This window comes from Actinia tenebrosa, unplaced genomic scaffold (genome assembly GCF_029948245.1).
Source record: "Actinia tenebrosa isolate PJP-AT-01 unplaced genomic scaffold, QUT_ActTen_1.0 PGA_scaffold16__25_contigs__length_10494907, whole genome shotgun sequence".
NCBI lineage: Eukaryota > Metazoa > Cnidaria > Anthozoa > Actiniaria > Actiniidae > Actinia > Actinia tenebrosa.
This window is the reverse complement of record NW_028292576.1, coordinates 3,235,895-3,765,167: the sequence shown is the minus strand read 5'-3', so window position 1 is coordinate 3,765,167 and position 529,273 is coordinate 3,235,895. Positions and strand designations below refer to the sequence as shown.

The window sequence follows — 529,273 nt, the reverse complement described above, 5'->3', positions numbered from 1 at the left end:
AGGATAAGTGAAGTAAGTTGAAATGGAAAGAAGAAGGCATTAACACCACTTTGCATGACTGACTTTTTTTATAGATTTTTCTTTTTATTCCCTTACTTTTCTGCATTTCTGTTCTCTTGCTGTTCTCTTTTCTTTTCTTGTTTTTTTGTTTTTTGTTTTTTTGTTTTTTCCTTTCCGTTCCTTTCCTTTTCTGTTCTGGCCTCTCTTATCTTCGGAGAGGAGAGGGAGAGAGCGGCTGGAGAGGGGGCGCTCTGTGGGATAGGCTTTCTCCTCCTCTTCCTTCTCTCTCTTCTCGTGCGGCGAGCCGATTCGCTTCTGCCGTTCTGAGGATTCCTCTTCTTTCGCGATCTTCTCTTCTTTTCTCTTATCTCTCTCTGCTCAATCTTCTCTTTCTCTTCTCTTTTCTTCTCTTTTCTTCTCTTCTCGGTCTCTTCTCTTCTCTTCTCTTCTCTTCTCTTCTCTTCTCTTCTCTTCTCTTCTCTTCTCTTCTCTTCTCTTCTTGCGAATCGTCTCTATTACGTCTGATTTATCTCCTATCATGAGAGATTCCTACTACTTAATTTCTTCTCAATATCAAAGTTTCTTATAGAAACCCATTCTGTATTTTTCATCCGTTTAATCGGCTTTAAATAAAACTCTATTCAAAGTAAGGGCTTTATACCTCAACCGAGCATTATACAAGATTCAACAACCCCGACTATGAGACTACCAGACTAAGGTGGTGAGCGAGTTGTAGATTCTCAGAAAACAAAGAATAACAAGAATGATAAAAACCTGAGTACTTCTTTGTTCGCATTAGGACGATTAAGTTTTAAAATATAACGAATTCTTGATGAATAGAAAAGTGGCTGCCTAACTCAGTATGAAAACCTCGGTAAAGAACTTATATAAAGAGAAAATACATATCCATTCTAAGACAAGTTAGACAAGTGCATTTACGGTACGAAGCAAAAAAACAGTAATAACTAGTACTGCCATTTTCCCGCCATTTTTGACAACAGGCCACGCGCGCGCCCTTATCTCGTCGACCATTTAATTAAATATTTAAAACCCCTAAAAACTAAATAACAAAAAGACGACTCATTCCTGATTTAGAACCGGTGATATGGCAATACATACCTAATTATTTGAGTTCAGATCGACGTACATCAACTCATGTCAACTATTTTTCTACAGCCGATTTAGTAAGACGTTCAGCGCTCAGTGATCTCTGGTGTTGTTCCAATCGGAGAGAGTTCGATTCTATGAAGTTCGTGATCTTGACTTTCTATTAACTCTCAGTTTCATTTTCATTGTTCGCTATAAAAGCCTAAGCAAACAAATCAGTGGATTAGTGGATATTACATTGTTGTACGTTAAGCCAATGGATATGGGTATTTTAGCTGCATAGATAAGTCATTTGGTGTCGGGCAGCACTTCCTGTCACTGTGTCATCATGATGCGTGTGTCCGCAACAAATCACCGCCCATTTATATCAACATATATACCCTCGGTAGATAAACACAATTCGTTTGCGAATCCTTTTTTTTTTTTTTTTTTTTTTTAATTCCGATTTTTATTGAATTATCTCGTTTTGTGAAAGCAAACCTCGTTTCGTCCGAAAATATTTTAAAGTAGGCGTCTCTTGTCGCCTCTAAAATTGTTCACGAGTTTCACAAGCTTGGACAGGACGTTATAAAATCCTGCCTAAACTAAGAGCTTTTCAACGTTAAAAACTTTTCTATTCGGAAGTATACGATTGAGTTCCGAATAGTACAACTAGTTCTATAGATGAATACGTGACAGACGAGTTCGTCGTTTTTATACGTTTTTTATGGGCAGTAAACGAGATTCCAATCCAATAAAGGATTTCAGATTTAGGTACCAGACAGATAGATAAAAGATAATTGCTATTCTGACTATCTGTATAGCTTATTAAGAATAATCAACCTCAATTTGTCAAGAAACAGAATCCATACTTCCTTTCCTAACAGCCTGGGATTATTAAGCTTTTAATGAAGAAAAGTTGGAGTTATAATATAACAAACTGATTATGGTGAAAAACACTCCGCCATGATTGCTTTAGACGTTTTGAATTTGATTTTTAATTTGTCAGGTATTTGTTTGTTAGTTTTTAAATGATTTTCTCATTATTTCTGAATGATTCAAATTCCCCTGTTTGATGTGGGTCATCATTGCAATTAATTTATTAAATTTTGACAAACTGAAGATCAAAATATGACAATATGACTACAGCTCTCCCTCCGAGGATTCTATGATTCAGTATAAATCTTTGATCAAAACTAGTAATGATTTCCAATCCGAATCAACATCCTTTTTATTACAGGACGTACTGTATTTTCGCTCAGTAAACATAATACTTTTATTCATACGATATAATGAGTCTTTTTCCTCGCCGATACGAGATGATCAAGGTCGGCTAACACCTGCCCCCAACTCAGATCATTTCAGCTATTTTCCTAATTTAACTTTCTTTTATTGCTATGAACTAAATTATAAGATTGCAATATCCTCAAAGAAGGATTTTTCTGACAATTCGACTACCTATAAACCGATCAACCTTTATTAAATGCTGTCTTAGGAATCAAGGTCAGCGTAGTGTAGCGGAGGAAGACGCTCCCCCTTTCGTCTCGCTTAGCTCTTCCAAACTCAGACATTACATTTTTTCAACACATGGAATACATTTGTGGGGTTAAAAATCGCCCAGCCATGCATTTTTAGAAGATTTCCGTTATCTTTTAGGTGTATTTTTTTTAAATTTCCGACGACGATATTTTTTCCCTGGGGTTTCCCCGCACTTATTCGTGAGTAATCATCATATCTCAATTATCTTAGCATTAGGGAAGTACGCTCGCCTCTCGGCGTTCGAGTCCCGCCGTGAGTAGAGTTGTTTGTTGAGTTGATTTTCTGCTGTTTTTCGAGCGTTTTCCTCATGTCTGCAAAAGTCAACCTCTAAAATTTGGAATAAGAGGATGAGAAACGACTTTTGGAATTCCACCGCTAAATCCTATTTATTTATTTACTGATACTAGACAAAGCACTGATCAATACCTACCTCGATATAGGTTGAACACCCCCAGGCGTGTATATATATTCCACATAATTTTGCTCAAGTCTAATCGGCTCAGATGTGTTGGCGATACTATGATATGGCTGATGTTTTGTGGGTGTTGTTTTAAGGCGGTAGAAGGTGGGACATTGGACTTCATGAAGGTATCATCGCTTTTAGGCGGATTAAGATTGCAATTGCTTTGTTCGGCTTGCGAATAAGAATATGTCCATCGCGAATTTATGCAAGAACATTGATTATTTTGGAGTTTAAATTTATCAAACCCTGAAACAACCTCTGGGCTGATTTAAGTCAGGGCATGGCTAACTCACAGATTAAACCCTGAAACAACCTCTGGGCTGATCTAAGTCAGGCCATGTGGCTAACTCACAGATTGAACCCTGAAACAACCTCTGGGCTGATCTAAGTCAGGGCATGGCTAACTCACAGATTGAACCCTGAAACAACCTCTGGGCTGATCTAAGTCAGGGCATGGCTAACTCACAGATCAAACCCTGAAACAACCTCTGGGCTGATCAAAGTCAGGGCATGGCTAACTCACAAATTGAACCCTGAAACAACCTCTGGGCTGATCTAAGTCAGGGCACGGCTAACTCACAGATAAAACCCTGAAACAACCTCTGGGCTGATTTAAGTCAGGGCATGGCTAACTCACAGATCAAACCCTGAAACAACCTCTGGGCTGATTTAAGTCAGGGCATGGCTAACTCACAGATTGAACCCTGAAACAACCTCTTGGCTGATCAAAGTCAGGGCATGGCTAACTCACAGATTGAACCCTGAAACAACCTCTGGGCTGATCTAAGTCAGGGCATGGTTAACTCACAGATTGAACCCTGCAACAACCTCTGGGCTGATCTAAGTCAGGGCATGGTTAACTCACAGATTGAACCCTGAAACAACCTCTGGGCTGATCTAAGTCAGACCATGTGGCTAACTCACAGATTGAACCCTGAAACAACCTGGGCTGATCTAAGTCAGGGCATGGTTAACTCACAGATTGAACCCTGAAACAACCTCTGGGCTGATCTAAGTCAGGGCATGGCTAACTCACAGATTGAACCCTGAAACAACCTCTGGGCTGATCTAAGTCAGGGCATGGTTAACTCACAGATTGAACCCTGAAACAACCTCTGGGCTGATCAAAGTCAGGGCATGGTTAACTCACAGATTGAACCCTGACACAAGCTCTGGGCTGATCAAAGTCAGGGCATGGCTAACTCACAGATTGATCCCTGAAACAACCTCTGGGCTGATCAAAGTCAGGGCATGGTTAACTCACAGATTGAACCCTGAAACAACCTCTGGGCTGATCTAAGTCAGGGCATGGCTAACTCACAGATCAAACCCTGAAACAACCTGGGCTGATCTAAGTCAGGCCATGGCTAACTCACAGATCAAACCCTGAAACAACCTGTGGGCTGATCTAAGTCAGGGCATGGTTAACTCACAGATTGAACCCTGGAACAACCTCTGGGCTGATCTAAGTCAGGGCATGGCTAACTCACAAAACCCTGAAGCAACCTCTGGGCTGATCTAAGTCAGGACATGGCTAACTCACAGATCGAACCCTGAAACAACCTCTAGGCTGATCTAAGTCAGGGCCCAGCTAACTAACAGATCAAACCCTGAAACAACCTCTGGGCTGATCAAAGTCCAGGCACGGCTAACTAACAGATCAAACCCTGAAACAACCTCTGGGCTGATCAAAGTCCAGGCATGGCTAACTCACAGATTGATCCCTGAAACAACCTCTGGGCTGATCTAAGTCAGGCCATGGCTAACTTACAGATCGAATTCGAATTTAGCTTGTTTGGTTTTCTAGATGGAACAAAACCCGAGAACCCAGATAATATTCTTCAAATCAAGGGGGATATCTATCAAACTCAACTCAAAATCTGACTTAGTCCAGGAATCCACCCCGAAGCTTCAGAGGTGATAAGCTAGTGCACTATACTGCGCGCAACACCAACCATCGTTTTTTTTTTTGTTTTTTTTTTATTTGTTTTTTTTTTTTAATCAGTTTGACACGTTTATAAAAAACATCCAACAAACTACCCGACAGCGCGCAATGTACTTCTTTGATATCCTTTCTAGATAAAACCAAATGGTTGACAAGTAGAAAGTATATTTTCTAATTTCTTTTTGTCAATCATGTAATTTAAAAACAATCTTGAGTAGTTTTAAAAAGCACTAAAATACGAAGTAGTGAATCCTTATTTCATTTACTTAAGACTGAGATTTTCGTATTTTTCAGAAGTATTTAAGGTAGGTTAGTTTAATGTATTGTTGTGAAACTATTGTAAAGATAAGTCTTAAGCTTATAATCTGTCGTTATGGTACTGAAGGTTAGGTGGACAAGATGAACGTCACTCCTTCAAGAGTGCAGTTTCTTTTCGTCAATAACAGACGGCTTTGCTTCAAAGGTTTCAAACAGTCCTAGATTCCCATACTTGTGAAAGACCTTAAGCTCAGCGTGTGAAACTGAATAGCATTCTGTATTGTCGAGAAATCTGTTCGGACAACAAAATGAGATTTTGGAGTAATGAAGCTCTAGACAATGGAATCGGTGTTGTGTTTTTAGACTATAGTGGATAATCCGAAGCTCTATCGGAAGCGTAAAACTCCTAGAAAAAGCAATAAAAATGACGTACACCTGCTTCATATTCATAAGCAAATAGTACTTTATTGACGCCAATCTTAACTTATCTTCAATATAGGAAATATATGCCATTATTAGGAAAAGCAATTGTTCATTAGCTCGCCTCCAATGCAAACCACTTCGATGCAAATTGAATAGGACTAAGGTAAATTATTTGAAAAACAAGGCTGAGTTGCCATCAATACTGCTTGACAAGTATTTTTAAGCTTATCTTTTTGATTCGATGCCAAATTTCATCCATTTATCCTCTTTTTAATGTTGTCAACCCTCTCTCGTTATGGGTGCAAAATAAAATTGTCAATTCCTAATATTGATCTAATTAATTCAGAATTACAAGTTACGCATAAGAGTAGGCATTAGAAACGCCAGAGTACAGTATTTTTAAATCAACACGACAACTGAAAACAAACCACAATGTAAATTATTTATACTATTCAGTGCCGAATTTAAAAAACCCAAGCACGCAAAAAGTAACTAAGATATATTCCTTCTCAAACTAAAAGAGAGTTTGATGGATTAGATTACAACGGGGGAAAAGTATAATTAAAAAATATATAAAATATATATATATTACATTATTGAAATAAATATTAGTTTTCGCTTTACAGGATGGACGTTTCGGAGACATATTCTCTATAATTATAATTGAATTTTTAGTGCAAATAATCCACAAACAGCAGTTGAAATTCGACTAAATGTTCGACAGTTTTCAATTTAAAGTGAATGTAATTCAAAATGAGTTCTTTAGAGATGAGGGCAGTTATAAAACCCATATTATTCAGATTCTGGAAGTTACAAAATATCTGATTTTAAAAAACCCATACTAAAGATAAATTGAAATTGGTCAAATTATTCATTATGTCTTGAAAATTTAGGCATATAGAAATTATATTTTTAGGAGATCAGAGAAAAATTATTTACCTTCATGGTGAAATTTGTATTTGTTTTGTAAGTTTGTTGCTTCAGGCTCAAACGTGTTTCCATTGAAGAGACCAGTTTTAGTCCGATAAAATATGATGAAACGACAGACGACGTTCTATTTTATATAAGCAAAAACCCTTTTACTTTCTCCTTACAACTGATTGGTTAAATCAATACTCCCTTCGGCCAATCACCATCTTGGACTTATCCAGCTAGCCAATCAGATTCAAGGTTAACTCACCTGAAATAACTTCGCATATAGACGTTATTTAAGTAATCCTTCTAGAGACACTGGAGATCATTTCAAAGAACTTGTTTGACTTAAGTTTTATTTTACTAGGAATAGTTGACAATAGCAGCTCTAGGACTATCGTACTCTGTGAAAAAGGATACTACCCTTTCCAGGAAATTTGGCACAAAAAGGATTCTAGTCTCCAACATTAACGGCTTATTTTTTAATTCTTATTTTCGGCTTGCTATAATTTCCGCGGCAGGGCTAGGACGGCTTATTTATATTCAAACTACTGTTCTTGTAAATATAGTTTTAATGGCGGAAGCCTCCAAAGGGGAAAGATAGTCGTATTGTAAAAATATCACCATGCGTGAGGCAAGGGATTTTGTTGACAAATTTTAGCTTCACCGTGTCTGCTACAGAATTATCTATTGTTATATCTTCCAAGCTGTTTAATCTTTTTAAAAAATCTTGTTTTTACCAAAACATTTAAAATGTTCATCAATATTTCTAGATAATTTTAATTGCAACAGACTTCGTAGGTTTATATAGTCGTTTCTGTTAATGAGGTGGTAGGCTTCGCAGCTAGTCTATGTCTTACGGGTACAAAATCAGCTAATTCACTCGATATCGGAGGTTCGAGTCGAGTAAAATTTGATTCATTAGTGTGTTTACATCCCTGTAGGCTCAGCACGACTTCATTTTTTACAACTTCCTTCAAAGCTTCCTCGCTTGTCAGTATTTGTCTTATGGGCTTGCTTCTGTTTTCAGTTTATGACATACTTCCTTGATATGTGTGTATATTGAGACATCATTTTTTAGACAAAATAAAACATTTCGATTCTCACTTATACCCGTCCGAGTGATCTAAGTCTGTAGTAAAATCGGCTAGTTCTTAATCTAGGGGCTCACGATGTCTTACAAGCCATTCCAAATCTAGTCCCGCAATGCATTCTCAGCCAATTTTGAATAAAGACAACATACTTTAATGAGCTTTTTCCTCAGAAAGGATTTATTTTTATAATAACAAAAATAAATAAACATTTATATAGCGCCATTTCCGTGGAATCAATTTTCATTTTAAACCTACTCTTTCTCAGTTTATAAACAAGAAAAAAACTTGGACCTACAAACATAACGTTCCCCTCACTGATTGGTTGATTCTTATTTCTTGCTGGCTCAGAGCATGTAAGGAAATTATCTACGAGGTGGCAGAATTTTTCGTACAATTTCTTCGTCTACAAGTTCCGTCATTATTTGTTTCCCTTATAACATCAAATCATGCGCGCTAACCTAATAGCAGTCAATCTTCTCCCTAAACATTCTCATGGATATTATTACCCGTTTATCGGTATAATACTTCGAAGTTTGATTATATTTTAAGCTAAAAGGCTTTGGTTGAATCATCAAAAGCCCTTCTCCGATCTTCATGTACGTGTAGAGTACAAACACTATAAATAACACTAAATAGTGTTATCTTATTATGCTAATTATATTGTTTTCTTTTGTTTAATTAGTGCTATTCACTACTAAATAGTGATAACTATTACACACATCTAGTATTTTGTACTCTATTAATACTCATGTATATTTAATAAAGTTTACGTCACGTGATCGACCAAGGACATTCACGTGACTACTGCCCACATGCTGAGATACATACACGATCAGGCTTCGGGCCGCCTGTGGTATCATTAGTACATATTCCACTAAGCTTTAAAAGCTTAGATAAAAAAAACACACACCAACAAACAAATTCTAGATCGGCTACCCGTTGTTTTCGTTTAATGAAAGTTTCAATTCAGAGTTCAAATTAGGTTAAAGCGACAAGAGATGCTGAAGGCGGCTTTAAAAAAATGGATTATCATTCGAGAAGAAAAAACATATTCTGTAAAATACACTAAAATGATACTAGGACCAATGAAGGTCTTAACGTGTTTTTCTCTAAAGATGTTTATGAGATCTTTATTGAAAGGTGTATATCAGCACAATTGATAATATTGTTGGCATTAGAAACTTTATATATCGCACTCTTGTTCGTAATGTTATCGATCCCTAGACGAGGAATTTTTGACGAATTCATTTCCAATAGATTATTTTTGTACGTTTATTTATTTTTTTTTTACTTTGTGAGCGATTTAGTCTTCATGCATGCGATTATAATGCTTCTACCGACCTCACGTACCGGCCTTACGGCATATACATAGCGCAGACTGAAATGACCTCTTTTTAAATTAATCTTTAAAAAAATTTCACAAATCAAAGTTAAAACTGAATGACTGAAATGGCCACCACTGTGTTGCTTCATTATATCGCATTATGTGAACAGATTTTATGAGATTGGAAGTTCTCATCGGAAATTATGATCACGTAGACGTTTTGTCATACTGTGGCAAAAAATATGGCTTTATAAGAAAATTAGAAACCATATTTGATAAAAGATTCCTGACTATAGATTACTAAAGCTGCAATGGTTTTATTCGTTCGTTCAAAAAAATGGATGGTCTTTCTTATATCTCATAAGAGACAACAATATTGTCACCTATGTGTTATGGAATGTGCTATAAGCACTGAAATGGCTTTTCTCATTTGGAGATTTTATTGGATCAAAGTATATTGTCTCGAATATATTGTAATAACATAGTACTGATACTGGTACTTTCATCATAGATTCTTCAGAAAATGCCCCCCCCCCCCCCCCCCCCGTTAGCATTGAAATGGCTTTTCTTATAAATGAAAGGTGTCATGGAAATTTTTAAATTGCTACTAACAGAACGTGGTTTTCGATCGGCGAAAATATATTTTTGACTTTTGTCTAGTTGGAAACATGACACCTTAGTAAAGTGCATTCAGTAGCATTAAAATGGCTTTTTCTCATAATGTAGCATTGAATTGGCTTTTTTGGAATCATTATATCATGGCTTACAACTGCAATTGTGTACGAATAAAAAACGTCCTGATTATATTTCATCAAATTTAGCATGGAAATGGCTTTTTCTTAGAATTTAACACTACAGTGGCTTCCTAGGGACTTGAGTAATGTATAGACATAACAGTTATATGGCTTACCACTCCAATGATTTACGAAAAGAAGTCCGGATTTCATCAAATTTCGTTCGAACCTTTAGATATCAAACACAATTGCAAAATACATACAGTAGCATTGATTTTTTTCTTTCTTTTTTTTTTTTTTTTTTTTTAGAATTGAATGCTGAAATGGTTTCCTAGGAATTTGAGTGAATAATGTAGACATTACAGTAACATGGTTTACCACTCAAATGATTTACAAATGAAACTAAATGAAAAATGTCCTGATTTTATCCATTTCGTTCGAATTTTTAGAGAGCAAATACAAGCATTAGCATTGATTTTTTTTTTTTTTTTTTTTTCTTGCTGGAATTTAACACTAAAATGGTTTCCTAGGAATTTGTGTAGACATTACAGTAACATGGCTTACCATTCCAATGATATACGAATGAAAAACCTGATTTCATTAAATTTCAGTCAAACCTTTAGACATCACAAAGTCTGTTTTTTTGCGTAACGTAGCAGAGAAATGGCTTTATATATATATATAAATATATGTATACTTTACATTCTTTATTTATATATATATATATGTATATGTATGGTATGTACGTAGGTATATGTACGGTACGTTTAATTCATTTCCCCCAATTTATAACTAATGAAAATATGCACAAATTCTCAATGGCAAAAAAACCGTTAATACTCTGAAAATAAAACCAAAACCTATTTTAAGACAATTTTTGACCTTTCCAAACGTTAGGTCGTTAGGAATCACCAAATTGCCTGGCAAACATTGACTCCTTTACGTTTAACGCGTTGAAATCAAATACCGCGCTCACTCCCCAAATTAACCATATTTTTTTTTTTTTAGAGGTTTTGAATGTTGATCTTTAAAACCTTCCCTCGAGCGACAGGATATACGAGAACAATCTGAAACATGTAGGCTTAAAGACATGAGCTGAATGGATGTCTTTATGAGAACGCGTGTGTGTGTGTTTTTGTGTGATCTATTTGTTAATCATCTCATAAGATGTGATGGGGAAAAAATGGACTGAGAAACAAGAAGCTTTGAGAAGAGGTTTTGTTTTTAGTTGAATAAAAATAGAGATAAATTAATTGGAATGTCATAATAATCTTTCTTTTTTTTTCTTTTCTTTCAACTTCTAAATTCTCAGTAAATTCACCATATTCTAAGATTTCTTTATATCCAAAACTTAAACAGACTCCTAAAACAACTTGTTAAAAAAGAAGATAAGGATTAGCGAACTATAAACTTAATGATAATATTGACAGAAGCATCATTAAGATGTATATCAGAAGCATAAACAATTATGAAAGAATAAGATATATTTAGAAAGCTCCAAATTATGATAGAAATAAAAAAAGCCGTAGAAATAAACGTTGCAAATACAAATAAACTCGCGAAATAAGGATGTTTTCCTTAGAAGAAAATCTTAAAAGAGTTTATGTAATTTAATATTATTTGTGAAATTTGAAAAAAAATTTATTTTTTAATGTTTGAAATTAATGGCCATTCTCATCATGTGCCATAACAAGTTTGTTTTGTTTACCAAAACGATTCAGTTAAATAACTGTCTATTTCAATCTCTTCAAAACTAATCAAACGCATAGTCTTTTAAGATTAAAAACAAAATACTTAGTTAAAAGAAATTTTTAGTAAAACAGTGACAATGGACTTATGATTAACGGACGGAACTTTTGTAGTAAAATAGCAAGTTAAATACTAAATAATATTTACTTTATTGGTTTGTTTTTTTAGTTTCCTTATTGGCATTAGTTTTAGTGAGATTTTCTATATATCGCTTAAGGAACGGCCCACGCTAATGCGTCAACCATCAATTCCGTCTAATCGTACGCTCTTGATAGTAAACACACCAGTTAAAAAGATGCATTATTGAAAATCTTAAATTATGGATTATAGATTTATACCAAAATGCGTGAGAAAACGGAATTGAAACAACATCTGAAGGTGATATTTAAGTCTATTATTTACACTGAATCGACCTCCTTTCAAATATTTTTCGATGCATGTCTCCATTATGATTCCATAGCACAAAACGTAATTTTTATAACTGATGATTTAGACAAAGTTTAACCAAGTCCTCTAGTATTGATTAATTAAAATCTCCCGCTACGAAAACTACATATTTTATAAACCAGAGATATTAAAATTTGAACTCCAACGGTTCAATACACGATTTACCCAATGGAATCGTAAAAAGGCGCAATTCCAAAACAGCGGTGGTTTGAAGATGGGATTTCTTTAACTTCCTAAGTTAATAATCTTAGTGAAAAAATAACTCGCTTTTTGCAATTGAAAAAATCCTTTTTTCTTTACTTAAGGGGGTTCATTACGAAAAATGCTTTTTTCGGAGAGATTGAGTGAAATATAAAAATTCCTGGTGACTTATCGATTAATTCAAATAAGGGCCTGCATGACTTGTGGGGCTACTACGAAAATATCTCCCGTTTAAGTTATCTCTTTCGGTTCCCTCCCTTCAATTGATGGGTTGCCGCCATTAGAGATTCAAAAACACGGTAGCCTTAGCTTCTTGGTGATATAACGATGGCTGTTAACTGATGAGAAATAATTGCTTAGTTGAATGAATGGCACCAATATGTCCGAAATAACGTGTAATCGAAGGATAAACACCGTTTCGCGAGCGGAAAAAAAAGATATCTTTGAAAGCAAATGATGGCCTCGCTTTGATATAATCGTAAAAATTAAAGTTGAAAGTATAAGACTTGTTGATGTCAAAGCTGAAAATATCGAGATTATCGATCTTTACTAAATGTAGGTTTGTAAACGATTGGGTTAATTGGGACCTTTACTCGTTTTACTTAAAAACGCAACCAAAGAGTGATCTGTTCTGTGTCTAGTGATTTGTCATAGTTTACTGTCCAGTTTAAGCGGAACTCGAGCTTATTGAGCACATGAATTAGACCGTATCTGGCCGCATATCAGCATTGTCTTAGCAAGAATGTTATTATAAACACTCTGATAGATCACGTTTTGAACATGGCTTATCTGTCTACAGAGTGTTCTGCGTGAACCGATGTGTCGTTTCATGAATTTTCGAGCCTTAATGACTAATATTTGAAAGATTCCTAACTGATCTTATCAGCAAGAAGTGCTTGAAAACACTCTTTTTCAAGTCTGTTCTTGTTATTCAATCGAAAATGTGGTGGTGTGTTTTTTCTCACTCTAGATCTATTCTCGATCTCGATCTTGTTGTTGTCGTTGATCACGTTATCAGCAAGAACTCTGTCACAAATCGCTAAAATTTCGAATTTTTAGATTTATTATTAGCAACGATTTCGATATTGAATTCAAAACAAATATATTTTAACGTTTCGAAGTTAAGCCTTGAAATCTTTTTCAAATTGCCAAATATAGAGATTACTTGATGGAAAGCGCGTGGGTACGGGATTTTCGCACGAGTTGGTGTCAGTACAAAACCAACGAGAGGGAAAATTCCGTTTGAAATTTTGTTGTTTTTATTTATTTACCTTTAATGGGTTCTCTAAAAAGAATACAAAACTCCTGTATTTTGAAATTCTCCTTCGAAAAGCTAAAAGCTTAAAAGCCACATGTAAAAATATCACTATTTAACTATCAAAAAACATATCTGGTACAAAGTAAATAGCAAAGCGTTTAAATTCTAAACTAAATATGAAACTGTTCGTTTGAAAATAACAAAATAAGCAACCAAAATCAGTAGGTCAATGAAGTCTTAACTTAGTTTGTCAAAGCGGAGGGCTGTCTTCGTCTGACGATTCAAACACACGCTTGATGCGTTTGAAGCTACGTCTGTTGACTCTGTTGATTTGAATGAGTTATCGGTGGAAGTCGGCAACTTGTTTAAGTGTTTATTGTTATGTTAAACTGTCCTTATTGAAAAACTGCTCCACTGAATGGACCTGATGCAGGGAAACTAGAACTTTTCATGAATGAAGATTCACGTCACTCGGTGTCCACTGCACTTTGTAAACTCGACACTGGCATTTTTTTCTATAGACGTACTTGTAGTATTTCCACTCAGAATCAAAGACCTGTTTTTCTGTTGTTCGTTTGAGTTAGTACTGTAATTCACTGATATATTCACATTAAGCTCTTCTGGCGGGATTTCCTCGACTCTTCTCGTTTTATTTTTGGAGTTGAGAAACTCAGTCAGCAAACGTACATCTCTGCGTGTCTTCGAAAGAGTGTTTCTGTTGTTTTTTTTAATAATTGACTTTCGCATTTTCAACCATATTTTCCTCGTTGTTCTTTCCAAGAGCTAAGAAGCTCATCTAGGGAGATTACAATATTTTTATCTTGACTTTATCTTTTCCTTATTTCATTTCATTTTCTTCGCATTATTATTTTTATCGTGATGATTCTTTAACTCAAAGTTGTGGACTCGCCTATCACCCTCCATGGGGTGTCAAATTCGATTCTCGAACTAGACATCATTGTGTGTAGAGTATGTTAAACCTCTCCCTTGATTCAATGGGTTTTCTCTGGGTTTTTTTTTTTTTTTTTCCTCCGCAAAACCTGGATTCCAAATCGATCGAGCAATTAGATGTGAGTTAGCCGTGCCCTGACTTAGATCAGTCCAGAGGTTGTTTCAGGGTTCGATCTGTGAGTTAGCCATGCCCTGACTTAGATCAGTCCAGAGGTTGTTTCAGGGTTCGATCTGTGAGTTAGCCATGCCCTGACTTAGATCAGTCCAGAGGTTGTTTCAGGGTTCGATCTGTGAGTTAGCCGTGCCCTGACTTAGATCAGCCCAGAGAGTTTGTTAAACCTCTCCCTTGATTCAATGGGTTTTCTCTGGTTTTTTTTTTGTTTTTTTTTTTGTTTGTTTTTTTTCCTCCGCAAAACCTGGATTCCAAATCGATCGAGCAATTAGATGTGAGTTAGTCGTGCCCTGACTTAGATCAGCCCAGAGGTTGTTTCAGGGTTCGATCTGTGAGTTAGCCATGCCCTGACTTAGATCAGCCCAGAGGTTGTTTCAGGGTTCGATCTGTGAGTTAGCCGTGCCCTGACTTAGATCAGCCCAGAGGTTGTTTCAGGGTTCGATCTGTAAGTTAGCCATGCCCTGACTTAGATCAGCCCAGAGGTTGTTTCAGGGTTTAATCTGTGAGTTAGCCATGCCCTGACTTAGATCAGCCCAGAGGATGTTTCAGGAGTTCGTACAAATTACAGATTATCTTATCGCAAGGAACAGGGCATATAGTTACAAGCACAAACAACATCTTATTTTTTTCTTATCAAGTCCATCTTATTTCTTATCGACGTTGGCAACAGCTTGTCGCTTTGTCATTGTGGTTACTCGGGCTCTTTAGACTCAGAAGTCTAACTTTAACAAGTTTACTCTCATAACTAGGACTCCCTTTAACAAAAATAAGCTTGTAGGCGGATACAAGTCTAACTATGCATCATTAGTGCGCAGGTTTGTTCATGAAAACTCAAAATACTTTAATTATGTCATGTTTTCACAATTTTGATGGAATACTTCGCTATAAAAGCGGCTCTCTTATATAACTGATATAACGCGGTTGTATTCATTGCGCCGGCGATTTTTCAAACGTTTTTTTCTATAAATAAGACAGAAAAGATACCCTTTGGAAAACAATTAAGGAAAGTAATAAACGAATAGGTGGAAATTTATTATTTAAAGACCACCCCACAGGAAACTTCTCGGACAAAACAAATTCAATACACATTAAATACAGCACATTCGTGTAGAAAACGACACAAACTATGAAGCCAAACTGCTAAATACGTATTGTATTTGTAGACTATTATTTTGAGTCATACAGGTTTCCTGTAATGATAAAGCCTAAATGCTTTGAGTTGGAGACATTAAGTCGAACAAAACTAGGAAGTTGAGACACAGGTTTTAATGGATCCAAACTTTCCATTGAAACGGAGATTAAAAAACTTTAGTATTGAACCTCCTACTATCCTTCCCCTTGAATGGTATAAAATATATTCTATTTTGTTCACAATGAACCTAAATTATTCTCTAATACTTTGAGTTTACTATTGAGTTTTTACTTCTTCGGACAATTAGGGTAAATATATTAATAACAATCTTGTCTCATAAAAGAAAACTCATTTAGGAAGTGAGAGCCACGTTCTTCGTCGTTAGTAAAATACTGCTAAGAGTATTATTCAGTTTTATAATTAAGAGAGAATTCTTTTCGTATTCAAGCAGTGAGCGCCAAAGACTATTTTCTTGAAGAAAGGCTATTGTACAAGGCTAAAATCTTGTTATTCAGAAAGTTTAACTTGTTTGGAAGTGGAGATGACCGATAAAAATGGAATCTAAGTGTTAACCCAAAGCAAAAAATTGAATCGAAAATGAGGTTTAGGCCTTCATTTGCTTATTTCCCATACATATGATATGAAAAAGCCTGACGACAAAGCTACATTCTAACACAAATACAACAAAACATCTTCGTCCAATTGAAAATACCGCTTCAAACAGGCATTTTATTATAGTACATCAGTTTCTAACTGTTTAAAAAAAGGTTTTAAGTGTTTAACCCAAAGCAAAAATTTTATTCGAAAATGAGGTTTAGGCCTTCATTTGTTTATTTCCCATACATTTTATATAAAAAAGCCTGACAAAGCTACATTCTAACACAAATACAACAAAACATCTTCGCCTAATTGAAAATACCGCTTCAAACAGGCATTTTATCATAGTACATCAGTTTCTAACTGTTAAAAAAGGTTTTGAGTGTTAACCCAAAACGAAAATTGGGATCAAAACTCATACAAAGGTCTAGTTTTTGGCGCTTTTTGCCATTATTGCTCGTCATTGAAAAAAAATTTTCTCTTAATGATTAAAAAGCTCAACCTTAACAAAAAAAAAAGCCCTTTGAGTCCTTCGACAATGAACTAAAAATTTGTTCAGTGATCAAAATAAGTTTTGATTTTGAGGCTGGTCCATTGGTCTATACATGTACCCTAGGGGGATTTTCATCATTGTTAGCGTTTCATTAAGATTGAAAATAATTTTTTTTCCGCTCTGTCTTATCTCTATCTCTTTTTAATCAGAAGAATCTTTTAGGATGGAATCATGGACAAATCCCTCCATACCCCTCCCCCTTAGAGATCTACGGGGTAATTGAATGTACGAGTGGCGTCTGAGAATCTGCTTTAGTAGGATATTGGATCAATGGAGATAATTCGGTATCACAAATATTTATATTTATTTATCTATCTTATGTAGAAGAACAAAGGAACAGATATCTAGGTTAAGGCCAGTAAAATATGTCGTGGGGGTGGGGTGGGGAGGGGAGGTTAGTAGATGGCATGCTCATGCCACCCCTCCCACCCCTCCCCCCTCACATTATCCACAATCACTTACCCTTGGCCTATACAGAATATCAAATTGAAATTTAAAATAATAGATTATTTTTTTAGCGAGGCAGCTTTATCTGACCATCAATGACAAACTTGTGCATGAGACATTGTCTGGAATAAATGTGTTATTCCCATAACAGTCATATTAATATCACCACTATCTTGCCTTGGTTCATATTACTCAGGAAAACATTCGAAGTCTGTTTTTTTTTTTCTCGATAAAAATTGGTACCTCATGCATTACCGGTGGAGCAGACGAGGTAAGACTGCCTGATAATATCTTCATTCCAATTCACTCGGTTTGGACGTGCGATCATGAAGATAGTGTGCGCAGAGTGTGTTTATTCAGTATCCGCTAACTGTCCGCCAACTAATTAGTCGCCGGGTAACGGCAGGTCGGTCAATCGGTTAGTCGATCTTAAAGGTTTTTTTGTATGAAAAAGCCAGAAGCAGCAAGGAGGGAATGTATAGAGAAGTTTTTGCATGACTGTGAAAATCTCACGGCATGAATACGATCGTGATGCAACAAGTCATACGCCAGCTTAGTCACATCGTTCGAAAATTAAATCCCCATCCAATCAAATGTCCGAACACGGCATGAATACGGCGCGGACAAGGTCACGCAAATGTCACGCAACTGTCACACCAATCACATTGCGCGAGAAAAAATTCGCCAATTAAAATTCCAGAAAACATGACGGTCATGGCACGGCACGCTTACGGCACCGAAATACGAAAACTGCTTTATAATCAGTAACGAACACTGAACGAACTCCAGTTTCGAGTTGTCTGCTGCTCAGGGTTAGCCTCGATTTTGCGTAGAATATTCACATGTTCAAGTGAAGGTCCGTGGAATTTCAAAGTGTTTGTATTGTTGAAGTTGTGGATTCTTTACTTTACCATTGGTATTTGTGAATATTTAAACACTGAAGACTAAGCCTGAGTAAATGAGTCTAATAATAATAATAATAATAATAATAATAATAATAATAATAATAATAATAATAATAATAACAACAACAACTTTATTTAATGAGGGTGGCACTAAATAGTGTACTACACTAATAAACTTGTGGCCCTCAATATAAAACTACTAATATTTACAAATTTAAAAATATAAAATATATGTAATAACAACTATCAACACGAACTTATTAGAGAAATTGACTATAGTATAATAAAACATTACATCAAGATTAAAATGAACTATATATAAATTTAACTGTGAAGCTCAGCGACACCACGCTCACGCGGACGACGCAGCAATGCAGCTGAACGTAAAATAATATACTTCAGCAACGTCGAAACGCCGCCCCGTGAACACGGAAACTATGGATAAAAATGTGGCAAAAAGTCTGCTCTTCGAGAAATTTCCGGCTGTCTGTGATCAATAGGAACACTGCGGTAATCTGGAACTCGAAAAAGGTCTATATTTCAATTCATTTTAAAGCATTTTTTCATTATACAATAAGATATATCTATAAAAAGAATTCAAGTGCTCCGCAAGTAGCAAACCACTCAGACGCATCGTTCCTAAGATACAAACTCTCGACATTGTAGAAAGTATCCCCTCAAAAATCAAGAGCCCTTGGAAAGTCTGTAATATAAGATTCCAATCTTAAGATAGCATCCACACTTGTTTTAATCCCTGTTTTAGATATTTTTAGCCAAGTTAATTCTTATCGAGGTTTATGGCTGGTAATCCAATGTATTTGAGCAATCCAAACTTTAAAAAAGCTAATCTTGTAATAGCTAGTCGGCCCCTTCTACGCATGCACTTTCAAGGGGAGTAACACATTAAAATAGCTTAGTCAAAAGTTCAAAGCAAAGTCGAGACCTCGAGAGGGAGAGGGTTAGCCACAAGCGTGAAAAACGTGTTGCATGCTGCATGTTACATGTTGCATTATTGTACATGTTGCATGTTGTATGTTGCATGTTGCTAATCTTGTAACAGCTAGTCGGCCCCTTCTACGCATGCCCTTTCAAAGGGAGTAACACATTAAAATAGCTTAGTCAAAAGTTCAAAGCATGCTGTTGCATGTTGCATGTTGCATGTTGCATTATTGTGCATGTTGCATGTTGCATTATTGTGCATGTTGCATGTTGCATTATTGTGCATGTTGTATGTTGCATGCTGCATGTTGCATGCTGCATGTTGCATGTTGCATGTTGCATGTTGCATGTTGCATGTTGCATGTTGCATGTTGCATGTTGCATGTTGCATGTTGCATGTTGCATGTTGCATGTTGCATGTTGCATGTTGCATGTTGCATTATTCTACATGTTGCATGTTGCATTATTCTACATGTTGCATGTTGCATGTTGCATTATTCTACATGTTGCATGTTGCATTATTGTACATGTTGCATGTTGCATTATTGTACATGTTGCATGTTGCATTATTCTACATGTTGCATGTTGCATTATTCTACATGTTGCATGTTGCATTATTCTACATGTTGCATGTTGCATTATTCTACATGTTGCATGTTGCATTATTGTACATGTTGCATGTTGCATTATTCTACATGTTGCATGTTGCATTATTCTACATGTTGATTTGTATGTTGCATATTGCTTAAAATGTATTATATCCATATGTAAATAATGTCAGCTGCACAGAAGAAATTACGCCACTGTTGTGATATTTGTTGCTGTGATTCTCATTACCCATGGTGCATTTCGGGCTTGGTGTGCAGCATGTAACAAAATCTTCACCAATCATTTTCAAATATCTGTATTTTCTGCAAGTGCCCTGACCGAAAATGTTGGGACTGTATGTCTACTAAAACTTAAACCGGGCCATGACAATCAACGCCTCAAATCTCAGATGTACAAATATTTCACATTATAAAATACATCTATCAGCGACTATTGAAACTGTAAGATTTAATTTTCTATGAATAGGTATTTACGAAGCTTTAGATTATATCAGACCGACAAACAGACATATTTTATTTGGCGTTTTGTACATAGTTGCACATCAACTTAGTTCCAAATAAGTTATGAGTAAATATTTATGTTTATGTATGCGCATAATATCTATATTCACATATTCCACACATACACGTCATACGTACATATATATTCTGTATATATAAATGTTCATATAACTATTTCGATAAAATCCGTTACTAATCCTAATCATCTTTAAAAAGTATTATAAAAGTATTGATTTTTATTTGTTTTGTTGTTGTTGCTTTTTTTCCCTACGCAGAGCAAAACAATTGTAAACGTATTTTGCTGCAGCTGGTTGTAAAATATAACTTCAGGAACAATATCTCTAGAGAGGATTATCTGAAGTCTCTGCAGTTGTCTTCAAACGTATTAACTCTGTCCAGTAGCTTTCGGTTTTTACAATTAACGATATTGGTTGGACATCCGTTAAAAATGTATTGCAAAAGATTATTTATAGACAATAATTCCGAACTTTATTGGAGCCTGAATATTACGTTTCAAAGCCTCACAATTTTGACGGGCCGCGTAGCATCACACACATCACGCACACACACACACACACACACACACACACACACACACACACACACACACACACACACACACACAGAGACGAAACGGGAGGAACGTTGCTCGCCTACTTTGTCGAGTTTCAAATTTGAAGAATTCTCTGAAGTCTTATCGGTACCCTGAAAAAAACGCCTGGGCGGATCAAAGGCAGGGCACGGCTAACTCACAGATAGAATTGGAATGTAGCGTGTTAGGTTTTAAGGTGCGAGAAGATTAAACCGGAGAAAATCCTCAAATAGTTAAAGGGAGGATTCAAAATGCAAACTCTACATGTTTGAAAACATTTGATGAAATTTTTTTATCCAGTTCGTTAGTATTAGAACGACCTTCCTACTTCTTCACAGGTCAAGTAAGGGCATTATAATTAATGTGTTAACATTTGGGCACTTATCTTATACCATCAGAGTCTAAGGTTAGATAAGTGTTGAGGGATGGAGTTTTTCTGTTCGTTTGATCTGCCCGTTTTTTGAAGGAAAAAGTGAGAGAACATTCGATTAATATTTTCTATCTTAGAATAAATGTACACTCTAAACGTGGGAGAAAACATTTGAAGGTCGATTTTGCTGATTGTTTCACAGTGGAAAAATGTTAAATCGAGGGATGGCAGTAGCATGGTTTTGGGTGTTTCAGGAGTGAGTGTGTTGTGTCTCTTGACGAAAGGATATGAATAAAGAGTCAATAGAGACTCCACGTGCAGCAGGCAGAAGTATCATCAGCTAGCAGCAGCAGCAGCAGCAGCAGGAACAACAAGAACTTTAGCATTAACAACGCAGCAAAAATAGCAACAACTGCAACAGAAACAACAACAGCAGCAAAAAAAAGCATCAGTTGCAGCAACAACTGACTTCAGCCTTAACAACAACTGCAGCAAGTACAGCAACAACAACAAAAGATGCCGCAGCAGCTAAAGCAACAACGAGAGCAGCAGAAACAAGAGCAGCAACAAACTGATCAACAGCAGCAACAGCTACAAGCAAACAATTGTGCAGCATAAATTGACAGTTAAAGGTTCAAAGGAATCTTTTTTGACTCGACCTTTCGAGGTATGAGTTTCAAACTATCCAAACACGATGATTTTGATCGCGCAAAGGTTAGGGCAGCAACCAGACTTCCAATCCCATACCAATCCAAATCCCAAACCAAAACCCTTAACTTAAATGCCATTGCTAAGGTTTATGTAAAGAAACTGATGTTGGATCATACTTGTATAATTATAATTAATAATTGATAGCTCGCTCAATTTACTGTCGGTGAAAAATCAAATTCAATATCAAATCTTATCTTATCTTAAAGAAATTTAAGCCTATGCTTTAATTCAATTATAGATGATTGGAACGCACGCTATAACGTCAACTTTGTTTACATATTTCCACTTCGAATCATTATAATTCATTGTAATAGCTCACCAAACTTACTGTCCGTGAAAAAAACAACAACTCTATATCAAATCTTATCTTCTCTTATCTTAAACGGAATTAAGCCTATGCTTTAGTAAAATTATAGATGATTGTACGCTATACCGTCAATTTTTTTTTACATATTTCCACGTCGACTCACAACTCGTTAACCAATCAGATCGCGTGATTCATCATAATGCCTTTGTATAGCATAGGGTTTGTACATTTTAAATACATTTATTATACTAGTACAAGTATTTCATATTTAAAGTACGATTTATAACAGGATGTATCTTATTTTTGTGTTTTAATGTTGTGCTGTTTTCAGTGGGGGAGGGGCGGGGTTGATTTGGGCCTTCGCTATTGCCCCCACCCTCCCCCCCTTCCCCCCTCACACACACACCAATCCCCCTTTGAAATCTGAGAATAAGCTTGTCGTTTGGTACTGAGCTGAATACAATATAGCAAATACAGACCTCTAAATTAGAGAAATATAAATATATTTCTTGAAAATTATTTTAAGCTGCATGTCACAGCTGAGAGACTAAGTTAAGTACTTCTCGTTACCATTAATAAAAATGAAAAAAAAAAAAAAAAAAAAAAATCATTTCCGCTTGGATTTTGGAGCTAAAAAAATCCATTAAACTTGGCAAAAAGATTATTCGACAATTTGAGTAAGTTCATATGATACATTCAAGACGTTAAGGCCGGTATTTGCTATCATTACTTGAAGTGGCGCTTCCGAGACTTACCACTTTAGACTCGGCAATTTAAAATATTAATATTCAAAATATCTTCACTATTCGATGTCTTCATATTCATTTAAAACATCCGATGACAATAATATATGAAATAGCTAGACTAGTATGTTGGATTCTCTGGTAAAAATAAAATATAAAAATCATGATTAATTGTTCCATACCTTAAACAACTGTTCCAACGCTGTTCGTATTATAGTATGAGTATTTCGTGAGGTAGAGTTCGTCAGCTACAGTCGTTGCCTCGTAGAGAATTCCAAATAATGTTATGAATCAATCGATACCAGACGATATTATCAAGGTGGTGTTGACCCAGTAGCTAAGGTGAGTGACATGTTTACAAAATTTACAAGATGCTATCGACTGTGATACAATCATTGTCACGCATGACTGAGAGAGGAGGGGTAGGGGAGGGCATGGACGTTTTTTCTTCAGAGAAACATGCATGTTATCTGAAACGCTTTGTGTCAGATAATCCTTTTATTGTCTGCGCAAGCGTCAGATTTTGGCTTACACGTGTCTTATTTTTTCCGTGCACTCTACATGTATTAGGTACACTGCGCACACCAGATGTGTTAGATGTACAGGGTATATTGTTAGTATATGATGCACAGTGTATTTAATATGTTAGATGCGCAGGGTACAGTGAGTATTAAATACCCCGTGCACTCTACATGTATTAGATACACTGCGCACACCAGGTGTGTTTGATGTACAGGGTATATTAGTATGATGAGCGTATTTAATTTGTTAGATGCGCAGGGTACAGTATTAAATACCCCGTACACTCTACGTGTATTAGATACACTGCGCACACCTGGTGTGTTAGATGCAAGGTGTATTTGAAAACCTTGAAACCTTGAAACCTTGAAATGTCATATGAGCAAGATACAGTGAATATTAAATACCCTTTGCATTCCAATACCCCGTGTACAGTAAATATTTAATACCCTAAGCAGTTATAGATTCACAGTATGTTCATTTTTTAAATAGATGAAGAGCGCACATCGCTCGTATCAGATATAATTACAGGACGCGTACAACTTGAATATCCTGAGACTTGTACGTACAATAGATATGTTGTGTCCATAATGAGTGTGTTACATTTATCCTGTACCGTGCATCGTACTTGTCCGAGCACTTTAATATTGGATGGAATGGGTTGGCTAGATACATCGTTTACAGTTAGTGTGTGTCGCGCGCTTCACGGCGCCCAAGATCGCTACATTGGTGCGCGCCAAATATTTTCTTAAAAGCCATACTATAATAAAAAATAAAGAAGTGTATTTACTTGAGTGAGCGCCTCCGTCTAACACTATTATTATTTTATCATTTTAATTAAAACACGCACCCTTAGACAAGCACAGGCTACACAGGCAGGATCTTTAGTTATTTAGTGCATTAAGAGGTGCAATTCATGCAATGTTATTGAAAACGTTGCGTGGGTTGTTGGATTGTTGTTAAAATAAAGGTTTCTTTATGACGCAGCCATTCCTGTGTATAAATACTACTTCAATTTATGGTTCAATCATAAGTCAGTTATATATAACTCTAGACAAGAGAAAATGAAATAAGAGAAGGAATGTCATTCTAAAAATAGCACCATACGGTACCTATGATGGTTACTCTTGAGTACAAGCATGAATACCGAATATTCGTTCTCTTAGTATATTTTCTCTCGTATAGACCGTGGTTTTCATCAATTTTGGCCCATTTTCGCACCTTTTCAAATATTATACCAAAATCGGCAAGGCTGTGGTATTTTCAAAAAAATAACTATAAAGGTTAATCAGACGGGCTAAATACGTACCCTAAGTGTTATGATATGACTTCAGATTTTGGTCCCAGTAACTAAGATAAGGATACAAAGGGAACCATGGTTATGACTTTGGACCATTTTCACACCTATTTAAAAAAAAAAACCATTACTTATGAGAAATGCAAAATAGGTCACTTTGGACAATTTTCTGACAAAAAGCATAGACTATAGCCCATGAATTTGATCAATTTTGGACCATTTTCACACCTTTTGAAAAAATATCCATTACTTATGAGAAATGCAAAATAGATCGTTTTTGCCATTTTCTGACAAAAAGCATGGGCTATAGCCCATGGTTTTGATCAATTTTGGGCCATTTTCACAACTTTTGAAAAAATATCCATTATTTATGAAAGATGCAAAGTAGGTCATTTTCGGCCATTTTCTGGCAAAAAACATGGGCTATAGTCCATGGTTTTGATTGATTTTGGGCCATTTTCACACCAATTGAAAAAATATCCATTATTTATGAAAGATGCTAAATAGAACGTTTTGGCCATTTTCTGGCAAAAAGCATGGGCTATAGCCCATGGTTTTGATCAATTTTGGGCCATTTTCACACCTTTTGAAAAAATATCCATTATTTATGAAAGATGCAAAGTAGGTCATTTTGGGCCATTTTCTGGCAAAAATCATGGGCTATAGTTCATGGTTTTGATCAATTTTGGGCCATTTTCACACCTTTTGAAAAAATATCCATTATTTATGAAACATGCAAAATAGAACGTTTTGGCCATTTTCTGTCAAAAAGCATGGGCTATAGTCCATGGTTTTGATCAATTTTGAACCATTTTCACACCTTTTCAAAAAATATCCATTACTTATGAGAAATGCCAAATAGGTCATTTTGGGCCATTTTCTGAAAAAAAGCATGGACTATAGCCCATGAATTTGATAATTTTGGGCCATTTTCACACCTTTTGAAAAAATATCCATTATTTATGAAAGATGCAAAATAGATCGTTTTGGCCATTTACTGAAAAAAAGCATTGGCTATAGCCCATGGTTTTGATCAATTTTGGACCATTTTCACACCTTTTGAAAAAATATCCATTATTTATGAAAGATGCAAAATAGAACGTTTTGGCCATTTTCTGGCAAAAAGCATGGGCTATAGCCCATGGTTTTGATCAATTTTGGGCCATTTTCACAACTTTTCAAAAAATATCCATTATTTATGAAAGATGCAAAGTAGGTCATTTTGGGCCATTTTCTGGCAAAAAGCATGGGCTATAGTCCATGGTTTTGATCAATTTTGGGCCATTTTCACACCTTTTGAAAAAATATCCATTATTTATGAAAGATGCAAAATAGATCGTTTTGGCCATTTTCTGAAAAAAAACATTGGCTATAGCCCATGGTTTTGATCAATTTTGGACCATTTTCACACCTTTTGAAAAAATATCCATTATTTATAAAAGATGCAAAATAGAACGTTTTGGCCATTTTCTGGCAAAAAGCATGGGCTATAGCCCATGGTTTTGATCAATTTTGGGCCATTTTCACAACTTTTCAAAAAATATCCATTATTTATGAAAGATGCAAAGTAGGTCATTTTGGGCCATTTTCTGGCAAAAAGCATGGGCTATAAACCATGGTTTAGATCAATTTTGAACCATTTTAACACCTTTTGAAAAAATATCCTTTACTTATGAGAAATGCGAAATAGGTCATTTTGGGCCATTTTCTGAAAAAAAGCATGGACTATAGCCCATTAATTTGATCAATTTTGGGCCATTTTCACACCTTTTGAAAAAATATCCATTATTTATGAAAGATGCAAAATAGATCGTTTTGGCCATTTTCTGAAAAAAAGCATGGGCTATAGCCCATGGTTTTGATCAATTTTGGACCTATTTCACACCTTTTGAAAAAATATCCATTACATATGAGAAATGCAAAATACAACGTTTTGGCCATTTTCTGGTAAAAAGCATGGGCTATAGCCCATGGTTTTGATCAATTTTGGACCATTTTAATACCTTTTGAAAAAATATCCATTATTTATGAAAGATGCAAAGTACGTCATTTTGGGCCATTTTCTGGCAAAAAGCATGGGCTATAGCCCATGGTTTTGATCAATTTTGGACCATTTTCACACCTTTTGAAAAAATATCCATTATTTATAAAAGATGCAAAATAGAACGTTTTGGCCATTTTCTGGCAAAAAACATGGGCTATAGCCCATGGTTTTGATCAATTTTGGGCCATTTTCACAACTTTTCAAAAAATATCCATTATTTATGAAAGATGCAAAGTAGGTCATTTTGGGCCATTTTCTGGCAAAAAGCATGGGCTATAAACCATGGTTTAGATCAATTTTGAACCATTTTAACACCTTTCGAAAAAATATCCATTACTTATGAGAAATGCGAAATAGGTCATTTTGGGCCATTTTCTGACAAAAAACATGGGCTATAGCCCATTAATTTGATCAATTTTGGGCCATTTTCACACCTTTTGAAAAAATATCCATTATTTATGAAAGATGCAAAATAGATCGTTTTGGCCATTTTCTGAAAAAAAGCATGGGCTATAGCCCATGGTTTTGATCAATTTTGGACCATTTTCACACCTTTTGAAAAAATATCCATTACATATGAGAAATGCAAAATACAACGTTTTGGCCATTTTCTGGCAAAAAGCATGGGCTATAGCCCATGGTTTTGATCAATTTTTGGCCATTTTCACTACTTTTCAAAAAATATCCATTATTTATGAAAGATGCAAAGTAGGTCATTTTGCGCCATTTTCTGAAAAAAAGCATTGGCTATAGCCCATGGTTTTGATCAATTTTGGGACCATTTTCACACCTTTTGAAAAAATATCCATTATTTATGAAAGATGCAAAATAGAACGTTTTGGCCATTTTCTGGCAAGAAGCATGGGCTATAGCCCATGGTTTTGATCAATTTTGGGCCATTTTCACAACTTTTCAAAAAATATCTATTATTTATGAAAGATGCAAAGTAGGTCATTTTGGGCCATTTTCTGGCAAAAAGCATGGGCTATAGCCCATGGTTTTGATTGATTTTGGGCCATTTTCACACCTTTTGAAAAAATATCCATTATTTATGAAAGATGCAAAATAGAACGTTTTGGCCATTTTCTGGCAAAAAGCATGGGCTATAGCCCATGGTTTTGATCAATTTTGGGCCATTTTCACACCAATTGAAAAAATATCCATTATTTATGAAAGATGCAAAATAGAACGTTTTGGCCATTTTCTGGCAAAAAGCATGGGCTATAGCCCATGGTTTTGATCAATTTTGGGCCATTTTCACACCAATTGAAAAAATATCCATTATTTATGAAAGATGCTAAATAGAACGTTTTGGCCATTTTCTGGCAAAAAGCATGGGCTATAGCCCATGGTTTTGATCAATTTTGGGCCATTTTCACACCTTTTGAAAAAATATCCATTATTTATGAAAGATGGAAAGTAGGTCATTTTGGGCCATTTTCTGGCAAAAAGCATGGGCTATAGTTCATGGTTTTGATCAATTTTGGGCCATTTTCACACCTTTTGAAAAAATATCCATTATTTATGAAACATGCAAAATAGAACGTTTTGGCCATTTTCTGGCAAAAAAGCATGGGCTATAGCCCATGGTTTTGATTGATTTTGGGACATTTTCACACCTTTTGAAAAAATATCCATTATTTATGAAAGATGCAAAATAGAACGTTTTGGCCATTTTCTGGCAAAAAGCATGGGCTATAGCCCATGGTTTTGATCAATTTTGGGCCATTTTCACACCAATTGAAAAAATATCCATTATTTATGAAAGATGCAAAATAGAACGTTTTGGCCATTTTCTGGCAAAAAGCATGGGCTATAGCCCATGGTTTTGATCAATTTTGGGCCATTTTCACACCAATTGAAAAAATATCCATTATTTATGAAAGATGCTAAATAGAACCTTTTGGCCATTTTCTGGCAAAAAGCATGGGCTATAGCCCATGGTTTTGATCAATTTTGGGCCATTTTCACACCTTTTGAAAAAATATCCATTATTTATGAAAGATGGAAAGTAGGTCATTTTGGGCCATTTTCTGGCAAAAAGCATGGGCTATAGTTCATGGTTTTGATCAATTTTGGGCCATTTTCACACCTTTTGAAAAAATATCCATTATTTATGAAACATGCAAAATAGATCGTTTTGGCCATTTTCTGGCAAAAAAGCATGGGCTATAGCCCATGGTTTTGATCAATTTTGGACCATTTTCACACCTTTTGAAAAAATACCCATTATTTATGAAAGATGCAAAATAGAACGTTTTGGCCATTTTCTGTCAAAAAGCATGGGCTATAGTCCATGGTTTTGATCAATTTTGGACCATTTTCACACCTTTTGAAAAAATACCCATTATTTATGAAAGATGCAAAATAGAACGTTTTGGCCATTTTCTGTCAAAAAGCATGGGCTATAGTCCATGGTTTTGATCAATTTTGAACCATTTTCACACCTTTTCAAAAAATATCCATTACTTATGAGAAATGCCAAATAGGTCATTTTGGGCCATTTTCTGAAAAAAAGCATGGACTATAGCCCATGAATTTGATAATTTTGGGCCATTTTCACACCTTTTGAAAAAATATCCATTATTTATGAAAGATGCAAAATAGATCGTTTTGGCCATTTACTGAAAAAGAGCAATGGCTATAGCCCATGGTTTTGATCAATTTTGGACCATTTTCACACCTTTTGAAAAAATATCCATTATTTATGAAAGATGCAAAATAGAACGTTTTGGCCATTTTCTGGCAAGAAGCATGGGCTATAGCCCATGGTTTTGATCAATTTTGGGCCATTTTCACAACTTTTCAAAAAATATCTATTATTTATGAAAGATGCAAAGTAGGTCATTTTGGGCCATTTTCTGGCAAAAAGCATGTGCTATAGCCCATGGTTTTGATTGATTTTGGGCCATTTTCACACCTTTTGAAAAAATATCCATTATTTATGAAAGATGCAAAATAGAACGTTTTGGCCATTTTCTGGCAAAAAGCATGGGCTATAGTCCATGGTTTTGATCAATTTTGGACCATTTTCACACCTTCCTGAAAAAATATCCATTATTTATGAAAGATGCAAAATAGGTCGTTTTGGGCCATTTTCTGGCAAAAAACATGGGCTATAGTCCATGGTTTTGATTGATTTTGGGCCATTTTCACACCTTTTTAAAAAATATCCATTATTTATGAAAGATGCAAAATAGAACGTTTTGGCCATTTTCTGGCAAAAAGCATGGGCTATGGTCCATGGTTTTGATTGATTTTGAACCATTTTCACAACTTTTGAAAAAATATCCATTATTTATGAAAGATGCAAAATAGGTCATTTTTGGCCATTTTCTGGCAAAAAACCTGGGCTATAGTCCATGGTTTTGATTGATTTTGGGCCATTTTCACACCTTTTGAAAAAATATCCATTATTTATGAAAGATGCAAAATAGATCGTTTTGGCCATTTACTGAAAAAAAGCATTGGCTATAGCCCATGGTTTTGATCAATTTTGGACCATTTTCACACCTTTTGAAAAAATATCCATTATTTATGAAAGATGCAAAATAGAACGTTTTGGCCATTTTCTGGCAAGAAGCATGGGCTATAGCCCATGGTTTTGATCAATTTTGGGCCATTTTCACAACTTTTCAAAAAATATCTATTATTTATGAAAGATGCAAAGTAGGTCATTTTGGGCCATTTTCTGGCAAAAAGCATGTGCTATAGCCCATGGTTTTGATTGATTTTGGGCCATTTTCACACCTTTTGAAAAAATATCCATTATTTATGAAAGATGCAAAATAGAACGTTTTGGCCATTTTCTGGCAAAAAGCATGGGCTATAGCCCATGGTTTTGATCAATTTTGGGCCATTTTCACAACTTTTCAAAAAATATCCATTATTTATGAACGATGCTAAGTAGGTCATTTTGGGCCATTTTCTGGCAAAAAGCATGGGCTATAGCCCATGGTTTTGATCAATTTTGGGCCATTTTCACAACTTTTCAAAAAATATCCATTATTTATGAAACATGGAAAGTAGGTCATTTTGGGCCATTTTCTGGCAAAAAACATGGGCTATAGTCCATGGTTTTAATTGATTTTGGGCCATTTTCACACCTTTTGAAAAAATATCCATTATTTATGAAAGATGCAAAATAGGTCATTTTGGGCCATTTTCTGGAAAAAAACATGGGCTATAGTCCATGGTTTTGATTGATTTTTGGCCATTTTCACACCTTTTGAAAAAATATCCATTATTTATGAAAGATGGTGAGTAGCTCATTTTGGGCCATAATCTGGCAAAAAGCATGGGCTATACTCCATAGTTTTGATCAATTTTGGGCCATTTTCACACCTTTTGAAAAAATATCCAATACTTATGAGAAATGCAAAATAGGTCATTTTGGGCCATTTTCTGGCAAAAAACATTGGCTATAGTCCCTGGTTTTGATGGATTTTGGGCCATTTTCACACCTTTTGAAAAAATATCCATTATTTACGAATGATGCAAAGTAGGTCATTTTGGGCCATTTTCTGACAAAAAGCATGGGCTATAGTCCATAGTTTTTATCAATTTTAGGCCATTTTCACACCTTTTGAAAAAATATCCAATACTTATAAGAAATGCGAAATAGGTCATTTTTGGACATTTTCTGACAAAAAACATGCGCTATAGCCCATGGTTTTGATCAATTTTGGACCATTTTCACACCTTTTGAAAAAATATCCATTATTTATGAACGATGCAAAATAGAACGTTTTGGCCATTTTCTGGCAAAAAGCATGGGCTATAGCCCATGGTTTTGATCAATTTTGGGCCATTTTCACAACTTTTCAAAAAATATGCATTATTTATGAAACATGCAAAGTAGGTCATTTTGGGCCATTTTCTGGCAAAAAGCATGGACTATACCCCATGAATTTGATTGATTTTGGGCCATTTTCACACCTTTTGAAAAAATATCCATTATTTATGAAAGATGCAAAATAGAACGTTGTGGCCATTTTCTGGCAAAAAGCATGGGCTATAGCCCATGGTTTTGATCAATTTTGGGAAATTTTCACAACTTTTCAAAAAATATCCATTATTTATGAAAGATGCAAAGTAGGTCATTTTGGGCCATTTTCTGGCAAAAAGCATGGGCTATAGCCCATGGTTTTGATTGATTTTGGGCCATTTTCACGCCTTTTTAAAAAAAATATCCATTACTTATGAGAAATGCAAAATAGGTCGTTTTGGGCCATTTTCTGACCAAAAACATGGGCTATAGTCCATGGTTTTTATTGATTTTGGGCCATTTTCACACCTTTTGAAAAAATATCCATTACTTATGAAACATGCAAAATAGAACGTTTTGGCCATTTTCTGGCAAAAAGCATGGGCTATAGCCCATGGTTTTGATCAATTTTGAACCATTTTCACACCTTTTGATAAAATATCCATTACTTATGAGAAATGCAAAATAGGTCATTTTGGGCCATTTTCTGGCAAAAAACATGGGCTATAGTCCATGGTTTTGATTGATTTTGGGCCATTTTCACACCTTTTGAAAAAATATCCATTATTTATGAAAGATGCAAAATAGAACGTTTTGGCCATTTTCTGGCAAAAAGCATGGGCTATAGCCCATGGTTTTGATCAATTTTGGGCCATTTTCACAACTTTTCAAAAAACATCCATTATTTATGAAACATGCAAAGTAGGTCATTTTGGGACATTTTCTGGCAAAAAGCATGGGCTATAGTCCATGGTTTTGATCAATTTTGTGCCATTTTCACACCTTTTGAAAAAATATCCATTATTTATGAAACATGCAAAATAGAACGTTTTGGCCATTTTCTGGCAAAAATCATGGGCTATAGCCCATGGTTTTGATCAATTTTGGGCCATTTTCACCACTTTTCAAAAAATATCCATTATTAATGAAACATGCAAAATAGAACGTTTTGGCCATTTTCTGTCAAAAAGCATGGGCTATAGTCCATGGTTTTGATCAATTTTCAACCATTTTCACACCTTTTGAAAAAATATCCATTACTTATGAAAAATGCAAATTAGGTAATTTTTGGCAATTTTCTGAAAAAAAGCATGGACTATAGCCCATGAATTTGATCAATTTTGGACCATTTTCACACCTTTTGAAAAAATATCCATTATTTATGAAAGATGCTAAATAGAACGTTTTGGCCATTTTCTGGCAAAAAGCATGGGCTATAGCCCATGGTCTTGATCAATTTATGACCATTTTCACACCTTTTAAAAAAATATCCATTATTTATGAAAGATGCAAAGTAGGTCATTTTGGGCCATTTTCTGGCAAAAAACATGGGCTATAGTCCATGGTTTTGATTGATTTTGGGCCATTTTCACAACTTTTCAAAAAATATCCATTATTTATGAAAGATGCAAAGTAGGTCATTTTGGGACATTTTCTGGCAAAAAGCATGGGCTATAGTCCATGGTTTTGATCAATTTTGGGCCATTTTCACACCTTTTGAAAAAATATCCATTATTTATGAAACATGCAAAATAGAACGTTTTGGCCATTTTCTGGCAAAAATCATGGGCTATAGCCCATGGTTTTGATCAATTTTGGGCCATTTTCACCACTTTTCAAAAAATATCCATTATTAATGAAACATGCAAAATAGAACGTTTTGGCCATTTTCTGTCAAAAAGCATGGGCTATAGTCCATGGTTTTGATCAATTTTCAACCATTTTCACACCTTTTGAAAAAATATCCATTACTTATGAGAAATGCAAATTAGGTCATTTTGGGCCATTTTCTGAAAAAAAGCATGGACTATAGCCCATGAATTTGATCAATTTTGGACCATTTTCACACCTTTTGAAAAAATATCCATTATTTATGAAACATGCAAAGTAGGTCATTTTGGGCCATTTTCTGGCAAAAAGCATGGGCTATAGCCCATGGTTTTGATCAATTTTGGGAAATTTTCACAACTTTTCAAAAAATATCCATTATTTATGAAAGATGCAAAGTAGGTCATTTTGGGCCATTTTCTGGCAAAAAGCATGGGCTATAGCCCATGGTTTTGATTGATTTTGGGCCATTTTCACGCCTTTTTAAAAAAAATATCCATTACTTATGAAAAATGCAAAATAGGTCGTTTTGGGCCATTTTCTGACCAAAAACATGGGCTATAGTCCATGGTTTTTATTGATTTTGGGCCATTTTCACACCTTTTGAAAAAATATCCATTATTTATGAAACATGCAAAATAGAACGTTTTGGCCATTTTCTGGCAAAAAGCATGGGCTATAGCCCATGGTTTTGATCAATTTTGAACCATTTTCACACCTTTTGATAAAATATCCATTACTTATGAGAAATGCAAAATAGGTCATTTTGGGCCATTTTCTGGCAAAAAACATTGGCTATAGTCCATGGTATTGATCAATTTTGGGCCATTTTCACACCTTTTGAAAAAATATCCATTATTTATGAAACATGCAAAATAGAACGTTTTGGACATTTTCTGGCAAAAAAGCATGGGCTATAGCCCATGGTTTTGATTGATTTTGGGCCATTTTCACACCTTTTGAAAAAATATCCATTATTTATGAAAGATGCAAAGTAGGTCATTTTTGGCCATTTTCTGGCAAAAAACATGGGCTATAGTCCATGGTTTTGATTGATTTTGGGCCATTTTCACACCTTTTGAAAAAATATCCATTATTTATGAAAGATGCAAAATAGAACGTTTTGGCCATTTTCTGGCAAAAAGCATGGTCTATAGCCCATGGTTTTGATCAATTTTGGGCCATTTTCACAACTTTTGAAAAAATATCCCTTATTTATGAAAGATGCAAAGTAGGTCATTTTGGGACATTTTCTGGCAAAAAGCATGGGCTATAGTCCATGGTTTTGATCAATTTTGGGCCATTTTCACACCTTTTGAAAAAATATCCATTATTTATGAAACATGCAAAATAGAACGTTTTGGCCATTTTCTGGCAAAAATCATGGGCTATAGCCCATGGTTTTGATCAATTTTGGGCCATTTTCACCACTTTTCAAAAAATATCCATTATTAATGAAACATGCAAAATAGAACGTTTTGGACATTTTCTGTCAAAAAGCATGGGCTATAGTCCATGATTTTGATCAATTTTCAACCATTTTCACACCTTTTGAAAAAATATCCATTACTTATGAAAAATGCAAATTAGGTAATTTTTGGCCATTTTCTGAAAAAAAGCATGGACTATAGCCCATGAATTTGATCAATTTTGGACCATTTTCACACCTTTTGAAAAAATATCCATTATTTATGAAAGATGCTAAATAGAACGTTTTGGCCATTTTCTGGCAAAAAGCATGGGCTATAGCCCATGGTTTTGATCAATTTTGGACCATTTTCACACCTTTTAAAAAAATATCCATTATTTATGAAAGATGCAAAGTAGGTCATTTTGGGCCATTTTGTGGCAAAAAACATGGGCTATAGTCCATGGTTTTGATTGATTTTGGGCCATTTTCACAACTTTTCAAAAAATATCCATTATTTATGAAAGATGCAAAGTAGGTCATTTTGGGACATTTTCTGGCAAAAAGCATGGGCTATAGTCCATGGTTTTGATCAATTTTGGGCCATTTTCACACCTTTTGAAAAAATATCCATTATTTATGAAACATGCAAAATAGAACGTTTTGGCCATTTTCTGGCAAAAATCATGGGCTATAGCCCATGGTTTTGATCAATTTTGGGCCATTTTCACCACTTTTCAAAAAATATCCATTATTAATGAAACATGCAAAATAGAACGTTTTGGCCATTTTCTGTCAAAAAGCATGGGCTATAGTCCATGGTTTTGATCAATTTTCAACCATTTTCACACCTTTTGAAAAAATATCCATTACTTATGAGAAATGCAAATTAGGTAATTTTGGGCCATTTACTGAAAAAAAGCATGGACTATAGCCCATGAATTTGATCAATTTTGGACCATTTTCACACCTTTTGAAAAAATATCCATTATTTATGAAACATGCAAAATAGAACGTTTTGGCCATTTTCTGGCAAAAAGCATGGGCTATAGCCCATGGTTTTGATCAATTTTGGACCATTTTCACACCTTTTGAAAAAATATCCATTATTTATGAAAGATGCAAAATAGAACGTTTTGGCCATTTTCTGGCAAAAAGCATGGGCTATAGCCCATGGTTTTGATCAATTTTGGGCCATTTTCACACCTTTTAAAAAAATATCCATTATTTATGAAAGATGCAAAGTAGGTCATTTTTTGGCCATTTTCTGGCAAAAAGCATGGGCTATAGTCCATGGTTTTGATCAATTTTGAACCATTTTCACAACTTTTGAAAAAATATCCAATACTTATGAGAAATGAAAAATAGGTCATTTTGGGCCATTTTCTGAAAAAAAGCATGGGCTATAGTCCATGGTTTTGATTGATTTTTTGCCATTTTCACACCTTTTGAAAAAATATCCATTATTTATGAAAGATGCAAAATAGAACGTTTTGGCCATTTTCTGTCAAAAAGCATGGGCTATAGCCCATGGTTTTGATCAATTTTGAACCATTTTCAAACCTTTTTAAAAAATATCCAATACTTATGAGAAATGAAAAATAGGTCATTTTGGGCCATTTTCTGACAAAAAACATGGGCTATAGTACATGGTTTTGATTGATTTTGGGCCATTTTCACACCTTTTGAAAAAATATCCATTATTTATGAAAGATGCAAAATAGAACGTTTTGGCCATTTTCTGGCAAAAAGCATGGGCTATAGTCCATGGTTTTGATCAATTTTGGGCCATTTTCACACCTTTGGAAAAAATATCCATTATTTATGAAAGATGCAAAAAAGATCGTTTTGGCAATTTTCTGGCAAAAAGCATGGGCTATAGCCCATGGTTTTGATTGATTTTGGGCCACTTTCACGCCTTTTGAAAAAATATCCATTACTTATGAGAAATGCAAAATAGGTCGTTTTGGGCCATTTTCTGAAAAAAAACATGGGCTATAGTCCATGGTTTTGATTGATTTTGGGCCATTTTCACAAATTTTGAAAAAATATCCATTATTTATGAAAGATGCAAAGTAGGTCATTTTGGGCCATTTTCTGGCAAAAAGCATGGGCTATAGTCCATGGTTTTTATCAATTTTGAACCATTTTCACACCTTTTGAAAAAATATCCAATACTTATGAGAAATGAAAAATAGGTCATTTTGGGCCATTTTCTGACAAAAAACATGGGCTATAGTCCATGGTTTTGATTGATTTTGGGCCATTTTCACACCTTTTGAAAAAATATCCATTATTTATGAAAGATGCAAAATAGAACGTTTTGGCCATTTTCTGGCAAAAAGCATGGGCTATAGCCCTTGGTTTTGATCAATTTTGGACCATTTTCACACCTTTTGAAAAAATATCCATTATTTATGAAAGATGCAAAATAGAACGTTTTGGCCATTTTCTGTCAAAAAGCATGGGCTATAGTCCATGGTTTTGATCAATTTTGGGCCATTTTCACAACTTTTCAAAAAATATCCATTACTTATGAAAGATGCGAAGTAGGTCATTTTGGGCCATTTTCTGGCAAAAAGCATGGGCTATAGCCCATGAATTTGATCAATTTTGGGCCATTTTCACACATTTTGAAAAAATATCCATTATTTATGAAAGATGCAAAATAGATTGTTTTGGCCATTTTCTGGCAAAAAGCATGGGCTATAGCCCATGGTTTTGATCAATTTTGGACCATTTTCACACCTTTTTAAAAAATATCCATTATTTATGAAAGATGCAAAATAGAACGTTTTGGCCATTTTCTGACAAAAAGCATGGGCTATAGCCCATGGTTTTTATCAATTTTGGGCTATTTTCACAACTTTTCAAAAAATATCCATTATTTATGAAAGATGCAAATTAGGTATTTTTTGGCCTTGTTCTGGCAAAAAGCATGGGCTATAGTCCATGGTTTTGATCAATTTTGAACCATTTTCACACCTTTTGAAAAAATATCCAATACTTATGAGAAATGAAAAATAGGTCATTTTGGGCCATTTTCTGACAAAAAACATGGGCTATAGTCCATGGTTTTGGTTGATTTTGGGACATTTTCACACCTTTTGAAAAAATATCCATTATTTATGAAACATGCAAAATAGAACGTTTTGGCTATTTTCTGTCAAAAAGCATGGGCTATAGCCCATGGTTTTGATCAATTTTTAACCATTTTCACACCTTTTGAAAAAATATCCATTACATATGAGAAATGGAAAATAGGTCATTTTGTGCCATTTTCTGGAAAAAAACATGGGCTATAGTCCATGGTTTTGATTGGTTTTGGGCCATTTTCACACCTTTTGAAAAAATATCCATTATTTATGCAACATGCAAAATGGAACGTTTTGGCCATTTTCTTGCAAAAAGCATGGATTATAGCCCATGGTTTTGATCAATTTTGGGCCATTTTCACAACTTTTCAAAAAATATCCATTACTTATGAAAGATGCAAAGTAGGTCATTTTGGGCCATTTTCTGGCAAAAAGCATGGGCTATAGCCCATGGTTTTGATTGATTTTGTGCCACTTTCACGCCTTTTTAAAAAATATCCATTACTTATGAGAAATGCAAAATAGGTCGTTTTGGGCCATTTTTTAAAAAAAACATGGGCTATAGTCCATGGTTTTTATTGATTTTGGGCCATTTTCACAACTTTTCAAAAAATATCCATTATTTATGAAAGATGCAAAGTAGGTCATTTTGGGCCATTTTCTGGCAAAAAGCATGGGCTATAGTCCATGGTTTTGATCAATTTTGGGCCATTTTCACACCTTTTGAAAAAATATCCATTACTTATGAGAAATGCTAAATAGGTCGTTTTGGGCCATTTTCTGACAAAAAACATGGGCAATAGTCCATGGTTTTGATTGATTTTGGGCCATTTTCACGCCTTTTGAAAAAATATCCATTATTTATGAAACATGCAAAATAGAACGTTTTGGCCATTTTCTGGCAAAAAGCATGGGCTATAGTCCATGGTTTTGATCAATTTTGAACCATTTTCACACGTTTTGAAAAAATACCATTACTTATGAGAAATGCAAAATAGGTCATTTTGGGCCATTTTCTGACAAAAAAGCATGGAGTATAGCCCATGGTTTAGATCAATTTTGGGCCATTTTCACACCTTTTGAAAAAATATCCATTATTTACGAAACATGCAAAGTAGGTCATTTTTGGCCATTTTCTGGCAAAAAGCATGGGCTATAGCCCATGGTTTTGATCAATTTTGGGCCATTTTCACACCTTTTGAAAAAATATCCATTATTTATGAAAGATGCAAAATAGATCGTTTTGGCCATTTTCTGAAAATAGCATTGGCTATAGCCCATGGTTTTGATCAATTTTAGACCATTTTCACACCTTTTGAAAAAATATCCATTATTTATGAAAGATGCAAAATAGAATGTTTTGGCCATTTTCTGGCAATAAGCATGGGCTATAGCCCATGGTTTTGATCAATTTTGGGCCATTTTCACAACTTTTCAAAAAATATCCATTATTTATGAAAGATGCAAAGTAGGTCATTTTTGGCCATTTCCTGGCAAAAAGCATGGGCTATAGTCCATGGTTTTGATCAATTTTGAACCATTTTCACACCTTTTGAAAAAATATCCAATACTTATGAGAAATGAAAAATAGGTCATTTTGGGCCATTTTCTGACAAAAAACATGGGCTATAGTCCATGGTTTTGATTGATTTTGGGCCATTTTCACACCTTTTGAAAAAATATCCATTATTTATGAAAGATGCAAAATAGAACGTTTTGGCCATTTTCTGGCAAAAAGCATTGGCTATAGCCCATGGTTTTGATCAATTTTGGGCCATTTTCACACCTTTTGAAAAAATATCCATTATTTATGAAAGATGCAAAATAGATCATTTTGGGCCATTTTCTGAGAAAAAGCATGGGCTATAGTCCATGGTTTCTATCAATTTTGGACCATTTTCACATCTTTTGAAAAAATATCCATTACTTATGAGAAATGCAAAATAGGTCATTTTGGCCATTTTCTGGCAAAAAGCATGGGCTATAGCCTATGAATTTGATCAATTTTGGGCCATTTTCACACCTTTTGAAAAAATATCCATTATTTATGAAAGATGCAAAGTAGGTCATTTTGGGCCATTTTCTGGCAAAAAGCATGGGCTATATATTCCATGGTTTTGATCAATTTTGGACCATTTTCTAACCTATTGAAAAAATAGCCATTACTTATGAGAAATGCAAAATAGGTCATTTTGGGCCATCTTCTGAAAAAAAGCATGGACTATAGTCCATGGTTTCGATCAATTTTGGATCATTTTCACATCTTTTGCAAAAATATGCATTATTTATGAAAGATGCAAAATAGATAGTTTTGGCCATTTTCTGAGAAAAAGCATGGGCTATAGCCCATGAATTTGATCAATTTTGGACCATTTTCACACCTTTTAAAAAAATATCCATTATTTATGAAAGATGCAAAGTAGGTCATTTTGGGCCATTTTCTGGCAAAAAGCATGGGCTATAGTCCATGGTTTTGATTGATTTTGGGCCATTTTCACACCTTTTGAAAAAATATCCATTATTTATGAAAGATGCAAAATAGAACGTTTTGGGCATTTTCTGAGAAAAAGCATGGGCTACAGCCCATGGTTTTGATCAATTTTGGACCATTTTCACACCTTTTGAAAAAATGTCCATTACTTATGAGAAATGAAAAATAGGTGGTTTTGGGCCATTTTCTGGCAAAAAGCATGGGCTATAGTCCATGGTTTTGATTGATTTTGGGCCATTTTCACACCTTTTGAAAAAATATCCATTATTTATGAAAGATGCAAAATAGAACGTTTTGGCCATTTTCTGGCAAAAAGCATGGGCTATAGCCCATGGTTTTGATCAATTTTGGACCATTTTCACACCTTTTGAAAAAATATCCATTATTTATGAAAGATGCAAAATAGAACGTTTTGGCCATTTTCTGGCAAAAAGCATTGGCTATAGCCCATGGTTTTGATCAATTTTGGGCCATTTTCACACCTTTTGAAAAAATATCCATTATTTATGAAAGATGCAAAATAGATCATTTTGGGCCATTTTCTGAGAAAAAGCATGGGCTATAGTCCATGGTTTCTATCAATTTTGGACCATTTTCACATCTTTTGAAAAAATATCCATTACTTATGAGAAATGCAAAATAGGTCGTTTTGGCCATTTTCTGGCAAAAAGCATGGGCTATAGCCTATGAATTTGATCAATTTTGGGCCATTTTCACACCTTTTGAAAAAATATCCATTATTTATGAAAGATGCAAAGTAGGTCATTTTGGGCCATTTTCTGGCAAAAAGCATGGGCTATATATTCCATGGTTTTGATCAATTTTGGACCATTTTCTAACCTATTGAAAAAATAGCCATTACTTATGAGAAATGCAAAATAGGTCATTTTGGGCCATCTTCTGAAAAAAAGCATGGACTATAGTCCATGGTTTCGATCAATTTTGGATCATTTTCACATCTTTTGCAAAAATATGCATTATTTATGAAAGATGCAAAATAGATAGTTTTGGCCATTTTCTGAGAAAAAGCATGGGCTATAGCCCATGAATTTGATCAATTTTGGACCATTTTCACACCTTTTAAAAAAATATCCATTATTTATGAAAGATGCAAAGTAGGTAATTTTGGGCCATTTTCTGGCAAAAAGCATGGGCTGTAGCCCATGGTTTTGATTGATTTTGGGCCATTTTCACACCTTTTGAAAAAATATCCATTATTTATGAAAGATGCAAAATAGAACGTTTTGGCCATTTTCTGTCAAAAAGCATGAGCTATAGTCCATGGTTTTGATCAATTTTGAACCATTTTCACACCTTTTGAAAAAATATCCAATACTTATGAGAAATGAAAAATAGGTCGCTTTGGGCCATTTTCTGACAAAAAACATGGGCTATAGTCCATGGTTTTGATTGATTTTGGGCCATTTTCACACCTTTTGAAAAAATATCCATTATTTATGAAAGATGCAAAGTAGGTCATTTTGGGCCATTTTCTGGCAAAAAGCATGGGCTATAGTCCATGGTTTTGATTGATTTTGGGCCATTTTCACACCTTTTGAAAAAATATCCATTATTTATGAAACATGCAAAATAGAACGTTTTGGGCATTTTCTGAGAAAAAGCATGGGCTACAGCCCATGGTTTTGATCAATTTTGGACCATTTTCACACCTTTTGAAAAAATGTCCATTACTTATGAGAAATGAAAAATAGGTGGTTTTGGGCCATTTTCTGGCAAAAAGCATGGGCTATAGTCCATGGTTTTGATTGATTTTGGGCCATTTTCACACCTTTTGAAAAAATATCCATTATTTATGAAAGATGCAAAATAGAACGTTTTGGCCATTTTCTGGCAAAAAGCATTGGCTATAGCCCATGGTTTTGATCAATTTTGGGCCATTTTCACAACTTTTAAAAAAATATCCATTATTTATGAAACATGCAAAGTAGGTCATTTTGGGCCATTTTCTGGCAAAAAGCATGGGCTATAGTCCATGGTTTTGATTGATTTTGGGCCATTTTCACACCTTTTGAAAAAATATGCATTATTTATGAAAGATGCAAAATAGATAGTTTTGGGCCATTTTCTGACAAAAAACATGGGCTATAGTCCATGGTTTTGATTGATTTTGGGCCATTTTCACGCCTTTTGAAAAAATATCCATTATTTATGAAACATGCAAAGTAGGTCATTTTGGGCCATTTTCTGGCAAAAAGCATGGGCTATAGTCCATGGTTTTGATCAATTTTCAACCATTTTCACACGTTTTTAAAAAATATCCATTACTTATGAGAAATGCAAAATAGGTCATTTTGGGCCATTTTCTGAAAAAAAGCATGGACTATAGCCCATGGTTTTCATCCATTTTGGGCCATTTTCACACCTTTTGAAAAAATATCCATTACTTATGAAAGATGCAAAATAGATCATTTTGGGCCATTTTCTGAGAAAAAGCATGGGCTATAGTCCATGGTTTCTATCAATTTTGGACCATTTTCACATCTTTTGAAAAAATATCCATTACTTATGAGAAATGCAAAATAGGTCGTTTTGGCCATTTTCTGGCAAAAAGCATGGGCTATAGCCTATGAATTTGATCAATTTTGGGCCATTTTCACACCTTTTGAAAAAATATCAATTATTTATGAAAGGTGCAAAGTAGGTCATTTTGGGCCATTTTCTGGCAAAAAGCATGGGCTATAGCCCATGGTTTTGATTGATTTTGGGTCATTTTCACACCTTTTGAAAAAATATCTATTATTTATGAAAGATGCAAAGTAGGTCATTTTGGGCCATTTTCTGGCAAAAAACATGGGCTATATATTCCATGGTTTTGATCAATTTTGGACCATTTTCTAACCTATTGAAAAAATAGCCATTAATTATGAGAAATGCAAAAGAGGTCATTTTGGGCCATCTTCTGAAAAAAAGCATGGACTATAGTCCATGGTTTCGATTAATTTTGGATCATTTTCACATCTTTTGCAAAAATATGCATTATTTATGAAAGATGCAAAATAGATAGTTTTGGCCATTTTCTGAGAAAAAGCATGGGCTATAGCCCATGAATTTGATCAATTTTGGACCATTTTCACACCTTTTCAAAAAATATCCATTATTTATGAAAGATGCAAAGTAGGTAATTTTGGGCCATTTTCTGGCAAAAAGCATGGCCTATAGCCCATGGTTTTGATTGATTTTGGGCCATTTTCACACCTTTTGAAAAAATATCCATTATTTATGAAAGATGCAAAATAGAACGTTTTGGCCATTTTCTGTCAAAAAGCATGAGCTATAGTCCATGGTTTTGATCAATTTTGAACCATTTTCACACCTTTTGAAAAAATATCCATTACTTATGAGAAATGCAAAATAGGTCATTTTGGGCCATTTTCTGAAAAAAAGCATGGACTATAGTCCATGGTTTTGATCAATTTTGGGCCATTTTCACACCTTTAGAAAAAATATCCATTATTTATGAAAGATGCAAAATAGATCGTTTTGGCCATTTTCTGAGAAAAAGCATGGGCTATAGCTCATGGTTTTGATCAATTTTGGACCATTTTCACACCTTTTGAAAAAATATCCATTATGTATGAAAGATGCAAAATAGAACGTTTTGGCCATTTTCTGGCAAAAAGCATGGGCTATAGCCCATGGTTTTGATGAATTTTGGGCCATTTTCACAACTTTTGAAAAAATATCCATTATTTATGAAAGATGCAAAGTAGGTCATTTTGGGCCATTTTTTTGCAAAAAGCATGGGCTATAGTCCATGGTTTTGATCAATTTTGGGCCATTTTCACACCTTTTGAAAAAATGTCCATTACTTATGAGAAATGCAAAATAGAACGTTTTGGCCATTTTCTGAAAAAAAGCATGGACTATAGCACATGAATTTGATCAATTTTGGATCATTTTCACACCTTTTGAAAAAATATCCAATATTTATGAAAGATGCAAAATTGAACGCTTTGGCCATTTTCTGGCAAAAAGCATGGGCTATAGCCCATGGTTTTGATCAATTTTGGGCCATCTTCACAACTTTTCAAAAAATATCCATTATTTATGAAAGATGCAAAGTAGGTCATTTTGGGCCATTTTCTGGCAAAAAGCATGGGCCATGGTTTTGATCAATTTTGGACCATTTTTACATTTTTTCCAAAAACATGCATTCTTTATAAAGAATGGAAAATTGGTCATTTTGGGCCATTTTCTGAGAAAAAGCATGGACTATAGCCCATTAGTTTGATCAATTTTGGACCATTTTCATACCTTTTGAAAAAATATCCATTAGTTATGAGAAATGCAAAATAGGTCATTTTGGGTCATTGTATGGCAAAAAGCATGGGCTATAGTCCATGGTTTTTATTGATTTTTGGGCCATTTTCACACCTTTTGAAAAAATATGCATTATTTATGAGAAATGCAAAATAGGTCATTTTGGGCCATTTTCTGGCAAAAAGCATGGTCTATAGCCCATGAATTTGATCAATTTTGGACCATTTTCATACCTTTTGAAAAAATATCCATTACTTATGAGAAATGCAAAATAGATCGTTTTGTCCATTTTCTGAGAAAAACCATGGACTATAGCCCATGGTTTTGATCAATTTTGGACCATTTTCACACCTTTTGAAAAAATATGCATTACTTATGAAAGATGCAAAGTAGGTCATTTTCGGCCATTTTCTGGCAAAAAATATGGGCTATAGCCCATGGATTTGATCGGTTTTCGGCCATCTTTACATTTTTTCCAAAAACATGAATTCTTTATAAAGGATGGAAAATTGGTCATTTTTGGACAAAAACATGGACTATAGCCCATGAATTTGATCAATTTTGGACCATTTTCACAGCTTTTGAAAAAATATCCATTACTTATGAAAGATGGAAAATAGAACGTTTTGGGCCAATTATAGCCCATGATTTTGATAGTGGTATCATGCCTCATATCGCTTCACATTTCGTTCCTTGTAACCAAGATAAGGATAAAAGGGAAGCATGGTTATTGAACTATAGCCCATTAGTATTTAAATCAATTTCTCAATTGCACGAGTCATCAATTATACAACTTCGTTTAATGGGCCATTGAAGTAAAATTATTTTTTAGGTCTACACTTAATTCCAAACTTGTAGGCTTTTTAAAAACATACTACATAGAACCTGGACCTAAAAGTATTCTGGGAAACGAGATAAATATCCGGTTTTAATTTGAGATACGCAGTCGATATCAAACCAGCATTCTTCCTGTCAGTGCAAATATTTATGAACATTGCACAAGTTGTATCATTCTACGTAATAATTATACAGCTTCTCATTAATCCCATATAGGTAACTGTCCAATTATTTTCTTAATTGGACAGTTCTTGTTGATATGGGATTAATTAGGCAGCTATATAATTAATAGGTAATGGGATTGCATGCTCCCCAATCAAGAAATAATTAGACTTGAAAAATTCCTCTGACTACTGGAAGTCCTCAGAATTTTCCTCGGCTTGGAGTCCTATTACATATACTTATTGACCCAGTGGGAGGGCCAGAATATTTGGCTCAAGGTAATGCCATACAGACTGAACAGAGTTAAGGTCCATACAATGACCAAGAGCCAAATATTTCCCCATCCACAATTTGTATCATTCTATGTACTTATTGACTGAGTTGGAATATTTGGCTCGAGGTGATGCCATACAGACTGAACAGAGTTAAGGTCCATACAATGACCAAGAGCCAAATATTTCCCCATCCGGCTTGACCTAACTCAATCAATAAGCATGTTATCATTTGATCCAATATTTGTCATAAAAAAGGCTATGCACAACCAAGGTCCAGACAAGTGTTTCCATCCTGCTCACGTCAACCCATTTGGCCCTTTTTTCCCCAAAAAGTTTTGTTAGAGCACGCAAGCAGGGCCATATGGGTCAAATAATAAATCTAATTACTGTGCAGACACACTAGCCGGGACCATTTGAATAAAACTGACCAATCAGATAACAGTAAACTAGACAGATTGAACTGACAACATGCGTTAGCCAATCAGATTATCACGTTCTCACTCTCTTATTATTTTGATGCGCTATCTGATTGGCTGGTTAAAGAATATTAAACAAAATGTTGCAATATGATTGGTTAATGATACTAGTTTATCAAACTGGTCCCGGATGGAGTATCCGCACGGTACCAAACTATTTTGGTTTCAGCTTCTGTTTTGAACCCCCGAAAAGATTTTGCAATAATTAAAGACAGTATAAGACAGAGGAGCTTGTTTGGAGAAACAAGTTTTATTGTACACAATTCATTAGCAAGAAGATGATGCTTAGAACTGGATCATTTGTCCCTGTAACAAATAACAGACAAAAACATCTTAGCATGCTTTTCTCAACAGTGTAACAATCGAAAGCATTGTCTTAACTAAAATTCCATTCTATTATTTGTATATGCTGTGGTCATGGGATGACTAACTTACAGATTGTTAGAATATTTAGAGGGAGGAAAAACCAGAGACCCTCAAATCGAGGGGGAGACCCAGACTGAATTGAATTGAATTTAAATTTATTTAATTTGAATTGCCCTATTTCACTATGACGTCACTGCTTGTTTATGTGGGGGATAGAATCACCAAATCCAATAGAAAATTCAACAAAATTTGCTCCTAGCGAAACAGTTTAATCTAAAATGGCCTGGATTTTAGATATAATATGTGTTAATATGTACTAATATTCTACTTCTCTTCGAGGATTGATACGGGTTTTAGAACAATTTTTGGTGAATTTGCGTTGATTTGACCCCCTCTGACGACCATGATCCTTTGTGTTTAAACAATAGATTGTTTTGATGTGATGTCATAGTGAAATAGGGCATTTGAAATCAAGGGAGACCCAATAAACTCTGCTCAGGGCCCAGTTGTACAAAGGGTGGATACTGCTATCCAATGAACAAGTCTTATCCAGTTGATAATGTTGTCCAATAAATTTATCCACTAAACAAGACTTATCCATTGGATAGTCCTATCCTGAATGTAATATTTACTCCAGGTATCAAATCAGACTCTAGAGGCATAAGGTAAGTTCATAACCATTATCCCACCGTTAATTGCCTGGACATAATAGCTGCGATATGGTTATTATTGTGTTAAATCCTCAACATCAAAATACATTCCCTTTTCTAGTGATACTAATTGGTGCACTAAGCTACACCCATTTTCAAAATCCCGCAACCTAGATGGCTTCAGGCATTTGGAGTTTTGGCTGCTGTCAATCAAAGTTAGCACGAGCTGAATCAAAAGAATTTCCTGCTCAACCAATCAGAGACAACTGTTCCCACGCTTGAAATGGATAAAGCATTTTTAATTCCGAATATTAAAAAGTTTAAGAAAATGCCATTCAATAAATGTTTGAGTTTGTTTTTGGACCTGATCTTCAAGGTTGTTGATTTGTTGTATTTATTCCCAATAAGGAAGAACAATAGTCCCCTTCACAGTTCCCTGCGCCATCTTGAAAGGTAGCCGTGCCTTTGCATCGAAGCGAGATGAACAGTGAGCTTGCAATGATAGAGACATGAGAATAATTGTCCAAGGTGTTAAAAAAAGGTCTCTATCATTGCAAGCTTACCGTTCGTCTCGCTTCGATGCAAAGGAACGGCTACCTTTCAAGATGGCGCAGGGAACTGTGAAGGGGACTACTGACACTTCATTCTTCTAGATTATCAGTACTCAAGCATAGCTATGATTATATAGAAACTTGAAATGGCTGTTGAGTTGAGGAAATTCCTTCTTATTTGCTAACTTTGATTGACGGAAGCAAAAACTTCTGCTCCAGATAAATATGTAGCCATCTAGGTCACGTAATTTTGAAAATGGGTGAAAAGGTGTGAGGAAACCATTACAAAATGATATCACATTCTATGAAATATCCATTGTCTCTACTTAACCCACTATTTTGTTAATCAATAAGATCATTTATAGAGCTTTTAAGTTTTGACATATTTCTGGGTCCAACTTCTCACAAAAACTGCTAAAATAAACCAAAACAATTTTCTTAATGATTTAACCTCCATCTGAAACTTAGGACAACAAATCCTGTCATTAGAAAAACGTTTTAAAAAAATCTTTTTGAAATGGCTTTTCATTTTGGACCTGGAAGTTGTTTATCCATACACTTGATGTCATACTTAAAAGCTCTATTGAGGCTTTGCACCATCATGTGATGGCAGCCATGACAGGAGGCAGGAACAATAGCAAATATCGTAGTTACACTATTGCATTTAGACAATTCTTACATTTGGGTCTATACATTTCATTGTATTGACCCAAATGCCTTGACTTGAAAAGATTGTTTGAAGGCAACAGTGTGTAACACGAGAAATAATTCACTTTGCCAGGAGAGAAAGACTATTATAAAATAACTGTTATAAATCTCACATTCTGATTGGTTGGGAGTGTGTGCTTTATGAGAGCACACAGCACCCATGCACCCTTTGCATTTCATAAAAGAAACAAAAATTCGCTTGCTGTGCTGTGTGGAATTATAAAGACCTTGGGGATTTGTAGAACACTCGAGAAGTGTTGAGAAGCACTCCGCTATCCGCCATGCTTCTCCTAACACTTATCTCGTGTTCTGCCAATCCCCACGTGCTTTATAACTGCACACAGCATGCACGCGTGTTTTCTATTTCTCATTGTTGTGCCTCCTGTCATGGCTGCCATCACGTTATAAAAGTGATGAAGGTTAAGGTTAACTAAGGATAAGATAGGGTATTATTTTTTCTTACCTTTCGCTTCTTATCTCCTCCAAGTTCGAAGTGCTTGCATCTCTTCAGAGCAATCTGCTTCCTGTACTTACATTGGGTGCATTCCATACGAAGTACAATTTTCTTTGTGGTTTTTGCCTGAAATAAAACAAAACCAGTCACAGAGAGATAAGAGGGTTTTTATGCATGTAGGAGCAATGATTCCTGGACTCAGCATCATGTGTTAGTAGAGTTCGTTAGCGTTTTGCCTTGGTTCCAGGCCTAACAAATGCCAAAGGGCTAAATTCCAAATTCCATCTGCAAGTTAGCCATGATCTGAGTTAGATGAGCCCTGACTTAGATCAGCCCAGAGGTTGTTTCAGGGTTTGATCAGTGAGTTAACCATGCCCTGACTTAGATCAGCCCAGAGGTTGTTTCAGGGTTTGATCTGTGAGTTAGCCATGCCCTGACTTAGATCAGCCCAGGTTGTTTCAGGGTTTGATCAGTGAGTTAACCATGCCCTGACTTAGATCAGCCCAGAGGTTGTTTCAGGGTTTGATCTGTGAGTTAGCCATGCCCTGACTTAGATCAGCCCAGAGGTTGTTTCAGGGGAACAATAAAATTTACAGTCAAACCAGCTCAAGCGTGAACAGGTAGAGGTCATAAATGACTTTATGTTTGGATTCTTGATTTGATTTATCAATTCAAACATTATTTTTTGAATATTAAAGATTCGTTTTCAATAATAAATTTTATTATTGAAAACGAATCTTTAATATTCAAAAAATAATAGTTTGAAAATTTGAATAACTTGGCTTGTAGGCTCTTGTTTATAGCGCAAACAGAAGCTAAGTCATAAATGATATTACATATTCCTTGCACATTCCTGCTCTTACATTTCAGCTGCATATATGCTTGGCTTTTGCATATGCTAGGCTTTGAAGGGTTGCAGAGCAGGCTGAGCTGACCGATCAATTAATATGAGGAATAGCAAATTTCCAATGCTCAACCTCAAGTCTCAAGCCTCCAACATATAAGAACATGTATTGAATAGATAGTACAAGGTTTTGTAAGATTGCAAGACTAAAAGGTAGGATATACTGTATTTGTCTGAGTAACTTTTAGTGAGACCTTAGGTAAGTTTGTGGAGGGTCATATTCCTGTCTTGGCGGTATTATTGATTTGTTCAACTGCTTTTTTTTCATTAATGAATATTTTGCTAATAGAATAAAAGACAGTCTATCTAAAAAAAAATTGTTAATAGCAGTATCGTGAATGCACTAACCTTTTTGTGAAAGATGGGCTTCGTCTGGCCACCGTACCCTGATTGTTTACGATCATAACGGCGCTTTCCTACAATGATAAAAGCCATAAATATAATCCATAGATGTAAGAGAATAAATACGGAGTACTATACTGAATTACCTTGAGCGAAAAGACTAGCTTTGCCAGTTTTGTACTGGGTAACCTTATGCAATGTGTGTCTTTGGCATTTGGAGCCCTTGCAATAGGTTCGTCTTTGCTTCGGTACGTTCACCTAATAATCACAAAGCTTCCACATTAGGGTAGAATAATGACTATTTTATTCATATGGATGGAGATTTTAATGATTAGAATGACGATGATTGAGGATTTTGGTGGATTATTTCTATATTTCTCTCACCATTTTGTTCTTCTTAGAGTAGCGAAGGGAAGAGATCGAAGATCTAGTACCCAGATCTCTTGTCATCACGGCCAGGACCAGATCGAGGCAAGTCTGTTTCCACGTGTTTTTTTAATTTTATTTTATTTTATTTTTTCTTTAAGTTTTTGTTTTGTTTTATTTTTTCGGTTTAATTTTTTTATTATTTGCAATCGCATATGGACAATCAAAGTTTTTCTGTCACATTCGCTTCGTGATAAAAGGATGGATTTTTGCATTCATCATCAGCAAGTCTCTTGCAGCAGGAAGATCAGAGATATTTTCATCAACTTACCTAAGGAATGAAAGAAATACATGAGAAGGAGATTAAATAAAAGGCGAAAAAAGCCAAAGTTGCGGGAAATATCTTTGAATACCTCACAATTGAACGTTACGTCATCGCGTTTTTCTCATGCCTCACCCCGGGCCTCCTCGGTCCCTGGCACTGGCAATGATACGTGCATGCAAAGTCAGGACGCAAAGTAGCAGAGCAAAATCCTGGACAATGACCCAGAAATTAAACACGGAGCCAATGCGTTTTTTTGATACGATCTTTATCGGTGGTGTTGAAAAGAAAAAAAACAACAGAAAATTGTCAATCAAGTCCACTTCCTGTTTTGTTCCGGGGGGGAGGAGGGGAGGGGGCAAATTTGGTGAAGTTGAAAATTAAGACTAAAGAATAAGAAGGTAATACCTAAAAAGGACGTTACGTGATGACTTTTTAGGTAACATTCAACCCCTTGAAATCGTTCTGTATTCGCTACTAAAACGAATGATTCATGACATGAGTTTGAGATGGCCACTTTGTCTTCTTATCGACATTATAATAATTTTGTTTGGGGTTGGTTGAACACTTTTGAGTTTGAATTTATTGATTGAGTTTATGAGAATGAGTTTTGGGGTGAATCACCCATGTCCTGGATGTGGAAACATTCAAAACATCAAACAACTCATGGCATATGGGTTATTCTCTTTCCAAAGGTCTACATGGGGGATTTCATTTGATTTCATGTCTGCTCGGCAGGGACGACCTCATGACATGGATGCCTCTATGTTTCTAATGTCATTATGACCCATCAACTGACATTTGGATAGAACTTGCCCCCGGGGGGTACTCCGCCAGAATTTGGGTAGGGGTGTTCCGCTGGGATTCTGAAAGGGGTACCCTGTATATGACAAAAAACCCAAATTTGTAGACCCTGTTTGTCGACAAAAGATATAATTAATTGCACTGAGTTCCTGTTTCAATTATCATGTCATCTCGCGTATCGTTTTTTTACGACCATGATAACCAGTTTCGGTCAATACGAAAGTAGAAACCCTGAATATGACAGGAAACTCATGAAGAACTTGGGACTCGAGTGAAATTGCATACCCTGTTTATGACAAGAAGCTCGAAAAACCATACCCTGTTCAGCGGATCATCCCCGTATAGTCCATATATGGGAGTAACCCCCCCCCCCCCCCCCCGGGCACTTGCCATTTTGTCGAGGGAAAAACGAAGGCATTTTTATACTGGACTGCCACAGGTATCCCAATAATATCTTTATTCCAAACGCAAAACTATAAGGTGTGATGAAGCCTGCGATAGTAAAATATAAGCATGCCTGCCATTGCAAAATAAGAATGTAAAACTAATTAGCTCACTGCTTTTGTATTTCTTGTATCTATGTAGAATATAAAATTGGAAGAGAAAAAGATCCCCAAGGCACGAAATTAATTTTTAAACCCACTAGCAAAACCAAGCTAGTAAGTTTTGTTCTCATTTCCAAAAATTGAAAGTCACTAGCGATCGGACGCAGTGAATAACAATCTTTACTTGATGCGGGTTCTAAAATTTTCAGTCCTTCAATTTCTGGACTGTGTCATATTTGCAAAACTCAGGCCCCGTCCACACGTATCCGCAAATTTTTGTATCCGCAATTTTTTCTTTGCAGATACGGGTTGCGTCCACGCGTGTCTGCAAATTTTTGTGTCCGTATCCGCAAATTTTACGAGAACGGATACGTGTGGACGGTGAAAACGATTCGAATACGTTGCGTGTGGATGGACGCAAACATTTTCGTATCCGCAAAAAATAATTTGCTGATACAAAAATTTCCGGATACGTGTGGACGGGGCCTCAGCTAGTTAAATTTTTTGCCACTCGCTAAATACAAAATTTCACCCGCATTTTGCGAGTTTGCGAGCGTTAATTTCGTGCCCTTACCCCATATTATTTTTCATGATTGGTGCAAGCTGTAAAAAATTATGATAGTTTCAGAGAACATCAATGCTTCTCCAAGAAAAAGAAACCTTAAAGGGGCACTTGGATGAAAATGCATAAAAATTGGAAATGACTATAAACTTAGTTAAACGTATCTATATGGTCCCAATAGTAGCCAAGCAACATACTTTCTTAACAGTAAAATGTAGCGGATAAGAATTATCAGTTTTGTTCAGCATCTAAATTTGGAGTAAATGACGTCATTACTCAACCCTATTGTTCTTTCTGCTTTTGAACCAAAATATCTCAATAGCAAGTGGCTCCCAGGCTAAAATGTTCACTAATCTGGTTTACATAATCATAATTGAGTCATATTATCCTCAAATACTTCAATCATTCGGACTTTCAAAAATTGGGGCGTTTTCATCCAAGTGCCACTCTAATGTTAGATTCCTCTACCCTACTTTAAGATATATAGGGAATAAAGATAAATAAAGATTACACATCCCGCCTCCATACCCCTCAGAAATTCTAAGGTGTGACTGAACTGAACCACGATAAGATCCTCTGGACCCACCACTCGGAAATCTCAATCCTTTCCTTTGGAGGTAGTATGGATATTTTATTGATCTGCTTTAAAGATCATTTTTACCTTAGGCAAGGTACGAGCGGATATGACGTATAGACCCCTTGTATGTGACGTCAAAGCGGCTCAATTTGGAGGACAAAACAAAATAATCTTAATCTAATGAGAATTGAAAACCTATTGTTATGTCCTCCTAATTGAGCTGCATTCCAACGTGCTGCAAGGGGTCTATATATATCCTGATTCAATTCATTGGACGAAGACTAGTGATGCCGCGCAATGCTGTCAAATAGACCTCTTTATCTTGGACGTAATGTCTTCCCATTTCAGACCTTGTGTCATTCCCTAGAGTATCATTTCTTTGTTTAAGTTGAATCCATATTCATGTGTCTTCTCATGAACGACCGTTGAACAAACAAATGATACTACAGTGAATGACATGTAGCCTAAAATGGGAAAATTCGTTGCATTCAAGAAATTAAAGAGGTCTTACTATAAGTGAGAATGAAGACATAAGATTCTAGAACAGCTATGTAGGCCTCTCCTATTCTGTAGCCTGCTGTTTGTCTAATGGTACATTAACCAGAGCGATATGTGCACTAATGTACATAGGATAAGCCACGTGTTTATCAACTTGTAGTATCCGCACTTCCTCATCCAAACCCAAGGCCAGGTGTTTAAGCCCCGAAGTCTTGTGATACTTTTCACTTCCATTAGAATGAAATGAAGCAATGTCAACCTTAACCATGAAAGAGTGTTGCCGCTGAACACAAATGATGCCATGTGTAGGGTGTATGTATGTATTACGTCGTAAGCTTAGCTGCCGAGTTCTGTTATTGTACATTACTATTATGTCGAGACCATATAGAAAGCCAGTCCATCGCCAACAGTACTGCAGTGAGGAGAACAAAAAAGTATTAATAATAATAATTATTATTATAATTATTAAAGTATTTTTTTATTGACAAGGGTTTCATGACGTAAATATACATAAAGCTCCTCATTGGTAGAAACAGTAGGAATCCTACAGACCTCACGCTGTGAATTACTACAAGCCATACCGGCAGGATAACCACTCATTATTATAAATTCACTTCAAAACGTTGTGTTGAAATAAGTCATCGAGTTCGTTATGTGAAACGAATGCATGCATGGAGTTTTAAGTGGTGTTACACGGGACAACTTGCAACGCCGATTTTTCGTGCAACTCTATTGTGCCATTTGTGTGTCGATTTTTTGCGACATGTTAAACGGGAACAACTTTTCGCGCAACATTTACTTTAGTATTCAGTCCACGCGCTGCCAACTCACTCACGGCTATCTTTTTTCTTCTTTTCTTGCTTTTATCATTTTTTATCAACTCCAAAAGTTTCATCTTATCTGTTTCATTAGGTTTAGACAATCGTTGCAGTTGCTGTACTGTTTAAACTTACTTCTTCTACAGTCGGCGCCATTTTGTTGCGCGTCAAATCGGCGATGGACATGTTACACACATCGATTTGCTGAAAATTCGTCATCTTGCGTTGCAAGTTTTTGAAGCCAGATCAAAAACTTGCAGCGTGTTGCAGAGTGAAATATTGCGCGAAAAATCGTCCTCGGCGCTATGTTACATGGCAACGATTTTTCGTGCAACAGCGTTGCGCGAAAAATCGGCGTTGCAAGTTGGCCCGTGTAACACCACCTTAAAATGGTGCAATGACATTCTCAAATGTAACTAAAACTTAAACGAAAAATATAAAACATGCTACAGAAACATGAAATATTTTACTCAGTGTAAAATTCATTGAAAGAAACTAAAATTCAAACCATGATCTTTAGCAAGGAATGAGGCGCCATATACTACAACGTTTATTTTCATCGTCTCTTACTATACTTATATACTGTACTTAGGCCTAGGGCAAACGTCGAACTTTCCATGCACCGAACTCATTAAAAACAATGGATGGTGATAATGAGGCGGCATTCTTTGATGTAATTAAGTTCGGTGCATGGAGAGTTTGACGTTTGCCCTAGGCCTTAGAGATGGACCATTACTAATTATTGAGGGGAGTTGCAGAAATCTATGTTACACGATATTTATTTTTTTGTAACAAACATTGCATGCAATTGTTGTTTTTTTTTTGTATTTCCTCGATATTTCTTTACTGAAAGGAGAGTTGCACAATATTTTATTGTAGGTGAAGTGCTTTCTCAATATTTTTTTTGGATCGGGGGAGGGGGGGGGTGCATAAATCCCCCACCCTCCCCCTCAATAATTATCTAATGGTCCGTCCCTTACACAACTTACCTTCATACTCTTTTCAAGTATTCGACCATATCGATGAGCAGACAAGTTAAAGTGTTCTAAGGTCATATCCTCAGGTGGACCATGATCTAAGTTTTGGTAAACAAATAACATTTTTCTCCACTGCTCCTTGTACACTGGACTGAACCAACCTGAATGGATTAAAATATTAGTCAGAGAAAAAGTATGACTCGCAAAAGCATAGTGGAAAAAAATGTTGAGATGTTCAATCTGAAGATAATGAAAATAGTTGTGCAGATGATGGTAGCCTGCAAAGCAGTCGTTCTTGTGGGTTTAGGGGAAAACCAGGGTTTTTGGGGGTAACTTTGGAAATTGCCTCACAAGAACACCTGCTCTGCATTCTATATGCAGGGTGATGGCGGTGATGCTGGTGATTGTGGTGATAATAAATGATGGTGGCAAGAGAAAATGAACTAAGAGAAGGAATACAGGGTAGAGTGTGCACAATAAGTGCGTGCAGAAAATAATACGATCAAATAAATGATTCTAAAAATAGCATCAAATATTCTAAAAATAGCATCAAAAAGTGCTCATGATGGGGCATGGGGTTCCCTTCTCTTAGTTCATTTTTTTCTTGTTCGTGGTGATTATGACAATGTTAGTGTATTGATGGTGGTAATTGTGATGATGATAAAATTGTGGTGTTGATCATAATACCACTAAGATGACTAATTAACTAATTTTAATTTTCTATGTATTGCTTATTAACTATAACTATTAACTATATTTAAAAATATAGTTAATAGTTATAGTTAATAAGCAATACATAGAAAAATCATGATGGTGGCAATGATGGTAACATATTATTTCATCATTATTTCATTTATAGAAAGAACAGGTGGCATAGCGGTGAGAGAGCTTGCCTCTCACCAATGAATCCTGGGTTAGAGTCCAGCCATGCTCGGTGTTGTATGTGAGTAGAGTTGCTTGTTGGTTCTCTTCTGTGCTTTGAGGGTTTTCTGGTAAATTCCTCCTTCCGTAAAATCCGTAAATCAATTTCTAAATTCCAATTGGACTCAGTGGAAGAAGAGCCACTCTGTGGAATCCACTGTTAATATTATTATCATTATCATTATCATCATCATCATCATTATTATCTGTTGTGTTGATAATTCTTTATAACAGGGCAAGTGTGACTAGGTTTTAAGTAAAACTAACCAGTTGGAATAATATTATCTGACTGCAACATTATCATCGACCTGATGTCATTCACAACATGGATAAGCCTAAGACCTTTGAAAGCTGGAGCAAACACTATCCCCTCATGACTCTCAAGAAATGCCTGGCTGTTTTCTTGACTTTTAGACCTAAAATAGTCGGTTGATTGTACCCTGAGATCCTTGTTGGTCCCCTGCCATAATGGGTGTAGCTTCAAATACATCCATATCACCAGCAATGTGTAGACATCAATTTCAATCTGCATTACGAACAGTCCAGGGGACTTTATTACTTGCTCCATTAATTCAGTGCTAGAAAAAATAAAATAAAAACATTATAGAACGAAATGGATAGACTGAGAGTGGGTGAGAGAGGATGACAAAATGAAAGAAGTGAAGAATACTTGCTCCATTAATTAAGTGCTTGAAAAAATAAAATAAAAATACTATAAAATGAAATGGATGGTCTGAGAGTGGGTGAGAGAGGATGACGAAATAAAAGAAGTGAAGAATACTTGCTCCATTAATTGAGTGCTAGGAAAAATAAAATAAAAATATTATAGAATAAAATGGATGGTCTGAGAGTGGGTGAGAGAGGATGACGAAATAAAAGAAGTGAAGAATACTAAGTCTTGCTCCATTAATTCAGTGCTAGAAAAAATAAAATAAAAATATTATAGAATAAAATGGATAGACTGAGAGTGGGTGAGAGAGGATGACGAAATAAAAGAAGTGAAGAATACTTGCTCCATTAATTCAGTGCTAGAAAAAATAAAATAAATATATTATAGAATGAAATGGATGGTCTGAGAGTGGGTGAGAGTGGGTGACGAAATAAAAGAAGTGAAGAATACTTGCTCCATTAATTTAGTGCTAGAAAAAATAAAATAAAAATACTATAAAATGAAATGGATGGTCTGAGAGTGGGTGAGAGAGGATGACGAAATAAAAGAAGTGAAGAATACTAAGTCTTGCTCCATTAATTGAGTGCTAGAAAAAATAAAATAAATATATTATAGAATGAAATGGATGGTCTGAGAGTGGGCGAGAGAGAATGACGAAATAAAAGAAGTGAAGAATACTTGCTCCATTAATTCAGTGCTAGAAAAAATAAAATGAAAATACTATAAAATGAAATGGATGGTCTGAGAGTGGGTGAGAGTGGGTGACGAAATAAAAGAAGTGAAGAATACTTGCTCCATTAATTGAGTGCTAGAAAAAATAAAATAAAAATATTATAGAATAAAATGGATGGTCTGAGAGTGGGTGACAGAGGATGATGAAATAAAAGAAGTGAAGAATACTTGCTCCATTAATTGAGTGCTAGAAAAAATAAAATAAAAATACTATAAAATGAAATGGATGGTCTGAGAGTGGGTGAGAGAGGATGACGAAATAAAAGAAGTGAAGAATACTTGCTCCATTAATTCAGTGCTAGAAAAAATAAAATAAAAATATTATAGAATAAAATGGATGGTCTGAGAGTGGGTGAGAGAGGATGACGAAATAAAAGAAGTGAAGAATACTTGCTCCATTAATTCAGTGCTAGAAAAAATAAAATAAATATATTATAGAATGAAATGGATGGTCTAAGAGTGGGTGAGAGAGAATGACGAAATAAAAGAAGTGAAGAATACTTGCTCCATTAATTGAGTGCTTGAAAAAATGAAATACAAATATCATATAATGAAATGGATAGACTGAGAGTGGGTGAGTGGGTGACGAAATAAAAGAAGTGAAGAATACTTGCTCCATTAATTCAGTGCTAGAAAAATTAAAATTAAAATATCATAAAATGAAATGGATAGACTGAGAGTGGGTGAGAGAGAATGACGAAATAAAGAAGTAAAGAATACTTGCTCCATTAATTCAGTGCTAGAAAAAATAAAATAAAAATATTATAGAATGAAATGGATAGACTGAGAGTGGGTGAGAGTGGGTGACAAATGAAAGAAGTGAAGGATAAGGAAGCAAATGAATCCTGACCATTTATTTTTCTCATGTTAGCATTCTTGATGATTAATGGCTTAGGTCATTAACACAAATGGTATCTTGTGTATTTGACTTTTATGTTCTGGTTGAGTGCTAGCAACTATTAGTCACTAAATAGCTACTATTTGTATCAACTACCCTTTGTTTTGTTTTTTCATGGTTTTACTGCATGTGCTCTACTCTATGTCTAGGAACATTTTCACCTTTATACAACATTAGTTGGATGTAATGCTTTCCCATGTCAGACCACATGTCATTCCCTAGAGTATCATTTCTTTGTTTAACAGTTGTGCACAAGAAGACACATGAATGTGAAAACAAGTCAAACAAAGAATCTTATTCTCAAGAGAATGACACCTGGTCTGTAATGGGAAAACATTACGCCCAGGGTAAAGAGGTCTATTACTCTGTCTTCTCATGTGCAACCATTAAACAAAGAAATGATACTCTAGAGAATGACATGTGGTCTGAAATGGAAAAACATTACGCCCAAGGTAAAGAGGTCTATTACTGTCTTCTGATTTGCAACAATTAAACAAAGAAATGATACTCTAGGGAATGACATGTGGTCTGAATGGGAAAACATTACGCCCAAGGTAAAGAGCTATATTACTCTATCTTTTGATTTCCAACAGTTAAACAAAGAAATGATACTCTAGGGAATGACATGTGGTCTGAAATGGGAAAACATTACGCCCAAGGTAAAGAGGTAATATATATAGCTACCGGGTTTTGCAGTCTAAGAGTAGTTAGCCCCTCACTCATAGATTAATATTATAAGTGATTATATTAGAAGTGTGAATAATCCACTGTCTACCTGATCTCTTTAAGTAGAGCTACTGTCCATGATGAGGTTAATCTTCTCTCCAGCCATTCAAGACACTTTTTTTCAACCTCAGTTTCACCATACTGCCGAGCTGCAGAAATGTATTCACATACTGTGTGGTTATTTATAGTATCTTGCATGAATTCAGCACATTGTGAGCTCAAGGATTCCTGTAAACCAAGAAATTTTGTCAATTTTGGCATTGAAACCCTCGGGGGGGAAGGTACTCCCATATACAGTGTATAGACTATACGGGGACAATCCGCTGAGCAGGGTATGGTTTTTCAAGCTTCTTGTCATAAACAGGGTATGCAATTTCGCTCAAGTTCCATTTTTTCCCCTGAGTTTTCTGTCATATTCAGGGTTTCTACTTTTGTATTGACCAAAACTGGTTACTATGGTCTTCAAAAAACGATACCGATACGTGAGCTGACATGGTAATTGAAACAGGGACTCAGTGCAATTAAATATATCTTTCGTCATAAACAGGGTCTACAAATTTGGTTTTTTTTGTCATAAACAGGGTACCCCTTTCAGAACCCCAGCGGAACACCCCTACCCAAATCCTGGCGGAGTACCCCCCCCCCCCCCAGGATTGAAACGTCAATGCCTCTGTAATCGAACATACCAGCTGTAAAAGACATGCCACCGCCAGCAGTGGTATAACCTCTGTTTGCGATACTGTAACTTCATCTCTGTATAAGGACCCAAGAGCTGTGTCCATGGCTATGAGAAAAGATCGTAAAGCATTCATTTTTAGTTCAAATCTATCAGAGTTAGTATCAACTTGAGTATGGACTGTGGAATAGGTGAGATTTGGAGTTTAAAGACAACAAAATAAATTCCCCTTTTCAGACTACATACATTCATTCCCTAAATTACCATGATTTTTTTGTTTAAGAGTTCTACATGAAACAAGTTAAAAGCTATAAATATTAATAATTACACTTTTTTATTTGGACATAAATTTACAGTCAACTCTCTTCGAACGACCACTCTCATAAGCGACCATCTCCCATAAGCCACCACTTTTTGAGTTTCCTGTTTTGTTTCCCATATAAACTCTGTAAAAAAACTCTCTCGTAAATGACCACGACCACCTTTGGGTTTAAAATTTTGGAATTTTTCATTGTTTTTCCTCTCCCATAAGCTACCACCCAAGAGCCAGTCAATGACAGATCCTTTAACAATAAAAAATTTAAGAACATAGAGTCATCGGGTATTAAAAACCCGATGAAATATTGGCAATTACACTACAGCTGTAAACATATAGCACATTCAAAATTTTGAATAAAACAGTTTAATCGTTAATACAGTAGTTTTTACACATGAGTTACAAAATTATAAAGGGTTTAGGCTTCCTGTGTTGGGATTCCCATTGTTTGGGCTTCCTGTGTTAACTCTTGTAAGCGACCATCTCCCATAAGCGACCACTTTCTCCTGGCCCTGAGCCCGGGGGTGGGGTACTCCCCTATATTTGCTATATGGGTATGTGCTGCCCTATAGGGTATGGTTTTTCGGCTTTTGGGTCTAGGGTAGGCTATCATGTTTTGACATTTTGTCTGGGATAGGGTATCATTTTAGTCTGGGATAGGGTTAACGATTTGGTCATTTTTGTCTGGCGAATAGGCTACGCTTTCTGCCGGCACAAAAACAATTAAAACATTAGTAAATATTGATTGCAATCGATTGTAAGACCGTATTTTCCGTCTTTTAGTCTGGGATAAGGTGTACAATTCTTAGTTTTAGTCTGGGGTAGGGTACGTAAAATCAAAATTTTAGGTCTGGGATAGGGTCAGGGTTTTGAGGTCCTGGCGGCACACCACTACCCAAGTTGGGGTGGTAGTACCCCTCCGGGGCCCTGAGGTGGTCACTTACGGGAGAGTCGACTGTATGTCAAGCGACAAAATATTGCTCATCAAGTCATTAGTGTTTCAAGATGAACATCTATGTGGAGCAACACATATTTCTCACAGTGGACATAAATTTATGTCAAGCGACAAATATTTCTTATGGTGTAGTAGCTTCTTCTTCAATAAAATTCAAAAGCATCTCAAACATATATATTTGGAACAGTGATGTTGTCATTGAGTTCATGAAACTGTACATCCCTAGTCACGGGTAATCCACAACCGGCAGAACAAAGCCTGGGAGTGGATGAACAAACAATGAATGGTGAGATAAAACAAAGAACGCAGCGCACATGTAGAACAATACGCATTGTTCACCTTAATCCATGCTTTCTTTGTTTTTGTTATTTTGTCCAATCCCAAGCTTCGTTCTACCAGTAGACACCGACCCCTAGTCACTTTTAAAGTAAATAGAGATAATAAGTGCAAAAGTGAAAATTAATATAACTGATAACTTGTTATGCCATATGAATCATGGAAAAACAAAAAACAAACAAAGAATCTTATTCTCAAAAGAATGAAAAGTGACCTGGAATGTTAAAACATTACACATAAGGTAAAATGCTCTGTTTTTTCTTTTTCTTCTTCTTCTTTTTTTAAACAGGTATATTGGCCTTCAAGTTTCTCAATGAACAAAATAACAATTTTAAAGAAAAAATAATAATAAAATAAATAATAATCTTTTTTATATATTATATATATATATATATATATATATATATATATATGTATATAGATTTATTTATTTATATCTATTAATTAATTGATTTATCTATTTATTTTTTTAAATATATTTTTATTTTTATTTTATTTATTTTTCGAGGGCCACTAGTTTATCAGTACCTTGCATATCTGTTATGTGTTTTACCCTCTTGAAATAAAGTTGTTATTATTATTATTATTATTATTATTATTATTATTATTATTATTATTATTATAGGGTGGGTGCGACACAGGACATAGAGTCCCATGCAAGGCACCTCCCCGCTAAAACGATAAACAAGTAAAAAGACTTAGGCGAAGGAAAGAAAAAAAAGATTTAATGCTGACGATGTCAACCACAGTTATATGATAGAGGCTCCACGTGCAAGGCCTATCAGTATCAAAAACATTAATCAACGAAAGTAGTAATCTGCCATAATCTGTTGGAAGACAAGACAAAACAACAAATCCCCCACCAATCTTTATTTTATTTTTAACAATGTACTATTTTTTTACCTTCAACAGTAATAATCTCATCTGGGATTTGAATGCTGATGAAATCTTCCATGGATTCTTTCCATTGACCACTGAACATACTCTGGAAATATTTAGACTAATAGAAAAAAAGAACTTTAAAAAGAAAAAAGTAGCCTGGCTTGAGCTAGTAATGGTATGGAAGTCAAGACAGTGAACAGGAGAAAATGAAGAAGTAAGGAGGATAAGGAAAGAAAAAAAGGTAAAAATGATTTTGTGGACCTAACTTAATGATGAAGCCAAACAAAAAAATAAGTGTGTTTCCTGTTGCATGAGAATAATAATTGAGGTAAGTAGGTCGGATTTTTATTTTATTTTATTTTTATTTTTTACTGATACAACAGTGGAAATGAGCTTACTGGGAACCCTGTGGTGCATTTGGGAATAAAGAAATATTAGAGTCGGCAAAAACTGGCAAGAAAATTGGGGCTGGTCTATCAACAAGAGAAAACACACTTATTTTTTTTGTTCGGGCTGAGAAAATGTAAACGGCCACCCTGGCTTCATCGATAAAAGCATGTGTCTGCCAAATCAAAGGTTTTAAAATAACTTAATAGAAAATAAAATAATTTGTTCAATTACATGTAATATTACATCTACTTCTAACGGCTTAGATGATTCCTCAAAATGGTAGTCCCGTCCCTCCACGCTACAGTACTTCATCAATACTATAACCAACATTAGAAGCCCAGGGGAGTGGTACTCCCCTATATTCGCTATACGGGTACGTGCCACCAAACAGGGTATGGTTTTTAGTGATTTTACTCTGGAACAGGGTATATAAAATTGCGCTCACTCTGGGACAGGGTACTGTATATGAAATCATGCTCTCTCCTCTCTGGAACAGGGTATCTATTTTCACAATACAGGAACTGGGTATGGTTTTCTTCAGCAATCTCCCTCTGGGACAGGGTATGAATTTCAGTGATTTTACTCTGGAACAGGGTCACATCCCTACCCTAAACGGGCAAGAGTACCCCCCCCCCCCCCCGGGATTAGATGTACATTTACAAGGCTGCCAACTCTCCCAGATTATCCCAGGAAATCATCATTTTTTGTTGTTGTTGTTTGTTGTTTTGATTTAAAGGGGGGGTACTGCCCTATATTCGCTATATGGGTACGTGCTGCCAAACAGGGTATAGTTTTCAGCGATTCTACTCTGGAACAGGGTATATAAAATCACGCTTGCTCTGGAACAGGGTATATGAAATCACGCTCTCTCCTCTCTGGAACAGGGTTTTCAGCGATCTTGCTCTGGAACAGGGTATGAATTTCAGCGAATTTTTACTCTGGAACAGGGTCAGGGTTCAGAGGGCTCAGCGGCACATCCCTACCCTAAACTTAATCCAGCATGGATCCGCTCATGCCTAACCCACTGTATCATTACAGCCTTTCTGTATCTATTCTACAGAATTCAATACTTTGGGGTTTGACAGCCCTGCACATAGAAAGAGCACTATATATGTTTCAATTGGGATCAATCACCTGCTTGAGATATATCTTGTGCACCTTCCATTCTTTTCCTAGAAAAAAAAAGAAGAAAGTAGTGGGCTTGAAGATCTGCAACAATAAACCCCACCCTATTTAGCAATACTTTCCAAAAACTTTACTAAAATGTCTGTCTGTGCCAAAATCATTTTTATATTAATAAAGATGATATATGTTACCTAAAGCAGAAATAGTTACATCACTTTCTTCTCCGCCAACAAAAAGGGTTTGGTAAATATATCCAGATGTTCCCCTAAGCTTCTTTCTACAAGAAGAAAGGAAAGATAGAGTGAAAGAAAGAAAGAAAGAAAGAGAGAGAGAGAGAGAGAGAGAGAGAAAGAGAGAGAGAGAAAGAAAGAAAGAAAGAAAGAGAGAGAGAGAGAAGGAAGGAAATAAAGAAAAATGACATGCAACAGAAAATATTTTATCTTCATAATCAGGCGAAAAGATATTTTTTATCAAATGACTAACCTTTTGGGTATTTCAACCACCTTTTCTGCGTCTTCAGCGTCGTCTTTCTGTACTTCATCAAAGGTTCTTTTTCTGTTTGCTTTTTCTGATGATAACGTTGAAGAAAATATTGAACCCATTTGAACAACGAAAAATTCTTCAAAACGACAAGCTATCACTGGCTTGTAAACCCTGTCAAAAGTTCTCCAATTATAGCTACATTTATAATCATTTCAAGATTACATATTCACAGCTTTACATATCTTTGTCATTAAAAAGTTCAGCAATGTAAGTTTCGAATGTGAAAATTGAGAAAATTTAGGCAATGTTTTCGAGCAACGTTTGTTTATAAACACAACGTCGCCATCTTGAATATTACCCATAAAAGCTTGCAAAGATATGACTGCGAGGCTTTATGGGATTCATACTTTTTCTAGTTTCTCTACTTTATTTATTTTTAGTAAAAATACGCAGGTAATTATAGAGAATCTCGCGCGCTGATTGGTCAAGAAACTCACACTATCACACGATAATCACCTCGAGCGAAAATCCAAAATGGCGGCCAGCCGCTTTGTTGCTGTTACCGGAAAAAAATGCCATTTATCTTCTTTCTTTCCTTTTTTTGAAAGAATCACCTGTGTATTTATACTAAAACAATTATTTGCCTCAGGCTCAGTGATTATTGGGGAATATTTACCTCGCTGCTCGAAGACTCGCGTCTCGGTAAATATTCCCCGATAATCACTTCGCCTTCGGCGAATGATCGTTAAATATACTTTTTATTTAGCCTTATCGGTTTTTTCTTCTTTTTTTAATATTCAAAAAGTTTATATTGAATATTTGGTTTTATATTTTTATTCTTGGATTCTGAAGAAGAGCCAAGCTCTGTTGTGCTTACCCCTTCCATGATAGCTTAGTAACTTAGATAATTGTCATGGATCTGGGCTGTCAACCCCCAAGATATTCAAATCTGGAGAATTGATAGAGAAGGGACATGACGTCACAGCGGAAAAAAATTCGCGAAAAGACGTCATTCACTCCGTAACATTAGATGTGATTGGTTTATTTCTGACCAATCAAATTATCGCTTATAGTTACAATGGCCTGCTTGCAATAACAGTTTATGAGGAATGTTTTGATTTTGTTAGCGATGTAAAATAACACAAACAACACAAAATAATTGGAATTTTATGGTTGTTGATTGTGAAAGTCAAGTCTCACAAGAAATGGTCAGCTTCGGCAATTATCCGGGAGATTTGAGACTCTAATCTGGGGACCGGGAGATACGGTCCAAAATCTGGAGACTCCCGGTTTATCCGGGAGAGTTGACAGCCCTGGCCTTAGGATAAAGTTATGTAAATAAATAAAGAGAAAATCCCAATAGTTAGTGTATCTTGGAATTGAAGCTTGTGGAAATCCTATAAAGTTATTCTTTAATAACAAAGCTCATTTTTTAACGGTCGATAACAATGAATAACTAAAGTGCACATTAAATAATAGTACTAATTTATTTAATTAGTACTATTTCATACAGAACCCTTTGTTTTCTATTGTTTAATTATCACTATTTAGTGCTAAAAATTAGTATTTGTATCACGTATTTAGTATTAGCACTGTATAAGATTTTTAAAATACATAATATTTTTTCAGATAACGAATAAACTTGGAGCTTGGGTTACCTGTGTATCACCCAAGATAAAAATAGACATAAATTTTAATAACAATAATGTAATAATAATAATAAGTTTGTAAATCATTAAAAAATAATAATAATAATAAAAGAATATTTATATTATGTACTTTGTGAAAATTTAAAGAGAAAAAGTTACTATTTACAAAAAACTAGAAAAAAACAAAATGAAAAACAAGCATTATAAAAAAGTCTAAAATTATCTAATATCGGCAAGGTTAGTATTAATGCTAAAGTCCAATAGAAAGTCACTTTCGTTGTTCTTATAAAAAGGAGTGCGGGAGCCTCTAATGCATGTAATTACAGCTTTCAAAATCTCAAACGACAACTTTGTTCTAATATATGTTATTGTGTCAGAATAGCTTTGTCCAGTTTTGTTCGCCAGTTCACCCAAGATTCATTGCCAGCGTTAGTACTCGCCTCGAAAGGCGTGATGGGATGCTAATGGCGTTGGACCGACATGTGGTCGAGTGACAGCTCTACTTTTTCGTAAAAACTCACCTTTTTTTATCCCATCTACGAAGATTTTATCATCCTCAAGGTAAGAATCTAACTTATATCTTATTTGTTTCCAACTTTTCTTTCAAATAATGTCAGTTTTTTAAGCAAAAAGTCGTAAAATAAGGCAATCTTTTTTGTGCAAATAATTTCCTTTTTTTTACACGATCAAAAATATGTTTAGTCAAAATGTTAATTTACTGTTAAGAATGTAAAGAATACTTATTTTATTCCTTACGATTTTGTGTTTTATATCTTTTCATGTTCTACTGTATCTATATATATGGTCGTATACAAAATAACTACTTCAAAAAAACTATTTTTCAAGCACAAAGAATTCGTCCTAAAAGCACAATTTTTCTTTCTTTTTTATTTATATATTAATTTATATGCATTATATTTTTAAGCTTTTAAGAGTTAATGGTAAAGTGAGAGTTATCAGAATGGCTTTAAACCCTTATGGAGGCATGGAAGAATCTAATTCATGGAAACCGTATTGTGTGTCAGAGTTACCCAAGGTCGAAGTACCCATTATGTACAACTCGCAGAATCAACAACCTCAGGGTTTAAACCAAGGCAATACCCAAGCTCAAGAATACTCTTCCAATGATGTGTCTACCAGTCAAACAAACCTCATCATTAACTATATCCCACAAGCAATGACAGATGAAAATTTTAGAATGCTTTTCCAAGCAATAGGGCCATTAAAAAACTGCAAAATCTGTCGAAACAAGGTTACTGGTTGGAGCTATGGGTTTGGGTTTGTTGACTACTTCACAGCTGAGCATGCCCAGAAGGCCATTGATAAATTAAACGGACATCAAGTTGAAAATAAACGGCTGAAAGTTGCGTTCTCTCGTCCTGGTGCAGAAGTCAACAAAGGTGGTAATCTGTATCTGCGTAATCTCCCAAAACTGGCCAATGAAAACCAATTAAAGACTGCATTTGAAGTTCATGGAACTATTGTCAACGTCCGCGTGTTAAGAGACAAGGGAACAGGATTGTGTAATGGTACTGGCTTTGTTCTTTTCAACAAAAAAGCAGAAGCGCAAGCTGCCATGGATGCAATGAATGGGAAATTTATTGAGGGTAGTACTGATGGACTTGTTATTCGCTTTGCGGATGATAACTCTCAAAAATTAAGGCCTCCTAACAAGGCATACGCCCCAGGATTTGTAAACCCTTCACATTTTCCTATGTCAGGGCCCGGGCCAATTAGACCATCTACAAATCGCTTTCAGGCACGTTTTAATCCAATGGGAGGGAATGTCGGAGCACCAATTCCTCAGCAACCCAATATGAGGCAAGCCTCTGAAGTCGGTGGCTTTACCTTGTACGTGTACAACATTGGTTTCCACCCCAATGAACAAAACCTTGCCGCCCTCTTCTCAAAGTATGGAGTTGTGAACAAAGTGGATATCATTTGGGATTGGCAGAAAAACCAAAGCAAAGGATTTGCTTTTGTTTCCATGGCAACAAGAGAGGCTGCACAATTGGCAATTGATAACCTTAATGGATATCAGCTATACAATCGGCCCCTTCAAGTATCATTCTATGCTGGAAAAAGTGCAAAACAGTGACAAGCTTCATGGTAAAGTTGACAAAATGTTTATATATCAACCACTGATTGTCTTAGATGAATTGCAGGGCATGAATTTAACTTTTAATCCCACTTGCAAAACCTTCCAGTAAGCTTTGTTCTTACTTGCAAAAAATATTTAAGTCGACTAGTGACTGATCACAGCAAATAACAAATGTTACTTGACGCAGGTTCTAAACTTTTCAGCCCTCCAATTTCTGGAACTGTGGTCATACTTAAAACTTAGCTAGAGAGAATAAGAGAAAAATATCAAATGCCCTTGGCAGGATTCGAACCAATGTCTTGGGTATTTTAGTCCGATGTGTTAACCACTACACTACAAGGACCAACCACGCTGGTAACTGGCATATATTTTTCTCTTATTCTCTCTACTTCATTATATACACACCGAACTGTAGTTTTTTTTTTCTTTTTTTTTCTTTTTGCTTGCATTTTGAGAGTTTTTGAGCTTAATTTCATGCCCTGGATCGTAACCATTTCTAACATTACAGTATAATATACAGTGTAATTATTATAAGCAGTGACAAGCTGCATCATGGTGAAGTTGACACAATACCCCTGTAGTTTATGTAGTTTTTATACAGTATCAACAATTGATTGTCTTAGATGTATTGCAACCATGTTTTAACATTATTATAATATTGTTCCAAGGTTAAGTTGAACATAAAGTAGTTTCAGTGCTTAAAACCAGAATTTATTGATCACCAGTCAATATTTAGATTCCAAGATGTGATGATGGCTGTCAAAAATATCAAGGGTGGGCATAATTGTTCTCTTTACCTTGAGTGTAATGTTTTCCCATTTCAGACCACATGTTATTCCCTAGAGTATTATTTCTTTGTTTAGCTGTTGCAAATCAGAAGACAGAGTAATAGACCTCTTTACCTTGGGCATAATGTTTTCCCATTTCAGACCATGTGTCATTCCCTAGAGTATCATTTCTTTGTTTAACAGTTGCAAATCAGAAGACAAAGTAATACACCTCTTTACCTTGGGCATAATGTTTTCCCATTACAGACCACATATCATTCCCTACCATCATTCCTTAATGGTTATGCATGAAAACACACATAAATATGGATACAACTCAAACAAAGAATCTTATGAGAATGACACGTTGGAAAACATTATGCCCAATGCAAAGAGCTCTATAGCAATTTATTCCGGCAAAAGGATTACCTTTTTACATTTTTGCACAAAATTTCCTCAATTTCTCGTGTGATATTTTAAGCCATCATAAAAACTTGGAATCTTACTATTGTTTGAGCCCTGAATTTGGTCCAAAGGATTATTTTTAGTAGATTAAACCAAGATAAAGTAAAAGTAGTATAAAAACTAATCGTCATTGTTGTCTGGTATGACAAAGTACATTGGTAAAGCCTGGTCCAAACTGTAAAATAACAGTAATGATGAAAAGGTAAATTATACACCGTGAAAAGATGAAAAAACTTACTGACGTTTCGATGCTAGTTTTTCATCTTTTCACAGTGTATAATTTACCTTTTCATCATTACTGTTTCATTAGAAACACCGACGCAGCTCACACTAGTTTTTAGCTAGTTATATCTTCTGTAAAATAACAACAAGCTCGGGTGGGTGTGCTGTTTATGCTACCCAGTTTGATTAATATTAAGGTATATGTAATAAGTATATGTACATTTGGACATTAATCCTTTGGCTGAGTAAAGGTATGACAAAGGGGAGAACCTCTCTTTTTTTAATTCAACAAAGAAAAAATGAAATGTCAGTTAAGTACACCTGTTTATTGTATCATGTTCAACTTGTCATAACAATCCATTACATTACAAATGTACACTTTGTCCAAACCATTTGCAGTATTTCTTCAACATGTCACATGAAAGCAATCATTTGTTTTAATGCTAAGAATAATAATTGGTTATTGGGGGCAAAACAACACGAAGAAACTTGAGAACAATTTGATTTTTAGAACTTAGAAAAGCAATAATAACCACCAAAATTACAGCAAAAATTGTTGCATTGAAATGATATTGGAATGTCCTTCCATCTTCAATTAGGAACTCTGAGAGCTTGTCATCATTCAAGACTTCTTTGAAAACTCATTTGTTTAATTAGCTTTAAATGTGTGACCTTTATTACTTTTCTGATTATTGTAATCATCATTTTTGTATTATTTTGTATTCCATCTTTCGCAGCGCCTAGAGCAGCCCTGGATAAGCGCTTTACAAATTGTAATTATTATTATTATTATTATTATCATTATTCCTTGGAATATCATCAAGTCATTTTAGATTTTGGACAAAACATGAGTTAATGGTCAACACTGGACATTAACTCATTTGCATAAACCTGAAATGATTGACGGCTTGGAAAAGACCAAAATCCAATCGGAGTTTTGAAATGGTAGGTTGTGATGCAATGATTTTTGCTGTAATACCGTTATTTTTGTAGACAACTAAATCATGTGCTTATTTCTTTACTGCAACAATAACATAAAGTAACATTGAGATATAAACAAGGTATGACCAAGCTAAAACTAATTTGGTTGGTCATCATGACCAGGGACTGACCTGTCGTTATTTTTTGCTCTGTCAAACATAAGAATATTGCTTATTCTAACCTTGTTGTTCGAAACAAGTTAAAAGTTATATTGTGTAGTTCCAGAAATCATCCATACCCACCCCACAGAGGAATTTGGAATTTCCGAAGAGTAGGGGGGGTCAGAGAAAGAACAAAAGTTGCAGCTGAGTTTGTATGGAAGAAAATTGGAATTCCTGGGGGTAGGGGATGTCTTAAAAAAATTTCTCCGTGATGGGGGTATGGATAATTTTTGGAACTACACATTTGTATTTACCTCTTATTTATGATAGATGTTCATTTTTGGACAATTTTGTTGGATTTCAAAGTAAAAGTGACTAGGAAAGTACAGTTTCAGGAGTTCAATGACATCATGGCTGTTTCAATTATATGTTTGATATGCTTTTGAATTCCTATTGATTGACATAAATTTATGCCATTCACAAATTATGCGCTACACCATGAGAAATATTTGTCGCTTGACATAAATTTATGGTCACTTGACATAAAATTAATTTCCTTCATGAAATACTTCAGCATGAGAAATATTTGTCGCTGGACAGAAATTCATGTCAAAATATAACTTTTAACTTGTTTCTAGAGCAACATTTTAAAAAGTTTTTCCAAATGTCCATGTAAAATAAAGTACATAAAAACTTGTAAATTCATCAGAACATGCTTTATATTACAATTGGAACACACTGACTGGGACCACTTTAGCCAATCAGGAGAGAGCAAACTTAATATTGTATTGACCTCGGCCAATCAAAATCTCTCATTCCCACAGTTGTTGATAACATCCAAGTTTTTTTCTCAGATATCTATTTTCTCAGTCATTCTCTAGAGTATCATTCTTCTGTTTATCAGTTGATCATCAGAAAAAACACGAAGATGGACACAACTGAAACAAAGAATCTTATTCTCAAGGGAATAACATGGGCTGAAATGGGAAAGCTTTATTTGGTTTAACATGTAATTATGATGAACTCCCCTGAAAAAAGTGATAGGGAAAATTATATTCTCGTCCTTGAAATCCAGAAGATATTTTACTAGGCATTTGATCAGGGTATTGTAGTATATTTTTAACTTCTGTGTATTTGCTTAGTCTAGTGTCAAGGGATTTGCTCTTCAATGATAGAAAAAATAAATTATGTTATTTCTCTGTTCATAAATGCACTAGACTTAATTGAGTTAACGATATGAGCTGAAACTTTGAGACCTGGCTAATGTCGAGGTACTATTTTTATTTCAAGTGTTTATTTTTACACAACTGGAAATTTCAACTCTGTGAAATAGCACCAAAACTAAATAGCACTAAAAAACATCTATTTCTTTCGCTTTCGATTGTTTCATTAGTGATATTTTGTACTAATTAGTACTATTTCATGGATATATGGTTTTCACTCTATTGTTTTGCAATTATTCTTATTCATTTATTTACAAATCTAAGACATTTGTTGCAACAAAACACAAATACCTATTGGATGACCACAAATCAATTCTAGACTGAGATGGTTTGGGCCCCACCCTTCATCGCCCACTGACCTCATATCTAGCTAATCTTACGATCATACTACTGTGAACATATCAGTTCTAGACTGAGATGGTTCGGGCCGCATATTTCATCGCCCAATGACCTCATACAACTGTATCTAGCTAATCTTACGATCATACTAATGTGAACAGATTAGTCCTAGACTAGGATGGTTCACATGTGTTTGATGGACATATTCACAGATCTTACCAGCAGCAATTTGAGTAAGCATCGTTCCAAGACCAATACCAATGAAGAGATATGAAGATCTTTTAACATCATCCACTCTTCTGAACAAGATTGCGATTCTTCTTCCGAATATCGCTCTTTATTCCCATCTCTTCAAAACGACGTACCTTGAAGTTTCAAAATTATTTAAAGCATTACAGTACAATGATTTTTGTATGGTTTGCAATGCGCACTGACATACAGCATGCACACGGTATGACATGTCGTAATATTGAAATGGCCTCCCATAGGAATTTTAAAAAAACATTACGCCCAAGGTAAAGAAGTCTCTATTGACTTTGGTTGTTTCACTGACAAAGTGTCATTAATATCCCTAGATATTTCATTTATTTGATTTCCTATTGAATAAGGACTTATTATATATATATTTATTATGTGAAGAAGATGATTTTTACTTAAAAATACAATATATACCTTTATTTCGTGATCAAAGTAAATATCATTTCCAATACATCACGGTTCGAGTGGTAAGAATAGAGCTTTTAACTAAGTGTGACGTCAATCGTGTGGAAAAACTACTTCCGGGGCATTCAAAGCGAAAAACAGTCCTATCAACATTTTTCTTACTTTGGGCTTCATGACAAGATTTGTTGTTCAAAGTTTTGATTGTTTAAGGTTTTTTCTTTTTTTAATGAGCATTCTGGACGCGGAAGTACGTCACAACTTAACAGCTCTATATAGGTTGCTATCAATTGATGGCTTGTAGAATCCTAGTCTCCCCCACAGCCGCTTTCAGTGTCGTCACGCATCGCTTTCTACCCGTTACGTGACGACACTGAAAGCGGCTGTGGGGGAGACTAGTAGAATCCTGGAGGTTGTTTTGATCTCTTGTTTTCCGGTTTGATGTCGTGAAAATAGTCAAATACAATAGTTTGAGGACTTATTTTGATATGTTTTGACTTAGCATCCACTAGTTGCCCCCCAGTCAACCGCTTGTTTTTGCCCCCAGTCAACTCCAAAAAGTCACGTGATACATTTCCAATCCTCTCGACTGTACCGGTTCAACTTTTACAGGAGACCTGGGCCACAATAACAATATATCGTGACGTCTAGTACCCCAAGCCCGCGAAATATCGTATGTCCAAGTAAGGTAAGTCTGATTTGTTCTTGATATTCAGTAAGTCTTGTAAATAATACAATCCTACTAGTAAGAAAAATGTGGTCTTGATTTGGATTCTTGAAAGAATTGGATACGAAATTAAGTGTGCGAATTTGTGTTTATGATGCGTGCTATGTAAAATAGGAAAGACGGAAATTTCACTTAATTTTTTCTCATTATTTGTGTTGTACAGAAATTATTGTACATCTGTATTTCTTCATTTCCACTAATAAGATTAATACTTATAGTCATCTAACTATTTCTAGTTTTCTTTTCGTACCTAATTCTCTATTTATCGAAATGTTTGACAAACTTTTCGGAATCTATTTTACTGTAGACGGTGATGTACAAATATAAGCATGCATATTAGTATAACATAGTTTCATCGGTTCAGTGAAATTGTCTAAGCTTTCATTGGGAAAAAAAAAGATTTTAAAACAAAGAAAGAGTTAATATATTTCTCTTGGAGTGAATGCTTTGAGAACATTAGCTTGAAATTATTTTATTCAACTGCAAAGAAGGCGGTTGTGTCTCCAAGTGAATAATATATTCTTGTTCTAGATGAATCACTTTTTTAAGTGAACATAATTTCGATTTTTCCATGTTTTCCCTATTCTTTTATCGAAAATTTTCAAGCTCAAAATCATCCAAATTTATCCTATACTACCGTTATAATATTGCTTTTGGTATTGAAGTTTATTCAACGCATTTCCGAAGAAATGCAAGCTTAATCCTGTAATGCGACGAATATCAATAGAAGCGTCAGCTTGGGAAGATAAATCACCTGGGGCTATATACATTCATTGGTCTGTGAAAACAAAACAATAAGTTAAGGACCCTAATCATGCTTCGCCGTTCTCAAGAGTCCTTTATTTCTTTTATCTATGAATATGTTATTTCTATTATTGTGGACAAATTTCTGTCAAGAAAAAGATTATTGAATTCTATAGCAGTTTTTAAATGAAAGTGTTAATCTTTTTTATTGTACTAAGATTGTGAATAATTTGTCTAAATTCCAAAGCTCGACGCTATAAATATTTTGTCTATGTTCGCAGCTAGCGATTTCGACAAAGTAAAATTGACTGTTCCACGAGTTGGAAATGACTTTGTTCAGTAACTGTTTTTAGTTGTTTACTAATCTGCTTTTTTTTTTTTTTTTCGTTTTCTTTCTTAAAATTCTTGATTTGTTAACTGATATGCATTTCATCGTCTCACTTTATTCATGTTTACTCTTTTAATTGTTATAGACTAAGTCAACTGAGTTAATTGGTCATGTGACTCCTGCATTTAATGGGCTGTGGAGCTTCAACGAACATTGTAATCGACCAATCAAAACCTCCGTACCAAAAACAAACTATAGCCAGTCAAAACTCTCGTAATAAGGATGACAAGTCAAATCCTGTGAAGGCCGAGCAAGTCATTATTGATAGCAACAATTCCACGACAGAAAGCGAATATACAATTATTAAGCACATAAATATGGCGAGTATAGAAAAAGTGTTTTTTGGAGATTTAAATGTGGAATTCTCTGAAGACATCAACATCGTTAGAATTTTTACGAGTTCTACTTTTACAGGTGAATTTTATGATATTATTTATCAAAGGGATTTTGTTTTTTTGTTTTTTTGTTTTTTTGTTTTTTGAATAGACACTTTTTCCCAAGATTGCGTGCACATCCAAATTTGAGAAAACTTGAGGCCGGGCCACGATACCAGAACAGGAGCTTAATAACTGATGAGAATTACCATACACATCTATGAGATTTTTCGATAAGAATTCATAAAATTTATTATTGTCCTCTTTAAATATAAAACTGGCTTCTCAATTTTACTGAATTTGCGTTTTTCTGTTTCGTGTCCCGTCAAGATTGGATGCGCACGCAACCTTGAAAAAACGGTATATTTTATCGATGAATTGGACCATGCAAAAGTATTTTGGCGAGCGTTTTCATCATTTTTATCAAAACGTATGCGTTTACAAATGAAAACGTATACGTGAGGACGGGGTCTTAGGTATTGGCTATCGAACGCTTGACCTCGCGTGACCTAAATTTTTGGTCATTTCAGATACCTCGGTGGAAAGAAATACCCTAATGTCACGTGTGTATCCAAGAATCAAGACATTTTGCCAAGAGAAAGGTTACGACTTCCAAGTTGTTGATCTTCGATGGGGCATCAGAGAAGAATCCATGGATGATCATTCTATGAGTGAACTGTGCATGAAAGAGCTGCAGGCTTGTCAGAAGCTGTCCACGGGGCCAAATTTTATCGTAAGTTGATAAACCTCCTGCCTGCCTGCCTGCCTGCCTGCCTACCTATACCTACCTACCTATACCTACCTACCTACCTATACCTACCTACCTACCTACCTACCAACCAATCTACTTACCTAGCTACCTAGCTACCTAGCCACCTCCCTACCTCCCTACCTCCCTACCTCCCTCCCTACCTCCCTCCCTCCCTCCCTCCCTCGATCCAATTTCAGTTGTCTGAAATTATGAGGTAAACTACGAGTGAATATTAAAATTTTACGCCTTTCCAGACTTTCCTCGGCCAAAAATATGGGTATCGACCTCTACCTCCAAAGATAGAAGCAGTAGAGCTCGAGCAGCTCATTCATGCAATCGAAGTCCCCGAAAACGTGGAGCTGGTAAAGGACTGGTATCAAGAAGATGATAACAGCGTTCCCTCTGATTACGTGCTTCAACCAATCAGCTCGCGCCTGGTTCATTTCAGAGATCACGAGCATGCGCAGTTGCACGATGAAGCCGCTGCCAAGTGGATGGAGATTTACGGGAGGCTGCATAGTATTTTGAGTAAGGCCGCTGACAAGGTGCTTGCTCCAGACGTCGCAAGGAAATACCATATGTCAGGTAAAAAAGCTAATTTCTTATTAAGCTAACTATTTTTATATATCATCAAGAGAGCATAAATAAGAGAGGAAAACTCCTCAATAACGCGCGCGATGTAAATTCCCGGTATGGCTATTCATTAATAATCGGATGCAGTTTAAATTTTGCCTTACCCTTCTCCCGCTCTTTCCGATTCGTTTTTAGCGATCAAAACAATCAACAGAATTACTAAAAATACGCAGGTGATTATAGAAAATCTCGCGCGCTGATTGGTCAAGAAACCCACACTATCACACGATAATCACCTCGAGCGAAAATCCAAAATGGCGGCCAGCCGCTTTGTTGCTGTTACCGGGAAAAAATGCCATTTTGTTTTCTTTTTTCGAAAGAATCACCTGTGTATTTATACTAAAACAATTATTTGCCTCAGGCTCAGTGATTATTGGGGAATATTTACCTCGCGTCTCGGTAAATATTCCCCGATAATCACTTTGCCTTGGGCGAATAATTGTTAAACAGTGCACGCGCGCAAGTTGTTGACACACTTGAAAAAACATCTCAAAATAGTCGAAAACTGATACTTTCCCAAGTGGAGACTGAAGCGAGTCAGATAAAAATCGTAATTTCTATACTCAAAAAAAGAGAAAAAAGCGAAAAATGTTTCTTATTTAGTTTCCGAAAGAAAAATGCACCGATGGGAAGCGCCGGTCCGGTGCGGCGTGCGCTGCTAATGCGCCGCCTCTAACCAATGCGGCCCGAGTTCGAGTCTGTCGATCTCAATGTCGTATGTGAGTAGAGTTGTTTGTTGGTTCTCTCCCGTACTTCAAGGGTTTCCCGGGTTATCCGGTTTTCCTTCCTCCTCAAAAATCAACTTCTAAATTCTAATTCGATCTTTGGGCTTTCACCTAGTTTGGAGCCTAACTCTGTTGTGATCGTCCCACGCTGTGATACAACAGCGAAAAGCTTTGTAGATATTCTAATGCCTAAACTTTGTTAATTAGTTCCATGCTTTTAGTTGCGTGCGCAGAAAAATGCGCAGTGCAAAACAAGGGAATTACCTTAAATGATGGTGATAATGATAATGATGGTGATGATAATGATGATATTTTATGACCATTTAATACATATTAGTTACCGAACACGAGATCCGTCGAGGAGTAATGGAGTCGAGTTGTCCAGAAAAACAGTGCTTCTGGTTCAAGCGCGTCATAAAAGACCTCAGAGAAAACGTCGACAAGCCCAAAGCACCTTTCTTCATCGATGTAGCTCGCCCAGAAGCTGCTGTCGACGAAACAGCACAAGATCTCCTAGACAGCCTCAAAGCACAAGAAATGTCTTCTCTCTTACCTAAAGATAACGTTATTCAATATGAAATACATTGGAGTGAAGAAGGAATAGATCCTAAATCCAGCGAAGAACATGAAAAATACATAGACAAACTGTGTGATAACTTCTATGAGGTCTTGACCAAGACCATCAGTGACGGCATCGAGAAAAAGAAGTCAATTCAGCCGAAAGATTTACTTACTAAAGAACTTTATCACCAAGGATTGTTCTGTAAGAGGAAGTGTCAGTCGTTCCATGGAAGGAAAGAGTTTTTGAGTACGGTTAAAAATAAGTTACTAAACGATGGTGCTAAACGAACTGTTGTTATCCATGGAGAATCTGGTTGTGGGAAGACCTCAATCATGGCTAAAATTGCATCTGAAATGAGAAAATGGATCACTGACAAGGTAACTATATTTAGAGAATAGATAATATATTTATAATTTATTAATATTTTATTGTCGTAAAAGCTCCTAGGATATTTATTTTTAGTATAAAGCTCTAATTGACTACTTCGACGATTCGACGGCCATCTTGGATTGCAAGGCATTATGAGGCGTCCAGAGGAGCAAAAATAAAGCTTAATGCTTAAAACAAAATATAACTAAGGGCGGGACTTCGATCACCTTTACCTATAAAACTAAGACAAATACATGAAACTTTAGTATATTTTCCTTCACGTTCGCTTTGTTTTGCCCCCTTGTAAGATGACTACCATATCGTCGAAGTAGTCCATTGGGTGGGGTTTACCAGCCGTTTTCAATGCCCGCCACGGAATCGTCATTATGACGAAGTAAAGGTTTGGCTCTTTCTTGGTGTTTCAAGGCACCTGAGGTATAAACACAATCAAAAAATAGCCAAGATAATGAATTTGGAGCTAGACGATATTCTGCAAAACGAAAACCCTAACCTAGAATACACGATAAAGCTTGCTACACCAAGAAAGACGCACAGGTTTTGCCGCACGTCCGGGCTATTTGTTTCCAGAACATTCTGTATTGCAACGTGCCCTCGAAAACTCTGTTTTTCCGACAATGTCATGGAAACACTTAGTCAACGTGTAATAGTCAAATAGACACAAAAGAAAACAATGGAATTAAGGTCTACTAAAGTGTATTAGTCTAATATCTATTTCACAGGTTTAGTGACTTCACTGCAAAATGCCCGCCTTCACGCTCTATTAGGACTAAACTTAACCTCACTTGATTCATGATTTTAAATAGATATAACATTAGATATTTTTGTCAATTAGTTCCAGCATCCTGAAGATTCGTTTTCAAGTATCGAGATTTGTGTGGTAGTGTATCGATTCCTTGGTACATCACCTGATAGCTCCAGCCCTCGCCCGTTATTGCACAGCATTTGTGAGCAACTTTGTCGAGTATCATCACAGCCATCTAGAAAAATACCAGAAGTAAGATACTCCAATCCTACCATCTTCAAATCTTCAATTTTTTCGATCCCTTGCTTCTTTCCTACAACAAACTCAACACTGTAATTAGCCTAAGATACTCCTAAAAACTTCAAACCTCAACCTTCAAACCTCCAAATTCAACACTATAACTAGCATAAGATACTCCTATCACCTTCAAACCTTCAAGAAAAAATTCAATCTCTGGCTTCTTTAATTCTTACAACTGTTTTTATTGCTACGCGCTGATCGTGACAAAATCTAGCGTTAGGTTAATAGGCATAAAAAGCTAACGGAATGCATAACACGGCCGTGATACGGCAAGGGATACGCCAGACCAATCACATTGTTCGAAAATTTACTCTCCATCCAATCGAATACCCAAAACACGGCATAAAAACGGCGCGGACACGGTCACGCCAAGGTCACGGCACTGTCAGACCAATCACATTGCGCGAGAAAACGATCAGCCAATTAAAATTCTAGAAAACATCACGGTCACGGCACGGCACGCTTACGGGACCGAGCTTCATGCGAAAATAGTTCTATGATTAAGAGGAGTCTTCTCAGAGCCCAATAGTCAGAGCGTAGCAATAAAACAGTGGTAAATGATACCAAGCAGACTTTTTTTCTGACCAATTTATTTTCTTTTAACCGTGAACAGGATATGAAGTCGTTGACGGAATACTTCCCAAAATGTCTGGCAGCTGCAGCATCATATCATCCCATCATTCTTCTTCTTGATTCCTTGGATCAAATCACCGGTCAGGGGTGGTCTCAGGAGTTAAATTGGTGGCCAAAGGTTCTCCCTAAAAATGTCTACGCTGTACTCTCGACTCTCCCTGGAAGAGAGTTTCATTGTCTGTCCTACTTAAAGGTAAAATGCATGTAAAAATACTTCTCATGCCAGGTGATCTCGTTTTGACAGCCCATCAAAAACCAGCCAATCATCGCACAGGAAGAAATCTGATCAGGCGGTCCATCGAAAAAAAACATGGCGACCGAAGTCAGAAAAAATTGCTCTTAATCTTTGCTTCGCTAGCTACGTTATGGACTAGCAATACATTTAAAATTCTACCTATTCTTATAACGAATACCTATGGGTGAAATGGTGCGTTGTGGTTTCAATTCTTTTATGAAATTATCGTGAAATGATAGCTCTTTGTTCGCCGATAAACAACTGAAACTAGGACCGCCTGATCAACTACAACAATCCTTTGCGCGCGTTCCCCCGAGATCACCTACTCAGGGGGGTGGTGTGGGCATTTATTTATTTTTTCCTACAGATTATCCGGGTTTTCCTTATCACTGTAATTAGCCTATTCTCATAGACCTTCAGCTTCCAATAAATCTTTTTCTCAAGGTTGCGTGCACGTCCAAATTTAAGAAACTTGACGGGCCACGATACCAGAACAGGAGCTTTATTACTGATGAGTGTTATCATACATTTTTATGAAATTTTTCGATAAGAATCCATAAAATCGTTTATTCTTCTTTTTAAATATAAAAAAGTCTTCTCAATTTTACTGAATTTACGTTTTTCAGTTTTGTGGGCCGTCAAGATTGGATGCGTACGCAACCTTGAGAAAAACGGTTTATAGACCTCGTTACCTTAGGGTAATGTTATTTCAGACCACGTGTCAGTCCCTTAAGAATGAGTGATTCTTGATTCTTGTTTGAGTTGTATCTATATTCATGTATCTTCTCATGCGCAACCGTTAAACAAAGAAATAATACTCTAGGGAATGACATGTGGTCTGAAATGGGGAAACATGCCCAAGGTAAAAATGTCTGTTGCATACATCATGCATGATACAAAATATTAATTTTCCGATTTTGTATGGCTTTAACTTTTCATAGTCTAGCCTTTTCATTTGAGAGCAAACATTCTTAATTAAAAAACTATGCTTCTTCTTCTTCTAGTCCTACCTTCCACCACACTGTTTCCTTGAAGTGCCAAAGATGACTTACGAGGAAGCGGAAGTAATCTTGGACAGTTGGCTCAATTCTGTCAAGCGGGTTCTCCAGCCACAACAGAAGAAGATCGTACTTGATGGCTTCAGAGGTTGTCAGTTACCCTTATATCTGAAGCTGACATTTGACGAGGCGAGTCGCTGGAAGTCCTATACACCAGAAAACGAGACACAGATTGGGGCGGATGTTGAAGCGATAATCAACGCTTTGTTTGATTGCCTAGAGAAAAAATATGGAAAGATTCTTGTAAGCCAAGCTTTTGGTTATATTACCGCATCAAAGTCTGGGCTAACGGAGCTTGAGTTAGACGACCTCTTGTCTCTAGATGATACCGTCCTGAATGATATCTACCAGTTCTGGACTCCACCAATCAGGCGTATGCTGCCGTTGCTATGGTTTCGTTTGCATTCAGACGTAGAAGATTACTTGATCAAAAGAGGTGCTGATGGGGTGCCTGTGGTGTATTGGTATCATCGTCAGTTTATCGAGACTGCAAAGAAAAGATATCTAGATCCAGAGAAAGTCGAGGAGCTACACAAAAGCATGGTGGAATACTATGTTGGCAAGTGGGCGGATGGAAAGAAGAAACCTTACATCAATGACAGTGGTGTCGAGGTTCCAATGGATAGGCTGGTAGCGAGCCAGCCAGTGTTGTACGACGAAAACCCCGAGCAACCCGTCTTCAACAAGCGTAAACTAAGCGAGCTTCCCTTCCACATGATCCACGCTAGGCAACTAAATGACCTCAAAAAAGAAGCTTTCTGCAATTTTGATTTTCTTTCCGCTAAGCTGCGAGCAACGTCTTTGGAAGAACTTCTGGAAGATTTTGCGTACGCAACCTCGATATTTGACAACGACGATGACCTGCATGCCGTAAACAGGTTCTTTCATTTGTCTTCGATGGCCTTGAGAAATGATCGCAACCAACTTGCTTCACAAATAATCGGGAGACTTGGACCCTTCACAAATGACGACAAGCACCCGTTTGTTGGCAAACTGGTTAAACAGGCTCAGTCATCCGGCGTAACAGGTTTACCAAATTTTGTTACCAGTGAAAAGTGCCTTACTTCTCCTGGAGGTGCGCTGATTTCTTCGTTGACTGTGAATGACCAAAACGCATGCTGTAGTTTCAGCTGTGATGGTGTGCACGTCTTCGTGGGGTCGTCCAATAAAGAGGGTCTTTGCCTGCAAGTTTTGGTAAATTCAAATGGAAAACTTGTTCGACAATTCAGCCTGAACTTACCCGAGAAAGAAAGAGCGTTTCGTTGGACACTGAAGGCGAGCGCTCTTCATAAGGATCTTGTTCTTGTTGGTGGCGCGCAAAACATGATTTTACTCGACACGAAAACAAAACACATTGTAAAAACGTTTCATGTTCTAAAAGAATCCATGAAGAATTTTGCCTATCCATTTGCCTTCCTTAACGGAGAGAAACAAATTGCTGCAGTTAGTGATGAAGGAGTAAAAGTATGGAACACCGATGACAGAAAGGTGATGCACTTTATCTCTTTACCTGGAGTCACTGTAGATACAGTGAAAGCTCTAGATGCACAAGGTAAATGGGTCGTGTATAGCGTACAAGATGATGGCTTCAACATCCTGAATGCTGAAGATGGGAATCAGGAAACTATCTTCAAGCTACAGGACACCATCAAAGAAATCAAAATCACAGAAAGAGAAGAGGTTATCGTCCTCACATCAAAACGAAAGAAGCTACACATCTTTGATCTCAAATCTAAAGGGCTGATCCGAGAAGTTTCGGAATTTGAGTGCTACTTTGGAATAAATCGTTTACAACTCACCATGGATGGCACCAAAGCTGTCAGCTTTACAGACAAGGATATCTTGATTTCAACACTTGAAACAGGGCAAGTACAAAGAATCCCAAAACCTGAGCTCTTTGAAGAAAACATCGATTGCACACAGCTCTTTTCTAGCGATGGCGTGAATGTTTTTGCCGTTGGCTACGACAAAGTTCTCCGTGTCTACCATCTTGATAAGTTGGCAAACAATGACAAGATCGAACAGGTATCAGAAAGGAAGTTACTATCAGGAACGATAAGTAGTGTGTACCCTAGTTACGGTAACCGTTACCTTCCAACCAAGACAATCACTAATGGTCAAAAGGAACTAACAATTTGGGATGTCAAGGATAACAAGCCAAGACGAGTGCGTTGCCTTAGACACGAGGAGGGAATAAACGAGTTGCGCATGTGCAGTCCAACTAGAGCTGTAGCCAAGTTTTTCAGTGAAGGGAGTGAGAATTGCGGATTTGGAGTCTTGGATTTGAAAGAAGGAAAGATTGAAAGATATTTGCCTGGGGACGCCAACCTGTTGTGGTCAGTGGGCTTCACCGATGATGTCCATTTTATGGCATTTTCACGGGAGAAAAGACGTCTTCAAGTTTGGGATATCAACAAAGGAGTCATCACTTTCAAACATCGCTTTGACAAAAAACAGCCCATTTCAGAAGCCTTAATGAACAGAGATCGAAGCTACGTTATCTGCGGTCTTGTCAAGAATGACAAATTACCTCACAAGTCCTTGCCTCTGATTGCATTTGACTGCCGAAATAACAGACATCATGTTCTCAAGATGAAGAAACAGCAACTGACATTACATTCTGCGTCTATATCTCACGATGGGAGGTTCCTTATCGCACTTACCCTTGAGACAGTGCCCACATTGTGGGACGTTCCATCTGGGAAGCTTTTATTTGTCTTGCCTATAGACTCTGTCCACGCTACTGGAGTATCTTCACGAAGGAATATTGCCATTACCTGTAGAGGGGAGGCTGATGGTGTATTGCAACTATGGAGCATTGAGACAGGCTGTATCTTGTCCCAATTTGATACCGAGCCAACCCACAAGATCCTGATAAATGCAGATGAGAATGTAGCCTATACTTTTCAGGCTAACAATTTCTACTCATGGGATCTGGCCAACAGGAGGCGATTGGCATCCTTCACTATGGACTGGGCACCAATTCCAAGGCACGTTTTTGAAGTGGGGAACGCCGTCGTGGTCCCTATACCAGAGGCCCCATTAATAACGTCCTTGAGACTGCAGGGACAAGGCTACGATGGAGCGGAAGTAGAGTCATGTGATGAGGCGTACAGTGACGTCACAGTTGATGGCAAACTTCTTTTCTCATCAGACACTTGATCAGCACGTCGCTTAGCACTACTACATAAACAATGGTCGAATATTTCAGTGACGAAGCTGCAACTTTTCATTTAGTTCACAATTGCAAATAAACAAATCCAAAGATAAGGAAACTCTATGGACGCTGAGCAGAATATTAGTCGGGGAGCGCTCAAAGAGCCACAGCCACAAGTTATGATGAACGAACTATTGAAATAGTACCCTTGGAGCAAGTGGCGGAATACAGCTCAGTTTGGAGGGCAAGCAAAACAATAGTTTTCCAATTCTTAGGAGAATGAAATTCTTTTGTTTTGTCCTCTAAATCGAGCTCCTTTGACGTCACTTGGAAGAGGCTTATATGATACTGCCATTGAGAAGTTCACTTGCAAGGGGTTTATATGAAACCCAAGCCGAACCTTTGATATCTTCTATATTTTTGTATGAGCCAATTTAGATAAATAAATTGTAATCAACTGTAACTTTTAAAATTCTCTCTCTCTCTCTGTGTCTCTCTGTCTCTCTGTCTGCCTCCCCCCCCCCCCCCCCCCCCCCCCGTCCCTTGTCTCTAAACAAAGAGTAATCGAAGAAAAAATGGAATACTGACAACCGATCGGGACATCTGGGCCGGGTTGTTCAAAGCTGGATTAGCGCTAATCCAGGATTAACTCTATAGGTCTTATTAAGGGTTAACCAAGGATTAGCACTAATCGGGCTTTGAACAACTGGGCCCTGTTTAAAACAATTTTCAAATGAATCCTTAAAAGGTTGCTTCTGATAAAAGGTTTGAGAAGTTCTAATACCAGGGGCGGGTCCAAGAATTTTAGCACGGGGGTGGGGTGGGGAGGATGACTAATACAAACGTTTTACAAGGAATGCGGAAAAAGGGGGGTAGCTTATCGAGGATAATACTGAGAAATTTAAGCACAAGGGGGTCAGCTAGCCACTCCCTTCATCACCCCTGATCCTTACCTGAATACGGATCATTCTCAAGGCTTTGCCTAGCAATTTTCAAAATAATGCATGCACTGGTGATCAGTGCAATTAGAATTACTTAAAGAAAATATTTGCATGTTTAGCTATGGCAAGCTACAACACCGTAAAGCATCACTTCACTCACTCCTTGTGAATAAAGCATCTTAATCTTATGCATATTCTTTCATTCAGTGTCATCTAATTTATCTGCTTTACTTATTTATTAAAGCTTTTTTTCTTCGATTCTTACATTACTACTTAATAAATTAATTTTCAGTCGCCCGCGTTTTAAACAGTTACTCATGCATTTGTAGACATATAAGCCACGCTGCTTAACCCTCTAAGAATAAGTAACCACGACTTAGAAATTGAAAGAGGCAGATACTCTAGTTACAAGAAGGTAGAGGAAAGGAAGTACTTTCATTGTACTGATATAATAGAAGATGAAAGGCACTTCCTGATTAAATGTCCTCTATATTCCAAACTTAGAGAAGAATTTGTAATGCAAAATAAATAGCTCCCTTACGGAAGACCAATTGTTCCTGAAGTTGATAGATCCTCCCCATATTTTACAACCAGCTGCAGCAAAATACGTTTACAATTGTTTTGCTCTGCGTAGTGAAAAAAACAACAACAACAACAAAAAAACAAACAAAAATCAACGCTTTTATAAAATAAAGATGAATAATTAGCAATTATTCGCCGAAGGCGATGTGAATATCGGGGAATATTTACCGAGACGTGAGTCTTCGGGCGGCGACGTAAATATTCTCCATATTCACTGAGCCTGAGGCGAATAATTGTTTTAGCATATACCAACTTGTGTACAGGGTAACTTATTTTTATATACAATAATTCAATAAGAACAAACAAACAGAAACTTTTAGTTTGCGCCAAACTTTTAAGCCATATACTTCGTTGCCTTTTTAGTATTGATAGGAATGGCATTTATTTTCATTTTTTCAATTTCCTCATCGGAAATTGAAGCAAAACGATTGCCGGGAGATGCCATTTTGTTGCCGACTCAATATTCCGAGATTCAGAGGTGAATATCGTACAATATTCACCTCCAATTAACCAATGAGCGCGCGCGTTCTTAGGAAGTACACAAGTTGGTATATGCTAAACTAGATTTATAACTTATTGATGTAAATATTATAATGTATACTGTATAATAATAGGATTAGTAACGCAATACAATGGACATTTATTTGTATGATGTGTATTTGTAGAATGTGTGAATGTCAATATTATACACATACGTACATACCCTTAACCTATTTGGAACTAAATTGATGTACAACTATGTGCAAAACGCCAAATAAAATGTGTCTATGTCTATTTCTATGACCTTGGTGAAAACCGTCATGTGTTTTTTCTATAAAAAAAAAAAAAAGGATTGGTCTTTGGGTCTTTGGTTAGCTAGTCTCCCCCACAGCCGCTTCCAGTGTCGTCACGCAACGCTTTTTCTCCCCTGACACTGGAAGCGGCTGTGGGGGAGACTATTCATTAGCGTGCTTCCATCGAGTTTTGGGTGCACGTAGGAGGCTGCTAAGCAAGGAGGAAGCGTGCAAAACCATGTGACTCAAAATCCCTAGAGATATGAATAACAATGAAACAGTCGCCATCTTGGTTGATCTAACAAGAAGCTTATAGGGAATGCTTTGCTATCGTCAAGCAAGATGGCGCGGCCATGACGTAACATGCTCCTGCTCTATTGATAACTCTGTAAAGTGTTTTTACTATCATTTGCAAACGAACTATCAATCAGGTTGATTAAGTTGCCGGAAAATTACAGCAGGATTTCAAATTAGCAACGGTCCGCTCTTATCTATTTGGCGGGCTCTGCTATCGCTATATTCCGCCAGTCGACCCGCATTTGTCAATACTTGGTTCTGTTAGCAAACTATATCTTTTCTAATGGAAAACAAAGGCGAACAAATCGTCGGAAAAGAACTAGAAATACCGTTACTTTTTTATAGTAAAAAAATAACCGGCAAAAAGTAACAAAATAAAACATCTTGTTGTTTCATGTCTTAACGGTATTGTTCTGACATTACATGAGAATTTGCTAAAAATTTGTCAATTTTGAAGATTTTGACTTACTGATGATAAAGAAAGAAAGAAAGAAACAACAACAACAACAACAAAAAAACAGGTTCACTGATAATCCATCCTATTTCCATTGCTTTAGTATGGTGAAGAAATATTCACTTTTCACTGCAAAAAACGTGGGAAATCAAATGCCAAACTGTGTGCGGAGTCTTAGTCCAACGTTGCGTGTGCGGTCAACCCATATGTGGTCAAAATGTTGATCTTTCTTCCCGAGGACTTCAGTAATTTTTTGACGCAGTTCTTATTATTTCATATATTTCGGTTAATATAATTGATATGATATATTTTGGTTAATACAATATGACTAGCGCTCGTAATGATTTTTCTTTAATAAGTCACTAAGAACATTTAACATTTTAAAGAAATGCTCGTCAAAATGGGACTGCTTAATTAATGAAATGTTGTTTATTAACAAACTGAAACCCAGTTTAAATATTCAAAGTGACTCTATTCGGGCTAAAGTATTTTATTAGTGTATTATTTTTTTTCTTTGTTCGTCATTTCATTTTACAATATTTAAATTACATTCTTTGTTTTCACACCTTTTTATACTCATTATTATCTATGTACATAATTCAACGTTTTTTAGTTTTTTATCACTTGATAATGACGTTCAGTTGACGTCCAAACGTCGTGTAATGTTACTCAGTAATATTTCATCGCTTAACTTCATCATCAAAAGCTCGTAAAATTTCAACTTTTACAATTACAATTATAACTTTTAAGTTAACTGATATTCGGCCAAAAAATTAGTGGTTAGCTGACAATTGGGTACCCCCCCATTGGCACCCTCATCTATAGCTACGTGACCTTTAAATGGCTTCATGTTAGTTCATCCGCACATTCATTCGATCGTTGAAAGTGGGAGGAATTAAGAGGAAGACGGTGTCATATTTATAATCTGTTCTTGACAAAAAATCCACCTCGTGGCAGATAGACGTCTAACAGATAGAACTCAAAATGAAGAAGAGAATACAATACTATTTGGACTGACTGTTATCGATAGTGGTCATTTTTTATCGTTGTCTGTTTTGGCGACAGTATGCATTATATGTGTCTAATCTAGTGTTGAACCAAGAAAAACAACTACGTCTGTTTTATTATATCGTTTCCTTGGAAACAGATAAACTATTAATTTATCAAGCGGTTCCAATAAAAGCAGCGCAATTTCTATCTTTTCGATCTTCCATTTCCTTTACCTTTGTAATATAATAAGTCATTACTGAATTATTTGATCCATTAGTGGCGTCTCATACATTCTGGCGCAGATGTGTAGCAGTGTTGATTTATGTTGATTTGATTGATTTGTTTTTATCGTTCAGGTGGTTTTCTCTCTCGACTGACTGACTGAACTCGAAAGTGTACCTTTACTGATAGTCAAGAACTTGTGGCATATTTGTTTACGACTACATTTTTTTTATAAATTAGGGGTTCGTTTGTTGTCATCTATAAAACTTTTAACATGAGAAATATACGAGGCACAAGGCACGCAAATATAGCTGAGTCATTGAAAATAGTCAGAGAGAGAGAGAGAGAGAGAGAGAGAGAGAGAGAGCATAAATTTTATTTTATTTCATTTATTACTTATAACTGTTTCTATTTATTTTTCCCTTAGCTACGTCTTAATACCTATGAAAAAAGTCTTTTAACAGGTTAAGGAAGATATATAAGACTGAAGACCAAATAATTTTAAAGTTCAACAAAAACGACATTCAAATGCGGAAGCCAACGACGGCGTGAAATTTGGCTTAATATTCCACTTAGGAAGGGCGATTTTTTTTAAGAGCATAAAAATTATCGATTATTATTGAACTGAATTCGTTCCTGTTGATGTAAAGTAGTAGCTGTTTTCTAAAGGGATTAATTAAGAGTTCCAACACAAAACAAAAATCCTGCAAAACTCAAAATCTATAATTAGTAGTACAGCTGATGCCTCGCTACCATGGCAACGGAATAAACAGAATAGATTTTGACAATGTTTTGTATAGAATATTATAAATAAAACATACTATGTATTGTCAGAAAGGTCTAAATCGGAAGTTTCTCATGAGAATGATATCTTAAATATTTTGTTGTCCAAAATAGTGATTTTATTTAAACCAGGCGCTCTGCCCCAGTCTACTTTACTTCCTCTGATTGAGCTCATTCCTGTCACATGATAGGGATTGACCAATCAGATCGCTCCCTTGATCTTCGAAGTCGCTTTTTTGGACGCAGTTTCAAAAATTCCAGCCTTAATTTATTTTATATCGAGAATTTCTTTTCCTTTTGCTTGAATTTTAACTCTCAACTACCTTCCCTTTTGACAATCATGTCTTATGGCTTTGGAGACAGGTTAGTTTGATGTTTTTTAGTGTTTGTTTAGTGGGGTTTGTGGTGTGTTTCGATGGCTTGACCATCAAGATGTATACGTTAGTAACCGAATTTCCTTTAAATTTCTCCTTTCGAAAATTAACTTTCACCTGCTTATTCACTAGTTCTTGGACAACGACTGGACCACCAGGAAGGTAAAATATATCTTTCTCTTTTATCTTGGTTTTTGAACGCGTAATTAATCTGTTAACTAAGAAATATTAGCTGACGAGTCGTTTTTTTAAGGCAATGCTGCAAATGTCGAAGCGAAGCCAATTCCTTATGAACAAAATTTATCCCTAACATGGACTATAAAAAAGAACAATACTGAAGAAGATTAAGAATTGTTTTTCATATCGAAATATTAGTTCTTAATAATTATCAAAGAATGAGCTAGAAGTCGAAGAGTTTCAATCTATTGATGACAAAAGAGCCATAATTTTACTAAACTGTCTATAAAATCCCTCCAAAAATCGGAGTTTATTTGCAAAATTTTCTTTCAAATTTCCACTTATTTAGTAGTGAAAACAACTTATTTTACGAAATCCTTTGCCCTTAGCATTCAAGCGGAGATTTAATAGAGCAGTGAGCTAGGAAAAAGCTGCCTTTACTCTAACATCAAAGTAATGTTTACGTAAGATTTCATTCAATCTCTCATGAAACACAGCTCTTTATAATTTTGTGCTGTTTATGAACGTTTTTGTGGGTTTATTTTCTAAATATCTAAATATTTTAACTCTTGAAAGGTTTATTGCCTCTTAAGATTATATAAAACCAAAAAAACCACCATTACTACTTTAGCCATTACGATTTTAAGATCGTTTGCGGGTAGGTAACTTAATATTTCAGAGTTAAAAGTGTCATTCAAGTTTTCTTGAAATTTTATAGGGTTGAGGGAAAAAAAATGCAAATATTTTGTTCCAAAAATTATCATAAGCTTTAATTCTGTTTTTTTTCTTCTTTAAAATATACTGTAGATTCGGGTTCATTTATCAATTAATATATATATATATATATATATATTATCAATGCTCAAAGCGTTTTGAGTTCAGTGAATCCTAATCCATGTTATTATTGAGAAGAACATATGCAATTATTCGTTTTTCTAAAGCCATGAATTTCAAAATTAGAAGATGATAAGTTTAATTCAGCTCTTTCTTCAAGGTGTGCCCTGTTGGGTATTTTGTCTTGTCCCTAAACTTGAGAAAAAAGTGAAAAAATATATAAATTTTGTAAACGTAATTAAGGTTGAGCAAAAATTTGCGACATGAATATATCTTTTTTATCAATTTTGACATTTCCTGATCTTTGTACCGTTTTAGTGGCATGAAATCAACTCACTATTGGAAGAAAAAAAGTCTATTTAAACACCTGCTCGATTCTGTCACTTCTTTAACCAAACTTGACTGGCACTTTACGTTGACCTAGCAATTTAAATGACTGAGGTGTATTTTTTAGTTTCTGATAAGAAGCATGTTTTAAAAATGAGTCTAACATTCATTGTTTATTGAAATATTAATTATTTTAGAAGAAAAAACTCATAAGAAGTTAATACATGTAGTTCATATGTGTATTATATGGTACTTAAAACACAGTAATGTTTCATAAAAGGTGATTTTGAAGGTTTGGTCTCAATGTCACAATTATCCGATATATTGATGTATCAACTTTAATTAGTTGAACAAGTTTATCACTTATTGTAACTTTAGTCAAGGGCGGATCCAGGGAGGGCAAAGGGGGACTGAAGTCCCCCCCCCAACCCAAAACAAAACTGAATAATTAGATGCCTTTTTTTAATCGTTTTCCATTGTGTTGACGGAAGAAACTCAATTAGCCCCCCCTAAAATTTTGGCTGGATCTGCCCTTGTTAGTGTTTACAGCCTCATTATAAATAAAGTCATGATGATGATATTGATGATGATGGTGACGACGATGATGATGGGGATTATTATTATTTATTATTAAATGTATTTTAGTACAGATTTGGTTAACTTCTTTCTTGACGTTAGAAATATAATTATCAAGTGAAATATAAGTTACGTTTTAGGTAAATTATAGAATAAGTACATTTCACATGTCTCTTCCATCCATTAGTAGAGTTGATTCTTAATCATAACATGTCTAGGAGTGTGCACAGCAACTTTTTAAAACAGGATATCTTACATTATATTCATCTAGAAGTTTCTTTGAGTCCTCTGTATGTTAAGAACATTGTATTATATGAACAGTACTTCTTGTTAGTGTTTTATATTACATATATAGTAAATACCTTTATTTAGATATCTTGAATGTTTGCTATATCTCTATAGTACTTGTAAAATGTTGTAGTAGAAAATTTTTTTGTAAGCCATTGAGGAAATGCGAAGAAAAGTCAAAGTTCACAAAACATAAACATTTTCAGAGCCTAGCTCCTTCATCAGATGTAAATGATAAATGACAAGCACTTGTAAAAATAATCTAGTTTTTCTTGCATATTATATTTGACTTTATTCTTGTCTAGTCAGTAATCTGAGAATAGACCTCGGCTTTGGCGTCGTGTCATTCCATTGAGAATAAGATTATTTGTTTGAGTTGTATCCATATTCATGACTAAACATGACCTTGTTTACTGACAGTGTATTTGAAGATGATGGAAGGCCAGTCAGTCCAAACAGTTTGCGCCAGCGCAAAATGGAACAACAGGTAATATATAAACATTTTGATATTTTTATAATTCATTTAATATGTTTTTTTTTCTCCATCCACTGAGATAATTATGTGGATTGACAAAATGTTACTGTGTGAATACTCCGACCGGGACCACTTTGATTAAAACTACTATTATTAATAACCTATCATATTGTGATATTTACAGATAGCACTTTGATGTAAAATGAGTTTGCTCAAACATGATAATTTGATTGGCCAAAACTGTTATTAGTTCAATTTCTGTCAGTTTACTGTTATACGATTAGTCAGTTTTATTCAGGTGACTCCTAGTTAGTGTGTCCGCACAGTAATGCAGTACCAGTACATTTCGTAATTATCTATGGAGTCAAAAATTTAACCTCAGTTTATTTTGACTGTCCCAAATTGCACAGCTCAGACATTTGAATTTTTGTCCAGATAGCAGAACCTGTGTAAACGGATCTTCTAAATGTACAACTTTTTGAACAGTTATACTTTCATCCAGTGCTGTGCAAACATGCAGTACTCTTACACGTAGATCAGTGTTCTACAATTTGCTGTGCATTAAATTACTAGACATCTGGCATGAATGTGTGCTCGTAGTGTTTCTTATAAAAAAACATTAGCAAAGCTGTTTGTTACTGTGCAGATACTCCAACCTGGACCACTTTGATAAACTAGTATCATTAACCAATCATATTGCCACTCACCAGCCAATCAGATAGCGCATCGATATTATAAGAGCGTGAGAACGTGATAATCTGATTGGCTAAGGCTGTTATCAGTTCAATCTCTGTCTAGTTTACTGTTAACTGATTGGTCAGTTTTATTCAAGTGGTCCCGGTTAGTGTGTCTGCACAGTAAACATATTAGATTATTTACCAAAAAAAGTCAATGTTACTGATGATTAGGCTGGTCAATTGTATTAACAAAAAATAAATAAAAAATAAAAAAAAACCTTATTTAACATGAAAAGTAAGCTTAGCTGGCTGCTAGTTGATTACAGTGTAGTCCACAAATTAATAAACAATATTGAAGAAATAATCAAAGAAACAAAGTGTTTTTAAGAATCCCAATTGGCAAAGAGGCAAACTAGTTAGCTATTTACAAGCTTGGTCAACAAGCTGAATTTGAACTAATCAGAAGTCAGGATAAATACAGTCTCAGCTAGTGGCTACAATTGGACTCAAACCCAGTAAACCAAATATTTAGGTTATTATTATTATTATTATTATTATTATTATTATTAAAAAAGGATAATAATGTTTTTAGTATTTTTCATGTACTTAATGTGTAATCGTAAATTGCTTATATATAGCGAGATTTTACGATTGAATTTGGAAAACATAATAAAGTTTACATTGTTATTATTCTTGTTGTACAATACTGTAATGAGGGTTAATGGGAGGTTCTTATATAGCGCATTTCACAGTTGTCTCAATGCACTTTACAATAGTTGTTGTTGTTGTTGTTGTTGTTATTGTAAAGCATTGTTGTTGTTTTAAACCAATTTACAAATGGAAATGATTTTAAAATTCTACCTTTCACTTTAATTTCAGAGGGAAATTATTAGGAAAAAGAATGAAATGAAACGGGCCCAACCACGTAAGTAATACTTGTATATTGAAAAAAGAATTAATAATAATTTATGAGATGGGGAGGTGGGGGGGGGGGGGGGGGGGGAGAGGAGGGGGTGTTGCTATAGAAATTTTATGTTTTGAAATAAAATTTTTTGGCTGGTCTCTTGCTTCAAGATAACATATTTTTCAGTGACCCTCCCCTCCCTTCCCCAACTCAAATATCATAATATTGTCAAAAAATATTTTTGATACCCCCCTTTTTTTTAATACAAATAAATTATTATTATTCTATATCCTATATTATTGTATATCGTATGTTATTATAATATGACAAAACAGAAGAGAAAGGTAAAGAAATAAGTAAACACCCCCTCCCCCCCCCCCCACACACACAAAGCCAGTGGTACATGTATCGTATATTATATGCAGTGTATATTAAATTTGAAAATCCACCTTGTTCATATCCCAAGCCTACTAAATAATGATTATAATGTATACCTTTTTTACCCTGGGCATAATGTTTTCCCATCTTAGACCAAGTGTCATTCTCTTGAGAATAAGATTCTTATTTCCTTTGAGTGTATTCATATATCATAAAAATGATACTCTCTAGGAAGTGACATGTTGTCTGAAATGGAAAACATTACGCCCAAGCTAAAAGGGTATTCATTACTTCTTAGTTAATAGGAAAAGCCTTTTTTCGATGTTGATCAAAACAAAGACAAAAACTAAAAGTCATTGACCAGAAACTGTTGTTTTCATTGATTCTAATTGTACAAAGTAACTTATTATAATAAACATTGTTACTTTGAAAAATAATAATTAGATTAGTACGTTCACAATAAACTTTTTTTACAAATGCTTTTTTCAATGAAGCCCAACAGTGAGATTTTTAGATTTCCTATACCCCATTCATACCTAAACGTGTTTAGTTAAACTGTGTTTTCATAAGGAAAAAAATTGAGAAACTAGAAACCTAAAATATAATGAAACTTTGTGAAATATTATCAGAGCAAGACAAAGGATAGCTTACATGCATTATTTCACCAAATATTGTGCAGTGTTCGTAGATAGTTTTTCAAACCTGTTTAGTTAAACCACTTTAAAACATGTTTAAGCCTTGGTGTGAATGGGGTACTAGATTCTAGCTTTATCAGATATTTATTATATATTGCTGATTACTATGTTTGCAATGACACTTAGATTTAATATTATCCTCTTAGATAAAGATTTTTTACCTTTCCCCTCAGTTATTTCACAATTATTGTATCTCCTATGGGCTACATAGATATGGGCACTAAAAAGTTTTCATTATTATTATCGTTATTATTATTAATTGATATTATCCTCTTAGATTCTTTACTTTTAATTTTCAAAAAGAATGCAGACGTCACTTTAAGTGCTTAACGACCTAGAATGCACCATGCTAACTTCTTAAATATTGTATTTCATTATCTGTATTATTAGTAATAAGTGTTTATGGATATATATATATGTATATTTTGTCTTTTTGTTTCAACATGGATCTTGCTAAATGAGACATCCCTGTATAAATATTGTTGAAATAAATAAGTAAATTTGCCCCATCATTCTTGGTCTCTATGATTTATTATAAACTACTGTAACTGTTATAAATCTCGCGTTCTGATAGGTTGCGAGCATGTGCTTTATAAGAGCACATAGCACACGTGCACTTTCGGTTGCGTCATTTCTAAAATAACAGTTATAATAATTTGTATTTTATAAAAGAAATTAAAGACTTGCTTGCTGTGCTGTGTTCAGCATAAAGCACTTGAGGATTGGCAGGACACTCGAGAAGTGTTGAGAAGCACTCTGCTATGTGTCATGCTTCTCCTAACACTTTTCTCGTGTTCTGCCAACCCCTGCATGCTTTATGACAGCACACAGCACGACCACATGTTTTCTATAATTTCTTCAGTATTTAATAACTTGATGTTCAATGTTGTTTATATATAGGCATGGTAAAGGCTAATGACATGGTCAGACCTGGGTCTCAGCAGAATGACAGAATTCCACTGGTTGTGGGAGGAACAACTTTACATGGTGAGTTAATAAAAGACATTTTGCTTTGTTTATGGCTAGATCATTCCACTTTATCACAAGGTATGTTTTATAATGAAGATGATGGTGGTGTTGATAATGCATGTTGCATGATGATGATGGTAATGATGATGATGATGATGGTGTTTATAGATCATTCCACTTTATCACAAGGTATGTTTTATAATGAAGATGATGGTGGTGTTGATAATGCATGCTGTATGATGATGATGGTAATGATGATGATGCTGATGGTGTTTATGGCTAGATCATTCCACTTTATCACAAGGTATGTTCTATAATGAAGATGATGGTGGTGTTGATAATGCATGCTGTATGATGATGATGGTAATGATGATGATGCTGATGGTGTTTATGGCTAGATCATTCCACTTTATCACAAGGTATGTTTTATAATGATGACGATTGTGGTGTTGATAATGCATGTTGCATGATGATGATGTTAATGATGATGAAAATGATGATGATGATAATTTTCAAACTTTTTTCTTTTTTGTAAAAAAAAATTGAAAACATGATGCTGGGTTTTTTTTGGGGGGGGGAGGATCTCAGTGAGTAAACATGTACTTCAAAAATTTCTATCATATAAAAAATTCTTATGAAAAATGATCCAGTGATACACTGAAGTCCACAAATCAAATAATTATCTAATAATCCTAGGATTCAAAGCGGAAAATTAGTGAAATTCTATAATACCTTAATTGAAGCATTTAACACATGTTTATAGGTTATCTACTAGTCATAACAAACAGTATTTTTACTGGCAGCCTCGTTAAGATCATTTTGCTTCACACATAGTTATTTGATTCACCAATACATTTGAATTTAATGGCTTTTCAATCAATGTGATTGAAAAAGTGCCACAAAATAAGATATATAGTGAGTACTTTTATAAAAAAAACGTTGATCATTATTATTATAATTACTTGATTGCTCTTTTACTCATGTTCGCCCAGAGTTATTTCCTTTTCATGTGTTTCTTTATTCTATAACCTCAAATCTAGTATTAAGGTGACAATATATAGTTCTTAGTTGTTTTAATCAGGAAATGACCAAGACTGTAGCTTTGAACTAAGATAACTGTCAGTCAGGAACATCAGATATAATATCTGTCTCAGCTAATGAACTTCTGATCATAAGTTGCCTGAAGCTACTTGCATCACTTATATCACACCCAAGAATTAACACCCCAAAGGGGTTTAAAATCCTGCAATAACTAAATACAATCCTTGGGAGAATTTAATTCAATAGTTCTTACTGATCAGGGCTACATTAGACAGTAAATTGGGTGCCATTCTGTTCTGACAGACCGTGAAATACCATGTTATGAACATGTTTATACTAGGTGTTTGACATGTTCTAGGTAAGATACAATACTGTGTATGTGTCATCATTCTGGTATTCATGTAGCTAAAATTTTGAAAAAAATTCTTCTCAATTCTGATGGTTACTGTTAAAGATTTGTTTCATGTGCACAGAAATAAATAGGCTGTCTATCTATTATTCAAATCTATTTTGGTTTCTGAGCTAGAGCTGAAACCATATACAATATATATATTATATAATTATAAGTAATTTAGTATTATGTGCATTACTGTATACAACAACTTACCCATTAACTATCAACAGTTTTTTTCAGGTATTTATTTCCTGAACTTTCCACTGTTTCAAACCTTCTATATAAAGCGTAGCATTGAGTTCAAATACACTAAGTGATCAATATAGATCCTCTATTGGCTCAATGGATGATTTATAGTGTGCATATAAGAAATGACAAAAAACTCGAAGTGCTCATGGTTTGAGTGTCCTTGCTGTAAATAAGTAGTACATTTACTGTATGTCTTGTGCACACAAGTTTTTTTATGCTGACAAACAAACAATATCGTATACAGTATTACTTGTTGAAGGCAGACAGTTTTACTTTTTAAAATTATAATTGAATACTCTTTTAACAAACAAATGCTTTATTCCTAGATGCTCTGATCATGATTTTAGAAATATCTACTTAGTAATTTAAGGTATTGTTCGATGAAGATCAATTTTAACCGCAAAGAAATTAAATTTAATTACCTGTTTCAGCAGTATTTCATTTTTTCTTTCTTTCCTTTGATTATATGACAGGTATGTTTTTATGAACACAAGCTGTGATGTACCTTAATTACGATTTCTGGAGGAAACAAAATAATTACTTTTCCCTGTTTCTAGCTTTTTTAAAATGTCGATAATCACATGATTGCAGCTAATGTTTAATGCAATCATTACTTAAGAATTATGAAAAAAAATATGGCAACAACAAACATTTACAGCATTTAAGAATGGATTTTAAAAATGTGGACAAGATAAACTTTAAGTGATTATCCCTAATCCGAAAAATTTTTTTTTGCTTATTTTTTTTGCATGTCTTATTGGCAGAACAGCTGGAGGATATAATAATATGTGCATAAATTAAAGAAATTTCCTTTAGATTGATGATGGAAAAGATAAGACTTGTACTGCCTGCCATTAAATCTAATCCACCCCTTAATAGGCCAGTTAAGATGATAACCTTATAATATTAACAATGGCAGTAGAATCACTATCATTGTAATTTTTATCAGTTGTTAGTTCTAATTCTCCCATGTGCTGACTGGTGCCAGTTGGTCCTCACTTTATCTTGATTCATCCATTTATGGATTTAAATCTTCCTTCAATTACGTTTTCTTTTTACTTTAAAAAAAAATCATTATTATTTTTTTCCTGTTAAATTCAGAAATTTTATATGATTGTGTACACACCTGATGATAAACATCCTGTTAGGTCCCTAAGATTCTAGTTTTATTGATTTAAATTACCTTTCTTTAGTCATGATCAATTTCTTAGTCAGGTAACAATGACTCAGATTCATTTTCACTAGCTGAATTTATCTTAAAATTTTGAATGAATAAATTTAAGTAAAAACAGAGAAGGAGAGCGAGAGTATTTCATTTTTCATTTTTTTATAACTGTGATGTACAGACTTTATTTTATTTTATTTTATTTTATTTTATCTTATTTTATACTATTTTATTTTATTTTATTTTATACTATTTTATACTATTTTATTTTATTTTTATTTCATTTCATTTCATTTTTCATTTTTTTATAACTGTGATGTACAGACTTTATTTTATTTTATTTTATTTTATTCTATTTTATACTATTTTATTTTATTTTATTTTATACTATTTTATACTATTTATACTATTTTATTTTATTTTATTTTATTTTATACTATTTTATTTTATTTTATTTTATACTATTTTATACAATTTTATTTTATTTTTATTTCATTTCATTTCATTTCATTTTATTTTATTTTATTTTTTATGTACAGACTTGTAGTCATAGAAATTTATTTTTTCAAATAAGTTAAAGAATAGATTATTTGTAAATTTTACCTAACCTAAATAACCTTAATTTTCTTTTATTAACTACAGTTATGCCATTGCCTTTAGAACTATTATTTTTAATTACTGCGTAACTGTAATTAATACCTTTGTTCCTGTATATCCATCTTTAACTTTTAATGGTACTGTATTGAATAACGGAAAATGAATAAAATTAAAAAAATGAAGGAAAAAATGAAGGAAAAATGAAGTAAATGAGAGAAGTCTAAGTCAGCCTCACCCAAATATCAAGGCCTTGTATTGTTTAAACCTTTAGTTAATCCATTAATAAGTTCTAAATCACTAAAACCCATAAAATGACCCTAATAATTATTCGCTACGTGCTGAAAACCCATGAAAATCCTGTGATTTTTTAAATATCAAATTCACAGTAAAGTCAAAGGTTTTTTATGGTATTTTCATAGATTTTTTCATGGTGAATAACCATGAAAAACATATGGAAAACCCATGAAAAAGCCCTTATTATGCAGCAATTTTTTATGGCCATGAAAATCTTTGAATTCTAATAATATTGTTATTATTCTTGTTTATCAAATTTTTGTTTCTGATTTTTTGTTTGAATTCAATTGCTTTTGTCCTTGAGCAACTGAAATTGCGTAGTTTTGGAAAATATCCAAACCCACACCATGGAGGGAATTTGCAAATTAAAGAACGCTACCCCAGGAACTTCCATTTTTCTTCCATACAAACTCTGTATTTTTCCCTTTCTCTGACCCCCGTCCCCTCGAAAATTTCCAATTTAATTCCCCTGTTGGTGGGGTATGGATACTTTCTACATAAAAAAATAAAGCTTTTAAAAATCTGACATTATGTTGGACTTACAACCCACCAATAAAACAAAATTTGAATGTTCAGTTTAAATTGAGTAACCTTTTTTGTTTTTTTGTTTAAGAGTATGTTTTGAGACCTTGGGCAAAACAATTATTGGGCTTTTTTATATTATGATAAAAGAAATATTCCTCAGATTAGAGTCAGATTACATTACTCTCAGGGACCTGTACTTCCCCGGAGGCTGAAGGAGCTATATATCCACCAAATAAATCCTTATCCAGCCATTAAAACCTATACGAACAATGGATAACTCTTATCCACCCTTTGTGCATCCAGCTTTAGGAGGTTAGGACAAAAACTGGTTTAGAAAACTGAGGTATTTTTTTAGTTGAGTATATTAAGAAATCTTTGCCTGAGGTGACATGAGGACAACACACATTCAACTATTTTTTTACCTCCTAGTTTTTTTGTTTGTTAATTTTTTTTTTTTTTTTTTTGATTGAAAAAAGACTATTAGTCTTAGACTGCAGCGTTGTTTTTTTTACGAAGAAAATAACATTTAGAGAATTATATATGCCAGCAAATGGCCAAGTAAGCATGTGGGATTTTCAAAGATATAAGACCAGAAAAAAGAGCCATTCCTTTTATTTGACAATGTAATCATCATTTCAATCAATCAAAAACTTTATTTAAACACAGTTTAAAGAAAATCATTAGTCAAATAACTTACAATGAAAAGACAGTAACTATTTTACATGATTGCCATGTGAAGCCCCGTTTACACTAGCGATTTTTGCAGCGATTTTTGCTGCGATTTTTTGCGATTTTGTGCATAATAAATAATGGTAAAGAATTTTACTTGTTTACAAAGTTTTTTTCAGGATACCAAGATTTTCCTAGACGAATGTCTCTTTTGAAGGATGAGACAAGATTTCATATTTCCGAAAATTGCTACAAAAATTGCAGCAAAAATCGCCAGTGTAAACGGGGCTTGAGAATCCAAAGTTTAGAAAGAAACCTGGCTCAATTTCTTTTTAAAGCTAGCTAATGAACCAGACTTTCTTACTTTTTGTGGTGAATTATTTCATAATTTATTTTGCACCGCTATAGCTAAAGGATTGTTTCAAATAATTTGTATGATTCATGATTATGATAAATGGTGATGATGACGACAACAGTGATGATATGATAAATGGTGATGAATGATGATGATACATGGCGATGATGATGACAAACGTGATGATATGATAAATGGTGATGGTGATGGAGGTGGTGATGGTGATAAATGATGATGAGGATCATGATTAATAATGATATGATGGTGATGAATGATGATGAAGATGATAATGGTGATAATCATGAGAGGTGGTTCTTTGTTAGACATGAAACAAGATAATCTATATACATGTACATGTAAAATTTTAATTATTTCAAATAAGTGATAAGATGCAGCAATGATATATTTAATGATTGCTGCTTTACTCCATGTGTACTGTAGGTATAGATGGTACAAACAAAAGCCCATCACCAGATATACCAACAGGGGGTCTGTTAGTAAATGTTGGTACCGAAGAAGATGAACCACCCCAGCCAAGAGTAAAACAAACCACCGACACAGAAAGAAAGTTAGCAGCTATGGGACTGTCATCAAGTGCTGACTTTGCAAGCTATAATGATGATGATGATGATGATGATGAAGATGAAGGTCATTCTCAAGCTGTTACACCGCTAGTAACAAAGGAAAGGAGCCCTTCTCCTCAAACAACAGGACAAGATCGGCCTCCTTCCTATGACATAGCATCGAAGACCAAGAAGGTCAGAGTCATTTAATTTACTATGGGCCATTTTCATGCAGCAGCCATGTTGGTTGGAACAATAGACTCTAACATGCGTAGCCTCGCATACAAGAGTTTGAGAATGAGTTTATGTGGGTAAGACAAAGGTTTTTATTCTCATGAGGGTAAACATGCCTGCCGTGCGATAAAGGTCCATTATCCCCCTCTTACAGTCTCTAGAACATGCTGAGTGCAATAACTAATTTTAAAATAACTTACAAATTTTGGCCACGCAGATTGGCTATTTTGTATCATCAATGAGAGGACAGACAAATAAACTGACATGCTCCCTCTCTCCGTTGCTTATTTTGGTCACTAAAAACTTGAATTTTTTATAATTTTTGTTATTGTTTTTGTTATTGTAAAAAAAATAGTATTAGTTTTTTATGTGTCTGTTCTCTTATCGATGACAATTAATTTTGTCATCGCATTTTTCTAAGTATTGTCCAATTTCCCTGAGTTGAGACTGTTGTCTTGATCAGCACGTAGCAGTGAAAAGAGTGGTATTAGGCAAGTCACACTACTGAGTTGGTGAAATCTTAGAAATTGCAGTAAATGAACAGAATTTTTTGTCTCCTCAGGCTAGCACGGAGTCTCCACCCCTAACATCAACACCAGCAAACGACATTGAAATTGATGACCTGGAAAAGTTTGTATTAAGGTAAGGCGAACCAAGAGAAAAACCATCAAAACAGATGCAGGAGTGAATGAATTTTTGAAAGATGTTTTTGGGTTTGAGCATTGAACTCATGAGCATTGCAGTGACAGCTTCATTAGGAGCTCATTCAGAGCATTCTGACTTCAAAACCATTAATTTTTAACTATTAGAGAGTTTTAGATTGACTTTTTTTCTCCCCGCAAACAGCAAACGTGACCACGTTTTCATAGTTTTCCTGTATTTTACTTAATTACCTTTTACAAACCTTCTCACCAAAGACAAATATTCTTTTGTTTTTCTACTACTTGGACTTTTTTACGATACTTTTAAAGCTATTCAAAATCATTTTTAAATGGTCAACTGACGTTTCACGTTTGCCGTGAACGTAAATCTAAAACTCTCTATTAATTCGCAGCTAACTCATAGTGCAAACCCTCAAACAAACTCTGGGCCAATGAAAGTTAGAGCATGGCTAAGCCACATCAAATTGGAATTAATTTTGCTAACTATATCTTGTAGAGGGAGAAAAACCAGAGAAAAACCCTAGGATCAATAGATAGACTAAGCAAACTCTTCTCATAATATGATGTCTTCAAGCATTTGAACCCGAGACCTGACTTCCCATCTGTCTAAAGTAACAGCCACTTTTCCTTTTACTGCAACATTAACTAGAGTTTCCCCCCTGTTTATTTCCTCAAACAGACCTGCTCCACAGGGAGTAGTTATCAAGTGCCGTATTACCAGAGACAAGAAAGGCATGGATAGAGGAATGTATCCTACATACTTTCTACACATGGAAAAAGAAGATGGAAAAAAGGTATGTACTTAGTAAGATAGGCTCCCATGCTGCCCTGTTTAGCTTCCTACATATCAATAGCATGTCATTTCTAAAGTTTTAACCAGCTCATGGCCGAGTGTGAAGGGCAGTATTTGCTTGACATAGTAAGCTGGCAATGAGATCAGGGACGGCGGAGCAGTTTTTTGATTGGGGGGCTCAATAGTGACATTGTATGGCAAGGTGGGGGGGGGGGGGGGGGCTGAGTTTAGTGAAAATGTATTAAAATTTCACAAAAAGTGGGTTCCGCTGTCCCTGGAGATTCATGAGATTCATTCGTCTGATCGATATCAAGCATTAAAATACTCTCTGGTCAATAGCACGCGATGATGGACGGTATTTGCCTGTCATTGTAGGCTGGTAGTGCTGATGAGATTCATGAGATTCATTCAGCTGATTGATACTAAGCAATACTCTCTGGTTGATAGCACATGACGGGCAGTGTTTGCCTGTCATTGTAGGCTGGTAATGAGATTCATGAGATTCATTCGTCTGATTGATACCAAGCAATAGAATACTCTCTGGTTGATAGCACATGACGGGCAGTGTTTGCCTGTCATTGTAGGCTGGTAATGAGATTCATGAGATTCATTCAACTGATTGATACCAAGCAATAGAATACTCTCTGGTTGATAGCACATGACGGGCAGTGTTTGCCTGTCATTGTAGGCTGGTAATGAGATTCATGAGATTCATTCAGCTGATTGATACCAAGCAATAGAATACTCTCTGGTTGATAGCACATGATGTGCAATGTTTACCTGTCATTGTAGTCTAGACAATGAGATTTATTAAGAAGATTTTTTCCTAAAAAATAGACTACTGTTGGTTGATAGCACATGACGGGCAGTGTTTACCTATTATTATTAATGAGATTCATTCAGCTGAAAGAGTCATCAGTGTTTTTTAAATTGTTATGTGTTTAACCTCATGAAATAAAGCCTATTATTATTATTACTATTATTATTAACACCATAATTAATAATGAATGCTTTTTTTCTTCCTTCAGATATTCTTACTGGCTGGCCGCAAGAGAAAAAAGAGCACCACTTCAAACTACCTCATCAGCACCGATGCAACTGATCTCTCCAGAGGAGGAGAAAGTTTTATAGGAAAACTGCGAGCAAATCTTGTAGGGACAAAATTTACAGTATTCGACCAAGGGGTGAACCCCAAGAAGGGCGGGGTCATGTCTGATGGGTCCAATATTAGAGAAGAACTGGCAGGCATTATTTATGTAAGTGGAACATGAATATTGTAATTATAATAATGATTCTGAGTTTAGTATTTAGTATTAATATTTCCAAAAGGTTTAAGCAGTTTTACAGTCACTCTCACGCGCTGCTCTAGCGATTGTTTCTTTTGCGACGAAGTAGCTTTTGGTGGATGTCAATCAAGGCGTTTCCATGACATTCTATAGGCACGAGCCCTTATAGCTTTGTGTTTTCCGACAATGTTATGGAAACGCCTTGTGATTGATGTCTATCAAAACCTTCGTCGCGACAGAAAAAATTGCAAGAGGGCGCGTGTGATTGAGAATGGCTGTAAGCAAACAACGACGCTTTTGATATTTGGAAGTTTTAAACCAAACATGTTTCGGCAGGTTCGACTGCCATCATCAGTGATGGTAAAGTATCATGTTAACCTCACATTAGTTCATTAGTCTATCAACTGTTGTTCTCTGCTATATATATTGTAATCTCACTTTACTTTACCATCACTGATGATGGCAGTGAACCAGAGTGAACCAGTAAACAACTCTACTCAAATACGATGAGTCTGAGAATTGAACCTGGGTCTTCCTCTTTGATATTATAATTGGCCTTTTGCTAATTATTAATATTGATATACTATTTCAGGACACTAATGTACTTGGGTTTAAAGGTCCTCGTAAAATGACTGTCGTATTACCGGGCATGGGCCTTGATCAACAGAGAGTGCCTGTACGACCAAGATCAGTAAGTATTAAAAATGTGTTAACTTCATGCATGTATGGTCATGAGAATGAATGTGATGGATGATGACAACAAATAGGATGCTTTGATGATGTCTGGTATCTAGTAATGATGGATGATGACAACAAATATGATACTCTGATGATTTTAGCAATGATGATTGATGATGACAAGGAAATGATGCATTGATGATGGTATCTAGTATTATGATGATGATGACAATCATAGATGTTGTCGGTTAGCTCTGATGATTGTGCATCAGACTATTGTCCGAGAGGTCGTGGTTTTAATTCAAGCCTCATAACTGGACCAACACTTACGATGGTCTTAAAATGTCTTAGTAGAATGTGCTGCCTTTCCTCTAAAAGATATTTGCAATGGGTTAAACCTTCGCCATGGCTTGGATGACCATGTTAAATGGCAGTCTTCTGCCATTCATGTTAATTATAAATAGAGGGCCCCAAGTTTAAAGTTGAAACAGTCACATGTGACCCTCTTTACTGCAATCCCCACTCACATGTGACCAACTGAAAACTAAATCACAAACGAAAAATTGAGTTTTGGTGGACGTCAATCAAAAGGGTTTCTTAAACATATCTAAGGATTCCGACTCCAAATTTCAAACGCAAAGCTAAAGGTATTGACTTATCTGATCTTGAAGAAGCTCAAATCATAGTCAATACCGATAGCTTTGCAGTCAAGCCATTGAGATTCGGAGCCGGAATCCTGTGAAATTTTTGAAAAAATGTATCCAGAGTGAGAAATACACAGCATGAGATAAGAGCAACGGTTTTTGCACGTTTGCACGTGTTCACATGATTATTAACGCCAGCCCTAGTGTAGAAACCAATAGAAACGATAGAAACCCTTTTGATTGACGTCCACCCAAACTCAATTTTTTGTTTGTGATGAAGGTCTAGTTGGTCGCATGTGACTGGGAATCGCAGTAAATATAGTTGGTATTTTTACTTTTTGATATTTGATATTTGAGATGATGATGACAGTAATGATGATGGTAGTGGTGGTACTAGTAGCCAAATGATAATGGTTTTGGATGGATTTATAGTCAGGGATATCTGTATTGACCATTGTTTATGTTGATGTCTTGAAAAGGAATCAGAAACAATATTGGAACGACATCGAAATCGACAACTTGAAAATCTTGTAGAACTGCATAACAAAACACCTGTTTGGAACGATGGTAAGTGATATCTCCACTGCATAAACTGGATTAACTACATAGGATAATGAGTGGTGATAACTAGTAGAGTACTCACGTGGACTGCGTCGGTGTTTCTGAATAAAACAGCAGAAACTTGTAGATGAATAGGATTACCGTAAAAAGCTTTGTGAAACGTACGTCACTTACTCCGACGAAGGACTAACGTCTGAAACATCAGTTTCACAAAGTTTTTTATCCAATTTATCTACAAGTTCCTACATAGAATAATGTTTCTCACTGATGAAATCCTATCTATAAGCTAGGATAGAAGTTATAGAGTAATTTATCATTTGACACTAGTTGAACTCTGACAAAAATCAGTCCCTGATAGGAATTGATGCTCTACCACTGAGCTACAGGAAAGACTCATTGTGAGCAGTCATTTACTGGGCTTGTAATGACATAGCCTGCACACCGCGCTAGGCTTAGACTGTGAGCTAAGTTCCTCTATTTCCCTCGCCAGCCCCCTCTCCAGGGACTTTTGACTCGCAACCAATCTTACTCTACCAATCGATAAGGACAGACAGACGGACAGTGACCAAGGGAAATAGAGGGACTTAGCTCACAGTTTATGCTAGGCTCAATACTTCCAGATTCAATTCAGAATCTTGACTTTTCTATATAAAATTTTTTATTTGTTAATTTAACTTAAGTTTCCTGCTCTATGATTGGTTAATTCATTAGCCATTTGTACTAATTGTTTTCAGACACACAGTCTTATGTCCTGAACTTCCATGGACGAGTCACGCAAGCATCAGTCAAAAATTTTCAGATTGTACATGACAGTGATGGTGAGTATACAGTGTGACGTGATTAAACTGTCTTTTTCTGGATGGGCTCCCTGTGTTGTAGGTTGGTCTAGCTGTGAAATGTATGAGCAGGTCTGTTGTGCGTGGTAAATAGGGAATGTAGAGTGTGCGGTACGGGTGGTAGTGGGTGTGGTGCAAACATCACAGAAGAGCTCCATACAGGGAGAGATAATTGTAAAGTATAAGTTTTGAAGTGAAAGCTTCAACCAATCATGTGGCTTATTTCACACCTTTTGTTATATTCAATTGCCCTATTTCACTATGACGAAACAGTTTAATCTAAAATGGCCTGGTTTTCAGATTAAATATGTGTTAATAATTATGTACTAGAAAATATTCTGAGCGTTTGCTGGCTATTCTACTTCTCTTTGTGGATTGATATGGGTTTTAGAACAATTTTCGGTGAATTTGTGTTGATTTGAACCCCTCGGACGACCATGATCCAATGCGTTTAAACAACAGGTTGTTTTGATGTGATGTCATAGTGAAATAGGGCAATTGTTAGTAGTATTATCCCTTGACTTTTCTTTAATTTCTTGTTTTAGTGGATTATATCATCATGCAGTTTGGCCGCGTTGCAGAGGATGTCTTTACCATGGATTACAGCTTTCCTATGTGTGCAATACAGGCCTTTGCTATTGCACTCAGTAGTTTTGATAGCAAACTAGCTTGTGAATAAGAAAGTAAGCAAAATATCACACTATTAATAATATTAAAACTACTTACAGTGTACCCTATGTACATAGTTACTTAAATCGATAGTAATTTAATGTAGAAAGCACACACACACACACTTACATGTGCTTTGCCTTTAATTTGTCCCAAATCAAGGCAATAGACCCCTTCCAGCTCAATTTGGAGGACAAAACAGAAGAATCTCCCAAGAATAAGCCTGAAGCGAGATGACGTTTTACCCCTGTCTCTAGACCATAATCCTTTTCGCATTGCTTTTGCTCTTTAATTATGACTATTGTTGCTGTATTCTCTAAGGAATCAAAAATTTTAATATGATAGAATTTTAAAAACTATTATGGTATAGAGTTGGGGGTAAAACGTCATCTCGCTTCAGGCTTATTGTAAACCTATTGTAGTCATATATCCTCCAAATTAAGCTTCGTTCCGATGTGCTAAAGAAAGGGTCTGTATACAAGAATGGCTCTCTACCTTAGACTGAACGTTTTCCCATTTCAGACCATGTCTTATTGTCCTGAGAATAAGATTCTTTGTTTGAGTGGTATCCATATATTTTGTGTGTCTTCTCATGTACAACCGTTAAACAAAGAAATGATACTCTAGGGAATGACATCTGAATTGGTAAAACATTATCCCTAAGGTCTATATCTGCTGATCTTTAGTATCTGCTAAAAAGTGACTGTGAACCATCAGCATCCTTCCCACCCTCCCCTCCCCTGATGAATACAACCTTTATCCACTTTCCTAAGGAGTATAAATATTAATGGATGCTGATGTCTTACACTCATCTGATAAAAACCTACTAATACTACTAACTGAAGTCATGCTTGGTGGATTGGAATAGGACAGGAGTATTGGGAAGATTTGATGATACCACTCTGTGTGGTTGACCATTCAAACGAATATGAGAGATGTGACTTTGGGAACAAGTTCTAGCGTCAGTAATAGTTTTTATATCCAGTGGACCACCCCAAAACATCTATATTGTTTAAACCTCTTGCTTGAAATCATACCCGGCTTCATTAACTTGCACAAGCACCATGATTGCAAACCAAGAAAGCGTTAGGTAAATATGGTTACAAATAAATAGACCTAATGCACTGTGTTTCCATTTCAGACCACGTGTCATTCCCTAGAGTATTATTTCTTTGTTACAGCTAGCTGTTTCAATAAAGGTTGAATACTGAATACTGCATACTACTGAATAGTGCATTCCAAGACCAAAGGGCATTGTGAGTCTCGTTAAATTTAAAATAAAAAGTAAATATACAGCAATTAACTCTGTACATGTATTAGTATATTGTTTCAGATGGAATACACTAAAAATAGAATAAATAATTATTATTAATCCTACTTTAGACAATGTCACTATGACCCACAATGCACTTTGGTCTTGGAATGCACTATAGGTTGCTATCAATAGACGTCACTTCCAGTAATAGCTCTTTTTTGATGGCTTGTAGAATCCTGGAGGTTGTTTTGATCTCTTGTTTTCTGTTTTGATGTCGTGAAAATAGTCAAATACAATAGTCTGAGGACTTATTTTGATATGTTTTGACTTAGCATCCGCTAGTTGCCCCCCAGTCAAACGCTTGTTTGCCCCCCAGTCAACTCCAAAAAGTCACGTAATTGATAGTAAGCAATTCAGTATGCAGTATTCAACCTTTTTTTGACATAGCTGTATATGGTTGTACATGAAAGATACATGAATATAGACGAAACAAAGAATCTTATTTTCAAGAAAGTGACACGTCGTTTGAAATGGGATAACATTAAGCCCAAGTGAATTTCGTCCATTAGGGAATCCTCTAGTAAGAGCAAGTGTTTTATTGTTGATATTATCTTACATGATGTACAAAGTAATGTTTTGTATGTTGTCTAGAGAGGTTGAATCTCCTTTGCCAATTAGCTTAGATATAGGATATTATTAATGCATTATTAATAACTATTAGAAATTGTCATTTTTATGAAGATTCGGTGGCTCAAAGAAAATCATTTATTATCTTAACAGTTTAAATTTTTATCAGTTTGGAGAATTTTTGTTTGTAAATGGCATTTTGCTTATACATGATTATATCCCTTGCGAGACTGTAATGTATGAATTTACGCATTATGGCATGCTGAAGTGACTTCCATTAAAACTATAGACAGTAATACAGAATTAATTAAGTTGATAGTTTAAAAAATCACTAGAGTACGAATACTAAGAGCATGCAACATTTTGCACTAAAAAGCACTAATTATACCATAGAAAACAATAATAATAAATAATAGTCTGTGTTTATATAATGCTAATTATGTTACATGGTTAAAGTGTTTGTATTCTATTTCAACCTGTCCTTATATTAACTATTTTTATTTTTGGTAGCTTTTGACCAGCATGCTTATTATCATGATTAGCTGTATATGGTTGTACATGAAAGATACATGAATATAGACGAAACAAAGATTCTTATTTTCAAGAGAGTGACACTCCGACGAAGGACTAGCGTCCGAAACGTCAGTAAGTTTTTTCATCTTTTCACGGTGTATAATTTACCTTTTCATCATTACTATTATCATGATTATGTGTTAAATGATAACAAAAGATAAAATAAAACAAAACAAACGAAAAAAATTAGAATTAAAATAAAAAAATGAAAAATTTATGTTTTTTTTATTTCTCTCTCGACCCATCGTACCCTGAAGATGGACCGTTCAGGTCAAAAATTAAGAAAATAAATATAAGCACAGGTTGAAAATGGACAGCAATTAACTTTTAGAACTATACTAATAGATTCTTAGCTTAGTTTAGTTTTTACTAGATTCTCATGATCACGTGAGCAAAGACTCAACGTGCAAAATGCCATTTTACAGAATGTCCGTAAAATTTTAATTTAAAAATTTCTCCAAATATTTGAAAATTTTCTTTAAAAAAGTTGTTAATATAACAAGAGAGTAACATGTTTTCTGTGAAGTAAGAACTGATCAATAAAATACATAAAACCTTATTTGCTCATGCATTTTTTCTTTTCATAAAATTTACTTAGAGCCTGTCTTGGGCTCACTGTTATCAAGTTTGTTTGAGTACTGCTTACAGGTAGGAAGCATTTTTGAATAATAGGCCTGCCAAGGGCTGATCCAGGGGGAGGGTCGGGGGGGTCACGACCCCCCATGTCATTCCTGAGGTCAAATGGGCCTTCTGTGGTAAAAATGTGACTGGGATTTCTTTGCCCACAAAATTTATCCCTGAGACCCCCCTTCAAAAAAAAACCTGGATCCGCCCTTGCCTGCCGTTTGCATAGACCTTTTCTGAGATAGCAAACGCAGTGCATTGTGGTCTAGCTTCGGTACAAAAATCTTTTATTCATCATGCCTTATATGGTGTTGTTTGTACTGAAACACTAGACATTATGCATCATGCATCATGTTTATCGAACTCAGAAAAGTGTCATTTTACTATCACTAAAATGTTTTGCGAATTTTCTTTCTTGTTCAAATTTGTATTTCCTCATGAGAATAGATGCTAATTAACTGAACGAAAAAAGTGTGTAAGGGAGTCTGGTACTGGTAGTAAATAGACCTAATCGGCTAACGTGTTGCTATGTACGTTACCACCCAATTCAAACCTTCTGGGAATAGAACCGTTTGTCTCTACGAATTCAACTCTGAAACCAAAATATAACGAACAATGAAACTTATTCCCAGAAGGTTTGAATCGGGTGGTAACGTACATAGCAACACGTTAGCCGATTAGGTCTAAGACGCTATAATGCAAGTGACGCATTAGTGTGGGAAGAGACACTTGGAACTTAGATGCAATGTTTTCTTAATTCAGACCATGTGTCATTTTCTTGAGGATACGATTCTTTGTTTGAGTTGTATTCATATTCATGAGTCTACTCATGCACATCTGTTGAAGAAAGAAACTACTCTAGGGAATGACATGGTCTGTAATGAAAAACGAATTAAAATTTAAAAAATGAAAAATTTGAAATGAAAGAATAATAAAAAATAAAAAAAATTCAATGAAATAACGCCATATTTTGTGAAATAACTAGTGGCAACCCTTGGCCACCATAGAAGAGCGAGACAACAAATAGACAGTCAGCTAGGCAGAGATAAAGTGACAAAGAGAAGCATTAAGACTTGCCATCCATCATAATGATTTATTTTATTGTAACTTTATCAATAAGTTAACAAATAAATAAGGCTTTCTCAATTGATTTGAGTCTTTGACCTATGAATAAAGATTGACAGAATTTTTTTTTTTGAATCTTAAACAAAATCTATTTACATTGGTTTCCACCCCCTAAAACAATGTCTATACTACAATTGTAGGTATAGTAATAATACTTAATAGATAAGTAATCGTTAAAGAACTCTTGAGTTCCTAGTCACTCAATGGACATTTATAGAACAATGCTCTGTCAGCTATTCTCTTTAATTTACACACAACAGTATTCTTATGACACTAAAAACAGCTGTGCGGAGACTATATTCTCACTTTGGGACCTTCACGGCGGATGTCACGACACTACCGGAAGTACAATGTTTACCTAATTAGCATATGACCTTGCACACGTCCAAAGGAACAAAGGTAGGTTTTACAGTCTCTCTAAGCTTGAAATTATTTTCTAGTTTATGCACTTAAAAATGCCTCTGTATAACGACTGCTGGATGTTACGTGTTCTTTGATGTATAAACTCAATATCTGAGTAAATATTTAGGCTTTTTGTTACTTTAAAACTATATTTTGGAAGGTTTTGAAATTGGAGGACGACTACAGGCGCCGAACAAGACGATTTGCAACGCTACTAAAAGAACACGGTGAGATAAACATTTCCTTGTTTTATTAGTATGTAGCTTGCTGTAGAATTGATTCTTAGCTAACAAAAGGACATGTAAATACTTTTTTCCGTATAATACCTCTCAAGGATAATAGGGAATAGTGTATGTAAGAGTCTGTAAAAGTGGAATCTTTCTCGTCAACCAAGTCAAACTTGGCATATTCCGCGTCTTGGGGTAAATCAAAGTTTACCGATGTATTTAACCTCTGCAAATGCGTGTATATCCTTAAAAGCAAGCTAGTCTCTAATTTCAAAGAAAGACGCCATAAAGGAAAAGAAATTCATGGAGTTTTTGCTTTGCTTGCAAGACTAGTAAAATTTGGAACTTCGCGCTTGAACACGACTGTCTAGGCCAAGTACCTCTCTGCTAGTGCAGCCGCAGCTGGACTCTAATATTTACACTCATCCCAATAACGTTGTCATCGCCAAAGGCCAAAGGCAATAGGCAATAGGATAGGCGAAAAGCGAGAGAATATAGGGTATTCCAAGATCCAAGAATAGCTCGAAGGAGAGGTGTATACGTGGACAGATCTCGCTGAGCGTTCACGTATTGTCTAGGGCAGATCCCTTTGTACAATATCGGCTTTTAGAAATGACTTTCGTTAAGGAAACCTGTCCATATGTTCATGTAATATGTTATGGGATATTGTAATATACTTAGGACTAAATTTGTCCTCGATCGCGAATGGGCTATTGACTCATAGGCCATGTGGGCAAGAGGACTAATTGTTTTAGTCAAATCCGACTAGTAGGTCAAACACATAAATGCAAACAAGTTTTGAATGAAATTTAAATTCAATGTTTTGGTTTTCTAAGCCGGCACTTTTCGCTACTAGTAGGATAGTGCAGTTTTCGTATGACTGTGAAAAGCTCAGTGCCGTAAGCGTGACGTGCCGTGACCGTGATACTTTCTAGAATTTTAATAGGCTGAATTTTTTTCACGCGCAATATGACTGGTCTAAAAGTGCCGTGACCTTGGCTTGACCGTGTCCGCGCCATGTTTATGTCGTGTTCCGGGTATTTGATTGGATGGAAAGTAAATTATCGTGCAATGTGATTGGTCTGGCGTATCCCTTGCCGTGTCATGGCCGAGTTCGTGCCGTGAATTTTTCACAGTCATACGAAAACTGCACTATAACTTATAGCTTACTAGTACCTCATCCAATCAGAGCGCAGCATTGGTGATAGACTGCTAGTTGAATTCGACTACTAGATATTATGGGATACCTTGTAAGGATCAGACGCACATTTAAACTGTTGTTTGCAACGTTTCTGGCGATGTCATACGTAGTAACTTTGAATTTATTTAAAAGACACCGATTGGCGCGTTCTGTTCAACGGGGCACAGAAAAGTCGCATTTCATTGGCTAAAACATATCATGTGATTGCGCGGGACTTTACAAAAGTAGCCAATCAATCGCAAGTTGGACGCAAGCCGATGGACAAATAATGTGCAAACGCGCGCCCCTATCGATACCAGCTTTTGAGCTGAATTAGCTTAAATAAGGTCATTTTTCTTACTATTAAGATAAAGGGGTCAAGCGAGAGAACGTTATACACACAATAATTTTAAAATGTATGTATATTGATAATAGGAAGCAAATAAATAGTCATACTTAGTATATTGCACGATATTTCGTGTTTGTTTTTAGTTGTCAATACATGGCATTGTCTTGATGGTTAGCTCTAGTCAATATGAATTACGTTGTCATAGAAACATTATAGTTCTCTACTACCAAAGTACGGTCCCACGGTTGGGATTCCTGTATCATCATTGTCCATATTTGGATTATCGTCAGTCACTGTTGGTTAGCTGTCTATAGTTGTCGTCTGGTTGTCATGGTTACGTGAAGGTTTACAAAACATGTATCTGTCTTGATAAAGAAGAAAGATTGGTTAACAAATCGATATTTGATGCTAAAGTCGATATTTAATTGATTCAAAACAAAAGTTCAAAGGAATATTTTTTTAATTAAAACAAATTGTTAAATGAAATAAATAATTAATGTAAATTAGGAAATAATATGCAAATGTAGACTTTGTATTATGCATTTTTGTTTGACACCTAATTACTAGATTACAATATTTCAAAATGTTAATCTCTTAAAAATATATTATTCTTTTAAGTGTCTTAAAAATAATAATGATTAGAATATTAGATTTTCTATTTACCAATTTACAAAATTCTAGCTATACCTTCACGATTTATATAAAACGAGAAATTGAGCGGATTTGTCAAGTTATCCTTGACTATCGTTAATACTTCTTTAAAAACCAGTTTATCAGGTACTGGTGACGACGTCATCGTGCTTTAACAACTTGTCAATTTCGTATCACCCTTAAAATAGTTGTCATGCATTAACATTTATGCACGGAGGGCACTCGATCTGTTTTGATCGTTATTTTAGTTGGTTCATGTCCTTGCTATAGCTCACTCAATTTAATATATCTTTTGTCATGCATTAACATTATTTATGCGCAGAGGGCACTCGATCTGTTTTGATCGTTCTTTTAGATGGTTCATGTCCTTGCTATAGCTCACTTAATTTAATATATCTTTTGTCATGCATTAACATTATTTATGCACAGAGGGCACTCGATCTGTTTTGATCGTTCTTTTAGATGGTTCATGTCCTTGCTATAGCTCACTCAATTTAATATACCTTTTCAGCTTAGACGTAGACCACGTGTCATCCATTTTGGCTCACTAAATGGTATTGCAAATTTGAGAGACATTTGCATCTTTTTTCGGCCCTCGAGAATAAGATTCTAAGTTTTTTAAGCTACTCTACATCTATAAAAATGTGTCTAAGTTTACTGCTAAATTCTTTAGGTACATGTGACGTCTTAGCCGCCATGTTGGACGTCTTGAACAAAATATTTGGTTTTAGTGTATTTTGTCATGTCAACCAACATGGCGGCCATCTCTTTTGTACTGGTATCCTTATGGAAAGGGATGCACACCAGCTATTGTAAAATAGATAATACTGAAGGGAATGACACGTGGTCTGGAACTCGAAAAAAAATTGCTGAAGATGAAATGGTCAATAAACCAGGAATTAAAATTTCGCCTTCTCATTCAAGGTTCGTTACATCCTCCACTAGAGACCCTAGTGTTCTGCCTTACTAAGACAAACAAGTCAATATCAGGTATGTCCAAAGAACTCGTACAATGAGGCTAAATAATTATCGTATTGCTGACCAGAAATGCCAGCAATCTCGTACCCAGAGCCCACGTTCCTCTTGGACAGCACCGAAAAGTCCGATGATGCTGATCAAGAGAAACGTGGGCTCTGGGTACGAGATTAGAATACCACAAAAAATTGATGACGTTAAAATCGATTCTTAATCTTACTGTCTGAACATAAACTAGACTGCTAAACAACAAGTAATAGTTTAACTTCAGTTGTTACCATGGTTACCCCTGTTAGTAGTTATTTATATTTACCATTGGTACCCCTGTTAGTAGATGTATGTTCATTGCTAAGGATACCCCTGTCAGTAGTTATTGACATTTACCATGGGTACCCCTATTAGTAGTTTTCTTATTTACCTATATAATATCATCCAATCACTATGATTGCTTCGAGTTATCAACGAACAAAAGTCTCTCTGTTTTGCCGCCACCTCGCGTCTCGCTCAGCCATTCTTTACATGGGAAGTTGTAGAGCTTGCCGTTTTCATCTGTCACCGTTATCTAGGAAACACAATAAAACTTGTCAGCTACCAAATAAGGCTAACCCTGTCTATATGAGCCTGTCATCATGAAGCACAGCGGTAAGGGTCAACTTGATTGGCCCAAATTACTCACCTTCTTGAGGAACCAGCTTGGGTGTTTGCCTGAGTTGTCGTGAAGAATGCGAACTTTTTTTAGTTCTCCTAACTCTGGCAAGAGCAGAGTCTCGCTAACGGCACTGAAATCAGACACGAGAGAAGCAGTGGTTAAACAGGATATAATAGGGAAAAAAAACAGTAAAAACTTTATCGAACCATGAAACATTGCAACCTTTGGGATGATCTAAGTCAGGGCTTGGCTAACTCACAGATCAAACCCTGAAAGAACCTCTGGGCTGATCTAAGTCAGGACATGACTAACTCACAGATCAAACCCTGAAACAACCTCTGGGCTGATCTAAGTCATGGCGCAGCTAACTCACAGATCAAACCCTGAAACAACCTCATGGCTGATCTAAGTCACGGCACAGCTAACTCACAGATCAAACCCTGAAACAACCTCATGGCTGATCTAAGTCACGGCACAGCTAACTCACAGATCAAACCCTGAAACAACCTTTGGGCTGATCTAAGTCAGGGCATGGCTAACTCACAGATCGAACCCTTAAACCATCTCTGGGCTGATCTAAGTCAGGGCACGGCTAACTCACAGATCGAATTGATAGCTTGTTAGGTTTTAGGGAAATAGAAAACTGTAGAGGAGAGACCTGACAAAGGATCAGCAGAAGGGATTTGGACAGATGACTTACTCTTTTTTAGTAAATGTTTGTGCGCTCAGCTTTCTGAAGCCCGAGTCTCCTTTGTTTCCATACAGAGTGATGTAGACTTTAGCATCAGATTCAGCATTGTCCCTGTCTCCTGTGTAGACCTTGACTGTGTAGTTTGCCCCTGTATAGACAACATATTTATACGTTATGTTAGGGGTCGTTCAACAGATTGGAATATAGACCCCTTGCATTGAGTCCCGAGAGGAATTGTTCTGGGGGACAAAACAGTGAATTTGTTTTGCAAGAGAAAAGACGGCCTATTGTTTTGTCCCAAAATCTATAAAGATAGTGTTAGTATTCTTCCTAAGATTTAACGGTTCGTTACATACATCTCTCCATCCTTCATCGGTCTTTATTGCTGAGCCACACGGAAGACAGAGAACTCATTGAGGCTATGAGAACGGGTAACTTTTTTAAAAAACTTATCATTTTACATTGTATATGATGAGCCAGATTTAAAGGATGAAGCATACCAGCTGAGATGACCTTCAGAACAAACTCAAGGTCAAGCAATCAGAATTGAAAATTCAACATCCTATTTTGATTAGCATTACCATGGTTCTGCCAAGAGAACCATAATATAAACCCATTTTATTCTTCACAATTATCATAAATGCAACTAGTGAAACTCATCGTGGAATTCTAGTTTATTCAACACGAGAAATCTACATTGTTTTCAGCCCCTGCTACGAAAAGGCTAACCAAAACTATTTGACCCATAATACCTTTCGGGGAATGCAGTCAACTCGACTGGCAAGAGATGGCAGTCAAATAGAGCAGCTCTAATATGAAGACTGGTACGCGAGAATAAAGACATCTTTAAATGTTTCTACAAATAACACCGACTTATACTTATGACTTACCAAGGCCAAAAAAGTAGACCATATTGGTCGAGTTTCCTCCACAGTTTTCATCGTTATTACCATTACATCGTTTATTACACAACGACTCATCAGATCGTCCATATTTACCATACCCGTGCCCACAGTAACACTGGTTGGAATCTTGAAGCCCGAAGTACGAAAAGCCTTGCTCTTTTAGTGCGCATGCTCGCACACACTCCTCTTGGCTGACTGACTTGATGTCTGCTTTAGTTGGCATGTCGTGGCGACTTGGGTTGTCTGCGTAGCAACCGAGTCTCTGGAAGAGCAGGAGGACGTCTTCTTTTTTCTCTTCGCGCATTTGTTCTGTTGTAGAGAAAAAGATCAACTTAAAGTTTTGTTTGAGGAAAAGAAATAAAGAATATTCCTAATAGATTATTTTAGCAGAGGCGTAATGTTGCCGTTTCAGACTACAAGCCATTCTATACACCACTTGCATGTAACGTCAAAGCAGCTCAATTTGGAGGACAAAATATAAGAATTTCAATCTCCTGAGAATAGATATCCTATTGTCATGTCCTCCAAATTGAGCTGCATTCCAACGTGCTGCAAGGGGTCTTTTGGGAATAAGATTTTTTTTGAGTTGTATCCACTTTTCATGTACAACCGTACAAAGAAATGGTCCTCTAGGAAATGACATGTGGTCTGAAATGGAAAAACATTACATTCAATCAAAGTGATCTATGGTCCTTTATGTTAGGGAGCACTGTGAAAATCATATCCTGCAACGATAGAGTGCGCAAGGACACCCAGTACAGTATATAATACTCCGACCAACATAGCCATGTGAAAAAGATCCATATTCCAGGAATGATGCGAAAAGTTCCAGGCACCCGAAGAGTTGATATGAGGTAAGCGAATATCAAACTCCGGTTAAACTCTGGTTTAAAAACCTCGTTTCTTACCTATTACACCATTAGATGTGCTGTTTTTCTGGTATTTCTCACTTCCTTGTTTCTTTTCTGCTCGGGGAATCTTGGTTCTTTTGACGACTGGGTTCTCTGCATCTGGCTTTGATACTGAAGTCAAAAATCCATTACTTGCTACTACCACGTCATGTAGTATTTAGAAACAAATCGTACCGTACATTTGCTTCAAGATGCGCAACGAAAATAAACTTAAAGTAGTCATAGGTCTCCTCAATCAGGTGTTATTTTGTCTCTAAGTTATTTCACGATGCCATAATTCAGTCACTTGTAAAGGCAAATTTACACGGTACGATATCTTCTCACAACAGTCGAGCTCAACATGATGATGACACGCAAATCGACGTAAATCTACCATAAAACTTGCTTACGACTGTAAATAGCAGCTAAAACTTGGCGTAAGCATGTTGCGAACGACAGTTGTTAGGAAAAGGTTTACCGTGTAAATCGACTGTACAATTTGCATTACGACGGTAAACAGCAGCTAAAACTTGGCGTAAGCATGTTGTGCTCGACAGTTGTGAGGAAAAGGTGTACCGTGTAAATTGACTGTACAATTTGCTTACGACTGTAAATAGCAGCTAAAACTTGGCTTAAGCATGTTGCGCACGACAGTTGTGAGGAAAAGGTGTACCTTGTAAATCGACTGTACAATTTGCTTACGACTGTAAATAGCAGCTAAAACTTGGCTTAAGCATGTTGTGCTCGACAGTTGTGAGGAAAAGGTGTAGCTTGTAAATCGACTGTACAATTTGCTTACGACTGTAAATAGCAGCTAAAACTTGGCTTAAGCATGTTGTGCTCGACAGTTGTGAGGAAAAGGTGTACCTTGTAAATCGACTGTACAATTTGCTTGCGACTGTAAATAGCAGCTAAAACTTGGCGTAATCATGTTGCGCACGACAGTTGTGAGGAAATATCATAATATAACGGCCTTAACTACTGCTCATTAAATGGGACAATAGATCCCTTGCATTAATTAACAATGGACCTACTTTAGAATTGAAAAATACATGGAAACACAAAAAAAGCCAAAATTCCATCGAGAAAATTTTTTTTAGTACATTCATGTTAGTCTCACATCCAAGTTCTTTTTGAGAAGGGATCCATTTGGGGTCAAATCAAAAGAATACTTTTCTCTTATATTTTTTGATGATTATATTTTTCATTGTTTTGATCCCAATGTAGAGAGTCTAAATTCAAATTTCTTTGAAACCTCTCTTTCCTCCCGTCCCTTCCGCATGTCATTACAGTGTATTTTACCTTGACAATTACGGCCAGTAAAGTCCGACGAACACTTGCATCTATAGCCATCCAAACGCTTGGCGTCCTTTAGACATCTACCATCATTTTCACAAGGGTTGGGGTCACATTTTTTGGCACCTACGTAAAAAATAAAGACTTCTTTGAAACCACCAAACAGTTCTTTAAAAACCTTAGCTATTATTTAAACTAGCAATAATACGTATGACTCTTGACAGAAACAAGTGAAGGCCACACTTATTTGTCGCGTGGGGACTGGGAATAGCCACTTTGGGCAGACAGTCGTTGCAGCATCATATAGATTGCTATCAATAGACGTTACTTCCGGTAATAGCTCTTTTTTGATGGCTTGTAGAATCTTAGAGGTTGTTTTGATCTCTTGTTTTCTGGTTTGATGTCGTGAAAATATAGTCAAATACAATAGTTTGAGGACTTATTTTGACATGTTTTGATTTAGCATCCGCTAGTTGCCCCCCAGTCAACCGCTTGTTTGCCTTCCAGTCGACTCCAAAAAGTCACGTGATTGATAGTAAGCAATTGAACAGAGGTTATAGTATGCAATAAAGAGAAAATAGCGTATTAATTATAAATTAGTATTAGTATCAATAGTACTGAATAAACTGTTCCCAGGCATTATTTCAAATCAGGAAAGCACAATTTAACTTTTTGGATCAAGATTACTTAATGAATAATGAATACAGTAAAAACCCGCGTATAAGAACCTAAAATTTAAGAACCTGTTAGGCTAAAATTTCATTTTTAAGCACCCTTCACATAATAACCATTTTAGGCTAAAATCCTAAAACAGGTTCTTATTTTTAAAAAACAAACAAAAAAACAAAAATAGAATCAATCTTTTCAAAAAATATTTACAACACAGTCTGTACACAATAATGCTATAAACACTATAACTGTATAATGGTTACTGTAAAGAACATGTCCTCATTGAATAAAAAAAACAACTTAAAATGAAACTTAGATGAACCTTTGATTACCTAAGCCTCCAAGAATACTGTAATTGGACATTAAAGACCAGACTACAGTATTCAATAATACTACTTTATTTCTTGAACAAAAGTTAAACCTAATTAAGAACCTTAGTTAGCCTAATTTGACACTAAATACCATTTATATAAGAACCTGTTTAGGCTAACTTGAAAAAACCTAGGTTCTTATACGCGGGTTTTTACTGTATCGAACGTAAGCAACAAAAAAACGTTTTTCTAAAAAAGATTGTAAATGTTACGGGTTTGAATCCATGGAAAAAAATTGAGTGTGAAAAAAATCTAATTCGAAAAAATCTCATGTGAATACGGTGGGATTCGAACATCGACAGGAAATTTAAAAAAGAACACAACTTCGATTCAAATTTGCCATACCCCCGAGACATCCGCAGAGCTGAGGCGGCGTATGGACTTCGGACCTGACGGCGATTAAATCCTTCTGCTCTTGGGTGTACGAATTACGCAAGAAAATGTTCTAGCCGAAGCATCAGGGGAGAGACCAGCCGGCCCCCAGACCATATCGGCTAATCCCTTGCATCTCTGCCACGCACGGAATCGGTTAACATTTTGATGTTAAAAAGTCTAGTCTATTCGGTGCTTTGTTTTCACGGCTATTGTTGTACTAATTACTTGGAAACATGGCTCAGTGGAAAAAACTTGGGCTTCCAAGACACTGAGTCAAGCCCGGAAGGGAATAATTAGAACTTGGATGGGTGACCTAAACTTGTGCCTACTCAGCCTTTTATTTCTGATTTGCGAAACCCCAGAAAGAATAAGAAAAATGTTGTTTGAGCTCATGCCAGTTCCTAGACCCAGGGCAGCCTTGTTAAACGTAGGATAACTTGTTCTGTTCTTTGATTACTCTCAGAAATGAATTGTCCTTATAGACGGCATTAACCTATGTTATCCTACAATCTACAAGAAATATAATTGTCCTACAGTCTACTCAACCATTTATTTCTGGTTCATTTCTCTCTTTTTTTTTTTTTGTTTGTTTGTTTTTGTTTTGTTTCGTCCTAAAGATACTTGAATAGTTATAAAAGATAAGTCGTATTTGCTCGCAATTTGTCATTGTCAAGAACCGACCCCTGTCTACCCAAATGCTCTGCCCAGTCTCCCAGCGGCAAATTAGCACCCACTTTCCCATTTGTTTCTTTCAATGGGAATTTTTATCAAGGTTTAAAAATATTACCTGTTACAAAGTCTGAACCTGAAAAAAGATCAAAGAAATTGCATGAAACTTGGTTGAATTTACTCAACAGGTGCTTAGTATACATTAACGAAGGCCAACCAACCAAATTTTAAATCAAACAGGCCGTTTATATGATGGCACCATTTTACTTTCACTACCAAGATGCTTCGCGAATTTTCTTTCTTATTCAAATTTGTATTTCCTCATGAGAAAAGATGCTAATTAACTGAACAAAAAAAGTGTATAAGGGAGTCTGGTACTGGTAGTAAATCACGTTTTTGAATATCACAGGATGGTGATGGATTTTGGAGTTTAAACTGTTTCTTGTTCACTCCTGATCACACACAAATTCGAATAAAGTAAAATCAAGGGCGGATCCAGCCAAAATTTTAGGAAGGGGCTAATTGAGTTTAGGGGGGGGGGGGGGGGGGGGGGGGGTTAATAGACCTTATTCGTGGTGTGACAATGCTTTCCCAATTCAGCGTGACAAACCTCCAGGGGATTCATTTTCTTTTGTTTTTACTCTTCGAAAAATTCATGAGTATCCCAAAGGATACGAAAGGAATAACGATGATATCCCGACGAGTTTCAAAACAATAGCTCTTCATTCCCCTAGAGGTTTGTCACGCTGAATTGGGAAAACATTGTCACATCACGAATAAGATCTATTGAGTTTCTTCCGTCAACACAACGGAAAACAATATACACCTTTTGCCGTTCATTAACAGAAAATGTACATTCATTTGTGCCAATAGTTGTATCAATAACGTGTAATGTACTTTCATCAACACCACAAGTAACATCATTAGCGCGGATCAACTTTCAATAACGACAATTGAATATGCGTGTACATTCATAGGCATCAATGGACAATCAATAGCGCGTTTGTACATTCATATGCGCGGAATGTATTTTCTTGTGCGCGAAATTCAACTTCAATAACACCAAATGACAAACAATTGCATTTATGGACAATCATTTACCCAAAAGTGAAAATTCATTAGTGCTATTAACATAATCATTGACGATCTATAACGCGCTTGGACAATCATGAGGGTCAACGTTATATTCTATAGCGTGGTTCGACAAACATTTGCATGATTCGAATGAACAATAAAAGAAATAAAACAATCATTAGCGAAAAAAAAACCTATTTTAGCCTTCAATTTCTTCGTCATTTACACATCGTGGCAAATATGTTTGCATATATCTGAACCACTGATCACATTTAGCGATAGTGATGGTTGCCACATTTCTCTGGAACCCTTCCATTAGCAACTGCTTTCTGTAGAGACCTAGAGCAATCCCTTGTCGTCTTGCCTCAGCCCAATAGTTCGTATGTTGTTGGATCTCTGGACGGCTGATGTCGGCTTTAATTGCTGCTTTAAGTGAACTAATTGCTATTCTCCTACGCAGCCGCTATTATGGAGGCAGTTTCCTGAGTTTTTTATATGTATTAAAGTGATAAAAAAAAAAAAAAAAAAAAAAAAACGCTAATGATTGTTTTATTTCTCTTATTGTTTATTCGAATCATGCAAATGTTTGTCGAACCACGCTATAGAATATAACGTTGACCCTCATGATTGTCCAAGCGCGTTATAGATTGACAATGATTATGCTAATAGCAGTAATGAATTTTCACTTTTGGGTAAATAATTGTCCATAAATGCAATTGTTTGTCATTTGGTGTTATTGAAGTTGAATTTCGCGCACAAGAAAATACATTCCGCGCATATGAATGTACAAACGCGCTATTGATTGTCCATTGATGCCTATGAATGTACACGCATATTCAATTGTCGTTATTGAAAGTTGATCCGCGCTAATGATGTTACTTGTGGTGTTGATGAAAGTACATTACACGTTATTGATACAACTATTGGCACAAATGAATGTACATTTTCTGTTAATGAACAGCAAAAGGTGTAAAAAGCATCGTTTTTTCTGCTGAAGGGGGGTGGGGGGGGGCTTCAGCCTGGATCCGCCCTTGAAAATATATGGTTTTAAAAGGGAAAATGTGAAAATTCGTACAGATTGTATTATTTTGATACTCAATCGTGATTGGCTAATTTGTATAAAAAATAATCGCACTGTAATTTCATAGATAATATGTTTTTTAGAGAGACCTGCTTGGTAAAGACGGATATTAAGTATATTGAGTCGCACCTTGAATCAAGTCATCTGCCTCTTCGTCCTTGTCGTATTTTCCAACTTCGTGAGAAAGTGCAACACCAGTATCTACATGAAGGTATATACAACGTTGTTAGTAGATGATAAGTTTTATGGTAAGTTTTTATGATAAGTTGTAAGGGCTTTGCTCCATCACGTGATGGCAGCCATGACAGGAGGCACAACAATAGAGTCTTTCCACCCTGGGAAACTAAATTCCTTCTCATGTAAATCAGTTTCGACCTTGTCATGGCTGCCATCACGTGATGGTTCAAAGCCTCTATAAGGACAGATGTAGCAAGCATTTTCCTCCAGTTTGAGCTTTTACCCAACAAATTCTGAGAAACAGAACGAGCCATGCGTAAAGCCAAAGCCAAAGTTTGCCAAAAATGGTAAATTATTCCTAGACTTTGTCCATAAAATGATTTTGTTTTCCAAATTTACTCAGAAAGCTTCGTTACAAGTGCACTTGATTATATTGGCCTGGGATTATCTTGTGCGAAATACTCGCATTTTGAGTTCACCTTTGCTCAGTCTTAGTCTCGATTGTGTACAAATGTGTTCTTTTCTTTTATTAAGGTGCATTGTATAGTAAGGAATGTACATACTACGGAACAATACGAGTTAACCAAAATGCCACGGGTTTTGGTTGAATAGCTAATGGTTTAAAGAGTTTGATCAGCTAATTGAGCCCAGCTATACTTACGGTCGACTTTTTGAGGTGCGTCCCACATTCCTGAGCCTGAACCAGACTCATCTTCTTCTACCACGGGTGCTAATGACGTAAAAAAAACCAGTATTAATAAATACGTGTGCAACACGAATTACGTCAGCTTGATAACAGCTTTGTGATTTTGGCCATGTTGGCTAACTTTAAAAAACATCCCTCATTAAGCTACTTTTGTTAGACCAACCTCGATGGCGGCTGTTTCATTATTTATATCTCAAGGGATTTTTAGGTCAGGTGGTTGCACTCCAATAATTGTTAAAGACATTTCCTTATTAACTTACCTTTAACAGGACAGACTTTAAGGTTTCCTATTTGTTGTTGATCCATGGCTTTATCGTAGATCTGCACGCACGCGATCTTACCAGAATACCTTCTATCATCGCCATCTCGTGCGCCGATTCTTATTGGATACTGAGTAGCAAGTCTGATTTGTCCAATGTTCCTACTCTTGACCATCTTTCCGTTATGCCAGAGTTTAGCAACACCGGTAGAGTTATCGTATGTGGCACCAACTTGGTTCCATGTGTTTAGCTACAAAAATTGGAATGGATGTCAGATTATTGATCATTAATGGTGAGTCAATAGATGATTATTTAATGCCATAGAAAAAATACAATTGTCTCTTTATATCTCTCTATATACAAGAAATGATGTTTAATTATCGATTTAATGCTAGAATGCTGCAATGCATTTTGGGTCAACATAGAAATATCAAATCTAGTTAAAAACCATTTGCTCTAATCAGTGTAACTTTTATAAAACATAGTGTATAGATTGTGAAAAAATTCCGTGAGTGTATTCCATTTTGAGCAACTCAAAATGAAATAGCAGATAGCGATGATGCACAATATTTTTTGGTATATTTTCCTTGGTTTAAAAGTAACTTTTCGAAAATTGCTCAACCACTTCCTTTACTGCATAGAAGATAGTCCTACGAGAAGCGAGAAACTATTTCTGTCATCCTTGTTAATTCTCCTTCCATGAAATCGAAGTTTGATTTGGCGATGTGACGTCATTGTGTAGTTGATTTATTCTGCGCATGTCAGCTTACCTCTATAACACGTGATCCAATTGGTTTATGGAAGACTCCATTTCTATGCACGAAACGTACGAACAACTCATTGCTTTCAAACTGCCATATATGTACTCCCCAGCCATCTGTCTTGTAGTTGATGATTGGGCCACCGTTGCCTGTTGGGTAGATGTTGGCCAGCACCGTCATGGAGTTCTTGGTATCGAGCTGTCTGCTCTTGGGGATTTCAATGTAGGAATCCTCTTTCCCTAAGAACTCGTATGCACTTTCAGATAAACCTTTGAACGAGAAGAAAAAATGAAATTACATCTCTTAGCTTTCTTTCTCTCTTTTTCTCTCTTAATGCATGTCCTTTTCTTGCTCTTAACTTTCGAGAGGCACTTCGTAGCCATTCATTGAAATTCGTGTGGCCCTAGACTTCAAAAGTCCTAGATATTTCAATAATGGAAAGGCTTTTAAGCCATGACTTATAGCCAGGAAATTCGTGGACGTAATTGCCCGTCCCTCCCGCATAGTTTGCTCTGGTTTTTCAAGGATAGCACTTAATATCTAGTGGCTAACGAACGATAGAAGCTATTAGTATCTGTAATAGGTCGTTATGTTGTCCAATTTGAAGGTAATAAAACATCTCCGAGGGTGCTCAATCTTTGTGTTAACTATCTGATTATGCCTTACCGTCTGGACCGTCGGCTAACTTGACGTTGCTAAGGATACCGTTGTCATTGTTACCACTTGCGTCCTTGGCGCCAAAACTCTTTGTGAGAGGATAGAGACCAACGGGTTTGGGAATGGCTAAAATGAACAAAAATTAAAAAAATTAAAAAAATGAATAAAAATGAACAAAAAAATTACACGAATTATCCAGAAATGCTGGGAATAAATGAAAGTAGAAAATATAAATATAGTGTTCACCTTCTTGTTCTGATGATGGTCCAGGGCCAGTTATACCATCTGAAAAAAGTGCAATAAACAAAGGAAAGAATCAAAAACTGAATGAAATCATGAATGAACGAAAGTAAAATGTGAGAAAATAAATGATTGCACAACGACGACTAAGCAATGAGTTTTAGTTGGGAATTAGCGCTGTTCAAATATGCAGGCAAAACTGTTGGTAAATCTGTTAATGAATGTTTCAATGATTTCACTGAATCGCTTGATATCTGATGTCAGTAAAAATCATCGTGAACGCATGCGCACAATCTACTCACCTGGCAACCTCCAGCTCAAATGAACTCTCTTGATTGGTCCTTCAAAATGTCCACTTGGGAACTCCACTGCTACTGACGCACAGTCAGCTAGTTTGTCTGCCTTGTGATAGGCCTCAAAGTAGTAGTAACGACCCTTCTTAAGATGGATGTGCTCGGACTTCTGCTCGGGAAACCTGTGGTTAGACCGTAATATTATCCTCAATACCGAAACAATTGTTTTGATTTTTATGATTTTTATCATAAGGTATCGTTTCCGGTGAGTAAAAACATCACACTCAAGGGAATGACACTCAAATGAGTAGTAGTATGAAGGTAGTGTTTTTCTTGTTCCTGGGTTGCCTGTGGTGGGTTGCCTTAGGTAAGAGTTTTTAATCTTAGTGTGCTGGGTACCCTGTGGCACAGGATCATCAGATTTAATTCGCTTCCCAAAAGACATGAATATTATGCGAAAAATTTATTAAGAACTGTTATAAAAATATATATAGATGAAATATTAGATGAAATTAAAATAAAATAAACTAGAACTGATGAAAATTTAAATTAAGTCCACTAACAGCACGTGACACCGCTTTAATAATTCCTACTAAGTCATTCGTTACTGAATATATGTTATAATAATGACCACTTAATATATAATATCAAACTTGTACTTCCTCAAATTTAAAGTCTAAGATATGGTGTATTAAATATAACGTTGGACATCGAATTTTCTAGAATTTTGCCCCTCAGAAAACACAAGAGACAAGTAAGATAAGATCCTACCAGATAATCTTAGAGATTAGAATAATATATAATCTCCAATGACCGAACCTGTCTAGAAGGAAATCCTCAATTGAATTCAAAACCTGAACCGCCAAATCCTCAAAACAGCTGAGCAAACAACGTGGTAGTCAGCCAAAGACAGAGAAGTCAAACAAAGCGGTATATAAAATAAAAGATCTGCCGAAGACCAACGATGAGACGTATTGATAGATAAACTAGTCTTTATCCTAGAGACCGTTGATGTTGTACGTGATCGGAGACCGGTAGTGTTGGCCAAAGGAATATTGTTATTAAATACTTATATAGATAATTTGCGAATCTTTCTCCACTTCATAGCTTTGAAAAATATCAACTTTGTTCCCTAGCAATTTGATGTCACTTCACCATTGATTTTGGCGGGAAAGAGTGATGCGCACGCGTCACCCTGAACAATATTTTATATCGTGTTTTTGAGAGTCAAAGAGGCTGGTAGTGTATTTGAAAAACACATTGAAGACTTTCCGCTTTTTAAGAAATTAGACTTTTTAACGGGAAAAATTTGCAACGCGCGCACATGTCGTTTTAGCACTTCTGAACAACCGGCCCTAAAAATTAAAAAAAGTTGGAAATTTAAACAAAAAAGCAGAAGTAAATCTTGTTGAATGACGCTAATAAGATTTATTATTAGAAACCTAATGAGAGAAAAATAAGAAAAGAGATATATGTCACGACTGAGAAGCGCTTGTCCTCTTTGAGCCGTCAAGAAAATCCATGAAAGCAAAGCCAATCAAAATCTAGTCAGTGTAACAAAACTAGTTGGAATTCGAAATATCATTTGTAATCATTTACCTCAAGCTGCGAACAGTATCCAATAGCAGAAACCAATCAAAAACATTTGAAATAATCCTTCAAAAATAATAATCCAATGTTACCCTCGCCTAACTTCAATTAAATAATTTTTCTCATTAATATTAGCCAGTCGAAGACAAATTTTACTTTGCGATTTTCTTGGCTAATGATGGAATATGGTTTTCTATGCGAACAAAATATACTCACAAAATTGAACAGGTTTAATTAGTGAATTTGCATAGAGTTTAAGCGTCACTCTCAATCTGTCTTATCTAGAGGAGAAGTTCTTGAGTTAAGAGACCTCAATGTCTAATAGTAAATGAGTTGATCAAGAGGGATGGAATTACAAGATAGAGGAGGGTTCTCGAATCCACTTGAGAAAGTAATTTTAAAGGGAAAATATTATGGTATAATGGAATTGGATGGGATAAGAAAAATGAGAATAGGAAAAATAAGCAGTGTAATGGGATGATTGATAGGAGGAAGGGATAAAATGTAGAAAGAACGAACGAACGAAACAACGAGTGAACTAAACAACGAACGTACGAAACAACGAACGAACCAACGAAAGAAAGAGAAAGAGAAAAAGAGAAAGAAAGAAAGAAAGAAAGAAAGAAAGAAAAAAAGAAAAAAATAGAAAAAAAAGAAAGAAAGAAAAAAGAAAGAAAGAAAGAAAAGAAAGAAAGAAAGAAAGAAAGAAAGAAAGAAAGAAAGAAAAAAAGAAAGAAAAAAAGAAAAAAAAAAAAAAAAAAAAAAAAAAGAAAAGAAAAGAAAGAAAGAAAGAAGAAGAAAAAAAGAAAGACTTCCTTGTGTTATTCTTTATTTGATATTCAAGAGGTTGACGAATGTAAACGACGAATCGTTACTGTTCTAGCTAAACTGAAGAGTTTGTAACAACGAAACTAGTTTTTAAAGGCTAAAATACACATAGTGCGTATAAGACAATATTAAGAAAGTGATAATTCACTATTTTAAATTATGACTATTAAAAAAGAAAGAATGAAAGAAAAAAAGGAGGAAACAAAGAAAGAAAGATGGATGGATGGATGGATGGAAGAATAGATGGGTAGATGAAGGAAAAATAAGACCAGAAAAAGAGAGAAAGCGGAAAAAAAGAAAAAACACGTTATAAAGAAGTATGACAACTCGAATAAAACATCCTCGCGTCTAAAAATAACTTAAGTCAAATAATATTTTTGCCTTTCTTTACATGTCTGTACGCCGTGGGACTTGATAATAAATTTTGAAATCCTTTCCAACAGCTTAGCGAGAATAACAATAAGGAATAAAAGTAACATCCGTCCGATATACATTACTGCCAATTAGCACAGACGTAGGGGGTCGCAAGCGTTGTCAGCATTACTACAATCAACGATATGCTATAAATTTAATTACATCTCTAATCGAATATTTTATTCACAAACGATAATCAGAATCCGAAGCGAAAAAATAATGACGAACAAAATTGCCTTTTTTTCAAGTGTCAAATATTTTTAACTGCGTATTGCTAATTGAAGTTTTTCTTTCAAAAATTCACGTTCATCAAGGTATCTGTGTATTAACTTAGAAAAAATGAATTCTTGGCTTTCAATAAAGCTAATATAAGTAGGGCTGAACTAGAGTACGTCTTTTAGATATTTTTTAAATTCTTCCCTAGCGCAGTCTAGAAGGATTTACGAAATTGATTTGACAACTGAACGAATGTTGTTTTTTTGTTTTTTGTTTTTTTTTACCCGGTCAAACCTTGAATCAAAGTACACGTTATGTAATATCATTTGTCTTGACATTTTTGCATTTCTATTGCTGTTTCATAGACAAAACAATATGAACTTTGAGAATTGACATTTGTTTCTATCGAATGTTATGATTTCATGACAGGATTCCACGATAGAATAATGTTATAAGATAAAGCTACCTACTTCAATTTAACAAGTGAATTTCGCTTTTAAAATCAAAAAATCCGTACAGTTTTTTTATCCATCTGTTTCCTTCGCCCACGACTTCGTTCCAGGTTCCTTTACATACAGATATACTCTTGAATAAAGCCAAATGCTAATGCTTTTTTTTTATGCGAATGAATTTTATAGAGAACGATGTACAAGGCTTTAGTATAGTGCAGGTGTGATGTCAGTTGATCAGTATAAGATAAACCAACGCAGCGCTCTGACTCAATCTAGTCTAGAAAATCGTAGCTTGGTGAAAAAAATAACGGCGAATGTGAAGGGGATGAGAAAGATAATTCTGATGGGGGTGGTGGAGATAGAGAAATGCCATCTAGAAAAGGCGCCAAGGATTCCCCATCATCTGACAGAGAAAACAATGGCGAGGAGAACATATACAAAGGTTCGATTTTTCTCGTTCCTGGATAGACTTGGAAAAATAGGGTCACTGAGCTTTGTTTCTGATTCGTTAGGCAGCTTTGGCGGGGTTTTAGACTTTTCGTGCCTTTTTTGTTTGGCGGGGCTTGAGTTCAATAGATCGTATTGCCAGCGCCGAGTCACTTAAAAAGAAATCTTTTCTCTTCAGATTCGAGGATGCAGATTCGTAACTTCCCAACGAGTCTAAAACTCGTCTATCGACTGAGCTAATCAGTGGAAAGGATATTCTGTTTTTCAACGACGGACATACAATTCGATCTCTGGCGTGAAATCCTCGTGATCCGGATGAATAATTATCTATAGTTGATGTCTGCCTCGATAATTCCTTGGATAGAGAGTTGTGTGTGTTCCATTTTTTTCTTTCGATAAGATATCCATCGTCTTTTTCCTTTCTTGCTCTGGGAAAGGAGTTCGTGTTCACGCGTGGTAGCTGAGATGTTGAAGAATTGTTCACCAGATTGTTTTTCATATTTGGTCGTTGTAGAATATTCACCTTGCTACGCTTTTGATTACCGTCCAGAAGTTGTAAATACTCTGAATTATTCTTATTTCCTGCGACTAGTTAATCCTTCTCCTTCTCTGCTTCCATCTTTATTGAAATCTTAATTCCAGATGTTCACAAACAAAGACCCTGCTGCTGTTGCGAAATTGCAATCCTCAGTCCTAAGATTTCGCTTGTTCCAATATCAAAAAAATAATAATTTTGAATTCATTTACTCACGCTAAAACAAAAACATGTTCATATTTCTTGTCAAACCGTAAAATAAAGTATCCTTTTTCTCAGCGAGTGAATTTCAAAAAAATCTCTCGGCAATTTTCTGTGGGACCTCGTAAGACTGATCCAGTTCTTGATTCCCAGTAAACTTTTGCTTGTCTTTGTGTTTTTCACCAAGATCGTGAACAAATGAAGACAGTATTGGAGTGGTTCTGTCATGAATGATCAATGCATGTCTACTAGGCCTGGTTCTTATATTCTTGCCACTACTAAATAAACAAAGACCAAATTTGAATGACAAAAAGTTAAGAGCCTCTTTTGGTCATTTATGTAGAATTTTGACATAATTAAATCATTTGGTGTATATTGTAAAGATGAGATTGGCCGATGTAGCGTTGCTAGAAGAAACTGGAAAAATATTAATGAGTTATAATTTGTCATATTCTTTCAGTAGTATTGTGGTTAAAATGTCCTTATATTTTCTTTTGGACAAAATATTCATTATTTGTAAACTTCGAGTCATAATAGTAGACTGAATTGGTATCGAATGTCATGGCTGAGTGACTGAGTGACTGACTGACTGACTGACTGACTGACTGACTGACTGACTGACTGACTGAATGAATGACTGACTGACTGACTGACTGACTGACTGACTGACCGACTGACTGACTGACTGACTCACTGAATGAATGAAATATTACTCCACAGTTGCCTACAGATTGTAGTGCAATGTGGGAATATTTTAGGGAAGAAAATAGAAAATACAGTCGACTCTCTTTGAACGACCACTCTCGTAAGCGACCATTTTTTGAATTTCCCGTTTTGTTCCCCATATAAACTCTGTAAAAAAAACTCTCTCGCAAGCAAAATTTTGGAATTTTTCATTGTTTTTCCTCTCCCGTAAGCGACCACCCAAGAGCCAGTCAATGACAGAATAAAAAATTTAAGAACAAAGAGTCATCGGGTATTAAAAACCCGACGAATTATAGTACTGTAAACATATAGCACAGTTTACTAAAACAGTTTAAAGTGCTTCGTTAATACAGTAGATGTAACACGTGAGTTACAAATTATAAATCATTGTTTGGGCTTCCTGTGTTACCTCTAGCGACCATCTTCCGTAAGCGACCACTTTCTCCTGGCCCCGGGGTGGTCGCTTACGGGAGAGTCGATGTATGGTCCTTAAAAACAGTTCCAAAATGCACTGTAATGCCAAGTACACCGGATTTTGAAAACTCTTTTCTATTACTTTCTTTTTTTTTGTAATTCTCAAGTAAAAGGGAGTGAGCTAATGAAGATATTTTAGTCTATTCAAAAATATTTCACAATGTAACGCCTAAAGCAATAGTTAAAGACATGGCAGTAAACACAGGTTATGATAGGCTTATAGTTTAAACAGCTAATTGAAATGTTAGACCTAATTGAATCACGCCCAATTAATTTCATTTACTAATTACAATGGAGTGAAGTGTCGCGTTTTTGGGCTGCTTGTAAAATGAGGAATTAAAATTTTGAATCTCTTCAAAGATGAAATGAAATACTAAAATCCATGTTTTTATAATGCTGTTAGATGTAGACGATAACAATGCTACAAATGTAGTTGTATAAGTTTATCGAAAGCAGCTAAAACAAATCAAGAGATCAGAAGCATCTAGAATAAATACAAATTGGGACACGATAAAAGTTGGATGGAAAAATTAGAACTTACTAGACTGTCACGAAAAATTATTTTATCTCGTGAATAGAACATTTTTACATTGGAAAAAATCTTTTGTGGCAACTCAGAAATAATGAAGTTTGAAAACTTTTCAAGGTTCCCACGTCATAGCGACAAACATCATATTGAAAAAGAACTTAAATCTTAAATGGATTACGAAAAGAATATCCTTTCCAATATTATTTCAATAAAGCTTTCACTTCTCTGAGATACATTAAAGGCGATGAATGTGGGATATATGTGCGTGTATTGACGTCGGGCATGCAAAAGGATTTAATTGAGAGATATGAAAGTGGGGACGTCACAATCAGATTGAATCGTCAGTTGATAAACACCTTCAGTTTTCGCGAGGCTTTATTAACGAAGCAATATTGAAATAGCATCTCAGATCTTATAATTCCTTATTATAAGATTCACGTTAAAATCTTCTTCTAATAAACACATTAAAATATGTCGGACTTTGAGGCAAAAAATTGTTTTTCTTAAAAAGCAAAATATCTTCTTTTTTTTTTTTTTTGTCAAATTCTCTCTTAAATATTACATAGTTTTTTTCAATGATATCTTTTTTTAAGCTCGCTTTGATTTGACTTGACAAATATATTCATTCATTCCTCGTCTTTCTGTTTTCTATTTTTTTCTTCTATTATTTTGCATTCGAATTTGTTTTATATATCTATGTCTATGACTATTCAAATCGAGTTTAAATAATTTTTCTTAAAAATGCTATAATTTAAAGATTAGAAAAATGCTAATTTCTGAGTATTTTGGGGCCATTTTGGACAAAGATAAATACAGCGTAAATACAGATTGCTAAAGAAAGTCTTGTAAGTCATTAGAACCATTTTCTATAAAAGACAGGAAGATTTTACTATTTGAAAAATGAAATATATGGGAGGAATTCCTCTCGAAAATGATCTTCGTGAGTCATGTCCAGCAAATTACAGCGTAAATACAGATTCTTGAAACAAGTTGAAAGTCTTATCAGTCGATGGAATTAATTTCTATTTTTTATAAAAGATAAGGATATTTTACCATTTGTAAAAATATATATTCGTTGCCAGAGTCATGCTTAGCAAATTACAGCGTAAATACAGATTCTTGAAACAATTCGGAAGTCTTGTCAGTTAATGGAGTATTTTTTTATAAAAAATAAGGATATTTTACCATTTGTAAAAATAAAGATATGGAAGGAATTTCCACTAGAATAATCTACGTTGCTAAATCATGTTCAGCAAATTACAGCGTAAGTACAGTTCTTAAAAAAACGTTGAAAGTCTTGTCAGTGAATGGAACCATTTTCTATTAAAGACGACTCTATAGTCACTCTAATAAAAGACAATTTTAAACCGTTAATATTTATGCAAGTAAAGTCATTAATAAGCCTTTTCCTGTGTACGTAGATCTTGTAAGTAAATAAAAAGAAATATTATAAACAAGATAGTTGTCCGAAAGAGAATAGTCTGGGCTGTTAACGAGATATAAAAGGAAGTGAAACTTAGATAATTAGTGACTTGACAAATACAGCGGATACGATTTTCTTGCAAACTTGTAAAATTGGATTTCAAAGATAGTAGTCTAATTTTTCTAATGAAGAAGAGTAAAAGCTGTATATATTTTTCATTGCTAAGATGACTAAAAACGAACAAGAGGTGATATTTGATCAGACGGAAACATACGCTAATTTGGACTGATTGTTATGAATGCTGCATGGACGTCATTAATTATTGCACTACGTGTTGGTATTTCAACGGTGTTCGAGTTTCTTATATGTAGGTTTGTGGCTTGCCATCAGCACCACTATCCCTTCATCATTATCATCATCATCATCATCATCATGAGCATCATAAACATTATCACTGCCAACATCACCACCTTACCCTTTTTTTAAAATTTTTTACCCTTTTATCATCATCGTGATCATCATCATCATCATCATCATCATCATCATGAACATCGTCAACATGAACATCATCTTCGCCATTGACATCATGATCAACAAAAACACCATCATCATCATCAAGAGCATCATCAACATCGTCTTGATCATCATCATTATCATCAACATCATCATCATCATCATCAATACCATCATCAACAACGGCAACATCTCAGGCATCGTCATCACTATCGCAACCACAACCATCAGTCAATCAACGACACACATCACCTATTATCAATCAAGAGTACATTGCGGCGGACCATTTCATCATTAATTATCGACCGAACTGTGATATTAATCGCTATGCCCTTTGTACCAGCATCATTAACATTATCTATTTACTGATGAATCACTTACTTCAGCCATTGGTTATGGTCTGTCCATCCGTTGATTGCTATTACTTTCTTTACATTACTTTCGCTCTCGTCTGTGCTTAGCCATAACTCTCCAGTCGTATCGGCGGCCAAGTAAAATCTGAAAATATTCAACAAGGGTTGAAGGAAATTGTAACTAGGACTATCCGTTTTAGTAGATTATATTTTTCTTGGTTTAAACCATCTTCCAATATCTTCCACACCGTCCCTTATTTGCCATATAGTCTCTCCCTACTTCAGCTTGTTTTCCCTTCTTACCTGTACTTTCCTGTCTCTGGAGCCTTGAAGTAGCCTCTGACTCTTGCACCGTAGTTGTCATCGATATTATGTGGAGCGTCAAACTTGTCGAGTACCTCGATACTGGACGGGTTGTTGGGGAAGTTCGTGTTTGATGTCAAATCTGTTATCTTGTAACCAGGAATACCCTGCCAGACCTCACGGATCACACCAGCGAATGGATCACCTGGAAAATACGTGACAAATAAAAGTATCAAGACATGGCCCAAGACATGACCACACGTGTATATAGCAATCAACAGTCAACTGGTCACACACATGTGACAGCCCGAACCGTTTGAAGTTTTTAGACATAAAAATCTTATCCAATGCTAATCTTTGGCTTGACAACCAGTCACGTGATGTCTACCCACGTGACAACCTAACTCAATGACCAACCCGTATTATCTACATTCACGTGACCATGACCTTGATTCACGTGATTCTTAATTCTTAGCGAAACAGCTTGTCACGTAATCTTCACCCACGTGACAACCTAACTCAATGACCAACCCGTATTATCTACATTCACGTGACCATGACCTTGACTCACGTGATTCTTAATTCTTAGCGAAACAGCTTGTCACGTAATCTTCACCCACGTGACAACCTAACTCAATGACCAACCCGTATTATCTACATTCACGTGACCATGACCTTGATTCACGTGATTCTTAATTCTTAGCGAAACAGCTTGTCACGTAATCTTCACCCACGTGACAACCTAACTCAATGACCAAGCCGTATTATCTACATTCACGTGACCATGACCTTGACTCACGTGATTCTTAATTCTTAGCGAAACAGCTTGTCACGTAATCTTCACCCACGTGACAACCTAACTCAATGACCAAGCCGTATTATCTACATTCACGTGACCATGACATTCCTAATTCTTAGCGAAACAGCTAGTCACGTAATCTTCACCCACGTGAAAACCTAACTTAATGACCAGAAGCAATATAATAATAAATAATAATTCATTACTTAAATAGCGCAAATATCTATAAAAATGTTCAAATGCGCTTAAATTAATTTTCTTAAATTCACGTGACCTTGATCCACGTGACTTCCTAATATGATTCCTAATATTCCTAGCGATACCACCAGTCACGTGATCTTCACTCACGTGACAACCTAACTAGACGAACCTCACACGATCACATGATTTTTATTCACGTGACCTTCAACACCGAATAAAAATGTCGTTGTAATGATTGTAGTTCATCAACCTCCTTGTGATTTACACTCTCCTGACCAACCAAAATCTTGGAGCATCACTCAGTTTCCACCCACGTGATAAGGCTGTCAATCACTCTCACTCACCAGGTAATCTCCACTGTAAGGTTTCCTTGGAGATCGGCCTCATGAAGCGACCGCTGGGCAGTCTGACTCCAGCAGAAAGTGAATCAGTTGACTCGGTTCCTTTCTCCAAGGCTGTGATGTAGTAGTACTTGCCGGCTTCTAGACTCACTGTCTTAGATATCTGAGCGGTGAACCTGAGGGGTAACAAATATGTGAATTGATTAGTATAATCTCCGTTTCTTATTCTCCTAACTCTTTTGAGTGCCTTATCCAGAGTATCTCATTGCCTTTTTTTTCATCTCAGATGGGTACAATCACAGTTAGTATAACTAATAGTATAACTAATAAATCCCGCCATGCCTGTTTTTTTCGGCGTTTGACGTCTTATAATACATTCAAAATTACAAAATTACTCGATTCTGATTGGACAAGAGGAGTACAATTAAATCCCAAATTGTATTCTGTAGAGTCCCAATTAAGTTGCTCAGTTTTGTTGAGTGTATTATAAACAAAAAATCGCACAATCTTCTCGTATAATTTGGAATTTATAGATACTCGTGATGTTTTGTAAGTTCTCAAATTGAACTCGCCTAACGCCTCGTCCAATTTTGAAAACTTTCACTCGTACCTATGAATTCCGAATTGTAATCGAGATCGTGTGATTTCCTATACAAATCTATTCTATTGAAATTTATCTGTTTTAGATGAAATTGAAAAACAAAATAATTCGACGTCAAACACGGAAAATAAAGCATTGTGGAATTTATTAAAATATCGTATCCACCAGGACATCCTAGTATATTTGGTATCTACTAAAGTACCCCCACCCCACCCCCGAAGATATTCAGTCCTTACTTGTTCCACTGGTTGTGTCCAGTTGGATCGTGCAAAGCGATCATCTCCGACATGTTCTGTTGACGTTCACCTTTGCTAAGCCACAACTCGGCTGACTTGGACCCAGATAGGTAGAAGGTGTAGTTGCCAGTCTCTGGTGCCACGAAATATCCTTTAACACGGCTACCGAAATCTTTGTCAACATCGAATGGAGCATCGAAATTCTCGATGATTTCGACGAGTGATGGATCGTTGGGGTAGTAGGGATCGTCTTTAAGCTTACTGATCTCTTTACCGGGGAGTTCCTTCCACACTTCTCTAATGAGACCAGGATATGGCATTTCTGAAACAGAAAACACAAGTACCATTTGGGCTAAGTCATAGGCCACATTGTTTCATTCAGATATCTCCGTTGTTCAAGATTTCTCCAGGTTGTCTGGTTTTCCCCCCTCCGCAAAACCTAACAAGCTAAATTCCAACTCCATGAGTGAATACAACTGCAATACAACGAGCAATAAAAGGTAAACTCACTCTTTTCTCCAAAGACGGCAGAGACAGCTTTCTTATCCAAGAATCGTTTAAATATCGAGATGGAGCCGATAGAGAATTCGGCTGGTTTAAAGTCATCGCCGATATTCTTCCGACCGATGATGAATTCCGAACTTTCATCGATTACATCTCGGGGTATTGTTTTTGGTGTCTTAGTCAAGGCGCGGAATTGGCCATCTATGTAAAGCCAAAGTCCTTTTTGTAGACTCCATGTTAGAACAACGCGTTGCCATCTGAAATAGAGGCCCAAAAATTTAGATTCGACATTTGAACTTAGCGCGAGAGAGAGACCTTTAGCAATTATGAAATAAGGGCCCCAAGTTTGCATGTTAGCCACTGGCTCTTAAGTGCGACAAGAGCAGATTACTTTACGCTACAAGATAGCAAAGGATAGTGAAGTATAGCAAAGCTCGTTACCTGACGGTGAATATAGAGGTCCTGACTGTCCATCTAAGTGTATCTTCTGATGTACTCATTGCCAGTGTAAAGTATAGATTGTTATTAACGATGTAAGCTGCGATGCCCTTGTTGCCCTTCACGTGGCCACCAGAATCCATGATGTAACGACGATCTTTGTACGAACGAACGACCTGCGGAAAAACGCAAGATTTGATTTTTTTTGCCTACTACAAATTATTCTTAATTAACTGCAGCATGCATTTACTGTCTGGGAAAAAAATTGGGGAGCCAAGGCAAGAAGCAGTAGATAGCGTGACTGTCACAAATTTGCTTTAGGGACAGACAGTGCGTGACCGTATCTTACCGTGACCTATAACTACACGTTGTCAGTGGATGCATTACCGTAAGACAATGGGAAGCCATTTGGTTGTTACAGTATATCGTACCGTGTACGTGCTGTAAGTCAGTTTTGTATGTTTCACATTCGCACGATAACCATTTGCGTTGAAAGCCATTTCAATGTTACGGCATGTCGTACCGTGTACGTGCTGTAAGTCAGTACCGTGTGTCCCACTCATACGATAGCAATGCTTATGGAAAGCCATTTTAATGATACAGCATGTCGTATCGAGTTCTGTAAGTTAGTTCCCTATGTTTGCAACTCATACAAAAACCATTCGTGTGGAAAGCTATTTCAATGTTACAACTTGTCGTACCGTGTACGTGCTTAAGTAAGTACCGTATGCTCCACACTCGTACGATAACCATTCTTATGGGAAGCCACTACGATGTTACGGCACGTCGTACCTTGTGCGCACTGTAAGTCAGTACCGTATGTTTCGCAGGCTGTAATTTGGGACACAAGTTCCAGTAATTCCATTCTAATCTCATTTTCTTGTACCATTATTATTCACACTCACACAAGCTATGTTCGTACTCACCCTGCTTAGTTTGAGCTTACAACTCAAGCTGACACCATGAGGACACTTTGTTGGGTCACCAAGGCAACGGTCTTTGAAATTACCGACCTTGAGAAATGCTTTCGTTCCATCGACGTACACACCTCCGTCTACAGCCTTGACGGGTCCATTGACTTCGATCTCAGGACTTCCTTCGATTTTACCGTCTCTGAGCTCTGGGAGGAGCCAGGTGTAGCGAGCTGACACTATGAAACAAGCCATAAGAACGATTTACATAACGAGTGGCTTTTTCCAAGAAAAAAGTTTCATCTTGCATCTCATTCACTCTTATTCATTTGAGATTTGAGGTTCAAAATGCGGGAGCTTAAGGTGTTTCTTTCCTGATATAGCCATTTTGATTGGCTTTTTAACAAACTTGTCGAAGTTAGTCTGATTTGAAATCACACCAGACAAAGATAGCATACGAACGACTACTGACAACAATAGAATACTTTAATTCGATTAGAATTTTTGTGCCACGAAGAGAGTTGTTCGAATTGTGTTGCGAGGAAAGACAAACACGTTTCTTTATGCAATTTGCTACTCAAAGTATTTTTCTTGGTTTGGGTTACCTGTGTCATCGTAGGTAAACACGTATGGTATGTCTTCAGGAGACAAGAAGCGTGTAAAGGCATACAGAGAACCAATATACATCCTGTCAAGACAATAGAAGTTAACCAATCAGATGAAAGAAAGTGAGATTATTAGCCAATCACATCAAAGAATTTCATGCATCAGACCGGAATAGTCTCTTTCACAGTTCCCTGCGCCATCTTGAAAAGTAGCCGTGCCTTTGCATCGAAGCGAGACGAGATAGAGACAGTGAAGTATCATTGCAAGCTCACCGTTCATTTCGCTTCGATGCAAAGGCACGGCTACCTTTCAAGATGTCGCAGTGAACTGTGAAAGGGACTATTACATCATTTTGCAAAAGATCTTTGATACCTTGTGTATCTGTAAGGAGGATTGCCGCTCTTTCTACCAATGGTTAGTCGAGCTTGTTTATTCGGTACGGGTTTGGTTGTCGTTCCTTCCTTCTGCGAGTCTCTGAAGGCGCCATTAACGTACAGCATCAACCCTTCTTCTTTCTTCCATGTCAATACAACATCCTGCCAATCATTAGTAACGAGCTCTGTTGATAGGTCCCATGTCTTGGAGGACGTCGCTACCTGTGAGAGAACGAAGCATTAGGTATATCTGGAATTGAGGGATATTTAGGACGATTGCCATACCTCCAGACATCGAGTGCTGAACCGTCGTATGGCAGCGTAAAGCAGTTACGGCTATGCCCCCGACACCGCTATCCGAAGATTTACAGACTGATCAGGAAGCTCGGCCGAAGCCTAAGGGAGAGGTTAGTCGGCCCCTAGACCGTAGATAATTAACCCCATTCTATGACCAGCGAACTCAAAATTTTGGATTGTGACGCTGATGGCTTTGAACACATTCTCACTTCTTCCCATGTGGGACTTGATTTGAGTCGAGTACTTACTTTGTAGTGTACAGTATTGTTCTGTATGTAGACCGATACACCGCGTGAGTCACCAGCAGAATCAAGCACGTAACGTTTGTCCTTATAGCTGGCGGCATCGTCGTCGAAGTTGAGCTGAAACAAGGAAATACAGAAAAAAATTGACACTCGTTAGTTTGGTCACTTAAATCATGACCGCAATGCTTCAAGTGAAGCCACTTAGGATGAGTACCATTTGATACGTGGACTGAAATGGGAAAACATTAGTAACTGTTACTTAAAACGAGAGTTCTCAGGGTTCTAATACTCCTCTCCTTATTACTACAGCCTCTTTCAAAAAAAAAAAGCTTTCGCCGAAAATCTCCTTGAAAATGCGCTGCCCACATCTTTGCTACCAGTGGAGGTAACAGACATCTCAATCCATGATATTTATCTGTACCTGAGTAGCGAATGAGAATCCTTTAATGCAAAGATCAGGATCACCAAGACATTGACCATAAAAGTCCCCTGCATCCAGCCACGAGTCAACACCGTTCAACTGAAGACCACCGTCAACAGATTTGATGTGGCCGTGAGTAGCGATGGGGTTGGAGCCGTGGATCTTGTTCTGGTAAATCTTTTGCGCTGTCCAGAAATACACTGGTGCAACTGAAACAGGAAAACGTAATAAATATGAGCGAGGACTGATTTAAGATAAGGTTAAAGGTAAAGGCCTTATTTAACGTCAGCGTTCCTTTCAGTTAGTAGCTGGTATCTGACGGATCTGACGGTGCGCACTTCACCCCCTCTCTTCATCATTGCTCTGTTTTAATAGTATTCAAAGCTGAAGATATCCAGATTAGAAAAGTCGAAACAAAAGTGGAGATCCTAAGGATCGAGCCTTTAGTTGATGAATGTAGGTTTAGATAAACAAAGCATCTTTAAATCTTAAATTTCAAAATAATAACCAGTGTTTATAATTTTGTCTTGGTAGCGGTAGTGCTAGTGCTAGTGCTAGTGCTAGTGCTAGTGCTAGTGCTAGTGGTGGCGGTAGTGCTAGTGGTATGGTATGTTTCCTGGTATCGATCTAATATCAAATAGGTATAACACACAGATACGTGACTGGCATTTCATTTTTTAAACATTACCTGCTGAACTGCCAAATATAGAAACACTTGTATCAATGTCTGGAATCAAAGTGTTGTTGGTGATGAAGTCTTGTACTTGCTGTGTGAGAACTCCATCTAAGAACATGACAATGATATCATAACAATCAAGTAATTACTTAACAAAAAATTCATCCAGCAACGCAGTCTGATCCTACAAGTGTAATTTCGAGTGCGCATGCTTAGTAGTTCTCTTTTCTACGATTACATGTGATGTTCTGCCCAGCTGCTGCTCAGTATAGGATTGCTCCCCGAGACCTTTTTCAGCCTCTACGAAATTAATATGCGAAAGAATCAAATACTATTGGCTTGGGAATAGTGCGTTGCAGACTAGCTTACCGTTTTCTAAGTCCTTCCTACTTTTGGGGCCTGGAAACAAACAACCAAAAACAAATATCAGAGACTTAGCCAAACTGATAGAGCAGTTTTCGTATGACTGTGAAAAAGTCCGTGCCGCATGCGTGCTTTGGCGCGACCGTAATGCTTTCAAGATTTTTGATTGGCTGTTTTTTTCTCCCACAATGTGATTGGTCTGACAATACCGTGACCTTGGCATGACCGGTGCACGCCGTGTTTATGCTGTGTTCCGGGTATTTGATTGGATGGAGAGTAAATTCTCGCGCAATGTGACTGAGCTGGCGTATGCCTTGCCGTGTCACGGCCGTGTTCGTGCAGTGAGCTTTTCATACTCAACCGAAAACTGCTCAATTATACTGACGTTTCGGCCATTAGTTTTTCGTCGGACGTCGGAGAACAAAATAAACTTACTTGGTTTCTTGCAGATGTAACTGTACGTGGACTGACATGGTTCATCGTGCCATTTTCCTGTACGTGTGACGATTGCGCAACTTATGCCACCATTGTTTGGTGATTTGTCATTCCAGTTGGTATAGGATGACGTAGTTCTATCTGTCCAGACCCAGTCTCCCTCGCTATCTTTGTCATTGTAGCCAATCCACATGTCGTGTTTAGAGTAGACCTGATGTATCAGATACATAAGACAATCAGAATGTAAATGTTTTCAAGCCAACAAACCAAATCGAAGTTCAGATACCCTTAGTACATTGTTAAAGAGTCTATTGCTTAGCAAGGCGTACTGACCTGAGACACCATTGTCTGTTCATCATCAGACAAGATACCCTTAGTACATTGTTAAAGAGTCTATTGCTTAGCAAGGGGTACTGACCTGAGACACCATTGTCTGTTCATCATCAGACAAGATACCCTTAATACATTGTTAAAGGATCTTTTGCTTAGCAAGGGGTACTGACCTGAGACACCATTGTCTGTTCATCACCAGACAAGATACCCTTAGTACATTGTTAAAGGGTCTTTTGCTTAGCAAGGGGTACTGACCTGAGACACCATTGTCTGTTCATCATCAGACAAGATACCCTTAGTACATTGTTAAAGAGTCTATTGCTTAGCAAGGGGTACTGACCTGAGACACCATTGTCTGTTCATCATCAGACAAGATACTGGCTAAGCTACCATCATCATCCAAACAGCTTTGTTGTGCTTCGCTCCATGTTTTCAAGTCATCATAGAACTTGTAACATCCTCGCACGCTGTTGAGAGTAAGCTTCTTCCAGCCTTTGCTGCATTCTAATGACAAGAGAAGTTTAGGAAATTAATGGTGGCGTAGGGTTACTACACTCGCCTATCACTTCTGGGGTCTCGAATTTGATTTCTTGACTCAGCATCACATGTGAGTAAAGTTTGTTAAGTCCCTCCCTTGCTTCGAGGTTTTTTCTCCGGGTTCTCCGGTTTTTGCAAAACCGCTAAATACTAATTCAATCTGTGAATCAGCCATGCCCTGACTCAGATCAGCCCAGAGGTTGTTTAAGGGTTCAATCTGTGAGTTAGCCATGCCCTGACTTAGATCAGCCCAGAGGTTGTTTCAGGGTTCGATCTGTGAGTTAGCCGTGCCCTGACTTAGATCAGCCCAGAGGTTGTTTCAGGGTTCGATCTGTGAGTTAGCCATGCCCTGACTTAGATCAGCCCAGAGGTTGTTTCAGGGTTCAATCTGAGAGTTAGCCATACCCTGACTTAGATCAACCCAGAGGTTGTTTCAGGGTTCAATCTGTGAGTTAGCCATGCCCTGACTTAGATCAGCCCAGAGGTTGTTTCAGGGTTCAATCTGTGAGTTAGCCATACCCTGACTTAGATCAGCCCAGAGGTTGTTTCAGGGTTCAATCTGTGAGTTAGCCATGCCCTGACTTAGATCAACCCAGAGGTTGTTTCAGGGTTCAATCTGAGAGTTAGCCATACCCTGACTTAGATCAGCCCAGAGGTTGTTTCAGGGTTCAATCTGTGAGTTAGCCATGCCCTGACTTAGATCAACCCAGAGGTTGTTTCAGGGTTCAATCTGTGAGTTAGCCATGCCCTGACTTAGATCAGCCCAGAGGTTGTTTCAGGGTTAGATCTGTGAGTTAGCCGTGCCCTGACTTAGATCAGCCCAGAGGTTGCTTTAGGGATCGATAACATTTGGAAGCTTTTAGATCTATACTGGTCATGTCACTGGTCATAACTAGAGGAGATATTATGAAATTACGATAAGAGTTTACAAACCATCAGCATTTTTCTTGCACAGGAAGGAATGTTTCTGTGAACAGGACGCGTCTCTCCATTTGCCTTCATTGGCGTCCAAGACGACACAATCTCTTCCCTTACCATGGTCATCCTTAGCACTACTATCCCAGTCAGTATACACAGATCTTGACAATGAAAACACTTTTATTAAACATATTAATAGCACTTATAAAGTCGATAAGAACTAGAACTGTCTTCTCAATTAGTACACGTGTCATTCTCTTGAGTATTATTTCTTTTTGAAACAATATTTTCTCATTCCTAACACGTGACATTTCTTTGAGTATCGTTTCTTTTGAAAGCATATTTTTCTCATTTCATATCACGTGTCATTCTCTTAACTATGATTTCTTTAATTATAATTTTCTCATTTAATATCATGTGTCATTCCCTTGAGTATTATTACTCTTAAGAATCATATTTTTCTACATACTTGCTTCCATCGCTCCATCGCCATGTTCCAGCAAGAGACTTGTCACGATATCCTAGCCACGATTCTACGTTGGTAAAGTTTTCTAAAAACCGCTGCTCATACGCATTGGTGACACTAAAGAGATCGCCTCCCGCTGACTTGCAACTCTTGCGGGCGTTATCCCACGTGCTTTTTCCGTAAACTACTTTGTAGCAGAATGTTCCGAAATCACCAAGAGCCCCTGTCCATCCACTTCCACACTGCAGATCTGTTGAAGTTAAAATAGGTAAAAAATTCGGTATTATAGGACTATAGTTCTGTAGTAAATACATTGAAGGGGAAAATTGTGACATTTGATAAAAGTAAAAAATTCTCAAGATGATAACCGAGAGATTGGCGTGCATGAAGATAAAATCGATAAACAAGAAGACAAACAAATCAATAAAACAGTAAATGAGAATGACGTAGAAGGACAAAGAAACGAAGGGAGGTAGAAAGATGGAAGAGCTGTATAGAGGCATTGTGCCATCACGTGATTGCAGCCATGACAGGAGGCATGAACAAATAAATCTGGTCTAATCTGATTGACATGAGAAAGAATTCAGTCTCCTATGAGATAAAGACTCTATTGTTGTGCCTCCTCCAAAACCTCTATTCAAAGACTCGTAAACACGAGAAAGTATCATGAATATAACTTGGCAAGGCAAAATGAGTCTTTGGTATTTACAGTTACCGGCCGTTTCTCTGTAACTTTTTTTAGTGGAAAACAAAACCTGTTAAACATGTTGTAAGAGCCGAGCTAACTGGTTTTCTCACCTGGTTTTGGTCGAATTAGATTCTTCTTTCCAATTCCTCCTTCTTTAGTCTCAGTTGGTTTTGGTAGTTGGTCACTTTGATCACCCTCTGGGGGGAGTGGGATTGGATACGGATTCCCTCCTTCTGGGAACCACTGTCTCGGTGTTTTTTCATTATCATTATCAGAGATGTCGTCGGACTGTCAAAGAAAACGCATGAAAGATAAAAGATGTAAAAGCAGCTGCAGCTATGTTTAGCATATCAAAAATTGAAAACGCGCGCACTTTTTGTGTGCAGTTGTAAAGCACGCGGGGATTGACTGAACAGAAAGGAATTGTCAGAAGAAGCATGACGCATAGCACGCACCTCAGAGGGCAAGGCTTTTTATCGCTTTTATAAAATACAAATAACAATAGACGTTATTTTAGACACGAAGGACGAAGTGCGAGCGCGCGCTGTGTGCTTTTAACCAGTCAGAGCGCGAGATTTATAAGTTATTTTATGAAGGGTCTCAGCTTTTTTGTTAAAATGACAGAATTGTCATTTACCTGATAGTCATTATTTTCTGTGTAGCCATGATTGGCAGCTGTACCCTCAGGGGGGATGGAGTAGGGATAGATTGGTGGTGGGTTTGTTCTTGTATCTGTTTTAAATATAATGGAAAAATATACAATATAAAAATATACAATATATATTTAAAAGAAAAAAGATTCCTCTCAGTTCCCAAAACATCTTTGGCTATCTTTGTACCATCTCGAAAGGTAGCAGTGCCTTTGCATCGAATCAATACGAATGGTGACCTCGCAATGATAAAGACATGTGAATAAATGTCCAAGGTGTTAAAAAAAGGTCCGTATCATTGCAAGCTCACCGTTCGTCTCGCTTCGATGCAAAGGCATTGGACCATTATCTTGACCTTGTCCCTTATTATATTTATAGATAAAAATGTTCATTCTTCTCACTCACCTGGATCATTGTATTGGTCTTCAGAGGAGTACCTCAAAGGAGGCAGCTCATTGTGGTTCAATGGCGGCAAAACGTTGGCACTCTCAGCACTCGGCGAGGACTGGTAGCTATTCTTCAGCTGGTCAGCAGTTATTTTGAACCTTGATCCTTCAGTGTTGGCTGGCTTGGAGAAAAAGAAGTTCATCTCTGGGCTGTTTTGCGCATGCTCGAGAGGAGGCAGCATAGGAGGTCGATAGCTCTTAATGCTTTCATCTGATTGGATAAAAATAGACATAATGGTGAGTTAACAATTTAAGTAACGATCAACCGAAACACGTTACGTCATCGCCGCCATGTTGGTCGTATTTAACAAAAAATACCTCATTAATACCGCCAATATGGCCACCATGTATTTGTCTTTTACCATTTGATTACGAAACCTTATGACCACCTATTCGTCGCACTATATTATTTCAATTCATTTACATATGCGATACTAAAGTTTAACCTTAGAAAATGGCATCCAATTAAAGTAGCATAGACAATCTTACGTGCATTATTTAGTTAGTATACATATATAGATCAGTTAGTAATGTCTGTTATTGATGTCCAAAACACCACATATACACATAATCGAGAGATTTAGATTGAAATTACATTAAAGTTTTTCTGATTAGCACTGACAATGGATAAAAAGATTCAATAGTGCAATTAGATAATAATAAGAAAAACAGATTTGGATATTTGTACATATAATATGCTTAGAAATTCATGCCCTGTCCGTTATGACATGCCTGTAGTATATGCGATAGTGTGACATGTCACGTTCCAGTCACGATGGTGTACTGTAATAAGTTTCTATGCTATGTCCACTGATCAAGCATGATGTTATTTACAGTGTTTATATCATATTTTGCTGAGATGTAATTGCGTTACACATGCTTTGTCACGAGATCGCATCAAACATTTTCTGTCACATAACGTCACGTTTTTCTTAAACATGCAATCGGGCAATTCGTGGTAATATCTTCCATGTTTCTCAGTCACACAACGTTGTCATAGTGTGATACCTGTCACGCAACTCTTTAACATGCCTTTTGTCTTCATTCAATTGTCCAGTCCAATCATGCAGTTAAAACATGCCGGTGCATGTCACGCAATATTCTGCTATCAATCAAACCTTGTGAACTTGGAATGGAGGCCAACTTGCTTGTTCCAGTCCACTGAGAGAAGTCGTGTGAGCCGAGGGTCTGAGGCTGAGTTTGCCACATCTTTGGAATTCTTCCATGGAGAAATCCCCGGACGTCTGCTGACATCGATCCATGTTTTCTTTCTTGCGGAGTGATCAAGATCTTTGAGTTGAACCTCTGATTAGTTGCGACCACATACTTACCTTTATGTTTATAATCGTTGAGTTTGTCTCCAGAACTAGGAATCTTTTTGTAAGGAAGATGGTGGTGGATTGTTGATACTGGGCCATTAAAACCAATCTTAGGTTCGAAACCCAGGAATGGGCTTCCTAAGGGACCAATGTACCCTGTTCTTTGTCCAACTCGATATGCACTCGACTTATCGTTGTATCCGTTCTGACCATCAATCACTTGTTGGGAGGGAAATGTTTGAAAGCTGGTTTGTTGAGAGGGCATTGTTTGGGTGGTATCAAAACCGGTTTGATAACTAGTTTGCTGAGTAAAACCAGGTTGACCTGTATAATCAGTTTGAAAACTGGTTTGCTGGGGTACGTCTTGTTTACTTGACTCATTTTCTAAACTAGTTTGAATTGGCAAACTTTGTTGATTAGTTTCACTTTGAAGGTCATTTTGTCCTGTTTTTATAGGATTATTATTTTCATATTGGATACCCTGTATTGGAAGTTGTGGCTCAATTTTCGTCTGATTGTTGTCTTGGAAAGTGCCATCTTCTGTTGTTGCAAGGTTTGGTACTGAAGCATCCTGCACTTGAAACGAAGTACTCGCGTTATTACTCGGTTGAAGCGGAGTCAAAGATTCTGTTGGCATTTTCCAACTATTTAGTTGTACTGGGTTTTTTAGTGGATTTGCCACAAGGTTCTCAGCAAATGACGTCGTTCCTTGCTCTTGTTGCCATGGATGCATGTTTGACGTCATTTGCCCAGGATAAAAACCAGCAAAGGCGTTGTCATTCTTTAAGGAATCTTTACGATTTGAAAAGAAGTCGGAAATTAAATCTAGATTCTTCTTATCCTGTGGAATACCTGTTCTTGTCGAGCCCTGGTCATCTTGTTGCTTCTCTGAAAACAAGTTTGTTTGGTTTGTATTTTTATCACTCAAGCCTGGATTTTCCAATTGGTTATCGTTCGTTACAAAGGACACTGTCTTGGATGAACTGTCTTGTTTGCTGCTCGATGCATCTTGTTGCTTACCTTTCATACTTAAAGGGTTTATATCAATACGGTTAAACAACGCCCCTTCAATGAATGATTCAGTCGGGTTTGATTTTGCTGCCTGTTTTGTGTCGTCACTGGAGGAACCAGGATCTTTGTTGAACGAAGCGAATCGATGGGTATTTGCAGATCTGTTCAATCCTTGTGGTGACCTCTCTACTTGGTTAAACAAAGCACTCTCCAAGAATGAGGACTTTAGAGGTTTCATCGTGCTTGGCGTTGCTATTATATTCTCTGGCTTACGTCCTAGGAAAGGAACTCTTAGTGGGTTGCCTGTGGAGTCTGTTAACTTGTTTACATCTGACTTAGCACGTCCAGTATAAAATGTAGGCAAGTATGCAGATGGCTTAGGTTTGGTTCCTTCGCTAAATTTTGTCGATAAAATAGTACTGGTCTTTGCTTCAAAAGGTAAGAATGACTGCGTCCAAGGTTTTGTACTTTGTAACGAAGGCTTCCTAAGGAATGATTTTCGCGTGAGGTTTAAATTAGAGTCTTGATTTTGTGGAGTTGTAAACCAAGTGTCCTTTTTCATTCCATTGCCATCTAGAAACGTTCCTGCAATTTCTTGATTCATATCTTCATCATTACTCATATCTTTCTTCACTGATTCAGAGGGATTCTGAATCCTATCAAAAGGATGAAACCAGCCTGGAAACCTGGACTTAACATCAGCATTTTCTGAGCTACTTATTTGTGGAAGTAAATTAGGATCTATCCGTGAGTTATGGTAATTTTGATAGAAAACCGATGGATCTGGTAATTCTGAAATCTTGGAATATTTTGAATGAATTTGATATTTATCGAAGTCTTCAAGGTTATTGTTAGGCGATAGAAAAAATCTCGAAGTATCGTCCGATGCTCTTAGTGATGAATCATTCTTAAAGATCTGCGAATCCTGATCGACATTCTCGTCATTGTCTGAATCTTTATCCTTAATTATCGTCGTTTTTTTCTTGGGAACGAATTTTATAAAATTACCGTATTTGTCAGTTATGACAGAGTCCTTATTTAACGAATCTGAGGGATTTGTAGTAACCTTGGGTGTTAGGGTCATTGTGTTGGACTTCCTTGACCCCTCCTGATCTAGATTATCCTGTCTTGATAAATGATTGTCTATCGTTGCCAAATCAAAATGCTGATTATAATTTTGGTTGCTAAGCGACGTTGGATTTTGAGTCTGGTTTCCTGCTTTGACTGAATCTAATAAATCTGAGATTTCAGATTTTAGCTTTAATATAGTGTCGTTTTTACTAGCTAAGGGATCGATATTCGACTTTGAAACTGGATCAGCGGTTAACGGCTCGCTGACAAAATCCTGATAACGGTCAAGGTCCGAAGCTATATCGTTGCCAAGGTTACGAGAAGTACCTTGATAATTCTCAAATACGTTCTTACCATAATTAGTCAATGGTGGTAGAATATTCTGTTGTTCTACCCCTTGTAAAAGAGGAGGAAGATTGGAAGCCGTTTCCATCCCATGATTCAATGGGGACACCGACTCTGCTTTGTAACCATGGTTCAGCGGAGGAAGATTGGCCGCGAATTCCTTCCCATGATTCAGTGGTGGCAGTATACCTGAATTCATCCCGTGATTCAGTGGGGGGAGAGCTTTGGCGTTTTCCGTCCCATGATTCAGTGGTGGCAGTACACTTGAATCCATCCCATGGTTCAGTGGGGGGAGAGCTTTGGCGTTTGCCGTCCCATGATTCAATGGTGGCAGGGCACCTGTTTCGATCCCATGATGCAGTGGGGGTAGATTGTCTGCTTTTTCTTTTCCGTGGTTCAAAGGAGGCAAATCTAAATTCATAATCCAAAAATACCAGTTAATAAGTTCTTCAAGAAATGAAGTCAGGGAGTCAGTTAGTGTTCACTTCCTTTCTTGATATTTGGGGGAAAGAAAGTGTTTTCTAGTTTTGTGATAAGCACTTCTACGAGAAAAAAATCATATCTGGGTCACCCTTACCTCCTCTGCTTTGGGCCTTTTCTCCACCACCCAAATCGTCGTCACTGAAGTCCTCTTTGACGTAATCGCTCAAGTTATCTACGTCACTATTCCCACCCATACTACTTTTCTTGGGGATTTTACCAGATATCTCAGCTTGGGAAACAAAAGGACTCGAAGTCATTCCCATTGTCTTGTCATCTTTTGGTTGAGACGCAGTAGAAAGTTTCGAGGCAAGAGACCCGAATAAAGAGTCTGCTTGGTGCTCATCGTTAATTGTAGAATCCTGTTTTGTAAATGCGTCGTCTGAAAATGAGGACATCTCGTCTGTGTTTTCCATTTCTTTACCGCCAATTTGTGCTGTTGCGGCGCCAGCGCTGGGTTGGTTTGCGAAGTAAGAATTGCTTTCTGGCAAAATATTTATTTTATTTTCTGCAAAGCAAAGAAATATAAAACTCATTTTATTAGTCAGATGAAGATTATATAAAGAAGCAAGTGTTATTAAGGAAAATACGGCTATTACAAGACCTTTGAGCTGAATATCTTGACTGGATACTAGGGGGTAGCTTTAATTTATAAGTTTGCTTTTCAACTTGGTTTCGAGTAAAGTTAATACTGGCTCCAACATTCAATAGTTTGCTCTAGTTTTACCACTTTCAGCTTAGCTAAGGTTTGCTCACACTAGCGTAGGAATTGGTATCGGAAGCATACATAGACTTAATAGACTAAAACAACGCGAAAGTTACCGTATTAATTATACAGCTTCTCATTAATCCCATATAGGTAACTGTCCAATTATTTTCTTAATTGGACAGGTCTTGTTGACATGGGATTAATTAGGCAGCTATATAATTAATAGGTAATGGGATTTCATGCTCCTCAATCAAGAAATAATTAGACTCAAAAAATTCCTCTGACTGCCAAATTGGACTCGACCTACGGCCTCATCCAATTTTGTCAGTCCTCGGAATTTTCCTCGTCCTATTATTTCTTAATTGGACAGCATGGAGTCCTATTACATATACAAATTCTGAAAAGCCGCCATTTTGTTGCCACGAAGGGGACCTCCCCTGTCTCCGCCCTTGATAAGACACATCTCACATACCTGTCTTGGAAGAAGGTTGCTGATTTGGTTGGTTGTTGAAAAAGCTCGCCAGTCCAGGAGCTGTTTTCTCCTTGTTATCTGTCAGGTATAATTAGAGTCATTTACTATATTAATAACGATTCAGTATCAAATGGTTTTCAAAAAACATTCTCGCTTGTGTCAGCAAAGGAAAATCTCATGGTCACCAGGTGAAAAAGGCAAAGAATTGTGAGAATGAATTTGGGGACTCGAAATGGCAGAGCATTTTTATTTTACCATAAGGTATTCTGCTATACTCCCATTTCGAGTTGGCCTTTGCTCAGTCTTAGCCTACATTTAAGTGTTTATCAAAGAATAAATGTTTATTTTCAAAATCACTTATATGTGAACAGCGTAGTGAAATGGTTGCAGTATTTTTGTATGTAAAATTTTCTTTTGGGAGATATAAACATATGAAATATCAATATGCAAATGAGATGACGTATATTCAAGAATGGGTTACATTTTGAAGTGTAATTTACGACAAGTGTTCTGAAGTAAAATAACCTAAAAGTGTACAAAGCCATATATTTCAGTTATAAGGATGATTTGCAAATGAAAGAAAAGGAGTACTTCCCACAACAGCATTTTTGTATAATAAATTAGTCTTGAATTTACGTCATCTCATTTGCATATTGATATTTCAAATGTTTATATCTCCTAAAAGAAAATTTGACATACAAAAATACTGCAACCATACTACTACACTATTGACATATAAGTGATTTTGAAAATAATTTTTTTCCCTTCATATACACTTTAAGTACAAATGTATTCTTTTCTTTTATTAATGTCCACCGTATAGTAAGGACGATACGAGTTGATTAAAATGCCACGGGTTTTGGTTGAATAGCTGAACATCATAACGCACAACCGAGACTAAGACTAAGCAAAGAGAACTCGAAACTGGAGTATTTTGGAAAGTAAACTACCATATTTAGCAGAAGCAACAGTGTTTCTGAGTGTCCCAAACTCCTGCCCAAGTGTTAAAAGTATAAGAGAATGAAAAAATTTTTCTTATTACAAAAATAACTAATATTGTATAGTAATGTTTCATTTTAATTGTGATTTTATATTTTAAACGCTAAAAGTTATTAATATTATCTAGCTTGAACTATTAGAAATTATTTTTATTATTAGATGATTGATTGCGCAACAGTATCTTTGCGTTTATTGGGATAATATTATTATATTGGTAGTCATTAATGTTATGATACTTAATTCTGATTGATTGCGCAATCAGTGTCTCATTTTTCATTTGGATAATATTAGCACATTAATAGTCACTAATATTATGCAACAGTGTCGGTAAGCTAAATTTCATGAAGATGATATTAACACGTATTGATTAATCATTAATATTATCTTGCTTTATTGTCTATTTAAAGTAATATTTCTATCTATTATAAGCATTAAAGTGCCTATCACCCTTCTAACAATATTCACAGTATTGATTCTACATGGGGTATGATATGGAATAACCCGGGGGAAAATATAGTTTGAGTGCAGCTTCTTGAAGTCATAAAGGTTTTTCCATGCCATATGCTAATGTTATGACGTATGAGGAGTAATCATTTAATATACAAAACATTACTGGCACAGATAAATTAAATTTGAAATACGTCATTGTTTTGCCCATTGCTCTTATAGAAATTATTGCAAGCTATTTTTCACATAGAAGCCGGTGTTTCGAATTACAAGGAACAACAAATAACCATAAATGCCTCCTCATGCGTCACCGCATTAGCATATGGCATGGAAAAACCTTCATAACTACAAGAAGCTGCACTCAAACTATGAATTTTTTTCAGGTTATTCGACATCTTACCCCATGTAGAATCAATACTGAGAATATTGTCAGAAGGGTGATAGGAATTTTAAATTTTATACTAATTACTAATTTATACTTATTTTTTCATGCTTGAGCAGTTTATATATATTAGGATATTATCATCGTTTATATTTTTTATGTATTCTTCAAAGTAAGGTCAGTTTAGATTAAGAGAGCTCAGTCTTATCGAAGCATAAAACGTAGACCATTCATTCTTGTTACCGCTGACCTGTAGTTATTCCATTGATCAAATCGTCCTTCTTTTGTGCCATATTTGGATAAAATGTTCTTTCTACAGCAGAGGCTTTAGGGCCTTGAGCATGCATGTGGGATTCCTGTGGTTTTGATACCACTGGTCTAATGTTTTGAGGCACATAAGGATAACTTTTTCCTTGTCCTACAGCCACAGAACCTATTACGTAATTCCAAATACAATTACTCTGTAATTTATAGTGAAATAGTATTTTTGTATGCGCGATGCATTATGGTAAATGTAGTTCCAGCCAGAAATGTTCGCTTTATTTTTCGTATTCATTAGTTAAGAGCAACATGTTTGATGCTATGAAGCTTTTGAGTGCCACGTCACTCGTATAGGAAATCAACTTAGCAGTTATATAAAGTTTTTTGAGCAGTTGGACCTAAAAATACGTCACAACTTAAAAGCTCTTATAGTATGTGTGTGTTTTGCACATATTCCCATGAACTTATGGTTTGCAGTATTCGAGTTTATAAACTCTATATTAGTATTGCTGGTTGCTAGGGGGCCGCAGTATAGCTTCTCAAGTCTAATATTTGCTATAGAATCGTGAAGCTCTGTCTTCAATATCATAGAATGAATATCACTTTAAACTAATCCACATTTCAAACTTAGCTCGACATTATGCGGTACGCAGAGACGGAACTGGGTATTAATCATTATTAATATATTCATTTATTTATAATACTAATAGGGATATGAAACAATAGGTAGCTTTACTATTCACATCGAAATGTAAAACGGGTATCGTACCATCACTTATATCGGCTGCCATATTGGATGACAGTCATAAGACGGAGGTGCTAGTGTCTTGGCATCCAACATGACTGCTGAGACATGACCGTACAACCGCAAATATATTGAGCTTTTTGATAGCTGTTTTTGATTTCTTGTTTTATCATAGTATATCACAGTATGGGATCACATTGTCTTATCGTACGCATTGGACTTTACTAGCATTGTGGGTTTAAAGAGCGGTCATTTTAGAAAGTTAAGTTTCCTCTGGGTGGATTTAAGGCTTATAGGTTACTGCCTAGCCTCCTGCGCAACTGCTTTGAGGCCCCTCCGGTTCCTGTAAATGTTAGCCATTCAGAATCGAGAAAATTTGCAAATCTGAGGTGTCACAAGACGTTTCTAATACGCGCTTGATAACAGTGGCACAATGAATAATGAGTTTTATATTTTTATTGCAATGGCGGGCATGTTTTTATTTTTCATTGGCCAACTTTCGCATGGCACCTCAGTTTTGCAGTGACGTCATTTCTAAGTCGCTATTTTCACCCCTAAAGCAGCCATGAAACGAGTACGCGCGGAATGTTAGCATGACTTTCTGGGTGTGATTCCTAGGTGAGAAGCATTATGAATGCCCCCGGGTCGTCAGTTGCCTATTTAAGAGAGAAAATCCAAGGTTTCGACCTCATTTGCTCAGGTTCGCTGTACCAGTCAGTGCTAGACGGATTTTTGACCCCATCCACCTCCCCTTCGGCGACGTTTTTCCATTTTAACAGATCAGTACGGTAGCTTGATCACAACCTCGGCAAAACTCGTGTTCCCAAAACTTAACCGCGTGTACTATTTCAGATCAGCTGGTTATCTTTTCCAAGATAAAATGTTGTAGGATGCAAAGAAAAAGACATGCAATACCAGAATAATTACTGTTGTTACTATGAATCATTTTTGCTCAAGTTGTAATTTCTAAATTTCAAAATTAGATTTATTTTGTACAATTACCAACTTCACAAGTTATTTCAGTATAACACCTTGATTATGAATGACATCGTTGCTTAGTAACGACGTTTCTGTAAGGTTACTAAGCAACAGTCGGTTGCTTAGCAATACTGTCAGTGTCGATGCATCAATAGTAGGACACCGCAAGCACGTAATTGGGTTATTAAGCCATGTCGGGCCTTAGTAACAGGTCACAGTGTACGTAGTAGTGTTGCTAAGCAATGACTGTTTGACGTTGGCAACGGGACACATCAGGCATGCAGTGTATTTTTTTTTTTTTTTTTTCTTTGGAAAGCAAAGTGAATAGTACAACGAACAGCTCGGTACGGTATCGTACGGCATAATGCCAAAGTATTGCACGTGCAGTGAGACCAATCGTACATAGAATCCCATTGCTTTCCACAATGGCCACGAGCGTAACGCAAAGAACCTCAAAATTCCTCCATTGCCATAAATGTGTCACGTTGCTTGGTAACCAAGTCGTAAGACGTAATCAATACAAAGTCACGTGTCGTTGTGTTTACGTCATCATTTTAATATCTACAAATTCCTTCGTATACTGTAACGCTCACACAAAAGAACTAAAAAATTTCCTTTTCCCAAAAATATATTTATAGATGATATCTGAAGTCTATTTGATGTTGAGTGAAAACATTCCGCAAGTTCCAATGTATGCATTTAGTTGGTCTTTACGTTTCGTTTCCTTTTTTTCTTGTTTTCTTTGTCAGGAAAGAAACTTCTTAACTCTCGAAGGTTGACATCGTCGTCGCCTGTTGATTGGCAGAAAATATAATTGGAAGCCATTTTAGTGCTCAGCCATGCGCATGCGTAAACGTGAGTGTTGATAAGAAGGATCATCGAAACTTTTCTGCAAAAACCGAATGAGCAAAGGCACAAAAAAATCTGCATTTTTTAAAGAAGAAATTGGGTTTGATTTTGCATTTGTAAGACAGATATGTTTTTTGTTCTTGACTAAAGACATATTTCGCCAGTAAACTAATGCGCATGCTCGCTCCTTTCAATCCCAGCTTAATTTTGCATTTGGTCGACAGTATACGAAACTCTTTGTAGATATTAAAAATGATTGTAAAATGTCGTTGTCTTGTGATTGCCATTCTTTTAATGTGATTTGAGTTGATTTGAGTGATTTTGATCGCATTGGTTGAGATGACAGCCCTCGCGTATTGTAATCATCGTCAAAAAAACAAAATAAAAACAAAAACAAGAACAAAAAAAAAAACAAAAAACAAAAAAAAAGCAAAAAAAAAACAAAACAAAACAAAACAAAACAAAAATCGAAAAGGAAAAGGAAAAGAAAAAGATAAAATTTATCCTGAAAAAATTAGGGTAATTTTTAAAAACAAAGATTTCCCAAGGTAAACTAGAAAACGAAATCAAATCAAAGTCTTACAGATCTTCCAAAAAAGAAAAAAGGTCTTTCCCAAGGTAAACTAGAAAAAAATCAAAGTCTTAAAGATTAAAACGAAAACAACAACAACAACGAAAAAATATACAAAAACGATAGAAATAAAAATAATAAAAAAAGAAGAAGAAAAGGAAACTAATCACAAAAAAAGTTGAATTGAATTGAAAAAATGTGATCCAAATATTTCAAAAATTTTCCATACGAGGGCGATCAAGCATGTTCGTTCAAGAATCAGATCAGAATATCATGCGCTGTTTCCCTGTGGTCCGTTCGTAGAGTCGCAGAAGTTCCGATCATCCTACTTATCAACATGTGTTCGTAATGTAACTATCATACATGCTAAAGATAGAATATTGATCATAACTCGTGCTGATTATGATAATGATGCCAGTCGGTTTGTTAAGGTAGAACCCTTTGCAGTAATTTCCAAAAAAAGCTGGCCGATTTGGAGGACAAAATAATAAATTTCAGATTTTAGGGTTCGCTGTAGACACCTATTTCAAAAAGCATTGTCATCACCAAAGGCAATAGGCGATAGGTCATTCCGAGATGGAAATGGTTTCGTTGAATACAAAGAACATTGAATCAGTCTCAACACTAAGGTCAATGTTCTTGACGAGAATAAGAAGCAGAAACACAAGTCATTCCAGCTATTCTTGGATCTTAGAATGACCTATCTCCTATTGCTTTTCGCCTATCGCCTATCTCCTTTGACGAATACAACTTTTTTTGAAATAGCTGTGTATAGATCCAGTCATCATAGGCGTAATGTTTTCCTATCACAGACCAAGTGTCATTCTCTTGAGAATAAGATTCTTTGTTTGAGTTGTATCCATATTCATGTTCTTCAAGTGCACAGTCGTGAAACAAAGAAATAATGCTCTAGGGAATGACATGACATTTGAAATGGAAACTCCTACAAATGGCACATTTGCGTAATGTTTATTTCGCGTAATGTTTATCTGTAGTAATGTAATCTCGGATGATCATAATATTTCGATTAACAATGTAATCTCGTTAATATTTTTGGGTGGGTCATTTGTTAGTCTCCCGCACAGCCGCTTTCAGTGTCGTCACGCGCGGAGAAAGCATTGCGTGACGACACTGAAAGCGGCTGTGGGGGAGACTAGTCATTTGTATGCTTGTATAAGTATATGGCCGTTTGTAAAGGTACTCTGTTGCGGTTTGAATAGTGGATCGGTCTGTCTTTTTTTAAGCGGTTTGTCGTGTCACTTTGTAATGTAATAACGTATGAACGAGATTTTTAGGTGTTTCACAGATACAACAAAAGCCTCATTTGGTGCACGACAGCGTAAAAGAAAAAAAATACTGTTATTACACATGGGACTTTGACATGTTTCTGTTTATATGAATAATACATTTTTCGAAAGGGTTTATTAACATCGTTCTACTCGCTTTGAAATTCTCATCCGCTAATTAATATCATCACGTGACTTGTTCCTCCATTTTGACGATTAAATTAACCAACGACAATTGCTTTATTGCCAACGGCTAAGTGTACAATAATTCCTATATTAACTTCCAAAGGTGTCCAGGTTTAGTTTTTAATTTTCAGCTTCTTTTAATCAAATTAACCCGCTTTTAATGTCAAAACATTCCTGTGAAATATTCTTAGGGACGAATTATTTACTTTGCTATGAATTTGTTCAGATTTTTATATCTTACCTGGTGCTTGATTCGTTGGCTGATCTGCTGTTGTTGTCTGGCTTCCTAAAGACATCAGACAAAGTAACGCATTAAGATTAGAGGATTAGGGTTTTTACTGTAATAGGTTTAGTCACGTGTTTTTGGCCTGGCGTTAAACAAAAGATCTGGCTCACAGTTTTGAGTATTAATTAACCAACATGGTGGCCAACTGTTTTGCCGTCAATTATGCAAGACTACAACTTCGGCGATGGGAACTTGGTAAATACGACTATTTTTTTTCAATTCCAAAAAAAAAAATCTTTATTCTTTGTAGTCCAATAAGAGTCGCTGACGCGTCGTAACTGCTCTTGTGACAGCCATTATCGTACTCTCTCGTCTTTCAGTTCGCCTTTCAAAGCATGCGTATTGATAAATACCGCTGAAATCTTGGTACTACTTACTCATCATAGCAGCATCATCAATAGTGCTATCTAACTGGTTATCACTTGTTGGCAATTGTTGTTCATATTGAGGAGCGACCTCCTGAGCAGGCGCATCCATGTTATCGTTCTGGTTCAGGAGTTCTAATGGCACATCGCTCTTTTGCTGAGGGATGTTAGGGTTGAAGAGTGGTTGGGGGATACCAAAACGAGCAGCGGACGAGGCTTGGGGCGTCTTTGGGGCTGAGACAAATAATTAGAACATTTTTACTTCATGTAGTATGATTTAGTCCACAAATATGTGTGTAACCGATTGCGAAGAGAGGTGAGGTGGGACAGATTTTATCAGTACAGCTAGAAAAATATCTCAAAAGAAAACCCTCGAATAAAGGGGAAAGACCTAACAAACGTTAGAGGCGAGGTGGGAGACGAGTGCACTAGCGCTATAACAACCATGAGTTCTCAGCGGTGTATTTCTTAATCTAAGAAATCTTACGAGTTTTTTCTTGGTAGAAAGATGTAACGACTTACCTTTAGGAATAGCATTCTTCTTGGCTGCCTCATTAGATATCTGCGAGTTCTTGAATAAGATAATTGGATTGGAATGAGAGCGTGGTGCAAGTGATGCTCCAGGTCTGGACTCAATGGGCTGCATAGACTGCCCAGCCTTCATGTGACGAACATACTGGAATGGATCCTTAACATCAGACTTCTTGTCCTCATCATCAGCTTCATCCTCCTTCTTGGGTTTGTCTTCTTTTTTTGGTTCTTCTTTTGCCTTTGGTTTGGGCTTTTGGACTTCGGACTTGGCAACACCGCTTTGTTGTGCAGTGTAGTAGTTCTACAGTAAATGAATCAAAGTATTGCAATTGGTGTTTATTTTTCCTAAATCTGCTAACACACATAATTAAAACTATTTGCTTTAGGCAAAGAAGATCTGTATTTTTGTGTTCCGTTTTTGCGGCCGAACGTTTTGATTCCACTTCTGACACCATTACAATCACTTATCCAATCCTCAATTCTCTACTTTCACATTCCCATAATACTTTGCGTCTTTGGGCGGTAACCAGAGGGTAAAAACCTACTCATTTTGCTGAAGTCTAATCAGGCAATGTTGACATTACCTCGTTTGTTATCCAAAGATAAAATGAAGAAGTAAAAGACAGAAAAAAGATAGAAGCTTGAAGACGTTTAAGGTAAATTTTAACCATTTTTTCGTAAGTCAATACATTTTCTGTAAGACCAAAACTCTTGATGATCACACGCAAAAATAACTTGGAATAAACTGATTATCAGCATTGTACAGATAAAAGCAGGTAGAGTATAAATTCAATTAAGAAACCTTTCAATTTGGGACAGTTTTTTGATTGGTTACCCCCCAAAGACGCAAGTCATTATGGGGATGTGAAAGTAGAGAATGAACCTTTATTAAAATCTTGTTGGTTACCTGTGGATAGTTATAAGCAGGTTGTTGATAATACTGTGCATATGGAGTAGTTCCTGGCTGTGGCAGTGGTGGGACCTCACTTCTTGGCTCCTCCATTGGGAAACCCATCTTTTCCAGCAACTCATTTGCAGGAGGCATTGGAATGTTTGTTCGCTTGGTAGCTTTGTACTCAGCATCTTGAGCGGCATCTTTAATAGCCTCACCAAGCATTCGCAAGGCAGTGGACTTGTAGGCATCGACGGCTTTAGCAATGACCCTGAGGTCAATGCGTGGGTATATTTGAGCGGCTGGCTGTTGTTGAACGATGACCCTCGGGACTGGGATTTCACTGTATTTTGTTTTAGGGGCAACAACCTCTGGTTTATCCTGCTCTGTCTTGCTTACAGTGCCTGTGGCCAGATCTATGTGTATAAATAAATATTAAGTCATGCTTGCAATATGCCAAAAGGAAGAGCACTCTACATACATATAGGGAGTTCCCCAATAATCTACCTTCCGTCCACTTTCCTAAGAAATATTAGGACGAAAAATATGAATCGATGCTTTCCAATAAAGACAAAATAATTTGGGAGTTCTCCAATGATCTACCTTTGGGCCACTTTCTTAAGAAATATTAGGAAGATGAATATAAGTTAATGCTTTCCAAAAGAGATAACATTATGATTAGGGAGTTCTTCAAGGATCTACCTTCGGACCTCTTTCTGAAGAAAATTTAGGACGTTATAGAGTACACTCTTGTTTATTATCCATCATCATAGAGATTTTTACCTTCAGCGAGGTTAGCACCCGAGGCAGACCCAAAGTCCTCTGAAGCCTGACCAGATCCAGACTCAACCACTTCAGGGGCCTGTTCCTTCTTTGCTGGAGGAACCACTGGAAGGCTCTCAGATGGTGTGTCTGATTCTCCCTTGATCATATTAGCACCGGAAGCAGAGGCAGACCATAAGTCACTTGCACTTGCTAAACCAGAGCCTGATTCACCCACAACCTTATCACCTGGTGAAGGAATACCAGACTTTCTCCAGATAGGCAGTTCGTTATCTTACGAGGGGCATGCAAAGATTACAGAGAGAATATACAGCATTAGTTAAGAAGTAGATTAACATACGGCGTTGAAATTTTAGTTCGTTGCCTTACGAGGGGCATGCAAAGATTACAGAGAGAATATAGCATTAGTTAAGACTTAGTTAGATTATCATACTGCTTTGACTTTTAATTATTTTAGTTTATTTTTTATTTTTGAGAGGTTAATCTGAGCGACAAAGCGATTCACTCCACGCGTTAAAGACATTAAATAAATTATTAGTGTTAACACTTCTTTGAATCATTCTTGCTTCCGCTATTTTTTTCTTTATCTCTCTCTCTCTCTCTCTCTCTCTCTCTCTCTCTCTCTCTCTCTCTCTCTCTCTCTCTTACTTTTTGTTTGCTTGTTTGTATTTTCGATTTCTTTCTGAATTCCTTAATAGCAAAATATAGCAAACAATTAAGCTGAAAGATTTAGTAGATGTCAGAATTACATATTATTTTCAATGTTTAACAGTAAAAATTACTTTGAAATTATATTCCCAAAAGTCACTTTAATGGACAGTTGGATGGTCACTTTGAAGATAGCGGTTATTATGTTTTACGACTTTGGACCCCTTGCGTTTGACGTCAAAGGAGCTCAGTTTGGAAGACAAAAAAAAAAATCAATCTCCTGAGAATTGGAAACCTATTGTTTTGCCCTCCAAATTGAGCTGCATTCCGACGTGCTGCAAGTTGTTTATCACGCTATGTTAGGATATCATCATTAGAGAGCTTATGCATCGCGTTTATGGCAAAGGCGGTTGGAAATGAAAAATTATTATCTAATGAATGAATCAACAGTCAGAATCAGAATGAATCTCTCTGCTCTAGAGCATTACATAGCACTAAAGATGTCTTTATAACATAAGCTTTGCAGTGATTGGTTAATATATAGCAGGTATTACACGGTGGCGCGAAGATGTGAAGTTTATCTTCAAGTGATGAAATATTTTACAACACGAGAAGATAAACTTCACATCTTCAAGCCGATGCATAATTTTCTTTTTATTATATAGACACATTCACAAACAAAAACTTGTTGAAAACATTGGAAAAGACGTCATCGATATCTTCACTAGTGAGGATATGGAAAATATAAGAGGTCCCGGATGTAGTCGGTATGAGAAATACGAGTGGCGTATTTCCCAGTAAAACACTAATGTCTTTATAATAAAAGTATGCATGATATAAAAGTGTTACCTTCGTCGTTCCACATAGCAGAACCAGAGGCCGATGAATCAGCCAATGATGAACCAGAACTCTCAGACGAGCTACCGGATGCTGAACTTTCATCTTTAACTTCTACAAATATTATAACACAAAAACAAGGATTACAAGAATATTCTCAAGTGATGTAAATATTGAAATGTAATATGGTACTTACTGCAGAATCCACAAGACTTTTTGCATTGCACCTTCATGAGATCAACGTAATTCTCGCAGTATTTGTTCTTAGCCATGTCCGGGCATGAATCGTACATGTCGTCACATTCGTCTGGATTAAGAAAGATTATTTTATATGTTATTAACATGATATGATCTGTATTGGTGGTGACCCTGATGGTAATTTTTTACCTTCCTTGAGGGTGACCTTCTTGGCTTTAAGTCCCTGGAAAACCGGCACGCTTTGCATTCCTGCAATTGGCATTCCTGTTTGTGGATCCACTGGCTGACCTACCATGGAAGGATCTAGAACATCATAAAATATGTATAAGTAAAGCGACAAATTTCCCTTAGTTGACCACATTATCTTTCAGATCCAATTGAAAGAGCAGAAAATACATTGATATTGGAAATTACGTATTAAAATAAAATCTTGGCTCATCGTTCGAGTTCTCAGGAGATCAGTGGTTAGAGCGACTGAGACCGGAAGGTCGTGGGTTCGATTCCCATCTGGTGCTCAGAATTTTCCCTGCCTTCCATGTCTCTGCACTATTCCCTATATATTTGGAATGACGCATATTAGAAAATCCTTGTAGAACTTTCTAGAACATTCCAGAAGTTTCCTAAGCGATGTATACAAGATAAAGCTAGATGTGTTGGCATGCATACCTCCATAAGGATTAGCAGGAGCATAAGGCTGCTGCTGATCTTGCGTCATGGCTTGATCCGTGGCAGGAGGAACCTGATCTTGGTAAGCCCCAGCTGCAGCCTGCTGCTGCGAAGGGTCCTGGTATTGACCAGTATAAGCTTGTGCCTGGCCCTGCATGGAAGGGTCTGATGTATAAGGCTGTGGTGCTGCTGCAGGCTGTTGTGGTGCCTGTGCCACGTCTTGTTGTGGTTGCATTGCAAATTGAGACATGTCTGGCTGTGGTTGCTGTATTGCTGGTTGTGGCATGTCTTGTTGAGGCTGCATAGCCATCTGGGCTGCCATGTCTTGTTGTGGTTGTTGCACTAGTTGTGCTTGGTCTAACTGCTGTGGCTGGTCGTTCTGTGGTGTATTGGTATCTGTTGTCAAGGGGGCAAGACCACCCTGTTCGTCTGGTGAGGGTACTATCACTGATTTGGCTGTAGCTGCAACAAAACATAAAAATATTTCCTCAAAAAATATTTCAGCTTCATATATGGCTATACAGTCCTTTAAAAAAAACGTCGTTGACCGGCTTCGCGAGTACGCGACTATTTTGAAAAGGAGTGTGGGTAGAATAACTGAAGTGTTAGCTGCATATATTATTAGCTACGTCTTACATTTTATACGCATATAACATTTCGATATGGTGTTTTTTCACACTGATAATTCAAACCACTGCTCGCTATCCCATACCGATCTCTTGTGACATATCGGCGAACTTGCAATCGTAAATAGCGTTCACATATTACTTAACTCAAAGATAACCAGGACATTCAAGCAGTTTAGTTGTCGTACTGGTTGTTTACCAATAAATAAATGCATAAACACATATGGTTATACCATTTGCAATATAGCATATACATCACTTAATGCACAGCACTGCGCCATGCATAAGCCGCATTTTATTTTACATTTTTTTTCCTCAATGCATTTACGGCTCATATTACGACTTCGTTTTTCGCTCGCGCAATACATATCAGTTGAGAATAGGGAATGATAGATAAACATAAAGTGCAGTGAGTGTTTAAACTATCAATTGATTGATCTTTTTCTCAAGGTTGCACACTCTTTCAAATTTAAGAAACCTGACGGGTCACGATACCAGAACAGGAGCCTATAATAAGAATTATCATACATTTTTCGCTAAGAATTCATAACATCGATTATTCTCCTCTTTGAATATAAAACTGTCTTCTTAATTTTACTGAATTTGCGTTTTTCAGTTTTGTGGCCCGTCAAGATTGGATGCGCACGCAACCTTGAGAAAACGGCCTATTGTTCTGTACTGACTAGTCTAGTGTTCACGTGGAAACATAAAAGCGTTTTCACATGCATGTGAGACTAGTCAGTAAAGAACAATAGTTATTCCAATTAGTCGGCATATTTCGATTCGGTGTTTAATCTTGCAATACTTTTATCAGCTATTCACAGCACAATACTTATTTTCGTATGCAGGTTATGAATGTTGCGTGATGTGACGATCAGCTGATGTTTGCTACACGTAAAGCGCTATAGTCTATGGTATTCATTGGTTCATCAGCAACAGGTATGATATATTTATGACCTTAGGTTTTTCATATTTCCATTTGCTCTATGTAGCCTCCAGATTCTCGAGTCCTGAAACAACCTCTAGGCTGTTCAATGTAGTGCATTGTGTTTAGGGCTGTTGTACGTATTATCGAAGTGTGTGCCAATAGTGCTTGATTTCACTAGACGTTATTTACTATCTCGTGCGCAGTATTAATCAGACGGATTGCAAGTTTTCAATTTAATTCTTCCTGGCTGACAGCACATGGTGGTCAGTTTTTAACCACGGCATTCGGAGAAAATAATGAGATTCAAAGACCAATCAGCTGATTGCAATAGGATTGCTTATGGTTTAGTATTTAACCACGGCATTAGGAGAAAATAATGAGATTCAAAGCCTTATATCAGCTGATTGCAATTGGATTGCATGGGATTTAGTATTTAACCACGGCATTAGGAGAAAATAATGAGATTCAAAGCCTTATATCAGCTGATTGCAATTGGATTGCATGGGGTTTAGTATTTAACCACGGCATTAGGAGAAATTAATGAGATTGAAAAACTCATATCAGTTGACTGCAATTCGTTCACCACATGCAAATAACACAGGTATCAACCCCCTCACCTGTGACGTCGTTCGGTTTGGGCACATCGTCCTTCTTGACAATAGTCGCGTCATACATGTTCTTCTCGTCAAAAGCTTTGGCCTTGGGCGCCGCTGTTGAATCACGAACATCATTACCACCCTCTTCTACTTGGTCTGTCACGGTCTGCGTTTCCGCAGGTATAAACGAGGATTTTTTCGCGTTCTCGTCTTCGTGCGTCATGCTGTCATCTTTGGTCTCTACGGTCTCGTCCTCAGTCTTCGTCTGCGTCTTCGTTGGCGCAGCAGTCTGGGCGCTAGGCTCAGCACTAGAGCCAGATCCAGATCCAACGTCTGCGGTCGACTGGTCGGTTGCTAATTCGACAGCAGTGGCAGTATCGCTACTAGATGGTGCGTTATGTGTCGTATCAGTCTTAATCGCATTGTCGCTGTTGAGCGTATTCGGTCCGTCTCCGGACATCGACCACATGCCGGACCCGGAAGCCGAAGCATCGTCGGCATTGTCAAGCGTTTGTTTATTTAAACTAGTCACAGTCGGGTCATTGAATAGTTGGACTAGAAGTGGATCTGGCGCTGTTCGGCGGTTAACTCTTGTTGCAGTTCGTAAGTCTGAAATTTGTCGCGTCAGTCAAAGTTCAATTAGTATAATTAGCAGAATATATGTAAAAATTAGCGTTATTAGGTAAATAATAATGATTAGCATATTAATAAAGCCCCCTTATTATTTACTAGTTAGATCGATTTTTGGTTTAGCTAACTACTCAGGCCCACGTGCATAAAACAAATTAAAATATTATTAATTATATATTAAACTAATATGTTAGTCGTTTTCATTGATTCATTAGCTTTGTTGATGTTAGTTCTAAATATTCATTTTTTCCGGAAAATATTGCTTAATTACGATGTTAAAACCTTGGATAACCGTGTCTTTCCTTTTCAATATACATAACGCAAAATGGATTACTAGGGGTCTTTGTCACGCAACGAAGCGTTACTATAGAACAGAGCCATTAGATGTAACGTCGGCATGCTGTAATGTTATACACTGTAGATAGTATATCAGTTGTAGTACGTTGCATCTTGTAACAATAAGTGTGTCACGTAGAGTGTTTTGTTACGTGTATCGTTAGTTATTCGTAAAATAGCATAGTAACGCAATAATAAAGAAAGTCACATGTCACAGGTCAGGTCACGCACTTTAAGACTAGTAAATAAGTTGTCAGTTAAGAAAACCAGTATAAACCTGATAAAATAATCATGCGACTACAAAATAAGCAGCAATTTCCTACATTTCCACTTAAAATATCAAAAGAAGACTGTCAAAGAGAAGCCTTCGCAAAGAATTGTGATTTAGATTTATGGAATCAAGATGGCGGTCTATATCCCATAACTCATTGCGGTCTCGTTACCAGTTTCCCTCAGCACTCTCGCAAATTAAGCAAATGTAATTGAATTCAATTAAGGGGAGATTGCTAAAGTCATGGCATTTATAGTCTCCCTCGCATCCGTTTTTAGTGTCGGTCGTCACGCAACGCTCATTTACGTTGCAAAAAACTTAAATAAAAACGAAGCTATTTCTTTTTGAAATCAATTTGTAATAATCAGATATGCCAAATAGACCTTTTCCGGATTCGCTTGGGTAACCACGAAACAATGGTTTGAAGTCGAGACTGAACTCGATTCTTTTATTCATCAAGTTCAACCTTGACTTAAAACCATTGTTTCGTGATCAGTGAAGCTAATTCGGGAAAGGCCTATTTGATGTTATTCTGCGAGTTAGATTTCACTTAGTATTTTTTTGTTTGGATGATATTTTATGATGTGACAAGTACCAGTATCACACAATAACCAAAACAACACCCATCAATAGGTAAATAACACGCTTATTGACTTCGAACATGAACAACATCGAAAATAATCCACCTGAGTAGATTTTCCCCGTAGCGCCGAAAATTCGAATACGAATACTCTAAGTTTAAAGAACAAAAACTTTATCAAATGAATAAAAAATTTAAATTTTGATGGTAACTAAACATCGTTCTCATAATGGCTGATGAGCGCACGAAAACGAGGTCACCCAGTTATCTTGCAGGCTGAGGAAGGCTGCTCGTTGAAAATAAAGGTGGATAGCGCGAATTCAGGTCCAAACAAAAGCTACATTTCTTTAACTTTTCTTCTATAAACACATTTCTTTTTTCTTTTAGTGATCGGTTGACCTCGTTTCGTGCACGTGTCAGCCATTATGGGAGTGCCGTATAGTAATACGAGTTGTCAAAGAACAAAAGAGGTGACCTTTCATCCCTTCCCTGGGAAGTAAATGATATTTTTTATGAATCCGATACGAAGCCCTGATTTAGGATCTCTTTATCCTCGTCTAACATAGATATATTCATATTACAGAATATTATTATTATGCGATACACTCACCTCGAGAACTTGCAAAAGGGACAAGCGCTACGAGCAATAATAAAAAACCAACACCCATTTTCTGTAAAAAAGAAGCCTGAAAAATAACCAAAAAAAAAAAATTAGTAAGAATAAGATTTGGAATATTATGGAGTCGTGTCAAAGAGATGGACTAACCCCTTTTTGTGGAAACCATATACCCGTGAAATAGTAAGTACTATGGATCTAGCGTAAAGGGTATGCAATGACTCATTTGTTTCGTGCTTTCGGCACTTCGTGCGTGGTTTATTACTGATCAAAGGTTTCAAAGGTTTTTATTTTTCCACACACGAAAAAGCAAAGAATTACAAATAGAACTTAAGAAAGAAGTGGAAAGGTGCAGAAGGAACAACCCAAAAGGGGTTAACTAAGAAAGATCCTGCACGGAAAAGAGCACGGAAAAGCTGTTTTAAAACTTAACTTCTTCTACATACCACCATGTTTTGTTATTTGAAGGAATATTATTGCTACACAATAATGTGTTAATAGCGTTATCTATTTTCTTAATTCTTCAAGAAAGTTAGAGATCCCCGTCAAAATGCTAGGGTGCTTTTGGAATTCTTTCGGGTTCATTACATATCTTATAACTAGCTACTTTCCTTTGCCAGGTTAGTCAGACATTGATATCATAAGTAGCTGAAGTATATTTACAAAAACACAGATGCACATGAACCAGTCGAGACCAAAGAAGACGATAATGAGTACGCAAAGGCGCTTGGGAAAGCCCTGGATCAACCTTGATGATGATAAACCTAATTTTGGATCTTTATTTCATCTGTTGTATTTAACCGCAGTAAAATATTCTTATTACAAAAAAAAAATGGCTTAAAATATATCAAGATTGTACTTTTAAACAAAATCTATAGAAAATCAATAGTAAAATTTGTAGAATTTACAAAGAAAGCTGTTTCACGAACCGAAAATATTGTCTATCCATGAGTAGATGAAGATGTTATCATAGAAAAGGCTAGTATCCCTTGGTCTCATTCTATCAAACTTTATATTCGCAATATGAACGAAGAAGAAAATTAATATCAGCGATTTTTAAAAAAATAAGGAAAATGAGAGGTCAAGTCTCGATCTGCAAGAGATACCAAAAAAGTTTTATCAAGAAGGCTTAAGAATATGGACTAAGCAAAGCCACAATACGAAACGAATAAAAAAAAGGGGTAGAAAAACTTTAAATTTTCAACCTTTTGTTACGCCTCTATTGCAATAAGTGAAATTAAAATTTACTTCCATCATAGATTGTCTCCCTATATTGACTGGTGTATTAGATAGGACTATTGGTATGCAATAATAGTTGCCCAAAACATTTCCAAAATAATCCCTAAAAATATATCCGTCTAATAAACTGCATAAAAAATTTCATCCGAGACCATAAAGGACTAAAAAGACCTAAAAGAAAAAAGGACCTAAAAGATATAAATTATACTATTTTTTTTCCTTTTGCGATTTCCCCCCTCTTCTTGTGATGGACTCTTGGCAAGCTTTGCTGGCATTTCATTTCGCGCTTGTTTGAACTTTAAAATGACAGGATTTCCCGTCCACTTCGTCACTGTCAGACGTTCGTGGATAAAGGTTCTATTCTGGAGCGGAGATCGGTGTTTGAAATTTTAGCTTTTTTTATCAGGTTATTTGTCGTTTTTCGAGGCTTCAAACACGATCTTCTCTCCCGGGACAGACGGGGCAAACATTGATTATCGACACTTACCCGTTGATCGGGGCAAACTGCAGGAATCTCAGGCGGTTACGTCAATTCACACAAGCACAGAAACGATTTTTATCTGTCGATATTCATGTAATTTTCTCGTTTGGTCAAACTTAGGGAGAAATTCTCCCAGTTCCTTTGGTATTTTTCCTTCGCTTCGCCACCGAGGGAATTACGAATCTTCTTGGCTAAGTTTTCATTACCACATCGGGAATGCATGTGATGAGATAATGCTATCGCCTTGGATTGCTGGTACAATTAATCATGCATGACACTCAGATATGTCCTACGATAGGGTTCACTAGACCCTTGACTCTCGCATTAACAGCTTCTCCAAGGATCTAACAAATTCTCTACCAAAAAAAAAAAAAAAAAGAGAGAAAAAGCAAAAGCATATTTCTCAAGTCTATTTATTAACTTCCATGTTGAACCGTCTTCACTGAGACGAAAATGAAATGCAAAGGTACAAGTACCGAATCTTGTCATTCATGATATCACAGTCATATTTTCGTAAATAAACTGATTCAATTTTATAAATCTAGTAATAAGTTGTTACACTATTAACATATTACGCCAAATGCAAATCCCTTTTTCGCAGATTATTTTTTCTTTTCTGGAGTCGTTTTAATAACGGTTTCTGTTTTCTGATTTGCAAGGTATTTCCAAGGTATTTAATTTTTCATACCGTTACCTAAACAATCTAGAATTCTAAACAATGGACCACAAGCTGTTTGACACTAGAAAACCATCCCAGCCAATCACAAGACAGGAAAATAAATGGTGTTTTGAGTTGTCAAAAGGGGGCAACAGCAACATAGCTCTTGTGTTATAAATGGCTGGAAACTAAATCGGGGTGTTTTCCTTTGGCACGAATTGAAATTTTGATAAATTTTTTAAGTTATGTAAAATTTAGTTAATTTTGGGCTGGGATTTATGCATATAATTGAAACGCTGTCATTTCTTCCTTGGCATATTTGCCTAAATTTGAAGTTCCTCCATTTACAGGGAAATTCTGATGACATTTTTGATAGAGTAACTAACCATTTGACCTTTCAATTGTCTACTCTTTCCTCTCTCTCTCTCTCTCTCTCTCTCTCTCTCTCTCTCTCTCATTTTATTCTGCAATTTTTAGATAAAGCCTATTGAATATCGGAGTCATAAAATTTCAAATTTCATCCAAATGTTTCCAAACATTTCGGCGAAGATAATAATAAAGACTGGAAAAAAAAAACTGGTTGCTTAACCATAATTTTTATACTATATTTAAATAGTTACTTTTAGCTATATCTTATTTGATTTTACTGTGCTTGAACGAATTAAAAACGTTTTTCGTTTTTAAAAATAGAGCACGTTAGGTCATGGCCGCCATCTTGGTTGACGATAACAAAGCATTCCTGATTAACTTCTCTTGTTAGATCAACCAAGATGGCGGCTGTTTCATTGTTATCCATATCTCTAGGGATTTGGAGTCATTTGGTTGCACGCAAAGTATTTCATATGAAAAAAAAATTTTCAATCTCCAGTGTTAAGTTTTAGTGGCATTTGCGTGACATCGAGTTACGTTACCAAAGTAACGCATCAGAACTATGTCACACAAGGTTAGACACCAGGAGAGAGATCAGCAAACATTCAAGGATCTAAAGGTGAAATTTAGATCATAATCAGTTAGTCGTTTTACTGCTAACTGCACGAAAAATACGATTCCAGATTATTACAGCAACTCAAGGTATTACGTCATATGGACCGTCTTTCAACGGAATTTTCACGAATGATCTCAATCGATGTAGGAATAAAAATTCATCTATTATTATCTAGTATTTTTACCGCTACCTTGTACATGCGATATGAGACTTACTTGAACGTAACAAGCTGTAAAGTATGGAGGGAATGGATAAGTATACGTTTTCATCGCTTTCTTGTATTTCACTTTAATTACCTTTCACAAACTTTCTTACTGCACATAAATATTCTTTTGTTTTTCTACTACTTTGATATTTTTTACAATACCTTTTTAAGTAATTGAAAAGAATTGTTCACTGGCCAACTGACGTTTGCCGCGAACGTAAATCTAAAAGTCTCTAATATGAGCAGTACAACCCGGGGGGGGGGGGGGGGGGGGGAATACTCTTGCCCGTTTAGGGTAGGGATGTGCCGCTGAGCCCTCTGAACCCTGACCCTGTTCCAGAGTAAAATCGCTGAAATTCATACCCTGTTCCAGAGCAAGGTCGCTGAAAACCTTGTTCCAGAGAGGAGAGAGCGTGATTTCATATGCCCTGTCCCAGAGCGAGCGCGATTTTATATACCCTGTTCCACAGTAGAATCGCTGAAAACCATACCCTGTTTAGAAGAAAAAAAGAAAGAAAGAAAAGGAGCGAGAGCTTGAGTAGGTCACCCATCCAGGTACTAACCGCGCTCAACCGGACTTGACTCAGACGTATATACAAATACCTACATTTTATCCACTGGACCACGGTTCCAGGTGAATCAGCATAACAATAGCCGTGAAAACAATGCACCCAATAGACTAGACTTTTTAACATTATACTTTCAACCGATTCCGTGCGTGGCAGAGATGCAAGGGATTAGCCGATATGGTCTGGGGGCCGGCTGGTCTCTCCCCTGATGCTTCGGCTAGAACATTTTCTTGCGTAATTCGTACACCCAAGGGCAGAAGGATTTAATCGCCGTCAGGTCCGAAGTCCATACGACGCCTCAGCTCTGCGGATGTCTCGGGGGTATGGCAAAGTTGAATCGAAGTTACGTGTTTTTTTTTTTGTCGAGGTTCAAATCTCAACGTATTCACATGAGATTTTTTTGTACTTTTAGCATTTTTTAAACAAAATCAAGCAAAAAGATAAATAAATAAAATAAAATAAAAAATAACTGAAGTTTTCTAACGTTTGCTTGAAAAAATTGATGACATACGTTGTTACTTTATTCGGGTTATTTTTAATATAATGTATTTACAAATAAACTAATGCTTTAGTTATAAATTCTCCTTCCGTTTGAGAGCTAGGTTTGAAATGTTTTTTTAGCGACCTTCACAACTCCTACTCTTTAGGCCTTTAGCTTTCTTTAGGTTGGGTATTTGTACCGGAAGCAGCCTTCAAAAATCGCCCTAACAGATTCTATAAATGAGTAATTTTCAGGAAATCGTTTTCTTTTTTACAGAGAATGTAGACTAAATAGGTCAGGGTCCTCTTTACAGCATAAATAAGCCAGTTTGATGGCCTCCGGTTGCTTTATTCTTTTCTAAACCCATAACAAGCCTGATCGGACAGGAAATACGTCTTTCCAAGTTGTTCCTGAAGTCATAACCACAAGTATTTGAAATGGAAAAAAAGCACATGATTGTAGCACAAAAATCAAGTCTTCCACAATTTCCACTGTGTCCATAAATATCTCTCTATTGATTCCTCGTTATTTGAACATCATCTCCAATACCAATAGTATTTTGATTCTATAAAGTGAATTTATAATTATTGCACTGCGTCCGGCACTTGCATTCTTGTTTCACTGCAAAGCTGAAAGTAATAAAATAAGATAATATTAGAGGTATTGATGGTAACGCACTATCATTTGAAAGAGCAGGAACTTGTCGATAAATTGAATCACCGTAGAAAGCTTTGTGAATCGTAAGTACTTACTCCGACGAAAGACTAACGTCCGAAACGTCAGTTCCACAAAGCTTTTTGCAGTGATTCAATTTATCCACAAGTTCCTGCTGCTTTATTCAGAAACACCGACGCAGTCCACATTAGTATTCTGCTAGTTATCACCACTCACTATCGTTTGAGTTGATTGTACAATCGTAAGACCGTCAGCACACATCCTCTATTTAGCAGCCAGTTGTCAAAGTCCCAAAGAGGGTTTTTGCACTAATCGTTACCTGCATTAAGCGACCTACCTCTATTTAGCGGCCAGTTGTCAAAGTCCCAAAGAGGGTTTTTGCACTAATCGTTACCTGCATTAAGCGACCTACCTCTATTTAGCAGCCAGTTGTCAAAGTCCCAAAGAGGGTTTTTGCACTAATCGTTACCTGCATTAAGCGACCAACCTCTATTTAGCGGCCAGTTGTCAAAGTCCCAAAGAGGGTTTTTGCACTAATTTATACCTCTATTAAGCGATCAACCTCTATTTAGTGACCAGTTGTCAAAGTCCCAAAGAGGGTTTTTGCACTAATTTATACCTCTATTAAGCGACCAACCTCTATTTCGCGGCCAGTTGTCAAAGTCCCAAAGAGGGTTTTTGCACTAATTTATACCTCTATTAAGCGACCAACCTCTATTTAGTGACCAGTTGTCAAAGTCCCAAAGAAGGTTTTTGCACTAATTTATACCTCTATTAAGCGACCAACCTCTATTTAGTGACCTGTTGTCAAAGTCCCAAAGAGGGTTTTTGCACTAATTTATACCTCTATTAAGTGACCAACCTCTATTTAGTGAACAGTTGTCAAAGTCCCAAAGAGGGTTTTTGCACTAATTTATACCTCTATTAAGCGACCAACCTCTATTTAGTGACCAGTTGTCAAAGTCCCAAAGAGGGTTTTTGCACTAATTTATACCTCTATTAAGAGACCAACCTCTATTTAGTGAACAGTTGTCAAAGTCCCAAAGAGGGTTTTTGCACTAATTTATACCTCTATTAAGCGACCAACCTCTATTTAGTGACCAGTTGTCAAAGTCCCAAAGAGGGTTTTTGCACTAATTTATACCTCTATTAAGCGACCAACCTCTATTTAGTGACCAGTTGTCAAAGTCCCAAAGAGGGTTTTTGCACTAATTTATACCTCTATTAAGCGACCAACCTCTATTTAGTGACCAGTTGTCAAAGTCCCAAAGAGGGTTTTTGCACTAATTTATACCTCTATTAAGTGACCAACCTCTATTTAGTGAACAGTTGTCAAAGTCCCAAAGAGGGTTTTTGCACTAATTTATACCTCTATTAAGCGACCAACCTCTATTTAGTGACCAGTTGTCAAAGTCCCAAAGAGGGTTTTTGCACTAATTTATACCTCTATTAAGCGACCAACCTCTATTTAGTGACCAGTTGTCAAAGTCCCAAAGAGGGTTTTTGCACTAATTTATACCTCTATTAAGCGACCAACCTCTATTTAGTGACCAGTTGTCAAAGTCCCAAAGAGGGTTTTTGCACTAATTTATACCTCTATTAAGTGACCAACCTCTATTTAGTAACCAGTTGTCAAAGTCCCAAAGAGGGTTTTTGCACTAATTTATACCTCTATTAAGCGACCAACCTCTATTTAGTGACCAGTTGTCAAAGTCCCAAAGAGGGTTTTTGCACTAATTTATACCTCTATTAAGTGACCAACCTCTATTTAGTGACCAGTTGTCAAAGTCCCAAAGAGGGTTTTTGCACTAATTTATACCTCTATTAAGCGACCAACCTCTATTTAGTGACCAGTTGTCAAAGTCCCAAAGAGGGTTTTTGCACTAATTTATACCTCTATTAAGCGATCAACCTCTATTTAGCAGCCAGTTGTCAAAGTCCCAAAGAGGGTTTATGCACTAATTTATACCTCTATTAAGCGACCAACCTCTATTTAGTGACCAGTTGTCAAAGTCCCAAAGAGGGTTTTTGCACTAATTTATACCTCTATTAAGCGACCAACCTCTATTTAGTGACCAGTTGTCAAAGTCCCAAAGAGGATTTTTGCACTAATTTATACCTCTATTAAGCGACCAACCTCTATTTAGCGGCCAGTTGTCAAAGTCCCAAAGAGGGTTTATGCACTACTCGTTACCTGCATTAAGCGACCTACCTCTGTTTAGCGGCCAGTTGTCAAAGTCCCAAAGAGGGTTTTTGCACTAATTTATACCTCTATTAAGCGATCAACCTCTATTTAGCAGCCAGTTGTCAAAGTCCCAAAGTGGGTTTATGCACTACTCGTTACCTGCATTAAGCGACCTACCTCTATTTAGCGGCCAGTTGTCAAAGTCCCAAAGAGGGTTTTTTGCACTACTCGTTACCTGCATTAAGCGACCTACCTCTGTTTAGCGGCCAGTTGTCAAAGTCCCAAAGAGGGTTTATGCACTACTCGTTACCTGCATTAAGCGACCAACCTCTATTTAGCAGCCAGTTGTCAAAGTCCCAAAGAGGGTTTATGCACTACTCGTTATCTGCATTAAGCGACCTACCTCTGTTTAGCGGCCAGTTGTCAGAGTCGCAAAGAGGGTTTATGCACTACTCGTTACCTGCATTAAGCGACCAACCTCTATTTAGCAGCCAGTTGTCAAAGTCCCAAAGAGGGTTTATGCACTACTCGTTACCTGCATTAAGCGACCTACCTCTGTTTAGCGGCCAGTTGTCAGAGTGTCAATGAGAGTTTATGCACTACTCGTTACCTGCATTAAGCGACCTACCTCTGTTTAGCAGCCAGTTGTCAAAGTCCCAAAGAGGGTTTATGCACTACTCGTTACCTCCATTAAGCGACCTACCTCTGTTTAGCAGCCAGTTGTCAAAGTCCCAAAGAGGGTTTATGCACTACTCGTTACCTGCATTAAGCGACCTACCTCTGTTTAGCGGCCAGTTGTCAGAGTCTCAATGAGGGTTTCATCAACAATAGATAGAAAAATAGTCCATTAGAATATTTATTTTAAAATAGGAAATATTCCACTTACATTAAAGCTCTAAGACTCTTTTCCTCTTCTTAGCCTCTTCAATTTTCTCCCTCTTGAAAACTCTATTTTGTTTTAGGTAAGGAAACCGCTTGTGTAAGACTATGGGAAAGGATGTCTTCTGTGGAACTGGGCCAGTCTCCCAGCCCCTACTAAGATCAGGAGCAGTGGACAGTGGGTCGTTCGGTTGCACAGCTTGTGACTTAGGTATGACTGTGGTTTGCCCATTAATTACTGTCATATAAGGTCCATCGGTAGCTGGGAGAGCAGAGGGATTTGCAGAGGGTAAGTTGTTATAGTCGTACGAGGTATGTCCCTGTATTATGATTGGTTGAGTTGGTTGTGCTGGTGGTGGGGGTGGTGGTAGTGGTGGTGGTGGTGGTGGGGGTGGTGGTGGTGGTGGTGGGGGTGGTGGTGGAGGTGGGGGTGGTGGTGGAGGGGGTGGAGGTGGAGGGGGTGGTGGTGGTGGTGGAGGAGGAGGTGGTGGTGGTGGTGGAGGTGATTGTAGTTGTGGTTGTGTCTGTGTCTGTAGTGGATAATCGTTATATGGCTGAAGATAACTGCTCTTAGGTGCTTGTGTAGATGGTGTCGTAGGAACATCAGCTTTAACATATGTTGCAGACAGTGTAGGCGAAGCTCCCGCGTTTTGCCTCGCAGTAGAAACCACAGTCACAGGAGGTCCTGTATTCGTAGGATTTTCAATCGCCGAATCTAGAAATGTATTCAACAATGGATCACCACTGGAATTAACTGGTACACCTGTAGGCATCATAAACGATGCGGTTGATTGTTTGTCAGAAATCTTATACGTATTGACAGATGTTGGTTTGGCATTGACCACATCGTGATAAATCTGAGCGTAATAGCTGTAATTCGATTGCTTCGCTGGCGTGGTTTGATCCGTAACAGCACCCGTTGGCTTCCCTGCAACAATAATGTAATCTGCATGTTGATCATTTAAAGTAGATTGTATATTGGCGCCCTGTTGCGAAGAAGCTGTGGACTGAGGAGAAAACTGGCGCGACGTCTGTTGCTGTGGCAATCGAGTGGTAGGCTGTTGCTGCTGCATTTGGTTGACTGGCTGATTTGGGTCACTTTGAGCCTGTTGCTGTGGTGACTGGCTCTGGGTCTGTTGCTGTGGCGACTGGCCAGGTGTCTGTTGCTGTGGTGATTGGCTCTGGGTCTGTTGCTGTGGTGACTGGCTCTGGGTCTGTTGCTGTGGTGATTGGCTCTGGGTCTGTTGCTGTGGTGACTGGCTCTGGGTCTGTTGCTGTGGTGATTGGCTCTGGGTCTGCTGCTGTGGTGACTGGCTCTGGGTCTGTTGCTGTGGTGATTGGCTCTGGGTCTGCTGCTGTGGTGACTGGCTATGGGTCTGTTGCTGTGGTGATTGGCTCTGGGTCTGCTGCTGTGGTGACTGACTCTGGGTCTGTTGCTGTGGTGATTGGCTCTGGGTCTGTTGCTGTGGTGACTGGCTCTGGGCCTGTTGCTGTGGTGACTGGCTCTGGGTCTGTTGCTGTGGTGACTGGCCTTGAGTCTGTTGCTGAGGCGACTGGTTTTGGATCTGTTGTTGTGGAGACTGGCCTTGAGTCTGTTGCTGAGGCGACTGGTTTTGGATCTGTTGTTGTGGAGACTGGCCTTGAGTCTGTTGCTGTGGCGACTGGTTTTGGATCTGCGGCTGAGGCTGTGTCTGTTGTTGTCTTAGTGACGGGTTTTGTGATGCTAATGGGGTTGGTTGTTGTTGTGTCAGCTGACTAGCTCTAGTAGGTACTCGAGTAGTGGGAGTAGTAACATCATTGCGTGGTTGATACCCGGCATCTTGTTGTTGCTGTGGTGCATATTCTACCCCTCCTAGTGGGTTATTCCACCTGTACCTTGTATGATATGATTGTGTTGGTGTTGTCTGTGTCTGCTGCGTAACTCCTGCAGCTGACGGAGTAGTCGTATACCAGGGTGGATTCTGATAGAGGTTACGATCTTGTTGAAAAACCTGTTGACTGCTACCTTGATTGACAGCTGCCACTACATTTGTTAGATCCCTAACTCGTGGATTCACAGGAGGTCTTGTTATCGTGTCTTTTTTTATATCAGCATGAGGAACGTCAGATCTGGCATAGGGAGGGAAAAGCATACCTCCGTAACTCAACACAGGCATGATCTCGCTTTCATTGGATGCTTTGTTGATTATGGTAGCTCCTGTTGGACGCAGAGATCGTTTTTGGTTCAACTCGCGCAGCTCATCACGAAGTTTTTCTAACCTCAACATCGGATCTTTTTCGTTGGTTTTAAAAGACTGTTTGTGGAATTTAATTTTCACTTCTTTTGAGTGCTCTAAGGTTTTATCTTCTAGACTTTTCTCCGGAGGTTTGAGATCGTTAACTCCTTTAGAATTTTGCTCCATTTTTTGTTTTTCCACCTCGTTTCTCTCTTTTATCTTCGCAAACTTTTCTTCTGGGTTGACCTTATTGTGGAGTAATAAGTTCTGGATGCGTTTTCCAGCCGAATTTCCACCAAGATAAAATACCTTTCCATTCAACAGTGACTGAAGCATTGCCTCGCTCTTGGAGAGCGTAGGAGTAGAATTGAGAGCTTCCTTTGGGGAAGATAAGAGCCCTCTTGTCAATGTTTGTTTTAAAGATGCTGGATTCAAATTCTTAGGTCCACTTCCAATTCCAATTTTTCTTCCTCCAAAGTTTGGTCTCACATTCCCTAGATATAAAGGCTTTCCACCAATAGCAGGTCGTGCCACTGTCTGCCGGGTACTATGTGGGCCGACTAGGTTACCGTTGCCATAGAAGCCTTTAGCATAGAAACTGTTGCTAGGGCGAGGTCTCACAAATTTTGTATTTTTGCGAACTATTTCTTTAGCCTTTTCCAAACGCCTTCTTGACGCCATAACACTTGTTCGTTTTGCAATAATTCCCTTACGGGACCAATCTCGATAGTGATAAGCTTTCGTTTGCAGATACCGTTTAGTACCTACAGATGTGGCTGGCAGATACCAACCCCTAGGCATTCCAGGTACTGGCACGAGGTTTCTCATACCAATATTATTCATTCCTTGGTACACACTGTTTGGATATGCACTGTAATATGGACTTTGATAAAGCTGATTTCTGCCGAACGCATTCGGGTACGATCTAGGAATGAATGACCTTCTAGTATTTCCGTACACATTACGAATTGGAAGTTGATAAGACCGAACGCCCCCGACAGTATTCCGACCGTTTCCGTAGAGTATGTTGGTTCTTGTTTTATCCTTTGAAGGTATAGCGTTAAACGATGAGCCAGGAAATTTTCCCAAAACATTTGATTTAACTTCACCACTGTTCGTATTTAAAGGGACATTATGTGACTTCCTTGAAGACGGAATAAAGAACCTCGGCACATTATCATGTGGGGGACCAGAGGGTCTCGAGTTTGCTCCCTCGCGATAATGCGCCTTCTTTCCCTTATTGAGTTTTGAGATTTGAAGGGCTTTCAGTCTTAAGAAATTCAATCGATTATCAATCGTTTTTTGATTAATCTGTCCCTTAACGTTACTTTGTTTCGTGTATGGCACTTTTATCTTAGGCTTTAGTTGCTTTTTTCCCTCTATTAATGGTTTCTCATGCGCATGCGTAACTTCACTTAGAAAACGAGCTGCTTTGGATAAAATCCTGAAATCCTTTTTGAAGTCTGATATTCCTTGTGATTGACGTTTGATCTTACCTACAATAGACAAAATAAAAAGTTAAGCTACGAAAATGCGCTCCTGAGATATTTGCGTCTGTCGTAAGTTTTGGCGTAATTTGGGGAATCAAGCAGTAGTGCCGACTCGCCTCTCATTCCTGGGGTCTCGGGCTCCTGGACTCGGCATCACGTGTGAGTAGAGTTCTTTGGGTCTCTCCCTTGATTCAGGGGTTTTTCTCTGGGTTTTTTCGGTTTTCCACCTTCAGCAATAACTTGCATATTAAACTCGAATTTAATCTTTGAGTTTGCCAGGATAAGTCCTAACTTAGATCAGCCAGGGGTTGTTTCAGGGTTTGATCTGTAGTGAATTAGCCGTGCCCTGACTTAGATCAGCCCAGAGGTTGTTTCAGGGTTTGTGGATAAATTGTAAGTTTGTAATCGTATGGCTAGCTGTCTCGATGTTTTAGCTTCACCAACTGACCACAACATTCTGTCTAATAATTGGACGTTTTCGTAAAATCTATAGTATTTCTTCCCACCTTTTGATGCGCTGTTAACAAGTTCCACATAAAAGCAGAGCACAAGGAATATAATCCTAGTGGCCACCATCGCAAGGCCTCTGTGTCAGCCAGCTTAAGCCTATAAAGAAAGCCAATATCATTTTCAGTGATTAGATAATCCAGGCTGCTTAAAGAAGCTTAGCAAGATTATCGATTCTTTCCTTTTTCAGGTATTGCATTCTTGTAGCGTAGCGCAAACGCATGCGATTGTTCTCTTGCGCGTGCGAGGATTTCATAAAAAAGCCATTAACTTTGTATTGGTATGTCTTAGCGGTTGTGTTGCACTGCGCTGTACTTCTAAGGCCCCGTCCACGCGTATCCGTAAATGTTTGTATCCGCAAATTATTTTTTGCGGATACGAAAATGTTTGCGTCCACGCACAGCGTATTCGAATCGTTTTCACCGTCCACACGTATCCGTTTTCGTAAAATTTGCGGATACGGACACAAAAATTTGCGAACACGTCTGGACGCAACCTGTATCCGTAAAAAAAAAATTGCGGATACAAAAATTTGCGGATACGTGTGGACGGGGCCTAAGTTTGCGCTAGATCCTGCTTGCGCGCTAATGAGTGCAAGGCACGCTGGCACGCCTGGGATGAATTTCAAAATATAATCGATCATCATCATCATCGCCATCATCACTATCATCAACATCCTCATCATCCAGTTATTATATTGAAATAATATCACACTGCACGACTAAAGACCTCTATCGACGAGAGAGAGATTCGCCCCAGTATACAATTATTTTGACTTTATTTAAGCGACCAAAACGCCAGAACATAGCTTTCATTTTCTCGAAGAGAGAACTAGCTAAAAACTAGTGTGAGCTGCGTCGGTGTTTCTAATGAAGCAGTAATGATAAAAAGGTAAATTATACACCGTGAAAAGATGAAAAAATTTTCTCGGATACGTATCTAAATTAAAACACTTATCCCAACTTGTTGACCAATCAGATTGCACGTTTTTTGACTATATTTACAGGTTATGAAGGTCGCATTCCATTTACAGGTCATTAATTTGGCTATTGATTAGTGTGGCTGCGGTTATAATGGCCTTCTATTCTATCAACAGGTATGTCGGATCAACAAGCAGGTACGTACTGGTAGGTCATAAGATTATTATCAATATTGTCTCTGTTTGATCGTCAACTGATCTTACTAAAAATCAAGGCTCAAAAGCCTCTTTATATCTCTGTGCTGATTTTGAATAAAATGCAAACAAATTAGAATGAAATTTTGTGTCAGGAATCGATAACTATGTCAACTATTATAATATTAAGCCGAGAAAAATGTTGCTCAAAAAATAGGGGTTATCCACCTTTCCAAAAACAGTTATAAACTTTCCCAAGCCCCAACGATACCGAAACCACTTAAAATTCTACGATTTGATCAGCGTAATCGTTCGCTTAGAAACAACCAAATAAGAGATTGCTTAAACTTTCGACTTTGTTATTCATTGAGCTTCAACTATAAGAGAGAATAATCTTCAATTTTCTGGTCTCATTTCTCTACATAAAAAATCAAATTGAATCGCCAAATCCTGCTATATGTTTCGATTAGCGGCTAGAATAAGGGTACTCTCTAATTATCCTCGATGTTTATATTTTGAGTTATTGCTACATTAGTCAAACAGGTTGAAGAATTGTGATAAAGACAGCGGTAATGGTATTTGGTTTGTCAAGAGAAAATAAAAACCGCTTCTAAATTTAGAGCAAAATAAAATTCATAGCTAAAAATTCCTGGTTCAATTCCGATTACAATTATAGAGTAACTTTATGATACAAGACAACTATGATTTTAATTCGAGGGATTGTTTTTCAAAAACATGAAATTTCGTGAAAGATAACAAGTGCATTGCCGAAACTTTTTCATTTGGAATTTCTTGTTTCAGTGGGTGAAAAAATAGTTGTTTTTTCATGTTAATAAATTATATTTTCCTTACCTTCATCACAGTTTCCTTCGATTGTGAGCTTTCTTTCATTTGGAGTTTTTAGTCCATTTTCCAACTCGTTTGAAAGCCGAACATTCTTTTCCAGCGACGTTCAAATTTCATATGGTCACGTGATTAACATAGATTACTAGTTCTAATGCATCATTTAAGAGGTTGACCTTAAATCACTGAGGATGGATATAAACCAGTTACTTAATTAAGATAGAGATTTAAGTCAGAAACCTCCATTTTCCGCTGGCCATGGCATCCTCTAGATTCAATCATTTTCAAATTCTCTTTTATTACCCCTGGTATTGTCATACTCAGTTAGTTAACCAGTCTTCAGAACCAATAAACAGTGGTAACTGATGATAACTTAGGTTTATATTTAACAATTATTCGCCGAAGGCGAAGTGATTATCGGCGGTAGACTTCACCGATAATCACTGAGCCTGAGGGGAATTGTTTTAGTATAATTTTAGACTTGAATATCAGGGAAAACACGAAACTCAGTATGAAAAAAAAAAAAAACGTTTTAGTATTACTTTCGATCTGGTAAACTTTGGAAATCACCGCTCGAGCATTGATTATCACTGACTCCTCGACCAATCAAAGCGCGAGAAACTCTATACTCAGGTCTAAAATCATACTATATTCTATGAATATATTGGACCACGATTGCTCGACCAATCACAGCGCGAGAAACTCTATATTCAGGTCTAAAATCATACTAAATTCTATGAAAATATTGGACCACGATTGATCGACCAATCACAGGGCGAGAAACTCTATATACCAGTCTAAGATCATACTAAATTCTATGAATATTTTGGACCACGCGAAATTATAACTATGGGCGAGGTTAAATCACTTGAAGGCATGCCTAAAATGAAGTAAGAGATATATGATAGTACTTTTTTTTTCTTTGAAATAATATCGGGATCTCTCACTAGTAGTAGCAGTACACTACAGTAATTATTAAGAGACGTAAGCTGTTATATATACGCGACTGTCGCCGTGTTTCATTGTGTTTGTTGTCTCTCCCCATCCTTGTCCTTCTCGACTTATTAGTATTTCCTTATTTATTTAAAAAGTACAAGAAACAACAGTTTTGTTAATTTCAAGAATTACAGGAAATCACTTTTTGTATTTCCACAATTTCAACGAAAAGAAAAGAGCAATCGTAGTCTCCATTTAAAGCACTTTTATAGCTTAAAATTTCCAATATTATCTTCATAGAAACCAAAAGTTAATAATTAACGCAATTCTATGATCTATGATAGGTTTTAGCAAAAGGCTTGCAAGTAAAATCTCGTTGATGTTTTAACATTATCCTTACCCCTCCCTCCACAGTAGTCAGTGTTGATCAGTGACGTCATCATAACTCTTCCGTTTGCTTGGCCATAAAGAACAAGGCGTTCAGTTGAAAACGAATCAAATTGTTCAAAAGAGTTAAAAACTCAAACGAGAAGGATATAACTTGTGTACAGATCACCAGAAGGGTTATTTGGCTCGTGGATTATAACCGTGTTTGAGTAATACACAGAATTTAGATGAGGAGATTTGATAGTTTGAAAGGTTAGTATTCTTGAATTTGATTCATGTAATTATTCTATAGACCGGTCATTTAATGAAATATTTTACATCCTAAATCGACCTTGTCTTATTAGACAGGAACTTGTGTTTTACAAAGGTGTCTAAACATTCATAATTTGGGGTTATTTGAGGCAAGACAAGACCAAATTACAAGTGGTTATTCCTCATTAAATGTTCACCGCGAAAACTTCGCGTCGTGGCCGTCAGTCGTTTTTCGATGTTCATATTCTAAGTTCCTACACGATTCTTTCAAAATACTTCAACTTGTTGATAAAGTTTATCTTCTAGTATAAAGGAATGTCGTTTCTAAGGACTTTAGCGAATTGTTTGAACCACATTCTCTACTGAAGTATTATTTATCTTTGAAAGTATGCTTTTAAACGGTGGTTTTGTGGTATATCGTATTTGTGTGAGTCAGTCTTAGAGAATTTTTATTCCTTTGTCATGAATTATAAAAAAAAGTTTAGATTACTATACCTTGAGATCAAAATATATATTTCAAACGCTAGAATTCCATTCATTTATAATAGGCGTAAGTAAGTTTAAGACATTCACGAAGCATTCTTATATTTAAACCTGAAAGCGTCGTATCCCAGAGCTTACTATTAACTTGTTTACGTGGAATAATGATTAGAAATTTTCCCTCAATTCAGCTGATATATTCATCTAAAATTCACTCCATATTGTATTTTATTCATTCTAAGTTTCATTATTCATACTATAGCCTTCAATATGTATTATTTTATTGAAATATCATAGCTCTAGTATGTTGGATTATTTTGTAGATGAACAACGTGTGAACTATGGCATGGGATTAATCTTACGATATGCGATACTCTATACATATCGCTTCTACCGACTTCTAAATAAACCCACGACCTTATCTTACTACATTTAGGTCAATAGTTGATATGCTATTTGATTACACTGTAAGCGACTGAAGGATTTATAGCCTCCAAAGATATATCCTTGTAAACCAAATGCTGACAAGAATGGTTTTCCCGGAGCTCTGGAATGTTTGTGTTCCTATAACTAAATCATCACTTCAATCGCTTTAAGAAAATTCGTACTTCTCATTCAGCGATATATTTAAGGCACTAAGCACGTGTTCGTTTTTGCTCTGCAGGTGCGAGTTGATCAAAAGAATTTAGAATTTTCTAGTTTATTTTTATTATATCACTGATCATTCTCCTGGAATAATCATAGTTCAAACAACTCTCACTAAAACCAATTTCAGTTTAATAATCTGTTTTTAGGACGAAATATAACTATCGTTTGCTCCTCCCTCACATTTATTATTAAAGCAAAAAGTTGATAAAGGAAGAAAATATAATATGGTTTTTCGGTGCCTGGAATGTGTTGTTTTTAAGATCTTTATCAAGTTACTTTGAATCGCTCTGATGGAAAGGTTCTTTTCACGCTTCTTAGCTCTAGATTATTATAATGGCCTAATTACGAGAGGAGAAAGCATATTTTATTTGCCCTTACTTGTATCCTAAAGTTCTTCGAAATATTTCGTTTACGTTAGGAAGAATAAGCTAGCATCGAAATGGTTTTCCCTTGACACTCAAATGGTTTTTCATTAAGACGTTTCAAGCCTGGGAATGTCTCAAAATATCACCTCATTCTTACACAAAAACACGAAATTCTTTCTTTGTCTTACGAACAATAACAAAGCCCTTCATAAATTAGCTGCAAAAAAGCTTTTTTGTTTTCTTTTTGGCTCTTAAAGTTCCAATGAAATTATCTAGAAGAAATCCACGCGTTGTTGAACGTCGTTGTACGTTTGAAGTTTTAGTGAAATCGAGCACATTGACCGGAAATCGAACGCTTTCAAGGAAGACATTTCGACAACTCATTCTCCGGCTTAAATCCTGTCTTAAATTCAAATTTGATGCCCGTGTGTGGTCGAAATCAAACAATCAAAAATTGCCCTCTTTACAAACATAAACATATGCATTGTAAATATTCTTTGATTTCACTTTGACTTGCAAATTTTACACTCGTTTTAGTACTAATTACTTTGAATGTTATGGATAAGAAGTGATTACATTAGGGCACTTTTGGCGTCGGCAAACTCTGTTTCCTGATTCATGATAAGAGAGAATATGATAGGGGATTGGGAGATTAGCTTACTGTTTACTTGATGCTCATACAGAGACTTTTCTATGACATTGATAAGTTATTCCTAGTTAATCCAGGATTTTAACAAGATTTGGCAAAGACACGACTCTGTATTGTGCACCAGTCATTCTTTATATATAGAATCATGTTTCTTAAGGGGTTTCCAAATTTAGGAATGTAGTTGTCAACTGAGAATAATCCAAACTTCTCTGTGAATGATAAAGTAACATAAAACTTTGACTATTTGAATACTCCATTTTACAGTTTTGTTCGAGTGACCATGAATAATAGTTGCAAGCAGAGGCTGCAGTTTCCGTGCATAACAAAACTATATTTTTTATCATGCACGGAAACTCCAGCCTTGGCTTGGAACAGAACTATAAAATGGAGTATTCTGTTGAATGTTTGTTTCTTATTGGGAACTGTGGTTGTGATTGGTTTGCTAATATAGTATACACAGCTATAGCACATTAGAATTATTAGTAGTTATCAGAGCAATTACTCAAAAGTGGCCCATGGTTTTATATCTATAACTGTGGTTTTTCACTTGAGAATAAACAGAAAATATATGCACAAACTTGTGCAGGACATCACTTTCTGTGGAATAAGAAAGCAAGAGTTGTTTTGGACAGAAAATTTCCCATGTATTAGTCAGCACCAATATTAAAAGATCAAAGGCCATAATCCAGAAATGTAAAATGTAACTTAAAATCAGGTTTTTTCAAACATGAAGTTCTCATATATGTATATCTCTTTGTTTGTCTTGCAACTATCAAAAAAGAAAGCTTGAGCTTTGGCAATGATATTAGTGGATAAAGATAATCTGACTTTTAGACCAAGATTAAAGGTTTAACTCAAGATGTATTTGTGTTGCTGTACATTTGTAGATTGAGGAAATAGTATTAGATTACTAATAAAGCCTATAAAAAATAAAAGTGAATATACTTTTTACATTTTCTCTCCCTGTTATTCTTTACATATCAAAGACGTTAAGATCTATGGTTATTTTACAATTAAATTGTAACAAAATTTGTAATGACGTGTTCTGAAAATGAGAGGAAAGCTTAAATGTGCTCAGTATAGTAAGATGTATACTGTATATTTACTACCAAGCTCACACATCAATGGTTATTCCATGTGGAATGATATTAAGACTTAATAGTGTAAATGATATCAAGACTTAGTGTGCAAATATTTCAAGAATATGGAGTACAATTTGACTTGTGCAACGATCAGACATTGAGAAACTCCACCCTAATCACTTACTATTAATGGTATTCTTGTGGTCAAGGACTAGTATGTCGCAATTCCAATTAGTCACTTCAGTCCACACTAGCTGCTTTTTGCATCTCAGTTCCTTTCATACTGTATTACATCCAGGTAGAGACTGTTGCAGCGAAAAGTTAGAGGGTCATGTTATCTCAAACTTCCTGAAACCCAGAAAAGAAAAGGTTTGAAATACCAGGGTTTTGAGATATGCATTCAGTATATATATATTATAGCAATTTTTTGAACTTTTTTTTGAGAGTTACAAGCTGCTTGTTAGAATTTAGTTTTTCACTGCCGCAACTCTAAATTGTAAAAGGTGCGAGAGAAGAAAAAAACAAACAAATTTCAGTGTGCAGCTCAAAACTACCTAATGTAAGTGATGATATTGAAAACTGCTATATAAACCAAAAAAAATACACTAGCCAGTCACAAGCAGTTTTGAGGTCACATGACTGTTTTTTAAACTTTTTTTGAAAATCACTTTCATTATATTGAAGTGTCTAGTCGTTCTAGCACTTTTTCACTAATTGGGGACACTTTTTGCTCACGCGCACTACCACTACCTTCAATGTTCTATGCACACAATGCTCAACTCACATGTTGATTTTTACGAAGAGAGGAAACCGGAGAACCCGGAGAAAACCCTCATAGCATAGGAGAGAACAACACATCAAACAAACTCAATTCACATGTGGCGACCACAGGGCTCAAACCAGTGACCTGACCCATTGGACTTACAGCGGTGAAAGAATCATAGAATGAGTAAACAAGTAATAATGTCTATCTAGGTATAAAGTGTGGCCATGATGTGTAGATCTATACATGGAAATTATTACCAGATATCATTGCATGACATCAATTTGTTTGCTTGATATTTTCCATAGCCTGAGGGTAGAGTTCTTATAATACTCAGGAAGTGCCCCAGCAGGGGACATATTTACAACTGAAATGATGATTATCAATTTCATTAAAGATCATGAGTTGATAATGAGATAAAAAGACACTTATAATGGTCCCACCATGACTTTTACTGTCTAAGGTTATGTAATTAGCATCCTGCAGCTGTTTCAGTGTACTTTGTTAATTAACAGATGGTAGATTAGAATACACATCTTTGCACATTTGGCTTGAAGCAGTATATGGACACAAATGCCTGCGTGTAGACCATGAATGACTGGTTACCCTCCCCACTCTTAGAAAAATAATAATGTGAATGAAAAAGCCCACACAACATAGCATTATTGCCATATATTATATTTGAGCTGTTAGTCTTATTCACACTACTCTGCTACTTTTGTTTTGAAATCTAAGCCCTCAACTTTCAAGATTGCTTAGTAGTACTTGAAATAGATTAATTTTATCTAATGCTTAGCAGATTCTCTCCTCTAGCTTGTCTGAAGACCTTTGCATGTGTTGTCACCAAAAGCAAATCCAACCAGGGACCGTGGAGCTAAGAGGCTGGGAGGCTATAGCACCCTAATAATTTTCCTGCTAATTTGATTTATTTTCTAGTGATTGTGTTTTTTCTGGAATAGAGTTACAGTTCAGACTATATTTGAAAGCAATTTCTTTTAGCTGTTTTCCCCCAATCCAAATCTGCGGTTCCTGACAAAAAGGTTGGAATGGGGGGAGCTGCTAGGCCCCTCATAATTTAAAAAATATATAAATAAAATAAAATTTGAAAATATTTATGACTAATGTATAGTTAATGTAAGGAAAACATGTTACGGCTATCTTAGTCAGCAGCTGTTCTTAGTGTTGTCAAGCTGCAGGAAAGGCTAAGACACACTCTTAGCCCCTCACTCTCCAGGGGCCTTGAAAATGATATCAAGTTTTGGTCTAGTTTGATATCAACTGCATTATAAGTTCATGCATTAGGTAATGCGATATACCATCCTCTTGGAAAAACCTACTTTATTATTTTTTTTATAACTATAATCCTACTTTATTTAATTACTAGGAAGGCACTATAAATGGAAGTTCTTTTTCTTGCTTGTTGGTTGGCTTTGAGTGTGTTAAATATTCTCTTCGCATTCTCGTGATGTTAGTACCCTCATTGCTTCCTGCTTTAGAAGGGGTTTCTAGGAATGTCATTTATATCATTCGACGTCATGCTCCTTGTTCACCTTGGTTAGACCTCCAGATAAGACAAAAAGAAGGGGGTTCCGAAACACTCATAGTTCCAGGGTTAACAGGAAACCACTTGAGATCCAACAGGATAGACTTACAAACGTAGGGTCTAAGTAATTATTAGTGTTGATGTCACCTATGACAAAATTAAGGTTAAGAACAGACCATTAGATAATTAAGAGGGGGGGGGGGGGGCTAAATCCCCCCAAAAAAGTTGAGGAAGCACTTCACCTATGAAAAAACATCAAGCAACCTCTTCTTTCAGTAAAGAAATATTGAGCAAACAAAAAAAAATTGCTCAAAGGGGTTGATAAAAAAGTTAGTGCACCATAAATTCCTGCAACCTCCCTCCCTTAAGACAGCAAACTGATTGGATCACGTGATTTGCTTAGCAGAACTAATTATAGGATCTCGTGACTTAAATTTAAAACTCACGTAAGACACGGTACCAGGAAAAAAAATTTATTTAGAAGAAATGAAGGGCCTGTTACCATGGGAATTTAGTTTTTTTTTTTGTATATTTGCATAACCAATAAATCTTAGCCGCCATACTAGGGACAAATAAAAGGTGCTATGTAAACTCTGTCGCCAGCAAAATAGTGCCGGGAGGTAAGAATAGAGAGTTTGAATTCCTTTTCGCAACTCAAAGAAAAAGTTATTCCTTAATTGCAATATAATTGACAAAAGTATTGTGTTGAATGACGTTCAGAATGACTCTCTCACGCCTGAACAAATATACTCAAAACTCTAGACTATTCTAACATTTACATATCATAAGCGAGCAGCCCTGTTTTGCCTCACGGATTATAAGTGAAGAACGTCTTAGCTGATATATTTAATGCTCATCCACTCTTATAATTTACCTTCCAAGTTGGCTTCTGTAAGTAAATTTTCAAATTGTACTAGTATTTGTACGAAGTTTTTTGTGAGATCTCTTTCAAGTTGTAATCTCAGAAATCTTGTTTTGAGATCAACTCGTTGTTTTGTGCTTGAATAATTGTCGCGGCGTCGTAACACTAGGGTTTTTATTCGATACTTGTCGTAAGTTGAGGATTAAGTGTGTTTACTTATAAATTACCTAATTTAACAGGATTAAATTGTAACCATGTTACACTGTGTAAAGCCAATAAGTCATATTTGTCTAGCGAATCGCTCGCTTCCTGACTTTCCCATGTCGATGGTGACGCCAAAATATTAAAGTCACTTTTATTCTGTGCTGCAGAGCCACGTTTTTGCCTTTATTAATGTAGAATGGTAGAATGGCATGCAATATTGAAAGTAGCTAAAGACTTTAAGTTTTTTTCTCAGACGTAGAAAGATTTTTAATTATTACCACTGCAATTGCCTCAACGTTAAAGTCGGAAGGGCATGTATATGAGGCGTTTTGTGCATGAGTGTAATTGAATTATATCAAGTCCTCCATATTCTTCTCATTCGTAATAATAAAAATCAACTCCATTTAACTACAAGGTTCTGTCCAGCTTTACAATGAAAGGCCGTTCAGTAATCGATTATTAGTACGCATGCATTCGATCATTTCTCGCGTGTTAAGGTATATTGATTACTTCAGGTAGCCATCTGTCTATACAGATAATTAAATAAGTGCAATATTTAGAAGTAAAGTTCTTAACTTTTATGTTACATTAATTATCGACTATTCTTAGGACTTTTGCTTGTTATGAAAATAAACTTGCACTTTTTAGACAAACAAAAATAAAATTTCTTCGAATTCCTGAAATTTCAGATTCTCTTAGTTTTGCCGTGATTAAATTTTGATATTGCACAACTGAATGTATCACATTTTTGAATAACCAATGAGAAGTCGTCTGTAGCTCAAAATGATCTTCTTCTAAAAATAACTATGTCAATGTCGATGGAATCCAATTTCTCTGCCTTGATTTCGTTATCTCAAGTAGTTTCTGTCTTGTTATTGTGGACTTTTGTACTACTTTTCAATTAAAAACACTTAAGTTATTCAGTTAAGTTGTGTTATGTTTTGTGGCTATCAAGGGTGTTTTTCCGGATTCCAATGTCACTTTTGCTGATATTTTTTCTTTAGGAAAAGAAAAGTTTGATGTTTTTTTTTCTTTAAAAAAAAAACCATGGAAATTTTTTTTGCGTCACGAATCGTTGTTTTGACAGAAAAAGCATTTTAATTTTCAAGCTTTTTCCAAAAACGGCAATCAAAACGGCAGCTTTCGTTTTTTCTTGTCACGTTATCCTAATTGGGTTGAGTCCAACATTGCAAAGACAAGCTACAAGCACCAGATTATCATGTCAATACTTGTCATATCAGTATGTATCACAATAGAGGTCTGATCAATATGCAAAACCTTCAAATCGTATCGATATCCTGAAACAACTTATGCGCTGATTAAATTCAGGGCACGAATAAGTCACGAAGATCGAATTGGAATTACGCTTGTTAGGTTCAGTTTCGCTGAGGGAGGAAAAATCTCGATTCAAGGGAGAGACCTATGCAAGCAAACTGTTTTCATTGCATGTGATGCCAAGTTCAGGAAAATCCCAAGACCTTTCCTGAGGTTACAGGCGAGTGTCTACAGCTACGCCACCCTAGATTCCCTAAAACCACACTAGCTCAACTCCAGAACTGTTGATGTAACAACTAACTGCTCCAAAAAGATATTTGAACAGCTGATAAAATACTCTTTGGTGCACGTTATGTTCATAATCCATGAGTCCTAATTTATGTTATTATGAATCTTTTTCAGGTTTCTTCCAGTAGACTTTAAATGAATACTTTGGTATGGTTAGTGTTTCAATCATGGAGTTCAGTTGCATTTGGGTACCTCTCTTAACCTACAATGGCAAGTAACGTAAATGTCATTCATCGATCTAATCGAGGAAGAACTGGACTTGATGTCAAAGCGAAAACAGATTCCGGATGTTTTGTTGATGATGAATTAGAAAAACAAATTCAAGGAGAAAAATCGCCGCCACGTAAAAAGGATGATTTAAAAATTGCTAAAACCAATAATCAAGATACGAATATCCTGAGATTCGGTTCTTCTAAGAAAAGTACACAACTCGAAAATTCTTCGGTGCCACAAAATGTGGTCGAAGGCGAAGAGATGAGTCGAGGGAGCGAAAGTCCCAAGAATAAGGAGATTCAAGATGATTTGCAAGGCGATATAGACTTTGAAAGATCGCTCGAAAATACCGAACCAAGAGAAGATTTCTATTGTTTGTACTATAGTGATTCGCCAAATGGAAGTTTGACAGGAAGTAAAGACAAGAGCAACTACGACCAAGAGGGTGATAACATTGGTGCAACAGCTGAAGAGCTTTTGAAGAAAATAAAAGAAGATGCTCTTAAGGGTAGTCCAAATGCCCAAGACGTTGAGGTACAAAAATTTGGGTTCGACCAACCGCCTCCTATTGCCCCTAAACCAAAGCGATCTTCCAAGCAACAAAATAACTCTAATATCAGTGGAATAGATCCTATCCTTGCCGAGTTAGAAATGCTTGGGTCGGCAGTTGGAAGAGATTTTACAAGCGTGGAGACAGATGACAGGGACGAGGGTCTGCTTTCAAATGCAGTGAAGGGACTGCATGTTGCCGAAACTCCCGAGGAATGTTTTGATAAGTTCGGTGACATTCAAACAGCATTGAACGAAAACATTCCAGATACTTTGGAGAGGAGTAAGGCAAGAAGCAAGAAAGATGCACCAAGACGAAAAAGTCTTCCAGAAGAGAATAAACCAGAAAATCCTAGTGAATCCAGAAAGGGTGAAGAAAAAGGAAGCAGTCAGAATGGCAAAATAGCTGAGTCACCAAAACTCGGAAAAACGAAATTACAGCCAAAGAAATTTTCGAGGTCAGAAATTCAATCATTGAATTCCATGAGAGAAGATTCGCATCATAAGCGTAGCCACTTGAATGCTGATAACTCTAAACCAGTTCCTACCAGATCTGAAACTTATAAACTTAACAGACCTGACGTGTCTAAGCAGTTATCAGAGAGAGGTGACTCCAACAAAGCAAACGTAAGAAAAGATCCGAAACTGACTTCTCCAAAAGTAGGAAAGCCCTCTCCCAAGAAAGCAGGATCAAAAGATGTCGCAAAGAAGCGGGAACGGCTTGAACTTCGTTCTGGTAGAAGAAGGAGAAGTGGAGACTTGACTTCTATACCTGAGAATGCTGTGATGGATGATGGGAAGGAAAGACGAAAAAGTGATGCGGCCATTCCATTAGCCAAAGGAGAAGAAGATCTTTCGTCCGAAGAGGAAGATCTCATAAATGATGAAGACACGCCTTCAGAGAGGACCATCGAGGAAAAGTTACCTCCACGGTCGTCATACCTGACACCTACGTGTAATGGAGAAACAAGTGTTGTATCTACATCTAGAACCAACTTTACCTGTTCAACAACAACATCTTCCAATACTCGTACCAATATTGAGGGAATGACTCGTTCGTTACCCTCTCAAAGAGAAGAAAAGACTGTGCCGTCAAACACGTCATTCACACCACGCCCTTTCAAGCAACCAGGTCGCTTTTACAATTATCGAGGTCGTGATCATCTTTCCGACGGATGGACTTCTGAATCCACTGCAGGTTATTCGAGCGAGTGTTCCGCTAATGATGCTGATGATGAGGGCGATAAACAAGTTGAACTTGAACTAACCGAGAACCTACAGGCGTATGACGATCCGAACGACATTGTTGACATGACTTTTGGATCACAGATGGACGACCATCCTGAAATCGAAGAACCTTATGTCTTTGGTGAAGAACCTTTTCAACAGGCAGAAAGAAATGATTTCGTTGAAGCCACGGACGCAGCTCCGATGTACTATTATCCAGAAGGATCCCAAGAGGAAATTGGAGATGGTGAATTTGCTTTTCCAAGAGTTCTTTCGATGCAAGATACGGTGGGCATTCCTGACTTGTATGAACATTACCAAAGCGAAGATGGAGCTTACCCTGGAACCAGTCATTCCGACTTGGTGTTTCCATGTGCTGATAATAACCTACGAAGGCAGACTGTTAGAAAAAGCACAAGTGAAGAGCACGTCCAACCCAGTGCTACCAAGAAACCAAACAAATTCCAGAAAGAGGAAGGTCCAGACCCAAGCGGTTTCATGACGGTTGAAGATATAAAAAGGTTGATTTTCCAAGGAGCAAAGCCCTCGATCCCAAGATCAACATCCTGTTATGGAATCTCAAGTTCTCGGAGACGATCACAAGAGCAGGAAGTATTCCAACGGCGATCCTGGTCTGGATACGGCTCGCAGCAACAGCAGGAGCCGGGTATCGATCCACTGGTAAGAAACTTTCCTCAGAAATCCCAGTCATCTCAAAGGTTACCTAAGGGACAGAAATCCCCTTACGTAAGGACAATTCAGCCACAGAGGCCAACGCCTCAGCTTGGTTACTATAGTGATACTCAGTTGAACACTGTCGATCAGGAAGAAGAAAGATTTCTAGAACCTTCTAGGTCATTCCATAGAACACCTCTTCAACGCCGAGCATATTCTTTGGAAACGTACCACTCTGATAATAGTATACCAGATGAAGTAAGTTCTCCTGTTGTACGACAGTCCGATAGATCTCACTTACTCGTCAGAAGTGCATCTGACTGTTCTGCTAATTATAGCCAAAGACAGCCTTATGGTCAACTGCAGAGCCCACCAAGTAACAGGTCACCAATGCCACAATACATTGACACTAAAGAACTGGCAAACCTCGTTTCTTCTCGTTCTTCTTATGCCAGTGGTCGAGGCAACGTCGTCACACCACCTCAGCGGCCATACATGAATCCTCATGGCGCACAATATCAGATACCACAAAGTCAACGTGGTGATACACCTTCTTTACCTCGATATTCTTCGGAAGAACTTCGCATCCAGGCTCTTCGGCGAGCTTCTCAACGAAGCAGTGACAGTGATTCTGAAGTTTCTGTCCACATTGGTCTTCCGGCGAGATCAAATGTGGACCCTCCTAGCCACCAATTGAAATTAGGTGTTGTGAACTCACCTACGCAAAAGACTCTATCCGAGAGATTTTCCGAAGTTCCTCAAAGAGTCACTTTCGAGGAGTTAGCGGAAAAGCTCAATCTTAGTTCTGATTCGTCTGAGGAAGATGAAATTGATTATGGGAGCGTGAATGGAAAGGCAGATTCTGAGTTTGGTGCTGATTTAGAGTTTGATAATGGGGATTACTTTGACGACAAGAACATGATCGTCGGTGAAGCTTTGAGACTCAAGAAAGTACTTGGTCAGTCTGTACCTGAACAAGATCCTGAATTAGAGACCCTAGTGACAGCTACCACAGATCCAAAATTACCTGAACCTCCCCAATCCGTTTACGAAGCGACATCTCCCAAGAGTTCGGTTAGGCAACCAAGTGATGCATTAGTATTTGAAAGTCCACCGCCTTACCATGAAGTAAGACGAAAGACATCAGAAACATCGGGATCAGAGTCATGCGGTATCACATTAGTATACGATGTGCCACCTCTTTATGAGTCAGAGACTGAAAGTCACCCAGAGAGTACCAAGATGAAGGAGAAACTGAGGGTAGATTTACGGGATGAAACGAAAGAACATCTTCAGTTACTTGAAAGAAGAGACTCAGAGACTCAGACGAATGGGGGACAGCAACCAACTGAAAAGGCCATCTCAGCAGAGGAACTCCTCAAATTGCTTCTGAACGCCAGTCAAGGTAATTTGGAAAAAACAAATGCACCCCCTTCTTCACAAGCTAAATCTCAGCAACTGGTTCAAAATCTTTATTTCCCAAAGCCTCAAACTAAGGCCGCAAGCACGGGGAATATCCATTCCGAAGAAAAGTTTCCTGGTCACGTTGCACAGCTCTATGGGAACTCAGATTTAAATAGTGCCAGGAGCTCCCTAAGGCGACGGCTACCAGAGCCACAGCGACCTACTTGTCATAAAAGTCAAGAATGTATAAGATACAAGCACAGGCTGAACAGACCGGTTGGTGGGGTTCTGCAAGCAAAAATGATAGGGTCTGAGGCAAACACAAAGAAACAATCGAAACGCATCTTTGAAGAGGAAGTCGATTGTATGAAGACCAAAGGCGCTTTCGGTTTTAGTTCCGGAGAGATATCTACGTCAGGCTCATCGATAGACGATGTGGAAAATAAAAAGGACAGACTAACTAGTGTCTCCTTTGTTGGTTGCGAAGATACCAAAGAGATTGAGACTTTGCCAAAAGTGAAATTTTCTTCTCAGCGAAAGAGAACAAAAGCAAGAACTGGGTATTTGTCAGATCAAGATATCCCTACTGCTGTACAAAATGGCGGCGATAAGGAGATCAGATTCAAAAGATCATCAGAGGGTTTGAATGGTGAAAATATTAGGCACATTGAGCAGGCCATGGTTCAGAAACCAAGTGAAAACAAATACCGGGACTCTAAATATGAAAAACAATCTTTACGTAAAGAAATGCCCTGCTCCGAAGACAAGGATGTTCAGAAGATCAAAGATCAAAATAGACCTGAAATCATTGACCTGAGATCTTACAATGATAAAGAAAATGAAAGCCAGGAAAGAAGCGACAATTCTGACTACGCTGTACACGAATTTCCTCATGACAATCGTCCAAGTCCAAACAGTGTTAATGTTTTCATTGACTACAACAAGAAAAATGTGATGAAGATCACTACAAGTACACCAAAGGTCCACCATGCAAAACTTGTCACTCCAACACCACAAGGGATTAGTCCCGTTTCAAATGCAACAAACTGCAAAACATCTTCTCCGCATGAGAACGGCTGTAGTTACGGCGAAGAAGAGTTCCCACCAAGGTATGAAACTAGTCCACCAATTGACCGGTCGTCGTCGGTGTATTCATCTGATGACGAAAAGTTCTTTGGAAGTAGTGACACAGTAGTGTTTGTGGACAAAACTGCTGAGAAATCTAGTGTTAAGCCAAATGTGGATAACACGACGGTTGTAGTCCAAGATCAGGGAGCTTCGTCCAGTAATGGCGATCGCAGTGCCCAGAATGATGAAGCTGCCAAAGCTCAAGAGTATTGCGAGCGTGTGGATTTCCTTCTGCAAGAAGTCAGGTCTTCACTTGACCTTGACTCTATTGGGTCGGATTTGTTGGATCAAGCCATGGAACGTGTGAAAGACAAGTTGTCGCCTCGTTCCTCCCAAAACCAGGTAATCTCACTTAGAACTCATTATCCAATAGATCCTCCATTAAGCGATCATCCTTGGGGAACTGTCAAGTGGTCGGTAAATAGAATTTGGTCGCTTAATAGAGGTTCTATTATTATAATTAATGAAAGAGTAATGTTTTCAGATCGACCACGTGTCATTCTCTAGGGAATAAGATTCCTTGTTTTATAAGTTGTATCCACATTAATGAGTATTTTTGTGCGTTAAACAAAGAACTCAGGAAATGACTCGTGGTCTGAAACGAGAAAGCATTACCTCTAAGCTCTTTTTACTACGTCAGTAAGTGATTTTTCTTCGGGTTTTTTTTCACTCAAGTGGCAAGATTATCTAAACTTTAGAGATCTTTGATGGTGGCTCGTCTGGCCCTGGTTTGTTTGTTTTTTTCTTTTTTTGGCTCTCTGATAAAAGCCAGGGCACAAGTCAACACTATTTTTGGCAGTCTTCCATTAGCAAACTAGAGAATACAAGTCAGGATAATTTAAGAGAGCTCTCCATTGACTCTGCTCATGTTGGTCTCAGACGGAGATGCATTAGACACAAAATCCTTGATAACCCCACGGATAGCATTCATCCTGTATTAGTCAAGTACAAGCATTAATGGGGCAGACTTTTAATAACTTTCTGTTTAACATATCCGTTACATTCTAGTGCTTTTGTCAGACAATGTAATTTTACACTGTTGACTAATCGTAATTGTTGAAGTTGGAAACGATTTGAAATGAAAGACCCTTGAGAACTCCCCTGGGCTATTTAAGGCCAACTGCTTGAGTTCGGTCTGGAAATACCACAGTGGTCGCGCCACCTTGGAGCTAGTCATTTTGTTTTTATTCTAGTTCTTTGTATAGATATGTCGATCTTGCATGCGAGCATCAAATGATGCACTTTTTATTAGAACATGAGTTTTCAACTCCATTTGATCGCATTCTTTCACTTGTCCCATTTCTTTTTAAAAGCGAAATAACTGCATTTTTCTACTTTTTTGTAATGGATGAAGTAAACGAAGTGTTAACGTACAATTTTTTCTTTTGACTTTCAATTTAACTTTGACATTAGAGTGCTTTTAGTCTCACTGTTGAATAGGTGACGTCAACTATATTAGATAAGTTATTTACTATTTTAGCTGACGTCACCTAATTTTGAAACTAAGAGTAAACAGCTACTGAGATCAGGGGGAGAAACGATGATACAAATGAATGTCTATTCACTCATTCTCTGGTAAAACGACTCCCCGGATTAGCATGCATGACCGTTATTTGGCGCGCTTTTACTATTTTAGGTGACGTCAACTAAATAGTTATCTAAGTAAGATACATTTATCTAACTATTCAACAGTGAAAGCACTCTAAAAGACATTGCATGTTTTTTTTCATATTTTGTTTCGCCATTTACTTTATCTTTGTTGTTTTTCAAAATAATGAGTTTATCAAGCTTTATATCGTTGTTGCTTTTCATATAACGTGTTTTTTTCTTCTTCTTCCTCTTCTTTTTTTTTCTCTCTTTACATTAAAGTGATATGTTTTCATTCATCTGATCTATTTTTAAGATTGTCTATATATAAAAATCCAAAAACCTTCTTCAAAACAGCCTGCGTGACCTAGCACAATGACTAGCTTTATATCACTATCATTTATCTTCATTGCCGCCATCAAGTAACATTCTATCTATCTATTTATCTTGCTCTGATAAATGTGTGCTGGGCTATATTCAGAATCGTATTTTGGGGTCTCGGCAATCAGGGGATAATCTTTCTAGAACTTTGAATATCAAATATCCACGAACTAGGTGATCAAACCTCTTACTTTGCATTGCTTGGGGAAACTACATAGAAAACGAAGGCGAATCTTCGAGGCAATTTCAGACTTTCAATGGTTAAACCTTACTTTCTGTTAAGCTATTGAAGGTTAGTCTTGAATTTTAAATTCGTACATCTTTGACAGTGCTTTAAAATGAAGTTGACTTTATTACAAATAGCCTAAAGTGGCGTATGAAAATGTACTTAACGACAACCTTTCTCTCCTGAGACGTTTTGCAGTATTGTCTATTTGATGGTAACATCTTTTTTCAGCATTCTGTTCTATCCTCTCGTCTCGGGTGATAATTTCTATTAATTTCTAAGTTGCCTTATTACGAAACACTTCAATTAGTGTAATTTAGAGTGTGTTTGTGGTTTTTTTAGGTCGTTTGTTATGACCTGACCTTATTCCGCACACCGGAGCAGTATCAATAACAATGCAATACAACTAGAAGCACGTCTCCAAAATCGTACTACGACAAAGCTGAATACAGTATCTATATCGTTATCTCTATTCAGTTTTATAAACAATTAGACAGCCAATTATAAAAGCGATGCAATTCCATCTTCTTCAACAAGAGTTCTCTTACTCTTACGATAACCATTCTTTTGCGAAGTGGGTTCTCACGAGAAAAAGATCAGTCCCAAATATGACCAAAACCAGCAAAAGAGATGATAAAATGTGGTAAACGAGATTCAATTAAAAAAACTAAAATTCCACATCATAAAGAGCTAATCGAGTGATTTATCTTATGACTATTTTTAGAAGATCTGATAGATAATAACATACATCAGTGGTTTTATATTTCATCAACACGTTATGTAGACAGATCGTAGAATGCTTGCAGTTTTGACTAATAGTCCAATATTCAGTTGCCTACTGACCATGACTTGGGTTTTGTACATGTAAAATGAAGGTTTTTTCCTTTCGTGAGAGTTTGGGTAATTAACTAAATAAATACATCAACGTTAGGAAGTATTAAGTCATTGAGGAATGGTTTTAATGGTTATCTGTCATCAAAGGTACTTCTTGCCAGCTTGCATCTTTGCAGGACTTCTGACGTGCTACTATATAACTTGTCGATCTTTGCAGAACACTTTCTGGCGTGCTATTATATACTTTATCGATAATTCACTACCTTCATTGCCATGAATTAATTTTTTATATGTTTTATAATTATTGGCTGCCAAATTTAGCTGTCAACACTGTTATCGAGCCTGCGTAACGGCGCTTGAGGGGATTCGGGAAGGGGGAGGGAGAGAGAAAGCTTCTCCCTCACCCTCCCCAATCCCCTAGAGCGCCGCTACACAGGCTAACTGCTGTGACAGTACTGTTGATATCATCCTAATATATCTTCATAAAGCGTTTAAACATTTGACTCATTATTACTATCAGTATCAGTATCAGTTCTGTTCCATTATTAACAGCAATTAGCTGGGCAATGGGGACTCTATTGTATTCGAGATTAAAGTTCTTAAGAAGAAGTCCTTTGAAGGCTCTTCTTCCTCTTGTTAATCTTCTAGCCTGATCTTTATCAATGTTTAATAGTTTTTCGATCTTTATCCATGGATCTCTGACATATTTTTTGGTTGGTTTGATGAAAAGTAATTTTTTCGTAAGATTGGAGTTCGGCCGTCTACATGTGTGCGATATATTTTAAATATCGAACATATAAGAAATCCCGTAGTGGTGGAGTCCCAGTTATCCTTTTCAACATCAGTATTTTTGTATTTGAGTGCAAAAGTTTCTTCACCATCACTATCTGTTTATCTGTCCAAGATATTTAAATTCCTTAACATTCTCAATATCGTTTCCAAAAATGTTCAGTAGACTTCCTTTGTTCAGAGTTCTAGGTCATTGAAAACGTGTGTTTTTGTTTACTTGAAGCTAATCTGTAGACCATATTTAGAACAAGTTGTGTATACAATATTACTACTAATATTAATATTAATAATTGACTTTATCTATAGTTGCAAATTACCATTGATAAACTTGTGGCCCTCTATGTTTAACGTCTTTTAATGAGGCCGAACTGCAATTTTACATGGCCATCCGAGCCACAACAGTATTTGTAGCACATGGTAGCATGGTAAGCTATTTCTTTGTGTAAAAAAAAATTCTTACATTCTGTTTATATCAAATCTTGCAGGGCAGAGGAAGCATTACAATGGAAGCATTCGTTGCCTTACACCAAGCTGATGAACTGCAAGCGATAATAAATGAAATAAAGGTATCAAACTGTTTTTGTTTTTCTCTTTCTATTTTCTTGTTTTATTTCTTACTAATTCTTCATATTCCCAGAATTCCCCTTCTCACCAAAGAATGGAATGTTCATTCTTTTGTGCGTTCGTTTTCTTTATTCTCGGGAACAGGACGACAAATCTTTTTAGAGGAATGACTGAATATTTTGATGTGAAAAATCTGGTATCATTAATATGATGTATCAAATCATACTCTATATAACCGTACAGTGGAGTCTTGTTATCTCATAGGAGCCAGGGAAACGATTCAGAATAACAAGGGTTTGAAATATTCAGGTCATCTGGGGCAAAAATTGTTGGTAGTGTTACACTTACGCCGCCAGATAGCGGGACTCCACTGTAATAACTATCGCCATCCATACGATAACCACGACTAATATCGTTTGGCCCTTCCTCAGGACATGCCTAAACACTTGTAATTCAGATCATTGCTTTACTCCAGGGTGAACTTTGGATTCTACAGCAAGAAAACACTCTTCTTAAAGAGAAGGTTGTGTCACTTCAACGTGGGGAAGCATGCAGTTCGAGTGAGTCCACAGAGGATAGTTTAACAGAGTCCGCTGAACGAATCGATTCAATAAGAAAACAGATCGCTGCTGTTGCTGCTAGTAAGAAGAGAGGTGAATATAAAACGAAATGTCAGAGGTCCCAGTATAGATCTCTGTGGTATTCCATTTGTTTCTTTAGTTTTATTTCTTTTTTTAACCATTTTTTCCCATCCTTTTTCCTTTACCTGATTGTCTATAGCTTCTGAATGTGAGGATAGTGAGCTTATATCTGTAGACGTCTTCTTGAAAGGATTTGGATGCGCACTTGCTGTGAGACATTCCAAGGTAAGACGTCCTACTCATCATCAGAGTTGGCTATAAACGTCTTCAGCTGTAGGAACAAAAACACAAGTCGTCTGCTTCTTGTCTAATAGACCCCTTCGGCACTTTGGAATGCAGCTCAATCTGGGGGACAAAACAATAGGTTCTGATTCTTACGATATTCCAAAATTTCGCACTCGACTACTCTATTTTGTCTAGAAACTTTGAACTTTTATCTATGCTATAAAGTGCAAAGTCCCAAATGTTTGACACAGTTTTCATTGCTTTGGGCTGATCGAGAAAACAGTCGCGACAAGGAAAACAGGCAATACACTGCCGTGAATAAAATAAATCGTTAGAGTCTTTAAAGGTACATGGGTACATGGGGACGATGAAAAGGTACATGGGAGGAAGGAGACTATTCTAACGATTTGTTTTTGTCCAATTTCCCTCTAGCGGCAGTTAGCTCGATCAGCGCTCAGCAATGAAACCAATGGTAATACCTGCTCGTAAAATCCCTACTTCGTTTAACTCAAACGCCTTAGGGAGCTCCGCATCAAATCTTATGCAAATTAACCTATGTGACGTAATTGAGTCTTCGTTTTGTTTTTGTTGTTTTTTTTGGTAGAAAATGAATGTTAAGTTGGGCACTGTCAAAGTGAGAGGAGGTACTGACTGGGGTGGAGTCTACGATGCTGCAAAAGCTACCTTTCTGGTAAGTCCACACAAAAAAAAATCTTATGGATTTTATTTCCATCTCAAATCCTTGTAACTGAGCCAACTGATGGATCCTTTCTCGTACCCAGGACCATGTAAAGCGTATCGATCCCTGCTCGTGTTTAGGACTGGGTCCTACCAGTATGTACGGCGCTCAGATAGGAGCCACTATGTTGACCCCAGGTTTGTATTTAATCTTGTTACATATATTTTATTCTCATACAAGAACTGTAAAACTGAAATATCTGGTTTATGCAACTTTAGGTGAAATATAGGAAAGTTTTCTCAAACTCGCACAAAAGCATGCGCATTCAATGCACACCTCTGTTGTTGATGATCACAGGCCCGTTTACGCATATTCATAGACACCATTAAAAGTTCGTGGGATTTAAAACATTGGTATTGTTATTGTTTTTTGACAGAAACTTTAAGAAGGAAAGATCCACGTGTTGAAATCTCACGAAAATGCAATTCATGTGTTATTCAGCTTAAAGGTAAGACAATATAATTACCACAGAAAAGGCTTACATCAAGAAGCCTAATTACATTAATGAAAATTCTTATTAATTCTTGGTGTTTCAGATGGGATGAGTGAGACATTCGATACCCTTGTCTACGAAACTCTTATTCCACGACATGTAGTCGAGGTAAATAAATCATTTTAGCATATACCAACTTGTGTACTTCCTAAGAACGCGCGCGCTCATTGGTTAATTGGAGGTGAATATTGTACGATATTCACCTCTGAATCTCGGAATAGAGTCGGCAACAAAATGGCATTTGCCGGCAATCGTTTTGCTACAATTTTTGATGAGGAAATTGAAAAAATGAAAATAAATGCCATTCCTATCAATACTATGAAAAAGGCAACGAAGTATGGCCTAAAAGTTTTGCTAAAAGTTTTGCGTGAATTTGTCACGCAAACTAAAAGTTTTTGTTTGTTTGTTTTTATTGATTTACTGTATTATCTCAGTGAATATGGAGAATATTTACCTCGCCGCTCGAAGACTCGCGTCTCGGTAAATATTCCCCGATATTCACTTCGCCTTCGGCGAATAATTGCTAATTATTTAGTGTTTTCAAAGCATTATTTCAAAGCATTATTTCAAAGCATTATTTCAAAGCATTATTTCAAAGCATTATTTCAAAGCATTATTTCAAAGCATTATTTCAAAGCATTATTTCAAAGTATTATTTCAAAGTATTTTTTCATTTAAAAGTGTTATTGCTTCTCTAGTCCACTTCCAATGCCGGTAACCATGCTTTGAGATCCTTGGCATTAATCGTGTCATCGTGTCACCGTTGTATACTCATCCCAACTCGCTTTGTTTCTTTTTATTTATAGAGTTTCATTCATCAAATTCTTGAAAATCGTTTCATCGTCCTGTGTGGTGCTGCAGGTCTTGGAAAAACGTTTTTGGCAACAAAGCTTGCAGAACATTTAGCTCAAAGGTAACAACTTTGAAAACATCTGCACTTGAAATATGCTATAGTTTCGGTCAGGCATGTTATAATTTATAATCTATAATTTTGTATTACAAAATATATAAACCTCCATAAGTCTTAGGCCTAGGGCAAACGTCGAACTTTCCATGAACCGAACTCATTAAAAACAATGGATATCAGGTGATAATGAGGCGGCATTCTTTGATGTAATTAAGTTCGGTGCATGGAAAGTTCGACGTTTGCCCTAGGCCTTAAAGTGCCCCAAATGCCTGATTACAGACCAATTTAGAACAAATCCTCAAATTGTCATAAACGCGTTTTTACAACTTTTTTTCGTTTCAAACGAATTCCTGCTTCTTTACGGCACGAAAAAGTTGGCAAAATTCTCGTGTCCACTCACTCTCGAAATTTCAGTACCGCGTTCGAGGAGCCTGAAAAATTGTATAGACTTACGTCATCGGGGTGATACACCTTTTTTTTTGTGTGGGTCAAGAGTGCTGTTTTTAAAAGTTTTAAGAAAGAAAAAGTGCCGAAATATTGAGCTTTTACATATTGTACGAGTGAATCAACTTGGAAGAATGCGCAAGTCTTTCACTTTTGGAACGTATCACCCCGATGACGTAATCGCACCAGTCCCCCCGCTCGCGTGGTCCTTATATGAAAAGGCGCGTTTTCAAAACTCATTTAAAAATCAAGAATGCATCCAATTTCGAAAATTTTTTGGATTTTCGCATTTTTATGAATATATCTTCAACTTACATAAGGTCTGTATTACCTAAGGTATTAGGGGCACTTTAAACTGGCAGTCTCAGGGGGCTCTGTTTATATTCTCTCAGAAGCTCGTATACATCAGGCATATCTTGCTTACGTTCATTGATCGAATACCGCGTAGTATTGAAGATGAAATTTAATCATATGGTTTCTCGTTTGTTTGATTCAGGTTTGGATCCAAAAATGAATCCCCAGTTTTGACGCTTGCAGTTGGGCAAACGAGTCGAAAGGTAAGGAACAAAAGACGATAGACAATCCTTGTGAATGAAGGTTGGTGTCCTCTCCTCTCACCTCTGCTTTACTTATTTGTCTATTAAGGACATGTTTGTTCAGAGACCGGTTTTGGTTTCCTTTGCAGGAGTTAAAGAAAACCCTTGCGGACCTCATGAAGTGTGACATCTCATCGTAAGTACCCACTATCTTGGTCATGATTTTTAACGTAACTGAGACCCCGTCCACACGTTTCCGGAATTTTCTGTATCCTTAAAATGTTTTTTGCGGATACGAAAACGTTCGCGTCCACACGCAGCGTATTGGAATCGTTTTCGAATCATTTTCACTGCCTACATGTATCCGGATATTTTTTGATCCGCCCTGATGCACGCTAGCGTCTAGTCCCTTTGACAGATAGGTTTTCTTATTGAGCATGCGCAAAATCGTGTTTACGTCAGCGTATTCGAAAATGTGCGGATTCGACCGTCCACACGTATCCGTATTCGGAGCGTATTAGAAAATTTCCACTCTGGAGACCGTTTTCGAACATTTCCGGATACGGATACAAATATTCTGGACACGTGTGGACGCAACCTGTATCCGCAAAAAAAAAGAGAAAAATTGCGGATACACAAATTTGCGGATACGTGTGGACGAGGCCTGAGACAGAACAAAAAGGCTATGTCAATCATCAATACTTTTTTACTTTTTACCTTTTCTAGTCTATTCTAACAGCCGCGGATTCAGGGGTGGTTCCTTGGAATCCTCCTTTGTGAATGTGATCTCTAGCTTTTTCTGTGCGGTGGCCATTTTAGAATCCCCAACTTCACCCCACCCCCTCTTAAAATCTGTCACTGTCTGATATAGGTAGTTAGTTGAATACTTAGCTAACACTTATTTCATTGTTTTCTTTGCCTTTCTTTAGATTTCTTTCACCTATGAGTCATTTCTAAGAGCCCACTATGTCATTACGCTTTAGTGACTAAGTTGGTATTAATGTTTTTTTAATCATTATTATCTAGACCGTCGCATGGGGTTCCTGTGGTGGTAGTCTTGGACCAACTTGACTGTCTAGCTTCACTTGCAGACATCTTCGATCCCAAGCAGCTAGAGGGTAATCGTAATAGGTAAGAATAAACTTAAAATTCCTTGAGGAAACAAGTGCGAACTTACTTTCTTTAGTCTTCCTAGCAGCTGTTTAGTAGACTATCAGGGACTGCAGAGCGAAGTTTGGATTGGGGGACGATTCTTTCAGAAATGACTTCTTCCGAATAGAGAGTTCTCACCTGACGTCACAGCGGCCATGTTGGTGTACCAAAATAATCCTTTTCCTGTTTTTCGGGAATTGAACTCTATTTTTTATGAAAAAACTGTGCAAAAAGTTTCTATTGTTTGGTACACCAATATGGCTTCCTTGTCACGTGAATGAAAACGCTCTATCCTGATATCCAAACAACACAACTTCATTATTATGATACAAGACACTTGTATGATGATCTCATTTTACTATCTATTCTTATACCCAGGCTCAGTTTTCATTTTATGAAATACTATGGGGCAGTTGGTGCTAATAAATAGGGAAATAATTGGAGGAAGTAAAATAACTCATGGCAACTATGGCACACACCCCATCCAGTCCCTATGCACCACCATTTGAATGTTAATGTTTTTTTCCTCTCTTACCAGTCCCTTTATTATTGGAGTACGTAACAAGAGCAAAAAGGGACCTTTTTCTTCCAAAGATCTTGCTGTCTACAAATACTTTAGGTAAGATGACGGTTTTTAAAGTGACGTTGTGCTATGGACCCTTTTACCTTTCAGACCACGTGTCATCCTCTTGAGAGTAACATCCTTTGTTTGTCTTGTATCCATATTCATGTGTCTTCTCATGCTCAACCATTAAACAAGGAAATGATACTCTTGGAAATGACATGTAGTCTGAAATATAAAACATTACGCCCAAGCTATAATTAGGGTCTATGGAATTGGTTCAAGTGAAGCTCAAATGAGTAAAGTGAAAGCTCTCATTATTTAATTCGACTGTCATAATCTGTGATCGTGTCATATGATCATGTTATGCACCAATTGCTTCGGGTCTATGCACAGTATCATATGATCATGTCTTGCACCAATCGTCTCGGGTCTATGCACAGTGTCATGTGATCATGTCTTGCACCAATCGTCTTGGGTCTATGCACAGTGTCATGTGATCATGTCTTGCACCAATCGTCTTGGTCTATGCACAGTGTCATGTGATCATGTCTTGCACCAATCGTCTCGGGTCTATGCACAGTGTCATGTGATCATGTCTTGCACCAATCGTCTTGGGTCTATGCACAGTGTCATGTGATCAAGTCTTGCACCAATCGTCTTGGGTCTATGCACAGTGTCATGTGATCATGTCTTGCACCAATCGTCTTGGTCTATGCACAGTGTCATGTGATCATGTCTTGCACCAATCGTCTTGGTCTATGCACAGTGTCATGTGATCATGTCTTGCACCAATCGTCTCGGGTCTATGCACAGTGTCATGTGATCATGTCTTGCACCAATCGTCTTGGTCTATGCACAGTGTCATGTGATCATGTCTTGCACCAATCGTCTCGGGTCTATGCACAGTGTCATGTGATCATGTCTTGCACCAATCGTCTCGGGTCTATGCACAGTGTCATATGATCATGTCTTGCACCAATCGTCTTGGTCTATGCACAGTGTCATGTGATCATGTCTTGCACCAATCGTCTTGGTCTATGCACAGTGTCATGTGATCATGTCTTGCACCAATCGTCTTGGTCTATGCACAGTGTCATGTGATCATGTCTTGCACCAATCGTCTCGGGTCTATGCACAGTGTCATGTGATCATGTCTTGCACCAATCGTCTCGGGTCTATGCACAGTGTCATGTGATCATGTCTTGCACCAATCGTCTTGGTCTATGCACAGTGTCATGTGATCATGTCTTGCACCAATCGTCTTGGGTCTATGCACAGTGTCATGTGATCATGTCTTGCACCAATCGTCTTGGTCTATGCACAGTGTCATGTGATCATGTTATGCACCAATCGTCTTGGTCTATGCACAGTGTCATGTGATCATGTCTTGCACCAATCGTCTGGGTCTATGCACAGTGTCATGTGATCATGTCTTGCACCAATCGTCTTGGTCTATGCACAGTGTCATGTGATCATGTCTTGCACCAATCGTCTTGGTCTATGCACAGTGTCATGTGATCATGTCTTGCACCAATCGTCTTGGTCTATGCACAGTGTCATGTGATCATGTCTTGCACCAATCGTCTTGGTCTATGTACAGTGTCATGTGATCATGCCTTGCACCAATCGTCTTGGTCTATGCACAGTGTCATGTGATCATGCCTTGCACCAATCGTCTTGGTCTATGCACAGTGTCATGTGATCATGTCTTGCACCAATCGTCTTGGTCTATGCACAGTGTCATGTGATCATGTCTTGCACCAATCGTCTTGGTCTATGCACAGTGTCATGTGATCATGTCTTGCACCAATCGTCTGGGTCTGCACAGTGTCATGTGATCATGTCTTGCACCAATCGTCTGGGTCTGCACAGTGTCATGTGATCAAGTCTTGCATCAATCGTCTAGGGTCTATGCATCTGTGGCTGGTTATTTACTTTCATGTCATTTTGTCTTTGTTACAGGTGGATTCAATTGGCTGTCCACGATCCTTTCGTACTTGGTTTACTGGAAAGATTTCTGAGACGGAAATTAAGCTGGGCCGATGATGTGTAAGTTGAAGAAAAATGAATAAGAGCTGTTTTATATGCCAAGGTGGTCGACTGGTCGCCTAACTGTGGTCGGAATCCTACGGCAATCCTGACCGACCATCCAAATCAAGTACAAGTTTCTTTTACTACTGTATTAACCGAGATGGTTCGGTCTGGATAAAAAGATATTGGTCTTGTCTTTTCAAAAACATCGCCTTCGCCTCGTCTTATAGAAACCTGACAATAACCGTGACCTGACAATAAACCCCTTGCATGTGACGTCAAAGATGCTCAATTTGGAGAACAAAACAAAAGAATTTCATTCTCCTAAGAATCGGAAAACCATTGTTATGTCCTCCAAATTGAGCTGCATTCCGACGTGCTGTAAGGGGTATATACCCATTGATTGGCTAATTTGTTCTGGTTGAGAGAAGCGAAAGCACGTGGATCTGCGCATAGTGCAGTTTTCGTATGACTGTGAAAAATTCACGGCACGAACACGGCCATGACACGGCTAGGGATACGCCAGACCAATCACATTGCACGAGAGTTTACTCTCCATCCAATGAAATACCCGGAACAAGGCATAAACACGGCGCGGACACGGTCACGCCAAGGTCACGGCAATACCAGACCAATCACATTGCGCGTGAAAAAAATCAGCCAATTAAAATTCTAGAAAGCATCACGGTCACGGCATCTCACGCTTACGGCACTGAGCTTTTCACAGTCATACGAAAACTGTACTATACGCGATACTCAATGCCTTTTTCTGTTTGTTTTCAGCGAAGACGAAGAAGACTTGCTTGATCTTTTCTTGTGGTTGACACACGTCTGGCAGAGAATAAACCAAATCCTACAATCTTACGTTGACATCGATGTTACAATCGGTAAGATGAAATACCAACCAACATGACGGCATGTCTTTTGTCCTTGTGCAGGTGACGTCATAGCCGCCATGTTGGATGACTTGAACAAAAGATTTGGCCTTGGTTTCTTTTGTTACATCAACCAACATGGCGGTCATGTCTTTTGTTATTTTGGAATGTGACGTCATAGCCGCCATGTTGGATGACTTGAACAAAATATTTGGTCTTGGTTTCTTTTGTTACATCAACCAACATGACGGCATGTCTTTTGTCCTTGTACATATGACGTCTAGCCGCCATGTTGGATGACTTGAACAAAAGATTTGGCCTTGGTTTCTTTTGTTACATCAACCAACATGGCGGCCATGTCTTTTGTTATTTTGGAATGTGACGTCATAGCCGCCATGTTGGATGACTTGAACAAAATATTTGGTCTTGGTTTCTTTTATTATGTCAACCAACATGGCGGTCATGTCTTTTGTTATTTTGAAGGTGACGTCATAGCCGCCATGTTGGATGACTGGAACAAAAGATTTGGTCTTGGTTTCTTTTGTCATGCCCACCAACATGGCGGCCATGTCTTGTCCTTGTACATGTGACGTCATAGCCGCAATGTTGGATGACCAACATGGCGGCCATGTCTTTCGTTATTTTCTTCTGAAATACACACCATCTGTAATTAATGTAGTTGATTTTCTTTTATAGGTCCATCAGTGTTCTATTCTTGTCCCATGGACATGTGTGCTGCTGAAGGATGGTTTGCTAACGTTTGGAACTACACTATCATACCATACCTGCACCAAAACCTAAGAAATTCAAGCAAGGTAAACTAGAAAATACATTACTAACTGAATACCAAATCTCGTCAGTGGCGGATCCAGGGGGGTCGAAGGGGTCCACGGAACCCCCCTTGAAGGTTTGATCTTTTAGGTAATAGAAATATGTCTTATATAAATTTTAATAAAAAAATATTAGTAGTTTTGCGTTGGGTCGTATTATTATAGCTTGGTCCGTTACTAGATAGTAAATTAGGTGGTCAGAGCCAATTTTTTTGTCAAACATCGACTAAACAAAAGAGAATTATACACAGTTTAAGAAACGGAACCCCCCTTTGAAATATCCTGGATCCGCCACTGCTCGTTGAAGTTGAAAGTTCGACTAATGGAGTCGTATTACCACTACTACATCAAAAGCATTTGTGGGGTTAAAATCAAGGTCTTAAGACAGTTAAGTTGAGTTTAGTTAATGTGTAGTTCTCTCTCCCTTGCTACGAGGGTTTTTCTGCGGATTTGCCACCCGTATAAATTTAATTAGTAAATGTTGTGTACTGCACATAGTGAACGTAGTGGTAGTGTCTGTGGAGCCCCTTACGGGGATTGATGGTTGTAAGATATGTTTTTTAAGTTGCGCTCGCAACTGTAGTGAAGAGGGTCACGTCCAGTCTTCGTCCAGTAGCTTTTGCTTGCAAAAGTTGCCATTTTGTTGGGAGTGATACAATGGTTCCCAGAGATCACTGTGTGTCGAAAAAGGCTGGAACGCGCAACTTATTCGTTTCTTCTTTTAAACCAGATTTATGAGCGCAATGAACCCTGGGAGTGCCCCACTAAGTGGGTCATAATGCGATGGCCCTGGAACCGATACAAGAGCAAAGTTCTTGGTTCGTTAAAGAAACTGAGACAAGTTGATATTGTATTGAACAGAAATCAGCAATCACCTAAAGGTAAGAAATAATACGAGAATAAACAAAAATATACACCTTTTTGACTTGAAGCTTAATGATTGTAATGTAATATTTGTTCTCAGGAAACACAAAGGGATCGCAATCAAAAATGCGCAAGGTAACTGTTGTTTTTTTTGTTGTTGTTTTTTTTGTTTTTTTGTTTTTTTTGTAATTAGATGCGTAAGCTAGAGTTGTAAAGCTGATGAACTTGTTCTCACCAAAACCTGTTTAAACTAGTTTGTATGCCTGTATTAATATCACACATGATGGACACTTCTTAAATGGGAATAAACCTCTTGCAGCACTTTAGAATGCAGCTTAATCTGGGAGACAAAACGATAGGTTCCAATTCTCAGGAGATTGGAATTCTTTTGTTTTGTCCTCCAGATAGAACTGCTTTGACGTCACATGCAAAGGGTCTGATAATATGATTATGTATTTTGAATATTGATGCATGTATAGCGTCTATATCAATCGCGAACTTCATCCATCATAACTTGATGGTCTCCTTATGAGTGAATCACTGCTTAATCCAAACAGATACCTTCGTATGACTTTAATGTTTTGTACATATTGTTGATGCGTGTGTTTTCTTCCAGCAGCTGTTGTCATCTAAACTCGTGAAGAACCAGTCCCCAAGCAAGGCTGGTAGTCTAGAGTCCTGGTCTACAGCCGACTGGGATGCAGTGTCAATGACATCTGATGTGGAGAGCATTGCTTCATCCACCCTCTAGGTTGCGTCTCATAATAAGAATGTCTCCAGTGCATTCAGCCACTAGTATCCAATCGTCCTATTCGAGACACCAGTGCCACAGCATTGAATTGTTTCACGATAGGATTTTAACTTAAAAGTTGCACAAATACGGGCAACAAAATCTCACGAATTCCATCGACCTTGTTGCATGCTTAAGGAATGTTGCTATGATCAGCTTGTTTTGCACTACAGGGGGGAAAAGATCGCGCGCGGAGTGCCGACTAGTCTCCCCCACAGCCGCTTTCAGTGTCGTCACGCAAGAAAGCGTTGCGTGACGACACTGAAAGCGGCTGTGAGGGAGACTAAGTGCCGACTTGTGCACGATTTATTTCCAATAGCGGTGAACGTATGTATCGGGTAATAGCAAAATCCCTTGTGCATTCGTAGATAAGGGTTTGTTTTATTTTACATTTATACCAATATATTAAAACTATCCAATGGAATGTTTCCATCCAAGTTGACATAATTCAAACTTATGGATGCATTCTTAATTTATTATCTGTAGGAAGCTAATCAATCAAAGACAAAGGAAAATCACTGGTAATTTTCCCTTGATCCCAGGAGAATTATTTACAAAGATATAAAACTGTCCTTAATCTAAGATCAAAGCTGCACAAAAAATGATCTAGATTTTTAAAATGGATTGGGACTGTAGTAATGTCATCAAGTAGTTTATAGAGCCCCATCTACTAAATATATAAAGTTTTTTGGTAATATTCATTATGCTAAACAATGTTTAAACAGACCTGTCTCATCACTGTTGTCCCATAACATCTTAATCATTTTCATGACTTTTCAGAATACTTCAAAACCTTATCAGTCGGTGCCTTTCATATTTTTGACTGTCGTCAGCGAAAACCAAATTTCAGGGTGCAGCTCGTAGACACAGAGTTTGCATGTTTGTGAAAATGGCAGTAAAAGCTCAGAGCAATTTTTTGCAGTCTGAAATTTTACAACATTGAGACAAAATTGGGTCAATCGTAAAAATTGTTTATATATACTATAAGCCATCTATATTTTTAGCCATATATCGTAATATGTGATGTTAATACATTGCCTATATAATTATTTCTCTCATAAAATTTTGAATAATAAATATTAATAAGTTTTAATATTTTTGGACAAGAACTCTCATAATCGATATCCAACAAAAATGACAAATATCATATAAGTTTTCTTCCTTTTGTAGAATCTACTGAGCCAAGCATTGAACTAAGCTTGGTGTAAAATAGGGCAAAGATGCCATTGACTGTAGATTAACATGTAGAAAATCATGACAGGGCGAAAACTTGAGCCAAAATTCATAAATTTTATATTCGAACGTGACTTACATCCATTTATGTAATACATTATACATTATTTTAATAATTTTTTAAATGCTAATAAAAAACCATTATATTCCTGTTATTTTTTGTTGTTCTCATTTCAGGAAACTTGGTTACTATGACTACATAGATATAGGCCTAATTCGATAGGCGATAGGCATGTGCGCGATAAGCAAAGGTATGTGCACGGTAAATTTTTTGCAAAGCACTAATTAGGTAATTACCTAATTAGTGCCCATGATAATCATGACGTCATCGTATTCGAAAAATTTCGGATACGATATGTTCTCTGTCCACACTAATACGGCTAGCCGGCGTTTTCAAATTGTTCCACTCTGGAGACTGTATTCGAAAAAACTCCTTTTCGGTGAAGAATTGTCCCGGATTCGCCTGGACTAGTGTGGACGGTAGGCCTAACCGAATAAGTAAAAATTCGGATTCAATCATTCCCAAGAGAGTGAAATAACAACAGACACGGCGGCCATGTTGGTTGATATCAATAGAATTCATTGAACTATTGTTTTATTGATTTTTACCATGCCATGAAACTAAACTTAATATAATGACAACAAAAAACAACTTGCTATCGAAATTTTCCATTATTAAAAAAAGAATTTATTTTTAAAACCAGATTTACATCCTGAGTATTTGTTACATTAGCATATGCTTATAAATATTAATGAAGCACAGACACATGCGCAGGCGATTGATTACCTAAATACAGCAGACCATGTGTTATACACTCAATTGAAGAATCGTTGTCGGGTTCAGAATCATAGAACATAAAAGCTGAGACCGAAATGGCACATGGGAAATGACATAATTATATTATAATTTATTCATTTGCGCCATCCATGGAGTCGGTTTAGAATGCCAAACGCGTATTAAAGAACAGTGGATGATGCCACGGGTCGCCGGTCACAGCATACATCTAATTAACGTACTTCCCATGTGCCATTTCGGTCTCAGCTTTTATGTTCTATGTTTCTGAACCCGACAACGATTCTTCAATTGAGTGTATATCATATTTTACCTTGATAAGAGAATGTATGAACTTTATATACTACAGTGATTTTATTAGCTACATTTAAAAAGTGACCTTCTCAAAATTATTATGAATGCGAGGCTAACATGGAACTTCAAAAAAAATGCTAAATTCTATTGAGAAAAAGTTTGGGGTTTTTTTTTTGCAGTATTTTCATGTTAACTTTGCATCGAAGATAATTTTGAGAAGAGTCCATTGCCTGAATAAGAAAATTGGTCAAAGACAAATAAGAGTGTCCCTGCTTCGACCATTTTGTGTGAAACTGTGTACTAAAATTTAAAAATCGCATGAAGCTTCATATGAAGATGAGATTAATAGTTACTGATGTTGTTTTGAAAGTTCTTAAATTGTACTCCCTACCTATAAGGGCTTTTGCAATTGTTGTGTGATTTTCTATACAAATAGTTTGAATGCTCTGTAGCATTAATATGTTTTACAATTTTATCATAAACAAGAGAAGCTGCATCAAGGCCCCAAATAAAATCTAAATGCTGCCATGCTTTTATGTATTCATGATACACAACAGTCTTTGTTATGGCTTTGCAAAGCAGATTGACATCCTTAGGGTCAGCAAGCCAGTCCTCACCCCCAGAGTAAAGTTCAGTTGGTACTGTAAAAGTAGATAGGTTATACTGTGGTGGTGTGTCCTGAAATTGAGAAAACATTTTCATTTGTTACATGTGGAAATTTTGAAAACATACACTAATTGATTAGAAGCACCCCATGTAACATGCCCACAAAATTTCTAAATTAGTTAGCTAATTATATCATCACTAGATAATCTCACATAAGCAATTATCATATTATTTTCAAATTCTCTTTCCTGTCCAAATTAAAGATTAATTTGGATTGTTTCCATTCACATTCTTTCGAGGGAAAACTATGACTTATGGAATCAGTCTAGTATAGTTTGGGATGATATAATTAATCTGCAATAAGACTACATTGTTGTCCAATTTGGAAATACTTGAATTCAAAAAATTCCTTTGACTGCATGCCATCAGTCCTTGGCAGTTTTTTTCATCCAATTATTTCCAAATTGGACAGCATAGTCCTATTACCTATATTCATAGCTGTAAGTGCAGAACATCTATCTCTGAAATAATATGGTCATAAAATGACTGGGAATTATGTACAGTTGGTGTGGTTGTGAGATTGCTCGCCTCTCACCAATGCAACTTGGGTTTGATTCCTGGATTTGGTGTCATGTGAGTAAAGTTGCTTGTCTGTTCTCTCCTGTAAGGGGAATAGTGAGGGGGGCAGGTAGGAAAGCCCCACCCCTCTCCCCCCTCCCAAAGAGCATGGGATGCATTCTACTGTCATAAATTTTGTTTAAACAATGCAATGATATTGGTTTGATTACCTGTCCATATTTTATCCTGTTACCAACTGTTCCATAATCAAATTTTTGAAACTTCTTTGAACGATAGCTCTGTCAATAAACATCATCAGAGTTAAAGATAAATAGAACAGGAGAAACTAGCTAGCAGATCACTTGCTCATGATCAAGGTGTATGGCAGTGAGAATATAGAGTCTCAAATATTTTAGTAGATCATAAAACAGACCTTTCCTGATCACTTGCATGAGTGACAACAAAACAATGGTTGCAAGTCGAGGTTGGACCTGATAAAATTCTGTAAATGTCCAAACACATTAAGTCCAGCCTTGTTTTGGAGCCATTGGTTTGTGGTCACACAAGTGAATCCAGGAAATGTCTCTTGTATTCCTAAACGTTTAGTAAGTACATAACGACATTCATGTCTCATCTGCACAAATGCACGGGCTTTATACATAAACTTTATACTATCCCTGTCTGGAGGCAATATAACACTAATGTACTAACAAATCGCTCGCTGCTAATAGCGCCTTAATATGCAGCCCGTAAAGTCCTCCACTCGTCATATACGTAAAGTACACTGAGACGTTGTATGCAATGTAAATGTGCTATATAAGAACCTCCAATTATTATTATCATCATCATCATTATTATTATTAAAAGATGGTGAGCCAAGGGCATGCTATTGTAAATGTCCATACAGATTGGCTGGCCAATAATAATTTATATGTCACTTTATAAAATAATTGGGATACTACGCGCGTTACGATTGGGCGAAAACCATGTTTGATGAGAGTATCAAAACATTCTATCGTCATTTTAGCGCGTGAGTAATGCAACTGTCAGATTTTAATCTATCGAGCGTGCTCATTGGTCAGTTTGAATAAGACGGCAGGTAGGGAGAATTTGCTTTTTTTTCCAATCTTTTCGCGCGTTTGTTATTTTATAAAACAAATCAAAAACAGTTTTGTGTGTTTGATACTTTGATCAAAACACTTGGGATGTTGGGAGACAACACTCGAGAAGCTGGAAACCACTCCACTACGTGTCGTGGTTTCCTACGCTCCTCTCATGTTCTCTCAACATCCCACGTGTTTTGATCAGAGTATCAAACATGGAAAACTGTTTTTGATCTGTTAAATCAAAGTTAACAAGTCATCATAAATTGTGCTCAATTCATTCAGTTACTTACCTGTGCATAGTGGTACATATTCTTGACAGATGTTCCTGCTGGTGTATGGGCAATATAAACAGGTAGCCTTGTCTATGATAAACAATTAATATAAAATTTTAACAAGATTCAGTATTCCTCCTCTAACTTGTTAGTTAGCTTATTTGATTTTTGTTGAGGGGAAAAAATCCAGAGAAAAATCTGCAAAACATAGGTCAGAATACCCAGGGGGAACTCTGGGAAAAAGGTACAGGGGATGCTTGTTGGAAATTTTCAAAAAGACCCCTAAAAGATACCGTAAGTCTTTAAAAAAGGGTGTGGCTGAATGATTTTTAACCCCTAAGAGATACCACAACAAATAATATTAAATTAAAAGCGCCTAGGATAAGCCATATCGATGCGCGCTTCTCTTCTTTTCCAACACCCTTAGAGATACCAGAAAATGCTGATTTTCAAAAATTTGCATTTAACACCATAAAAGATACCAAAATCGCGAATTTTTACCCCTAAGAGATACGACGAGCATTCCTGGAGTCCCCCCCCCCCCCCCCAGGGTGAGAATAATGAACTGGCTACAACTAAAAACTCTACTCACATATTAAACCATGTGAAAAACCAGTGTAAAACTGGGAAAAGAACAATTAATAATTTCAAAAATATATTTTCATTATAAGGAAAACCATGTCTAAATTAGTGATTTCAGAAAGTTCTGTTATCCTTTAATAAATCCCTTAAGAGTTATAAGCATTTGAAACGTACTGAAAACGCAATAGCGAGGCTGGTAGTATAGGCCCTTGGCCCAGGAGGAGGGGGAGGTACTCCCCTATATTCCCTATACGGGTACGTGCCGCCAAACAGGGTATGGTTTTCAGCGATTCTACTCCTGAAACAGGGTATATAAAATCACGCTTGCTCTGGAACAGGGTATATGAAATCACGCTCTCTCCTCTCTGAAACAGGGTTTTCAGCGATCTTGCTCTGGAACAGGGTTTTCAGCGATCTTGCTCTGGAACAGGGTATGAATTTCAGCGATTATTACTCTAGAACAGCCTGTCAGGGTTCAGAGGGCTCAGCGGCACATCCTTACCCTAGGCCCCTTGGTTGTTGTTTTCATACAAATCTTTCTAATTTCATCAAACAGCAAACAGTTTTAGCTTTTTATATCATTTAATGTTACTACACTGAAATTTTAAATTGTGTTAATTAATCTCTATATACCTTGTTTAGTTGTTTCTCATCAAATCCATCCAAAAGAAATATCACATCAGAGCAAAATTCTCTTGTATCTTTAGGTCCACAAAACAGGTCTGCTAGTATTTTCATGATTTCATTATTGGGAAGAAAATCGTATATCCCAAAGAATTTAAAGAAGTCCTGTAAAAAGTAACGAAAAATCATGAATTGGAAAGGAAGGTGATTATCCTTCTTAATTTACCACTCTTTTCATTGCTATGCACTGATCGAGAAAACAGTTACGACAGGGACATTGGGTAATACACTTCTGTCAATCAAATAAATTGGTTGGTACCTTTATATTCTCTAATTGGCGGCATCTGGATCAGCGCATAGCAGTGAAAAGAGTGGTAAACATTTTTGTCGTAGAATTCATAAACTGCACCCGGGGAGGGGGTTACTCCCTTTGTTCAGGTGGTAGGGACGATCGGCGGTCAATTTTTAAAATGGCCCCTAAAAGGTATGCATAAATTAAAAAGGCTCTTAAAACCAACCTGATTTCAAACCCTAAAAGGTACAGCTTTATTTCAGTAATTTACTATTAACCCCGGCTATCAACGCCTGTTTAACGAATGACAGGACAGCGTATAATAAGATCATAACGATGATCATATCAAAGAAATATTTAGTGCATCATTGTAAAGTAAACAGCGGCATAGCACGGACAACACGCATAATAAATGACCCCAAAAGGTACAGAGTTATGTTAAGTAATTGACTTTTGAGCAGGAACCCCTAAAAGGTACACACAGGGAACATTTTCAACCCTACCACCTGAATAAAGGGAGTACCCCAGGGGGTTAAGCACCAATAAACATAATAGATATGTCAGCTCATCTAAGGTGGAGGGAGGGGGAAGGAGTGTGTGCACCCTTGCACCCACATCCCTTAGATCTACATTATTATATATGTATTCAGATCCAATAAAGTTTACCTCAATTTCTGGCAGAAATATTGCCAGTAACTTTATTGGACTTTCAATGTATCCTACTGTAGCAACAGGACCCAGTGCAAACATAGCTTTCACTTTTTTCGCAAGGTCCTTGTTATGGGAAAACTCTGCAAATGCTATCATTGTTCCTTGTGAGTGGCCAGCATAGTACAAGGTTGGTTGTCCAGTTTTCTTGAGAACGAAGTTTAACATTGCTGGAAGGTCATATTGTGCCATTTCATCCCAACTGTATCAACAAAAAATATAAATCTATTAAGGTTCTTATATACATACTGTAAAATAATTCAACTTTTAAGTTTTAAATGGCAGTTTTCGATATGACATGAACATATAGCATTCTAAATTCTAATTCGATCTTTGGGCTTTCACTTTAAGTTTGGAGCCTAGCTCTGTTGTGATTGTCGCACGCTGTGATACAACAGCGAAAAAGGTTCGTAGATTTTATAGCAGTGACTTGTATGCCAAAAGTTGGTCTTCTGCTGCTATCAATAAAAATTAATCATTCTGCCGCTTGCAAAGAAAAAACTATTAATTAATATAGGGCAACTTCCTTGACTACTCATACAGTCGACTCTCTTTGAACGGCCACTTTCGTAAGCGACCATCTCTCGTAAGCGACCATCTCCCGTATAAGCGACCATTTTTTGAAATTCCCATTTTGTTCCTAATATAAACTCTGTAAAAAAACTATCTCATAAGCGACCACTCTCGTAAGCAACCGCAATTAACCACCTTTGAGGTTAAAATTTTGGAATTTTCATTGTTTTTCCTCTCCCGTAAGCGACCACCCAAGAGCCAGTCAATGACAGATCCTTAACAATAAAAAAATTAAGAACATAGAGTCATCGGGTATTAAAAACCCGACGAAATATTGACAATTATAGTACTGTAAACATATAGTACAGTTTACTAAAACAGTTTAATCGTTAATACAGTAGTTTTAGAACGTGAGTTACAAATTATAAATGGTTTAGGCTTCCTGTGTTAGGATTCCCATTGTTTGGGCTTCATGTGTTAACTCTCTAGTAAGCGACCATCTCCCGTAAACGACCACTTTCTCCTGGCCCCGGGGTGGTCGCTTACGGGAGAGTCCACTGTAGTTTATGGAGAATTAAACACACCAGGAACAAAGGATGGCCGAGTAGGCCGAAAGCTTGGAACATATGTATTAAATCTATGGTTGATAAGACAAATTATCATGAATGTAACAACAACCAACAAGGAACTATTTGATTTAAAGTCAGAACTGTTTTAATTCAAACTATCAATTTAAATTAAATTTGATATTATTTTACATATTACTCACGTGAAGTTCCAGAATGCAGCAGAGCGAATAGAAAGATTAACATGCTTTAGACCATAAGTATTCCCTCGAGCATTCCCCAACCAAACATCATAACCATTATCTGCCAAAATAAACCCAAGACTCTCATTGGGTAGATTGGAGACCCAGTTTGTAGAGGAGCACAGCAGACCGTGCTGAAGGAACACAATTGGCTTGGATGGTTTATCTTTCCATTTTCCATGTCTTCCATAAGGAATGCGTTGTATATTTATAATGTAACCATCTTGGGTTAAAACATCATAGTTTTCAGAAGGGTATCCATTGTATTCTATCATTTGGGTCTGTAAACACAAAATATGTTTGTAAATTAAGTTAAAAATTAACAAGTTTGGCTTTGAATGTCAGTACAACCATACGTACAGTACCACTTGTTTAAATCCTTTTTTAAATTTATTATCTGGAATGAAGGATGTCTGCAGAGGTTCAACATACCACGGCCCCTAACAAGAATTCTAGCTCATATAATGATTTGAGGGCACTGTATATCAGGTCTGACTTAGATCAGCTTAGAGGATGTTTCACGGTTCAATCTATGAGTTAGCCATGCCCCGACATCAGGTATTGAGAAAATAATTGGAGGTTTATAATGTCATATGTGCTGGATTTTTACTCTCGTCATCAAATTTTAATATTGTCATGAAATGGCGCAGTGGTGTATACTGCACTTTACATACATAAATGGAGACTTTATTTAAATGTTTGAAAACTATTAAGCACTTTATATAACCTTGTGATCACAGGCATAAAATACTTTATAGAAATTATTCAGAATCCATTACGGATAGCCGAAATAGATACAACCTGCAGCTTGGGATATAACAATACTGTACAATGTTTGTGACCACGTGGGGGGGTGTATATGGAGGTGTGTTTATAGTTTAGTTTATAGTTCAGATAACATATCACTATCAATGTTTGGGTTATTTAAGGTTATTTAAGGTAATTTCCATTAACTGGTCTATCTTTCCGGCAAATGTTTAGCCATGTTTAGTTATAGCATAAATGTCATTCAAATCACATTAAAACAACCTAGACTTTAACTAGTAAACAACACAGTCAAAATTCTTGCCTTGAATGTTCATAGCATTTAATCATGTTAATCTATTTTTCTAGATTATTTTGTATCAAAATTTGGTTCTTTAAGATATCCTTAAAAAACACACTTGAGACTTGTATGTATTGTATTTCCAGCGAAATGTGAAGTCTTAAATATGAAGCAATCACGAAGAACTGTTATCCGAAGGAACAATGAGGTCAGCTCTAGTCTTTTAACCACAATACCGCTGTAAATTCATTGGAGATCGTTAATATTACTCATCAATAAACTTACTCTTCTACTACATTTAGTCATTTTAACTATATCTTTTTTTACTAGTGAAGGTATTTGAGATCAGGATAACATCAGTCTTCATAGATTACAAATGTATTAAAGCTTATATCCAGATAGGGAAGCATCACTTACCACATTCATGTGGACTTCAGGCAGCTCTCTATACAACGTAAAACCATCACAACTCCACAAACTCGCTAACAGAACCAGAAGAAGCATAATTGTTTGGTAAAAATAAAATCCAATAGAAAATAAAAATGTTATAAAATTCGAAGCCTTGTGAAAGTGTTTTTGAAGGTCGTCCAATGTTTACTTGGAAGGTTACACAATAAACAGACCGTCAGACATGTGATTTGATGGTGGGGTTTGATTGGTTGAAGGACATGGTTCGAGGGACACTGGTGAAAAACGCACTGCGCATGCGTTGGTAGAAAAACAAAATGGCGGACATTACATCTGACAAATCTAAAGGTAGGTCCCACCTCAACCTACAGGGCTATCCCTCAAATATTCCAGGGCTGTAACCAGGGGAGGAGCACAGGGTGCACGTGCACCCCCGCATAAAAGCTTAAGGTCCGCTCATCCATCTCCTTTCTTTTTTTTTTGGTTCTGCTTTCTTTTGGTAACCATTTTTTTTCTTTTTGGTTCTGCAAATTATTGCCTGTGCACCTCCCTGCAAGATCCCTAATTACGCCACTGAGTTGGTAATAAAAAAAGCGATCAGTGGTCCGATTTTATTCGATGTGCACCCTCCCTGTAAAAGTTGTGGTTACGGCCCTGTATTCGTTTTGGAATGTTACAGATATTCAGGGCTGTCAACCCCCGAGATATTCAAATCTGGAGAATTGATAGGGAAGGGACATGACGACACAGCGCTTCAAAAAAACACGCGAAAAGACGTCTTTCGCTTTGTAACATTTTATGTGATTGGTTTATTTTTGACCAATCAAATTATTGCTTATATTACAATGGCCTGCTTGCAAGAACATTTTATGAGGAACGTTTTGACTTTGTTAGCGATTTAAAATAACACAAACAACACAAAATAATTGGAATTTTATGGTTGTGAAAATCGAGTCTTACAAGAAATGGTCAGCTTCGGGGATTATCCGGTAGATTTGAGACTCTAATCTGGAGACCGGGAGATACGGTCAAAAATCTGGAGACTCCCGGTTTATCCGGGAGAGTTGACAGCCCTGGATATTATTGGATTTCTTTACATAGATTCCGACCATGTGATTATCTGCAAATTAGCCATGCTGGACGTCGACGTCGGGCCGCGAGTGGCGACATTTTCAAAGATTATCTTTGCTTTGTATTAAACAAAGTTTTTTTTGTACAAATCAGCAGTGTATCACAATCGAAATTATCTTGCTATTGCGAAAAGCAGTGGCGGATCTAGGGGTGGGTTTTGGGGGTTGCAACCCCCCCATGAGAGCCATCGTGATTTGTTATTATTATTATTATTTTCATGACAGCACCAACAGCATCGCGAGTTTTATTAAAACAGGGGTGCCGAACACATTTCGCTTGCTTTTTTTCTACGCCGTGTGTGGGACATTAAACAACCATGCTCGCCTGCAGTAAATAATCTCAATTATGATGCTACAACCCCCCTTTAAAAAGTCCTGGATCCGCCCCTGGAAAAGGACAACCTTAAGTTTTCAGTATTTTTCTTAAGTTTTGCGATTTTGTAAAACAATCAAAACACCGGCATCAAAAATATAAGTTGCCCTTAAATACGCTACGCCATCTCCGAGTGTGCGCAGTGCGTTTTTCACAAGTGTCGGTTCGAGGTCATACCAGTCTTTTGCTATCATCATCATAATCATTACCATCATCAAGAACCACGAACTTATTTCATTTGCATTTTAGATTATTGAAAGAAATTATCATCGTCTGATTGAAATACGTTCATTGTCAATCTCGTACCCAGAGCCTGCGTTTCTTCGGGCTTGCGGCGAAGAACGAGGGCTCGGACATAATCCACTTTTTGAGTCAAGATTTCTTAGACTTCCGGTATGAGCGCATGCGCTCAAACACTTGCCAAAAATTAGGGAAAAAATGGTTCCTGATTTCTGATTTTTATTCTGATCGAAAGTAAACACAAAGCTCTGTTTGAAAGCATGATTTTCATTGATTACATTTTACTCCTGGAAAATTGTGCCACAGGCTCTGATGCATGGGTACGAAATTGGTCTATTGTACGAAGCATCCCTATGAATGCGCATGCGTAGCATTACGGGTCAGAATTATTTTATTTTATTTTTCAGCTTTAATTTGACATTAAAAAGAACTACTACGAAAAAAATCTGAGGAAATAGCTTTTATTAAGATTTAAAAATCCTGGATCATAAAACAGACTTCCAGGTGATCGGTTCTATCAGAGAACGAATTAGCCAATCATGTTTTGTTCGTATTGCAAGATTCACTAATTCCAAGTTAGGAGTGGCTCAGAAAAATCGTCTTTAACTTGAAAACATAGAAAATAAAACGTCTCCGTGAAAAGATTTACCAAATGACTTTTAGAAATAGAATATTTTGTCGTCGTTGGTGGAAAAGATTTCATTTTATCAAGAGATAATAGAAAACACTTGGTACACTTTCGCTGTGACAAACAATGCCTTGCGCGCCTTGTTTTCAAGGTTTCAAGGTTTTTATTATTTCCCAGAATGAACATTTTATACTTTACATATCACTGTTAAAACATTTAACTGGGCGGAGAAGAAAAAAACAACCCTAAAGGGTTAAGAGAATATTTCTGCACCTTGGAACTATATAATACTTTCAAATAAGAACTTACAAGGGGGAAAAGTAGCAAACTAAAATAGATTCAATACACATAAAAAGTTAATAAAGTGAAGATTGAACTAAATTAAAGTAGGAAATAAAGTTACGTTACAAAACAAAACCTAAATAGAATCAAAATTCTAAAGCAACAGATGTTTTTTAAGCTTATTTTTAAAGACTTTATCTCCCTGGTTGGATTAAAATACGAAAATGAAAAATATAATTATCTGTCTATCACCTAAATGATTGACAGATGACAAGGCGTGAATAGGTTGCGGTTTATTCTTGAAAATCTGTATACAAACCGAGTTGTAAAACCCGTCCTGAATCGGATCTCCCGGCTACAAAGCAAACATAATGGGCTTTTTCGAAGATACGGCGGCCATCTTGGATCGCAAGGTATCATGGGGCGTCCAGGGGGCAAATAAAAAATTTGCTATAAACAATTCTTCACAAGAAAATACAACAAAATTAAAGATGAATTAAGACGGCACATAGATCACCTTCTCCCATAAAAGATAGACAAACACACGACACTTTATATATTTCCCGTCATCTTTGTTTTGTTTAACCCCCTGGCAAGATGGCCACCATATCGTCGTGATAGTTCATTAATTATTTAGCTAATAATGATCATTAAAAGAAGCTAATAATCCAAGCTCACGCATTGATTCGCTGTTGATCATTCTAGTAATTAATTTTTTTCTTTGATGCGTTTAATAATATCCTGATAGACTTCAGTGGCCGCATCCATTCCCCATACGAAGTCCAAATGCTCCCATTCTTTTATATATTTGTTGCCAAGGTATATTTTATGTGGTAGCTTTGCCATCAAAGATTTGACGTCTTTCGGATCGGCCAGGACATCGTTTTCTGCCCAGTAGATAAATGTAGGGACGGCGAGTGATGACACGTTGTACTCAGGAGGGGTACCCTAAAGCAATATGCACGACATCAACAGTCATCAAGATTACTGTCAGCTTACTAGAATTATTCGCACCGTCACTCCATTCATCTTATATATTCTTTCATGCATCCATAGTCATCTGTGTGGCCATCCATCCATCCATCCATCCATCCGTCCCTCCATCCATCCATCCATCCATCCATCCATCCATCCATCCATCCATCCATCCATCCATCCATCCATCCATCCATCCATTTATCCATCCATCCATCCATCCATCCATCCATCCATCCATCCATTCATCCATCCATTTATCCATCCATCCATCCATCCATCCATCCATCCATCCAACCATCCATTCCATCCCATCCCATCCTATCCCGGCCATTCTTCCTCTCATTCATTTGATTACCTGACCATAATGTTTCTGGTTTTCTGCTTTGCTTCCATAGTCATACATCTGAAACTTCTTTGCTTGGTGCAGCTGAGCAAAGTGAATCACGTTCTTCACGGATGTTCCTGCAGGAGTGTGAGCAACGTAGACTGGAACTCGCGTCTAAACAAGATTAAACGTGAGTAGATTATGCAGTTATTTTCATCCTTTATTTCGTTCTTTGGCCAATCAAGTTGTGCCGGGTTACAATTTGACAAGGGAAATATATAGGCTTCTCAAGCAAGTGCACTGGTATGCATCAAGTACAGTTATAGTTAGCTCCTCTTTTGATTCGATGGATTTTCTCCGGTTTTACCCCCTCCAACTAACTGTCTGACACGCTAAATTCCGATTCGAGGTGTGTCCTAACTTAGTTCAGCCCAGAGGTTGTTCCAGGGTTCAATCTGTGAGTTAGCCATGCCCTGACTTTGATCAGCCCAGAGGTTGTTCCAGGGTTCTATCTGTAAGTTAGCCATATCCTGACTTAGATCAGCCCAGAGGTTGTTCCAGAGTTCTATCTGTAAGTTAGCCATATCCTGACTTAGATCAGCCCAGAGGTTGTTTCAGGGTTAGATCTGTGAGTTAGCCGTGCCCTGACTTAGATCAGCCCAGAGGTTGGTTCAGGGTTAGATCTGTGAGTTAGCCGTGCCCTGACTTAGATCAGCGCAGAAGTTGTTTCAGGGTTCGATCTGTGAGTTAGCCATGCCCTGACTTAGATCAGCCCAGAGGTTGTCTCAGGGTTTAATCTGTGAGTTAGCCGTGCCCTGACTTAGATCAGCCCAGAGGTTGTTTCAGGGTTAGATCTGTGAGTTAGCCATGCCCTGACTTAGATCACGAAACAAAACGAGTCCGTCCAACTGACCTCGTTGAGCTGCTTCTTGTCGTAACCACCAATCAAGAACAGAAAATCAGAGCAAGCCATTTCCAGCACAGTAGACGACTGACAGACTCTTTTTGCGAACCACTTGATTAAGAAATCAGAAGGGAGAAACTCACGGACACCAAAGATTTTGAACAGAAACTATTAAACAAACAAACCAGATCAATTAGTATAGGACATCGCCCGATCTTGAGTATAAATCGGAATAATAGTCCCCTTCACAGTTCCTTGCGCCATCTTGATAGGTAGCCGTGCATTTGCATCGAAGCGAAACGAACGGTGAGCTTGGAATCATAGAGACATGTGAATAATTGTCCAAGGTGTTAAAAAGAGGTCTCTATCATTGCAAGGTCACCGTTCGTCTCGCTTCTATGCAAAGGCCTGGCTACCTTTCGAGATGGCGCGGGGAACTGTGAAGGGGACTATTGATAGGTACGAGTGATGTTTTGTAAGTTTTCAAAATTGGACGAGCCTTTAGGCGAGTTCAGTTTGAGAACTTTCAAAACATCACGAGTATCTATAAATTCAGAATTGTACGAGAAGATTGTGCGATTTTTTGTTTATGACACACTCAAAAAAATTGAGCAATTTAATTGGGACTCTACAGAGTACAATTTGGGATTTAATTGCAATCATATTTAAAGTGCAAATGAACCCTTCGACAATACTTTCAGTACTGATTCTACACGAAGTGAATAGTTGAATGGTAAAATATTTCTTGATTTGAGTGATGCGTCTCTAAGTTATAAAGGTTTATACTTCCAATATGCTAATAAGTGTGACGTCTATTAAGGCTTAATTAAATATACAAAATTGAACTGGTTCATAGAAACAGTATTTAAAAAGCATCATTATTTTACTCATGTTTTACATGAAAGCAATTTTGAATTTGTATTTTCAAAATGGCCAGCATTTAGTATTACTAGTTACAACAAAAACACTCAAATACCTTACATGACGTCACACTTATTAGCATATTGGAAGTATAAACCTTCATAACTTAGAGACGCATCACTCAAATCAAGAAATATTATACCATTCAACTATTTACTTTATGCAGAACCAGTACTGAAAGTATTGTCGAAGGGTTCATTTGCACTTTAATGGAGCGGAATGGTTGGGAAACCTATTGTTCTAGGTTTTTGTTCGACTTTATCCATTGTTATATGACGTTGACGGTGCACAGAGAAATAAACGTTGCTCCGTTTGTTCATAGTATTCGGGAATATAGAAATTTTTAACCCTAAAAAAACGTTCTAAAATAATTATTATTTGTTACTTAATCCTACATGATTAATACTAATTGTTTATTGAAAAGGAAAGTGCCTTTTTCATTTTATTTATCATCCAGTAACTTAACTGTATCTGCGCGGAAATATTTATTCGCATGGTTTATGGTCATCAAATGAAAGTTTTCACTTTCAAAATGTTCATACATGAAAATAATAAGGAAATGAGTATTTTCAGCAATACTTGCATTGGTCCATTGTGCAGGGTCAGTATCACGTGATGGTACGGTTCAACATCAAACGCAAAACAATAGCTTTGTTCTATGGAGTTTCCAAACCATTCCAATCCATTAACTATGTTGCAATGCTCTTGTCCAATCAGAATCGAGTAATTTTGTTGAGTGTATTATAAAGTTAGTAATGCGTACAGGATTGTTTTCTGATCCATCTCTCTGCCCTTTCCAATACATATTACTTTCGTTCCATTTAGTAGGGTTTTTCACGCCACCTCTGTGGCCGTTTCGATGCACATCAGTTTAGATAACCTTCGTCTTTTTAGAAAATGTCAGTATTGTGAAAACTGATGTTCAATAAGTTAGATTTAGGCACCCAGGAGTTCTGAGTTTTATTTTTCAAGTTCATAGGTAAACATCTATCGAACCCGGTTATCTCAGTTGGTTGAGCACCAGTCTATTGTGCGGGAGGTCGTGGGTCAAAGCCTCGCGCGGCCGTACCAAAACTCAGGGTCTTAAAATATCTGAGTAGAAGGTGTTGCCTTTTGCTCTAAAAATATCTGCAAAGGGTTAGACCCAGACGACCACGTAAAATGGCGGTGCCGTCTCATTCAGAGACTTCAAACATAGAGGGCCACAAGTTTATCAGTTGTGACTGCCATGTGTCACCCTCTCTAAATAAAGTTTAGTTCTCTATTTCATGGTCATTTTGTTATGGATATCCAAGATAGGCGCAAGGATAGGACTTCAGTAGAAACTGGACTAAATCTACCCTTAACAGTTACCTCCAACTCTGGTGCTAAATAGCTCAGATACTTCAGGGCCCCTCCCATGTAGGTCACTGTAGACACAGGTGCCAGAGCGTAGAAGGTCTCAACTTTCTTGATCAGCTCAGGATTTCGTCCAAATCCAATGAACCCGATCATGGTTCCTTGTGAATGACCTACATAGTATAGGGTTGGTTGTCCTGTTATGTTAGTGACATAGTTGATCATAGCTGGCAGATCGTACTTGGCCATCTCATCAAAACTGTAATCACAACAACGACTAGAGTTATCAAACCGATTTGGATCGAAGGGAGCTGCCCAACATCTACATCGATGTTTCAAATAATGAATGCGTTATTTGCTCATGCCTGTGTAAAGAGCAGTTTTCGTATGACTGTGAAAACCTCAGTGCCGCGTAAGCGCGTGCCTCGGCTTGGCTGATTTCTTTTCGTGTATTAAATGTGATTGGTGTTAAGTATTTACCTGAAATCCCAGAATTCATCGGAGTCCACCGGATATTTAACATGGCGTCGGCAGTACGTATTTCCTCTCATGTTTCCAAGCCACACATCAAACCCTTGGTCAGCAAGAATGAAAGCAAAGCTCTGATTGGGTAGATTTGTCACCCAATTAGTAGCAGAGGCCAGTAAGCCATGTTGTAAGAACACCACTTTCTTGGAAGGGACATCTTTGTACCTGTCTTGGCGTCCATGCGGGATGTGTTGAATGGACAGAATGTATCCATCTTCGGTGGTGACCTCATGGTTTTCCACAGGGTACCCGTTGTATGTTATCATTTGACTCTGAAACGTCAACAAAAGGATATTGATCTTGTGAACGACAGGAAGATGGCAAGGAAGTATTTGATGTGAGGATTGAAGGCGAGGGAGTATTAGGAAGATAGTACGATGGACACGATGATGATGATGGTCATACATGATGGTCGTGAAGATGATGATGATGATGGTGATGGCCGTGATGATGATGAGTGATGATGGTCATACATGATGATTGTGAGGATGATGATGATGATGGTCGTGATGATGATGATGATGATGGTCATGGATCTTGACGATGATTACGATGATGATGCCTGATTATGGTGATTATGATGATGAATATACATGATGGATTATTATGGTGTTAAGAAAACAGGAAAGGTTAATAATTTATCAACATGCACAAACAGGATTCCTTAAACTCTCCTGCGCTAATGTGAGTTGCTTTGACAATTTAAACCCAGACAAACCCAATACACAGGGCAAATACTACGGGAGGTCAGGCGTATCGAAGAATTGATGAAGTATTTTAGGATCCCCGCTATGGCTTTGCGTGGAACGCATTATTGTCTTCTTGGTAAACTTCATTCTATCGCAATTTACAAATACCACTAACTAGAGACCACTAAAGCTAGATGATAAAAAAATTAACATCATTTTACTAACTCTAATTTTACAGTGACGTTGTTCTGTGTCGACACTGATGGCGATGACAGTAATGATTGTTCAGCTCAAGAATAATCATGGATGATATGATACCCCGTGATCTCTGATTTCGATAACCATTCTGTTTGGGGTTCAGTGGTTTATAATGTGACATGATTCCATTATGAGATCACTTCAAGTATTATGACTGTCATACGTATACATACCACATTCATGTTTTCTTCCGGCAGAGGGTCTCTCGAGGCCTTATCTAGAGTCGCATATAGATCAAAGCTTAACACACCAGTGATTAAGTTGGCTGCAAACACCATGGCAAGGAGAAACATAAACATCTTCATGGCTGGCTTGAATGTCGTTGGATATAAGATTTATTCACAAGGGATGAAGAACGAGTAAAATGTGGTCACACTTCAGTAACGAATCGAACACTTTCAATACTGTATCTGGTGATAAGCGATAGAAACGAAAGAGAAAGTAAATGTCGAAACTAAAGCTCCTTCAGCTCTGTAAATAAATTTTGATGTTACGTTAATATCGCCAACGAACGCCGCAAGTTATAAACCTTGGAAGAGGTAGAACAATGGTGTATTTAAAGGAAAGTGGCGTATGTCTCTGCGTGTTTGGAACAAATCATATACATGTCAAGTTCAGGACAAAACCACATGATACACCAATAGTCACTCTCGGTTCAGGGTACACGTGAGGTCCGGATCAAAGAGACACTTCGGGATAAGGGACTTAACTACATATATTTTCGGGTTACAAGCGGGTTTGAAGTATTTGGTAAAGTTATATCAACCGAGGCTGAGTGATGATAACTTTATCAATCTTATTGTAATAGATCGTTTGTCCGATCCTGCTCTTGATGTAATGTGGACGTGATGGTGCATGATGAGATTATTGTGTAATAGGCTTGCGGGCCTGGTAAGGCCAACCTAAGATTCAAACGACTCTCAAAGTTCTTCACCTAAAATATAGAACTCATGATTTGTTTTTCAGGTTTTGCTACATGTAGGCAGGGTAATTCAGGTCGAACTCAAACGCCACCAAATTCTACCGAACGAGGGTTGAAAATAGAAAAAATTTAAAAAAATAAGATAATAGAATAAAAACAAGATTGCGTCACGCGCTCCATCAAGATCACGTGTTTGTCATAAATGAAACGCGATCGGTTTTGAACTTTCCTCATAATATTACACAAGCCTGCAGAGTACGCAGTTTCGCAGTGGGTCTTTCAGCCCAATAACTCACGCTGTTACTGAGTACGTTGCTCTGTTACTGTGTGATTTAGTGGCCGAAAAATAAAGCTGAACTCACACACAGGTGCATTCAAAATGTACGCGCTTGTATTTCTGTGTTTGTATGGAATCGCTTCTGCGAGGCAAGTATACTTTCATGGGAGACCAAATCCACATGTAGGAAAAGAGCTACCGGAAGTGTCGATGAATGTGGTAAGACAAAAGAATTGTACAACTTGGTATAAAATTTGTACAAAAATATTTCAAACTTGTCTTTAGGATTTTTCGGGATAGGCCTCAAATTTTTTAGTGTGCAAGTATATGGTTGCCTCAAACGTCTTCACAAATATTATTGCTGTATATGAGCTTACACATCATTATCTATTGGCAAAAATTAAAAGTTTACTTAGGATATAAAATTATCGCTTACTATAGCCGTTACCGCTTACTTTATCAAGATTTCGCGTATTTATTTTGATTGAAGGTCTTATTCTTTGTGATATTGTTTGTTTTGATCAAAGAATAAAGCAGTGCGAGTTTTGATGCGTGCTTTCAAGTGTGCCAATGAATCCCGGGCACTGAATGATCTTTGAAAAATTGTAGTGAGAAAATGTAGCCACGTCAATGTTTTCAAATTATTTTATATCGTCCTATATTTCAGGCTTGCTACTTTGGTTTGGGTAAATAGTAGTAGTAAGGCCAAAATATTGAAACCACGACCTTTGACGAGTAAACTATTTGAACTCTCTGCTGACCAAATCTTGCATAATCTGCTCAATTATTCAGTGAATTTAGACCCACATTTGCGCCAACGAATGTTATAATATCTGACTCACTAATTGCAAGGGCGATATTATATATATCATTGTATCTATTTAAATAATTTTTCATCGTAATAATGACCAAGGAAATAGGTTTTGGTTAGTTTCGTTTTCAAGCTTGATCGTGAAAACGGAAGCTGAAAGGTGAAATCTCTGCAGGAAAGGTCATGTATTGTCACATAACGTCACGCGGCAAAACGAGAGGCGGATCCAAGGTGTTCTAGGGGGTATAGGTGTGGTGGGGCCAATGAAATATCATGCCGTTTTCATCTTAACACGTTTTCAAGAAGCTGCTAAAAAATAAGATTGGCTGAAGGTATTTTTGACAATCAATGAAGTATTAGATATATCATGGCTAAAGCTTGACGTTTTACAATTGAAATGAAAACCAAACACAATAGGACGTTTGCATGATGGCGTCATTGACTTCAACTACCAGACCCCCTTGCACACTTTCTTTTGTTCAGTTAATTAGCACCAATTGTCTTACTATTCTCATGATGGAATACAAATTTAAATAAGAAAGGAAATTCGCGAAACATTATGGTAGTGGGATTCAAAATCTGACGCCATCATGCAAACGTCCTATTACGATTAGATCGTTTTCTAATAGTCGAAACGGCCTAGTAAAGAATGCTACACCTAGTTTTCTTCATTAGGTCTACAGAGGCTTTTACTTTTTATTTATATTTCAGTTCAACACAGCGCTAACCAGAGTCAAAATTATTTAATTAACATTCATGTGTCATCTTTTGTCACCAGAGTCAAATGATAGCATACAACGGGTACCCTGTGGAAAACCATGACGTCACCACCGACGATGGATACATTCTGTCCATTCAACACATTCCATATGGGCGACATGACAAATGTAAAGATGTACCATCCAAGCCAATCGTGTTCCTTCAGCATGGTCTACTCTGTTCTTCTTCAAACTGGGTCGCCAATCTACCAAACGAGAGCTTTGCGTTCATCCTTGCTGACCAGTGTTTCGATGTTTGGCTTGGTAACATGAGAGGCAATACTTATGGAAAACGTCATGTAAAATACTCTGTACACTCGGACGAGTTCTGGGACTTCAGGTAAAAAAATCCTGGGTTTTATTATACGTCACGCATTTCCTGTCTTTTGTGAAAGGTTGAGTTATCAACTTAATCGCAAAAAGAATTCTAGCTTCCTTCCGTTCGACAACCATTTGAAACAAATAATGAGATCTAAAGACTTTCATTAGCGGATATGAAATCCAACAATTCCTTAGTTCTGTCCAAAGTGATCGTGGCTAGTTAAATATTCAGTTCCGGTGAAATTGACCAATGTCGACATCCCTTATCGGCCAAATTGGGTGCTCTTCTCGACTCAGGAATGACATCAGTTTAACAACCATACTAAGGCATCATTTTCTTGAACGCATGCTAATATTAACTGCCATTTGGCAACGACTGTCCTATGAGTTAAGCAGGTAGTACAGTACGATCGTCAGTTTTTGTCGTATCCAAAATATCCTCTTTTTCAAAGGCTCTCTCGCTCCAGTGCTTCCCGGTCTCAGGTTTCGTTATTTCCAAAGGTTCTCAAGACATCATTTGCTTCTTTTTAGTTTTGATGAGATGGCCAAGTACGATCTCCCCGCCATGATCAACTATGTCACCAAGGTAACAGGACAACCAACCCTATACTATGCAGGTCATTCACAAGGAACCATGATCGGGTTCATTGAATATGGACGAAATCCTGAGCTGATCAAGAAAGTCAAGGCCTTCTACGCTTTAGCACCTGTGTCTACAGTGACCTACATGAAAGGGGCCCTGAAGTATCTGAGCTATTTCACACCAGAGTTAGAGGTAAGGAACTCTTGATCGGCTAACCAATCACAATAGAGCATGTGCATGTTACGTCATGGCCGCCATCTTGGTTGTAACAAAGCATTTTTGTTTGATCAACCAACATGGCGGTTGTTTCATTCTTATTTATATCTTATGGGATTTTGAGTCACATGAGTGCACGCACTGTATAAATAACATCCATCCAACCAATCACGATAAAGAAAAGCTGGTTAATGAGGAACCCTCGTGATTGAAATATTTTTGCCGGGTACAATGTCGCGTACATTCCAACTTACAATATTTGTCAAATATTATTTTTCTCTAAAAGGAATTCTTCAAGATTTTTGGTATTCGGGAATTCTTACCATCAAATGAAATACTTCGGATTCTGTCAAAACTTCTTTGTGGACATGAGGTTGTTAGAGATGTTTGCTCGGATATTCTATTTTTGATAGCAGGACTGGATACCAAACAACTCAATGAGGTATGTACGCGCTCATTTGACATGCTTCACCTAGCAGAAGAAAAGATGACCACCCCCTTTCCACCCCTCTCTTAAAAAATACACCATAAAATTTCGGACCAGATAGGAATGTGCCAAGGTTGTTCTTTCTACCATGTCTGTCTGTCTGTCTGTCTGTTTGTTCATCTGTCTATGCCCGTCCGTCCGTCTGCCTTTCTGTCTGCCGGTTTGTCTGTCTCGCTGTCCGTCTTGCTATGTCCATCCATTCGTCATTCCGTCTGTCTATCCGCTTTTCTGCTTACCGGCTTGTTTGTCTGTCTGTCTATGTCTGTCTGTCTGTCTATGTCTGTCTATCTATCCGTCCATCTGTCTTTCCGTCCATTCGTCCGTCCGTGTATGTCCTTCTATGTCCGTCCATCCGTCCGTTTGTCTGTTTTACTAAATCCGCTTGTTGTTCTTTTACATCGCAGACTCGTCTTCCTATTTACATCTCGCACACCCCAGCAGGAACATCAGTCAAGAATTTGATACACTTTGCTCAGCTGCATCGTTCTGGTAAATTCCAGATGTACGACTACGGCAGCGAGGAAAAGAACCAAAAGCATTATGGGCAGGTTAGTTACACGCATGCGTCATAAGAGATAAGAAATCCAAAGTAACACGATTGAATACTACGTGCATGGAAAAATATAGATTCCCATCTTTATTTTCCAAATTCTTGTTCTAGGGTACCCCTCCTGAGTACAACGTGTCATCAGTGGCCGTCCCTACAGCTCTCTACTGGGGAGGAAACGACGACTTAGCCGATCCGAAAGACGTCAAATCTCTGATGAAAAAGTTGCCGCATCAAATGTACAATAAGTTCATCCCCGAATGGAACCATCTGGACTTTATTTGGGCCCTTGATTCGGCGCCCCTAGTTTACGATGATGTTATTAGGCACATAAGATCAAAGGATATGGAAGATATGTCGTGAAAAGGCATCTGCAAAATGTTTGGACCTCTAGTTATTGACTAATCGATACCACTACCACCTCACGTATCGACCAATAACGTCACCACGTGCCAATGCCGATGTATAACATTAATTTTATTCCGAATCTGATTTGCCAAAAGAAGATATTTTTATTGCTCAGGATGTCTTAAATCTGATAGCCAATGCTGACTGTGTATTTATATTGATATATATGATGACAATATTGCTTTTCTCGTCCAAAGTCAGTAATTAATAAAATTATTTTGCTTTTTAAAGAGAACTATTTAATCTATGAATGGTTAAAAGCAATTTTAACCAGTATTTATTCATTACTTATGTTGATTGGTAAATTTATGACCTTAAACCTCTAGTCTCATTACTGAACTGAGCACAGTGTGGCAGCGCGAAGCGCTTACGGTTGCGCCGGATATTTCGGCCTTAATACCGCTCAATCGGATTTACAGACTGCTCAGGAAGCTTGACGAATCGGAGAGGCTAGTCGTCTCCTAGACCATTGATTAATAACCTCTTGATGTGAAAAGCAAACTCGAGATCTAGATTGTTTCGCTGATTACTAACCATCAACGCTATCTCTTTTTCATGTGAGGCGCGCTTTGAAAAACTTAACGGAAGGCACGGAACGTGCATCAAAGTAAATTTAACCCCTTGCTATGACTAGCAAACTCAAGATTTTCGATTGTGACGCTGATGGCTTTGAAGGCATACTCTTGGTAAAACTAAACGGAACGTGCATCATAGTAAACTTGGTCTCTTTTAACGTTCCTTTTCTATGAAATGATTTTCTAAGGATTTTTACTTTTTGATTTTTTAAACTAGTCGTATGGCAGCGCAAAGCATTTACGGCTATGCCAGAGATTTAAGTCTAACCCACATCCCAACATAAGAAATAAAGAAATAAAAATGAGAAATGGAATAAAAACGAGATTGCGTCACGCGCTCCACAAAGATCACGTGTTTGTCATAGGTGAAACGCAAGTGGCTTTCAACTCGGTCTTTATCAACACTGAATTTCTAATATCGTCATCTAACGCTGTCAGTACGGTGCTGTTACAGTGTGATTTAGTGGAAAATGAAGTTGAACTCAGGCACCAGTACATTCAAAATGTACTTGCTTGTATTTCTGTGCTTGTATGGAATCACTTCTGCGCGGCAAGTATACTTTCATGGGAGACCAAATCAACATGTAGGAAAAAAGCTACCGGAAGTGTCGATGAATGTGGTAAGACAAAAGAATCGTACAATCTTGTACAAAAGTTGTACGATAATATGTCTTATAATAGACCCAACAAAATTACTCGTTTCTGATTCGACAAGAGGAGTATAATTAAATCCTAAATTGTACTCTATAAAATCCTAATTAAGCTGCTTAATTTTGTTGAGTGTATTATACGATCTTCTCGTACAATTCGGAACGCATAGATAGTCGTGGTGTTTTAAACGTTTTCAAATTGGACTCGCCTAAAGGCTCGTCCAATTTTGAAATTTCAAAACATCCCTTGTACCTATAAATTGTTCTCGAGATCGTGCGATTCATACGAACTTGTAGGATCTTACAGGATAGAGCTGGAATTCCTATCCCTTGCCAGTATTCTGCAAGTATGCGGTTGCCTCAAACGTCTTCAAACATATTATCACTATGTATATGTATGTATGTATATCAAGAAGCTTATATTTTTATTTTATTTCCACTTAACACAGCGTGAGTAAAAAATATTTATTTAACCCAATAGCCCACTTCCGAAATATGCTTCGCTTGTTACCCACAAAGGTTCCAATGCAAATTTAATTTCGCACTTGGACTATTTTATCACTCACCTCTTGCCACCAGAGTCAAATGATAGCATACAACGGGTACCCTGTGGAAAACCATGACGTCACCACCGACGATGGATACATTCTGTCCATTCAAAACATTCCATATGGGCGACATGACAAATGTAAAGATGTACCATCCAAGCCAATCGTGTTCCTTCAGCATGGTCTACTCTGTTCTTCTTCAAACTGGGTCGCCAATCTACCAAACGAGAGCTTTGCGTTCATCCTTGCTGACCAGTGTTTTGATGTTTGGCTTGGTAACATGAGAGGCAATACTTATGGAAAACGTCATATAAATTATTCTGTGCACTCGGACGAGTTCTGGGACTTCAGGTGGGAAATTCATTAGACGTGCCATTGGCTGTTTCGTGCGGAAATCGTCTTTTCTTCTTCTACCTAATTTCTGCATTTTTTTGTAGTTTTGATGAGATGGCCAAGTACGATCTGCCAGCCATGATCAACTATGTCACCAACGTAACAGGACAATCAACCCTATACTATGTAGGTCATTCACAAGGAACTATAATTGGGTTCATTGAATTTGAACGAAATCCTGAGCTGATTAAGAAAGTTGAGACCTTCTATGCTCTGGCACCTATGTCTACAGTGACCTACATGAAAGGGGCCCTGAAGTATCTGAGCTATTTCACACCAGAGTTAGAGGTAAGGAACTCTTGATCGGCTAACCAATCACAATAAATACCATGCAACCAATCACGATAAAGAAGGCCTGGTTAATGAGGAACCCTCAAGATTGAAATATTTTGGTTGTCACTTACAAAGTCGCGCACATTCCAACTTACAATATTTGTATATTATTATTTTTCTCTAAAAGGAATTCTTCAAGATTTTTGGTAATCGGGACTTCTTACCATCAAATGAAATACTTCGGATTCTGTCAAAACTTCTTTGTGGACATGAGGTTGTTAGAGATGTTTGCTCGGATATTCTATTTTTGATAGCAGGACTGGATACCAAACAACTCAAAGAGGTATGTACGCGCTCATTTAACACTCACCTAGCAGAAGAAAAGATGACCTCCCCCATCCCCCTAAAATAAACCATAAAATGTCGGGCCAGATACGAGTGTACCAAGGATGTTGTTTCTAACTATATGTGTCGGTCTGTCTGTCTGTCCGCCTGTCTATCTGTTCGTCTATGCCCGTACGTCCGTCTGTCAGCCGGTTTTTCTGTCTCACTGTCCGTACCTCTTGCTATGTCCATCCGTTTGTCATTCCGTCTGTCTGTCCGTCCAATCGTCCGTCCGTGTATGTCCTTCTATGTCCTTTCTAAGTCAGTCCATCTGTCCGTTTGTTTTACTAAATCCCCTTATTGTTTTTTTATATCGCAGACTCGTCTTCCTATTTACATCTCGCATACTCCAGCAGGAACATCAGTCAAGAACATGATACACCTTGCTCAGCTGCATCGTTCTGGTAAATTCCAGATGTACGACTACGGCAGCGAGGAAAAGAACCAAAAGCATTATGGGCAGGTTAGTTACACGCATGCGTAACAAGAGAAAAGAAATCCAAAGTAACACGATTGAATACTACGTGCATGGAAAAATATAGATTCCCATCTTTATTTTCCAAATTCTTGTTCTAGGGTACCCCTCCTGAGTATGACGTGTCATCAGTGGCCGTCCCTACAGCTCTCTACTGGGGAGGAAACGACGACTTAGCCGATCCGAAAGACGTCAAATCCTTGATGAAAAAGTTGCCGCACCAAATGTACAATAAGTTTATCCCTGAATGGAACCATCTGGACTTTATTTGGGCCCTTGATTCGGCGCCCCTAGTTTACGATGATGTTATTAGGCACATAAGATCAAAGGATATGGAAGATATGTCGTGAAAAGTGATCTGTAAAATGATCGGACCTCTAGTTATCGACTAATCGATATCACTACCACCTCACGTATCGACTGATGTCACCTAGTGCATAATCAAAACCGATGTATAACATTAATTTTATTCTGAATCTGATTTGCCAAGAATAGATATTTTTATTGCTCTGGGTGTCTAGTGAATCTGATAGCAAATGCTGACTGTGTATTTTTAGTGTAATAACATGATCACTTCGGGATCCATAGTTCTCCAGAGGGACGTTTAATCGCTAACATCCCTCAGGACAAATAGTGAGGAGGGACGTTTAGTCTAATTATCCCTCATGAATTTAAACACAAGGGACGATTAGACTATTTGTCCCTCATGAATATATTAAAGAAGGCTAAGGGAGATGCTATGGCCCCTAGACCATAGATGAACAACCCCTTGCTATGACCAGAAAACTCTACTTTTCGATTGTGACGATGCCTTTGAACGGATACTCATTCCTTTCCATGTGGGACGCGTTTAGTAATAGTAAACGGCACGTGCATCATAGTAAACTTGCTCTCTTTTTTAAAAGAAAACCTTAAAAGGTTCATCTCCGCGTTGGTCTATGTGGAAGATATATCGAGACATTTGGTAGCACACTTTTTATCGTTGTTCTTTAAAACAAAAACAAACAAAAAATGTTACCCTATTCGAGTTGCGCTTCCTGTTCGAAAACGATATGCTTGGGCTCCCTGTGTTATACGCGGCAACAGTTAGTTTGACCAGCAGACATTCCTGTAATCAGATAGCTACTTCATAGAATTTTATAAAGAGCGTCTCAATACTTTGTGTTCTCGGAAAGGGTATGTGTTCCGTTCATAAATGAAGTATATACTTTATTCTTGCCACGCAGCTTGTTTTTAACTTTTTTACATCAAAAAATGTATTCAATATGATTAAGATGCGAAGAGAAATCTAAGATTAAAGTAGACTTTATGGATAAGAGAAGAAGAAACCGTATTCAAGGTTCTTGGGCATCACAAGCAAGGATCAAATCGACTCCAAAACAAGCAGACAAACCAGAAGACAAACAAGAAGAAAACTCCAAAACACAAGCACAAACCCAACAGAAATTTGTCTTCCAAGCTGATGTTGTTAATAAAACGAAGCGAGCTCCACCAGAAAGGATAATTACAAAGGAAGGCAGCCATGAGCTCAGTACAGGACCGACTGGGAAATCTGTTATAGAGTTCGTACCGAGCTTTTTCAGTAAGGAAGAAAAGGAATGGATGTTTGAACAACTTGAAGCAGACATTCCTTGGGAAGAAAAGAAGATTAAGATCAAGGGTAAAAAAAAAAAAAGAATTTATTTATCTTTCGTTCACTAAAATTTTCTTTAATACGTTCAGTAATTGTTTTATTATAATGATGCAAAATTCTTAGATTGATGGAAACATTAGCCAATGAACAGTCAATACATTGTACAACTTTCCCATTGTATCCAAATAAAACTCACATCAAAACAAGATTTCCCCCGGGGGGGGGGGGGGGGGGATACTCCCATATATGGACTATACGGGGATGATCCGCTGAGCAGGGTATGGTTTTTCGAGCTTCTGGTCATAAACAGGGTATGCAATTTCACTCAAATTCCAAGTTCTTCCTGAGTTTTCCGTCATATTCAGGGTTTGTACTTTTGCATTGACCGAAACTGGTTACTATGGTTGTAAAAAAAAAAACAATACGCGAGATGACATGATAATTGAGACAGGAACTCAGTGCAATATATCTTTTGTCATAAACAGGGTCCACAAATTTGAGTTTTTTTTGTCATAAACAGGGTAATCCTTTCAGAATCCCAGCAGAACACCCCTACCCAAATTCTGGTGGAGTACCCCCCGGGAGATTTTCCAGCTGGGTTGACCAAGTTCCTCAAAAGGAATCATGGATCAACTAGTTTTGTTTAGTATTTTCCTAGCATGGACTGAATGTAGATTTTTTTTATTTAATCATATTTAATCACATATTTACCCCAAGAGGAAAAAAAAGGAGGTCTTCAAGGAGGTTATCAAGGAAGTCTATATTATAATTGTACGATGTAGATTTCTCTTGTCTATTAAAATGGAAGTCCGCCATGAGTTTGACTGGCGTTTATGATCAATAAATTATATTTTAAGAATGAAGAATTCATATTTCACAGGTTCTCTTGGCAGAATCATGGGAAACGCTAATCAAGATATAATGTGGAATCCTCATTTCTGATTGGTTGACCTTGAGTTGGTGTGAATGTCTACTCAGCTTTTTTGTTTGAATATAACACAGGCCAAAATTGACAGATCATGAGATATTTTTTAGGAGAAGCCTGTTCTCTGAATCCACCAATCCTTTTCAACTGCACACAACACTGCTAGTTTTTTATTTATAAAAAGTACAATAATTAGAGTAGCCATTATTTTTTATATAGATAATGTAATAGAAAGTGTATACGCACGCGTACCATGATGTGCTCTCATATTGCATGTAATAGAAAGTGTATGCACATGTGTACCATGATGTGCTCTCATATTGCATATAATAGAAAGTGTATGCACATGTGTACCATGATGTGCTCTCATATTGCATATAATAGAAAGTGTATGCACATGTGTACCATGATGTGCTCTCATATTGCATATAATAGAAAGTGTATGCACATGTGTACCATGATGTGCTCTCATATTGCATGTAATAGAAAATGTATGCACATGTGTACCATGATGACTACAAATAAATTGAAACTAAATAAAGGCAAAACTGAATTCCTGTTATTTTCTTCAAAGCACAGCCCACAGTTAACTCTTCCTTCTCTTCAATTTGGTTCTGATGTGATAATGCCCTCAATGCATGCTCGGAACATTGGTGTCATATTTGATACGCATCTTACTTTGGTTCGTCATGTGAATAATATTTGCAAGTCTTCTTTTTATCATCTCAGAAACATTGCTAAAATAAGAAAATACATCTCTTTGAAAACAACTGAAACTCTCGTCCACGCGTTCATATCCTCCAAACTCGACAACTGTAACTCTCTGCTCTTTGGCTTACCAAACAAACTCTTAGATAAACTACAATCTGTACAGAATGCTGCTGCCAGAATAATCACTCTTTCCCATAAACATGACCACATTACACCTATCCTCGTTAATCTGCATTGGCTACCAATTGAATCTAGAATCAAATATAAAATCCTATTACTTACTTTTAAAGCTCTTCATGGCCAATCTCCTATCTATATCCGGGAACTCATTTCAGTGTATAAACCGAACCGTAATCTTCGTTCTGCATCACAAGTTCTTCTATCAGCACATTCTTATAATCTTAAATCTTATGGTCATCGCTCCTTCTCTGTGGCTGCTCCTGAACTCTGGAACTCACTTCCAATATCTCTCCGAAAGGCATCAAGTCTTGCCTCATTCAAAACTGAACTTAAAACTTATCTCTTCAAATTAGCATATTCTTTGTAAATTATTTTATTTTGTCGTTGTCTTTGTCGTTTGTTTACTAGCGCTTAGAACAGATTTGTATTTGCGCTTTATAAATAAATATTATTATTATTATTATTATGATGTGCTCTCATATTGCATATAATAGAAAGTGTATGCACATGTGTACCATGATGTGCTCTCATATTGCATGTAATAGAAAGTGTATGCACATGTGTACCATGATGTGCTCTCATATTGCATATAATAGAAAGTGTATGCACATGTGTACTATGATGTGCTCTCATATTGCATGTAATAGAAAGTGTATGCACATGTGTGCTATGTGCTCTCATATTGCATGTGATAGAAAGTGTATGCACATGTGTACTATGTGCTCTCATATTGCATGTAATAGAAAGTGTATGCACATGTGTACTATGATGTGCTCTCATATTGCATGTAATAGAAAGTGTATGCACATGTGTACCATGATGTGCTCTCATATTGCATGTAATAGAAAGTGTATGCACATGCGTACCATGATGTGCTCTCATATTGCATATAATAGAAAGTGTATGCACATGTGTACTATGATGTGCTCTCATATTGCATGTAATAGAAAGTGTATGCACATGCGTGCTATGCATGGTCATACTACATGCAGTCCAATTAGAATGCAATCTTGATAACAGTAACTGTTATTTAATGGCTAAAGTTAACATTTGTTTTATATTTGGTTCAGGTGAATTTCATACACAGCCTAGATTGACTGCTTGGTTTGGTGATTTCCCATACACATATTCCGGTCTCACATTACAGCCATATCAGGTAATAAACAATAACCAATACCTAAAACAGAAAAATGTCTGCAAAAGTAGAGTAATAAAGTACATTTGAAGATCACTAGGTGCAGATCCTTGTAACTGTGATTTATTTGCATTTCAGTGGTCTCCTGTTCTCAATATTCTCAGAGACAAGATCTTCGACTATTCTGGCTTACGATTTAACTCTATGTTAGCAAACTTGTATAGAGATGACAAGGATAGTGTGGTGAGGATGCATAAGTTTTTCTTTCTTTACCTAAGAAAATAGATCTACTTATACCTTATTTCCTCAGGTTTATTTTTATTTTTTGACAAGGATTGTGTGGTAAGGATACACAGGTTTTTCTTTCTTTACCTAAGAAAATAGATCTACTTATACCTTATTTCCTCAGGTTTATTTTTATTTTTTGACAAGGATTGTTTGGTAAGGATACACAGGTTTTTCTTTCTTTACCTAAGAAAATAGATCTACTCATATCTTATTTCCTCTAGTATCTTTTTTATGGGTAAAATTTGAGTTGATTAAAGTGGATATAACTCAAACAAAGAAAGATCAAAGATAAATCACATCCCGCAATGAGCAGTAATTATGATATAACATCTCTAAAAACAAACTTTTTTTTTCTGTGTGAGCATGTCCACCCCCCTCCCCTCCCCCACCAGCACCAGAAACTTTGACCCAAAGTTGACATCTGAAGTATTCTTTGTCTGCTACCCTCTTCTCCTAACCTTGTATTTCATGTATGTATACAGGATTGGCATTCTGATGATGAACCATCTCTTGGATCACAACCAGTGATTGCTTCATTGTCATTTGGTGATACAAGGAACTTTGAACTTAGAAAAAAGCCGCCTCAGGTGAGAAGTCTTAATACCACCACTCATGAGCTGTATTATTGGAAAAGTCAGGAAAACCTCAATATTATTACCATCTATGGGCTTTTTTAAGCGACAGCCATTTTGGTTTGAACATTAGATTCTGTCACATGAAGATAAACATGGCCGCTGTGGGATAATGAATTGAATTAATAATAATGAATGAGAGATTGCAAGGGTGCATTTATGGGCAGGGGGAGGTTGGGTGAGTAGCCATCCTACTTTGAAGTCCAAAAATAATGATAATTAATAAATAACAGATATACACTTATTTCAATAAAGTAAGTCACCTGAAAAGCTACAAAGCTGATACTGGCAAGGATTATGGGTAGATACATTTTACATGTTGCAAACACTTGATAACTGTTGATGGACTTGAGATCTTTTACCAGTTACAGTCTCACCTCCTCTGAGCATCCTCAACTACTGCAGTTTGTGTCAAAAGCTTTACTTGTTGGATATAAAACATTTTCTCATGATTCTCAGCGATCACAGCTTTATAGGTTTTTGGTGACTACCTTTATTGAAATAAGTATATGCCACTTTGAAAAGGTGAGACAGAGAAGCAATAAAAAGAATGAGATGAAGGGAAAACTTGGGAAAAAAGTGGGAAGGAAAATGGAAGAATGAGAACAGAGTGAAATACATTTTAATCTTTTGACTCTAGGGAGAAGACTTTTCTGTTGTACAGCATATTAGGATTCCTTTACCAAATGGAAGTCTCCTCATAATGAAAGGAGCTACACAAGACGATTGGCAGGTAAGGGTTGACTGTACAAGGGTGAGACAGTTGGGGGAATTAGAAAACAAAGATAATCTTAGAAAAATAATAGTCAATAGAATTCTTTTATGAAAGAAGTTACAGTGTGTGGCCCTTAAACTTGTGAAGCTTGTTGTGTGTTCCGGTCGAGAGATAAGGGTGAGCAATCCATCGCAGTCAAGAAAAAAATACAAGCATATATACAAATGAATTTATTTTGTCACTTAGAAATAATGATTCTCTAACTTCCTTATGATACGAAATTTTTGCGGCGTGTTATTTTCGCGATTTTATTGAATAAATCATTCGTAATAGACGACTTGCACTAACAGTTCACGTGACCCCACCCCTTAAAACGAGCGAATGTGTCTAAATGAACACCATGAATGCAAAATGTACCTGGCCTTTAGTAAGAGGGCGAAGTTTCAGCTCAAAATGTTGACTAAAGAAGAAATGACATTAAATATAAAATCAAATATTTTACAAGGATTTGTATGGGAAAAGTGTTGGCTGGTTAGCTTTTGCCATCCAGCACATTTTCCCATACAAATCCTTATAAAACATTCAATTTTATATCTAATACCATTTCTCCTGTTTCGCTTATTATGAGCGGAAACTCCGCCTCCCTACTAATGCCGAGATACTCTCTTCATTTCTGTTTTTTATTTTCACACAACTGCTCGTCTTAGGGGAGGTAGGTTGACGTGACTTGTTAGTGTAAGTCGTCTATTCGTTTCCAAATATGCACGAATTCCTTAAACAAAACCACTTTATTCTTGGTTTGCAATCAATCCCAAGAGAGCACAATAACAAAAGGGATGTCCGCCATTTTGGGAAGATATAACAAAAGAATTTATTGAAAAATCTTTTGTCAAATTCTTCCAACATGGCGGCTATGACGTCTATTGCAAACGAAGAACTGGGTTCTGAGAAACATTAAAATTAACAATAAATAATAAAAATTTCGACTTTTTGAAATCTTGAAACCTGCGAAATCAAAGTGTCGCGTAATATAACATCTTATAACGAAACCCTCGTTACATTTGCTAATAAAGTCAAATAAAATATTTCGTTTCAGCATCGAGTACCTAAAGAATATCACCATCGCGATCCAAGAATAAACTTAACATTTCGAAACATCTTGCCGTCTGAATCGCAAAAGACATTATGAGAATATCAGAAATAAATAGTTTTTGGGTATCCTTTAACAAGTGAAAACGAGAGAAAACTGGAACATTTGTACGAAAGGAATTGTATTCTGCGTTATGTCTTCGCATCGTTGTATCTGACGTTAACAATTGCCATATAGGGATTGTATAATTCATTTGCAGAAGCGTCTAGAGAGAGATGCATCCTTGTCATACCTCGTGCTGTCGGCCATTTGGGCCATTCGTTTGACGTGTTGGAAAGAAAGGAAGGAAGGAAGGAAGAAAGAAATCCAACTTCTTATTCGTTTAATTACTTGCGCATTGCTTTTTTATAACATTCCTGGTGGATAGACCATATTATTATTTTTCTAATAAAGAACCACATGTTGGACATCGGGGATTTTGCGTCGACATTATTTTTCGAGTCCGCGGCGTGGAAGGCATTGATGAAAAAGATATACCATTTGTATCTCGTGACTCTGCCCATACTGCTTCGATGTTTGTTGTCTGTGGTGGATTGGGATCGATTTTCCTCGACTTGAAGAAAGAGACAATCTGTCTTGAAATGTGCGCTAACGCTTCGCGGGCCTGGAAGAAAAGAAAAAAAGCGTTCTTTTTAGTAGCAAAGGAAAGTAGTAAAAAGATGTCTCCAGATCTAAGACGGTCTAGCACGGTCGTGACACGGCAAGGCATAAGCCAGACCAATCACATTGCTCGAGAATTTACTCTCCATCCAATCAAATACCTGGAACACGGAATAAATACGGCGCGGACACAGTCACGCTGAGGTCACGGCTCTGCCAGACCAATCAAATTGCGCCACAGGTAGCCCAAGTTTGGTTTCTGTGGTGTCATGTTATAAGAAGGAAATGTATGGGGATTCATCAAAAATTTCAATAAAATCATTGAAACGTGAAATAAAACCTCGAAATTTTACCCGATCATTGAGAAATAAATCCTGGTTCACACGAGCAACACAAACGCAAACGCAAACGCAAGGAATGGAAAATTTTCCATTTTCTTGTGCTTGCGTTTGTGTTTGCGTTTGCGTTTTTAACGTGTGAACCGGAGAAAAGGCAAACGCAAGCACAAACGCAAGACGTGGTTTACACGAGCAACGCAAACGCAAACGCAAGGAAAATACGTGTGAACTATAAACAATCACTACTGCGCATGCGTATCTTAATTTACTTGCATTTGCGTTGTACGTGTGAACATTGCTTGCGTTTGCGTTTGCGTTTGCGTTTGCGTTTGCGTTTGCGTTTGCGTTTGCGTTGCTCGTGTGAACCAGGCTTAACACTTCTTTTGCTCTGTGTGGTTATTTTTTGAATTGAGACCGTTTTAAGGATTTTTCCCCCACCAGTAAGAAATTCTTTATTTCACGTTTCAATGATTTTATTGAAATTTTTGATGAATCCCCATACACTTTCTTATAACATGACACCACAGAAACCAAACTTGGGCTACCTGTGATTGCGCGAGAGAAAAAAATCAGCCAATTAAAATTCTAGAAAACTTAACGGGCACGGCACGCTTGCGGCACCGCTATACTTACAGCCGAAACATTTCTCTCATGGTTGTGGTAGTGTTTTGGTAGTGCTATAAAATACGTGTTTTCTCTTTGAAGTTCCTTAGTATCGCGTGTCCGTAATAATTTTCGTCTAGAATTGAGCAGTTCTTCCTACAAAAAAGAAAAAAAAAAACCAAAAACGAAATGAAATGTGAGGCCCATAAGAATCATTTATTATTATACCCCTTGCAGGTTTCCAATAGCCCGCTTCCGAGATATGCTTCGCTTGACACGCACAAAGGTTTCAGTATGAGGCTACGTGCTAAATGCTCAGTCATCCGTGACAGGCGGTAAGAATAAATTTAATTTAGCACGTAGCCTCATACTGAACCCTTTGTGCATGACAAGCGAAGCATATCTCGGAGGTGGGCTATTCTCATGAGATTGAAATTCGTTTTGTCCTCCAAATTAGCTCCTTTGACGTCATACGCAAGGGGTCTTTTTGACCATATCCTAAAGCACTTTACAATAACTTATGTCTTGGAAAGATGGAATGATGTGTAGTGTCGTTTCTTCTTGTCACCCTTTATTCCCTTGCCATTGAAAAAGGTTGCAGACATACGCAAAGCTATTGCGTTCCTTGAAAGTAAGAAAACAGAATACACCGTTCTCATAATGGCTGAAGAGGTCACCCAGTCATCTTGCAAGGCTGAGGCAAGGCTGCTCATTCAAAATAAAGGTGGATAGCGCGAATTCAGGTCAAAACAAAAGGTCCGTTTTTATATACTTTTTTCCAACCTCATCCTCAGGGCCCTCTCTCTCCTCAACGTGAAAGGGCCCTGGGGACGAGGTTGCTTTACTTCTATAAACGCATTTCATGTAATTTTATATTTATTGTGAACTTATGACTGGGTGACCTCGTTTTCGTGCACTCGTCAGCCATAAGAAAGGTGTATGGACTAAATAGTGTAGACCATGTGTCACTCCCTTGAGAATAAGATTCCTTATTTCAGTTGTATCCATATTCGTGTTTCTTCTAATGTGGAACCGTCAAACAAAGAAATATTACTCAAGGGAATGACACGCGGTCTGATATGGAAAAACATTGGATTAGGTCTATTCATTCTTACCATGCAGCTAAAGTCAGCTGGACCTACGCCTGCAACAATAATGGACAGCGGTAGTGTTGAGATTTCAGCGAGTTTATTTATGGTTGAGTCGATGTCATTTGCCACGCCATCCATAATCACCAAGGCAACTACATAATACTGAGATTCCTGGGATACTTCTTTCTTGGCATAGTCGGCTATCCTTTCGATGACGGGCGCAAGGTAGGTTGGGCCTCCGAGTTTAATAGTGGATAGAAGATCTGAATAAATGTTGATTAAAGCCTAAGGGAAAAAAGATGATGGCGTGGACTGGTTATTAGTTCAATGGAACATTTAGATTTCTTTTTTCCTATCGATCACTTCAGACCACGTGTCATTCTCTTGAGAATAAGATTCTTTGATTGAGTTGTATCCATATTCATGTGTCTTCTCATGTGCAACCGTTAAACAAAGAAATGATACTCTAGGGAATGACACGTGGTCTGAAATGGGAAACATTACGTCAGACCACGTGTCATTCTCTTGTGAATAGGATTCTTTGTGTGAGTTGTATCCATATTCATGTGTCTTCTCATGTGCAACCGTTAAACGAAGAAATGATACTCTAGGGAATGACACGTGGTCTGAAATGGGAAAACACTACGTCCAAAATAAACAAGGTAAAGAGGTGTCATAACCTTTGAATTTGTCCTCTCTCTCTTAATGATGGTTTTGCATTCTTACCTCCCCCCACAATGGAGTATAGATCTAGTTATGGTTCTTTTACCTCGACTCCTACCACATCCGGGTCTTCTTGTTGTTGGTTCATTGCAAAGCAGTATGGGCCAGGCATGTTCTTGGCGCCAAATCCAAAGGAAGGGATTCTCTTCTCTTGGTCATAGTAAGTAAGGATTGGACCAAGGGCTTCGATTGTACGAATATATTGATTCTGAAAACAAATTGCACATCCAGTAAAATTCATCATCGAAAAACGTCTACAAATAGACTCGGTTCTCGTTCGTAGCTGTTACAAAAAGAAATGATACTCTAGGGAATGACATGTGGTGTGACATGAGAAAACATTACGCCCAAGGTAAAGAGGTCTATTACTGTCTTCTGATTTGCAAATGTTAAACGAAGAAATAATACTCTAGGTAATAACAAGTGGTCTGAAATGAGAAAACATTACGCCCAAGGTAAAGAGGTCTATTACTCTGTCTTCTGATTTACAACTGTTAAACAAAGAAATGATACTCTAGGGAATGACACGTGGTCTGAAATGAGAAAACATTACGCCCAAGGTAAAGAGGTCTATTACTCTGTCTTCTGATTTACAACTGTTAAACAAAGAAATGATACTCTAGGGAATGACACGTGGTCTGAAATGAGAAAACATTACGCCCAAGGTAAAGAGGTCTATTACTCTGTCTTCTGATTTGCAACTGTTAAACAAAGAAATGATACTTTAGGGAATGACACGTGGTCTGAAATGAGAAAACATTACGCCCAAGGTAAAGAGGTCTATTACTCTGTCTTCTGATTTACAACTGTTAAACAAAGAAATGATACTCTAGGGAATGACACGTGGTCTGAAATGAGAAAACATTACGCCCAAGGTAAAGAGGTCTATTACTCTGTCTTCTGATTTACAACTGTTAAACAAAGAAATGATACTCTAGGGAATGACACGTGGTCTGAAATGAGAAAACATTACGCCCAAGGTAAAGAGGTCTATTACTCTGTCTTCTGATTTACAACTGTTAAACAAAGAAATGATACTCTAGGGAATGACACGTGGTCTGAAATGAGAAAACATTACGCCCAAGGTAAAGAGGTCTATTACTCTGTCTTCTGATTTACAACTGTTAAACAAAGAAATGATACTCTAGGGAATGACATGTCTGAAATGGGGAAAACATTGCGCCCAAGGTAAAGACATCTATTCATTGTATATGTATAGTCATGTTCCTCCCAATGGAATCTCTAAAACCTTACTAAGACCTTTGACGAATATTTACTTGCTCGTGCGCCATACAGTGTAAAGAGTTCGAGGAAGATGGCTCTCCATTCGATAAAGTAAAGTCCAAAGCACATGCCATTCGTATCTGGCATCCTCCACGAATGTAGTCCAGAAGACTAAAGATTCGATCAACATGGCAGCTAAGGACTCGTATTAAACCTGAACTGGATGGACGTTTGCTGCTTTTGCCTGGCTTCGTTGGTTTTATGAGGTTTAAAATTTTAACTTTTCTGCAACAAGAAAAAAAACAAACGAGCTTCAGTATTTCTTGTATACCTGAGCTAAGTGCGGTAATCTTATTAAATAAATAAATTTTCTGCACTACAATCGTCCGTTTACTTTAAAATTTCCGTTTTGCCTTGTTCCTTTCCGTTATTCCTAACACACATGCATGCATTTGAAGATCATTATTCTTGCGAAGCTGGAATTCTTGGGGTGCATGTTACGTCATATAGCCGCCATGTTGGTTGACGATAGCAAAACATTCCTCATTAGCTTCTCTTGTTAGTAGATTTTCCAAACATGGCGGCTGTTTTCTTTTGCTCATATCGCAAGGAATTTTGAGTCATGTGGTTGCATCCCAATAATATTTATTTCCGGGCAAGTTACACAAAGATTATCATTACGGGCAGCAAAACTGTTCCGATCTGTCGTTACTGTTACGCGCTCAACAAACGTTTTCGTTGACGAGTGCTGCTTCCTACTTTAAAGAACATTTCAAGAGTGCGAACGTTATGCTAGCAATGAATTTACACCACAGCTCACAACGCAACAATATATATTGCTCGCATTTGTTTATACTTTTGTTCATCGTAATATCGCATCTTCGTTATATAGCTACGAAATTTTCCGATATAACGAACACTCTCATTGGTTGAGAGATGACCACGTGACACTAGTTAAATCTAAATGTATCCCGACCGGTAAATAAGTTGCACATGACAATAATCATAAAAATAAACAAGTGCACGTGATCAGAACGTGAAAATCGCTGGTGGCGTGATATTTTGCACCAATCAAGAACAACAGAGCGGGAGCAGATATGTTGCTTGAATTTTCAGTACAAATGGAGCTCGAAGCGTAAACTCGCTTCTCAATATTTCTCAGTTGCTATATAACAAAACACTTAATGTCTGGTCCATCGTGAAATTAGTTAGTTTTGTTTTCCCTCGAGTCTCGATGTTTCACGAGGCGAAGACTGTCCTACGGCAACTTTACAATTTCAAATGAATTGATGGGTTGCAAGCATTCCCAAGAGAGCTTAAAGACAAAAGCATGGCGGCCATCGTGGTGCCGTTAACAATGGATGCTAATGAGAAATCTTTTGTTAAATGGCACCAACATGGCCGCGATGACGTAACGTGCAATCGAAGAATATAAATTGGAGAGGGAGCGTTGCCTTTCACTCAAATACTGTTCCTTACCTTCCTAAGACTTCACTGATGTCAAACTTGCATCGTCCAATCAAAGTGTGCGCACCGTTACTGGAATAATGCCAGCATGAGATTTGCGCTTCCTTTTTGACATCTTCGTTGCAAAGCTTTTGTAGATACAACTCGAATGGAGCCCACCTGTTCAAATAGACCAAGAAATTAGTTATTGAATGCATGTTCAATGTACTGCTGCAATGCGCGCACTATAGCAGTTTTCGTACTATTAAAAGCTCACGGCAGAAACACATTCGTGACACGGCAAGGCATACGCAAAACCAAACACATTGCTGTGATCAAATAATCAAATCATATAATCAAATACCCGGAACACGGCATCAGCTTGCACGGACACGGTCACGCCAAGGTCACGGCACTGCCAGACCAATCACATTAATTGCGCGAGAAGAAATCAGCCAATTAAAATCCTAGAAAATATTACGGTCAGGGCACGGCACGCTTACGGCACTGAGCTTTTCACAGTCATGCGAAATGATGGTGACGGAAGATAGAGGCAAACATGGATGGATGAATATATTTGTAACCTTACATCTGGCACAACTTACTTTGGATCCTGGGTTCGCGTGACTATCTCAGAGCGGTACACAGGATGAAAATGGCCACTTTGAAGAAGGCGTTCTACCGCAAAAAATGCGTCGCATTTGCTTAGAAAACCTGGCCGTTGTAGATTCTCTCCTCTCATTTGAACCCTGACATTTGTCATGCTCGTCACGACATCCTCGAAAAAGATATTTATAAATCCACGCGTCGTGATATCTCCAGGGATTCTCAGTGTTCTAACGAGCGGTGATTCTGATGTCAGAAGAGTTCCAAAATCCACCTCGACTGAGCCAATGAAATCGTGCTTACGAAGGTCCTTTGATGTGAAGTTGGCCAAGTCGTAAAGAGAGAAACGCAGACGTGGATACATGAGCGGACAGCCATCGATGATGAAAGATTCCACAAACTAAGAGAAAAATATTAGGAATCGGTGCATTCATTACTTCTGTGGCCACTCAAAGCTCACGGAAGAAAGACTTGTGCGAATCACTAAGGCTTAGGTCAAGCGTCGAACTTCGCATGAGCCGAACCTAATCGAAAAATGGATAACAAGGCGGCCTTCTTTGATGTCATTAGGTTGGGCTCATGCGAAGTTCGACTTTTGACCTTATTCTAGTTTGTGAATTGTAAAGTAAATGCATGCTTGGTTTATTTTACTGCATGCACTATCGTGAATAGCACATATGATGCAGCTAGCTGTGGTATGCTTGCAGAGTTTACAGCGAGGACACTCTAACCATGAACACTTTGTGCTTTTTTACTACTTTTTTTAACATGCATCCCTGGAGTGAATCATTTAGAAATAAGTTGTCCTTGATCACATAGCATATTTGAGTTCAATCCTACTTTATTAGAGGGTTTGAAGCAGAAAAAAGCTTAGAAAATAAAAATCTGAATAAAGTCAAGTGTTCATGGCTCAAGTGTCTTCACTGTAATGAACAACCACAAAATGAAGGAAACCACGAACTTTTTTGTTTTAATTTCATGAGACATACACACTCGAGATCTGACAAAAACTCTTTTCTCCAAGGAAACGCATGTCTGTTTTTACCGGCTGTTCGCCCTTCGCCTGTCGTGAACTCTTGTCGTTAATCATCATTAATTAAGCAAACAAGACAATGTTTACGTATCACACGAGTTTCTCGAAAAAAAAAATGACACCCGCTCTCTTGTATTATTATCTACAAAAAGGTTTTCTTTAAATTGTCAAATCTTAGTCTTTTGGGAACGTTAATGAATTGCCGGCCCTTCGGGCTGTCTTACTCAACGAAAAGAGTGAGAAAAAAGCTAAAACTAGTTGATGATTAAAGGACTGATCAACTGAAAGGACTTTTTATCTTGTTCGTCATTAGATAATGCAAAACAGCGTTAATTATACCTCTTGCTTCACTGTCGTGCCACTCGAGTTACCGTCTACAATTCACCATATTTTATCTCTTTTTTTGTTGGGTTTTCTTTTGTTCAGGAGTGAAATTTTGTGCGACTTTTGATCAGTAGACCGCAACCTTGGACATCATGAAAACAAGCGCTTAATTAAAGTCTATTCTAGAGTCATTCAGGCCTATTGTAATCGCTTCAAATCTTGCATATAATGTGTTTTAGATTAGCGTGAATTTTATTGTACCAAATTACAACTTAATAAACTTCGCTATAAAATGAAGCCAATGGTTTAACTCTCAAAAGAATTTCATCAATGGCAAAAAGAAGCCGTTTTTAGGGCATCTAAATGGCTTTAGTTGCAATGTTTATTTACTTTTCGAGTAATCTCTAGTTTTGTCAGGCAGACAGGTGAAGAAAGCTTTCATTCATATTCTTAAGAACTAAAACTTTCGCGACATGTCCGCTTACTTACCTTTGGATTCAAGTTATTTGGCAATGATTCTGTCCTTCCATATTCAGTCCAGTTGCCAAGCTTCTTAACGTGAAGAACGCACAAGGGATCGCTCTTGGAGAACTTTTCCAATTGAATCAAATCATTACATTCAATAAAGATTTCTATTTTTCGTCTGCTTTGAAACGCGCTCGTGTTTTTGGAGAAACTACCTTGGTAGACTGAGTTTGGTGCTGGCCGGTCAACTGTTCCAACTTTTGCCATCGATCTACTTGTCAAGGATCGATCTCGTGCTAAGGTGAACTACTTCGCAGTAGAGTACACGCAGTTTGATGTTGACTTTAACAAGGGGTTTATACGCCGAATATGTTTAAAGTCCTAATAATTTTGTAGCTGTGTCGTCGCCTGGAAACACGTCACTACATGATGATGATCATCAGAAAACAGAAGATTAATCGGGTTTTTGCATACATCCTCTGGAATCTTTCTTGTTCGTTCCGTTGTCGATATTTAATCTTGATAGTTTGCGTATAATTACCCCTTAAGAAGTTTTCAAAACAACAGTACAGTCAGTATATCTTTTGGCTTCTCACAGTCGCCATGTGGCAAGGTGATGTCTGTGGTCTTAGATGTACCAACGGAATGCACTTTATATTTCAACGCGCCATAATCACCATCTTAGACACCAACAGGACATACTTGATTATAAGTGATATATAAGTAGTACTAAAATTCTTAAGATGAGTCGGGGACTTAGATTTGCAAGTCAAATAATGTAAACATGTAATTATTAGCCGGCACTTGTTTGTATACTCTTCGTTACCATGACAACGTCTGTATAGTCGTGATGTACAGCGGTCGCATGCAAACAAAAGGAAGCTCGCAATAGCTTGTTATCTTGCTCTTGATTGCGACTAGCCTCCCTCCGGTCCGGTCTGGAAATACTCCTGATATTCATTGTCTTGGATTGGGCTTTCTAATCTGAAACATAGAGTTGCTTTCGGAAGAGGCTACATGGTCACCTCACACGCATTCAATATTCTCTTTTCTTATATATCATCGTAATCATCAATTCAATTTTTTTCTTTATTGTTTTCTTGTAACATTGTGTGTGAAGAATAAAGTCTAAAGTCTATGTAATGTTTAATAAACGAGCAGGAGTGTTTTATCGGGTATAAAACACGAGGCGCAGCCGGCTTAAAAAACTCATGATGTAATTCGAATTCTCGTACGAAATGAACCAAGTTTGATAGAGAAAATCCAAGTTAAAGTTTATGCAAATGAAGACGAATCTATATCAGATATTAAAACCTCCTTAACGGTCATAATTTCTATTGTGTTTCCTTCATGATTATTAATGAGTTTTAAAGTAAAGTCTGAATTTTACAAGTCATTCTTGAAAGACGACTGCCTTCATGTACACTCTCCAGGGAAGACAGGAAAGAAATGAGTGAAAATTACTACCTTATAATACCATTCCCAATATTCATGAAAAAACTCCATCTCTTCCTTTCGTTTTCCCAGTTTTTCCTTGGTAGGGACTGATTTATGGCAATGAGAATTCTGTGTTTTCGCTTTCCGTTTAGCTTCTCCTCACCTTACCCGCTCCACTTTTCGCGGGTCAAGCGATCGGCGTTGAACTCGGAATAGACAGACTGTTAACACTTTAATGCACTATTAAATTAAGACGCCAACCCCAGACCGGCGGAAGGGAGGGGAATTTAAGTTCATGTAGTGTTTTTAAGTTTAGCGCTTTACCCGGTCACCTCCAGCGATAATCCAAAATGGCGGCCAACCGCTTTGTTGCTGTTACCGGGAAAAAATGTGTCTTTTATCTTTTTTTTCTTTCTTTCTTTTTTTGAAAGAATCACCTGTGTATTTATACTAAAACAATTATTCACTTCAGGCTCAGTGAATATCGGTAATAATAACCTCAACTTCGTTTCGCTTATTCCCCGATATTCACTTCGTCTTCGGCGAATAATTGTTAATTAATGCGTGTGAAATTCTGCGCCCTGTCATGGGGTCCTGGATCGAAAGGCGGGGATTCAATTCACTTGTGTATAAATAAACCGGCTCTTATGATGTCAATATGCTAGAGTGCATTCAGTCAAATTGTTGAATGGTGTACGTCACCCAAATTAGATAAGTTAGTTACTATTTTAGCTGACATCACATAAATTTGAAACTACGAGTAAACAGCTACTGAGATCAGGGGGATAAACGATGATACAAATGAATGTCTATTCACTCATTCTCTGGTAAAACTACCCCCCGGATTAGCATGACTGTTATTTGGTGCGCTTTTACTATTTTAGGTGACGCCAACTAAATAGTTATCTAAGTTAGATAAATTTATCTAACTATTTCAACAGTTTGACTGATTGCACTCTAAGGACAACTCCTTCAACCCAAGGTATCTTTTAAGGATAGGTTCTAGTACGTAGGACAATAGAATCAGCGATGCTTTGTTTCTAATGAGACAATGAATAGCTCCTGTATCCATCGTGTCTAGACGTCCGTTCACGTGTCACGCAAACTGTATTCTTTTCTCATTCAACGCACATAAAAGTACTACCATTTTCTAAAATGATTAGCTTTTCATCAAAATTCCAATATTCTGGTCTTCCTGTGCAATATCCACAATGCTTTGCAAGAAGACTCCTTCCCAGTTTCCTCGGTTTTGTAGATCACGTGATCAGTTCAGCCGCGCGAAGAGTATTATGGTCTATGGGTATCATTTGCATATTTTTGTCTCTGTTCGGTTGTTGCGCCATTTGACTTCAGTTGGACGTCTTTCCCGCTTTCAAAAATACTCAAAAACTCCTTAAAGACAAAACCTCAGAGGCAGTTATTCCAGTACAGTAATACATGACCTCCATGTTGGCAAAGTTTGGGGTTTGTCGGATCAAATGCGGTCGAGTTTGAAGGCAATACATGTGGCTTTAATGCTCTCGTTTGAAGTGAAGAAATTTTCGTGTTTTTAATGGTACAGTAACTGCTGTTAAAGAGTATAATTTCTATCCTGGATATCACTAAGATGGAGAAAGATACGTGCCGATAGGAATGGTGGACTTCCACATAGGGAAACGACTTGAGTATAAAAGCGAAAGTTCAGTTGACCGACTGGATCGCTGCATGTGACTGGGCTAAATTTACCTCAGCAAACTCGGAAAAAATTCAACACTTTACAGTGTTTCTTCGAATATTTTTATCTTTGAAAATCACGAGAAAGGTTATTCTTTCTTGACCATTGGAACTTAACTAATAAATTAGCAGTATTACAGGAGCAGACAAAATGTTTTGGAAATTTGACTTGCATCCTTCCACTGCAATAGATTCTATTCTGGCAAAAGAGGTAAGAAATTGTACAGATCTGTGAAAAAATTATCACTTAAGCCATGAAATTTGCTGATAATTTCACTGATAACATGAAACATGATGAGGTAGTATTCTTGTTCATTAATTTGCCTGAGGATATTTTATTTGAAATTTTAGGATTGCACTTTAAACGAAATACTTGATGAAGACGACGTTATTCAAGAGACCAAGTCGCAAAATAGAAAGCTGGTCGACTTGTGAGTATATAAAAATTTCCCTGGTGATAAAAATAATCATAACAGATCGACAGAATAACGACAGAAGCATCACGATATTTATTCCCTTGCCATATAACTTGATTCTTGATTAGCTTTTCAGGGGCCGACTTATAACAATAATATAAAAATATTACCCAACTTTGAATAATTTCGTCTAATTATTTTCATGTTGTTTAACAAAAATATTATTTGCAATCAGATTTTTCATAACCCAACAAATTATAATAGTGCTGTCAATCGAAGTTTTCAAATTAGGAATTTTTTTTTTTTGTATGTGTTTTCTCAATGTGTTATATTGTACTATATGTTAAAATTGTTCCAGCAATTAGTTTCCTTACGCTGTACGTCCAACTGGTATTGATTCAGGAAAAGTCAAAAAAAAGAAAAAAAAAATTAGCATGTTTTCTGTAATGTTAATTTTATAGAGGCGAGATAGTGATAGTGCTTAAGTTTAAGAGTATTTATTTGAAGATATTTAAAAATAAAGTTCTGAGGTGATTGTACAATTTACACCATAGAGACATTTCCTAGTTAAAATCAGCTGAGTTGACATCCATTACTTTGCACTTAAAATATTTTGATTAGCAGGAGTTCCACAAGAGATTTCCATGAATGCAGGTTCTAGTTTTTAATCCCAAAGTTTATTCATTCAATCAGAATTTATTCAAAACAAAATTACAATGAAAGACAACATTTCAAAATTTCCATTTGATGACAGAGTCCATAGATTATTAGCTGCAAGGCTGTCTTACATAATCCTTGCAATGCAAAGACTACTGAGATTTTAATGCATATCTTCTCTACTGGGCCCTTCAATTTGTTATACACATTTATTCACAATTCGCACATTTTACTTGCAATACAAAGACTGCTGATTTTAATGTATATCTTCTTTACTGGTCCCTTCAATTTATTACACACATTATTCACAATTCGCACATTTTAATTACAACACAAAGACTGCTGATTTTAATGTATATCTTCTTTACTGGTCCCTTCAATTTATCATACACATTTATTCACAATTCCCACATTTTACTTGCAATACGAAGACTACTGAGATTTTAATGCATATATTCTCTACTGCTTCCTTCAATATATTATACACATTTATTCACGATTCACACATTTTATGTACTTGCAATACGAAGACCTCTGATTTTAATGCATATCTTCTTTACTGGCTCCTTCAATTTATTATACACATTTATTCCCAGCAGTACACAGTTGTTTAAGCGGCACAAAAGTTACCTGTCGTATTAGCATATCATGTGTCATATAAGACTAGACAAGGACTTGTTTCCATTGCAGGCAGCAGATATAATTTTCATACAGGAAGTGAAAAATTAGAAAAATTATTGTTGGTTCCTGGTCAAATACGACCCTAATAGTACTTGGAACTTCTTTTAATATTTTCTAAGCCTTACTAATAACAATATCCACATTATTATTACATCTTAGACATTTCAAGAATATTTTTTCTTATAAGTGTACAATACGATGCTCATTAGCACATTCGTAGCTATTATAGATATCAAAAGAGACAAGATGTAGAATTTATCATAACTTATTTACATAGAGAATTAGCTCAGAGACTGTTTTAGGCTCAATTAAAGTTGATTCTTTTTTTAATCACCAATAATACCCAGATTCGATTCCTGGACTCCATGTCGTACGTAAGTAGAGTTTCTAGTTGGTTCTATCCTACGGTTGAAGGGTTTTTCTCAGGTTTTCATGTGAATTGAGTTAGATGTGTTGTTCTCCTATGCTACAGGTTTCTCCGGGTTCTCTGATTTCCTCCCTCTGTAAAAATCAACATGTGAGTTGAGCGTTGTGTGCATAGAATATTGAATGCAGGGTAAACAAATGCAGTGCTAGTGTGTGTGAGTGAAAAGTGTCCCCAATGAGTGTCAAAGCACTAGAATGACTAGACAAATAAATACATTTATTAATTTATTTTTATTACAAAAATTAACTTCTAATTTCCAAGGGTCAGTTAACCAATTCTGGCTTTGTTATCCACTGGCTGTGTGTTACCTTCATAAAACAATGGCGGTTTTATTTATTTATATTCTATTTCAATTCTAATTCAAAGAAAAAGTCTAAGATGAGAAATAATGTGTTATATTTAGCACTTTATATATCTTGACTCTTTGCACTGTGATTGGTTGATTCGTGTGAAAACATAGTGTCAGCATTACTGCATACTCTTTACTGTGCACTTGATATTATGGTGCTTACTCAAATGTGAAAAGTACCAGGAAATGTTTTCCTTTTATTGTTGAATAATTGATTTTAGTGCAGATGTTTATAAAGAAGATTTAAGACTTAAATTTCTTAAAATTGATAAAACTTGTTTTTTTGCTTCGTATTATTTCTTAAACATTTTTTTTCTTCCAAGCAATTATAGATCTATGGTGGCCCACAAGGGCAATACAAAAATATCAAACACAGTACAAATATATTAATGTCAGTACTGGGAAATATTTTTGTTTTGTGAAATATTTTTGTACTGGGAAATATTTTTGTACTGAGAAATATTTTTGTAATGGGAAATATTTTTGTGCTGAGAAATAATTTTGTACTGGGAAATATTTTTGTACTGGGAAATATTTTTGTACTGGGAAATATTTTTGTACTGGGAAATATTTTTGTACTGGGAAATAATTTTGTACTCAGAATTATATTTTGGTGTTGGGAAATATTTTTACTGTCTGGCATATATATATGTGTGCTGAAATACACATTCTTGTACTGACATTAGTATATTTGTAGTGTGTTTGATATTTTTGTATTGCCCTTGTGGGCCACCGTATAGATCAGCTCTGTTTTTTTCGGGAAGTCTAGGCATTTTAATATTGAGGATTTTCATGTAAAACTGATAAGAAATATCAAACTCTTTTTTTGAATAACTTATCTTCATGACCAGCATAGTTTTTTTGTTATTTTAACATCTACAGTACATCGATCTCATTTGTTTTGATTACAAAACAGCCACATGTTTGATCTCAGTCAGGGCATGACTAACATAAATTAACGCAATAGATTTTAGAGAAAATAATACGAAAGAACACCTAGGAAGCTTTGAAATAACAAGGGATTAGTAAGAATAACTTTTCTTTTAACATTGATTGTCAAAATATGCTTTAGAAATAATTATATTATATAACGTATAAAAATGATATATTATATGTATAGTTACATATGCCCTCAAGGCAGATATTATCACAAACACAAGCTCTTGCTTGATCATATCGGCATGCAATAAAATAAACAAATAATAAATTGATTACTTATAGTGTATTATATTAAAGTGCTTATAAGCCTTTGCACAATATTTTCAGAATCGATTCTTTAGATAGTGGATAGTTGATTGTGAAAATATTTCGTCATTTGAATGTTGAGTCTTTAAGATACGAAGGTTTATATTCCCAATATGTTAATGACTATGACATAACATAAGGGATCATTTAATATACATCACTGCACTCGTTCTGAAATACAGTATTTTAAAAGCATCACCCTTTTACTCGTGACTCACGTAAAGGTTCTTACAAATTTGTTTTCAAAAAATGTCCAGCGTTCAATATTAAAAGTTGCCACAAAATAACTCAAATCCCTTATGTTACGTCATAGTCATTAACATATTGGAAATATAAACCTTCGTATCTCAAAGACCCAACATTCAAATGACGAATTATTTTCACAATCAACTATTCACTATTTAAAGACTCAATTCTGAAAATATTGTGTAAAGGCTCATAAGCACTTTAAAAGAAAGTTAATTTTGCATGATCTGAAATTCCTGTAGCATTTCTATGCTAGGAGAATTAGATTTATTTAGCCAGGAGAGTCGTATGTAGATTTTAAACATTTTTGACTAATGGATTAAATGAACAATGTCATGACCTGGTTAAAAATAGTCCATTCTCATAAGCTTTACATCATACATATGTATACACTTTGATGTTGATAGCAATCTTTATAATCTTAATAAAAAATGATAATATTTATAATAAGTTCTTTGCCTTTTATGTTTCAGTTTTGTTCGACCAGAGATATTGGAGGAGTTAGTAGATCTCATTATTTCAGAGCCAGATGAAGAAATTGATGAAAAACTAAGATACAAGTATGTGCCATGTTAATGTTGGAAAATGTTTTGCATTATATCTTTCATTTCAATCATCACATCACTAGTGATCTCTATGAATTCATTCCTTTATGCTCTCATAACTACTCTCCCTCCAAGTTATCTAATAAACAATCTTTAAAAGCTGTTTGGTATCTTTGTGTCAATGTCCAGTCTCGTAATTAACCTTTCCGATTCAATTAGCAATCATTTCCAATCAATTTCACTTCCCATTCCAGTTTTCACTATTTAATGATAGGGGAGTCCTGTTTGTTTGCTTAGTTTGGTGCTTTACACGTATAGTTCAATAAATGAGCAGGAGCGTTTTATCAGGTTTAAAACAACAAGGCGTAGCCGAATGGTTTTAGACCTGATAAACACGATCTTTGAGTTTATTAAACGACTTCAAATATTCATGAATAATTAATGAGCACTTAGGGTCCTTATTCGTGCCATGCTCTTGTACTCCTTTGGTCCTTTATAAAGATTTCAAAATCTTTATATAAAGATATCAATGTTGAACTATTATCAGGTGTAAAGATCCATGCACATGATGGATTTGAAGGACCTGATAGGTCTAAATGCTCATTAATTATTTGTGAATTTTTGAAATCTTATTAATATTCAAATGGTAGCTTTCAAGTCCAAAATGGTACTAGAATATTTTTAATCTGCTCCACAAGTCTTGTGTAACTGTCTTACAGTAGCTGTCTTGTGGAGCTATCTAGTGGAGCTATCTAGTGTAGCTGCCCTGTCTAACTGTCCTGTCAAGCTGTCTTGTGTAACTCTCAATATTTTGACAGTCCATATCAACCACTATACTGGAAGAAGTCAAAACTTTCTAAATGCCTTTTTTAAATTTCCTACATTATAATAAGCCTTTTCACAGTTTAAGAATCAATTCCACTGCACATGCGATTTTATCCCGAATTTCTCATCTTCTTTTGTCTAAACCTTCTTTTGTTCTTAATTAAACAAAAGAAGGTGAGAAATTCGGGATAAAATCGCATGCACAGTGGAATCGATTCTTAAACTATGAAAAGGCTTATACTTGGCTTCTTTTGTTTTTTAATCTGTTCATCCACCATATTCATTCTGAATGGGCAAGTGGTCACCCATGGTTAACGAAGAGTGTCCAGTATTGGTTAACCCAAAATATACATTCATCTAATACATAAATACAATGCATTTAGAATATTTTGGTCAAAGGTTAATCTATATTTTGTCCTTGTAGGCATTCAAATGTGGCATGTGAAGTCCTTACAGCAGATGTTTATACTATAATTGATAAATTAGCAAGTAGTGAGGTAACGATGAATGAGCACTTTTGATTATAATCATGTTTTTGTTCTAATCAAAGCTGTTTATAATGCATTACATCATTCTCTTTGGGTATACAGGACCTTTTAAACAAATTGTGGTCATTCTTGGAGGCTGATCCACCATTGAATCCACTACTAGCAAGGTAGGATAATAAATAAAATCAAAAAATCAAAAAAAGAAATTAAAAAAAATCCATTAATGATAAAGATGATGGTGATGGTGATAATGCTAGGGGTTACTGTCTTTCTACTATAATTGTAAAAACTCGAGTTTATTTTAATCTATTTTTTATGTGTCAAAATATACTTTTATTTTTTCTTTCTCTATCATTAATTTTCATCTCCTTGAATAGCTTTATAAACTTTCAATAGATGTACAGTAAGTCAAATTCTGTTGTTTTCGATTCATAATCTGATTGGTTGACAAACTTGAGTGTTCACCGTTAGAGTTAAATGAGAGTAATTATGATGATGATTATGTTTGTGGTGGGGGTGACAATGGTGACGATGATGATAATGACAGTGATGATGATAATGATAACGATGATTATGATGATGATTGTGGTGGTGATAATGGTGATAACAACAGCAAAAGATATAGTGTGTTAATAACATAACAGTGATTCTAACAAAAAATAACAAGATTATTTTTCATTGGACAGTTTCTTCAGTAAGGTCATAGGAGTTTTAATATCAAGAAAAACATCATTGGTTAGTATTGCTTGAAATATAAGAAATTTAATATATTAGAATTTAGTTAACAATATTATTAGGCAGCTAAGCATCTGATATGGCTGTGTATTTTTACAAGTCACAGAGTATTTTAGTGAGCCAAAATACAAGTGACGAGTAAAAATGCAAGGCCGTATCAGATGCTTAGCCGACTGATAAGTTGTTTATCATTAGATTCAGCACAGAAATGCTCAAACTCATTCTAAACTCTATCGTACCCAGAGTGAGCAGATGAGAAGTGCTGATATGGTCTCATACCAGACATGGTCTTTTTCCATATCATGCACGTTCTTTGCATAATTAAATGATAATACTTAATTAAGAATTCTTACAGCACTGTATTATAATAGATTGTTCATTTACTTGGGTAGAGTTTAAATTTGAACAATATTCAAATATTTAAATCCCATGACAAATTACATGTACTCTTAGAAATGTTTTCTCTGAATAGGAGCTTACATGCTGCTCCACAGAATTCCTAATTATTTATTTCTTACTAATTCCTTTTCCATTTTTTCATTTGTACAGATGATAGATTACTTGAAAACAAAAGAAGATTTTGTATCCCTCCTAACAAAACATATGGGTACCTCAGCTATCATGGATTTATTGCTTCGATTTATAACCAGTGTTGAATCTCCTCAACTGAGATGTGATTTGATGGAGGTAAAGACAAATAATACACCTCTTACTGTGCTACGTGCCGTACCGTGAACATTTCTAAAAGTTTTTGATTTCTACGACTTTTTGACAAGTTTTAATTGTGCTCTTTATCGCTAACCAATAAATTAGACATTGGCACCTCATCTTGATGTTTGGATATAGTTGCATAGATCAGGGTTCCCAGGGGTCAGGGAAAAGTCAGGGAATTTTTTATTTAGTCAGGAAAATTGCAATTATCAACTAAAGTCAGGGAAAAGTCAGGGAATTTTGTTTAAAATTAACCATGAGTATCCGTGTGATACTCATACTGTTTGCAATTTTCGAATAGACTGATAAATCTTTTCAAATAATGAAAAAAATATTGAAGTATTTAGTATCATTTATGCTGGACAGTTTAATTATGTTGGGTATCCTGTGTAATATGATAAGAGCGGGGCCTAGTTAAAAGTTAGGCATGTGGCCCATGCTTGCCCATGTGGCTCAACAAGGTCAGTGAAAACTATTATTTAATTAGTTAGGGAAAAGTCAGGGAATTTTTATTTTCAAAATGGCTGGGAACCCTGTAGATGTTTAAACTCTGCCTATCGAAACACCAAAGAAAAGTGCCAATGTCTAATTGGTTAGCGATAAAGAGCTTGTCAAAAGTTTGTCAAAGATGTCAAAAAGAAATCAAAAGCTTGTATAAATGTTAATGATATGGTGCGTAGCATAGTAAAGTCACTGTTTTATGTTTTAGATCACGTTACACTCTTGAGTATTAATTCTCTCTTCGTCAGTAATGCTTGAGTAAAAACATTTATGAGGATGAAACTCAAAGAATCTTATTCTTGACAGAATAATATGTGATCTGAAATATCTGAAAAAATTCATATTATCTTGCGCAAATGAAAATACCCCAATTGAGATTTGCGCTATATAAATTCAATAAATTATTATTATTATTATTATTATTATTATTAATAATGTAGTTCTTCATTTACAAAAAGCCCTGTCTTTCTATGTATAAATAATTTTTTTTTTTTGCCTTATTTTTTTTCAGTGGTTGAGTGAGCAAAAACTAATAGAAAGCCTGGTATCATTGATTGATCCTGAAATTGATGAAGATGTAAGTTCATACAGCTGTTAGAAGACCTGTACCCCATTCACACCCAAACGCGTTTAGTTAAACTATGTTTTCATTTGGAAAAGATTGAGGAACTAGAAGCCTACAATATAATGTAACTTTTTAAAATATTGTCAGAGCAAGACAAAGGATAGTTTACATGCATTATTTCACAAAATATTGTGCAGTGTTCGTAGATAGTTTTCCAAGCCTGTTTAGTTAAACCACTTTAAAACATGTTTAAGCCTTGGTGTGAATGGGGTACTGGACAGTTGCACTTGCAAAAACTTAATGCTAAAAATTCCTTTTATTCATAAAAAAATATTTTTGTTTGACAGAGAAATAGCAATGCCGCCCAGACTCTTAGTGACATCATCAGACTGAGCCGAGACCACCAATCACAGATGCAAGAGAGTGCCAGCCAAGATATATTGCTAGAAACAATCCAAAAGTATGATCTCAGCCAAATTGTATTTTCAATCCATACTCTTATAATCCCATGCCCTGTACTGTAACCATACCGTACACCTTACACTCACCATAGCACTCCATGGGAAACCACATCATGTTACAATCGACTCTCTTTGAACGACCACTCTCGTAAGCGAATATCTCTTGTAAGCAATCATTTTTTGAATTTCCCGTTTTGTTCCCCATGTAAACTCTGTAAAAAAACCTCTCTCGTAAGTGGCCGCGACCACCTTTGGTTTTAAAATTTGGGAATTTTTCATTGTTTTTCCTCTCCCGTAAGGGACCACCCAAGAGCCAGTCAATGACAGATCCTTTAACAATAAAAAATTTAAGAACATAGAGTCATCGGGTATTAAAAACCCGACGAAATATTGACAAGTACATGTATAGTGCTGTAAACATATAGCACAGTTTACTAAAACAGTTTAATCGTTAATACAGTAGTTGTAACACATGAGTTACAGATTATAAATGGTTTAGGCTCCCTGTGTTAGGATTCCTATTGTTTGGGCTTCCTGTGTTAACTCTCTCGTAAGCGACCACTTTCTCCTAGCCCCTGGGTGGTCGCTTATGGGAGAGTGGACTGTACACTATATACACCAAACCACGCCATACATCACTTACCACATAGCACATTATTAAGCTTTTAACATTGCAAATCAAAAAAACGTTGGAACCTAGAAATATTCCAAGAATGTTCTATTGTTCTTTGACCAATCAGAATTGACTTTGTAATCACAAGATAAACGAAAGATAACAATAACGCTTCTGATTGGCTATTAAACATCCTTGAAATATTTCACAATTCATTATCAGTCATTCCCCCACCCCACCCCCCACATTTCTTATCAATAGTTGTGTTCACTTGACACTGTCATGTTTCTTTGCTTTGGACCCTATAATACTATGCACCATTCTTATTCTGTTACTTATGTATTGGTATTGACAGAAGAGAGACTATTAGCAGTCTACTAGACCATATGCTACATGGAATCCATACTCATAACGACTCTGCTCTAGTCAATGGAATCTTTGTCCTTCTCACACTACTTGAAGTCAAGAAAGGACCGTAAGTATTACTATCACCTCTAGTGTGAGTGGAAAACAGGATGACAACTTGATACTACCATTTGCGAGCTACCGTGAAGCATGACGCGCCAAACCAGTTTTAAAGCGTTTGAAACTTTTTGTTTGCTAGTCAAAACGACATACTTTCGAAATGGCGCCACAAACTTTTTCTCTCTCGAAGAATCTTCAAAGTTTCACAGCGCCTCTGTAGTACATTGTCGTACACGAGAAAAAAATTGACACGCACTATCACAGAAACAAAAAAAAATGCTTCCTGTATTGAGGCTTTGAAGATTCTTTGAGAAAAGGAAAAGTGTGTGGCGCTGTTTCCAAAGTATGTTGCAACAAACTTGACAGTTTTGACTAGCAAACAAAAAGTTTCAAACGTTTTAAAACTGGTTTGGCGCGTCATTCTTCACTGTAGCTCGCAAATGGTAGTATCATGTTGAAATGATTTGGTATTGTTTATATGTTTCATTCATTTACCAAATCACATACTTTACTTTAATGGTTTTACACACAGAAAGAAACCAGTAAACCATGACCCAGTATATGGTTCTCATGTTCTATTGCAATTTTACCTGCCATTTAGGAATCAGTAAGTAAAGAAATGTTTTATTTGTTAGGGGTGAAGGAGAAGAACCAATGACTGCATTGGATGCAGAAAGGCTTGCTCAAGGTATGCAAGAGACAGTATCTTGTCAGCTTTCTTCTGTGTACGCATGCCAAAAGTGATTAATGAAGAAATAATGATTTATTTAATTTTAATATTAGGTGTTAGTGCAACTTTGGCAGCATTGACTCCAAGACTTCAAGATTTCCATGACCTTCTAACAGATCCTCCTCTGGTATGTCATTTTATTCTGATCTAAGATACAAGTCCAAGTCTAATTTTGTCCTTAGTTTTTTTTTAGTGGTAGATACTGTGGTTTTCAGAAATTTGAGTAAGAAATGCAGGGCTGCAAATGAAAGATGGTCAGTCAGCAGTCGTGATAACCGGCCAAATTAGTTTTAGCTCGTTCATAATTACTGTAGTTTCTGGCTGATGACGTTAATTGCTGACAATATTACTGGCCAAAATAACTGGCAATGCAAAGATTTGAGTGGAAAAGTTCCAAATCTGGCCACCGTTATTTTTAGCCCTGTATTGTATTGGCTTGTTTGGTCATAGTTATATGACTTTTTAAAATAAGAGGATATTTAACTTAGATCAGTTATTAAGCATCAATCTCTTGCTTGGAGCTTGTGGCTTCCATTGCAACTCCCATGTGCAATTGAGGAGAATATACTGCTTAGGAATACCAGTTACTTGATTAAATGCAAACCTGTGGCACACACCTATTTCAAAAAACGTTGTCATTGCCAAAGGCGATAGGCGATAGGTCATTCTGAGATGGAAATGGTTTTGTCTACTGCAAACAGCATTAAATCAGTCTCAATACTAAGGTCCATGTTCTTGACGAGAATAAGAAGCAAAAGCACAAGTCATCCCAGCTTTTCTTGGATCTTGGAATGACATATCTCCTATTGCTTTTCGCCTTTCCCCCATCGCCTTTGGCGATGACAATATTATTTTTTGATGGTTTATATGACCCTGAGTCAAATTTTTCATTTCTGTTATTTTATAACAGATGAATGCGATGCCAACAACCGTAGGAACATTAGACCCACCACTTGGCAATTCCAGGCTACAAATTGCTAAACTGATATCTTCTATACTCGCTACAAATGGCGATACTATAAACAAGGAGTTAGCTAGTCAAGGAACTATCAAGGTTTTATGGGTAAGAAAGTCTGATTGATTACTATTAGAGTGCATGAATGAATGAATCGATGAACAAATGAATGGATGAATGTATGGATGAATGAATGGATGAATGAATGGATGAATGAATGGATGAATGAATGAATAGATGGATGAATGGATGAGTGAATGGATGAATGGATGGATGAATGGATGAATTAATGAATGAATGGATGGATGAATGAATAAATAAATAATAAAGAAAAGAAAAAAAGTAATATGATATGTCAGTATATATGAAAATATTCATATAATATATATACTTATTTCAATAAAATTAGTCACCAAACACCTAGAAAGCTGTGATCGCTGACAATCATGGGAAATGTTTCATATTCAACAAGTAAAGCTTTTGACACAAACTGCAGCAGTTGAGGATGCTCAGAGGAGGTGAGACTAAAACTGGTAAAAGATCTCAAGTCCATCACAGTTTATATCAAGCGGTTGAAACATGTAAAATGTATCTACGCATAATCCTTGTCGGTCTCAGCGTTGTAGCTTTTCAGGTGACTTACTTTATTGAAATAAGTGTATAAATACATAAATTCTCTACATCCATATCTAAAATTTAAAATTCCAAAATTAAAATGTAAAGAATATCCTTGTGTTTTTGCAGGATCTATTTTTCAAGTACTCTTGGAATAACTTTCTCCATACTCAAGTGGAGCGTTGTATATATACACTACTAAACAATCCCCCTACTGAAGAAGATGGGGAATTACATACTCCTCTAATAGACACAGTAAGTACAGTCTACACTAATTGTCAAAGGGCTGGGGTGTTACAGTAATTTTAAACTTTACACAAACTCTGTAGTTTGTAAGTTGCCTGTGTGAATTTGCTTTTCTTTGATGCAAGTCAAAGTTGTAAAAGTTACGGACTGATTATTTTTAATAATAATAATAATAATTTTATTTATTTATATAGCCCTATTTCCATAAAAAGCCCAATAGTGCTTAACGATTATAAAAATAAATGAATAAGAATTTACAATTATGTATCACTAACGTATTGAAATAGATAAATATCTATCTTATAAGTATATTCAAAAATAGTTTATCCAAGTATAAATTATAAATTATATATATATATACATTGGCTATATAATTATACTTAAGCAAATGCTTCCTTAAAAAGGTAAGTCTTAATTAAGGACTTAAAACTGGAAACTGAGCCAGCAGTCTTGATATCATGAGGCAAAGAATTCCATAAATAAGGGGCAGCATAATAAAATGCTTTGATTGACAGCAGAGATAAAACAAATATTATCTAACAGTTTGCAAACTAAATTTGCATGATATTGAAAACTACTATCATGATAATAATTACACCTAATTGAAAAAATTTTGGGTTCAAGAAAAGGTTATATAATCAAAGCTAAGACCGAAGGGGAGCATGGGAAGACAAACATTTTATGCATCATGGCTTTGGCATGTTGTTAATCTAGGTCGACCGACTCAAGTTCTACTGTGAATTTTTTCATGTCTATATGCAAATATAATACACATTTTGGAGTACCCAAAATCCTTTTCGGTCTTAGCTTTGATTATATGACCTTCTCGAACCAGACTACATTTTTTCAATTAGGTGTATACAATCATGTATGATTATATGACGCGTGAATTCAAAAACCATACATACCCTATCCAGCGGCACATACCTGTATAGCAAATACATGGGAGTACTGCTGCCCCCCAGGTATCATGTGCAATATGACTTTGTGAACTCAATGGTAATTCCTTTTTATTTTAGTTATTCAAAGAATGCAAGTGCATACAGAAGATACTAGAAAATTGGGAAGATTCAGATCCTGAAATGTAAGCTAACAAAATCACTCCAGTCTTGATTATTATCACTAGGAGCACTTAAATTAGACAGTGGCACCAAACCTGTGACTCACATTTGATGATTGAATTTGAGGGAGGACTACCAGATCTTTGGAGCACAGAAAAGAAGCAACTCTATGCACTTATGATTGCAAGTTTGAACCTAAGATCACAGCAGTGAGATGTGGTCCATTGGCAGAATATTCCGTTTCTGCTTCCAAAGATCTTTGATTTGTTATAGCAATATCCATTCCTAATCTGAATCCTCATGAATAATTATATTGTACATGGTGGTACATGGGGGGTACATGGTGCAAAATTAATGCTAATTGATATATTGTTTTTTTGACAGAACCCAGTCGCAGGCACGGCATAGGGGATACATGGGACACCTCTCAAACATTGCTAATTATGTAGTCTATGCAAGAGAGAAGGGCAAAAATAAGGACGTCATAGAAAGTGTTTTGAATGGTAAGAATTCTCATTCCCACTATGATCTAAGTCTGTAAGGCCAAACAAAAAAATAAGTGTGTTTCCTGTTGCATGAGAAAAATAATTGGGTCGGCAGGTCAGATTTTTTTACTGATACAACAGTGGAAATGAGCTTACTGGGAACCCTGTGGTGCATTTGGGAATGAAAAGAATATTGGGGTCTGAAAATGTTGGCAAAAAATTTAGGGTCAGTCGCACAACAGGAAACACACTTATTTTTTTGTTTGGCCCAAACAAAGTATGCCAGAGCTAAAACTAATGTCATGTCTACAGGTGACTGAGCAGCCATTTTGAATTATTTTTAGCCCTGTGTTTAAGGGTGTTAAATATATTATTTTTATGTTCTGTAGAAATACCAGAAAAGGACAGAGAAAAGTGGAATTCATTTGTGTCTGGTACACTGGCTGAGATAAACAAGACAAATTCTTCAGATCTGGTAAATTATTGGAAAAAAATTTTTTTTAAAATTATCTTTCCTTTGGAATATTAAATTTTAGTCTGCGAATTGTTTGATTCTGTGATTTTTTTGAAGAGAAATTTTGTAACATTTTGTCGTTTACTACTAGGTTGGTCATCATCCACTACAGTCATCATCAGATGATGATGACGATTATAAACCTGTACCATTTTTACACAGTGAAAACTCTCTCCAACAGGTGAGCACCATTTCTGTTGCATTCCTATTTTCCCATTCCATTCCTATTCCATTCCCATAACATCCCCACTCAATTTCCATTCCATTCCCATAGCAATCCTATTCCTTTCCCATTTTATTTCCATAACATTCCCATTCCATTTCCATAGCATTTCCATTCCTTTCCCATTTTATTTCCATAACATTCCCATTCCATTTCCATAGCAATCCCATTCTATTCCCATAACATTTCCATTCCATTTCCATAGCAATCCCATTCCATTCCCTTTCACTTCCCCCAATATTTAAGAAGGGGTCTATAATGTTGAGAAGGATTGCAGGCTGTGTAGCCAGCAGGATTATGTTTTATCACACCCTTCAATAGGTCTTCTCCAACTATCAAATGCAGCAAATGACGACAGTCTTTGTGGACACATTTGGCTCAGATGAAGATAATTTCCAAGAGCCTGATGATTCTCTAACGTAAGTCTTAAATTTATGATTGCTGGCGTTTATTGGATTATTAGTTAGGGGGAGTCAGGAGGGGGTGGTGCCAAAAAGCTCGTCTCTCACCTCTGAGGACCGGGGTTTGAATCCCAGTCGTGTGCTCCATGTGAGCTGATTGGTTGGTTCTCTTTCTGACTCCTAGGGTTTTTCCGGTCCTCCGGATTTTCTTCCCTCCTATAAAATCAACCTTAACTTATTCACTGGTTAGAGCTGTGCTCTGGGGTCATACATGGCCTGTATAGCAGCTGCCCCAGAGGCGCCTTCACATGCTTTGAGCTTGTCCTCGTTAATCTGTGCCACTGCTGTACTTGCAGTGGTGATTAGCAATGACGAGATGCAAGAAATTGAACAGGGGAAAATGTTAGTGAGGAAAACATTTTAAAGGAAGAAAATGAGGATATATATTGGTTGTGGTTGCAAAAATTCATAAAATAATGTAAAAGCATTTAAAAGATTTTGTTATGATTTTTATATTTTTAGTTCACAATTCAACAAGATTGGTGATATCAGTTTCAACATCAATGCAAATGAAGAAAACGTGAGTAAAATTTCTGGATGCAAAATTTCTTAATTTCATTTACCTTCTTTTGGATAATCTTTGGATTCTTGGATGACCAATTCAAATGGCGGTCCCATCTCTTCACACTTCATTATTACTAACCATTATTGGAGGGATGTAAAAGAACCACTGAGGTCGTAAAGAAACCCTGGCAGTGACCACCCTCATCGCCTACACCTCATACTATAAACCATCTCATGATTGTAAATTGCACTAAAAAGCAATCTGACATTGACAACTCTATGTAAATCACCTTTGATTATATCTATATATAGAAAGGGTGCTATTATATATAAATCATTAATCAATATTATTATTTTCATTAAATCATCTTTAATTTTAGCCAAATTCAGCCTTATTTGAAGCATGCTGCAATGAAAGAATACAGCAGTTTGATGATAGTGGCAGTGACGAAGAGGTAGGCATATTAATAGAACCACAGTAAATGATGTATAAATGCATAAATCGAAACCCATAAATCTATATTCACAGTAGGCAAGCTGATCAGCTCCTCTTAAATGGACTTTAGAAATTTAACTGATAATCAAAAATAAAGAGCAAGCATTGACTGCAGAAAATTGTCTTTCAGGATGTCTGGGAGGAAAAGGAATTAAAGTTTTCTTCAGTTATTGAAAACAGAAAAAGGTAAGAATAACAAGGTACAATAGACTATTTCACAGATCCCGTGGCTCAACCTCAGCCTCGTCAGCGTGTAATATATTCTTTAGAAATTGCCTACAACCTGTGAAATTTTTAAGTGTTTCAATTGTTCATTGATGTGCAAATTCCTTTCATTACTGCGGACTGTAGTCAAATTCTAAAGAATAATTACACAATGACGAGGCTGAGGTTGAGTAACGGGATCTGTGAAATGGCCTATTGGTGCTTTGAATTGCCCTATAAACACTATGATGTCAATCAAAACAATCTATTGTTCTAACACTAAGGATCATGGTCGCCAGAGGGGGACAAAATAGACCCAGCACACATGAAATCATAATAAAATTCGTTTTATGAGAAAGTGAAAAGTAAGAACAACTAAATATTGCATCAAATATTTCAAATTAAAAATGATTGAACCTAAATTCCTGTTATTCTTGCCCATGTAAACAAGCCGTGACAACATAGTGTTATAGGGCAATTAATTAAAGATGCTTATCACATACAGGGCAAAATTACTTGATGGTGATTGACTAATGAAGGAGGGCTTTTTTCCATAATTCGCGGGGCTGAATTACTAGATTATGATTGGTAGTTCAGTTGCCTAGCAACACTTGCTGCAACTGTAAACTTTTCTTTTTTGCAAGCCAAAAGGGCTTCATGTTTTCTTCAGGATCAATGAAAGTGTACAGGCATTATATTGGTTTCAAGACAGATTTTTTCGTTGAATTTTGCCCTATATATGATAAACGGGTAATTGTATGGTTCCTCGTAAGATTAAGGATTAATTTTACTCGTGTTTTCAAATGTCCTAACTTTAAGCTATTTCACCTACAACCTCTCTATTTTTCTGTAAATTTCAAGTATGCTGTCTGATAGTGACAGTGAAAGCAGTGGTAGTGAGGAAGAGGAAGAAGAAGGAGAAGGGAGACAATCACCACAGCAGCAAAGCACTGGTAGCTCAGGCAGTGATGATGACCGCATTGTATTTTCTGATGATGTCAAGACACCTCCTGAATCACCGGCCAAGAAACCACCATGGAGTGACAACAAGATGGACGTTGACACAGCCAACAGTGAGTAACCTCTAGAACAAATATATAACCATGCTAACCACGCTATAACCATGTTCTGCAATATTAAGATTCCATACCATTGATACCATTGACAGGTCAAACAATATGTCTCTGGCCTGACAAATCATCTGCTTACCAATATAAATTATACATATATATATATATTTGCAGCATTGTAATTGGTTCGTGTGCATTTGCATGAAATAAAAACCTAAAGTTGTTTCAGATAACCCTGGTGACTATTACTAAGGTTTTACCAGGAATTTTAGCAAAGGGGGGGATGACAAGTTGCCTATTTTACCACCCCTAAATCTACCCCTGCTCTTTTTAACAATCTGTGACGTCATAGTGAAATAGGGCAATTGTTTTGATCTTTTCTTTTTCTTGATCTTTTTCAGCTTGGAGTGATTTTAACAACTCCAGTGAAGTAGCAATGGATGAGTCTGTTTCGATTGATGCAGCGGATGTTGGCTGGGATAAAGCAGGAAATACAGTGTCAGATACAGGATGGGCTAATTTTGATAACTTCACTGACATTGGAATGGCTGCCTCTACCACGTAAGCAATAGGATATTATATAAACTATGTGTTCTCAGGCCAAACAAAAAAAATAAGTGTTTCCTGTTGCATGTTCGACCCTTATTTTCTTGCCGATTTTTACCGACCCTAATATTTTTCCATTCCCAAATGCACCACAGGGTTTCCAGTAAGCTAATTTCCACTGTTGTATCAATACAAAAATAAAATAAAATAAAAAATAAAATAAAAAATCTGACCTACTGACCCCAATTATTTTTCTCATGCAACAGGAAACACACTTTTTTTTTTTTGTTTGGCCAAGTCATCATATATGCCAAAAGTGATTTAATGTTTCAATTGGTTCAACTCATGGGCAGTAATCACGGATGTTTCGTTCATAAAAATTGTAGACATTAGGTTCCAGGCTACGGTAAGCGCGCGCTTGCTCTTCCGATTCGCATGAAAACGAGGCTTTTCAAAATGGACGGCAACGAAGTTGTGCGGTTTGAGAAGTCTCAAGAAATCCTTCTTTTAGTGACTATAATATGAAGCGATTTTGACATGGCCTTTAACTATTTTGAGATTGATGTCCAATGAAGGTCTGGGGATGGTTTTAGAAAAGGAAGCAGTCGTTTATTTCCTGGATGTTTGAAAGTCTCGCTCGTGGAAGAAAATGGCGGCTATGAAATTATCCATTATCTCTTTGAAACCGTCAAAAATATGCGATTTCTTGACAGGATCGGAAGTTTTCCCAGATTCAGGTAAGCATTAATCGTATTAGGTATTCAGTTGGTGTGCTGTATTTACAATTCATATTCTACTAACATTTTTTTACAAAGATTTATGTACTATTATTTTTATCTGTAATTCTAAACCACAAAGACGATCATTCCTTCGATCTGTTTTCCCGCCCTGGGAATTGCCACGCGCGTCATTTTTGTTTTTCCCGCCATTAAACTTCAAGCTCGAAGGTTTTTAACAGTAATATCGGTTGTCTTTGGTTGATAATGGCCGCGGAAAAGTACAAGGATATTTCTTGGAAAAACTATAAAAGTCTCCCGAAAGAGGAAAAAATGGAGGCCTTTTGGTACTTCATGCGAAAGGGGTAAGTACAAAGTCATTATTCTCAGCTCTTGTTTATGTGTTAGTTATGCAACCTTGTTTTTCCTGAAACAAAATCAAGTTAAGATTAAGTTAACATACTAAAATTGTCTATTTTTTAGAACAAGACCAAAGCACGAACTAGAATATGATGAAAAGGAATTGTAAGAAAATATCTGTAAATTGTTTGTGTGCATACTGTAAGCTTAAAATAATTATTGATGTATCCATAATTGTTTCGTTGACAAACCTATATGCTAATTAGATTCAGTGTCAATTTTTCGTTGGTATAAACATAATTTAATTAAATATTGCAAATGTTTAGCTGTTCTTTATTGTTATATGTCATAGAACTGAAGAGGGAAAAAAAGCTGAAGATGAGAAGCAATTGAAGAGGAGGATGGATTTGAAGAGGCGGCTAGAGGAGGAGAAAAAGAAGAAAGAGGAGAAATCTAAGGAAAAGAAAATAAAATTGTGAAGACCTTAAAAGCAAACTCCCTTTTTTGTGTTATTACTGGCTGTAATTTTACGTACATTGTTCTTTGCAAATCTTCCTTGTTTTCTTTAGGGGTACTTTGCTTATATTGTCAGGATGGCATCTTCTGTGATGTTCCTCAAGCATATATTTTACCTAATAATAATAAAATAATAAATTTTATTTATATAGCCCACATGTCTTGAAATTTAAGGTGTTTTACCTGGTCCACACGGTTTCTCACACTTGAGTATGTACGTTTTAACTCATTGAATGAGTGATGTATGGACTCGATGCCTTGCTCCCCAAGTAAACCTACTCCTGTGTTGTATTTCCTAACCCAGCTAACCATGTGATCTTCTAAAAAGTGTAGCTTGGGGAAGATGCTTGCTGACGGAAAAAAGTGGCGATATAGTGCCAAAAATGTTTTGATATCTGATTCTGCAACCAAAGTAAAATAGTTACATGCATGTGTTTGAATGTCTCCATCAATAAGAATAATTTCATAATGACCATGTCAGCAACTGTCCCTACCTAGTTTAGTTATTTCTTCATCACTAAGTTTGACAGCTTTGTTCATAGTCTTGTGTACATTGTTGTAAGAATTAAGCACTTGAGAGAACTGATCTTGAACCATTTCAGCTTCCCATAACTCAATGCCAAGCTCACTGCATACTTCAACTGCAACACTTGAGAGCAAATTGATGTTTTTGGCCTTTAGGAGTAAAGAAAAATAGTAAAATAGATGAGACACTTAATGCTCATATATATACTATGCACTAACTAAAACTGCACGCTTACTAGATATACAACGCTTCATTTTTTTGGGCAATACCTTAAGACATTTATCAGTATGATTTCCGTTAAAGCTTCCACCATGGTACGATTGTCTCTCTGCCCCGATTTCTTTGAGAACTTTTTCTAGTTTCTTTGCGCATGGTCCATCTCCAATTTTTAGTTTTGAAGTCTTTGCCTGTAATTCTGCTTGTCTGTTCTAAAAATGAATCGTAAATATTACTTTTTGATACTGAAGCAATTTATACAATGATTATTTTTAAATTTGATGTCAAATGATAAAAAATCCCTTATATTAAAAATAGACATTGCTCCAAATACGATTTGGATGATACAATAATTATCTCATTCTACTTAAAGCAACTTACCAGTTCATCAGCTTGATGGCGTAACTCATCAGCTCTTTTAAAGATGTTTTCACTGTCTTTGTCTCCATCAGTGGAATTCAGTAATGAAAACATTGCATCTTGTTCACAAGCTAATTTGTACAAATGTATGTTAAAGAATATTAACTATTTATATTTAGCATGTATGCTGAGTTGTATGCATGTGTATTTATTACAGACATTACCTCTTGCCTCTTCAATCAAAGTGCTTTCTTTCAGTTTTGTTTCTTCATACAATGACAATGACTTTACAAAATCTTGAAAAGCATCACACCCAGTCTACATGTCAGCATTGAAAATTATTAGTTTATACAATTTTGTTGATGTGTATGTGATATTACAAATAAACAAAAAGGCTATCAAACTGAAAATAATTACTCCTATCAAACCATACTTTATTGTTTGATTTTGCTAGATCATCAGCTACCAGTAAATCCACTTTGTGAAGTGCTTGTCGGAGGAGGTCATACAGCCTATTGAAAACACCAATGCTGATATGCAAACCAGGTAAACAAACCTAAGATTGTATAAATATATAAAGTTGAAAGTTGTGATTTTGGTCTCTATGTAATTAAAATGTTTTAGCATTTTACTCATATTCATAACATCTGAATTGACATTTATTACAAATATTATAAAAGTTACCTACATGATCAATAGGAATGTTTATAAGTGGTGGTCTTATTGCATTGTTGTACAGTTTGGCTTTTGAGTGTGGTGATCCATCTTTTTGATACTTGGCATTATCATCTCTCAAACTTTGAAGGGTTCTCAATGGTTCGGTCTTTCTTTCTGATTTTGGTTTGCTCATTTCAGTCTGGGTTATCGTGCACCACAGACATGGATGTCTTCCTAAAAATACATTTTTGTATTTTGTATTATTCCTGATAATTTTTAAAGTATATAGTTAACAATTATTTACGGAATGCAAAGTTGTTATCAAGCAAATATTTACCAAGCAGAAAGTCTTGAAGCTGCAAGGTAAATGTTGTCCAATAACCACTGAGCCTGAGGTGAATAATTGTTTTAGCATATACTGTTTACAAAAAGCATGATTTATTTGCATTAAAAAAAAACCAAAAAAACACCAAAATTTTGTTATTTTTCAGCATTTCAGTTCCAAATTCATTCAGCACTTGTTCATGAATAATGGCTTCAGTTTTGATTATGCTAAGCTATTTGTTCTATTGTTTTCTCAATTTTTACAACACTCGTCGCAAAGTGATTGCTTTAAGTCATTATTTTGTTCGCAGCTCAATATCCCCTGCTTCAGTGGAGTGAATATGGTCTCAGTATTCCGAGATAGCTAGCCAATGAGAGCGTGCATTCTTACGATGTTGTGACCATAGTATATGCTAATTATATATTATATATATTCTGTTTACTAACCACTTGCTCCTGAAATTCCATATAAGTCACATAAAAAGGAGTAGTCCCCAAATGCAAAAAGTATTAGTTTATATTCTCTGAAATATTGAAAAGTTAAAATTGTCAATTTAGACACTAATTTTGAATGAATGCCTTCATGTATAAAAATCATTGGTCAGTTTCTCATTTAAATAGCTTATGGACATTATGTACCTAAATATGATTGTGTTATCTATAACTTTTCAACAATTTAAATTGACAAACATAACTGTTCATAAATAAGTTGCATATGTTTACAATAGAAAAAGCATACAGATTTAAATAAGAAAAAAGCTGTGATATGAGCAATGCCTATCTATTAATATACATGCCTCCATTTTTCTTTTTGTAGACAGTCTATGTTATTGACATATCTGTCCAACCCAACCTTAAGATTATGTGGGTTGTCTGGAGCCTCAAAAAGATTAAACACTACAGTGTTTCTTGTTGAATTTGGGGTTGCTGTGTTGGCAATTTCAAATCCCATCTTCAAACTTCCCCCTTAAATCAAAAAGCAAAATTAACAGGAACAGGTGATAACAAAGATAATTTCTTTTTCAGAAAATTTGAGATAAACATGTCATGTGACCTGCCTTCATTTCATATTGACTGTTTTTATTATGGGCTCTGAAAAGAGACGTTTGATTTTAAATATCTTTTTAAGAAGCATTGGACCATTCACTTTTATTTTTTTATTATTGGCTCCAAAAAGAGCCATTTAATTTTGTTTGTATGATGTGTGATAGTTCTTTTCACTCCATTTTAATTGGTACTCGTTCGATCAGCAACTCCATATAGTAACTGTATATCCAGCTTCCATTGTCATATAGCTATCTCCTGCTGATAATGGTATCAATACAAATTGATTAATTACTAAAATTTATGTGCAATCTTACCTCCCTTATCTCCCCCAATCTTTAGCCATATTTCATCTTTTGGGATTAACCCATCGTGCCATGTAAGTCTTTGATGCCTAGTACATAAAATATGGTTATTGCACAATACAGTGTGTACTGTTTTCAGTTTGGTAATATTTACTTTTATTGTTATAGTTTTCATGATGTAGCAATATTAATTACTTCTTATTTGCTTCCAGGTGACCTTCTATCATAGATTTCAAGTTTGAAACCTGACCACAAGGTGCAGCCCGAATTTCACTTCGCTCATTCAGCTTTGAAAAAACAAATGGCACAGCCTCACAGTAAACCTGAAAAAGATACAGGTAATGCAATATTAACTACAGTATAAATGTGGAATCACATGAAGTATTCATGAGTTACGAAATCACCAAATATTATTTATCCACTTGCTTCATCGATTTGTTGTTCTTTAGCCAGAGATCTTTGTTTTTTCTCACTTGCCAGTTCTATTCCCCAACTTGATAGCCATCTGTGAATTAATTTATGTTGTCAAGAAAAATGTGTTTCTTTATATAAAAAATACAGCAACTATGTATATCAATCACTTTATTTTATTTTCAGAATAGATCTTTTTTGAAATACAAAATCATGGTGCATCGTGGTCTAGCTTTAAAACAAACAACACCATATTTGGCTTAATGAACAAAAGATGTTTGTACCAAATCTATTCCACAATGCAATGTGTATTGCAATTTCAGAAAAGACCTATGTGCGTGTGTATAAATGGTGTATAACCTTCTTATATTGCGTATCTTATTCCAGGGAATCCCAAGATCAGACTTCATGGCCAAGCCTTGTTCTGGAGGAATGTCGATACTCAGACCAGCCTGATAGAATTAAATCACTAATTATTATGTGTGTTTCCTCGACTTTTTTTAGGTAGAACTTTTTGTAAGGTTGAATAAGAAGACTTGTGTCAAATAAGACCAAGAACGTTATTTCTATTTTTTATTATATGTATTTTTTTACCTCTTTAATCAGTTTTTGTCTTTCTTCTTTATTACACCGTCTAAACTCTGCCGTTTTCTGAATCTTACAGTCATTATAAGAACCACCACTTATTGTTTTCCTTGTTTCTTCTATAAATGATGCGCGTCGCTGGATAGTTTTCAAGCTGGCTTCAGTGCTTGTAACCCGAGGCGAATGTACAATTGACAGTTTCAAAGGCTAGAAGGAATGTGGAAAAAAATGAAATAAAGGGGAACCCCGCTAATCTGCCCATCAAAGGGACATTCGAAAATGGCCGTATTAACGGGGTGGCCGTAAAGCGGCGGGGTTCCACTGTAGTAGAAACATGATAAACTGATCAAGATGTTCTAGAGTACAAACACCAAAAGTGTTCAACATTAAAACCACTAAATACTGCTCATATTGTTGTACATTTATAATCAGTAAACATCATTGCATATTGTTTGTATATTTATAATCTAAATATCATTGCATATTTTTAATAGGAGTTTTGTTTATAGTAATACAATATACTCTGTTTTGGTTTGCCTTTTAGAATACTTACCGTCCCCCCAGTTTTCATGATAATATGCGAGTCTTCATTTGTTGATAATTTCCTTTTAATTAATTTTGTAGCTATAATCTCCTCGCTTTTCTCCAATGGCTCTGTCAGTGGCTTATCCATTATTTGTGGCAGTGTCAATGTGAAAGGCTGGGCGAGATAATTGACGCACGTAGCTTCGTGACCGTGAAGCTGATCTAGGGGGAAGGGGTTTTTGCAAATGGAGCAAAGCACGGAAAGAGAACGAAGAAAGTTTAGAACTATTCGTGGTGGTTTCTGAAGAGTGAGCGCCGATGTCGGAGAATTGCACACAGGACATTTTGAATTTTCTTGAGTATGATTTAGCCAGCTCCGGATACATTCAAGACAGAAATGATGTTCACAGGAAGACTGTAGAGGCTGTTGAAGAACTTCTTTGCAGATTGGACATATCACATCATGAGGAGGATTCAAAAAACGGGAAATTTCAGGAACAGGTTCAATGATTTTGGCTGGAATGATATCGTCTGGTATTGCGATGTTGGAGAGTGTGTGGTCATTTCTGAGAGCCTTTATTTTCTTGGGACGTCCTTTACCTTCAGAACTTTTTCGTTTTCTACCACCACGTTGTTTTGATTTAAAATATGTACAAATTTGGCAATTATCGACGTGTGGAGTCCATGCAAAAGGCACGACACTACATGTTGCATCTTCAGCGCTTATTGTTCTGCAACATTTTGCGTAGCAGTTGTTACAAAGTTTATTCGGATGAATGTTATCATCATCATTTTCGATGTTTATGTTAAAAATAACCATTAATTTTTCTTTTATTTCAGGTTTTTTGCAACTGTGTACGTAAATAGTTTGCTTCTCGCCCATATAGAGACGGCAAATCCTGCAGGTTTTTGCCAAGCAGTCGCTGTGAAACTGAGTTGACATGTCTAAAAATGTTTTTGTAAAAATAGGCATTTTTTACTACTTTGTAATTCAAGTAAAAAAAATGTTAGGAGCTTGAATTCTTCATTTTGTTAAATTTCAGTCTCTAAGCTCAATCGTAATGGCTCACCTTTTCAACGAAAAACTTCCAGTGATCCAAGAAATTGCATTTTGTAAAGTTACTTTTCATGCTCACGGCAGAGTTGCGAAAAATCACTTCGTCGCATGATTTACAATAATTTGCAAATACATCAACTTCTCGTCTTATTGAAACACTCAAATTAATCTTCGTAACCGTAGGGAACTTATTCAAGTATTTTTCTTTTGTTTTAAAGCGTTCACTATACAATATTCAAAGCAAAATTGCCGGGAAAATTTTTCAAAATTGCCGCCATTTTGGTTGCCAGGGGAGGATCATCTTGGCAACACAATTTGGCCGCGCGCGTAGCCTGGAACCTAATGTCCGGATCGAAACGTCCGTGTAATGAGTGTTTTGACAGTGTCATAAGGAATGTGCTTTTCGATGGCGCTAAGGACATAACCTTAGTGACCAACTACATTCCATACCTGTACTAGCACTAGCTTGTGGGCAATTAAATATCTCTTAACTTACCAGGGAGGGGAGGGTGGGATAAAACAGACTTCAAGCAAGCATGCAAAGCAAGTGCAAGCAAGCAACCGCAAACAACAAAGCAACATAAGCCAAATGTCGGTTTCTGCAAGCCTGAAGGGGACCACTGTAGCAGTAGCAGCACCACTGGCATGCTAGCCTCAAGTTTAACCTTGCCTTAATTACATTTTGCCACTGACATTTATTTGATTGTAAATAGAAGGACGAACCATGTTGGAATTAATATTCAGAAATATTCTGTAAATATATTTACAGAGAACAAACAGAGAAAAGACCAGACTCACCAGTTGCCATGGAAACAGAAACATCTCCATCCCCACCTGAGAATCCATCTGCGTCACCAGCGTCTGCTTATGGTAAGAGTAACTATCCCTCTAGACAAGCTATAGTGTTTTTTTTCTGCTACAGACAGCAGTATTAGTGGTTTTGAAATTTCTTACTTTTTAATATTCAAAAATAATAAAATGTAACTAGGAATAAATTGTCCTTCTTTTATAAGGGTAGCACTTTTATAGTCAGTGGCTAACAAACCTGTGGCCCTCGTTCCATGATCAAATTGCAATAGACCAGTTTCGAATTCCAAAATACCGCGGTGTTCCTTGATTACAGACTCATTTGCACAGGGTTAGCCTCATACCAGTGTTTAAGTATTCACAAATACCAACGGTAAAGTAAAGAATGTACAACTTCAACAATACAAAAACTTTGATACTCAACAGACCTTGACTGAAACATGTGAATATTCTGCACAAACTCGAGGCTAACCCTGTGCAAATGAGTCTGTAATCAAGAAACACAGCGGTAATTTGGAATTCGAAATGGGTCTATTTAGACATTAATTTTTGTGAAGGGAGGAAAACTGGTGGACCAGGAGAAAAACCCTCAAAACACAGGAGAGAAACTCTACTCACAGTGATTACAGGGTTCGTTCTACTCCTTGAATTGAAAACACGTTTTTAAGGGCGCTTGAAAAGCCCTTGAAAATAGGGAAGAACGCCATAACTCCTGGAATACTCCTTGAATTTAATGTGAACTTAATGCTATTTCTAACTTTCCTTTTAAAATAAATAACGATTAAAATTGATTGAAGAGTTTCTGGTTTCTTGTTTACTGGTTGGTTGCATGTCATGATTGTTTTTTATTGGTGGATGTGGCCCCGGCTGAATTAGCTGCACTGTAACATTGAATCAATGCTTAAACCACGTTCTAATACAAAAAACTTTGTCCTTGAAAATCGAATTTTTGTGCTTGAAAAGTGCTTAAAAAGTCCTTGAATTTTGTAACGAAAATGTAGCATGAACCCTGTGATTATGACCAAGTCCAAGAATTGAACCTGAGTAGCCAGAGGCGGATCCAGGAATTTTAAAAAGGGGGGTTGACTATTACAAAGGTTTTATGAGGAAAGAGAGGAAAAGGGGGGTGACTGTTACTAACAATATACTGAGAAAATTGAGCAAAAGAGGGTGACTAGTCACCTATATTACCACCCCTGGATCTGCCCCTGGTAGCATTTGCATTGGTGTCACTGCTACACCACACATTCTCCCTTTAATTATGACAAGTCCTTCAAATTTTACTGTGGTTATCATTTTTAGAAGTTGATGAACAAAAACAAGACACAGAGAGTAAAGAAAAGGAAAGGTGAGCAAAGAGCGACCACTAAAACTGTGAACCAAGTTTTTTTATTTTTGATATGTCTATAGTCTGTTGTGCGGGAGGTTGTGGTTCAAGTCTCGTCTGGACCAACACTCAGGGTCTTAAAATAACTGAGGAGAAGATGCTGCCTTTGTAATAATATCTGCAAATGGTTAGACCTTCAGATCTTCTCGGATAAGGACTTTAAACCGTAGAACCTATATCCCAACCCTTCCTAACCTGCAGTAAAATAGGGGACATAAAAGAACCTGTTGAATTATTCATGTAAGAGTAGGGGATTGTCTCCCGGTTCAACAGCCTATCCCTGACTGGAGGCATAATACTAACATACTAACAAATCACTTATGATTGTAAGCTGCACAGCTGCTAAAAGCACCTTAATATGCAGGCAGTACATTCCTCCACTGGTCATAAATTTAAAGCGCATTGAGACGTTGTATAAATGCGCTATATAAGAACCTCCCATTATGTCATAATATTTTTATTATGAGTGAATTAATCTTTTGAGATACAGTAAAAACTCTCAAATCATACTTTGACCCAAAATATTTTGTTTTGGTTTTTAGTGTTGATCTTAGTAAAGGACTGGTGTTGGACTCAAGTAGTGTGTTTAACAGTTCTGCCGAAGAGGATACTACATCTAGCAGCAGTACAAACCAACCTAATCCTCCAGTCACAGCCCCACTACCACCTAGAGCAGCCTCTTATAGGTAATGGAAGTAATAATTCCTATAAACGTTTAACGTTCTTTGTTGATACCCTGAAACAATGTCTGGGCAGATCAAAGTTAGGGCACAGCTTACTCACAGATTAAACCTTGAAACAACTTTGGCAAATATAAGTCAGAGCACAGCAAAATGCACTAAAAGAGAAGTGTAGTTATTATGGGTGTGGCTTTAAGATTAGGCACATTCTCCTACTTGGTATGGAAGAAAATAATATTAAGGTGATTACTAATTAACCTTATAAATATTTCTTTTTAATATCAAAGCTGTGACAAAGGTGAAGGGGCTCCCCTAGCTTCCAATGATAGTGATGATGACATATCTGATGATGATGATGACTTGCCTGATTCAGATAACAAGCCATCTATGTAAGTAACCACTACCCTCTCCCTTGAGCATCAAATTTTCTACTGAGACTTTGGTGTTACCCAGGTCATTTTCTTTTGATACTCCATCAAAAAACAGCCAATCATCGCACAGGAAGAAATCTGACCAGGTGGTCCATTGAATCTAATTAGCAATGATACTGAAAAAACATGGCAACTACAGTCAGAGAAAATAACTCTAAATCCTTGCTTTCCTAGCTATGTTTTGGCCTAGCAATACCTTTCAAATTCGGTACTATTTTCGTGTATGGAAGAACGAAGTACGTCATAGGTTTCCAAAGACATGACTGGTTCTCCTCACTTAGAAAAAAAATTAAGTGAAGACACCAAGAATCGAACTCGGTACCTTCGGCACCAAAGAACTACTACAATGCCAACCCTAACCCTAACCCTAACCCTTAGACCACGAAGCGAATTCGGTTGGGTGGTCTTATTTTTTAGTCATGTTTAAACGATGTATCATCAGCATGTGCACATATATTTATTATAGTTTAATTTATGCTATCGAAGGGTACGACTACTAGCCGATTACTCGAAATTTGAATTTGAATAGAATTCCCCTGACAATTCCCGTACACGACGATACAACCTAAAATTCTACCTATACTTATTATTACGACTAGCTATGGGTCAAATGGTGCATTTTGGTTTCAATTCTTTTATGAAATTATCTTGCAATAATACCTCTTTATGCAATTGACTGCCTGATCAACTACAACAATCCTTTGTGCATGTTCCCTGAGATCACCTGGCAGGTACTGGGGGATGACCTATGGCTTGGTTGCCCTTGTCACCTCCTTTTCAAGCCTGACTTTGCAAAGTATCACATCTAACAATGTTTGTTGTTCATGTTTTAGAGTTCCCGAAAACCTTAAGCTCCAGGCTGAACCATTTGGGAATGCATTGGTGAAGACACCACACATGACGTCTGCTGATAATAGTACTGCTGTATGTAGATAGACAGAGATTATTTATAGACTTTTTAAATGAATATTTGCGAGTCATTTTTCTAGTGGTTACTAAGACAATAAGATTCATTTCAAACTCTGGATGGAGATTTTGAATTGAATCTGATTTACGATTTCTCCACGAAAACATATACTACTAACACATTAAAAAATATTTATAGTGAATGATATAGCTATAGCCATAAAAAAGCACTACAGAAATCAAAATTATGGGGATGCAAACATTCAAAAATGGTTAAGTGCCTTCCTAGGGGTGCCCTCGTAATATTACATGATTAGGCATACTGTTCCATTCAGTGCACAGCGCACATGAACCCTTTGACAATAATTTCAGCACCGATTCTACATAAAGTAAATAGTTGATTGGTAAAATATTTCTTGATTTGAGTGATGCCTCTTTAAGTTTTGAAGTTTTATACTTCCAATACGTTAATGAGTGTGACGTCTATTAAGGTATTGATGGTATTCAACCATTCCCAAGAGAATTAAATAACAAAAGACACAGCGGCCATGTTGGAGGGTATGACAAAATAATTCATTGACAATTCTTTTGTTAAATTCCTCCAACATGGCTGACGTGAAAACCATCAATTTGACTAGTGTTTTTGTTGTAGTTAGTAATACTAAATGCTGGCCATTATGAGAAACAATTTAAACAGCTTTCATGTAAACAACGAGTAAAATAATGATGCTTTTTAAATACTGTATCTATGAACCAGATCGATTTTGTATATTTAATCAAGCTTTAATAGACGTCACGCTTATTAGCATAAAGGAGTCACCTATTTCTGTAATAGATTTCTTATGATGTCTTTTGTTGTTCCATCATACAGTCATGTGATAACAGTCGTGAAGAGCCAATAGCAACTAACCCATCTAGTACTAATGCCACACCTGCAAACGACCAATCAGAGGCTCCCAAGGATAATGGGCCTGTAGACTTTGATGACGATCAAACGAAGCATCAGAGTAACAGCAAGGCAGCTAAACACGAAGACTCCAGGTAATGTTTACAGAAGACTTGTTAGAGGAATTTTCTATTGTTGCCCATACAAAGGCAGCCATGAAACCATTCTTTTTGTTGGTGAGGCCTGAATGCCTGGGCAGTGAAATGCTGCAATGATTTTGCACAAGAAGCGGTTTTCTTTCCTAAAAGAGAATTTTCTATTGTTGCCCATACAAAGGCAGCCATATGAAACCACTCTATTGTTGGAGAGTCCTGAATGCCTGGGCAGTGAAATGTGAACATTAAAATAATAGAGCTGTATAAATTGCCCTATTTCACTATGACGTCACATCAAAACAATCTATTGTTTTAAATCAAAGGATCATGGTCGTCGGAGGGGGTCAAATCAACGCAAATTCACCGAAAATTGTTCTAAAACCCGTATCAATCCACGAAGAGAAGTAGAATATAGCCAGCAAACACTCAGAATATTTTTTAGTACATATTAACAGATATTATATCTGAAAACCAGGCCATTTTAGATCAAACTGTTTCGCTAGGAGCAAATTTTGTTGAATTTTCTATCGGATTTGGCGATTCTATCCCCCACATAAACAAGCAGTGACGTCATAGGGAAATAGGGCAATAGACTCGTTTCGAATTCCAAATTACCGCTGTGTTTCGTGATTACAGACTCGTTTGCATAGGGTTAGCCTCGAATCAGTGTCTAATTACTCGCAAATACCAACGGTAAAGTAAAGAGTGCACAAGTTCAACAATACAATCACTTTGAAACTCGACGGACCTTGACTGGAACACGTGAATATTCTGCACAAACTCGAGGCTAACCCTGTGCAAATGAGTCTGTAATCAAGAAACACAGCGGTAATTTGGAATTCGAAACGGGTCTATTGAAAAGATATGTTCAAAAAATTTATTGCAATTACCAGGATTTTGCCCTCCTCCCCTTCCTCTGATCATTTATGACCTGCAAGAAATGTATAATTCAGAGAAAATCAGCTAACCCTAGTAATTGCTTCATATTTGTTTGTTTCTTTCTAGGTTACCAATTCCCAGTCCTTCAGAGACGCCACCTCTTGCAAATGGACCAGGTTAATGGCTATGTCAGATGTTCACTACCCTTCGAGACATCATTATAACTTACAACAACTTGTATACATTCAGAATCCCAGACGCATTTAGGTATTATTACTCAATTAAGCTATAATGATTGGTATGGTAGTCAATGAATGTACAGTGTAATCAACCTGCCAATCGAAAAATCTGGTTTATTAACAATTAGGAGTCGTTTTTATTTTTATTATACTGAGTTATTGCTATTAATCTAAAGGCCAAACCCTTTGGTTCCAGTCCTGATCAAGCTGATTGTAATCTGGTGAAATGATGGTATATATGAAGCAATCTTTTTTACCTATGATTTTTTACTGGAACCGTTTTGTGGATGCAGTACGTATTCGCCTCAATTATGATATTGATTATAAGGCTTCTCATTAATCCCATATAGGTAACTGTCCAATTATTTTCTTAATTGGACAGGTCTCGTTGATATGGGATTAATTAGGCAGCTATATAATTAATAGGTAATGGGATTTCATGCTCCCCAATCAAGAAATAATTAGACTCGAAAAATTCCTCTGACTACTGGAAGTCCTCGGAATTTTCCTCGTCCAATTATTTCGTATTTGGACAGCATGGAGTCCTATTACATATACTAACTATCAGTTAAACCATGCAATAATTTTTCATATCTGGATTAAATAGGTCTGTGTTTGTCATTTGTGACATGTGTAAGAAACATTAAGTACGCCTCATTGAATTGGATCTAGTTATACCAGTTATACTAGTTATCCATATCTTTAATTTTTTTTTTTGCCTGAATACATAACCAGATATATTTGGGAATCTTCAGATATATTTGGTAGTACTTACTGCCATTTTCATAGATATGCAAACTTGGTAGCGACAAGCTGCTTCCTCGAATTTGTTTTTTTCACTACCGCCAGTCAAAAATATGAAAGCTACCGACTGATTAGTTTTGATTGACGCCAGCGAAAAACCAAATTTCAGCGTGCACCTCGCAGCTACCAAGTTTGCATGTTTATGAAAATAGCATTGTAATCAGAAGTTTATCAGGCTCATTGAATAGCTTTTGGTATTGATTGAATGGAAAGCCTGATCTCATTCCTTTGTATCAAATAGATTTTTTATTTCACTGATTCTCTCTTGCTGCATAAGGCCCCGTCCACACGTGACCGCAAATTTTTGTGTCCGTATCCGCAAATTTTACGAAAACGGATACGTGTGTACGGTGAAAACGATTCGAATACGCTGCGTGTGGACGCAAACATTTTCGTATCCGCAAAAAAAAATTTGCGGATAAAAAAATTTCCGGATACTTGTGGACGGGGCCTAAGTTCTAGGTATCACAGGCCCCGTCCACACTATGCCGGATAAATTTGAATTCGCAACTTTCACACCGAAACCGGAAAAAAAGTTGTCCGTCCACACATGAAAACGGATAAAATGCTTCGCGTCCACACTAGTCCGATCAGAGGCGGCAAAAATGCGGTGAATTTTTAGCCTTCCCGCCATGTTCCCATGACAATCATGACGTCATCGTATTCGAAAAATTTCGGATACGATATGTTCTCCGTCCACAATAATACGGCTAGCCGGCGTTTTCAAATTGTTCCACTCTGGAGACCGTATTCGAAAAAATTCGTTTTCGGTGAAGAATTGTTCCGGATTCGCCCGGATTAGTGTGGACGGTAGGCCTAACCGAATAAATAAAAATTCGGATTCAAATTTATCCGGCATAGTGTGGACGGGGCCTCAGCAATCAAGATGCTGTTGTGTTAGACACATTTTACCATGAGAAACCAATAAATTTTCTCAGTAGTTCAGGGCTTGAATCCTGTTTAATCAAGAAGTTCTACAACTATGAACTCAAAGCCGCTAACTATTTGGAAGTCAATAATTTAGGATAGTATTATGAAATAATTAGTCTATCGCAGGGTCATTTTCACAGTGAGTGCTGCCAGCGAAGACCTGCCAGCAGTTGATATGAGGCATGTAAAATCCCGTTTGAATATTTTCAAGTCCTTACCACTTGAAGAAGCCTTATTTACCTTTGTGAAACATGTTCCATGGATAGAAGATTCAATGAACCCTACCTTCCTTTTGAAAATTCCTGCTGATAATTTACTCTGAATTTTCCGGAATCATTACTCTGTAAATCCACATCATCAGTGGAGTTTTCTTGAAGAAAGAGTACTGGTCTTGCACTCTCTTATACATCTATTTCAAAAAACGTTGTCATCGCCTAAGTCGATAGGTGATAGGTAAATCCTAGACGGAAATGGTTTCGTTGAACACAAAAAACATTGAGTCAGTCTCAACACTAAGGTCCATGTTCTCGACGAGAATAAGAAGCACAAACACAAGTCATTCCAGCTATTCTTGGATCCTGGAATAACGAATCTCGCCTATTATCTATAGCCTTTGATGATGACAAAGTTCATTGAAATAGGTGTACGACTATAATATAAGCTATTGAATTCAAACTGTCACACTTCTAGTGTTTGAATACTGAACACAGTTACTACACAACAAACTGAGACTTAAGGGCTTGGTTCTTTTTAAAATCTTGTTTGTATTATGTATTGATAATGAAAAGGGACAAAATGTAGATGTTACAGAGACAATGTAAAGATAAAGGCATACTTGTAGATAAGCTAACATTTTTGTGTAACTGTTCAATGACAAACTAATGGTAATCAAAACTGGTTTGGATCTTATACTTAGGGGGGTAAGCCCCGGGGGTGGGGTGGGGGGGTAATCCCCTATATCCAAACAGGGTATGGCTTTCAGCGATTCTACTCTGGAACAGGGTACAAAATCTAGCTAGCTCTCTGGAACAGGGTATATAAAATCACACTCTCTCTGGAACAGGGTATCTATTTTCGCAAGTAACCAACCAGGGGAGAAAACATTGCATTGTATTTCCAGCTTTTATTGTCAGGGAAAGGACTTTTTGGATATATAGAGATTATCGCATGTTAAGAGCTTGATATCGTTTTTATTCACGAACGAGCTAGTCTGCAAGCGAGTGAGTGATATGGTATGGAAAATGAGCGAATAAAAAAGATATTAGGCTCTTAACATGTAATAATTTGTTTATTACACATCTAGGGTCGATACAATACAAAACTCACAGTTTCCAGGTTTCTGTGAAGTGATATCCTATCACTTCCCTGTTATGGTTTTTATCTGCAACTTTAAATTTATCACACTGATATCGACCCTAAAGTGTAATAAATTATGGTTTGCACTCTGGGTGCCTTCAACTACTTCGTCTACGATTTGCATACATACTTGCATACTTTATTACAGTTCCCTATGGGGCTCTTACCCCTCACAACAGAGGGACATTGGTTGGTGGTCAAGACCTGTGTACCTTTGGTAATGCTATTTAGTATTGCTAAGAAGCAAAAGGGGTTGAGAAATCTCCCAACTTACTGTGCAAAACAGAAGTGGTTAAAGGAGATCCAGGGATAGCACCTAGTTTAAGTAGCTGCAAAGACAATCAAATTCTTCCTCAGACTGTACCAAAACTGTCTGGAAAAGTTGACTTAAATCTATATGTATTTTACTTTACATCAATCATACAGGGAATGATTGCTTGGTCATACATGTACCAGGAGGCACTTGAATATCACTGGGCATTATGACACAACATCAACCATGCAGGGAATGATAGTTTGGTCATACATGTACAAGGAGGCACTTGAATATCACTGGACATTATGTCACAACATCAACCATGCAGGGAATGATAGTTTGGTCGTACATGTACGAGGAGGCACTTGAATATCACTGGGCATTATGTCACAACATCAACCATGCAGGGAATGATAGTTTGGTCGTACATGTACGAGGAGGCACTTGAATATCACTGGGCATTATGTCACAACATCAACCATGCAGGGAATGATAGTTTGGTCATACATGTACGAGGAGGCACTTGAATATCACTGGGCATTATGACACAATCTATAAAATAGCTTTATTCTAAAGTAAAGGTAACAATTTTTGTTTATAATTAAGTGATATAAAACAAAATTGTCTATTTTTTTCTACAGACTTCTCATTTCCAGCCACTCCTTTTTTGCTTGCTTTATTAAGAAAATGTTCTCATTTCCTCCCAATAAACATAATATTTAGGATTGTAAAAACCTACTCTTCTGTTTGGGCCAAGTTTCCATAGAACAGGTGTACAAAGAAAGACTGATGCAAAATAACTGAGGGGGTCAGGGATTAAGAGAACTTATCAAGACTGTTGCCAGATTGATTGGTTATCAGATATTTACAAACCCTTTTATACCTGTCAGTGCATTGTCTTTGAAAGATGTAAATAACAATAGAGTGCACCGTCCTTCCCTCTTAACAAGTTTGTAATAGTTTGAATGTCTCATTTTTTTCCTCCATCCCTCTTGGCTGTACAAGCTTTGAAGGGAACATCTCACTTCGGCTAAGCCATTAAAACCTCAGGGAATGTATTTGATGAAAAGAAACTTAAAACTTTTAATAACAATTCTGGTTCATCATGAACCAGTAAGAACTACTGTAGTTCCTGTTGTTCTATGATGGTAAGGATCGGGTCAAAGGTTGAACTTTACATAAGCTGTATGCATTGAAAAAAAAGTTGGGCCCATGTGAAAATCAGCATTTGTATTTGGCCTAAAATACACCCAAGATGTTGACTGTCTAAAAGAAGTTGGAAGCAATTCTAAAGTCTCTCTTCCCACTGAGACTGTTCTTATTTTCTTTGCTCATTTCATGCAGCTCCTGACCATGTTGCACTGTCATAATAGAGAGACTTGGATGGCAGCACACTTCAGGCTGCAAAATAACTTACTTTAGGCAATTGTGCACCTAGTTCTTGATGATACTTAATGGGGCCTATCTGATTGCATCTTGCAACACCTATTGCAATCTTGGTATTATTGCCTGTTCTCACTATCCTTTGACTTATTACAAGAAGAGTCGCGAAAAAGTCTTGGCTGCCTTCCACACAATGTTCTTTGAAGTTGCACTACAAAAAGGACAAAAAAAGGCATGATAAAGATGTTCGACAATGAGGTACGGTTCCAAACATGAATCACGCAAGGAATTGCTGCATTGGTCTGACAACTATTCCAATGGTACTTACTCTGAGAGTGCCTGGTGGAATTCATGTAATTGATCAGGAGTGGCTATCAAGTGACCAGGTGCAGCCTGAGTGGGTAGTTTATGCAACGCCTGAGCAACCCATTGAAGAGTTTCCTAAAAAAAAGCATAAAGTATTTAAGTTATAAAGTACCTCTTGCAAGATAAGAGAAGTTTCTGTTACTGTAAATATTGCTATATGTCTGAGCCTGGTTATCCCGGGGGGGGGGGGGGGTACTACCACCTCAACTTGGGTAGGGGTGTGCCGCCAGGACCTCAAAATCCTCACCCTATCCCAGACCTGAAATTTTGACTTTACATACCCTACCCCAGACTAAAACTAAGAATTGTACACCCTATCCCAGACTAAACCCGATTAGTCCATCGATTGCAATCAATATTTACTAACGTCTTTATTGTTTTTGTGCCGGGAGAAAGCGTAGCCTATTCGCCAGACAAAAACGACCAAATCGTTAACCCTATCCCAGACAAAAATGATACCCTATCCCAGACTAAAATGATACCCTATCGCAGACAAGATGTCAAAAAATGATACCTACTACAGACCCAAAAGCCGAAAAACCATACCCTATAGGGCAGCATATACCCGTATAGCAAATATAGGGGAGTTAAAGCGCTATCTGACAGACAAATCTTATACTGACAGTGGATAAATTTATTGGATAACAGCATTGACTTATCCACTGGATAAGGATTTGTCCATCGGATAGCGCTATCCTCCCTTCCGTACAACCGGGCCCAGGTGCTTTGGCTTTCATCAACCAAGAAATCACTTGACTCGTACCATCTGAATACTGGTAGACAGAAGCTAAAAGACTAAAATTATTGGACAGAGTCAGTGGTTTTACCTGTCGGCAGAAAGACAGCAGTTCCCATAAGACGTCAGCCACATCAGGAACCATATAGGTAGGTAGTGCTCCAGCACACGCATCCACTAGACCTGACAAATAACAGTGTGTTAAGCACTGGAGGCCTAACAAGTTTCATCTATGCCATTACTTAGTCATGGCTTTTATATTATTGTATATTTTATTTGGTTTTAGGATATATTTTCTTTTCTTTTTCACTCTTAATTTTCTTGGATAATTAGCAGTATATTCTTGAGGCCTAACAAGCTTCATGCAAAACCGAGGGTAAAAAGACTTTATCTATCCATCTACAACAGTCACCCCATTCTGAAAATTTTGGATATCCCCTAATCAACGAGAAAGCTTTTTGGTAATGTACGAATTAGAATTCAGAGATGAGCTGTGTCCTGTTTTGTTAGGAATGAAAAGATGGCAGACAAGAAGAACAAACAACAGTTAATCTCTTACCTTTAACTATTGCTTCCCCGTGGGTCGAAAGTATTTGTCGAACGAGAACATGACACTGTTGCTTATGCTCTTGATCCTAATGAGAAATATAAAACTATTAATTTCTTAACGTTTTTTTGGGAGTGATTGCCTGCACAGTGAGCAGTAAATTATTGGTGGCAAATTTATCGAGCTTAAAAAGCATAAATATAGAGAAACCATTGGCAGTGCAAGTTAAAATCTTAGCCAGATCAGAAACAGAAAACGGGTAGTACTTACGACTTCATCGGCAGCATGAAAGAGTTCCCTCAAAAATTTCATGACAGAAGCATTAGCTTCTCTGTGCTGCAGGGTTGATGCAGCAATGGCACACTGGATGGCTGGACTGGCAATGTCACATTTGAGAAATTCCAATGGAAACTTCTGTAGGCATCTGTAATACAAAAGGTAATTGATTTATGAAGCTTTTATTGTTTGGTCCCTCTGAAATAATACATACTCCACCCTCCCCTCCCCCTGGGCCAAGTTTTAACCAGATGGTGTCCCTTCAACCAGTATTTTGGTGATCCATATTTTCAAACCATTTGATTCAACCCATCTCCCAGGAGAAGATAATCTCTTAAAAAAATAGTTGATATTATTTAGCGTCAAATTCAACACCACATTTTGCAAAATTGGTCCAGAAACTTTAGTTAAACTATCATTACCTAGAACTGAGTCTGTACAAGTCGTCTATGGCATCTGGATGTGATACCAGACCATTCTCTTTGCTTAATAACTGAAATGTTGGTATTGACATTGCCTGGAGAGAAAACAAGACGAAATTTAAGTAACTGAAGGTGGCTGGTCCTGCAAAGTATACTCTGGAATCATATTCCTGTGAAGCCTGTGGAACTTTAAGTGTTTGCATGATGTTTCAGAGAAAGACAGACAGAATGTTGGTCCATAGGATGCTCTACAAACCTTTGTCATCTCAAGCAAGCCAGGTACACAAGCCTTTTCATCTCCATATTCATCCACTAAGATACTGGCGAGATATAGAAAGCAAGAGTGCTTGTGGGCTGTATAGATGCTAACCATCTGAAAGACAATGAATAAAGGAATACATCACTTAAAAACAAAAAGAATGTCCGGCCAAGTAGCCGGCAAAGAACATCAACCATACTCTGGAATTCTGAATAAAGGGACCAAGACTGGGCTAGTGGTGGGACATTCTATTCTCACTTCTGGGGTCTCAGGTTTGATTTATGGACTTGTCATCACATTTGCTACATGTTAGCTACCTCCACCCGGTTAGCTCAGTTGGTAATAGCGTCAGTCCGTTGTGTGGTAGGTCGTGGTTCATGCCTCGGCCGGACCAACACTCAGGGTCTTAAAATAACTGAGGAGAAGGTGCTGCCTTTGTAATTACATCTGCAAATGGTTAGACCTTCAAGTCTTCTCGGACAAGGACTTAAAACTGTAGGCCCTGTCTCCCAACCCTTCCTAACCAACAGTAAAATGGGGGACATAAAAGAACCTGTTGAATTATTCGTATAAGAGTAGGGGATTGTCTCCCGGTTCAACAGCCTATCCCAATCTGGAGGCATTAATACTAACTTACTAACAAATTACTCTTGATTGTAAGCTGCACGGCTGCTACTAGCGCCTAAATACGCAGCCCGTAAAGTCCTCCACTGGTCATGATTGTGAAGCACATTGAGACCATGTAAAATGCGCTATATAAGAACCCCGTTATTATTATTACATGTAAATCTCTCACTTGGTATATTTTGAGGGGTTTTCTCTGGGTTTTCTGATTTTCCTATCTCTGCAAAAAACCTAACACTGAAGATCTGCATGCTTGATTGGTTCAATCATTACCTGAGTCACTAGAGGTGAAAGAAGATTCCTTGCTGATTTACCAATGCATCGGATAGCAAACCGAATACATCTGGAATAAAGTAAAACATTTATTCAATTTACGATCATGATCAACAGTTATAGTTTTCTGTACAAGGAATGCCGTGTGGTACCTGCATCCTCGCTCTATGATTCTATTTTCCTTTTGATACTTGTCGCATATGCTTGATATGACTGGCCAGATCTGCAAAGAAAGCAATATCACATTATAAATAAATGAAAAAATGATTTCATCGAGCTTGGCTTCATTTGCAAGGACTGCTTTCAAAGTTATGTAAAAAATTATATTTTTGAACCATAAGGCCCAAAAACAGATCTCTGAGGAATGCCATACCTCTTCAATTACTACTTGACAGGGATGTGCTCCGCCATTTTCAACTTTGCAATTAGTAAATCTATGTATGGGAAAATAATATTGTCAAACAGAGATAGGCAATGCTATGCACTATTATTTAGAGCAAAATATTAACTGACTTGTAAGTACCTGAAGACTGCAGCGAGACGATCAAGCCATATTATAGGGTCTGCAGAAGGGTGTGGCTCATTAGCAATTTGTGAGAGTGCATTGGCCTGAGCTATACACAGCCGTCGAAAACCTTCAGTGACTTTATCCGAAGAGGTAAGTCCTTCTAGTATTTTACTAACACCTATGAACAAGAAATTAAATTACTTTGGTAAGAAACAGAGGCTGTGTGGAGGGAGATCTAGAGTTGGGAGTAAGGGGAGAGGGAGAGGGAGGGAGAAGAAGAGAGGGAGAGAGGGAGGAGGGATGGAGAGGGAGAGGGGGAGGGAGAGGGGGAGGGAGAGGGAAAGGCAGAGAGATAGGGGAAGGCAGAGAGATAGGGGAAGGCAGAGAGATAGGGGAAGGCAGAGAGAGTTGGGAGCTGGGAGAGGGGCTACCAACCTTTAATCATCCCCAGAGTTGCTTCTCCTGATATGCTCAAAGAATCTGTTGCAACAATAACCTGAAAAAAAATGCAACAACAATAATCTAAATTTCAGTTTTTACAGCTTTGCTAAGAATTCACAGTTGGAAGGAAATCATTATGACAATAATAAACTTGACTCTCCAATTTTAACAATTATTCACCGAAGGCGAAGTGAATATCGGGGAATACGTACTGAGACATGAGTCTTCAAGTGGCGAGGTAAATATTATAAACTAATTACGATCCTGAGACGATAATACCACGAAATATTGACGGCTACTTGGGAGAAAATATATTCGGTATTTGGCGGAGTCAATATTTGTGGTATTGTCATCTCAAAATCGTAATTAGTTTTGTATCACGATTCTAAAGAATTTAACACACAAAAAAGGAAAAAAAAGTGACCGATTTTCTTTGATTAAAAGCAAAATTCTCCTTACAGCGCGCGCTATGGTGCAATCAACTAGCGTAAAAATTTGACTCGCGTACTCTAGCTATCCTTTTTGTCATGCGTTAGCCAATTGAAACGACCCTATTGAATCAGAATGCGCAATACTCCCTGATATTCACTAAGCCTGAGTTGAATAGTAGTTTAGTATTTGTTTTAGAGTTTCTAAATTTTTTAAATCAAGAAAAAATGAATTAAATTACCTGAGCAAGGACATCAAAATGCCGGGCCATTTCATTAGAACAAGACATGCATATACTCTCTATTGCTGATGCACTGACAGATGCCAGGTCTTTTGTTTGGACGCATGTCAATAAAAACTGCATTAAAGGATCTACAAGAGAAATATGTGGAAAAATTATTACTAGTTCTGTTTATAAAGTAAGGTTTGGATATTAAATATTCTATTCTAATTGGGAAGTATGGATGGAGTGGTGATGAGAGCGCTCGCCTCTCACCAATGTGACCTGGGTTCAAGGCCCGCCTAGCTCAGTGTTGTATGTGAGTAGAGTTGTTTGTTGCTTCTCTCCTGTGCTTCAAGGGTTTTTCTCCTGGTCCCTCAGTTTTTCTGCACTTCACAAAAAGTCAACTGGCTTTGAAGTGCTAATCCAGAAAAAACAAAAGATGTTTTTTTTGTATTCTATATTCGATTCCATTTTATTCTATCGTATTCTCTTCCCTTCCATTCATTATTCTTGAAATTTATCTTAAAACAAATTAAAAATTAACTGTCATAAATCTTGCATTCTGATTGGTTGGGAGCACATGCTTTATGAGAGCACACAGCACGCACCTGCCCTTTTGTATTTTATAAAAGAAATAAAAAACTTGCTTGCTGTGCTGTGTGCAGTTATAAAGCACTTGGGGATTGGCAGAACACTCGAGAAGTGTCATCTTGCTTCTCCTAACACTTCTCTCGTGTTCTGCCAACCCCGCATCCATTATGACTGCACACAGCACTCACACATATTTTCTATTTCTTCAATATATTGGTTTAAGACAGTTCTTTAAGGACAATAAGTATAAACTGACTCACCTATAAAATCTGGGTGTTTTTCTATCCATTCTGCTAGTTCCCCAATCACACGTATACTTGTGTACTTGACAGCATGATGGACATTGGGTGGAAGGTTTAAGATTACTGGAAGGAACTGGGCAACAACTTCAGACTCTCTAGATATTCAAGAAGATTGAAAAAGCTAAATTCTAATAATCTAAAGGTAAGTTGTATTTTGTTAGGTTACTCTCTTGATTCAGGGGTTTTCTCCAGGTTCCAAAGTTTTCAGGGTTTTATTCTATTCCTCAATCAGGAGAAATAGTTCTGTTGTTTCACATGACTTTTGATGTGTGACAGTGCAAACCCCCGTGAGTTTTATGACTTGAAAACCAAAACAAATTATTTCGATTGTCGGCAGCAAAAAACCCATTTCACAACAAGCCGTTGGAAAGTCTGAGTTCACAGAATATATAAAACCACAGTAATGGAGCTAAGAAATGAATTAAGACAGTTTATTGGCTAAATAATAATATTGTGATACTCAGAGTACCCCCCCCCCCTCCCCCTTAGAAATATAAAGAATTGGTTAGCTGCCTGACTAGGCTCAAAAAGTCAGAACAATTATTGTATACTTACAGGCTTACAGATCTGGCTACAGTTGCCATGACAAAAAGAATAGATTCTGAGATTTCCCAGGAATGACTGTTTTGTTGGCTAATGAGACTAGCATACATCTATTGAAGAAGAAGAATAGTCTGATTAAAAAACTATTCAATTAAATGTTATTAGTTGCCAGTGACATCTCAACACATTGTGCTGACATCTCATTGAGTAGAAACAACAACAGCATAATGATATCACTGCCATCATTCTCATCACACCATCACCAGTCATCATCATCATCATCCATCTTCATGGACATCGCCATCATCATCATTATCATCCATCTTCATGAACATCACCATCATCATCACCATCATCCATCTTCATGGACATCACCATCATCATCATTATCATCCATTACCATCATTTTCATCACCACCATCATCATCATCATCACCATCATCATCACCATCATCATTACCATCATCAACATCACCACCATCATCATCATCATCACCATCATCATCATCATCAACATCACCATCATCATCATCATTACCATCATCAATATCACTATCATCATCACCATTATCATACACCTTCATTATCATCATCTATTGTCTTTACCTGATTAAAACAGTTGGTTGAACCAACAATAAAGACACAATCTTTGATTAAATCAGCCACTCTTTCTCTAAATTCACTGAATTCATTATCATCTTCTGGGATCCCTTCCTGTAAGACAAAAATGGACAGAAATAAATAAAAAGAATAATTGAGTGAAGGTAAAACAGGCACAGTACTCACATGGTCAGGTTCCATTCTGCAGTGTAAGCTGAGTGCTTCTACAAGTTTTCCAAAGTATGGTTTAAATAAGTTGATTTGAGATTCGTCTTGTCTTTTAAAGATTGCCTCAGAAAGACGGTACCAAAAGTTGAATGTTACTTCTGCAATCTGAAAACAAGATGAAGACGTAGAGTAGTTAGTGTTCCTCAAGTATATAGGAATGTAGTTGGCAAGTACAATGTAGCTGGTCATGGTAAATGGTTGGTCAATTTTACAGTCCCAAGGCTGATTATGAGATATTCGAAACCAGATATTCTTTTGTTTTAAGTATCATACAAGTGGGGCTATCAGGTCGATACAATGATTGTCGTCTCATTTGCATCTCATTTGCATGCATCCATAATGCATAGTTCCAGAAATCATCCATAGCCCACCCACAGAGGAATTTGGGGTGGGTGATCAGACAAAGAACAAAACTTAAAAGTTTGTATGGGAGAAAATTGGAATTTCCAGAGATAGGGAGGGTCTTAGAAAAAAACTCCTCCATGGGGGAAGGTAAGGATAATTTCTGGAACTACACAATATCTGATTAAGAAAATAAACGCAAGAATTGATGGATGTTTCAATGACATCTGCTTTTTATAACAGCTTTATTGGCTATCAAATTCACAATAAACAGAAAAAATAGCATACATACTAAAGAAAAAATAATTATAATACAAGAAAGAAGGACCAAGAGGGTAGGCATGAACGGGACCTAGAGTCCCATTCAGGACTCCCTTCTAAATTCAACAAGTTGAGATGAAGGAAAACTGGCAAATTCATATTTCTCTGTTATTCTACTGGCGATCTTACTCACCTCATACTGATTATGTTGTACGCAGGTTAATAAAATGGTAAGACTTCTTAAATCACCAAGGTCCTGGAAGAAGTAAAGTTCAGTCAGATAAGGTACGAAAATCTTTAAAATAATTCCTGAAGCTGGCAGTAATTATAAATAATATTATAACAAAGTCTTACCTTGCCAGGCATGTTGACTATTTGTTCTAGGAATGATTCACCCATTTCAGTAAAAACACGACATAAGTTTAAAGATCTGCAGAAAAATAAATGATTATACAACATTAACAACCTGTAGCTTGTGTTTGCATGTCGGCTGTGACACTATATGGGTAAATTTCAGGGCTCAAAATAACAGCAGGTCAAGAGACATTGTCCACCACATTGGACAAATCAATGAATGGATGAATGGATGAATGGGTGAATGAATTAATGAATGAATGGGTGAATGAATTAATGAATGAATGAATGGGTGAATGGATGGATGGATGAATGGATATATGAATGAATGATGGATGGATGAATGGGTGAATGAATGGATGAATGGATGGATGGATGGATGGATGAATGATGGATGGATGGATGAATGAATGGGTGAATGAATGAATGAACTTTATTTCAAGAGAGTAACACATGACAGTTATAATTTCAAAAAATCATACTGATAACCCAGTGGCCCTAAAATTGTTTCTTTTTCGTTCAACCCAATTAAGCTTTGCCACTGCTGTACTTGCAATGGTGAATAGCAATAATAAGTTTTTATGTCGTTTTTTTTTTGTTTGATCATTGAGTAGCCATTATTTAAACTCTCTGAATAATTTCAACGATAAGAGACAAGCATAACAGTTGAGAGGCTCATACTTTGCTAACACTAGGAGGCAGGGAAAGGAAGTTATTTGATACCTGTCAAAGTCTTCATCACTGACTGCCGATTCATATGCTGCTGGTAGTGTCATGACTTTATTAAACAACGCCGCAGCAAGTTCATGATGTTTAGCAAGATCCTGAAATATCAATCAAAAAATTTCAAAAGTGAAATAGACAGTTGTGCCACTAATACAGTTAAACTACCTCAATCGTGAACACGTAGAGGTCACTAATGACTTTATTTTTGGATTCTTGATTTCATTGTTCGATTCGAAGATTCATTAATGAAAACGAATCTTCAATATTTAAATAATTATAATAATTTGAAAATTCGATTTATTTGGCTTGTAGGCTCTTGTTTAGTGCAAACAGAAGTTAAGTCTTATTAGATCCTATTAACCGAGTGGGAGGTCTGTAAGGGATAATCTTGACCGAGGTCTGTACCCAACCGAGGTCAAGATTATCCCGTACAGACCGACCAAGCTCGGTTGATAAGAGTTTTATTATATGACCACTTTTCATTGAAAAGGACAAAATGTTTTTGCCCTAAGATTAATATGCGATCGGACCGGTTAATACCGGAGAATCTAGACCAGTCCGCGATGTGATCTATCCAATCAGATTGCTCGATTTGCTAGTGTCCAGGCTCTAAGATTCACGGTCATATAATAATATTACATATTCCTTGCACAAAAAGTTGTTTTTGCAATTCAGCTGCATATATATATGCTTATGGCTTTTGTATATGCTAGGCTTTGAAGATTCGTTTTCCATAATGAATGTTCGAATCGAATAATGGAATCAAGAATCCAAAGATAAAGTCATTAATGAACTCTATGTGTTCACGCTTGAGGTGGTTCGACTGTAAAAGAAATACTTTTAAGGTGACTGCCTACTTTTGGAAATTGATTTAAGCTTTTTTTAAAACTTCAATTTTCCAAATTGAAATTTAATGCTGATTCCAAATCTGGAAAGAAAAAAAGGGTGTCCCGAGCTCGTTTTCGAGATACAGTAATCAGCATTTAATGGAAGCCTACGCACGAGCTTTTGGAGTAAAAATTGTGCCACTGGAAGTGATTAGAAAAAAATTAAGATTAATAAGATAATACTTATTTGCAGACTATACAATTGCATGAACGAAGGCTAGTCAATCCTTCTACAATAATGCATGGATATTTTCGACAAAAAGACAGAGAGATACATTGATTTGTCATATTTTGTAGTTTCGGTGCTCTTAAAAAATCTCATAAAGTTGAACAAAAATCCCTACAAAAATCTATTTTTTCACATGTTCCTGATTTAAACTTTTCCTAAAATGTTGACATAACCTAGATTTTTAGGAGTTTTTTTCGAATGAGCTATCAAAAAATATAGAGTCCCGTGCAAAATTTGAGGGTTTTGCCCTGTTGAAGCTCAAAACGTGTATGGTTCTTCAATAAAATCTTGTAGGTTTTTCAGCGGTTTTTGAGCGCACGCACATCGTGGGCTCAAATCGAACGTTCAAAAGTAGGCAGCCACATTAATGATAATCATTATCACATTTTCTTACCTCAGAAGTATAAAGTGCATTGCAAACAAAATCTGCAGCAGCTTCATGAAGAATGTCACTGATTTGTGAAGAAGGATTAGACTGGAGAAAGAAATGTTTTATTGAAATGGCTTTAGTAACAAATTCAATCATGTGAAAGCAAACCATCAGACCTCTACCTTGATTACAGTATTTTCTTTTCCCATTTCAGACCACATTCTCTTGAGAATAAAATTATTTGTTTGAGTTGTATCCATATGCATGTGCTTCTCATGCACAGTCGTGAAACAAAGAAATGATACTCTAGGGAATGATACATGGTCTTGAGAATAAGATTCTTTGTTTGAGTTGTATCCATATTCATATGTCTTTTTATGTGCAACCATTAAACAAAGAAATGATACTCTAGGGAATGACACCTGGTCTGAAATGGGAAAGCATTCCATCCAATGTACTGTAAATTGGTCTCAGAAGAAGAATCCAAGAAGATTTAAAAAAAAAATACTTACTAAGATTTCAAAAGTTGCAGATAAAAGTTTGCTATTGGCAATTTCTAAGGGTGGAAAAGCACCCAGTATAATCCAGCTTCCTGCACAGCGGAAAATCTGAGAAATACATAATACAATCCACATTTTGATTAGTTTCAAAACAATCTCTAGTTATATTTGACATTGCAACAATATCTTGATTCTTTTGAAAAAATCTAGCTAAAAAAAATATTGGATTTTTTCTTTCTAGTTGGCATATTTTACTGTGGTAAAATGATTTTACCTTGACTCTAATCTTCTCATCGGCAGGACACTTTTCTAAGCATGTAGACTGCAATGATAATAATTTTAGCAAGTCGTTAATATGTAATGATTGAATAAAGATTGGTGGGGGAATAGAGGAATAATGGATGGAAGGATGGATGGATGGGTGGATGGATGGATAGATGGATGAATGGGTGGATGGAAAGATGGATGGAAGGATGGATGGATGGAAAGATGGATGGATGGATGGAAGGATGGAAGGATGGATATAAGGATGGAAGGATGGATATAAGGATGGATGGATGGATGTAAGGATGGAAGTTTGGAAGCATGCATGATGGAGAAAGGTGGGTGGAGTGATGAAGCTACTAAATGAATGTCAGAAAAAAATCTTACCAATAATTGTAAAGTTGTGTGTGCTGATTTCCTTAAATCATTTAAAACACATTCTCGTCGATTGGCTCCAACTCTTAAGTGGTGGCTATCAACCTACACATCCAAAAAAAAACAACAAATTAAAAAATTTTTAATATGATACTTTACCATATTGCCAGCACACGATTAATTTTTGAAATTCCCTACCTCTTCTGGTAAAACTGTTAAAATTTCTAGTAGAACTGGTAGACTTTCCAAAGACACCCCAAATCTATGGGGAAAGAACGACAAATGTTTTATTATTTCAATTCAGGCATGACTATAATACAGTCATATACACTTACTACCATTTTCATAAACATGTATGGGAACTCTCTGACTGCGAGCTGCAAGCTGAAACTTTGTTTTTAGCTGCTGTCAATCAAACCTAATCAGTCGGTACCTTTCATATTTTTCACTGGCAGCAACGAAAAACCAAATTTCAGTGTGCAGCTTGCAGACACAGAGTTCACATGTTTATTTATTTATTTATTTATTTATTATTTTTTTTTACAATATTTTTTTACAACATTTATAATTCTTACTTGAAAACAATACATTTTTTTTTTCTTTACATAGGGTCATCTAATTTACAATGCTACTAATTTTTAAATTAATTTATTCAAACTATATTTTAGATATCACTATTTCATAGTTCGCATGTTTATAAGACAATTGCAACAAGAGAAAGTACAGTCAAGTTTTTTTGGGTAGTGTAGATTTGCACTGACTATGGCAGGTCATGGAACACTAATATCATCCACTTGTTTTAACAGTACAAATAATCAAAATCAGTTCTCAATATACTTTTTCTAAATTGATTTGAGTGACCACAAAATAGTCCCCTTCACAGCTCCCTGCGCCATCTTGAAAGGTAGCCATGCCTGTGCATTGAAGCAAGACAAACGGTGAGCTTGCAATGATAGAGAGCTGTGAATAATTGTCCAAGGTGTTAAAAAAAGGTCTCTATCATTGCCCACTCACCATTTGTCTTGCTTCGATGCAAAGGCACGGTTACGTTTCAAGTTGGAGCAGGGAACTGTGAAGGGGACTATTGCTACAAGTCGAGGTTAGACTTTGTGGTTTTAAAAAGTTAAAATATCATAACAAGTCCAACCAGGACTTTGAGCCATTGTGATCACTCAAAGGCATTCCGGATAAGTCTATTATTTTTACATTACCTTTCATATAAATTATTAACTACGTTTGTCCATTGTGACATCTGAACAGCTAAATCAGCTAAGGCAAGACAAAGCTGCAAGTAAAATCAATAAGAACAGCAAGTTAAGTTACTAAATTGGCTTGATTACTAGTAAGTTATCTACACATCCTTATGGAACTTTTCTAATTACACATTTTGGAAGTGCTATTTACAAGTCACTCCTAAGCTTAAACCTACATACATGCATTCCTTAAACACTGTAAAAGAGTTTTAACTGTACTGACACTAAGTTTCTTTCTTATATTCACTTGTTGTATTCAGCACACCCATGTAGCTCCAACTAGTAACCACTAGTTATTCTTATTCACTTGTTGTATTCAACACACTAACACAGTCTTAGCTAGTAACCACTAGTCATTCTTATTCACTTGTTGTATTCAACACACCAACACAGTCTCAGCTAGTAACCACTATAGTCATTCTTATTCACTTGTCGTATTCAACACACAAACGCAGTCTCAACTAGTAACCACTAGTCATTCTTATACACTTGTTATATTCAACACACCAACACAGTCTCAGCTAGTATTCACAAGTCATTCTTATTCACTTGTTGTATTCAACACACCAACACAGTCCCAACTAGTAACCACTAGTCATTCTTATTCACTTGTTGTATTGAACACACTAACGCAGTCTCAGCTAATAACCACTAGTCATTCTTATTCACTTGTCGTATTCAACACACCAACACAGTCCCAACTAGTAACCACTAGTTATTCTTATTCACTTGTTGTATTCAACATACCCATGTAGCTCCAACTAGTTATTATCACATACATATGAAGTTTGGAAAAGAAACAGTCAAACCTAGACCAAGGCTCGTTACCTGAGTTACTATGGCCTGTGATACACTTTGAACATTAGATAGATGATTGATAATAGATTCTTTGAGAGACTGGAATAGAAAAAAGAATAATTAGTTCATGTCAATAGAGCAGCAGTGGCACTTTTGGACGATAATAGAAGATTTTTTTCTAACTTACCTGATATTGTGTAGGTGGAAGTTCACTCAAACAATATTGGACCTACACAAAAGATATATATGTTAAGAAAATCCAAATATGACTGTAATTAGCATATACCAACTTGTGTACTTCCTAAGAACGCGCACGTTCATTGGTTAATTGGAGGTGAATATTGTACGATATTCACCTCTGAATCTCGGAATATTGAGTCGGCAACAAAATGGCATCTGCCGGCAATCATTTTGCAACAATTTCCGATGAGGAAATTGAAAAAATGAAAGTAAATGCCATTCCTATCAATACTAAAAAGGCAACGAAGTATGGCCTAAAAGTTTTGCTAAACGTTTTGCGTGAATTTGTCACTCAAACAAAAAGTTTCTGTTTGTTTGTTTTTATTGAATTATTGTATATAAAAATAAGTTACTCTGTACACAAGTTGGTATATGCTAAAACAATTATTACCCTCAGGCTCAGTGAATGTGGAGAATATTTACCTCGCTGCTCTAAGACTTGCGTCTCGGTAAATATTCCCCGATAATCACTTCGCTTTCGGCGAATAATTGCTAAATATTTAGTTGTACAGTCAAAAAGAACATAGCTTAAATACTTGCCTTAGTTCTCATTGTCTGAGCTGCGAAATAAGTGGTTTCTACATTGACGTTTTGCATTAACAGCTGATCTGATATTTCCCAAGCAAAAACCTAAAGCATAACAGAAAACAAGTTGTTTTTTAAATGTATTCTTTGCGTGTTCTAAATAACCTGATCAATATCTGGTGTACTGAGAATCAATAGAAGTATATCAGTGATTGATGTACTCAATATTTCATTGACCTCTGAAGTCACAGGTTCAAAACCTGAACTTGAAATCACGTGTGGGTAATCACAAATGTTGTTAGATCAAAATTAATTCCCTTGATTTTATAATGGATTTTTTTCTTTGTATTCTCTATTTTTCATGCTTTTCTCAAACCCAGGTCATTAAATTCCAGTTTGATTCGTAAGTTAGCTGTATGGAAGGAGAATGTCTCGTTACAAAGATCAACTACAGCTGTAAGCTAAGAGGTCGCGTAAGCTTCATGTTTGATCACCTATTGGGGTGGATTGCAATGCACAGCAGCTACTGCGAAGATCTAGTTAATAACGAATGAATCTAAACTATTGCATTATAAAAAGAGTAAGTCAAGAGTAAGTAAAGTCGCAGTTTGAATAAATTGACCAAAGAATAAGTCAGCATAAATCTTGCTTGAGTTTACAAAATATTAACTTTTATTTAAGCCAGTGATGCTTCATTTAAAACTAACTGTACAATAACCAAAGATTTTACAAGATGCAGTCAAAAACAAGTGCTATAGCGATGCATTAGAATAAAATAAAAGCAAGTTAACAGTTCTAAGTGCGGCAAGAAAAATAGAACAACCAGCAAATGCCGAGAAAAATGTCGAGTGTTTCTCACCGATCGCTGTAAAGTTCCAAGCCATTCTGAAGCTCTTTCTTTGCTGTGAGGATCGGGGTTAGAATAAAGGGTACTGATGACGTTTTTTACTTGCTCAACTGTAGGTTTTTCCATGTTTAAAGTCGTAGTTCACGTTTCTCTCCTCGTCAGCCAGCAACGGACGCCATCTTGGTTTCTTGCTCGTTCAAGCATAGCGCGTTCACCCCTGTATGCGCCGGACTAAGGCGAGCGGAAGTCATATAACCGGAACTCTGAAATTTCTTCAAAAAACTTCACCTAAATTGTTTTTTAGTCTATCGAAAATCTTTAACTAGAAGAAAAAGTTATAAACGTTAATGTTTTCAACACTTATTTTCTTAAATTATCTTTTCAAATAACCTTATAATCTTCAAGATTACCTACCGGAAGTTAATGTTAGGACCGGAATTCCTTTCGGCCTTATTTTTGGCGCTAAAAGTTCTAAATATATATAGTATTGGTCAGTGTGTTGGAGTTTTAATACGTAAAAAAATGCCCTCAAACGTGGAAATTAAAGCTAAAGTACGAAATGTAGAAGACTTAAAACGCAGAGCTAAAGAGCTGAGTGGCAAAGAAGGTTAGAATACTTTATACTTTACAACTTGTAAATTGGTATTTGATAAAATTTGTGAAAATAGAACTTGATTTACAGGTAGTTTGATCAACCAAGAAGATATGTTTTTCAACGTTCCAAATGGAAGATTAAAGGTATTGATTAATTTCGTACTATTTTATGTTTACTTACCGGTATTATTTGCCCTATAGTGGGTATAGCTATAGTTTATATAATTTATAATTTATTTGGCACTGTATACTAAAGGTACATAGGTGTTTTTTCCCAAACAATATAAAATATATATTATTTCAATTTCTGAAGCGTAGCAAAATACTTTGATGCATTTTAGATAGTTTGTTGTAATTCAAGCTTTCTATCTATTTTGTCTGTGGCAACATTGCCCACTTCTAGCTTCTTATGTATTTTGATTATGTGTAATGTGATAATGCTCGCCTCCCCCCCCCCACCCCCCACAAAGGAATTTGGTATTTCCAAAGTATAGGGGGATGAGAGAAAAAAAAATTGCTGAATTTGGAGTTTGTATGGAAGAAAATGGGAATTTCCAGGGGTAGGGAGGGGGGATCTAAAAAAATTCCTTGGTGCAAGGGGGTATGGATGATTTCTGGAACTACACAATATAATAATATGTTAACATTATTTAGATAATTAATTTTTTTGACTCTCCCAAATCTATTGTTCCTATGGCAAAAAAAGGAATCTTTCTGAGAGTGCAATGTTTGGGTACAGGGGGTGGAAGGGGGGGGGGGGGGGTGGAAGGGGGGGGGGGGGGGTGGAAGGGGGGGGGGGAGAATTCATTTAGGTTTACAAAGTTTCTGTTTTTTACTCAGTAACATTTTTTTATTGTTTGTTTAAGTTAAGGCATCTAAAAGATAAACCGTCTCAGTTGATCTACTATGAAAGATCTGACACAAGTGGACCTAAACTTTCAGATTATTACATAGCACCAACAGATCAACCCCAGGAGCTTTTGACCACTCTCCAACATGCTTTAGGAATAAGAGGTGAAATTATTTATACCATTATATAAAGCTCATTTATAGTATGCACAAAGAAGTACGCATCACATATATGAGTCTCTGTAGGGTGCAGCAGGGGCTGTGGAGCACACTAAACAGTGGGGGAGGGGGGGGGGGGTAAATATATGAGACTAATTGTAATCTTTAAGGTGACTGAATGACCAGAATTTTTGTCATAGGTGTTGTGAAAAAGCAGCGCTACTTATACATGGTTGGACAGACCAGAGTTCATGTGGACCATGTCGATAATCTTGGAGATTTCATGGAATTAGAGGTAATTATACCCTTTTTTCATGGGAAGAGACAAATGAGAGATAAAGGAGGTTGATAGGGAAGTGTTAGTTTACCAAAATCCTTGATTTTATTTTTCCAATATTTTTTTGTTTCACATGTTTTTTCAGTATTTTAATGTGTATTTCCATTTTAATAAAGCATGTATTATTATAAATTGTTATTATCATTAAAAAAGAATATGATTTAAAACGGGAATAATAGTTTTAGTATAATTTTAGACTTGAATATCAGAGAAAAGTCGAAACTCAGGATAAAAAAAACGTTTTATTATTACTTTGGATCTGGAAAACTTTGGTAAACCTCAAAATCACAGCTCAAGCAGTGATTATCATCTCAGAATCACTAAAACTCTATATTCAAATCTAAAATAATACTAATTAATATGATAAAAATATTAAAAACTAATAAAATATAATAGTAAAAATGGCATTCAACAAACATTTTTTGAAGGTGGTTCTTGAAGAGGGACAAACTACAGAATATGGACAAAAAATTGCTGACGAACTGATGGATAAGCTAGGGATTTTGAAAGAAGATCTCTTATCTGGTGCTTACATGGATTTGATATTAGCAAAGCAGTCATTGTAAAGAAAAGCAGGGAATAAGAGACGTAGAAGAAGATAACAATAAGAAAAATTCCATCTTCATAAATTGGTCATCAATTTCCAACAAAAAGAAGTAAAAAAAATTTTTTTTAATACTTCCAAAAGTAACTGAAAAGTAACCATTCCTTTGAAGTACTTTGTAGATAAGTGTACAACTTCTTGTCTTATTTTTTTCATTTTATACTTCCAAAAGTAACTAAAAAGTAACCATTCCTTTGAAGTACTTTGTAGATAAGTGTACAACTTCTTGTCTTATTTTTTTCATTTTTAGGGAATAAATATTATAAGCAATCACATTAAATGACTGTATAAAAATAAGCATATTTATATTTATAGTCAAATTAGTATGCAAATTTTCCATTTGAAAAAAACTTTTAGCTGTAATTGCTTATATTAACGAAAACAATCGTATGGTTTGTCAAAAAGACGTTAAAAACATCCCATTTCTAATCACTTTTGTGAAGGAATTGAGTTAAAAAGGCTGTTCAAGTGATCTCGGACTCTGATTGGTTCATCATCAGCTGTGTGTAGTCAGTCAAGTGCATAGCAACGGTCGGACGCCATATTTTATTCATTTACTTAGCAACCGCATCAAAACACGGCTCTTAAACGTGTTAGAATATGGTTGATATATAATAACAGGAATCACTGGAACTAATTCAGAGCTTACAAAATCAAAATTACGGCGTTAAAATGGCTAAAGTTGTAGTTTCACCTTCGGTTCTTAATTTCGCGGACATCAGGCCCGTTTCGCGAGGGCTGTCCTTTTCTCCTCGACCAAAATCACGGCTCTCTACAGGAAACTCTAGACCAGGATCTGGTGTCAAAACTAGAACAGAATATACTTTTAAAGATACTCCTAGATCACATACATTTGTGGATATTCCTTTGCCAAATCATGGAAGGCGTTCTCTGTCCTTGTCTTCACTTTCAAGCAACGGTAAGTAAGGTTAAACGTAACGTGTGCTCATGCTGTGTTTTTGCTCATTTAACTTTATTACATTGTTTTGTTATTGGACTCATATCTTTCCGACTTCATAAAAGAGATAACTCTAATTATTGCGATACATGAACTTGATTCTGATAGTCTATTCTATCTGAAGTGATACTCTAGAAACAAACTCCGCCATTCAAGGCGTTAAAAATCAAAACTTACACCACAAACGCATCACACTTTCATTTTTGATTTTAAAAATTTTACCTAATATTTACCTTAGAAATAGCATTAGATCCACAAAGGGCTGTTTGAATACTAAAATTAAACTTTTGTTGTAATTTCGACCAAATTTCTGATGAAAATGTTTTTTTATCTCAAAGTCAGCTGTTTCATGATCACACATATGTTGGCTTTTATCCAAAATGGCTTCCGTCTATAAATACTATTCCACCATGGTTTTTAAATTAGTATTTTTATTATTATTTTAGCGCTTCACGCTAAATTAAAGTTGATAATTTTACCTTGATACAATAAAATCAACATTCAAGATAAAAACCTGTTAAAAACTGCAATGTTTTATGGTTAAAAGTAATCTTACTATGAGCCGATATTAATAGTGTAATCTTTTTTGTGCTTGTGTTTTTAGGTTCAAAGTCACCAAACCCTAAACTCAGTTTTATCGAAGTTGAATCAATACTGAGAGAGAAAGTAAGAGTACATTTTGCTGACATCAGACAGGTATGTGATACTTCTCATTCATTTCCCATTTTGTCATTCATTTTCATTTCCAGGTGTGTTATATATAAAACTTTTTTGTTACTTAGGCTTGTTCTCCTGGATATAACTACATACTTATAAAATAAAAGAATGTTTCATCGATATACTGATTGAAGTATTTAAACTTACTACGGGTATATATACTTATTTCAATAAAATTAGTCACTAAAAACCTAGAAAGTTGAGATCATTGAGGATCATGGGAAAACATTTGTTTAAAACAAGTAAAGCTTTTTTGATACAAACTGCAGCAGTTGAGGATGCTCAGAGGAGGTGAGACTAGCTGGTAGAAGATCTCAAGTCCGTCAACAGTTATCAAGCGGTTAAAACATGTAGAAATGTACCTACCCATAATCCTTGTCGGTCTCAGCTTTGTAGTTTTTCAGGCGACTAACGTTATTGAAATAAGTGTATAATTAGGCTTCAAGGTATTTGAATTCCAAATATGACATTCAATTGGAAGGGGTTCTTGTAAATTTTGTTTTTTACCTGTCAAACTCATTGGAATACTTTGATTGACATCCACCTTATTTTGTCGTGACGGCAAACTTTACAATTTCATGTGTGTGATTGGAAAACGCTGTTAAATGAAGCTACTGTTTTTGCCTGTGACATTAATCTATTATAAATTTTTCTATACTGGAAATACGTGTGAACAATATATATGTTTCTATATTCTCTACCAGGCTTTCCAGACATTAGATGCAGAGAAAAACCTCACAGTTACTCAGTCAGAATTCAGAAGAGTTTTGGAATCATTCTGTTGTCCTATGACTGAAGATCAATTTAATCATATCTTAAGAAAGGTACCAACACTATAGGCTTATTCATTATCTTTAAATCTTAATTGCCATTTATATCTTGTGTATTTTCTTTTTTTGGCTAATTTTTGCCAGGCTGTCATCAATAGAGATGGTAGCGTCAATTATCTGGAATTCCTGGAAAAACTTCATCTTAGAGGTGGTATGGCTGATGGTATGAGGTGGTTGGACAGCCTACACAAGTATGTATCTTAGTTTTATTCATAGGAACCTGAATTCTTTGGCTTATTATTTTCTATTTTTCAATCTCTTTTTTTCTAGGTTCAACCAGGCTAAAACACCTGTAGAAAAACCATTTGAGGATGTCGAGAACAAAATAAAAACCAAGGTAACCTAATGATCCAATACTATCAGATCTAAGTATTAATTTATTAATAAAAATATAATGTTAGGGGCAGTATGTGGTACTTACATTGAACCGCTTACATCAAATCAAACACTAAACAGGGACTATGAAGGGGTGGGGATGGGGTAGGGGGTACTATAGCCCCCCCCCCCCCCCCCACTACTTCTGATTAATAACAAATAAATTTTGATCTCAACTCCTCCACTTGTATTGTTGTGCTCAGTGGTCCTTGATAGATTAGCCTATCAGGTATATGGGGGATCATTTAGGCTCTAAGTCTGAACCACTCTTTTGATAAATGCTTTGTAGATAAGTGGCCAACTTCAGAGTGTGTTGAAAGCATTTAGACTGTTTGACTATAACAGAGATGAGCAAATACAGAGACATGAGTTGAGAAGAGTTCTTGAAAACTTTTGCTTTAAGTTGACAGATCAGCAGTTTGACAGGTAAAAATAATGATATTGTGATACTATCTCTCAATCCCATTTTCATTAAAGAGTGAAGAGTATTAATTTGTGCAACAAAAAAAAGTTTCAGAGTGCTAATACAAGCAACCTTATTTCTACAATATGTCACACAACATTGTTTAGCAACAGACTGTGTAACTTTGTTGCTGTTAGTACTGTACCTTTGAGAACGTTCACGGGCATTGTTTGCGCGCATCCTCTCTACGCATGAATTTAGTAAGTGTGCCCTTATCTTTATGACGTCATTCCAACGTTTTGGTAAGCAAAATCTCATAATAACGTGTTTAATCTCTGATAGCTCATAGCTCTAAAACGAAGTCGGGCACCCCCCTTTTTTATGTTGTTGTATCAAAAATATTATTTTCTGCTGGCAGTTTTTACAGTAACAATTAAACTAACCATTAGTTTAGGTTCAGTTTCTGTTGTTTTATCATTGTGAAGCACCATGCATTCCTTAATCCTTATTGATAGTTATTTCTGCTTGGTATATTTACATGTAGATTGTGGTGCAAGCATGATATGACACGTAATGGCAGCACCCTAAACTACATGGACTTTTTAAAGAGACTTGGAGTTGATCCTCAAAGAAAGACAAAGCATCGCTCCACTTCCAAGGCTGATCAAGGTAAAACTTTAACCTTCCAAGCCTATTAGAAAAACTTGAACTTGTCATCGCTAATCACCACCGCAAGTACAGCAGTGGCGCAGCTCAACGGGGTTGAACTGAAAGCATGTGAACAGAAGTGAACAGGGATTGAATTAGTTCTGAATTGCATTTATAAAAAAAGTTGTTGTTTTTTTATGAGGGTAACGCTTAATAGCCAGTGGCTAACAAACCTGTGGCTCTTGTTCCATGATCGAATTGGAATTTAGGAGTTGATTTTTGTGAATGGATGAAAACTGGAGAACCCGGAAAACCCTTGAAGTACTGGAGAGAACCAACTAGGAACTCTATTCACACACAGCTGCATGTAACACTGGACTCAACATGAGAAATCAAGCTCGGGTCGCATTGATGAGAAGCGAGCACTCTCACCTCTATGCCACCAATACTTCCCTGTGCTTCTTTATGTAAAAAAGAAGTACCAAAAGCTATTTTCAATGATTGAATGCATCTCAACCCTTGTAAGGAAGCATGTGTAGAATATGGCTGAGAGTGATGATTCTTCTAACACTACCCGGGGGGGGGGGGGGGGGTACTCCCCTATATTTGCTATACGGGTACGTGCCGCCAAACAGGGTATGGTTTTCAGCGATTCTACTCTGGAACAGGGTATGTAAAATCACGCTCGCTCTGGAACAGGGTATATGAAATCACACTCTCTCCTCTCTGGAACAGGGTTTTCAGCGATCTTGCTCTGGAACAGGGTATGAATTTCAGCGATTTTTACTCTGGAACAGGGTCAGGGTTCAGAGGGCTCAGCGGCACATCCCTACCCTAAACGGGCAAGAGTACCCCCCAGGTAACCCTAACCAATACAACCTGGGTTTAATCATAGACTCAATGTCTTTTATGAGTAGATTTTTTGGTGCTCCCCTGTGCTTTGAAGGATTTTCTCCAGGTTCTCCCGGGGGGCACTCCCATATATGGACTATACAGGGATGATCCGCTGAACAGGGTATGTTTTCTCAAGCTTCTTGTCATAAACAGGGTATGCAATTTCACTCAAGGTCCAAATTCTTCCTGAGTTTCTTGTCATATTCAGGATTTCTACTTTCGTATTGACCGAAACTGGTTATCATGGTCTTTAAAAAACGATATGCAAGATGACATGATAATTGAAACAGGAACTCAGTGCAATTAGTTATATCTTTTGTCATAAACAGGGTCTACAAATTTGATTTTTTTTGTCATAAACAGGGTACCCCTTTCAGAATCCCAGCGGAACACCCCTACCCAAATTCTGGCGGAGTACACCCCCCCCCCCCCCACCCGGGGTTCTCCTGTGTTCCTCTCTTCACAACAATCAAATTCTAAATTCTAATTCGATCTAGAAAGAGCCTAGATGAAAATCACTCGACTATGTAAATTTCACTACCCTACCAAATAGACCTTATTCGTGGTGTCACAATGTTTTCCCAATTCAGCATGACAAACAAACAGGGGATTCATTTTCTTTTGTTTTTACTCTTCGAAAAATTCATGAGTATCCCAAAGCATACGAAAGGAATAACGATGATATCCCAAGGAGTTTCAAAACAATAGCTCTTCATTCCCCTAGAGGTTTGTCATGCTGAATTGGGAAAGCATTGTCATACCACGAATAAGGTCTATTGTGTTATTTCTTATTACATTTTTGTTGATAAGAGCTGTCCAAGTAATATAATTTACCTAGTAAAGAATACATGGCAAATAGGGTGGGGCCATCAAGAAATTTATAGTACTGACAATAAATATTCGAATGTCTCAAGATACAGGCCAAGAAAAGGTTAAACTAATGGCAACTAACAAACGACCACATTCAAGTGGAAGCAGTAGGGAAGGGTCCCCCACTGCAATGACTGTCAAAGACTTGGAGCTCAAACTGCGCAAAAAGGTACTTCATATGTTATCACATGGTCATGTTATCTGACCAATATACACCTATTTCGAAGATCGTTGTCGAACCAAGAGCCTCAAGTAACAAGCCAAGGCTCCAGAGAATGTTGGTACTTTTAATTATATTTGATTTATTCATGGTTCATGCAAGTGGCTATAGCTCTACACTAATTGTCATCTCAAGCAGCCTTGCTTGGAGCAATTTGTGAAGTCAATAAATGAAAATGTACCATGAATAAACTAATTACAGCTAAAAGTACCGGCGTTCTCTGCAGTCTTGGCTTGATGCTTGAGGCTTTTGGTGCGACAACGATTTCTGAAATAGGTATATAATTTGTTTATTTCGTGTGTGATGGAACTCTTCATTTCCTTCTCTTTTACTTTCCAGATGGTTGAGAATTACTCTGATATGAAGCGTGCATTTGTGGCATTTGATCAGCGAGGAGATGGCTTTGTTACCCTCAGTGAACTGAAGAGAGTCCTCAATCAGTTTGTTTTTCCAATGACAGCTGGGCTGTTTGATATACTAATGGGAAGGTACGTGATGATGAGGATTGTCCTTAAATTACAGGGAAAATAAAAATGGATATTAAAAATTATTGATACCCTGAAACAACCTCTGGGCTGATCTAATTCAGGGCATGGCTAACTCACAGATCGAACCCTGAAACAACCTCTGGGCTGATCTAAGTCAGGGCACAGCTAACTCACATATCGAACCCTGAAAAAACCTCTGGGCTGATCTAAGTCAGGGCATGGCTAACTCACAGATTGAACCCTAAAACAGCCTCTGGGCTGATCTAAGTTAGGGCACGGCTAACTCACAGATTCAACGTGGTGGATTTTGTCTAGGGAGAAAAACCGTCAAATCTAGGGAGAGGCAGGTTTACAAACTCTACTCACATTTGACAGCAAGTCTGGAAATTGAACCTGAAACCCCAGAGGTGCGATGGGATCGTATTGACGTTACAGCACCCTTGATTCACGAGCTAACTTATGAACGTTTTTCTGCTCTGCTGATTGAATCCTTTTACTTATTCAGGTGTGGAATCAAAGCAAGCCACAAAATTGCCTATGAACAGTTTCTGGACAAATTCCAAGAACCAAGATCTGATGGCAATGGTCAAACCATCCCTATTCGCTCCAATCACAAGTAAACAAATGTTACATTTAAAACAATCTAGTCAAACTTAATAGCTTGTGCAGCAAATGAAGCACATGACATAGGGCTATCTAACTTCGTTGTATTATTCTACAGGTTCAATCCAATACGTGAAGCTGAAGATCAACCAACGACAGAAGACATCTGGAAATTTCTCTTCTCCAAAGTGTCTCAAAGTTTTTCCTCCATTAAAGAGGCTTTTCTGGTTTTTGATGATGTACGTATTTTAAAAATTTCGAAAATTAGAATAAATAGAAAAAAGAAAGGAAGGAGGGAAGGAAGGAAGGAAGGAAGAAAGAAAGAAAAAAGAAAGAAAGAAGAAAGGAAGGAAGGAAAGACAAAAAAGGAAGAAAAAAGGAAAAATGAAAGGAAGGGAATAAAAGTAAGAAAGAAAATAGAATTAGAAAAAGAGAGACGAGGAAAAGAAAAGAAAAGAAAAAAACTTTCGGGCTTCAATTTTCTTATATTTTCACCGCGCCTTATTTTTCCATCCTATATCTTTTAGTAGGATATTTAACAGTACTTATCCTTTCTCGTTTGTTCAGAACAAGGATGGTCGCATCACCAAACGTGATTTCCGTCGCATACTTGAGAGTTTCTGCTTCAGAATGACAGAAGACCAGTTCCGTGAACTGATGGCAAAAATCGACCCTCATAACAAAGGCTCTGTGTCGTACTTGGAATTCCTGGAAAAGTTTGAGCCTCGAGAAACAGAGGTATACAACCATCGTTCTAGTTCAATTGGGATCTGCCCCAAACCACAGGGCTCCCAAAGGATGATTTTTACTTCTCTCACTGCAGTTTTTATTTTAAGATGACTTGGTATTTATTTTACAGGAGGGCCACCCTTGGCTTATGAGTGATGATACCGTAAAGAGCATCTCTCCACCTGCAGTTCTCGCTTGGTCTACTGTAAGTATACAGAATAGCAACTTAAAAATCATCGGCTTTAATCTATATTTACCCCATCATCATTTTCTTCATCATATTTGACCATTATGATATACATCAACCTTACCATCAATTTTTTCGCGTCCTTTATTACAAACTCTTTTTTTTTAATAGTAGAAAGAGATGCTTTGGAATGTAATGTCATGACAGCACTTGAATGGGTTTCAAAAATTTGTTATGCCACTGAAAAGGTTTTCTGTCTCGACTAAAAGAACATTCAAATGCGCATTCTTCGAATTTGATCGGAGCTGCATGTTTCTCTCTTTTATTGCAGTTTACGGTAGCTTGCCGGTCGCATGCTTTTCTTACTCGCGATACATTTTTTATCAGGTGGAAGATATCTTGCGGTTCAAGATTATGGATAACTGGAAAAGTATTGCTACTGCTTATATTAACATAGATGACAATAGAGATGGGTCCATATCGAGAGGGGAACTCAGAAAACTCCTGGAGAAGTACTGCCTCCCCCTGTCCGACGAACACTATGAAATGTAAGTAACTTACCATGCTTGGATGCAATGGTTTCTTGTGATTACCTTACTATAAGGGTTCCTTAGATTGAACCCTGGAACAACTTTTGTGCTGATCTAAGTCTGGGCACAGCTAACTCACAGATTAAACCCTGAAACAACCTCTGGGCTGATCTAAGAAGGGCATGGCTAATTAACAGATCGAACCCTGAAACAACCTCTGGGCTGATCTAAATCAGGGCATGGCTAACTCACAGATCGAACCTGAAACAACCTCTGGCTGATCTAAGTCAGGGCATGGCTAACTCACAGATTGAACCCTGAAACAACCTCTGGGCTGATCAAAGTCAGGGCATGGTTAACTCACAGATTGAACCCTGAAACAACCTCTGGGCTGATCTAAGTCAGGGCACGGTTAACTCACAGATCGAACCCTGAAACAACCTCTGGGCTGATCTAAGTCAGGGCACGGTTAACTCACAGATTGAACCCTGAAGCAACCTCTGGGCTGATCTGAGTCAGGGCACGACTAACTCACAGATGGAATTGAAATTTAGCATTTTGGGTTTTACTGAGAAAGGAAAACCGAAAAAGTGCAGTTTTAAGCCTGCTTTTTCCTAGCGTATAGTAATGTAGTAAACCATCATTCCCCGACTACTATTTTCATAAAGTTGTAAAATATCTTTTACAGGCTTTGGGGTCGTTGTGATGTAAATGCTGATAACACTGTGGATTTTCAAGAGTTTCTAAATAAGTTGGTAAGTAAATCTCAGTGCTCCAGAATTCCGTTTTTACGATTCTGTTGCCTTATTGATAAATAAGTGAAACGCATAAAATACTTTGAATAAAAGACTTTTGAAAAACCCCAAATGGAATATTTACTAAAATGAGATGGATTCTTTGAAAGTAACTTTGTCGAGGTGTAAGGCCAAACAAAAAAATAAGTGTGTTTCCTGTTGCATGAGAAAAATGATTGGGGTCGGTAGGTCAGATTTTTTTAAACTGATACAACAGTGGAAATGAGCTTACTGGGAACCCTGTGGTGCATTCGAGAATGAAAAAAATATTAGGGTCGGCAAAAATCGGCAAGAAAATTAGGGTCAGTCGCGCAACAGGAAACACACTTATTTTTTTGTTTGGCCTCATACAAGAATTGAGCGTTTCAGATTGAACCCCTTCTTATGCCATTTTCTTTTCGTTCCTTGGCTGCCAATCATGTTTGTTCTGCTTCTATTTAAAACACGAATAACATCTATTTTTATTTATGATCATTTTTGACATTCTGTAAATAAAGTGAATATCGATATATCGGGTGCAATATGAGTAATTTTCAATTTAAAAAGACGTTTTAATAAAGGTTAAATATGGATATATAAATTTATAAAATAACTGTTGTGAATGTCGCGTTCTGATTGGTTGAGTGCGCGTGCTTTATGAGAGCACACAGCACGAGCGCGCACTTCCAGTTTAATCATTCCTGTAATTTGTATTTTATAAAAGAAATAAAAAACTTGCTTGCTGTGCTGTGTGCAGTTATAAAGCACTTGGGGATTGACAGAACACTTGACTTTTGCAGAGATTTTGCAAATCGCTATATATATTTTTTTCGTTTGATTTTTGATTTTTGATTTTGATTTTTCAAGGGAGTAGATATCATAAGCGGTGATATCAATGGAATTAGTACTCGTATCCACGATGAGAGTGAAGCAAAAGCTGACTTTATGAAGTTCGATCAGCACAACAGACAAGAAGCTGCATATGACCGCGCCCTCGGTCTAACAGGGAAGAAGTCAGCGGATGAATGTATGGAAATACTTAAGGTATGTCTCAAATGTGCCATAAAATACTGAGGCTAATACTTTTTTTGGGACGCTCCGTTTTCTTTTCAAACCGCATCGAAAGCTTTGCGTCCACACTAGTGTATACAAAGCGTTTCCGCCCGTTCACACTAAAGCGCTCAAGTACACAGATACGATTAGAAATGAAGTAATATCATCATCTGCGCATGCGAAATCAGACCCCTCCCCCGTGTGAATGACGTAAGCGTTTTCTAAATCCTTCGTTTTCACTGTCCACGGTAATTCAATAGGCCTCCGTTTTCAAATGTCTTCACTCAGAGAGCGTTTTCGAATGAATGCGTTTTTAAATGACATTGGGTTTTCGAAGGTTTTAGTGTGGACGCAAGGCCAAAACGCATTGAAAAGTATGATTTCGATTTTAAGCGAAAAAACCCATTAGTGTGGACGGGAACTGAAGGAAATGAAGAAAAGTCTTACTCATTCCCTTGTCTTTCACTTGTTCTTTTTATAGGAGCATATTTCTCAGAGATCTCCTGATATACGCAAAACCTTTGTCAAGTTTGATAGTGATAATGATGGAAAGATATCAAGAAAAGAGTTCCGTCTGGTAAACATTCATATTTAGTTCACTGGTGGAATCTTGACCCTTCTCAGACAACATGTCATTCCCTATAGTATCATTTCTTTGTTTAACAGTTGCAAATCAAAAGACAGAGTAATAGACCTCTTTACCTTGGGCGTAATGTTTTCCCATTTCAGACCACGTGTCATTCCCTAGAGTATTATTTCTTTGTTTAACAGTTGCAAATCAGAAGACACACCAATATGAATACACTCAAACAAAGGATCTTCTTCTCAAGAGAATGACACGTGGTCTGAAATGGGAAAACATTACGTCCATGCTAAAAGGTCTGTGCGCACTCAATATCTCCTAGTCAGTGGTCCCTTTCGTAGTTCCCTGCGCCATCTTGAAAGGTAGTCGTGTTTTTGCATCGAAGCGAGACGAACGGTGAGCATCATTGAAAGCTCACTGTTCATCTCGCTTCGATGCAAAGGCACGGCTACCTTGCAAGATGGCGCAGGGAACTGTGAAGGGGACTATTGCGAAAATAGTACATTAGCATCGGGGCGCGAGTCGTCTTTTAGGAAAATGATGATTTTTGTGAATAACTTCTTGAACAAGGTTATTTTTTAACGATATTCTTCATATTCAGGTGCTTGACAGTCTTGGTTTGTACATGACAGATGACCAGTATCGCATTCTTAGCGCCAGGTAAACAACACTATTCAATCAGTCACTCTTCTATCGATCAGTCAAACAGTCACTCAGACTATCGATAAGTCAATCAATCAATAGCGCAGCGCAACCGTGACGTCATAAAAACGAAGACAAAGGCGAAATTCGAACAAACAAACTTACATGTTTACTTTCGGCAGATAATTTTCACAGCCGATCGCAGTTGATCTTAGTTTACATGGGTTTATTATTGTAACTTAAGTAAAAATAATAAAATCGGTTCGTATAATCCTCGTAGCGGTTAAACAGAATGCAATGTTTGTCCGAATCTTTAAGCTATTTTTAGAATCGGTGCGCTGCGCTATTAATCAATCAATCAATCAATCAATTAGTGGATCAATCAATCAATCAGTGGATCAATCAATCCATCATTCAATCAATTTATTTTGAAATATTTAAATAATTTCCTATCCCTATAGAGCAGGTTTCGTAAAACACTGTGAAAATCTGTCTCACTTCACGGATTTAGCGTACCTTAACCTGACGATCGTTGCGATTGGTTAAGTAGTGATCTCGTGCTCTGTGATTGGTTCAAAGGATGTTGTCAATCATACGGTATCCGTGTATCACAGGCATACCAGATCTGACTCTAAACCAGATCTAGGTGGCCTTACTCGCGCGGCAACCATGTTTATTCTCATAAGGATAAAAATCATTTGTTTAAGGTGACTGCCTACTTTTGGAAAACGATTTAAACTTTTTTTTAACTTCGATTTTCCGAATTGAAATTTAGTGCTGATTCCAAATCTGGAAAGAAAAATTGGGTGTCCCGAGCTTGTTTTCGAGAAAATCAGCATTTAATGGAAGCCTACGCGCGAGCTTTTGGAGCAAAACTTGTTCCACCGGAAGTGATTAGAAAAAAATTAAGATTCATAAGATAATAGTTATTGCAGACTATATGATTGCACGAATGAAGGCTAGTCAATCATTCTACAATAATACATGGATATTTTCGACAAAAAAGCAAAGAGATACATTGATTTGTCATATTTTCGGTGCTCTTAAAAAATCTCATAAAGTCGAACAAAAATCCCTACAAAAATCTATTTTTTCATGTGTTCCTGATTTAAACTTTTTCTAAAATGTTGATATAACCTAGATTTTTAGGTTGTTTTTTTTTCGATTGAGCTAATAAAAAATAGAGTCCCGTGCAAAATTTGAGGGTTTTGCCCTGTTGAAGCTCAAAACGCGTATGGTTCTTCAATAAAATCTTGTAGATTTTTCAGCGGTTTTTGAGCGCGCTCACATCGTGGGCTCAAATCGAACGTTCAAAAGTAGGCAGTCACCTTAACCCGCATAAACTTATTCTCGAGCACTTGACTGCGAGGCTATGTGGGAAAATCTATTGTCCCATTCAAGATGGTTGCCGCGTGAGCAAGGTCTATGGCCAAAAATAGAAAGATAAGAGCTTTTTTCCTGTTATTGTTTTAGACTTGGCTTCCACAAAGGCAAACTAACCTACCGTGATTTCTTGGAAAATTTTCAAGGAAGACGATCCATAGGGATTGAAGACAGATCACCTGAATATCCCAAGAAAAAGTAAATGAATGCAGTGGATGCTTTGTTCGATAGTGTCAGACCTCCCCACACATGCAACACTCTTAACACTGAGACAAACTCTGGGCTGGTCAAAGTCAGGACATGGCTAACTCACAGATTGAACCCTGAAACAACCTCTGGGCTGATCTAAGTCAGGGCATGGCTAACTCACAGATTGAACCCTGAAACAACCTCTGGGCTGATCTAAGTCAGGGCACGGCTAACTCACAGATTGAACCCTGAAACAACCTCTGGGCTGATCGAAGTCAGAGCATGGCTAACTCACAGATCGAACCCTAAAACAACCTCTGGGCTGATCTAAGTCAGGGCACGGCTAACTCACATATCGAACCCTGAGACAAACTCTGGGCTGTTCAAAGTCAGGGCATGGCTAACTCACAGATAGAACCCTGAAACAACCTCTGGGCTGATCAAAGCCAGGGCACACTAACGGGGAGCGAAAGGCACATCTGTTTTCTGAGGCTAATTGGACTATAAACGAAAAGAATAACTAGAAGTTTCTTGAGTAGATATTTCGGACGATATCCATCGTCCATCATCAGCTAATGACTCTCTATAAGTGTTACATTACAGTGAATACTTTAAAGCCCTAGGGACTAATACCATTAATGAAGTACTGTAAACCCTAGGGACTAATATGTATTGTTCTTCTAGTTATTCTTTTCGTTTATAAACTTTTAGCCCCCCAAAAAATATTCACATCTAATACACCCCTTCACGGTTCCCTGCGCCATCTTGAAAGGTGCCTTGGCATCGAAGCGAGACGAACGGTGACCTTGCAATGAAAGAGACCTTTTTTTAACACCTTGGACAATTATTCACAGCTCTCTATCATTGCAAGCTCACCGTTTCTCTAGCTTCGATGCAAAGGCACGGCTACCTTTCAAGATGGCGCAGGTAACCGTGAAGGGGTCTATTGGACTACCTTCACCCTTAATTTCCATAGTCATAACCACTTCATGGACGCACAAACGTTTCTTGACCAGATGTAGTACTGCCATGCTTTCCACAAGACACCACATTAAGGGTGTCATTGTCATTATTTATCCTATTCATTTATTTTCCCTCCTTTTTTATTCAAGGCATAACCAGCCAACCCCTTTAGAACAATCAATGACAGCTGAGGAAGTAGAAGCTAAACTAAGGACGAAACTGCGCGATGGATATGCCGTAAGGAAGTTTTTATTAAGAGAGAATTCCTTTCGTATTCAAGCAGTGAGCGCCAAAAACTATTTTCTTGAAGAAAGGCTGTTGTACAAGGCTAAAATCTTGTTATTCAGAAACTTGTTTGGAAGTGGAGATGACCGATAAAGGTGGAATCAAAGTGTTAACCCAACGCAAAAAATTGAATGATCGAAAATGAGGTTTAGGCCTTCATTTGCATATTCCCCATATATTTGATATGAAAAAGCCTGACAATGCAACATTCTAACACAAATGCAACAAAACATCTTTGTACAATTGAAAATACCGCTTCAAACAGGTTTTAAGTGTTAACCCAAAACGAAAATTGGGATCAAAACTCATACGAAAGTCTAGTTTTTGGCGCTTTTTGCCATTATTGCTCATTGAAAAAACATTTCCTCGTAATACATTTATTATATTAGCACACCAAACCTACTATTGAATTTTGATTTTGATTTTTTTTTAATGGTTAAATGGCAAACCAGAGGCTCGATCACTTTTTCTTGCTCTTCAGCCATCTCATCAATATTAAGAAATTATATATAACTTAAGGATTTTTGGTATTTCCTCTTAATATTATAGGACCTTCGAGAAGCTTTCCAAAAAATCGACTTCGACAAGAATGGCCTCATCACGAGAAAAGAGTTCCGTCGTATTTTGGATTCTTTGATGTTTTTGCTATCTGATGAAGAGTTCGACAAGCTGATGGACCGATTGAACATGAAGAAAGGCGATAAACTAAACTACAGAGAGTTCTTGAAGAGGTTCGAACACGTGGAGAAGATTGAAGAGGGTCATCCATGGCTATACTCTAATCATTTGTAAGTTTTTAATTAGATTATGATGATGTCTCATAATCCCTAGCGTTTAGGTTTGAAAATAAAAACAAATACACTCAAAAGCCTTGGGTGACGGCACGGACAGTAACATATCGGAAGTATATTTAGCAATTATTTGCCGAAGGCCAAGTGAGTATCGGGGAATATTTACCAAGACGCGAGTCTTCGAGCGGCGAGGTAAATATTCTCCATATTCACTGAGCCTGAGGCGAATAATTGTTTTAGCATATACCAACTTGTGTACAGAGTAACTTATTTCTATGTACAATAATTCAATAAAAACAAACAAACAGAAACTTTTAGTTTGCGTGACAAATTCACGCATAACTTTCAGCAAAACTTTTAGCAAAACTTTTAGGCCATACTTCGTTGCCTTTTTAGTATTGATAGGAATGGCATTTACTTTCATTTTTTCAATTTCCTCATCGGAAATTGAAGCAAAACGATTGCCGGCAGATGCCATCTTGTTGCCGACTCAATATTCCGAGATTCAGAGGTGAATATCGTACAATATTCACCTCCTATTAACCAATGAGCGCGCGCGTTCTTAGGAAGTACACAAGTTGGTATATGCTAAAACTCAATATTCAGATAAAGAAATATTTTATCATTAAACTATTCACTTTATGTAGATAGCCACCCACCCGATTTGTTCTTAAAGATTATAAGGACTAAGTGTGGTTATGCTTATTCTAATCAACTATCGAGGCACACATCATGTTACTCTTTTTTATTTTTTAAGCTTCAACGAAACTAAAGATCTACAGTACTTGAGTGCCGACGAAGCAGATCGCATACTAAAAAGAAAGGTTGTAGAACAAATGGACGATATCACCAAGGCGTTCCTTACCTTTGACCGTGATGGCAATGGGATTGTAACCAAGAAGGAATTACGAACAGTCCTCTATCGGTACCAGATCCCCCTGACGAAAGTAGAATTCAAAAAACTATGGGCAAAGTAAGTAGAAGTATAAGCTATATCAAGGTTGAGAGGATAACTTGATCAGGATGGCATGGTAGTGCACTGTGGGACTGTTTTGGGGGACATTTACAAAGATCGTGTCTATTCCGTCCTCTAAGGCAGCCCAAAACTATGCTTCAATACCAACGCGATCCAGTTTTTTCCTTATCCTCTGAAAGGCTATTAGACACATGGGAGTTGAAGTTTTTACTGAAATAATGGTAGGAAGGGGGGGGGGGAGCGCCGACATTCAAATTGTATTTCTTTGACACTTTGATGTTACCGTTTCTAGGTATGACACTGATAACAATGGTTACGTTGATCATCGTGAATTCATCGCTCGTCTTGGAGGAGAGTTTGTCCCTGGAGACACACACGGCCCCAGTACTCAGATCACTCATGGTAGTCATCAGGAAATGCAGAGATTCCACGATGCGCAGAAGGTGAATTAAAAAAAATAGAGGCCTTTAGCACGAAGTTCTTGCTAGGTACCGCAAATTTCAAACTGCAGTTCGACGTCAGGCGTTTTGCTTCAAACTTTCAATATTTAGCAAGGCGTCATAACGAATTTGTTGTTGGAAGAGCCGCCCTTTTAATTTCACTGATGCCGAGTGTTTCTCCGTGTTTGCGGGCGTGTTTCTGGGTCTGATTCCTAGCGGTTAGCGGGAAACCCGATGCTAAATGTCTCTAAATACCTCTAAAAAACTGCGGGAAACATCGCGCAACATCATCGAGTATTGATAACAAAGATGACCTAAGATCATTACCATGATTTATAACTTGATTCTGATGCGCAGCACTCTCATGAAGTTTGCAAAAAAGTGAGCAACATCATTGACTATTGGTAACAAATACCTAAGATCATAACTATCATATATAGTTTGATTTTGACGGATTTTAGCGCGCAGAAATCTCAGGAATTCGTCCACAATTCAGTACAAGGCGCCATTTAGAAACACCAAAGTATCCAACGACGCAATTGCTGGCGCATCTATTTAAGATGTGCTGATCTGATGTTTCATGTTTGTAGGCTATCCACGAGAACGCGACCAATAACCAAGCATACGCGGTGTCTTTCTTATCGGCCCTTGAAGTTGAGCAGAGACTTAGGTAAATATATAAAATATATAAATACAAAAAAGTTCACGTTATAAAGCAGTTTTTGTATGACTGTGAATAGGTCACGGCACGAATACCGTCGTGACACGCCAATGAATATGACAGACCAATCACATTGCTCGAGAATTTATTCTCTATCCAATCAAATGCCCGAAACACGGCATGAACACAGCAGGACATGGTCACGCCAAGGTCACGCCAAAGTCACGGTACTGTCAGACCAATCGCATTGTACGACAAAAAAAAAACCAAAAAAAAACCCAGTCAATTAAAATTATAGAAAACATCGCGGTGGCGCGCTTATGGCACCGCACAGTCATACGAAAACTGCTCTGTCTAGGAAGAATCATGGAAGAGGGAAGATGATTTATTCCATATAGAAAAAAATCCTTCCAAAATAAGATACTACCTGAACCTAAAATTGTATGTTATAGGGATCGCTTCCGGGATGGATACGAAAGCCTGCGCAAAGCATTTGAAGCAGTAGACACAAACAGAGATGGTTACATATCTAGAAAAGAGCTGCAACAGATCCTCTTTGATTTTCATTACTTCCTTGAAGATCACCAACTAAATATCTTGCTAGAAAGGTAAGGAGCAATGTAATATATAGAGGATATTACATGGGCGCGCGGAGATACGAATTTTATCTTCGAGTGTTCAATTGATATCTCACGAGTGAGCGCAGCGAAACAGTGAGATATCTAAATTGAACACGAGAAGATAAAATTCGTATCTCCAAGCGGCCATGTAATGTTCTGTTTATTATATAGATATCGATGAAACTTAAATAAAACAAAAGCTCAAAAATTCTTTATTAAAATACGTTACTATGTCAACAGCGATATCTTCACGTGTGAAAGATATGCTATCTTCCACTGGTGAAAGATATCAAGGTTTCGACACTAGAGAAAACCTGGTATTTCATCGATATCTATATAATAAATTAGTGATATTAGTACAACAGTATGACAGTAAAAAGAACATATTTTACAATGAAAACGTGTCGAGTTTATAGTACTTTTTTATTAAAAGCTCACTGGTGTATTTAAGGTGGCTGCCTACTTTTGAACGTTCGATTTGAGCCCACGATGAGCGCGCGCTCAAAAACCGCTGAAAAATCTACAAGATTTTATTGAAGAACTATACGCGTTTTCAGCTTCAACAGGGCAAAACCCTCAAATTTTGCACGGGACTCTATATTTTTTGATAGCTCATTCGAAAAAACTCCTAAAAATCTAGGTTATATCAACATTTTAGGAAAAGTTTAAATCAGGAACACGTGAAAAAATAGATTTTTGTAGGGATTTTTGTTCGACTTTATGAGCTTTTTAAGAGCACCGAAACTACAAAATATGACAAATCAATGTATCTCTCTGTCTTTTTGTTGAAAATATCCATGTATTATTGTAGAATGATTGATTAGCCTTCGTTCGTGCAATCATATAGTCTGCAAATAAGTATTATCTTATTAATCTTAATTTTTTTCTAATCACTTCCGGTGGCGCAATTTTTACTCCAAAAGCTCGTGCGTAGGCTTCCATTAAATGCTGATTATCTCGAAAACGAGCTCGGGACACCCTATTTTTCTTTCCAGATTTGGAATCAGCATTAAATTTCAATTCGGAAAATCGAAGTTTTAAAAAAAGCTTAAATCAATTTCCAAAAGTAGGCAGTCACCTTAAAGGGGCACTTGGATGAAAATGGATAAAAATTGGAAATGACTTTAAACTTAGTTAAACGTATCTATATGACCCCAATAGTAGCCAAGCAACATACTTTCTTAACAGTAAAATGTGTCGGTTAAAAATTATCAATTTTATTCAGCATCTAAATTGTGAGTAAATGACCTCATTTACTCAGTCCTATTGTTCTTTTCTCTTTTAACCCAAAATTTCTCAACTGCAAATGGCTCCCAGGCTAAAATTTTCACTAATATGGTTTACATAATCATAATTGAGTCAAATTATCCACAAATACTTCAATTGTTCGGACTTTGAAAAATTGGGGCGTTTTCGTTTCCAAGTGCCCCTTTAAAACTATAATACAGGTATTGCAAGAACTAAATATATCGTTTACAAAAGAGGGAACGGCCATGGTATTTTATGCTAGGCCCAAGGGGAAGGTAAGGAAAGTTCATTCCCATTGCTTGGATGGGTCACCCCATTTCCAACCCCAAATTCAAAATTCCCACCCCCCCTCCCCCCTGCTAATTTCTGACAAGTCCCTAATCAAGGAAAAGAGCAAACAAACTCTGCTCACGTGTGATACAGAGTCCAGAAATCAAGCGTGTAACCCCAGAAATGAGAGGCGAGTGCACAACCGCAACTCAACCCTTGATTTTTACTTCGATATCTTTTAACAAAGTCAATAACAAATTATCTTTTTCTTAGATGTGGATTAGGTAGCAGGAACAAGTTATCCTACGAGAAATTTCTCAGCGCATTCGAGGACCAACGACACTCGGGATACGGTCGTGTGACACTCGATACTCCCAAGAAGAAGAGTAGTAGTACAGTAGTGTTCGAGAACCATGAAACTCTAAGCCCCGAGCAGGCGATTGCTAAACTGAGAGGGAAAATAAGTAGCAACTATGATACCATAGTCAAGGTACATGGTTTTTCTTTCATATGACAGGGCAGAAAAACGGTTTTTGGCCTTTCACAATAAGGACAGCTTTACGTATTTAAGCTCAATATTTTGTAAACACGTTCTTTTGGAGCCAAACAGCAAAATATCAAATGCGATCAAAATTTATCGAATTCGTATTTGAGATATAAAGCAGTGTACTTTGGGAGAGATGATATTTTGATCAGCAGAAAAACTGGCATTTTCGTGAATACTTAGTCGATTTAATCCTTGAATTCGACAAAATTTCGTCACAAGTTTCGTGCAGCAGTGACACAAATGAAACGCTTAAAAATTTGGAGTATTAAACTCAGTTAAATAAAATCGTGAAAGTAGCGGGCTTGTCGTTTTTCTGCCCTGTCCTTTTATATACTTTTTGTATGGTATTGTAAAGGATATTTTGACTTTTCAGTCTGATGTGATATGGATATACACCTCAGTATTTCAACAAAAACGTTGTCGGTCCGAGCTCTGAAATGGGCGATCAGAGACTAAACGGATTTTTTTGTGCTTTTATGTTTTCTGTCTAAAACACAAAAAAATCATATTTGTAACTCGAAGGTCCTGCTTTATATATTCAAATCTAAAAATGGAAGCTTGGCGATTTCTTTAAAAAAAAACAGGCCAAAAACAAAAGTAAATTTAACTCGATTGCAAACCTTAAACCTTAATTCTACATAATGTGAATAGTTGAATGGTGAAATATTTCTTCATTTGAATGTTGCGTCTTTATGTTATGAAGGTTTATACTTCCAATGTGTTACTGACTATGGCGAATAAAGCAAATGGCGTCCCTTAAACAAACCCATAATTCAATGCGAGCATTACTCGTTACCATTTTTCGCGCACTCTCGGAAAGACCAATAATTTGCACAGGAAGTTTTTTGCTTATATATATATATATATATGAGCTTGAATACGATCTCACAATTATTGGTCATTTCATTCTCTTTGAAAGTCCTAATGTTTTATCGTTTTGTCTTCAGGCTTTTCGAGCATTTGATGAAATTGGGATGGGCTACGTTACGACCAAAGATCTTCATCAAATCATCAAGGCGTTTTGCTTTGTTATGACTGAAAAACAATTCAAGGTATGCAGAACTCATAAGCTTAATAATTATCATTGATACGAGTGCAACGTGTTCCCTATAGAGACAGTGGTGCCTTATGGCAAAGTATTGCCATTTGCCAAAGTACGTTGGAATCGCTCCATGGAATACTTGTGACCTTGATAGCTCACGTGTTGTTGTCAAGAGACAATTTCTTATGATGTAGTTGGACACGTGAAATAATCGTATTTGGCCGCCAAAATTTTGCCGCCAAAGTAGGTGAATCACGTGACTACAACCAGGCTGAATTCTAAGAATATTTTTTCGTGGTTTAGTATGATTGCCATGTTTGCTTTCCATCCTGATCCGATGGTAAACAAATGTATTCACCGTCGCTTGTCATATCCTAATCCAGTCGTATTTGTATTAGCACCAGGATGTTTGACCTACAAAACCCGAATCGAACCTAATCTGAATATTTATTTCACCAGGCGCTGCTCAAGCAGATTACTGTCAACAAAGACGGTTTAATTTACTACGAAGACTTTTTAGAAAGTTTTCAGAAATCCGACGTTGAGGTGAGTACTGATTTGTTGGGTACTTTAAATGATAAGACAAATAACAAGAATAATTTTTCATCGTTTTATCTCTCTTCAAGCAAATGTATTTACTTTTGAGTTTTGAGATTCGTAGTTTATTTTTGTTACGGGTTAGATTTTGAAAATACTTTTCAAGGCTATTTACCGAATGGAAGTGCAACAAGAATAAGAACGACTTTTAACATAGCACAGACTGAGCAAACTGTGAAGCCTGTGTTAAAGCATTCGTACTAAACAGTGGATGTTTATTTTTGAACTTAGGCAAGTCGAAAGTGGCTTGAAAATTTAATACCTTCTCCTGCGAAGCGTCAGCAGTCTCCCATTCAGAAACACGGTATGACAGAGGAAGATGTAGAGAAGAGAGTTAGAGAAGTGGTCATGGCAAGGTTCTATTCACTTGCTAAGGTATGTAACCAAGCAACCAACCTAGCAACAGAACACAGACCTAACGACCAACCCGCGCATATCAAAACAAACTAAATAACCTTTCGAGTGAACGATTTAAATAACGAAAATTGTTGAATGTCATTCTAAGCTGACAATCACTGGAGTATATGAAGGGAAGAAAGTAAAAACTAGCTCAGGCTGAACCCTGAAACAGCCTCTCGACTGATCTAAGTCAGGGCATGGCTAACTCACAGATTGAACCCTGAAACAACCTCTGGGCTGATCTAAGTCAGGGCATGACTAACTCACAGATTGAACCCTGAAACAACCTCTGGGCTGATCTAAGTCAGGGCATGACTAACTCACAGATTGAACCCTGGACCAACCTCTGGGCTGATCTAAGTCAGGGCAGAGCTAACTGACAGATTGAACCCTGAAACAACCTCTGGGCTGATCTAAGTCAGGGCATGGCTAACTCACAGATTGAACCCTGGACCAACCTCTGGGCTGATCTAAGTCAGGGCATGGCTAACTCACAGATCGAACCCTGGACCAACCTCTGGGCTGATCTAAGTCAGGGCATGGCTAGCTCACAGATTGAATAGGAATTTATCATGTTAGGTTTCGTGGATGGAAGAAAACTGAGAACCCAGAGAAAGACCCTCAAATCAAGAGAGACCTAAGGCTACTCTTCTCACAGGAGATAATAAATATTGGGGGGAAGGGGGGGGGGGGGGGGGGGGGGGGGGGGGGGGGAGCGTAAAAAAATGCTTACCAAACTGGGAGTATGGGAGACTGGGAATCGAACCCGAGACCCCAGAGATGAGGTTTGGTAACGCGTTCGCGAAAGTACTAAAGTGTTTGACTCTTAGTGGATGGGCAGATGAGCAAAATGATATGTTTTGCAATCCAAGGTCCAATTCTTTCCAAGATTCTTTGCACCATCACAGAAGACAGGAACAATTGCCCTATTTTACTATGACGTCACATCAAAACAATCTATTGTTTAAACGCAAAGGATCATGGTCGTGGGAGGGGGTCAAATCAACGCAAATTCACCGAAAATTGTTCTAAAACCCGTATCAATCCACGAAGAGAAGTAGAATAGCCAGCAAACGCTCAGAATATTTTTAGTACATATTAACACATATAATATCTTAAAACCAGGCCATTTTAGATTAAACTGTTTCACTAGGAGCAAATTTTGTTGAATTTTCTATTGGATTTGGCGATTCTATCCCCCACATAAACAAGCAGTGACGTCATAGTGAAATAGGGCAATTGAATTTGGTCTTATCTGATTTATTCTGAAGAATTCAGTTTCCCAGGGAAACAAGTGACCAATGACGCCATAGTGAAATAGGGCAATTGAATTTGGTCTTATCTGATTTATTCTGAAGAATTCAGTTTCCCAGGGAAACAAGTGACCAATGACGCCATAGTGAAATAGGGCAATTGAATTTGGTCTTATCTGATTTATTCTGAAGAATTCAGTTTCCCAGGGAAAAATACTGTATTGTTGTGCCTCCTTCCATGGCTGACATCACGTGATGCTGCAAAGCCTTTATCACATGTTTTCCAAAAATGAAAAAAAAATCTTAATTTAAAAAAAAAATTACATAAAAACTTCAAATTCAGTGTAAAAACGTGCGTCTAGCTTGCATTTTAATTTATTCATAGAAATGTGTTACTTGTCTCAACAGGCGTTCACTGAGCAAGACACGAACCAATCAGGTACCGTGAGCCAGAAGACACTGCGACAGATCCTAGATCGTCACGTGTTCCGCATGAATGATGATCAGTTTGACCATATATGGTATCTACTGCCGAAAGACCAGAATGATTTGGTGGAATACAGAGAATTCCTCAGGATGTTTACAGGAAGAACTGACGTCACGAGGGCGTCTTCGGCCACGCCTCCAAGAACAAGGGAAAGAAAAGTAAGGAAAAACGAAACAATGAATGAAGGAATTTTTGGATCCTATTTTTACTGTTGCATTGTTTTCCTGAAGCCGCTGTTAAAGATCCTAATCAAAATTGCCAGGAATCATTGACAGTAAAATTAAGCCGCAATTCAAAGCGTAAAAATGTCGGCATGCAAAACTTTGTCGAAGAATTTTTCAAGAACAAAACTAGCCCCTGGGGTGGTCGGTGGTGGTTTGTGTACATGTGACAAAATTCCTAAGTGGGAGTACTAAGGTCGAAAGCCAAGACTCATCCGAAGAAAACGATGTAATCAGGGTTCGTGCTCCTCCTTAAACTCCTTGAAAACTCCTTGAATTTAATTCACGTTTTCAAGGGCACTTGAAAAGCTCTTGAATTTTATGATGTTAGCGAAACTCCTTGAAAACTCCTTGGATTTTTGCTTTGATCATTACTTGCATGGTTCTTAAATAGATCTAGTCAGAATGATTGGAAAATCTGAAAGTCGGCCATGTGCAACCACCGTGTAAAACCTTGGCATAGTTAGCTGAACATACTCCTCGAAAATTCATTTTAGGGTCTTTGTATACTCCTTGAATTTTAAGTCATTACCTCGGCACGAACCCTGTGTAATGCATTTCGATTTCATTTTTTCACTTCATGGTTTCTCTATGGGGGACATTGTCTTCATCTCGAACGAGATAAAAAAATGAAGATTTTTTGCCCGATTTTATTTTCTCATTCATATTTATCTAAATTGGGCTCCCTGTGCTATTGAGAGCTCCGCTTTTAGGCTGTGCCTAGATTTATATTAACATTTACTCTCGTTCTCAACCAATCAGATTACGAATCGAAAACATTAGAGTTGCATGTATTGAAAGTCTATAAAAGTTATTCGAGGAGATGAAATGATGAAAGTAAAAGAAAAAATAAAAGTATATTTACATCAATAAATGAATTAAAATAACTCGAGTGTTGACGGTTAGAGTAGAACGACAGTGAGCAAGTGAGCTAGTTGATCTATTAATATGTTATTTATCTGTTAGCCAATCAGCGCGCGCATTTGTGATCAACAATATTATATCGTGAGAACCTTTCTCAGTTATGTATGTGTGTTCCATAGCTTTCTCGTGAGTCTCTTCTGTCTCCAATGATGACGTCTCCCGTCTTCAAAAACGTGTCACCAGAAACAGTCACCCCGCCAATGAGCGCTACTGACGTGGAAAGAAAACTGAAAAGCCAGGTAAAAACAACTATGAATGAAGCAAGTGGTCAGTAGATTGGCGATGATGATGATTTCGATCAGGAACTTCCCTGTTTTGATGATGTTCAGAAGTGATCGTGATGATGATGATGGTGGTGGTGGTAATGATGACGATGATGATGTTAGATGATAGTGATGATGATGGTGGTGATGATGATGGTGATGATGATGGTGATGATGGTGATAGTGATGATGATGGTGATGATGTTGATGGTGATGTTGATGATTATGATGGTGATGTTGATGAAGGTGTTGGTGATGATGATGATGGTGGTGGTGATGATGTCGGTGATGATGTTATAGATGATAGTGATGATGATGATGTTAATTATAAATGGTGATGATGATGAAGATTACGAAACTAAAAAAAACCAGATTGTTAGAAAATACTAATAATTAGTAATATACTATAACCTGGAATAAGTAATCAAAACTAAGATTATAGAGCGGATGCAATTAAACCGTGAAATAAAAACAAACTAAATACTGACAAATAGTATCTATTTAGTGACTAATAGTCACTATTACTCAACCAGAACATTTATTAAACAAAAGATTTGTCTTTGTATGATGAATGTTCAGGTTGAGTGATAGCAACTATTTGTCACTAAATAGATACTGTTAGTTAGTATTTAGTTTGTTTTTATTTCACGGTTTAATTGCATCCGCTCTACTGGAAAAAGCAACAACAAGCAAACAAACATTATGATTTTTTACAGGTTTGTCGTAGCTGGCAGCAACTTCAGAAGACATTCAGGAATGCCGATCCCAACAACACCGGCAGAGTGGACTTCCAACAGTTCAAAGGTGATAGAATTTATTTAATTTCATGTTAACCATCAACTTTGATAGTACAATGTAGGTTTATTTTGTGATAAAAAAGCAGGCTTCACTAGAAAAAGGTATTTATTGTGGTTGTTTGGTCTGTCATTGTAGATATTTTATATCAACATCACATGGATCTGACGCATAGTGAGCTGCTTGCCTTATGGAAGAAACATGGTTCTGAATCAAGTGGAAGAGGAGGGTAAGAGACGATAATGCCTCATACACCGTTGCTCTTGCGAAGCCTAGCATTCACAGTGGAAGTGACTGTGATCTAGATACAGTAAAGAAGCTTTGCACCATCACGTCACGGCAGCCATGTTAGATGGCAGGAACAATACAATCGTTTTACATGAGAAAGAATTCGATTCCCGAGAGCAAAGGGATTTTATTGTTCTGCCATCAAACCACAGGCAGTCCAAGCTGGATTATGGGCGCCGGCACGTGATGGTGCAAAGCCTCTATTGTAGACCTGCCCATCAGAAATAACCTTTCTTTGTTACTGTTTTGGTATTGTCATTGCTGATATTGTTAGCAATGCTGAAGCATTGTCACTTCAACATTGTCGCAGTTGTTTACAAGAGGTGCTTATTACTAAATATGATGAAGTTGACGACGATGATGGTGATGATGACGATGATGGTTTTCTTGCAAATGATGAGGATGAAGATGATCTGATGATGTCATCAAAATAATGATATGATGATGATGTCCTTGAAATTGAAAATGATGATGATTTATAGGAGCAGGAGTAGCTCAGTTGGTTAGTGCGCGACCTTCAGAGCTTGAGGTCCACGGTTCGATCCTTAGGATCTCCACATCTGTTTCGACTTCTCTCTAATCCGTGTAGCTTCAGCTTTGAATACTCTTAAACAGAGCACTGATGGAGAGAGGGGGTGAAGTGCGCACCGTCGGCTTCCACTGATAGCAGTGGAATTTCAACTGAAGGAACTACCGACGTTAAATATAGGTGCTTTACTTTTTTTTAAATGTCGACGATGGATGATGATGATAGTGACGTACCTATGCTAACTCTAACTAGCTTAATGAAGTGATTATTATTATTAGGTCCTTATGTTTTTGTTCATTGTTTATTTCTAGTATTGTTTACAAAGAATTTTTAAGGCACTTCGTCCTTTCATCCAATGCAAAACCAATCAATCAGTTGGCAAGAGCAAAACTGCAATCCACCAAAATACCAGTAAGTGCACAAAATAGAACTCATTACTGTGCAGACACACTAACCGTGACCACTTGAATAAAACTGACCTATCAGATAACAGTAAACTAGACAGAGATTGAACTGATAACAGTGTCAGCCAATCAGATTATCACGTTCTCACGCTCTTATAATATCGATGTGCTATCTGATTGGCTGTTTAAAAAAGATTGATCTAAATGTCGCAATATGATTGGTTAATGATACTAGTTTATCAAAGCGGTCCAGGTTGGAGTATCCGGTAAAAGATCCGGTGATGAATATCCTCCGGCTATAGAGCCTCCCCATGGGGAAGGGAGTGAGGAATCCGAATAATTTTATGAAATGGCTAGCCCATCTTCAAATCGTTTCACTCAAAACTTTTATATTAAGTTTGACTTTCGAACCATCGATGAATAATGAAGGCATAAAAGGCGTAGCCAATAGCTGTCATTACAGCTGAGCCCCGATAAGATATTCTTAAAAGTGAGGTTATCGGGTCGATAGAATGCTTGTTGTCTCATTTGCATCTCATTTGCATGTATTAATGATATCTGCTTTTTAAAAATATATTCAAGAATTCTTTATTCTGGGATCCAGAGGCTCTCTCGGTCAAGCTGCATCTTGGTCGTAAGTTTGTTGATCACGTACTGGTTTCTTATTTTCACATCTCTTTTTTTTCATTCAATGTTCAGTCCAGCCCAGGGTTCAAGAGCGACCAACTTGTGGAGCTAATGGCGAACATGCGTTCTAAGGTCAGGGAAAATTGGAAAGAAATGAGACGAACATTTAGAGTAAGTGGATTTCATTGCAATGTTATGATTTGTAATGATTTTTGATTTATATAGCGCCCTTTCTATGTACATATTCAAAGTCGCTTACAATCATGAGGTGGTTAGTATGAAATGTAGGCACTAAGGGTTGTCACTGCCAGGGTTTCTTTACGTCCTCAGTGGTTCTTTAACGTCCCTCCTATGTTGGTTAGTAATGACGATGTGTGGAGAGACAGGACCGCCATTTAAAATGGTTATCCGAGCCACTTGAATGTCTAACCATTTGTATATATCAATACAAAGGTATAGCCGACTTTGTCCTCAGTTATTTTAAGACCCTGAATGTTGGTCTGGCTGCTAAGGTTTAAACGCATAACACGGTTGTTTTTTGAAAGATTACAATGCTAGTAGCCAAGATGGTGCGAGCTTCGTTAATGCTTATTTTTTTCTTCTAGGCAATCGACAGCAAAGGTACAGGAACATGTTCACCAGCAGAATTCCGCCAGACGTTGAAACGATTTACGATCAACTTAGACGATGAAGAATTCTTTTACATATACTCCTACTACGACAAGAATATGCTGGGAAAGATATCTTATAACGAGTTCTTACGAGCTCACCTCGAGTAGATTTTACTTTAGTATCATAACTATGCGATACCTTCCTCTTATCCTCTCTCCTCAACGCGGGAATGACGAAGTGGCCGTCTAGAATATTCATTTACCCAGTGTGCGTCGAGTGATGGATAGGCGATGGTTACGTTTTCGTTTTGTTCGTCGCTTTTAAGTAGTTTTCGTATGACGACGGTGTTTCTAATTTGGCCAATAGACCCGTTTCGAATTCCAAATTACCGCTGTGTTTCTTGATTACAGACTCATTTGCACAGGGTTAGCCTCGAGTTTGTGCAGAATATTCACGTGTTCCAGTCAAGGTCCGTCGAGTTTCAAAGTGTTTGTATTGTTGAAGTTGTGCATTCTTTACTTTACCGTTGGTATTTGTGAATATTTAAACACTGATACGAGGCTAACCCTGTGCAAATGAGTCTGTAATCAAGGAACACAGCGGTAATTTGGAATTCGAAACTAGTCTATTCAAGTTTTGTGATTCACAAAATTGTATAATATTTTAAGCCTTCCTGAAGTTGTATATGGTTCTGAAAAAGTATTGCGTTAGTCTATATATATACATGTTATTATATTAATGATTCCCTATAAGATAAGGATGAGAGAAAAGATCAAATACTGATGGTTCAACGTTGTAAAGACGTAGGTTGTTGATTTATATCCTTAATAAAACGAGAAATATGGTTGATAGTCTGTTATCTGTAGCTTTTTAAAAATTTTCCTTCGTAGCTTAGCTTTACTAAGCAACTCAAGAGGAAAGCTTTAAAAAGTAGAAATGTAAAGAACGATTTCACGTCGGCCATGTTGGAGGAATTTGTCAATGAATTTTTTCGTTGTATCCTCCAACATGGCCGCCGTGTTTTTTGTTATTTAATTCTCTTAGTAGTGGCTTTCTGTAAACTGAGTAAGACGATGTTTTAGACAAGATGTACGTTTACTGCCCCGTAAAATTTCGATTTGCAGTCAATTCAAAAAACGTCGTCGACCGGCTCAAGCCACGCGACTGGACCGAAAGGAATATGGGTAAAAATCACTGAAGCAGTTACATATTCGTTCTGAATTAATTGTTCCCGCTAGTAATAAGATAATAATGGTGAGAAACAATCCATCAAATGCGTGTCTTTGGGTTTAGGGAAAGAAAAACAAAGTAGTTATGATTCAGTTCACAATTCCGAAAATATGAAGGCATTAAAAAAAACGTCTCCTTCAACACTTCCCGCTCGCCTACGAAAGTTCGTGCTGTAAACCAGGCAAAACTTGTCAGATAAAATGATGGAGTCAACTCGGCTTCAATGATTGCTATCCAGAGTTCCTTTCGGTCCAGTCGCTTAGGCTTGAGTTGGTCGACGACAACGTTTTTTGGATTGCCTGTATACACTTATTTCAATAAAGTTAGTCTAGAAAGCAGTGAGCGCTGAGAATCATGGGAAATATTTCATATTCAACAAGTAAAGCTTTTGACACAAACTTCATCAGTCAAGGATGCTCAGAGGAGGTTAACTTGTAACTGGTAGAATATCTCAAGTCCATCAACAGTTATCAAGCGGTTGAAACATGTAAAATGTATCTACCCATAATCCTTGCCGGTCTTAGCTGTGTAGCTTTTCAGGTGATTAACTTTATTGAAATAAGTGTATAACCACACTCATTAACATATTGGAAGTATAAACCTTGATACGATAGCTCCAAGATGCACGACTCAAATCATAAGAAAATGATGTTTTATACAAGAAGTTTATTGTTTTTATATACCTCAGAAAATGTTGTTATATTTAAGGCCTCCTATGACATCACACTCATTAACATATATCTCCAAGATGCATCACTCAAATCATATTAAAATGTTAGATGAGGCAGTAAGCCGTATGGAATGGACTCGGATATCAAATGTGAACATGCGTAATAGGTAAATTACAAGCCTTAGCTGAAACTTTGAAAGGCTTGTATGGCAGTCTTCTTCAGTCGTTTCATCTAAGGCTCGTAATTTACCTATTACGCATTTTCATAATTAAATGTTTAACCATTCTCGACTTTCACATCGCCACAATGCCTTGCGTTTTTGGGGGTAAACAATCAAAAAACTGTCCCAAATTGAAAGGTTTCTTAATTGAATTTATACTATACCTGCTTTTATCTGTACAATACTGATTATCAGTTTATTCCAAGTTATTTTTGCGTGTACAGATCATGAAGAGTTTTGGTCTTACAGAAAATGTATTGACTTACGAAAAAATGTTTAAAATTTACCTTAAACGTCTTCAAGCTTCTATCTTTTTCTGTTTTTAGCTTCTTCATTTTATTATATTTTACTACATTCATCGCAAGGAATGGAATAAATTACTCCAACTTGCTTCTCCTGGGGGACCTGGTCTTTTGGTCTAGATATGACATTCCGCAGAGTTCTTTCTGGTCTCATGCAACATCTGATGTTATGGCGTGAAAGAATTCTAGTGATCTTCTCAGTAGTTCCTTTCACATACGGTAACACCGCAAAGCCTTTGGGATCTTCCGTTTTATCGTTCTCTGTGTTCTTTTTACGCATGACTGAGTGTTTCTTGATGACTTTCATAGGGTAGCCATTTTGAGTTAGACTCTCTGTGAGATGATCTTCCTCCTTCTCTTTTGAATCCTGGTCACTAAGCAGAGTTTCTTTACGATAAGCAAGAGTGTGAGCTACAGCTGCTTTGTGGCTCAAAGGATGATGACTGTCGTATGACAAATATCTGTCTGTGTGCGTCTTCTTGCGATAGATTGAAATCTTAATTCCACCATCTTCAGACACTCTATTTAAAGTATCTAAAAACGGAAGTCCCGCTTCAGAGTATCTTTCCATAGTAAACCTAATATTCGGGTCTTGTTGGTTTAAATGATCATGAAAAACAAAGAACATCAGGCGGCTGTGCGTCTAAACAAGGCAGAAAAATCAGCCTTAGCCCAGCATGCACATGAAACGGGGCACTCAATCCAGTGGGATAACATTTCAATCGTTAAAAAAGAACAAAGATGGAACCAAAGAAAGTGGCTGGAAGCATGTGAGATATCAAAGCAAAAGAACATTATTTTTAATAGAGACACTGGCAGAATTCTGCCAGCAAATTACATAAATCTTTTGTGATTTTCAATGCTCGTGCTTTCAGTTTGTGCGCGCGATTCTTTTGCTCGCGCATATGTACAACGTTTGATCGCGTAGGTTTTGTTAGTATTGTAACGTATTTTAGTTCCTCTTAGGATGAACGTGTCGGTCGAAAGCTAAGGAAAATATAAAATGATTTTTAAAGGTTGATGAGTCAATTTGAGTTTCATAATATGAATCCAACCTACAAAAACCTTAACGATTTCTAAAATTGTTAAAACCACTAACGTTTGAAGAAAGATTTCTTCCGAACTTTTTTGACTGTCATAAGGGAAACGAAAATTCGGTAATTTTGGTCATTGGTCCTGTTCGTAATGTTTACAACATGAGCGGACGTGCTGTATCAGATTTACAATCACGAGCCGTAGCGAGCCGTAGGCTCGTGATTGTAGATCTGATACAACACGGACGCGAATGTTGTAAACGATTTATGAAATGAATGAATAATTAGAAATTCTTATGGGACTCAGAAGGAATTAAGGGATCGAGATATGAATTGACATTGAGAACAATATCATTTGGGATTTAAATTGTTGAATATAAAACCAAATCCTACTCAATAATCGTTGCTTCATAAAGGGTGTTAGGATGTCATGCGTGATTTACTAAGGGTTGGTCTTGTAGTCATCATTTACAACAGCTAGCGATGGAAGGCGGTGGAAAATTCCGAGAGCCTTTGATCACAGGCTAACCACACTAATAAATGAAGGAAATACTAAATGGTGTCTTGTCTGTCTTTTTATTCGCGCGCGCTATCGATTTTTTGTCATCTCGCCTACCCCCCTTGGTAACAATTTTGTTTTTCTACTATACAATATACTAACAAGGTAGGCAACTTCACGGGCTTCCTGTGGAAAATCCAAACTTTGACGAGAGAAAGCCACGAATTTATCCAGATATTTTGACTTCGAAAACAAAAAAAGTATACAGAACGTCGTACTTACATCTAATCTTCAATAATTTAAAGGATTTTTGATAATAAATTCTGTATAAGGAGGGTTTTTTGGGCTTTTTTAGCGAAAACTTATGTGCCGTCAGTTATGCTTGCATCCGAGCGGGCCTGAACACGAGAAAAGGGATCCAAAACAAGTCCTCTCCCTCCCTCTCCAAGTGTTTTTGGTTCGTTACCACATGCTTCCCAACCCCACATCCCGTGAGTCTTGCATTTTACTTCCGGTTGTTTTTCTAACCAATCAAGAAGCGTCGCCTATTTTTGGCTTCGCGAAACTTTTTGTAAGGCTTTTTTATCGTAGAGTTGTCAGATCAAGTAGATCAAGTCAGATCAGACAAAGTTTATTAAAAAATACATATTTATCAAACCAATGATAACCAATTTATAATTAATAATATTTTCCTACTTGCATTAAAAATGCGTATGTTCTCTGCATGAATCGTCTTAGGAAGGCATGGCAGTTTTTTGGCTTTGAAGACGTCGCAAGCCATTCCAGTGGAACACACTAGGTTAACGTTTTTGCCGTTACTTTCAAATAAATTAATCATCTCAGTTATAAGAAAAACTTTACCAGTGCCCGCTTTGCCTTGTATAAGAAAATTATGCCCTGCTAGTGCTTGGTCTAAGCAATACTTTTGCTCTAGCGTCAACCTAAACGGCAGAGAAAATACACATTTTTAATAAACTTTGTTCACACCAAGTTTGTGGAGCCATGTACTACGTAAGTTTACTACAAGAAAAAAATAAAAGAATACTTACTTCATTGCACTTTAGGGTGAATGAAAAGTAGTTTAAAATGTTTTTTTCTGTCCTTTTTCATCCTGATACAACATATCTTATTTCTATTTTTTTCTATAAGACGTTTTTCAAGATAGATCTAACAACTCTACGATAAAAAAGCTTTACAAAAAGTTTCGCGAAGCCAAAAATAGGCGACGCTTCTTGATTGGTTAAAAAAACAACCGGAAGTAAAATGCAAGACTCACGGGATGTGGGGTTGGGAAGCATGTGGTAACGAACCAAAAACACTTGGAGAGGGAGGGAGAGGACTTGTTTTGGATCCCTTTTCTCGTGTTCAGGCCCGCTCGGATGCAAGCATAACTGACGGCACATAAGTTTTCGCTAAAAAAGCCCAAAAAACCTTCCTTATACAGAATTTATTATCAAAAATCCTTTAAATTATTGAAGATTAGATGTAAGTACGACGTTCTGTATACTTTTTTTGTTTTCGAAGTCAAAATATCTGGATAAATTCGTGGCTTTCTCTCGTCAAAGTTTGAATTTTCCACAGGAAGCCCGTGAAGTTGCCTACCTTGTTAGTATATTGTATAGTAGAAAAACAAAATTGTTACCAAGGGGGGTAGGCGAGATGACAAAAAATCGATAGCGCGCGCGAATAAAAAGACAGACAAGACACCATTTAGTATTTCCTTCATTTATTAGAGTGGTTAGCCTGTGCTTTGATAGAGGATGAAGAAAATCGTTTAGTCGAAAATACTGTACCAAAGAATACTCAAAACAGCACAAAATGGGCTGTGAAGCTCTTCGAAGAATGGCAAACGTGTTAGACGCGATAAAACTCCTAAAAATCTGCAATCAAGTTCAGTTGTTCTTAATATGTCCAAAAAATCAAAGAATTGTGTACACCATTGCATTGCATGAATGCTGGGACGTTGAACTTATGGCTTACTCGCTTTTTGGAAGAAGTTCGAAACACCAAAGGTGAAAGATATCCACCAAGAACATTATATGTTCTTGTTTGTGGTCTGAAGAGGTATTTAAACGACAAAAGTGGCTTACATCCACTGAACAACAATGATAAAAGGTGAGCTACCTTGTCTATCTAGTATAATAAGACAAGTGTTTCAAAACTGTGTGTTTAATGGTTGTAAAAAATTTTGGAGTTAAAATTTGAAGAACTAAAAAGTAACAGTTGAACTCTGAAGAATTAAATAAAGCAAATTTTCTTGTACTTTTTAAGTCACAGTAATGATTATGCTAATTCCTTGCAGTTCAAGCTAGGTGTTGTGTACTGTTTTTGTAACAACCACTAGTGGTTGTAAGTAATTTGCATTTTCATTGTGTTGATTCATTCACCCCTAGCTTTCCCTGCCAGCTCTTCAGCTCTTCCAGCTCTCCTCGTGCTTTAAGATTGTATGGAGTTTATAAGGTGCCTGGGAGAATTGGTTTCATCAATTTGATTGGTCAAAACCCTAATTAATTATTCATGAATTTCATAATGAAAGATACTGGGAGCAAACAGTAGATCGAGTTAATGAATGCAAAAAATGATAAAAATAAATGCATAACTTAAGTTCCTAAAGGCCACGTAATTTCCAAGAAATGACAACTCGCAAATAGTCATAACACAAAAAACAAAACTACTCTCTACTACTCAAAACCGTACCTCTAAACCAAGGGCACTAGGACACCGAATGTGTTTGGATTTCTATAGTTTTTTTTCCTTTCGATTATTTGAATTAAATTAACGTTATACTTGTTTATTTATCTTGCGTCCGTGTTCCTTCGTTCGCTGTTGTAATGCAGACGTTTTCATTCCAAAGGTCAAACGGTTTGAATTCGGTGTCCTAGTGCCCTTGTCTAAACCAATTTAGAAAACTCATGAATAATTCATGAAGAAAACACAATAGAAATCATGACCATGAAGGTGATTTTATATCTGATAAAGATTCGTCTTCATTTGCATAAACTTTAACTTGGATTTTCTCTATCAAACTTGGTTCATTTCGTAAAAAAATCGGTACACAATGAGAAAAAACATCATAAGTTTTCTAAGCCGTTCAATAATCTCGCAGATCGTGTTTTATCGGGTCTAAAACCACTCGGCTGCGCCTCGTGTTTTATACCCGATAAAACACTCCTGCTCGTTTATTAAACATTACATAGACAGCGAGTACGACTTGTGGCAAGTCCAATGTAAACAAAGTGCACCATATATGGCATGAAGTGTATCCTTCACTCCCTTCCAGTCCCCCTGAGCCTCTGCGGAAGAATATAGTCTGCGATGAAGCTGTTTTAGTTCACTCATCGTCGTCTCTTGCTCTTAAGAACAAGCAGTACTTAGTAGATTGTTAAGATTTCGATATGGCAGAACAAGCAGTCGCCAACGTTGATTATCTGAAGCTAGTCGTGAAACCCCGCAAAGATGGGTCGAAGGACTATCAGCTAATTGGACCGAGAGATGTGTTAGAACCTATTTTTAAAGATGATGTCCGGTGTAGTGGAATAAGCATCTACATCGACACATGTTCAATACGCTATACCATAGATAGCGATGGCCGTCGTAAACAAATTGAAAACTTTTCAGAAGAGTGTATCGTCACAGTGACAGATGTGAATCAGGGCGGCACTTATGGCTCCTGGACATGGAGTGCTTGGGTGAAGGTTCTTACATCAAATGGTTTCACATGTAAATCAGTAGCCCATGGTCGTGATGGAGGCAATGAGTCTGAAATCTGGCTGTTTGAAAGAAAAAACGACTCAGATGTTGCCATGCTTGAAGAAGATAAATGATGCTAGAGAAAAGATTTCTTGAACATTTAATACGTATCGCGAAAGCTAGAAACTATAAAGCAAAGGGAAACTCCTCAAACTGTATTAGTTATTCTTGTATGGTGTAATTTACTGCGATCATCATTAGTGTTATTTATTGTGATATTCAGATGTGTACTTTAGTAGGCAACCAAACTAAATAAATCTTCTTCTTATAGTCAAAGGACATGAAGCGTGCCCATCTAGAATGCATTATTCAGTTCATTATTCGATTTTTGGCATCATTCTTCGTTTTCTAATATTCCTTAATTATTTTCAAAATCAAATGAAATCTCGAAATCTGATTGCATTGGCTTATCACAGGCTTTAGGGAATTCTTTGCTTTTTGAGATATTGCGAACAAATATCAAACCACTCAATGACGCTCAACATGGAATTTTGTCCTTTTCAGCACCTTTTTTATCGATTTAATTGATCAAATAAACTTTTGAGCGAGTAAAAAAGCCTAAGTAAACAGGTAGAGCGTCAATTTGAATCGAAGCGTTAGCGTAACGCTTGTTTTCTGGGAAACTGGCTAAGGTCACAAGCTCGCATTCCTAACATTGATCAGCAAGTATAACGGTTAATTCACGATTTTTAAGTCTTTTTAACCATTTGAGATTTTAAAAAATAACGGAATTATCTATTTGTGTTTAGACATTTTGATGGATTTGAAGTTATTGTGAGAGACATGATTTATTTTTGTAAATCTGCTTAATCACTGGCCCGTAAAAATGAGACACTCAATCCCAAAAATTATTTCGAATCTTATATTGAAGAATTTCAACAAAATTTCTATCAGTTACAAACTTGTACAAATGCTGAAAAGTAATCCAATCAAATTTCCAAGATTGGATTTAAATTTGATTTCGTTCTCGGAAGATTGGAACGACCAAAAATCTTTTATGAATTGAATAATGCAGTCTAGCTGGGCACGCTTCGTGTCCTTTGACTGTAAAAGCTGCCATGTGCATTTGTTTATACATAAGTCTATTGAAAGCTTATCGGAAGTCGGAGTTCAGCTATCCCTTATACCTATGTGTTATTAGGGCAGTCGTGTTGTCAGCGACGAAGAAGATATCCTTGTGAACTAAAATAACTAGATTTTCTTAAAATAAGATGCATCTATATAAGTCCAGTTAAAGGGGTTTATTTTATCCTTCTTTAGCATGGATTCTGAAGACATCTTATTTGTCAGACACCAAGGCTTTGATCCATCGACCAATCGATGTAATTTAATGAGTGAAGGAAAATCCTTGAAAATACATTTCTAAAATACAGTTAAAACACTAAAAGATTGAAGAAAGATTTCTTTCGAACTTTTTTGACTGTCAAAATGGATACCAAAATTCGGTAATATTGGTGATTGGTCCTGTTCTGAAAGATACTGGGAGCAGACAGTCGATCGAGTTAATGAAATGCAAAAAGAAGAAAAAAAATAGGCCACGCAATTTCCAAGAAATGAGCGCTCACATAAATCATAGAACTGAAGCAGGAAAAAATTCAGCCAATGAGATGCATTGCTTATTCGGAAACGCCAATCAAACGTGAACAGGTAAAAAAGCTGAAACGTTATCAATCTTTTTATGCAGGGAAAGGGATTCCGTATCTCAGCGTTCAAGTTCGAAAAACAACCGGTTTTGATTGTATTACATATATAAAGTCACATGTCCTCGGTGATTGAGAAACCTATTGGACTGAACATTGGAGGCCACGTGTACTTTACTACTTGGTCTACGTTGAATCGCTGCGAACAACATTCGCTCTTGCGAGAGTCGGTCTTAGGTACACCGACAACACGTTTATTCGCACCGCCGCGAGCTGCCACCGATGCACAAGGCAATTTCTTCTTCGATAGGGATGGAGTCGTTTTCCGTCACATTCTGAATTATCTTCATACTGGAAAGCTCTTGCTACCCGAAGATTTTGGAGAGTTTGATTTGCTCATCCAAGAGGCTCAGTTCTATGAGCTATCAAAACTTAAAGAGGAAATAAACGCAGCGAAGTATAAAGCAAAGGGCGAAGAATAGATAAAGAAATGCAACGAAAAGCACCGATTCTGTGGCGTCAAGATCTAAATTAAAGAAACAGTCATTAGCAAGAAGGAAGATACTCTGAAACATTTTAGAGATCGAGAAGCGAATACAAGCACAATAGTTCAACACGTATAATTATTAGTTTTTAGACCGCAATATGTAGCTATATGTATGCAGTAAATCATTATAATTTAAACCAAATCAACACTACATATTATAGAAAATGAGATTGTGAATTTAAATGATTTTGCATTTCAAAATTCCTCACTTTTAAACTAAGTTTCGGAGCAAATATAGCTCATTTTTTCGTAAATAGTTGTTTTCAGATTTCTCTTAGCTTTTCATGTCTATTTGGTGTTTTAATTGAATTCAGCCTCAAAACTGAGATACAATCCCACGAAATATGACACCTACTTGTACTAGACGTCATATCTAAACGTACCAATCAAATAAGTCACACGTTGCTGAATAAGACAAGCTGATATAATGTAACTAAACAACTGTTAATACTACTGAATTTTAACCAAAGTTTCACAGCTTTGGCACAACTAACATTGAGCCAACATGAAAACGCAAATTTATGATGGGGTATCGTTTATCGAAGGTGGTTGTCAGACACCATCTTTAGAAAGGCAAAACATGTGAGCTAAATGTGGTTTACATAATTAGACAACTGACAAACTGACAAACCAAGTCAACATGACAATATTTTTTTGGCCAAACTTCAAACTACGCTTTTTCGTTAGCCGAGTTGGACCTGGAAATACGTCATAGCTCACTGATCCCGTTGAGTAAGATACTTGGAGCAGACGGTAGGTCATGAAGTTAACTAAATGTATTGAAAATAATACGCATAATTTACAAGGTAAAGGTACGCAATTTCCAAGAAATGACCACTCCCAAATAAACATAGAACAACCTAGCCAGAACAAATTGCTTATTGAAACGCCACTCCAAAATCAACAGGTGAAAACGTTATAAAAGTTATCAATCAGGGAAAGTGGAACCACTTTCTACCGTAGTAGTTGATCGAAGAAAAACCGATCTATCTTTCTTGAGTGTTGACTGTCTCACACACCCATGTCCGCGGTGAGTGAAACTGTATTTATTGGATTGGACATTGGAGGCCAAGTGTACCTTACAAGTCTCTCAACATTGAGTCGCTGCGAGAGGGGTTCGTTATTGTACAGACTTGTAACCGCCGAGAAAGACTCATGCGGAATGTCCATGGAACCCTATAATGTTCACCCTCTGTGAAAGAGAGGCCGAATAAACTTCATCAGTGGAAAACAAAACACTTGAAAATAATGAAAAGCGTGAAACCTCACTGATGGAGCTGACTTCATCAGCGGAATGTAAGATTCTTGGTAAAAAGGCAGACATCTTAGCTCGTTGAACAAGTCAATCGAACGGGAAGATTTATCTACATTCAAGATAATTCTTGCCGCCCTTTTTTGGAGTTTCATAACCCTATTTATAGTTGTACTGTTACATGATGACCATATAGTAGAGCAATACATGATAGCAGGTTTGATGAGCGTGTTGTAATATGTTTCCTTCTGTGGTTTATTTAAGTAGGGACTGATGTGTCGAAAAAGTCCAATTTTCTTTGAAAGATTCTTACATAGATTATCAACTGAAATTGCAAAAAGATACCTTTACTATCCGAATATTATTTTGCCATTCTCTTCGCCACGATCTATGGACAGATCGCAATATCCTGATCCCTGGTGATGATACACAATGTGTAACTTTCATAAAGTACCTACCTAGACTCCTCTCAAGGCCCTTTGAACAGGGACCGCGGTCACGGCCGGGGGTCTGGGAAGGGCTGCAGCTCCCCACGTTTTCCCTTTTTTTCCTACTAGTCTCCTATATTTTCCAATCTTAGCTAATCTTTTTTCCATAGTAGTCTCAATCTTAGCCCCCACTTTTTAGGTTGCTCCGCGGCCCCTGTTGAACCTCCACGAAAACTATAAAACATAAGCAAGGCAGGCAGAAACCTCGAACTGCATTACTCATTCTTGTTTGAGGGTATATCGCCCTGTTCCAAAGCTTGGAACCTTCGTGACGGATGGCTTAGTTCCATAGGTTACTGTATTACTGTTAAGGAGTTTCACTTCACATTAATTAAACCCTTTTATGTTGTTTCCAACGTCACGCTTTTTAAACAGATAGCGTACGTCTTGATTAACCTCTCGATAAATGCCTCATCAAAATTATACTGGAAACCGGCTCCGTATGCGCGTCGGTAAAGGATGATAACTTCTCGTTGAATATTCTTTTGGGACTTGATGATACACATTTTGAAAATACGTGAAGTACCTACCAAGACTCCTCTCCAGTCCCTTTGAGCATCTACGGAAGAATAAAGTCTGCGAGGGAGCTTTGTCCAAGTTCACTCTTCGCCGTCTCTCTTGCCGAGCGCTTCTGAATCGTAGCAGTACTTAGTGGATTGTTAAGAGGATTTGAATATGGCAGGCCAAGCAACGGTAAACATTGATTATGTGAAGCTAGTGAAACAAAATTCATGTAGTAAATATGAGCTAATTGGACCGAAAGACGTACTGGAAGCCTTGATTTTTCAAGATGAAATTCACAGATTCATATCTATTTCAAGTAACGACACTATTAGTCCTGTTGAGGATTTGTTTCACTTACGAGAGGAAAGTATTGTAAAAAATATTGAAAACAAGTCCTGGTCATGGAGTGTTTGGGTGAATATTCTTACATCAAATGGTTTCACATGTAAAGCAGTAGCCCACGGATGTGGAGCTAGTAATGAAAAGGTTCATTTGTCTGAAATCTGGCTGTTCGAAAGACTGAAAAAACACTAGACATTGAAGAAGACGTGGCGGGAACTAGACGGTGTCGTTTGTCTGTCAGTGATGAGAAAAAAGAACATTACGTAGGAAAAGCTATAAACTATAAAGCAAAGCTAAAGCATAAACCTCATACTGTATTAGTTATTCTTGTATGGTGTAGTTTACTGGGATCACCATTGGTGTTATTCAGTGTGTTATTCAGATAATACCTCTTTAATTTAGTAGGTAAATAAAGTAATATTTACTTTCAAGTCAAAATCTTTAAGGTTTAACGTTCTTCGTAGGTAAAAGACTCATCTCAAAAGACTAGCTGACAGTTTTAAATGCATTGATGCGAAGAGATGATTTCTCTATGGCAAATATAGATAGTTATGACCGGAAAAAGATGTTGCTGTCTATTTGAGCCTCATGGTTTGGGAACAATAGCAATATACGTCACGGAGGTCACGAGAAAAGTCCTTCGTTTATCACGAGTTTGATCAAGCATTCACAATCAATGGTTTTAAAATCATTGAGGCACACCCAGGTTTTCCGAAGAAAATGAATGGCTTTGAAGTGATCACGTTTTATGCTGCTCAATTTCGATGGATTTACCTTTTTAAAACTGCTATCAATTCAAGCGAGGTGAACTCTTTTTTTCTAATCAGAATTGTATAATAAATTTCTCAAAATATCAGAAAGGAAAAATTTAATACTAGTTTGAAATTGTCGTGCTTCCAGCTCGTATTATTGTAATAGATTTTTATTCAATCTAACCTTTCGAAGTGTTGCTTGCCCATGACGACCTTTTGCTGGTGGATTTCGCTGGATTTATTTCCTGTGGGCACCCATGTTTGGAATTTCTTAAAGAGAGCAGTGATCGACAAGATAAAAAATACGAAAATAGCTTACAGTGTTATCAAGAATCTCTGGCTATTGCAAGTCACGTTGATGCCAAACACCTACAAGCTATCAGTTATTCTAGACAAGGTCGTACCTATCTAAAACTCAAGCGGATGAAAGAAGCTGAAAACTCATTCAGGGAAGCAATACGATATTTTGAAACCATGTTTGATGCCCTTGGTTGCGAAAATTTCAAGCTATCACACTTCTTGATGCTTACGTTATGTGTTACAAGGTTTTGGCCAATGTTTTTTTCCATACTAAGCAAATAAAAGACGCCCTCGTCGTGTCAGATCGAGGACGAGCTCGATTATTGAACGGCTTACTACAAAAATATGGAATGAATGGAGAAATAAACGATGATGTCTTGGAGTATAAGGATATAGAATCACTCCTCTCTCAATACAAATGCTCAACTTTTTTCTACACTGATTTTTACCCGATGGTTTGTGTTTTCATTATTGAAAATGACAGAGAATTGCAATTTTCTATGAAGCGCTTTGGATGCACGTGTAAATGTGCAGATACAGTTACTTTTGAAATGCTTATTGATAAAGCCTTGAATGAGATCGAAATTTGGGATCATGTCCCCGACAACTGCGAAAATAGATCCCTGGACAGGCCGCCGTATGAAGTGGCTGTACGTGATCCTGAAGAGATTAAGAGTCTAGCTGAAGAATTCGAAAAGTCTCACTTACCAGGGAAAAAACGATCTCCTGACGATGAAAAACCTCAGAAAAGCGAAGAAAGCATTAAGGGAAGTGCTTTGGAATGGTTACATAAATCACTACTAAGCTACGATGCAATACACTCTTTCAAGCAAGATGGTACTCATGCTGTCACTAACCATATAAAATACTTTGGACAGGAAGACGAAATTTTGATTATTCCTGATGGTTCCTTATACAAAGTACCATTTGCTGCCCTGCGCGACCCAGATACTGGTCGGTATCTTTCAGAAGACAAACGTATCAGACTTATTCCTTCATTAGCAACTTTAAAGGCATTGCACGGACGTGCAATGCCTTTAAATTATTATTATTATTCCAAGAATGGCGCCGTAATCGTTGGAAATCCTCTTGTTGGTAAAGTCATGTTCGATGGGGAAGAGACAGAGTTCGATCCTTTGGATAATGCGTTTGCTGAAGTGATCGCAGTAGGCAATGTATGCAAGGCGACGCCTTTGACAGGAGAGAAGGCAACGAAACAAGCTGTTATCCAGAGACTAAATGAAGGAGTAGCTGTCGTTCATATCGCTGCACACGGCAGTCTCACTAAAGGTACGATAGCACTTGCACCTTCTCCTGAGGTAAGTGCAACAAAGATCCCAGATGAAGAAGATTACATGCTGACCATGGCTGAAGTACAGCAGGCTCAAGTACGTGCACAGTTAGTTGTGTTAAGCTGTTGTCACACTGGACGCGGTGAAATCAGAGCTGAAGGAGTAGTTAGCATGTGTCGAGCCTTTCTAGCGTCAGGTGCTCGTGCAGTGGTAGCGTCTCTGTGGGCCATCGATGACGATGCAACATTCGAGTTCATGTTTAAATTCTATACTCGCTTAATGGACGGAAAGAGTTCGAGTGTAAGTTTACATCAAGCGATGAATGAAATTAGGAACTCTTCCGGCTACAGCGAACCAAAGTACTGGGCACCATTCTTTCTCATGGGTAAAGATGTCACAATCAAATGTTGAAGAATACTGAAAGCAAGGCATAATGATCACATTTCAATTCTTATTTCTTGCATGATTACTCTTACTACAAAGGAATGTATGTGGAATCGTATATCGTAAGAATATCTATAATGATTTTAATAGTATTGGTGGGCCCGAATAAAGGCTAAAACTCGTCGGATTGGCTCCGCGTGCATAGACAAAGAACAGCACTAAGAAACTCAACATGCAAAAATTGGTAAAAAGGCAAAAGGCAGAAATTGAAATCCGTCGCGAAATCGGACGGATTTCCCCCTATGTATATCAGCACTATACTAACAAATTAATTATAGCTATATTTTATTTGTGGCCTCGGATTTTAGACTTTGTTCCGCGACATTAGCTAGTGAACCTCTCAATTATCGTATCTTAGTCAACTTAGTGTATAACAATGTGCAACTTGTATTGAAATAGGGAATGTGCTTGTGGAATGAGAAACAATTAGACGAATACTGAATGCAGGGACAATTATACCTTTTTTTAAAAATAGACCCATTCTAAACGCCGCTCAACTCGAATTTAATACAACTGAGTTTGTTTGGTAAGGACTTTGGTTCAACAACAGGCAGAGTCCTTACCGCGTTCATCTATTTTCAGGTATGAAAGGGAAGGGCTCAAGTCATCATGGTTCATGTATTAGGTTTGGCACATTATATTACGGGGGAGAAGGAAAAGAAGGAGGAGAAGGGGGAGCAGCAGGTAGGGGGAACCGCGGTCACCCCCCGGAATTACATGGGTATTACCCGCCCTCACGTACGTGCGTCGGCCGCGGGTATTACCCGTAAGGTCGCTATGTGTCTGTGTAATTCGATTCGAAAAGCTGTCTGCGGGTTTTACTGGTGCCCCGCAGTTTTAAGTTAAGATATTTGTGTCGCAAACGAAGGTTAAAGTATTTCCTAGATATAGATGGACGCCATCAAAAGCATTCGAAACAAAACCGTACGCAAGCTGCGAACCCAGGTATTGGATCGTTTGGACGCCGACTTCGCCTTCACGACATTTATAAGAGTATATTTTTTCCCCTTTTTTCGGCAACCATTTTCGGCTACCTTTTCTACCCCCACACGGGCTTTCCTGGTAGACACATTTTGCACGATAGAGTATTCTTTTTGTGTCCTCTGCGCTGGGAACAAGCCCCAGAAATGTCCGTCCCCATTTCCAAGGGATGCGAACCACCGCTCTTGGTAGCAAGGGAGCGGCAAGACACCGCTACCTTTGCATGGAGAAACGCCGACGTGGATAGAGAGGAACGAGTTGTTCCCCTTGCTAGTAGCCAAAAACCTTCTGCCCTCTATATATACATGGAAGAGCAAAAGAGTATTTCGGCAACCTTGCAAGAGATGGGCATACGTGCGAAGAATAGGGTGCTAGCACATTTGCTGCTGGACAATGCATACGACGGGAATCGACTGCCCGACATATCCAGCTGCGACTATTTGCGCGGAAACGAAGGTACTACCAGCCTGCAACCGCTATCCGGGCTACCACCGTTTGTAGACGATGTGTTTGTCTATGGATTTGTCGCAGAGAACGACATGTATGGATGCATATGCAGAAACGCAAAGACGTTGGTTTCCAAGATATTCACTGCGGCGCAAGAAGCATTTGGTACTTTCCTACACGTGCAAATAGTACGCAGCTGCAGAAAAGGAAAAATAGTAGATAGCGTTTCCAATATGGTAGGCAAATGGTATAGTTTGCACGGAGAACCTGCAGCGGTTTTCGTAGCCAAAGTAGACACCTCGGAATTGTCCATAGAAACCGTAGAGCAAAAGATACCCAAGTTTGCTACTCTACTGGATGCACACGGATATGGTATCTATTCCGTGGACTACACACAGGATTTCTCTGGTACTTTGGATAGAAAAGCTTTGGTACGCAGATTGCTACAGCTGGGCTACGAAATGCAAGGAGAACTGGGCGGACGCAAAGGTACTATTTTGGACAATACACACCAAGTAGGCGGGCATGTTTGCACTTGGATGGAAGACGGGAAACGTACAAAAATATACAACAAAATAGTATCCAACTTCGAAGCCGGAGAAGTGCAAAACCCAGTAGGAGCAAAGTTGGCAGAGTACGTGGATTGTCCGAACGACCACCTGCGTAGAACATTCCTGCACCCAGACGTGCAAAGAAGAGGATGCAGCAGAGTGGAAATATCCATCTATGGCAGGGATTTCTCCAAAGGAAACACGGATGCTATTGCGGAGACCATAGAGCCACTAGCAGACATATTCGTAGTACAACCCCCCAAAAATATGTGGTTGGCGCTTGCGGAGAACTTGGACAGATGTTTGTGTATTTGCTGCGAAGAAACGAAAGAGATTTTCCTGGCGTGGTACTGCCACGCAACAACGGGGCGCATAGCTGGCATAGAAGTGCCGGCGCCACCCAACAAAGAATGCGTGCAGGCGCTGCACATTCAGGAAGGAGAGTACCAGTGCTGGAAGTACGCCAAAACCACCTACAGAAAAAAAGAAAGAACAATTCTATTTCTCTCGGAGAAATGCCCCGAGTGCGTTTTGGAGGGCTGCACGGTAGAATATACCACTACGCCGGTCTGGGGGCACTTTCTGAACGAGCAAAACATAGACTGCACGCAGCAGACGCCTTTGTACTGCAAAATTGGTAGAGAAAAGACTACAAAGGCAAAGAAGAAAGACAGGCTGGTGCACGTCTCTACTCCGGAATCCTAGGCCCGTAAAGGGTGTCTACCAGATCGACACCATTTCTACTCCATCTCCGGAATCCTAGACTTCGGTTTGGGCGTTTCTGGGCGCGCATAGTAGACTACTTTGGGTGGCCTGCTTCGCGCCCAAACGACGGCAGCTATGCCTACGACTGCAAATAGAACATTGCTAGCTATTTGCCAGTCTATTTTCGTGGATACTTCCTCTACTTCGTTCTCTATTTCTTCTAGGTCCTTTTCCCCTATTTCTTCGAACGAGTCTTACTCTTCTTTGTCCATCCTGGCTAGTAGTTCCTCCTTTGCGTTCTGTAGTTCTTCCCTGGCTTTTTGCAAGTCGTCGAGGACTATAGCAAAGGAATCCTGCACCTCTAGGAAATGTTTCTGTAGGTCTGTAGTTGGTGGCTTTTCGGGAATTGCTACCTCCACGCCGTTCTCTCGCTCTATCCTGCGTATCTTTGGTATTCCTATGCCGTACTTCTTGGCTACCTTCTGCAGCCCCATACCGTTCTTTCGATCTTCCAACAATCCTGCGATTTCTTCCTCGGATAGTATTTTGGGTGTTGCCATATATATCTACGGACATAGAGTATCTCGTAGCTAGATAGCTATGGATCCATAGGGGTATTCCGTGGATCCATAGGTATATAGATGTATCTCTACATAGCTACGGGCATAGTCGCATACATGCTAGGAAAACAAAGAACAACGCAAATACTTTTGGAGATCTTGGAAGGTCTCTACAGAGCACAAAAGACTTTGCAGGGAGTTCGCATACCAGGCTACGTAGCCACTTTGGAACAACTACCGCGGCGTAGGTAGCGGCAACGAGTATACTTTTCTGTAGTTGCGAACATAGTAGTCGTAGGATATCCATTCGAAAAACTCTCTATAGCAATTCAAAATTCTCTCTTCTTCCATATATCTAGTAGGGAGCACTGGTTCGATGCTCCCTTGCTACCAAGAGCGGTGGTTCGCATCCCTTGGAAATGGGGACGGACATTTCTGGGGCTTGTTCCCAGCGCAGAGGACACAAAAAGAATACTCTATCGTGCAAAATGAAAGGAAAGGCCAGGAAAGCCCGTGTGGGGGTAGAAAAGGTAGCCGAAAATGGTTGCCGAAAAAAGGGGAAAAAATATACTCTTATAACCTTCGTTTGCGACACAAATATCTTAACTTAAAACTGCGGGGCACCAGTAAAACCCGCAGAGAGCTTTTTCGAATCGAATTACACAGACACATAGCGACCTTACGGGTAATACCCGCGGCCGACGCACGTACGTGAGTGCGGGTAATACCCATGTAATTCCGGGGGGTGACCGCGGTTCCCCCTACCTGCTGCTGGGGGAGTTTCAATATAATCTATAAGTTTAAAATATATTGTCAACTTTTCCACGCTTTTTTATTCAGTTGATTATGATGCAGTTTTATATAATTAAGGAAACAAAGAACAATCAAAGAACTAGTGAGGCATGATGCGCGCACAGCTCAAAGCTCATGATGTAGTCTGACTTTGAAATAACATTTATCAAAGGAAAACTAACGCGAACAGATTGCAAATTTTGTTCGTCGTAATCATGATTATATCAAGCAAATATATTAGTGATAAAATATAACTCATAGTCGTTGTTAAGCTTTGCCCAGTAAGCGATATATTTTTAATTTGTATACTTATGGTCCAATGATTGTTTAAGTTCAATAAATTCTCGTACAGACTACATAACATTGAAAAATCCAAATTCATGCAGTGATACTTTCTCCGCTGTGACTTCGTGTACATCTCAGCAAGGATCGTTGGCTCTCCTCTCCGTATGCGCGTCGTTTAAGTATCGATAAAATCTCGTTCAAGTTACCCTGCATACTACGGCAAGCATCGTTATATTCTCGTACAATTTTGATAACATCCGAATCAAAGAATCAGTGCGTCGATAAAAGATCGATAAATTCTCGTACAGACTACATAACATCATTCAGAAGTACAAATCGATACTCTTTCCGTGCACACCTCGGCAAGGATCGTCATATTCTCGTACAATTTTGATAACATCCGAATTAAAGAATCAGTGCGTCGATAAAAGATCGATAAATTCTCGTACAGACTACATAACATCATTCAGAAGTACAAATCGATACTCTTTCCGTGCACACCTCGGCACTGGATCGTCATATTCTCGTACAATTTTGATAACATCCGAATCAAAGAATCAGTGCGTCGGTAAAAGATCGATAAATTCTCGTACAGACTACATAACACATAACATCATTCAGAAGTACAAATCGATACTCTCTCCGTGCACGCCTCGGCAAGGATCGTTATATTCTCGTACAATCTCGATAACTGCCGAATCAAAATCATTGCACTGGGCCAAACTAACTTCAGGCAGAACTCTTTGCAAACCTTTCAGATTAATGCTGCTACTTCTAGACATACTCGCACCATCAACATAAGTATTGAAATTTGAACTTTTATCTTTTGCTGATGCAGTTCCACTGATTCCTTTCCTTTTAAACAGGCAAACTGTTTTAGAACAATCGGTATTGTTTTCTAAGAATGGCAAACTTGATTTTGAACGAAATGTTTCACCTTCCCCAGACTTTTATCTTTGCGTTGTAGGAGCTATTCCGATGTCTGGTGAAATTAAGTGAACATGCTTTTTGAATGATACTCGAAGATCTTTCTTAGATTTTTTCTTCAAATCCAGATAAATTTGCTCAGAATTATCCCTAGAAAGAAATACTTCCTCTTCTGAACTGGAATCTTTTTCTCTCGCGATTCTTCTATCTTTACAAGAAGCTACTTCTTTATCGTCACCATATTCACTATATTGCGTTGTAGGAGCTATTCCGATGTCTGGTGAAATTAAGTGAACACGCTTTTTGAACGATACTCGAAGATCTTTCTTAGATTTCTTCTTCAAATCCAGATAAATTTGCTCAGAATTATCCCTAGAAAGAAATACTTCCTCTTCTGAACTGGAATCTTTTTCTCTCGCGATTCTTCTATCTCTACAAGAATCTACTTCTTTATCGTCGCCATATTTACTATCTTCAAGAAAACATTTTTTTTATTAAACCCTTGTAATTCTTGTTCGTGCTCTCAGGCTTTTCTTTCTCAGGTCTAAAACCTTCAAGAATCGTCAACGAACGCTGTGTTTTTGTATTTCGTCTTATATAATCTTGCCAAGCTTGTGCCGCAAATACGAGTTCATCATCTTTGAAAGCGTCTGCTTCTTCACTGAAGTTGTTGTCCGTCATTCAACGGCCTCTGTATACAATATTTATAGCTATAAACATTCATTCAAAATTATTAGGAAGTTTCCTCACCAGCCGAGCAATGAATACCTTATGCCATAACTCTTTTTATAGCTGACGTCGTATCCATTTTTACTTTATGAGGCCAACTTTGGAAGCGTAGTTTCATCATTACTCTGTTGTACTGAATGATGCGTTTGTATTTCGTTTCATAACAGTTTTACTTAGTCTATTCATTTGGAACCAACATTTCTGGTCGTAAAGATTATTTTTTTCTTAAGAATTACAAATCAAGCTGCTTCAGATCTCTGTCAATATGATCCTAAGCGAATAGTTCAGCGTCTTCATGCGGCTCTTCCATTGAGTGTAGATACGCACTTGACTTGCGTTGACCAAAATGCATGGCTTAAAAAATCCATCATATGCATGTTGCATTTTGTTTGCCAATATTAAAATGTATCATATTTATTCATACCTGTATGATACAGGAAAAACGTGCAGACAAAGTTCGTTTGGTTAAATTCCTTATCGTTGTCGGACTTTTTGCAGATTGGAGTCACATCAATCTCCATCACTCATGATAACATACATCATGAGTTTTTTAAGCCGTTTAATAAACTCGCAGATCGTGTTTTATACCCGATAAAACACTCCTGCTCATTTATTAAACAGTACATAAACTACGATAGAAGATTTCGCGCGAACTCGAATGGAATGCCACATCGATGTTGTCAGAAATAATCGGGCATAGTTTCCCCATTGCGACCTTCCGGAAAAAAACATATACACCTATTTCAAAAAACTTTGACAGCGAGATCTCATATGGGCAGATAAGTCTTTTATCATGTTCCAATCTAAAAGGAAAATTGTGTTGTTCGTTTCTGAATTGATTACAATTTCGCATAAGAACTTGTTCAAACTCTTATAGCTCTAAAACGAAATAGACGATACCCTTTTCTTTTTTAACACATAATCTTTTAAGCGCGATCCGCTAGTCAATTTAATTCAGCATAAAAATAACGTTTGGTCATAGACCCCTTGCATCGATTTCCTAGTGGAAATGCTCTGAGGGACAAAACAATAGGCCGTCTTTTCTTATGCAAAAAAAAAAAAAAAAAAAAAAAAACCATTGTTTTGTCCTCCATAACAATTTCTCTCGGGACTCAGTGCAAGGGGTCTATTGTCGCCAGTCTATCAGACTGTTTAACTACGTACGTATTGATTCCTAAATTAAAGATATCCTATTTACCGGCCAGGAGGTCCGGATAGAGAAAAAGTGTGCCAGAGGTCTTCAATATACGGACCGAGGGCACAGTTTTCCCCTATCCGCACCGACTATAGGACGGTAAATAACTTATTTATTATTTCCCGTATTTTTTTTTATTTTTTTTTGTAATCGTTTTGTTTTGTTGTTGAGCGGCAAAGGATACCGGACCGCGAGCGCGGGCAGATACTGACAAAATACCGCCCGCTCAAACAGCCAATCAGAACGCACGACTTTTTAGGATACCGGACCGGAAAAAGAAAAAAAAAAATTATATAGCGCCCTTTCCTAAAATGTCCAAAAGCGCTTTACAAACAAATAATAATTAATAATAATAATTAATAATAACAATATATGTAATATCAAAATCAAAAAACTATGTAATCTAAAAGTCAATAAGATTTAACGAATGATCAATGAAAAGCTTTGCGAAATAAATATGTTTTGAGATAACTCTTGAAAATATTTAAAGATGTACTACATTTAATTTGCAGTGGCAAGGCATTCCAAAGCATTGGAGCAGAAATAGAAAAAGCGCGGTATTCATAAGACTTTAGATTATAATTTGAAACCCTGAGTAACCAGATCTCAAACAGCGTTGAGGAGCATAAGGCTCAAGTAAATCGCAGAGATACTTTGGCGCAATACCATGGATAACGTTATACGTAAAAAGAAAAATTTTAAATTCGATACTCTGCTCAATCGGCAACCAATGCAGCTGTACTAAAATGGGTGTGATATGCTGAGATTTGCGTGATAAGGTAACCAGCCTGGCAGCAGTAAAGTAAGGCATTACAATAAGCCTTTTCATAGTTTAAGAATCGATTCCACTGCGCATGCGATTTAATCCCGAATTTCTCGCCTTCTTTTGTTTAATTTTACTGCCCCGGAAAATTTCGGTATATTTAACAATGCCTCCTATGACCACACTTATTAACAAATTGGTATAAACCTTGATACGATGTCTCCAAGATGCACGACTTAAATCATAAGGAAATGATGTTCTATACAAGATGTTTGTTTATATGCCTCAGAAAATGTTGGTATATTTAATGCCTCCTATGACATCACACTTCTTCAGTCGTTTCATCTAAGGCTCGTAGCTATTACGCATGTTCATATTTAAATGTTTAACCATTCTCAACTTTCACATCCCCATAATGCCTTGCGTTTTTGGGGGGTAACCAATAAAAAAACTGTCCCAAATTGAAAGGTTTCTTAATTGAATTTATACTATTCCTGCTTTTATCTGTACGATACTGATTATCAGTTTATTCCAAGTTATTTTTGCGTGTACAGATCATGAAGAGTTTTGGTCTTACAGAAAATGTATTGACTTACGAAAAAATGTTTAAAATTAACCTTAAACTTCTTCAAGCTTCTATCTTTTTCTGTTTTTTTTACTTCTTCATTTTATCTTTGGATACCAAACAAGGTATTTTCAACATTGTCTATTCAGCCTTCAGCAAAATAAGTGGGTTTTTACCCTCTGGTTACCCCCCAAAGACGCAAAGGATTATGGGGATGTGAAAGTCGAGAATTCGACCATTCACTTCATGTAGAATCAATACATTAGAGGTGAGGGGCACTTTAAATAGTAAGACAACAGTTTACAGTTTTAATAGCTTTACTAACGGTGTATCGTTTTATTTCCTGAAAAAAGGTAACTAAACATTATAACACATAAAACTGGTCGCCGTATTTCGAATTTGTGTATGGGTATGTTCATGTTTCTTGTCGACTACCTTAATCTAGAAATGTCTTTTTACAGTATGTACCGACTTCTTCGGTTTGAGTATGTACGCTTGTACTTGTATGGATGCGTTCATGTCTCTTTAAATGAGCATATCGTGTAAATGCCTTGTTGCAGTATGCACACTTGTATGGTTTGACAGCTGTATGGGTGCGTTCGTGTTTCTTCCGACTACCTTTGAGTGTAAATGCCTTGTTACAGTATGTACACTCGTACAGTTTGACACCTGTATGGGTGCGTTCATGTCTATTTAGAACTCCCTGTTGTGTAAATGCCTTGTCACAGTATGTACATTCGTATGGTTGGACTCCTGTATGGATTCGTATATGTTGTTTTAAATGATCATGTCGTGTAAATGTTGTGTCACAGTATGTACACTTGTATGGTTTGACTCCTGTATGAATGCGTTCATGCCTCTTAAAATCATCTCGTTGTCTGAATGCCTTGTCACAGTATGTACACTCATACGGCTTGACACCTGTATGGATACGTTCATGTTTCTTAAGATAATCTTTTTGCGCAAAGGCCTTGTCACAGTATTTACACTGGTAGGGTTTGACACCTGTATGGGTGCGTTCATGTCTCTTCAGAATTCCCTGTTCTGTAAATGTCTTGTTACAGTATGTGCACTTGTGTGGTTTGACACCTGTATGAATGAGGTCATGTTTTACGAAATAATCTTGCTTTTCCAATTCCTTGCAGTGTGTATACGTGTATGCTTGTCCTCCTGATATGTCAGCAACATGCTCTTGTGACAACCGTTGTGTGCTGGGTAGGGACTCCTCATCTTTGTCATCCAAGTTACAACTATCTTTCGATGAATTTTTGTTTTCTAAAAATTGCATGATTGATAACGAGAACAGGTAAGAGGTGTGCTAATTAACATTACAGTTTCTCTGATAAAGGAAGAAAGTCACACCTGTAGGGTAGGGGACTGGTACTCTCCATCAAGGGCAGATCCAGGGGGGGCAAAGGGGGGCTGTAGCCCTCCCTTCAGCAGAAAAAAACGATGCTTTTTTATATTGTTTTTCGTTGTGTTGACAAAAGAAACTCAATTAGCCCCCCCTAAACTCAATTAGCCCCCCCCAAAAAAAATTTTGACTGGATCTGCCCTTGTCCCTCCGCACTATAATAAACACGGCTACAAGATACCATTCATTTTCTAAGGGTAATTTATCCTGTTTATATAGGGGGCCACGTAAAAAAAATTCAGGTCGAGAAGGGGTCATGCATTTTACATCTTACACAGAATCTGGATGATAGGATCAACGTATAGAGCGTTTTCACGTGACGTCACAGCGGCCATTGTGGGGTACCAAAATAATACATTTTCTATCCTCCAGGAATTGAACTCTATTTTTATTGCAAATACTGAGCAGAAAGTTTCTATTGTTTATGCCTGCCTTCTCACGTGAGTGAAAACGCTCTATAGATGAATTTTTCGATTGCATGTTACATCATCGCAGCCTCTAGGGGGAGCATTGGTGCCATTTCTTATTAGCATCCATTGTTAATGGCACCACAATGGCTGCCTTGCTTTTAACTCTCTTTTGGTGAATGCTTGCAGCCCATGGATGAGAATTGAGAGGAAGTGATTTTTACGAAGCAAAACAAATGACTAGATTTCAAAAAGGATGACACACCTTGTTTATCATGTTTCTCTGTGCTTTGTGTAGTCTGTCCATTAGCACAGTCACAGACATCAGTCTGTAAATACTGGATCTCTTGGGACAATGACATCTTACAATCATTGTTGTATTCCTAAAGAGTGAAACAAAATATGAAACTGTACTGGGTCCGTAACCATCAAAATGGCTTTCCATCATGTCAACTATCACATGCCACAATTAAGTTTATAAATAATTATACAGCTTCTCATTAATCACATATAGGTAACTGTCCAATTATTTTCTTAATTGGACAGGTCTTGTTGATATGGGATTAATTAGGCAGCTATATAATTAATAGGTAATGGGATTTCAAGAAATGATTAGACTCGAAAAATTCCTCTGACTGCCAAATTGGACTCAGCCTTGCATAATAATTATGCAAAGAGGTTTATATATGTAATAGGACTCCATGCATTCCAATTAAGAAATAATTAGATGAGAAAAATTCCAAGGACTTTCCAAAATTGGATGAGGCTGTAAAAAGCTTATTAAAAGCTTATTAACTTATTAGTCAGCTAAGCATGTGATAAGACTGCGCATTTATAATAGCCGACTTATAAACTAAATTTCAATGTTAGATTTAGAAGACAAAATTAAAAATGTATCTAGGCTTACATTATTAACACCTGTCCATCTGTGTTCTCCTGTTTTCTTGTTGTAATAGAAAAGAATCTGTCCTGACTTACATTCATATCCAAACCAATCTGGATCTATTTCATCTGGTTTTGTCAACATGGAAATCTGTTGAGCAACAATATTTTTGTTACAAAATGATTTGCAATTGATGATGTATCTACTGTAGTTGAGCATTAGTAATGCGATATGGGAAAATACTAATAATAGGCTGGTTTGTCCACTTCTATACACCATCATTAACCATGTAATCATCGATATCACCATCAACCAGTCTACAAATATATAATGAATATGTATTTATACTTAACAAACTTAGGAAAATACAATAGAAATCATGACAGTGAAGATTATAATTCTGATACAAAAATGGTAGTCTCCTCTTTTACTCCGACGAAGGACTAGCGTCCGAAAAGTCAGTAAGTTTTTTCATCTTTTCACCATGTAAAATTTACCCTTTTATCATTACTGTTTCATTAGAAACGCCGATGCAGCTCACACTAGTTTTTAGCTAGTCATCTCTTCCTATAATTCTGATACAGAATCATGTTCATTTGCATAAACTTTAACTTGGATTTTCTTGGGCAGATTCACTTTTATCTTGAAAATTTTAGTGAAACACAAAGGAACTAGGCTAGACTAACCTATTGTTTTGTCCCCCAAATTGAGCTGCATTCCAAAGTGCTGCAAGGGGTCTATAAACATCCTATTGCATTATTGGATGTTATTTCATTTTTTATTTATTTTTGTTAAGGGGTAGAGTATCACCATTACACCATTTGTATGAATGGACTTGCTATCCCTAAGGTATGGGAATGCTTGACTCACCTATGCTCTAAAGCACCCCTTTGCCCTCTCATCGCCTAGCAACCATGAGTAATGTTCAGTACTTTATTTAACTTACATGATCACCACCTGTCCATTTGTGTTCTCCTGTTGTCTTGTCATAGTAGAACAGAATCTCTCCTGACTTACATTCATAACCACACCAATCTGGATCTACTTTTTCTCCCTTTGACATGCTTTACTATTAACAAATTTTACAATAAAAAGAGATGTTATTATTCTGGTCTCTACTAAAAATTTTTACATTGGAACCTGAAAACGTATTCAAATGAGGCATTACATCACGACACATCAATAATGAATTACCAAACGTACTAGTTGACCATAAACGATCTGATATTGGGTGGAAATTCAATGAAATAATTTAAATCAACGCTTCACAGATCTTCACAAAAGATGGTTGAATGAGTAATGCTTGAAATACAGAGAGAGACTGGAAGCAACACAGGGAGCCCACACAGTACAGAATGTAAAAGATTGTTTCGTCTGCCAAATTTTTCTTTGTTTATTTTGACAGCGTTTTAAATTCTATATGAAATAGCTTCATTAGAAGTTCTCTAATTCCTTTTCGCTAAAATAGTCGGTCACTTTAGATTTATACAGAGGACGTCTGTGAAAATCGATGTCTATTCGTAAACTTCTTAAAAGCCGAACGAATGACGAATGAAAACCGATATTTTTAATAACATCTTTATTTTGAATCAGCGTTTTAAATTCTGAGTGAAATAGCTTCCTAAGAAGTTCTCTAATTCCTTTTCGCTAAAATAGTCGGTCACTTTAGACAGAGGACGTCTGCAAAGTCGATATCTATTCGTGAACTTCTTGAAATCCGAACGAATGACGAATGAAAACCGATATTTTAAAAAGAAGGTGTGTATGGAACGCCTGCTTCATATGAATGACTTCATATGATTTCCGCTGCACGTTTTTGATAAAATGGTTGAAAAATTACCTCTAAAATTAGCGGCTCAAGCAACGGGATGGACTTACTTTGTTGTTTGGACTATATCTTTCTACCCGCAAGTTTATTTGAACTGGAAAAGAAAAAGCGTCGTTGGTTTTTCATTCGATTATCTGGCTATCAACATAGTTGGTTTTCTGTCATATTCTATCTACACTTTAGTCACGTATACTAACTCTGATATGCAGAGATATTTTCGCAAGGAAAACCACTCTAAATCACGAGATGATCCGGTCAAACTAACCGATGTCGTTTTCGCAACTCATGGACTCGCAATATGCTTCTTTCAACTTGGTCAAGTATGTATTTACGAGCGTGGAACACAAAAGCTAAAGAAGTGGATTGCCTGTGTCTGTGGCTTTGCTTTAACTGGAATATTTGTATTGACTATGGTAGCGTCCTTTTCTCACAACTCTTTGAAAATGTGGGCTTTGGTTCTCACGTATTGTGGCTATATTAAGTCTATTTCTTCGTTTTCCAAGGTAAGGTAACATGCTTCTCTTGAATAGTACCCCTCACAGTTCCCTGCGCCATTGAAAGGTACATGTAGCCGTGCCTTTGCATAGAAGCGAGATGAAGGGGGAGTTTGCAATGATAGATACATGCATGTGAATAATTGTCCAAGGTCATTGCAAGCTCATTGTTCAAAGGGATTCTGGTAGTGGTAGAAAATGATACTATAATGCAAGTGCAACCAGTTCACAGACTGTGTATTATTGCTCAGTAATTGCACTCGAAAACTTAATGGTCGTGATACACGAGAAATTGAGTGTGTCGTATAATAACAACGCTTTACTCACAGACCATCCAACACCTTTCTGCCTATAATAGACATTGGTAATTAATATTTGAGTATGAGTATACATTATATATTTTATATTCTGACCTTTGTAATGAGGTCTTTTTGGGAAGGGGGATATTTTGGGCCTTGAAATGTAAAATAAATGAGACGAAAAACTGTTCTTGCTATTTCAGGTGGTTCCACAAATTTACCTTCATTTTAAAAGGAAATCCACAGAAGGCTGGAGCATTGCTGCTATTTGGATGGACTTTAGTGGTGGCATCCTTAGTGTTGTCCAAATGCTTATCTACTGTGTTATTGATGGAGACAATGCTCAACTCACAGGCAATATTCCAAAACTATGTTTGTCTGTTCAGTCTCTTATTACTGATACAATATTTATCTTTCAACATTACATAGTATATCCTTCAAAGCCAATTAGCTGGGTTAAACAACAAACTCAGCAAGATGAATCTATTAAAAGTCTAGTTAATAGTGACACTGAAAGTATAGGATAACTTAATTTTTTTACTACGATCATGAGGAGCTTTATGTAGCTTAGGATTTCCCTGCGTGATATCTATGACGTCTTCCTACTCGCATTACAGTTAACTAAGTTGTGGTTTCACAATTACTCTACACACTGTAGAAGTTCGCTTGCAGTTCTGATAAATTGGAAAATTTATCAATCTATACTGTAATCTTAGCGCAATTGAGTATGCTTTTCGTTGTTTAAGATATTAAATTATAAATGCAAGTTATCAATCTGAATCTAAAATAATACCGGTAGTTCAAAGTTGGGTATTCACATAGTTTGAAACATAGACTACAGGCCCTCTAATAATGACAATGACAATGACAATGTTTTATTTGCATCACTTTTACAAATTTTAAATTACATTCAACTATTACCTTGAATATTAGATGCAAGCTCGCTATAATAACCTATAAGGGCTATACAGGACAGCAAGCTTCCAACTTATGTACAATATAACTAGGCAAGTAGATAGCAAAGCAAGAATAAGGAAAAATAAGCATATATATGTATGATATGTATATTAGTACTAATCTATGTGTAAAGGAAAAAGTAAGGAAGAATGGAAGAATAAGCATAATTATATTAAACTTATATTTATAATAATGTACATTAATACTTAAATTGTTTATATATTTGTATGTGACGACGTATATTCATACTGGAAATGGATAGAATGATATCTACATGAGAGAAAAATCAAGGACATAACATGGAAAATTATGTTTCATAATTCTTTAACAAGGATTTTTTCAATGTATTTTTGAATGACGATATGCTGGGAGCTTGCTTTAAATCCTTTTCAATAGCATTCCAAGTTTTCACACCAGCAAATTTCAGAGTAAATTTCATTCATAATTTCAGAGAATTTCAGAGATAAATTAGATAAAGCATTGTAGAATTCAGATTGTCTCTCTATCATAGGCGGCCAAAGGCTTTATGCGTGTAGCTGCAGTATTTTGATTTATTTAGCTCAAAAAAAACATCAAGTTGACAGCTAGTGACATAAGGTGTCGCTACTTATAACGCCCTTAGTTAAAAGTTACGTTCCAGCCAAACCACACTCAGGGTTTCATGTAACATTTCTTATTGTTAACTTGGGACTCATTGAGGCCCAAGTCAGTGGGACAGCAAAATCCTAACTGGTATAAAGCTCCTCATGATTCTCAAGGGAATGACGCCCGGAGCCAGGGACGCCTATTTATTTTTATTGATTTCTGAAAATATAATGGTAAGAGACTGGTTTCTCTAAGGGATGGGAAAGTATATTAATTCTCATATTTGTTTTCAATTATTCCCAAAAGAATGAAACGTTTTGGTCATGTTGGTTCATGGTACAGCAATTGAGTATATTATAGACTAGTCATCACTAGAGTGCATGCAGTAAAACCATGAAATAAAAACAAAGTTGATACTGACAAATATAGCTATTTATTGACTTATAGTAGCTATCCCTCAACCAGAACATTCATTCCACGAAGACAAATACACAAGAGACCATTTGTTTCTTTTGCTTAATGAATGTTCTGGTTTAGTGATAGCATGAAATATTGTAGTCACAAAATAGTACTATTTGTCAGTCAACTTGTATAGTTTTTATTTCATGGTTTTACTGCATGCTCTCTATATTCATACATTGGAAATTATTTCATAATTTACAGACTGTATACTATAATTATAAAATTCAGGGGCGGATCCAGGGGAGGGGTGCAGGGGGTGCGCACCCCTCCCTGGTAACACTTTGTGCTCCTACTTCGAAGATAACCAATTTTTTTTTGCCTTTGATTCTAAGGGGTGCACTCCTCCCTGGGTTAGCATTGTGTGCAGCACCCCACCCTGAACAAAATCCTGGATCCTGCCCCTGAAATTTGTACAACTTTTATAATTATAGTATACAAATATTATAAGTATTTGAAAATACGATAACTTAAAACCAAAGTACATGTATGAGGAATTTTATGATGGTTTTTTTTATTTAAAATACTCTTAAATATTTTATCAATACATAATCATTGTATGACTGTTCATATTCTTTTAAAAACAAATTATGTACAAAATATACACCTTTTATAATTTAACTTTAATTTATAACTAATAAAATACCTTTAATAGTGCACACGTACGATAAACCCAGAAAAGTACTTCAAGTTAAAGCACTAAAATAACACTGCAGAATCCTAGTTAGTTAATACTATTTTTTGGCTGTTGTAGAGTGATTTTCCTCAAACTCTGAAACGGTTTCTAGAGTTAGTATATAACGGTCTGAAGAAAATCACTCTAACATAATAATAGTGCTTTCTGTCTGACAACATTTACAGACACTGGATCTTACACTAACATGTACATGTCACATGACCCTGCCCCCTTAAATAGGTCCTTTACAGTTCACGTGTCTGTACTGGTGAGCAAAAAAAATTATTTTATTTTAAATTGGTGATTCTTTTAAGCTACTTGTAAAAGACAGTGTATTTCACCCATGGTAATTGAGATGTTCATTTATTGCTCTCAGTGAATTAGTCTGCATTTGATTGCTGAGCTGCAAAGGGCCTATTAAGGAGTTAATTTCATAAATATAGACTTTTATATTCGTTTTGGTCTTTATTTTAATGATAACATTATTTTTCCCATGCCACATATTATTAGTCCAAACCTCACCTTTTTACATTTGCCGGGGTGCTTTTTTCATTTCTGATTTTCATTTTGACTGAACTTTTTGCTTTTACAGTGTGAATCAAAAAACCGTGGGCACCTAGAAATATTCCAGGAATGTTCTATTCTTCTTTGGCCAATAAGACTTGAATTTCTAACCACAAGATAACAATAATGCTTCTGATTGGCTATTAAACATTCTGGAAATATTTCTAGGTGCCCACGATTTTTGTAAGAGGGTTGGGTTATATCACCTCTAAGTGCAAATCTGCAGTCGTCTTTAGAGTAATCCAGTACCACTCGAAAGCTGGATTTTCATTGCTCTTTAAGTACAGTACCGCTTTTGTAAGGTTAGGTTTAGTGCTATTGTTTGGATGACCAATCTATTGTTTTTTAATCCAATGTTGAACTCGTTCCGAGCAGTACAGGCTGGCTCTGTCTTTAGAAAAATCAGTAAACTGTCCATGAAACTTGTCTCATCTTGCCACCTCTTTCTATGACCTCATCCATCGCATACCTCAATCTCTCAGTAACCAGTGGACAACCATGGAATATTAATATGCATATCTTGGGGCACAGCATAAGTATAGCTTCTAATGAGTCGTCGGATATTTCTGTGCAATGTGCAACATGAAGTTCCTACAGGAAGGAGTAGTGTTAATTCTCTAAATGTTACTCGTTGAATGAAATAGCAACTACAAAATTAAGGTTTTTATAGGAGTTAGAGTGCAAACAATATAACTGAAATTTTAGTATTACTAAATAGCACAATTTCATGCAAATTCCATTGTTTTCTATTGCTTAATAAGCACTATTTTGTACTATTTAGTAATTAGTGTTTCACAGATTAATTGTTTGCACTCTAATATGTAAACCTTGCAATATTTAGAATAGATAATAACACATCTTAAAAATTACTTGAATGCGAACATAACATAGAAATACAAAAGAAATGCTACAAATTCCATCAAGAAAAAGTGTGATTTCTTTTGTATTTTCATGCTAGCTTACCATCCTAGATAATTTTGAGAAGGGCCCATTATATACCCTAAACCATACAAGCCTCTGGGCTGATGTAATTCAGGGCCAACGCAGATCAAACCCTGGACCAATCTCTGGGATAATCAAAGTAAGAGTGTGACTAATTCAAAGATTGGATTGGAATTTAGCTGTAAGGTTTTGTAAATGAAAAAAACCTTAAATGAAGGGAAAAATCCAACAAACTCTACTCTTATGTGATGCCAAGTCCAGGAATTGAACTAGAACTCCCTGGGGTGAGAGGCGTGAGAGGTCAATAAGCTATTATCCCACCCTTGATTCCCATAACATGCAAGCTACAGTATGGATAATGTGGACATCCTTGAGAAGTGATTGGTGGATTAGGATATATGTAAAGACGAGAGAAACACATAACAATTATTGGTGACTGTCACTTACACATGCAAACACAGTACTGCAAGCTGCACGCCGAAATTTGGTTTTACTCTTCCATCAATTAATACTAATTAGTCTGTAACTTTCATATTTTTTACTTGCAGCAGCGAAAAGAAAAAAGCATGCAGCTTTAGCTACCCAATTCGCATGTTTATGAAAATGGCAGTAATAATGCAATGATATACCTTTAGGGAAGCTGCACAACAACCATTTGCCAAGCTCATTACTCCATCATCAGTGATCTGTAAACACATATATATTCATCATTAACCATCACCATCATCGCTAAGTACTATGGACCTTCATCATTATCATCACTACCATCAACATGGGTCATCCCATAGCAAATAAAATGTAAACAAAAAGTTCAAAGTAGCATTTATTTATCCATTAGATAAGACATCAACATCAAAACCATCAGATCATAGCCCCTCAGTCGGTTAAACGTACTGTAAATATCCTTCCAGTATTAATCATTCCCAGGATTTCACAGTATACTGGTATATCACATTATATATAGTATATTCATACTGTCATAGTCTCCAAAATTTACCTTGGTTCTGCACACATTCAAACTCTGAAGATATCTGCAATTATTAGCTAATGCCTTCAAAGACTCATCTGTGATATTACAAGCAGCTATATTGAGATGTTGTATGTAAGGGCAGTTGTGTGCTAATTCTTTGATGGCTATGTCAGTTATATTGACACAGCGACGAAGATATACTGTTTGGAGCTTGGTGCAACATGTAACAACATTGATAATACCTGGGGGAAAAAGTAATGAAATTTAACGATTTGAAGATAAATAAAATAACTAGTAAGGTTATCCATGCATTTGCATCAAAGCGAGACAAATGGGGAGCTTGCATTAAGAAAGTCATGAATAATTGTCCAAGGTGTTAAACAAAAGTCTCTATCATTGCAAGCTCACCGTTCGTCTTGCTTGGAGGAAAACGCAGGGCTACCTTTCAAGATGGCACAGGGAAATGTTAAAGTGACTATTCACAGCTGAATTAGGGTTTATACCTTCAGAAGAAATATTCTCTCTTCTATCTTTAATCGCATTCAGATCGAGTTTCTTGAGTCCTTTACACTGTGATAATGTAGATAACCCAACATCTGTAGGCGAGGATTCACTCAAATCAAGCTCTCTTATGTGGGAAGTGACAACCTCAGGGGGGAAAAAAAGAAAGAAAGAAAGAAAACAACGTTAAAGCCAAAATAAATTAAATATTAAGCTTATAAGAGAAATTTATTGTTCTCTTTATACTTTACAGTTTCAGAGTATTCACCAGATCTAGAGATTGTCATAAATATATCATGATTATTTTGTATAGTATTTTCTTTTCGTTATAGTCTTTTGAACTTGAAGATTCAGATCTTAAAAAAATATTTTAAAATTTCATTTACCTTTGGGAGTATTTCATCATTTAATAGTCCTCTTTTAGAAAACAGCTTTACTAGCTTATCCTTGACTTCATTAGGTAATAAATGCAATGATTCCTGGTGTTCTTGGACGTGATCTGCGACTGAACGAATACAAGAACTCTGTAAACTGCTGACATAAACTACAGCCAGTGCCGCCATTTTGTTTTGGTAACCACAATAAAAAGCCTCACCAGGGGAGAGAAGGGTAGGGGGGAAAGGAGACTAGTCCCCGTAGCAGCCAGCCTGCGTTTCTCTTGGAAACTAGTTAGCTGAATGATTATTTGGTAGCAAATACGCAGTAGAATGAATTATTTAAAAAGAAAGTTTGTTTATTAAGAAAGCTGGAAAATTTTGGACAAGTGATTGTTTTTGATCGATCGTACAACAGTCCTCTTACCCCTCCCTGGTTAGAATTTGCGAGCCAGGCACCTCTCCCCGAGGGGAAAATTTTCCATTTCGCGGGCTATTTTGAGTGTAGTTTGTCTCGTTTGAGCATCAATGAAGGTTTTCTGATGGCGTCTTTGGGGAATTTTCAGAGTTACATGTAAACGGTAAGAGGAGAAGCTTAAATTATTAGACTAGGGGAAGCAGTTTGCATTGGGATGATGAAAAATAAACCCTTTAGAGCGGGTGAGTTTTAGGAAATTACCGTAATATCAGGTCTTTTTGGTACAGTATGATTTGCAGGGTATTGTTTAGCTCCAAATTTATTGTCTTTTGCTATTGTTTCATTGTCTTCATCAGTGCTTCAGGTGCCTTGCAACACCGAAGAAAGAGCTTAAATATCGAAGTAACTCGCCGAAGTAAACCGAGTAGAGTTGAACGTTGCATTTGTATTCGGCAAGAAGACAGAGAAAATTGAGAGGATGAAAGCGAAATCTAAAGTAAAGATATTTAAACTACAAAAAAGGTGAGTTGCCATTGGTTGGATATAATATATGTAGGGTTCTGAAAACAAATTATTAAGCACAAAACTTCCAGTAAATGAATAATTTTTCAAAGAATCCGAATAATTAATATTCGAAATATGGGGTGCCTGTGGTATTAGTGACACAGGAATCCCAAAATCCAGGCCACAAGCAATACTTTTTGAATTGATTTTGAATTGTTCCACTGCTTTATTGTATTTTCTGATTGAAATATTGAAATAATGTTGAAAATTACATTAAGTTTACATTAACAATTTATATGAAAGAAATGAATAAATAAAGATTTCAATGATTTAGCAAGTACAGTCTCCGCTGGCAGACTGTTCCATATAAAGGTAATATCCTAGCAAAAAAAAAAAAAAAGTAAAAAAAAAAAAAAAAGTAAACTTATAGGCGTTTGAATGTGCATAAATATGTAAAGATTTTTAAGGATGATTCATATTGCTCTAGTTTTGGATTCTGAAAATTGCACAGAGCTTGGAAGAGATAGATAAGATAGATAACTCCGTATAAGCCTTTTCATAGTTTAAGAATCGATTCCACTGCGCATGCGATTTTATCCCGAATTTCTCACCTTCTTTTGTCTAAACCTTCTTTGTTGTTAATTAAACAAAAGAAGATGAGAAATTCGGGATAAAATCGCATGCGCAGTGGAATCGATTGGTAGAGAAAAAGCGGGGGATGGGCAAATTTTTATCAGAAAAATGGGGGTGGGGGATGCACAGTTTTTGGAAGAAGCTTCAAGTCTTGCTTAGGGGGAGTTGTAATTTTTTGCATGACTTTAAAGGGGGAGGGGGGTGTTAAAGATTATTCTGGACACTTCAAATTTTCACCTGCCCCCCCTCCCCTGCCATATATTATGAACACAGCCTTACATCGCTATACGATAATTAGGCTAAGCAGTCAAACACTTCAGCTTTTTAGTTTGGAAACGAACGAGGATAACTCGCTATTCGATAAAATTCAAAACGATTCGAAACGATTCTCAAATGGAGTTCCATCTCGACCTCTCGACACTCTCTCGACCATTAGCGATCCAAATACATATCAGCCAATTACAATACGTTAAAACGGAAGCCCATAGTTTTACAAATTACGTTTGAAAATGTGCAGTTCATTGATACCTCAAGCATCCTACTCAGCTAGCAAACAGCGCTCGTTTTAGCACGTCTACAGACTTGACCTTTTCTTTTCTCCGCCAAACATTAGAATCTACTTATTATTATTACCAGGGCACCGAAAATCGCATAAACAAGAATTAACCGGACTAACCGGTTTTGAATAGAAATGCTGGCTTTTTTGCCGCCTTTTTCCTTCCTCTTTCCGCTTCCGTTTCCCTCTCTTAAGAGACCACCTTTTTATTTTTTATTTTTACATGTAGAAATACCTGGGTTTCTTGTCGATCGGGTTTCGAGTGGGCAACCTTCCGGTAATAGTGTTTTAAGAACAATTTGAATCGGCAACTGATCAAATACCGTTTTCTTCCCTACTTCCTGAAATCCTTCCTCCTGGGTCCGGTTGTGCGAAGGGTGGATAGCGACAGATAAAACTTATCCACTGGATATACTTTTTGGACAACAGCATCGACTTACTCTTACCAACTGGACTATAAGGATTTATCCGTCGGATAGCGCTATCCACCCTTCGTACAACCGTGCCCAGAGATGATCGCACAAGTTATAATCCAATTTGGAAGAATTGAATTCAAAAAAATTCCTCTGACTGCCAAATTGGACTCGGCCTATCGGCCTCTTCCAATTTTGTCAGTCCTCGGAATTTTTTTCATCCAATTATTTCCAAATAATTGGACAGCATGTAGTCCTATTATCTAAACTAATCGGCGTAACTAACTTCCTCTAGTCGTCTACAAACTATTAACTAAGTACTAATTTTCATGGGGTTAAGTAGAACTGAATAGTATTCGATAGATCAACTTGGTTGAAATTTGAATAGATGTAACAGCTGTCTAGCTGTGTTCGAAGGCTCAGGTTACTGTCTATACCTCATGCAAACATGAATGATACAATGAAGGCGTGGCCGAGAAAAACGATTCGAAGCTTTATATTCTTCATAACCGTTAATCACACTAGGCTATATCATGATATGTCGAAGTAAAACTACCGCATTTTTGCGTGCCGTTTTTTTAATACTTTCAACAGAATTTTCAAAATTTTCATGCATTTCCTGTTGACATTAAAGATTAGTTCAAGGTACATTATTAGATATCGCTCTTCTCAGCAGGATTGTTATTATCAATGCTGTATTGTTCTCATTTTGTTATGTAATCACTGCAGATAGCCTACGCTTCATGACATCTTGCATGTACCGAGAAAATTACTCTGTTCGCTTATTTGTTTTTTTTTTCCTGAGACATTCTTTGCTGTTTCTATTTCGGTTTGGACGGATCTTAGTCTGTCTTCTCGGGATCTAAACCCAACGAAACAAACACACACACGTAAAATTATTACTTTCGTAGAAAACGAGAAAATTCGAGAAATTGAAGAAAACTATATTTTAATACGAAAGCATAAGCTGTGATGGAGTGCTAAGTTGTAGAGGAGCAAATCTTAACTACTTATAGTGAAACTAATGATATGCAAGCTAAATCCTTTCGTTTCCTTTCGTTTCCTTTCGTTTCCTTTCCTTTCCTTTCCTTTCCTTTCCTTTCCTTTCTCTTGCTTTGACTTGCATTTGCTTTCCTTTCTTTTTCGACCTTACCTTTTTCTCCCTCTTGGTGTCATTTTCGTTCGTTTTCTTTACATCCCCCCTCCCTTTTTGCATTTTAAGAAGTTTCTCTCTTTCAACCTCAAAGTGACGACTAAGCAAGGTTTTCTTATTGCTGTAAAAGCATCTTATTTTTCGACTTTCGACATTCCATATCTCGCTGGCACGCATTCTATGCAGTATTTCGATCAGATCTTAGAGCTGACTACCAAGCATTACTGTTGCGTAAAAAAAATATTGTCTGGAATTCATGGTCATTAGCTCCAAGCCAAACCATATGTTACACATACTTGCGCAAACTGGATCAAAGATAAGCTGGTTAGTTAGCTCAAAACGGCGCAAATTCCGGCCAGAGGCACTTTAGATTTTTAGTTACACACACCGTGGTTCTACTAGAACAAACCAAATATAACATTAATAGAAAATGCCGGCAGCCTGAAGGCAGCCAATGATAATTAGTTTGTAACTTGCGCGCTTTCAGAAAAAGAAAGCGCTAGGCTTGAAGTGATTTTGGAATAGCCGTAAGGCAGCTATGGTTGATGGCTTGTCATACGTGACGCTAGAAGGCAAAGTTCACTGAGAGAAAAGCGACCTGTCTATCAAAGTAAGCATATCATTGAGCAATACGGTAGAGCAAGCCCAGAGGGAAGGGAATGGCTAGTCAGAAGACTAGAGGACATTTGCCCTTAATGTCTCACGCATTTACCACTTGTAATGTAAACAAGTCAAAGGTTTATCTAGTCTCGCCAAAACCATCTTTTGTGAGGTCTGAACCTTGAGCCAATCGCAACGCACACCGAAAGAGATGGCTCGTTATTATAATGGATCGCATTTTGCCTGAGGCTAAACAAACTATAAACACTTATTAGTCAATATTGTACTATTTTACTATCTTGTAACCCATCCACTATCAAAATAACAAAAAAAATCACAAATATTAAATATAATCTTAGCTTATTTTCGTTCGACATGTGAAAACTTGCCTCAGGATTTGACATGATTACAATAATGTGTAGTTAAGTGTGGATTTAAATATGTTGACGCTATGTTCTGAAAGAAAGCCGCGTTGCGCCCGAAGGGTGCACTTTGCCATGTCGCTTCTGGGGTATAGGACAACCCTTACTCCATTACTTGTCTTTTGGTAGAACTAGATTCCCAATTTCCTTAATTCCGCAACAATAGATGTTCATTGTTAACTGATTCTAATAGATAAGAGTTGAATCTAAGTCAAGCTGTTCATTCCGCTTGTTTACTAGATTCCATTTACCAACTATAAGGACTAAGCGATTTTAAAGTTGTTTCACATAAAAAAACTAGATTTCTAAATTCCATGAGCCAGTAAAAATAAATATTTATTATCATTATTATCAATAGTCAGTTCAATCTAACTCTACAATTGTAGCTGTCCATCCCACTTGTTTACTAGATTCCTTTTGTCAACTCTAAGTGTTTTTAAATTTGTCTCACAGATATAAAACTAGATTTCCACTTTCCTTAAAAATGTAAAAATAGATATATAAAAATTATATTCATAATAATAAATATCAGTTAAATTTTCAACTCCATTTGTCCATTCCTCGCTTGTTTACTAGATTCCATTTCCAGGTAAGTGTTCTTAAAATGTCTCACAGATGTATTTAACTTAGCTTAACTTACTAAAATGCTCTCCTCACCAGGAGGCACATAATGTTTGTATTTCACAGAAATAGTAACTTAACTTTATTCCTTAGTTCTAATTCCTTCAGTTGAAGGAACTTTTTACTAATCCTAATATTAATATTCCCATCTAAAATTGAATACGGTGTTATTGCTTTCTAAAGGTTGTTAATCTATAGTACACTTATGATGATTAAGTGTAGTAAGTGTTGATTTATTAATGGTTCGTTTATAAGAAAACGCAACAGTTTGTACCGTGTATGGGCGTGTCCTGCATGTGTTTTCTTAAAATAATTATTGGTGCTCACACAATTTTGCATTTTACTTCATTATTTCTCCACCCCCTTCTACTCCTCTCGGCCTGCGCGGCTCTTGCTTCTTCTTTTTCTTTTTCTTGTCCTTGCGCGTAGTCGTTGTCGTTGTCGTTGTCCTTCTCCATTTAAATCTTGTTCTTCTCGTTCTTGTTCTTGTTCTTCTACTTCTTCTGCTTCTGCTTCTGCTTCTTGTTCTTGTTCTTGTTCTTGTTCTTCTACTTCTTCTACTTCTTCTACTTCTTCTACTTCTTCTACTTCTTCTACTTCTTCTTCTTCTTCTTCTTCTGCTACTGATTCTGCTTCTTCTTCTTCTCCTTCTTCTTCTTCTTCTTCGTCTTCTGCTTCTGCTTCTTCTTCTTCTCCTCCTCCTCCTCCTTCTTCTTTTCTTCTTCTTCTTCTTCTTCTTCTTCTGCTTTTTCTTCTCCTTCGCCTCCTCCTCCTCCTCCTCCTCCTCCATTTAATTCTTCTTCTCCTTATCTAAAGAAGAGCTCAATGAATTTTTTTTTTACTATACCATACTGTTACAAATCGTGAATAATTTTTTCTCATAGTTTCTTAAGAATACGTAGCAACAGGTCGTGGTTCCCAGTCTATTTCTAGCTGCAATCTCTCACCTGCCTCCTCCGTCCACGTTACTATCCCGGATATCCCAAAGATAAAACGCTATGCACTCCTTATAAAAACAAATTAGATTAATAACAAGACAAAAACTACTTTTGATTGGATTGCGATGAAGTTCAAAGATGTCACGAGCCTAAAGGCTTTATTTTGCTCCATATGTTGAACACATGTGGTTGAACGCATGTGGAATTGTGTCGATATAAAGAAATCTTACCAGGAATAATATTCCCAACAGCAATTCCTTACAGCATAAAACACAACGAAAGTATTAGTTGTATAGTCTTAATTCATTTGCTAGAAAAACGTTTTCCGTTCCTGATGCAAATTCTTTGCAACATGCGGACTCTTCTTTCAAAGCCTTGGTTATATTTGAGAAACTCTGACCAACTGCTAAATGTCATCGTGTTCGTTTGATCGCTAAAGAAAGGGTTTGCTTTGCAGGTGAATGTGCATATCATTGTTATGTGGAAAAGGTTTGCCATGATTTATACATAAAGCTTACAAGTCCCCATACAAAACTTTACGGGGAATCTTAATATCTAATGCTTTTCTAAATGTCCTCGAGGTATCCACGTGTAACACTAACCAGCTATCCCAAGCTGATCTGGTTTTTCTATCTGATTAGAAATGCTCTCTTGAGTTGTCAAACATAAATAACTGGAACATCTTGCTCTCCTTGCTTGTCCAGTTAGAATTGTTTTGAAATTACCGTCTTTCTTTAGGTTAGTCTTTAAATGGGACTCTCGTCCTGTTGAATATGCTCTCGATTAGGTATTTGTATATTTAGTCTATCTAGAGTATCATGCCTATGTTATTATTTTTTGATTCTATGATAATGTTTTTTAATGAATTGATTGTAAACATTCTTGTAATATTTTTCTCTAATTGGCTTTTTAATATCAAGCAATATCCTTTGTACATTCAACATGCAACAAAACTTCATACTCTATTCAATTATTTGAAGGAAACTAATAACGCTTCTTGCTTTGTTCTTATGGTAAATTGAAACCTGTCTTTGACGTCTAAGCTTTAATTGCAGCTTCTGGCAAATTGTCCTTCAAGTTTTGTATCATGATAAGGGTCAAAAAGTTCTTTATTTTCGGCGTTTTGCTCTAAAGTCGTTGCGATAAAGTCTTTGTGGAGTCTTATTCTTTTTATCATCTTTACAAGGTGTATTTTTCTATATGAAAGTTACATCAGCGTAAATTCAAACGAGTGACTTAATCTGTCCTTACGACCAAAAACCTGTGAATTCAATCGCTTAAATAAAGTATAAATGTATTTATTACGATTTTTTCATTCCTCCCGTCCAGTCCAACACGAACAAACTCAGCAAAGACAAACCTGGGTACGACAAATTATCCTGAAACACAAGCATGCTTTTCATATTTTCCCTAATAAGGCTGCCAATAACTGCACACATCCTGAAACATTTCATCTCCTGATAAATCATACCTAAAAGGGATCTTAATATGTTTGGTAATCAAGGTCAAATGCCATCGGTTTGTAATATTTCAAGAAATAAGTTGGGATTAAAGCTGCATGGGATGGGGTAGGTATACCACTGGGAAGGTATTTTACCAGCTTAAGTTTACCTCAGCCTGGGGTTTATGCTGGATATATGTTTTTGTATAGCAAACCTAATAAAATAATCTAATTAATATATCTTAAGTACACTCTTGGTGAGACGAGAGTGCTGTGTTAATTGCACAAAGCACCTTTCTTCGTCCTGTGCTCCATCACGATAATGCGATTTGAACTCCTTTTGTTTTGTTACAAATTTGTACTAGTGTGACTTGTATGCTCTAGATTTTTGACTTTCTTCCGTTATATATTTTATATTTTATTTGGCGTTCTTTGAATTACTAAACTGATAAAGTACTTTGAATTGTTGAAGATCTTTGTTCCGTCATCCAGCAGGCTTTCTGCGTCAACTGGCAAGTTTTTTTTCACTGGTGTAGTCAGGTAATCCTACTCCGTTCTAAGGTTGTGGACTTTGGCACTTGGTTATAGATTATTATCCAAACATTTAACAAATGAAAATAACCTAAAAAAAAGTAATTAAGTAAGCTGAGAATTTGCAGGAGAAAACGCCTATGGTAGTTCGTCATATTATGCCATGTTATGTACACGTGTGTTGTTGTAGTTCGCTTTCTCATGAAGTGAAGTGTGGTATGTTTTAACGCAACGTTCCTTTTCCCCAAAAAGCTTCAGCTTTTGCGCTTAGTCTGGCTTGTTTAATTGATATGGAAGCAATTATCATCATCATTATCAAGTTAAGAACTGTTAATTCGACATAAGCAGTTTTTATTCACACGAAAAATCCATAAATTGGTATGTCAATTGGCAGCTACTTGGTGAACATGTCGCTACCACTTCACACAGCGTATCAACAGATATACAGAGCTGCACTGAAATCAAATAATAATTAGATTTGAATTAGATTATGGATAAGACTTAGTTCACACTATGGACCACTTTTTTCTACTGAGTGTATGGAAAAACTTAGAGGGGTAGGGTAGGGAGAGTAATTAGACAGTTGCTGACAGTTTTAGGCGCCCGCTTCACAATAAGTTGGTGTTGTGTTTCTTATCGAAGTCTGTCTCGGATTATATGTATTTTGATTGTTTTACAAAATAACGATATCAGATGCCACCCATGCAATATATGTACTCGCTACAGGCTTTCTTCTGCGGTATTTGTACTCTTAACATAGTTACGGCAGTTAATTTTACAATAATGATAAACTTCAATTGCCTGGAAGTATACTCATCACTGGTTCTTTATGGGTCTATAAATAACTTCTAAAGCATTGACTCAGTGCACAATGGTAAAAGGGCAAGTAAAGCTGTCCCCGTGAGCTTGGAAAACGCAACGTAGCTTTATAAATTTTGATGCACACAACACAATAACGTAATACATGTTCTGCTTTTCTTGGTTCATGCATGTCCATGCTCACGAGCTTATTAAGTTACTGGAATTTTCATAAACATGCAAACTCTGTGACTCCAAGTTGCACACTGAAATTTGGTTTTTCGTTGCCGCCAGTCAAAAATATGAAAGGTATTGACTGATTAGGTTTGATTGACAGCAGCAATCCGTGCATTTTATGTGTAGACCCATCTTCTTCACGCGCATACAACTATAAACAGCGAAAGAGGTATATTATATAGCTTTTTGCTTGCCATATTTTTGAAGTCAGGGTACAGCTTAACCGCCTCTTGTCATGTCTGAGCGACTTATCGAAGTTCACAAATAAACACGACCTTTCTTCAAGTGCTGTTTAATCAAATATTATCTTTACGCATCTCGTTGTCCACTTCACACCCAATCATTTATAAACCCAAAACCTAAGTACTATTATTTTTCTATTTCTTTTTTCTATTATTTTCTTTTGATTTTCAAAAGTTTATTAATTTTCCTGCTGGTTGACGGCCAATTTCTCTGTTTTGTGTCTCTATCTTCGAGATCCTCAATCTCGAAGCGGTAATCTTTATTACATAGGTTCTACCGTGATCTCAAGTTGTTCTATTAGATTAATCACACAAAGACTTCCGTAAGCCATACCCTGTTTATTATCTCATATTACTACTTGTATCAAATGCAGATCGATCGCGAATGCTATGGATAATCTTTCAAAGATCTCTTGTTTTGACGAACCAAGCGACGCTTGCGATGACAGTCTTGATGGCCATCAACCTCTCACTTGCAGAGTCGAAATAACGCCCTTTAAGAACATTAAGAATATCAGGGGCAGTACACTTTTGAATAAGGTATCGATATTTCCTCTTCTACTCGAATAAACGTTCACCGTTTAACTTTTCCGTACTTACTGCGGCCACCCTTCAAAATTTGAATTTGTTTGGTCGCTTCCGTCCCGGCTGAGAACCGTCTTTCGACTTGATTTACTTGTAAGTAGGATTAGTAAGCACCGATACCCTGCGAATCAAGTCCTGCTTGTTTATTCAGTGGAATGGAATAAAAAGGCTTAGTTTATGTTTCATGTTTACAGCCACTAATTCGGCAACCTGCAAAGCAAAGAGGGAGACTTTCTTGTAAGGAAAAGCTCAAGATTGCGGCGGCGTAGATTCTATTTTTCTCCCGGAAGAGCTTAGCCTTGCACACAAGCACTTGCAAAAAAAGATAACTAAATAAACAAGAGAGAAAATCATTTTAGCCTTGCACACAAGCACCTGCAAAAAAAAGATAGCTAAACAAGAGAGAAAATCATTCAAAAAAAAAAAAAAAAAAAAAAAAAAAAAAAAAAAAAAAAGAAAGAAAGAAAGAAAAAGAAAAGAAAAAGAAAACGTTTGCATATAAAATAAACATTTTAAGATATTACAGTTTCTTATTCTTGCTGAAAAATTCCAGAAGAAATTTAAAATGTTGAAATCCATTTTGCCACTTTTATTCCCTTAGGAATGATTACAAACCACCTATAGTGAACACCATCCAACATGGTTGCCACTTTTATTCCCTTAGGAATGATAACAAACCACCTATAGTGAACATCATCCAACATGGTTGCCACTTTTATTCACTTGGGAATGATTACAAACCACTTATAGTGAACATCACCCAACATGGCTGCCACTTTTATTCCCTTGGGAATGATTACAAACCACCTACAGTGAACATCATCCAACATGGTTGCCACTTTTATTTCCTTAGGAATGATCACAAACCACTTATAGAGTACATCATCCAACATGGTTGCCACTTTTATTTCCTTAGGAATGATCACAAACCACTTATAGAGTACATCATCCAACATGGCTGCCACTTTTATTTCCTTAGGAATGATCACAAACCACTTATAGAGTACATCATCCAACATGGCTGTCACTTTATTCCCTTAGGGATGATTACAAACCAGCTACAGTGAACATCATCCAACATGGTTGCCACTTTTATTTCCTTAGGAATGATCACAAACCAGCTACAGTGAACATCATCCAACATGGTTGCCACTTTTATTTCCTTAGGAATGATCACAAACCACTTATAGAGTACATCATTCAACATGGCTGCCACTTTTATTCCCTTAGGAATGATTATACAAACTACCTATAGTGAGCATCATCCAACTTGGCTGCCAATTTTCCCTTCCCTACGGTAAACGATTCAAAAAGGGTTTATTAAACAGGCAAAAGCATAAACACAAGCAAACTGACAAAATCAAAGTGAAATTTTTCTAAAAAATTCTCATTTTCTAAGACATCTAATTTGCTAAGATGGCTAGCTTTTATTTTTTGGGAACTTTTTCTTGGAATGTTCAAATTTGTACACGAAAATAAATGCTTACTTTCAATTCAGTTCAAGAATCACATGAAATGACTTCACCAAACAGACCTTCAAACTTTAGGATACCCTGAAACAACCTCTGGGCTTTTCGAAGTAAGGGCATTTGCCAACTCACAGATCAGAGTCGAACGCTGAAACAACCTCTGGGCTGATCTAAGTCAGGGCATGGCTAACTCACAGATGGAACCCTGAAACAACCTCTGGGCTGATCTAAGTCAGGGCATGGCCAACTCACAGATAGAACCCTGAAACAACCTCTGGGCTGATCTAAGTCAGGGTATAGCTATAACTCATTTTTCAAACCCTGTAGCAACCTCTGGGCTTTTCGAAGTCAGGGCATGGCTTACTTCAAAATCAAACTCTGAAACAACCTCCGAGTTTTTCAAAGTCAGAGTAGAGCTAATTGGAATTTCAAGGAGTTTGTTAGGTTTTGCGGAGGCAGGAAAATTGGTGAACTAGGAGAAAAAACCCTAGCTTCATGCACGGTAACATTATCTTAGTCTTTATTCTCATCTTGCTCCCAGCAGAAACCAAGCCCCGAGCTACGAACATGAACCCTTAATTACCATCCTATCGCTAATAATACACATTAGCGTTGCTCACGACAAAAATGTACGGCAGGCAGGCGATTGCTAAGTAGTGTCTGTAGGCAGACTGTGCTGAGGTCAAACGATGGCCTATCCATTTACCATACCCTACTTATTTACTTGGCTCTGAAAACATAGCTTTCGGCACGGGATGGTTGCTATGATTGAGGTACTTGAGAAATTTCCCGTACTATGAAAGCTCTACCTAACTTTGCGTAATTACCCCTTGCCCACGTAATATCACACAAAAAGTTTATAAGAAGGTAAAGTAGTGCGGTTTTATGGCGAAGAGTTCTTTTTTTGTTGCAAATGTGAAGTGCTTACCATAAATCGCCCTGTAATGTCTGAATTAGACCTCTACTGTGAGAACAAAGAAATGAAAATTGTACAATACTCGGTTATTTAATAGCAACGGTTTACATTTAAGTATAATGAAGAAATAAATACGATGATTTTTCAGTTATAAATTTTGGTATTTTCATGCAATTTCTACGTTTAGTTTTCTTTTCTTTTCGATTTTAGACATAAACAGTGAACGTTTTTTTTTACTATTGTTGCGTTTAAACGGTTTTAACTTATTTCAAATCAGCTTAGTTTTCTAAACAGATAGATAGATATCTTTGACAAATAAGAACCTCTTTGGACTATCAACACCACTTAGCTTGATCGGCTTCGTGGCCCCAGTTTCTGGATACTTTCTTTCAGCATATTCCAACTCATGTGTGGGATTTGCACAGAGTAAAATAACCTTATCAATTCGCAGCTTATTATTCCTGGAATCTTTCGCCTTGATCTCTGTAAATATGCCTGACGGCTCTAAATCTTTCAAAATAACTAAATCCATATGGACGCTATGATAATATACGACCATACCTTCTGTATCAGAAATTATTCAAAACAGATACTACGTTGAATCTTAATACGGTTTTAGGTACATGTCAAATTCATTACGATCCAAATCATCACAGAGTAAATCTGATAATTGTTCAAAGACCGGTGCGCCTCCGGAGTTTTCTTGCCTTCGTGTTCTGCCATCGCCATCTTCGGTGCCGTTTTCGCTAGTCACCGAAGAAAATCGGCACGAGCTTCTTGAAGTGTGATGCTGGAAGGCATCGTGTTGTCTTCTCAATGTATTATTCATCGCGTTATAGGGCCCATAACGGGCAGTGTAAGAATCTTTGATGCACGATGGTCTCGTGTAAGGAGGCTCTTGATTTGACGCCAAACTTTCACTGAATGTTGCTCTCCAGGATTTAGAGTCTTTATTATGATCTTCGCTGTTTCGTGCTCGAAATGCTTCATTCTGCAAATTCTGCTTTGCATAGTATTGAGAATACAGCTCGCGGTTTTCGTCTACTCTTGAATGCCCGCTATAAGGGTACCCATGCTCGTTGTAGTACTGATAACCTATACTGCTTTCCATTTTTCTTTGCTGGCTTGTGAAGTAGCTCTCTGGAGTATGCGCTCTCCTAGCCGGTCCATATTCTCCAGTATTGACCGCATTGTATGGGTAGTACTGGCTGGTTTCACTATAATAGTGATCTTCTGTTGCAAGAGGTTCTGTAGGACTTGGCTCTGGTGTTGGTGGTAAATGTATATTGTGGTTAGGTCCCATGATATTGGAAACACCGTTCATAAATGTTGGGGCAATAAAGCTTGATAATGTCCTTTGCCCATTTCGTCTCTCTTGTCTTCCCTTTCTCTTTGGAGTGTACCTGTAATTCGGATGTTCTTTCATGTGGCGAATCCTTAAGCGTTCGGCTTTTTCGACAAAGGGTCTTTTCTCCTTAGTAGTCAGCTCGTTCCAAGATTTACCAAGGAGCTTCGAGATTTCAGCGTTGTGTAGCTTAGGGTTTTCCTCCGCGAACTTACGCCTCATGACTTTGGCCCAAATCATGAAGGAATTCATGGGCCTTTTGACGTGGGAATCCTCATCATCATCGTAGTTCTGCAGACCCACTGAAGTCCCATTCATAGCTCCCCAAGAACCAAAAGTTGGATACCACATCGTTTTCTTAAACCGCCTTCACAGTTGTCACCTCCTATCGCTGCTGGAAGAACTACGCGTCTAGCTTGAGTAGATTTTAGGCTTTACAAGCTATTTAATACTTTGTACGCGAGATAGGGGGTAGACGTGGAATCTGACTGACGAGAGTTTATGTGCGTCTAGATGACATGTTGCCATCGGTAAACTAGAGATCGATTTTTTTGGTTTGTCTGATCTGCTCTTTCGACCAGGGCACCCATCACAATTAAAAGGGCCGATGTTAATAACACCTCTGCTTGAGCCGCTCAATGAAAGATTTTCAAGAGCGTGATAATTCTTCTCTGGTTATTCTCAATCACTAAGGTATCCACGGTGCGATACACGGCTTTGCGTGATTGGAGTAGATCACTTCTGTCTGTCTGGAACATAACAGGAAGTGACATCTTGATCTCAATGTCCTCTTCTCGATGCTTTAAACACGCGTTCACATAATTGTAAATATCTTTTCATATTTCCTTCAATAAGACCCACTCTGAAGTTCCGGAATATCGGGAAACTGATCTTAAATGTTTATCCATCGGTTAATCAGCTAAAAGGCAAGGGTTGTTAAACGAGCTCGTTCTCAGGTTAATGGAGAAGCGCCATGGATCTCTTGACGTTGAGATGTCGCGTGCCCCACCGATAGCGCAATTCAAACTCGACGGCTTTTTTTTATTCCCTATCCCAAATTTAGATATATCTTTTGTGTGTGATTTATGAAGGTGTACTATTATTTTAGAGTTATTCTAATTGTGCGTGTCTTTCTTAGGCGGGGGGGTGGGGGGGTGGGGATATAGTTGCGTTTTTTCGTTCCTGATTTTCGCAAAACGCAAAACATTCTTCATCTCAAGGCTGCTTTTTTCGTTATACCAGAGTGCGCGCTTAGAATTAAAGTCCAATTCCAGACTAACTGGCGTGACTGAAAATCTTTTTTTTCACTGACTTTTCTTTTTGTGTTTTTTTTTTTTTTTTCCACCTCTAGCCAGTCGAATCGGCTTGCGTGTTCGATCTGCTCGTGCGTGTAGGGCATGCTAGTCATGGACCCAAAGCAAGTAACCGTGTGATGTCATCTTGCATACATAATGGTTGGTGGTCATCGCCGCACGTTTGCCGGGTATCCAACCCCCTCTCATTTCCGATTGCCACAAAGCAATTCTTTTCTCATGCTCAAACTCTATGGTTATAAAATTCTTAACCACATGCTTTCAGTTCGACCCGTTGAGCTGCGCCATTTCTGTACTTGCGGTAGGGATTAGCGATGATGATGATGACGAGTTTCAAATCATTTTTATTAAAGTTAGTGGATTCTTACTTTTTGTGGATTTTTTTATCTACTGGACTTCAAGTTTTATACCCTGAAGCATCCTCTGGATGATCAAATTCAGAGCAAGACTAACTCACAGATTAAATTAGAATTTTGTTCGGATGCGGCGGGAGGAAAACCAGAGAACCTGAAAAAACCTCCGAATCGATCGACGGAGAGGGAGTGACCAACAAACTCTACTCACATGTGCGACGCCACCCTTGATAGGGCTGTGCATGCCACTGTGCGCACATGGGATGGAGATACAGCAGCACTTTTTTGGCCAAAAAATGTGGCGGTAAATTTGTGGCCCACCCCTGGGAACATATCAAAACATTTGTAGCTCTCCCCAAATTTGAGTGCAAAAAATCGTAGCCCGCCGCTGTTATTCTGCTGAGTCGATGAGAGCACAGAACTTTTGGAAGATATTGTTTAACAAATATCCATTAATGCTATTTTGGCATCATTCTGAAAGCCAACCTATAGTTCCTGGGTAAGTACATGTGTGTTAGTTAGAGGCCCACGGCTTATTAAGATCGTTTGATTTTCGACCATCGATAACGATAACATGTCTCAATGCAACACGACCGAGTCGATTTGCTGCAGTTTAAGATTTATAAATCGTAGTTTGGCTATGAGAGGTCTGTTTACGCTATTCCAAGAACATTTCCGATAGCAACTGACATAACATCCATCTTGGCACCCATGGTGATCAATGTTAAAAACAATTAATGAACAATCAAATTTTTCTTTACCGCCATTTGCATTGCCACGCGGCCACCCCAGACAAAAATCGCGACGTACACTTTGCAATAGACTGCCGTCAATCAAACACGTTGACGTCATTTACACGCGTGTGTGATTCAAAAGGCGCCAAAACTTGTCGATTGTTTACAAGTATTATGAGCCACAATCACCGGGCCTATCTGGGCCGATCCAAACGCGTGTAAATGACGTCAACGTGTTTGATTGTCTAAAAAGCAGTGAAAACAAGACAGTACTTCAAACTTGTCCAAACTCTTGGAGCTGGTGTAGGCTGATATAGCATAAGTGGAGTGTTGAAAAGGTGCCGAACCATTTTTAATGCATGACAATATTTTAACAACCGAAGGCTCAAAAATAATGCCTCCCCCCCCCCCCCCCCGAGCGCATTTCAAAAAAATTGTAGATGACCCTCCCCCCCAAAATAGTTGCCCTCCCCCTCCCCCCCAGTTAAAAAATGACCGGTCCCTTTGTTCAATAACACCAATAAATGCAGTTTATTTTGACAAACAAAAAAACAATGAATCAAAGGAAAAACTACTTATCTTCAACTTTGATATTGACATTTTTTTGTTGCTTGGTACGTATTTTAGTTTCAGCTAGATTTTTCACATACGTGTTCACCTTCGAAAAGGAAGAATATTGAAGTGCTTTTGTTCACAGCATGTGTCTTTTTTAGCATAGTTAATATTAACTATGATTAAAGTGGTTAATTTTCAATTAATAAAATGACGTCATTTCTTTATTTGCAATTTATTATGCAATAACAAACGAGTATTGCTTGAGAGGACAATTATAAAGCACCTTTCTAACGTCCAAAAATATCATAGTTGCTATTTGAAAAGTACCAACTTCGTTCGCTGCGGTTCTTCGTCTTGAACAGCCAACATAAGCTCGACTTCATGGCCCTGGAGACTTTATTTTATTCGTCATACACTCGACTGATATCAGCAACTTGGTCGTCGTACTTCTTTGCTGCCTTCACTGCCTTCGTCGCATGGCTGGTGTACAAGATAGTCGAAGAAAAGCTTTCTCCTCTGGCAAGGATCCCGACACCCGAAGGACGTTTGCCTCTGATCGGTCATTTGTTCGTAGTCCTTAAGAAAGGAGGTCTACAACATGCACTCTCAGATTGGAGAGACAAGTATGGACCGATGATTGCATTTAACCCTGGTTTTGGTATTGGAATTGGTAAGTTTGCCCCTTTTCTGTACGTTTTTGGTGTTTGAAAATAATATTATGCAGCAATTTCATAATCCTTGTAGAAAAAAAGGTAGAAGATTACTTCGAAATGTGTAATCATCGATGTCCGAAGCGTATCAAATGAATTTATGTATTGATCCCCTAATTCAAAACAATAATTTATTTATGACGGTAATAAAAAGCTCAGCTTTTGTTATATATTTTTTTATGTCTGGGTATGTTTAGTGGTGTCTGATATGTAATTTTTAATTTTTGTTACAACTTTTAAGTAATATATACAGTATGAGTGGCCGTGTTGTATCAGATATACAACCACGAGGCGTAGCCGAGTGATTGTATATCTGATACAGCACGGACACGAATACCGTATATGACTTATCAAACGTCTAGGTTAGTTCCTTTGTGTTTCACTAAAATTTTCAAAATTAAAGTGAATTTGGCCAAGAAAATCCAACTTAAAGTTTATGCAAATGAACACAGTTTTGTATCAGATTTACAACACTCTTCACGGTCGTGATTTCTGTTGTGTTTTCCTCATGCATTATTCATGTTCGCAGGGTAAATGCAAAATAACCATTTTCAACGCTTAAAACCAACTGATTTATAATCTGTACAATCTAATAGACAAGGAAAAAGTATTTTGACAGTCATTGAATGAAACAAACAATAAATAAAGCGTTTTTTCCGTTTTGCATATCATTAAATATACTGAATAAATTAGATATTTGTATAAATGTATACTACAACATATACATATATATTCACACATACATAAATATTTCAACAGATATTTTCTCGCATATATCAGATATAACCATGAAATTTACCACAGCTAACCCATAAGTGATTTCATTAGGTGATTGCAGAATTGCAGTTTATGATCCAAACCTCATCAAGCAAGTCATGATAACAGAGTCCTATAAGTACGATAGACCCGAATTTGTTAAGAAGATGATCCCTAATGTAGGGAATGGCCTGTTTGGGTCAAGTGGAAAATTACATGCAAAGCAAAGGAAACTTATCAATCCTGCTTTTAGTTACACCACCTTGAAGTGCTTTGTCCCAACTTTTGTTGAAAACTCAGCTAAATTGGTTAAGGTAATAAATGCTGTATTTGTATGTTATTCACAGTGATTGTATTATCCCTACTTCATTCCACTGTCTTCTGGTTTACTTTTACTCTGCTCTGCTTTACCCTACCCTACCCCAGCCTCTTCCAATCTGCTCTACACCTCACCAATCCAATCTACTCCACTCTCTACACAACACAACGCTTTGACACTGCACTACACTACATAACGACCCAACACGCCTCTTCACAACACACCACTTCACAACACACCTTGCAGTCTACACCACACCACCACAGACCAAACCACAAAACACCACACCACACCACACTACACCACACCACACCACACCACACCACACCACACCACACCACACCACACCACACCACACTAAACTTCATTTCACTACACAACTCTACACCATACCACACCACACCACACTACACTACACTTCACTACACTACACCACACTACACTACAACACACTACACTACACTACACTTCACTTCACTACACTACACTACACTACACTACACTACACTACACTACACTACACTACACTACACTTCACTTCACTTCACTACACTTCACTACACAACTCTACAGCATACCACACCACCCTACCCAACCCTACCCCACCCCACCACACCCCACCCCATCCCACCACAAACTATGAGTGAATGCACCGCTGGCAAATGGATATATGTAAAACCTTATGTTAAACTACATGATAGCCATTAAGTTGTATTAAATACTTTGCATTTTTTCTAAAGCTTTGGTCAAAGAAAATTCAAACTTCCCCAGTTCTTGAAGTTTCTGAAGATATTTGTCATCTTACATTGGATATCATCGGAAAGACCTCATTTAGTTATGATTTTAACTCGACTCTCGGAACAGAAAACGAGGTGACCACTGCATTCAACTCGTTAATGAGCGGTGGCGAGTTTGGCTACCTTGTTCGAAAGAATGTCATCCCATTCTATGAGTATTTCCCCCTTCCTGATAATCTGGCAATCAAGAGATCCTCCCAAATTGTAGATGGCACTGTTTTCAAAGTAAGTTTTTCGTTATTCAGTTTATATTCATGATTTTAAATCTGGAATTTTCTTTTTGGGTCGGTGTCCACTGGAACGAAGCTTGGGATTGGACAAAATAACAAAAACATAGAAAGCATGGATTATGGTGAACAATGTGTATTGTTCTACATGTGAGCTGCGTTCTTTGTTTAATCTCACCATTCATTGTTTGTTCATCCACTCCCAGGCTTCGTTAGTGCCGGTTCTGGATTACCCCACTTTTCTTAAGTAGTATAGGGAATGGGGGTTCCAGCGCAATCTCAACACGGGCAAGACCCGTGTCAAAAATCCACCTACGGAAACAACCCACTCCAAGTGTGGTTGGGGGCAACAGCGCAAATATGTTAGTCTATATATGGAGTGCGAAGAATGTAAAGAGTTTGCTTATGATTTCTGTGTAAAGTGCTTGAAACCCAAGTTTGTTACCCCACCACCAAATAAGTATATTTGTTGTGGTAAGAAAATGCAAATAGAAGACGACACGTCAGCACAGTGTTACGAGTGTGGTAAGAATATTCGTAATGCCGTACCAAATGCTACCAAAGAGCAATATTACGCCAATGGAGGTCGTAAGAAGACCCCATACAAGAGAATAAAATACTTTAGGGACTGGATGAGTCATATCCAAGGTTGTCGACCAGTATATTTAGACAACGAAGTAAAGAAGAAAATCATAGACCACTTGGAAGAGCCAACCCCACAAAGTCTACGGAAGACATTGAAAAAATTAAAACTAGGGAAATATTACAAAGCTATTCCCTATCTTTTGTCTGAAATTACCGGTAAGTCTATTCCCGAGGTTTCTGATATGAGCAGAGCCGAGTGGATGTTTTGTCGGCTGGATAAGGATATTCCTTATTATCCTGACGTAATTTACGAAATATTTCATGAAATCGACCCCAACCACCCCCTCTTAGGATGGATTCCAAGAAGATAGTGAATCTTATGACATAAGATGAGAAATTACGCGTAATAATTCGCCAAATAAGGTCATGCAAATAATTTATATTACGCGTAATAATTCGCTAAATAATTTATATTACACGTAATAATTTACTAAATAAGGTCATGCCGTGTATTATGGTATAAATCTTATGGCATAAGATTACGCGTAATTTCCAGACTGTCGTTCGATATGTAAACGAAATCCCGTCACGCTCTTTTCAAAGCAGATGTTTACTGAGCAAGCTTTCTTTGAAGCTCTTCTTTTGCCTCCTGGTAGATCTTTTTGCGAGATTCCTCGGAAAGATCTTTTACGACTGTTTTTTTATTCCTTATGTCCGTCTTTAATTTCTCGTACTTTTTCTCTTCGGCTAAGATAAGCGAGAATTCTACGTCGTCTATCTTTCTGTCACGCAAAGCCTTTGAGACAAGGTCAGTGATCGTATTTACTTTAGCCCTTGACAGAGCTATTGTCGTGTCGTGTTTTGATATTTTGCTTGACAACTGTTTCATAATGCCTGTCGTAACAGCGGAAACAATGCCGCAGACGGCTCCAACGCTGGCCAAAGGAACGCCAACGACTATTCCAGGCCCGGTAAGTGAGGTGGCAACGCCGGTGCCTGTTAACGCCACGGACATGGAGCCGGAAGTTATCGCAATCTTATGTAGCGTACTCCGGGCTCTAACGTACTTTTTTCGGACTTTTTCGTAGTGTTTTGTCTGCCCTTCCAAGTAAGCCAAGATTAAGTTCGCTTTATTCAGACGAAAGTTTTCGGCGTTTAGTTCGTTAGGTGTAGTATAGGGAACATCTGGATACAACTTAGGTGCTGATGGTATAACATCCATTATATATACTAATGTACGACGCTTTTGGAAATAACGTAGAGGAGCAGCCACATCACGATAATCGAGATTACTGGAATTGGAGAGCATTTAGGAAGATGTTTCCGCATGCAGACCCTAGTAAGTTCGAAAGAAGGCCCGATGGCATTTACTATAACGGCTCTAGGGCGTACAGTAATGAGGACTTGAAACCTACGCTAGTTAATCAGATAGACGACCAACTGAAGAATTCTGGTTATGTTGAACATGAGCCTAAGTCAACATATATTGAACATAAGCCCGTGCAAGGTTGGTCAAAGGAATTATTGCTTGGTACCAGTACTTATCCGATACCCGCAGTTTCATTTGATGAACATCCAAGCTTGGATTTGACATTGAACATGCGGATCTCTAACAACCATTCCTTCCCGTTAAAGGTGCGAGATATCTTCAAAAACGCGCCCATTAATCATACCACCGCTAAGGAATCTCATGAATGGTTAAGCGGTCCTAACATGCGTTATTGGCCGCAGCAACTAAACTTTGCAGTTTGGTGTGCCACTAGCGGCTGCGGTGTAAGTGCAAACTTGATGAAGAATTCAATATTCATGTTTCACTTCCACTTCACGGTTAGAAGAATACTGCATGAAATGGGTGTTATTGCGCTGCCGGGAGATGCCACGTTTTATCCAAGAGATAATAAATACAGCGTGCCGGCTTATGACAGACTTTGTAAGGAGTTCGGTGTTGTAGGGAAGGATTTTAGATGCACTGCCGGCGCTAACAATGGTCTGGGGCATATTTGGGCTTATTGGGGGATTGGTGGACACGAGCTAAGTGATAAGGAAGTTCATGCATTACGGCTACGGTGGAACACTGGGTATCACGAAGAAACTCACGACAGTAGCACCTTCTTTGAACCAAACGCTAAGACCACTAAGGAAGTTAGAGACGGACCTTTGTTCAAAGACGAGGGCGGTAAGTATGCAGGGGCTAATCCACTGATTATCAAAATTACCAACGACGAGCAAACAAAGCAATATCTTAATTTCATACCCCCAGAAGGTAAAGGACTAACCAAAGCCGGCCTTGCCCGTTTAAACCGCAGCATAGAAGCTTACGTGTATTCTATCCTTGGAGCTCAGGTAAACACCCGATCCAGCATAATCGGGAATACTGGCGCCGCAGAAGAAACGCGAGCCGAAGCCTTGATCTTATTTGAAAGTTCAATCTTGGAGGGCGACATTAGCAAGGGCGTACAGCGTTACCAACTAGCCATACAAAATTCTAAGGCCCGACTGGACTATGCCGTAGCCCCGGGTTGTTGGTTAATGCCCAGTAATTTATCTATAAATACTGGCTCTGTAGTAGGATACAACAACAAACTTCAACGAGCTACTAAGGATATGAAGTTTGGGGTGAATGACGTGAACTCTGACACTCTTAGGAACATTCCTCACTTCGTGGAGAAGCCAAAAAAGGAACACGCAGAAAAACCCGAACCAAAGAAGAAGCCCCAAAAGAAGGTCCTGCCTACGATACCCGAGGAATATGACCATAACTTACTAAAGGCCGGCGTAGCAGCTGCAAGCGTTGGTCTAAGCTATTATATATGGCGATGAACAACCCCTACGTAACTGGAGTAGATTGTGTTTATACGACTTACACAGGCGAGAAAAAATACACCCAGGCATCTTGGGTTGATGTCACGGGCATGTCCGTGAATTTGAATTACTCAGGAAAGAAATTGATATTATGCAGCATTTCTTTGGGGGCCGTTAGCAGTGCGAATGTAGGATTTCGTTTCTGTGACGACAATGGAGTATTACAGCCCATGCGCGCGAAGACAAACAACAGGGAGCCTACGCATTTCTCAGTAGAGCCGCCAACGAATAGCTCTGAGAATCTTTCCGTTTGGACTTTCCACATGGTTGCTGATTGCCACGGGAAGGTAAAGCTGCAGATAAGAGTAGATGACACCGGGAGTGTTTGCATAAATAGCATAGAAAATCAAAGGAATACTGTCTATAACCACATGACCATCAGCACTTTGACGGTAATGAGCCTCTAGAAGGGAACTTGTTCCCTGTAATATATGAATCCATACGTGAGGGAAACGCGTTATACCCACCGCTTAGATGAAGAGGGATATGACAACGGCGCTTGGCATGACGTTGGACTGTGGGTTGAGGTTGGGGGCACTGCATTGGTCATTTGCACTATTAGCATTAATGCAAATACGCATGCGAATGTGGGGTTTAGGCTTATCGATGAGAATAATAAGCCCCTGCTTCCTTATCGAACTTCAACGAACACCAGGAAAGTTACCCATTTTTCGATGGAGCCCTACACTGGATCCACTGAAGACCTAACGCCAGTGACTTTTCATATGCTAGCCAATTGTAAATATGCTAAGTTGCAAGTCACTTCTGATGACGGCAAGTTTGGGATAAATCGCATAGGTCGCAGGCCCGCTAATGCAGCCTGGAGTCATAAGCCCATTTCTACCATGAGTGTGTTGCCGTTGGTTCCAAATTACCAGGGCGGTGCTAATACTGTCTTTCATTATCCTCAAAGCAGGGCACCGCCCGATGAGAAGGATAAGATCAAGCCTTCATCTTCTTCAGGAGGACCACCCCAATAGCGACGACCAAGATCCAGATGTTATTCCCTACAAACTTTAACAGTTCTCCGCCAGCCCTAAGTGCCAGACCAAGAACACTACCAAGCAGCCCAGGAAGACCGGCTGCCATCTTTTTCCCCAAGTCCGTCAGCCCATTGCCTAATTTCTTTACGCCCGCGCCTGTAGCCTTAAGAGCGGATAGGATAACTCCTACTACGCTTGAAATAGCGATCGCGAATGCCAGCGGAAGACCATACTTTAAAAGGGCTCTTTTTACTTTTTCCTTGGTGGTAAGCCCCAACTCTTTTTCCAGGTTTTCCTTTTGCGCCTGTAATTCCGCGACTCTTTCCTGAAGGGCTTCTAATTCCCTTTGTGCTGCCTCCCTTTCCTCTTCGGGACGAGTTTGGTCATTAATTATTTCCTGCTGCCGCTCTATTTGCCCCTCCAGGTCTTCGATGACCTGATCTCTTTGCTGGATTTGCTCTTCTTTAATGTTGATTTCAGCAACTAACTGCCGCCGCTCCACCAAAGAACCCTCTATGGTGGTACGTAAGTCCTTGGCTTCTTCCTTGCTCATATCCAGGTCTTGCAGGGCGAGCTCGAAGGCCCTTTGGGCTTGGTTCCTATCGCGAAGAGAAATGTCTCTTTGTTCTCTAAGTTCTAATATGCGTTGATTCTTGTCGTCAAGTTCTCTCTTTTGAGCATCAAGGAGTAGTCGGTTTTGTCTCATGTAATCTGCTTCCCTTTCCTCCAACGTTTCTTGCAGCCCCTCAGCGCGTTTTTCTAACGCAACCTTTTCATTCAGGGTTTGCAACCTTTCTAACATGCTCCTAGTAGCCTGCTGAAAGCCTTTTAATCTTGAGACGTCGCCCCTAACGTCACCATTTTCGTCAAAGAGGGGCTGCGGTTTTGTCCAGCGGTCTTTGTCAGGAAATCTCAAGTCTTGGACGCTTATGAGGACTTTGTTTCCGCGTTCTGTGAGCCTTACGTCGTCGGCCTCGAAGTGGGAATAGCGCTGCGTTAGCTCTTGCGTTGCCCACTCTACAGTTTCCCGCGCGGCTGCCTCAGGCTGCTCTATGTTTTGAAGCTCCAAGTACTCAGGGACGGGGCTGCCGTGGTTTTTTGATTGCCACATGCGATTTAAGGCTGCCTTGAAGCTTCTCCACCTATCGCCATACCTGCTTATCAAGGCCATGTCGTAAACGTGAGGCGTGGTATTCGCGCCTTTAGTCCATGCGTCGTATTCTTCGTCGTTAATATCGACTTGACCGTCTTCAGTGGTGGGATCGAAATCCGTTCCTTCTACTTCCATTATATATGATAAGCTCAAAGTTAAACCCCAATGTATTACCTAAGCAGGTTGGCGGACTGAAAGCAGAACGCACCTTTCATCGGGTTACCTTTACCCCCAGCACCGCAAGGTCAGGAGAAACGCTGTATGTGGGTGTGCCCCGTCTAACAGACAACTTGGTGTTGGTTCCTGGCACCCTGGCGCTAAGGTTTGACCTAGCAATACAACCAAGCACCAAGGACAAGCGCTATACCGTCAATAACGTGGGTAGGAACCTCGTTTCTAAGATGAGAATCAAGTTCGCAGGGGAATCCCTCTTGGATTTGAATAGGTACGACCTGTACACCACGTACAAAGATTTATGGTTGACGGCCTTTGACCGTGCACAAAAGATAGAGCAGGGAATCGGAAGCGTTATCCTTCGTAAGCTTCGCAGCGACACTAACCCGGCGCCTACTGACTCCGGCGATGCGACCGCAGTAGCAGACGCAACAAGGGTAAAGACCGCCTATGGTAGCAAGTACGTTATCCCTTTGGATTTCGAAGTGATTACGAGTCATGGCGTGTACTACCCCAGACAGTTATCCGAGTTACAGTTTGAAGTAACCTTGGCGGACACTACGAACGTCATAGGAGGAATGGACAGCGCAATTAGCGGAGCCGTGGATCCCTATTCTATCACCAACTTAGAGCTGCAGTATGAGACCGTGTACAGCGAAGAGCTGGCCCGTAGCGCCGGTATGGAATATAGTGCCGGAAAGGCATTCCTTTACGACCACGTAGTGATGTATAAGACATTTAGCTTCCTGGATAAGACGGATGAGGTTATTAACCAAAGTATTAACCTCCCCCGAAGAAGTCTTACGGGGTTGATGCTGGTGTTTGCCAAACCCTACGAAGCCGGTAAGCGCGACTCCGAAGCCTTTCACAACCCCAACATTACTAACGTCGGCGTGAATATTAACGGCGTTCCAAACAAGGTCTACTCCCAGGGAATAAAGCCCGCAGACGTGTACAGGGAGGCAATGCGCAAGTTTGGCGACCAAATTAGCCCTGAGGAATTCTTTAAGGACAAATATGCGCTGTGGATTGACATGCGCACCATTAACGACGAAGACCTACATGGTCAAGGCCTCCGTCTAGTAAATACGCAGGATGGCATAACATTGGAGATCAAACGCACCAAGAACACCGATGCTGGCGACGGCGACAAAATAAACTGCTACGTTTTCGTCGTGTCTGACGCCCAGTTGAGCGTAGAAATGAATCAAATAAAGAGCATTGCATATTGAAAAAAGATAAAAATATCGTTGGTATATAATGCTTCGCGTATTTGAAAACAACAACAACAAACTGCAATGCATAGTGCAAGGCGATAAACTGTACTTCAAAGCAAAGGAAGTGGCCTTGGCGTTGGATTACGTTAACTCTAGGGACGCAGCTAGAGCACACGTCTCAGAGGAAAACAAGGTAACTTTGAGGTCTATAAAGGGTGTCAGTCTGACCGACACCCTTAACGCACAACCCAATACTGTGTATTTGACGGAGGAAGGTCTTTATGAATTGATATTCGGATCCGAAAAGGTCGAAGCAAAAAAGTTCAGGAAATGGGTCTTGGGTGACGTTCTCCCTACGCTAAGAAAGACAGGTAAATACGAAATCGAAAGGCGCTTTGACGGTCCTAACAAGTTGGTATTCAAGATAGAAAATGAGTTTGACTTGCATAAGAAAGTCATAGACTACATACGTCGATTCCACCCTATCCTACTGCTCGCACCAGGTCTTGGAGAACTACAGGACTCAGTCTCTAAAAGGATAGTATGTTGGCAGAAAGGGTATCAGGCGGGGCAACCCGACATCTTAATCCTCAATGCACATAAAAAGTATAATGGGTTATGCTTGGAGTTGAAGACACCTAAGGGTAACGGCGTATTATCCTCAAAACAAGAGGCGTTACTCACACGATACGAGGCAAATGGTTACCTAACCATGGTGTGCAACGATTACGACCTTATATGTAGGGAGATCGACCATTACGCGGAAGGCATTCGTGTACCTTGTCCTTGGTGTGTTAAGGCTTTTAAGACGCAGGAGGCGTTAAGGACTCACCAAAGAATATTTCATAGATATAATGATAGTTGAACAGACACACTGGCGTAATCTGACCGTTGGTCAAACTTACAAAATAAAAAATTATGTCATGTTTGAAGATATCAACCGATTGAGGTTAATCTTGATGCATGACAATGAAGAGTGCACTTTATGGGCACCTGACTGCGTGCGGTATGTCCTTCAAGGTGAGGAATACACACACGTAAGAAGTTATGGTAAAGTGAATGGTCGATGGAAGTTTGACATCGAACGCCGCACCGACGCTAATCCATTATGTGATTAGTCATCCTCATGGGCGGTTAAGTATTGGTCTGCTATGTCGGACCTCATTTTTTCTGTCATGTAATTAGTATGGTAAATTAAGGCTCCTCCTGCGAACGCTGCGATGTAAGGTAACATCATATATTATTCATTTTTCCATGCTTTTCTTACAGCAAGGTAATGGTCTAAGGGCTTGGGTCCGTCGTACAGGCAACACCAAATATGTTGACCGCTAAGTATACAGCCACATCGGTTGCAAATGCCGTCCCAGTGTTCCCTGTCTTCCCATCTCACGCCCTCGACGTCGTCAAAGCATACGAAGGTCTGGTCTATTTCCTTCTTACGTCGCGTGAGCGCCCGGGAGGTTTCGTGGGGACAACAACGTTCGGCTAAGTCTCCGTGGGTTTCACAGACGACATCTTCGAGGTGGTAACGACGACAGCGGTATTTATGCCAGTTCTCCTCGAAGTGAGGTTCATCGCAACGGAGACAACGGTCTTTGAGGCAGACTCTGTTCTCGCGGTGATATCGTAGGGCCTGTACAGTGGACAGTTCCTTACCGCAGTCACCGCAAAGGGTACTTACGGTCTTCTGACAGACTTTCTTGGAAAGATGGTATTGCAGTCGCTGCTTGCTACTAAAAGCTCTATCACATTGCACGCACTTCATTATATATACCTTATTTTTTATTGTTATTTTGTTAAATGCTGCAAAGAGGTCTCAAGTAAGGATCTATCTTTTATTGTTATTTTGTTAAGCCCCCATTAAAAGATGAGGTATCATTCTTTCTCATTGTTGAAACCAGCAAAAAGATAATCATGTTAACCATTCTTCGATCGTGATGATTTAACAAAATAACAATAAAAGATAGACCCTTACTTGAGACCTCTTTGCAGCATTTAACAAAATAACGATAAAAAAAAAGAAAGACCTATGCTAATTCCTCTTGCTGGGGCTTAGTAAGATCTTCTTTGCGACCTCTTACTCTTCTCGAACGTCGTCTAAAGTCCTTTGTGCTTTAGTATCCGCGGGACACCAATGTCCAACGAAGTCTTCTTCAGAGAATACCTTATTACAGTGACAGCAGCTGTGTTTCTTACGAGGCGTCGGAGGGGTAACGATGATGCAGTCAGCAGGTAGTTCGCACGTAATGCAGTCCATATATCTATGGGGGATATCGAATGAAGTCCTTAATGGACTCCTTAGCCCAGCCCGCCATTGTCAAAAGCGCGCCAAACCGTTCTGCACGCTTCAGACCACACATTTCATCGTACAATTCCTGTATGCGCTCTTTTAACCGGTCTATCTCTTCCCTTTGCATTTCTATGGTGTCTCTTTTATCCTTTGCGTCGGCGGTAATCCTTCTTACTGCTTCCACTGGGTCCATCTATATATGAACCCAGATCACATGCCTTGTAACGCTCTGATAGTAGGACCCACCGGCTGCGGAAAGACCCAGTTCATCGTGGAGCAGCTATTAGGATCCTTTAGATACCGCTTTGACTACATAGTGCTGCTTTGTCCCACCTACGTGAATAACCGCACCTGGGAAGGCATAGGAGTGAAAGATGACGACTTCTTCGTAGATATCTTAGATCCTAACGAGTTATCCAGCCATTTGAAGTTCTGGCACAAGCAATTCCCTAAAGATACACAGACGCTCCTCATATTGGATGACATTGCCTGTGGGGACGACGTAAAAAGGCGCACCTCCGAATTAGTGAAGCTCGCCTTTAGCGGCAGACATGACAACATTAGCGTTTGGTTGCTTTCCCAGCAGCTTACCAGCGTCTCTAAGCCCTTTAGGGAAAACATAGGCTCTCTCGTAGTATTTTATACTCCGAGCAAGTCTGACCTGGAAACCATTTTAAGCGACTACGGCGGTGCGATAAGCAAGGAACAGCTGCACGAATACATGCGGCATTTAAAAACGCACCAACATTCCAAGATGATCTTCTCTTTGAGGTTTCCGTATGACGTTAACATATATGGACATTGAGCAGCTCATAGATGAAGTCCCCACACAGTTAGATGAAAGTAACCTCAAGGAACAACTTAACATTCTTGTGTCTTCTGGGAAGTGTAAAGAAATGATAGGTAAGGAACTTACCCATGAGCAGGTTAATAAGCTGTCAGAAGAGGAGGTTAAGAAGTTCCATAAGAGGTACGAGGCTGCCCTTGCAAGTAAGACCACGGACGCCGTAGCAGACTCCGCTATCCGACTTGCCACTAAATTGCTTGGACTTGCGCTGCCCATAGACGACGTGGAGCAACTGCGGAAGGACATAAGCGAGGACTATGTTATCGCCCAAGAACTTAAGATAACCTGTGGGTGGTTGTCTTTGAAGTGCGGTAAGTTAATGGCAGTCGCCTCTGCGGCACTTCACGTAGCTCAGCACGTCGACTTGAAGGAGGTACTAGGTTCCTTTGGAACATCTTGGAAGGACTTCAAGAAGGACAGAGAAGTCGAAAAGGTCTTCCAGGCAGCACTTGCTGAGGTACCTGATCAAGTCACCTCAAGTACTTAGTCAAGTCGTTGTCAGGTCACCTCAAGTACTTAGTCAAGTCGTTGTCAAGTCACCTCAAGTACTTAGTCAAGTCGTTGTCAAGTCATTGCCAAGTCATTGTCAAGTCGTCATCAAGTTACTTGTCAAGTCCTTCAAGTCCCTTAATATAAGATGAGTGACACCGAAGAACAACCACCCGTAGAAGATACCAAGATTACCAAGGCTAAATCTCCGGGCAGAGTCGCTGCCGGAAAGAAGCTCGCGGAGATGAACAGGAAGAACAAAGCCAAAAAAGAAGAAAAGGTGGAGGAAGAGGAATCCTTTATTAATCCGGGATACGTCATTGGCGCGTTAGGAGTCGCTATAGCAGCAGGCAGCCTTTACTTACAATGGCGGGCAACGAAAAAGGTAGAACCACCAACGTATCACGCACCTGTGGAGGTTAGAAAAAGTAAGATCCCTGAAATGGAGTAGATTTATCACCCGCGGCGACCTAGATTTTCCTTCTCGCTTTGTAATATAATGTCGACCGCGTTGTTGAAAACTGTTGAAGAGGCAGCTATCATTACTTCCATCGTTGCGGGTATTGGTTGGGTAGGTAAGAAAGTGCTCAAAGAAGACTTTACTGAAGACCCAAGCAAGAGCTTCGCTAACTTTGCTAAGATGACCGCTGCCGTAGGCGGGGCTATCATGGTAAAGGATTACCTACGGAAGGAAAAGTACCTACCTAATGTATAATGGTTAGCTTAGTCGCAGGTGGAGTCATTGCAGCTTTAGCATTTACAGGGGCTAATTATGGTGGTCAATATTTGGATAGATTAGTTAGAGGCGACAAAAGCGGTGCCGCCGAAAGAAAGAGACACGACTTAGCGCTGGAGAAATATCAAAGGGACGTTGCAGCTTGGAATGAAAAAAGACAAGCTTACAGGGATTGGTTGGATAAGAACTACCAAGACAAAATGCAGGCAGACAAGAACTTCGAAAACACAGACTACGCCTTCAAACTTTATGCGCAAGCACACCCCGACTTTAGAATGAAAAAGCCTCAGTTCAAGAATTACTACCAGCCTTCTAAGAAACAAAAAGACAATGAATTGGTCTTTGTAGGAGTCGCAGGGCTGGCCGGAGGCGTGGCCTTGGCGTATCTAATATAATGATCGTCTTTTTGGAAAGCGACAAGAATAACTTTACCACTTATTTGAATCCTCCCATCAAAGCCTGTAAGGTTCGGTTGGTTAGTTGCTCTTTGTATAATTCTTGGTATAATTTAATTAATGGCTTTGTCATCGGAACTTCCGGCACCAAACCAAAAATACCAGATTCCCATTACACCCCAATAACACTGGCTAAGGAGCTAGCAAAGCATGGATATACTCTTACCACAGGATTACCCCATGAAATGACATTTAAGAAAAATAATGGGAGCGCCAATCTAAAGGACAGTTCATTGGTAGAACTCCTGGGCCTTACTAGTACCACGATAAATAGCGGCAGTACATATGATGTGAAATGGAAAGTCGCATCCTCTTACGAAGTCTATTGCGACTTGGTTCATAGTTACAACAATGGAGAAAAGTCTTCTCTTATGTCCAAGTTTCTGCCCCAAGGTAATCCATTTGACCCAGTAGAATACACTCCCATTTCTTTGAGCTATGACTTATCTAATTTGGTGGAAAGCATAAACATCACCATTAAAGTGGACGGAAAGACGGTGGATTTTAACGGACGTAAGATCAATCTTGTTTTGGAATTCATATAATGGGCCGCGTAGAGGACAAACTTAAAAGGATTTACTATGGGCCGGAAGGCTATTGGAGAGGAGCGTCAGCTATCAAGAAACTCGCGACCGCGGCCAGGGTATCAGACGAAACGGCTAAGAACTGGTTGAAAAAACAAACCCTCTGGCAGGTTTATCTTCCCGTGCCGAAGTACATTCCCAGGCCCAGCTTTACCGTAAATACCCCTAATGAAGTTCATCAGGCAGATTTGCTTTTCTTGCCACACGATAAGGTGAGAAAGAAGACCTATAGGTACGCTTTGACCGTAGTTGATATCGCAAGCAGATACAAGGACGCCGAACCCATAACCAGCAAGGATTCTGGAGAAGTCGCAGAAGCCCTAGGTAGGATTTATAAGCGCGTCTTGAAATGGCCTAAGCTGCTGCAAGTGGATGCGGGGACGGAGTTCATGGGCGTGGTTATTAAGACCCTGAAAGACCACAGCACTAAAATTAGGAGAGCCGAGGCAGAGTACCACAGGGGTCAGAGCATCGTCGAAAGATTCAACAAGACCTTGGCCGAGCGCCTCTTTGGGTACCAGTATTGGAAAGAGCTGGAAGATCCCTCCAAACGCAATAGGGAATGGACTCAGAGGCTCCCCCAGGTCGTCGCAGCTTCGAACAACGAGGCGGCCAGGGCTACGGGAATGAAACCCAGGGATGCCATAAAAAAGAAACACGTGGAACACAAGTCCTTCATCAGAAGTTCGAGGGCGGTCTTCCCCCATGAAAAGAAATTAGGTAATGTCACGGTTCGATATCTCTATGAGTCGGGTGAATTAGAAGGAGGATCCAAAAGAGCTACGGATCCTAATTGGTCTTTGGAAACTTACCAGATCCGAAGCGTAATAGCTAAGAAGGGTCAGCCCATCTTGTATTATCTTCACGATGGCCCCACACGTGGGTTCGTCATGGAAGAACTGCTTATCGTGTGATGTCCGAATGCTATCGTATGCACTCCGTCATCACACATCCACCTCTTACCGTCAAATGCAGACAGTGACACCTTCTCCTGCGTGACGTTATGTATCTGATGACCATAGCTGCGCAGGCTGTTCATCTTATGCCGCTGTTCCTTGCGTGTTCGTAATACGTTGAGGTAGGACTCGTGCGTAATGTCCTTCTTAACCACGTACTTTTTTACGCCTTTAGCTTTCTTTTCTACGCCGTCTAACTTTAGCACGCTGTACATCTTTGGTTTCAGACCCACGTACTCTACTATGGGTTTTCCTAACATTTCGTCTTTCATCTTCCCAATTACCTTCTTATTCTTCGCAGAGTAAAGGAAGTGCTCCTTCGGGTAACCGCTGGTGTCGTACTCGTCTATGTCGGGGAGGCAGTCTTTGTAAACGTCTTCCGTTTGCACTTCTAGAATTAGGGAGTCGGTGTCTGTGTACAGGAGGCGACAGCGGTCTCCGTACTTTGGCTTAAGCTTATCGTAGTAGAACTCGTACATAAGCAGCTTCGATAGATCCAGCACCGTAAAGCCTGTGTAAACGGGCTTGTTTAGTAAGAGGTTTGCCCTTTTCATGTGAATCACGTAGAAGTTCAGCATTTCTACGTATCTAACGAAGCCTGGCTGTGACACGTATGCTTCTGCTTCCTCTTTGGTGCTGACTATTTTTACGCTTACGCGCTTGCGGATGTTCTCCATTGTCTTTCCGAACACGCTGTTGTTCATCAGTTTGAAGAGGTTTTTCTCGAAGTCATTTTTCGCTGCGGTACGCTTTTGCGTGTTAAAGTCAATGTAGGGGCGCATCCAGGGTTCCTGCGTGAATTTTAGGACTCTGTGGATCTTCTCTACGCGCATTCCGTGTCGCACGTAGAACTGCAGGTTGCGGTAATGTACCACATACTTCTTCTTATCCATCAGGTTCATAGTTAGTTTCCTGTACGGTTTGTAACCAGGGCACATTTGCTTTTGCAGCGGACTTAGCTGCTTAAATGGTATCTCTATCGCTTCTGGTGCTAAGGGGAACTCATTGTGTTCGTCGTGCAGGCGCTCTGGGTACTCCAGATCCACTTCTAAGACGTAACCCTTGTCTTCCTCCTTTCCTACCTGCATGTAGAAGTCTATCGGCTTCACTGGATCCCATTCGAAGTCTCTCACAGGTAGGTACTGTGACATTGCCCAACCATAAAGGTTATTCGCATCCAGGTAGTAAATGTATGTGGTTGGTTTCTCTGGGTCGTGCTCTACTAAGGGGTTGTTTGCGCGGGCGTAACGTCGGCTGGGTCCGCATACGCCGCCACGAATACCGTCTTCCATAAACCGATACATGTCGTACTCCGTTAGGAGATCCAACTGCGCATTTGTCTTCTTTAACAAAGCACTCCAGCTGAGCCCAGGAGCCGTGTAGAAATTAGCGGGATCCAATCCGTAATATTCCATAGCCATCTTTCTGAAGCTTTGGAAAACATCTGCAAGCAGCACTACGTCAGACCTTAGGTAGATGTCGTGGTAGTCACCCATGTTCTCACAGGAGTACTTTTCCCACACGTCTAACGCATGCTGGTACTCCTCATCCTTTATACCAGACTCGTTTAGGGTGCTGTAGAAGCGATCTTTGGGTGGTAGGGGTTCTTTGAATCGATCCCAGGAGTCCATGTATTCGTATGGGTAGACTCCTTTCCTTTCCGCGCCGTATTGACTGGAAATGGGAAAGTTGGTGTTATACTTTACGAGGTTTGCTAAGGAGTCCGCCATAAACTGCTGCGAATCTAAGAACTTTAGCTTACCCACAGTTACGGACATGTAGCGCTCTTTGTTGTTGGGTATGCATTTGACGTCGGAGCCGTCTGTTCCTTGTAGTAGCAAATGGGAGTCGTAACCGCGGAGGTTGTGAAAGAACACCGGAATCTCCATGTCTGGATTTACTTTGAAGTTTATATTGCATTTCCAATGAGCCGCTCCTCTGTATTTACCCGTGATGTGGCAGTGATCCCTAACCTTATCCACATAGAAATCCTCAACAAATGCTTTGTGACAGTGAATGCAGTGCGTGGAGGGCTTTCCCGGCTTCTCACCTTTCTTAGCATACTTCCCGCATTTAAAATGAGCTTCTCCTAGATACTTTCCATCTTCATCCCACGCTTTCTTGGCTCGTCTTCCAAACTGAAGAAGCGTATGTTGGCAAATGTGGCATTTTTTTGCCTTGTTAAAAGCCTCCTGGTTCTCTTTGGTAAATTCCATCTTCTTTGGACGTCTTAATTGTTCTCTAATCTCCCCCTCCTCTTCTCGCAATGCTTCTAGAAACTCATTAGCTGCGTTCTTACCTCGGTAAATCACAGGAGGGTTTGCTTTACCGTCTGATCTGACTACTATGTAACCAAAGGAGCAGATCTCGTGTAATCCTACCTTATTCGTGGCGCCACGTTTCTGCTCTTCCTTAGTTATCAACGCTTCGAAGTCTGCATATATCACGTAAGGCACTTGCATCTGCTTTTGATGGTCTGCGTATGAAAGCTCTTTGTTGGTGGGCATCTGGATCCGTTGCGCCACTTCTTCGACTCCGCGGCAGATCTCATCGTGTTTCTTTAGGGTATTTAAGGATGTAAATGACAGCAAGCAGCAGTCGCAGAAGTACTTTTTACCTTCGTGCTTAGTATGTCTGTAGAATAGTCTGCTAATGTGTTTAACCCATGAGTAGTGTCCGCCGTGGTAGAATAAATGTACGCGCTCTCCTTTACTTTTTGACAGAACTAACGGTACTATCGTCTGCTCTCTGACTCCGTAAACGTTAATTGCTAGATCGTTTATTTCCTCAAATATGGGGATGTCTATCAACTGCATGGGAAATTCCACACCATCCCACTCTAAATCATCTGTGGGATACTTACTTGTCCTACAGGGATCCTTCTCTGCTGGATACAGTGCAGACCTGATTGCCCACATAAAGCATCGATTGTCTTCATTCTTCACGTTTACAATAGCCTTCTTCCTTTCTACCCACGTTGGTAGCGGTACGTAACTCCCCCCTCGTATGGGTACGTACCTGGCTATACTTATCTCTATTCCTTCAACCTCCTCTACTGTCCAACCCGATCCTTCTTTCGTGTAGTTAGACAGCGACTCCATTATTGCTTCTAAGGCTTCACTGAGTGACCTATCCAGATTCGTGGATTCTAATATCACTAACGACTTTGATCGCAACATTGCTGTCGTCATTACCTCGTCTTTTGACAAACTTACTTCTACCATTATGCTCGCTTTCAGGGCTCCTAATTCTTCTATACCTTTTCGGAGAGTCCTTTTAACCTTCCTTTCTGACTGACGCCAAAACTGTCTAACGTCAATCTCACCGTTACCGGGTATTGACACCGTGCTGAAGTTGCTTTGGGATTCCATCTATATAATAGGAAATATTTTATACCTAATACCAAGCACTTTTTAAGTCGTCGTAGTCGTACTCACAGTCCTGACAATGCCAAAACAATTTAACCTTAGTCTCAAACTTCTTACCACATCCACAATCATAACTGCTCATACACTTCGTCTTCATTTTCAAATGCTTTTTCAAATCCGCTTCTTTCTTAAAAGTTCTCTTACATTCTTCGCACTCCATATATAGACTAACATATTTGCGCTGTTGCCCCCAACCACACTTGGAGTGGGTTGTTTCCGTAGGTGGATTTTTGACGCGGGTCTTGCCCGTGTTGAGATTGCGCTGGAACCCCCATTCCCTATACTACTTCTTACGTCTTGGTCACGGGTCACTTTCTTCGTTGTTATGACACTCGAAAGCAATACATTCATTATAAATGCAATCTAATAATGGGAAAACATTTGGCGCAAAGAAAAATAGATCAACTTTTGTTTTCTTTTATTTTCTTCCGTTGATCTCAATAGACCCGAGTTCCAAATTACTGCTGTGTTTCTTGATTACAGACTCATTTGCTCAGGAATTTGCTCAGGCCTCGATTTTGTGAAGAATATTCACGTGTTCCAGTCAAGGTCCGTCAAGTTTCAAAGTGTTCGTATTGTTGAAGTTGTGCGTTCTTTACTTTACCGTTGGTATTTGCGAGTAATTAGACACCGATTCGAGGCTTAGCCTGAGCAAATGAGTCTAATCAAGAAACACAGCGGTAACTTGGAACTCGAAAAGGGTCTATTTCCCTTCTTATTGACCATCGTACGCGTTTTTCTCATGTGTTAGGTCATCCAAGAACGACGCATGCTCAGAAGGCAAGGAGAGGCAGCTGACCACAAGGACCTTCTCAATTTGCTTTTAGACATGTATGACGAAGAAACCGGCAAAGGCTTTGATGATGAAGAACTACGTGCTCAGGTTTTCACGTTCATGCTTGCTGGCCATGAAACAACCAGCACCTCGTTGTCATGGACTTTGTATGAATTGGCCAAACGTCCAGAAATACAGGAAAAAATAAGGAAAGAAATCAAGGTAACTTTTGCAATTTCAAGGGTGAGCGGAATTTCCCTACTAGAAGAGCCTATATATTTTCCTTTTGTTTTGGTGGAGTGAGAAAAATAGACTCTGCCGATGTAGGACGTTATACTTGTCGCGCATGCGTGGCGTAACTTAGCAACGATATCATGATTTTGACAGCCGCTCTCGTCAAAAGACGTGCTGCGCCACTGTGTGTTACATTTGCTCATGCGCACTTCATGTTCCCGTTTAAAAACCGGTTTTAAAACTGGTTTCGGCGGTGTATTAAAGTAAACGCTCTACATCGGCAGATACTCCCTCCTCGTCTAAAAGAAGGGAGAGAAAGACGAGAGACTCTGCTAGCAGGGAAGAGCGGAATTTAACTTTTTTTGGCAACTATTTTCGTACGATAGACCTCTTTACCTTGGGCGTGATGTTTTCCCATTTCAGACCACATGTCATTCCCTAGAGTATCATTTCTTTGTTTAACTGTTGTAAATCAGAAGACAGAGTAATAGACCTCTTTACCTTGGGCGTAATGTTTTCCCATTTCAGACCACATGTCATTCCCTAGAGTATCATTTCTTTGTTTAACAGTTGCAAATCAGAAGACAGAGTAATACACCATTTTACCTTGGGCGTAATATTTTCCCATTTCAGACCACTTGTTATTCTTTTGAGAATACAATTCTTTGTTTGAGTTGTATCCATATTCATGTGTCTTATCGTGCGCAACCATTTAACCAATACTGGAATAATACTCTAGGGAATGACACATGGTCTGAAATGGGAAAAAACTCACTTTCAATGGAAAGAGGCCAGTTTATTTGGCCAATTTTACTACTACAGGCAAAGACACCCTACTAACGTTGACTTGTTCATATTTTTATTATATGTTTTAGGAAGTGTTACCCGATGGCGAGGAGTTGACATGGAATACACTGGAAAAGATGCAGTACCTGAACAGTGTTGCTAAAGAATCCTTACGTTTACGATCACCAGCATCGCTGATTGGTCGCGAAGCCAACACTACTATTCAACTTGGTGGATATACCGTGCCTAAAGGAACAGTGTTGATGGTACCGGTAGAAGCTATGCATATGTCACCAAAAAACTGGGACAATCCTACTGAATTCAACCCTGACAGGTTTATGAGAAATGGTTAGTAATGCAATGCGAGGCGGTGCGGTGCGATGCGATGCGATGCGATGCGATGCGATGCGATGCGATGCGATGCGATGCGATGCGATGCGATGCGATGCGATGCGATGCGATGCGACATAAGTGTAGTGTGGTGCGATGTGATGTGATGTGACATAAGTGTAGTGTGATGCGATGTGATGTGATGTGACATAAGTGTAGTGTGATGCGATGTGATGTGATGTGATGTGACATAAGTGTAGTGTGGTGCGATGTGATGTGACATAAGTGTAGTGTGATGCGATGTGATGTGATGTGATGTGATGTGACATAAGTTTAGTATGATGCGATGTGATGTGACATAAGTGTAGTGTGATGCGATGTGATGTGATGCGACATAAGTGTAGTGTGATGCGATGCGATGTGATGCGACATAAGTGTAGTGTGATGCGATGTGATGTGACATAAGTGTAGTGTGATGCGATGTGATGTGACATAAGTGTAGTGTGATGCGATGTGATGTGATGTGATGTTATGTGACATAAGTGTAGTGTGATGCGATGTGATGTGATGTGACATAAGTGTAGTGTGGTGCGATGTGATGTGATGTGACATAAGTGTAGTGTGATGCGATGTGATGTGGCTATAGTGTGGTGTGGTGCGATGTAATGTAATGTGATGTGATGCGATGTGACCGGGTGTGGTGCGATGATTTGTATTGTCTGGTGTGGTGTGGTTCAATGTAAATTCAGTATGGTCATATATGATGTATTGTGTTATGGTATGATATATAGAGCAGTCTTCGTATCTTCGTGAAAAGCTCAGCGCTGTATGCGTGCCTTGCCCTGACCATGATATGTTTTAGAATCTTAATTGGCTGATTTTTTCCCTAACGCAACATGATTGGTCTTGCATTGCCGTGACCTTGGCGTGACCGTGTCCGCGCCGTGTTCGTGCCGTGTTCCGGGTATTTGATTGGATGGAGAATAAATTCTCGTGCAATGTGCTTGGTCTGGCGTCACGACCGTGTACGTACCACGAGCGTTTCACAGTCATACGAAAACTACTCTATTATCAGGTACTAATGGTTGTATTGACTGCTACATGCGTTATCATGTCTTTCTTTCAGATGACTCCATAAAGCCGTACTCATTTCTCCCATTTTCCGTCGGACCTCGTATTTGTATCGGTAACAAATTCGCCTTGGCAGAGATGAAGGTCATTCTCTTGTCTCTTCTCCAGACATTCAAATTTACCGCCATCCCTGGCTTCGAAGTCAAACCTTCAATGAAACTGACCACAAAACCAGACCCGGCCGTGAAAGTCAAAGTTAGCCTATTGCAAGAAAGAGAACTGTGATGCGTCAAGCATCCCTTTGATCGGCCAATGCTTGTCAACGCTTTTGACAAAATTGAGCCGAATATGTTGCAAGCTATGACGTATCAGATCGTCATCGTCTTTCTGGTTGTCGTTAATGAGAGAGCCCTGTAGTTGTTGAGAAATGTAAGCTGTTTTTTATAACTTTTGTAATGAAGTTATTAAACAAATATTTTACTGAGGCGTACACCGTGTTCTAGTCTATTGCCTGTAATGTGAAGGCTTGATGCATGTATTCAGGCTAGGGAAGTGAAGGAATGATCTTATTAACCTGGCTGCGTCCATGCCTTCAAACAAGACAAAATGAACTAAGAGAAGAAGTCTCTGGTATTCATGCTTGTAAAAACCATCATAGGCACTGTTTGATGTTTTTTTTATAATCACATTTGCCATTGTTTGTTTTTCTGAACACGCATACTGCGCGCGCTCTACACTGTTTACTCGCGTTTTTTTGACAACAACAACAAAAAAAAAAACACAAGAAAACAGCACATGAGCAATCAGGTTAGAGCGCGCGCAGTATGCGCGTGCAGAAAAACAAACGACCAAATGAATGATTCTGAAAATAGCACGAAAGATTACACCACACACCACACCACATTACACCACACCACACCACACTACTCCATACCACGCTACGCTTTTTATAAACCACCCAGTTTTCACAAACTATGACTTAATGCACCGCTAGCAAATGGATATATGTCAAACCTTATGTTAAACCACATGATAGCCATTAAGTTATATTATCATTTATATTATAATATATTTATATCATCTATAAGATATTATATATATTTATATTATTTATAAGATTCTAAAAATGGCATCAATGAGTTTCTTAGTCAATGGGATTCCTTCTCTTAGTTAATTTTCTCTTGCTTCAAACCAGTCGATCTAAGTTAAACATACTGTTGTGCTTCCGTCAATGTGACATATCTAATGACGTTTGTTTGTACTAATAAGATGTGAAAAATTTGACAAAGTAAATCAAAAGTTAAAACTAAGAACTTTCTAAGATTAACTTAAGCTCGTTTATTCATTATATTAATTCAGTGCATATCTTATTTTTTAAATTAATTTTAATCAGTAAGTCTTAAAAACGTAATATTGCTTTACTGAGCAAGCATTTCTTTTTTTTTACAATATTTTTTTACAACATTTATAATTCTTACTTGAAAACAATACCAATTTTTTTTTTTCTTTACAGAGGGTCGTCTAATTTACAATGCTACTGAGCAAGCATTTCTGTCTTTGGTAAAATTGTTTATTTTTGTAAATATTGTAATAGGAGCTTCTTGTTTTACAGTATTCTTTCTATAGGATCGATCTTACTAATCTCTCCTCTTTCTCTTTCGTAAGCAGGACAGTCCCGCTATTTATAATTTTGTGTAGAAAGCTGGAGTAATTTGCTTTTTTCCTTTTTTTAATTGAATTTTTATACTTTCTGTAACTTCAGTTGAGTTTGCGAACCTCGTTCGAAATGTCAAAGTTATCAGTATTGCTGAGTTGTACCAGTGACGTAATTTCGTCTCGTGCGGAATGTTCATCAGCTGAATCACAAGTTTTCAATACAATTCTTTCTGGCTGACAGCACAGGGTGTAGCAGATAATGAGATTCAAAAATCAGCTGAGTGAAAACCAGCAATAAGCCTGAAGCGAGATGACGTTTTACCCCCGTCTCTAGACCATAATCCTTTTCACACTGCTTTTGTTCTTTAATTACGACTATTGTTCCTGTATTCTCTAAGGAATCAAAAATTTAATATGAAAGAATTTAAAAAACTATTATGGTATAGAGTCAGGGGTAAAACGTCATCTCGCTTCAGGCTTATTGTACCAATTTCTCCATTTTTTGTTTGTCGACACTGGCAGCGAAAACCCGTTCAAAAACCACCTTGTGACTCGTTAAGAAGAATTTCTCACCTTTTGTTTAAACCTTTTGTTCTTAATGAACAACGAAAGTGAGAAATTCGGGATAAAATCGCATGCACACTGGAAACGATTCTTAAACTACAGACTGGCTTGTACTTTTCCTTTCCGCTTACTACTTGTCTTTGTTACCAGGCTCTCCCTCGGCTTCCGAGTCACTGCGGCTTCTTTCGGCCAGCGGTTGTATCTCAATCAGCTCTCTTTGATGTATCTGAACCAGTCCCCTTCTTCTTGCAGTTATTATCTCAAAGCATAAGCACGTCTCGAGGTTTAGTACTTTGATAAAAGCTCTACGGAATCTGGACATTCTCATTGCATATAAAAACTGATTGGACGAACAATTGATGAGTGTTAATAGAAACTGTAGATCTCTCAGCCAATGAACGATCGTGCAGTCACATGACCCACAAAAGCTTAAAAAATAGTTGATAAGACACGATGGAATCAAACAGATTGTAAAGAATCCAAGAATGAGAAGAAACGATTTTGTGAGCTTCCTTTCAAAAACTATCGCTTGGTTTTTCATTTGTCTTTGGTTGAGAGACCCCCAGCGAAGAACTTGAGTCCTCAGTTTTAGATAAACGCGGATGTACGCAAAAGAGACGATACACAGGGTGACCACGACGGCGGTATTGGCGAATATGAAAGCGAAAAGGTAGAATCCCGTAATGAAATATAAACAGGGTACAGCAATAGAGATTAACCAAATAAAACCTGATATGAAAATCACTGTCTTGAGTTTCAGAACCCGTTTATACATTGACGTAATAGTTAGGTATCGATCTATCGTCAGTGCTGATAGGTTAAGGAGAGATGCCATGCAGGCGATAAAATAGGCCAAATGAACCAACCAGATATTTTCTTGTACTGGGTACCTTAAAGCTTCGCGGATATGGAAGATGATAAATGCAGGTTCCGTTATTGTACCGATGATCAGGTCTGATATAGCGAGGTTGAGAACGAAGTAATTAAACGGTGTTCGTAGTTGATGGAAGGGGTCTTTGATCATCGAGATACAAATCAAGAGGTTTCCTGGGATCGTAATGAGGCAGAGAATAAGTGAGATGGTTGCCGTTGTGCACGACAGAGAATATGGCGCCCAGACTTGTTCACATCGTTCATGACTGAAGACCATGGTAAAGAAAACTGAACTTGAGTACTTGGTTTGGTATCTTAGAAAAAAGAGAAAAATCGTGATGATGCAGGAATAGGGTTTCGGGGAAGGAGGAGGAGGAGAAGAAAGAGCAAAAAAAAAAAAAGATATTATTTTAATAGTAACATTGACTAGTTGTTATATTATGATGATGGCAATGATGTTGATGATGCTGATGCTGATCAGCGATGATGATCTTGCTGATTTTAATAATCAGCGATGGTGATACGATGATAATGATGGTGATGATGATGATGACGATGATACATGACGATGATAATGATTATTAATGGTGATAATGACAATGATAATGATGGTTATGATGGTGGTGACGATGATGATAGTATTGATGATGATGGTGATGATACATGATGATGGTGATGATGATGATGACGATGATACATGACGATGATAATGATTATTAATGGTGATAATGACAATGATAATGATGGTGATGATGGTGGTGACGATGATGATAGTATTGATGATGATGACGATGATACATGACAATGATAATGATTATTAATGGTGATAATGATGGTGATCGTGATGATGATGATGGTGGTGACGATGATGATAGTATTGATGATGATGAGATGATACATGATGATGATGATGATGACGATGATACATGACGATGATAATAATTATTAATGGTGATAATGATGGTGATGATGGTGACGATGATGATAGTATTGATGATGATGAAGATGATACATGACGATGATAATGATTATTAATGTGATGATGATGGTGACGATGATGATGATGACAGTGTTCATGACGATGATATCCAAAAGTCTCACAATAAATAATATCCCTTAATTTTGACTCTTCTAGGACGTTTTCCGAGCATTTTTATTAAGTTTTTTCGCGATTACATATAATAATTTCTAACCTTCTATGTCACCAGCCGCGTTGGCCAGTGTATGACAGAACTAATAACAAAATCTCTTTACAATAATTATTTAAACGGAAGCTGCTATTTGTTTTTATCTCGCCAAAAGCAAAGGCAAACACTGCTAAGAACTTCAATAATAGGCCACCTTGATGCTAAAAGAAACCAAATTGAGAGAAACAACACGAGCCAATCAGCGTGTCGTATTTAATGAAGATCTACATTTCAGGAACTAAAATGTTTCTTGTTATTGTTGTAAAGAAATTTTAATGTAGGACGACTTGAGAAATAGGAAAAATATAATCAAACGAAACAAAGATAAGCACAATTAAGAAGGAAACACTGAAATATAAAAAACGGTAACGCTTTTGCCTAAGGAAAGGAGATTAGAAAATAGTTTAGATTATCTTAAAGATGACAAAATTGATACGTTTTCGTCGTGTAGAAACGAAGCAAACTGATTCTTTCTTTCTTCCTTTCTTCCTTTCTTCCGACATAGTAAGTAGGGGGAGGAGGAGGGAGGAAGGGAGGAAGGGAGGAGGGAGGGAGTAAGGGCGGCCGGAGGCTGTAGGGGAGGGCGGGCGGAGGGAGGAGGGAGGAGGGAGGGAGGGGGAACGGAGTAGGGGGAGGGAGTAGGGAGAACGGAGGAGGAGGAAGGAATGGGGAGGAGGGGAAGGGGCCTTTTAAGGGGGACGGGGCAGGGGGAGGGAGGGCCGGGGGCAGGGGGACGGGTGAGTATCTCTGCGGTATCAGGCCTCTCTTATCTTTCTTCATTTTTTCTCCTTTCTTCTTCTTATCCTTTTCTTTTTCTTTCTTCCTTCTCCTTCTTCCTTTCTTCCTTTCTTCCTTTCTTCCTTTCTTCCTTTCTTCCTTTCTCTTTCTTCCTTTCTTTCTTTCTTCCTTTCTTCCTTCCTTTCTTTCTTTCTATAAAATTTAAAGATTTCCCCGTCCATATTTTAGACCAAAATTCCACCCAGTCGTAAATCTTCCGATGTCGTTTATTCTATTTTGGTTGATCACTTCCTATATAAATTATATTTTCCTTGAATCTTTCTTTCTTCGTTTCCTCTGATTCTGTCTCTTTTCTATTTTCTTTATTAATTACCCCTTCATTTGTATATCTTGTCTTTTTTCATTAGGTATTTTAAGTCAGATTTCATGTTATATACTTCGTGCTACGTTGTTTCATGTTATATCATGCTATTTCACGTCATTTCATGTTATTTCATGTTATTTCATGTTATTTCATATTATATGGGCATTTTTCGTCATTTTCTATTTTTTCTTCCTAATATAATGCATTTGTTATTACTTTCTTTCTCATGTTTTTTATTCCTTTTTTAGACGTTGTGTGACATTGTCATCCTTATAGCACGATGAAAATATATCTTTTTCTGAATCACTAATTTTGTTACTTTGTATATAGCCAACAAAATGTTTATTTTAGATTTTGATCCATTATTTTGTTCACTTTTTCATTTCATCTGATTTTTCGTGTTCACTAATAGATCGGAGACTGTAAACATCTTTATTATTTAATTCATTTAATGATTCTATTGCATAAAAATAGCGCGGAATAATGATATTTTTAGATTAAAAATCTAAGTGAAATCTGCTCTCAATTCGCATTCGTCGCTTTTTGAATGTTTTAGAATGACAAAATAATTTACTTGAAGTTCGATGACAGAATTCAACGACATTAACTTTGTTATGGTAAATTGAGCTGGACAAAGTTCTGACTTTGTCAAACATTGCTCATTATTACAACACCGGATTGCTCTCACTCACAGTAACAATACTTCGAATAGTAATTAAGCTAATATGAAAATAAGTTTGAAAATTTTAGAATAATTCCCGCAAATAAGTTCCTGATTTTTTTAATCCCTTTTTTGCTATTTGCCTCGTAAAATATATTTATATTTTAAGCGAAAAGTCGAATAAATTCATCTGCTGATTTTTTTAAAAACTTAAACAAATTCTTATCCATGTAACTTCAAAACGATTTTTTTCGATTTAGGAGAGAAGCCTTCGCAGGTTTTCTCAGTCGAAAATGATGGGTTCATTTTTCGTCTTGACGAATATCCCGAGGACATTTCGGAGTTTGAGTTGCGTTTTCAAACCTTATTTTAGATAACTATCAAAAGCGGGGGTTTTTCTTTATCACGTTCCCTCTAATTGACTAGAACTTCTCGTGCAAAAAAAAAAAAAAAAAAAAAAAAAAAAAATTGAGATTTGAGTCTAGTTGACCATAAGAAAACTTTCTGGACTCTCGATCCACAATATCGATTCACGAGGCGGAATCTAAGTTTTATTTATTTTTTTTTTTTTAATACTTAAAATATTAGCGGAAGTGCTATGATTTTTTTTGACCTCGCATATTTTTTCTCGAAAATGCCAAGTCAGTTTCGTGACATGAGTTTGTGAATCAAATTCTTGTATTTGTACGTTTTGCTCTAAACTTTCCTTAAATCTAGTTTAATTCTTATCTTTTTAGAGTTATAACAATCACTTAAACTGTCATAGTAGTTTCGACGAGATCTTGAGGAAGTATTTTTTGCAATTCACTTGTCTCGCTAGAACTCTATATAGTTCCCTCCGCTAGATCTCCAGGCGTTTCATATTGTTCGCTATACTAGCTGTTATTGTTATTTGATCTAGTGGTCCTCAGTAGCAACTTTAAAAATAGATTTTTCTGCCTGTTTTTAAGACAATCTGGTCGGGCTTAGATTTTTGTCTTTAACTCTCATCCGTTGTTTTCTTATCTATGTAATAATGGTTTTGACTAAAAGTACAAAATCAGACATCCTTTGTCGATAAGATTCTACAATTCAAAGAAAATTGTCACGTCTTGAATATTTTTTCACAAATTCACATTTTTAAATATCAACGGGTTTAAGCTTTAACCTCAAATAATACGATAAAATCTAATATAATTACTTGTTTTAGAAAGACATTATTTCAAAGGAAACTTCAGTAAAGATCTGAACTCAGGGAAAGTATCTTTGAAATCCATCGGTTTTTAAAAATTTCTAGCTCTAAATCCTGTCATTATTTATTCTACCAATTATAAATTTTGCTTTTAAAGCCTAGACTTATAGCTAATTTAATGGCAGAATCAGTGAAAAAGATACAGTATGATTCTATAGTTGAATTTCCTTACCTTTTTGCGAGGTTGACTACAGAAAAGATATTTCTCTAGCGATGTTGGAGCTACTGACTTGCAATGGAAATATTCTATTTTATATAAAGCTGCGCTTATTTCTCATTGGTCTTGACTTTATTAAAACACTTATTGCGTATCACGGGGGTCTACGAGGGTTTTGTCATTGTGAACCGGATGTAATCTAATCAAACTAAACTGAAGAAAGCCTTCAACATCTTATTTAAGTGTAGGCTAACAAAAACGTATTGTTTTACTGTATGAAAATAGCTCTTGAGGGATGTTGTGATGTAACTTGTCGCCATGGAGATGTAACATTTAAAAATGTCCTGATTTTCTGCAGGTTTTGAGATTTCAATCAAGCCAAGTTTATGAAAAATGGCAATCAAAGTATATATAGCTAGTTCAAGGAGTTCAAAGTAAGTTAAATTTAAAGAAAAGACGATAAAATCAGTGGACAAAATTTACACCAATACATCAGTAAAATTATTTTTCTCAACATTAAGTTATCGATAATCAGTATTTATTATAAATATTACGAGTATCTATAAATACTTATTAATTATTATTAATTTAAAGAGAGCAAATGCCTAGTTCATTTCTCTATAACCCCCTCCCCCCCCCCCCCCCTCCATTTTTGTCCAATTTTCCTAAAGAGTTACATTTCCATGTAAAGTGCCAATCGAGTCCTCCAAATTACTTCCGTTCCAAAAACCCTCAAAGCCGTTTTATTCACGATACCTGAATGCAAAAGCCATTAGAGCCTTTTTACTGGCACAAAAAATCGCACAAAATCTAGTATGGTTTGATTTAATCAAGTTCAAGGTTATACGTGCTGCAGAGTGAAGTGAAGTAAAGCCCCGTTTACACTGGCGATTTTTGCTGCGATTTTTCGTGGCAATTTTCGGAAATATAAAAATCTTTTGTCTCATCCTTCAAAAGAGACATTCGTCTAGGAAAATCTTGGTATCGTGAAAAAAAACTTTACAAGTAAGTCCTTTACTATTATTTATTATGGACAAAATCGCAAAAAAAAAAAAAAAAATCGCAGCAAAAATCGCCGCCAAAGTCGCTAGTGTAAACGGGGCTTTATAAGGAAGCCCAAACGACAACCTCTCAAAAAATTCATCATAATATATCTTTCTTTTATCAATTTTGACACGAAAGCGCAAAATGAAAAAAAGTATACATTGTATATTTCCTGTCAAAACTTCGTCTGCTTGAATAAATTAAATAATTTTAATTCAGTTGGCCTCATACTGATTAACTTTACGTGAAGATGGTGGAAGCTTTCGCGCCTAAAATGCGTACATCTTCTACACTAAGTTTACTTCTTCCTCTCCCGATTCCTCCTCTAAAGACTCCTTTTTGTCCATTTTTCAAGAAATTAAACTTCTAGTGATTATTCATATTCTTAAAACAAGAGATATCGTATTTATCCCTCTTCTGTAGTTATTTCGTGCTAAAATAAGGTGGTTGCAATACCCCTTGAAAACTCTAGCATCTCAAACATCAAAAACTTACGGACTTTTCCATGGTTTAATTTCTGCCGCGCTAAAAAACCCGCTGAATATAAATCAAACAAAATTCCTTCAAGCCTAGCAGGCTTAACTCTTTTAAGAAGAGCCTTCTAGATTTCGTATAAATGATCTATGTTATCCTTTTTGCTTAGCGCCCTCAACAAAATAAATTTTTCGAACCCTGGAACATTCTCTGCTCAAATTTAATGCCAAGTACAGGAATCAGAGTTGAGAGACTTTTACCTTTTAAACAAATAGACCCAAAAGTTGACTCTTGATCGAATCCTTTCTCATCCAGTAGCGGTTTCTTCTTCTTGGTACAATAAACTGTCAAAACAAAACGTCTAAAAACCGAATTTTTATTAGTTCTTTAAATGATCAGATAAAAATGCGTGGCGTATCAAACTTACAATCTTGATATTTAGTTTTTACAAAAAAAAATCATCCTAGGTCATCAAGAGCTTTTATATCGATACAGTTTAAGAATTAACCGTTCAAACTCACATGATTCCCATAAAGTGAATGCTATTTACCGCACGTTCCAATCGGATTAAACGCTTTCCTAAAATGATACATAGATCGAGGATATAGGGAAGATTTAACAAATTTCCGATGGTTTTGTGCGTGGTATGTCCTTCAACAGTTAGAGAAATTCTCCCATTTCGAGTTCGCTCTTGTTCAGTCTTAGCCACGATTGTGTACAAATGTGTTCTTTTCTTTTATTAAGGACTATTGTATAGTAAGGAATGCACGTACTGCGGAACGATACAATTTAGCTGAGCAAAGAGAACTCGAAACTAGCTATAAAGCCCCGTTTACACTAGCGATTTTTGCGGCCATTTTTGCGGCCATTTTTGCTGCAATTTTTTTGCTACTTTGTCCATAATAAATAATGGTAAAGAATTTACTTGTAAAGTTTTTTTCAGGATACCAAGATTTTCCTAGACGAATGTCTCTTTTGAAGGATGAAACAAAAGATTTCATATTTCTGAAAATTGCCACAAAAATCGCAGCAAAAATCGCCAGTGTAGTTTTGTACCCATGAAGAGGACAGGCCACAAAAAGCAATGAAAATTTTTTTTTTTACTTTTAAAAAAAAAACACGCAAAAAGTCTTAATGAAAAACGGTTTCAAGCGCTCCGTGGTACGTCCTCTTACTTATCACGGCTATCGACCAATCAGAAAGCGAGAAAATTAAAATCTGTGGTAAAAAATAGATATCGGCTCTAAGATTTAAAAAATGTGTTTTGGACTAAATTTTAACGAAATGAAAACCACTTCCAAGTATAAAGAGCCAAAATACTGAAAAATACAAAATACATAATACAAAATACGAAGTACGTGTAATAGGAGATGAAGTCACTTTGGATACATGAATTTGACCTTTTGGCGAAAAAAGAAAAAGAAGTGAAAACTGTATGAATAGAAAAATTAGAAAACGAAAAGTGAAGAGAAACTAATAGGAACTACTAGAAACTACAAGAAGGGGTATCTGTTATTCACATTGCTGCACATGGAAGCTTGTCAAAAGCTACCATCGTACTTGCACCTTCTCCTCAAGGGCGGCGGATCCAGGGGGGGGGGGGGGGGGGGGGCAAAGGGGGCCTGAAGCCCCCTTCAGCAGAAAAAAAAAACAAACCTGAAGAATTGGATGCTTTTTTATTGTTTTCCGTTGTGTTGACGGAAGAAACTCAATAACCCCCCCCCCCCCCCCGTTAAATTTTGGCTGGTTCCGCCCTTGCTCCTGGGGTAAGAGCAACAACGATCCCAGATGTGTAATTGCACTTTCAGTCGCTAATAATTAAACTTTCTAATTGGACTTCAGTCGCTAATAATAACTTTACGTAACTGTACGTAAACGGAAGCAGAAGTGAAAAGGAACGCAAGTGTTTTGGTATTCAAATAAAGTATGATATCATGAATAAACCAAATAATGACTCATTTCAGATGATAGAAAATATGGTAACGTGTCTTGATGGAGTATGTCTGCAAACTATGAGAACGCCTAGATTATGAAAATAGAACTAGACACAGATGTAAATACATTTGACATTTCAAGGGGGAAATGCTGCAGAGTGATTGCTGATTATTATGTATAAGCAAACGTTTCAGGAAGAAGCTATTAAAAACTGAAATGAAGCTATAAATGGCGACTGAAACAGAAATATATCGCGGATTTCATTGTTGGAGTAATAATATCCTTCGTATCAAAATACAATTAAATATAAATATCGGTCGTCCTTGGATCAGCATAGCATTGAGCTGAATTGTTCGGTTGTGAAACGCGTTATCATGATCGAGGAAGTTGAAGCTGGTTGTGAGTTTTCAAAACCACAAAATAGCAACATTAGTCGTGAAAGATTGAAAGCACAAACTGAAGCTGAATATCGAATTTAAAGGTTCAAAAACAAACTATCTACTGAAGTCATAAAGACAATGAGGAGTAATGAAGAGAAAGTGAAACTCAAAAACCGTGCACTTGGCTCTCACCTCCGGGGTGTCGAGAATGATTCCAGGACTCAGCCTTAAATGTAAGTATGGTTTCTCTCAAGAGTATTAAATCAAGGTTTTTCTACGCTTCTACCTCTTTTTTCCTTCTACAAAACTCCAAAAAATTCAAATTCAATCTGTGAGTTAGCCATGCCCTAACTTAGATCAGCCCAGAGATTATTTCAGGGTTCTATCTGTGAGTTAGCTGTGCCCTGACTTAAATCAGTCCAGAGGTTGTTTCAGGGTTTAATCTGTGAGTTAGGCATGCCCAGATTTAGATCAGCCCGTAGGTTGTTTCAGGGTTCTATCTGTGAGTTAGCCATGCCCTGACTTAGATCAGCCCAGAGGTTGTTTCAGGGTTCAATCTGTGAGTTAGCCATGCCCTGACTTTGATCAGCCCAGAGGTTGTTTCAGGGTTCAATCTGTGAGTTAGGCATGCCATGACTTTGATCAGCTCAGAGGTTATTTCAGGGTTCGATCTGTGAGTTAGCCTTGCCCTGACTTAGATCAGCCAGAGATTTAACATCAAATTTAGGGTGAAGGAACTGATAAATCAGAATTTATCACAGCGGAAGAGAGTGTACAGACTTCAGGCGCGCATCGTCGCCAATGTCAGTTATCTGCTATGCGTTATCGTTTACACTTGATAATGATCTACAACATTTCCCCCCTTCATCATCCCCTCTCGCCTTATTCTTTATAGTGTATACTCTTCTAAGATGGCGGTTTTTTCCCTTGATCAAGAAGAAACTTAATGCGTAATCGATATGACGATAGACAACAAGTAGCTAGTAGTTAAAAGCGTCACTTATGATGTAACCAATTTTAATCCAAACCCGAAAGTGTTTAATGATTTTGGGTTGCAATTGAGCACCATGTCTCGTCATCATGCAAGCGAGTTCGACTTAAGCTTTCCTTTAATTTCTCGATAAGTTTATTGCAGCGAGAAAAAAATTTTTCTTTTTTTTTATCTTTAGAAACCAGTCCAAAACGAAATAATGACCAGTGCGATTAACAAGGGATACTTGTTTACAAAGTTTTGTTCGAGTGCTGCTGAAAACCTGGACCTCAGACTTGCTAAACATCAGCAGGCTTCCTTGGTAAACGAGTGTTCACATATGGAATCACGTCTTCATCTCTTCGGGAGTACATCATTGAGAAATGTCATGTTCATAAGGTTTTGTATAAGGCTGGGAATTAAAGTAGACCTTGGACTCTCTCCAAAACAGCTTATTTGTCTCTATAAAGAATGCATAAAAAATGCTCAATATTATGATGACGCGATTGCTATGCGAGAGGCCATTTTGCTCTTTGTATTACTGCAAAAAAACGTGTGGGGTTATAAAAAGGAAACTGAATGCGAGGAAGTGATAGTTTATGGCAAGAAATGCATTGATATTGGAAAGACGGTGGGAAGTAAAAACATTGAAAGAGATGCATGTTACGTGGTGGGGAAAACATGCGTTTGCATTAAACAATATCAAGAGGCCGTTCTTTACTGCAAGAAAAGCTTTGACATGGCTAAAGAGACCTGCAACATAAAGGCCGTGATGTATGCATCTTTGATGCTTGGAAAAGCATATGTAGGATTACATCAATACGAAGATGCTATTTTATACAGCAAAAACTGTATCGTAGTCACCAAGGAAACTGGGGAAAAAGAGGTTGAGATGCATGCACTTCTAGAAGTAGGGAAGGCGTATGCGGGACTACAGCAGTATGAAGATGCGATTGGCTACTGGAAAAACTGTATTGAGATGACCAAGGAAACTGGGGAAAAAGAGATCGAGATGCATGCACATTTAGAAGTAGGTAGAGCATATGAAGGACTGACAAGCTATCAAAATGGCATCAAATCTTTCGACAAATGCATTGCAATTGCCATGGACACTGGCAACAGGACAATTGAAATGTATGGATATTTTGAACTAGGAAAAGCATATGAAAACCTATTACAGTACGATGATGCCAACGTCTACTACAAGCGCTGTATTCAGATAGCTAAACATTCAGACCAAAGTATGGAGATGAAGGCGTATAGTTGTCTAGAAAGGACATATGCACAGCTCAAACTGCATAATGATGCAATTTGGTACGGAAGGAAATGTATAGAAATTGCGAAATATACAGGAGATAAAGAGACTGAGCAGCACGCTTACTTTAATCTTGTGAAAATCTATGCAGACCTTAAGCAGTTTGAAGCAGCTATTTCTTGTAGCAAGAAGTGTGTTGACACAGCCAAGGAAATTGGCCGCCAAAGCATAGAGAAGGATGCTTATTTACTTGTTGCCGTAATGCTTTTAACAGCTAAAAAATACGAAGAGAGTATTGCATACAGCAAAAGAGGCTTGGAAATCTCTGAGGAAATTTATGACTTTGACGATGAGATGATGTCATGTTATTTTCTTGGTATAGCATACATGCAAATAAGACGAAATGAAGATGCTTCCTTCTTCTTCAAAAGATGTCTTAAAATAGCAAAGAAAGTTGGCAAAAAAATTATTGAGATGAAAGCGCATTTATCATTGGCAGAGATATTTATTAGTTTACCTATACTAAATCAAGCTCTCTTGCATCTAAATGAAGGCAAAAACATTGCTCAAGATCTAAACGACGATGAACACACAGCTAAATTTAGAGATTTGCAGCATCTGTTTAATATCATTGTTGGATTTTACAATCAAGTCTCTCCGGACGAGCAAATTATAGGAGAGCTGATAGGCATACCGAATGGCCCCGAACAAGATCTTCTAGATGAAATTGATGAAGCAGTGAAAGCAAAAGACGAGTGGAGAAAAACAGTAGCCCTCTTAAGACACCACTGTTTCTGCTACTCAAAGAAACAATACAATAAAGCCCTTGCATCACTAAAACATTTTAAGAAAGTAGTAGAGGACACAGACACTGAACTATGGTGTAACCTACCTATACTAAATTTATACATGTTGATGAACCAGTATGACCAGGCTTTAGCTTACTGCTGGGAGATATTAACTGAGGTGAAAGAGAGTGGATATACAATCCATCAATCATTATTCTATTCAACCATGGGTCAGCTGCTTTACCGAGATGGTCAGTGGAGTGCTTCTGAGAAATATCTTCGGGAAGCATTGAAGTGTTTTGAAATAGTTTTTGCATCTCTTGGCAGCAACGACGACCCCAAGATATCTATTATAGATAAATATTGTCATTGCTACAAATGTTTGTCAATAGTACTAAATAGGGCCAATCACGTCGAGGAAGCACTTGTGGTGTCAGATCGCTGTCGAGCGCGAGCCCTGAAAGATCTTTTGGTTTCAAACTTTGGGATGAACGAGGAAGGGCATAAAGAAGAACAGAAAGACTGTCACGACATCCAAGCCTTTTTGGCTTCAAGCAATGGCTTTACTGTTCTGTTTTATTCTTTATTTTTTGACGGGATCTTATTGTTCTTTACCGATGCCAACGAAAACACATACAAGGGTTATTTTCATCGCTTTGAAATGAACGAAAAGATCCCTCACTTTCTGAATTTACTTGATCATGCGTTTGACGAATTAGATGCGCGTAAAGTTGACAAATGCGAGGACAGGTCTTTGGACGCGAATCACGAAAATACTGAGAGACGTGGGGAAAAGAAAGAATCTATCTATGCCTCATGCACAGATGTTCTTTTTGGAATTGATGACGCACAAAACGTCACTAACCCTGACTCAAGGCGAGAAAGATCTGGAGACTTAACTATGAATGGGAACGCGCTAAAATTTCTGTATAACTCTTTAATAGGTCCAGTAAAAGACTTTATCGATCAAGATGAGATTGTAATAATTCCCGATGGCGAGTTAAACTGCGTACCATTTGCGGCCTTACGGGACCCAGACACGGGGAAATATTTATCAGAAACTAAGCGTATAAGGCTTGCTCCATCAATTTCTACCTTGAAGGTTCTACAGGAACGGCCGGCGGATCAACATCACAGAAGAGGTGCACTGATTATTGGTAACCCTTTGGTTGGTAAAGTCATGATGAATGGAGAAGTTACGGAAATTCAGCACCTGTTTGGTGCCTTAGACGAAGCAATAGACATTGCTCTCATACTTGGAGTCCGTCCATTATTGGCAGCCCAGGCTACAAAGCCAGCCGTCCTAGAGAAACTACAAAAAGGGGTATCTGTTGTTCACATTGCTGCACATGGTATGCTATCAAAAGCTACCATAGTACTTGCACCTTCTCCTGAGGTAAGAGCAACAAAGATCCCAGATGAAGAAGATTACATGCTGACCATGGCTGAAGTACAGCAGGCTCAAGTACGTGCACAGTTAGTTGTGTTAAGCTGCTGTCACAGTGGACGTGGTGAAATCAGAGCTGAAGGAGTAGTTAGCATGTGTCGAGCCTTTCTAGCGTCAGGGGCTCGTGCAGTGGTAGCGTCTCTGTGGGCCATCGATGACGAAGCAACACTCGAGTTCATGAAAACGTTCTATAAACACTTAAAAGAAGGAAATAGTGCCAGTAGAAGTCTTCAAATGGCAATGAATGACATGAGACAGACTGAAAGATTCAGTGCACCAAAGTATTGGGCACCATTTGTTCTGATAGGAGATGATGTAACAATCGACTTTACAGACAGAGAAATTGGACGTTGACATCGGCCTATAGAGCAGGTGCATGTTACGTCATAGCCGTCATCTTGGTTGACGATAACAAAGCATTCCTCATTAGCTTCTCTTGTAAGATCAACCAACATGGCGGCTGTTCCATTGTTATTCATATCTCAAGGGATTTTAAGTCACATGTTTGCACATACTCTTTTGTGCATGTCGTTGTCATTATAAACAAATGTACTTGCAGTTTCAAATTTGGAAATATGTAAGTTAATCTGTTATTAGAATGTCAAATTAGATAGTAACAGTTTTAAGAGCGAAGGTAAAAAAAATGTAAAAAAAGGAAGGGAAATAAAGTGACGGAAAGGAAAAGAAATAAAGGAGATGGAAAAAAAAACCAGAATGGAAAGGAATGGAGAGGAAAATTAAAGAATGTAAGGGACAGGGAATTTTAAAAATACAATGGACTATCAACAGATAAGCTTGGTTTAATTCCAATTGTCTATAACATTTTTAGTCTTAGCTACTTTTTCAAATAAACGTAAATAATTGCAGAAGTGGATCTAGGGGTGTGTGTGGGGGGGTTCACTGAACTCCCAAAACCGCAAAAACGAACCCCCTAAATGAGAAGACGAACGCCCTTTTTAGGCCATCTTGATCCGCCCCTGAATTGGTTTTAACATTAATAGCGAATGAGGAATAATGGCCAAAAATATTGCTAAAACCATTTTATCCACGCTATTAAAACATATGAAGGGTGGGGTGGAGAGGTTTCTAATTTTGTAACGAAGTGGGGATAATATCATTCTTTTAGCCAACACGGTTAGCTAAATCAGTTGTGAAAAGTTACACTCTTCAACAAGGATCGAGGCATATTAATATTTTCTAACATTTTTGATTTATGTGATTATTAATTTCCTTAAATGCCATACCTTTGTTATGCGAAGAGATTATACTAATATTGAAAAGTGACCATCTTCATCATCCTGAAAGTATTAATTACTGCCTAAGAAGCGAGTCTACGGTATTAATAAGAACTCTTATATAGTCAGGCTCTCAAAGTTAAACAAAGAGTCATCGATTCGCCGCAACACTTCAAAGAACGAAGACGTCGAAGTATCATAAATATGGAGCTGTGCCAAGAACTTCAGCTCTCCTGTTAAATACTCCTTAATTTCACCGTAAACACCGAAAGGAAGGATAATTTTGCGAAGCTTTTTCGCGTATAAAAGTTCTGCTTTGCAGTAGTCGCTCTCGAAGTACTCTTTATTGAGCCACGCTATCAAGCAATCGCATTTTTTGATGGAGACCTTGAGCGCGCCCTCTAGATTAGCCGCCATTGGCATATTTGCATCGTCTAGCCACGTCTGATAACCCAGAAACTTTAGACCATTCTCAAACGTACGCATCAACGGCTTATCCTTAGACTTGTGGCTTAAGAAGAAGCAAAACTGTGGACTGAATCTTGTGTACTTGATCTTTTTGATTATCAGAGGCAAAATGTTGATTTCGAGGTACTTACGAAGCTTTTCATCGCTTCCAGCACATTCGTTCAGTCGACACATCTCTCGATAATTCACAAGCTTGTCTTTCATGTCCAACGGGGCCATTTCTTCTTTGCAAGTGATGCTTAAATAGCTACATTTTACTATTTCAAGCGTCCAAATATCATCGCTACTGCTGTGCTTGAAGTTTGTCAAACGCACTTCAATTTCCTTGTCGAGCTCGTACTCAAAAGTAAATCGAAGCCACCAGAATCCGGTTTTGGCATTAAGTCCATGGTTTTCTTTGATATTAATATTGTACTTGTTCAGTGTAGAACACACTGGTTTCGTTTCTACCGTTGAAAGATCCATATTTACTGTATTGAAAATGTTCAATCAGTACCTTGTTATTGTGAAAAACTGAAATTCCGAGAAATGACGGCGTTGTTTTGGAATTCAATATGAAAATGACTGAGATCAGAGCTCCCATTGGTTGACTTCTAACCACATGCGACGGCGTTGTTTTGGAATTCAATATCGAGTGGAACAGCTGAACTGTCTGTAGCGCGTTGGAGCGAATATAAATCGAAATACAGTGATGTTGGTAATATTGTGACTTGCGCAGAAATGGGAAGAGGTGAAATCGTTGTAAGTCGTATAGGTAAATGTTTATGGCGTCATTGATTACAACACCTTCTTAGCTATTTCACTGCTTCCGAATGAAAAACAATGCTTTGCGCCTTGGGGTTAACCACTCAAAACAATATATTACAATATATTGAATGTACACTATACCTTCTTTTATCGGTGCAGTATTGATTATCACAGCTCATTCTGATTTAATTTTGCGCTCGGAACTTTAAATGGTTTGATGATACAGAAAAATAATTAACTTACGAAGAAATATTTAAAATTTACTTAACTGGTTAAAATTCTTTGTCTTTCTGTTTCTTATTGTTTCATTTTGTATTTGGATATCAAATGAGATATTTTCAACATTGTCTAATCAGATTAGCCCCAAAGCTGCAAAGTATTGTGGGTATGTGAAAGAAGAGAACAATAGCTATTGGAGCGGGGAGTGGCTTAGTCTCCCCCACAGCCGCTTTCAGTGTCGTCACGCAACGTTTTCTCCCCAAGCGTTACGTGATGACACTGAAAGCGGCTGTGGAGGAGACAAGGAGTGGCTCCAATGTGATGAAATTGGTGAAAATATAAGTCTTTTGTACCATATGTAGATAAGAATTCACTTCCCATAGTGGTTTTCAAAACAACTGACACTTTATTGAGATTCAATTTTCTCTAGCAGATAAATGTCATACAGATATTTCATAAGTAAACCGTTGAGTTTGTTCAAGGAACCTTAAGGTATTAAAAGAAGTTCTCGCTACTTTTGTTATGGTAATGTGGATTTAATCTTATATGAATTACTGAAAACAGAGGCGGTAAATGAAAGGAGTTCGCTGCGTCGCTCGGCAAACTCCAGTGCAGCTTGGAATCGTTTTGTGGTCTAAACAAAGAATGTTGTTTTTTTTAGGATCTATTTTGATATATATATCTGATTTCATGCTGTTGCTTGGGAAATTGTGCTCTTGGTGTAATGGAAAATTTCTTTGTATCTTTTTTAAGTGTTGTGATATGTCTGCATTGACTGAATAATGATTAGCATGTCACGGGTACACACGGTTAATGCTTAAAAAAACATTGTTGGCAAGTAATTCATCACGGTTAAGAATATTTTCAATCTCTGTCTTTCTTTTTCTTTGATTCTTCAAGCAAGGCCAACTATAACACCAAGAATACTTTTGGAAATGTGTGCTATGAAATGCATTTTCACGTTTCCTGAGATGCAATAAAATGGTCGATAAACACAGACGTCTTCCAAAAATCCAAAATCGTACAGACATTAATGTCAACGACTCACTTGCAAGAACTATTGGAAGAATCGACTTTGAAGTCCAAAGACTTCAATCGAATGCCGCATGGAAAGAGAAGCAGAACCGTTGGAGTTCGTCAAATTTTTTAAGGTACGAAGGAAGAACAAATGTCAAGCAATATCAGACTGTGACAAATGGGCAACGGAAACGGTCGGAGTCTTTAGTAAAAACCAGAAGAAGCGTTTCCAAGACAAGGTCAAGAGAGAAGGATAAATAATGCGTCTCTCAAGAGATATAATTCCGAACCCTTTTTGCAGCAAACGTATGACGAATTTAGCGTACATGCTACTTCTCTTAAGCTTAATAATAGAAATAAAGATGAAAGCAAAAAAGTCGCTTCTAGTGGCTTTTTACCTCCTGTGTTCTTGGATCCAAGGCTTAGCCCCGATAATCTGGTAAGTTCAAAACAAGCAAAATTAGATTCGGCTAAGACGATAAAGATAATCAAGGATTTTGAAACTAGCCGAAAGATGTTGGCGAAAAATCACTCTCAAGCTACTCCTATCGAGGGAAAACAGACTGCGAAGTTACCTAACGGTTCTAAAACAACCCGCAGGACAGAATCGAAAAGAAATAAAAATAACGAAGAAAATGTAGTTGAAGATTATTCCAAGGCTGCCGTAAAACGTAAAGGGCTGTTACCTAAGAGGCGATTATCTGAACAAGTTGATACTTACGAGGTTAGCCGAACAGTTAACGACAAGGCATTCCCGAGGAAAATTACTATACGAACGTCGAAGTCTTGTCCAACAATCGTGATTCACGAATGTGGAGACAACGATGATACATTAAGTGAAATTGGGAAAAATATAAAAGATGATGAACAATTTGGAAATGAGGGAAAAATAGGGAATATTGGTGAAGACGAATTGACGGTTCTTCGCAGTAGAACTACGAGTTTGGTTGCTTGCTGGAAACCAAAGAAAAGTTTCGTCCAAGAAAAATAATTAGTATACAAATGTACTATAGACTGGACGTTAAAGTACTTCAATTTGTACATCAAGATATACTTTAAAAATTCATTTAAGCACTTTGATGATAGCGCATTTGCCAGGTTAATTGCCTACTTCCTAGTTAGAAATGCTTTTTTAACAAATCTATTTATTGCTATATTTATTTATTTGTTAATTATTATTATTATTTAATATTAATATCCAAGTTTCAATGGTCTTCAGAATCAATACCTTAATGCTCTTGAAATAAGTTGGTAAAATGCTTAGGGTTTTGATTGAATGTGCAAATCATGCAAGACAAATTGAAAGTCTTTGCTTAGTCGAATGATTTCACACCACTAAACGTCCTTCTATAGTCAACTATCTTGCAATTCTAAAGGCCGGTTTAGACGGTACGATTTTCGCCTACACTATCGTGAACAACATGCTCGCGCCATCCTACAACTCGAATCGTAGCGTGTAAATCAAGCCTACAACTCGCCTACGACAGACGCGAGCCTGTTGTATACGATAGTTGTAGGCGAAAATCGTACCGTCTAAACCGGCGTTAGTAAAATTAAATCATCAGGTTTTGCAAATTATTATTAGTTCCTGAGCATGTCTAAGACAAAACAGTATAAGAAAACTAGGAAATAAAGAAAGGAAAGGGGAAAAAAATGAAAATTCAGTAATACAGAGAGAGAGAGAGAGAAGCCAATGATTAATCAATAAGATTAAAAATAAAACAATAAAAGACCATTTGACACGAAAACGATTGAAGATAGCATTGTCTACAGCCACCAAATGTGCTATTTATAAAACACCAATATTATGCAAATTTTCTTTCTTTTACAAAACATACTTCATTTAACTACGTTCAATTATTGACACAAAGCTTAAGAGTTATTTCTATAGAATCCTGCCTAGCAACCAATAACGTAAATCGTTTTAGGATAATCTCAGGTCTTTGGTTTCTTTGTTTGGCTCTAACTTATTAAGGATTAACACCAAAGTGTCTCTCTCTCAAATTTCTCTCTTTCTTTATCGCCTTTTTATTTGTGAGTTTTACATGACAATGATAATTGGTGACTAAAAAGGGAGGCTGTACGACTTTTTTATCAGATATTTTACAACCTAGCCTTTAAAGCAATAACCTTTTTCGTGATAAGAGAAAGTAGGTGCCAAGGGGCCCGCTTCGTTCAATATTTCACGCCATTAGCATTCGTTTTTGTATTTATTATTTGCCTTGACAACGTTAACTAGTTTGAACTTTTTTGATTGTGTCAACAGCTTGGCTGTCATATTCCTCTCACGATGAATGATGATTAAGTTTCTTTAGTACATAGTAACTTAGAAATGCATATGTTTTAGTTCCTTATACGTATTCAGTCGATGACCTGCAGAACGATGTCTGTGTTCACTGCATATGGCTCCTAAACTTTGGAATAGAAATTCATTTGAAATCAAAGATTTTATAATTGAAACGTTAATTTTTGGTTGTTTACATTTTATATTGGATGAAAACGCCAGACGGGAAAATACAACATTAATGAATTTGTGAGTTCATTAGCGCCTCAAGGTTCACCATGTACAAAAATGAAGTTGAGAAAAAGCAAGAAAAGCAGTCGGCGAAGGACTACATACCTTTCGGTGCTAGCACGAAACAATACCGAAAAAGCATGGAAGATGTTTCACTGTTGAAAAAGAGACTAGATTGTATCCTAGCAAGGCCTGGAAACTCGAGGTATTCAAGTTCATCGTCTGTTGCCAAAACGCGCCATCTTGGAATGCCAAAAAGTTGTCCTGTATCAGAAAAACGGTCTGTTTACTCTTCATGTGCAAGCGAAACTGAATTTCGTACACTTTCTGGGAATTCTGGTTCATTAAGCAATCAAAAACGGATCTCAAGCTCGTCGTCTTTAAATCAAAACAGCGAGGATAAGGAGATTACAGATGATAAAGGAAAACTATTCCTGTTCAAAAAAGAAACCAATGGAACTACTGCTTTGAACTTTGCAAGATTGAGCGTCGATGATGTACTTCAAATCTCTCCACTGCGAGACGGAGACCACCGAGGAAAAATTGTTTTAACTTCAACAAACTCCAAAAACGACGTTTTCTCAAGAGAAGAGCATTTTCTACCAGGCTTTAAATTTGCAGATGTCAACCTGCAATTGAAGGCTTCCTTAGTCGATAGATATAAGTTGAGACAAGCGTTTAAAACGACGGACAATGACAAAAGGTTTAAGACGAAAAAGCTGGAAATTCACTTGCCTTCTGCAAACTATTTGACAGACTGTATGGAATGCAATTCGCAACGAGCTAAGAGGCCATACTATCTACAGTACCGACACTCGAAGAGCGTCAAATAGCTTGTCCAAAACAAACTTTTTTGATTAAAGCAAAACAAAAATTGCAATTGAGCCAGGAAAGGAAAGTTAATGAAATTTCACAACTGTTTTTTGATTTTAGGACAAAATAGGTCTAGATAAATTGCTGAAATTATTTGATGAGTACTTTAACCATAGTTAATAGATATTTCCCTCTATTAACTATGCTTTAACTTTAACGAAATAAAAAAAAAAGAAATGTGTTCCTTGGGAAACAAACGCTGGAACTTTAAAAGGAAATTTTAAAACTGCTGAATAAGGATGATAAGATACATGAAATAATAATAATAATAATAATAATAATAATAATATAATAATAATATTATTATTATTATTATTTATTGATTCCAGCATAAAATCATAATAAAAACGTGATGCATATAGTTACACTTATTTATTTTACTTTAGTCAATATACCCGCTTCAATTTTCATTTTAAGTTAGCCATATCTTACGAATTTTTAAAAACACACAAGTAATAGCTCACTTTCAAAATACGTTTTTTGAATGGTTAACTCTTATCACCCAAATTGCACGTGATCGCGTAGTATTTATTTTGAATGGTTGATCGATTTTTTAATCACCCAAAGATCACGTGATCAGTTAGTCACGTGACTTGTTTATAATTTTGTAGCACAACCCGAAAAGGGATTGGTCTTTAAACCCGTACTTTAATTTTCTAAACACGGCAGTTTAATGTCAATTTTCTTCACAACCGAAGGAGCTCTATCTTGAACCTCCAAAATTTCATCCAGTGATTCGTTACTAGGAAATTTAGAATCCTGAAAATGTTCTCCCGGCACAATAACCACGTTTGAGACATCATACTTTGCGTCAGGAAGCCAAACATTTTGTCCAAAGTACGGCACTTTTGATTGGCTACTACCCTCGTCGGAGCTACTCGATTTCTTTCGAGAAGACGAGAGCTTTGAATCGGTATATTGTCGGGGAACGCTCGTCTCTCTCGCATCCTTTCCGGAAACATTCGTTATATTTCCTTGGACGTCCGTTTTGAAGCTTAAATGTCGCTTCTTTGGTCTCTTATTTAGGCTTGCCCTTGAAACCATAAAATCCTGCGTACCAGGTCCCCCACAGGAACTCATGCTTCGTACACCAGGAGGGTAGCTCTGAAGTCGGCAGCGTATTGGTGGGGTACTCCCTTGGAAACATGGACTAGAAAACCCAGATTTTGGGGTCTGGAAACGTGTGGCCTCATCGGGCGTGAAAGACATTTCACTTCTGCATCTGGAACCTCCTTGCAACCCCCGGAAATGCCTTGTCTTGTGGCTCCAGCTGCTAATCCTTGGGGGGAAGCTGCCATCTATTCCGTAATTTAAAGACTTGGAAATGTGGTTTCTGGTGTTGTGGATCCGTGTTAAACGTTTATCTTTTGTGTTTTGCCTTTCTTTTTGATAATGTCGTTCGGTTTGAGCACAAAGTGACAGTATGTCAATTGCTGGTAAGCCTGTTTCCTCCGAAGTCTTTTCCTCCCTCGTCCTTTCTTCTCCAGGCGTTGGTGTGTGAGGCTTGGCCTTAGCCATTGCTTTAGTGATTGGTGTGGACATATTACGCTATAACTGTTAGCGCCAAACTGAATTGTTAGACACTGTAATATTTAGTGCTATTTTTGTAGAGACAAGACCGACCCGGTTGCAATGTTTTTTCTCGAAGAATTGATGACACGTACAGTTATTACCTGGAAACTGCAATTAGTTTTAATAATAAGTACTTCGTGTCCACGCTTCCTTTTATTGCTCAGTACTCACTGTTATAGTTATTTTAAAGCATGGAGTCAGCTCAGCCCCAGACTGTGATCTTTAATAGTGGTACAAAGCTCAAATGTATTATCAAGTTAAACAGCTGATGATGCACCGAATTTGCTGGGAACTGTACTGTTGAGGTTAAACTTCAAACCAGTGCTCAATACTCAAAGTTATATAGATATTTTGAAGCAAACAATATAATGCCTACTTTGCTCCAGTCTTTGATTCTTAAATGTTGTGCGCAAGTAGATTGTGGAGTTCAATTCATGCAAATTCCACAAAAAGTAGATGATACTTCTGTTATATAATTTTGTTTTCTTCTGATTCCTCCAGATTGTTAATCTCTTGTTCGTATACTGAAATAACCACAGTGATTCATGCAGCACTGGTATATATGTATATTTTTATCAGCTGCAGATGGCGTTTCTTGTCGTCGTCATGTATTTATTATTTCATAAATACGAAATCAATAGTACCATCACAATTGCAGGGCAGACATTGCCTTTTTGTCACGTTACTTGTCGGTCAAATTTCCAATGCTTCTTTTCCTCTGATAAAATTGTCACAGAAATTAATTCGTTGCACTAACATTATTTTTCCGCTGTATTTCTACGCTCACACTCATTAATATAATGTTGGAAAAAACTGTAACTTTATTTGTAAAACTAAATCCCTACTCAATCTCTCTTGGCAACTTGGATTAACTTCAGCAATTAACACCTTTACATTACTGTTCGTTCCAGAATTTCTCAAGGAAATTTCTGCAAATGAGATAAATATCAACGTACTATATGAGCCATTTGGCTGGTTCAGGAATCAAGGTACGAATGAATAGTCGTTTTCTCCACTGATGCAGGGAAGCGAATCAAAACGGTCTAACAGCGATCCAATTAATGTTTTCTCCAATCTCATGCAAAGCAAAAAGGACACTAGAAAACTGAAAACTGACTGAAGAATTATATATATGATCTTGTCAAGATGCTCATTAACTGTAATTGATCTGAGTTCAAGCCTTGCCAGATTTTACGAATCCAAATTGCAGTAGAGTGTTCAGCAGCAACACTGATGTACTTCAATTGCCAAGCAACACTACATTAATCGAATTTTGTCTTATAATTCTAATCTTGTAAAGTTACTTTCTTTAGCTGCGTTTCCACTGCTAGTTCATTTTGATAGTTTTAAAATAAAACCATGTAGTTCCACTACCCTCTTGATGATAATAATGAAGCTTCGCAGTAGCTTCCTGGCCAAGTCTGTTTCCACTGTATAGATTTCAGCAACGCTTGTTTTAAATGCAAGCTAAGTTTCAGCTGAATTCCGGCAACTCTTGCATCAAGACGTTCGTTCTGTGTTTGTTTACTGTAAACACCTCTCTTATTAAAACTGATTTGGAATATGCTTATCCAGACAATCGACAAGACGAATGGCTTCTTTGAGAAAACAATTGGTACTCAGACCATACGAAATGATAATGACGAGGCAGGTTTACTGGAACAAGAGCTATTGTGGTTGAATGGTGCGTGGAAACATCTGCTGTGTCTGACCGCTAAGACCTGGAAAATAATTGAATTAAAATTAAAAAGATGAAGTAAAGCTGGATGAAGATGACGATGGTGAAGAAGATGATAATGAAGAAAAATAAGAAGAAAAAATAGATGAAGAAAAAGAAGAAAAAGAGAAGAAGAAAAAGAAGAAGAAGAAAGAGAAAGAAGAAGTTTAAAAAGATAGATGGGATGGGATGGGATGGGAAAACGGATAGAGCAATGGATGAGCAATGAAGCAAGCAAGGAAGCAAGGAAGAAAGCAAGCAAGGAAGAAAGGATGGAAGCGAGGAAGAAAAATAGAAAACTAATTAGAACAATCCAAAGAAATAATGAACAGAGGAATAGACTGGACTGGACAAAGTAAATTCTTTCATTTGGGGGACATGACTCATTAAATGATTTTATAAACAGGACATATGGAATAATTGTTGAATTGACAAAGCTTTCAATGGAGGTCAAACTAAGTTTTATTTTTGGCACTGCAAACATACTGGTATTGAAACTACAAACAAAGTCTGTAATTATAATTAGCTATAATTAATGATTGAAATGTTTTGCTTGCGGTTTTTAAAGAAATTTCTTGGGTAAACAAAAAAATTATGTTGTTTGTTTATTTGGTCTATCATATGATCGATGCTTGTTTGTTCTCAAACGAGTAGAGACGTTTTATATTTCGTATAAGTTGCATGACAATGTACCCATGTCGCTCTCGTCGGTTCGCAAATTTAGTGCCTATAGGAAAGGTAATTGGTGATGCTTCTTGTCTGCATTTTACCCCTTGGACCACATAAAACAGAATGAATTTGGACATCTATGCATATTGACTTTCTAATTTTAAAAGAAATATCTAACTCCACTTTAATCAATTTTGGCATTAAGATAATCCTTTTGGGAATCAAAGCCAAACACAAAACGCACTGCATCGTAATCCCTAAAACAATCAAGTATTGAATGCCCCGTCTATTATAAATGCGAGAAACGTTTTCAAAAACCCTGGTCAAAGTTAATTAAAATTTAGAAATATTTGTACAAAACGACGTGTACAATTAATCAAAGAAGATGGCAAAACGACTTTAAATTGTCTACGAAAAACGCAAATGAAACAGAAGGATTTATTTTCAATAGCTAAGGAACGGTTTTTTGAAAAAGCGTTTTGACCCTAAGGCCACTACTGGATTGCTCGACGAATCATAACCTTTCAAACCTAGACACCATTGTTTATTCTGTATCTCGTAGGAAACCATTATTTGAGTCAAGTAAATATGTAACTTCATGAATTCCTACACACACGACGTACGGTTTCTCAAAGTAAAACTTGTGCCAGTCCTAAAACAAGTTAACTAACTGCAACGAAAAAATTCGAAGCATGAATTTAGATACGGTTTTAAGTAAAAGGCCATTCGATCAAACGACTCATGTACAACAAGCACTTAGACGACTCAAATACCTCCACACGTCGCTTGCAAATCCAAAAGCATCAAGTTTGAAGCCACTGCAAACGACCAGCACTCCACCACCAATTAACAGATTAGACTTGCCTGGAGACGAGGAAAAAGATAATTTTGAGGATCAAAATGCTGTAGATAAACGGTGCTTTCTGGCTTTAACGCCAAAAGAGTTCAAAGAAGAAGACTTGAGAAGAAACAACCTGATATCAAGACAAAGATGCGGCTGGCGACCAGTCAGGAAAGGTCGTGCACCGCTAACAAGTCCGACTGCGTATTTTAACCCAACTTTTCATCCTCTTTCAACGCGAACAGAAAGTCCATGGGACCGAAAAACACGACGAGAAACAAGTCAGAGAAAAATTTCACCGAATAGTAAAGATAGAAAAGCAAAATCTGCTCCTGCTTCGGGAGGTCTTCCTTCATTAAATCCGGAGCAATTCGATTGTGTTCAGTGCTTCGCGAACGAGATGGAACGTCTACAACAAACTGAAGGCCCTGAATTTAACACCAACTTCAAAATTAATAGAATGACTTTCTCTGCGCGACCAAAACCGAAAGAGAGCCAAAATAAATACTCACGAGTTTCAAACAAGTTGATAAGTGAAAAGACTTTTAACATACCACAGAGTACGTACGGAGGATGGGGTGTGCGGAGCAGGCGAAGGAACACTGACGCCACACAGAAAAATTCTCGGGACAAGCGAGGCTCAGAGTTGGACGTTACGTCGGAGTTTCAGACGCTCAGAATTGAACCGCAGGGTACTTCTGAAGGGTGGGGGACGGCACGGGTCGCACAAGAGACGCTCTCTCCTCCACCACCCGCCCCTCCGACACCTATACAGCAGATAGACATCAAAATGCCGGAGGGGTATTTAGTAAAGTACAGATTACAGCCAGTTGCGTGAAATTGTATCTTAGGCGAATTGCAGGTTGCAAAAAATTCCAGTCTTCTGTTCATATCAGGAGCTTCGCATTGCTAGTAAATGAGTCGTCGCTATTGTAGTTGATTACCATATATGCGGTAGTCGTTAAAGTGTATATCAAGGAAATTTTTTTTCTTTCAAAATCACTTATATGTGAATAGTGTAGTAGTATGGTTGCAGTATTTTTGAATGTAAAGTTTTCTTTTAGGAGATATAAACATTAGAAATATCAATATGCAAATGAGATGACGTAAATTCAAGACTAATTTATCATACAAAAGTGCTGTTGTGGAAAGTACTGCTATTTTTTTATTTGCAAATCATCCTTATAACTGAAATATATGGCTTTATACACTTTTAGGTTATTTCACTTCAGAACACTTGTCGTAAATTACACTGCAAAATGTAACCCATTCTTGAATTTACGTCTTCTCATTTGCATATTGATATTTCAGATGTTTGTATCTCTGAAAAGAGAAGTGCACGTACAAAAATACTGCAACCATACTAAGTGATTTTGAAAATATTTTTCCCCCTTGATATGCGCTTTTTCAACTTTTTTAATGGTAATTTATAAAAAGTTTATTCTTAATTTTAACAAGAAATTATAATGTCTTATGAAAAGTAAATAGATAAATTATTTGGAAAAAATATCATTCATTACTACATGCTATTTTTTTCTTTGCTGGCTTCGCTACTCACTCCCGGCTGACTTACAGAACTCACTCACTCCTGGCTGACTTACAGAAACGTACGGCTTCCATTGTATATTATATTATGTTATAAAATTATATAATATGAATATAATATATAATATATGGTACTGTATTCCAAGTCAAAAACTTTGGCAATAATTATATCTCGCCTTAGTTCCCTCTCTCTCTGCTAAACCACAGGAAGCTAGTCACCAATAGAGTGCAAAGGACGCATTCCAAACATTGCGGAAGTGAACGATTGCAGTACAAGTAGTCACGAAGTCGGCCAACTTTGGCCCTCTTTACCGGACAAAATACTAAAATATAATTCCTAAAACGAGAAGCTAAAGATAAACAAGACAAGATAAAGCAGTTTTGAATCTTAAAGTGAGTATTTCAGCAGTAATTTTGATTTTTTTTTGTATTTTACTGCATGGTTAGTTGCTCAATCAAAGCTGCACATGCCGTTTCTTGCTAAACAACGCCAATATTTTATAGTTTTTCCCCTTTACAATTTCTCATTTGAGGCCTTGTAAATGCTTGAACGTTAACATTATGTATATTAGTGTGTCTTTCCTTTCATCCTTTGTTTTATACTTTTCTCAAAGTCTAAATATATATTTGAGTTGAATTGGGGTGAAGCCTTATAACTGAAACTGGTCAGACTTGGTCACACTTTCTATAAGCCCCCTTAAGCCATATGCTGCTGCTAAATCGAAAATTTATATTCAATATCCTGTTATTAGACGTTTGTTTGTTGTTAATACTTCCGACTAAGTTAGTAATTAATCATTGAAGCTTCTCACACGACCTCCATAATTTAAAAACATGTGAATATTAAATTGATAGTGTCCAGATATAGAGGATATTACGTGGGCGCGCGGAGATACGAAATTTATCTTCGAGTGTTGAAAAATCTCTCACAAGTGAGCGCAGCGAACGAGTGAGAGATTTTCAACACGAGAAGATAAATTTCGTATCTCCAAGCGCCCATGTAATATTCTGTTTATTATATAATTATCAATGAAAGTATGTTTTGACTTTTTCAGGCAATTCTTTCCGTGTATTTTCGAATAGCCACCGCAATGGTGTTATTTTCACACGTGAAAATAACGTTATTTTCACGCGTGAAGATATCAATTTTTCGAAATAGAGAAAAATAGATATTTCATTGGTAATTATATAATAAATGATTTTTTAAAATTATATTTTCAAGAGCAGTTCATGATCATAGGTGTTATGTTGCCTTGTATCATGGGAGCTGTAGTCCCTATGGACTCTATTCAAATTTTTATCATACCACCTATGTTGCTATGTCAGTTATAAATTTTAGCTTGAGGCAGAATAATTCACTGATACATTAAATCCTGAATTTTTTATACCCACGGTGAGTCAAAATATGGCGACAAATTTGCATAACTGTCATTGTGGACAGCCTAGCCTCTTTTATTATCATGTGAAAACACTTTTATGTTTCCACTTGAACACTATCAGGCTTAGTCAGTTCAGGACAATAATTATCCAAATTGGTCACACATTTGGTGTATTGGTTTGAATAACTATATCGGCAGTGATAATGATAGGAAGCTGGAGTCTTAGAATACATTTTAGTGCAAATGTTCCTGGCATTAATTTCCACATTCAAACTTTATTAAGAAAAGCTAAGCCATGGAAAAAAAACTTTTTAGTCAAAAAGGCTTTTTTCTCGGTTATCATCCCACCATAAAACATCTCTTGCCTTATTGTATGGTTCAAACTTATAAATAAACCATTCCTCATCCGTTTGACTCCATTGGGCTGAGCCACTGCTGTACTTTGCAAGGCTGATTAGCGACGAATAGTGATACCAAGCTTTTTCATAGTTTATTAGTTCATTTTTGGAATCAAACACTTAGCATTGAGTATGATAGACAGTGGGTGAGGCAAACAATTTTGCCAAGTATTTGGTAAAATGAAAAATTTCAAACCATCATTTTAGTCACCCATTTATTATTTTTTCATGGCTTTTTCATTTGATGACTCAATAAAAGCAAACAGAATAAAACTTACTGTGATATAGAAATATAGATAAGTTACAACAAGAGAAGTTCGATTCCCAGCGAGGTCGGAAATTAATTTTTCCTGAATTTATTTCCAAGGGTCTTTCGCTTTCGCCCTGGTAATTTACCTCCATTCTAGCCAGTGTTTGTTTGCAACTACAAGTTAGAGAATATAAAATCAAGAACCAAAATCCTCCGGTGAGTCCTTGGCGCATTCTATTTATTCCATGAAATTATAATTAATATTGTAGAGGTATAAATTATTGACTTTTCAACTTACAATTTACAGTGTATATTCAAATCCAGAAGATCTAGAGTTGCAGGTACTAATAGAGAATGGTAGAAACTTATATTAGATAAAATAATTTCTTTTAGTTATAAAATCAAGATACCATGCTTTTGAGTTTATTTTAATTCCAATGCTCATTTCTTCCATCAAATCAGTTTAAAATTTAGTACTGTTTGAGGGGATGCAATTAAACCGTGAAATAAAAACAAACTAAATACTGACAGATAGTATCTATTTAGTGGCTAATAGTCACTATTACTCAACCAGAACATTTATTAAACAAAAGACACAAATGATCTCTTGTGTATTTGTCTTTGTATGATGAATGTTCTGGTTGAGTAATAGCAACTATTAGTCACTAAATAGATACTATTAGTTATAAGCATTTAGTTTTAAGCATTTAATCTTTGTCTTAATACAAAAAAAATTTTGTTACTGATCTTGGAGTGATAGGAAATGCATAAAGGACTTTCTCAATATTGATGTTTGTCATCATTAGCCTCAATTTCATGCAGAATATTAAATATACACATAGATATCAAAAAAGGCCTATTAGAAAACCTTTGCAATATCTATTTCCATCCACTGAATTGATGTTGTATAAGGTTTCAGTTCTAATATCTAAGGGCAAAAAAAAGTGCATATTCAATGGTGTTACACCTTGTAAGGGACAATTGTTTTTTTTGTAGCACCTACCTTATGGCAAATTGTTTAAATAAAAATAAATAAATAAAAATAATGAGCTGCATGGAAGTGACGCTAAGAATGACATGCATAAATATTAAGAAAGGCTTATGGGATTGCAATCTAACTTAATTGTACGCAATTCAGCTTAAAAACAAAATATTCAATTTTTACTTTGACAAAAAAATACATTTTAGTTACGTTACTTTAGTTAGTTAATCAGATGCAGTTCAGCTTATAAAAATAACATATATAAATTTTGCCTGGGCAAAATAAATGCATTTTGGTTAATACAGTTTTGGAAGTTGATTCCTTTAGGTATTTGAGACCGTGACTACTTGAATCTCTAACATGAATTATATATTGCTGTGGTTTTTGATATTCTGCGAACTTGGTGGTTGTGAGCTGCATTCTGGAATTTGTTTTTTCACTGCTGTCAATTGAAAATAATCAGTTGGTACCTTTTATGTTCTTGACTGGCTGCAAAAAAACCAATTTAACAATTAGCCGTTGAAATGTCGGTGTTTGCAGAATATTGAAAACTTCAGTAAGATAAGGAATTTTATAAACTATAGAGGCTTTGAACCACCACATGACAGAAGCCATGACAAGAGGCACGACAGTAGACTCTTTTTCCCCTGGGAAACTGAATTCTTTCTCATATAAATCATTTTAATCAATTTAAATTCCATTATTTCCAAATTGGACAAACATGTAGTCCTATTGCAGATTAATTATATCATCCCATATCATCCATCCCTATACTATACTATATTTTGTCAAACTATACTAGACTGATTCCATAAGTCATAGTTTTCCCTCGAAAGAATGCGAATGGAAACGATCCAAATTAATCCTTAATTTGGACAGGAAGGAGAATTTGAAAATAATACAACAGTTGCTTATATGTGATTATAGATTGATGATACAACTAGTATATGTAATAGGACTCCATGCCGTCCAATTAAGAAATAATTGGATGAGGAAAATTCCAAGGACTTCCAAAATTGGATGAGGCTGTAGGCGGAGTCCAATTTGGCAGTCAGAGGAATTTTTCGAGTCTAACTATTTTTTTGATTAGGGAGCATAAAATCCCATTACCTATTAATTATATAGCTGCCTAATTAATCCCATATCAACAAGACCTGTCCAATTAAGAAAATAATTGGACAGTTACCTATATGGGATTAATGAAAAGCTGTATAATTATAATAATGATGTGATTTTAAAACTCATTTCTTTAGCATATTATATCACTATTATATCACTAAGTATTGTAGTTATTTTTGGTTTCAGGTGTCTTACGAGGCTAAAACAGCTTCATGTTATTGCTGTTTCACAATCAAGCCAATAAAACTCAGAAAAAGAAATCAAGAAAAAAAGAAAGAAAAAATGGCAGAAAAATGGAAAGTTCTATCTATGAATATACCAAGTATATGTAATAACCAAGAATCAAGAAAATAAAAGGAAAACAAATAGAAGAAAGCAAGGGGAAAACAAAACAAGCAGAAAACTTCAAAACAAAGGCACAACCTCAATCTATTTAAGAAAAAAAATTGAACAGGAAGTGGGAAGTATTCATACTATATATATTATATCTTGGCCTATATTTGCAAAATTGGTTTATTATTTCACTCTACTTCCTTCTCTCATAATTTTCTTAGTGTTTCATTTCGTTCTCTATTTTTCATTTTCAAAATGTCTTTATTTGGTGAATATCCATGTTTGAACATGACTATCCCTCCCAGTTATATCTCATTCACTACAGCATCCATTTTCATCCCATTGACTCTCCTTACAGTCACTGGTAACTTACTGGTGTTGCTTGCCATCTTTGTGGATCCATATCGTGATTTAAAATCACCTTTCAATTACTTTGTTGCCAATCTAGCTGTGGCAGACTTGTTAGTTGGACTTGTAGTTGATCCTCTAGGCGTAGTGTATCATTACAGTGAAGGTTTACAAGGCAAGTATCCTGCAAGTCTGAATTATATACATGTACCTTACTTCATGACTAGCTCGGCATCTGTGTTAAGTCTTGCTGCTCTTACATTTGACAGATATCTTGCAATCACTTCACCAATGTCTTATAGGACTAGACTCAATCCCAAAAGAGCAGGGTTTGTTTCTCTTGGAATCTGGGTTTTCTCTGTAGCATTTTCATTTTTGTATCTCGTAACTGGATACCTCATGTTTTCATTTATTTTCATGCACACCATTATCTTATTTTCTTTCTTCGTGATGCTCTTTACATACCAGAGGATATTCAAAGTGTTTAGAACACAAGTTGAGCAGTGGGACAACATGAATGATGCAAAGAATGAAGACAACTTTGCTAAACGTCAAGCTGTCAGATGGGAGCAAAAAGTCACCAAGACTTTTCTCATCATGTTGGTGTTTTTTCTTGGCTGCTACCTTCCAGCTTGCATCTGTATCTACATCACCAACTTGTGCAGTACATGTAGCTGTGTCTTAATTCACTGGGCGAGGGATGCTCACTTTTTCCTCATTCTTTCTAATTCCAGCATTAATCCTTTTCTTTATGCAGTAAGATTTGAGAATTTCAGAAAAGCGTTTAAGAAAATGCTTCAATGTGCATGCTTAAGGAGGAGATTCCAGTCATTTAGGCTGGAGTTTGTGAATTCGTCGACTGGAGAAAGCACTACCTCAATAGCTCCAAAAACTTCACAAAGTGAATAGATCCAGCAGTTGCATCATCACTCTCAAGAAACCTTTTTACCTTGGATGTAATATTTTCCTATTTTAGACCATGTGTCATTCCCTAGAGTATCATTTCTTTGTTTAACAGTTGCAAATCAGAAGACAGAGTAATGGACCTCTTTACCTTGGGCGTAATGTTTTCCCATTTCAGACCACAAGTCATTCCCTAGAGTATAATTTTTGTGTTTAACAGTTGCGCATGAGAAGACACATGAATATGGATACAACTCAAACAAAGAATCTTTATTCTCGAAAGAATAACATGTGGTCTGAAATGAAAGTAAGCAGGTATATAGAGGCTTTGCTCCATCACGTCATGGCAGCCATGACAGGAGGCACAACAATAGGGTCTTTTTCTCTCTGGGAAACTGAATTCTCTCATGTAAATCAGATTAAGCTAGATTCAATTGCTCCTGCCATGGGCGGTGCCATCACGTGATGGTGCAAAGCCTTTATATACCTGATGGTGCCGTTCTGAGGGAAAGAGATGCGGTTTTAAGCTTAATATTCTCGTTAAAAAAACTTTGTCTCGAATTATAATGGCCAAAATGAATATTTAATTAGAGCCATAACGTAAAATGTTTTTTTCAAGATATTTAAACGACAAATACATTTATAAAAAAAGTTTTTAATACTCCTTCAGTCGTTAGAGTGAAGTCATTAAACCTGTGTAATAGATATTAGACTAATGCACTTTAGTAGACCCTAATTCCATTGTTTTCTTTTGTGTCTATTTGACTAGAGTGAAGTCATTAAACCCGTTAAATAGATATTAGACTAATACACTTTAGTAGACCCTAATTCCATTGTTTTCTTTTGTGTCTATTTGACTATTACACGTTGACTAATAATTTTTATTTCACGGGTTAAATGCCTTCACTCTATCAAAGTACAGTCATCCAGCACTAGGACTTGTTTGCTTCATTATGAATATGTTTCATATTTTTCATTCTTTTAATGTATATTGTGGTTGTTACATATTTTAAATTCTATTCTATTTTATATCGTATACAATTCATTTTTATTCGTTATGATTACCCTGTTTTATCACGCAAAACAAAATTTTTACAACGTTAGTGACTGTCTTGTTATTGACGGTGAAATCTAATAAGTAGTATTTCAAATAATCAATGCTTACTTTAAGAGCACTAAAACAATGTATAAAATCATGATGGCAAACAATCTCTTTCTTGCTATATTTAAAAAATGTCTTTTGGGAGCGCTTTACTTATAACGAAAATCAGCAAAGATAACCTTATGGCGTAGCAGTTCTCTTTAGTACGTAAAAATAGGACATTTCACGTCTTACTTTCAGCATAAGATGGCAATGATGTATAGTATTTTGTACATTTCAACGAGTATCTATTGAATAGCGCAATTAGTGCTATTGTATGGTTGCCGTCGTCGTCGTCGTTGCCGTCCTGCAGCTTAAGGTCCCTAGTGAAAACCAGCTTTTAGATATTAAGTAGTTATTAATACTTACTTTTCAATCTGATTGAGTCATCTCAAAGAAATTCAATTATTCCTATACTTTGTTTTAGAGAGTCTTGTTTTAGCTGGTTTTGTTTGGTAATCATGACCTGAATAAAATCAATAAAGCTGCCTTTCTGTCCCATACGAAAAGTAAATACTGATTGCTTGATATGTATGGCACATGAATATTTGCATACAAGGCATTTAATAATGAAAATGGAAACTGGAGAAAAGAGATAAGGATATCCCCTTTCCCTTTCCCTATCTCCGCTTTGTCCCTCCCCCCCCTTTTTTTACCAAAGCTTTACCAAAGCTTAAGTTTACATACAAACATACGCAGAGTCAAAATATGGCGACCAATTTGAATAACTACTGTTTTAGACCTACTAGCTTCGTGTTCACATGGAAAAATAAAAGCGTTTTTAGGCTCTTCAACAGTGTATCGCTCGTCCGTTCCGTCTCCACGCTTAGAGACTGTAGCGGTACAATGACCGAAAGGACTTATGGGTCCCGAAAACTTGGACCCGGAAGCTTTGGGAACCAAAATACTCGTCCACAGTCTCTCTCGTTTCAATACTTTCAAGATAGCGGCGTTTTTACATGTGAGAGATGCTAATCAGTCCAGAACAATAGTTATTCAAATTGGTCATATTTCGATTCGGTGTATACACCTATTTCAAAAAACGTCGGTCGGAAATTTGAAAGCTGAAAACGAGAAACACGCCGCAAAATATTGTTGAACTTGCATCGTAAAGAGTCCGCCATTATATCTTGCTTTGCATGGCGTCACGTAAAAACCAGTTAGCTGCTACTGTCCTGTCGCTCACCGATACTCAACACCGACCGAGACAAACTACGTATTTTCCTTACAAACCAGCGGCACGTTAATATCCTCTTGAACGCTCTGCGATAATTCTCCAACCTCCATCCATAAACGAAGGGGTTCATGCTCGAGTTGGCCATGACGAACATGATTTGCAAGTCACGTGACACGTGCACCAGCACACAGCTACATCTGGTACAGAGATTCATGATATACACAAAGATACACGAGGGAACATAACAGGCCATGAATAAAGCTAGCACGATCAAAAATGTTTTTGTGATCTTCTTTTCCCACTTCATAGCTCGTTGTGATGCTTGATTTTCTTCAGTCGTCTCGGCAAGGTTTTCCCAATGTTGGACCTGTGATCGAAAGCTTGAAAAAATCTTGAGATACGTGAATAGTAAGACCATAAAGGTGAATACAATCGTTGTGTGGGCGAACACAAAGGTATATAAGATGTATCCACTTTTGAGATAGATGAAGGAGAATCCGACGGCAAATATCCAAATAGCAACTGAAGCTATTATCACTCGGCTGGTGCTCAGTTTAGTACGATATTCCAAAGGAGATGTTATTGCCAGATACCGATCGACTGTCAATGCAGCAAGGCTGAGTAAAGACGCCGTACAGGTGATAAAGAAGGTTAAATGGAGAACTTTTATAGGAACAATCATACGTACTCCAAGTCCTTCACAAGTGTGGAAAATGGCGGAGATAGGTGCCACGACACATCCCACAATCAGGTCGGCGAAGGCAAGGTTGATAACGAAATAGTTGAAAGGAGATCTTAAATCTTTATTAGGGTCGACGAGAACAGCCAAGATAACAAGTAGGTTCCCCGCTATGCTTGTCAGGGCGATGAGGATGGAAAGGCTTGCAGAAGCGTAGGACAAGCTTGTAGGAGCAGATATGTTACCACAGATGTTGTCACCAAACATGGTTCTCTTATATTCGACCTTGAAGACGATGTAACCACAATTTCGTGTTGAGTTCCTGGCGTAGTCCAAAAACGCGTGGCTAACTTCAGTTTGATTTACTCAGCTGCTTGTCTAATTCATATTCCTTCTATTCCTTGAAAAGTGTTATGGATTCAATCAGTTTGACATCTCACCTTTTCAGCCCACAAGTCTTGACATCTTATTGACATCTTGTATTCCTATGGGCAAAATAGCCTTTCATTACTTCCTTTGAAAGTGAAATAAAACCTTCAATACAACAATGTTACTTGTTCCTTATCCAAAAATAGAGAAATATTAATAAGAGAATGTATTAATATTTACCAACCCGTAGGAAGTTGTTGACTTAGGTTGCTAAAACAGCCTTCAAGGCATTCATAATGCAAATATTACCGAATTCTATTGCAAACAATACGACAGGAACTGATAAATGTTTTCAATACATATTTACGCAATCAGTACTTCGGTTTTCTTGGAAAATTGATGTTTTCTTGGAAGCAAGTGAAAGAAAGAAACATGTGGCGAAAATGGAAAAAAAAAAAAAAAAAGTTTGAGCAATCCAAATTACTTTTTCCTGATCGTTTTATTTTGATGAGCAAATGTTTTTATTTTAAATAATTCAAGCCTTTACGGTTTGGTATCAGAAGGTATTTGCTTATTCATGGCCCCCACGAATTGCGGTTTAATTGTGGTTTCAGTATTTTGAGGTTGGACATTCTCTATATAACCAAAACAGCAATCAATGCAACATCTAACTAACTTAAAATACTCACTTTTTTTTTTAAACGAATCCCTTCAATTTTGTAAAGTAGACTGCTGCAGTGGCTTTGCTTTGAAGCGTAAAAATATGGTATTGGAGTTCTTGATTTTTCCCGTACCTTTAGGAACTTAGTCTCCACAAAATCAACAGCTGTGAAAATTGGTGTTTTCTTAGAAGTTAATGCTATTAATATTTGTAGCTGTGTTGCATTTTGATGACGACCTTATTCTTAGAAACCGTCCACAAATTAGCATACGTCTTATTTTGGTTTAGCCGCAATACCTTTTTAGTTTGACCCTTTCGGGATGATAGTCTGATTGTATAGAACGTCTGTCTGAGACAGCGTGACACTATGTACTGGACTTCCCCAAGAGAGGAGACTGCGTAACAGACTTTGTCACACGGAACGAACAGTCAAGACAATCGAGTAATGAAGTTTTACAAGACGTCCACACTTGAACCGACTGATAAGTCCTTGGTCGCTATACCTGCCATTAAACGGTCACTCGGCAGTAGTTCAATAAGGCCTCTGTCAGTAGAAAGTGAAAAATTGGCAAAAGTGCATTTTTGTTTCCTAACGAGAATCTCTTGAGCTATACCTTGCTCATTTTGAGCTATCACTGTTGAATTAAACGTAAGTTGAATAAGTTATTCCATATTTTGTTGAAGCTGGTAAAAGGGTAGCAAGTGATGACTGCATAATCCATGACAACCTACTTCCTCCTTTTAAGTTTGGTCACACCAGTCGACTCCAAATTCAGTTTTCCTAGTTGAAGTCTCGCAATACGATTACCCCTCCCCTACCCCACTCATCAATTTGTTCAGTACAACTCCAGCTTTGCGTTTGGAAATAGCTTCTTTAAGCAAACCAAACTCAAGGATGGCTCACTTGTCGTATGTTCAGGCAAATCCTCATTCTTGGTCACTCGTTCCTGTTGTGACGTCACAAGCGGTCTCTTTCCTTGTTCACGTGAAGTCAATCTCAACTTGATATGTTTTATTTTCTTATGCGTTAATTTTCTGTCCCTAGGGCGAGGATTTGGTACTTCACGAACATGGTTTGAGCAATCTTCTGGTCCCTTTTTCGGGTGTCCAGTGTCTTGCACCGTTTCTATTTTAACCCTATTTGGTATTGTTTCAGAATTTGCGTTCTGTGCGAACCGTTGCTTTTCCTTATCCATCGAAAACAAGCCCTCGATGATTTTATTCACTGACTCACTTCTATTTTCTAAATCACCGCTTACTCTCTTACAAACCAAAACCCCTCCAAGGTCTGGGCATTTCCTTACATTTTTAGAAGTTTTAGAACACGCACCATCAACGCTGCTTGAAGTTGCCTGGCAACGCATCGCCATCTTGGGCAAATATTCTGACGATTTCCATTTTCGCTCCCAAACTTGGTTCCATTTGTGAAGTTTATTTTTCTCAGAGTTTTCACTGATGTTTTCACCACATTTATTTAAATTCTCAGAGGAAAGGATGCTTGCTTGACTGTTGCCAAACAAAGGCACTTTTTCTCTTCCATTGCTGACATCTTCCTGTTCCATTTTTTCCTCGTTCTTCAAGAAAATTAGCCTTGATTTCTTCTCGACTCCCATTTTTTCTTTTTCCCGTTTTTCCAACATTCGTTGTCTACCTTTGTTATTCCAACTCGCGAAGAAAGAATCCTCTTTCTTATTATCCGCATCGTCTTCGGAAAACATACAAACTCTCCTCATCTTTGAAACCAAAATATTTTCTAATGCTGTCTCATTTTTGGCTTTATCGATCGGATTTAGAATTATTCCTGGCATTGATGATAGTTTCAAGTCCATCGTCTTTCCTATGGTTTTACTTACATTGCCAGTGATATGTGAACCAGATTCATTATAATTCCTAATGAATGGCATTTTGTGACCTTCCTGCCATCTCTCGTGTCGTTTTTCTCTTTTCTCTTGAATAATGTTTTCCCTTTTTTCTCTGATCCTCTCAAATCTTTTCTTTTCCTCTTGTCCATCTGAATTACAAAGCTTCCAGAAATCCTTCCTTGCTGTCAAGTCAGTTAATGTAATATTGGTGCTGAAGCCAAGTTCTGAAACACCATGCTCGTATTCTGTTTCCAGAGATCCCATTATGTTGAAAGAATTGTCTTGATAAAAAAAATCTTGTGTAAACATTGCGTATTTATCGTTTGATTTGTTCCAAGCAAAGTTCCCTCTCACTCATAGAACTTAGTATGAGTTTTCTATTCAATATGAAAGTGTAAAATTCACGAAATCATGGCTTAACTAATTATACTTCAATACTATAAATACTTTTGCAATAAGCAATAGTATCTTTCCAAAATGTCAATGCTACACTTGATTTCCACTTGGCATGATATTTTCACTCATATTTTTCATTTAAAAAAATCGGGGGGAAATGTCATAATTTCGTAGTATTTCAGCGATTGTTCACTCAAAGACCAATATGAAACACTTAAGAATATACCTCTATATCTCGACAGATGTTCTATTGATTCTGATCTGTTATAAGATCTTATGATCCTAAGTAGCTCTAAGTATTCTTAGCTTAACACATTATGATTACATCACGACCAATCATGCGACCTTTCATTTTTACAATTACTCAATTATTTATTGCACCTTTTTGTAGGATGCAAGGTGAGTTCAAAAGGTGTCTGGTAAGACGCGTGGCCATCCATGGTAACCTTGGCAACGAGTGAATGCATGAAATTTCCTAGTTTCAAAGAACTCGAGTTCGGGATGAGACTCGTCGTTTTTGAACATCAATTATGGAAAACTAGGGGACAGGTCAGTCACTGGCTGTACGAAGAGATATGTTATGCCTGAGAATACTTGATTCAAGTCTCAAAAGGTACATTAATTCCATTATCTTATCTTAGTTATAACGCTTCCAATCTCACGCGCGAAATCGTACAATTTCCTGTCGCGACACTATTAGTTTTGGTGGACATCAATCAAAACGTTTCACAACATTCTATAGCACGTGCGCTTGAAGACTTTGCATTTTTCGACACTGTCATGCAAACACTTTGATTGACGTCCGTCCACCAAAACCTTATTTTGTCGAGACGGAAATTTGGGCGATTTCGCGTGTGATTGGAAAGCGCTGTACAGTGAATTACTATATATAACTCAACACAAATATTTATAAATGAAAACAAGAGAAAATGAACTATTCATATTCTCTTGATGAAAACGATTCCTTGAAGGTTGACATGAGGGCCACAAGTTTATTAGTGTAGTACACTATTTAGTGCCACCCTCATTAAATAACGTTGTTGTTATTATTATTATTATTATTATTATTACATTATATTATTATGATTTTATTAATAATTAATTGATAATAATCATTATTAATTACTAATTAATAAAGGTGATTGATAATATTATTATTGATAATAATATATTTGTAATAATTATAATAATATTGACGATGATGATGATGATAAAAATAATGAGGATGATGATGATGGTATTTTGGGTAAGAATAGACCCCTTGCACTGACTCCCTAGAGGAATTGTTCTGGGGGACAAAACAATGGATTTTTTTGCATAAGAAAAGACGGCCTATTGTTTTGTGCCCCAGAACAATAGACCAGTTTCTAATTGCAAATTACCGCTGTGTTCCTTGATTACAGACTCATTTGCACAGGGTTAGCCTCGTAACAGTGTTTAGATATTCACAAATACCAACAGAAAAGTAAAGAATGCACAACTTCAACAATACAAACACTTTGAAACTCGACGGACCTTGACTAGAACACGTAAATATTCTTCACAAAATCGAGGTTAACCCTGTGCAAATGAGTCTGTAATCAAGAAACACAGCGGTAATTTGGAATTCGAAACGGGTCTATTCCTCTAGGAATTCAATGCAAGGGGTCTATAACCCTTGAGTAGAATAATATTGGTTGCTGGGTGCCAATATCACCCGGCAAGCCGTATTCAAAAACGGAAACTATGTTGAATATTTGCATAAGGGATAGGCAGTGCTGTCCAATGTTTTATTTAGATATTAATGTCCCAAAATTCCATAATTGAGGATTCTTTTGCAAATCGCTTTAGAATAGCTAGATGTTATTCATAATGTGTCATGATTTACGACAAAGAGAAGCCATAAGCTCAGTGACATCACTCGTAAAGTATTTAGTAAAGAAAGTCCGTAATAAAAATATCTTAATAAATAGTTTTAAAAAGTTGGAGTCTTACTGTTATCGACTATATACCTATTACTAAGTAAACTTTATGTCGAAGCGAAAGCAAAAGTCTTCCAAAAGAAAAAGGAAAACAAAGTCAAAAAATGACAAAAAAGACATTCTACCTCGTGTTATCGGGGAGAAGATAAGTCAACGAAAGGCTTCCAAAGGCAAAAAAGAATTGGGTATTCCTTCAAGCGTGGTTGCTCTTCCTAAAATACAAGACAAGCCAGAGAGCGTAGATAAGTCGTATGTTCTCATAGAGCAACAGATTCGTTCTAAAGATCTTGGTCATGTTGTTTTACCTCGCTTAAAGAAAAACAAAGATGGGTACATTCCAAAGCTTCAGTTGAAAACTTCCTCAAGGAAGATGACTACAACGAATGATATTGATAACTCAAGAAAAGACCACAAGGTAACTTTGGATATCCCTGCGAAGATGTCTAAACCATCAAAAAAGATTAAAAATGAGAACACAATTAAGATTAAAATACGTGTAAATGGTAGAGAGGCTTTAAGGAAAATGCCAAGAGCATGCGATTCATTGTCAGATGCGTCTTCCAAAGAAACGGTAAATCAGGAACCAGGAATGGATTATAAGGAAGGCGGACCTTCGGATGTTAAACCTGTGCTGGAATTATCAAATGCAGCAAGCAACGAACAAATAGAAGACGCACAGGAAGGCTTCCCGAGTTCTGGCCGTTTAATTAGAGAGCAGCATCAATTGGATTTGAGCAGAGACGAGAAGATTTTGACAGAGTCTTTGGCTTCTGATGACAGTCAAGAAGTCATTTTTGAAGAAATACAGGAATCGGGAACGGATAAATTCCATGCGCATCGACGACACCGTAGAAACAAACCCAAAGAGAAGTTCCATGCTAAATCAAAATCCAAGTCATCTACAGAAAAGGAAACCATCGATCCTGGATTATCAAAAGTCCACCCGGATCGAAAGCGTCTTTTAACGACAAAGGAGTTCATTGTAGAAGGTCTTGATAGAAGTAACCATGACAACAGGAGCCATCGGAAACCAAAAGCATTAGCCGTTACGATACGTAAGCCAAAAATATCGAGACGCAGAGAATGTGGTGATAATTATGGTATACATGGATGTAAATTGCTAGGGAATGCCATAGATTTGGATGAGTACGTGATAGCAATGGTCAGGTTGTATAACTGTCATGATGAAGTAACGCTTGATAGGGTAGAGGAGTTTCCTAGAGAACTACTATGTCAAGGTTCTTAGGAAAACATATTGTCTGATTGATGAGTACGTGACAGCGATGGTCAGGTTGTATAACTGTCATGATGAAGTAACGCTTGATAGGGTAGAGGAGTTTCCTAGAGAACTATGTCAAGGTTCTTAGGAAAACATATTGTCTGATTGATGAGTACGTGACAGCGATGGTCAGGTTGTATAACTGTCATGATGAAGTAACGCTTGATAGGGTAGAGGAGTTTCCTAGAGAACTATGTCAAGGTTCTTAGGAAAACATATTGTCTGATTGATGAGTACGTGACAGCGATGGGTAGGTTGTATGACTGTCATGATGAAGTAACACTTGATAGGGTAGAGGAGTTTCCTAGAGAACTATGTCAAGGTTCTTAGGAAAACATATTGTCTGTTTGATGAGTACGCGACAGCGATGGGTAGGTTGTATAACTGTCACGATGACGTCACATCGTCTTCATTATATTTTTCTAGCACTTATTTTTTGCAAAACATTTAATTTGTGACATCAAAGAAACAATCGCAAAAATCGTGACATTAAATTGATGTAAAAACTTCATGTAATAATGTTCTGATGTTATTGCGTTACAATTTAATAATGTATGACATATAACGTGTTTTAATACCCATACCTGGATCAGTTTTCTTCATAAACGTGCTACATGGTGTCAGAAGTGAAATACGAAACCCTTCCCTCTAACTATCGAGATGCGCACATTGAACATTTATAAGTCCCTCTACACTCACTAGAAGCTTCTCCGTTCGCAATTGTAATTTATTTGTTCATTCATCAACAATATTTATACAGACGTGCCCAGTTCAGCAAAACTGGTTTGAATGGGGCTCTGTTTAAATTGATGTTACAGACAGAAAGTATATTAGTACAGAATACAAAACTAAAGTTAGAAAGTACTAAAATTAAAACACTTTTAATTAAAACACGAAGTATTGGATGGCGCACAGGGTTAATTTTAGCGAAGTCTAAAATGCTTTTTAATGCCAGACTTGAATCTTGTTAAGTCGTGTACCCTCCTCAGGTCCAGCGGAAGGCTGTTCCAGATCTTCGTACCTCTGAACCTGAAGGAGACCTAATATTTGGATGTTTTCGCAAAAGGAAATATCTAGTTTCCTTCAACCTACAATCGTAAGTACAAAATTCCACTGACTGCCATCCAGCATTTCCATTCCAAGCTGGATTTTAACGAAATTTAGAAGACCTTCCAGAACAATGATGGAAACACGCCAACTCATGGGTCAAGTTTAACAAAACACTTCACAATAGAATCCCTAGATAACTTGTCAGTTAAGACAAGGTCATGAAATTACATCGTTGAAAAAAAGTTTAGTGCTACTGGATGTTCGACTTAGTCAGATTCCCTCGATAATTCTAGAAAACTACTGAAATCGTGCCCCAGTTCTCGTGCCCCGTTGCATGAGTTTAAAAAAAGTCATGGGTTTGAAGGATGAGGAGGGGATGAGGATATGATTTGATGCTTTTGGAATGAGAGTGGAACCCCGATGCAAATCGGAAATGGATTGTCAAATCTGACCTGGTTAAGTGGAGCCATCTTTTTACACTTTTGACGAGTAAAATGAAGACCTACGTCTATACCAAACCTTGAAATAAAATCCTAATTAAAAACTTACCAATGCTTTCATAGATATCACTAATCAGTTTTACGACTAGGTCAACTCGACGTATTGTTCTCTAGTCAAGGAAATATGATATTTAATTAATCAACAAAAGGTCCTGATTGATGGGATGTGCCAAGTACACATGTATGACAAACAAGGGCATTAAAAATAGTTAATACATGACAGAGTTAAGTAAACAGACTAAGGCCGCGTTTTCACTAGGTTTCCTAACTAGCTAACTAGTTAAGCTCGGACATACAAATCCTTACTCAAAAATAGAAGTACTGATTCAATTATCTGCTTGCGTAATAAGTTAGAAAGGGAAAAATCGTCTGTAGGTCATAGACGAATCACTGGTTATAAAAGTCGTGACAATTATAATCTGCCTTCAATGACAGCCGGTCGGAATCGCTTAAGCCCTGGCAGGATACTATAGGAGAAAGTTTCCCCTGCACTTTTAGATATAGCGGTAGTCTTGCATGAGTCACAGTTATTCTGGTTCTGAACTTGGAAAGCGTTTGCATCGAATGCAGCAACAAGAAGCAACTAAATTCAAAGAAACCCTACTCATTAATGGTCAAGAATCCAGGATCTATACCGTAAGTTTACTCTGACTATAATTGTTTTGAATTGGATGGACATGTTCAGTATAGACTGAATATAACACAACATGTCAGCATAGTTCTTACGATGAATTTTTCATCCATGGAAAATATTCAGAATATCTATCTTCAGGATATCTATCTTCAAAAGACCCCTAAGATTCCCCTGGAAACTCAGGAACGGACTTTGGACCTCTATAGACTAAGATTTACCACGCGAGTTTTGTTGTTTTTTTGATTTAGAAGTGAAAGGCTGTCGGAGAAAAATCAAGCCGCGTACTGAACTTCGTAGACGCAAATTTAAACAAGATGTGATTTTTTCCCCAGATTATTGAACTCTACGACTGAGGGCGTTTGATTGTAGCGACTTTTTTGTAAATTAAATTAGCAGAGGAAAAGGGTGCTACAATTCCAATATGTACTTCTTCATGGAGGATCATTGTTTAAACTCCACCGTGCCAACTACTCTTTCATTCGCGACCGCCGGCGTGACGACTTTTCTTTGCCTTATCACTGTACCAGGGAATCTTCTGGTGGTACTTGCCGTCTTTATAGATCCAAATAAAGAACTCCGATCGCCGTTCAACTATTTTGTAGCTAACCTTGCTATGGCTGACCTTCTAGTTGGGATCGTGACGGAACCGGTGGCCGTGATTTATCACATTCAGGAAGGCATGGGGCTGAGAGACGCGCGATCGCCAGAAATCCACATGCCATTCTTTATCTCCTGTACGGCGTCGATTCTTAGCCTACTAACGTTGACTTTAGATCGTTACGTTGCTATTACATCACCCTTTAAGTACAAAACCCTCCTGAATCCCGGAAGAGCGGCCATCTTGTGTGGCGGAGTGTGGATCGTATCCTTAGCATTTCCATTCCTGTACTTCCACATTGGATATATACCATATGCATTCCTATTCGCTAATACTGCGATACTACTGACATTCCTAGTGCTGTTATTTGCGTATATTCGGATTTATAAGATCTTTCGAGCTCAAGTAAAAGCATGGGAGAACCTGCATGCTGGAACGGAGGAGAATCGCCGCAAGAAACAAGCAGTTCGCTGGGAACAAAAGATCACCAAGACCTTCCTCATAATGCTGTCACTATTTGTGTTGTGTTACATGAGCGCATGCGTATTCATCTACTTGCTGAACTTGTGTGACGTGTGTAGCTGTCTTGTCATCGTGGTGTCACGCAATCTTCAATTCCTGTTGATTTTGTCTAATTCGTGCATGAATCCTTTTGTCTATTCGTGGCGGTTACGTAACTATCGAAGAGCTTTTCTCTACATCATCACATGTGGACGGAAGGGGATAAGTGAAGCGGCCAAGCTGCGCGAAATAGAGCTTAGAAGCTTTAGAAAGTCGTCGCTGAAGGGATCTAGTCTAAGAGAAAGGCGTGAAAGTATCCGACCTAAACTTGCCAATCTAACTTTGTAAAGGAACTCAAACTAAATGTGTCAGTGACCTTTGGTTCGCATAACATTATGGGAGATGTAGTCCTTACGTCACGATTGACCAGTCCAACATATATGGTAATATGATGTGCAGTGCGTCATAAGAAATGTAACTGTATGCAAGAAATTTAAACAAAGGCAAATGGTGACTTTGCGTCTCTGACCAAATATAAAGTCTAAATGGCTCGCAAGGCATCATGGGAGATGTAGTCGTTAAAGCAAGTGGCGACCTTTCTTAATAGTATGAAACTGATTGCTAACAAGACAATATGAAAGGCCTTACCACTGACAACGATTTGATAGCGTCGAAAATGCCATTCAGCACTGCATCATTGTAGCTGTAGTAAACCGTTTTATTTTAAATCCGAGGAATGACACTAAACCTCTGCAATCTTTCTTTTGGTTGACGAGGTTGGATGTCATCAAATCTTGGTACCACGTTTCCAGACTTTTAGAGTAATAGGATTGCGATTGTATTTGCCAATCATATATGCATTTATACAATTTTCAAATTTCCTACTTTCACATCCCCATAATACTTTGCGTCTTTGGGGGGTAACCAGAGGGTAAAAACCCACTTATTTTGCTGAAGGCTGATCAGACAATGTTGAAAATACCTTGTTTGGTATCCAAAGATAAAATGAAGAAGTAAAAAAACAGAAAAAGATAAAAGCTTGAAAACGTTTAAGGTTAATTTTAAACATTTTTTCGTAAGTCAATACATTTTCTGTAAGACCAAAACTCTTGATGATCTGTACATGCAAAAATAGCTTGGAATAAACTGATAATCAGTATTGTACAGATAAAAGCAGGTATAGTATAAATTCAATTAACAAACCTTTCAATTTGAGACAGTTTTTTGATTGGTTACCCCCCAAAACGCAAGGCATTATGGGGATGTGAAAGTAGAGAATAACCAGTCGCGTTGTATTTCGTAATTTTAAAACTTTTCATTAATAAGTAACACTGTGTATGCGATTTTTTTAAAAAGATAAGTAAGTAATTCTTTCTGCCAAAAGAAATAATGAATTGTTTTGAAAATCTTAATTAAATCTTAATTTTCATTTTCTAGATAAACTTCCAATAAATCGATTTATTTATTTATTTATTTGGAAGATAAAAGTGTAGAAGGAAGAAATAATATGGAATAAATATCGCAAATTAGAACAAAATTGCAAGAATATTAATAGATTCAAAAGTTACAGCTTCAGTGACTGATTTATCGTAACCTTAAGTAGAAATATATATATATTGATTTATTTGTATTGATTTATGATTATGATTATGATTATGATTTATAAAATAATTGGGATACTTAGCGCGCTACGATTGGTCGAAAACCATGTTTGATGAGAGCATCAAAACACGCTACCGTCATTTTTAATCTATCGCGCGCGCTCATTGGTCAGTTTGAATAAGACTGCACGTAGGGAGAATTTACTTAGACTTTGCTTTTTTGCGATCTTTTCGCGCGTTTTTTATTTTATAACACAAATCAAAAACAGTTTTCTGTGTTTGATACTCTGATCAAAACACTTGGGATGTTGGGAGAACACTCGAGAAGCTGGAAACCACTCCGCTACGCGTCATGGTTTCCTACGCTCCTCTCGTGTTCTCTCAACATCCCGCGTGTTTTGATCAGAGTATCAAACACGGAAAACTGTTTTTGATTTGTTAATTATATATATATATATATATATATATATATATATATATATATATATATATATATATATATATATATATATATATATATGTATGTATGTATGTATGTATCCCAAATGTTACAGTTTAGTCGAAAATTTATTCTTACTATATATAAATATCGTGTAATTTTATTTACTTTATTTTTCATTTTTTAAAGTTTAATACAAAATTGTAATTCCTACATGAGAATTCTATACCATATAAGATTTTTTGCTTTTATTAAGACTCCAATTCATAATCAAAAAATCTATAAATTGCTTTAAATTATTGTAATTTCAAAATGCATTTTTTGATTATGAATAAATAAACAATTCAATTCAAATTCAGAAATATGGATTCGTTTCTCAAATAAATGATTATTCATATAGTATTGATGAGGCAACGAACGCACTAAAACGCACCACTTCGTCATGGACAATTACCCAACCCCTCCCTACATAAATCTGTTATTTTCCCTTGGGTGTGATGGTCATTTTGTATTATTATATTGACGACTCCTCCTCCATGGCTTTATGACTGCCTCTTAAATATTACTAATTTATAGAAATTTCATGTCTGTTTTTTGAGCTGAGACGAAAATGATTTCTCGTTCTTAGCGTCTGTGTGTGCGTTTTTGAATTGTTTTTTCCCCCCCGTGATTTGCGTTCTTATTGTAAAACGAAATCTAAAATTCATTCACTTCCTGTTAAAAGATTACCTCCCAACAACACTACAATGGCTTCCTATTGTTATGTCGTTAGACGAAGATGATTGTTCTCCCGCCAAAACTCTTCAAGAAGTCAATTAGTGTTCATTAGTGATTTATACTCGAGTGAACATCAAAGATAACATACTTTTTTGAACACTTGCTTTTAACTCGTGTACTACAATAGTTCCTTCCGGTTAATTTTCCAAACACGACTAAATAATTTTTGGGAATTTTTGGGAACATTCCCATAAATATTTTAAGATGAAAGTATTTAAATCTAGCGTATGTCATTGGTCCTTGACAAGAAATGTTTGAAGGAAGCTTAGTAAAAAGTCTGTAATTCTATTTTTATTTACTTTTGGGATCTGTTGTCTAGGTCGTGGATTATTAGAATAAGACATTATAGTTGACGTAGCGTTTACCAGTTACTGAATTTGTTAAGGCTTTTAGTAAATTCAGACTCACTCTTTGATGTCATCTCTGTTCAAAGTGCCTCGTATTTTTTGCTTTCTATTCTAAACTTTTTTCCCTGACTTCTTCACGCGATGCAAAAACGTAGCGATTTGGCGGGGAAAAAAATGATCGTGCCTATACTAAATATTAAAATTACGATGTTGAAGTACAAAAATACCACAAGCCTATTAGCATGGTTATTAGCGAGCTTATTTTATTCCATACAAAACCACACTCGTGGAAAAAGACAATATAACCCATTTTTCAACGCAGAATATTTCTTTATAATGGCTGTTTTTTTCAAGAAAATTTTCACCTCGTGGATGGCTTGAGTAACGACTTGTTAAATCCTTTGTTTGCATTCATCTAATAATAATAACAGTTGTAATAACACTGAACTAAAGACGACGAGTAGGAGGGAAAGAAGATTCATCCTTCCGTGAAAACTTTAAAAGAATTATTACCAATGTTTTGTTATTTGTCCAAAGCTAACAGCTCCTGTTGTGTTAGTGGTTGAACAGGAGGAGCCTCTAATGATTGTGGTTCCAATACCAGCTGTATTTTATAACCAACACTTCAAAGTATGCAAAGATTTCTACTGTTTGGTTCTTTTATGACACAATGGTTAGCTATTGCTTTCAAATGTGACCTTCACAGATTTTGAAGAGGTCACTAGGTGTAAAATCAACATTGTTGTGGTAAAACCTGGGAACTGAAAGAGCTTTAAAAAGTAAACCTACGCTAAGATAAAAAGCAACGAGTATTTTCCATGCGAAAGATGTTCTTCGAGGTCGTGGGTGTCTTCAGATTTTAATCTAGACGAGAATTTGTACTATAGTTTTTGAACGATAAGAAACTCGTTCACCCGAGAGCTGACAAAGATACAACTGGTTGGAAATATTCTTGAATATTTCTGCGAATGTAAAGTGATCCTGACCATACAAGGTACGTGAAATCATTTTCTATTCGAAAAGAGTGACATTCGTTCTGCGTTATTCGACTGGGTTCCTTAAAGTAACATTCTCGGACAATAACTGGTGCCTTAAATGATAGTGATTGACTTACCAAATGATTGTACGAGATCGACTAATATATACCTAAAATATATACCTAAGTATAAAGGTTGTATAATACAACTGAATGTGGCTATAGGAGCTATCAGGCTATCAACACGAGACTGTGTTATGCCAGGCAAAGGTGAACGTTCCTGAAATAGTGAGTTATTAATGCACAACAATTTTCTGGGGTCTGTTGGATAGTAGTTGTCAACAAACTTGGTCGGTATTTATACTTATATTGAACACTGACCTTTCCTTTAGTTTCCTTCCTATATACTGGAGATGAAAAATATTGGAATTCCACTAGGGCACAACGCGAGATACTTCAGCTAGAGGAGTCAATGTTGGTTTATTGAACCTTTTTCCTTGACTTATTTTCCAGATTTGAGTGATAAATTGGAGAACGAGAATACCTCAAGCGGTTGTGCTGTTGAATTCCTTGGGATATTTTGCGTGGCATTTTACTGAATAATTAATCAAAGCCTTAGAATCCTTTAAGACCTTTGGAAGCGAGCAGCAGGATAAGTACAAACACTGTTGGCATTCCGGTTTTCTTCAGGGATAGAATGGTCTCATTAAAGCATGGTCCATCTAACTGCTTGATTAAATCAGGTCAAGAAGGCCATTGAACATATTTATATCAAGAGGATTTAAAGATTCCGGTTGGCGAGAAAAACATTTGGAAGTCAAAACAAATCGCTACTTGACAGTTATTTATTGGATTATCCAGGGATATACCGTTTTGCCGTTAAATACTTCGCATTATGCCCAAGAGGGGGATTAAGAAACGTATACTTGATAAAGTAGGTTCTTTATTTTCAATACGTGGAGCTAAGCATCGACTTGAGATTCACGGAGATCAGAAGGAATTGGACTGTAATTCACCCAAAGGGCCTGATATAAACACAATGCATGGCGTATTGTCTACATTGACCCCTCAGAAGAAACCGAGAGGCATTCGCTTTAGCAGACGTGCTGTACAAAGGTCTAAGTACTTGAGACAGAAGTTCGGTGTACGTAAAACAGTGATGGGGTTTAGTCCTCGAGTTGGTTCTATCACTGAAGAAGATGAGAGTGAGATTAATCTCTGGATGTTGGCAGAAAATGCCGAGAATGTTATCTCTGAGGGTATGGCTTGGCTAAGGAATTCTGAGGACTGTTTTGACGATAGCTCTAGCAATCAAGAAGTGGACGAGGAAAAGATACTGCAAATGTGGATTGAAAGTAATTCTTTTGATAAAATTTATGATGAAAATGATGACAAAAATATTTATCATGAAGATGATTGTGATAGCTTTAGTGGTGATGATGAAGATGATCTCGATGAACCAGAGCAGGAACCTTCCGATGATGATGATGAACATCAACATCCAATCAGCAATGATCATGACAGCACTAGTGACGAAGATATCGATGATGATGACAATATCAATGTAACACAGAATAATCAGGATAATATTAATAAAAGCTATTCGTCGAATGACACTGGTACTGACTCAGTTGATGATGATGAAGCAAATGATGATGGCGATGACAACTTAGGCGATAGTGTAACTGAGAAAAGCTGCAGCATTTACGTAGATGACGAAAGTTTCGACGAACTTGATGATGATGATGATGATGATGATGGTGATATTTCCCATAAACAATTAGAATCTTTTGGCACAGACGATTGTGATGATGATGATGATGGTGTTTACTCCCATAAACAATTAGAATCCTCTGGCACAGATGATTATGATGAATTTAGAACTGACAGAAGCGAGGATCATCCTAAAAATGATTGTTATAACGTATCTGATAGCGGCAGTAGCAGAATCAATATAAAACATACCTTGATTGGTCTAACAAATTTTCCATCAACAACAGACATTAAAAACATTGGTGATATGGATAAAGTGAAAGGTCTTAATCTCGCAAGGGAAAATACTCCAAAGTTTGACTCGACTAGGAGTGAAAATTATAAACATATCTTTGTTAACACTAAGGATATGAGCAATGTCAGCATTTGTAATAAAACTGGCAGTGAAAAGATATTTCTACGTGTCGATGGCGACGATAACAATCAAGCTGGATGTAAACTTAGTCATGAGAATGAAGATTCTACTGGTGAAAGAGAAGCTACTGTATTTGTGCATGCATTGGAATCAAGTTATGATAACGATGATGATTATTATGATGGTGATGATAATGATGTTGATATTAATCATAATCATGATACCTCATCTCTTAACTCTCGTGCCATTTTTAATGATGATCTCAAAAACAATACTTTAAAAGCACCTCAAGACTTGGATGTCAAAATACTTCACGAAGAAACTATATTGCCAGAAAAACCTTTAGATAGAGAAATAAATGCTAAAGAGTGTAAGAAAATTGGAGAGGTTGAAATAACACCTGATGACGCTGTTATTGGCGCCGTAAAGGAAGAAATTGATGACATTTTAAGTCGTATTTCTCAGATCGAAAGTGATTTCAATTTCATGCGTACAACAATGAATGAATTTAGATCATCAGCTGAACAAAATAATGATAAAATGCAGTGATTTAATACTTTTTCATTCAATTAGAATAACTATTTATTATAGGAGTACATTTTCTTGTTAAATTGAAGCAATTATTAGAATTAAAAAAATATTAATAAGATATTTGTTTATCAATCTTTGTAGAAGTCAATAATAGAGAGTTTTAGATTGACTTTTTTTTCTCCACGCAAACGGCAAACGTGACCACGTTTTCATAGTTTTCTTGTATTTTACTTTACCTTTTACAAACCTTCTCACTAAGCGCAAATACTCTTTTGTTTTTCTGCTACTTGGACTTTTTTGCGATTCTTTTTCAGTAATTTAAAAGAATTTTTTACTGGTCAACTGACGTTTCACGTTTGCCGTGAACGTAAATCTAAAACTCTCTAATACTAATAAAAATACCGCTGTTGCTACTAAGGGTAGCATTATTGTCTTCTGCATTAGCAGCAGTAGTAGTAGCCTGACAAGCATGCAGAAGCAATATACGTAGCTGTAGCAGCTATTAACGGTAGCAGTAGCAGTAGCAGTAGCAGTTGCAGTAGCAGTAGCAGTAGCAGTAGCAGTAGCAGTAGCAGTAGCAGTAGCAGTAGCAGTAGCAATAGCAGTAGCAGTAGCCTGATTAGCATGCAGTAGCAGTAGCAGTTGCAGTAGCAGTAGCTTGACTATTGCATGAAGCTGTAGCAATATACGCAGCTGTAGTAATTATTAGCGGTAGCATTAGATACTAGTAGCAGTATGTAGCAGTAGCCTGAGTAGCAGTAGCAGTAACAGTAGCCTGAAATGAATATGAACCTTGAAATGTGAGCATTAAAACCAAGCATACTTGGGCCCTACATCAACTGGTCTCCTTGTAAAAGATAGTCCTTTATCAAGTTAATATACCTGTACATAGGCCCCAAACTTTATTTGGTCTCCTAATTATGTGCATGTATACATGTATTTTGGTCTAAATAAGCTGGTCCCTTGTGGACCCTAAGGGTGCATTCAGTTTTTAGAAAGGGAGGGGGCGGAGAAATAGGTGTTAGTATATGTCCCCAATTTGTTAGCCCATCCAGCTAAGTTTTGGGACTTTGAAATGGCCCCTAATAAGTAACTGAAAAAAATTGCAAAACTTCAGGGTTATTACCAGAAAAAACTTTTTTCTGATCAGTGACACCCATTTTTTACTTGTAAATATTTGAGCCCCCCCCCCCCTCTCCCCTAAATTCCTTCGTCCCCCTCCCTGAATGCTCCCTAAACACCAGCAGGTCCCATGTTCAGTTTGGGCAATGATATCATAGGCTGATTATACATTCTAACAATCTCTATAGACAAAGCATCCACATCTGTACTGAAGACCAAAGGCTGTGCTTCAAGAGAATCAGGATATTTGGTCCAGAAGTTCTGGAAACTCTTGGGTCTCATCTTCTTCTCTGGAGAACAAATCGAACCACGACTGCACAGCCTGCTGGGATTGGCCATGGACACGCAAAAGTCATTCATAGCTGGTAAGATTCTTGCTTGTGAATCAATTGTAGGCATCATTTCCTTCCGTTTCGCGGTTATGTTAAGTGTCTCAGGTCGCGCAATGCATTTTGGGGTCTTAACCATATTTGGTAATACGGGAAATGTATTGTCTTGCGTTTCATTATGGGTGAAACTTTCATTTTCTTTGTTATTCACTTCTTCCGTTAGCTTTGTCCGGGTTTTTGTAGGTTGAAAGAGTCTGATTGGCTCAGGAATCTGCAATAACTTCACTTTACAAAGATCATTTCTCTGACCCTTTGAGTTTGATTTTCGCATCATTGAATTATTAGCATATGAAAGAATGAAATTATTTGACAATTATAAGTATTAATTTTTTATAACGATGACTAATTCCTATAATTAGGAATTTGATTATATTCAAATGGAAATCGATAATTATATTAGTTGTATTATCAATGTTATCAATTATAAGTATGATTCGAATGAAAACCACAGGTTTGTTAGCTCACCCTCGTAAATTTAAGCACTTATATTAATTGCACTAGAATCAGGATATCGATATTCAAATTAAAGTCTATAATTAAATTAGTGTAATAATAATCTAATAATTATCGATGTTATGATTAGTCTAGTTTATAATTATAATTAGGAGGTATCGAAAATTGCGCTTAATATTTTTTAAAAAGAAAATTAATAAGCGAATAGAATGAATGAAAATAAGTCGCAGTGGAATACGAATTGATCAAGTACGGGTAAATGAGTTACAATGGCAGTGACAGCCTCTTGCAGTAGTAAAAAGTCTGTCTCTATTTCCTTTTTGTTCTTGTACAAATACTCAGCTTTCGCGTGTCCAAACTATCCATTCAGTAAGTAAATATTACATCCGTAATCTTAATGGAGTTTCCGGCAATTTTCCTTGATTTTATCGGTTTTATTGTAGAGTCCAGGAGCATCGATTAAGTGTATTTTTCCAGGTTTTGTAAGTGAACAGCCAAGCAAATCATCCACTCAGTCTTGAATTACTTGATTTTCGCGAAGACAGTCTGGGTAGAGTTTTAATTAGCAAAGTTTTTTTAAACCACGGCAAAGGATAAGCTGGATGACGTTCAATTCTTGAGTTGTTTTCAATTCTTTTCAACCTTAGTGAGTTTGATTTAAAGCGTCTGGGCTTGGAATCTTTCACTTCTTTCTAAAACGCTTGAAACTCACTCTTAAGAACGTCTTTTTTGGGGACACTCTTTGTGTGGAAGGTTCTTCATATTATCACAAGAACAGTACTATTCATAATCAGAGGATGGATTTTTAGAACACTTTTTACGACAGCTTCCGTTGAATTTATATTCAGAGGTCTGTTGCGAAGTCGTTTGGTCTCCGTTTACTGACGAGACACTGATGAGCAGTGTGACCTCTTAGAGAAAAAACTTACGAAACTCTAGAAGACGTCTTTTAAGTCAGACGAAATTCTCTTTCAAGAAAGGTCAAATATGTGTGGTAGCAATTAACTTAATTTTGAAAATATCACGAGAATGTTGGCTAGGGAATAAGAAATTTTGAAGTAAAACGAAAACATATTGAAAAAAAGTAAGATGAAAATTTTTTGGAATTAAATATTACTAGATATAAAATTATTCAATTTTAACCGACAAGCAGCAGAATTACGCAAATATTTCAAATAGCTTGGATTTTAGGGTGATAGATAACATAAAGTGCTAAGAAATCCTATACCATGCTTTCACAATTCGTTTTCATGTCGATAAATTGATGAATATTTTCCAATAATATTTTTTGAATTTTATGATATTAAATAACGAGCTAATCACATCATGAATGAAGAAAGGAAAATATGAAGGATGCTGGAATGTAACAGAAGGAAAGAGGGAATAGAAAGAGGGAAGGAAAAGGAAGAGAGAAACTGAAAGAAAGAAAGAAAACAAACAAGCAAGAAAATAATAAATGAAAAAAACGAAAGAAAGAACGAAAGAAAGAAAGAAAGAAAGAAAGAAAGAAAGAAAGAGAGAAAGCAAGAAAGAAAGAAAGAAAGCAAGAAAGAAAGAAAGAAAGAAAGGAAGAACGAACGAACGAACGAACGAAAGAAAGAAAGAAAGAAAGAAAGAAAGAAAGAAAGAAAGAAAGAAAGAAAAAAAGAAAGAAGAAGCAACGAAGAAAGAAAGAAAGGAAGAAAGGTTAGACGAACGAACTAACGAACGAACGACACGAACGAACGAATCGAACGAACGACACGAACGAACGACGACGAACGAACGAACGAACGAACGAACGAACGAAAGAACGAAAGAACGAAAGAACGAACGAACGAAAGAACGAAAGAAAGAAAGAAAGAAAAGAAAGAAAAAGAAGATTTAAAGAAAAATAAAGAATATAGTCCCTGAGATTTTCTGTCAAAAAATCAATCGCCTTTTTCCCCCTTGAATTATTGTTATTATATTTATTGTTAATCAAGCTCTCTCTCTCAAAAATTTAAAAATGTCACCTCTGTCGTCATACCACAGTCCAGTGAAATAGAGTGACATTGCACTAAGACAGATGGCTTCGTCAGAACTATTAGCGAAAGCTAGGTACACATCCTTTTGAATCACTTTGCTTTAATGCAATACCAACAGTCAGGTTTTTTCCTTTGAGTTTGTATATTTGATGGGACAGAGCAATTAATGTCACGAACAAGCGCAAATAAAGAAAGATAAAGATTCGAGATCATGTATTGTTCCTCCGCAAATGAAACATGGTATTCAGTTTTGGTGCGTTTGCTAACGTTTCAGCAAGTCGTTTTTTCCCGTTTTGAACCTATAGGGAAATATTCAATATCTGAGTCTGCATATTTGCTCATTTAGTAGCTTATCTGGAGTTAGTGTTCTGTCCATTTACAAGATCACATATTCCTTTTTTACATCATAGAAGTAATGGGAGTCTCATCAGTCTTTTAGTCGTGCAGGTTGTCCCATTTCAGATGGCATTATCATTCCTTTACCCGGTAAAGCATTGCACTAGCACAAGTGAAATAGGCCTTTTGCAATAGGTTGACACGTGGTTGTTACTGGATATGGCAAAAAATAGTGGACCTCGTTTATTTAAATATTTTTTGCTGGGTTACTAATGTCGTATCCAAAACTTTTTCCAAAAAAATTTTTTTTTTCTTATAAGATGCTCGCGATTTCAAGATACGAAGCAGTTTAAAGTTTGTTTGCCTGCTAGCAGAGCCATCCCCAAGGAACGTTTGGCTAATTAAAGTGATTTTTTAGCAAAGTCTTGATCAGCACTTGACCGTTTGTTGCAAAAGACCTATTAAGATTTGCTCATTCAGACCAGTCAAACATACACTTCGTACTGCTTGCTAGACCCGTCACGCTAGGTGACAATTTGATAATCATGGTTAGTAGACCCGTCACGCTAGCTGACAGACATATCAGACCAGTCACACATGCACATTATACTGCTTGGTAGACCTGTCACGCTAGCTGACAGTTTGATAATCATGGTTAGTAGACCCGTCACGCTAGCTGACAGACATATCAGACCAGTCACACATGCACATTATACTGGTTGGTAGACCTGTCACGATGGGTGAGACTCTGATCATAATTGTTAGTAGACCCGTCACGCTGGCTGACAGACAAATAAGACAAGTCACACATGCACATTATACTGGTTGGTAGACCTGTCACGTCGAGTGACACTCTGATCATAATTGTTGGTTGACCCGTCACGCTGGCTGACAGACAGTTCAGACCAGTCACACATGCACATTACACTGGTTGGTAGACCTGTCACGTCGAGTGACACTCTGATCATAATTGTTGGTTGACCCGTCACGCTGGCTGACAGACAAATCAGAGGGACTGATTCCCCCTATTCGTCCTTGACACTTCAAGATGTTGACAATTGCGCGCTTGAAATGAGGGATACGCCAAGCATATAAATACGGGTTGACGGCAGAATTCAGAAGAATAAACCAAAACTGTACGTCTCGCATCCAATGGATCACTTCACAGGAGCAACTGCTGCATAAATTCATCGTGAAAATTAAGACGCACGCTGGAATGAAGCAACAAATATAACACACTAAAATTGACGCAAGGACTTTAGTTAACTTCTTTTCGTACTCGATTGCTCTCAATGCAGCATTTCTCTTCTTACGGGTCGCGTCGTTCGAGTCTTCGTTAGGATTCGGAATACCTCGGCTTAAGTTCGCTTGCGTTCGTTCTTTCAAGACACCGTAGATTCTCAAATATGTGAAAGCAAGAATCACGAACGTTAATACTACCGCCGTAACCGTGACGACCAAGGACTGAACTAACGGCCCGATTATGAAATAGAAACCGGAAACGGCTGCAGAAATGACCCAGATCCCACACGTCGCCCACTGGTATCTTTTGTTTGAGTTAACCTGTCTTGCGCGGTAGCTTCTAGCTGAGGTTGCTGCGGAGTGTCGCTCAGCGGTCAACGCCCCAAGACTCAGGATCGAAGCTGTACAGGTGATAAAGTAAAGATAATGATGAACCATTTGCAAGAGAGAAAATTGCAGGCGTAAGCCCTCTCTTATATGATAGACAAAGGAAAGAGGTTCGGTGATGGCTCCAACAGTTAGATCAGCTAATGCTAAGTTTACGATGAAGAAGTTGAATGATGTTCGAAGATTTCTGTTTGGGTTGATGAGGACAGCTAAACAAACCAGTAGGTTTCCTGGAGTCGTGATCAAAGAGAAACCCGCTGAGATGGCAGCTGTTGAGAAAGCCAACACCTTTGGAGCAACTACCCCTGTGCAATTTGGTTGGTCGGAAAACATGACGAAATATTCCCAATAGTTAACTAATGGCAGCCAAGAAGCTAGTAGTTATCAGGCACTGTAGTTACCAACCACTGTCCAGTTTTAGAACTAGCTAGATGACAATGCTACAGTTTTGTGCTTAAGATTTTTTGAGACAATTTGAAAGCAGTGATATCCAATCCTGAGAACAGGGGCTAGTCTTTAACTCGATAAACAATTAGCCAGTTACGCCACCCGTCAGCCAATCACAGACCAGTTCGTGGATATAAGTGTTTGAACTGAAAAAAATATCAAAATTTTAAAGTCATTTAGCCCCGTCATCTGCTTTTGACAAAACATTTTAACAGAGATTATGAATGTCGTAAAGAGGTCATAATTTACAGTTTTATTAAGAATAAAAGATAATCTCAAAGATAATCTATACGTGTGAAAACATATTATAAAGCTAGCGTTATTGTTGACATTGTTAGTGAACAATTTAAAGTGAGTTTCTTTGTCAGTGATATCAAATGCCATGCAGAGGTTATAGTTGTAATTGTCAGCCGTTTTATATAAGTCCCGCATATGCATGGTTTTCCGCATTGCATTAACCCTTGACACATTTGAGACCTCGATAAGAAACCCACTGGGTTGATCTAAGTCAGGGCACGGCTAACTCAAAAATGAAATTGCAATTTAGCGTGTTAGGCTTTGCTGAAGGAGGAAAACCGAAAGAAAAACCCTACAATCAAGAGACACTTGTCACATCCTCGAGTCTGGAAACGAACCAAAGACCCCAGAGGCGAGAGGCGAGTGCCTATCGCTACGGAAGCCTAAATCTTCATCGACGTATTCGCCTTGCTTGGTAATTTCAAAACCAAATTAAATAATATTAGACCAAAGGCTCGACTATATATAGACCTCTTGAAAGAATCCGCTGGCATTCATAAGACAAAACAATGAATGATTTCAATTGATTTTTTCTCCCCTGTATTGAGCTGCAATGGGTTAATATCCTACAAGTTCTCTTTAATGAGCGAATAAATTTATTACATAACAGCATGGATCGTCTTATCCACTGGATAAGGTTTATTTTTCGGATAGCGCTATCCACCCTTCGTACGATAGGGCCAATAGCTGGTGAAATCTAATTAAAACACTAATACATATACAATTTGTAATAAATGTGGAAATCTGCTATTCATCAATTTTCGCAAGGTATTAACAAAAGCATTGCCAATAATCGGGAAAAGTCAGTTCCGTGCAAGGTGTCTTTAATTAAGAAGCAGCCTTTTAGGTCTGTTTGTTTAATGGTTGTCATGATATGAAATAACATGATATGAAATTCGATGGATTGTTGACTAAAAGCGAGAAATTTCTCCCCTCCAAATTTCACCCGATTTGTTCGAGTTTTAAGATTACGATGAAATCGGAGCTGGAAACAGCTTACAACGAAGTCAAAACCTGAAAACGGAGTTGGGATCAAAATCGGAAGGTTATACTTTTTTTTTTTTTTTTTTTAATGCTTCTTTCAATTGCACCCGCAATTACACGGTTAAACCGCTTCCAATTGCGACTCTGATTCCGTCGCAAGAAAAACCGGGTTTAAGCTTAGGACAAGAACGATTTTTTTTTTTACCATTTTTCTTATTAATTTTCCGAGGAAAGGTTCGTTCAAACATTAAATGCCATAAAGTCAACTGACAGATGGAGGATAGTAATTCAGTCATTCGCTTGACATTGTTTTAAGCTTTCAATTCATCATTCTGTCCAAAATGAAGGTGAACCAATCCCATATACATATGCCAAATGAATGTTTTTAAATCAATGTTATTCCAAGGTTGAAGTCCTTTAGCAAGTCTAGACTATCCAGCAGTACGTGATGTATAGAATTACTTGATCGACTGAACTTCTCATTTCAGGATAAAAGAAATCTTCAAAAATCTATAAGCTATAAAAGTTATTTCAAATACTAATATTTTTAAAGATGTGAATTAAGTTTCTCCAAGCAAATTTTGAGCTGTACAATTCCGAGAAAAATGTGCTTGAAGAGAAACAAAACGCGATTCACATCTTTATTAACTATTCAAGTACAAAAATAACTTGATACTAATATATTCTTATCCATCCATATCCATATCCATTTGCCTAAACTGTATTTCTTCAATAGTTTCTTATGTTAATCTAAATCTAAAGCTACCAGTCTCCCCAAATCCTCTTTGAATACGTTATGCTTAAGATTAACCGTATTAGATTTTGTTTTCACAACATTTTAAAGTTAATCTTGGATTCAACATTTTACTTTTTTACTATGCTTTAGACCACCAAAAAAATCTTTTAGTACCATATACAATTGACTTCGTCTACAAGTTTCCTCTATTTTACCTCTTATTTTACCTCGTATTTTATGGCAAGATTATTCATAATCAATTCAGTTTCCAAAACTTACCTTTTTCTACTGACTCTAGATTGCAATTGCCACCTTCACCTTCTGCGACAAATCTTGACTAATGAAATAAATCCGTTTGCTATAACGCGCTCATTGGCGCAAACAAGTTATTCGCGACAGGTGAACTTACAAGCATGCGCAATCAAAGTACTCCTAAAACAAGCGTTTACAATCTCGTACCCAGAGCCTGCGTTTCTTCTGGCCTGCGGCGAAGAATAAGGGCTCTTGCATAATCCATTTTTTGAGACCAGGATTTCTTGGACTTCCGGTATAAGAGCGCTTGCGTTCAAAGACTTAAAATAATTTCCCAGTTTCTAATTTTTATTTTGATCGGAAGAAAACACAGAACTCTGTTTTAAAGCTTGATTTTCAATGATTACATTTCATTTCCGAAAAACTACGCATGCGCCAAAAAAATGGATGATGCCAGAGCCCTCGTTCTTCGTCGCAGGCCAGAAGAAACGCAGGCTCTGGGTACGAGATTGAAGCGTTTAGTATGCAGGTAGCAACGGCGATTCCTCATATTTCGTAATTTTTAGACCATTGATGATACGTCCCATGCGTTTGTAATATATCATTTATGAGGCGTATTTTACTCGAACGATAAAGACTTTTTAATGGGAAATTGTTTGTTTTGTCTACGTGGCTTTGTTTATTTTTCCTAAGATTAGTCTCGGTACAAAGGCGATTTTCAATACCACCTGGAGTAGCTAAAGTTATCAATTCATATACCCCGAATCGAAATATGTCTACCAATTTGAATAACTATTGTTCTCGCATTGACAAATGACTGACTAGCCTCGTTTTCACGTGGAAACACATGTATGAGAGGCTAGTCCGTCCAGAACTTAATAGCTATTCCAATTGGTCGCCATATTTCGACTTCATGAATATTTTTGTAAAGCTAATATTGATTGAAAGGTATGCATGATCGAGGGAAACCGGAGAAAAACCTTCGCTTTAAGTCAAGAGTTCCAAAAAGTCTACTCACATAGGCTGCCAAGTCCGATCCTGAAAATATAAAACAATATAACGATAACACAGATAGATACCTAGCTTTAAATGAATTTAAGATTGAAATATCCATGACAATTTTTCTAGCCCCAAGAACAGTTTTTGGGCTTATCTGATCTAATTACATAACCGTACACTAATATCTATTGGACCGAGCTCCGAGTGAACCGACTACGCTCCGAGTTAATATCGATTGTACCAAAGATTTGCCAACACATTAATGTGTATTGAATACACTTATTTCAATAAAGTTAGTCACCAAAAACCTAGAAAGCTGAGATCACTGAGCATCATGGGAAACTTTTCATATCAAAAAAGCATTATAAATAATATACAAAGCTTTTTTAATACAAACTGCAGCTCGATGATGCTCAGAAGAGGTGAGACTGTAACCAGTAAAAGATTCGCAAGTCCATGAACAGTTATCAAGCGGTTAAACGTGTAAAATGAATTTACCCATAATCCTTGTCGGCCTCAGCTTTATAGCTTTTCAGGTGACTAACTTTATTGAAATAAGTGTATATCAGTTTTCTTCTTCAACAACATACAATGTTCTTGAAATTTGGTTTTCTATGTTTGGTAGAACTACCGTTGTCGGCGTGTTCCATTTTGTCACAATCTCAATCGCAATATCATCAATGTCATCCGCAGCCTCGCTTCCAACAATCCCATACTTTCTCCTGAGTTTTGCAGCTTGTATATTCAAGAATGATGGCATATCTTGCCAGAACTCTCTTAGCTGCTTTAACGTTAAATTATGGCTTTCCATCAAACTGGATGCAAAGTCAATCCCAGTTGTATTCTTGATAACTGGTCCCTTTTGACTTGATGAGCTGGTTGGGCTTTTGTAATGGGGACCAGCATTTAGGTTCAAACGATTTAAAACCTTCTGTATATGTTTTTCCTTCTCGTATCGATCGTCTACGTCTACCTTTTTTAGACTAGGGATATGGTCTATACTATAATCGTTTCTATATTCTCGCAGTTTACCTAGTGGTTGTACATTTGTCATTTTTGAAGACTTCTTAAAGGAAAACTCTTTTTCAGTTTTTAATCTTTCGCTTACGATTTTCTTTTCCTTTTCTACACGTGCTACTCTTCGTTTTATCACCTTCGTACCGATCATACCCTTGTCGGGAATGGCATTTTGCCCCACTATACCCCCGTCAGGAAATAATTGAGTTCCTTTGGTGGCAACCATACTCCTGTCGGGAGGTAATTTGCTCCCTAAATTCTTATGAGCCCTCCCCCTGTTGGGACATTTTTGGCCCAATTCCGAGGTCCTATTTGTGTAGCCTTGTTTAAAATACCGTTGTGGAATGGTCCTTGGAGTGTGCTCAGAGTTTAGTGTCTTCAGAGCTTCGTCAAGATAAATAGAAAAAGGCTGATGTTTCGGTACTCTATCTTCCAGCTGCAATGCTGTTACGGACATCTTTCATAACCTATAAGATATTAATTTCAGCCATTGTAGTTTCTTTTTTTTTTTTTTAAATTGTTTATTTGATTTAGAACATCTTTGGTAGTTCTGCTTCTTTGCTCTCGTTGTGTCGTATAATCCCCCCCCCCCCCCCATTCCCCTAGTAAGAAAATGTCACCACAAGGGGTGGGAATGGGGACCAAGAGGTGTTCCTTAATAAACTTCAAATCTTCTTACAACTAATTTTTTTCGTGCTGATTTTATACAAAAATGTTTTTCTAGATTAGCCCGATATTTTTTAATAGGTTATAAATCTAAAAAGATAGTTCTAAAGAAGCTTTTGATAGAACAGTACCTTTAAGTATAAGCAATCCGCTAATGTTTTAGATGATCCTTAAACAAATCCGTTTCCATGGAGAACACTGGCTTTAAGTAGAATCGATGTCTTTATCCTGTCCTTGAATGCATTTAGTTTGGTTGCAAAGGCAAGTATCTTCCTCTAAGAAGTGTACCACCTTTACGAGACATTTGGATTACCGTAGATACTTTTAATCACGGCAAGAAATAGTATGAAGACTGGACTTTGGTTCTAGTGTTGAACAGTACTCGAGTTGTCTGCATCTCGTGACGATATAAGCCGCTTTCTAATTAACTTCTGTTTGTTTTTCTGAGTTAAGGAATTTTGTCATCTCTTTTCCTGCATGTAAATTAGCTTGGTCAGTCAATGTAATGTCACTTCATCGACTGACGGTCAATATCAGAGATACTGCACGTCATTACATTAATAGCTAGGTCAATATCACAGAATTAACTGTATTTCTAGTTAGCAATTTGTTCGACCTCTGATAGTGTCATTTGTATGCTCAATAATTCCTATAATGCTTTTAGAATGTCGGAAGTAGCAGAGGGGTAACTATAGTTCATAGTAACGTTTTAGTTAAGGGATCGTCGGTTTGAGAGAGAACTCATTTCTCTCTACTTTCAGTCTCTTCTTATATTGATCAGGTCAGCAAAAGTAAGCTGCCGACTGTCATATATCACAAAACTATGCATATGGAATATAGACTTTAGTATTCAGCGCGCATGAGCGGACGTTTTGTTATAAGTCCATTGGGGCAAAGGAAGACACTTCCATTGACTTTCTTTCACTTTCAACATGTCACTGAGGCAAAGGTCTCTTTCGCAAAGTCCATTTTCTTGTAACTTGGATTAAAATGAGAACTTTAAATCAGTTGTCGAACTTGTGATTCATCTTAAAGGCAACTTCCTATCACGTGACTTTTTTGAAGGCAGTTCTATTTCCGGCTATTAGATCAAAAGTTAGGGCACATTGCAAAAGTTAGGATTTTGGGATCTCTTTTTAAATATCATAATTGAAGAAAACTCACAGACCACGTGTTACACCCTCGAAGTTATATTCTGAAGCGGAAGACACGTGGTCTAAAATGGGAAAGAGCTATGTTGACTCTTATTCGGAAAAAGTATTAGCTATTCAGAGGCCGAGGTAAAAACTGAGTTGAGTTGTCATAGCAGTGCATTGTGGGACTGTTTTAGGAGATATATTTCCAATTAAGATGGCGTCTATTTCCAGTTCGTCCCCTAAAACAGTCCCACATTGCGCATGCACTGTAATGCCAATTCGACCCAGTCTTTGCGGTTAATAAAACTGACACAGCAAACCCGTGATGCAAAAAAAATAAATAAAATAAAATAAAATAAATATAAAGAAAAATACGAGTGAGCTTTCCTTCAGTTATTACAACACTGAATAATTTAATTACAGTTAATAATAACTTGATTTTAATATTTATTTTAATCTTTAAAACATTGATTATTCCTCAGAAGCGAGGGTGGTGTAGTGGTTATGCGGCTCGCCTCTCACCTCTGGAGTCTTGGGTTTGATTCCTGTACAGGGCATCACATGTGAATAGAGTATGTTAGGTCTCTTCTTTGAACTCTTGATAATGGGGCGAGGTCAAAATTATGGTCAAAATAGGGACCTGGTTTTATGAATTAAGGTGTTGGGTATAGGTACATATCCCCTCCCCCCTCAGGGACCTGTCAAGATGCTCGATACTGGGGGATCCGTAGTGGCAATTTCTATACACAAATGTGTTTTTTAGCATACATGAAGACAGACAGTTCATTCATTTCTGTGATTTGGCTTTTAGTTTTGGAGATATTTGGGAACAAAATCTAAGATTTCTCACTTCCAGAGGTGATGGGTACCGGGTAACACCAACCCTCCCGTGAGATCACAACTTTTTTGCCGTCATCATGAAAACATTAAAAAAATATATATTTTTTCACTCCCACTTACTAAAAAAACGTATAATTATTCCTCTTGCAGAATCAAGGGTAAAGTAGCGTTATGCACTTGCATGATCTCACCTCTGGGGTCTCGAATTCGATTCCTGGACACGGCATCACATGTAAGTAGAGTATGTTAAGTTTCTTCCTTAAACTCTCACATACTGAAAAAAAATTGGAAATTTTTTGACTCCCCACTCACTATCTATTTTTCCATTTGCTCGCATAGCTGACCAGAAATCAAACAAACTGTCAGTTATATATTCCCATGATTGTTGTTAATATAAACTTTAGGTTCCTGGCTTTATAAAGTCTTTCACATGTTATTTTTTTCTTTACGTTTTTTTCTGCCTTTCATAACTGTAACATTTAACTCAGTGAATTGGCCTTAATTATGCATGAGTTTGAAAGTTAAGTTCTGGCCATGTTCTGCCATTTATAATCAACATAACTTACTTGATTAATTATATCCCTAATCATATCCTTTTTGTAATCACTATCAAATCCTGCAATCTGATTGGTTCAAAGGAGTGCGATTAATTCCCAAATTGCATCCTTAGGAGCTCTTAATCGCATCCTAAAAAAATTTTTTTTTTAAACAATAAAATAAAACAAAATAAAACAAATAAATCAACAACAAAAATATTTTTGGATGTTTTTTTTGTTCTCATTTAGTTCTTCTACTACATTAAAATGATTATTCTGCACTCTTTATTGTATCTTTTTCTTGTGTATGATTACAAAAAGGATATGATTAAGTATGCGGTCGTGCGATTTTGTAATCGCGCGTTTGATTTCAGACCAAATTGCACTACACTCAGTTCCATTACCATCATAAATTGTACCCTGTAGAGTCCCAATTAAGTTGCTCAATTTTATTGAGTGTATTACCAAACAAAAAATCTTCTCGTACAATTCAGAATGTATAGATACTCGTGATGTTTTTAATAGTTATCTAATTAGATTCACCTAAAGGCTCGCCCAGTTTTCAAAACATCACCAGTAGCTATAAATTTCGAATTGCACTCAAGATCGTGCGATTTCCTATACTAATATAGCTATTTCAAAAACAGGCTGTCGGAGCCAAATGAAATAGGAAATAGGCGAAATAGGAATCATAGATACACCGTCTAAACACTAACAGTCAATGTGTTTTACTAATGGTTTCGTTGCATTGACTACATCTGAAACTATATATCACACCGATAATCCGTGTTCCTCACAAGGATAATAATAAGAAGCTCAAGTTATTCCAGCTATTACTGGATCTTGGAATGAGCCATCTCCCATCGCTTATTGTCTAAGTGACTGCTTATGGCCTTCAGCTCCAACTGGCCAAGTTGGAGTGCAACTTGTTTTGAAATAGGTACTATATATAACTCAGAGAGATCGCGTTCAAGAGAACCTAACTCGGATCTTGGAATTTCCGCGAGAATAAATAAAGTAAATCACTCTGTCAAAATCTCCTATAAAAACAATCCACAAATATATACAAATTATCATCATATTGCTTGCGAATTACTTGCGAATGGCACACAGAGGTCAGATTTTTGGAAGTCTCACTTCGATATAGGTCTTCGTTGTCTTATTTTCTTGAGGAGCCTTGAGTCTACGTTGCTTTCGGCTGCCAGTTTCCTTTCGCGTGTAGCGTAGAGTTTCTGGAGAAATTGCTGGCAGTTTCATAAATGAATTACTTGGATGGAAAACCTCTATAGAAGACGATGTTTCATTGGATAATGCTTGGGTTAAAATAGTATTTGCTACGAAGGGAGCAACGAGACGTCTTGGAGTGACCTCTAAATCAGGAAACTCTAGAATCTGTCTACGAACGATAGCGTTTCTCTGGTTTAACAGAGAACAATCTGCACATGGACCAATAACATCGCAGTATTCTCTCCCAAAAATACAATTCGGTTCTGTTGGCTTTTCATTCAGGAAGAAGCGGATTTTGGATTCCTCGTTTAAGAATCCGCCACACTTCCCACATCGGTTATTGCGACTTATCTTCTGATTTGAAGCAATGTACTCTTTGTATTTCTGCATGCTTTGAGGGTGCTTCTGTTTCGTCCAGTATTGAATTCCTCCAGACAGTTTATCAGTTAATTTCTGAAAGCTTATTTGTTGACTTGCCTTAATTTGTGAACGCTTAGGCTGCCATTCTAGTCGCTGCTTTGAAGTGATAAGACTAGATTCTTTTTCCGCCAAGGAAGGACAATTCTGTTTCTCTTTATACGGCATTCTTCAATCAGAATATCATCGTTTTGACTCGAAGACCAGAAGCATTCCAAAAGCAATTACAATGTCGTACGACTCTCATAAAATTAATTGGTAGTAATTACGCTAAACGCTGTGTATATTCTCTATCTCTACACATTTCTGATCTTTTCCTTGCCATTTTGGAACTTTCAAGTAATAGTCTAAATCAACATTGAATATTTCTGGTCTGGAAATATAACGATTTGCGGTAAAAATCTGGTGCGATCGTTGAGTGTTTACAGTAATTCCAAATTAATCCTCGTGCTTGACAACTGCTTTCTGTGATATTTGTTAACCTAATGAGTTCAAGGTGACAATAGAAATGATCATTGATGTAAGTGATTCTTTTGTTAAGCTATTATTTACAAAGATGTGATTGGCTGCTTTGCGGAGCTAGGCTCCGAATTAAGTACGACCAGATATATATGATAAGCTAGCATATAAAACAATAATATATCGTAATGAAATTTGTTTCAAAAGCTTATTTCTTGAGATATTTGGAGAAAATTAAGCCCAATTTGTGACGTCATTTTGTTGACTCGTACTCTAGATTCGGTAGTAATGTACTAAATATAAATTGTAACTCTTATAAAATAACAACAAAAGGTATATTATATTCTGCTTAATTTGGTAGCTTACGTAGTACTCTTAATAATAATAATAATAATAAACTTTATTTCAACTGATAAGACCAATCAGCTATCTAAAAAGATTAGCTGGTATTAACTGGTGATCAGCATAATAAATATATAATAATAAAATCTAAAGTCTAAACTACAATACAATATCTAAAAAATCTATATAAAAAAAATAATAATAAATATAAATATAAATATATCTAAGACACATATATATAAAACTAGACTAAATAATAAAATACTATACTTATCTTAAACTACATGAATGGGTAGACTCATCATATTCAAGAAAATATTTAAAAACACTAGACTTGAACTTAGATAATGATTGTATTTCACGAATGTCCCTTGGTAAAAGATTCCAGTCCCTAGCAGCAGCACATTTAAAAGTCGTTTGACCCATTTTGGACTTAGTCGCAATGATATCTAATAATGTGGAATCTCTAAAGTTCCTATTATGTTGGGAAACTGAAAAGTGTACTCCCTGAAATTAAGATTCTACATTCAAACATATTTCGTACATTTGCAACTAAATCTGGAGACTTGTAAACAAAATGACGTCACAACTTGTGCTAAATTTTCTTAAATTTCTAGAGAAATACGTTTTTGAAACATTTAACCTTGATCGATTCTTATTAATGCCAATAAACTGCACATTTTTAAGATTAAATTCTTTTCGTGTCATATACACTTTAAGCAATTCACATCACTTACAGTCAAACCACCTCAAGCGTGAACACGACGTAGAGGTCATGGATGACTTTATTTTTTGATTCTCGATTTCATTATTCGATTCTAACATTCATTATTGAAAACAAAGTCGAATACAGCGTATTACATGCGAGTAAAAATCTATCGATTGTTTGTTTGTTTGTTGTTGTTGTTGTTGCTCACTAGTTGCTCACTAGGGTGGTATTGGTGGCGTAGTGGTTAACATCTCGCCTCTCACCACTGTGGTCCGTGTTCGAGGCATGGCTCAGACTGGATCATATGTGAGTTAAGTTTGTTTGATGTGTTGTTCTCTCATATGGCACGGGGGTTTTCTCCGGGATCTCCGGTTCCCTCCCTCCGTAAAAAGTAGCATGTGAGTTGAGTGTTGTGTGTTGTAAATATAGGATGTAGTGGTAGTGCGTGTGGAGGGAACCTCACGGAAGAGCCCCGCACGGGGAGTGGTGGTCGTAAAAATAAGTTTTAAATATAATTTTTTTTAGTTGAGCGACAACCACCCACTAAAGAGTGAAAACTTCGACTTGAAATAAGTCTAAAAAGCGCGTAACTCAAAAATAAGGTTCAATCCGTTGGGTTCGAGTTACGTAACTCGAGCTTGATTTCAACGATGTTTGTCATCGAGTTACACACAGATGTCAAAATGAGTGTGGCCTTAAAAATATGGGTGTGTGCGAGCGCGTAACTCGAGAAGTTTGTAATGTAACTCGAGTTTTACCTTCCCTCGTTATACGTGCACCCTTTCGAGTTGCTGCATTATCGTAGTGCAAGGATTTGTTGAACATAACCTGGAAGGATGGAGCAGAAAGTACGTTTCCAAATATTTGGTTACGAGGCTCTGTACGAGATCCGAAATTCTTTGGTGCAAACTACATGTATAATCAAAAATCCTACACGGATTTCGTCACCACTGAATCTCCCATTGTTCACGCCGAAAAACTTCTGGAAGTGAGGACGTTCTTGTCGAATGGGCAGGCAGATCATCATAGCAGTTTCAATACTTCCTGGCTTCAGGCTCAAGACTCCAACAACAACGAGCAGCTCATCAAGAAACCTAAACTACTTTTGTGGGATGGTAGCTTTAAATTCCCAGTCTACCACTATTCCGAGAGAATGAAGACTCTGGGAAGCTGGCTGTCTGATTTGACTCAATAGAGTGTGTTCACGGCAGCCATGTTGGTGCCAGAAACAATGCAATATTTTTGCATGACAAGAAAACTTATTTCCCACGGGAAAAAAATTCTTTAACCAACCAACATGGCTGCCATGAACACACTCTATATACGGAGTGGCAATCTTTCAAGGGGTGCCCCCAAATGAAGAAGATTTGAAGGAAATACTTCACTGCGTTGGTCAAGAAGCGCAACGCAATCATCCAACTAATGCACTTGTTATAACGGCAGACAAGAACAAAGAAACGGATGTGGATAATAACATCTACACTTCGGAACAACATCCCGTGCATGTCGACACTACTTATTTTGAGACGATGGTCATGTTATCGTGCTTAGTCAGCACACACTATTCTGCCCCTGAGCAGGACACTTTCAATTTCTTCGTAGATAATTTGAAAGTCATCGAGGACATTCGTCGGGAAGAACCTGAAGCATTCGAGCTGCTTAGAACAGTTCCAGTACGCATTGTAGCAAGGCGAAGGTTGACGGTTCAGAAAGATTGCGACCCTGCAGAAGTTTATTTATATCAATTCAATTCAATTTCAATTCAATTCAATTTATTATCACTTTTCAATTAGAATACTAATTACAATATAACACGCTCCCGCATACAGCTGTATAGCTAGTCTAGGCGGGTTTGTGGAGTTATACGAAATTAATTACTACAAAATTAATATAAGTTTGATTTCTAGCTCAGTATTACAGTGTATTCTCTCTATTGTCGTATTCTTACTAGACTATTTACATTAAGATATTTGATACATGTATTCATTTTTACAAGATGGATTTTATGAATTTAATTAGTTAGATTATATTAAAGATATTAGATATTATTACTATTATTTTCTATTTGGAATTTGGAAGATCGATATCATATCCTGAATGGGACAGGGAATAAAGAAGAGATTGTTTGATATTTTTGTTTAAGTTTCTTTTATTTTGAGTTCTTATAGAATCAGGTATTTGGTTCCACGATCGGACACCAAGGTGTGAAAAAGAGCGTTTTTGAATTTCTGTTCTGGAATATAAGCCTTTTCATAGTTTAAGAATCGTTTCCACTGCGTATGCGATTTTATCCCGAATTTCTCACCTTCTTTTGTCTAAACCTTCTTTTGTTCTTAATTAAACAAAAGAAGATGAGAAATTCGGGATAAAATCGCATGCGCAGTGGAATCGATTCTTAAACTATGAAAAGGCTTATTGAGAATGTAGATTTTTGGAGGTCGATGACCTCGTGTTATAGGAATGTGCCGAATCGATAGAAGAAAATAAACTACAAATATCTGGAGGAGCAGAATTGGATACAACATCATACATTAATCTGGCTGTTGACTCTATGAAATTGAATGAGATAGGGAGGACATCAGCTTCTGTAAATAAAGGTGTGGCACTATCTCTCATATTAGCAGAGTATATCCACCTTAATGCTTTGCAAATGCAAATACCATAAGAAAGATAAGGTTGAATATGTGCTTTATACATCATCAATAAAGTAGGAGAAGCAATATAGTATCTTAATTTGGCAAATAACCCAATCGTTTTACTAATTTCATTGCTGATATAATCAATGTGAGGTTTCCAAGTAAGGTTTTTATCAATTAAGAGACCTAAATACTTAACAAATTGCTTACTGTTAGTGCTAGATTGGAATTTACACATTTTTCCCGTGCGCACTTTTCGCCTTTGTATTCAGACCTTAAATATGTACGTAATTTATAGTAAGTTAAGTTCACTTCAGCTCAATTAAGTTCAGTTCAGTTCAACGTCGACCGTCTTAAGCTCACATCGTTTTGTAAGTAATTATTCCTATTTCTTTGCTTTCCTTTTGCTTTAATCGTTTTCTGTTTTATCGTTAAATTGTAATCTTTCCTTTATTAATAGGAACTCTAACGTGATGAATAAAACGTAAACGACGAGTAAAACGTGTGTATTTTTTAACCGCCATACCGCATCAATACTTACTTTCAAGCAAATACTTACTATCATTTGTCAGTTTTTTTCTGTAATGATGAAAAATGACAAAATTAGATTTTTTAAGATTAAGAGTAAGTTTATAGTGCAAGCCATTCTTGGAGAAGTAGCAGCTGATCGTTTATAGTAGATACAAGTGTTTTGATATACCGATTGGCATATAATATCGATATTAGTATCATATCAGGAAACGGTTGTTACTGAGGTGTCTTATATCCTGTGACAACAAAGAGAATCCGCATTTGATGTTATATTTTTCGAGTGCGTCAAGCACGGATCGACTTCAGCACTTTGAAGGATCATCAAACCATGAAGAGATATTACGAGGCTTACAAACTGCTGGAGACGGCACATATGTGGATAATATTCTTCACCATTCGAAACAATCTTTATTACATATCTTTATTCTTAACGTTCGTGTTGGATTAGTCTTGGCTGCGAGGGTCAGACATTTAAATTTTTTATAGTTATTTCGGTCTTTGCAGTCATCCCTTTTTTGATAGAAATAGTGATACTTTTGGTTAAGCCAAGACTAGAGATTAGAAAAGCAGTAGTTTCTGACAATTATTACTTTCTTGGAGCTTGATCCTTCTTTACACATTGTTGGGGAAAATCTTCAGTGGCTCGTCCGAGAGTAGCTGTATCTGTCCCCAGCTAATTAGCCTCACGATTTGTCTTAGAAATTCCAACAATTTTTTTCCGAAATCCTAACAACCTTTTCAACTCAGTTGTGAACCTTTGACAACGGAATGGATAAAGAAGGGGATTGAGACAAGAGTTTATACCAAAGCATGACAGCACAACAGCATTCCAATAGATCAGTTTAAGCACCCAATTTTCGGTGTTGTTTATCGTGAGAAATTGCCCTGCGACACTTGGAACCAGAAGAAATACAACGTTGCTTGAAATCACGAACATGATTCGTTTGGCAAGTCTTCCTTCTCGTTGGATCCCAACATCAAGACTCGCTTTACGTACCTCGTAGAAAATACGGATGTAGAGAATATAGGAGCTGACGTAAACGATTGCGCCGACATACCCAATGTATGAAGTGTAGTACTCTCCATTAGGGAATCTAGGGCTGGCGCAGGAATAGTCGAAGAAGAATGGTCGTATCTTTAAAGCGAAAGGCAGAGAGCTTACAATGATTGCAATAACCCACATGATGATTATAAGCACCTTTGCATTTGTAAGACTGATTCGAACGTTTGGCTTCATAATATAGACGACGCAGATATATCGATCTACCGTAACAAGAAAACCTGCAGTCATACCAACGCACCAAGCTACCTGGATGAGAACAGAAAGGCTCTCGCAATAGAAAGACGACTTAAGGTCGTGATACTCGGAGCTAGACATGGAACAATACAAGGATGCCAGGATAACAAGATACAGTCCCTGTAAAAAGTCTGCCACCGATAACTGCCAAATTAAAAGCATGTCTATGTTCTTCCTCAAGCTTGGACTTAACAGAATCGTTGTTATGACAATAGCGTTGATAACCATGGCGACCAACCCTATTACAATATTATGTATTACCCACTTAAGTTTTTGGTAGCACAGGTCGATCAACTTGATAAAATAATATAAAGATCCTAAGTGTGATTGACGGGTTGGATCACAGAGAGGGCTGTCAGATTTATGGTCTTGACATTTAATTGAAAATTTCGAGCCCCAAATAGCAGTAAAATTATCAACGAAAGAAAACTCCACTTCAAAACAAACGTATGTAGTAGAAGCTACTCTGGCCCCTGTGCCTTGTACGATGCTCTCACGTTTATGTAGGTCGCAACGTATACAGTGTTTTAGATGTGGAATGGTATAAGATGCTATACCCTTGATGACTGTGATATTTGGAAGGTCCCGGATGTGTTGGCCTGGTGACCATGATGGATTTCCTGTGACGTCAAGTTCTGATAGGGAAGGCAGTTGGTTGGTGATGTCCGACGTGTTCCAGGTTAGCAATGCGTTGTAGCTTATATCTCTGAAAGTTAGTAAACAAATATATCTAATGGCGCAGTTTGTATTACGAAAACTTTATAGCACTATTACTACATCTGGCGAAACCACCAGCTCCGAATTGTCCCTTTTTCTGTTCCTTGCCCCATCTTGAAAGGTAGCCGTGCCTTGGCATGGAAGCGATATGAACGGTGAGCTTGCAATGATAGAGACCTTTTTAACACCTTGGACAATTATTCAGATGTCTCTATCATTGCAAGCTCACCGTTCATCTCGCTTCGATGCAAAGGCATGGCTACCTTTCAAGATGGCGCAGGGAACTGTAAAGGGGACTATTAGGATCAATAGACCTCTTTAAATTTGACCTGATGTTTTCCCATTTCAGTCCACGCCATTCTCTTGAGAATAAGATTCATTGTTTGAGTTGTATCGATATTCATGTGTCTTCTCATGTGCAACCGTTAAACAAAGAAATGATACTCTAGAGAATGACAAGTGGTCTGAAATGGGAAAACATTTACATAACGTTTTTTATTATTATTTCAGAATGGATTCTTTACTTACAGCAATTTGAGTGTCGACAGTCCATTAAATGCGTTCCCAGACATATGGTGTATGTTGTTATATGCAAGATTGGGGCAAAGATAATTGTTGAACGGTTTTGATCTGCAGTGGAGCAGTGTATTGGCCACTTTAGAAACGAGTGAAGGACTGGGAACAAGTATATAGAAGGTATTTATAATTAATTTTATTTAAAAATATTTCCATGACGAGAAAGAGTACATCAAAATTAACGGGTTTCTGCAGTATGGCTTCGATTGGCTAAGTAACAGCTAAATTATAAGCAACTCCTTCAAAAACATCAAAAGTTACGAAGAAATGTTATGTTTACTACAAGCATCCCCAGTAAACATACATACGTCTTTGTAATTTTTGTGATGTTTGGGAGGTTGCTACACAAAAGGTATGGAACCCAAAACCTTGAAACTCCAGAAATTTAATAATTTCGATGTACACTTTCTTGTTATGATGTTTGTTTTTTAACTAGGTCAAATCTAAAAACTCGTTCTTAGTCCTCAACTCGTTTTCTAAAGTGGCCAATTGGATCTCGTATAGGAGTGGAACATTACTGGTCGTACTATACTTACAATTTTACAAGTCTTCTATATCTGAAGAAAGCTGCATCTTCTATGTTGGTAAGTCTGTTCTTGGAAATATCCCTTTAAAATGAGAATTACCACCATGAATTGGGTCTCTTACAATTCCACCACTGACTGTAAGCCCTTGGTATACAGTCAATTCAAAAAACGTTGTCGTCAACCATCTCAAGCCTACGCGACTGAACCGAAAGGAACTCTGGGTAGCAATCATTGAAGCCGAGTTGACTGCAGTAATTTTATCTGACTAGTTATGCCTGGTTTACAGCACGAACCTTCGTAGGCGAGCGGGAAGTGTTGAAGGAGACGTTTTTTAGTGCCTTCATATTTTTGGAAATTGTGAACTGAATCATAACTACTTTGTTTTTCTTTCCCTAAACCCGAAGACATGCATTTAATGGATTGTTTTGTCGCCATTATTATCTTTACTACTAGCGGGAACAATTAATTCAGAACGAATATTTAACCGCTTCATTGATTTTTACCCATATTCCTTTCGGTCCAGTCGCGTAGGCTTGAGCCGGTCGACGACAACGTTTTTTGAATTGACTGTACACCGTTCTCATAATGACTGAGCCACCAAAACGAGGCCGCCCAGTCATCTTGCAAGGCAGAGCAAGGCTGCTCGTTCAAAATAAAGGTGGATAGCGCGAATTCAGGTCAAGACAAAAGGTCAATTTCTATACTTTTCATCAATAAACGCATTACACGTGCTTTTATATGTTTTATTGTGAACTAATGACTGGGTGACCTCGTTTTCGTGAACGGTGTATAAATAAAGGTTTAAACACTGATATCCAACTATATCTCAAGTCTCTCTCGTTTAAGTTACCTGAAAAATATTATACACGAGATGACTACTCTTCTGCATTCGATCAAAAACATTTCTACGAATTTAGGTCGATGGCATTTTATTGAATAAGTTTTTAAACTTATTCAAAAAGAAGGCTCAAAATATGTAATATGAAGAGTGTGACCTATAAGGATTCTATTAAGCCAGCGGTTTGGTATGTGTACTTCAAAGCACGTCACAGTTTTGTTGCGTTCTACTCAATAGAGCTGGTACATGTTACGTCATTGCCGCCATCTTGGTTGACGATAACAAAGCATTCCTCATTAGCTTCTCTTGTTAGATCATCCAACATGGCGGCTGTTTCATTGTTATTCATATCTCAAGGGATTTTGAGTCACGTGGTTGCACTCTATAGGACACTTACGTTATAGCTTCATAAACTACAATTACCAGAATCCCTTGTACATATTATTTCGAACAAATTGGAATAAGAACGACAATCAATAAAGAAAAATTCGTAAAAAAGACCCTTGTGCACTTTCTTTCGTTCGTTCATAAGCACCAATTTTCTTACTTTAGTCATGATGAGAAATAAATTTGAATAAGAAATAAAATTCGCGATGAAGAAATGACGATATCATGCAACGGCCTGTTATAACACAACTTACAAGCTGTAGACGATTTCGGGGCAGGGAACAAGTTGGTCCAGGTCAAGGTGCGTCATGTTCTTAAGTCTACAGTTCACCATAACATTGGAATTGAAATCACGTGACTGAATGCAGCAGTTTTGTCCGATACAGGTCTTGTTCACGTGATAGTCATATGGTATGGTTGTGTCAGCCAGCGCACTCGTCAGTCCACTGATAAAGAATGTCATCACAATTACTAGAGACATTACCTGTGAAAAAAGTTAATGGTTGTAAGACAATATAGCCCAATAAGATGATATAGCCCAATAAGACGATATAGCCCAATAAGACGATATAGCCCAATAAGACGATATAGCCCAATAAGACGATATAGCCCAATAAGACGATATAGCCCAATAAGACGATATAGCCCAATAAGACGATATAGCCCAATAAGACGATATAGCCCAATAAGACGATATAGCCCAATAAGACGATATAGCCCAATAAGACGATATAGCCCAATAAGACGATATAGCCCAATAAGACGATATAGCCCAATAAGACGATATAGCCCAATAAGACGATATAGCCCAATAAGACGATATAGCCCAATAAGACGATATAGCCCAATAAGACGATATAGCCCAATAAGACGATATAGCCCAATAAAATAAGACGATATAGCCCAATAAGACGAAATAGCCCAATAAGACGATATAGCCCAATAAGACGATATAGCCCAATAAGACGATATAGCCCAATAAGACGATATAGCCCAATAAGACGATATAGCCCAATAAGACGAATAGCCCAATAAGACGCGGATATAGCCCAATAAGACGATATAGCCCAATAAGACGACATATAGCCCAATAAGATGATATAGCACAATAACACGATATAGCCCAATAAGACGATATAGCCCAATAAGACGATATAGCCCAATAAGACGATATAGTCCAATAAGACGAAATAGCCCAATAAGACGATATAGCCCAATAAGACGATACAGCCCAATAAGACAATGTAGCCCAATAAGACGATATAGCCCAATAAGCCGGTATAGCCCAATATATAAAACCAATAAGACGATTATAGCCCAATAGGAACGAAAGGGACCGTTCATTTTTACGGGCAGGGGGGGATTGGCGGAAGTTTGTGAACGGTATAAGTAAAGAAATGTGCACAACAAACAACAAAGTTAGAGGTCTATTCATGTGCAACTAGCGACGGTTGAGTCAAAACATGTCAAAAAAGCCCTTAAGGTATTAGGATACGAAAAATGACAAATTGCTCGAAAATTTTTTTTTTTTTTTTTAAATTTCGTAATTTTAAACTTTTATCTTTCATATGTTTGTGAAACTTCTTGCAATTTTTGATTGAAAAAGCCAAAATTTTGAGAAAAATCGAAATTGTGACTTTATAAAGACCGGAAATGTACCGTCGCTTAATATATGCACATCTGTCATGCTCCTTTGTCATTGTCAAAAGATCCTACATTGCGATCATCCAGAACACCAGATAATTTGACAAGCGATGACAAAATGGAAGGCTCAAGGTGTTTTGGCCAACACCATCGTGGCTCCCTGCAGCTTCCGGCTCCAAACAAAGAAATTTGTTTTTCTCGAATCGTTTTTGCCGCTTAAACCTCAACTTCAAAAAGCTAAAAGTCCCTTGGATTTCATTCAATTTTTTTAAAATTTGGAGAGTTTATAAAGTAACTCATGATCCAAAAAAAGTGTCTCCGAATTTTGAAATTTAATTTCTTTCCAAAGTTATGACGCTTTTTACTCTAAACAACACTCCAAAAGCGATCGCTGAACTTTGATCAAAAATAGCGAGAGATAGAAAACAGATATCAAAAATCTGGGACACCCTTTTTGAGCTTATTATCTCCTGAGTATGTTAAGACATTTTTCGCAAACATAGCTTAAAATGTACGTGTCCGTTAACGTTTTCACTGAGGCATGGTCAAATTTCGCTTCGAGGGCAATAATGTGAACAACAATGAAAAAAATCGTATTTTGAAAATTTCTTCATAAACTATATTTATTCAGCTTTCAGAAAATGTATACTTTGTTTGTGTTATACTATAAAGGCAGCGCGTTATTTAAGTTTGCGCGCATAGTGGTCGTAAACGTATCCTAATACCTTAAATTATTCTCTCTGGCTATTTCTTCCGCCTGAAACCAGAAATCGAGATACAGTCACATACAACTTCCAAGATTATCGAGGCTAGCTTCCAAATGACAATGCACCCTTCTTAAAATTATCTTCAATACGAGACTGACATGGAAATATAAAAGAAATGCCACAAATTCCATCGAGAAAAAGTGTGATAATAATTTTTTTTTTTCCATTTCCATTTTCTAAATATTTACACACACACACACACACACACACACACACACACACACACACACACACACACACACACACACACACACACACACACACACACATATATATACATAAGTGCATTTTTTTTCTAATTTAGTTTTAATTTACATTATTATCTATCATGAGAAAAAGAATGCTTTACATTCAAGGAAATGACTAGAGGCTAAAGGAACCGTAAGGTTTTCAAAACTAGACTCTAGGCAATGTAAGTTATAATTTTATAAATCGATCATGACAGTAAATATCATGATAATATCCTTGGAATATTGGACCAATATTGGACCCATGTTTATCCTTTCGCGAGACCTTCGTATGCATTGAAGCATTTTGTTCTTGAAAAATCATTTGGTTGAAAACGTTTAGTCCGAAATACAAACGGTTGATATCTGCTTTACCAAAGTTCTGCTTGAAGTCAGACGCGTTTGGTAAAAAATAGCATAAACTTAATGTCTGGTCGCGAGAGAAATAGTTAGTTTTGTTTTCCCGAGAGTCTCGATGTTTCACGAGACGAAGCCGAGGGAAACATCGAGACTCGAGGGAAAACAAAACTAACTAATTTCCCGAGGGACCAGACATTAAGTGTTTTGTTATATAACAATTGAGAAATATTGAGAAGTCAATTTACGAAATGAGAACTTTATTTAGCAAGCTAAATGCATGAAAACTTACCATGATTTTACGAATACAACTCACATACGGTCTTGTATTAGCTTGTATTTTTCTACCAAAAAGCGAGAACAGTGGCAACGGCATTTTTAGTCGCTTTTTTCTTATTTTCCGAATCCTTTTTCTCAATAAAAGTCTGTAATTTCTCTGTAGAAACACTGGAAAATCTATGTTGTTTTGCTTTCTCACTGGAAAATCTCTCTTGTTTTCCGGCAAAGTATATGCTTCCGCTTTGTTGTTTGTGATTGGTGTCAAAATATCACACCACCAGCGTTTTTCACTTTCTGATCACGTGCACTTGTTTATTGTATTTATTATTGTCACGTGCAACTTATTTCCTGGTGGGGATACATTTAGATTTAGCTAGTGTCACGTGATCATCTTTCAACCAATGAGAGTGTTCGTTATATCGGAAAATTTCGTAGCTATATAACAATTTTCGTTAAGTTGCACAAACTTGACAAACAATTATTCGAAATTTTGTGGTGAAAAATTAAATGAAGTATAAAAATTAAGCAGCAAGACTTATCTTAAGGAGAAGCTCGAGAAAAAAATCATAAAAAATTCAAAAATTATGAATATTTGTAAAGGTAGTATATATATGAGTGTTTGTAGTTATATATATCGTTCGTACAGGAAGTTCCTGTGTTCTGCCCACCAACTAGTAGTTCCTGTTTTCAGTTTGATTATTGATTAAATAATATAACACTAACACGACACTAATTCTTTGACTTAAAATGGTATTTCTCTCCGACCCAAAGAATTGAAAAACTTTTGGAATGTCCATAGTTCTTTTTAAATATTTCATCATCCCCTATCTGACATAAAATTGCATACAAATACGTTAGCGAAGTTGTGGGTTGAGTTAGTCATGGTTGAGTTGGATTGTTCAACATTTAAAATCCTTTTCGTCCTTATACCTTCATTTCTGAACAACCTCAGACGTATTGACTTCAAATGATATATTTGGACCGCAAGCCACGGTTAACAAGACAGGAAGGATAATAAAGCGAAATGAATAGAGAAAGAAAAGCATTTCTCTTTCAGTTTATCTACAAATTTTCTCATGTATATGCATGGCGTTGATTTTTCTTTTCTTTCAGTAATGAACCATATACTGAAGTGCTTTGAACACTTTAGCATTCGCATAAAATTGCAAGATTTGAGCCAGCCGGACTGAAAACTCTTTGAACTTTTCTGCCAAAACTGCAGAACTTGTCGATGAACAAATTCCATGTATGACTGAGTTCATCGATGCTAAATTAACACTTGACAGTAAATCTAAAATTGATAAGTTTGATAATTTAAGAAATAATTACCTTAACCATCATGTCAATCAGAGATCAATTTAACCACCTTTCTCTGAGTTACACATGCGTTTCTAAGTCAAATCCGCACTGAAGGAGAAGCATATGAAAGTGACGCATCATGTGAAGTTCATGCTGCCAAACTTCTATAATCATTGGTGCATTGTGTTACAAACGAAAGCAACAGACCAAGAATTGTGACAGATCACAAACAGGCACGGCTTATTGATATTCTTACTTAATTGATCACGCGTAGGTGTTTCGTAGGTGAAATATGAGGAATATAAAGCAAAAATCTGAAGACATTGGTGGAATAGGGGACGGGGGGAGCCAGGTGATGAGTATTACATTTTTTGATAGTAATATATGATTGCATCATAAGAACATTTAGTAGGTATCATGATTCATTTTTATTTCTTTATTTCTCTCTCTCTCACTCACTCACTCGCTCTTTAATGATAATAATAATAATAGTAATAATAATAATAAATGATAATAATAATAATAAGGAGTAATAATAATATAAGTAATAATAATATTAGTAATAATATTAGTAATAATAATAGTAATAATCATAATAATAATAGTAATAATAATAATATTAGTAATAATAATATTAATAATAATAATATTAGTAATAATAATAATAATATTAGTAATAATAATAATAATAATAGTAATAATAATAGTAATAATGATAGCCTAGATTATCCCGCAAAGTTGTAAAGTGTAACTTATCTCACAGATTAAATAAAAATGTCCATAATAATAATAATGATAATGATAATAATGATCTGATGGTGTTGATGATGATGCTGATGCTGATGATCATGGTAACTTAACGGCTGCACTCTTTTAAGACGTAAAGCATTCGATTCCGTAAATCACGAGCAATTAATACACAAAATGAATATATATTCGTAAGTTGTTGCTGTTTTTGTTTGTTTGTTTGTTTTAAATCGTTACATTGACGTTGCTGACTCTGCAAACAAATCGAAAAGGACCTTAGAAAGTATTGAATTTATTAGATCACTGATTATTAGCTTTTATAGTCTTTTCTTCTTTCGTCATGTGTAGCCTATATGGTCGATATATCGTTTAATTGCCTCCTTATATATTTTAACCGACAAGTCTTTATGCCTAGGCTTATTAAAATTGTCCATTCTATACACCGCAAGCATAATTTATTACTACTATACTATATTCTAAACACGTATACTTTTAAAGGCCATACTCAATAGAGCAGGTGCATGTTACGTCATTGCCGCCATCTTGGTTGACGATAACATAGCATTCCTCGTTAGCTTTTCTTGTTAGATCAACCAAGATGGCGGCTGTTTCATTGTTATTCATATCTCAAGGGATTTTGATTTACATGGTTGCACACACTCTATAGCCTGTTGTTTTCTTCTATATCATAATGATGTCAATAGACCTTTTATGTATAGGACATTTGTCTCATGTCTGGTTTTGACCCACTTAAGTCATCTATTGCTATGCATACACGCGCCGCAGTAGAACGATTTTACTGAATCCCCTATACATTCATGCACAGAAAGTGAAAAGACAAACAAGCACGAAAGAAAACTATGGAATTAGTGTCTTCTGAAGGTTTATTTTCCCAAGCGACGAAAAATACCAATAATAAAAATATTATGGTTTTCTTGTGCACTTTCACGATTTTGTTGTTTAGTTGTTCGTATAGTTATTATGTTCTAATACATGTCATGATCAATTGCATTATGCTAAGGTTTCTCAGTTTAAAGTTCCAAGGGATCAAGGCAGCTCCCGTTGGCGGATAAACGCTCCAGTTAGCAAATTATATCATGGATAATAAAATTATCATCGATGATAGTGTGCACGCACTAAACCCGTGAACAATAAATAGTGCTAATTAGTACTAATTCATACCGAATATTTTGTTTTCTTTTGTTTAATCATAGTTTTATATTGTTTAAAGTTAGTATTTGTTTCACCTATGCATTTTTGGCACACACGATAGCAGAATTGCATATAATCTCGTGAATACTACGCTGTATCTTCTGAAAAGCTAATTCTCAACAACCGCTCTAAACAAGATGCCGCCTCCGGTTTTTCCAACGTTCTTCATTCTTGCTTACTTTGTTCTCCTCCAATTTTTGAAGCTTCGAGATGCCGGGAATGACTTCCCAGTTTTCCCGTTTCATCTTTTCAGTCAAATCTTCTTCGTCTTGATATGTATTATTCGCGTTTTGGACATGCGTAAAACAAATGATGTCATTGATCGACTTGGCCTTACAGGAATCGCAGAACCTAATGGAGGCCGTGACTATTACCATTACATTGCTAGCTTTCCCATTAAATTCTGGTATCTAACTGACGAGACACTTCAGACATTTGGTGAGGTCGTTGTGGACATGCGAATGTCAATAATATTGCACGACAGGACATACCGTCGCAACAGAGTCCGTCGCAGGATACGAGTTCAAAGATTGAATATTACAAACAGACTCCTCCTAGTGTTTATTTGGCTGAGAAGATATCTTAGAATGCAAACCCTGGCCATGATGTTTAAAGTGGACATTACATATGTAAGCAAAACAATACAAGAAATAGTTTCTCTTCTACTTGAGAAATATTCGCGACAAGTCGTTTGGCCAGCTTTAGCAAAGTGGAGAGGTTGGCTGGGGCACTGGAAAAAATTTCCGTCCTGTGTTGGGATAATTGATGCAACGACTCATCCAATATGGCGACCATCTCAACGACAGGCAATGTTTTATAGAGGCGACAAAAAGAAACACTTCATGTCAAGCCACATCATCGTTACTCCAGATGGGATGATAGTTCATTGTTCGGCTGCGTAAGTACTTACTACTGTTTTATTTTGGTAAACTTGGAAATGATATTTATTGCTGAAATATCATAAAAGTGAACGATTAAAAATTCGTCCGGTGGGTGTGAAGCCAGCCTATGCGTCCAGGTTTTGCTTTAGATTTATTACTGAGTTTTATATTCCCTACATTTCTAGATTCCCCGGACATCTCAACGACACTAATGGATTTAACATGATGCCAAGGATTGGTCCGCAGTGTGCTCTAGATCTACCTGCTGGCTGCCATATTATTTCTGACAACGGTTATCCTCCCCATCCTGCTCTGATTAAACCTAAAAGAAGAGCCCAAGTCAATGGAAACCCAAGACTACAGGAGATAAACAGGGAGCTCACTAGCTGTCGGATTAAAGTGGAACACGCCATAGGATTCTTTAAAACGTATCGCTGCATTTCTAGCTGAACGTTGGAGGCACCCTCGTGCTTTTCTCCCTATCGTTATACATTGCTGCGCTTCTTTGAGTAATCGGAGATTGCGTTTCTTACAAAATACGTATTAAACAACAGCTTCAATATATTGAAATACCGGTTTCAGTCATAAGTTGTAGTGGGTGAATTTTTTTTTTTTTTTTCCTTCTGATTCTCTCAAACTGAAACCCTCATTCACAAAGGGAACAATGTTTTTGAGTCTGCCACGATAAAAAAGTCAGTTCTGTTTTGCAAATGACCTTCATCATTAATACGCACTAAATATTTTGTAGTTTACGCTGTCTTGTTCTTGAAATAAAGGTTAAAAAATCCATTAGTCGTCTCCTTTATTTGACATAGAGGATATTACATGGGAGCGCGGAGATACGAACTATCTTCGAGTGTTGATGGTATATCTCACGAGTGAGCGCAGAGAACGACTGAGAGATATTCAACACGAGAAGATAAAATTTGTATCTCCAAGTGGTCATGTAATATTCTGTTTATTATATAGATATCGATGAGCGAAATACGAGGACTTATCCGGTGTCCTAAACTTTCGTACATTCTACACAGTGAAGATGTCATATCCGTCACATGTGAAGATATCATATCCGTCACATGTGAAGATATCATATCCGTCACATGTGAAGATATCATATCCGTCACATGAGAAGATATCATATCCGTCACATGTGAAGATATCATATCCGTCACATGAGAAGATATCATATCCGTCACATGTGAAGATATCATATCCGTCACGTGTGAAGATATCATATCCGTCACGTGTGAAGATATCATATCCGTCACATGAGAAGATATATATCCGTCACATGAGAAGATATCATATCCGTCACATGAGAAGATATCATATCCGTCACATGAGAAGATATCATATCCGTCACATGTGAAGATATCATATCCGTCACATGTGAAGATATCATATCCGTCACATGTGAAGATATCATATCCGTCACATGAGAAGATATCATATCCGTCACATGTGAAGATATCATATCCGTCACATGTGAAGATATCATATCCGTCACATGTGAAGATATCATATCCGTCACATGTGAAGATATCATATCCGTCACATGTGAAGATATCATATCCGTCACATGTGAAGATATCATATCCGTCACATGTGAAGATATCATATCCGTCACATGAGAAGATATCATATCCGTCACATGTGAAGATATCATATCCGTCACATGTGAAGATATCCCACATGTGAAATATATCCGTCACATGTGAAGATATCATATCCGTCACATGTGAAGATATCATATCCGTCACATGTGAAGATATCATATCCGTCACATGAGAAGATATCATATCCGTCACATGTGAAGGTATCATATCCGTCACATGAGAAGATATCATATCCGTCACATAAGAAGATATCATATCCGTCACATGTGAAGATATCATATCCGTCACATGAGAAGATATCATATCCGTCACATGAGAAGATATCATATCCGTCACATGTGAAGATATCATATCCGTCACATGTGAAGATATTATATCCGTCACATGAGAAGATATCATATCCGTCACATGTGAAGATATCATATCCGTCACATGTGAAGATATCATATCCGTCACATGTGAAGATATCATATCCGTCACATGATGAAGATATCATATCCGTCACATGTGAAGATATCATATCCGTCACATGAGAAGATATCATATCCGTCACATGAGAAGATATCATATCCGTCACATGTGAAGATATCATATCCGTCACATGAGAAGATATCATATCCGTCACATGTGAAGATATCATATCCGTCACATGTGAAGATATCATATCCGTCACATGTGAAGATATCATATCCGTCACATGTGAAGATATCATATCCGTCACATGTGAAGATATCATATCCGTCACATGTGAAGATATCATATCCGTCACATGATGAAGATATCATATCCGTCACATGTGAAGATATCATATCCGTCACATGTGAAGATATCATATCCGTCACATGTGAAGATATCATATCCGTCACATGTGAAGATATCATATCCGTCACATGTGAAGATATCATATCCGTCACATGTGAAGATATCATATCCGTCACATGTGAAGATATCATATCCGTCACATGTGAAGATATCATATCCGTCACATGTGAAGATATCATATCCGTCACATGTGAAGATATCATATCCGTCACATGTGAAGATATCATATCCGTCACATGTGAAGATATCATATCCGTCACATGTGAAGATATCATATCCGTCACATGTGAAGATATCATATCCGTCACATGTGAAGATATCATATCCGTCACATGTGAAGATATCATATCCGTCACATGTGAAGATATCATATCCGTCACATGTGAAGGTATCATATCCGTCACATGTGAAGATATCATATCCGTCACATGTGAAGATATCATATCCGTCACATGTGAAGATATCATATCCGTCACATGAGAAGATATCATATCCGTCACATGTGAAGATATCATATCCGTCACATGAGAAGATATCATATCCGTCACATGTGAAGATATCATATCCGTCACATGAGAAGATATCATATCCGTCACATGTGAAGATATCACTGTTGTCATGACTACCTTCATATTGCATAGATATCTATATATATATATATCCTTTGTCTCACTCGGGTAGGCGATAAGAGATAAAGACGTTGATATACCATTATTTAATTTACTCGCCAAACAATGGCTTTTGTTTCCTGAGCTCATTAAATTCTATCACGAACTTCACAAAGTGGGTCAAAACCAGACATGAGACATATGTCTTATACATAAAAGGTCTATTCGCGTCCATTTTGAATCATTTGTTAGTTTTAGTGTATAAAGCTGTTATTTTAATAGAAACTCTAAAGTGACATTTCTTAAGGCATGCCGGGTACTTTGGCTATCTCAAGAGGTCTTTTGAAATTGGGTAAAAGAAGTTGGAAGCAATTAAGCCGCGACACAAGTAGAGACCTTAAGGAGAGTAAAAAGGAAGCAATGTTCTCTTGAGCCGCTAAACGCCATCTGCCATCGATGTAGTCTTAACCTGATAATTGAAAGTGAGTAGACTTTTTTAGTGTTTAACTATCCTAGAATTTTAAGGGCGTTTTGTTTCACTTCGTTTTTTGTTTTCCTCGCTAGGTAAATTTTACTTTAAGTTACTTCGAGGCATCGCTATAGTAATAGAGAGTTTTGATATACAGCTTTAGAGAATCGCGTTTTTTCTTTCCGCTACTTGCAGTCATACTTTACCAATCACAATCTGAACCTTCCGCACTAGAGACTGAAAAATATTCGTTTGTTTATTTAATACTTGGAGATGATTCCTTATCTTTAACGATATTCTTTTAAGAATTCTGAATTTTTGAGATTCTTTTAAGAGCTTAAGAGCTTAAGGCAGATTAAGATTCCCGTTTTTCCTTCCCGCAAACGGCAAACGTGACTACGTTTTCATCGTTTCCTACATTTCACTTTACCTTTTGCAAACTTTCTCAACAAAGACAAGAATTCGTTTGTTTATCTACTACTTAGAGATTTTTGCGATTCCTTTTCACTAATTTAAAGAATTTTTTAATGGTCAACTGACGTTTCACGTTTGCCGTAAACGAGAATCTTAAACTCGTTTACGACAAACTTCAAACTTGCTTTGTTGACAGAGAAGGTTTTGCAAAAGGTGAATTCAAATAGGAAAATGATGAAAACGTTGATATGTCTGCCCTTTGCGGGAAGGAAAAAACGTGTTACTTAGTCTGTCCACCATAATAGCCTATCGACGCGTTTTGAAACGACGAAGGAATTAAGTAAACTAAAAAAATAAACTAAAATTCAATCGCATGTTGAATTGTGGCTTAAAATATTTACTGGATCGGAATAAATATATGTTTATAAAAATATAGACTTTAACACCTGGGTTCAAACCATTTCGTACTCATATGTTTTCATTTTCAGAGGGAAAAGTAAGTTGTTAAATACATCAATTCAACATGATTTTAGCAAACCTTCCCTATACTGCCTCTCGTTACTATTACTCTTGTCAAGTCTTGTTGTTTCTTACTAGTAAAGGTTTTCTTTTGTATGATCAGAATTAGAAAAATGGAGCTCGAAGTCGTCCTGATTGTGTTATGTGTTCTCGTGGTTATTACCAACATGGCGGTTATCTGTATGGTGGTGTTCATCAAGGAACTTAGAACTTTTACCAACTATTTCGTCTTATCTCTGGCTGTTTCTGATGTGTTAGTGGGAGGAATAATGTTGCCGTTGAACCATCCATGGGTTCCAAGTTCTGAAGTCACTGGACACGTGATAATGATAACCATGTTGTCTGGAGTTGGGAACATCTGTGCTGTTACATGGGACAGATATGTAGCGGTCATGGAGCCCTTTACCTATCGAACCAAGCTGAAAAGGTATTACAAGAAGATCCTGATCATACTATGGATCACAGCTATAACCTGTTCGTTAATCCCTTTAGCGTGGAAGGATGAGGATACATCTATTTATCATAAAGTATATTATGTGATGACTATATTAGGGTTCGTAATACTTCCATATTTGGCCATCATTATTGGGTATGTTCGTATATATGCACGTCTCAGGTACCACACGGCGCAACTGAAAAGTGAAGGCATCACACGTTCAAAGCGCGAAGGTGCACAAAGAGCATCACTGGAAGGCAAGACAGTCAAAGTCTTTGTTGTTGTAGTTGTTCTTTTTCTTCTAAGCTGGGTTCCAGTTATCTACATGACCATGGTCGACGGCGTCTTCCAGCAACCAAACCTCGTCCCCAGTCTGCTTCAGCGTTTTAATCTTCTGGTGCTTGCCGTGTCATCATTGGTCAATCCTTTACTTTATGGCTTCATGAAGAGGGATTTCAACGGTCAAATCAAACGCTGTTTATGCTGTCTGAAAACTACGCCTGCTGTCCATGCCTTAGCTATGGAAACGACTCCAGTAAGAGCATGCGCAGAAAATTCCGCATTTAATTAATTCCTCATTTCTTCGCCTTACTAAAATGCCTTGTGTAAATGAGTAAAAAGAAGTTAGCTGAATACATAAACTTTTAAAACACTGCAAGTCATAGAACCTCATCAGACAAAAGACTTAATCTTATCAGAACAACTGCAATTAATACTTTACGAGCAGGTTACTCAAAAATGAAAAAAAAACAAACATAATAAGTAAATTTAAGGAATAAAATAATAAAATAAAACACGTTAACAGCGCGTAGATACACAAAGTGCATCACTGGAAGGCAAGACAGTCAATAAAGTCTTTGTTGTTGTAATTGTTCTTTTTCTTCTTAGCTGGGTTCAAGTTATCTCCATGACCATGGTCAACTTATTTATTTATTTATTTAAAAACAAACCTTGTCCCCAGTCTGCTTAAGGGTTTTAATCTTCTGGTGCTTGCCGTGTCATCATTGGCCAATCCTTTACTTTATAGCTTCATTAAGAGAGGTTTCCACAGTCAAAACAAACGTTGTTTATGGTGTCTGAAAACTACGCCTGCTGTCCATACCTTAACTATGGAAACGACTCCAGTAAGAGCAAACACAGAAAAGACTGGCTTTCATTAATTAATCATTTCTTTGAACTACAAAAATCCGTTCATTGCGTTGTGCAAAGCATAAATCATTCAATTTATTGATATATATCTTTCAGTTTAGTTATATGTCCAAAAATGGCCTAGAATGACCCTTTTTCAAAATGGCATAATTTGCTCAATAAATCAAAAAAAGCCTAAAAACACCCAAAAACGAGAAAAACGATGGGCCATAGTCCATTCCTTTTGGCCCAAAATGGCCAAAAATGACGCGTGCGGATCGCCGAGTGGATCCGCATACTACTTTGACATTCCGATGACGAAATTTATCGCCAATGAGAGGACAGCAACAAAAAACTGATGTCTATTTGTTGTTGTTTTCATTATAATAACAAAATAAAACGATAAAACTTCTCATTCTTAGCGATCAAAACAACCATCGGATAGAGCGCGCACTCGTTGACGTCAGCTTTATCTGTCTATGCTCTTGATGATGATGAAAAATAACCAATCAGCGCGCGAGAAATTTGTAAGTTATTGTAAAATTGTTTTAAATCAAAGTTTGAAAAACCTTTGTTTGTTGTTGTTGTTGTTGTTATCGTTTGAGCAAGATTTTCGGTTCATCTTAATTTTTGGTTTTATTCGATCAAAACCATGGGCTATAGTCCATGCTTTCTACCCAAAAGCACCCATTTTTCAAGTTTTATAAATAATTCATATTTTTCAAAAAGGTGTGAAAATGGTCAAAAATCGATCAAAACCATGGGCTATATTCCATGCTTTTTGTTCAAAAACACCCATTTGTCAAGTTTTATAAATAATTCATATTTTTCAAAAAGGTGTGAAAATGGTCCAAAATCGATCAAAACCATTGGCTATAGTCCATGCTTTTTGCCCAAAAACACCCATTTTTCAAGTTTTAAAAATAATTCATATTTTTCAAAAAGGTGTGAAAATGGTCCAAAATCGATCAAAACCATTGGCTATAGTCCATGCTTTTTGCCCAAAAACACCCATTTTTCAAGTTTTAAAAATAATTCATATTTTTCAAAAAGGTGTGAAAATGGTCGAAAATCGATCAAAACCATGGACTATAGTCCATGCTTTTTGGCCAAAAACACCCATTTTTCAAGTTTTATTAATAATTCATATTTTTCAAAAAGGCATGAAAATGGTCGAAAATCGATCAAAACCATGGGCTACAGTCCATGCTTTTTGGACAAAAACTCCCATTTTTCGTGTATCATTAATAATTCATATTTTTCAAAAAGGTGTGAAAATGGTCCAAAATCGATCAAAACCATGGGCTATAGTCCATGCTTTTTGCCCAAAAACACCCATTTTTCGAGTTTTATAAATAATTCATATTTTTCAGAAAGGTATGAAAATAGTCGAAAATCGATCAAAACCATGGTCTATAGTCCATGCTTTTTGCCCAAAAACACCCATTTTTCAAGTTTTATAAATAATTCATATTTCTCCAAAAGGTGTGAAAATGGTCCAAAATCGATCAAAACCATAGGGTATACTCCATGGGTTTTGGCCAAAAACACCCATTTTTCAAGTTTTATAAATATATCATATTTCTCCAAAACATGTGAAAATGGTCCTAAATCGATCTAAACCATGGGCTATAGTCCATGCTTTTTCCCAAAAACACCCATTTCTCAAGTCATATAAATAATTCATATTTTTCCAAAAGGTGTGAAAATGGTCGAAAATCGATCAAAACCATGGGCTTTTTGGCCAAAAACTCCTATTTTTCAAGTTTTATAAATAATTCATATTTTTCAAATACGTGTGAAAATGGTCCAAAATCAATAACAACCATGGGCTATAGTCCATGCTTTTCGCCCAAAAACACCCATTTTTCAAGTTTTACAAAATAATGCTTATTTTCCCAAAAGGTGTGAAAATGGTCCAAGATCGATCAAAACCATGAGCTATAGTCCATGCTTTTCGCCCAAAAACACCCATTCTTCAAGTTTTATAAATAATACATAACTTTCCAAAAGGTGTGAAAATGGTCCAAAATCGATCAAAACCATAGGGTATACTCCATGGGTTTTGGCCAAAAACACCCATTTTTCAAGTTTTATAAATATATCATATTTCTCCAAAACATGTGAAAATGGTCCTAAATCGATCTAAACCATGGGCTATAGTCCATGCTTTTTCCCAAAAACACCCATTTCTCAAGTCATATAAATAATTCATATTTTTCCAAAAGGTGTGAAAATGTTCGAAAATCGATCAAAACCATGGGCTTTTTGGCCAAAAACTCCTATTTTTCAAGTTTTATAAATAATTCATATTTTTCAAATACGTGTGAAAATGGTCCAAAATCAATAACAACCATGGGCTATAGTCCATGCTTTTTGCCCGAAAACACCCATTTTTCAAGTTTTATAAATAATGCTTATTTTCCCAAAAGGTGTGAAAATGGTCCAAGATCGATCAAAACCATGGGCTATAGTCCATGCTTTTTGCCCAAAAACACCCATTCTTCAAGTTTTATAAATAATACATAACTTTCCAAAAGGTGTGAAAATGGTCGAAAATCGATCAAAACCATGGGCTATAGTCCATGCTTTTTGGCCAAAAACCACCATTTTTCAAGTTTTATAAATAATTCATATTTTTCAAAAACGCATGAAAATGGTCCAAAATAGATCAAAACCATTGGCTATAATCCATGCTTTTTGCCCAAAAACACTCATTTGTCAAGTTTTATAAATAATTCATATTTCTCCAAAAGGTGTGAAAATGGTCCAAAATCGATCAAAACCATGGGCTATATTCCATGCTTTTTGCCCAAAAACAACCATTTTTCAAGTTTTATAGATAATTCATATTTTTCAAAAAGGTGTGAAAATGGTCGAAAATAGATCAAAACCATTGGCTATAATCCATGCTTTTTGCCCAAAAACACCCATTTGTCAAGTTTTATAAATAATTCATATTTCTCCAAAAGGTGTGAAAATGGTCGAAAATCGATCAAAACCATGGGCTTTTTGGCCAAAAACTCCTATTTTTCAAGTTTTATAAATAATTCATATTTTTCAAATACGTGTGAAAATGGTCCAAAATCAATAACAACCATGGGCTATAGTCCATGCTTTTTGCCCAAAAACACCCATTTTTCAAGTTTTATAAATAATGCTTATTTTTCAAAAAGGTGTGAAAATGGTCCAAGATCGATCAAAACCATGAGCTATAGTCCATGCTTTTTGCCCAAAAACACCCATTCTTCAAGTTTTATAAATAATACATAACTTTCCAAAAGGTGTGAAAATGGTCGAAAATCGATCAAAACCATGGTCTATAGTCCATGCTTTTTGGCCAAAAACACCTATTTGTCAAGTTTTATAAATAATTCATATTTTTCAAAAAGGCATGAAAATGGTCCAAAATCGATCAAAACCATTGGCTATAGTCCATGCTTTTTGCCCAAAAACACCCATTCTTCAAGTTTTATAAGTAATACATAACTTTCCAAAAGGTGTGAAAATGGTCCAAAATCGATCAAAACCATGGGGTATAGTCCATGCTTTTTGGCCAAAAACCACCATTTGTCAAGTTTTATAAATAATTCATATTTTTCAAAAACGCATGAAAATGGTCCAAAATAGATCAAAACCATGGGCTATAATCCATGCTTTTTGCCCAAAAACACCCATTTGTCAAGTTTTATAAATAATTCATATTTCTCCAAAAGGTGTGAAAATGGTCCAAAATCGATCAAAACCATGGGCTATATTCCATGCTTTTTGCCCAAAAACAACCATTTTTCAAGTTTTATAGATAATTCATAGTTTTCAAAAAGGTGTGAAAATGGTCGAAAATAGATCAAAACCATTGGCTATAATCCATGCTTTTTGCCCAAAAACACCCATTTGTCAAGTTTTATAAATAATTCATATTTCTCCAAAAGGTGTGAAAATGGTCCAAAATCGATCAAAACCATGGACTTTTTGGCCAAAAACTCCTATTTTTCAAGTTTTATAAATAATTCATATTTTTCAAATACGTGTGAAAATGGTCCCAAATCAATAACAACCATGGGCTATAGTCCATGCTTTTTGCCCAAAAACACCCATTTTTCAAGTTTTATAAATAATGCTTATTTTTCCAAAAGGTGTGAAAATGGTCCAAGATCGATCAAAACCATGGGCTATAGTCCATGCTTTTTGCCCAAAAACACCCATTCTTCAAGTTTTATAAATAATACATAACTTTCCAAAAGGTGTGAAAATGGTCCAAAATCGATCAAAACCATGGGCTATAGTCCATACTTTTTGGCCAAAAACACCCATTTTTCAAGTTTTATAAATAATTCATATTTTTCAAAAACGCATGAAAATGGTCCAAAATTGATAAAAACCATGGGCTATAGTCCATGCTTTTTGCCCAAAAATACCCATTTTTCAAGTTTTAAAAATAATTGATATTTTTCAAAAAGGTGTGAAAATGGTACAAAATCGATTAAAACCATGGGGTATAGTCCATGGTTTTTGGCGAAAAACTCTCATTTTTCAAGTTTTATAAATAATTCATATTTTTCAAAAAGGTGTGAAAATGGTCCAAAATCGATCAAAACCATGGGCTATAGTCCATGCTTTTTGCCCAAAAACACCCATTTTTCAAGTTTTATAAATAATTCATATTTTTCAAAAACGCATGAAAATGGTCCAAAATAGATCAAAACCATTGGCTATAATCCATGCTTTTTGACCAAAAACACCCATTCTTCAAGTTCTATAAATAATACATAACTTTCCAAAAGGTGTGAAAATGGTCCAAAATCGATCAAAACCATGGGCTATAGTCCATGCTTTTTTGCCAAAAACACCTATTTGTCAAGTTTTATAAATAATTCATATTTTTCCAAAACGCATGAAAATGGTCGAAAATTGATAAAAACCATGTGCTATAGTCCGTGCTTTTTGCCCAAAAATATCAATTTTTCAAGTTTTAAAAATAATTCATTTTTCTCCAAAAGGCGTGAAAATGGTCGAAAATCGATCAAAACCATAAGGTATAGTCCATGCTATTTGCCCAAAAACACCCATTTGTCAAGTTTTATAAATAATTCATATTTTTCCAAAAAGTGTGAAAATGGTCGAAAATCGATCAAAACCATGGGCTATAGTTCATGCTTTTGGCCCAAAAACACCCATTTTTCAAGTTTTATAAATAATACATAACTTTCCAAAAGGTGTGAAAATGGTCGAAAATCGATCAAAACCATGGGCTATAGTCCATGCTTTTTGGCCAAAAACACCCATTTTTCAAGTTTTATAAATAATTCATATTTTTCAAAAACGCATGAAAATGGTCCAAAATCGATCAAAACCATGGGCTATAGTCCATGCTTTTTGCCCAAAAACACCCATTTGTCAAGTTTTATAAATAATTCATATTTCTCCAAAAGGTGTGAAAATGGTCCAAAATCGATCAAAACCATGGGCTATATTCCATGCTTTTTGCCCAAAAACAACCATTTTTCAAGTTTTATAGATAATTCATATTTTTCAAAAAGGTGTGAAAATGGTCGAAAATAGTTCAAAACCATTGGCTATAATCCATGCTTTTTGCCCAAAAACACCCATTTGTCAAGTTTTATAAATAATTCATATTTCTCCAAAAGGTGTGAAAATGGTCGAAAATCGATCAAAACCATGGGCTTTTTGGCCAAAAACTCATATTTTTCAAGTTTTATAAATAATTCATATTTCTCCAAAAGGTGTGAAAATGGTCCAAGATCGATCAAAACCATGGGCTATATTCCATGCTTTTTGGCCAAAACACCCATTTTTCAAGTTTTATAAATAATATATATTTTAAAAAGGTGTGAAAATGGTCGAAAATCGATCAAAACCATGGGCTATAGTCCATGCCTTTAGGCCAAAAACACCCATTTTTCAAGTTATATAAATAATTCATATTTTTCCAAAAGGTGTGAAAATGGTCCAAAGTCGATCAAAAACATGTGCTGTTTTGCCAAAAACACCCATTTGTCAAGTTTTATAAATAATTAATATTTTTCCAAAAGGTGTGAAAATGGTCGAAAATCGATCAAAACCATGGGCTATAGTCCATGCTTTTTGCCCAAAAACATCAATTTTTCAAGTTTTATAAGTAATTCATTTTTCTCCAAAAGGCGTGAAAATGGTCGAAAATCGATCAAAACCATAAGGTATAGTCCATGCTTTTTGCCCAAAAAAACCCATTTGTCAAGTTTTATAAATAATTCATATTTTTCAAAAACGCATGAAAATGGTCGAAAATCGATCAAAACCTATAGTCCATGCTTTTTCCCCAAAAACACCCATTTTTCGTGTATCATTAATAATTCATATTTTTCCAAAAGGTGTGAAAATGGTCGAAAATCGATCAAAACCATGGGCTATAGTCCATGCTTTTTGCCCAAAAACACCCATTTTTCAAGTTTTATAGATAATTCATATTTTTCCAAAAGGTGTGAAAATGGTCCAAAATCGATCAAAATCATGGGCTATAGTCCATGCTTTTTGCCCAAAAATTCACAGTTTTCAAGTTTTATAAAAAATTCATATTTTTCAAAAAGGTGTGAAAATGGTCGAAAATAGATCAAAACCATTGGCTATAATCCATGCTTTTTGCCCAAAAACACCCATTTTTCAAGTTTTATAAATAATTCATATTTCTCCAAAAGGTGTGAAAATGGTCGAAAATCGATCAAAACCATGGGCGTTTTGGCCAAAAACTCCTATTTTTCAAGTTTTATAAATAATTCATATTTTTCAAATACGTGTGAAAATGGTCCAAAATCAATAACAACCATGGGCTATAGTCCATGCTTTTTGCCCAAAAACACCCATTTTTCAAGTTTTATAAATAATGCTTATTTTTCAAAAAGGTGTGAAAATGGTCCAAGATCGATCAAAACCATGAGCTATAGTCCATGCTTTTTGCCCAAAAACACCCATTCTTCAAGTTTTATAAATAATACATAACTTTCCAAAAGGTGTGAAAATGGTCGAAAATCGATCAAAACCATGGGCTATAGTCCATGCTTTTTGGCCAAAAACACCCATTTTTCAAGTTTTATAAATAATTCATATTTTTCCAAAAAGGCATGAAAATGGTCCAAAATCGATCAAAACCATGGGCTATAGTCCATGCTTTTTGCCCAAAAACACCCATTTGTCGAGTTTTATAAATAATTCATATTTTTCCAAAAGGTGTGAAAATGGTCCAAAATCGATCAAAACCATGGGCTATATTCCATGCTTTTTGCCCAAAAACAACCATTTTTCAAGTTTTATAGATAATTCATATTTTTCAAAAAGGTGTGAAAATGGTGGAAAATAGGTCAAAACCATGGGCTATAGTCCATGCTTTTTGACCAAAAACACCCATTCTTCAAGTTTTATAAATAATACATAACTTTCCAAAAGGTGTGAAAATGGTCCAAAATCGATCAAAACCATGGGCTATAGTCCATGCTTTTTTGCCAAAAACACCTATTTGTCAAGTTTTATAAATAATTCATATTTTTCCAAAACGCATGAAAATGGTCGAAAATTGATAAAAACCATGTGCTATAGTCCGTGCTTTTTGCCCAAAAATATCAATTTTTCAAGTTTTAAAAATAATTCATTTTTCTCCAAAAGGCGTGAAAATGGTCGAAAATCGATCAAAACCATAAGGTATAGTCCATGCTATTTGCCCAAAAACACCCATTTGTCAAGTTTTATAAATAATTCATATTTTTCAAAAACGTATAAAAATGGTCGAAAATCGATCAAAACCTATAGTCCATGCTTTTTGCCCAAAAACACCCATTTTTCGTGTATCATTAATAATTCATATTTTTCCAAAAGGTGTGAAAATGGTCGAAAACCGATCAAAACCATGGGCTATAGTCCATGCTTTTGGCCCAAAAACACCCATTTTTCAAGTTTTATAGATAATTCATATTTTTCCAAAAGGTGTGAAAATGGTCCAAAATCGATCAAAATCATGGGCTATAGTCCATGCTTTTTGCCCAAAAATTCCCATTTTTCAAGTTTTATAAATAATTCATATTTTTCCAAAACGTGTGAAAATGGTCGAAAATCGATCAAAACCATGGGCTATAGTTCATGCTTTTGGCCCAAAAACACCCATTTTTCAAGTTTTATAAATAATACATAACTTTCCAAAAGGTGTGAAAATGGTCGAAAATCGATCAAAACCATGGGCTATAGTCCATGCTTTTTGGCCAAAAACACCCATTTTTCAAGTTTTATAAATAATTCATATTTTTCAAAAACGCATGAAAATGGTCCAAAATCGATCAAAACCATGGGCTATAGTCCATGCTTTTTGCCCAAAAACACCCATTTGTCAAGTTTTATAAATAATTCATATTTCTCCAAAAGGTGTGAAAATGGTCCAAAATCGATCAAAACCATGGGCTATATTCCATGCTTTTTGCCCAAAAACAACCATTTTTCAAGTTTTATAGATAATTCATATTTTTCAAAAAGGTGTGAAAATGGTCGAAAATAGATCAAAACCATTGGCTATAATCCATGCTTTTTGCCCAAAAACACCCATTTTTCAAGTTTTATAAATAATTCATATTTCTCCAAAAGGTGTGAAAATGGTCGAAAATCGATCAAAACCATGGGCTTTTTGGCCAAAAACTCCTATTTTTCAAGTTTTATAAATAATTCATATTTCTCCAAAAGGTTTTAAAATGGTCCAAGATCGATCAAAACCATGGGCTATATTCCATGCTTTTTGGCCAAAACACCCATTTTTCAAGTTTTATAAATAATATATATTTTAAAAAGGTGTGAAAATGGTCGAAAATCGATCAAAACCATGGGCTATAGTCCATGCCTTTAGGCCAAAAACACCCATTTTTCAAGTTATATAAATAATTCATATTTTTCCAAAAGGTGTGAAAATGGTCCAAAGTCGATCAAAAACATGTGCTGTTTTGCCAAAAACACCCATTTGTCAAGTTTTATAAATAATTCATATTTTTCCAAAAGGTGTGAAAATGGTCGAAAATCGATCAAAACCATGGGCTATAGTCCATGCTTTTTGCCCAAAAACATCAATTTTTCAAGTTTTATAAGTAATTCATTTTTCTCCAAAAGGCGTGAAAATGGTCGAAAATCGATCAAAACCATAAGGTATAGTCCATGCTTTTTGCCCAAAAAAACCCATTTGTCAAGTTTTATAAATAATTCATATTTTTCAAAAACGCATGAAAATGGTCGAAAATCGATCAAAACCTATAGTCCATGCTTTTTTCCCAAAAACACCCATTTTTCGTGTATCATTAATAATTCATATTTTTCCAAAAGGTGTGAAAATGGTCGAAAATCGATCAAAACCATGGGCTATAGTCCATGCTTTTTGCCCAAAAACACCCATTTTTCAAGTTTTATAAATAATTCATATTTTTCCAAAAGGTGTGAAAATGGTCCAAAATCGATCAAAATCATGGGCTATAGTCCATGCTTTTTGCCCAAAAATTCACAGTTTTCAAGTTTTATAAAAAATTCATATTTTTCAAAAAGGTGTGAAAATGGTCGAAAATAGATCAAAACCATTGGCTATAATCCATGCTTTTTGCCCAAAAACACCCATTTGTCAAGTTTTATAAAAAATTCATATTTCTCCAAAAGGTGTGAAAATGGTCGAAAATCGATCAAAACCATGGGCTTTTTGGCCAAAAACTCCTATTTTTCAAGTTTTATAAATAATTCCTATTTTTCAAATACGTGTGAAAATGGTCCAAAATCAATAACAACCATGGGCTATAGTCCATGCTTTTTGCCCAAAAACACCCATTTTTCAAGTTTTATAAATAATGCTTATTTTTCAAAAAGGTGTGAAAATGGTCCAAGATCGATCAAAACCATGAGCTATAGTCCATGCTTTTTGCCCAAAAACACCCATTCTTCAAGTTTTATAAATAATACATAACTTTCCAAAAGGTGTGAAAATGGTCGAAAATCGATCAAAACCATGGGCTATAGTTCATGCTTTTTGGCCAAAAACACCCATTTTTCAAGTTTTATAAATAATTCATATTTTTCCAAAAAGGCATGAAAATGGTCCAAAATCGATCAAAACCATGGGCTATAGTCCATGCTTTTTGCCCAAAAACACCCATTTGTCGAGTTTTATAGATAATTCATATTTTTCCAAAAGGTGTGAAAATGGTCCAAAATCGATCAAAACCATGGGCTATATTCCATGCTTTTTGCCCAAAAACAACCATTTTTCAAGTTTTATAGATAATTCATATTTTTCAAAAAGGTGTGAAAATGGTGGAAAATAGGTCAAAACCATTGGCTATAATCCATGCTTTTTGCCCAAAAACACCCATTTGTCAAGTTTTATAAATAATTCATATTTCTCCAAAAGGTGTGAAAATGGTCGAAAATCGATCAAAACCATCGGCTTTTTGGCCAAAAACTCTTATTTTTCAAGTTTTATAAATAATTCATATTTCTCCAAAAGGTGTGAAAATGGTCCAAGATCGATCAAAACCATGGGCTATATTCCATGCTTTTTGGCCAAAACACCCATTTTTCAAGTTTTATAAATAATATATATTTTAAAAAGGTGTGAAAATGGTCGAAAATCGATCAAAACCATGGGCTATAGTCCATGCCTTTAGGCCAAAAACACCCATTTTTCAAGTTATATAAATAATTCATATTTTTCCAAAAGGTGTGAAAATGGTCCAAAGTCGATCAAAAACATGTGCTGTTTTGCCAAAAACACCCATTTGTCAAGTTTTATAAATAATTCATATTTTTCCAAAAGGTGTGAAAATGGTCGAAAATCGATCAAAACCATGGGCTATAGTCCATGCTTTTTGCCCAAAAACATCAATTTTTCAAGTTTTATAAGTAATTCATTTTTCTCCAAAAGGCGTGAAAATGGTCGAAAATCGATCAAAACCATAAGGTATAGTCCATGCTTTTTGCCCAAAAACACCCATTTGTCAAGTTTTATAAATAATTCATATTTTTCAAAAACGCATGAAAATGGTCCAAAATAGATCAAAACCATTGGCTATAATCCATGCTTTTTGCCCAAAAACACCCATTTTTCGTGTATCATTAATAATTCATATTTTTCCAAAAGGTGTGAAAATGGTCGAAAATCGATCAAAACCATGGGCTATAGTCCATGCTTTTGGCCAAAAAATACCCATTTTTCAAGTTTTATAGATAATTCATATTTTTCCAAAAGGTGTGAAAATGGTCCAAAATCGATCAAAATCATGGGCTATAGTCCATGCTTTTTGCCCAAAAATTCCCAGTTTTCAAGTTTTATAAAAAATTCATATTTTTCAAAAAGGTGTGAAAATGGTTCAAAATCGATCAAAACCATGGGCTATAGTCCATGCTTTTTGCCCAAAAACACCCATTTTTCAAGTTTTATAAATAATTCATATTTTTCAAAAACGCATGAAAATGGTCCAAAATAGATCAAAACCATTGGCTATAATCCATGCTTTTTGCCCAAAAACACCAATTTTTCAAGTTTTATAGATAATTCATATTTTTCCAAAAGGTGTGAAAATGGTCCTAAATCGATCAAAACCATTGGCTATATTCCATGCTTTTTGCCCAAAAACAACCATTTTTCAAGTTTTATAGATAATTCATATTTTTAAAAAAGGTGTGAAAATGGTCGAAAATAGATCAAAACCATTGGCTATAATCCATGCTTTTTGCCCAAAAACACCCATTTGTCAAGTTTTATAAAAAATTCATATTTCTCCAAAAGGTGTGAAAATGGTCGAAAATCGATCAAAACCATGGGCTTTTTGGCCAAAAACTCCTATTTTTCAAGTTTTATAAATAATTCATATTTTTCAAATACGTGTGAAAATGGTCCAAAATCAATAACAACCATGGGCTATAGTCCATGCGTTTTGCCCAAAAACACCCATTTTTCAAGTTTTATAAATAATGCTTATTTTTTAAAGATGTTAAGATGGTCCAACATCGATCAAAACCATGGGCTATAGTCCATGCTTTTTGCCCAAAAACACCCATTCTTCAAGTTTTATAAATAATACATAACTTTCCAAAAGGTGTGAAAATGGTCGAAAATCGATCAAAACCATGGGCTATAGTCCATGCTTTTTGGCCAAAAACACCCATTTTTCAAGTTTTATAAATAATTCATATTTTTCAAAAACGCATGAAAATGGTCCAAAATCGAGCAAAACCATGGGCTATAGTCCATGCTTTTTGCCCAAAAATACCCATTTTTCAAGTTTTATAAATAATTCATATTTTTCAAAAAGGTGTAAAAATGGTCCAAAATCGATCAAAACCATGGGGTATAGTCCATGGTTTTTGGCGAAAAACTCTCATTTTTCAAGTTTTATAAATAATTCATATTTTTCAAAAAGGTGTGAAAATGGTACAAAATCGATCAAAACCATGATCTATAGTCCATGCTTTTTGCCCAAAAATCACCATTTTTTAAGTTTTATAAATAATTCATATTTTTCAAAAAGGTGTGAAAATGGTCGAAAATAGATCAAAACCATTGGCTATAATCCATGCTTTTTGCCCAAAAACACCCGTTTGTCAAGTTTTATAAATAATTCATATTTCTCCAAAAGGTGTGAAAATGGTCCAAAATCGATCAAAACCATGGGCTATATTCCATGCTTTTTGCCCAAAACACCCATTTGTCAAGTTTTATAAATAATATATATTTTAAAAAGGTGTGAAAATGGTCGAAAATCGATCAAAACCATGGGCTATAGTCCATGCTTTTTGGCCAAAAACACCCATTTTTCAAGTTTTATAAATAATTCATATTTTTCCAAAAGGTGTGAAAATGGTCCAAAGTCGATCAAAAACATGTGCAGTTTTGCCAAAAACACCCATTTGTCAAGTTTTATAAATAATTCATATTTTTCAAAAAGGTGTGAAAATGGTCCAAAATCGATCTAAACCATGGGCTATAGTCCATGCTTTTTGCCCAAAAACATATATTTTTCAAGTTTTATAAGTAATTCATTTTTCTCCAAAAGGCGTTAAAATGGTCGAAAATCGATCAAAACCATAAGGTATAGTCCATGCTTTTTGCCCAAAAACACCCATTTGTCAAGTTTTATAAATAATTCATATTTTTCAAAAAGGTATAAAAATGGTCGAAAATCCATCAAAACCTATAGTCCATGCTTTTTGCCCAAAAACACCCATTTTTCAAGTTTTATAGATAATTCATATTTTTCCAAAAGGTGTGAAAATGGTCGAAAATCGATCAAAATCATGGGCTATAGTCCATGCTTTTTGCCCAAAAATTCCCAGTTTTCAAGTTTTATAAAAAATTCATATTTTTCAAAAAGGTGTGAAAATGGTCGAAAATCGATCAAAACCATGGGCTATAGTCCATGCTTTTGGTCTAAAAACACCCATTTGTAAAGTTTTATAAATAATTCATATTTTTCCAAAAGGTGTGAAAATGGTCGAAAATCGATCAAAATCATGGGCTATAGTCCATGCTTTTTGGCCAAAAACACCCATTTTTCAAGTTTTATAGATAATTCATATTTTTCCAAAAGGTGTTAAAATGGTCCAAAATCGATCAAAACCATAGGCTTTAGTCCATCCTTTTTGCCCAAAAATTTCCAGTTTTCAAGTTTTATAAGTAATTCATATTTTTCAAAAAGGTGTGAAAATGGTCCAAAATTGATCAAAACCATGGGCTATAGTCCGTGGTTTTTGGCCAAAAACTACCATTTTTCAAGTTTTATAAATAATTCATATTTTTCAAAAAGGTGTGAAAATGGTCGAAAATCGATCAAAAGCATGGTCTATAGTCCATGCTTTTTGGCCAAAAACACCCATTTTTCAAGTTTTATAAATAATTCATATTTTTCCAAAAAGTGTGAAAATGGTCGAAAATCGATCAAAAGCATGGGCCTTTTGGCCCAAAACACCCATTTGTCAAGTTTTATAAATAATTAATATTTTTCAAAAAGGTGTGAAAATGTTAGAAAGTCGATCAAAACCATGGGCTATAGTCCATGGATTTTGGACAAAAACTCCCATTATTCAAGTTTTATAAATAATTCAAATTTTTCAAAAAGGTGTGAAAATGGTCCAAAATCGATCAAAACCATAGGCTATAGTCCATGCTTTTTGGCCAAAAACTACCATTTTTCAAGTTTTATAAATAATTCATATTTTTCAAAAGGTGTGAATATGGTCGAAAATCAATCAAAACCATGGGCTATAGTCCATGGTTTTTGGACAAAAACTCCCATTTTTCTTGTATCATTAATAGTTCATATTTTTCCAAAAGGTGTGAAAATGGTCCAAAATCGATCAAAAGCATGGGCTATAGTCCATGCTTTTTGCCCAAAAACACCCATTTGTCAAGTTTTATAAGTAATTCATATTTTTCAAAAAGTAGTGAAAATGGTAGAAAATCGATCAAAACCATGGGCTATAGTCCATGCTTTTTGGCCAAAAACACCCATTTGTCAAGTTTTATAAATAATTCATATTTTTCCAAAAGGTGTGAAAATGGTCCAAAATCGATCAAAACCATGGGCTATAGTAGCAGCAGTAAGGGGGACTCGCGAAATCCAAAACGCTAAGCTCCGATATTCGCGGGCATTACAGGCGTCAAAGGCCCCTCCGAAAACACGCGTCCCCCGCGGGAATTACCCGTGCGCAGGTATTTGGGTAGCGCGAAAGTGCCTTTAATTGAGGATAAGTTGCCCTTAAATATATAATGAGTGGTAAGCTTGTTTGTCCAAAATGTAAGAAAGGTTACACGAAAGGTGGTCTAATTTCCCACTTGCGTAGGAAAGTCCCATGCGATATGAAAGTGACGTGTATGATGACGCATGAGTTTTCTAATGACAACGAGGAATACATAAGGAAACTGCAGGGGAAGCCCAATGGAATGGTTCCTAAATTCGTTTTAAGTTGCTCCTGCGGGAGGGAATTTAAGAGGGAACAGCATTTAAAATCCCATCAAATATCTTGTAGGGTCACGAACGGTGGTTAAAATATTCCTTAGATATAGATGGACGCCATCAAAAGCATTCAGAACAAAACTGTGCGCAAGCTCAGAACCCGGGTGTTGGACAACTTGGACGCCGACTTTGCCTTCACGACATTTATGGAGGGAGATACAGATGAAACTATGAATTACGAAAGGGCCGAAAAGATAATCAACGTAATGCCCGAAGGTAATTACCGCCTGGAGTTGACGTTTATAAAGTACTTGGATGGCGAATGGGTGATAGAAAAGGGCCGTAATCCAATACGGGCGTCTGGTAAGCAGAACCTGTTCGTTTTAAACAAGCACACCCGTCCGGGAGCACTTGAGGGAATAGACATGTTGTTCTACGAGGTCGCTTACCCGGTTACCGTAGTCATTTACGGCGCGTATGAAATTGAGGAGCCGGACGTTAAGAAGTTAAAACCAATGCGGCATCCGGGTAACTGCGTCGGGAAGTTGGTAAGGAAATTCTTTGAGGATTCCTCTCGTGGTGGTAAGCTTACCTTAAAGAGAAAAGAAGCCATCAGGAAATGAGAGCATGCCACGCGTAGGGCCGGAGCCACCATAGACAACATTAAGAAGTCAGAAACCGCGTTAGAAAGGCGCATACACGTCAAGGACATCACGGACGGGTTTATTTACCCCGGGACCCATAAATACGGCGGCAGAGGTGCTCCTATAGTCATCTACCAGCATAACGGACACGCTTGGCGAGAACTTCGGTTCCCTAAGAAGAAAGAGACTAAGGTCTATGAAACTTCCCCATTGGTAGACTTAATCCATGAGAACTCCGTTTGGCTGATGGATTCGGAAGGAAGTCAGTTTATGACGCAAGACGGTACTCTTTACCGGCCCAAGATTGAACACCAACGCATCCAAAGCGCCTGCGAAACCCTTGGGGAAGACTTCTCAGATGAAGTGCTCAGCTCTCGTAGCTTGGACTTCTTAGCTGCCAAAAAGAGAAACGGCTGGAAACCTACCCCAAAAGAGTTCAAAGATATCTCCAAAGCGTGCGTAGAACACGGTCATGGAGGTCTTTGGAATATGGAGTACGACGAAGACGAATACGTCTCCTTAGACATGAAGCATTGCTACCCCGCCAGCTTCAAAGGTCTTGGCGATTGTAAGGAATATTACGACCGTTACGGGCATCCAGACTCGCAGTTCTTTCGCGTGGCTTTAGACGGCACCTACGACGCGCCAGCTACGGGGTTCGTCAGATTAACGTCTTGGAAGTTGGCTAAAGACTTGCACCCCATAATTTACGCTTGGTATGGTAAGCATTTGCAGGAGAAGGAATGGATACCCGTACCGTTGTTAAAGTTCCTCGAAGAACGTAAACTCCTGAAATACACAGCGCATGAAGCCATACTTTGCCATAGCGCCTTCACTAAATGGTTACCAGAGCACAACCCCACGGCCCGAATTGTCATAGGAAAGTTCACCCAGGGCGCCAAAGAAGGCGAGAAACATATGCAGCGACGCCTAATAACGGACGAAGGCGAACTAAGCTTCCTCATCAAGCGCGCCCACGACCAAGGAACGATGGTGTCCGTGGAGAAATGGGATTATTTCATAGAAGCCGAGCAGAGAGAACGTAAGTGGAATGCTTTGTGTTACTACCAGGACCATCGACCGCAGTATTACCATCTGCGTGCCAGCATGCTCGCATATGCGCATATCAACCTTCTCGCAATGCTCCTGCGGTTTGACAAAGAAGATATCCCCCGCGTAGCCACGGATTCCCTATACGTGAAACCGCACGTGTTGGAAAAGATGAAGGAATTCTATACAGAAGACGAGTTGGCAGAAAGTGGCCAATGGCGCGTCAAAGACGAAGAGATCAAAGCTTGGAGAGGCCGCGTAGAATATCACGGCGAGCACACCCAGGGCACCGTAACGCCTACCAAAGAGCCTCTACCTTCAGTTGCCGACCCCATTTCCTACCAACGCTTCTCTTACCTCTACGGTACGGGAGGCAGCGGTAAGACGACGCGTGTGTTAGAACTCTTCCCTAAGATAAAGGTGCTAACGCCAACGCACCGTTTGGAAAGAGAACTCTGCGAAATGGGCCACGACGCTCAAACGTACCACAGCTTCTTTCGCTGGAATGGCCAAAAGTGGGTGCCAGAAGCCATCCACGACATGCCTCCGGTGATACTTTGGGATGAGATTTGCACCGTGCCTTTGGAAATCCTGCAGGAGTTCGTAGAATTCCTCCGTGGAAAGTGTCAAGTAATATTCGCCGGAGATCCCTGCCAGCCTCCTCCAATATCCGGAGAAATGCCCCAC

General features: G+C 37.1%; 41 protein-coding genes and 2 long non-coding RNA genes across 67 annotated transcripts in view; 21 read left to right on the top strand and 22 right to left on the bottom strand.

Moving 5' to 3' along the window:
• Nucleotides 1-6,749, bottom strand: part of LOC116309108 (octopamine receptor beta-2R) — a 21,791-nt gene extending 15,042 nt beyond the window's left edge. For 2 of the 6 annotated variants that reach the window (XM_031719664.2, XM_089031197.1), the window contains exons 1-2: nt 6,654-6,748; nt 1,120-1,309 (exon numbers count right to left, since the gene is read on the bottom strand). The gene's annotated coding sequence lies outside the window, so the exon portion shown is untranslated. Of the gene's footprint in view, nt 1-1,119; nt 3,414-6,653 lie in introns of those variants that run through there. The other 4 variants (XM_031719662.2, XM_031719672.2, XM_031719667.2 and 1 more) reach the window with 4 other exon arrangements.
• Nucleotides 6,750-46,672: 39,923 nt separating this feature from the next.
• On the bottom strand, nt 46,673-50,848 carry LOC116301041 (uncharacterized). The gene is made up of 5 exons (XM_031710041.1): nt 50,801-50,848; nt 50,563-50,674; nt 50,423-50,490; nt 49,180-49,296; nt 46,673-46,747 (listed from the first exon to the last, which is right to left on the bottom strand). The coding sequence occupies exons 1-5, from the start codon at nt 50,801-50,803 to the stop codon at nt 46,727-46,729; spliced, it is 321 nt and encodes a 106-aa protein (XP_031565901.1). The 5' UTR covers nt 50,804-50,848; the 3' UTR covers nt 46,673-46,726.
• A 1,500-nt stretch (nt 50,849-52,348) lies between these two features.
• Nucleotides 52,349-65,342, bottom strand: LOC116301053 (germ cell-less protein-like 1). The gene is made up of 9 exons (XM_089031327.1): nt 64,996-65,342; nt 64,704-64,789; nt 64,522-64,559; nt 63,019-63,115; nt 60,519-60,616; nt 59,882-60,060; nt 57,074-57,384; nt 55,898-56,046; nt 52,349-54,502 (listed from the first exon to the last, which is right to left on the bottom strand). Exons 1-9 carry the CDS (start codon nt 65,112-65,114, stop codon nt 54,155-54,157), a joined length of 1,425 nt encoding a protein of 474 aa, XP_088887453.1. The 5' UTR covers nt 65,115-65,342; the 3' UTR covers nt 52,349-54,154.
• Nucleotides 65,343-67,100: 1,758 nt separating this feature from the next.
• Nucleotides 67,101-72,490, top strand: LOC116301029 (ELAV-like protein 1). Its single transcript, XM_031710029.2, has 2 exons — nt 67,101-67,205; nt 67,570-72,490. The coding sequence occupies exon 2, from the start codon at nt 67,606-67,608 to the stop codon at nt 68,740-68,742; it is 1,137 nt and encodes a 378-aa protein (XP_031565889.1). The 5' UTR covers nt 67,101-67,205; nt 67,570-67,605; the 3' UTR covers nt 68,743-72,490.
• Nucleotides 72,491-74,132: 1,642 nt separating this feature from the next.
• Nucleotides 74,133-85,385, top strand: LOC116301028 (NACHT domain- and WD repeat-containing protein 1). The gene is made up of 8 exons (XM_031710028.2): nt 74,133-74,191; nt 75,448-75,776; nt 76,267-76,469; nt 76,742-77,072; nt 78,183-78,784; nt 79,630-79,791; nt 80,453-80,665; nt 81,712-85,385. Exons 2-8 carry the CDS (start codon nt 75,491-75,493, stop codon nt 84,925-84,927), a joined length of 5,013 nt encoding a protein of 1,670 aa, XP_031565888.1. The 5' UTR covers nt 74,133-74,191; nt 75,448-75,490; the 3' UTR covers nt 84,928-85,385.
• A 4,798-nt stretch (nt 85,386-90,183) lies between these two features.
• LOC116301038 (tubby-related protein 3) lies at nt 90,184-111,867 on the top strand. 3 transcript variants are annotated; one of them, XM_089031360.1, is made up of 14 exons: nt 90,184-90,327; nt 90,471-90,500; nt 92,961-93,027; nt 94,572-94,617; nt 96,570-96,656; nt 102,369-102,685; nt 103,287-103,366; nt 104,066-104,180; nt 105,208-105,435; nt 106,058-106,156; nt 107,267-107,354; nt 108,083-108,166; nt 108,730-108,867; nt 111,246-111,867. In XM_089031360.1, the coding sequence occupies exons 1-13, from the start codon at nt 90,305-90,307 to the stop codon at nt 108,861-108,863; spliced, it is 1,398 nt and encodes a 465-aa protein (XP_088887486.1). In that variant the 5' UTR covers nt 90,184-90,304; the 3' UTR covers nt 108,864-108,867; nt 111,246-111,867. The 3 variants fall into 3 exon arrangements, with proteins under 3 accessions (XP_088887486.1, XP_088887485.1, XP_088887484.1); XM_089031359.1 differs by having other exon boundaries at nt 109,722-111,867; XM_089031358.1 differs by having other exon boundaries at nt 108,730-111,867.
• Nucleotides 111,868-113,473: 1,606 nt separating this feature from the next.
• On the top strand, nt 113,474-179,685 carry LOC116301040 (uncharacterized). The gene is made up of 8 exons (XR_016119988.1): nt 113,474-113,686; nt 116,791-116,856; nt 119,790-119,940; nt 125,595-125,722; nt 126,664-126,946; nt 149,007-149,311; nt 167,866-167,956; nt 179,415-179,685. It is a non-coding gene; the product is annotated as an uncharacterized LOC116301040 (long non-coding RNA).
• Nucleotides 114,483-172,894, bottom strand: LOC116301037 (uncharacterized). 5 transcript variants are annotated; one of them, XM_089031353.1, is made up of 50 exons: nt 172,701-172,894; nt 170,969-171,044; nt 168,563-169,150; nt 166,392-166,853; nt 165,915-166,028; nt 165,724-165,834; nt 165,540-165,641; nt 164,043-164,315; nt 163,275-163,675; nt 162,359-162,668; nt 161,849-162,070; nt 161,427-161,471; nt 154,482-154,559; nt 153,398-153,808; nt 152,830-153,231; nt 149,034-149,285; nt 148,616-148,710; nt 148,089-148,266; nt 147,294-147,540; nt 146,840-146,985; nt 145,710-145,873; nt 145,037-145,247; nt 144,608-144,637; nt 144,251-144,346; nt 143,563-143,771; nt 143,145-143,258; nt 142,598-142,821; nt 142,225-142,307; nt 141,635-141,858; nt 140,712-140,884; nt 140,277-140,527; nt 139,767-140,088; nt 138,933-139,105; nt 137,589-137,793; nt 137,314-137,430; nt 128,615-128,787; nt 128,319-128,357; nt 128,082-128,198; nt 127,425-127,684; nt 126,655-126,904; nt 126,350-126,418; nt 125,641-125,712; nt 123,475-123,492; nt 121,279-121,398; nt 119,995-120,108; nt 119,072-119,395; nt 118,191-118,329; nt 117,518-117,620; nt 117,260-117,403; nt 114,483-115,580 (listed from the first exon to the last, which is right to left on the bottom strand). In XM_089031353.1, exons 2-49 carry the CDS (start codon nt 171,024-171,026, stop codon nt 117,281-117,283), a joined length of 9,012 nt encoding a protein of 3,003 aa, XP_088887479.1. In that variant the 5' UTR covers nt 171,027-171,044; nt 172,701-172,894; the 3' UTR covers nt 114,483-115,580; nt 117,260-117,280. The 5 variants fall into 5 exon arrangements, with proteins under 5 accessions (XP_088887479.1, XP_088887480.1, XP_088887481.1 ...); XM_089031354.1 differs by having other exon boundaries at nt 114,483-115,576; XM_089031355.1 differs by having other exon boundaries at nt 164,043-164,270.
• On the bottom strand, nt 175,597-179,462 carry LOC148910595 (uncharacterized). The gene is made up of 2 exons (XR_016119989.1): nt 179,339-179,462; nt 175,597-176,221 (listed from the first exon to the last, which is right to left on the bottom strand). It is a non-coding gene; the product is annotated as an uncharacterized LOC148910595 (long non-coding RNA).
• A 348-nt stretch (nt 179,686-180,033) lies between the features above and the next one.
• LOC116301027 (uncharacterized) lies at nt 180,034-185,598 on the bottom strand. The gene is made up of 4 exons (XM_089031430.1): nt 185,511-185,598; nt 183,544-183,643; nt 180,145-183,043; nt 180,034-180,046 (listed from the first exon to the last, which is right to left on the bottom strand). Exons 2-4 carry the CDS (start codon nt 183,611-183,613, stop codon nt 180,034-180,036), a joined length of 2,982 nt encoding a protein of 993 aa, XP_088887556.1. The 5' UTR covers nt 183,614-183,643; nt 185,511-185,598.
• A 1,242-nt stretch (nt 185,599-186,840) lies between these two features.
• On the top strand, nt 186,841-217,292 carry LOC116301045 (uncharacterized). Of its 3 annotated transcripts, none has more exons than XM_031710045.2 (20): nt 186,841-187,076; nt 195,350-200,773; nt 204,734-204,814; nt 205,288-205,465; nt 205,593-205,678; nt 206,283-206,369; nt 206,461-206,554; nt 206,794-206,865; nt 206,954-207,018; nt 207,717-207,823; nt 208,758-208,818; nt 208,947-208,993; nt 209,824-209,928; nt 210,488-210,568; nt 212,477-212,563; nt 213,329-213,432; nt 214,117-214,235; nt 214,981-215,131; nt 215,215-215,249; nt 215,731-217,292. In XM_031710045.2, exons 2-20 carry the CDS (start codon nt 195,443-195,445, stop codon nt 215,863-215,865), a joined length of 7,026 nt encoding a protein of 2,341 aa, XP_031565905.2. In that variant the 5' UTR covers nt 186,841-187,076; nt 195,350-195,442; the 3' UTR covers nt 215,866-217,292. The 3 variants fall into 3 exon arrangements, with proteins under 3 accessions (XP_031565905.2, XP_031565907.2, XP_031565906.2); XM_031710047.2 differs by having other exon boundaries at nt 186,843-187,076; nt 215,734-217,292; XM_031710046.2 differs by lacking the exon at nt 186,841-187,076 and adding an exon at nt 193,377-193,497.
• A 510-nt stretch (nt 217,293-217,802) lies between these two features.
• LOC116301046 (gastric triacylglycerol lipase) lies at nt 217,803-225,950 on the bottom strand. Its single transcript, XM_031710048.2, has 7 exons — nt 225,756-225,950; nt 224,255-224,574; nt 222,931-223,174; nt 221,982-222,137; nt 220,785-220,856; nt 219,619-219,687; nt 217,803-218,902 (listed from the first exon to the last, which is right to left on the bottom strand). The coding sequence occupies exons 1-7, from the start codon at nt 225,840-225,842 to the stop codon at nt 218,612-218,614; spliced, it is 1,239 nt and encodes a 412-aa protein (XP_031565908.2). The 5' UTR covers nt 225,843-225,950; the 3' UTR covers nt 217,803-218,611.
• Nucleotides 225,951-228,226: 2,276 nt separating this feature from the next.
• LOC116301026 (gastric triacylglycerol lipase) lies at nt 228,227-234,989 on the bottom strand. Its single transcript, XM_089031283.1, has 6 exons — nt 234,514-234,989; nt 233,346-233,665; nt 232,881-233,124; nt 230,616-230,774; nt 229,733-229,876; nt 228,227-229,347 (listed from the first exon to the last, which is right to left on the bottom strand). Exons 1-6 carry the CDS (start codon nt 234,643-234,645, stop codon nt 229,108-229,110), a joined length of 1,239 nt encoding a protein of 412 aa, XP_088887409.1. The 5' UTR covers nt 234,646-234,989; the 3' UTR covers nt 228,227-229,107.
• Nucleotides 229,771-239,944, top strand: LOC116301023 (gastric triacylglycerol lipase). Of its 2 annotated transcripts, none has more exons than XM_089031285.1 (6): nt 229,771-229,892; nt 237,129-237,448; nt 237,961-238,204; nt 238,515-238,670; nt 239,120-239,263; nt 239,377-239,944. In XM_089031285.1, the coding sequence occupies exons 2-6, from the start codon at nt 237,135-237,137 to the stop codon at nt 239,623-239,625; spliced, it is 1,107 nt and encodes a 368-aa protein (XP_088887411.1). In that variant the 5' UTR covers nt 229,771-229,892; nt 237,129-237,134; the 3' UTR covers nt 239,626-239,944. The 2 variants fall into 2 exon arrangements, with proteins under 2 accessions (XP_088887411.1, XP_088887410.1); XM_089031284.1 differs by lacking the exon at nt 229,771-229,892 and adding an exon at nt 235,488-235,758.
• A 688-nt stretch (nt 239,945-240,632) lies between these two features.
• On the top strand, nt 240,633-243,474 carry LOC148910594 (gastric triacylglycerol lipase-like). The gene is made up of 6 exons (XM_089031199.1): nt 240,633-240,865; nt 241,475-241,794; nt 241,881-242,124; nt 242,297-242,452; nt 242,813-242,956; nt 243,070-243,474. Exons 1-6 carry the CDS (start codon nt 240,716-240,718, stop codon nt 243,316-243,318), a joined length of 1,263 nt encoding a protein of 420 aa, XP_088887325.1. The 5' UTR covers nt 240,633-240,715; the 3' UTR covers nt 243,319-243,474.
• Nucleotides 243,475-244,181: 707 nt separating this feature from the next.
• On the top strand, nt 244,182-250,663 carry LOC116301025 (alpha-ketoglutarate-dependent dioxygenase alkB homolog 3). The gene is made up of 6 exons (XM_089031200.1): nt 244,182-244,628; nt 247,488-247,573; nt 247,691-247,795; nt 248,323-248,427; nt 249,113-249,205; nt 250,284-250,663. Exons 1-6 carry the CDS (start codon nt 244,277-244,279, stop codon nt 250,374-250,376), a joined length of 834 nt encoding a protein of 277 aa, XP_088887326.1. The 5' UTR covers nt 244,182-244,276; the 3' UTR covers nt 250,377-250,663.
• A 50-nt stretch (nt 250,664-250,713) lies between these two features.
• On the bottom strand, nt 250,714-259,057 carry LOC116301024 (copine-9). The gene is made up of 8 exons (XM_031710023.2): nt 258,815-259,057; nt 256,968-257,368; nt 256,396-256,542; nt 254,970-255,201; nt 253,739-253,900; nt 252,994-253,254; nt 251,909-252,034; nt 250,714-250,941 (listed from the first exon to the last, which is right to left on the bottom strand). The coding sequence occupies exons 1-8, from the start codon at nt 259,055-259,057 to the stop codon at nt 250,714-250,716; spliced, it is 1,800 nt and encodes a 599-aa protein (XP_031565883.1).
• A 2,481-nt stretch (nt 259,058-261,538) lies between these two features.
• On the top strand, nt 261,539-296,580 carry LOC116301048 (serine/threonine-protein phosphatase 6 regulatory subunit 3). Of its 2 annotated transcripts, none has more exons than XM_089030939.1 (31): nt 261,539-262,151; nt 262,292-262,371; nt 266,435-266,521; nt 267,756-267,828; nt 267,922-267,986; nt 268,506-268,554; nt 269,104-269,241; nt 270,278-270,343; nt 270,679-270,791; nt 271,761-271,880; nt 272,506-272,558; nt 272,654-272,727; nt 273,511-273,663; nt 274,300-274,425; nt 275,436-275,500; nt 275,862-275,980; nt 276,352-276,437; nt 276,568-276,657; nt 277,045-277,118; nt 277,623-277,680; nt 278,045-278,119; nt 278,291-278,346; nt 279,226-279,437; nt 279,836-279,995; nt 288,352-288,452; nt 289,692-289,737; nt 290,319-290,462; nt 290,744-290,845; nt 291,721-291,811; nt 292,665-292,834; nt 293,840-296,580. In XM_089030939.1, the coding sequence occupies exons 1-31, from the start codon at nt 262,092-262,094 to the stop codon at nt 293,892-293,894; spliced, it is 2,961 nt and encodes a 986-aa protein (XP_088887065.1). In that variant the 5' UTR covers nt 261,539-262,091; the 3' UTR covers nt 293,895-296,580. The 2 variants fall into 2 exon arrangements, with proteins under 2 accessions (XP_088887065.1, XP_088887064.1); XM_089030938.1 differs by having other exon boundaries at nt 277,021-277,118.
• LOC148910593 (uncharacterized) lies at nt 280,891-286,435 on the bottom strand. Of its 2 annotated transcripts, XM_089030941.1 has the most exons (15): nt 285,776-286,435; nt 285,431-285,509; nt 285,200-285,327; nt 285,017-285,093; nt 284,453-284,621; nt 284,103-284,179; nt 283,363-283,565; nt 283,108-283,230; nt 282,899-282,992; nt 282,696-282,805; nt 282,368-282,526; nt 282,067-282,247; nt 281,756-281,973; nt 281,592-281,688; nt 280,891-281,123 (listed from the first exon to the last, which is right to left on the bottom strand). In XM_089030941.1, coding segments are annotated over exons 1-15 (1,767 nt in total). In that variant the 5' UTR covers nt 285,826-286,435; the 3' UTR covers nt 280,891-281,121. The 2 variants fall into 2 exon arrangements, with proteins under 2 accessions (XP_088887067.1, XP_088887066.1); XM_089030940.1 differs by lacking the exon at nt 280,891-281,123 and having other exon boundaries at nt 281,584-281,688.
• LOC116301051 (uncharacterized) lies at nt 280,931-281,728 on the top strand. The gene is made up of 3 exons (XM_031710054.2): nt 280,931-281,061; nt 281,180-281,221; nt 281,409-281,728. The coding sequence occupies exons 1-3, from the start codon at nt 280,964-280,966 to the stop codon at nt 281,533-281,535; spliced, it is 267 nt and encodes an 88-aa protein (XP_031565914.2). The 5' UTR covers nt 280,931-280,963; the 3' UTR covers nt 281,536-281,728.
• Nucleotides 296,581-297,838: 1,258 nt separating the features above from the next.
• On the bottom strand, nt 297,839-314,208 carry LOC116301047 (transportin-3). Its single transcript, XM_089031317.1, has 30 exons — nt 314,033-314,208; nt 313,189-313,278; nt 312,596-312,637; nt 312,439-312,507; nt 311,569-311,642; nt 310,556-310,619; nt 310,370-310,462; nt 309,993-310,040; nt 309,731-309,826; nt 309,243-309,323; nt 307,730-307,830; nt 307,007-307,082; nt 306,846-306,908; nt 306,008-306,154; nt 305,828-305,935; nt 305,234-305,331; nt 304,637-304,773; nt 303,804-303,934; nt 303,128-303,188; nt 302,708-302,870; nt 302,558-302,618; nt 302,337-302,407; nt 302,185-302,254; nt 301,285-301,401; nt 301,029-301,123; nt 300,601-300,754; nt 300,343-300,418; nt 299,875-299,966; nt 299,010-299,122; nt 297,839-298,892 (listed from the first exon to the last, which is right to left on the bottom strand). The coding sequence occupies exons 1-30, from the start codon at nt 314,144-314,146 to the stop codon at nt 298,832-298,834; spliced, it is 2,766 nt and encodes a 921-aa protein (XP_088887443.1). The 5' UTR covers nt 314,147-314,208; the 3' UTR covers nt 297,839-298,831.
• A 259-nt stretch (nt 314,209-314,467) lies between these two features.
• LOC116301031 (uncharacterized) lies at nt 314,468-316,635 on the top strand. The gene is made up of 5 exons (XM_031710031.2): nt 314,468-314,627; nt 314,703-314,758; nt 315,481-315,628; nt 315,823-315,917; nt 316,388-316,635. Exons 1-5 carry the CDS (start codon nt 314,543-314,545, stop codon nt 316,523-316,525), a joined length of 522 nt encoding a protein of 173 aa, XP_031565891.1. The 5' UTR covers nt 314,468-314,542; the 3' UTR covers nt 316,526-316,635.
• Nucleotides 316,636-317,107: 472 nt separating this feature from the next.
• LOC116301030 (EF-hand calcium-binding domain-containing protein 6) lies at nt 317,108-345,727 on the top strand. Its single transcript, XM_089031250.1, has 36 exons — nt 317,108-317,482; nt 318,126-318,217; nt 318,943-319,062; nt 319,153-319,259; nt 319,339-319,405; nt 319,733-319,869; nt 320,391-320,515; nt 322,303-322,427; nt 322,818-322,966; nt 323,472-323,582; nt 323,688-323,808; nt 324,137-324,307; nt 324,429-324,503; nt 324,873-325,033; nt 325,704-325,770; nt 326,656-326,832; nt 327,323-327,418; nt 328,026-328,084; nt 329,540-329,647; nt 330,751-330,838; nt 331,436-331,674; nt 332,435-332,650; nt 332,946-333,096; nt 333,684-333,763; nt 334,207-334,362; nt 336,166-336,382; nt 337,387-337,491; nt 337,941-338,027; nt 338,310-338,453; nt 340,139-340,375; nt 341,482-341,601; nt 342,342-342,429; nt 342,559-342,649; nt 343,549-343,648; nt 344,341-344,439; nt 344,874-345,727. The coding sequence occupies exons 1-36, from the start codon at nt 317,236-317,238 to the stop codon at nt 345,045-345,047; spliced, it is 4,707 nt and encodes a 1,568-aa protein (XP_088887376.1). The 5' UTR covers nt 317,108-317,235; the 3' UTR covers nt 345,048-345,727.
• Nucleotides 345,728-347,340: 1,613 nt separating this feature from the next.
• LOC148910592 (uncharacterized) lies at nt 347,341-347,913 on the bottom strand. The gene has a single exon (XM_089031484.1). The coding sequence runs from the start codon at nt 347,872-347,874 to the stop codon at nt 347,341-347,343; it is 534 nt and encodes a 177-aa protein (XP_088887610.1). The 5' UTR covers nt 347,875-347,913.
• Nucleotides 347,914-357,912: 9,999 nt separating this feature from the next.
• On the top strand, nt 357,913-367,800 carry LOC116301032 (uncharacterized). Its single transcript, XM_089030959.1, has 2 exons — nt 357,913-359,689; nt 367,002-367,800. The coding sequence occupies exons 1-2, from the start codon at nt 358,645-358,647 to the stop codon at nt 367,037-367,039; spliced, it is 1,083 nt and encodes a 360-aa protein (XP_088887085.1). The 5' UTR covers nt 357,913-358,644; the 3' UTR covers nt 367,040-367,800.
• Nucleotides 367,801-368,946: 1,146 nt separating this feature from the next.
• LOC116301033 (uncharacterized) lies at nt 368,947-372,414 on the bottom strand. Its single transcript, XM_031710033.2, has 4 exons — nt 372,298-372,414; nt 371,376-371,501; nt 370,734-370,851; nt 368,947-369,922 (listed from the first exon to the last, which is right to left on the bottom strand). The coding sequence occupies exons 1-4, from the start codon at nt 372,412-372,414 to the stop codon at nt 369,084-369,086; spliced, it is 1,200 nt and encodes a 399-aa protein (XP_031565893.2). The 3' UTR covers nt 368,947-369,083.
• A 328-nt stretch (nt 372,415-372,742) lies between these two features.
• Nucleotides 372,743-375,140, top strand: LOC116301035 (cystinosin homolog). The gene is made up of 2 exons (XM_031710035.2): nt 372,743-373,682; nt 374,176-375,140. Exons 1-2 carry the CDS (start codon nt 373,176-373,178, stop codon nt 374,497-374,499), a joined length of 831 nt encoding a protein of 276 aa, XP_031565895.2. The 5' UTR covers nt 372,743-373,175; the 3' UTR covers nt 374,500-375,140.
• A 1,370-nt stretch (nt 375,141-376,510) lies between these two features.
• Nucleotides 376,511-380,221, bottom strand: LOC116301036 (protein AMN1 homolog). The gene is made up of 5 exons (XM_031710036.2): nt 380,013-380,221; nt 379,629-379,773; nt 379,153-379,367; nt 378,785-378,841; nt 376,511-377,804 (listed from the first exon to the last, which is right to left on the bottom strand). The coding sequence occupies exons 1-5, from the start codon at nt 380,187-380,189 to the stop codon at nt 377,616-377,618; spliced, it is 783 nt and encodes a 260-aa protein (XP_031565896.2). The 5' UTR covers nt 380,190-380,221; the 3' UTR covers nt 376,511-377,615.
• A 12,327-nt stretch (nt 380,222-392,548) lies between these two features.
• On the bottom strand, nt 392,549-394,509 carry LOC116301007 (transcription factor Sox-17-alpha-B-like). Its single transcript, XM_031710000.2, has one exon. It carries the CDS (start codon nt 394,171-394,173, stop codon nt 393,082-393,084), a length of 1,092 nt encoding a protein of 363 aa, XP_031565860.2. The 5' UTR covers nt 394,174-394,509; the 3' UTR covers nt 392,549-393,081.
• Nucleotides 394,510-397,007: 2,498 nt separating this feature from the next.
• On the top strand, nt 397,008-420,031 carry LOC116301021 (taurochenodeoxycholic 6 alpha-hydroxylase). The gene is made up of 6 exons (XM_089031098.1): nt 397,008-397,447; nt 398,316-398,557; nt 399,303-399,584; nt 417,097-417,342; nt 418,230-418,488; nt 419,597-420,031. The coding sequence occupies exons 1-6, from the start codon at nt 397,159-397,161 to the stop codon at nt 419,824-419,826; spliced, it is 1,548 nt and encodes a 515-aa protein (XP_088887224.1). The 5' UTR covers nt 397,008-397,158; the 3' UTR covers nt 419,827-420,031.
• Nucleotides 420,032-420,983: 952 nt separating this feature from the next.
• On the bottom strand, nt 420,984-427,041 carry LOC116293348 (adenosine receptor A3-like). The gene is made up of 2 exons (XM_089031274.1): nt 426,988-427,041; nt 420,984-422,948 (listed from the first exon to the last, which is right to left on the bottom strand). Exon 2 carries the CDS (start codon nt 422,909-422,911, stop codon nt 421,892-421,894), a length of 1,020 nt encoding a protein of 339 aa, XP_088887400.1. The 5' UTR covers nt 422,912-422,948; nt 426,988-427,041; the 3' UTR covers nt 420,984-421,891.
• A 3,741-nt stretch (nt 427,042-430,782) lies between these two features.
• LOC116301019 (uncharacterized) lies at nt 430,783-436,137 on the top strand. The gene is made up of 2 exons (XM_031710018.2): nt 430,783-431,038; nt 431,975-436,137. The coding sequence occupies exon 2, from the start codon at nt 431,996-431,998 to the stop codon at nt 435,617-435,619; it is 3,624 nt and encodes a 1,207-aa protein (XP_031565878.2). The 5' UTR covers nt 430,783-431,038; nt 431,975-431,995; the 3' UTR covers nt 435,620-436,137.
• A 4-nt stretch (nt 436,138-436,141) lies between these two features.
• LOC116301020 (uncharacterized) lies at nt 436,142-437,497 on the bottom strand. Its single transcript, XM_031710019.2, has one exon. It carries the CDS (start codon nt 437,431-437,433, stop codon nt 436,618-436,620), a length of 816 nt encoding a protein of 271 aa, XP_031565879.2. The 5' UTR covers nt 437,434-437,497; the 3' UTR covers nt 436,142-436,617.
• Nucleotides 437,498-446,769: 9,272 nt separating this feature from the next.
• Nucleotides 446,770-449,434, top strand: LOC116301014 (uncharacterized). Its single transcript, XM_031710011.2, has one exon. The coding sequence runs from the start codon at nt 446,990-446,992 to the stop codon at nt 447,974-447,976; it is 987 nt and encodes a 328-aa protein (XP_031565871.2). The 5' UTR covers nt 446,770-446,989; the 3' UTR covers nt 447,977-449,434.
• On the top strand, nt 448,941-455,952 carry LOC116301010 (adenosine receptor A1). The gene is made up of 2 exons (XM_031710003.2): nt 448,941-449,076; nt 452,998-455,952. Exon 2 carries the CDS (start codon nt 453,400-453,402, stop codon nt 454,399-454,401), a length of 1,002 nt encoding a protein of 333 aa, XP_031565863.1. The 5' UTR covers nt 448,941-449,076; nt 452,998-453,399; the 3' UTR covers nt 454,402-455,952.
• Nucleotides 455,035-459,052, bottom strand: LOC116301015 (histamine H2 receptor). 2 transcript variants are annotated; one of them, XM_031710012.2, is made up of 2 exons: nt 458,451-459,052; nt 455,035-457,877 (listed from the first exon to the last, which is right to left on the bottom strand). In XM_031710012.2, exon 2 carries the CDS (start codon nt 457,657-457,659, stop codon nt 456,697-456,699), a length of 963 nt encoding a protein of 320 aa, XP_031565872.2. In that variant the 5' UTR covers nt 457,660-457,877; nt 458,451-459,052; the 3' UTR covers nt 455,035-456,696. The 2 variants fall into 2 exon arrangements, with proteins under 2 accessions (XP_031565872.2, XP_031565873.2); XM_031710013.2 differs by lacking the exon at nt 458,451-459,052 and adding an exon at nt 458,006-458,123.
• Nucleotides 459,053-465,200: 6,148 nt separating this feature from the next.
• LOC116301013 (histamine H2 receptor) lies at nt 465,201-475,837 on the top strand. Of its 3 annotated transcripts, none has more exons than XM_089031175.1 (2): nt 465,201-466,106; nt 475,313-475,837. In XM_089031175.1, the coding sequence occupies exons 1-2, from the start codon at nt 466,081-466,083 to the stop codon at nt 475,491-475,493; spliced, it is 207 nt and encodes a 68-aa protein (XP_088887301.1). In that variant the 5' UTR covers nt 465,201-466,080; the 3' UTR covers nt 475,494-475,837. The 3 variants fall into 3 exon arrangements, with proteins under 3 accessions (XP_088887301.1, XP_031565870.2, XP_031565869.2); XM_031710010.2 differs by lacking the exon at nt 475,313-475,837 and adding an exon at nt 466,353-469,241 and having other exon boundaries at nt 465,600-466,106; XM_031710009.2 differs by lacking the exon at nt 475,313-475,837 and adding an exon at nt 466,437-469,241 and having other exon boundaries at nt 465,604-466,106.
• Nucleotides 475,348-511,676, top strand: LOC116295288 (adenosine receptor A3-like). 4 transcript variants are annotated; one of them, XM_089031176.1, is made up of 3 exons: nt 475,348-475,489; nt 487,462-487,543; nt 510,475-511,676. In XM_089031176.1, the coding sequence occupies exon 3, from the start codon at nt 510,485-510,487 to the stop codon at nt 511,376-511,378; it is 894 nt and encodes a 297-aa protein (XP_088887302.1). In that variant the 5' UTR covers nt 475,348-475,489; nt 487,462-487,543; nt 510,475-510,484; the 3' UTR covers nt 511,379-511,676. The 4 variants fall into 4 exon arrangements, with proteins under 4 accessions (XP_088887302.1, XP_088887303.1, XP_088887304.1 ...); XM_089031177.1 differs by lacking the exons at nt 475,348-475,489; nt 487,462-487,543 and adding exons at nt 496,745-496,878; nt 497,263-497,342; XM_089031178.1 differs by lacking the exons at nt 475,348-475,489; nt 487,462-487,543 and adding exons at nt 496,784-496,878; nt 497,195-497,342.
• On the bottom strand, nt 478,056-482,873 carry LOC116301011 (alpha-1B adrenergic receptor-like). The gene is made up of 2 exons (XM_031710007.1): nt 482,681-482,873; nt 478,056-480,530 (listed from the first exon to the last, which is right to left on the bottom strand). Exon 2 carries the CDS (start codon nt 480,268-480,270, stop codon nt 479,218-479,220), a length of 1,053 nt encoding a protein of 350 aa, XP_031565867.1. The 5' UTR covers nt 480,271-480,530; nt 482,681-482,873; the 3' UTR covers nt 478,056-479,217.
• On the bottom strand, nt 483,061-485,775 carry LOC116301016 (uncharacterized). The gene is made up of 2 exons (XM_031710014.2): nt 485,467-485,775; nt 483,061-485,136 (listed from the first exon to the last, which is right to left on the bottom strand). Exon 2 carries the CDS (start codon nt 485,124-485,126, stop codon nt 484,218-484,220), a length of 909 nt encoding a protein of 302 aa, XP_031565874.1. The 5' UTR covers nt 485,127-485,136; nt 485,467-485,775; the 3' UTR covers nt 483,061-484,217.
• Nucleotides 488,282-489,981, bottom strand: LOC116301054 (uncharacterized). Its single transcript, XM_031710057.2, has one exon. The coding sequence runs from the start codon at nt 489,657-489,659 to the stop codon at nt 488,964-488,966; it is 696 nt and encodes a 231-aa protein (XP_031565917.1). The 5' UTR covers nt 489,660-489,981; the 3' UTR covers nt 488,282-488,963.
• LOC116301042 (follicle-stimulating hormone receptor) lies at nt 492,757-503,253 on the bottom strand. 3 transcript variants are annotated; one of them, XM_089031173.1, is made up of 5 exons: nt 503,114-503,253; nt 498,765-498,994; nt 497,295-497,366; nt 496,711-496,857; nt 492,757-496,171 (listed from the first exon to the last, which is right to left on the bottom strand). In XM_089031173.1, the coding sequence occupies exons 1-5, from the start codon at nt 503,123-503,125 to the stop codon at nt 494,842-494,844; spliced, it is 1,791 nt and encodes a 596-aa protein (XP_088887299.1). In that variant the 5' UTR covers nt 503,126-503,253; the 3' UTR covers nt 492,757-494,841. The 3 variants fall into 3 exon arrangements, with proteins under 3 accessions (XP_088887299.1, XP_088887298.1, XP_088887300.1); XM_089031172.1 differs by lacking the exon at nt 503,114-503,253 and adding an exon at nt 501,798-502,024; XM_089031174.1 differs by lacking the exons at nt 496,711-496,857; nt 503,114-503,253 and adding an exon at nt 501,798-502,024.
• LOC116304842 (uncharacterized) lies at nt 505,083-506,536 on the top strand. The gene is made up of 2 exons (XM_031714632.2): nt 505,083-505,940; nt 506,109-506,536. Exons 1-2 carry the CDS (start codon nt 505,180-505,182, stop codon nt 506,371-506,373), a joined length of 1,026 nt encoding a protein of 341 aa, XP_031570492.2. The 5' UTR covers nt 505,083-505,179; the 3' UTR covers nt 506,374-506,536.
• Nucleotides 511,677-529,273: the final 17,597 nt, after the last annotated feature.

Bases quoted from the DNA above. Each gene is read 5' to 3' on its own strand.
- LOC116301041 (XM_031710041.1), bottom strand. The intron at 50,491-50,562 runs GTAATTCAGTAT...TTATCATTGTAG, and splicing joins AGCTAGTCTTTTCGCTCAAG to GAAAGCGCCGTTATGATCGT. The intron at 49,297-50,422 runs GTTAGTGCATTC...GTTTTATTTCAG, and splicing joins AGCCCATCTTTCACAAAAAG to GCAAAAACCACAAAGAAAAT.
- LOC116301053 (XM_089031327.1), bottom strand. From the start codon at position 65,114: ATGGGTTCAATATTTTCTTCAACGTTATCATCAGAAAAAGCAAACAGA. The intron at 64,790-64,995 runs GTTAGTCATTTG...TTCTTCTTGTAG, and splicing joins GTGGTTGAAATACCCAAAAG to AAAGAAGCTTAGGGGAACAT. The intron at 57,385-59,881 runs GTAGACAGTGGA...TATTTTTTCTAG, and splicing joins GCTCTACTTAAAGAGATCAG to CACTGAATTAATGGAGCAAG.
- LOC116301029 (XM_031710029.2), top strand. From the start codon at position 67,606: ATGGCTTTAAACCCTTATGGAGGCATGGAAGAATCTAATTCATGGAAA.
- LOC116301028 (XM_031710028.2), top strand. From the start codon at position 75,491: ATGGGCTGTGGAGCTTCAACGAACATTGTAATCGACCAATCAAAACCT. The intron at 78,785-79,629 runs GTAACTATATTT...TTTGTCAATTAG, and splicing joins GAAAATGGATCACTGACAAG to TTCCAGCATCCTGAAGATTC. The intron at 79,792-80,452 runs GTAAGATACTCC...AACCGTGAACAG, and splicing joins CATCTAGAAAAATACCAGAA to GATATGAAGTCGTTGACGGA.
- LOC116301038 (XM_089031360.1), top strand. From the start codon at position 90,305: ATGTCTTATGGCTTTGGAGACAG. The intron at 96,657-102,368 runs GTGAGTTAATAA...TGTGTACTGTAG, and splicing joins GGGAGGAACAACTTTACATG to GTATAGATGGTACAAACAAA. The intron at 106,157-107,266 runs GTAAGTATTAAA...TGTCTTGAAAAG, and splicing joins TGCCTGTACGACCAAGATCA to GAATCAGAAACAATATTGGA.
- LOC116301037 (XM_089031353.1), bottom strand. From the start codon at position 171,026: ATGGGTGTTGGTTTTTTATTATTGCTCGTAGCGCTTGTCCCTTTTGCA. The intron at 166,854-168,562 runs GTGAGGGGGTTG...GTTTTGTTGCAG, and splicing joins CAAACCGAACGACGTCACAG to CTACAGCCAAATCAGTGATA. The intron at 148,267-148,615 runs GTAAATGACAAT...TTTCTTTGACAG, and splicing joins CAGAAAATAATGACTATCAG to TCCGACGACATCTCTGATAA.
- LOC116301027 (XM_089031430.1), bottom strand. From the start codon at position 183,613: ATGGTGGCCACTAGGATTATATTCCTTGTGCTCTGCTTTTATGTGGAA. The intron at 183,044-183,543 runs GTGGGAAGAAAT...TGTCTATTGTAG, and splicing joins TGTTAACAGCGCATCAAAAG to GTAAGATCAAACGTCAATCA.
- LOC116301045 (XM_031710045.2), top strand. From the start codon at position 195,443: ATGGCAAGTAACGTAAATGTCATTCATCGATCTAATCGAGGAAGAACT. The intron at 200,774-204,733 runs GTAATCTCACTT...CAAATCTTGCAG, and splicing joins CTCGTTCCTCCCAAAACCAG to GGCAGAGGAAGCATTACAAT. The intron at 210,569-212,476 runs GTAAGATGACGG...TCTTTGTTACAG, and splicing joins GCTGTCTACAAATACTTTAG to GTGGATTCAATTGGCTGTCC.
- LOC116301046 (XM_031710048.2), bottom strand. From the start codon at position 225,842: ATGCTTCTTCTGGTTCTGTTAGCGAGTTTGTGGAGTTGTGATGGTTTT. The intron at 219,688-220,784 runs GTAAGTAACTGA...GTTTATTGACAG, and splicing joins ATATGTACCACTATGCACAG to AGCTATCGTTCAAAGAAGTT. The intron at 218,903-219,618 runs GTAATCAAACCA...TCTCAATTTCAG, and splicing joins ACAGGATAAAATATGGACAG to GACACACCACCACAGTATAA.
- LOC116301026 (XM_089031283.1), bottom strand. From the start codon at position 234,645: ATGAAGATGTTTATGTTTCTCCTTGCCATGGTGTTTGCAGCCAACTTA. The intron at 233,666-234,513 runs GTATGTATACGT...TTGACGTTTCAG, and splicing joins CGGAAGAAAACATGAATGTG to AGTCAAATGATAACATACAA. The intron at 230,775-232,880 runs GTAACTGTTAAG...TTTGTTTAATAG, and splicing joins ATTTAGCACCAGAGTTGGAG to TTTCTGTTCAAAATCTTTGG.
- LOC116301023 (XM_089031284.1), top strand. From the start codon at position 235,642: ATGTACGCGCTTGTATTTCTGTGTTTGTATGGAATCGCTTCTGCGAGG. The intron at 238,671-239,119 runs GTATGTACGCGC...TTTACATCGCAG, and splicing joins ATACCAAACAACTCAATGAG to ACTCGTCTTCCTATTTACAT. The intron at 239,264-239,376 runs GTTAGTTACACG...TTCTTGTTCTAG, and splicing joins ACCAAAAGCATTATGGGCAG to GGTACCCCTCCTGAGTACAA.
- LOC148910594 (XM_089031199.1), top strand. From the start codon at position 240,716: ATGAAGTTGAACTCAGGCACCAGTACATTCAAAATGTACTTGCTTGTA. The intron at 241,795-241,880 runs GTGGGAAATTCA...ATTTTTTTGTAG, and splicing joins GACGAGTTCTGGGACTTCAG to TTTTGATGAGATGGCCAAGT. The intron at 242,957-243,069 runs GTTAGTTACACG...TTCTTGTTCTAG, and splicing joins ACCAAAAGCATTATGGGCAG to GGTACCCCTCCTGAGTATGA.
- LOC116301025 (XM_089031200.1), top strand. From the start codon at position 244,277: ATGGATAAGAGAAGAAGAAACCGTATTCAAGGTTCTTGGGCATCACAA. The intron at 247,574-247,690 runs GTAATAAACAAT...TTTGCATTTCAG, and splicing joins TCACATTACAGCCATATCAG to TGGTCTCCTGTTCTCAATAT. The intron at 249,206-250,283 runs GTAAGGGTTGAC...ATTTCGTTTCAG, and splicing joins CTACACAAGACGATTGGCAG to CATCGAGTACCTAAAGAATA.
- LOC116301024 (XM_031710023.2), bottom strand. From the start codon at position 259,057: ATGGCAAAAGTTGGAACAGTTGACCGGCCAGCACCAAACTCAGTCTAC. The intron at 256,543-256,967 runs GTAAGTTGTGCC...CTATTTGAACAG, and splicing joins ACGCGAACCCAGGATCCAAA to GTGGGCTCCATTCGAGTTGT. The intron at 250,942-251,908 runs GTAAGTATAGCG...CTTTTCTTCCAG, and splicing joins ATGAGAGAAATGTTTCGGCT to GCCCGCGAAGCGTTAGCGCA.
- LOC116301048 (XM_089030938.1), top strand. From the start codon at position 262,092: ATGTTTTGGAAATTTGACTTGCATCCTTCCACTGCAATAGATTCTATT. The intron at 267,829-267,921 runs GTAACGATGAAT...TTGGGTATACAG, and splicing joins ATAAATTAGCAAGTAGTGAG to GACCTTTTAAACAAATTGTG. The intron at 290,463-290,743 runs GTAATGGAAGTA...TTAATATCAAAG, and splicing joins CCTAGAGCAGCCTCTTATAG to CTGTGACAAAGGTGAAGGGG.
- LOC116301051 (XM_031710054.2), top strand. From the start codon at position 280,964: ATGGCCGCGGAAAAGTACAAGGATATTTCTTGGAAAAACTATAAAAGT. The intron at 281,062-281,179 runs GTAAGTACAAAG...TCTATTTTTTAG, and splicing joins TGGTACTTCATGCGAAAGGG to AACAAGACCAAAGCACGAAC. The intron at 281,222-281,408 runs GTAAGAAAATAT...TATATGTCATAG, and splicing joins GAATATGATGAAAAGGAATT to AACTGAAGAGGGAAAAAAAG.
- LOC148910593 (XM_089030940.1), bottom strand. From the start codon at position 285,825: ATGAAGTCTGATCTTGGGATTCCCTGGAATAAGATACGCAATATAAGA. The intron at 284,180-284,452 runs GCATGTATATTA...TCAATATTTCAG, and splicing joins CTACAAAAAGAAAAATGGAG to AGAATATAAACTAATACTTT. The intron at 281,974-282,066 runs GTAGGGACAGTT...CTTTGGTTGCAG, and splicing joins TGAAGAAATAACTAAACTAG to AATCAGATATCAAAACATTT.
- LOC116301047 (XM_089031317.1), bottom strand. From the start codon at position 314,146: ATGGAAAAACCTACAGTTGAGCAAGTAAAAAACGTCATCAGTACCCTT. The intron at 313,279-314,032 runs GTGAGAAACACT...GTTATGCTTTAG, and splicing joins TTGGAACTTTACAGCGATCG to GTTTTTGCTTGGGAAATATC. The intron at 307,083-307,729 runs GTATCAAATAAC...ATTTTTCTGCAG, and splicing joins AGTGATGAAGACTTTGACAG to ATCTTTAAACTTATGTCGTG.
- LOC116301031 (XM_031710031.2), top strand. From the start codon at position 314,543: ATGCCCTCAAACGTGGAAATTAAAGCTAAAGTACGAAATGTAGAAGAC. The intron at 314,759-315,480 runs GTATTGATTAAT...TGTTTGTTTAAG, and splicing joins TTCCAAATGGAAGATTAAAG to TTAAGGCATCTAAAAGATAA. The intron at 315,918-316,387 runs GTAATTATACCC...CATTTTTTGAAG, and splicing joins GAGATTTCATGGAATTAGAG to GTGGTTCTTGAAGAGGGACA.
- LOC116301030 (XM_089031250.1), top strand. From the start codon at position 317,236: ATGGCTAAAGTTGTAGTTTCACCTTCGGTTCTTAATTTCGCGGACATC. The intron at 325,771-326,655 runs GTAAGTAAATCT...TGATTTTTCAAG, and splicing joins AAGAGTTTCTAAATAAGTTG to GGAGTAGATATCATAAGCGG. The intron at 336,383-337,386 runs GTACATGGTTTT...TTTTGTCTTCAG, and splicing joins ACTATGATACCATAGTCAAG to GCTTTTCGAGCATTTGATGA.
- LOC148910592 (XM_089031484.1), bottom strand. From the start codon at position 347,874: ATGGAAAGATACTCTGAAGCGGGACTTCCGTTTTTAGATACTTTAAAT.
- LOC116301032 (XM_089030959.1), top strand. From the start codon at position 358,645: ATGTGTTACAAGGTTTTGGCCAATGTTTTTTTCCATACTAAGCAAATA. The intron at 359,690-367,001 runs GTCTCACTAAAG...AAACTCTTATAG, and splicing joins TCATATCGCTGCACACGGCA to CTCTAAAACGAAATAGACGA.
- LOC116301033 (XM_031710033.2), bottom strand. From the start codon at position 372,414: ATGTCAAAGGGAGAAAAAGTAGATCCAGATTGGTGTGGTTATGAATGT. The intron at 371,502-372,297 runs GTAAGTTAAATA...GTTGCTCAACAG, and splicing joins AATGGACAGGTGGTGATCAT to ATTTCCATGTTGACAAAACC. The intron at 369,923-370,733 runs GTGTGTCATCCT...TGCAATTTTTAG, and splicing joins AGAGAAACATGATAAACAAG to AAAACAAAAATTCATCGAAA.
- LOC116301035 (XM_031710035.2), top strand. From the start codon at position 373,176: ATGGTTGAAAAATTACCTCTAAAATTAGCGGCTCAAGCAACGGGATGG. The intron at 373,683-374,175 runs GTAAGGTAACAT...TTGCTATTTCAG, and splicing joins CTATTTCTTCGTTTTCCAAG to GTGGTTCCACAAATTTACCT.
- LOC116301036 (XM_031710036.2), bottom strand. From the start codon at position 380,189: ATGGCGGCACTGGCTGTAGTTTATGTCAGCAGTTTACAGAGTTCTTGT. The intron at 379,774-380,012 runs GTAAATGAAATT...TTCCCCCCTGAG, and splicing joins ATGATGAAATACTCCCAAAG to GTTGTCACTTCCCACATAAG. The intron at 377,805-378,784 runs GTATATCATTGC...TCCTTCCTGTAG, and splicing joins GTTGTGCAGCTTCCCTAAAG to GAACTTCATGTTGCACATTG.
- LOC116301007 (XM_031710000.2), bottom strand. From the start codon at position 394,173: ATGTGGTATCCAACTTTTGGTTCTTGGGGAGCTATGAATGGGACTTCA.
- LOC116301021 (XM_089031098.1), top strand. From the start codon at position 397,159: ATGGCCCTGGAGACTTTATTTTATTCGTCATACACTCGACTGATATCA. The intron at 399,585-417,096 runs GTAAGTTTTTCG...CTCATGTGTTAG, and splicing joins TAGATGGCACTGTTTTCAAA to GTCATCCAAGAACGACGCAT. The intron at 418,489-419,596 runs GTTAGTAATGCA...TCTTTCTTTCAG, and splicing joins TGACAGGTTTATGAGAAATG to ATGACTCCATAAAGCCGTAC.
- LOC116293348 (XM_089031274.1), bottom strand. From the start codon at position 422,911: ATGGTCTTCAGTCATGAACGATGTGAACAAGTCTGGGCGCCATATTCT.
- LOC116301019 (XM_031710018.2), top strand. From the start codon at position 431,996: ATGACCAGTGCGATTAACAAGGGATACTTGTTTACAAAGTTTTGTTCG.
- LOC116301020 (XM_031710019.2), bottom strand. From the start codon at position 437,433: ATGGATCTTTCAACGGTAGAAACGAAACCAGTGTGTTCTACACTGAAC.
- LOC116301014 (XM_031710011.2), top strand. From the start codon at position 446,990: ATGAATTTAGATACGGTTTTAAGTAAAAGGCCATTCGATCAAACGACT.
- LOC116301010 (XM_031710003.2), top strand. From the start codon at position 453,400: ATGTCTTTATTTGGTGAATATCCATGTTTGAACATGACTATCCCTCCC.
- LOC116301015 (XM_031710012.2), bottom strand. From the start codon at position 457,659: ATGTTTGGTGACAACATCTGTGGTAACATATCTGCTCCTACAAGCTTG.
- LOC116301013 (XM_031710010.2), top strand. From the start codon at position 466,526: ATGTACTTCTTCATGGAGGATCATTGTTTAAACTCCACCGTGCCAACT.
- LOC116301011 (XM_031710007.1), bottom strand. From the start codon at position 480,270: ATGTTTTCCGACCAACCAAATTGCACAGGGGTAGTTGCTCCAAAGGTG.
- LOC116301016 (XM_031710014.2), bottom strand. From the start codon at position 485,126: ATGTCCGTAACAGCATTGCAGCTGGAAGATAGAGTACCGAAACATCAG.
- LOC116301054 (XM_031710057.2), bottom strand. From the start codon at position 489,659: ATGCCGTATAAAGAGAAACAGAATTGTCCTTCCTTGGCGGAAAAAGAA.
- LOC116301042 (XM_089031172.1), bottom strand. From the start codon at position 501,881: ATGCCGTTGCCACTGTTCTCGCTTTTTGGTAGAAAAATACAAGCTAAT. The intron at 497,367-498,764 runs GTAAGTTGTGTT...CTCATTTTAAAG, and splicing joins CCCGAAATCGTCTACAGCTT to GGATATTTCCAAGAACAGAC. The intron at 496,858-497,294 runs GTAAGTATAGTA...ACTTGTTCCCAG, and splicing joins TATAGAAGACTTGTAAAATT to TCCTTCACTCGTTTCTAAAG.
- LOC116304842 (XM_031714632.2), top strand. From the start codon at position 505,180: ATGCCGCCTCCGGTTTTTCCAACGTTCTTCATTCTTGCTTACTTTGTT. The intron at 505,941-506,108 runs GTAAGTACTTAC...CTACATTTCTAG, and splicing joins ATAGTTCATTGTTCGGCTGC to ATTCCCCGGACATCTCAACG.
- LOC116295288 (XM_089031176.1), top strand. From the start codon at position 510,485: ATGGAGCTCGAAGTCGTCCTGATTGTGTTATGTGTTCTCGTGGTTATT.